The sequence below is a fragment of the Mesoplodon densirostris genome, chromosome 3 (genome assembly GCF_025265405.1).
Source record: "Mesoplodon densirostris isolate mMesDen1 chromosome 3, mMesDen1 primary haplotype, whole genome shotgun sequence".
Lineage (NCBI taxonomy): Eukaryota > Metazoa > Chordata > Mammalia > Artiodactyla > Ziphiidae > Mesoplodon > Mesoplodon densirostris.
The window spans coordinates 60,726,322-61,303,037 of NC_082663.1; the positions used below are offsets into that span (position 1 = coordinate 60,726,322).

The following is a 576,716-nucleotide window of genomic DNA, read 5'->3' on the forward strand; positions in this document are numbered from 1 at the left end:
AAAAATCTTCATGACAGTGTAGCAAACGTTAAAGATGAAATATATCCTATTTAAAATAATCAGCCCCTGAATCAACACTTGATTCATTTTTTGTTCTCAGACTTAGCACAGCTACAATTCTATCTACACTAAATTTTGTGAAACGTAAGACAAACCTCTTTCATAATTTTACATTTTGATTTCAACATAAATTCCAAAATAAATGGGGGCAGGTAGTGGGACTTTAAGTTCTTTTTTTAAAGTAGATTTACTTTACCAGGGACATTTCAGGACCAACAGTCACTCCTATTTTTATTCTTACTTCCCATAAGGAACAACTGTTATTTATGCAAAGGTAGAGGTGTTGATTTAAAGATTTGTTTAAAGTTTATTTTAGTAAAAAGAAAGCCAGAGAGTCAATATTGTTTATGTCAAAAATGTCTTTATTTTAATTGCAAAAAACTATTAATCTTACTACAATAGTTGAAGTTATATTTTTTCTTAAAACAGTAAACACACCTTAAGTAGTAACTCATAAAGTGTGTATTAAATAGGCCCACCAGCCCACACATGACAAAATATGAACATTGGTTAATAATATGAACAAATACGTAATAAATTATTAACAAAACAAGGCGTTAGAATGTTAGCTCCTCACATTCCACATAGAACTTCCAGTGCTCATCCATTATATGGCATGGGAGAAATTCTTGATCACTGATTAACAGTATTTCATTTATTTGAAGATAATGTGGGATGCTTTGCTTTGACCCTTTGGAAATTCCTGTTTAAAGAAGAGTCAACAAATTAAAAGCTGTCTTTTAAAAAATAAGATTTAAAGATGATACAAACAGATGGAGAGATATACCATGTTCTTGGATTGGAAGAATCAACACTGAAAATGACTATACTACCCAAAGCAATCTACAGATTCAATGCAATCCCTATCAAACTACCAATGGCATTTTTCACAGAATTAGAACAAAAAATTTCACAATTTGTATGGAAACACAAAAGACCCCGAACAGCCAAAGCAATCTTGAGAAAGAAAAACGGAGCTGGAGGAATCAGGCTCCCTGACTTCAGACTGTACTACACAGTTACAGTAATCAAGACAGTATGGTACTGGCACAAAAACAGAAATATAGATCAATGGAACAGGATAGAAAACCCAGAGACAAACCCATGCAAATATGGTCACCTTATTTTTGATAAAGGAGGCAAGAATATACAGTGGAGAAAAGACAGCCTCTTCAATAAGTGGTGCTGGGAAAACTGGACAGCTACATGTAAAAGAATGAAATTAGAACACTCCCTAACACCATATACAAAAATAAACTCAAAATAGATTAAAGACCTAAATGTAAGGCCAAACACTATAAAACTCTGATGAAAACATAGGAAGAACACTCTATGACATAAATCACAGCAAGATCCTTTTTGACCCACCTCCTAGAGAAATGGAAATAAAAAGAGAAATAAACAAATGGGACCTAGTGAAACTTAAAAGCTTTTGCACAGCAAAGGAAACCATAAAAAAGACTAAAGGCAACCCTCAGAACAGGAGAAAATATTTGCAAACGAAGGAACTGACAAAGGATTAATCTCCAAAATTTATAAGCAGCTCATGCAGCTCAATATCAACAAACAAACAACCCAATCCAAAAATGGGCAGAAGACCTAAATAGATATTTCTCCAAAGAAGATATACAGATTGCCAACAAACACATGAAAGAATGCTCAACATCACTAATCATTAGAGAAATGTAAATCAAAATTACAATGAGGTATCACCTCACACTGGTCAGAATGGCCATCATCAAAAAATCTAGAAACAATAAGTGCTGGAGAGCGTGTGGAGAAAAGGGAACCCTCTTGCACTGTTGGTGGGAATGTAAATTGATACAGCCATTATGGAGAACAGTATGGAGGGTCCTTAAAAAACTAAAGATAAAACTACCATACAACCCAGCAATCCCACTACTGGGCATATACCCTGAGAAAACCATAATTCAAAAAGAGTCATGTACCACAATGTTCATTGCAGCTCTATTTACAATAGCCAGGACATGGAAGCAACCTAAGTGTCCACTGACAGATGAATGGATAAGGAAGATGTGGCACATATACATATAATGGAATATTACTCAGCCATAAAAAGAAATGAAATTGAGTTATTTGTAGTGAGGTGGATGGATCTAGAGTCTGTCATACAGAGTGAAGTAAGTCAGAAAGAGAAAAACAAATACCGTATGTTAATACATATATATGGAATCTAAAAAAAAAAAACGGTTATGAAGAACCTAGAGGCAGGACAGGAATAAAGATGCAGACGTAGAGAATGGACTTGAGGACATGGGGTGTGGGAAGGGTGAGCTGGGAAGAAGTGAGAGAGTGGCATGGACATATATACACTACCAAATGTAAAATAGATAGCTAGTGGGAAGCAGCCGCATAGCACAGGGAGATCAGCTCGGTGCTTTGTGACCACCTAGAGGGGTGGGATAGGGAGGGTGGGAGGGAGATGCAAGAAGGAGGAGATATGGGGATATATGTATATGTATAGCTGATTCACCTTATAAAGCAGAAACTAACACCATTGTAAAGCAATTATACTCCAATAAAGATGTTAAAAAACACCAATCAATGAACTTAAAGATACAGATTCAATAGAGATTATCTGCTCTGAGGAGCAGAAAAACAAATAATGAAGAAAAATGATAGGATCTCAGAGTTTTGTGAGAAAAAGGAATCACATAATAAATTAGAAAACACAAGTTTGATCAGCTTAAATGTTCATCAAGTGATGAATGATAAACAAAAGTAGTATTCTACTCAAGTCCATAAGCTGCAGAGTAGGCTGGAAGACACAGGAAAAGCCAATGTTGCAGTTCAAGTCTGAAGGTCATCTGCTGAAGAATTCCCTCTTGCTCAGGGGAAGTCAGCCTTTTATTCTATTCGGGCCTTCAACTGATAGGATGAGTCCCATCCACATGGTGGAGGGCAATCTGCCTTACTCAGTCCACTGATTTAAATGTAAATCTTATCCAAAACTACCTCACAGAAACATCAGAATAATGCTTGATCACATTCTGGTCACTGTGGTCAGTCAAGTTACACATCAACAACAATCAGAGCCTCATGGGCCTGTAGAACAAAAACAGATTAATTCAATATTTGTATTATCAGAATTCCAGAATAAAGTACAAAGAAAGTGGGACTGAGAGACTATTCAAGGAAATAATGGATAAAACTTCCCAAATTTGGTAAAGGACAAAACCCTACAGATTGAAGAACCCAAGCAAGTGAGAAACACGATAAACCAAAGAAATCCATGCCAATACACACTGTAATTAAACTTCAGAGAAGTAAAAACAAACAAAAACAAATCTTAAAAGCAGTTAGAGAGAAACAACACTAAATCTAGAGAGGAACTCCACTTGTAAAGACAGTGGATTTCTCATCTGAAACAACAGAGGCCAGAAGGAAGTAGCATTTTATTTTAAATGCTTGCTTACTGTACGTTGAGATATAATTTACATAACACAAGAAAAAGAAAAAACTAAAAATAGAACTACCATATGACCCAGCAATCCCACTACTGGGCATATACCCTGAGAAAACCACAATTCAAAAAGAGTCATGTACCACAATGTTCACTGCAGCTCTATTTACAATAGCCATGACATGGAAGCAACCTAAGTGTCCATTGACAGATGAATGGATAAAGAAGATGTGACACATATATACAATGGAATATTACTCAGCCATAAAAAGAAATGAAATTGAGTTATTTGTAGTGAGGTGGATGGACCTAGAGTCTGTCATACAGAGTGAAGTAAGTCAGAAAGAGAAAAACAAATATGTTAACACATATATATGGAATCTAAAAAAAAAAGGTTATGGGGGCTTCCCTGGTGGCGCAGTGGTTGACAATCTGCCTGCCAATGCAGGGGACACGGGTTCGAGCCCTGGTCTGGGAGGATCCCACATGCCACGGAGCAACTAGGCCCGTGAGCCACGACGACTGAGCCTGCGCGTCTGCAGCCTGTGCTCCGCAACAAGAGAGGCCGCGACAGTGAGAGGCCCACGCACCGCGATGAGGAGTGGCCGCCGCTTGCCACAACTAGAGAAAGCCCTCGCACAGAAATGAAGATGCAACACAGCAAAAATAAATTAATTAATTAGTAAAAAAACTCCTACCTCCAACATCTAAAAAAAAAAAAAAGGTTCTGAAGAACCTAGGGGCAGGGCAGGAATAAAGATGCAGACGTAGAGAATGGACCTGAGGACACAGGGAGGGGCAAGGGTAAGCTGGGACGAAGTGACAGGGTGGCATTGACATACACACACTACCAAATGTAAAATCGATAGCTAGTGAGAAGCAGCCACATAGCACAGGGAGATAAGCCCGGTGCTTTGTGACCATCTAGAGGGGTGGGATAGGGAGGGTGGGAGGGAGACACAAGAGGGAGGAGATATGGGGATATATGTATATGTATGCCTGATTCACTTTGTTATAAAGTAGAAACATCCCATCGTAGAGCAATTATACTCCAATAAAGATGTTAAAAAAATAATAAATTTTTTAAAAAGTAAAAAATAAGATTTAAATTCACTTATTACGAACCCTAGACCCTAGTCAAGTCTATGAGCACATATAACAGGTTTTCTGACCAGGTCATTCTTCACTCACTCCATTTTCTATACCCAAGATAAAGCTGTAAATCAGCACTGACCTATCTTGGAAGAAAGAAGCCTATTTGCAGTCTAAAACACCAAGGCAAAAAAAGGATAACTGAAGCTTCTGAAGGTAGTTATACAAAGCCCCTCTGTTCCTCAATTTTCAATAAATTGAGAATAAAACAGTTGTAAAGATTAAATGAGATACTGCATGTGAAATGCCTGTCTACTGCCTAATACAGAGCAAACACTCAATAAATAGTAGCTGCTATTATTATAGCAGCTATTTATTACTAAAAAGAGTGTTAGGCTGGAAGATGAATGATCAATTTTCTAGGTCACACAAACTTGGCTGTGATCTCAAGCAAGTTATATGGCTTATCTAGATTTCCATCTCCTCTGAGAGGTGAGAGAGTTGATGATCAGCAGGGTCCCTTTTAGCTCTGCCAGTTTAAGAGCCAATGATGCTAAAACTGGCTTCTTTAAGCTCTCTGACAGTCTCAGAGATTCCTTTCTTGGAGACTGGCTATATGAGCTATACGTCATTCAACTAATTGAATATTATTCCAAGGTTAGCACCAACATGCTCTCTGTGTGACCTCAGCCAGGCAGTTTCAGATAGACGTATCATATAGTCCAAGTGCTTTGTTCATAATTCTAAGCAGTACAAATGTTTACATAGTTACACATCTGCATGGATATCTGGTGCTCCTGATAAAGTACCCATTTATCCTTCTAATGGTGATCTCACCCTAATTTGCCTCTGGAGGACCATCCCTTTCCCCACACTTGGTCCATGTGCTTCTGGTGAAATTGTTCTCAACTGTGTGGCTGAACCACACTGACTCCATTTTGTCAGCTCCATCTTAGGTCTGCAGTCGTACCCCCTTCCCTTTCTGCATGACTGTACTTTAGCCTACTCACAAGGAATGCACCCAAGCCAGCTTTTACCTTTGTCTTCATCTGATATGAAAACTGGAAGAATGCCTTTGCTGACGCAGATAGTTAATAGTTCTCTATCAGCTTACCCTTGTCTTCAACTGATATGAAAACTGGAAGAATGCCTTTTGCTGACGCAGGCAGTTAACAGTCATGAGACCCCTCAGGGAAGGGCAGGGAGGAAAAACAGGGGTTCCCGTCAGTGTGGACCAACCACGCTTCTCCCAAGTAGTCGGATTCTATTTTTAGCTTTGGTCCCTTTAAATCCTCCTTACCCTTTTCAGAGGCAGAGTACGGCTATGAATGCTTCTGAATCATCTCCGCCTGATCCTTCCTACCCGTATGTAAGTTACCCACAATAAACTTCACAATTACCCTTTATGGAGTTGCCTGCTTAGTTTTTTGGTCTTAAAGTTCTTGCTCAGTTCAGGGGATATAATTCAATATCTCTTCCTTCCAACATTCATCTCCTGATTTGTTTAGATCTAGGCCAATCAGTGAACAGGCATTGATTCAGGGTAAGAACACGACCCATTCAGAGTGAAGTTACACGCAATGAGATCTGTGTTTCGCCTTCTGGGAAAGAGTCACATCCAAATTCCTTCCCTCTGGACTTGACTCTGGAAGCATGTAGCTCTGGGATGATGAGAGGAGAGGCTGCTACCATGGAGCTGAGAAATGGAAAGCAAGAAAAACTGGGTGCTCAGTCATGCTCTTTAAACACTGGCTTAAGCCTGAAGAACCTACTCCTGGTCTTTCATGTACATGAGTCAATAAAATTCCTTTTTATGGGGGGTGTAAGCCAGTCTGATTTGGGTTTTAAACTGTTACTTACAACCCAAAGAATTTAAACTGTTTTACACATGGTCCATATGTAAACAAAATACTCCCCTTATTAGCAGGTTTGTTTTATAGACTATCTGAAGCAAGGTATCTCACAAAAGTTGGGAGTGGAGAGCATTCATCCTTCAGGAAAAGCCCATGGAAATAAGGCTTTAAATATTACTTTAAATTAATTTTGCTAATATTAGCTTAGTTTCATCAGAGCAAGGATGGGCCTGTATGCACAAAAAACCTATTCTCTTTCCAGTGAATGGGCCTTGCCTTAAAAGTCACAGATCCAAACATGGGCACTTGTAAGAGATGGCCAAGAGCACCTGAATAGCTTCATCTTGTTTGTAAACAGAAATTATCACTATAGGGCTCACATAGAGAAGGTCACCAACGAAAGTGCAGAATGATAAGCAGTAGCTCCACAGGAAGCAACCTGCCCATCTTCCCAACTGACATGCTGGAAACAGAGTGGCCCAAACTTGGGATGCTGAGATGATATAACAAAAGTGTTTGAAAAACAGCATTTTCGGATGGACATTTATTAACCTATTAACCCACAGAAGTGGAGTTTGGAGTTTTCAATAAAGTAATGCTAATGTTAAACCTTTTTTTCCTTTTGCCTTACCATTCCCATCATTCACCTTTGTCAAATGAGAAAATAACACCTATGTGAAAGTTTTCTGTAAAATTGTAAAGTGTTATTCAATACTGCTTTGCACTCTAAACTAGCTTTGCTTGGAGCTGATCTGGCTCTCTCTCTCCCTTACGTGCTGTGATAAATTAAGATAAAGGGACCATTTTAGGCCCACCTTCTTTTTTTTTAAGCAGGGCTGACTTTATCACTAAAGTCAGTGCAGTGTGATGGTTTTGATTTATAACTTTCTCAACAGGTTAGCCATGATATATCCACAAAAGTTATTTGGTTGATATTCTGTCTAGTGGCTATTCCCATGGCTTCTCTTTCAAAGGAACAGAGGTCATGGCAGCCCAAATCCCACCCCCAGATCCACTTACTTTCACTGTCAGCATAATACACTCCTGACTTTCCTGGAATCTGCAGGACTTTAGGAAAACTGCAAGTGGCTCTGTGGTAACAGAAGGTGCCACTTCCTGGGTAAGCCCATGGACATGAAATTCTGGGAACATACATATCACACCACAAAACTTAGTATTAAGACCATCCCCCAGTTTCTCACAGAATAGCCTCTTTTCCATGATGATCAGACTGGAAGAAACAAAGACCATTCCTTACAAAACACCTGTTCTCACCTCCTTCACCTCTCATTTTCTGCTGCCTTTTCTTTCTCCTCTACCACCTCTTCCGCAACAGGTATCTCTGAACTCCATCTGCCACTGCATTCCCACCCGTTTCATTCCAGCCCATGCTACCAGGATCTGGCACCTTTGGCTGACCACAACCTCTAGCTTCCAGATTTCTTTGTTATCCACAATTCCCAATATATTGGGATGGGGTGGGCAACAAAACAAGAAACACATTCATACAGAAAACTGAGCTAAACAGGGTAATCCTCATATAAGAAAATATAAGAATACAGCAAACTGATTTCAAATTTATGATCCCAGTTTGAATTGTGTTAAGTAACTATACAATTGCTACGTTGTCTTATTACATAATAGTACAAGCTTCAAAATTATTTGAATCATTCCAGGCAAATAACATTCAGGAAAGTTAAAGACAAAGAACTTCACTAACTTTTCTTCCTTTTTTGAAGTTGAGTAAACCTTTTCTCCATGTCTACATATGGAAAGCATCAATGCCAGTATGTAATATTTTAAAAACTCTTTGCTTTTTCTTTTCATAAAAAATTAAACATACATGCAGTGTACTACAGCTACTTAAAATAAGTAAAAATATATTGTGGTTTGTATTATTAATCTTGTGAGAAATAAATAATAACCTGTTACTACAGTAGCTGAGAACACGGTTCTAGAATTGAGATTCTCTTCTGTGGGCCCTAGTCTGGGCTCACTCTGCATGTCCCCTGCTTTCAGGGCTTTTAGAACTGTTTTCAGTGGTTTACCTTTGTATATACTCTAAATCTGGCCCGAGGGTATGGTTTTCCTGCAATCCTCTCCCTGCCCCAACTCCCCTGCTGCCCAGGTAACCAACGATAACAACCCAGGGTATATCATATCCTTCTATAGTTTGTTTCTGTGCTCTAATAGTCATATCACACATTTGTCCATCACTTTTCAATACTTTAATCCTTGTACAACCATGTGAGACAAGAAAGGGAAAGAATCCAAGTAGTTAGGAAACTGAGATTTAGATTTTTTTTGATTTAATAATTCATTTATAGTACTCAATATACTCACTGTTACTTAATAGGAACTTAATAGGTTGCACAAAATACAGGCACTTAAATATAAAAGAACAGTGAACTAAAGTTTCCTCACCAATGCAGTCTATACTCTTACTACAATACTTACTACTCCCACCAAGCTTTGGGCCAGTTAGCATAGGAACAAATAAAGGGACTGCAGGAAGCACACACTTAAAAGACCCGTTTCCAAATTGGAAGCTCCCAAACACTGGAGTTTTGCTTCCACTCTAGCCCTGACAGTCATGTTGGAGGTAGGTAGCTAAGAGGGAATGAAGCAGCAAGATTCAGATATTGGATGTAAAACATTTAAATTTAATATACTTTATAGGAAATGATTTTACTTTGGGTCCATTAGTAAATTGTTACTGTTCCATGGAAAGATCTTAGAAAAACTAAGCTGTTGTGATCTGCAGCAATATGAACTGACAGGTACGGCACTTTAATACCAGGAGCAAACACACACATAGTCTTAAGCAGTCTGACAATATCTACTATTCATTTTTCCCAGTCCTCACTGTGGGGAGGATTAAGTGGACTAGTGCTCGGAAGTTCAGTTCTGCTTAAGGGGCTAGACACCTGTGACTCTGGAGCCTCAAAGAAACCAAGAGGAATAGGAGGATTTAAAAAAGAAGTTCTTGGTCACCTTATCTTTGATAAAGGAGGTAGGAATGTACAGTGGAGAAAGGACAGCCTCTTCAATAAGTGGTGCTGGGAAAACTGGACAGCTACATGTAAAAGAATGAGATTAGGGGCTTCCCTGGTGGCGCAGTGGTTGAGAGTCCGCCTGCCGATGCAGGGGACACGGGTTTGTGCCCCGGTGCGGGAAGATCCCACATGCCACAGGGCGGCTGGGCCCGTGAGCCATGGCTGCTGAGCCTGCGCATCCGGAGCCTATGCTCCGCAACGGGAGAGGCCACAACAGTGAGAGGCCCGCGTATTGCAAAAAAAAAAAAAAAAGAATGAGATTAGATCACTCCCTAACACCATACACAAAAATAAGCTCAAAATGGATTAAAGACCTAAATGTAAGGCCAGACACTATCAAACTCTTAGAGGAAAACATAGGCAGAACACTCCATAACATAAATCACAGCAAGATCCTTTTTGACTCACCTCCTAGAGAAATGGAAATAAAAACAAAAATAAACAAATGGGACCTAATGAAACTTCAAAGCTTTTGCACAGCAAAAGAAACCATAAACAAGACCAAAAGACAACCCTCAGAATGGGAGAAAATATTTGCAAATGAAGCAACTGACAAAGGATTAATCTCCAAAATTTATAAGCAGCTCATGCAGCTCAATAACAAAAAAACAAACAACCCAATCCAAAAATGGGCAGAAGACCTAAATAGACATTTCTCCAAAGAAGATATACAGATTGCCAACAAACACATGAAAGAATGCTCAACATCATTAATCATTAGAGAAATGAAAATCAAAACTACAATGAGATATCATCTCACACCGGTCAGAATGGCCATCATCAAAAAATCTAGAAACAATAAATGCTGGAGAGGGTGTGGAGAAAAGGGAACACTCTTGCACTGCTGGTGGGAATGTGAATTGGTACAGCCTCTATGGAGAACAGTATGGAGGTTCCTTAAAAAACTAAAAATAGAACTACCATATGACCCAGCAGTCCCACTACTGGGCATATACCCTAAGAAAACCATAATTCAAAGAGTCATGTACCAAAATGTTCATTGCAGCTCTATTTACAATAGCCCAGAGATGGAAACAACCTAAGTGTCCATCATCGGATGAATGGATAAAGAAGATGTGGCACATATACACAATGGAATATTAGTCAGCCGTAAAAAGAAATGAATTTGAGCTATTTGTAATGAGGTGGATAGATCTAGAGTCTGTCATACAGAGTGAAGTAAGTCAGAAAGAGAAAGACAAATACTGTATGCTAACACATATATATGGAATTTAAGAAAAAAAAATGTCATGAAGAACCTAGGGGTAAGACAGGAATAAAGACACAGACTCACTAGAGAATGGACTTGAGTATATGGGGAGCGGGAAGGGTAAGCTGTGACAAAGCGAGAGAGAGGCATGGACATATATACATTACTAAACATAAAATAGATAGCTAGTGGGAAGCAGCCACATAGCACAGGGAGATCAGCTCGGTGCTTTGTGACCACCTGGAGGGGTGGGATAGGGAGGGTGGGAGGGAGGGAGACGCAAGAGGGAAGGGATATGGGAACAGATGTATATGTATAACTGATTCATTTTGTTATAAAGCAGAAACTAACACACCATTGTAAAGCAATTATACTCCAATAAAGATGTAAAAAAATAAATAAGTAAAAAAGAAGTTCTATCACTGAAAGAATTTTTGTGAATGAAGTAAAGAGAAATTAGAACCCTGAGAGATAGTAACTTAATCCGTTATTTGGTCAAATAATTACCATCTTCTTTGCAATGATAACTAAGGACATCTACCTGTAGTTTTGTGACAAAGAATTTTTCCATCAGAACTGTGAAATCCACCAATTCACCCCATTAGAAGGTAAGAGCCCTTCTCCCTTTAATTTTCACTTTTACTTGGGGTAGATTCCCTAGGCAAAGTCAGTGCCCTCTGAGATCTATAAATAAAATTTCTAAACAGTAGCACATTTAGTAGCCCAGTACAACTAGGAAGATGGCCATTTAATCAGACATTTGTCTTTTCTTGTTGTCCCTAAGCCCCAACAGGAAAAGCACAACTAAGGAACTAAGGAACCATTCTGCTTATGGACAAGGTAGGGAGAAATAAATCTCCCTCAAGTAATATCACCAGACTTTAGATATTCTGCACAAGTCTGCTTAAACAGGATTGATAGATTCATTAGTAGGCAAAAGAATGGGCTCATGCAACTATTCATGTTATCCAGTGGCCAAAACTGGCACTTCAGAATGACATACTAGTTAGGTTAAAAATAATTTAACTTTTACTGTTCTTTTTCCTCTGTTTTTTTGGGGTTTTTTTTTACAGTAAAGAGAACCTTTAATGTATGTCATGAAAACGTCTTTTATACAGATTTCAATGACCATTGAAAAATGCAATAAATAATGTGAGATAAAAAAATTTTTAGACAAAGTAGAGAGGGTTTATGAATGAAGGAAATTCTAAAGGATATAACATGGGAAGGAAACTTGTCCTAGATGAAAAGTTTGAGAAGTGAAATAGAACAGAGAGCAAATAAAGTAGTAAATATGTAGATAAATACAAATGAACATTGATACTTAAAAACAATACACAATACAAATACTACATATGATAATACACAATTATGTAAGGCTGATGAATTTTTTTTAAACATCTTTATTGGAGCATAATTGCTTTAAAACGGTGTGTTAGTTTCTGCTGTATAACAAAGTGAATCAGCTATATGTATACATATATCCCCATATCCCCTCCCTCTTGTGTCTCCCTCCCACCCTCCCTATCCCACCCCTCTAGATGGAAACAAAGCACCGAGCTGATCTCCCTGTGCTATGCAGCAGCTTCCCACTATCTATTTTACATTTGGTAGTGTATATATGTCCATGCCACTCTCTCACTTCGTCACAGCTTCCCCTTCCCCTTCCCTGTGTCCTCAAGTCCATTCCCTACGTCTGCGTCTTTATTACTGTCCTGCCCCTAGGTTCTTCGGAACCATTTTTTTTTTTTTAAGATTCCATAAATATGTGTTAGCATACAGTATTTGTTTTTCTCTTTCTGACCTACTTCACTCTGTATGACAGTCTCTAGGTCCATCCACCTCACTACAAATAACTCAACTTCGTTTCTTTTCCTCTGTTTTTGAAAAAAATTCCCTTAATATATCAAAAGCAAAAATAATCAGATTCATTATGTTAACTGATGGTTCACTTCTGACACATCCCTAACCCATTTTACTCCTCTGGTTCTCAGTTTCATCATCTGTAAAACAGGTCCAACACTAGCTGATCTATTAGGTTCACTTCTAACCTGAAAATTATTGAACTCAGACTTCCAGAACTTGTGCTTACAAACTAAGTATTCTAAAGTTCATTACAATTATGGAATGAAACATCACTTGCTCTAGTTACAAATGAAAATGAACATACTTATGTATACATTCTCAACCTGAATCAGAAATATAATTCCAATCAAAGCAAAATGATTAAGAATAATTTTAATGAACTGTAAAAATACATCTGCTCTAGTTATGATGGGGAAAAATTCTACTATGGCTATTTAAATACAAAGTTCAGGGACTTTCCTGGTGGTGCAGTGGTTAAGAATCCACCTGCCAATGCAGGGGACACAGGTTCAAGCCCTGGTCCAGGAAGATCCCACATGCCATGAAGCAACTAAGCCCATGTGCCACAACTACTGAGCCTGTGCTCTAGAGCCCACGAGCTTCAACTACTGAGCCCACGCACCGCAACTACTGAAGCCTGCGTGCCTAGAGCCCATGCTCTGCAACAAGAGAAGCCACTGCAATAGAAGCCCGCGCACCGCAATGAAGAGTAGCCCCTGCTCGCCACAACTACAGAAAACCCATGTGCAGCAACGAAGACCCAATGCAGCCAAAGAAAAAAAAATAAAGTTCAGTGTCTTCTGATAAATGAAGGATCCTAAAGGATAAATATGGTGATACAGTATTACATGATTGGATATCTAAAACTAAATTAATAATTTGGCACAGATTTACATTGATAATATCAAAAGCCACCTGTGAAACTGTACTGGAATCAAGAAATAGACTTGATTATTATATTTAGAAGTTTAAAACTATTTAGGCCCTCATTGTTCAGGGGAAAATTGAAATTAACAGGTGGTTCTTCAAGCTGAATTGGGTTTGAGGTACTTGATTTTATATGTAAAGTGTTCAGGTTCTCTGTGTCTCTGTCGTACAGATGTGAACCTTGTAGTTCTACTAAAAAGAAGCTCCTAAATGTCCTAATGTATGTAAAATAATCTGGCAGGGGGTCTGGCACATGGCAAATGCTCAACAGGTAATTTGTTTTCTTCTCTTTCCTCCCCTATCAGTAGATATAAAATACCAGGATGAAAAAAAATACTATTAAAATAATGAAAAAGGATTAGGAGTTTAAACAGGAGCTGAAATAAACACCCTCTGCTCTGTTATCAGGCACCCATCTTCCTTGGCTGTTTAAGAAGTTCTTAACCACATAAAATAGAAGCACCTGTGAATGTTTGTGTTCTATTACATATACTTTTACAGAGAAATGAAGCACAATAACAGCACTGAAATGAAGAAAACTCTTTCTTTAAAGTCATTTATTCACAACAGATTATAAGTAAGTCAAAGACCGTTTTCATTAAAAACAAAAAAAGTCTATTTTTTTCCTGAAAAAGCATATTCTATTTTCAAATGAACAAGTGATTTAGATCTTCCTGAGAGAAAATTATAAGTTATATAATCAGTGTGCATTAAATGATAGCCTGGGAAAAGAAAGGCCTCAGGAGATACTCTTTTTTTGTTTGTTTGTTTTGCTTAGATGAATACATTCAGCTTCATGTGTTCTGAGTGTCTTGGTACTATGGTGACAGGGGACATAAACATATAAAACTGGCTTTCCAGGTAAATAATGAAATGTGATCTATATTAACAGAATGTTCTTCTAAAGAACTTTGTGAAAAATATGTCAATATGTTTATACATAATGTTCACATTATGTAATAGAAGTTTTGGGAATGTTCATTTTTCCCATTCCAATATATACTGAAATATCAATGAAGATTCCCTCAATAACACAAAGGAGGAACTACAGCCAAGTAGGCAGAGGGGAGAGAGGCTTGGGAGGAAGCTGTGAAATTTTAAGGGAAAATGCATCATAGACTCACTCCATCTTAAAGCTTATAAAGGACTTTAGAGACAGATACTTTAGGGATTCCACCAACATTTCATCAACAGAACTTCATTTTTAAAGATTAGCATTGGTATGTTTACAATCTTTCATTAGAAACAACATATATCCTCAAATGTGTTAATATACCACATTTTAACATCCTGGAGTCTATCAATACATTGCCTCAAGTTGCCAAGTTAACTAGTTTTTGTGTAGAACTCAAATAAATAAAAAGCTCTTCCATTATCTCTGACTTACTGAAGCAAGTCATTTTATCACTTAGCTTCATGACTCATGATTTTCTTGATACCATGAATCCAAAATGATATGTAGAAGTAAACTGGATGAGGGGAAAGGAGAAATAGTTCTCTTTTAAATTTCTGGTTAAGAAAATGTGGAGGGCCATCATTCTTTTTTCTTTTTTTTTTGAAGTATAGTTGATTTACAATGTTGTGTTAGTTTCTGGTACACAGCAAAGTGATTCAGTTATACATATATATATTCTTTTTCATCTTCTTTTCCATTATGGTTTATTAAAGGATACTGAATATAGTTCCCCATGCTATACAGTAGGACCTTGTTGTTTATCTATTTTACATATAGCAGTTTGTATCTGCTAATCCCAAACTCCTAATTCATCCCTACCCCACCACCCCCTTTCCCCTTTGGTAACCATAAGTTTGTTCCCTGTCTGTGAGTCTGTTTCTGTTTCACAAATAAGTTCATTTGTGTCATATTTTAGATTCTACATATAAGTGATATCAGGTGGCACATGTCTTTCTCTTTCTGACTTACTTCACTTAGTATGATAATCTCTAGGTCGATTCATGTTGCTGCAAATGGCATTATTTCATTCTTTTTTATGGCTGGGTAGTAATTGTGTATATATACTACATCTTCTTTATCCATTCATCTGTTGCCGATGGACATTTAGGTTGCTTCCATGTTTTGGCTATTGTAAATAGTGCTGCTGTGAACACAGAGGTGCATGTATCTTTTCGGATTATAGCTTTGTCCAGATGTATGCCCAGGAATGGGATTGCTGAATCATAATGGCAACTCTATTTTTAGTTTTTTAAGGAATCTCCATACTGTTCTCCATAGTGGCTGCACCAATTTACATTCACCAACAGTGTAGGAGGGTTCCCTTTTTTCCACACCCTCTCCAGCATTTGTTATTTGTAAACTTTTTAATGATGGCCATTCTGACAGATGTGAGGTGATACCTCATTGTGGTTTTGATTTGCATTTCTCTGATAATTAGCGATGTTGAGCATCTTTTCATGTGCCTATTGGCCATCAGTATGTCTTCTTTGGTGAAATGTCTATTTAGGTCTTCTGCTCATTTTTTGATTGGGTTGTTTGTTTTTTTGTTGTTGAGTTGTATGAGCTGTTTGTATATTTTGGAAATTAAGCCTGAAGGGCCATCACTCTTATACCTCACAGTTAGACAGAAAATTCAGATAAGGGAGATTAATTCAGATAAAGGCGATAGTATTAACTAACCAAAATCCCATTTACCATTTGTTGAATTCTTCACCACAAATTCTGTTATAGCCTGTGAGATCTAGGAATGTCCACCTATGAGGACAGTCAACCGTAAGTAAATTCAGTTTTAAAATAAGCAGTCCTTTGGATCATATTCATGTTTCCATTCACTCATTCATTTATTCAATGAACATTTTACTTGGAAGCTACTATATGCCAGGCATTGGGAATATAATAGGAAGCAAGAGCCCACAAAAATCTCCCTGAACTCAAAGATCTTCTCAGTCTATTGGGGGTTAAGATTAGGTAACCAGCAATTATTTATAATATAGAGTGATATACATAAGATTTAACCATCTATTTACACAGTAGTATGCTAGAAACTATATAGTTAAAATTAAATAAATAAATAAATAAATAAATAAATAAAATAAAACTGAAAGTTTCTCTCTTTTTTTTCACCTTGTCCAAATTTCATTTTTCCCAACAGTTATTTGCTTGGTTCCTGTACTAGGTCATCTAAACAAGGCATGTCTGAAAGTGAAAGGGAGTGGTACTAATAATTTTGCTGGATTAGGGACTGCCCCGGTCAAATGGGGATACATGGTCATCCTAGTTATGGGAAATGTAAATATCTCTTCCTAGTCCACTATTTCCAAAAAACAGTATTCTGAAGAGTGTGATTATCAAAAAGCGTAAGAGAACAGATATGTTCATGATCTGAAGTAGGCTAATTAAATCCACGTGGACATGTTTTTCCTTTAGACTTTATGGTCTCTATGGTGTCATAGCCACAACTTCCATTACCACATTTTGATATGCAGAAGAGGGGAAAAGATTCTCTCCAGAATGCTTTGCTTATAATAAGGTTAGAGACTTTACATTTTTCTAACTTACCAGGTCTTTGGATTTCTGTCAGGTACCACAAAACCAGGTACAAAAGAATCCTAAATCAAGGATGCTCAAACAAAACTTCAACAGCAGCCTACAGATGCCTGCAGGGACCTGTCTATAGATTCCTAGGTCCAGATCAAGGTAGCAAGATGCTGGTTGGCATACTGGCGCCTCCACAGTTCTCAAATTAGCACTAACATTTTCTGAAATATCTAAAGGAAAGAAAATTCAGGATTTCTGGACAGAAATTAGTAACAAGAAACTGTTATACTGCAGGCAACAGAAGCAGCAATTCAGAACCCATTTTTTATTTCATGCTCATTTAGCAGAGGAACTGTGAGCCCTCTGAGAAAGAAGATGCATGGCTGGGGCTGGAAATACGTGCCGGGAGCTAGAAAATCTGAGGAGCAGATATCCTTTCTGATATGAGGAAGAACCTATATTTCTGCTTTGACTCTTAAGGATAGAAACTAGGAGAAAGGGTTTGCTTGACTTTCCTTCAAGTGCGTGTGTGTGCACGTGCACGAGACAGAGACGAGAGGGACAAGAGAGAGAGACAGAGGGCTTGAGTGTACAAGCACAAAAGTGGGTGTGCTTTGGAATCAAAGTGAAGGGCTGAATATTAAGAATTTTCAAATTATTACCTGCATAAGAAATCAGATACTACTAGTCATTCAAAGTCAACAGTCAGGCTGGCTGCGTAAGAATCACTCCTAAAAACTCAGGTTCCTTGGCCTATCTCTAAGATTAGATTAGGTAAGGAACCAAAGACCATGAATTACTACAACTCCTTCCAGTTTCTTAAGCCCTTTAACTTCCCCACAATTGTTTTATTTTATGTGTTTCCCCAAAATGATGAAAAATACTTTTGAGGCTATCCTTAGAAAACTGGGGAAAATGCATCTTATTCTGAAGCCAGTTTTTGAGACAAAGGTTAGAGTGAATTCAGTATAAAGTTAGGAAAGTACTTTGAATTATTGGGATTTGTTGTAAGGAAAGGAGTAACCCTGGGAAACCCCGGGTTAGGGGCTTGTGATAGTAATCCTGTTTGGTTCTTGACTCTGGTTGTCATAGAATTATCATTTTTTGTTTTGTACCTCCTCTCCTCATATATTGTCCCCAACTAGTCTAAGACAGGGAAACTGGGGGAAAAAGAGGGTGCACTGCAGCAGAGAAAGGTGATATAACATTAGTTATGTCTGCTTTTCATAAATGTGTACCGCCCTTTCCAATAACTTCAAAATCGGCTGCTGATTGGTGAAGACCACATTCTCTTCAGTTTTCTGAAGGTTTATTCCATTAGATGAAGTGTATTAGTGTACCCTAACAAGCAAAGACTTAATTCTAGTATCTAGGATCTATTTTTAGAAAATATGGAAAACTAACCAAATCATGCCTGCAGGAAGGAAAAATATACCATTTTTCTCTTTTACATGACACTTAAAAAAAATCTACCTAAAGTAAGCACATCACAGATTCAGAGAAAGGAATTGTGAGGGAAGGTGTCATTCTTCTAGAATTTTAAGTTAAACGGTGTTTAAACGGAGTGCTGTAAACAAACAAACAGAAAATAACAAGTTTTGGTGGAGATGTGGGGAAACTGGAACCCTTGTACATTGCTGGTAGGGATGTAAAATGATTCAGTTGCTGTGGAAAACAGTAATGGCTGTTCCCTCAAAAGTTAAACATATAGTAACTATATAATATAGCAATTCCACTCCATGGTATACACCCAAAAGAACTGAAAACAGGTATCCAAACAAATATATGTATACATCTGTTAATAGCAGCACTATGTGCAATAGCCAGAAAGTGGAAACCTAAATGTCCATCAAAGGATGAATAAATAAGTAAATTGTGGTTTATATATATATGCAATGGAAGCCATAAAAAGGAATGAAGTACTGACAGATGTTACAATGTAGATAATCCTAAAAGCATTATGCTAAGTGAAAGGTGCCATACACAAAAGGTCATATATTGTAGGATCCCATTTATATAATATATTCAGACTAGGCAAATCCATGCAGACAGGAAGCAGACTGGTAGTTCCCAGGGACTGGAGGGAGTGGGGAATGGGAAGTAACTGCTGAATGGGTATGGGTTTCTTTTTGGGGTGATGAAACTGTTTTGGAACTACACAGAGCTGGTGGTTGTAAAACACTGTCAATGTACTAAATGCCACTGAATTGTTCACTTTAAAATGTTTATTTGAATATCATGAATGAAAAAAAAAAAGACAAGTGCCAATGCCTTCTCAGCAGATGTGGGTGTGTTTTCCCCACAACTAAGAAATAGGTGTTGGTCTGCACATACCTGGAAGACAAGGTTGATGTTGCTGAGGTACCAAGTTTGGGTCTGGAAGCAAGGGTAATTCCTCAGAAATATACTTTAAAAGTTCCTTCCCCTGGTATGTTACCTGCACATAATTAAACACAGAACTTCAAAATCATATATTTTATAAGAAGCAAATACACCTTTCCCCTGCAAATTGTAACTCCAGTAAAGTACTGATTGTTGTACATTATGTATTGGCAAACTAGCCCACAGCCAAATCTGGGCTGCCATCTTTTTTGTAAATAAAGTTTTACTAGAACACAGTGATACCCATTCATTTACTTAACATCTATGGCTGCTTTTATGCTACAACAGGATGGAGTAGTTCTGACAGAGACCATATGCTCACAAAGCCTGAAATATGTATTATCTGGCCCTTTACAGAAAAAATTGCTGATCCCTGATATGTAGCATTAATTCTCTCATATGTTCACTTATTCAACAAATATTAATCCAGCACCTGCTATTTTATAACTTTAAGAAATTAATGTTTGGGCTTCCCTGGTGGCGCAGTGGTTGAGAGTCCGCCTGCCGATGCAGGGGACGTGGGTTTGTGCCCCGGTCTGGGAGGATCCCACATGCCGCGGAGCGGCTGGGCCCGTGAGCCATGGCCACTGAGCCTGCGCATCCGGAGCCTGCGCATCCGGAGCCTGTGCTCCACAGCGGGAGAGGCCACAGCAGTGAGAGGCCCACGTACTGCAAAAAAAAAAAAAAAAAAAAAAAAAAAATTAATGTTGCGGGCCTCCCTGGTGGCGCAGTGGTTGAGAGTCCGCCTGCCAATGCAGGGGATACGGGTTCGTGCCCCGATCTGGGAGGATCCCATATGCCGCGGAGCGGCTGGGCCCGTGAGCCATGGCCGCTGGGCCTGCGCATCCGGAGCCTGTGCTCCGCAACGGGAGAGGCCACAACAGTGAGAGGCCCGCATACCGCAAAAAAGAAAAAAAAAAAAATTAATGTTGCATTAATAAAATTAAGTCATAAAAGTAAAATGGTACTTTTCAAGAAATCACATATAAAACTGGTTAGATTAACTGCATTTTAGGTCTATACATCAAAGTTTTTTTGTTTTTCTTGGTTTGTTTTTGAACTTAGTTATTGTTTATCAGCCCAAAAGGTCAGAGCTTAGAAATATGTACATACAAATGGGCTGGACTGAGGTAAACTGGCAAACACCTGCCAGAAATGTTCTGAGTCCAAGGGTCTTTGCGTCCTCCGGACTTAGTTCTAGAGCAGTCTAATAGTATACTCCCAGAAGCTAGGTTCACTATGGTTAAACCAGCAAGTCTCAACTTGGACATTCCTTCCTCCAGGATGCCTTCCTATAACTGCTAAGCTCAAGTAATGACGATCCTCTAGAATCCCATAAAGTCTGTGCTCATATTTCTGTCAAGGTACTTATCCCACTTAAAGGAAATTATGAATTAATGTGTCCGTTTCCACTAAACTATAGGCTCCTTGAAGAAGGATCTGTATAATATTAATTTTAATTCTATAGCTCTTCATATAGTGCCTGACAATACTAGGAAAAAACTCTTAAGTCCCAGCTCTTAAGCAAAATTCTTAAATTCTCTGAGCCTGAGTTTGTGCATCTGTTAAATGAGTCTCTCCAGATTTTTAAGTTGTGAGGAGTAAAGGAGATAATATATATGATAATATATACTTTTGGCATGCTGTCTAGCACATCCTGAGTGCTCAGTAAATGCTGTTACTGAATAGGGCAAGGAAGGCCTAAGGAATACAGAATGGTTAGGCAGACCTTTAGCTCAATCCTATGACTAAACAAAGCTTGGTAATGTTAATGGAACAGACCTGGCCTACTCAGTATGCTAAACCCTCCTCACTTGCCAGGGAAAAAGAATGGTGAGGCCACTGAATGCCACGTATCATTTCTCCAAACAACTAACAGTTAACAACAATGGATTTTGAACATTCATCCAAAAACAGCAGAATACATTCTTTTCAAGTGCACATGGGACATTTTCCAGGATAGATCACATACTAGGCCACAAAACAAATCCCAATAAATTTAAGAAGACTAAAATCATATCAAGCATCTTTTCCGGACTTCCGGGTAAGATGGCGGAAGAGTAAGACGCGGAGATCACCTTCCTCCCACGGATACACCAGAAATACAGCTACACGTGGAACAACTCCTACAGAACACCTACTGAACGCTGGCAGAAGACCCAAGACTTCCCAAAAGGCTCGCCCCGCACTCCGTGCCCCTCCCTCCCGCCCGGCCTGAGTGAGCCAGAGTCCCCGAAGAGGCTGCTCCTTTAACCCTGTCCTGTCTGAGCGAAGAACAGACGCCCTCCGGTGACCTACACGCAGAGGCGGGGCCAAATCCAAAGCTGAGACCCAGGAGCTGTGAGAACAAAGAAGAGAAAGGGAAACCTCTCCCAGCAGCCTCAGAAGCAGCGGATTAAAGCTCCACAATCAACTCCATGTACCCTGCATCTGTGGAATACATGAATAGACAACAAATCATCCCAAATTGAGGAGCCAGGAGTCAGTGCTGTGCCTCTGAGGTGGGAGAGCCAACTTCAGGACACTGGTCCACAAGAGACCTCCCAGCTCCACATAATATCAAACGGCAAAAATCTTCCAGAGATCTCCATCTCAACAGCAGCACCCAGCTTCACTCAACGACCAGCAAGCTACAGTGCTGGACACCCTATGCCAAACAACTAGCAAGACAGGAACACAACGCCACCCATTAGCAGAGAGGTGGCCTAAAATCATAAAAAGTCCTCAGACACCCCAAAACACACCACCAGACGTGGACCTGCCCACCAGAAAGACAAGATCCAGCCTCATCCACCAGAACACAGGGACTAGTCCCCTCCAACAGGAAGCCTACACAACCCACTAAACCAACCTTAGCCACTGGGGACAGACACCAAAAACAACAGGAACTACGAACCTGCAGCCTGCAAAAAGGAGACCCCAAACACAGTAACATAAGCAAAATGAGAAGACAGAAAAACACACAGCAGGAGAAGGAGCAAGATAAAAACCCACCAGACCTAACAAATGAAGAGGTAATAGGCAGTCTACCTGAAAAAGAATTCAGAATAATGATGGTAAAGATGATCCAAGATTCTATTTCCCAGATCCAAAATCTTGGAAATAGAATAGACAAAATGCAAGAAACAGTTAACAAGGACCTAGAAGAACTAAAGATGAATCAAGCATTGATTAAAAACACAATAAATGAAATAAAAAATACTCTAGATGGGATCAATAGCAGAATAACTGAGGCAGAAGAACGGATAAGTGAAGTGGAAGACAAAATAGTGGAAATAACTGCTGCAGAGCAAAATAAAGAAAAAAGAATGAAAAGAACAGAGGACAGTCTCAGAGACCTCTGGGACAACATTAAACTCACCAACATTCGAATTATAGGGGTTCCAGAAGAAGAAGAGAAAAAGAAAGGGACTGAGAAAATATTTGAAGAGATTATAGTTGAAAACTTCCCTAATATGGGAAAGGAAATAGTTAATCAAGTCCAGGAGGCACAGAGAGTCCCATACAGAATAAATCCAAGGAGAAATACGCCAAGACACATATTAATCAAACTGTCAAAAATTAAACACAAAGAAATCATATTAAAAGCAGCAAGGCAAAAACAACAAATAACACACAAGGGAATCCCCATCAGGACAACAGGTGATCTCTCAGCAGAAACTCTACAAGCCAGAAGGGAGTGGCAGGACATAATTAAAGTGATGAAGGAGAAAAACCTGCAACCAAGATTACTCTACCCAGCAAGGATCTCATTCAGATTTGATGGAGAAATTAAAACCTTTACAGACAAGCAAAAGCTGAGAGAGTTCAGCACCACCAAACCAGCTTTAAAACAAATGCTAAAGGAACTTCTCTAGGCAAGAAACACAACAGAAGGAAAAGACCTACATTAACGAACCCAAAACAATTGAGAAAATGGGAATAGGAACATACATATCGATAATTACCTTAAATGTAAATGGACTAAATGCTCCCACCAAAAGATACAGATTGGCTGAATGGATACAAAAACAAGACCCATATATATGCTGTCTACAAGCGACCCACTTCAGACCTAGAGACACATACAGACTGAAAGTAAGGGGATGGAAAAAGATATTCCATGCAAATGGAAATCAAAAGAAAGCTGAAGTAGCAATTCTCATATCAGACAAAATAGACTTTAAAATAAAGACTACTAGAAGAGACAAAGAAGGACACTACATAATGATCAAGGGATCGATCCAAGAAGAAGATATAACAATTGTAAATATTTATGCACCAAACATAGGAGCACCTCAATACATAAGGCAAATACTAACAGCCATAATAGGAGAAATCGACAGTAACACAATCATAGTAGGGGACTTTAACACCCCACTTTCACCAATGGACAGATCATCCAAAATGAAAATAAATAAGGAAACACAGGCTTTAAATGATACATTAAACAAGATGGACTTAATTGATATTTATAGGACATTCCATCCAAAAACAACAGAATACACATTTTTCTCAAGTGCTCATGGAACATTCTCCAGGATAGATCATATCTTGGGTCACAAATCAAGCCTTGGTAAATTTAAGAAAATTGAAATTGTATCAAGTATATTTTCTGACCACAATGCTATGAGACTAGATATCAATTACAGGAAAAGAGCTGTAAAAAATACACACACATGGAGGCTAAACAATACACTACTTAATAACGAAGTGATCACTGAAGAAATCAAAGAGGAAATTAAAAAATACCTAGAAACAAATGACAATGGAGACACGACGACCCAAAACCTATGGGATGCAGCAAAAGCAGTTCTAAGAGGGAAGTTTATAGCAATACAATCCCACCTTAAGAAACAGGAAACATCTCAAATAAACAACCTAACCTTGCACCTAAAGCAATTAGAGAAAGAAGAACAAAAACATCCCAAAGTTAGCAGAAGGAAAGAAATCATAAAAATAAGATCAGAAATAAATGAAAAAGAAATGAAGGAAACGATAGCAAAGATCAATAAAACTAAAAGCTGGTTCTTTGAGAAGATAAACAAAATTGATAAACCATTAGCCAGACTCATCAAGAAAAGAAGGGAGAAGACTCAAATCAATAGAATTAGAAATGAAAAAGGAGAAGTAACAACTGACACTGCAGAAATACAAAAGATCATGAGAGATTATTACAAGCAACTCTATGCCAATAAAATGGACAACCTGGAAGAAATGGACAAATTCTTAGAAATGCACAACCTGCCAAGACTGAATCAGGAAGAAATAGAAAATATGAACAGACCAATCACAAGCACTGAAATTGAAACTGTGATTAAAAATCTTCCAACAAACAAAAGCCCAGGACCAGATGGCTTCACAGGCGAATTCTATCAAACATTTAGAGAAGAGCTAACACCTATCCTTCTCAAACTCTTCCAAAATATAGCAGAGGGAGGAACACTCCTAAACTCATTCTACGAGGCCATCATCACCTTGGTACCAAAACCACACAAAGATGTCACAAAGAAAGAAAACTACAGGCCAATATCACTGATGAACATAGATGCAAAAATCCTCAACAAAATACTAGCAAACAGAATCCAACAGCACATTAAAAGGATCATACACCATGATCAAGTGGGGTTTATTCCAGGAATGCAAGGATTCTTCAATATACGCAAATCAATCAATGTGATACACCATATTAACAAACTGAAGGAGAAAAACCATATGATCATCTCAATAGATGCAGAGAAAGCTTTCGACAAAATTCAACACCCATTTATGATAAAAACCCTGCAGAAAGTAGGCATAGAGGGAACTTTCCTCAACATAATAAAGGCCATATATGACAAACCCACAGCCAGCATTGTCCTCAATGGTGAAAAACTGAAACCATTTCCACTAAGATCAGGAACAAGACAAGGTTGCCCACTCTCACCACTCTTATTCAACATAGTTTTGGAAGTTTTAGCCACAGCAATCAGAGAAGAAAAGGAAATAAAAGGAATCCAAATTGGAAAAGAAGAAGTAAAGCTGTCACTGTTTGCAGATGACATGATACTATACATAGAGAATCCTAAAGATGCTACCAGAAAACTACTAGAGCTAATCAATGAATTTGGTAAAGTTGCAGGATACAAAATTAATGCACAGAAATCTCTGGCATTCCTATATACTAATGATGAAAAATCTGAAAGTGAAATCAAGGAAACACTCCCATTTACCACTGCAACAAAAAGAATAAAATATCTAGGAATAAACCTACCTAAGGAGACAAAAGACCTGTATGCAGAAAATTATAAGACACTGATGAAAGAAACTAAAGATGATACAAATAGATGGAGAGATGTACCATGTTCTTGGATTGGAAGAATCAACATTGTGAAAATGACTCTACTACCCAAAGCAATCTACAGATTCAATGCAATCCCTATCAAACTACCAATGGCATTTTTCACAGAACTAGAACAAAAAATTTCACCATTTGTATGGAAACACAAAAGACCCCGAATAGCCAAAGCAATCTTGAGAACGAAAAATGGAGCTGGAGGAATCAGGCTCCCTGACTTCAGACTATACTACAAAGCTACAGTAATCAAGACAGTATGGTAGTGGCACAAAAACAGAAAGATAGATCAATGGAACAGGATAGAAAGCCCAGAGATAAACCCACGGACATATGGTCACCTTATCTTTGATAAAGGAGGCAGGAATGTACAGTGGAGAAAGGACAGTCTCTTCAATAAGTGGTGCTGGGAAAACTGGATAGGGACATGTAAAAGTATGAGATTAGATCACTCCCTAACATCATACACAAAAATAAGCTCAAAATGGATTAAAGACCTACATGTAAGGCCAGACACTATCAAACTCTTAGAGGAAAACATAGGCAGAACACTCTATGACATAAATCACAGCAAGATCCTTTTGGACCCACCTCCTAGAGAAATGGAAATAAAGACAAAAATAAACACATGGGACCTAATGAAACTTAAAAGCTTTTGCACAGCAAAGGAAACCATAAACAAGACCAAAAGACAACCCTCAGAATGGGAGAAAATATTTGCAAATGAAGCAACTGACAAAGGATTAATCTCCAAAATTTATAAGCAGCTCATGCAGCTCAATAACAAAAAAACAAACAACCCAATCCAAAAATGGGCAGAAGACCTAAATAGACATTTCTCCACAGAAGATATACAGACTGCCAACAAACACATGAAAGGATGCTCAACATCTTTACTCATTAGAGAAATGCAAATCAAAACTACAATGAGATATCATCTCACACCAGTCAGAATGGCCATCATCAAAAAATCTAGAAACAATAAATGTTGGAGAGGGTGTGGAGAAAAGGGAACACTCTTGCACTGCTGGTGGGAATGTGAATTGGTACAGCCACTATGGAGAACGGTATGGAGGTTCCTTAAAAAACTACAAATAGAACTACCATATGACCCAGCAACCCCACTACTGGGCATATACCCTGAGAAAACCATAATTCAAAAAGAGACATGTACCAAAATATTCATAGCAGCCCTATTTACAATAGCCCGGAGATGGAAACAACCTAAGTGTCCATCATCAGATGAATGGGTAAAGAAGATGTGGCACATATATACAATGGAATATTACTCAGCCATAAAAAGAAACGAAATTGAGCTATTTGTAATGAGGTGGATGGACCTAGAGTCTGTCATACAGAGTGAAGTAAGTCAGAAAGAGAAAGACAAATATTGTATGCTGACACATATATATGGAATTTAAGGAAAAAAATGTCATGAAGAACATAGGGGTAAGACAGGAATAAAGACACAGACCTACTAGAGAATGGACTGGAGGATATGGGGAGGGGACAGGGTAAGCTGTGACAAAGTGAAAGAGCGGCATGGACATATATACACTACCAAACGTAAGGTAGATAGCTAGTGGGAAGCAGCCCCATAGCACAGAGAGATCAGCTCGGTGCTTTGTGACCGCCTGGAGGGGTGGGATAGGGAGGGTGGGAGGGAGACGCAAAAGGGAGGGGATATGGGAACATATGTATATGTATAACTGATTAAATTTGTTATAAAGCAAAAAATTAAAAAAATAAAAAAAAATTAAAAAAAGCATCTTTTCCAACCACAACACTATGTGACTAGAAATCAACTACAAGAAAAAAACTGCAAAATATCCTCACAGACACGTGGAGGCTAAACAATATGCTACTAAACAACCAATGGTTCACTGAAGAAAGCAAAGAAGAAAAAAAAATACCTAGAGACAAATGAAAACAAAATCATTATGATCCAAAATCTAATGGACGCAGCAAAAGCAGTTTTAAGAGGGAAGTTTATAGTGACACAAGCTTACCTCAGGAAACAAGAAAAAATCTCAAATAAATGACCTAATCTTACACCTAAAGGAACTAGAGAAAGAAGAACAAACAAAACCTAAAGTTTGTTGAAGGAAAGAAATCATAAGGATTAGAGCAGAAAGAAATGACACGGAGACTAAAAAAAAAAAAAAAAAATAGGAAAAGTCGATGAAACTAAAATCTGGTTCTTTGAAAAGATAAAATTGATAAACCTTTAGTCAGACTTATCAAGAAAAATAGGGAGAGGGCCTAAGTCAATAAAATCAGAAATGAAAAGGAGAAGTTACAACCAACACCACAGAAATACCAAGGATCTTTAGAGACTACTACAAACAACTACATGCTAATAAAATGGACAATCTAGAAGAAATGGACAAATTCTTAGAAATGTACAATCTCTCCACACTAAACTAGGAAGAAATAGAAAATCTGAAGAGACCAATTACCAGTAATGAAATTGCATCAGTAATTTTAAAACTCCCAACAAACAGAAGTAAAGGACCAGATGGCTTCACAGGTGAATTCTACCAAACATTTAGAGAAGAGTTAACACCTATCCTTCTCAAACTATTCCAAAAAACTGCAGAGGAAGGAACACTTTTGAACTTATTCTAGAAGGCCAGGATCATACTGATACCAAAATCAAACAAGATATCACAAAAAAAACCTCACAAAATTACAGCTCATATCACTGATAAACACAGACACAAAAATCCTCACAAAATATTAGCAAACAGAATCCAACAATACATTAAGAGGACCATACACCATGATCAAGTGGGATTTATCCTAGGGATGCAAGGATTTTTTGATGTCTGCAAATCGATCAATGTGATATACTATATTAACAAACTGAAGAATAAAAATCATATGATCATCTCAATAGATGCAGAAAAAGCTTTGACCAAATTCAACATCCATTTATAATAAAAACACTCCAGAAAGTGGGCACAGAGGAAATACACCTCAACATAATAAAGATCACATATGACAAACCCATAGTTAACATCAAACTTATGGTGAAAAGCTGAAAGCATTTCCTCTAAGATCAGAAACAAGACAAAGATGCCCACTCTTGCTACTTTTATTCACATAGTATTGCAAGTCCTAGCCACAAGAATCGGGCAAGAAAAAGAAATAAAAGGCATCCCAATTGGAAACACATAAGTAAAACTGTCACTGTTTGCTGATGACATGATACTAAACATAGAAAATACTAAAAACACCACCAGAAAACTACCAGAGCTTATCAGTGAATTCAGAAAAGCTGCAGGATACAAAATTAATATATAGAAATTTGTTGCCTTTCTATACATTAACAATGAACTATGTATGCATATGGCTGATTCACTTTGTTGTACAACAGAAACTAACACAGCATTGTGAAGCAATTATACTCCAATAAATATGTATTTAAAAAAAAACAATGAACCATCAGAAAGAGATTAAGGAAACAATCCTGTTTACCATTCCATCAAAAAAGAATAAAATACCTAGGAATAAACCTATCTAAGGAGGTAAAAGTCCTATACTTGGGAAACTGTAAGACACTGATGAAAGAAACTGAAAATGAAACAAACAAATGGAAAGAAAAACATGCTGTTGGACTGGAAGAATTAATATTGTTAAAATGACCATACTACCCAAGGCAATCTACAGATTCAATGCAACCCCTATCAAAATACCAATGGCATTTTGCACAGAACTAGAACAAATAATTTAAAAATTTGTATAAAAACACAAAAGACATGAATAGCCAAAACAATCTTGAGAAAGAAGAACAGAGCTGGAGGAATCATACCCCCTGACTTCAGATTATACTACAAAGCTACAGTAATCAAAACAGTATGGGCACAAAAACACACAGGCAGATCAACAGAACAGAATAGAGAGCCCAGATGTAAATCTATGCACTTACAGTCAATTAATCTATGACAAAGGAGGCAAGAATATACAATGGAGAAAAGACAGTCTCTTCAATAAATGGTGCTGGGAAAACTGGACAGCTACATGTAAAAAAATGAAATTAGAACATTTCTCATACTATATACCAATCCAAATGGATGGAAGACCTAAATGTAAGACTGGAAATCATAAAATTCCCAGAAGAAAACATAGGCAGAACACGCTTTGATATAAATCAGAGCAATATTGTTTTGGATCTGTCTCCTAAGGCAAAGGAAACAAAATAAAAAATAAACAAATGGGACCTATTTAAACTTAAAAGCTTTTGTACAGCAAAAGAAACCATCGACAAAATGAAAACACAACCTACTGAAGGGGAGAAAATACTTGCAAATGATATAACTATTTGCAAGTATTAAGGGGATAATATCCAAAATATATAAACAGCTCATACAACTCAATATCAAAAAACAAACAGCCTGGTCAAAAAATGGGCAGAAGACCTGAATAGAAATTTTTCCAAAGAAGACATACAGATGGCCAACAGTCACATGAAAAGATGTTCGACATTGCTAATCATCAGAAAAATGAAAATCAAAACCACAATGAGGTATCACCTCACACTGTGAGAATGGCTATCATCAAAAAGAACACAAATAACAAATGTTGGCAAGGCTGTGGAGAAAGGGGAACCCTTTTGTATGCTGTTGGTGGGAATGTATATTGGTGCAGCCACAGTGGAAAACAGTATGGAGGTTTCTCAAAAAACTAAAAATAGAACTGTCATATGATTCAGCAATTCCAGTCCTGGGTATATATCTGAAAAAAAAAACCCACTAATTTGAAAAGGTACATGCACCCAATGTTCATAGAAGCATTATTTACAGTTGCCAAGATATGAAAGCAACCTAAGCGTCCATCAACAGATGAATGGATAAAGAAGATGTGGTATATATGTACAGTGGAATATCACTCAGCCATAAAAAAGAATGTAAACTTGCCATCTGCAACAACATGGATGGACCTGGAGGGTATTATACTACATGAAATAAGTCAGACAGAGAAAGACAAATACTCTGTTATCATTTATATGTGGAATCTAAAAAATAAAATGAATGAATATAACAAAACAGAAGCAGACACAGATAGAGAAAATAAACTAGTGGTTACCAGAGTGGAGAGGGAAGAAGGGCAAGATAGGGGTAGGAGATTAAGAGGTACAAACTACTATGTATAAAATAAATAAGCTATGAGGATATATTGTACAGCACAGGGAATATAGCCAATATTTTATAATAAATTTAAGTATAATCTATAAAGATTTTGAATGACTATGTTGTACAGCTGAAATCAGCTATACCTCAGAAATAATAGTTTACCTGCAAGTATATAAAAAGAAGAAAGAATGGATTTTGTTCACATTATCACCCTGACAACATCCAACACACCTTATGCACTCATCAATGTGTAGGCTCAGTATGTTTTCACCTATGTCTCAGATTTAAAGTATATTTTTATCAGTTAGTGCTGGGTAAAATTTTACCTTAGTAGCCTTAGAGGTCATGAGTCCCCATAGGCCCCAGACATCACTAGGGATAATTCACAAATTCAAAGAACACAGCTTTAAGAAAATCCACTGAGTTAAAAATCTATTTTCCACAAGGTAGGAGTGATTTAATGAACAAGGATAACAATGAATAGAACTCAAACTGAACAGGCACTAGGTCACTTCAGGAGACTGAAGCGGCAAGAGGAGTGAGTGATGTCCAGTGGAGTACGCATGAGGATTCCCTTGGCAAAGCTGTACAGCAGCTCAGCTGTTTGGGTACGAAGTGTGAGTCATCTCCGTGTCTAGTGGCTGTGTCATTCTGTCTGATGTAGCACAAGACCTAGTTTTCTGGCATTTCTTGCCTCACAACCAACCAGTCCTGGCTCTATAGCCCCACCACTGTACTAGGAACTAGTCAGTAGAAATGTTCACATTTACCGAGGTAGCAAAAAGCTCCTATCAAGAAGTGACTGTGAATTCAGGAGTTACCCCAAGACAAGAGGGGTAGAGGTTACTGTGGTAAAATTTAAAAGAGGCTTTAAAAAATTGTAAACAAACTCACTGGGGCAGTGTTTCTCAGCTTGTGGTATTTACTAGAAGTACATGAGTATCCTACCGTAATTTTTGAAACTATTTCCATTTTTAGGATAATTTTTAAAAAATCTAAGCTTGCTCAGATAATCCGTATGAATATCTTATATCCAAGAATTGCCCTAATTTTAGTGCCCACATTTGTATTTGGCTTCACTATCACATAGATGTTAAACAATATGACTCCAATTGACATGGCTAATGAGAAAAGACCAGAGGCAATGTGATATGTAAATGAGGCATATAAGTACAGAGTGAGAGCCAAATGATATCACAGCCAGCTATTCAAAAGCAGAAAATGCAGTAGTTCCAACAGAGAAAAAGAGTGGGAGGACTGAGTCATCATCAGTGGGCCACAGGCATGTTAAGCTCAAAAGAACCTAAGCTACAGCAATTAGTACCATATTCACACTGTGAGCATAGATTCAGTTTCAGCAAAACAATATCATCTATCATGAATATAAGAAACTTTGTAATAAAAAGGGATTTCCATGGGTAAAATGTTAATTACTAACATGCAAATATGATTTACGAAGCCATGGAAAGGATTAGGCGGTTGAATTGAAAGCAGACAGCCTGGTGACTCCAGTGGTGGGAAAAAAATAATAATAGTACAGGAAAAAAGGAACACAGAGAGACTATAATATAAAGCAGAGAAAATTTAAAATGTGCTCATGTAAGTGAAGGAACTGAAACACTGTTCTGGAAGCACCTGCAACAGAGGTCTAGGAGACCAGAATGCAGGGTTTAGGGACTAAGACTGAGATAGGAGCTAGGAAAGAGAGCGGGCAGAGCTGAGTTGGACAAAAAACGAGAGAGGAAACCACTTTCTATTACTGGTGCACTGAGACTTACTGTAATGGCTAGTGGAGGTTGAAGGTATTTGCAATTCTGTGAAACAGTAATGGTGACTGTCTGATGACTCACACTTTTCTGGGTGAATCACTGCAATACTGTTCCCTGAAGGGGTGCCATGGACATCTGGAGGTGGCTGATCACTGGACCTAAAGGGTGTCAGTCATTGATACTCTTCAATTGGTTATTAAACTGGGCTTATAACTCAGAAGTCAGAACTGAGGGGGAGACCACTAAGTCTGGGAAGTCTGAATAAAAATTCAGAAATATTTTTTTGGGAGGCTAGCAATTCATGGATAAGACTATGTTCAAACATAAAAGTGCACCATAACTTCTGTGTGTCTTAGGCCCCTTTATCATAACTTTCGTCTTTAGGGGAAGATTTTGCTTTATTTTATCAGAATATTAGTAACATATTAATTAAATTATCAATTCACTAGTGGTTCCAAATTTTCTCTGTGGAGTCACAGGGACCTGCAATCACTGTGGAGGTGAGGTGGCAGGGACAAGGCGGGAAGATCGGGGGCATTCAATTTTCTCAGACTAGGTGAGGAACAAGGAAGGAGAGGCTCAGTTAGCTGTGCAATCCTGCTGTGGGGAATTCTGGCAAATAGGAATTGTGGGAGAAAGCATGTAGCACACTGCAGAAGGGATGCATGAGGACAAAACTAATTTGGAGAACTTTCAAATTCCTTAAAAAAAGGAAATTGTTTTATCATCAAAAAATATGTACCTTTCCATTTGAATATGAAGTTAAAGATAAACTTAAGAATGACCCACCTTACTCCAAGCATAATTCCAGGTCACATAACTGTCATCTCCTAGAAGATCCTTGAGCCAGATGACTGGGTTTTGATAAATCTGACCATTTTCTACCTTAATTTTGCCATTCAATAAAACACTGGCTTTATGGGTAGTCTCCTGAAGTGAAAAATAAAACAAAAATTAGGATTAATATCTGAAATATATGAACTTCTGCTTTTGTCCATGATGAAGCAACAGGGACCAGATTTACCCTAACACATGACACACCAAAAAAAAAGGCAAACTAAATATATGAAACAATGGTTTCCAAGATACCAAACATCAGGGAAAAAAGTACAGTGATCCTGAGAAATGAGAAACTAATGAGGTGAGCCCTACAATTGTCCCAACTCACTGCCTTGAGAGTTTCCAGGTCATGGTACAGGGAGAGGGCATCCAGGCAAAACCCGTGGATTCTGAGTTGAACAGACAGAGCATAGTCTAGGGAGGCATGATGGCTAGAGTTTGCAGGACGGAGTACTGAAGAAGAGAGAAATATATATAGAGAGAACTCTGCAGATCTTCAGGGGGTCCTTTTTAAGTATTCCGCTGAGCTGTGATTGGCCATGTGTGTGAGGAAATTACCCAAGCCTGGGAAAAGAACTACTTGAAAGAATTAGAGGTAATGGCATTCTCTGGCATTCTCAAAGGGCAGAAACAGCACCTGTTCCCAATAGTAAGACTAGAAAAACCTCAAAACTGATGGGGCATTGGGAGGTACACAGAAGTGTCTTGCCTCTGTAGTGGGATATAATTAGCTTTAGACTGAACACTGCTCCAATCCTGCCTAACAAATTGTAAAAGCAAGACCCAAAAGGATAAAACTGTTTCTGTGTAAATTAGCTATATTCTAGAACAAATATCCTAAATATTTTTAAGAATAAAAACATATCTGGGGCTTCCCTGGTGGCGCAGTGGTTGAGAGTCCGCCTGCCGATGCAGAGAACACAGTTTCGTGCCCTGGTCCGGGAAGATCCCACATGCCGCGGAGCGGCTGGGCCCGTGAGCCATGGCCGCTGAGCCTGCGCGTCCGGAGCCTGTGCTCCGCAACGGGAGAGGCCACAGCAGTGAGAGGCCTGCGTACCGCAAAAAAAAAAAAAAAAAAAAAAAAAAAAACCATATCTGGCATCCAACAAGATAAATTTCACAATTCTGGGATCCAATAAAAAATTAACAGGCCTAGAAACAGGTAGGAAAATAAATCCATATGGAGGAGAGAAAGCAATCAATTGAAAATGACTGAGAACTCTCAAAGATGTTAGAATTAGCAGATAAGGACATTAAATAGTTATTATAATCATATTCCACATGTTCCAAATGTTACATGGAGACATGGAAGATATAAAAGAAGACTCAAATCAAACTTCTAGAGATGAAAATTACAACATATGAAATGAAAAATACACTGGATGATATTAACAGATTAGACACTGCAAACAAAAAGATTAGTGAATTCAAAGACACAGGAATAGGAATGGCATAAAAAACCCAGAGAAAAGAGAATTTAAAAATAAGGTCATCACAGTGAGTTGTGGAATGATTTTAAGCAACCTAATATATATGTAATGGGAATTCAAAAATGAGGGGAGGGAAGAAAAAATATTTGAAGAAATAATGGCTGAAATTTTTCCAAATTTGAGGCAATGATAAAACCAGAGATTCAAGAAGTTCAACAAACCCTGGAGCATCGTCAGCGAGAAATCTCCAGCACAAAACTTCACAAACCACTTTTGACACATTCGATCAGTCACAGCACGTTCTCCATACACTGCACAAATCTTTTTGTGCATTTCAGTTGTGTTTTAACCCTTCTGGAAATAATAAAGCATAATATGCTGAAAATGTTGTTTTCCTTCCACCTTCAATATTAAAATGTCTACACAAAAATTCACCAGTTTTGATAAGTCTTTTTTTAAATGCACACTGATATGACAGCTGTCACATACAATCTATTGTCACATACAATTGTTTCAAATGAAGTTAAAGACAACTAAGTGCTACTAGAGCCAACTCAAGGAAAAAAATGAACAAACGTTTTGGCCCAACCAACAGTATACATGAAGTGGTATAATATCACTTAAAGGTAGATTGTGAGAAGTTAAAAACAGATGCCATAAACTCTCAAGGCAGAACTAAAATACAAAGTTATAGCTGGGAGTTCCCTGGCAGTCCAGTGGTTGAGACTCGGCTCTTTCACTGCTGCAGCCTGGGTTCAATCCCTGGTTGGGGAACTAAGATCCCACAAGATGCACAGTGTGGTCAAAAAAAAAAAAAAGAGAAAGTCATAGCTCATAAATAAACAAAGGGGATAAAGCATAAAAAGATGAAAAAAGGAACAAAGAGAGATAAGAGAAATAGAAAACAAATACCACATGACAGATTTAAACTAACTATATAAAAAGCCACATTGAATGTAGTATTCTAGAATTGACTTCTGGCATGACAGTATGAGGATCCACTTCCAGGTAAAAACTATTAAAAAAAATTTTAAGTTGTTGAAAATGGTCATAAGGGCATGCAGTAAGTGAAGACACATATATTCAACAAAATCTATGAAAATCAGGTTGAAAAAATGTGAGAAACAGTGATATTTGAACCAAGACTGCTTCCTTCCTCCCCCTGCAGTGAGGTGGAGACTCCCCTTGACTGCTACAGCCAAGAGCACAGGGCTCTCTCTCCCTAAAACTGCCAGTCAGAGGGCTACCTTCTTGGTAGGGGTAAGACATAAATACTTCTCATCCTGCCTCAGCTATCTGTTGCTAAGTCCAAGTTGTGGGCAAGTGCAGCCAAGAGGTGGGGGTTCTTTTGTTCAGTTTAACCTGTACTGGTGAGACAGAGTCTCTATCTTTGGCAAGGTGCTACTGAGACTATTGGGGTCCTGCTCACACTTTCCCTGGCTTGTAAGGTGGTGGTTTCATGTCAGGAGAGGCAAGTTGAAAACGTAAGAGGCTAATGTGCCCCTTTCCACTAAATGCTCAGATCCTAAAGCAGAGGTATCATTCAGAGAGAAGTTGCCATGTTCCTGCCCTAAGCTCCAGAGCCATGGCACAAATATTTTGCCTGGGAACAATAACAAACATAAGAGAAGATGGGGATCAATATACAGACTTGCTACAATACATTACCTACTCTAAAATATCTAAAGTGTACAGTTCCAACAAAAAATTATGAGACATGTGAAGAAACAGGAAGTATGACACATACAGCAAAATAAACTAACGAAAAAGCAACATAAACTGCCTGTGAGAATGACCAGGTGTTAGATTTAACAAAGACTTCAAAACAGCCATTTAGGGCTTCCCTGGTGGCACAGTGGTTGAGAGTCCGCCTGCTGATGCAGGGGACACGGGCTCATGCCCCGGTCCGGGAAGATCCCACATGCTGCAAAGCGGCTAGGCCCGTGAGCCATGGCCGCTGAGCCTGCACGTCCGGAGCCTGTGCTCCGCAACGGGAGAGGCCACAACAGTGAGAGGCCCGTGTACCGCAAAAAAAAAAACACAAAAAAACCCCAAGGAAACAAAAAGAAGTTATGGAGTTGAAAAGTTCAATAACTAAAATGAAAAACTTAATAGAGAGGCTCAACAGATTTTCAATGTCAGAAGAAAGAATTAGTAAACTTGAAGAGAGATCAATAGAGATTATGTAAGCTGAGGAAGAAAAAAAAGAGTGAAGAAAAAAGAAAAAGCTTCAGAGAAATGTGGGACACCATTAAGCACACCAACATATGCATAATGGGAGTACCAAAAGGAAAGGAGAAAGGAGCAGAAAAAATATTTGAAGAAATAATGGCTAAAAATTTCCCAAATTTATTGAAAAACATTAATCTACATATTCAGGAAGCTCGATGACGTCCAATAAGGATAAACACAAAGAGAGCCATAAATAGATACATAGTAAAAATACTGAAAGTCAAAGACAATAAGAAATTATTGAAAGAAGCAAGTGAAAAATGACTCATCACTTACAAGGTAAACCCCTAAAGATTAACAACTGACTTCTTATCAGAAACAATGAAAGCCAGAAGCAGTGGAATAACACACTCAAAGTATACAAAGAAAAACCTGTAACCAAGAATCCTATTTTCAGCAAATCTTTCAAAAATAAAGGTGATGTAAAGACCTCTCTTGAGAAAATTTGTTGCTAGCAGACCTGCTTTACAAAAAATACTAAAGGAAGTTCTTCAGGTTGAAATCAAGTGACCCCCAAATGGTAATATGAATCCACATGGAAAAACAAAGAGCATCAGTAAAAGTAATCACATATTATAAAAGACAGTATAAATGCACATTTCTTCTTTCTTTGCTTAACTGGTTTTTAAAACAATTGTACAAAACAATAGGGATATAATACATATATATTTGCAAAAGCACAAAGGAGGTGGGTGGAAGAAGTTTTACTGGGCTAAGAAAATGACTCCATATGGTAACTCAAATCCACAGGAACAAATGAAGAGAAGCAGCAAGGATAAATAAGAAGGTTAATATATCAAAAGTTATAAATATAAACTTGCTCTCCTTTCTTCTCCTCAGCTCCTTTAAAAGTCAAAAAATTTAGGGGCTTCCCTGGTGGTGCAGTGGTTGAGAGTCTGCCTGCTGATGTAGGGGACACGGGTTCATGCCCCGGTCCAGGAAGATCCCACATGCTGTGGAGCGGCTGGGCCCGTGAGCAATGGCCACTGAGCCTGCACGTCCGGAGCCTGTGCTCCACAATGGGAGAGGCCACAACAGTGAGAGGCCTGCTCACCACAAAAAAAAAAAAAAAAAGTCACAGAATTTTATAAAGTAATAATTATAACAATGAATTATTGGGCTTATAACATTTACAGATATATCAATAATATATATAATAATATCACAAAAGGGAAAGAGAAAACTTGAGCAACACTATATAAACTAACTAGACTGAACAGGCATCTATAGAAAACTTCTCCTAATGATAGAATATATACATTCTTCTCAAGTACACATGGGACATTCTCTAGCATAGGCTATACACTATCTAAGCCACAAAATAAGTCTCAGAAAATTTAAAAGGACCCAAATAATACAAAGTAGGTTCTCTAAGGGCAATGGAATGAAATTAGAAATTAATAACAAAAAAATGAGAAACTCACAATTATGTGGAACTCAAACAACATACTCCTAAATAACCAATGGGTTAAAGAAGTAATCAAAAGGTAAATGAGAAAATACTTTGAGATGAATGAAAATGAAGGCAAAACATACTGAAACTTATGGGATGCAGTAAAAGCAGTGGGTTAGAGGGAAATTTATTGGTGTAAATGCCTATATTGAAAAAGATGAAAGATCTCATGTCAATAACCTAAACTTACACAAAACACACTGGAAAGAGAATAGTAGACTAAACATAAAGCAAGCAGAAGGAAGGAAATAGTAAATATTAAAGTGGAAAAAAGTAAAACATGCAATAGAAAAATAGAGAAAATCAAAAAAATCAAAATTGGTTCTTTGAAAAGATTAATAAAATTGACAAACCTTTAGCTAGATTAACCAAGAAGAGCAAGAGGGAAGACTCAAATTACTAAGAGCAAAAATGAAAATGTGGACATTACTACTGACTTTATAGAAATAAAAAGGACTATAAGAGACACTATGAACAACTGTATGCCAATAAATTAGATGAAATGAGCAAATTCCTAGAAAGATACAAACTACCAAAACTGACTCAAGAAGAAATAGACAATCTGAAAAAAAAACTATAAAAAGTAGACACTGAATTAATAATCAAAAAACTATCAACAACAACAAAAAAGCCCAGGTACAGATGGTTTTACTGCTGATGGCTAGAAAACATTTTAAAAAGACTTAATACCAATTCACAAACTCTTCCAAAAAATAGAAGGGAAGGAAACACTTTGGAATTCATTCTGTGAGACCAGTATTACTCTGAGACCAAAACCAAAGACAACACAAGAAAACTACAGACCAATATGCTTAAATGACTCTATGGACACCCTGTAGGAAGAAAGAGGAAAAAATACAAAAACAGTAGAAAACTTTTTTTTTTTAGCAATCATTTAGACTTTATACTTTGCATATGTACATACATCAAAACTTGTCAAATTATATACTTTAAATACGTGTAGCATATTGTATATCAATTATATCTCAATAAAGCTGTTAAAAATAGCTGAAATACAAAAAATCATATTAGAATTTTATCATTGCTGATCCAGAGGAGTAACCACAGCTGTCAAAATTTTAGTTAATGTAACCAATTAATAACTGAAATTTGAGTTGCTTTGGCTAATGTGAAGTAGGTACTACTTAGCAATAAATTGGTTGACAGGCAAGCAAACAGGAACATCTAGAGGGATCTGAGATCAAGCTGCTAATTTAGTGTTTAAACTATAGTTTGAAGCTTTGAAATTAAATTTTTTTGCTCCTAACTTATAAATAAAGCTTATTAACTAGGAAAAGTCTTATAATCCAGAAGTGGAAAGGGTTGAAAAAAGGGGTCAATTAGCTTGAATTGGTTTTCTGTTGGATTGGTCCACAAGCAAAGCAGCATTCCAGGACCCTGCAATCTCTGCCACTCTTATATCCTCTTTCAAAAAATGAATGGGGGGGAAAGGGAAAGGAAGCCTCCTTTGTAGGCATTTCTAGCAGAACCTTTTTTTTCCTCTTCTGTTATTATGCATATGTGATATTGTTTTAATTGAGTTATATTTACCCAACACAAGTCACTTCCTGTTTCTAAACTGAGCTACTATGGAAGATGAGTTTATACTTAACCCATATTAGGGGAAGCTTCAGCAGTACACACTGGTAGTTCCCAAAACTTTGGAACGAAACACAGGTCCAATTTATCATTTTTATTTTGTTCTTAAATCCTTCCTGCTGCAGTAAAACTAATTCTGGTCTGAGAGCCTAAAGGTGCTTGTGACTAAAATGTACAGGGCAATTTTAGAAGCATGATTTCACTTGCTAAGATATAATGGTTAAGTCTCTCCATTCAAGAAGCCCAGCCAAACCCTATTCCCCTAATTAGAGCTAAACACTGACACTATGTAACAGCAACATTTACTCACTTACTTATAAAATTTACATAATTTTAGAGAAAAAAAAAGGATACCTGTGTTTTGAATTCCAGAATATTATTTCCCGGATTAATTCTTCCTAGCAATATCAGATCCTTTATCTGCATGCATTTTTTAGGAGTTGTGCTGTATTTTGAAGGATTTTTTACAGTATGTTGACGGCCAGACCCAGAGGAGGAGCTCTGACTATCATTTGCATGTGGAACAGCAAGAGCTGATTTTCTAAGATAAGGTTTCACCTGATGCCCTGTATTACTGCCAAAGACATCAATCCCTTGATGTACCAGGGATTCTGATGTCCCCCTATGTGGTTGCTGGGAAGCTGTTTTCCTGTTTCCTTTTTTTGGATCACAATTGGAAAGAGCCTGATCACAAATAACAGTTGATGGATTGGCATCATTGTGGGCAAATACACTTGCGGTTTCTGAAATCTTTAATGTGCCAGTTACTGCTGAACGATTAAAGGACTCATGCCCTTTGGCTGTAGTATCTGTAAGATCATTTTCTTTTTGTGAATATTCCGCTTGAGCAATAAAAGAAATAGGTTGGGATTGTAATTTAATCTTCTTAGTGCCATCTGAAAGTCTGGATTTTGATAATCTATCTAAGGTACAGTCACTGACACTTTGTTTAGAACTCAGTTCATTTCCAGAAAATTCTTCCCTTCTCACTGTCTTTGAATTTAGACAAGTGTTGGTATTTTGGTTGTCATGCCAGATTTCCCAAGACAACTGTGTTTCCTGCATGCTTCCACAAACAAGGTTGACAGGAGAAACTGAACATGACTGGGGCTGTACTGAATTTTCCAGACTAGTAAACTCTTGGCTGTCCTTTTCATTAGAGATTTCTGAGCTCAATGGCAGCTTCTTGAAACTAAGACCAGACAAAGATGTAACATTCTTATAGTTCTGAATTTTCTGGCTTATTTTTTTCTGTTTTTTTGCTACAAGTAAAAGGCTCTTCTGCCTTGTGGCCAAGTTAGCTAGTTGTTCTCTAAGGACTCCATGCTTAAATGACTCTATGGACACCCTGTAGGAAGAAACAGAAAGGAAAAAATACAAAAACAGTAGAAAACTTTTTTTTTTAGCAATCATTTAGATTTTATACTTTGTGTCAATTTAATCAGCTCAAAGTACACAAGAGTCTATCTTTTTGCAATGTATATTCTTTGAGAGAAACTGTTGCTTTACTTGAGGTAAATAAGTTTGCCTTTTTTAGGAGGTGACAGTGTGGTTATCCACATTTATATTCACATCATTACTTATCAGTTGTGAGTCAGCCCTAAAAGAGAAACAAAACTTGGGTTGTTTATCTAGATACCTAGTAGTCCTTTAGTTTGAAGGTATAAATTGACGGCCAAGGAGCAACACCATTCTTTAAGTTTGGAATTCGCTTACCTGTTTACAGTGAAATGGTGTATCAAGAAGTAAAATTTGGGAGTAAGTTCCACCCAAATTCCCCTAGTTATGGAGGACTGAGATTGTTTTGTGAATAATTATAAGTAAGCTAGACCTGAGAAATGTCAATTCATCAAGTACTTATCGTATTGGGTTGGCCAAAAAGCTCATTTGGGTTTTTCCACAAGATGTTATGGAAAAACCCGAATGAACTTTTTGGCACTTTGAATCTGTAGTGAGGTACTTTGAAGTGACTACCCAGATAAGCATTATCCTGTGTGCCCTCCTTAAACCAAATCTCTCAGGGGCTTGAAGACTGAATGGGAGGAAACTGGCTCATCCACACCTGTCTTTTGGTTATACTCACCTATTCCACACTGATCTTCAGGATATTGGACACTTTGTTTCCAGTAGCTCTCAAATTTTTTGGTTTCAGGACTTTTTTATACTCTTAAAAATTATTGAGGAATGCAAAGAGCTTTTGTTTATTTGAGTTATATCTATCAATATTTACTGTTTTAGAAAATAAGACAGAAAATTTTAAAACACAAGACTACACAACTGCACATTCCATTAGCTATTAGAGTGGTGATATCATCACACGCCATGTGGCCTCTAGAAAATTCCATTGTACACTTATGAGAAAATGAGAGCAAAAGAGGGCAAATAACATCTTAATGTTATTATAAAAATGTTTTTGACTTCTTAGACCCCTTGAAATGGTCTCAGGGATCCTCAGGGACCATCTTTTTAGAGCAGCTGTTTTAAGAGAAAGCAATAGTATAGATACTTGTCTCTCCTAACACAGTTTAGAGTTGTTGGTACTGAACTCCAAACCAACTGGATGTTAAAGCAAGTAGTGGATGTAAGTGGAAGAAGCATCAAGAAGAAATAAGATTAGTAAATAACTGGTAGTATAAAATGCAAGAAGCTGGATAGATAGAGGAGAAGAAAGAAGAAATTAATATCACATTTAAAACTATGTGAAACAGAGTTCAGACAGAAAATACAAGTGCTCTTTAGATTACAAGATTTTAAGGCTACGAGCAACATTGGTATGAAGACACACATATATAAAGGAATATTATTCAGCCATAAAAAAGAAATAAATCCTGCCGTTTGTGACAACATGGATGGACCTTGAGAGTGCTATGCTAAGTGAAAAAAAGTCAGACAGAGAAAGACAAATACTGTATGATCTCACTGATATTTGGAAGCTAAAACAAAAACAAAAAAGGCATAGATACAGAGAACAGATTGGTGGTTGGTGGAGGTGGAGGTGACAGGTGGGTGAAATGGGTGAAGGTAATCAAAAGGTATAAATTTCATTATGAAATAAATAAGGCATGGGAGTGTAATATATAGCATGGTGACTATAGTTGATAATACTGTATTACATATTTGAAAGTTGCTAAGAGAGTAGACCTTAAAAGTTCTCATCACAAGAAAAAAGAAAAAAGGAATAGAAAAACTAAAAAAAATAATGCTCAAAACAAGAAAAAATATATAACAAATTTCTCAAAAAAAAGGATGAGTTAAATAATCAATATAATCAGGATAAAACTCTTTAAGGACCCTGAGAGTTTAGAAGTACACAAAACCACAAAATATACATGATTAAACTGCTTAGAAGAACAACATTTGTGATAGCATAAAAGAAAAAATTTTAATGTAAAAAATGTGAGCTTACTAAGGAAAGAAATTTACTTATGGGATTCATGACCAGAAAGGCTTTCATAAAATTCATGGCTGTAGACAACTTTTTAAGATAGTAAAATGTCCTTTTCTGAACATTTCAAGTAATAAAGTAGAAAAATATCTTTCTAGGAAGTATAATTCCTCATGGAGGTAATAGATTAGATGACCTCATAAAGTCCTTTTCTGGTCCTAAGCAACATTTGTAATCTTAAGAAATTCTAGGCCTATTGTAGATAAAAATAGATAAATTCTGAAAACTCTAAAGCATTCCTATATTTTTTTTCACTCACCTGTATTTTTTAGCTAAATCATCCCTTTCTGCCTTCTGTTTGGCAAGCACGTTGTTCATAACCTCCTTTATCTCTAACATCTTATCAGTGTATTGTTCTAGAAACATGGTAATAAAATAAAGTCAGTTAATTGAGAGATAAATGTTAAATTTGGTCACACAGGACTTAGCCTTACTGTTAATTAAAAAGCCGTATTTCCCTAGGAATTATGTCATTCTATGGAAGTACCCTGAAGTGTATAAGTAAGAACACGGTATCAAGAAGAAGCAGGCCAGACTGAATTCTAATCCTGCTACTCCACTGACTAAGCTTTGTGAACCTGGACAAGTCACTGACCTCTCTGGTCAGCTTCCTTACCTGTGAAATGAGGGTAGTAAAGGAAAATAAATAGGAAGATAAATATTTTTTCTGTTAAAATTATTTACTTTTTAAAACACAAAAGGAATACATTGTCAATATAAAGAAAATTTGCAAATAATATGAATGTTTACGGAGAAGAGAAGTCAAAGAGTATCCCACTCAACCACTCCTTTTCCTCAATATTTCACCCCATGAAAGAGATTGCTGTTAATACTTTGGTAGGGGTGTGTGTAAACTTTAAAATATATTTATATAATATATTGTTCTATACTATATTTGTACTATATATAACTTATACGTACTTAAAAATAAGAGTCACTATCAGTTCTTTTTTTATTTTTTATTTTTGCGGTACGCGGGCCTCTCACTGCTGTGGCCTCTCCTGCTGCGGAGCACAGGCTCCGGACACGCAGGCTCAGCAGCCATGGCTCACAGGCCCAGCTGCTCCACGGCATGTGGGATCTTCCCGCACTGGGGCACGAACCCGCGTCCCCTGCATCGGCAGGTGAACTCTCAACCACTGTGCCACCAGGGAAGCCCTCAGTTCTTTTTTAAAATTAATTTATTTTTTATTTTATTTACTTCTGGCTGTTGGGTCTTCATTGCTGCACATGGGCTTTCTCTAGTTGTGGCGAGTGGGGGCTACTCTTCCTTGCAGTATGCAGGCTTCTCGTTGCTGTGGCTTCTGTTGTTGCAGAGCATGGGCTCTAGGCATGCAGGTTTCAGTAGTTGTGGCACACAGGCTCAGTAGTTGTGGCTTGTGGGCTCTAGAGCACAGGCTCAGCAGTCATGGCACACGGGCTTAGTTGCTCTGTGGCATGTGGGATCTTCATGGACCAGGGCTCAAACCCGTGTCCCCTGAATTGGCAGGCAGATTCTTAACCACTGCACCACCAGGGAAGTCCCACACTGTTAGTTTTTGTTCTTTACAGTTAACACTTAGATAGGGCTATATGATATCTACAGTCACTTATTGATCTATATAAAATTACTTTTATAACAATTAAATTTTTCCTACTTTCTTCCATTGCTTCCCAAGGCATCATGACCTCCCGCATCACAGATTCACAGGATTTACATGTAAATGTCAGTTATGTCCAAACCCAGATTCCCAAATAGGAAATTTCACTTAGATGAACACATTTTATCTCTTTTAAGCCTACTTGCTATTCATTTCATTTTTGGCTTTGTTTCTTAAGCTTTTTCCTAATTCTTTTAGACCAACGCATATTTTTCTAGATAATTTAACTAGACAAAATCAGTGGTGAAAAATGACATGAAGTTCATAGTTGGAATTTACTCCAGAACCTCCCTCCGCAAGTCAGACATATAAGTATAGAGTCTGTTCCGAGACTAGTTTCTATCTCCCTATTATTATGGCAAAAGATTAGTTTCACGATGTGATGCATAGGCTAACCAAGGGGAGAAACTTGTATGATAATTAAGAATTTAGATATAAATTTTTTAGCAGATTTGACACTTCAATAAAAATCATTTACATTATCTATGTCTCCTGTTACATTTGGGTTTTCTAACTGAATTTTAAACCACTGGTAAAAATAACATTATCATAGCAACCTAAAGATTCTATATATTTCTATAAGAATGGATATAAAGATGTTTTACATGTAACTTGATACTATATACTTATTTATCAAAGAGACAAAATTAATCAATGGTATCTTAGAGAAAACCTAGAAATTGCCCTAATATGTGTAAGATTTTAATATGTGATAATAAGGCATTGTAAACAATGAAGATGAGAGGAATTATTCAACAAATAAGACTAGGCAAATGGGGTAGTAATATGGGGGAAAGCCCTATTCTATCCTTATACCGTATGTGGCAGAGAAATTTCAGTTGAATTATAGAGTTAAGATGCTTAGAAAAAAACATATAAAATGTTTAAAATGAACATTTTTTTCGGCCTCAATTCAGTTGAGGCACTAAAAATATTCGACATCAAAGTGTATATAAAACATCAATAAGAAAAATTTACAAAGAAATGTACAGAAAAAATTTGTTACTCTTGGATCTCTCAACCAGATCAAAGATATGAAAGATGTCAGAATATGGAGGTGGTGACTTTGTAAAGCTGTTTCTTTAGAGAGCTGTAGCTTAACTGGGTGGGATTCTCTATGCTGAGCAGCAAAAGTGAAAGGCGAGGGCGTTTCTCCCCTTTACCTCAAGCCTAAAGGGGTAGTTTCCCAAAGGACTATTAAGAGTGTAACGACTTTCTATTGAGGTGACAATGGACTCATATCTGACTTCCTCCTTGACCTTGAACATCTAGAGGTTGAGACCCTGAAAAGCAGGGAGCTTCCACAGCAGGGCAAGGAGAAAGTTGCTGCTGTGCTAGGAATTAACTGTCCTTCCTTCTAACAGTGGGTCCAAGGAGCCAGGATCTTGAAGACAGTGTGGAGACTGCCCTGTGGTCCTGCTTATGAAGGTTTGTACCTGAGGTGACAATCTGTGTAAGGTGGACCACCAGGAAAAAAAAGAAGCTGAGAGGAGACTGAGAGGGCCCCGGGAAAGAAAAATGTGCACTGTCACATTATGGGAGCTATGTAGAAGTTTCAGAACAGCCTCAGAAATTTTGTTTTGAAGAAACTTAGTTTTAAACAACTGCAAAAGAGTGGTGGCACCAACCACAGTCAGGACTTGATCACCAGCCAAGAACTCTAGAGTCCTACTGCCTTACCTCTCCTCCCCTAAAGGGGCAATGAGACAAAAAATAGGGATCATGATTAGAATAATCATGGCGATAACAGAATCATGGTTATAACAGAATAAAATTAAGTTACAAAGCCTGGGGGTGGGGAGGGGAAGAAAGTTCCTAATCTTAGAAGCATTAAAAGAAACAGCAAAGAGGCTGATACATTCTACTATACAGAATTTGAGAATTTCTGTATTTAAGCACACACTAACATGTTATAAATAAAAAGACAGTTAAGGGGTGAAAAAAGTATTTGCAGCAGTTATGGCAGAAAAGGGGTCAATAACTTGATTATATAAAATGGCTCCAATTTATTAACAAACAGGAACAGTCAGTTTACAAAACAGAAAATAAAACTAGTGAACAAGTACCACTAATAAAATCAATGAGGCAGATGAAAACACAATGCATATTTTTTATTAAAGTAGTAAAATTTTTTTTCTGTAAAATTATTTAAAATGAAAAGACTGATGCTATTAGCAGCGTAAAAGCAAACAAACACCAATGTGTGTTGGCGAAAGTACAAATTCTTATGTAATACTTTAGGAAATCAATTTATCAATATGAACCAATAGATTTTTAAATTTTATATATTTTTGACCCAATAATTTCAATTATGTTAATTTTTCCTAAGAAGATAATCCTAAATCCAGAAAAAACTATGTGTTGTAACAGCAAAAAATTACAAAAATCTAAATGCTCAACAAAAAGGGGAAAATTAAGTAAACCATGGAACATTTATTGAACATTTACTATGTAACCACTAAGAATGATGATTATGACAAAAAAGAATGTAAAAACAGCACATCTAGCACACCTACCAAAAAAGATATCCTACATCCAAAGACAAAGAAACCACAATGAGACAGTAGGAGGGGCGTCATCGCGATAAAATCAAATCCCATACCCGCCAGGTGGGCAACCCATAAACTGTAAAATAATTATACCACAGAAATTCTCCTACAGGAGTGAAAGTTCTGAGCCCCACGTCAGGCTCCCCATCCTGGGGGTTTGGCAATGGGAGGAGGGGGCCCCAGAGAATCTGGCTTTGAAGACCAGCAGGGTTTGATTGCAGGAATTCCACAGCACTGCGGGAAACAGAAACTACACTCTTGGAGGGTGCACACAAGGTCTCATGTGCACCAGGACCCAGGGAAAGAAGCAATGACTTCATGAGAGCCTGGGCCAGACCTACCTGCTAGCATTGGAGGGTCTCCTGCAGAGGTGGGGGGTGGCTGTGCCTCACTGCAGGGACAAAGACACTGGTGGCAGTAGCTCTGGGTAGTACTCACTGGCTTGAGCCCTCCTGGAGGGTGCCATTTTCTCACCAAGACCTGGCCCCACCCAACAGCCTGTGGGCTCCAGTGCCTGTGGACACCTTGGGCCAAACAACCAACAGGGCAGGAACACAGCTCCACCCATCAGCAGACAAGCTACTTAAAGTCTTCCTGAGCACACAGCTGCTGGCTAAACACACCCCTTGACGTGGCCCGCCCACCAGAGGGACAACACCCAGCTCCACCCACCAGTGGGCAGGAACCAGTCCCTCCCACCAGGAAGCCTTCACAAGCCTCTTATACGCCTCATCCACTGGCGGGGCAGAACAGCAGAAGCAAAAAGAACTATAACCCTGCAGCCTGCAGAATGGAAACAGCAATCTCAGAAAGTTAGACAAAATAAGATCGCAAAGGAATATGTCCCAGATGAAGGAACAAGATAAAACATCAGAAGAACAACTAAGTGAAGTGGAAATGGGCAATCCATCTGAAAAAATCCAGAGTAATGATAGTAAAGATGATCCAAGACCTTGAAAAAATAATGGAGGCACGGATCGAGAAGATACAAGAAATGTTTAACAAAGACCTAGAAGAATTAAAGAACAAACAAACAGAGATGAAAAGTACAATAACTGAAATAAAAAAATACACTAGAAGGAATCAATAGCAGAATAACTGAGGCAGAAGAATGGATAAGTGAGCTGGCCAGATGGTGGAAATCACTGCTGCAGAACAGAATAAAGAAAAAAGAATGAAAAGAAATGAGGACAGCCTAAGAGACCTCTGGGACAACACTAAATGCACCAACATTCACATTACAGGGGTCTCAGAAGGAGAAGAGAGAGAGGAAGGACCTGAGAAAATATTTAAAGGGATAATAGCTGAAAACTTCCTTAACATGGGAAAGGAAATAGTCACCCAAGTCCGGGAAGCACAGGCAGTCCCAGGCAGGATAAACCCAAGGAGAAACATGCTGAGACACACAGTAATCAAAATTGTCAAAAATTAAAAACAAAGACAAAATATTAAAAGCTACAAGGGAAAAACAACAAATAACATACGAGGGAATTCCCATAAGGTTATTAGCTGCTTTCTCAGCAGAAACCCTGCAGGCCAGAAGGGAGTGGCACAAAATACTTAAAGTGATAAAAGGAAAGAACCTACAACCAAGATTACTCTACCCGGCAAGGATCGTATTCAGATGCGATGGAGAAATCAAAAGCTTTACAGACAAGCAAAAGCTAAGAGAATTCAGCACCATCATACCAGCTTTGCAACAAATGCTGAAGGAACTTCTCTAGGTGGAAAAGAAAAGGCCACAACTAGAAATGAGAAAATGATGAATGGAAAAGCTCACCAGTAAAGGCAAACATATAGTAAAGGTAGGAAATCATCCACACACAAATATGATATCAAAACCAGCAATCATGAGAAGAGGAGAGTACAAATTCAGGATACTGGAAATGCATTTGAAATAAAAAAAACAGCATTTAAAACAATCTTGTATATATATATATAGACTGCTATATTAAAACCTCATGGTAACCGCAAACCAAAAATCTACATAGATACACACACACAAAAGGAAAAGGAATCCAAACACAACACTGAAGTTAATCATCAAATCACAAGAGAAGAGAACAGAAGAGTAAGGGAGGAAAAAAGATCTAGAAAACCAAATCTGAAACAATTAACAAAATGGCAATAGGGACATACATGTTGATAATTATCTTAAATGAAAATGGATTAAATGGCCCAACCAAAAGACATAAACTGGCTGAATGGATACAAAAACAAGACCCATATATATGCTGTCTACAAGAGACCCACTTCAGATCTAGGGACATACAGACTGAAAGTGAGGGGATGAAAAAAGGTATTCCATGCAAACGGAAATCAAACGAAAGCTGGAGTAGCAATACTCATATCAGACAAAATAGACTTTAAAATAAAGACTGTCACAAGAGACAAAAAAGGACACTACATAATGATCAAGGGATCGATCCAAGAAGAAGATATAACAATTGTAAATATATATGTACCCAACATAGGAGCACCTCAATATATAAGGCAAATACTAACAGCCATAAAAGGAGCAACTGACAATTACACAATAATAATGGGGGACTTTTAACACTCCACTTTCATCAATGAACAGATCATCCAGACAGAAAATCAGTAAGAAAACACAGGCCTTAGATGACACATTAGACCAGATGGACTTAATTGATATTTATGGAGCATTCCAACCAAAAGCAGCAGAATACACATTCTTCTCAAGTGCACATGGAACATTCTCCAGGATTGATCACATGCTGGGCCACAAAGTGAGCCTTGGTAAACTTAAGAAAATGGAAATACTATCAAGAATCTTTTCTGACCACAATACTATGAGATTAGAAATCAACTACAAGAAAAAAACTGTAAAAAACACAAACATGTGGAAGCTAAACAATATACTACTAAACAACCAATGGATCACTGAAGAAATCTAAGAGGAAATAAAAAAATACCTAGAGACAAATGAAAACAAAAGCATGATGATCCAAAACCTATCGGACACAGCAAAAGCAGTTCTAAGACGGATGTTTATAGCAATACAATCTCACCTCAGGAAACAAGAAAAATCTCAAATAAACAACCTAAGCTTACACCTAAAGCAACTAGGGAAAGAAGAACAAACAAAACTCAAAGTTAGTAGAAGGAAAGAAATCATAAACATCTGAGCAGAAATAAATGAAATAGAGATGAAGAAAACAATAGAAAAGATCAATGAAACTAAAAAGTTCTTTAAAAAGATAAACAAAACTGATAAACCTTTAAGTGGACTGATCAAGAAAAAAGGGAGAGGGCTCAAATCAGTAAAATTAGAAATATAAAAGGAGAAGTTACGATGGACACTTCGGAGATACAAAGGATCACAAAAGACTACTACAATAAACTATATGCCAATAAAATAGAAAACCTAGAAGAAATGGACAAATTCTTAGAAAGGTACAATCTCCCAAGACTGAACCAGGAAGAAATAGAAAATACGAACAGACCAATCACAAGTACTGAAATTGAAATTGTGATTTAAAAGCTCCCAACAAACAAAAGTCCAGGACCAGATGGTTTCACAGGCAAATTTTATCAAACATTTAGAGAAGAGTTAACACCCACCCTTCTGAAACTATTCCAAAAAATTGCAGATGAATGAACACTCCCAAACTCATTCTGTGAGGACACTATCACCCTGATACCCCAACCAGACAAAGATACCACAAAAAGAAAGAAAGTTACTGGCCAATATCAATGATGAACATAGATGTAAAAATTCTCAACAAAATACTAGCAAATTGAATCCAACAATACATTAAAAGGATCATACACCATGATCAAGTGAGATTTATCCCAGGGATGCAAGGATTTTAAAATAACCACAAATCAATCAGTGTGATACAACACCATGTCAACAAATTGAAGAATAAAAACCATATGATCATCTCAGCAGATGCAGAAAAAACTCGACAAAATTCAACACCCATTTATGATAAAAACTCTCTAGAAAGTGGGCAGAGAGGGAACATTCCTCAACATAATAAAGGCCATATATGACAAACCTACAGCTAGCATCATACTCAATGGGGAAAAGCTGAAAGCATTTCCTCTAAGATCGGGAATAAGACAAGGATGTCCACTCTCATCACTTTTATTCAACATAGTATTGGAAGTCCTAGCCACAGTAATCAAAGAAGAAAAATAAATAAAAGGAATCCAAATCGGAAAAGAAGAAGTAAAACTGTCACCGTCTGCAGATGACATGATACTATACAACATTTCTATACACTAACAATGAAAGATCAGAAAGAGAAATTAAAGAAACAATCCCATTTACCATCACATCAAAAAGAATAAAATACCTAGGAATAAACCTACCTAAGGAGGCAAAAGACCTGTACTCTGAAAACTGTAAGATGCTGATGAAAGAAATCAAAGATGACACAAACAGATGGAGAGATATACCATGTTCTTGGATTGGAAGAATCAGTATTGTCAAAATGACTATACAACCCAAGGCAATCTACAGATTCAATGAAACCCCTATCAAATTACCAATGGCATTTTTCACAGAACTAGAACAATGGAGACACAAAAGACCCCAAATAGCCAAAGTGACCTTGAGAAAGAAAAATGGAGCTGGAGGAATCAGGCTCCCTGACTTCAGACTATACTACAAAGCTACGGTCATCAAAGCAGTATGGTACTGGTACAAAAACAGAAATATAGATCAATGGAAAAAGACAGAAAGCCCAGAAATAAACCCACACTCCTAATGGTCAATTAATCTAAGACAAAGGAGGCAAGACTATACAGTGGAGAAAAGACAGTCTCTTCAATAAATGGTTCTGGGAAAACTGGAAAGCTACATGTAAAAAAATGAAATTAGAACATTCTTTGACACCATAAAGATAAAATAACTCAAAATGGATTAAAGACCTAAATGTAAGACTTGAGGGCTTCCCTGGTGGCACAGTGGTTGAGAGTCCGCCTGCCGATGCAGGGGACACGGGTTTGTGCCCCGTCCGGGAAGATCCCACATGCCGCGGAGCGGCATGGCCCATGAGCCATGGCCGCTGAGCCTGCACGTCCAGAGCCTGTGCTCCGCAACAGGAGAGGCCACAACAGTGAGAGGCCTGCATACCGCAAAAAAAGAAAAAAAAAAAAAGACTTGAGACTATAAAACTCTTAGTGGAAAACACAGGCAGAACACTCTTTTATATAAATCGCAGCATTATCTTTTTAGATCCATCTCCTAGAGTAATGGAAATAAAAACAATAATAAACAAATGGGACCTAATTAAATTCAAAAGCTTCTGCACAGCAAAGGAAGCCATAAACAAACCAAAAACTAACAGAATGGGAGAAAATATTTGCAAATGATGTGACCGAAAAGGGATTAATCTTCAAAATTTACAAACAGCTCTTGAGGCTCTCTATAAAAAAAATAACCCAATCAAAAAATGGGCAGAATAACTAAATAAAAAGAACATTTCTCCAAAGGATATATATAGACGGCCAAGAGGCACATGAAAAGAGATGGTCAATATTGATAATTATTAGAGAAATGCAAATCGCATCTACAATGAGACATCACCTCACACTAGTCAGAATGGCCATCACCAGAAAGTATACAAACAATAAATGCTGGAGAGGGTGTGGAGAAAAGAGAACCCTCCTACACTGTTGGTGGGAATGTAAGTTGGTGCAGCCACTAAGGAGAACAGTACTGAGGTTCCTTAAAAAACTAAAAATAGAGCTACCATAGGATCCAGCAATCCCACTCCTGGGCATATATCTGGAGAAAACCACGGTTCAAAGGGATACACGCAACCCAATATTCACTGCAGTGCTGCGTACAATAGCCAAGACATGGCAGCAACCTAAATGTCCGACAGACGAATGATAAAGAAGATGTGGTACATATATACAATGGAATATTACTCAGCCATTAAAAAGAATGAAATAATGCCGCCATTTGCAGCAACGTGGATGGACCTGGAGATTATCATACTAAGTGAAGTAAGTTAGACAGAGAAAGACAAATATCATATGATATTGCTTATATGTGGAATCTAAAAAAAATGATACAAATGAACTTATTTACAAAACAGAAAAAGACTCACAGACTTAGAGAACAAACTTATGGTTACCAGTGGGAGAGGTGGGGGAGAGGGATACACAGGGAGTTTGGGATTGACATATACACACTGCTATATTTAAAACAGATAACCAACAAGGACCTACTGTATAGCACAGGGAACTCTGCTCAATATTCTGTAATAGCCTAAATGGGAAAGGAACTTGAAAAAGAATAGATATGTGTATATGTATAACTGAATCACTATGCTATACATCTGAAACTAACACAACATTGTTAATCAACTATACTCCAATATGAAATAAAAATTAAAAAAATAATAAAGTAGCATATGGGAGAAAAAATTAAATATAGACCATCCATTGTTTAATTAATACTATCTAATACATTATTTCTCATACATCTAATACATTATTTCTGGTAATGCCTTAAATGTTTGCAATTCTGTGAGTTTCAACTCTAAAATTTAGATGTTTTAGTAAATTAATGCCAAAAAGGAAGAAGAAAAAAGGTTATAAATCAAGGATCTTCCCAAGGTGTCTGATTTTATCTCAAAGGGTACTTTTATCTTATGAGCAGAATATGGGAAGTTTCATGCAGGATAAAAGAAGCAAACAAACAAGTCTTCAAATAAATCCTACTCAGGACAAATAATAATTTGGCTTATGGCTTAGTAATTATTATCAAATTGCAACATGACAAATATGGAATGTATAGTCAAGTCATAAATGATTCAGAACTGGTTCCCTCTGACATGAAGTTTTTCTAGTGCATTTGAAGATGTGTAATTATATTTTAAAAAATTCTTCCTAATGAAACACCAGTAGTATAACCATTTTATAAAGAGAAACTTGCCCTAAATACTTCTATGCGAAGATACTTAGTCTACTCAATAACTTAGAATTAACTTTGAGGATTTATTATCACTTTTAAAAAATGATTTCATTTTATATTATTTTACTTTGGTTTCAAGGGATATCATACTCCTGCAAAGAGTGAAGTCCAAAATTAAGGTACTGACACTACTGTACTCCCTCTGAAGGCTCTAGGGGAGGAAATTTCCTTGCCTCTTCTAGTCTCTGGTGGCTCCAGGCATTCCTTGGCTTGTGGTTGCATCACTCCAGTCTCTGCCTCCATCTTCACATGGCCTTCTCCTTCTGTCTCTCTCTTGTGTGTCTCTTATATGGACACTTGTCATTGGATTTAGAGCCCATTTGGAAAATCCAATATAAATCTCATTTCAAGATCTCTAATTATATCTGTAAAGACTCTCCCCCCTGCAAAAAAGTCACATTCACATGTTCTGGGGCTTAGAATGAGGACATATTTTGGGGGGAGGGCACCTTCAAACCCACTGCACTCCTATTTTGAATTCTACCAAAAGTTAATTTGGCCTGTTCTTGAACTTTATAAAAATGGAATCATACTTATACCCCACCCCCCAAAAAAGAAGATGAGATAGCAATACCTTGGATGATTGAAATAATCAGACTTGAGTATGAGTATATATTTACCTGCATCTTCAGGGGTTCTTATTTCAAACGCTAACAAATTTTCTTGTTTTTCTTCTAAATCTTGTAGAATGGCACTGATGGTCTGATGCTATCAGATAAAATATTAAAAACTTCATTACAAGAAGGTAGATGTTTTTCTCTGATATGCAACTGACAAATGCACAGTAAAAGTGCTAAAGAAAGTGCCACTAAAAATGCTTATTTCCCTTTATGTTCCAAATGTACTCAGGCTTTGTTTAAACTTAATTGTATATATATTGCATATCTGGGGGAAAATTAAACTTAAATATATCTTGATTTATGTAGCAGATCTGCTCCAGGAAAACAGAATGTAAGAGTAGCAAGCATACAAAGAATCACAATTTCTCAATGACTTCTGTTATAGGCATAGGAGAAAAAGAACAACTCAGCACATACTTAAAGACCATATATATGCAACAAGTTCACTTTAAGGCTTTATGACTATCATTGCACACTACTGAAATTTCACACAGTCTTACAAATACAAAACACTCTCAAAAACTCACAAAGGGGATTTAAAACCACCTCTTTATATACTTGTCAGTATTAATATTCCTGACTCAAATGCCTTCTATGTATTCTGCCCGGAACTTTCTCTTTCTTATGAGAGATGGAATTGTGGAGTGGACTCTGGAACCGGACTGCCTGGGTTTGAATTCCGGTTTCATCTCTTCCTAGCTGGGTGACTACAGCAAGTTAATTATCCTCTCCTTGTCTGAACTGAGTAACACATATAAAATGTTTAGGACAGTGTCAGCACAAAGTAAAAGCTCAATAAATACTGCTTATTATTATTATATTAAACCAATCTCACACACAAAACCCCTGACTAATCTAATCCATATTGATTTCTTCTTTCTCAGAATTACTTAAGAATTTTAGTGCTACAGAAATTAGCATTAACATGTATAATGTCTTATATATTATATTTCCTCCATCAAAACAATGAGATCTTGTAGGCAGGAGCATGGCTTTCATATTTGTACAGGTTTCCACACTGCTGGATACACAGTTGTTGCTCAATAAATGACAACTGATGGACTGACTCGTACTATGTATCCTTTATTTTTTATTTTTATTTATTTATTATTTTTTTTTTGTGGTACCCGGGCCTCTAACTGTTGTGGCCTCTCCCGTTGCGGAGCACAGGCTCCGGACGCGCAGGCTCAGAGGCCATGGCTCACGGGCCCAGCCGCTCTGCGGCGTGTGGGATCTTCCCGGACCGGGGTACGAACCCGTGTCCCCTGCATCGGCAGGCGGACTCTCAACCACTGCACCACCAGGGAAGCCCTATGTATCCTTTAATACATTCTCAAAACACATTCATTTTTAAAAGATTTATGTCCTCAAAGCCTTGTGAAGTATGTTGCTCTAAAGTTTTACTTTGGTGCCCACAAGGGATATGGAAAACGAACATAATAAAACCATCCAGTTATGTGGAAAAGCAAACTAAAGGTCTAAATTTGTGACCAGACTAAGCCTCTACCTACAGGTTGGGATAAAGAAAACATCTTTTGGTGCTGACTTCCCCTTCTGTTTTGTCTCACATTGTAGATGCACTCAGTCTTGTCCACCATGGGCCATAACTTTTCACTCCATACCAGCTCCACATTTTACCATGGAGGGCCCAGTAAAACTTCCCCTCCAAGATCCCTCTTCTTAGTCCTTCATTACTATTTGTTTATCTTACCAAAAAAAAAAAAAACCCCAAAACAAAAAAAAACACTCCTAACCTAGGATCTGTCTTTGGAATAAGCAACTTATAGACAGTTTACACTCTACTTACTGTAAAGCTTCACTATGATTTTATTCCAGATTTACAACTTTTACTATGGCAGGATCATCTTTGCCTCTGACACCTCTTTTATAATTTTGAATATTAAAACATAGTGGTTAAGAGCACAGGCTCTGGAGTCAGATTGCCTGGAGTTTAATTCTGCCATTGCTACTTAATAGAAATGTAATTCTGGATTGTTACTTACCCTCTCTTACTTTAGCTTCCTTATCTGTAATGAGGAAGGTAATGATATTAATAGAAACTACCTAGAATTATTATTATAAGGACTAAATGAGTTAATATAAAGCACTTAGAGGAGAGCTTACCATATAATAAATACTCGGTGAATGCAAACTATTATCATTATTATTTTTTATTACTTCTGTACTCATTCTATATGGAGGTAGAGAAGGAGGCTGCCTACACATGCTGTGATCTGAAGGTGTTAGAAGGTAGCACCAAACTAAAATCATCTCATTTCCTTTGCACCTGGCCATAGAGTCACACCCCCCATCCTCAATTTGGTTTGGAAATTTCAACATTCAAAAACAATTTTACATTTACAAAAGACAAACCCTTGATTATTTTAATGTCTGCATATTTAAGGTTTTTTTTCTTTTTTTTTAAGTTGGTTTTCATTAAACTCCTAAATTTCCACTATATTCCTCTGTGGCTCAGCATCTAAAATGATATACATTATTCCTAAAGCAAATACCCATATAGTTAATAACAATAGGGTGATTTTTCCATAATGTTTTAATCTTTACATGAAAATATACCTTAAAGATACTAATGGTCAATATGGTGAACTGAGCTGATACAGAAGGACTCCAGTCTACTCCAAACAGTTGGAAAAACACATTAGACAAAATACAATAAACTTTAACCACCTGTCCCCAGCTAAGACTGGAAAAAGAAAGAGAAATAAAATGAAGCTAGTAGCAGCCCATGAGGGATCTGGAACAAACACAGATATTAGGGATTAGGGTCCTACAAAGGAACAGAAGATAAGGCCTCAGGGCCACATGAAGAAGGAGTTAGAATGGAGTCCCCTCATAAAGGTAGTGACCTTAAGTGGGTGTCCTTTAGCTTAAATAAGGATTAGAAAAAATTCTACTTGTCACCCACCCAAGCCTTTGGGTAGAAAATCAGAAATCAAAGACTATTGCCCAGAATATAGTGCAGAGAGTTAAAGAGATGGAAAATACGAAAAAGACATATGGAGACTGGTCTAACAGCCATCTAAATATGAGTTCCAAAAAAGGAGATACTGAGAATGGGAGAGGGGTAATATTCAAAGATATAAGGGCTGAGAGTTTCCAAAATACAAATGAGAAATGTGTCTTCAGATTAAAGGAGCATGTCTAGTCCTTAGAATAATTAATTAAAAACACATTCACATTTAGACATAACCTAGTGAAACTGCAGAATATAAAAGAAAAATCTTAAAAACTGTAAGCTTAAAAGACATTACCTACAAGGGAATGACAATTAGATTGACAATTAACTTTTCATTCATTACAAGAGATACCAGGAACAATGTAAAATATTTTTTAAATGCTGAGGCAAATACAATTTAGTTTGAATACCATTCAAAATATTTAAGGTATAAAATAGTTGATTAATCATAGTTTAGGTTCAATGAATAATATTTTCCCCTCTACACTAACAAAAAATATGTAAGGGAAATCTAATCAACATACATAGTCTTATTCAAAATAATATTTCATTGAGGATGCTACTTTGCTTAAGAAGTTAGTGTCTAGTAAGCTGTATGTTTTAATCAAACTAAGAATATCCATCTTATATATTAATATATGTGCAACTACTATGTTTTTTTTTCAAAAATATACATTTACATGAGGGATTTCACATATAGCAAACACTATCACTATAAACCATGTGGGATCCACGTTGGTTAAACCAGGTTTCTTTTCTCTTCTCTGTGTGGGTTCCAGGGTCTTTTCTACCTAGTATGTATCTTAGATACTTTTTGGAAGTGGGTGGGTGAAGACACACTATGACAGTGGCACTGTCTGTCGGATAAGAAGTAGCCAAAAAACCCAACCTAGGTGTAAAGGATAGCAGCTAAACTATAATTCTGCGTTCAATGCAGATAATGGAGAGTTAACTATATACCATATTTTCTTGGTTCATTCTGTTCAATTATGCTGTATTATTTTCTTATGACAAAAAACAGTTTCAACCTGTATATCCTTAAAATGGAAAGAGTGCTGCCAACAGCCAATGGCTGGCTGGCCCAAAGAATGGCATTTTCTAGGCTGAAGAACAAAAGGATTTCAATTTCACTCACCATGGCAAGGTTTTCTTTTGTTTTTTCTTGGTGTGAAATAGAATGTGTATCAACAGTTTTGCAGTCATCACAAAAACACTGTTTAGGTCTTTTTGCCTGGATAGCAGGAATTGTTACTTTAAAACATAAAATCAGAAAATATAAGAATGTGTAAAAATTTAGCATCATTTTATCAATTGTAATGGTGACAGAAATGGGAAGGATAAATTAAGTCTATAATTACTATGATATCTTAATGTTGGTCAGCACCTCATTATTTATTATCAATTGACTAACTACAGCTAACATTTGCTGAATACTTATCACATGCTGGACATCGAACTCTTTTCCTGAATCATCTTATTTAATCTTCATATGAGCCCATGAGGTAGGTAATTAATTACATCTATTTTACAGAAGAGGAATGTGAAGCTTAGAGGGATTCAAGAAGTTGCCTAGGGCTTCCCTGGTGGCGCAGTGGTTGAGAATCTGCCTGCTAATGCAGGGGACACGGGTTCAAGCCCTGGTCTGGGAGGATCCCACATGCCGCGGAGCAACTAGCCCCGTGAGCCACAGCTACTGAGCCTGTGCGTCTGGAGCCTGTGCTCCGCAACGGGAGAGGCCGCAATAGTGAGAGGCCTGCGCACCGCAATGAAGAGTGGCCCCCGCTTGCCACAACTAGAGAAAGCCCTCGCACAGAAACAAAGACCCAACACAGCAAAAATAAATAAATTAATTAATAAACTCCTACCCCCAACAACAACAACAACAAAAAAAAGAAGTTGCCTAAAGTCACATAGCTAGTACTGAAACCAGATCTGACTTCAAGTCCATGCTCTTAAATACTATGATTATAATTCACTGTCTCTGTAAAATTCTCTCTGAACCTTCTCCCATTTTGGATTCTCTTTCTCCATATATGGGTACCCTATACCCCTCATTCTGTTGGGGAACCTGATGAAGGAAAGGTAAATACAAGAAACAACAGAAAAGTGGGAACAGATATAGCACTTTTTAACAAGAGTGCCCAATAACTCCAAATATGGCTGTGAAGAGGGAAAGAGACATGCCTGGGGCTCTAAGAAAGTCCCTGACCCTATGGACTTAGCATATGGTAGCAGGCAAAGAAAAGAAGATTTGTGTGTCAGTCTCTTGACTTTGATCTACATGTGATCTAGCTCACTAGTAAAATAGGACACAATGATTATCCTTGCCTCTCACCAATCATTATCAGTAATAATGATTCCTCCCTTGAAAACAAACAGTTGGTAAGGACTGTGGTAGGCTGGGGGAAAAGTGAGTCACGGGGTTTCTCTTCCCAATATTATCTCCTCACAAGACTGGAAGCTCTTCTTGGGCAAGTGCCTGGTTTGTATAGCAGGTGCTCAACAAATGTATGTTTTCTCAATTAGTGTTCACTAAATGCTTCTTCTTTTTTTTTTTTTTTAACACATCCATCACCTGACATTGTTACCGTATGTATGTGTGTGTGTGTGTGTGTGTGTGTGTGTTGGTGAGAACATTTAAGATTTACTCTCTTGGCAAATTTTAAGTATATAATTTATAATTATAAACTATAATCATCATCTTATATATTAGCTCCCCAGAACTAATTCATCTTATAAGTGAAAGTTTGTATTCTTTGACCAACATTTCCCCATCTCCCCCCCTCCCCGCCTCCCCCAAGCCCTTGGCAACCACCATTCAATACCTTCCTGGTTCTTTAAGCTTGACTTTTTTAGGTTCCACATATAAGTGACACCATAAAGAGTTTGCCTTTCTGTGTCTTTCTATGCTTATTTCACTTAGCATAACATCTTCCAGGTTCACCCATGTTGCCACAAATGGCAGGATTAAATGCTTATTTCTTATAGATAACTCATTATATTATTTAAGTGCAAACTACTGCTAAAAATGGTTCACAAAATTTTACCTGACTATATATTCCCTTGAAATATTCTTTCCATTGTAATATATTACACATACACTCACATACATATATAAGCATAATATATTTGCTTAACAAATTCATATTCTAGCATTAGAAAGTTTGTCTTGAAAAGTTGGCATCATTACAAATTTTGAAGTAATGGAATCTTAGTTTCAAAGACTTTAGTATAATGTCATTCTTTTCCAGCCCCACTACAAGTAAACCAATCTGCATAGTTTCAGCAACATCTCTATCTCAGATCCAATGTTATGAGAGATTAATGTTTGTTTAATGAATGATATGTGTTTTGTTTCAACATATAATCCCAATACAACAGGACCATATAATCTATAAATTAAACCAAGTTTGGAAATGTTATTTCTAAAAATAAATGATGCTTTTCAAGAGTTTAATAAACATACAAAACATTTATCCCTAGTTATGAAGCAATTTACACAAATCTTAAGATTTTCTTTTTCTAAGCGGAGGTACACACCCTTATAAAATAGCAAGCACCACTGACATACATACCAGTGACTACAGCATTACTCTCATCTCTATTGTCAGTCTCAATAGCACCATAAGATTTTAGCAGCTCTTTCATATTTTTATCATCTGCTTCATCCAAAGCAGTCTTCTGCTTTTGATCCTTTTGATTAGGGTTTGCTCCATGTTGTAGTAGAATCTCAGCTGCCTAAAAGGTATTTTTCCAAAGTTATCTCTACAGACACCTAAGATCAATAATTCCTGCTTTCATTACAAGACACCACTATCAAGTACTAAAAGTTATCAAAAAAAGTTTTCAAACTCTGACCAAGAAAATCTTGATTAAATTTGATATGACAACTGTAAACTGCTCCACTGATTTGGCCTGATCTGTCCTCACAGAAGAACCAAACACCACAAGCACCTGTGAAGCAACTGATAAATGAGAAGCTTAGAGGTAAAACTGTTAACCTAAAAAAAAAAAGAAAAATTTTGAATATGAATGGATTAATACAGGACCTAGGAAAAACTTGTGGTACCTCTCAAAATTTTTGAAAAAAAGACCTTCCCTGAGGTCATGATGCAAAAAACCAACTGTGAGATAAAGGATGTCCTATGTGCTGTCATACTATTTTTCCAGAAAAGCTAGGCCAAGAAAACATACATTATTCTGCTTTTGCTATTCCAGAAATCAGTATGTATTTCAATTAGAAACTAAATATAATACTATTTTAGAAAGGAGTTAACATAGCAGGCCTAAAACTGCTATCTAGAAAGGCTGCTTGCTAGGTTGGTCTGTAGCTGGCATCTGTGAAATTGGCTGGTAAACAGTGCCCTACACTGATATAAAACTTTCCCTAATTGATAAGAATGGCTCTCTGTGCTTAAGCTGTCTACACAAGCATTGTGGTTTATTTATGCTTCTGGGAGTCTGGAATCTTGCTATGTGCTAGGCAGAGGGTGCCTACATGATCAGCCCTCAATATAAATCTTGAGCACTGAGTTTCTAATGAGCTTCCCTGGACAGAAACATTGCACTTACGTTGTTACATTTTCACTGCTGAGGGAAAAGCAAACTGTATGTGACCTCTCATAAGGAACAGTGCATAGTACAGCCTGCACATGAATACCTCCAGACTCCACCTTTTTCTCTGATGATCTCCCTGTGTATCCTTACTATACCGCTGTAATAAATCTTAGCTATGAATACAATCATATGCTGAGCTCTGTAACACTTTCTAACAAATTTCCAAGTATAGGGGTGGTATTGGGAAACCCCTTATTTTGTTTATATTCCATTTTTCAGGATAATGTCTAAAATCCTGATTTTCCTACTATGAAATTTTGACCCTTGTTTAAGTGGTTTCACTTTAAGTAACCTTTTCCCTGTACATACAACCAGTAAGTTAATCACTTCAATGACTCTTCCTGTTTGCTTTCTGCCATTGCATGACCACATAACTTTGAGACTTTGTCAATTCTTTTTTGATTTAAATATCTTAAAGGTCAAAGAGCTTCTTTGATCAAAAGAAGCCTCCCTGGACATTAGCCCACCCATTTGGTGTTATTCTTAATCATTAGTTTATCTCTCTTATCTCTGCAAATCATAAATTCAATACTATTCTTTCACATGACTATATTTAGACTGAAAACAGTGGGAATATATTTTCATAAAATTAAATAAAATTACCAGGCTATTAAAAATACCTAGAGACAGATAAAGTAGTTTAGTGAGAGATCCAACGAATTTTTTATATGAACCTTGGTTTTATATTGTTGTTGTTGCTGGTAGTTTCCTTAACTATTTTTCAAAGCCAATTATTATTCCTGAAGTCTATATTGCCTACTGACAAATCTTCTCCTAAGGTTTGTCAAACAAAAAAGATAAGTTTAAAAATCTGGAGAATTTTAAAGTCTAGATTTGAAATTGAGTGTTACTGAAATAATTACCCTGGTGATTTTCTCTTGTGATATTTTTACCATAGCTATCTGATTAAAAAAAAAAAAAGGAGAAAAGATACAAGAAGCCCCAAGGAAACAAGCAACTTGAGCTTTTATCCATTTCTTTGAAACTTCAAACCCACTGAGAAATTTCGAGTTTAAAAAACATCTGGCTGTCACATATATCATCACTATATAGACTCTTTTATACACAACAGCAAAGCATTTAACGCAATTAAAATTGGAATGTATTATATTAATAGGCTGTGTTTACTTCTAGCCCTTTCAGTTTATTCTCACTTACATGAATTACATGATGAAGAGACCATGGAAAAATGATTCATTAGGAAATACACTGGTTTTCTAATCTATATGTAATATCATATTCATTTGTACTTTTAAGCAGTTTTTAAAAATCATTTGTTTTAAGGAATCACTTTAGTTCGCAATTTAAAATATCTTCACTGTCTTCATTCACTTTTTAAAGAAAAAGAAATAGGAACCTAATCTGATGTGCACTATACCTTTAAATGGTTGTTTGCAACAGCATCATGTAAGGGCAGAATTCCATCTACGTTTTCACAATTAACATTAGCACTAGCTTTTAACAACTCTACAATTATATCATTACATCCCGTACTAGCTGCCTCATGAAGTGGTGTCCAACCTAAAAAGGGAAAAAAGAAAAAACAAAACAAGCTGCTTACAAATCAGTATTCAAGTAGTATATTCATTATTAAGTTTATTTGCACTAATGGAATTATTAATTTTATTGATTCAAATGTATGTACTAAGTACTGGACAAGAAATAATATTGAAAACAGGCTACCTTAAGATTCCTGAGCCCAGAGCTGCCCCTGGACATGGCCCTGTCCACCAGAGGGCCCAGGATCCAGACCTGCCCACCAGTGCACAAACATCAGACCCAGGATGCACAGGGCCCTGTAGCCAGAGACCCTAGCACCCAGTTCCACCCACCAGTGGGCAGGCACCAGCTGAGAAACCCTTGGGCCCCAGGTCTGTGTACCAGCAAGGCTGCTTTAGCCTCAGGAACAGCCTCACCCACAGTGAGTGGACACCAGCCCCAGGACAACTATAGCCCCACAGCCTGCTGTGGCAGGAGTCAGCCTACCCACAGGCAGGCCAGCACCAACCCTAGGACCAGCTGGGTCCAAGCTCTGCCTAGCAGTAGGCCAACACAAACTTTAGGACACACTGAACCCCACAGCCACCTGTATCAGGAACTTGCCCCACTCACCAGCACTCCAACACGAGCTCTGGGACCCCTGGGTCTTGAAGCCAGACCTCAGGACCTGGCTCTGCTCGCCAGTGGGCTGGCACTGGTCCCAAGAACTAGCTTCACCCACTGGCAGATGGGCACCAGCCCTGGGATCTCCTATACCCAGACTCTGCCCATCAGTGAGCCAGCACTAGCCCTGGGGTCCCCTGGGGTTCTGCAGCCAGCCACCTTGTGACCCAGCCCCACCAACCAGGGGCCAGCAGCCTCCACACAAAGCAGGGCCTGGCAACCAACTGTACTGGGGGCCAGCCAAGCTTACGAGACCACACACAGTAGTCAGTCTGCCACAACAGAAGGACCCATGCAGCCCACCTAGGGGGCACCCCTAGAACATACAGCCCTAGCGATCAGAGGGGAGTGAACTCCTGGAAGCTTAAGACATTTCCTATAAACGGCTACTTCTCCAAGGCTGGGATATGTAACAAGCCTACCAGATACATAGAAATAACTAGTTAAGCAAAATAAGGCAACAGAGGAACATGTTCAAAACAAAGGAACAAGATAAAACCTCAGAAGAAGAACTAAGTGGAGATAGGAAATCTACCTGAGAGAGAGTTCAAGGTAATGACTGTAAGGATAACAAAAGAACTTTGGAGAAGACTGGATGAACAGAGAGGTTAGAAGTTTTTAACAAAGAGTTAGAAAATATAAAGAACAACCAAACAGATGAAGAATACAATAACTGAAATGAAAAATACACTAAAAGGAAGTAACAGTACACTAAATGATATATATAGGAACGAATCAGCAAGCTGAAAGATAGAGTAGTGGAAATCAAGAAGTGAGGACAGTTTAAGAGCTCTCTGGGACAATATCAAGTGTACCAACATTTTCATTATAGGAGTCCCAGAAGAAGAAGAAGAGAGAGAGAAAGGGATGGAAAGCATATTTTAAAACATAATAATCTGAAAACTCCCCTAATCTGGGAAAGGAAAGAGACATCCAGGTCCAGGAAGCACAGACAGTCCCAAACAGGATCAACATAGAGGACCACATTAAGATACACTGTGATTTAAATGGAAAAATTAAAAGATAAAGAGAGAATATTAAGAGCAGGAAGGGAAAAGGAACAAATAACATACAAGGGAACTCCTATAAGGCTTTCAGCTGACTTTGCAACAGAACTATGCAGGTCAGAAGGTACTGGCAGCATATATTTAAAGTGATGAAAGGGAAAAATGTACAACAAAAAATACTCTACCCAGCCAGGCTCTTATTCAAACTTGATGATGATATCAAAAGTTGTACAGACAAGCAAGAGCTAAGAGTTCAGCACCACCAAACCAGCTTTATGTGAAATGTTAAAGGGACTCCTCTAAGCAAAAAGGAAAAGGCCACAACTGGAAACATGAATATCACAAAAGAAAAAGTTCATCAGTAAAGGCAAATATACAGTAAAGATAGTAAGTCAACTGGGTACAAAACTATTAGGAAGGTTAAAAGACAAAATTAGTAAAATCATCTATATCCACAATAAGCAGTTAAGGAATACACAAAACAAATACATGAAAAATATGATGTTGAAAACAGTAATTGTGAGGTGAGGAGAGTAAAAATGCAGGGTTGTTAAAATGCATCTGAAATTAAGAGATCAGCAAGTTAAAATAATCATATATATATATACACACATATATAAATAAAACTCATGGTAACCACAAATCAAAAATCTATAATAGAGCCACATGCAAAAAAGAGAAGGGAAACCAAACATAACATTAAAGATAACCATAAAATCACAAGAGAAGAGAACAAAAGAAGAAAGGAATAAAAAAGAATTACAAAAACAACTCCCAAACCATGAATACAATGGCAATAAGTACATACATATCAATAATTACTTTAAATGTAAATGGACTAAATGCTCCAATCAAAAGACACAGAGTGGCTGAATGGATACAAGAACAAGACCCATATATATGCTGCCTACAAGAGACTCACTTGAGATCTAAAGACACACACAAACTGAAAGTGAGGGGATGGAAAAAGATATTCCATGAAAATGGAAACAAAAAGCAAACTGGGGTAACAATATCTGTATCAGACAAAATAGACTTTAAGACAAAAACTGTTACAAGAGACAAAGAAGGACATTACATAATGATCAAGGAATCAATCCAAGAAGAAGGTATAACGATTTTAAATATATTTGCACCCAATATAGGTCCACTTAAATACATAAAGCAAATATTAACAGACATAAAGGGAGAAATTGACAGTAACACAGTAGGGGACTTTAACACCCCATTTTCATCAATGGACAGATCATCCAGACAGAAAATCAGTAAGGAAAAACTGGCCTTAAATGACACATTATGCCAGATGAACTTAATTGATACATATAAAACATTCCATCCAAAAGCATTGGAATACACATTCTTTTCAAGTGCATAAGGAACAGTCTCCAGGATAGGTCACATGCTAGGCCACAAAACAAGAACTGGTAAATATAAGAAAACTGAAATCATGCTGAGCATCTTTTCTGACCATAATGCTATGAGACTAGAAATCAACTACAAGAACAAAACTGCAAAAAACACAAACACATGGAAGCTAAACAACATACTACTAAACAACCAATGGATCACTGAAGAAATCAAAGGAAAAAACAACAAATACCTAGAGACAAATGAAAATGAGAACACAATGATCCAAAATCTATGGGATGCAGGAACAGCAGTTCTAAGTGAGAAGTTTATAGTGATACAAGATTTCCTTAGGAGTGAAGTAAGTCAGAAACAGGAAAACAAATACCATATGCTAACACATACAAATGGAATCTAAAAAAAAATAAAAAGGGTTCTGAAGAACCTAGGGGCAGAACAGGAATAAAGATGCAGATGTAGAGAGTGGACGTGAGGACATGGGGAGGGGGAAGGGTAAGCTGGGACGAAGTGAGAGAGTGGAATGGACATATATACACTACCAAATGTAAAATAGATAGCTAATGGGAAGCAGCCACATAGCACAGGGAGATCAGCTCGGTGCTTTGTGTCCACCTGAAGGGGTGGGATAGGGAGGGTGGGAGGGAGACACAAGAGGGAGGAGATATAGGGATATATGTTTATGTATAGCTGATGCACTTTGTTATACAGCAGAAACTAACACACCATTGTAAAGCAATTAAACTCCAATAAAGATGTTAAAAAAAAAGATTACCCCAGGAAACAAGAAAAATCTCAAATAAACAATCTAAACTTACACCCAAAGGAACTAGAGAAAAAGAACAAAAAACCTGAAAGTTAGTAGAAGGAAAGAAATCATAAAGATCACAGCAGAAATAAATTAAATAGAGGCTAAAAAAATAGAAAAGATCAATGAAACTAAGAGCTGGTTCTTTGAAAAGATAAACAAAATTGACAATACTTTGGCCAGACTCACCAACAAAAAAAGAGAGAGGGCCCAAATCAATAAAATCAGAAATGAAAAAGAAGTTACAAGGGACACCACAGAAATACAAAGGATCATAAAAGATTACTACAAACAACAATATGCCAATAAAAAGGACAACCTACAAGAAATGGACAAATTCCTAGAAATATACAGTCTCCTAAGACTGAATCATGAAGAAATAGAAAATAGGAACAGATAAATTACCAGTAATGAAATTGAATCAGTAATGAAAAACTCCAAACGAACCAAAGTCCAGATGGCTTCACAGGTGAATTCTACCAAATATTTAGGGAAGAATTAACACCTATCCTGCTCAAACTATTCCAAAAATTGCAGAGGAAGAAACACTTCCAAACTCATTCTACAAGGCCAGCATCTCCTTGACGCCAGAGAAAGATATCACACAAAAGAAGAAAATTACAGGCCAATATCACTGATGAACATAGATGCAAAAATCTTCAACAAAATATTAGCAAACAGAATCCAACAACACATTAAAAACATCATACACCATGATTAAGTGGGATTTATCCCAGGGATGCAAGGATGACTCAATATCCACAAATCATTCAATGTGATACATCACATTAACAAATTGAAGAATAAAAATCATATGATCATCTCCACAGATGCAGAAAAAGCTTTGGATAAAATTCAACATCCATTTTGAAAAAAACTCTCCACAAAGCAGGTATAGAGGGAACATACTTCCACATTATAAAGACCATATATGATAAGCCCACAGCTAAAATCATGTTCAATGTGAAAAGCTGGAAGCATTTCCTCTAATATCAGGAACAACACAAGGATGCCCACTCTTGCCACTTTTATTCAACACAGTATTAGAAGGCCTAGCCACACCAATGACACAAGAAAAAGAAATAAAAGGAATCCAAATTGGAAAGGAAGAAGTAAAACTGTCACTCTTTGCAGATGACATGGTACTATACATAGAAAAATCCTAAAGACACCACTAAAAACTACTAGAGCACATCAATAAATTCAGTTAAGTTGCAGGATATAAGATTAACATACAGAAATCTGTTGTATTTCTATACACTAACAACAAATTATCAGAAAGTGAAATTAAGGAACCTTCTCATTTTCAACTGCATCAAAAAGACTAAAATACCTGGGGATAAACCTGCCTAAGGAGGTAAAAGAGCTGTACTCAGAAAATTATAAGACAGTGATGAAAAAAAAAAAAAAAACAACTGAAGATGACACACACAGATGGAGAGACAAGATATACCGTGTTCATGGATTAGAAGAATTAATATTGTTAAAATGACCGTACTACCCAAGGCAATCTACAGATTCAATGCAGTTCCTATCATAATACCAATGGCATTTTTCACAGAACTAGAACAAATAATTTAAAAACTTGTACTGTAGCACAAAAGACCTCGAATAGCCAAAAAAAATCTCAAGAAAGAAGACCAGAGCTGGTGGAATCACACCCTCTGACTTCAGACTATACTACAAAGCTACAGTAATCAAAACAGTCTCATACTGGCACACACACAGACACACAGATCAATGGAACAGGACAGAGAGCCCAGAAATAAATCCACACATTTATGTCAATTAATCTATGACAAAGGAGGCAAGAATAAACAATGGAGAAAAGACAGTTTCTTCAATAAGTGGTGCTGGGAAAACTGAAGAGCTACATGTAAAAGAATGAAATTAGAACATTTCTCACATCTATACAAACATAAACTCAAAATGGACTAAAGAACTAAATGTAAGACTGGAAACCATAAAACTCCTAGAAGAAAACATAGACAGAATACTCTGACATAAATCATACCAACATTGTTTTGGATCTGTCTCTTATGGCAAAGGAAACAAAATAAAAAATAAACAAATGGGACCCAGTTAAACTTAAATGCTTTTGCACAGCAAAGGAAACCATTGACAAAATGAAAAGAAAATCTACTGAATGGGAGGAAATGTTTGCAAATGACATGACCAATAAGGGGTTAATATCCAAAATATATACACAGCTCATAGAATTCAAAACCAATAAAAGAAACATGCCAGTCAAAAAATGGGCAGAAGACCTGAATAGACATTTTTCCAAAGACATACAGATGGCCAACAGGCACATGAAAACATGCTCAACATTGCTAATCATCAAAAAAATGTAAATCAAAGCCACAATGAGATATTACCCTACTCCTGTCAGAATGATAATCATCAAGAAAACCCCACCAATAACAAATATTGGTGAGGATATGTAAAAAAGGGAGCCCTTGTACACTGTTGGGCATGTAAATTGGTGCAGCAACTGTAGAAAACAGTATGGAGGTTTTTCAAAAAACTAAAAACAGAACTATCATATGATCCAGCAATTCCACTGCTGGGTATATATCTGAAGAAAACAAAGACACTAATTCAAAAAGATACATGCACCCCAGTGTTCACAGCAACATTTACAATAGCCAAGACATATAAGCAACCTAAGTGTCCATCAACAGATGAATGGATAAAGAGGTGTGTGTGTGTGTGTGTGTGTGTGTGTGTGTATGTATATATATATATATGTGCAATGAATACTACTTGGGCATAAAAAGAATGAAATTTTGCCTTGTGCAAAAACATGAATGGACCTGAAGGGTATTATGCTTAGTGAAATAAGTCAGACAGAGAAAGATACTCTATGTTATCACTTACCTGTGGAATCTAAAAAAGAAAAGAAACAAGCAAATTCAGCAAAACAGAAACAGATTTATGGATATAGACAATAAACTAGTGGTTACCAGTAGGGAGAGGGAAGGGGGGAGGGGCAAGATAGGGGTAGGGGATTAAAAGGTACAAACTACTATGTATAAAATAAATAAGCTACAAGGATATATTGTACAGCACAGGGAATATAGCCAATATTTTACAATAACTAAGTGGAATATAATCTATCAACTTTGGGTTTTTTGTTTTTTAGTTTTATTTTTAATTAAAATTTTTTTTGAGGTACAGTTGTACAATATTACAACTTTGAATCACTATGTTGTACACCTGAAACTAATGTAATATAATAAATCAACTATACCTCAATAAAAAAGTATGCTTCATTTTTTAAACAAATTAACCACATCAGAAATATCTGTTGATACAAGTGCCAAAAGACTCACAGAGCATAAGATATAATGGGACCAGAGTAAATACTAATCATGTCAAATGGTTTCAAGTCAGATATTAAAATAGAGTAAGATCATCTGACCTTCCTATTTATATCTTGTATTGTCACATTTCTCTTTGAAATGACATTTGATCAATCAATCTGAGTTTTTTCCCTCTGGAATTCCTTATACAAGTTTCTTTTGTGCTTGAGAAAAATGTTAGAAGATCAATTTAAAAATGGAGGTTTAAGATAAAAAACAAGACATGGGAGAAAAAAGGAATCATATTAATAGACAAGGAAAGAAAAGAAGGGACAGGGAAATGGGAAAATTTGGCATTCTCTACAAAGTTAGATAATGATATTAAGGGCTTTAAGGAAAAGGTCTAAATAAAGCTTCTTTCCCTTCCCATTCTGTATACTCGCTCTGAATGCTCCCAAACGTTATGTTAAAAACTGTTTCAAAGGAGGTTATTTTAGCAATTGGTGTGAACCAAGATAAATCTTACTATTCAACTAAATAATGATATATTATAAAAGAGATTTTCAAAGTGAGTAGCTATATATCAGCCAGGATCAAAATGGGGGAGGGTAGATGAAATGTGTATATCAGTGAGTTCACATTATAAAGACAACTACAATTTAAAATCGAAACCTGTGTTATCTTTTAGATTCACATCTGCTCCAGATTCTATCAGAGCTTTCACCAGAGACAAGTTTCCTCTTCTGGCAGCCAAATGAAGCCGGCTTTCTCCTCTGGCATTCCTCTTACTGATCCCAGCTGTTTTCATTTCTGTAAATTTGCCAAGCAAAACTGAGTATTCTTTTCTGCCAAGTGCTGATTATTATGAAGGATCTTAGAAAATACACAGCAACTTCCTCAAAACATCCTAAGTAGGATGTACTACACAGAAACATACCTCAATTAATATCACTGCTGTTACTATTTAAAAATATAACTTGTAAAGAATTGATAGAGTATCTCATCACATTACTTCAAATTCATTCTAGCAGTTGTTCACTCTATCATATGCTGGATTAAAACAAATAATACTTGCTTCATTTCTACACTCACTTCACTCTCAGTAGTCTTCTATCAATGGATAAAAATTTTCTTAAACCAAATTGTGATTTTATAAAATCCTCTTTCTATAACTATTCTTATATCTCAGTGGGTGTGTTTCTGATCACAAAAGATGCCAAGAACCAAACTATGGCCTATTGGGTATTTCATTTTCTTTCATAGAAAATGTAGTACAATATCATTATCTGAAGATTTTAAAATCTTTTCCTTGCATCACAAGTTAGACTTGAGTTGGAACTAAAAACAGTGAATAGTTTTTTTCCCAAACTATGCTAAAATGATGTACTAAAAGATTTTTTATAACATCATATAAAGAAAATAGAAGACACTATCTCTTCTTCAAGTGGCCTACAGCATAGTGGAATGACAGACATGTAAAAAATTACATTAAAATATGATTCAGTGCTGCTAGAGAAATGTATTAGTTTCCTGTGGTAGCTGTAACAGATGACCACAAACTGGGCGGTTGTGTTGCGCGTAACACAACACAAATATATTGTCTCACAGTTCTGGAGACCAGAAGTCCAAACCCAAGGTGGCAGCAGGGCTGCACTCTCTCTGAAAGCTCTAAGGAAGAATTCTTCCTTGCTTCCTCCAACTTCTGATGGATACCAGCATTCCTTAGCTTCCTTGGCTTTTGGCCACATTGTTCCTTTGCCTGGCTCTTCACATTATCTTCTCCTTTCCTGTGTGTCTCAAAGCTCTCTCCATTTTTCTTTGATAAGGATACTTGTTGTAAGATTTGGGTCCCATGTGGAAAATCCAGGACAACCTCCTCATCTCAAGATCCTTAACTACATCTGCAAAGATTTTTTCTAAACAAGGTAACGTTCACTCTTTAAATGAGATAGTATCACAGATTCCAGGAATTAGGACATGGACATATGTTTTGGGGGGCCACTATTCAACCCACTACAGGAGGTATGTATAAGAAGGGCTTTAGTTTACATGACAGGCGGACAATGGGGGAAGGTTCAAAGAGTATGCCTAATATTCCTACCTCTTACTATATCAACTTTTTCTTACTAAATCAACTTTTCGGTGCTTAACATTTAACCTGAAGTAGTCCAGCCTATTGTTCACACAGAACTAGCTCCAAGAATTATCAAAGAATAGTCAGCTATCCATGCTGCTAAACACACACAGTTCATGCATCTGACACAAAGAAACTAGTGGCTATGCTTCTTTAATTTCCCATGTGTTAAAAGGGCTCAGTGAAAGTATCTAAGGGATCTGACACAATTCAGGTGTGCTGCCCCCACTCAACATTCTTGCTGTCTCTACTGTTTATCTTATCTCCTCTAACATAACAAATTAGAAGTCATAGGCAAAAATATGACAATATATTGGAAGACTAAGAGATTCTCAAGTGGTGGATTACAATAAAACCATCTGACAAATATAGCTGAAATAACCTTAAAAATTAGTGAATGACTAAAAAAAACAGTAAATATTAAAGTGTATAATCCTTTGAAGGAGAGTGGATTGCTAGGCTTGATCATGCAAACCTTTCCCTATATAAAAATAGGAATATAAACCTTGGCTGCAGGTAGCTTTCAAGAAATTTTGCCTTTTTCTGAAATTCCGAACTTTTTTGTGTTCCTGGAAGTTAGTAGGCATGTGAATTTCTGAATCTGTTTTTTCTTTCTTCTCCTCACAATTTCTTATAGTGTTTTCATCTCCATTGACATTATTAGTTAATTCCTCACCTGAAAAACAAACATTTTGCAATATCAGTGTTGTAGGTCTCCTTACCTGTTAACATGACTAAAAAAGAGTCTAGTCATGTTAATTGTTCCAAGTTTCTGTTCCTAGCCGGACTGCTTATTTTAAAGGAGTGGAAGCCTTTAAAAATGTTTTCATACAACAAACATAAATTAGTTTTCTGGATGCAGTTTCAACTGTGAATCACTGAAATCAATGGAGCTAACAATTTCCTGCTATGAAAATGTTGTTTGGTTTCTTGATACTAAGTAGGTGCTATATTAAAAAAACTCATAGAAACATAAAAACTCATAGATATACTGTTTATTATCTCCTGTCAATATCAATTTAGCACCTTCTTTCAAAGTAAATACCATTACTTAACTAATTAACAGTATCTCCAAATTATGGTCCACATGTCCTCATTCTTATCAGTTTGGGCATAGGTTGAGTGAAATTCAGTTAGAAATTTCTGTGAAATAAGTAAATCTATAGGAAATGTGTACAAATTGAGCACTACTACTAATACCTGGTTTGTGAGAAATTTCCTTCTCTTCTCTTTGACTAAGCTGTGAGACAGTCAATTCTTTATTGATATTGTCAGTGGACTGAAAGCCTATACTATGTATAGTTTTGCTCTCTTGTCTCCTTTTTTCAACTTTAGTTGTTTCTGTTACTTGAGAATGAACAACTCTGGATAAAGGCCTATTTGAAGAACTTGGTTTTTGGCCTTTGTCAGTGTAATTCCTTTTAGTGTCTCCTTCCTTATTCACCTTTTCCACAATATGTGTATCCGTTTGATTCATTAAAGGAGTTGGTATTCTGGGGCTACAATCCTGAGGCCTCTCGAATAGTTCCACATGACTAGTCAACTTTGAAACTTCATGTGTTGAGAGTGTTCTTGTACAAGCAAGTGAAGTATGTTCAGGACTGCCATGTGAGTGATCAAAAGAAGTGCCACATGTACATTGTTCATAATTTGAAACATGTTCAGAAACTATTATATTATCTGAATTAGAAAACCTAACAGCTTTCTGTTGTGGAAATATGGTTAGGCTGCCTGCTTTTATTAACTCATTTTCCTGTGAAAAATGGTCTTGAGAAGGTAAAAATTGTTGAAAATCCATTTCTTCTCTATTTGTTTTATTCTCTTTATAATTATCGTGGTTTTTGCAACCTGAAGAACTTATCACCTTTTTAAGTGTTACAGTCTTCTCAGGAGCACAGGAATCACCATCATCATCATTATTAAAATTTTCCTTTATAAAGGATGGGGAAAAGTTTTCCCACTTATTAGGGCTCTCATCTTTTTGAACTGAGTTACTGTTTTCATGAGATTTATAAGGGCTAATGTGCTGCTGTTCTTGGTGAGTATGAGGCTGCTGATCTGTAGTAACAAGTGGTAACTCGGTTTCTTTATGTAAAGAAAGTCCTGAGAAAGAAACGGCTTCAGCTTGGTCAGTGGATTCTAATTCCAAAAATTTTATTTCTTGTCTATCTGATAAATCCAGGCTTTGGGTATGTGTCTCTTTGGGAAATGAACAAGTCTCAACATCGTTACTTAAACCATTTTTCAGGCCTGACAGAGATGGGCTAAAAGGTTTACATGACTTTTCTGGAAGGTCATCAAGGGTTTGGAGAGTATGTTGTTGACAAGTAATCAATCTGTTTATTTTTCTGGAAGAAGAGACAGCTATTGTCTTTCTTGGATTGCTTTCTTGGATTGCATCATCCACTTGAGTCCTTTTATGTCGTGTATTTCTTCTTCCTTTATCTTTAGACACATTTGTGCTGGGATCCTCAACACCATGGAGATTGTCCTTTCTGAGTCCTGTCCAGTATATTTGGTTAAGAGTTGACCGTGTATGCTTGGATTTACCAAATTTCATGTTTTGGGAATCTTTTTGGAAATGTTCATATACATCTTCATTTATAAATAAACCCACTTTGCTTCCTTTATTGTCTTTTGCATGTTCTGGCTTCTGTCTCTTCGAATTTTCATCACAAACAAACCCACTGTGATTTTTAGAACTGAATTTTGGTTTCTATAGAAACAAAACACATAGTTAGCTTTAATTTTCAACTATAGTTCTACACTTAATTCATTCTGGATTGGAGATAAAGCAAACTAATATTCCATTCAATGTTATAATTTGATCTAACCACAGGGCCTGCTGGGATATATACAACCTGATTTGTATTTCAGAAAAGCAGACTAACAGAAGAAAGGCAAAAGTAATAGACTCAGTATGTGTACTAATCTTTATTTTCTCCTGTACATTTTAATTTCTTTTTGCCAGTATTTTAGCACTATCTATCTTACTAAACATAATGAAAAATTTTAATCTACCTAATTTTTAGAGGTTTTTAAAACAATCAGATAATTCCTTTACAAGGAATCTTTACAAGAATACTGTAGAAACACTCTCCACTTCCATTTGTTATATAGATAGACCTAGAATTAAGAGAGTTTCTTCCTCTGGTATCTGTGAGAGACCATAGGTAGGGCAGTGGAAGAATGGATTTAAAAACAAAAAGATAGATATACAACCAAGTTGGCCTGCATGCAAAGATTACTGTGGGCTGCCAAGATTAAAACAGGGACAGTGCTTCCTCTCACACATCACAACACAAGCACCAGATGAAAAGTAACTGCCCACCACGTGAAGTTTGAAGGGATGGATCGACACTTTTGACTCTTATACTGTGCTCAGGCCAGAGGAAATTCGACATTGTTGATAACCCTCATGGCTCCATAAAGAGGAGAAAGGAAATGGAAATGGCTACCAATACATTAGTGTGCCCACATATGCTTTATTTACTCAATTGCTTCCCAAACTAACAGGCCAGAACCTTCTGATTATGTAATTATTCCAAAGTGTCTTAAAAGCAAAGGTGAAGTCACTGTTCCTGGTGAATGCTTCAGTCGTCTTTCTTTCCCCTCTGATGATCTATAAAATAACCAGCAGGTGTGCTCTATAAAAATGTTTATTGCTGAACAGAGATATACCTTGTGGTGTTCATCCTCTAAGTCTGAAGGGTCAGTGCTATTTGTCTGCGCTGTAAGCAAAAAGAGAAAAATCAAAGAAAAGAGCCTCCAGTAGTCAGACTCTAGACTTCTAAAACCAAAACTCCTTTGCCATGAGAAAACCAAGTGGAAAAAGTGAAATTATGCAAACACTTTCTATTAAAATTGGCACATATAACATTCCATAATTTATAATTTCCATATTTATTGAGAGAGCTGAAAACATTTCTCTAGGAAAAGCAAAACAGACCCAACAAAATTATGCTAAAGATGGGCACTGAACTCAATATTTTTATATTCCCCACAGTTATACTCAGATATGCAACTGTGTGGAAGGTTTTATAAGGCAAAAAATTTTTTCATAATTAATTGTATTATCATCATTTTCTAATATGTCTGCTTAATAAAGTTGCAGGATACATGAGTAATATACAGAAATCTGTTGCTTTTCTATATACTAATAGTGAACTACCAGAAAGAGAAAGCAAGAAAAAAATCCCATTTACATTTACAATCTCATCAAAAAGAATAAAATACCTAGGAATAAACTTAACCAAAGAGGTGAAAGACCTATACTCTGAAAACTATAAAACACTGATGAAGGAAACTGAAGATGATACAAAGCCATGGGAAGATATACTGTGTTCTTGGACTGGAAGAATACTGCTTAAATTTCCATACTACCCAAAGCAATCTACAGATTTAATGCAATCCCTATCAAAATAGCCACAACATCTTTCACAGAACTAGAACAAATAATCCCAAAATTTATATGGAACCACAAAAGACCCTGAACTGCCAAAGCAATTTAGAGAAAGTTGAACAGAGCTGGAGGTATCGTGCTCCCTACTTCAGACTATACAATACTACAGTAGTCAAAATAGCACAGTAATGGCACAAAAACAGACACATAGATCAATGGAACAGAATAGAGAGTCCAGAAATAAACCAACACACCTATCTTCAATTAGTCTATGACAAAGGAGGCAAAAACATACAATGGAGAAAAGAAAGACTCTTCAACAAACGGTGCCTTCAGTAAGTGGTAAAACTGGACAGCTACATGTAAAAGAATGAAATTAGAACATTTTCTCACACCACATACAAAAATAAACTCAAATGGGTTAAAGACATAAATGTAAGACCAGAAACCATAAAACTCCTAAAAGAGAACATAGGCAGAACACTCTGACATAAATCATACTAATATTGTTTGGGATTTGTTTCCTAAGGCAAGGGAAACAAAAAATAAACAAATGGGACCTCATAAAACTGAAAAGCTTTTACACAGAATAGGAAACCATTGACAAAACAAAAAGATGACGTACTGAATGGGAGAAAATATTTGTAAAAGATACGACCAATAAGGGGTTAATATCCAAAATTTATAAACAGCTCATACAACCCAATATAAAAAAAAATCCAATCAAAAAAATGGACAGAAGACCTGAAAGATATTTTTCCAAACAAGATAACACAGAAAGGGCTTCCCTGGTGGCGCAGTGGTTGAGAGTCCACCTGCCAATGCAGGGGATGCAGGTTTGTGCCCCGGTCTGGGAAGATCCCACATGCCACGGAGCGGCTGGGACTGTGAGCCATGGCCGCTGAGCCTGCGTGTCCGGAGCCTGTGCTCCACAACGGGAGAGGCCACAACAGTGAGAGGCCCAAGTACCGCAAAAAAAAAAAAAAAAAAAGATAACACAGATGGCTAACAGGCACATGAAAAGATGCTCAACACTGATAATCATCAGAGAAATGCAAATTAAACCAACAATGAGATATTACCTCACACCTGTCAAAATGGCTATCATCAAAAAGTCTACAGATAACAAAGACTGTTAAGGATTTGTAGAAAAAGGAGCCCTTGTATACAGTTGGTGGGAATGCAAACTGGTAAAGCCACTATGGAAAACAGTATGGAGGTTTCTCAAAAAACTAAAAGAAGAACTACCGTATGATCCAGCAATTCCACTGCTGGGTATATATCCAAAGAAAATGAAAACACTAATTCAAAAAGATACACACATCCCAATGTTCATAGCAGCACTACTATTTACAATAGCCAAGACATGGAAGCAATCTAACTGTCCATAGCAGATGAATGGATAAAGAAGATACAGTATTATATATATACAATGGAATATTACTCAACCATAAAAGAGAATGAAATGCTGCCATTTGCAACAACATGGATACCTAGAGGGTATTACTCTTGGTGAGATAAGTCAGAGAAAGACAAATACTCTGTTATCACATATATAGAATCTAAAAAAATAAAACAAACCAATGTATGAACAGAAACGGACTCACTGATATAGAGAACAAAGTAATGGTTACCAGTGGGGAGAGGGAAGGGGGAAGCGCAAAATAGCATTTTGGAATTAAGAGATACAAACTACTATGTATAAAATAAATAAGCAACAAGGATATATTGTACAGCACAGAGAATGTAACCACTATTTTGTAATAACTTTAAATGGAGTATAATCTATAAAAATACTGAATCACTACACTGTACACCTGAAACTAATACAGTATTATAAATCAATTATACTTCAATAAAAAAATAAACAGTTCTTATATAATCTTCTTGAAACTGCAGGTCAAGTTCTTTTGTAGTTCAACTTAGGGCAATGATGAATGACAAGGCAAAAGTACAGCCATAAGAAAATATTCTTAAGGAATGAAAGTAAACAATCCTGGCCATATTCATGGAAAATGATAAAGCCAAATATAAGTTACATCACCTCATGTTATTCAGACAACGGATTATGGGGAAAAGACCCAGAACTTTACAAAAGTTTTCTTAACTGTTTCCAATACATATCCTGGGGGAAAGTACATTTAATACTATCTTTCTTTGTTCTTTTAGAGTTCTTCCATTTGGTGCATTTGCAAACAAGTCAGTGTGCTCAACTAAAGGAATGGAGCAAGGACACCACAGGATGGATTTTCTCAAAATTTATGAGGAAAATCAATTTAATTTCTATAATTCCAAGTTTGATTTCTATAACTCTCTACTGACATGATGAACAGATATAACAGGGCAGTTTAATTTTACCTGATATAAGATGTTTTTGATGTTTAGGAACGTATCTCTCAAGGAGACGCTTCATACATGAGTCTTTGGCTTCATCCAAAGCACACTTTCCACTGTCATTTCTAAATAAAGGATCTGCTCCATTCAAAAGAAGTAACTGTGCCACCTAGAGGAAGATTGTGTGAGAGAGCCCAGACAAAAGGTGTATTATTATAAATGTGTGCTAGCATACAACTCTAAGCAACATCAAATATTTCTTTCAACAATACAGTTTGGGTTTCCTGTAACACTACTGCCCCAAACCAAAAATCAATGTAACTGCTACTGAATCATAATTTATTGATATAAATATGCCTTCTCTTACAAAAAAAAAAAAAGGAGAGAGGAAGTAAGGAAGAGGGAGGAAAGGAGGAATGGAGGGAGGGGCAGAAATGTTTGTGGTTCAGTTGCTGATGAAATGGAGATAGTAGATATACCAGGAATTAGGATTACATTCTGTAGTAATAAATGTAATTTTAACAGGTTCCAGGAAATAGCTAGATCTTCTGTATAGACCTGTGTTGCTGCTGCTCCCCCTCGGTATCAGAGGGAAACAGGTAAATCCTTAATCTGTTACTGCTCCTCAAGTAACCTCCTCTATGATGCTCTCCCTGATCTCCTCACCCACTGATCCCCTAGAGAAAAATGACCTCTTTATTCTTTTATATATATATTTTATGTCCAATATGCTCTATATTATACTTATTTCTTATGTATTTCTCTCTCCTGTACTCCAAGTTTTTTGAGGGTAGGACTTTGTTTTCTTTTAAAATTAATTTATTATTTTTGAATAGGAAATTAATAAATATGGTTCAAAATACAGAAGGCTCAGAGAAGTTGACAATGAAAAATAAGTTTCCCTCCTCAACCCTTGTCCTCTAGTCATCTAATTATTTTTTCTAAGTCAGCTCTGGTTACAGTTTCTCCTGAATTTTTCCAGAGTTAGTCTAGTCCAACAGGTATATATGTACGTATCATAACTGTGTACACACATTTTTTCTTACACAAGTGATCATATACTATATACATTCCTCTATATCTTAGCTTATTTCCTGCCCACCCCACCCTGCAACAGACTTTGAAGATTGTTCCAAATCAGTATGGATTGAACTTCATCATTCTTTTTAGCAGCTGAGTAATAGTTTGCTTTTGAATGTACTATATGAATGTAAATTATAGTATATAATTTACTTAACCAGTACCCTACTGATGCATGTTTAAGTTGCTTCCAAGTTTTTGCAACAGATATATGTCTTAATCATCTTTATATTCCCAGTGTCTATTTCAGTATCTGGCATAGAGTATATATTTAATAAATGTTGTTTAATAAAAGAATGAATATTGACCATGGAGGATGTGGGTAACAGGCTTTAAATAACATACTAAATGAAGCCTAGATTTCCAAGTTAATGTTTGGAATGAGAGAAAGGATCTGAATTTCTGTAAATTTTATGCATCTAAAGATTAAAGGTATATACATTTTTCCTTTTATAAGAAAGCATTCTAGAAGAGAAAAATGCCCCACCACACACAGGGAGAATATGAGCTAAATCTTTTAAAAATTATTAAGACTCAGCAACTTGATTCTGCTTTTCAAATGGCTTTACTGTGGGAGTTTAATGCTAGATAGGGGGATTGAAAGTAATAGTAGATACAATTAAATTTATAATTCATATTCCTGAAGCTTCACATTTTGTTTAGTAATACAAATAGAGAGTGTACCACTTTCTTTCAGGAAAAGTAATTTCATAAGTGGGTTGCCAAAGGAGCTGTGTTGCTTATCTCTGGAGGTTTCATGTCAAATACTAAGCCATTGCACTATGAAAGTAACTCAGGATCAATAAGCATGAGAAGGAAGATGGGAGGAAGGGAAAAGGCAAGGGCTAGAGCTTCACTTTTCTGTTAATCTGGGTTGGTGATCCCAAGGGAGTGAATACATTACCTTGACAGAGTCTCTGTTTTAGACTCTGGATACTCTGCTTCACCAACTATTCACATTTACCAATTCTCTCTATGGCTTGGTATCAGGAATTCTGAAGCCTAACTAATATATCCTCTTTAAAAAACTCTCTTCTTACCAAATGGTAGTAAATCAGTTATTTCCACTGCGTTTTTTACCCCTATTTTAAATCTGCATTTAGGTTCTGTATTAGTTATCTGTTGCTACCTAACAAGTTACCCCAAAACGTAGTAGCTTAAAACAGTAATAAATATTTATAATCCCATAGTTTCTGTGGGTCAGGAATTTGGGAGTGGCCACAGGTGGATGGTTCTGCCTCAGGGTCTCTCATGAGGTTACAGTCAAGAGGTTGGCTGGAGATACAATCACCTAAAAGCTTGCCTGGGGACTTCCCTGGTGGCGCAGTAGTTAAGAATCCGCCTGCCAAGGCAGGGGACATGGATCGAGCCCTGGTCCGGGAAGATCCCACATGCCACGGAGCAACTAAGCCCCTGGGGCACAACTACTGAGCCTGCACTCCAGAGCCCGCGAGCCAAAACTACTGAGCCCACGTGCCTAGAGCCCATGCTCCGCAACAAGAGAAGCCACTGCAATGAGAAGCCCACAACGAAGAGTAGCCCCCACTCGCCTCAACTAGAGAAAGCCCACGTGCAGCAACGAAGACCCAACGCAGCCAAAAATAAATAAATAAATTTATTTTTAAAAATTTAAAAATTAAAAAATAAAAATAAATAAAAGTTTGCCTGGGACTGGAGGATCTCTTTCTAAGATGGCTCACTCACATGGCTGTGGGCAGGAGGCCTTTGTCCACTGCCACATGAACCTCTCCATGGAGCTGCTTGAGTGGCTGCATGAAATGACATCTGGCTTCTCCCAGCGTTGCTGAACAAGTGAGTGAGAGAACAAGGAAGACGCCACAACAGTTTTCAACCTAGTCTTAGAAGTCATGTGCTGTGTCACTCCTGCCACATGGTGTTTGTTAGAAGCAACTCGCTGAAACTCCAGCCCACCCTCCTGAGGAGAGGAATCAGGATCCACCTTGCGAAGGGAGGACTGTTAAAGAATTTGTGGACATATTTTAAGATTACCACATGTTCTTAACTGGAACAAGCAGAGCAATTTCAGTAAGTGGCTGGCCTCACAATCCCTACTTATTTAGTTCATCAAACAATAGGCCCCATAAGGAAATACACTGCTACTTAAAGCGTGTCCGTGGCTTTTCACCTTTAATCATATTATTGACTCTAGTGCTTTCCTCCCTCTAGAATCAGCTGACTTCTGTGTGGCTGAACCACACTGACTCCATTTTGTCAGCTCTATCTTAGGTCTGAAGTCCTACCCCTCCCCTTTCTGCATGATTAAGCTTTAGCCTACTCACAAGGAATGTGCCCAAGCCAGATAAATTCCCTGTCAACTTTTACCCTTGCTTTCATCTGATGTGAAAACTGGAAGAGTGTCTTTTGTTGACACAGATGCTTAATGGTCATGAGACCCCCCAGGGGGAGGAAAAATCTCCAGTTCCAGTCAGTGTGGACATGCTTCTCATTTGGTAGTCAGATTCTGTTGTCAGCTTTGGCCACTTTAAATCTCCCTGTGCTCCTTTCAGTGGTGAGGAGCACAGCTGAGAATGCCTCTGGATTGTTGTCTGCCCAATCCTGCCAGTATGTAAATTACCCACAATAAACTTCACAATTGCACTTTATGGAATTGCCTGCTTTGTTTTCCAGTCTCTCTCAAAGTTCCTTTTCAGTTTGGAGGATATTATTCCATATCTCTGCCTTCCAACAACTTCCTTGCATAAGAAGCCAACAGGACAGAGAATAAAATTCTTTCAAGTACTGGAAAAGACAGTATTTTTACCACACATCCCTAATGGAATATAAACAAAACAAAAAGAACTGTAAAAAAAGCACTTCATTAGTAGTTCCATTGTTAATAATAATATTGTTAATATTCATAATAATAATACACTAATAGTAATACTGTAAGTATGCTGTACAATAAAGAAATTAATGTATTAAGAAACAAATGTTTAGCATAAGAGAAAAAGAGATACAAGTATAAAATCAAAGTTATTATGAATCTATAATATTAAGTCTGAAGTGGAAATATCAGTAAGAACTCATGATTTGTTTTTCTTTCTAAAAGCATACATTTCACTGAAAATGCCTAAAAACAATGACATCCAATAGCAATGAGCACACATAGCACCCAGATTGTGGTCTCTGATAGATTTTACATTAAAACACCATTTAGAGAAAATATGGGAAGAAACAAAGATAAACTCAGTCAAATCCAGGATTTAGGAAGTTCTATAAGACAAATGACCCAGGTTCTAGAAGACACAAAAAAACAAAATATAGGAAGAACTGTTATAGATTAAAACACACTTAAGAGGGACTTCCCTGGTGGTCCAGTGGTAAAAAATCCACCTTCCAATGCAGGGGACGCAGGTTCAATCCCTAGTCAGGGAACTAAGATCCCGCATGCCGCAGGTCAACTAAGCCTGCGTGCCACAACTACTAAGCTCCTGCACCTCAACTAGAGCTCACGTGCTGCAAACTACAGAGCCCACGCACTCTGGAGCCTGGGCACCACAATTAGAGAAGAGAAAACCTGCATGCCACAACTAGAGAGAAGCCCGAGCACTACAACAAAGAGCCCACACGCCAGAACGAAAAATCCTGCATGCCTCAATGAAGATCCAGTGTGCTGCAACTAAGACCCGATGCAGCCAAAAATAAATAAAATAAATAAATAATAAACCTATAAAAAAACCCACACACACTTAAGAGACATAACAAACACATGTAATGTACAGACATTGATAGATCCTGATTCAAACAAAAACTTGTAATAAAAAACATTTTTAGATAATTTGGGGAAATTTAAATATGGACTAGATATTATTAAATGGTATTTAAAATTTTAATTTTTATTAGGTAAGATGATAAAAAATGTGGGTGTGGAAAAAAATGTCCTTATCTGTTAGAGATGCAGGTACACGTATTTATGGATAAAATGGTATGATGTCTGGGATTTTTAAAAAATACTCCCAACAACAACAAAACACCATCCATGCTCCGGCCTGTTGATGTGGTATGACTTTTTAAAGTGTAGTAGAATATACAATCAAACTTTATAAGAAAGCTCACTCGAGACACAAATGGAATGCATAATCACCATGTCTGGGGGATAGCTTTTCAATATCTGTGAATCCCAGTAACACTGTCAGTGAACCTCCAATTCAACATCTCAAATATTTATATACCACAGGATACTTCAGGAGTTAGAGGCCTGTGTCTTTGGTCCCTTTTACTTCACTAAGGGTACAAGAGAAGGCTACATATCTGCAAAGGCCAGAAAGAAGACTGCAGTTATAGTTTGTGAGGCAGAAGTTAATTGGAGCCAAGTTATCAGGAGGGGCAAAGGAAGAACTGAGAAAGAAAAGAAAAAAAGGTATAAAGCACCCACGGCTCATATTACCCAAAGGGAGAAAAGATTCTTGACCAGGACAGGTCAGCCCTGGCAAGTTGGAGAGCGGATGGGCCATGGAAAGAGAGAAGAAATGCTTTGGCATGAGGTTTCTCTGCTAGAGGCCAGTTTTGAAGAGCAGATAAAAGACAGAGAGAGGGCTCACACCATCACTTGTTCTAGCATTCTTCTGGCCATTAAATTAGGTCCAAGGCAGAGTTCTCTCCCCCAAGCCCTCTACAAAATGTGCAGGAATGACCACCTACCGTCAGGTGATACATTATCCAAAAAAAGCAAAACCACCTAAACCCTCCAAACTAGGAAGGGATATGTCCTATTTGTCTATGCCCATGGTTCCTGGCAGCCTTCCCCAGCTCTACCTGTGGTAGGCATTTCTTCTGGAGGAACACTGAACAGATCTTCCTGAGCCTAGCTGATTAGCCCCCTTTCCTACCCTAGAGGTTTTAAACCCAGAGGCAACTTCCAATACTTGAAATAAATAATAAGCTATTTTCACAAGTGCCTCAGACCAATGCAGTTCCTGGACCAGAAAAATGTCTAGGAAGCTCAGAACGTATATGATAAAGCAAGTGTGCTGGAATTCATAATCTTAATTAATATTACCATTATTGAAGTTACTATTAACCAACTTGTATAGAATTATAGTATTTTTTTTTCTTTTTTTTTTTTTAAATTTACGCGGGCCTCTCACTGCCGCGGCCTCCCCCGCCGCGGAGCACAGGCTCCGGACGCGCAGGCCCAGCGGCCACTGCTCACGGGCCCAGCCGCTCCGCGGCACATGGGATCCTCCCAGACCGGGGCACGAACCCGTATCCCCCGCATCGGCAAGCGGACTCCCAACCACTGCGCCACCAGGGAGGCCCTAGAATTATAGTATTTTGATACTATAACCACTGGTACCTCTGTGCTGGTGTGTACTGGCTCATCATTAAAACCTGGGAGGTTCTCATGTCTTAGTCTGACTCTGAAAGTAACACTAGACTACAAAAAGCTGTAAGCCTGCTATCAGGGCTGGACATCACTGTGTAACACTCTAAGAAGGAAATGTTCTCCTAAAGCCTATAAAGAACCATACAAAAAGAGTCTAAAGAAATTTTTAAAATACTGTGTATAACCAAAATACACATTCTGTAGTTATTAAAAGTAACATGTAAAATGGGATCTACCACATTAGGCACAACCGATCCATCACACAGTAAAATTTTATTATGAATTCTGAGTATTGATTAGCAGAATGAACTGAAACTGGATCCCTATCTGTTTTTCTATTGCTTGGTCCCAGAGGTTTTTTAATACTTGAAGAATGTAATGTTTGCTCTGCAAACAAAAGAATCACAGTACCTTATAATGTCCATTCATCACAGCATCATGTAGGGGAGTGATCTGGTACATTCCTCTGATATTTACATCTGCTCCACCCTTTAATAGTTCACTTGCTGTCTGATAAAATCCTCCTACACTAGCTTCATGAAGTGCTGTCCAACCTATTACACAAAAAAGAAATGGTGTTTGTTTATATTTGGTATCTTAGTAATGTTTGTGCTTGCCCTTAAAATAAGAACTCTAAGTTGTTGCTTTAAAAATATTTTGGTTATATGAGACAAGATAATCTCACCATGAAAGCAACCTGTATTATTTGTGGATTCAATAAATCTGATGGACAAATGAAATTCCTACCCCTAATTCTGTTGGTGTTAATATGGAATTTTACTTATGAAAATAAGTAAAATATTTGAAACTATTTTTGCCCCCCTCAAATAAAAAGGCTGTAAGGGGGGTCATTATTAGCTCATAGAGAATGCTGGTTGCAGGCTACTTTTCTGCAGAGAAGAGGGGGAAAAGTCTTATTTGTAACTCAAGGTACTTCCATTAAAATAACCCACCCAGCCAGCAAGACTACGCAGACATCAGTTCAAAAGTATACAGTCGACTCGTGAACAACGTGGGTTTGAACTGTGCAGGTTCGCCTTACACACAGATTTTTTTCCAACAGTAAATACTACAGTACTACACAATCTGAGGTTAGCTGAAGGAGTAACCATGGATACGGAGGGCCAACTGTAACTTATTCTCAGATTTTTGACCACACAGAGGGTTGGCACCCTTAACTCCCACGTTGTTCATGGGTAAACTGTATATTTCTTTTCTCCCTATTTGCAAAAAGTTAGTTACAGTAAATTCAACAAACATACCACAAACTGCTCCAAAAAAACCCAGTCATCCAAATAAATATCTTCTTCCTTTGCTAGCCAGATATAATGGTATAAGTCAAAGATATCTAAACTCCAAAAAATCATACGATTGATATAAGAAAACATAAAAAGTTGCAAGTTAAAGTGTGCTTCATTCTTTCCTTCCATAAACCAGAGTTTCTCAATCTTGGCACTAATATTTTCAGAACCTTCTCCATAATCCAGTTTCTCAATCTTGGCACTGACATTTTAGGCTAAATGTTCTGGGCACTGTAGGCTGTTTAGCAGTATCCCTGGTCTTAATCCATCAGATGCCAGTAGTACCCTGCTGCCCATTCCAGTTGCAAAAACTAAAAATGTTTCCAGAAACTACCAAATGTCCCCTTTGAGGGGACACTCCAGTTAAGAACGTCTATAGAAGGACTTTCTCCAATAGTATTAATTAGAAAGCCTTGAGGAAGAAATGAAGAGCACCAAAACTGGTAAATATATAGTTAATAGAATTTATTTCCTATAAATTTCCTTAAAATACACTAAGCTACTTAAAGCAAAAATTATAACTATGTTTTGGAGTTTATCCTGTATATACATGTAATATATGCGACAGACATAAAGTAAGGGATAAGGGAGGGGCTTCCCTGGTGGCACAGTGGTTAAGAATCCACCTGCCAATGCAGGGGATACGGGTTCAAGCCCTGAGCCAGGAAGATCCCTCATGCCATGGAGCAACTAAGCCCATGTGCCACAACTACTGAGCCTGTGCTCTAGAGCCCACGAGCCACAACTACTGAGCCTGTGTGCCACAAGTACTGAAGCCCGTGTGCCTAGAGCCCACGCTCCACAACAAGAGAAGCCACTGCAATGAGAAGGCTGCACACAGCAACAAAGAGTAGCCCCCACTCACTGCAACTAGAGAAAGACCACGCACAGCAACGAAGACCCAATGTAGCCAAAAATAAATAAATAAATTTATAAAAAAAAGGAAAAAGGAGATATATTTGATGTTCTTACATTTTATATGAAGTATTACAATATTAACTCTAAGAAGACTATAAAACATTAAAAATGTATATTGTAATCCCTAGAGTAATCACTACAAAATAATGCAAAGACAAAAACAAATAAATGAAGACACAAGAAACACGAGTAAAATGGCAGTAAATCCAAATATTCATATTAAACGAAAATCGACTAATTACCCCAATTAGACAGGCAGAGGTTGTCAGAATGAAATTAGAACATTTTCTCACACCATATACAAAAATAAACTCAAAAAGGATTGAAGATGTAAATGTAAGATGGGAAATCATAAAACTCCCAGAAGAAAACAGAGGCAGAACACACTTTGACATAAATCATAGCAATACTTTTTTGGATCTGTCTCTTAAGATGAAGGAAACAAAAGCAAAAATAAACAAATGGGACCTAGTTAAACTGAAAAGCTTTTGCACAGCAAAGGAAACCATCGACAAAACAAAAAGACAATGTACTGGATGGGAAAAAACATTTGCAAATGATATGACCAATAAGAGGTCAATATCCAAAATACATAAACAGCTCATACAACTCAATATCAAAAAAACAAACAGGCCAATCAAAAAATGGGCAGAAGACCTGAACAGACATTTTTCCGAAGAAGACATACAGCTGGCTAACAGGCACATGAAAAGATGCCCAACATGAAAAATTATCAGAGAAATGCAAATCAAAACCACAATGAGATATCACCTCACAACTGTCAAAATGGCTATCATCAAAAAGTCTGCAAATAACAAAGGCTGGTGAGGATGCAGAGAAAAGAGAACCCTTGTACACTGCTGGTGGAAATGTAAATTGGTACAGCCACTATGGAAAACTGTAGGGAGGTTCCTCAAAAACCAAAAAACAGAACTACCTTATGATCCAGCAATTCTACTGCTGGGTATGTATCTGAAGAAAATGAAAACACTAATTTGAAGATACATGCACCCCAATGTTCACAGCAGCATTATTTACAAATAGTCAAGATCTGGAAGCAACTTAAGTGCCCAACAATGATGAACAGAAAAATAAGATGTGGTACACACGTACACACACACACACACACACACACACACACACACACACACACAATGGAATATTACTCAGCCATAAAAAAGAATGAAATCTGTCATTTGCAACAATGTGGATGGACCTAGAGAGTACTATGCTTAGCGAAATACGACAGAGAAAGACAAATACTATATGTTATGACGTGTGAAATCTAAAAAATAAAACAAACAAATGTATATAACAAAAGAGAAACAGCCTTACACATATAGAGTAAAAATTAATGGCTACCAGTGGATAGAGGGAAGTGGGGAGGGGCAAGAAAGGGGTAGGGAATTAAGAGACACAATCTACTATGTACAAAATACATAAGCAATATGGAAATATTGTACAGGACTGGGAAATATAGCCATTATTTTGTATTAACTTTAAATGGAGTATAACATATAAAAATATTGCATCACTATGTTGTATACCTGAAACTAATATTGTAAATCAACTAAACTTCAATTTTTAAAAATAATAAAGAAATAAATGTCTGAGAAAGCCATGTTGGAGTTGAAAGAATAATTTAAAAAATAAAAAATATGTATACTGGCCTCTGCCCCCTGGTTCCTAACACAGAGCTCCTAATACCCTTGTAAACAGGGGTGGCAGGAGAATCTTTCGTCCTTATAGTCTTTGACCCTAGTTCCTGATACAGAATTTCCAAGACCTTTGTAATTTCCTGAATGATAGGAGAACTGGTCTCAGAGCTCCTAAAATCCCCTGGAATTTCCTGGGAGATAGAAGTGTATTTTGTTCCAATGAGGCAAGTTTTGGTGGGCTCATAGATGAGGCTGGTCACCAGAAAGACCAAGTCATAATTAGAAGCTGGAACTTTCAAGTCTGCCTCTGTACTTCAGAAAGGAGAGAGGGGCTAGAAATGGATTTAATAATCGATCATGCCTACGTGATGAAGTCTCCATAAAAATCTCCAAAGTATGGGGTTTGGAGAGCTTATCCAGGTTGGTGAACACATCTGCATGCTGAGAGGACAGCACACCCCAATTCCATGGAGACAGAATTTCCTGTGTTTTAGACCCTTCCAGACCTCACCTTATGTACCCTCTTCATCTGGCTTTTCATCTGTATCCTTAATCATATGCTTTATTACATAATAAACTGGTAAATATAAGTTAAGTGCTTCCCTGAGTCCATGAGCTGTTCTAGGAAATGATCAAATCCAAGAAATGGGTCATGGTAACCCCCAGTTTGTAGCCAAGGTGAGTGAAAGCTGTGGGTAACCTGGTGATCTCCTACTTGTGATTGGCATGTGAAGTGGGGTCAGCCTCATGGGACTGATTTCTTAATCTGTGGAGTCTACACTAACAATGTTTAGTGTCAGAATTGAATTGAATTGCAGGATACCTAGGTGGTGTGGAAGAATTGTTCAATGTATGGAAAACCCATGTATCTGGGTGTGAGTAGAGGAGAAACACATGAGTGTTTCCCTTTACAATAAGTACGTAACAAAAACAAATATGGAGAATCTAGGAATTAGGTATATGGATGTTCACTGTTCAATTCTTTCAACTTTTCTGTATGTTTGAAATTTTTCATAATTTCATAAAAATTTTCAAATAAATGTGAACTTTTGGAAGATAACTATTTAAGAACTATCTATTTAAAAAAAATAATATAAAAACTCTCTTCCCCCAAAGTACTGTCTCCAATAAAAAGCGTGAACTAATTGCTATTTAGATTCTGGGACCTGTAAACCAGTGGAAATTTGCTTACTGATAATGTACACTGGTTAACTTGATTATTTGTCACAGTCTAGGTTTAGTGGGATAAAAAATGAAGTATCAGAAATCCAAAAGTTATTAACTTTGGAATGTAGGTGATTTTCCTTCTAGGAAACTTCCTTTCCTTATTTAGGTTTTGCTTAAACTACAATAAAAATTAGTTTCCTAAAGGGGACAGAAAAGGCTGCTACAGGAATGAGAAAATAACCATAACAAAGGATGTTTGTTTTCCCTGAGCTCAGAATGACTAAAAGATAAGGTAAATGTAAAGCAACTGTCTGGCTTCCAAGAAAAAGCCAGTCTCATACACTAAATTTACTTCAGAAAATTCCCAAAGAAAACAAAGTCCATGTGAGCAACTCATAGTAAATGATGGGGTCTTGGGGAGGGAAGCTGAAAATGAATGCTACTTTAAGTGTGACCTAAGTAAGCAAGGATGACCCAGTGATGAACAGTATCAGTTCCAGGGTTGAAAGAAATTCCCAGCAGCAACAAAGCCAGAGGGACCTTTATTCTGCAGAAAGCTACTCTAGACCACATAAAGGGCTACATATTCCAGAAAGAAATCAAATGTAACAAAGAATTTCCCTTCTCCTAAGGCTTACTCCTTCTGTGTTGTAAAACCACTCCTCTTAAATAAAGATGGAGTACATTTTATAACAGATCTTTTATTATCTCCCAAAACTGCAGGTTGGGAGATCCTTAAGCAACATAGTTTTTTTTTTTTAAAAATGTAACTATCTTGGAGGAAATTTCTTCAAAGGTTAATAAGAGTGTAAATTTCCTATGAAGACAATATAATTTAACGCATTTGTTTAAAAAGATTCAAGATCATATAATATTAGTTATATGATCTAATGCAGCAATTGTTAACACCCACAGAGATATAAAGTGCACTCTCTTCATTACAGCCCTCAACAATTTTGCCTCTCATTTTTTATCTGTCTCTTGCCTTGCTGTTGGCTTAAACTTCTTGCTATTATCAATATCCTGGCCTAAGCCAACCTTTCTTTTCAGTTCTAATGTATCATAGGCTTAGGAATCAGATAGGATTCTGTGTAAAATAATGCTCAAGTCATTGATCTGAGAGGGTTTTAGCAAAGAAGCTTTATTAGATCTATTTTAGGTATTCAGAATTTATTTTCAGGCTACTTCATGGTTGTCACCCTTGGTTTTGATAGGTAAAGAATTACTGAAATTGGTTTTTTAAATCAAAGATATCACAAAATGTAAATGAGGACTTATAAAATGCAAATGTTACCTATAAAAAGACCATTGGTCTGTTACTATAACATTTTGTTAATTCCTCAAAAGGCACTTAAGCCTTTATTGGATTATCTCACAAAATAAATTTATTTAAACCTTCCTAGTAGATACTGTATATCTTTTTGTTTTCATAGTATCTGGCACAGAGAAGGCATATGGTAAAAGCTCACTACATTGAATTATATGGAGGCCATACACCTCTTGTCAGTAGTTCTTGAACATTAATGAGAATAAAAATCATCTAGGGAACTTGATTTCCAGATTTTAACCTACAGATTTTGATTGTGACTTTGAGTGATTTTGTGTGTGTGTGTGCTTTGGGGGGGTGAAGTAAAGGTTGCATTTTGAACAAATATTTTAAGTGACTCTTACGAAAATGGCTTATGGACAACCCTTTGCAAACACTGCCCTCTGCAATTCTGTGGGATGTGGTAGCCAGAAGTAGTAAAGGTCAGATTAAGATGCAAATTGAGAAGGAAAAACAGAAAACAAGAGAGTTCAAAAAGTCTGGAAAATATGGAAGGATAAAGAATTCATGAAGGTCACAGAAGTACCTAGGGAAGTGAGAAGAAGGTCACTGCCTGGCCAAAGACAAGCAGGGAATAGCAACTGGGGATGTTAGTGATGGCACAGAAAAAAAGGTTAATGAAAAGAAACATGTTAAGATTGATGCTTGGGAAATCCATAAAGTCCAATTAGTGGCATGCTGAACTACTCCTGAACTTAAGGAGCACATAGAGACTAAGAGAAAGAACCATATATTTCTCAAAATCAAGGGAGCAAGTGCTCTGGCTAGCAAGTAAGGATCCAAGGTTGAGAGCTATAAGACCATAATGGATGAACTGGGTGTGAGACTTAGAATAATAGTCTTTAAAACACTGATTATAGGATAAACCCAGGTGCTGCTAAAGTAAGTACTGGGGGTGCTTGTCCATGGACTGTGCTGCTGATCTCTGTGTACCATAAGACTTTGTGCACTGTTTCATACACCGAGAAAGTCTAGAAACAATAGTAAAAGTATGGACACAGTGCTGCTCAGTGTTTTAAGTACTTACGTGCCTTTAAGAAATCATTCCTCTCCAGGAGAACGTATCAGGTTCTCCCCACAGGAAGACTGTACCAGAGACCTAGCCTTGCAGAAAGACTGTTCTTTCTGAGCTTCCTGCCCCACCCTCTCTACCTCATAGTCTGTTCTCTCCATTTCCCTGGCAATTGTCCTTGTTGTACATCTACCATTTTATCATCAATTTTCCCTGAAGCTCAGTGTACCATCTGCTTCTTTCAGCTTTGAACCTCACTCCTCTTCCATTAAAAGCTGAGTCCATAGTAAAAATGCCCACACAAAGCCAGCAAGCCAGCCCCAGGAACCCCATCCTTCTGTGTAATGCCACTGCACATGGCCCACCTGGTGCAGTGGGCCTTTGAAGGCATAACCTTTGAAGGAAGGCATAATCTTTGAAGGTGAAATGTAATGTTCTTCTCCTGCCTCTCCCCCTTAACTTACCACTTCCCTGGGAGATGATGGTGAAGCACTGCCTAAGTAGAAAAATTACCTGGAAGCTTTCTGTTTGAGACTTGTCTTAGGCCTACTTTGCCATACTTTCATAGTAGTGACTCAGCTGAAACTACAAACCATTCTTAAGATAACTGTAAGTGGTAACCACAACCTACCAGCATAACTTGGTTGATTAACATTTCCACCTTTCTTCACATAATGATGAACAAGATCAGCGTCATTGTGCAGAGCAGCTTTATACAATAAGTTCTCTCCAAAGATGTTTCTACGGTTAATGGTACAACGAGATACTTTATTCATCTTCATTTTTTCTGAAATGAGGGCATGAACAAAAGAAAACAAAAAAATTAATAATCCTTATTTGAAAATCAAGAGGAATATAAGTAATAGAATGAATCCAGTCAACATTCTGGAATAGAGTATATTACATTATGGAAGAGTATTTCATCCATTAACCCAACTATAATGGTATCTACATGCAAAAAGGTGAAAAAGACAAATGTCATTAGTTTGAAATATTTGAGTAAATTATACATCATGTAAGCAGTTTATATTGATTGAAACTCCAGGAAAGGTGCATACATGAGAAGACTAATGGATTATTTTCTTAAAAGTTCTGGTGAAAGGGATTATTTAAATCCAGAATTAGATGTTATTAAACCTAACAAAATATTACAATACCAAAATGTCTTATAAAACCATGAGGAGAAAATCTCAGAAGTATATAAGGAAGATACAAAAATTAACCCCAGCAAGACCAGAAAAGAGAATACTAAATTTTCTTTCTTTACTAAAAATAATTGTCATGAAATTAAATAAAGCTTGGTCTTGAGCAGTATAATAGTTTTGATTTCCTAAGCTGGGAAATACACAATTAAAATAGTTTTCCAGGTTATATATACCAAGTATCATTTCTCCCCTGTGCCTCCTAAACTCCTCATCTAGATAATCCAAATTCTGTCAATTTTTACAGATAATACTCATTTGGTTTTCCTCAATTTCAGAATAGCATTTTTTTCCTTTGGCGCACCACCCAGCTTGTGGGATTGAACCCCGGGCCCTCGGCAGTGACAGCGCAGGGTCCTAACCACTGGACCGCCAGGGAATTCCCTCCGAGTAACTTTGGTGATAGCTTTTCTAGTTTCATCTAAATAACCTGCCCCATCCTAAAACCTCAGAAAGGTAATCGAGTACTGCAACAGATTGCTTAATGGACCACAATTTAACTGCTTTGTTTTTATTTGATTCTCTCCATTCAGTTCCACTGTAAAACAAACCAACTGCTGAACACCTGAGCCTGCCTCCCCCCACCCCAGACTACAAAGTATTCTGTTCCCACCAGATAAACTATATGCAAAAATCAACAGTCTTTACTCCCAGATCTTTCTTTTCCAGTTGTACCCGCTATTATAAATATGCAATTTATTCAAAATAACAAATTAAGAATACAAAAATTTTCAATGAACCTAAGTTGTGAAAGACATTCACTTCCAATCATGACTAAATAACTGCTGTGACTTGCCCTCCCATTGTAAACAAATAGAATATTAAACAAAATATATGGGGGAAAAGACCCTTTATTCAGACATTGGAAAACAGGTAGTTCAGACCTATTTGACTCCCCTGAGTGAAGACAAACAATGAAGTGAGCCCTAAGGTCACTCACTCAAGCTTCTTGTCTGGAGGCTTTTCAGAGTATAGCACAAGCATAGCAAGGTGATTCTGCTGAGCTAAGGAGACAGAGGTCAGAGTCTGGGGAGGCTGGGGTGAACAGAATTTACAGGGCAGGGCACCAGAGATGAGAGCATAGAGAAAAGGCACCAGAAATCTATAAGAAGGGCTCCTTGAGTCGTTATCTGAATACTGAACTGCTTATGCGTGGGGTGAATCTTCATGAGGCTGGGCAAGAAAAGTTACCCAGGAACTATAAATTAACAACCATCAGAGATCACACAGGCTGGGAGACATTCACATTCCTGCCAGGCTGAGGAGAGAGACCTTGCTGAACTACTGGAACATTCAGAGAGACCTTTAATGGGTCATGTCTTAGTAGCAGAGCTAAAATAGTTCTAGAGCAAGGCCTACACTAGACCTGACTAACAAGGTTTTAAAAAAAGTGTTGAAAGGATCAAACTGATCTTCAAGTAACTTGTTGGCCAAAACAAATATCAACACTCTTAAAATACACAGAATGACACTGAATAACATTCTGCTGCATACGGATATACAATTGTTCTCTACTAAAAAGGCCTTGTGCCTTTGTCAAAACTCAGGGTTTATTTCTGAACTCCTTTCTCCTTCCATGGACCTATTTCCCTATCTTGATGCCAACATCATGCTGTTTTTTTTTTTTTTTTTTTTTTTTTTGCGGTACGCGGGCCTCTCACTATTGTGGCCTCTCCCGTTGCGGAGCACAGGCTCCGGACGCGCAGGCCCAGCGGCCATGGCTCATGGGCCCAGCCGCTCCGCGGCATGTGGGATCCCCCCAGACCGGGGCACGAACCCGTGTCCCCTGCATCGGCAGGCGGACTCTCAACCACTGCGCCACCAGGGAAGCCCCATCATGCTGTTTTGATTATGCCATATAATAATTCTTGAAATCAGGCAGTGTTAGCCCTTTAACTTTGTTCTTTGATATCAGAGTTGTCTTACTATTCTAGATTCTTTGCATTCCATATGAATTTTAGAACCAGCTTTGGAATTTCTACAAGAAAATCCTAATCAAAATCAAAATCCTTTTGATTGAGATTGTGTAGAATCCATAAATATACCTGAGTAGAAATAACATCTTAATAATATAGTCTTCTGACTCTCTCTCCATTTCTCTCCATCAAATTTTCTGTTTTCTGTTTAATATTTTGTAGGTTTCAGCGTACCTGTCTTTTACATCTTTTGCTAAATTTTTTTTCTTTTTTTTTTGCGGTATGCGGGCCTCTCACTGTTATGGCCTCTCCCGATGCGGAGCACAGGCTCTGGACGCGCAGGCCCAGCGGCCATGGCTCACGGGCCCAGCCGCTCCGCGGCATGTGGGATCTTCCCGGACCAGGGCACAAACCCGTGTCCTCTGCATTGGCAGGCGGACTCTCAACCACTGCGCCACCAGGGAAGCCCTCTTTTGCTAAATTTTATCCGTATTTCACATTTTTTGAAACTGCGGCATAAATTTCACTTCCTAGTTGTTTGGTTTTCATATTTCACTTTCTAATTGTTTGTTGCTAAAATACAGAAATATAATTAATATCTGTATATTAATCTTGTATTTTGGAACTTTGCTAAACTCACTTACAGTTGCTTTTATTGTAGATTCCATCAGATTTTCTATATAGACGATTATGTCACTTGTGACTAAAGACTGTTTTACTTCTTCTTTTCCAACATGGATGCCTTTTATTTGTTTTTCTTCCTGACTGTACTGGCTAGGACCTCCCGTACAATGATCAATGGAAGTGGTGGGAACAGACATCCCTGTCTTATTTCTGATCTTAGGGGGAAAGCATTCAGTCTTTCACCATTAAGTATGACAGCTGTGTATTTTTTTTGTAGATGCCCTTTGTCAGATTAACCAAGTTCCCCTATATTCTGAGTTTGCTGAGAGTTTTCATTAGTAATGGATGTCAGGTGTTGTCAAAATCTTTCTCTGCATCATCTACTAAAATGATCATATGGTTTATCTTTTTTAGTTTATTAATATAACAAATTACAGTGATTGATTTTCAAATGTAATGTAATGTAAATTTTTTGTTCTAGTTCCATAAAAAATGCCATTTGTAATTTGATAGGGATTGCATTGAATCTCTAGATTGCTTTGGGTAGTATAGTCATTTTCACAATATTGATTCTTCCAATCCAAGAACATGGTATATCTCTCCATCTCTTGGTATCATCTTTAATTTCTTTCATCAGTGTCTTACAGTTTTCTGCATACAAGTCTTCTGTCTCCCTAGGTAGGGTTTATTCCTAGGTATTTTATTCTTTTTGTTGCAATGGTAAATGGGAGTGTTTCCTTAATTTCTCTTTCAGATTTTTCATCATTAGTGTATAGGAACGCAAGAGATTTCTGTGCATTAATTTTGTATCCTGCAACTTTACCAAATTCATTGATTAGCTCTAGTAGTTTTCTGGTGGCATTTTTAGGATTCTCTATGTATCCTGTCTTCTGCAAACAGTGACAGTTTTACTTCTTCTTTTCCAATCTGTATTCCTTTTATTTCTTTTTCTTCTCTGATTGCCGTGGCTAGGATTTCCAAAACTATGTTGAATAACAGTGGTGAGAGTGGACATCCTTGTCTTCTTCCTGATCTTAAAGGAAATGCTTTCAGTTTTTCACCATTGAGAATGATGTTTGCTGTGGGTTTGCCATATATGGCCTTTATTATGTTGAGGTAGGTTCCCTCTATGCCTACTTTCTAGAGAGTTTTTGTCTTAAATGGGTGTTGAATTTTGTCAAAAGCGTTATCTGCATCTATTGAGATGATCATATGGTTTTTATTCTTCAATTTGTTAATATGGTGTATCACATTGATTCATTTGCCTATATTGAAGAATCCTTGCATCCCTGGGATAAATCCCACTTAATCATGGTGTATGATCCTTTTAATGTGTTGTTGCATTCTGTTTGCTAGTATTTTGTTGAGGATTTTTGCATCTATATTCATTAGTGATATTGGCCTGTAATTTTCTTTTTTGGTAGTATCTTTGTCTGGTTTTGGTATCAGGGTGATGGTGGCCTCACAGAATGAGTTTGGGAGTGTTCCTTCCTCTGCAATTTTTGGAAAGAGTTTGAGAAGGATGGGTGTTAGCTCTTCTCTAAATGTTTGATAGAATTCACCTGTGAAGCCATCTGGTCCTGGACTTTTGTTTGTTGGCAGATTTTTATCATAGTTTCAATTTCATTACTTGTGATTGGTCTGTTCATATTTTCTGTATCTTCCTTGTTCAGTCTTGGAAGGTTATACCTTTATAAGAATTTGTCGGGCTTCCCTGGTGGCGCAGTGGTTGAGAGTCCGCCTGCCGATGCAGGGGACGTGGGTTCATGCCCCGGTTCGGGAAGATCCCACATGCCGCGGAGCGGCTGGGCCCGTGAGCCATGGCTGCTGAACCTGCGCGTCCAGAGCCTGTGCTCCGCAACGGGAGAGGCCACAACAGTGAGAGGCCTGCGTACCGCAAAAAAAAAAAAACAAAAAAACAAGAATTTGTCCATTTCTTACAGGTTGTCCATTTTATTGGCATAGAGTTGCTTGTAGTAGTCTCTTATGATGCTTTGTATTTCTGCAGTGTCTGTTGTAACTTCTCCTTTTTCATTTCTAATTTTACTGATTTGAGTCCTCTCCCTCTTTTTCTTGATGAGTCTGGCTAATGGTTTATCAATTTTGTTTACCTTCTCAAAGAGCCAGTTTTTAGTTTTATTGATCTTTGCTATTGTTTTCTTTGTTTCTATTTCATTTATTTCTGCTCTGATTTTCATGATTTCTTTCCTTCTGCCAACTTTGGGTTTTGTATGTTCTTCTTTCTCTAGTTCCTTTAGGTGTAACGTTAAGATTGTTTGAGATTTTTCTTGTTTCTTGAGGTAGGCTTGTATAGCTATAAACTTCCCTCTTAGAACTGCTTTTGCTGCATCCCATACGTTTTGCATCGTCGTGTTTTCATTGTCATTTGTCTCTAGGTATTTTTTGATTTCCTCTTTGATTTCTTTAGTGATCTCTTGGTTATTTAGTAACGTATTGTTTAGCCTCCACGTGTTTGTGGTTTTTACATTTTTTTCCCTGTAATTCATTTCTAATCTCATAGCACTGTGGTCAGAAAAGATGCTTGATATGATTTCAATTTTCTTATATTTACTGAGGCTTGATTTGTGACCCAAGATGTGATCTATCCAGGAGAATGTTCCTTGTGCACTTGAGAAGAAAGTGTAATCTGCTGTTTTGGGATGGAATGTCCTATAAATATCAATTAAATCTATCTGGTCTATTGTGTCAGTTAAAGCTTCTGTTTCCTTATTTATTTTCATTTTGGATGATCTGTCCATTGGTGTAAGTGAGGTGTTAAAGTCCCCCACTATTATTGTGTTACTGTCAATTTCCTCTTTTATAGCTGTTAGCAGTTGCCTTATGTATTGAGGTGCCCTTATATTGGGTGCATATGTATTTATAGTTGTTATATCTTCTTCTTGGATTGATCCCTTGATCATTATGTAGTGTCCTTCCTTGTCTCTTGTAACATTATTTTAAAGCCTATTTTATCTGATATGAGTATTGCTACTCCAGCTTTCTTTTGATTTCCATTTGCATGGAATACCTTTTTCCATCCCCTCACTTTCAGTCTGTATGCGTCCCTAGGTCTGAAATGGTCTCTTGTAGACAGCATATAGATGGGTCTTGTTTTTGTATCCATTCAGCAAGCCTGTGTCTTTTGGTTGGCGCATTTAATCCATTCATGTTTAAGGTAATTATCAATATGTATGTTCCTATTACCATTTTCTTATTTGTTTCGGGTTTGTTTTTGTAGGTCCTTTTCTTCTGTTTCCCACTTAGAGAAGTTCCTTTAGCATTTGCTGTAGAGCTAGTTTGGTGGTGCTGAATTCTCTTAGCTTTTGATTGTCTGTAAAGCTTTTGATTTCTCCATCGAATCTGAATGAGATCCTTGCTGGGTAGAGTAATCTTGGTTGTAGGTTCTTCCCTTTCATCACTTTAAATATATCATGCCACTCCCTCCTGGCTTGTAGATTTTTGCTGAGAAATCAGCTCTTAACCTTATGGGAGTTCCCTTGTATGTTATTTGTCATTTTTCCCTTGCTGCTTTCAATAATTTTTCTTTGTCTTTAATTTTTGCCAATTTGATTACTATGTGTCTCGGCGTGTTTCTCCTTGGGTTTATCCTGTATGGGACTTGCTGCATTTCCTGGGTTTGGGTGGCTATTTCCTTTCCCATGTTAGGGAAGTTTTTGACTATAATCTCTCCAAATATTTTCTCGGGGTCTTTCTCTCTCTCTTCTCCTTCTGGGACCCCTATAATGTGAATGTTGTTGTGTTTAATGTTGTCCTAGAGGTCTCTTAGGCTGTCTTCATTTCTTTTCATTCTTTTTTCTTTATTCTGTTCCGCAGCAGTGAATTCCACCATTCTATCTTCCAGGTCACTTATCCGTTCTTCTGCCTCAGTTATTCTGCTATTGATTCCTTCTATCGTAGTTTTCATTTCAGTTATTGTATTGTTCATCTCTGTTTGTTTGCTCTTTAATTCTTCTAGGTCTTTGTTAAACATTTCTTGCATCTTCTTGATCTTTACCTCCATTCTTTTTCCGAGGTCCTGGATCATCTTCACTATCATTATTCTGAATTCTTTTTCTGGAAGGTTGCCTATCTCCACTTCATTTAGTTGTTTTTCTGCAGTTTTATCTTGTTCCTTCATCTGGTACATAGCCCTCTGCCTTTTCATCTTGTCTATCTTTCTGTGAATGTGGTTTTTGTTCCATAGGCTGCAGGATTGTAGTTCTTGCTTCTGCTGTCTGCCCTCTGGTGGATGAGGCTATCTAAGAGGCTTGTGTAAGTTTCCTGATGGGAGGGACTGGTGGTGGGTAGAGCTGACTGTTACTCTGGTGGGCAGAGCTCAGTAAAACTTTAATCTGCTTGACTGTTGATGGGCAGGGCTGGGTTCCCTCCTTGTTGGTTGTTTAGCCTGAGGCAACCCAACACTGGAGCCTACCTGGGCTCTTTGGTGGAGCTAGTGACAGACTCTGGGAGGGCTCACGACAAGGAGTACTTCTCAGAACTTCTGCTGCCAGTGTCCTTGTCCTCACAGTGAGACACAGCCACCGCCCGCCTCTGCAGGAGACCCCCCAATACCAGCAGGAAGGTCTGGTTCAGTCTTCCCTGGGGTTACTGCTCCTTCCCCTGGGTCCCGATGTGCACACTACTTTGTGTGTGTCCTCCAAGAGTGGAGTCTCTGTTTCCCCCAGTCCTGTCGAAGTCCTGCAATCAAATCCCACTAGGCTTCAAAGTCTGATTCTCTAGGAATTCCTCCTCCCGTTGCTGGACCCCCGGGTTGGGAGCCTCAGAGCCTTCACTCCAGGGGGTGGACTTCTGTGGTCTAAGTGTTCTCCAGTCTGTGAGTCACCCACCCAGCAGTCATGGGATTTGATTTTACTGACTGCGCCCCTCCTACCGTCTCATTGTGGCTTCTCCTTTGTCTTTGGATGTGGGGTATCTATTTTGGTGAGTTCCAGTGTCTTCCTGTTAATGACTGTCCAGCACCTAGTTGTGATTCTAGTGTTCTCACAAGAGGGAGTGAGAGCACGTCCTTCTACTCTGTCATCTTGGTTCCTCTCCCCTCACCTTCATTTTTGAAAGATATTTTGCTAGGTATAGAATTCTAGGTTCTTTATAGAATTCTATAGAATTTCTTTTAGTACTTTAAAGCTGCTGCTCCACTGTCTTCTTGCTTGCATTGTTTCCAACAAGAAATTTGATATCATCCTTATGACATGAAAAAAAAATCCATGGCCTTTTTTTCCTTATCAACACATACATATTCTTCTGACTTCTTAAATGACTGAATATTATTTCATTGGTTACATTATAGTTTGTTAACTATTCACTTAATTTAGATTGTTTCTAGTCATTTTATTATAATAAGCAATGCTGTAATGAACATCTTTATAAAATATATTTACATATATAAGCAAATACAGCCATAGAATAAATCCCTTTAAACAGAATTGCTGATTCAAAAGAATTGTGATTTAAAATTCTGATGAATGTAAATAAACTGCCTTATAAAAAGACTGAAAAAACTTTTACCAAAAACATGAGATTGTTTACTTTTTCCACATTCTTGCCACTGGGAATTCTCAAATGTTTACTGGCATTCTCTTAGCTGAAAATTGTACTTGTTAATTTGCATTTCTTTAAGTATGAGTGAGATGTTAATCTTTTCAGATATAAAATTGTTTTTTCTGTGAACTCCCTATTTTTCTTTATCCTTACTGTTTTGTAAGAGCTCTTTGCATACTAGTATAATTAACCCCTTGTCATGTGTTATTAATATTTCTTCTGTGTTTGATGATTGGTTTCCTTTAGGATATCTTTCCATATAATTTTTAAAAAATGCATATAGTCAATTTTATCATTCTTTTCCCTCCTTCTGGCTTTGAATTGTTCTTCACAAAGAGTTTTTCCAAGATTATAAAAAGATTCACTTGTCTTTTCTCCTAGAACTTTTTTTCCCCTTTAACTCTGGCCAGACTGGAATTAAATTTGGTATAAGGAATGTTATAGGGATCCAACTGTTTGTGTTTTTCACTATTTATTATTTAGTCCTTCTTTCTGCCATCAATTTGAGATGCCATATTTATCACAGACCTACCCCCATATTCCCCTTGTACCTGGCTTCTACATCTAAACCCTTTATTCTGTTTCACTGATTTATCTGTCTATTCCTGTGCCAATACCAACTTATTTTAACTTCTATTGTTTTCTAATTGCTTTCACATTATGTAGAGCAGGTTCCTGCCTCTCTACTCTCCCTTTGTTTCATTTTTCAGAATTTTCTTTGTTAGTCTTTTATATTTAGTTTTCCAGCTGAAATTTTGTATCATTCTCATAGCTAACCTCCAGCCCTCCAGCCCTATAAAGCAAAATAAAACAAAACAATTAACAAATACACAAAAATCTGATTTTGATTGAGCTCTCATGCATTTACAGAATAATTTAGGGAGAAGTAAGTTTCTTACAATACTGAATCTTTATGGTCAAGAATAAGGCTCTTCTTTCCATTTATTCAAGTCTTTTTTATGTCCCTCAGCATAATTTTTACACTTTCTTCTTACAGGTATGGCAATTTCTTATTAGGTATATAAACAGGTATTTTCTCTCTTTTGTAACTATTATAAATGGGATCTTCTCTTATATTTTGTAACTGGGTAATACTTATGTATATGAAAGGTATTTATTTTTGTCTTCTTTTGGTTTATTGAATTTTTTAAACTTTTTAGCTGGAAATAATTTCCGATTTATAAAAAAGTTGTACAAATAAAACAAAGGATTCTCCCATTGTTAACATTTTGCGGCCACTTAAATCATTCTATCTCCCTCTTTATATATACATACACATGCACACAGACACATATACACATAATGAATAACTTGCATACACCATGCCTCTTTACTTACTAATACTTAAGAGCATATTCTCTAAAAGCAAGGATACTATCTAACATAACCAAATTATTAAATTAAGAAAATTTAACATTGATACAATATTATTCTTTAATCTACAGTCCATATTTCAATTATGCCAACTGTCCCGCCATCTATTATTTTGTAACCAGTACTCCTAGGTTCTTATTATTTCTAATAGTTTTTTAGTTCATTCTTTAGGATTTTATATATAGGAACAAAGAAATAACATCTAAATATATAATAATTTCCTCTATTCTTCTGGTTATAATTTCCCAAAGCCTATGCTAGTTTAGTCACACCACAAATAGGTCAGATATCTAAATTTGAAAAGAGTTCTGAAACTATTCTCTTAATAGTACAAGTACAGGAAATATACCAGCCTATGAGGCAGGAGTTCAGGATCCTAGTTATACTACTAATGAGCTGTGCAGTGCTGGGGAAAATCCTTAACCTCTCTGAACTTCCTCATCAGTAGAATGAGAAAGTTGAGACATATAATCTCTAAATCCTTTTTTAGTACCAGCATTCTATATTTTTATAAGTTACTTATTAAAGAAATAAAGAAATAAAGTAGGCCTCACCATTTTTCCCTGCAAGTTTTCTGTTTTTCCTGATCTGTTCTCCACTCTTGAGTCTGGATGAATGCATAGTCTTCCCTTTACCTTCAATCCTTAAAGCAGGATTCTGCATTCTTGAAAAATAAATGTGCTTTTAAAATTACTATCATGTTCTCCACAACTGTTCAAAGAGAATCATACCGAATTTTTGACTAAATTTTTTTAAAACTCAAAGATATTTTACTGAGCTGTTGTCAAGCAGGATGGCAGTTTTAAGTATGGAGATGGCTCCTGAGTAAACTGCAGAAAATTCTGTGAGAGACATGCCAGTCATTATGGTTTCTTTGTCTTTGCGCCACCTATGGGTTTCTCTCCTTTAGGGATAGTCACCTATAAGTGAGTATTCTGAGGCTCCTGTCCCTCACTCCCCATGCTGGCATGCCACTATCCACTCTATTCACAACTTCTAGGAAAAAAAGAGGCAGGCAAAAGAAAAGGACTTGCCCTGTGGTATGGCACTGATCAAAAACTGTAAAATACTGGCATAAAAGCATATATGGGTAGGTTTATTTTGGCTCTCTCTATTCTGAGAGCCACAAAATAAACCTACCCATATATGGTCAATTAATCTATGACAAAGGAGCCAAGAATATACAATGGGGAAAGGACAGTCTCTTCAATAAATGGTGTTGGGAAAACTGGACAGCCAAATACACAAGAATAAAGCTGGATCACAATCTTACACCATATACAAAAATCAACTCAAAATGGATTGAAGACTTGAAAGTAAGACTTGAAACCACAAAACTCCTAGGAAAAAACATAAGTAAGCACCTTGACATCAGTCTTGGCAATGATTTTTTGGATTTGACACCAAAAGCAAAAATAAAGAAGTGAGACTACATCAACCTAAAAAGTTTCTGTACAGCAAATGAAACTATCAACAAAATGAAAAGACAACCTACCAAATGGGAGAAAATATTTGCAAATCATATACTTGAAAAGGGATTAATATCCAAAACATATAAAGAACTCATACAACTCAATAGCAAAGAGAAAAGCAATCCGATTAAAAAATGTGAGAGGAACTAAAAAGACATTTCCAAAAAAGGCATCCAAATGGCCAGCAGGTACATGAAAAGGTGCTTAGCATCACTGATCATCAGAGAAATGTAAATCAAAACCACAATGAGATATCACCCCACACCAGTCAGAATGGCCATCATCAAAAAGTCTACAAATAATAAATGCTGGAGAGGGTGTGGAGAAAAGGAAACCCTCTTGCACTGTTGGTGGGAATGTAAATTGGTGCAACCATGATGGAAAACAGTATGGAGATTCCTCAAAAATTAAAAATAGAACTACTATATGATCCAGCAATTCCACTCCTGGGTATTTATCCAAAGGAAACAAAATCACTATCTCAAAATAATATCTGCAGTCCCATTTTTACTGTGGCTTTACTTACAATAGTCAAGACATGGAAGCAACTTAAATATCCATTGATGGATGAATAAATAAAGAAAATGTGATACACACACACACACACACACAATGGAATGGTATTCAGCCATAGAAAAGAAAAAAATCCTGTCATTTGCTAGAACATGCATGGGCCTTGAGAGCATTATGCTAAGTGAAATAAGTCAGAGAAAGACAAATACCATATGATCTCACTTACATGTGGAATCTAAAACAAAAAAACAACAAAAAAACAAAAACCCTAAACTAATAGATACAGAAAACAGACTGGTTCTGGAGGTAGGAGACGGTGTGGGTGGGTGAAATGGGTGAAGGTGGTCAAAAGGTACAAACTTCCAGTTATAAGATAAATAAGTTCAGGGGATGTAATGTACAGCATGGTGACTATAGTTAATAATACTGTGTTGTATATTTGAGAAGTTGCTAAGAGAGTAGACCTTAAAAGTTCTCATCACAAGAAAAAAAATTTGTAACTATGTGTGGTGAGAGATGTTAAAGAAAGAAAATTAGCATTAAGCTAAAATACAATTATTTCCCATTACTTTGTCTTAAAAAAAGAAAGTAAAAGAGTTTTCTGGGGTTTTTTTAAATTGCAAAATAAATAAAATAACAACACTGAAAAATAAAGTTCTTTACTTAGAGGTAAACTGACTCTAATGTCCCAAACACAGAATTATCTATTAGGTTGGTAGCATACCTGAAATTCTCAGTTGAAGAGTTATTATTTGTTTGATCCTCACAGCCAAGTATTTTGGGTAAAATCTTTTCTGGCATCTTATATATGTCATCTGTGGGCTTTGCATCTCTGCCTACTTTCAGTCTGGATGATCTCCTTAACACACATGGAGTGTCCTGGTCAGAGCTATTTCCCACCGGCTTTGAATTTCCCTTATTATTTAGTGGATCACAAGAGGTGACATTTTGATGAACCAAAGTTTGCAATCCAAATGGATTTGGGTCTTCTAGACTCTGTAATACGATGTAAATACATACACAAATAATTACAACAATGCAAAAAAATAAAATAAACTTAGAAGAAATTAAGTTTTATCTTGTCCTTTTTTTTTTTTTGCTTTACGCGGGCCTCTCACTGTTGTGGCCTCTCCTGTTGCGGAGCACAGGCTCCGGACGCGCAGGCTCAGCGGCCATGGCTCACGGGCCCAGCCGCTCCGCGGCATGTGGGATCTTCCCAGACCGGGGCACGAACCCGTGTCTCCTGCATCGGCAGGCGGACTCTCAACCACTGCGCCACCAGGGAAGCCCTATCTTGTCCTTTGATTACACAAAAATACCTTATAAGATGGAAATACAAAAACCCATAGACATATGTGGACATAATGAAAATTTTATCATAATTAATGTAACAAATGACAATGCAGATTTAAAAGCCTAAGACAAGAAAAGCATAAGTAAATATTATTTTTATCAATATTCATCCTTAAGACTCAAGGATAAACCTAAGGTCACTCTGGGTGCTTTAATTTCACAGGAAGTGGGTAGCACGAAATGATGAGAGACACATAAAAACAGTAGTACTGTCACACCAGGCCAGATCAGTGTTCTATTCAGCCTAGTATTTTGTTATTTGATAGCAACAGTAAGTGTATTTGTGAGACGAGATACTATATAACTTCCATTACATTGATTTTAAAAGGTTAGCAATATATCATGAACGGCTCTAACTTCCCCTTAATAATCCATTATAGATTTAACTTTCGTGGGGATACATATTTTTATACATATCACGTAAACCTTTCTTGAGCTTATTTATATATCCAGCTTGCAAAGCTTCTCAAGGTAACAAGTTTCATATTTTTTTAAAAAAATATTTATTTATTTATTTGGCTGCACCAGGTCTTAGTTGCAGCACACGGGGTCTTTGTTGCCACATGTGGGATCTTCATTGCGGCATACGGGATCTTTAGTTGTGGCATGCGGGATCTAGCTCCCTGACCAGGGATTGAACCCGGGCCCCCTGCATTGGGAGCGCAGAGTCTTAACAACTGGACCACCGGGGAAGTCCCACAAGTTTCATATTTTTATTATAGCTAAGTAAAAGAGTATTTAATTTGATTTGTTCTAAATCAATCTCTTTTCTACTTCTAAGTAGACTTTTTTTTGAAGACCTCCTAAGTTCATGCTCACTCTATCAATACCAGTCATAATTTCCTACACTTTACTCATATTACCTCTTTATAGATTAGAAACCTGGAAAGTTTAACTTAATCTTCATGCCCTATCCCCATGATTAGTTTCTCTTTTTCTGGATTTTTAAACATATCATTATGTCTGTTTTGAAATTTTTTGACCAGAATTGCATGCAGTATTATTCCAGGTGTGTATGTTATAACCTGAGCTTAGTATCATGTCATTTAAATCTTCCAAGAAATGTTCACAGGAGTATTTTGGTAATAGCCAGAAGGAGGATAGAAAAGAAAAGGAAACATAACACAGGGAGATCAGCTTGGTGCTTTGTGACTGCCTGGAGGGGTGTCATAGGGAGGGTGGGAGGGAGACGCAAGAGGGAGGGGATATGGGAACATATGTATATGTATAACTGATTAATTTGGTTACAAAGCAGAAACTAACACACCATTGTTAAGCAATTATACTCCAATAAAGATGTTTAAAAAAAAAAAGAAAAAAAATCCAAATGACCATCATTAGTGAATTGGTTAAATAAATTATATTATTATACACACACACACACACACACACACAAACATACCCATAGAGTGGAATACCATTCAACAAGTAGAAAGATTTAAGTAGTGCTACTTTTGTTGACACAGAAAGATAACCACGATGCCTTATTAAATTTTAAAAACAAGTTGCAAAGCATTACGTATAATATAATCCCATTTATATAAAATAAACTTACATAGAATATGCACAGAAAAAAATTGAGACATGCAGCAAACTGTTAACAATGATTATCTCTGGAAAGTGGAATTGTGGGAGACTTCCTCTTACTGTAATGTTTGATTTTTTTTTTATAATGAGGATGTGTTACTATTATAATCAGGAAAAAATAAAGATTACTTTTAAAAAGAAAAAAATTGTCAACATGAAAAAGGGACTTGGCAAGTGACAGGCCACTCCAGGGTCTCCAGGCATAATAATCCCGGAATTCTAAACCCTCTCCTGGCAGTCCAATTGCATATATTTTACTTCCAACTAGAAACTGATGTGGGATATCTTATCTCTACTCTGCACCCAGGCAGACATAGTGATTTTGTGAGCTAACCAGGAAAATTCTGGTAAAAAAAATTTTTCCTTCTTCTATATAAGCAATGTAATGACGATATATCTTCTCAGGTTTTCAGAGGAGAAACTTATCTATTTTAACTTTTAACCCCTTGAAAACTCTACCCCGGGAACCTCGAAAAATGTAACTATATGCTTCAAAGTCAAAAAGTATCTTCTGAGTGTTGGTATTTGGGTAGAAGGTTTGAATTTAAAATAAAGTATATGGGCAATGAAGACTTGTTAAAGGTCACTATAAAAGGCAAAATCATAGACTCATACTTGCACTTACTTGCTGCACGGAAAGATGCTTGTCCTGTAGCTCACCTAACTTGGAATCCTGTTCAAATGGTTGAGTAGAACAAAGAGTCTCAAAATTCACCTCTGCTATTTGTGTACAATCTTCATCAGTCTGAGACATATTGGGCTCTACTCCTAAACATTCATTTCCAGCACTGAGACTGGTATCTCCCTCTTTTCTGTGACAGATGGGTTCCACCTTGGCTTCTGACAACGTGCTTAAGGCTGCTAACGACTCAGCTGGCAATGCATCATCCTTTGAGTTTTCTAGTAAATCTTTGTGACATGTCAAAGGTATTGATATGGAACTCGAGGAACTGCTCAATGGGTTCATCAACTCTCTATGTTGAAAATCAGTCATTATTCTAATCGGTCTTTCCTCCTGGGTGATTTCTGGTGATGTCAGTAACTTTTCTAAGGCAGACACAAAAGTTTCAAGAGAGCTTTCTTCATCTTTGGTTTCTTCAGAAGTCATGGTCAATGTGACTTCCTTGCTAGGCTCCTTCTCTGGCTCTATTAACAAGTTCTCCTTTACAGCAAATGTATCAAATTCTTTAACAGTAGTACTTGAGAGAAGGCTTATTTCAGGAGAGTCTCTGTCTCTACTTAGTTCCTGTATATTCCAAATAGAATTTAAATCATTATTACATATACAAAAAAGTGTTTAAAATGAAAATGTTAGTTTTCTAGTTCATCATGTTGCTAAGTTATCACCAAAAAGCTTTATCAACTTTCCTCCCTTCCATAAATAAAAATACTCTTTATTACTTTCCTATACCAAATTACTAATGACTGTGAACACATGGTTACACATTTAATAGTAGACCAAGGGTAAAATTGGCCAGGCCATAATTACAGATGGCAAGTTATCTATTCAGCTAAGTTAAGAGGCAGGAAGGGAAGAGGCAGAGATAACATGGATAGTTAAATCAACAGATAACCTAAAAACTTAACTGCAGTTAATAGTTGACAAATTCTTCCTTGCTATAAATCCTTATTGAATTTTATTAATTAACCAGGAACAAAATTGGTATGGTTTGACCTTCCTTTTATTCCCCACCTCTGTATGCATATGTAAATGTGATGTAAAAAGGCCAAAGGACAGGTGGTAAGGGAGGAGAAAAGGAGAAATGAAAACAGTTCTATGTAAATATTACAAGCTCTGGCTATAAATCAATGGTTCTAACTTGTGGTTGTTTTAAACAAAAAACACAAAACTACAAAACACAAAATGACTATTATTTTCAAAGACATCACCTTAACAGGTTATACCTGTTCTCAAAATATTTCCAATGACCAAAATATTATTAGACTTCCTCTTTTGAAAGCGCTTTCAAAATTGTTTATAAGCCATTCAAGAAAATCAGTCTCAATAACTTAAAGGCACTAAACTTTTTTTCAACATTGAAAACTGTTAATTTGCTTGACCTTAAATAACAGAATGGGTTTCAGTGATTTTTGCCTGTTTCTAAAAATCAAATCCACCTTCACTGGCACATCACTCTGCCAGAATGCACTGTAACTTGTAAGCCCTCTAATACTATGATTTGATTTCAATAAGGGAAGTGAAAAATATTTTATTCTCCCTCTCTTCCTTTTCTACCTGCCACCATTTATATTCTCTGTACATAGCATCCAGAGCTTAATAAGATATATTTATTAGCAATGCAAACTATAATTTGCTCAGAAAGATAAAAGAAATTTAGAAGGAATTGAAGAACTGGATCCTATCCATTCTTGAAGTCATGTTCAAGATCTCCCTCTTATCTGAAGTCCTTATATCTATTAAATTCAAGGCCTTAGATCTAATAAAGTATATATATATATATATATATATATATATATATTGAACTCTGCCCTAAAGGAACTTAATTCTTAAATTAAGATTGAAGGCATTAATACATAAGACATTAAATAAACTATAAATAATGTCAAAAACACTGCATGAACTCAAATGAATGGCATAAACCATAGCCCTAGTGTTACAAGAATAAGTTTTCTGGGGGGAAAGAAAGGGAGGCAGTGAAGGGTTTTCAAGATTGCCTGAAAAATGCTCGGTTAAACAAAGTTAAACAGATTTATTTACTACAAGACTTTTCAAAACGTGCACTATAAATCTTTGAGGATACTTTAGGATACAGTGTTCTCTACACTTTGTTCAAAAAAATCCTTTATTCTCAGAAGATCTATTAATGTCACAGGAGGCAAGTGCTAGGGAAATACTGACATAGTGAATAAGCAATGTTAAAGAGGGAGCAATTACTTTGGTCAAGATCACCAGTCATCTGAGACAGATCCAAAGAGAAGAAGGAACTTAAGCCAGAAATTAATGATTTGTGAAGGCGTAAAAGAAGGAAAAAACACGTATTTCTTAAGCACCAACTAGGTACCACACACCGTGAGCCATCACTGCTCTCAGTCCTCACTACAATCCTATGAAATGAGTATCACTTTCCATATATTACACATGTAAATGACACACTTGCCTTTGGGACACAACCTATGTGGTTCCAAATTTTATGCTCTTTCCCTTGCTTTCTGGCTCCTGACTTAAACAAAGGCATGGAGGTGGGAATGTGTAAGGTATACCTGAGATGAAGTAAGGTACAGGTGTATGACAGGGTTGGCCTGGGGAGGTCCTTGATTGTTGGAGTCTGTTATGGGCAGAGCCAATCTTATAGTCCTCTGATTTCCCATAGCACCAAGCAGAAAGCAAAGCCAAAACAAACACTCAGTACATGGTTACTGATTAGTAACTGAAAGATGGGAAACCAGTATCCAGCAGGAAGTATTAAAGGAACAAGGGTAATAGACAAAGCAACAGAAGGCATTTTTGCTATTACATCTCAGCAACTAGTTTGATATTAAATTATATGCTTCTCCTCTACATAAAGAATAAAAGACTTATAATGCTAGATAAGAAACACAGATCAAGAAAATTCTATTTCATTAGAGATAAGGAAGAATAAATACTGAAATGCGTCTCCACTACAGATGTAAGAAAAGTGTCCTTGCGCTTTCTGTCTGACTGTGGCAGCCCAGACTAAATGCGGGAATGCAGGGAAAAGTTTTTTGCAACTCACAAAAAAACCTGTGAACAGTGAAAGCCTGCTTTATTCCAAAGACAGATTTACAAGAGTTTATGAGAAAAGTACTGGAAAATTATTCCCCTTAAAAAAAAACAAAAACACTGAAATGGGTTGTTACACAATTCTATTTATTGAAATGGTTCAGTCATATTCCTGCCTAGGGGAAAACTTAAATGAGCTTGATACTTTAATCAACATAATGTTTTAAAAAAAATCTAAACCCAAGATTTGAAGAGCTAATTTCTATTATACAGACCAACCTTTTCTGGGTGTGTTAGCACTTTAGGATCTTCAGCCTCAGGTCCTAGAAGATAACATTATATGTTTTCATTCCAGTTTTATTAAAGCATTAAAACATATTATCTCACTCAGCATTTCTTAATCATATAACTTGAAATGATTCCCTCATTCATGTGATATATCAAATATTTAATAAATATTATACCAATTTATTGATATAAAAGTATGTTGGCAATAAAATTATGAAATTCTTCCATTCCTTAAAAAAATATTTCACATGAAGCCAGGTAATATTATAATTGTTTGGAATTAGATTAGTTAAAAACCAACCTCTCTACTTTGGCTGAGTTATCCTAAGTATTCGCAACTACATGGAAAAATCATATCTACTTTCTCTGTGTCATTATCATCTCCATTATAGGTAACAGAATTTAAATGAATTCATGCTGTTGAGTTAGGCATAAAAAGGAACATTCATGTAGTGGCCAAAAGTAATCAGGAGATGTCCTAAAGGTACATGTATCAACAAGTCTCTATTTCTTAAAGTCATTAAAAATTTTTAAACATTCTACTATAGCTGGTTTTTTTCCTGTATTGAGACTACCTTTTGAACACTACTAACATTTTTTGAGTATCAAAAAAATCACAAACTTAACTTATTTCCATGAACCAAAATCATGTGTTTTTTCCCCCAGCTAATTTGTCACAGGTTGGCCAGTGGGAGCACAATTGACCTAGCTCTTTATCCTTTTAGCACTGCCCCCTGACATCCTTGAAAGCATTTTTGTTTTCCAACAATGGTAAGATTTTGAGATCCATCCTAATATCTTCAAGCTCCAAGACAGATCAGCTATCCTTTTAGGATCCCTGGTTTGCTTGGCATTTGTAAAGTCATAGCACCCATACACCTGGCACTTAGCAGGCTAAATAAATATTTGTTAAAATAATTAATAAATAATATTACAGACCAAAATGCAGGCACTAGGAGTGCATGCAAGAGTTGGTGATGGCGTTAAGTGGTACTGCTATTGTTGTAGTAGCAACAGATCAGGAGAAGACAGAGATTTTACAACTTAGCTTTTCAACTTCAAGTATCATGTCCTTGTGCCTTTTCTCATAATACAAAGTTTCAATGACCACTAAGAATACTTACTACACTGTCATACAACATACACAGGTGGCACTTCAAAGTGAAAGACAGCTACCCTCTAATACAGCTGAAATCAAGTAAATGGTCTGCCTAACTGCCAGTCAAGAAAGACATGACAGGGCTTCCCTGGTGGCGCAGTGGTTGAGAGTCCGCCTGCCGATGCAGGGGACACGGGTTTGTGCCCCGGTCTGGGAAGATCCCACGTGCTGCGGAGTGGCTAGGCCTGTGAGCCATGGCCGCTAAGCCTGTGTGTCCGGAGCCTGTGCTCTGCAACGGGAGAGGCCACAGCAGTGAGACGCCCGTGTACCGCAAAAAAAAAAAAAAAAAAAAAAAAAAGAAGAAAGACATGACATACATATTAAGAATGTTATGAATAGAGAAAACAAACATTGTTTTCAAATTTCAGCCCCCAAATTACAAGTCAAAAAAGTAGATGTGGAGGAGTAGGTATTGACTGCACCTGAGCATTTCGCATATGGGCAACTTTAAGCGGCATGATTCCAAGGTCAACAGCAACACTGATTTCATATGTAAAAATGTATGGTAGCAACGTATGGTAGACCAGCCTAGTTGTAAATAAATCCATATCTGACTTCCGGGTAAGATGGTGGAAGAGTAAGACGCGGAGATCACCTTCCTCCCCACAGATACACCAGAAATACAGCTACACGTGGAACAACTCCTACAGAACACCTACTGAACGCTGGCAGAAGACCCCAGACCTCCCAAAAGGCAAGAAACTCCCCACATACCTGGGTAGGGCAAAGCGGAGAGATTCCCGCACAGAGGAGCGGTGCCGAGCGGCACTCACCAGCCCGAGAGGCTTGTCTGCTCCCCCGCCGGGGCGGGCGGCGCTGGAGCTGACGCTCGGGCTTCGGTCAGAGCGCAGCGAGAGGACTGGGGCTGGCGGCAAGAACTCAGCCTGAAGGGGGCTAATGTGCCACAGCTAGCCGGGAGCGAGTCCGGGAAAACTCTGGAGCTGCCGAAGAGGCAGGAGACTTTTTCTTCCCTCTTGGTTTCCTGGTGCGCGAGGAGAGGGGATTAAGAGCACCGCGTAAAGGAGCTCCAGAGACGGGCGCGAGTCGCGGCTGAAAGCGCCGAGCCCAGAGACGGGCGTGGGACGCTGGGGCTGCTGCTGCCGCCGCCAGGAAGCCTGTGTGCGAGCGCAGGTCACTGTCCACACCGCCCTTCCGGGAGCCTGTGCAGCCTGCCACTGCCGGGGTCCTGGGATCCAAGGGCAGCTTCCCTGAGAGAACGCACGGCGCGCCTCGGGCTGGTGCAACGTCACGCCGACCTCTGCCGCTGCAGGCTCGCCCCGCACTCCGTGCCCCTCCCTCCCGCCCAGCCTGAGTGAGCCAGAGTCCCCGAAGAGGCTGCTCCTTTAACCCTGTCCTGTCTGAGCGAAGAACAGACGCCCTCCGGCGACCTACACGCAGAGGCGGGGCCAAATCCAAAGCTGAGACCCAGGAGCTGTGAGAACAAAGAAGAGAAAGGGAAACCTCTCCCAGCAGCCTCAGAAGCAGCGGATTAAAGCTCCACAATCAACTTGATGTACCCTGCATCTGTGGAATACATGAATAGACAACAAATCATCCCAAATTGAGGAGCCAGGAGTCAGTGCTGTGCCTCTGAGGTGGGAGAGCCAACTTCAGGACACTGGTTCACAAGAGACCTCCCAGCTCCACATAATATCAAACGGCAAAAATCTTCCAGAGATCTCCATCTCAACACCAGCACCCAGCTTCACTCAACGACCAGCAAGCTAGAGTGCTGGACACCCTATTGCCAAACAACTAGCAAGACAGGAACACAACGCCACCCATTAGCAGAGAGGTGGCCTAAAATCATAAAAAGTCCACAGACACCCCAAAACACACCACCAGACGTGGACCTGCCCAGCAGAAAGACAAGATCCAGCCTCATCCACCAGAACACAGGCACTAGTCCCCTCCACCAAGAAGCCTACACAACCCACTAAACCAACCTTAGCCACTGGGGACAGACACCAAAAACAACGGGAACTACGAACCTGCAGCCTGCAAAAAGGAGACCCCAAACACAGTAACATAAGCAAAATGAGAAGACAGAAAAACACACAGCAGGAGAAGGAGCAAGATAAAAACCCACCAGACCTAACAAATGAAGAGGTAATAGGCAGTCTACCTGAAAAAGAATTCAGAATAATGATGGTAAAGATGATCCAAAATCTTGGAAATAGAATAGACAAAATGCAAGAAACAGTTAACAAGGACCTAGAAGAACTAAAGATGAATCAAGCATCGATTAAAAACACAATAAATGAAATAAAAAATACTCTAGATGGGATCAATAGCAGAATAACTGAGGCAGAAGAACGGATAAGTGAGGTGGAAGATAAAATAGTGGAAATAACTGCTGCAGAGCAAAATAAAGAAAAAAGAATGAAAAGAACAGAGGACAGTCTCAGAGACCTCTGGGACAACATTAAACGCACCAACATTCGAATTATAGGGGTTCCAGAAGAAGAAGAGAAAAAGAAAGGGACTGAGAAAATATTTGAAGAGATTATAGTTGAAAACTTCCCTAATATGGGAAAGGAAATAGTTAATCAAGTCCAGGAGGCACAGAGAGTCCCATACAGAATAAATCCAAGGAGAAATACACCAAGACACATATTAATCAAACTGTCAAAAATTAAACACAAAGAAATCATATTAAAAGCAGCAAGGCAAAAACAACAAATAACACACAAGGGAATCCCCATCAGGATAACAGCTGATCTCTCAGCAGAAACTCTACAAGCCAGAAGGGAGTGGCAGGACATAATTAAAGTGATGAAGGAGAAAAACCTGCAACCAAGATTACTCTACCCAGCAAGGATCTCATTCAGATTTGATGGAGAAATTAAAACCTTTACAGACAAGCAAAAGCTGAGAGAGTTCAGCACCACCAAACCAGCTTTACAACAAATGCTAAAGGAACTTCTCTAGGCAAGAAACACAACAGAAGGAAAAGAACTACAATAACGAACCCAAAACAATTAAGAAAATGGGAATAGGAACATACATATCAATAATTACCTTAAATGTAAATGGACTAAATGCTCCCACCAAAAGACACAGACTGGCTGAATGGATACAAAAACAAGACCCATATATATGCTGTCTAAAAGAGACCCACTTCAGACCTAGAGACACATACAGACTGAAAGTAAGGGGATGGAAAAAGATATTCCATGCAAATGGAAACCAAAAGAAAGCTGGAGTAGCAATTCTCATATCAGACAAAATAGACTTTAAAATAAAGACTACTAGAAGAGACAAAGAAGGACACTACATAATGATCAAGGGATCAATCCAAGAAGAAGATATAACAATTGTAAATATTTATGCACCAAACATAGGAGCACCCCAATACATAAGGGAAATATTAACAGCCATAAAAGGAGAAATCGACAGTAACACAATCATAGTAGGGGACTTTAACACCCCACTTTCACCAATGGACAGGTCATCCAAAATGAAAATAAATAAGGAAACACAAGCTTTAAATGATACATTAAACAAGATGGACTTAATTGATATTTATAGGACATTCCATCCAAAAACAACAGAATACACATTTTTCTCAAGTGTTCATGGAACATTCTCCAGGATAGATCATATCTTGGGTCACAAATCAAGCCTTGGTAAATTTAAGAAAATTGAAATTGTATCAAGTATCTTTTCCGACCACAATGCTATGAGACTAGATATCAATTACAGGAAAAGAGCTGTAAAAAATACACACACATGGAGGCTAAACAATACACTACTTAATAACGAAGTGATCACTGAAGAAATCAAAGAGGAAATTAAAAAATACCTAGAAACAAATGACAATGGAGACACGACGACCCAAAACCTATGGGATGCAGCAAAAGCAGTTCTAAGAGGGAAGTTTATGGCAATACAATCCCACCTTAAGAAACAGGAAACATCTCAAATAAACAACCTAACCTTGCACCTAAAGCAATTAGAGAAAGAAGAACAAAAACATCCCAAAGTTAGCAGAAGGAAAGAAATCATAAAAATCAGATCAGAAATAAAGGAAAAAGAAATGAAGGAAACAATAGCAAAGATCAATAAAACTAAAAGCTGGTTCTTTGAGAAGATAAACAAAATTGATAAACCATTAGCCAGACTCATCAAGAAAAGAAGGGAGAAGACTCAAATCAATAGAATTAGAAATGAAAAAGGAGAAGTAACAACTGACACTGCAGAAATACAAAAGATCATGAGAGATTACTATAAGCAACTCTATGCCAATAAAATGGACAACCTGGAAGAAATGGACAAATTCTTAGAAATGCACAACCTGCCAAGACTGAATCAGGAAGAAATAGAAAATATGAACAGACCAATCACAAGCACTGAAATTGAAACTGTGATAAAAAATCTTCCAACAAACAAAAGCCCAGGACCAGATGGCTTCACAGGCGAATTCTATCAAGCATTTAGAGAAGAGCTAACACCTATCCTTCTCAAACTCTTCCAAAATATAGCAGAGGGAGGAACACTCCCAAACTCATTCTATGAGGCCACCATCACCTTGATACCAAAACCAGACAAGGATGTCACAAAGAAAGAAAACTACAGGCCAATATCACTGATGAACATAGATGCAAAAATCCTCAACAAAATACTAGCAAACAGAATCCAACAGCACATTAAAAGGATCATACACCATGATCAAGTGGGGTTTATTCCAGGAATGCAAGGATTCTTCAATATACGCAAATCAATCAACGTGATACACCATATTAACAAACTGAAGGAGAAAAACCATATGATCATCTCAATAGATGCAGAGAAAGCTTTCGACAAAATTCAACACCCATTTATGATAAAAACCCTGCAGAAAGTAGGCATAGAGGGAACTTTCCTCAACATAATAAAGGCCATATATGACAAACCCACAGCCAGCATTGTCCTCAATGGTGAAAAACTGAAACCATTTCCACTAAGTTGAGGAACAAGACAAGGTTGCCCACTCTCACCACTCTTATTCAACATAGTTTTGGAAGTTTTAGCCACAGCAATCAGAGAAGAAAAGGAAATAAAAGGAATCCAAATGGGAAAAGAAGAAGTAAAGCTGTCACTGTTTGCAGATGACATGATACTATACATAGAGAATCCTAAAGATGCTACCAGAAAACTACTAGAGCTAATCAATGAATTTGGTAAAGTTGCAGGATACAAAATTAATGCACAGAAATCTCTGGCATTCCTATATACTAATGATGAAAAATCTGAAAGTGAAATCAAGGAAACACTCCCATTTACCATTGCAACAAAAAGAATAAAATATCTAGGAATAAACCTACCTAAGGAGACAAAAGACCTGTATGCAGAAAATTATAAGACACTGATGAAAGAAATTAAAGATGATACAAATAGATGGAGAGATGTACCATGTTCTTGGATTGGAAGAATCAACATTGTGAAAATGACTCTACTACCCAAAGCAATCTACAGATTCAATGCAATCCCTATCAAACTACCAATGGCATTTTTCACAGAACTAGAACAAAAAATTTCACCATTTGTATGGAAACACAAAAGACCCCGAATAGCCAAAGCAATCTTGAGAACGAAAAATGGAGCTGGAGGAATCAGGCTCCCTGACTTCAGACTATACTACAAAGCTACAGTAATCAAGACAGTATGGTACTGGCACAAAAACAGAAATATAGATCAATGGAACAGGATAGAAAGCCCAGAGATAAACCCATGCACATATGGTCACCTTATCTTTGATAAAGGAGGCAGGAATGTACAGTGGAGAAAGGACAGTCTCTTCAATAAGTGGTGCTGGGAAAACTGGACAGGGACATGTAAAAGTCTGAGATTAGATCACTCCCTAACACCATACACAAAAATAAGCTCAAAATGGATTAAAGACCTAAATGTAAGGCCAGACACTATCAAACTCCTAGAGGAAAACATAGGCAGAACACTCTATGACATAAATCACAGCAAGATCTTTTTTGACCCACCTCCTAGAGAAATGGAAATAAAGACAAAAGTAAACACATGGGACCTAATGAAACTTCAAAGCTTTTGCACAGCAAAGGAAACCATAAACAAGACGAAAAGACAACCCTCAGAATGGGAGAAAATATTTGCAAATGAAGCAACTGACAAAGGATTAATCTCCAAAATTTATAAGCAGCTCATGCAGCTCAATAGCAAAAAAACAAACAACCCAATCCAAAAATGGGCAGAAGACCTAAATAGACATTTCTCCACAGAAGATATAGACTGCCAACAAACACATGAAAGGATGCTCAACATCTTTACTCATTAGAGAAATGCAAATCAAAACTACAATGAGATATCATCTCACACCAGTCAGAATGGCCATCATCAAAAAATCTAGAAACAATAAATGCTGGAGAGGGTGTGGAGAAAAGGGAACACTCTTGCACTGCTGGTGGGAATGTGAATTGGTACAGCCACTATGGAGAACAGTATGGAGGTTCCTTAAAAAACTACAAATAGAACTACCATATGACCCAGCAATCCCACTACTGGGCATATACCCTGAGAAAACCATAATTCAGAAAGAGACATGTACCAAAATGTTCATAGCAGCCCTATTTACAATAGCCCGGAGATGGAAACAACCTAAGTGTCCATCATCGGATGAATGGGTAAAGAAGATGTGGCACATATATACAATGGAATATTACTCAGCCATAAAAAGAAATGAAATTGAGCTATTTGTAATGAGGTGGATGGACCTAGAGTCTGTCATACAGAGTGAAGTAAGTCAGAAAGAGAAAGACAAATACTGTATGCTGACACATATATATGGAATTTAAGAAAAAAAAATGTCATGAAGAACATAGGGGTAAGACAGGAATAAAGACACAGACCTACTAGAGCATGGACTTGAGGATATGGGGAGGGGGAAGGGTAAGCTGTGACAAAGTGAAAGAGCGGCATGGACATATATACACTACCAAACGTAAGGTAGATAGCTAGTGGGAAGCAGCCGCATAGCACAGGGAGATCAGCTCGGTTCTTTGTGACCGCCTGGAGGGGTGGGATAGGGAGGGTGGGAGGGAGATGCAAAAGGGAGGGGATATGGGAACATATGTATATGTATAACTGATTAAATTTGTAAAATAAAATTTAAAAAAAAATTTTGGAGATTAAAAAAATAATAATAATAAAATAAATAAATAAATCCATATCTAACTAAGCCTTCTATTTTTAGGCAAAGACAAATTCACTTTATATGACTCTACTCATAAAAGTGTACCTTGAATGCTCTGGTGGTTCAGTGAAAGTTCAGCCTGGGGAAATGACACAGTGAACACCGGAAAAGTTTTTCTAATCCTTAAAAAAAAAAAAAATCAATCAATTAATTAATAAATACATATAAATTTTCAAATGGAAAAAACCCCACTATTTCTCATTCAGATACAATTTAAACTTCTTTTCATTTAAAGGAATTTCAAATAGGATCATCTTTTTTTGCTCCAATTACTAGCAATTTGTTAACATTTAAATTTCAAATGGCTGCAAAAATGGAGAGAGCCAAAAAAATTAAGGAATGACCTTTAGGAGTGTAGACAAGCTAAACTACATTTAGGTCTGAAAGTAACTTTGGAGATGACTGTCTACCAAATAGAAAGGTGGAGTGAGAGAGAAAAATTGGTCCTAATTTATGAAGCTTGACCACTTAAATCCTCAAATACACTGAAAGTTTGTCATTATAGCTTGAGATGTAAGTGAAAGTCACTCATGAGAAAATTCTCAGACATTATTTACCTTTCTTGTATTTCACAGCAGGGGAAAAAAAGGTAGGAACTACTGAAGGGAAGAGGTTGCGAGCAAAATAAAGGTCATGCCTAATCTACAATTTTGATCATCTACCCTGGGATAATTAAAAGTTGACTGTAAGCTGGGACGAAGTAAGAAAATAGCATTGGCATATATACACTACCAAATGTAAAATAGCTAGCTAGTGGGAAGCAGGTGCATGGCACAGGGAGATCAGCTCGGTGCTTTGCAACCACCTAGAGGGGTGGGATAAAGAGGGTGGGAGGGAGATGCAATAGGGAGGGGATATGGGGATATATGTATATGTATAGCTGATTCACTTTATTATACAGCAGAAACTAACACAACACTGTAAAGCAATTATACTCCAATAAAGATGTTTAAAAAAAGTTGATTGAAGAAAAGCAGTTAACTATTTTTTTCTCAATCTAATTTACTATACAAATGCAATCAAGATATCTTCCTTTAAAAAAAAAAAGCTTCTTGTTCCAGTTGTTTTAAGAACAGTTTTTATGAACCAGGCATAGCTACTTGAATCCTAAGCAAGAATAATAAATTGAACATTCTCTCCTGCCTAAAAAAATAGAAGTGATCAGTATAAGCTATCTTGAAAATGAAACTGCTCATATAGAATAATTTCTATGAGGCAAACAGAAAAGAATGCCATTTTTTTCCCTAAAACATGATTCTTTGAGTACAAGCTGATTTAAAATAAAACAAAATCATTGTTTCAATCAACAGCAGAATTTTTTCCTTAATTATAAAAGAGAATTTAACACAGAAGTTTTGAAAATAGAGCAAACTTTCATCTAAGGTATTAAAAAATAATTATTTATATTAGGCAAGACTGCAAACAAATACATGTCCAATATTAGCGAAATGATTAAATGAATTACAGTATAGTAAGTTATATAATGAAATATTATGAGGTCATTAAAATTCATGTTTTTAAAAATTATTAATGATGTGAAATAATAATTATGATAAACACTACTTAAAATTTGAAAACGGGGAATTCCCTGGCGGTCCAGTGGTTAGGAGGCTGGGCTTCCACTGCAGGGGGCATGGGTTCGATCCCTGGTCAGGGAACCAAGATTCCTCAAGCTGCGTGGTATGGCCAAAAAAAAAAAAAGAAAGAAAGAAAGAAAAAAAAAACCCAGGAAACAAAAGTATCTGCAGAATAATTCCAATTTTGTAGAAAATATGAACAAACAAAAATATATAGAAAGCCTAAAATAAAATGTACCAAAATGTTAACAATGGTTCTCTCCAGGCTGTGAGACCATGGATGCTGCATTAGTCTTTCTTAGTCTTTTCTCTTTTTCCATTTCCGTAGATGAACTTATACTGCTGATATATTCAGTAAAAGGATTATTTTAAAATAGTGATTCTCAAACTTTTGGTCTTTGGACTCCTTTACACTCTTAAAACTTAGTGAGGAACTCAAAGAGCTTTTGTTCATGTGGCTTCTATTTATTTATATTTACATATTAGAAATTAAAATAGAGAAAAATGTTAAATAATCATTAATTTTTAAGTAACCGTAATAATCCAATATATTATTATATTGTTATGAAACATTTTTGCATTTTCCAAAATGAAAAAAAATTTAGTGAGAAAGTGGCACTGTTTCACATTTTAAAAAATCTCTTTAATGTATGGCTTAATGCAAGACAGCTGCCATCTGAACTGCTACAACACATTCAATTTTTTGTGGTATATTTTTTTATTTGAAGTATATTACAAAAATCTGGCCTCATACAGATATGCAGTTGGAAAAGGAACGAGTACTTTAGCAGCCTTTTTGGATAATAGTGCATATTCTTTTTAGATAACATACCAAAACTCTAAAAGCAATAATTTCCTTAAAGGTTACTGGAAATGTGAAAATTGAAACAACATCAATGAACTTTTACATTGGTCTACGCTGCACTTTGAATGGATCTTTTACTTGTCTGTGGGTGATGCTGTGACATTATGCATTGGTCTTTCAGAAAATACTGATTTGCTGAGTTATGCAGGTCTTCCCTATATTGATCTATTTCATCATAAAAATCTCAAAAAGGTCACCTTTGTAAATATTTCCACTGATCTTACCAGAAAGTTCAAGAAAATGTCTGCCATATACTACACTGTGAATAACCAGTTTGTCAGTTATTCTTCCAAGTTAAAAAAAAAAGGTGAAGCTAGTTTTTTTTTTTTTTTTACAAATCTTATAACTCAAACAAGTGCAGAAGTGCTCTTCTTAAGACAACTATCACACTTTACACAGAAGTGTAAAAAGATATATATTCAAGGGTAGAAATTTAATAAAACTAATAACTTTTCTGCTTCATCAAATGCACTAAGTACAACTGGCCTTCTTTTTTTTTTTTTAAACCACTAGTACATGGCTGTGAAAAAATACGGTGACTACTAGTCCTATTTGGTGCCACTGCCCTGATGCCTACTAAGGCTCCAACTTTTTATCCACCATTTGCTTTAGCACTGTAAGTGCAAATGTCAATACCATGAAATAGGCAAATAATGTGTTAGCATTATTATGAAAATAGTTTTAACCTCACAGATCCTCTGGAAAGAGCCTCAGGGACTCCCCGGGGGTCCACAGGCTTTACTTTGAGAACCATTGTTTTAAAAAAAATTGAAAGGATAAGGTCTCTTTAAGTATAATAGTTCTATGAAAGTCTAATGTCAATAAGCTCTACAAATTCTTCCCTCATGCTATGCTATAAATTTGCTTTTTAAGTAATATTAGAGAATCAACTTAATCTGATTCAGTCTTTCTCATGAAATGAAACTTATCTACAATGTTTGTAAAATAACATATATTTATGCTGCTAAAGGGCAATTATTCAAAAATATACAATAACTCTAAAACTCTTAAGAAAAAGAACACTTATTTTATATGTGTAAAGTGACAAAAAATATCTATAATATAATAATGCCAAAAATCATTATACTTACTGTAACGGAGCTTCAATTTGTTCCATTTCATCTTGAGGTTGCTAGAAAGAAAAAACAGTAGTTTTTTCCAACTGAGGAGTACTAAGCTAATGCAACAAGCTAAAAATTTAACATTTAAGATATGTTATTCTTTCTTAGTATCTTTTTTTTATTGTGGTAAAATATATATAACATAAAATTTACCGTTTTGACCATTTAAAGTTCTGTGGCATTATGTACATTCCCACTGATGTACAATCAACACCAACATCCATTTCCAGAACTTTTTCATTTTCTCTAACTGAAAGTCCATACCTATTTAAACACTAACTCCCTATTTACTCCTCTCCCAACCCCTGGCATCCATGATTCTATTTTCTGTCTCTGTTTTGACTACTCTAAGTGCCTCATATAAAAGGAATCATACAATATTTGTCCTTTCGTGACTGGCTTATTTCACTTAGTAATGATGTCTTTAAGGTTCATCCTTGTTGTACCATGTATCAGCATTTCTTTCCTTTCTCAGGCTAAATAATATTCCATTGTATGTATGTACCACATTTGATTTATCTACTCATCTATTAATGGACACCTGGGTTGTTTCCACCTTTTGGCTATTGTGAATAACGCGTCTATGAGTGTGGGTGTACAAATATATTTTCGAGTCCCTGCTTTCACTTATTTTGGATATACAACCAGAAATGGAATTTCTGGATCATATGGTAATTATATGTTTAATTTTTTGAGGGATCACCATACCATTTTCCATAGCAGCTGTACCATTTCATTCTACATTTCCCACCAGCAATGAGCAAGAATTCCAATTTTTCCATATTCTCATCAATACTTGTTATTTTGTTTTGGTAATAGCCATCCTGATGAGTGTGAGATGGTATCTCATCATGGTTCTGATGTGCATTTCCATAATGGTTAAAGATGCTGAGTATCTTTTCATATGCTTATTAGCCATTTGTATGTCTTTTTTTTGGCCACGCTGCGTGGCTTGTGGGATTTTAGTTCCCCAACAAAGGATCGAACCTGGGTCCCAGCAGTGAAAGTGCCAAGTCCTAACCACTGGACCACCAGGGAATTCCCTACATCTTCTTTACTAAATGTCGATTTACGTCTTTTGCCCATTTTTTAATCAGTTGTTTGTTGTTGTTGAGTTATAAGAGTCTCCATATACTCTGTGTATCAATCCTTTATCAGATATATGATTTACAAATAATATTTTCTCCCTTTCTTTGAGTTATCTTTTCACTTTGTTGATAGTGTCCTTTGATGCACATAGGTTTTTAATTTTCATGAAGTCTACCTTATCTATTTTTTATTTTGTTGCTTATGGTTTCATAGCCAAGAAATCATTGCCAAATTGAATGTCATGATACTTTCCCCTATGTTTTCTTCTAAGAGTTTTATAGTTTTGGCTCTTATTCTTAGTATTTTGTTTTAATTTCTTTCTGTAAAAGAATTTGTGGAACTTAGGTAAAGAGAAAGGGAGTGTTCCTTCTTTTTATTCCTAGTATTTCCCTTTTCTTAGTTCATTAATCCATAATGGTTCTGATGAGCCACTCTTGTCAGGTTCTGAGTTCTAATATTTCTCCTGAGGGCCAAAAATCATACAACCTTCTTGTTACAGCATTAAGTGCTTAATGGGTTCTGCCTAATTCTCAAGTCATGCCAGAAAATCTGAAGTTGTTGTGTCCCTTTCAAAAAAGATTAAAATGTTCTGATAAAATGTTTCCATTTTAAGATTTCACAGCACACTGGCTTTCATCGCTTTAAAAGGAATTCTTACCTTAAATATCTTATTAGTATCAAAGATCTTTACAAAAAGATCTCTCTTTGGGGGACCCTCTATGTTTGTTTCTATGATCAATAATAAAGCTTTCTGAAAATATGTAAAGTCATTAGCCTGAACTTCCAAGCATTTTTTGATCACTGAAACAGCCATAATAACAAGAAAACACAAAGTAATTTGAGAACTTAAATCCTCTCCAATTAATAATGTTCATTGTTATTTATTGATAGTGCATCCTTATAGTGCTCAAGGTTATCACATTGGTTCCACATATACATACTTCCTAAGCAGACTTTACAAAAAGCTCAGAGGTTCAGAGTGAAGAAGGAATTTCAAGAAGTAAATCTAGGGACTTTCCTGGTGGCGCAGTGGTTGAGAATCTGCCTGCCAATGCAGGGGACACGGGTTCGAGCCCTGGTCTGGGAAGATCCCACATGCCGTGGAGCAACTAGGCCCGTGAGCCACAACTACTGAGCCTGCGTGTCTGGAGCCTGTGCTCTGCAACAAGAGAGGCCGCAATAGTGAGAGGCCCACGCACTGTGATGAAGAGTGGCCCCCACTTGCCGCAACTAGAGAAAGCCCTCACACAGAAACGAAGACCCAACACAGCCAAAAATATAAATAAATAAATAAATAAATAAGACCACATATTTAAAAAAAAAAAAATCTGTTGGGGGTGGGGTGTGAGAGGTGAAAGAAGGTTTAAGTTAATTGTATTAATTTAGAGGATCTGGGAAAGGAGCAAATCTGTTTATATATCCTTAACCAAAAAACAATACTCTAGGGCCTCCCTGGTGGCGCAAGTGGTTGAGAGTCCGCCTGCCGATGCAGGGGATACGGGTTCGTGCCCCGGTCTGGGAGGATCCCATATGCCGCGGAGCGGCTGGGCCCGTGAGCCATGGCCGCTGAGCCTGCGCGTCCGGAGCCTGCGCGTCCGGAGCCTGTGCTCCGCAACGGGGGAGGCCGCAGAGGTGAGAGGCCCGCATACCGAAAAAAAAAAAAAAAAAAAAAAAAAAAAAAAAAACAATACTCTACTATCTGAGATCATTTTCTTCAACTGAATCATGGATTACTGGGAGAGAAATGGAAGCCTGGCCAACCTGATCAGCCTGACCAACCTTGGCTCTCCATGAGGCATGAGATGTCTCACACAAACTATCCTCACTTTCCGCAGAAGAGAATAAATACACATTCCTGATATTCAGCATTTTAGTGATCTTGATGAATTATTGATAACGTTTGCTTAAAATATCTTTCTCTCAGACTGAGGTAGCCAAATTTGGTTATCTATACAAATATTTTTTATTATTTCCAAATATCCACATGATTGTCTTTTAGAGAGTTTGATCTGGACATATGGTACCAACTCTACATTGCTTCAGTGTTAGTAAATGCTAAAATGATCATTTAAAACTCCACTGAGTAGTATCTAAATACAACTTAAACACAAAGTTATTTAACCACTAAATGAGAAATATCTTTACTCTGGCTGAGTCAGGTGCCAAAGACCTGTTTTCATCCATTCCTTCCCCAAATATTCCTAAGCAATTGCAACTCTGGGCAGAGACAGCAATTCTAGGTCCCTAAGAATTAAAGCAGGTCAGGATGGGTTACAGTCAGGAAAAGGATATCAATGACATTAATGATCAGCATAGTAGAGTCAAGGGGTTCCCTAAGTTTTGAAAACTCACCCTGAATGTGAGTGGTCCAGTTATTCATGAATCAGAGAGGTAGCTAGTAAGAGAGAATATTACCTGCCTACTGGGGCTTAAAAAGACCCTGCAGGATGCAAATTACTACATATAGAATGGATAAACAACAAGGTCCTACTATATAGCACAGGGAACTATATTCAATATCCTGTCATAAACCATAATGGAAAAGAATATGAAAAATAATATGTGTGTGCGTGTGTGTATATACATATATATATATATATATATAACTGAATCACTTTGCTGTACAGCACAAATTAACAACATTGTAAATCAACTGTACTTCAATAAAATAAATTAAAAAAGAAAAAAGACCCTGCAGTATATATATACATAATCTCTCCATGAGCTCTGGTCTTGCCAACCATGATCCTTCCGTTACACAGTTGTCAAACAAGCCTGTGCTTGTTCGTTTCTCTTTCAAGGTTCTCTTAAATGTTCATTTTAACTGATTTTACCACTACATATGGATAAGGGTGGAAGGTGGAAGCTGCTTAATGGAGAGGGAAAGTGAATTCAACCTGGATTCATACCTCTTAGACAGCATTTCAGAGAGCAGAAGATGGAAGAAGCAGCCTGATGGTAATAATCACAAGATTGAATTAATCATTATTCCCTGTCAAACAAGTATTTTCCAGTATGCAAAAACGATTATAGTAAGATCAATGATGCCTGCTGTATTAGTCAGGGTTCTCCAGAGAAACAGAACTAACAGGATATGTTTATACATAGAAAGAGATTTATTCTAAGGAGCTGGATCATGTAACTATGGAAACTGGCAAGTCCAGATCTGCACTGTGGGCCATCAGGCCCAAGACCCAAGAAAGCTGATGGTATATATAAAGTTCAAAGGCCATCTGCTGGATAATTATCTCTTGCTCAGGGAAGCTGGTCTTTTTGTTCTATATAGGCCTTCAATTGGTTGGATGAGGCCCACCCACATTATGGAGGGCAATCTGATTTACCCAAATCCACTGATTTAAACGTTAATGTCATTCAAAAACATCCTCAAAGAAATTCCCAGAATAATGTTTGACCAACTATCTGGGCACCTGATGGCCCAGACAAGTTGACATATAAAATTAACTATCATACCTCCTAATTTTGATAGTAATGTCTCCAATTATCTCTCCATACATACTACTAAACTCTCCAAACAAAATTATTAAAATTTCTATGTAAAGTTTAAAAACTGCTTGCCATAGCACCTATAAAGAACAAGAAAAGGTATTGCAAGACCCAATAAAAATGATGAGTATGAAATATTTTAAAAGACTGCTCCCTATGTTTTTAGAAATTAACATAGTGGGGCTTCCCTGGTGGCACAGTGATTGGGAGTCCGCCTGCCGATGCAGGGGACACGGGTTTGTGCCCCGGTCCGGGAAGAACCCACATGCCGTGGAGCGGCTGGGCCCGTGAGCCATGGCCGCTGAGCCTGCGCATCTGGAGCCTGTGCTCTGCAACGGGAGAGGCCACAACAGTGAGAGGTCCACGTACCACAAAAAAAAAAAAAAAAAAAAAAAAATTAGCATAGTGCGTGTCAAACCAAAGATCCTCTATTTCTTCATAGTTTGCCCTTACTTGAAATGTTCCATCATTTAAAAAAAAATTTTATTGCAGTGTAGTTGCTTTACAATGTTGTGTTAGTTTTTGCTGTACAGTAAACTGAATCAGTTATACATATACATATATCCACTCTTTTTAAGATTTCTTTCCCATTTAGGACACCACAGATCATTGAGTAGCGCTCCCTGTGCTAAACAGTAGGTTCTCATTAGTTGTCTATTTTATACATAGTAGTGTATATGTGTCAATCCCAATCTCATCATTTCTAAAACAGTTTGTTTTCAAGTTGAATATCAATATTATATCTGAGTTTTAAGGAAAATTTATTTAGAAATCTGTTTAGTAACTGATTTATTTAGAATTTACTTAAAATCAGGTTGAAGTTGTAAAACAATATACATTTTTTTCTTTAAATAACTCTGGGAAAGCACCTTTTCTGGTCTCTCTATTTATTTGACAAAATCAATTTTCCTCATACAGTTAAATTTCTGAAGGCTTATTTTCAAGGAATAAAATTAAAAACTGTGAGAGCAGCATCTGTCAATTTAAAAACTAATATCAATTAAAATTTGCTACAGATGTTTAACACTTTGGTAACATGGTCTCTTACTGTAAACAAAAACGATGGAGGGGGGCAGTGGAAAGTTAAAGGAGGTATCTATTTTACTACCAATGAATTCCCATGAAGGCAAAAAAGAGGGACAAATATCAAGTATTTCATTTATCCTTCTTATCTTAATTTTACAACAAGCCCATAACCAGCAGATGGCTGAGTTACAAACTCATGAAAAATCTTTGAAAGATACATCATTAACTCTTCAAGTCCTCTATGGCAACTGTTCCAACAGCTGATCATCAGCAATTACTTGGGAGGCTTTTGAAAAATGGACAGTCCTAGGTTCTACTCAAATACGGATCTGAGAGTCTATATTTTTAAAAAGCTACTGATAGATGGAATATTTATAAATGGAGTATTTCCTGCCATATCGATAAACAAAGGATGTCACAGTCATCAATGATTGCCACCATCCAACGTGAGCTGGTGAGCCCTGAGGAAACTCAGGGCTGAAAAGAATACCTGCCATCTAGCAGCCATCAGACTGCAGCCACTCCCTGTGGTGAGCCCTGAGGAAACTCAGTATGTGAAAATACAGGATACCGGCCCCAGTGAGCTGAGGTTCACATCAAAGGAATGATTTCAAGGAGCCCAGACTCTTGCATCTTCCCATACACAGAAAAGCTCTAAATTCCTTAACTTGAGATATTTGGTTTTCTTTCATTAACAATCTTTTGACGTCCCGACTACCTGCCCTTTGTTGCAAAACTCCTAATTTATCCTGGCTCCTCCCCTCACCTCCTCAGAGCAGTTTCTCAGAGTTATCTGAAACGCTGTCTCCCGGGCTGCAGTGCTCATTTTGCCCCAAATAAAACTTACCTCGTAACTCTCACGTTGTGCAATTTTTTAAGTAAACACTATCCAAATAAGTTTGGTAACCAAGCTCTCAAAATCACCATTCTGAGGTACAATCTAGAGCCTGGTACAATATTCACATGGTAAATGTTTCTCAGATAAATTGAAAAAAGTTAATTTTTATTTCCCATTTCACAGTTGCTGAAGCTAAAGGGAAAAAATTCTTTTTCTTAAATCAGAAGTTACAAAAATGATATTGCAACAAATTATTAGAAGCTAAATATGGACATCTCAGCTTTAAAAAAATATTTCGTTTTGAATTTTACTCTTGACTAGATATAATTCAAGTGATACACCTTCCGAGGTACAATATTAAATAAACCCGCATGGTCACTCTTTGGAACTGCTGTCAGTTTCTGCTATTAAAATACATGTATTCTCCGTTCTATTCCTTAAGACTCTGTAGTTATCTCTGGCTAGCTAACTTATTTATGCCAAGGTGCTAAATGAATCATCCCTTACCTTTCCCTGTGGTAACTGCAAAAGAAACAAGTGAAAATTTGTGTTTCTAAGTGTGTGCCCACACACATGCACTCACTCACACACACACACACACACACGAATAGAAGGGTCTTTCAGTGGCCCATATCTCAAATTATACTACACAGACTAGTATCTTTTTCACAAATTTAAGGTGACCTCTGACACACAATGGAGATGAAACTGTAATTATTATATCCTATTTTAGCCTATTTTAACCTTCTCAATTCCACAACTCTACCAGAAAGAGAAATAAATAAAGGAAAGAGGGCTTAAAACATTTGGCTTTTACTGAAGTTGCAGCGAAGAAACAGAATGACTGGCGAAGAAAAGGGAAAAAACTGAGTAAGAAAAGAAAGAAATAAAATAATAGACAAATAGAATTAATCATTAGTAATTTGCCCCTATTTCAAACAGCATTACCAATTTTTAATAAGTATGTATTTAATCAATATACTACATACCTGTAAGACTGCACCCTCACTAGGAATAGGCATCATCTGATTTTTATTCATTTGCTCTTGTGGATCCTCTCCAAGTTTGAATCCAAGTTGAATCTCTGGAGGTGTGCCTAGAATGAAATATAATCATAAATCATTTGCAATAGTTTTATTGCTCTGCTTTAACAATGACCCAAGGATTTTATAAACACTGCAAAATGTCATTAAAAATCATCATGTACAGGACTTCCCTGGTGGTGGTGCAGTGGTTAAGAATCCGCCTGCCAATGCAGGGGACACAGGTTCGAGCCCTGGTCTGGGAGGATCCCACATGCCGCAGAGCAACTAAGCCCGTGCGCCACAACTACTGAGCCTGCGCTCCAGAGCCCGCATGCCACAACTACTGAAGCCCGCACACCTAGAGCCCGTGCTCTGCAACAAGAGAAGCCACGACAAAGAGAAGCTCGCGCACCGCAAGAGTAGCCCCTGCTAGCCGCAACTAGAGAAGGTCTGCGCACAGAAAGAGACCCAACGCAGCCAAAAATAAATAAATAAAATTTAAAAATCATTTTGTAAATCATAATTTCCTAACTGCCACTTTTATGTGTCAAGGTTTTTAAATTTAAGAAGAAACGTATACACAACACTGAATGAAATAATACTTGATATTTCTTTGTCCCAGGATGAATGAATGCAAAGGATATATAAAGAAAATTGTACAGACTTAAACCCTGCTAGAAAGAACACTTTCTTTTTTCATTTTAAGTCATTTTTTAAAACTCATAATGCTAATATATTATTCAAGAAGAGTCAGAATTTTCAAGATGGCAAATTTAGCCCATATTTAACTTTTCTTCCCTTCCTAGTTCCCAAAAAGAATCCAAAGAAATTAGTTTTTAAAAAAAATCTGAAGCAGCAATGGGAAAAAGGAAATATAAAATTAAAAAATATATAAAATAAAAAATATAGAAGATGGGAATGGATTAAAGGGAAACCAAACCCTGGTTAGCAGCTTGTCACTCATCATAGGAAAAGGCGGGGCTCCCTCAGAAGTAACCAGTATATGGAATTCTTCCATCAGAATCCCAGAAAACCACCTAGCTCAGAGCAAATCCCACAGACAAAATATGAAGGAGGGTAAGCTGGAAGCTCACAGTAGCTGAAGTCTCATACTATTTGTACCAAAGAGCCTGCTGTTTGTACCAAAGAAGCTTAGGATGTATGCTGCAGCCAACTACTGGGTGTAGGAGAATATGTTCCCTCCAAGATACAGAAATGTACTAAAATCTAAGGTGGATAAAATAATGTAGTGATGGCACAGAAGTAGAAATAATCAAATATATCAGTGAAACAAAGCAAAAAGTGGGAAACAGACCTATAATATATTTGGGAATTTAATATATAACAATAATGGTATTTTAAACAGTGGCAACAAGATGATATTCAATAAATAATACTGGGGCAATTAGTTAATCATTTGAAAAAAATGAAGTTAGAGACCTACCCTACCTACCCTCTATATGCTAAATTATTCTAAAAATATTAAAGACATAAAAGTAAAAACAATAAATATAATAAATGGAAAAAAAGATAAAGAAAATATTTTTATGGTCTTGAGATAGGTAAAATATTTCTAAGTTTGAAAAAAGAAACATTTAAAGAAAAGACTGACAGATTTTACTATATAAAAATTTTTAATTTCTGTACTACAAAATATATCATGAATAACATTAAATAATAACTAGGAAACTGGGTAAAACTATTTACAATGTACATAAGACAAAGTTTTGCTACCTTTAATATATAAAATGCTCTAATAAATTAACAATAAAATGAGATTAAGAGACATTAAGGCAATTCACACACACACAAAAACTATAAATGGTCGATATTAAAATATGCCTAGCCTTGGTATTCTTCAAAAATGCAAATTAAAATAATCAGATATGTTTTATTCACCAGTTTGGCAAAGATTGTATATGTCCTGTGTTGGATCTAGAGGGAAAAAGTCATCTATATTAGGGGGCAATATATGTCAAGGTCTGACATGTGCTCATCCTTTAAAGCAAATCTAACTTTAGCTAGTTACTCTAAGGAAATCATCAGAAAAGTAGACAAAGATATAATACTGAGAAACATCAAACATAATCAAATCATTATATAACGGTACATTCATACAATGGAATAAAAGTAGCAATTTAACAGGCTGAGGTAGATCAATATAACAAAGAAATAATACATGTAGTGCAATACTAATTATGAAAAAATATACATGTATTGGTATGCAAAAGTCTAGAAAGAAACACAAATACTAAACACTGCCAATTGTTGGGAGTGGAATTACAGGGAAGAGAAGAGGATGGGATCTTTCACTTTCTACATTATATAATTTTACATTTAAAAAATATTTTATACTTTTAAAAATTAGCAAAAATAATTAAGGTCTATCCATTTGCGGAAGGGAAGGGAAGGGAAGGGAAGGGAAAAAACTTGGTTGGAATATTGAAACAGATCTCTAACTTCTTCCTAGTGTCATTTCATATATCATAAGAACACATTCTGGAGACCAATATTACACACTATCCCTTCTGATTAAATGTAGGAAAAACTACTCCAAGATGAAACTGTAATTTGCCACCGGGGTATCAGGTGAGAGGAAGTACACTGAAGACTTTGTGAACTACAGTGGGCTTGAACTATGCAGATCCACTTAAACGAGGATTTTTTTTAATAGACATACATTTGGCCCTCCATATCCATGGGTATGGCGTCCACAGATTCCACCAACCGCAGACCATATCATGTACTATGTTTACAATCTGCAGCTGGTGGAATTTGTGGATGTGCAATCCACAGATGGGGAGGGCCAGCTAGGGGACTTGAGAATCTGAGGATCTGGGTGTAAACAGGGGTTCCTGGAATCAATCCTCCATCGATACCAAGGGACAAGTGTATACACAAAAGAAGATTTTCATAATGTTTAGGAGATTTTCCTTCCATTCTACACCTATTTCCAGACATCCTCCAATAAAAAATGGCTCACAGGGCCTCCCTGGTGGCGCAGTGGTTAAGAGTCCGCCTGCCGATGCAGGGGATACGGGTTCGTGCCCTGGTCTGGGAGGATCCCATATGCCGCGGAGCGGCTGGGCCCGTGAGCCATGGCCGCTGGGCCTGCGCATCCGGAGCCTGTGCTCCGCAACGGGAGAGGCCACAACAGTGAGAGGCCCGCATACCGCAAAAAGAAAAAAAAAAAAAAATGGCTCACAGGAAGAAATCATAAAAGGAAATAACCTACAATTTGAACAGCTACTGCAGATTTGATGTTTCTGAACTGTAACAATTAGTGATAGATTTTTCCAGAAGTGCTTAAATTGATCTAGAAGTGGACTTAGGAGGTTTGGAGAATTTGTAAGTGAAAGGCTCTTTTTAAAAATATATATACCGGGCTTCCCTGGTGGCGCAGTGGTTGGGAGTCCGCCTGCTGATGCAGGGGACGCGGGTTTGTGCCCCGGTCCGGGAGGATCCCACGTGCCGCGGAGCGGCTGGGCCCGTGAGCCATGGCCGCTGAGCCTGCGCGTCCGGAGCCTGTGCTCTGCAACAGGGGAGGCCACAACAGTGAGAGGCCCGCATACAGAAAAAAAAAAAAAAAAAAAAAAAAAAAAAAAAAAAAATATATATATATATATATATATATATATATATATATATATATATACCAAGGATATTTGTACCTTAATTTTAGTCAGAAAGAACCAGACTGATTATTAAAAAGTATTATTTACTTTTGCAAATAGGAAAGTTCAGGGTTAAGCAGGAGATTTTGGGGGGAGAATTGTTATTCGAGTGCCACTTCCACAACTCGGAAGCCCTCTCTAAGAGTCATAAACATCTTCCAGAAGTTACAATCCCCATTGCTATCCTTATAAAATAACAGATTTTAAGGTCTATTACAGATGCCTGTAAGAAACTAACTCCGTGTAAAGTTAAAGAATAATACTAAATATAAAAGAAGTTAATGGAATAATAATACTTGGAAAATTAAAGGAACTACTTAGAGAAAAGAATTATTTCTCACCTTTGCATGTTCTACTTATAGCAGGATGGAGACTGAACTTAGATCTAAGAGATGTGTCTTGATTAAAGATCAACCTTTCAAACATAAGAAAAGAAGGTACAGATGTTATGATGTTTCCTAAACAAAGACTAACAAATCAACTGTCATCTTTTAGAAAATTTTTTCCAGCTTTATCGAAATACAATTGACATACAACATTATGCAAGTTTAAGGTGTACAATATGATGATATATTGCATATACTGCAAAATGATTAAGTGGATAAACTTTTAACATGGTTCAATGTAAACTACTCATAAAAATTATAATTAATTTGTTAAAATTCTTAGTTACACCACTATTAATATTCTATATCAAAGCATTTTTTTCAGAAATGTAGCCTTTAATTTAAAACTTATCCAAGATGAAAAATAAAGACATTCATATGGTCCTGTTCATTTTTATAAATATTGTTATTTTTGGATATTTTGGAGTAAGGGACAAATATCAATATAGTTTTTGAACAGAAGTGAAATGAGGAGATTATCTGAAGGACCAGTGATGTTGGGTTTTTTCCTTCACCTTTCTCTATACCACAGAGAATTTTTTTTTTTTTTTTTGCGGTACGCGGGTCTCTCACTATTGTGGCCTCTCCCGTTACGGAGCACAGGCTCCGGACGCGCAGGCTCAGTGGCCATGGCTCATGGGCCCAGCCGCTCCGCAGCATGTGGGATCTTCCCGGACCGGGGCACAAACCCGTGTACCCTGCATTGGCAGGTGGACTCTCAACCACTGCGCCACCAGGGAAGCCCACCACAGAGAATTTAAGATTAAAATCCCAGGGTTAAATCTGAGTGTATATTTTCAGAACATACAATTACAGAACTTTAACCTTTGGATTCACTTCTTACTATGCTCTTGGCAGCACCAAGGTAAAAAGAGAAGACAGTTCTTGGTCTCAAGAAGCTTCAAATCTGGCGAGGGATACAAATAGCAATGATATAGCATGGTGAGTATGCTACTAGGCAGACCTAAGTGTTTATTTCTTCTGCTTAAAAAACCTTTAAAGAATGAAAAAACAGGCAAAGGACTTGAATAGACATTTCTCCAAAGAGAATATACAAATAGTCAGTAAGTACATGAAAAGATGCTCAACAATACTAAACATTAGGGAAACGTAAATCAAAACCACAATGAGATACCACTTCACACCAACCAAAAAACAAAACAAAAAACAGAAAATAACAAGTGTGGCAAGGATATAGAGGAACTGGAACTCTTGTACATTCTACTGGAAATGTAAAATGGTACAGACACTGTGAAAAACAGTTTGGTGGTTCCTCAAAAATTAGACATAGAACTACCATTTGATCCAGTAATTCCATTTCTGGGTATGTACACAAAATAACTGAAAGCAGGGACCTAACTTGTACACCCATGTTCATAGAAACATTATTCACAATAGCTAAAAGGTGGAATTGACAAGTATCCATCGACAGATGAGTGGATAAACAAAATGTGGTACAGACATACAGTGGAATATTTTTCAGCCTTAAAAATGAAGGAACTACTGATACATGCTACAACATGGATAGACCTTAGAAATATCATGCTAAGTGAAATAAGCCAGACACAAAAGAACAAAAGTGATATAATTCCACTTACATGAGGTATCTAGAGGAGTCAGATTCATAGAAAGTAGAATGGTAGTTGCCAGAGGCTGAAGGCATGAAAGAATGGGGAGCTATTATTTAAAGGGTACACAGAGTGTCAGCCTGGGAAGATGAAAAAATTCTGGAGATAACTAGTAGTGATAGTTGTACAACAATGTGAATATACTTAATGCCATTGAATTATACACTTAAAAATGGTTAAAATGATAAATTCTATGTTATATATATCTTACCACAATAAAAAAAAAAGTTTTAAAATCTTGCCAGAATCCAGGAATGTAACAATGTACTAAGGCATAAATATATGATTTGGAACTAGGGGTTTTTTGGTTTATTTACTTATTCATTTTGCTTTTTACTTTTTTTATGGAAAATTACAAACATCAACAAATAACAGAGACAACAGTATACTCATCGTCTAGGTGCAACAATTATCAGTACACAGCCGATCTTGCGTCCTCTATGATCCCTCTGCCATCCTCTCTACCTGCTGCGAGTCTCCCACTGGATTATTTTTAAAGCAAATCCTGGACATCTTATTCCACTTCATCTGGAAATATTTCAGTATTCAACTTTAAAATATAAGGACTCTTCAAATGTAACCGTAATAATCACACCTTTAAAAAAACAGCCAAAATTTCATACCTAAAAAAAAGTCAATAATTCCTTAATATTATTACATTTACAGTCTGTAGTAAGCAGCCTCTATAATGGCTCCTGGTATTTATGCCCTTGTATATGGTATTTATCCCTGAGTACGGACTGGATCCAGTGACTCTTCTAACGAACAAAATAGAGCAAATAGGTTGAGATGTTCCTTCTGAGATTAGGTTACGAAAAGATAGTGGCTTCCATCTTACTCTCTTATTCTCTTGCTTCTTCCCTCTCATGGAAGCCAGCTTGCCATGTTGTGAAAGCCATTTGCAGAAGCCTATGTAGCAAGAAACTAAGGGAGGCCCCCAGTCAACAGTCAAAGAGGAACTAAGGACTCAGTTCAATAGCCAGAGAAGGAACTGAATCTTACAGCCACCATTTGGGAAGAAGATCTTTCTCATGAAGGCTTGAGATGAATGCAGCAGCCTTCTGAGTCCTTGAAGCTGATGATCCAGTTAAGCCACTCCTGGATTCCTGAACCACAGAAACTACAAAGTATGTTTATTGTTTTAAGATGCTAGTAAGTTTTGGAGTAAGCTGTTATACAGCAACGTAAACTAATAAACAGATTGTAGTCAGATTTCCCTGTCTCTTTTTACAGTTGTTTTGTTCATATCAGGCTCCAAACAAGATGCACATATTGCATTTGGTTGTATGTCTCTTAAGTCTCTTTTAAAATCTATAAGTTATCCCCTTCCCTGCCCCTTACAATTTATTTGTTGAAGAAACTGAGTTGTTTTTCCTATAGAGTTTCCCACATTTTGGATTTGAAGACTGCATGTCATTTAACATGTTCCTCTGTCCTGCATATTTCCTGTAAACTGGTTATTATATATAGAGGTTTGATCTGATTCGAGTTCAATTTGGGGAGGCAATGTGTGTACTTCCTACAGGAGATAACAAAGAATGTGCTGAGAAAGGCAGTCTTGTGCATACAGTCTTTCAACCCCTGCTAGGCCTTGGGTCTGGCACACCTTCTTACTAAAAGATAGAGTCCTCCCAGCCTGTACTGGACTTACCACCTTGTATGGGAATCCCTTTCCCTGTTTAGACTCAGTGTGTACTCCTTCGTTCTGTTTAAACGTGTGTGTCATATGGTACCTGGCCAACCCCACTGCTCTGTCTATCCTCTGTGGGGAAAGGATGAAGTCCTTTGTTCTGTGGCACAAGAGGGGTGTGGGCAGGCCAATGGCCATGCGTCAGCTGCAGAGAGTGACTGCTGGCCACGGGGGACTGATGCCCACTACTGAAGCTAATCTTTCTCTGTCTCTTCTCTGCTCTCCGTTTACCAGTTTTAAGAATAGTACTTGGCACCATTCTGTTTTAATCATCGGAGGAGCCCTTATTTGCCATATATCCTGACCAAAAATGTTGCTTTCTTTAGCTAATTTAATGTGATTATTAATTCTTTGTCTCCTTGTATTTTGCTATTTTTCCCTTCTGCAACTGTATCCTTTAAAACAGGCATTTTCCATCTAGACAATTCACATGAAAATAGTGCTAGTCTATCTTAAGGGAAAGAATTAACACTCATCTTGCAGGGTAATTATGTTCAATTAGCCTTTTACTATATGCACTTATAATGTTCAGAGGACATGATTTGACCTGAACATATACCTAAATCCAGGTAATAATGAGCTATCTTATAAGGTGGTTCTGTTTAAATGTATTGAACAGGATTAGTTTGCAATATATCCCTTAATGTTATTGAGCAGTTCACATTTACGGGAGGCTGGGACAGAAATTAAGGATTGGTAAAAGGTTCCCAGGGCACATATAAGAAAAATGAATCCTGCCTCTTAGTAAACAAATCACAAGCAAAAAACCTCACTAACCAGCAACCTAAATTCTTACAGATTAGTAGCAACACTTACCAAGCCAAAAAAGGGACTGGATGCATTTTACAGTTTCAAGAGGGCTAGGACCAAGTCCAGGTCCTCAGAGTACTTTTCAGGCACAGTTAACACCTGCCATCCTCATTCTTTGAAAGCCTTGCTTTATCTAATCCCAGTGGTCATCAAACCCCTTCTCAGATTTTAGCAAAAGCACCTTAATAGCTGCAACATTTAAGGATTATTTATGTATAACATTTTGCCTGTTGGGGGTCTCTGCTCTACTAGGACCTGTGCTCCTCATTCCAGTCAAAGTTGAGAGCTTGTGCATGAAAAACAGAGTAAACTGCATATAAGTAAGCAAAGAAGATGGGCGGGAGGGAAGCAATGGTATTCAGCTCCAGCAATGCTTAGATTTTGTATTTCCATACCAATAAAAAGAACATTAGGGCTTCCCTGGTGGCGCAGTGGTTGAGAGTCCGCCTGCCGAGGCAGGGGACATGGGTTCGTGCCCTGGTCCTGGAAGGTCCCACATGCCGCGGAGCAGCTGGGCCCGTGAGCCATGGCCGCTGAGCCTGTGCGTCCGGAGCCTGTGCTCCGCAACGGGAGAGGCCACAACAGTGAGAGGCCCGCGTATGGCAAAAAAAAAAAAAAAAAGAACACTAATTTTTAACCTTGAGCTATGAGATCTGAAAGAATGATGTTTCTATGGCACTGCAGAGAAGCATTTAAAAATGAATTAGGGGGAAAAAAAAGATTGGTCAGTCAAGATAGAGTAAGCCATCTATAGCCTAGTTCCCCACTCATTACAACTAAAAACTCTGGCAGATGGGACTTCCCTGGTGGCGCAGTGGTTAAGACTCCATGCTCCCAGTGCAGGGGGCCTGGGTTTGATCCCTGGTCAGGGAACTAGATCCCACATGCATGCCACAACTAAGAGTTCGCATGCCACAACTAAGGAGCCTGTGTACTGCAACTAAGGAGCCAGTGAGTTGCAACTAAGGAGCCCACCTGCCACTAAGGAGCTCGCCTGCCACAAGTGAGGAGCCCGCGAGCCGCAACTAAGGAGCCTGTCTGCTGCAACTAAAACCCAGTGCTACCAAATAAATAAATAAATAAATATTTTTAAAAAAGTGCCATCTATAAAAAAAACAAATAAAAACTCTGGTAGAAATTTTTTTAAAAGCTACCTGAGCAATCTGAAAAGTAAACAATAGCAGGTAAACTAGGGACTGAAATTGAAATCTAAATAACAACTCTGGAGTAGGTGAGTCTCATGGTTTGCTTGGTTTTTTTGTTTTGTTTTTTGCTCCTTTTTTCTTTTTTTTGTCTCCAGCTTTGATCCTAGGCCTAAACCTGGAAGTATACAGTGGACACAGACAGCAAAAACTCCAGAAGAAACCTCTCCTACCTTTATCCAGAGAACTAGGGAAAGGGATCCCTGAATGCCGGAAGGTGTGAGGGGAATGTGCCTGAGTTTTCTTGTTTTCTCTCTTTAGCTTCAGAGCTATACTGCTACCAATCATGGTAGCTTGGGCACTTAAAACTCAAGAGAAAACCTGTCTCTCTCCTACTAGAGGAACCATACTCCCAAGAGTATGAAAAAAACCTCTTTTATTTTCTTCTCTTTTTCTTTCACTTTGCCCTGAAGGTGGCCCCAACTGCAGGGAACTACTCTACAGCGAGAAGGCTAACACTGAAAGAAATCCATCTTTCTGGTCATACGAATCAACATGTGGGCATGGGGAGGAAAGGGTGCATGAGAATCCTGGAGAAAAGAGAGCAGGAAGGGGAATCACCTACTTCTGTATATGATCCAACCTAAGTGTGAGGCTCAACCCTGAGCTGTCCACATGCAGAGCAGATTCAGAAAAGTGTAACAAAGGCTTAGAGAACTGAACTATGATATTAACTACTGTCCAAATCCAGATTAATCCCTGAGTGGTACATAAGTCAGACAGACTCAAACAGTAAAGTAAAGGCTTTACTCAAATAGTAAAGGCTTTGAAAATTGGACTGATGTAACCACCACCCACAGAAGGCAAAAACAGAACATGCAGTCAGAACCTAATCAGATTGACTGCCTGTTACAACAAACAAAAATCAACTCCCTCTAGAGGATTTTAACAGGAACAAGAGTCCAAAACATAACATTCAAAATATACAGGATATAATCCAGAATTACTCAACATGCAAAGGAAAGGAAAATCTGACTAATTCTTGAGAGAAAAACTAACAGATGCCAATGCCCCAACCTCCCAAGCCCAGATGTTGGAATTACAAGACAAAGACCTTAAAGCAGCTATTATAACAAGTCTCTATTACATAAAGGTGAACATTTATCAATGGATGAAAACAATGAAGTTCTCAACAGAGAAATAAAAACTGTAAAAGAGAATCTGATGGAAAATTTAGGAGATATAATTATAATATCTGAAATTAAAAATTCACTGGATGGTCTCAACAACAGAATGGAGATGAGACAGGAAAAACTAAGTGAATCTTAAGATAAAGCAATAGAAATTATACAGTCTGAAGAACTAAGAGAGAAAAAATCGAAAAAAATTATTAGAGCCTCAAGGATCTGGACACTATCAAAAGGTCTACCATTCATGTCATTTAAAACCCCAGAAAGAGAGGAGAAAAAGATTGGTACATAAAAATATATATGAAGAAATCATGAGAGAAAACTTCCGAAGTTTGGTGAAAGATATGTTTATAGATTTGAGAAGCAGTGAACCCCAAACAGGAAAAACACAACTAAAATCATTACCAGAAACATCATAATCAAACTGCTGAAAATGAAAGACAGTGGGGGAAATGAAAGCAGACAGATTAAAAAAGATGATATATCACACAAATGGAAATAGTGATTTAAATGGGGAGGGAGGGGCTTGACTACAAGGGACAGGGCAGCACGAAGGAGTTTTTTTTGTTTTTTTGGCATAACAGAACTGTTCTGGATCTTGAGTGTAGTGGTTGTTATAAGACTCCAGGTACCAGTCAAAATGGTCCCTGTACACCAATAAGAGCAAATACTACTGTTTCTATGTATAAAAGGGCCAAAAATCTGGATATCACCCTTTACTGCTGCCCTGCCCTCATCCTCCAAATCTCATCCATCACCATCTGCGGCCAAATTTACTTTCTAAAGACTTCTCAGATTTGTCCTTTTCCCTCTATTCCCACTGTTTCTGCCTAGTTGAGCTCTCATCATCCCAGTCTGTTACTACTTTGATCCCACAGCTAACCCCTATAGCCTTGCTTTGCAAAAGGTGATCCCTGATCTAATAGTACCAACTTTAACCTGGACGCTTGCTAGAAATGCAGAATCTCAAACCCCAGCCTAGAACTCCTGAGTTGGAATCCACCTTGTAACAGGATTCTGAAGTGATTTATAAGAAATTCATAACTTTCATTAAAATTTGCAAAGCCCGGGCTTCCCTGGTGGCACAGTGGTTGAGAGTCCGCCTGCCGATGCAGGGAACATGGGTTCGTGCCCCAGTCTGGGAGGATCCCACATGCTGCGGAGCGGCTGGGCCCGTGAGCCATGGCCGCTGGGCCTGCGCGTCCGGAGCCTGTGCTCCGCAACGGGAGAGGCCACGACAGTGAGAGGCCCGCGAACCGCAAAAAAATAAAAATAAAAAATTTCCAAAGCCCTAGTCTAGGGCTTGCCCGAGTGAATGAAAATCTGATTATGCTGCTCCTCCACTTAACATCTTACAAGCTCCCTACCAGGACACACACAGGCTATAAGAGGCCTCACGTGACCTTACTGTACCTTCCTCTCCAGGCTCATCTTTCACCACACCCATCTCACCATTTAACACTTCAGTAACACCCAACTGTTTGCACATTCCAACACACGTAACACAATGCTATGTCCCACCACTACACCTTTACCCATGCACGCAGTTCCTGAAAACCTCCTCTCCTTCATCTGACAAATTCCTACCCACCTTCGAGCCTCTACCCAGAAGTCAACCCTGGCAAACTCTGATGACCACCCAGGTTGAGGTAAGCATCCCTCTGGGCTCCTAAACCAGCCCGGGCATCCTTCCTACCCTGACTTCTCACATTACATTGAAATGATCTGTTTACGTCTTTCCTGGCCTGTAGGTTTCTCAGTCAGTGGCCTCATCTCTTTTATCTTCTCCCTGTGTCCAGCACGGGGAACTACATATGTTTTGATGAACGGAACTACCATCTTCTCTTGATTCTTATAAAACTATCTGTTTCCAGTTTGGTAGTAACCAGTTCCCCCGTCACACATTCTCTTCCTGAGAGAAAGTATACTACCCGTCTCCTGGACCTGAGCTACGAGTCGCTGGAAGCAAAATGCACTTGAGGGGTTTAGGCCGAAGACTGTTTTGCCTACGCAAAAAAGCCCCAGGCTAAGAAAGAAGGCTTTTTAAAAATGTCAGAAAGCCACCTGCTATACAGCTCATTCGGTCCTAAGTTGGGGAAGGGCTGGGGGGCAGTTGCGGTCTTCTTTATCTACGAAATTCTGAGCTCAGGCCTGGCTGCCCCACAAGGCCCGACTCCCGCCCGCACGCAGACGTTCGGCTGGTAACAACTTCTCCTCAACCCTCAGAGGGCCACCCGCCGCCAGAACCCAGGCCCAACGGCGGTCACCTTCTCCAGGGCAACTCTTCTTCCTCGTCGCTCTCCGTCACTGATGCCTCGATCACCGTTTCATCACTGTCCCAGTCTGGGGCCTGGGCACCTTCCTCCATCTCCGCCTCGCACTCGAAGTCTTTTTTATCCTCTTTCTCTAACTCCTCCATTCCCCCAAAAAATAGAAATAAAAAAAAATTTTAATTTGCTCTGAGGGCCAGGAGAAATTGTGAATTCAGAACAAAACTGGTGGCGGGAGCCCGGTGCGCTACGCGGGCTCACACGGCGGGGCCGAAGGGCGTCGTGGGAAGGCGGGCCAGCGCGGAGGCCTGACCCCACGCCGCCGGCAGGGGGAGCCGCGCGCCGCTCGTCTGACCCGCGCGCCGCAGTCGGCCCCGCCCCCGCACGCCGGCCCCCGCCCCCCTCCCCCGCTCCCGTGGCCGGAAGTGGCCCGAAGTGGCCGGGCGCGGGCCCGCGGGCCCAGGGTTTCCCGGCGGTCTGGGGTGTGGCCGGCTGCTACACCCGCCTTCCGCACTTTTGCTTTGTGGCTGGGCGGTGGGGGGACTAGAGCTGCGGCCGCGGGGATCGGAAAGGAAGCGTTGCCCCAGACAGACTGGAGGCCGAGCCCGCCTAACGCTACCGGCAGCGAGGGAGAGCTGGGTCTTGTGCCGTGCAGCTCATCTCGGGCTTGTGAGACGCAGACCCGGAAAGAACTGTCAGCTCTGCTTGAGTTTTCTGAAGCCAGAATGTGGTCTTAGCCCCGAAGAGTGTTTTTGAGTCCGCCAAGTGCTGCCTTTCTCCTTAATCCCTTTGACATCCCTTCCCCAAGAGTCCCGCTGAGGTAAGCAAAACAAAAATGTTAATCAGAAATTTTTAGATGATCTAACTGGTATGTTTTATATTTCTGTTTTTTCCTCAACTCTTTGGTTACGCTGGAATACAGATTGTGTGGAAAGGCAGGTTAAATGCCTTATATTTTCCCTTTATTACTTTTTATAATAATATTGGTGCCTAGCAGCCTCCCACAGTAACCAATTATTATTTTTAAATGAAGTGACTACATTCTTATATATTGGATTTCAGTCTCTTTGCAAGTTTTTAATTCAGACTCATTCGAAACAAAGCCAAGTGAGCTCCACCTCCCAAGTGAGAGGAAGATTCCAATAAGACAGACCCTTTCTGCATAGCAAATTTTTACTACTCACTTAGGAATCTACAGGGTCCAAGCACATATTGGGTCTTTAATGGTTTGTCAAATAAATGGAAGAAACTAGGGTTTTCTGACTCCTCAATTTACTGTGCTTTTCAGTACCTGGAGTGGCTTTGACATACTTATTATTATTTTACTATTTTTTTAAATTTTTATTTTGTATTGGAGTAGAGTTGATTAACAATGTTAGTTTCAGGTGTACAGCAAAGTGATTCAGTTATACATATGCATGTATCTGTTCTTTTTCAAATTCTTTTCCCATTTATGTTATTACAGAGTATTGAGCAGAGTTCCCTGTGCACTTTACTATTTAGACCATATTTAAGCCACTGCTGTTTAAAACACTTGGTTCGTGGTTGTCTTTTAAACTTACTTGATTCTGGGTGTGGAGAAAAGGAAACCCTCCTACAACTGTTGATGGGAATGTAAATTGGTGCAGCCACTATGGGAAACAGTGTGGAGGTTCCTTAAAAAACTAAAACTAGAGCTACCATATGATCCAGCTGTCCCACTCCTGGGCGTATATCTGGAAAAGACAAAAACTAATTTAAAAAGAGTCATGTACCCCAATGTTCATAGCAGCACTATTTATAATAGCCAAGACATGGAAGCAACTGAAGTGTCCATCCATAGATAAATGGATAAAGATGTGGTGTATATATATACGATGGAATATTACTCAGTCATAAAGACTGAAGTATTGCCATTTGCAGCATCATGGATGGACCTAAAAAATATCACACTAAGTGAAGTAGGTCAGACAGAGAAAGACAAATATTATATATCACTTATATGTGGAAAAATAATACAAATGAATTTATTTACAAAACAGAAACAGACTCATAGACATAGAAAACAAACTTATGGTTACCAAAGGGGAAGGGGGGGTAAATTAGGATTATGGGATTAACAGATACACACTATGATATATAAAATAGATAAACAACAAGGATTTACTGTATAGCACGAGGAACTATATTCAACATCCTGTAATAACCTACAACGGAAAAGAATCTGAAAAAAAAAATATATATATGTATAACTGAATCACGCTGCTGTACACCTGAAACTAACAATATTATAAATCAATTATACTTCAATAAAAATAAAATAACCTACAGTTAATATACAAAAAATAAAAAATAAACTTATTTGAATATTCCTCACCTCAACTCTATAAACGAGGCAGAACAGTAATAAATATGCAAAGCACTAGACCTCTTTGTGTTTTTTACACCTCTCCACCTATATATCCTCCATGTTTAAAACAGTCCTAAATTCCCAGGTAAAAGGCTGATGGGGAATTTTGTAACAGGTAGATCAGGCTGACAACATTACATCCACTGATAATCTTAACATATCACTAATAGTGAGACAACCAAATATGTTCCTCCAGGCATGATACAAGAGGAATAAATAGTGCTACCTATGAAGTATTCTAAGCCTCCATGAAAGTTAAAAACCTGAATCTAATCAAGACTCTAGATCTAACTATCAGTTATTTATATGAGGGGGGAAGGTGGAAAAGCAGAGAAATGTGTTAACACCAGGAAGATAAAATTAACCAAATCTAGAATGTGGGAAGTTCAATGGACAAATGACCTGGTTTCTTTCAACAATTTAATATCATGGGGTAAAAAAAGAGGGAATGGGAACTCTTTTAGATTTAAAGAGTCCCTAAGAATAGGGGAGAAATTCAAGCAGTTAAAAAGGAAAATTGATTGCTTGTTAATATAAATACTAACACATAGTGAATGAGTCAGAAAACCTTGAGAAGAGCATTATATTCTTTTTAAACCAACAAATATCTGTAAAAAATTAAAGAATATGAGGCAGAATACAATTAAGTTAGATTATATCAAAATTTGAATCTTTGAGGAATAATATTGTATAGTAAATTTATAAAATGAAACCCAGTAATCCTTCAGAGCTATAATTAAATTTTCATTGCTTGATTTCCATTTAGGCTTTAAGTCTTTCAAGAAAAAGTTCTATTTGGGAATTCTTTACTTGTTTTAAAGGTGAATTAAAAGTAGAAGGCTAGCTTTGCCACCTCAGATTTTCATTAGGAAGGAAAATTCCAAAATCATACCAATAGCATATATGCTATACCACAAATGCTCGTGAGGCTCAGTGCTCTGAAGGAGGGCTGGGAATTAGGGCCCCTCCCTTCCTGGCCTAGCCTTCTAATGCATGAGGCAGACAACAAACAAGTACATAAATAAGTGAGATAATTCAGAGAGTGATGTGTGCCTGAAAGAAATAAAGAGGCTTCTGATTAGAGAACATGGTCAGAGATCACCTCTCTGAAGAGGTGACATTTGACCTAAGACTTAAAGAATGAACATTAGTGCCCAGGCCCTGAGACATCCCAGGAGGCTTGTGTGCCGGAAGTTGGGGAGTCAGAGGAGAGTGGTGTGACATGAGGACTCAGGCACTAAGAAGGACAGTGGAGTATGTACAAGGTGTACTATAATGAGACTTGTTTGGAAGTGTGGATTTTGAAAAAAGAAGTTTCAGGATTTTTGTGGTTACACAATATATTTGGCTTTTATAATTTAGATTTTTTCCTGCCTATATAGCTTCATAGCATTTCCATTCTATCCAGGTTACTTTAGATCCCAGAACTGTAAGAGATGAGACTTCCATGGAAGATTTGCTTGATCATAAATACAACACAACATGAATATCTCAGAGAGTAAACCCACTTTTCACCTTATTACTTTATTTCCCCCCAAAATAAAGGTATATAAAGTATTTCACTGAGTATTTTATGACAAGTATTTTAAAATCATTTTCCAAAAAGAACATTCATTTTCTCAAAGATTTGGATTAAAAAAAAAAAGATTGCCGTCCATCAACCCAAATCATTCGCATGGTCTTTAGCACAAATAAGAACTATTTTGTGAATTTAAAAATGAATGAGAATGTGCATGTAATCTGAAAAATCAGTATATGTGAGACCCTTTCTCAAAAACTGCAAAATGTGGGAAAGCAAAGAGCTGAACAGTGACAGCTCTGGAATTTCATATCGGAAAGGTGTCAGGGTGATAATCTTTTTGAAGTGAGAGCTATGAAACTTCAACAAAGGTTGTGTTTGAATAGCAAACACAGTTGTCACTTAGCTGCTTACACAGCAAATTCAAGCCTTTAAAGATTCTTAGAGTGTATGTTTATTTGGGGTTGTTTAGGGGGATTGAGGAAATAAGAGGGTATCAAGCATACCAAGCCACCCCCTGACTCTGCTACTGAAGAACTGTATAATCTGTTTCTTATTGCTTCTCTTCATTAAGGAATAATTTGCATATAATGACATATATGGACCTTAGTGTTCAGTTCAATGTGTGGTGGATTTTTTTTTTAACTGTTGTAAGTTTCTGTATTTCTTACACCAGCATACACAACCTACAGGAGGAAAATCGGAGTTGTAAGTGGAAAAATGGTAATCTTAAAAGCTCAAATCTTAAAAGTATAATTTACATAAATGATTAATACATAAAAAATAATAAACTTTAATTGATTTTTGGACTCACGAAATTGCCAAATTTACACATGGTAATGGGATATTCTTTGTGTGTAACTGAAACAGTCATGTAAACTAGTTTAGACTAACATATTAGCAGGTCTGCCAAAGTAGAAAGACACAAAAATGCCAGCCATGAAAGGTTAATCAGAATCTTGATGTAGTAAAGTGATGCAGTTCAGTGGTATTGAATACACACACACACACACACACACACACACTCAGGTAACCACTGCTTAAAACAGGATAAAGAATATTTTCATTGCTTCTGCCCTTTCCTCAATACCTACCCCCAAGCAAACACTTTCTGATTTCTATCATGCAGTTTCTCTAGCACCACAGAGTAGCCTTTCATGTAAATGGAATCATATTGTATGTATCTTTTAAAACTGGATTCTTTTAGTAGGTTTAATGTTTTTATTATTATTATTTTTTTTGTGTGTGTGGTACGCGGGCCTCTCACTGTTGTGGCCTCTCCTGTTGCGGAGCACAGGCTCCAGACGCACAGGGCACAGGCTCAGCGGCCACGGCTCACGGGCCCAGCCACTCCGCGGCACGTGGGATCCTCCCAGACCCGGGCACGAACCCGTGTCCCCTGCATCGGCAGGTGGACTCTCAACCACTGTGCCACCAGGGAAGCCCGGTTTAATGTTTTTAAGATTCACCGATGTGCTTTATATCAATGCATTCCTCTTTATTGCTGAGTACTATTACACTGTATGAACATACCAAATTTGTTTAGTCCATTCGCCTGTTTACAAACATTTATTTCCACTTTGGAGGCTATTTTTTTTTAAATTTTTCTTTATTTTTTTGCTTTATAACAAATTTAATCGGTTACACATATACATATGTTCCCATATCCTCTCCCTTTTGCGTCTCCCTCCCACCCTCCCTATCCCACCCGTCCAGGCGGTCACAAAGCACCGAGCTGATCTCCCTGTGCTATGCGGCTGCTTCCCACTAGCTATCTACCTTACGTTTGGTAGTGTATATATGTCCATGCCGCTCTTTCACTTTGTCACAGCTTACCCTTCCCCCTCCCCATATCCTCAAGTCCATTCTCTAGTAGGTCTGTGTCTTTATTCCTGTCTTACCCCTATGTTCTTCATGATATTTTTTTTCTTAAATTCCATATATATGTGTCAGCATACAGTATTTGTCTTTCTCTTTCTGACTTACTTCACTCTGTATGACAGACTCTAGGTCCATCCACCTCATTACAAATAGCTCAATTTCGTTTCTTTTTATGGCTGAGTAATATCCCATTGTATATATGTGCCACATCTTCTTTACCCATTCATCCGATGATGGACACTTAGGTTGTTTCCATCTCTGGGCTATTGTAAATAGGGCTGCTATGAACATTTTGGTACATGTCTCTTTTTGAATTATGGTTTTCTCAGGGTATATGCCCAGTAGTGGGATTGCTGGGTCATATGGTAGTTCTATTTGTAGTTTTTTAAGGAACCTCCATACCGTTCTCCATAGTGGCTGTACCAATTCACATTCCCACCAGCAGTGCAAGAGTGTTCCCTTTTCTCCACACCCTCTCCAGCATTTATTGTTTCTAGATTTTTTGATGATGGCCATTCTGACTGGTGTGAGATGATATCTCATTGTAGTTTTGATTTGCATTTCTCTAATGAGTAAAGATGTTGAGCATCCTTTCATGTGTTTGTTGGCAGTCTGTATATCTTCTGTGGAGAAATGTCTATTTAGGTCTTCTGCCCATTTTTGGATTGGGTTGTTTGTTTTTTTGTTATTGAGCTGCATGAGCTGCTTGTAAATTTTGGAGATTAATCCTTTGTCAGTTGCTTCATTTGCAAATATTTTCTCCCATTCTGAGGGTTGTCTTTTGGTCTTGTTTATGGTTTCCTTTGCTGTGCAAAAGCTTTGAAGTTTCATTAGGTCCCATGTGTTTATTTTTGTCTTTATTTCCATTTCTCTAGGAGGTGGGTCCAAAAGGATCTTGCTGTGATTTATGTCATAGAGTGTTCTGCCTATGTTTTCCTCTAAGAGTTTGATAGTGTCTGGCCTTACATTTAGGTCTTTAATCCATTTTGAGCTTATTTTTGTGTATGGTGTTAGGGAGTGATCTAATCTCATACTTTTACATGTCCCTATCCAGTTTTCCCAGCACCACTTATTGAAGAGACTGTCCTTTCTCCACTGTATATTCCTGCCTCCTTTATCAAAGATAAGGTGACCATATGTGCATGGGTTTATCTCTGGGCTTTCTATCCTGTTCCATTGATCTATCTTTCTGTTTTTGTGCCAGTACCATACTGTCTTGATTACTGTAGCTTTGTAGTATAGTCTGAAGTCAGGGAGCCTGATTGCTCCAGCTCCATTTTTTGTTCTCAAGATTGCTTTGGCTATTCGGGGTCTTTTGTGTTTCCATACAAATGGTGAAATTTTTTGTTCTAGTTCTGTGAAAAATGCCATTGGTAGTTTGATAGGGATTGCATTGAATCTGTAGATTGCTTTGGGTAGTAGAGTCATTTTCACAATGTTGATTCTTCCAATCCAAGAACATGGTACATCTCTCCATCTATTTGTATCATCTTTAGTTTCTTTCATCAGTGTCTTATAATTTTCTGCATACAGGTCTTTTGTCTCCTTAGGTAGGTTTATTCCTAGATATTTTATTCTTTTTGTTGCAATGGTAAATGGGAGTGTTTCCTTGATTTCACTTTCAGATTTTTCATCATTAGTATATAGGAATGCCAGAGATTTCTGTGCATTAATTTTGTATCCTGCAACTTTACCAAATTCATTGATTAGCTCTAGTAGTTTTCTGCACTTTGGAGGCTATTATGGAGAGGCTGCTAGTAATATTCTCACTGAAGTCTTTTTGCGGATGTATGTTCATTTCTCTTAGGTAAATACCTAAGAGTACAATTGTTGGGGTATATGGTGGGTATATGTTTAACTTTATAAGAAACTGCCTTTCTATACTCCTACCAGCCATGTATGAAAGCTCCCTTTGCTCCATATCTTCACCAACATTTGATAGTCAATCGCCTATGTATTACCCATTCTGGTGGGCTTGAAATAGTATCTCATTGTGGTTTTAATTTGCATTTCCCTAATGGCTAAGGACACTAAGCACCTTCCATGTGCTTTTTGACTGTTTGTACCTTTTGTGAAGTTTCTATGCAAAGTTTTTGCCCACTTGTCAGTTGGGCTGTTTGTATTTTTATTGTTGGTTTGTAGGAGTCCTTTACACAGTCTGGACATGAGACCTTTGTCAGATTTATGCATCATGAATATTTTTCACTTGTCTCTGGCTTGCCTATTCTTTTTTTTTTTTTTTTTTTGTGGTACGCAGGCCTCTCACTGTTGTGGCCTCTCCCATTGCGGAGCACAGGTTCCGGACGCGCAGGCTCAGCGGCCTTGGCTCACGGGCCCAGCCGGTCCGTGACATGGGGGATCTTCCCGGACTGGGGCACGAACCCGTGTCCCCTGCATCGGCAGGTAGACTCTCAACCACTGCGCCACCAGGGAAACCCTTTTTTTTCTTTTTTTGAATTTTATTTTTTTAATACAGCAGGTTCTGATTAGTTATCTATTTTATGCATATTAGTGTATACATGTCAATCCCAATCTCCCAGTTCATCCCACCACCACCACCCCCCGCCCCCCTACCCCCCACTTTCCCCCCTTGGTGTCCATACGTTTGTTCTCTACATCTCTGTCTCTATTTCTGCCTTGCAAACTGGTTCATCTGTACCATTTTTCTAGATTTCCACATATATGCGTTAATATATGATATTTGTTTTTCTCTTTCTGACTTGCTTCACTCTCTATGACAGTCTCTAGGTCCATCCACATCTCTACAAATGACCCAATTTCATTCCATTTTATGGATGAGTAATATTCTGTTGTATATATGTACCACATCTTCTTTATCATTCATCTGTTGATTGGCATTTAGGTTGCTTCCATGACCTGGCTATTGTAAATAGTGCTGCAATGAACAATTGGGGTGCATGTGTCTTTTTGAATTATGGTTTTCTCTGGGTATATGCCCAGTAGTGGGATTGCTGGGTCATATGGTAATTCTATTTTTAGTTTTTTAAGGAACCTCCATACTGTTCTCCACAGTGACTGTATCAATTTACATTGCCACCAGCAGTGCAAGAGTGTTCCCTTTTCTCCACACCCTCTGCAGCATTTGTTGTTTGTAGATTTTTTGATGATGCCCATTCTGACTGGTGTGAGGTGATACCTCACTGTAGTTTTGATTTGCATTTCTCTAATAATTAGCACGTGAGCAGCTCTTCATGTGCCTCTTGGCCAGCCATATGTTTCTTTGGAGAAATGTCTGTTTAGGTCTTCTGCCCAATTTTTTTTTTTTGCAGTACGTGGGCCTCTCACTGTTGCGGCCTCTCCTGTTGCAGAGCACAGGCTCTGGATGCACAGGCTCAGCGGCCATGGCTCACGGGCCTAGCCACTCCGTGGCATGTGGGATCTTCCTGGACTGGGTCATGAACCTGTGTCCCCTGCATCGGCAGGCAGACTCTCAACCACTGCGCCGCCAGGGAAGCCCTTCTGCCCAATTTTTGATTGGGTTGTTTGTTTTTTAATATTGAGCTGCATGAGCTGTTTGTATATTTTGGAGATTAATCCTTTCTCGATTGATTTGTTTCCAAATATTTTCTCCCATTCTGAGGGTTGTCTTATCATCTTGTTTATAGTTTCCTTTGCTGTGCAAAAGCTTTTAAGCTTCATTAGGTCCCATTTGTTTATTTTTATTAATTTACATTACTCTAGGAGGTGGGTCAAAAAAAGACCTTGCAGTGATTTATGTCAAAGAGTGTTCTTCCTATATTTTCCTCTAAGAGTTTTATAGTGTCTGGTCTTACATTTTGGTCTTTAATCCATTTTGAGTTTATTTTTGTGTATGGTGTTAGGGAGTGTTCTAATTTCATTCTTTTACATGTAGCTGTCCAGCTTTCCCAGCACCACTTATTGAAGAGACTGTCTTTTCTCCATTGTATATCCTTGCCTCCTTTGTCATAGATCAGTTGACCACAGGTGCATGGGTTTATCTCTGGGCTTTCTGTCCTGTTCCATTGCTCTACATTTCTGTTTTTCTGCCAGTACCATATTTTCTTGATTACGGTAGCTTTGTAGTATAGTCTGAAGTCAGGGAGTCTGATTCCTCCAGCTCCATTTTTTTCCCTCAGGACTGCTTTGGCTATTCAGGGTCTTTTGTGTCTCCATACAAATTTAAAACTTTTTTATTCTAGTTCTGTAAAAAATGCCATTGGTAACTTGATGGGGATTGCATTGAATCTGTAGATTGGGTAGTATAGTCATTTTCACAATACTGATTCTTCCAATCCAAGAACATGGTATATCTCTCCATCTGTCTGTGTCATCTTTGATTTCTTTGATCAGTGACTTATAGCTTTCTGAGTACAGGTCTTTTACTTCCTTAGGTAGGTTTATTCCTAGGTATTTTATTCTTTTTGCTGCAATGGTGAATGGGGTTTTTTCCTTAATTTCTCCTTCTGATCTTTTGTTGTTAGTGTATAGGAATTCAAGAGATTTTTGTGCATTAAAGTATCCTGCTACTTTACCAAATTCATTGATTAGCTCTAGTAGTTTTCTGGTGGCATCTTTAGGATTATCTATGTATAGGTATCATGTCATCTGCAAACAGTGACAGTTTTACTTCTTCTTTTCCAATTTGTATTCCTTTTTTTTCTTTTCTTCTATGATTGCCGTGAATAGGACTTCCAAAACTATGTTGAATAAGAGTGGCGAGAGTGGACATCCTTGTCTTGTTTCTGAACTTAGAGGAAATGCTTTCAGTTTTTCACCATTGAGAATGATGTTTGCTGTGGGTTTTGTCATATATGGCCTTTATTATGATGAGGTAGGTTCCCTCTGTGTGCACTTTCTGGAGAATTTTTGTCCTAAATGGGTTTTGAATTTTGTCAAAAGCTTTTTCTGCATCTATTGAGATGATCATATGGTTTTTATTCTTCAATTTGTTAATATGGTGTATCATACTGATTGATTTGTGTATATTGAAGAATCCTTGCATCCCTGGATAAATCCCACTTGATCATGGTGTATGATCCTTTTAATATGTTGTTGGATTCTGTTTGCTAGTATTTTGTTGAGGATTTTTGCATCTATATTCATCAGTGATATTACTCTGTAATTTTCTTTTTTGGTAGTATCTTTGTCTGGTTTTGGTATCAGGGTGATGGTGGCCTCATAGAATGAGTTTTGGAATGTTCCTCCCTCTGCTATATTTTGGAAGAGTTTGAGAAGGATAGGTGTTAGTGCTTCTCTAAATGTTTGATAGAATTCACCTGTGAAGCCATCTGGTCCTGGACTTTTGTTTGTTGGAAGATCTGTAATCACAGTTTCAACTTCATTGCTTGTGATTTCTCTCTTCATATTTTCTATTTCTTCCTGTTTCTGTCTTGGAAGGTTATCCCTTTATAAGAATTTGTCCATTTCTTCCAGGTTGTCCATTTTATTGGCATAGAGTTACTTGTAGTAGTCTCTTAGGATGCTTTGTATTTCTGCGGTTTCTGTTGTAACTTCTCCTTTTTCATTTCTGATTTTATTGATTTGAGTCCTCTCCCTCTTTTTCTTGATGAGTCTGGCTAAAGGTTTATCAGTTTTGTTTATTTTCTCAAAGAACCAGCTTTTAGTTTTATTGATCTTTGCTATTGTTTTCTTTGTTTCTATTTCATTTATTTCTGCTCTGATCTTTATGATTTCTTTCCTTCTACTAACTTTGGGTTTTGTTTGTTCTTCGTTCTCTAAGGTTCCTTTAGGTGTAAGGTTAGATTGTGTATTTGAGATTTTTCTTCTTTCTTGAGGTAGGATTGTATTTCTATAAACTTCCCTCTTAGAACTGCTTTTGCTGAATCCCATAGGTTTTGGATCGTCGTGTTTTCGTTGTCATTTGTCTCTAAGTATTTTTTAATTTCCTCTTTGATTTCTTCAGTGATCTCTTGGTTACTTAGTAACGTATTGTTTAGCCTCCATGTGTTTGTGTTTTTTACGGTTTTTTTCCCTGTAATTGATTTCTACTTTCATAGTGTTGTGGTCAGAAATGATGCTTGATATGATTTCAATTTTCTTAAATTTACCAAGGCTTGATCTGTAACCCAAGATGTGACCTTTCCTGGAGAATGTTCCATGTGCACTTGAGAAGAGATTGTAATCTGCTGTTTTGGGATGGAATTTCCTATAAATATCAATTAAATCTATTTAGTCTATTGTGTCATTTAAAGCTTTTGTTTCCTTATTAATTTTCTGTCTGGATGATCTGTCTATTGGTGTAAGTGAGGTGTTAAAGTCCCTCACTATTATTGTGTTACTGTCGATTTCCTCTCTTATAGCTGTTAGCATTTGCCTTATGTATGAGATGCTCCTATGTTGGGTGCATATATATTTATAATTTTTATGTCTTCTTCTTGGATTGATCCCTTGATCATTATGTAGTGTTCTTCCTTGTCTCTTGTAACATTCTTTATTTTAAAGTCTATTTTATCTGATATAAGAATTGCTACTCCAGCTTTCTTTTGATTTCCATTTGTGTGGAATATCTTTCTCCATCCCCTCACTTTCAGTCTGTATGTGTCCCTAGGTCTGAAGTGGGTCTCTTTTAGACAGCATCTTGTTTTTGTATCCATTCAGTGAGCCTGTGTCTTTTAGTTGCAGCATTTAATCCATTCACATTTAAGGTAATTATCAATAAGTATGTTCCTATTACCATTTTCTTAATTGCTTTGGGTTTTTTTTTTTGTAAGTCCTTTTCTTCTCTTGTATTTCCCACTTAGAGAAGTTCCTTTAGCATTTGTTGTAGAGCTGGTTTGGTGGTGCTGAATTCTCTTAGCTTTAGCTTGTCTGTAAAGCTTTTGATTTCTCTGTCGAATCTGAATGTGATCCTTGCCAGGTAGAGTAATCTTGGTTGTAGGTTCTTCCCTTTCATCACTTTAAATATATCATGCCACTCCCTCCTGGCTTGTAGAGTTTCGCTGAGAAATCAGCTGTTAACCTTATGGGAGTTCCCTTGTATGTTATTTGTCATTTTTCCCTTGTTGCTTTTAATAATTTTTCTTTGTCTTTAATTTTTGCCAATTTGATTACTATGTGTCTTGCGTGTTTCTCCTTGGGTTTATCCTGTATGGGACTCTCTGCGCTTCCTGGATCTGGGTGGTTATATCCTTTCCCATGTTAGGGAAGTTTTTGACTATAATCTCTTCAAATATTTTCTCTGGTCCTTTCTTTCTCTCTTCTCCTCTGGGACCCCTATAAATGTGAATGTTAGTGCATTTAATGTCATCCGAGAGGTCTCTTAGGCTATCTTCATTTCTTTTCATTCTTTTTTCTTTATTCTGTTCTGCAGCAGTGAAGTCTACCATTCTGTCTTCCAGGTCACTTATCCATTCTTCTGCCTCAGTCATTCTGCTATTGATTCCTTCTAATGTATTTTTCATTTCAGTTATTGTATTGTTCATCTCTGTTTGTTTGTCCTTTAATTCTTCTAGGTGTTTGTGAAACATTTCTTGCACCTTTTCGATCTTTGCCTCCATTCTTTTTCCGAGGTCCTGGATCATCTTCACTATCATTATTCTGAATTCTTTTTCTGGAAGGTTGCCTATCTCCACTTCATTTAGTTGTTTTTCTGGGGTTTTATCTTGTTCCTTCATCTGGTACATAGCCCTCTGCCTTTTCATCTTGTCTATCTTTCTGTGAATGTAGTTTTTGTTCCACAGGCTGCAGGATTGTTGTTGTTCTTGCTTATGCTGTCTGCCCTCTGGTGGATAAGGCTGTCTAAGAGGCTTGTGCAAGCTTCCTGATGGGAGAGACTGGTGGTGGGTAGAGCTGGGTGTTGCTCTGGTGGGCAGAGCTCAGTAAAACTTGAATCTGCTTGTCTGCTGATGGGTGGGGCTGAGTTCCCTCCCTGTTGGCTGTTTGGCCTCAGGTGACCCAGGACTAGAGCCTACAGGCTCTTTGGTGGGGCTAATGGAGGACTCTGGGAGGGCTCACGCCAAGGAGTACTTCTCAGAACTTCTGCTGCCAGTGTCCTTGTCCCCATGGTGAGCCACAGCCACCCCCCTCCTCTGCAGGAGACCCTCCAACACTAGTAGGTAGGTCTGATATGCTACCCAGCAACTGATATAAAGGCAGAAATCCTAAGCTTTCCTTTTATTTTTATAACTTTGTCTTCTGGCTTCCATTTTTAGACTGTATTTTTTTCCTTCGTGTATGCCCATTTTCCTTGTTTTCAATCTGTATATTTTTAACACCTTGAGAAAAGATTTAATATGTCTTCACTTTCATCACAAAGAACTTAGTTTTACCAAAACTTTGGAAAGCAATGCACTTTTTAAAAACATAATTTTTGTTATTGAGATAAATCTTAAAGGTATAATTTGTTAAGTGTAAATCCATATACAGGATCCTGGATGTCCACATCATGGTGGTGTGAGTTGTTACTTTTTTCTCTCCCCTTTGACTTCAATTAATTGGACATCCATAATTAAAAAAAAAATGCCTCTACACAGCATGCTAGGACACCCGAAAGATCCATCCATCTATGCACCAGAAAGTGAGTGGATTGGACCACAGAGAAGATGGCAGAGCGAGAGAAATGGTGGTGGAGTCAGCGGCAGCAAAGACAGAGAAGGTAGAGAAGGTAATGGCTGCTCCAGCAGCAAGCTAGCACAACTTTTCTGGCAGAGGAGGTGGAAGGTGAAGGTGGTAAGTGGGAGTGTGCCTAGCCATGCATGCTGCAGCTGGAGGGACCAGCTGCTCTCTCTGAGGAGAGACCACATTGACTAGGGGGACAGAAAGGAAAGAGCAGTAGGCAGACAAAGAGAACTGAAGGAAAGCGTCTCTTGCTGTCTGCCTTGGGAAGCAAGGAGACTGCTCGTGGACCTCTGGGACCATCCCCCCACACACACCTTGAGGATCCCCCTACTAGGCCGTAGGCACATTCAAGTGCTAAGTACACACATTCCTCCCTTCCCCACCCCGAAACAGGCACACACTCTGCCACCACTCTTTGCTTTTTTTTTTTTTTTTTAATGCACCTTGGGTCCACTCTACTGCGAGAAACCAAAAACTTGTGCTGTAGCGCCACCTTCTGGAAAGCAAAAGGAAGACTCATAACTACCAACCTGTTGAATCAGAATCAAAGTAAACAAAGCTTTTGCCTACATAAGAAAGGTGTTCACTATTTCAATTGCAGCAGTAGAAGCTCTTTTTACCACACACCATAAAAAGTCATGGTAATATGGTATCACAAAAATAAAATGACAGTTTTCCTGCAACCAAACCCAAAGACACGGAATACTGAGATGTAACCCATAAAGAATTTTAAACAGCTGTTATGAAGAAATTCAATGAGCTAAAAGAAGGCTCAGAAAGGCAGTTCAGTGAACTTCAGAATAAAATTAATGAACAAAAGGAGTACTTTACCAAAGAGACTGAAATTCTAAAGAAAAACCAAATAGAAATTCTAGAGCTGAAGAACCCAATAAATGAGATGAAGAGTGAACTAGAATGCATTGGAAATAGAACAGATCATATGGAAGAGAGAAATAGTGAGCTTGAAGGTAGAAATATAGAAATGATTAAGGTGGAAGAGGAGAGAGAACAAAGATTTTTAAAAAGTGAAGAAACCCTGACTCCATTAGAAAAGCTAACATAAGGGAATTCCCTGGTGGTCCAGTGGTTAGGACTCCATGCTTTCACTGCCAGGGCTGGGGTTCAATCCCTGGTTGGGGAACTAAGATCCTACAAGCTGTGCAGCATGGCCAAAAAAGAAAAAAAAAAAAAGCCAACATAAGAATAATGGGTGTCCCAGAAGGAGAAGAGAGTGAGAAGGGATCAGAGTGTATTTAAAGAAATAATAGTTGAGAACATCCCAAAATTGGGGAAGGAACTAGATATGCAAGTCCACAATGCTCATAGAACATCTTATTATCTCAACAAAAAAGACCTTCTCAAAGACATATTATATTAAAATTGTCAAAAGACAACAATAAAGGAAGAGTTTTAAAGGCAGCCAGGGAAAAAAAGACAGTAACTTACAAAGTTACCCCCATTAGGCTATCAGCAGATTTCTCAGCAGAAACTCTACAGTCCAGGAGAGAGTGAAATAAAATATTCAAATATTGAAAGATAAAAACTGCCAGCCAATAATACTCTATCCAGCAAAGTTATCCTTCAGATATGAAGGAGAAATAAAGGCTTTCCCTGATAAACAAAAGCTGAGGGAGTTCATCACCACTAGACCTGCCTTACAAGAAATGTTGGAAGGAGCTCTTCTAGCAAAGATAAAAGTACACAAAACTCTAACTCAGGTGATAAATAGCCAGTCAAAATTAGAATACTGTAATTTTTTAGAACAGTATAGTAAACTCTTATCTATAGCATGAAGTTTAAAGGAAAAGAATAATTAAAAATAATTATAGCTACTACAATTTGGTAATGAAATCACATCATAAAAAGAGATAATCTATGACATCAAATACTTAAAAGGGGAAGAATAAAAAGATTGAACCTTTATAGGCAAACAGAGATCAAATGCTATCAGCAGAAAAAAGACTATTTTATCTATGAGATGTTTTATATAAACTTAAAGGTAACCACAAAGCAAAAATGTATAGCAGAGACACAAAACATAAAAAGAGGGGAAACTGAGAAGATCACCATGGAAAACTACCAAGCTACAGAGGTAGACAAAAGCAGTGGAGAGACAAAATAACCAAAAGGCAAAAGATACAGTGGCAGTAGTTAATCCTTACATATCAGCAATCAAGCTAAATACAAATGGATTGAACTTACCAATCAAAAGGCACCGAGTGACTAGATGGGTTAAAAAATAAGACCTAGCTTTCTGCAGCCTGCAGGAGACTTGCTTTAGCTCTAAAGACACATGTAAAAGTGAAAAAAGTGAAAGGATGGAAGATGATATTCCAAGCAAATGGAAATGGAAAGATGCAGGTGTAGCCATACTTACATCAGACAAAATAGACTTCAAACCAAAAAGAGTAACTAACAAGAAACAAAGAATGTCATTATATAATGATAATGGGATCAATACATCAAGAAGATGTAATAATTGTAAATATATACACTTCCAACACCTGAGCACTGAAATATATTAAGCAATTAGTAACAGATATTAAGGGAGAAATAGACAACAACACAATAATTGTACAAAACTTCAGTACTCCACTATCAGCAATCAATAAATTGTCTAGACAGAAAATCAACAAGGAAACTTTGGAACCATACTTTAGAACAAATGAACTTAATAGACATATAAAAAGCATCCCATCCAGTAGCAGCAGAATACACATTCTTCTCTAGTGTACATGAAACATTCTCCAGGATAGATCATATGATAGGCCACAAGACAAATCTTAGCAAATTTAAGAAGACTGAAATCACACCAACTATCTTCTCTGGCTACAGTGGTATGACACAAGAAATCAACAATAAAAGGAAAGTGAGAAGGTCTACAAATATGTGGAAACTAAACAACACACTTCTAAACAACCACTGGGGTCAAAGAAAAAATCAAAAGGGGAATAAAAAATTATCTTGAAACAAATGAACATGAAAACATATCAAATATTGTGGGATGCAAGAAAAGCACTTCTGAGAGGAAAGGTTATAGTAATAAATGCTCATATTAAGAAATTAGAAAGGTCTCAAATAAACAACCCAACTTTACACAAGGAAAAAGAGAAAGAACAAACTAAGCTTAAAGTTAGCAGAAGGAAGGAAATAAACCCCTAATTTTCTAAGATAATATGAATAAATAATATTCAATAATATGAATAAATCTTTGTTCCTTATAGACATATCCTGTTGATGTCCCTGGTGGAGAAGACTGAAGAGTATAAATATATAATTTCAGCCCATGTTAATATGGGGATTTATCAAATTCCCACCAGGAATTGTTTGGGGAGGAGAGTGCTTGATAAAATAATCCTGAAATTCATTGAAAGAACTGGTAAGAATGGCAAGGAAAATTTTACAAAGAAGAATATTTAGGGGGACTAGGCTTCCCAGGTATCAAAACATTATAAAACCATGATAAGCAAAGGTTTAGAAACAACAAAAGAATACAAAAATGAATGAAACAGAAAAGGAAATTCCCAGACACTTGTATAAATAAACATTATAATATATAATAGCTATTTGATATACATTATAATTTAATTGGGAAGAAATTGATTATTCAAGGAACAACTGGGGAGAAAGGGTTAGATATTGAGAAACGAATCAGTTAAGACTTTGATGTCATTTGTCTATTCATCTAATCTATTCCAAACCATAAAAACTGAAAGCATTTCTTTTTTTTTTATTTTTTATTTTTATTTTATTTTTGCAGTATGCGGGCCTCTCACTGTTGTGGCCTCTCCCGTTGTGGAGCACAGGCTCCGGACACGCAGGCTCAGCGGCCATGGCTCACGGGCCCAGCCGCTCCGCGGCATGTGGGATCTTTCCGGACCGGGGCACGAACCCGTGTCCCCTGCATTGGCAGGCAGACTCTCAACCACTGCACCACCAGGGAAGCCTTGAAAGCATTTCTTAATAGTTCCCATCTCACACCCCAGGCCCCAGTCTGAGTCAAATGCCTCCCATTTATCATACTGCATTGCAATAATTGGTTTACTTGTCCATTACCCAATTCAGGGACAAGGAACTGGGAACTCAGACCAAGACAAGAACTGCTATGTGTCCCATCCCTGTTTAGTTCATATTAAATGCTCAATAAGTGTAGAGTTCATAACAGAGGAGAGGGAACACTAAGTCCCCAGGATTGTAAGCAAAGACTCCATTCAATAGCTTTTATTATTCAACCAATAACTGATGTTTGGGTTACTCAAGACTTCCTTATAGCTGTACAAGTCTAAACAATAGCAATTTCAAAACCAAGATATTAAGGAAATGCACACCTATATTTTTTGGACTAACAAAAGGTAAAGTAGTAAAATGAAGATAAACCATAATATCCTGAAACAATAAAGGACTTTCAGCTACATCCAATCTCTCTTTTTAAAATATCTTTACTAGAGTATAATTGCTTTACAATGTTGTATTAGTTTCTGCTGTACAACAAAGTGAATCAGCTATATATACACATATACCCCCATATCCACCCCCCCTTGAGCCTCCCTCCCACCTTCCCTGACCCACCTAGGTCATCACAAAGCATTGAGCTGATCTCTCTGTGCTATGCAGCAGCTTCCCACTAGCCATCCATTTTACATTTGGCAGTCAATGCTACACTCTCACTTCATCCCAGCTTCCCTTTCCCCACCGTGTCCTGAAGTCCTTTCTCTACGTCTGTGTCGTTATTCCTGCCCTGCCACTAGGTTCATCAGTACCATTTTTTTAGATTCCATATATGTGCGTTAGCACCTGGTATTTGTTTTCCTTTTTATGACTTACTTCACTCTGTATGAGAGACTCTAGGTCCCTCCACCTCATTACAAGTAACTCCGTTTCAGTCCTTTTTATGGCTGAGTAATATTCCATTGTATATATGTGCCACATCTTCTTTATCCATTCATCTGTAGATGGACATTTGGCTTGCTTTGAAGGTTGCTTCCATGTCCTGGCTATTGTAAATAGTGCTGCAATGAACATTGTGGTACATGACTCTTTTTGAATTACAGTTTTCTCAGGGTATTTGCCCAGTAGTGGGATTGCTGGGTCATATGGTAGCTCTATTTTTAGTTTTTTAAGGAACCTCCATACTGTTCTCCATAGTGGCTATATCAATTTACATTCCCACCGACACTGCAGGAGGGTTCCCTTTTCTCCACACCCTCTCCAGCATTTATTGTTTGTAGATTTTTTGATGATGGCCATTCTGACCAGTGTGAGGAGATACCTCATTGTGGTTTTGATTTGCATTTCTCTAATGATTAGTGATGTTGAGCATCTTTTCATGTGTTTGTTGGCAATCTGTATGCCTACTTTGGAGAAATGTCTGTTTAGGACTTCTCCCTATTTTTGGATTGGGTTGTTTGTTTTTTTTGATATTGAGCTTCATGAGCTTCTTGTATATTTGGAATCAGGCTCCCTGACTTCAGACAATACTACAAAGCTACAGTAATCAAGACAGTATGTTACTGGCACAAAAACAGAAATATAGATCAATGGAACAGGATAGAAAGCCCAGAGATAAACCCATGCACATACGGTCACCTTATCTTTGACAAAGGAGGCAAGAATATACAATGGAGAAAAGATAGCCTCTTCAATAAGTAGTGCTGGCAAAACTGGACAGCTATATGTAAGAAAATGAAATTAGAACACTTCCTAACACCGTACACAAAAATAAACTCAAAATGGATCAAAGACCTAAATGTAAGGCCAGACACTATAAAACTCTTAGAGGAAAACATAGGCAGAACACTCTATCACATAAATGACAGCAAGATCCTTTTTGATCCACCTCTTAGAGTAATGGAAATAAAAACAAAAATAAACAAATGGGACCTAATGAAACTTAAAAGCTTTTGCACAGCAAAGGAAACCATAAACAAGACGAAAAGACAACACTGAGAATTGGAGAAAATATTTGCAAATGAAGCAACTGACAAAGGATTAATCTCTCTCTTTTATTTGGTCGCACAACACGGCTTGTGGGATCTTAGTTCCCTGACCAGGGATCAAACCCATGCCCCCTGCAGTGGAAGCTTGGAATCCCAACCACTGGACCACCAGGGAAGTCCCCAATCTACCTCTCTTTTTTTCTATGTGGAATAATACTATATCTTCTTACATAACTCTAAACTCCTCCCAGGTGTATTCCTCATCTGCTAACTTTTAAAGGAAAATGCAGGATTCTTTGGCATAGCATGTTTTTTCTATGGTGGGCTGACAGAATAGTTGTTATTGAGCATTTTATAAACATTCATCAAGGCTATTATTTTTCCTGCTACATTGGATGGAACAGCTACAATGCATTCCAAAGAACCATGCATCCTCATGATGGTACAATGGAGCAACCATGCCTAGTTGTGTCAGGTACAGGGGAGGGGAGACCGTGTTCTACTAGATTTCCAAACAGCTTAACAGCAGCAACAGTGATGTTTGTAGGTGTGATAGTAGTGGTGGTAGGGAGTTTTATTTTGTTTTGTTTTAATATTTATGTGTTTTGGCAAGATCTTTTCTTTTTTTTGTGTGCAAGCTGACAGGTGGACTGTTCTTTGATGGCTTTACTGTTACACAGAAGGAAAAGTTTTTTGTGTTAATAATCAGGCCACCAAGGGAAATTCAGAAAGAAAATCCATGCAGCAGAGCACGCTTTCCTTTTACCTGTATAATCCCTCACTGAAGGAAGCTGCATGATCTTTAGCTTGTTCTTATCTGCAGTATGGGGACCCTTCCCAAACTAAGACAATATTCATGAGCAGATGACATAGGTAGCCTAGAGAGAAAAGTTGAATGAGAGGGAGAGCTCGTGGCTGATAGTTGGGGAAAAAGGATTAGGGAGAAGTCTAATGAGGATAGTAGATTGACTAAGGCTCCAAAGCCTAAATGAGGTATCCCTGTTTTTGTCACAACTTGATGGGCCCTTGCATTTATAGTGACACGGTCTCTCTGTTCCTGTCTTTTTTTTTTTTTTTTTTTTTCCAGTACGTGGGGCTCTCACTGTTGTGGCCTCTCCCGTTGCGGAGCACAGGCTCCAGACGTGCAGGCTCAGCGGCCATGGCTCACAGGCCCAGCCGCTCCGTGGCATGTGGGATCCTCCCAGACTGGGGCACGAACCCGTGTCCCCTGCATCGGCAGGCGGACTCTCAACCACTGCGCCACCAGGGAAGTCCTGTTCCTGTCTTCTTACTTACTACCAATCAACCACCTCACCCTCCACCTCAGGTCTACTACTTACTCGTAGTTTCTGCTTTCTCATGGCATCTATGTGCTGCGTTCTGAGTCTTTTAGATTCTGTTCCTGCCACCAACTGCTTGGCTCCTTCCTCAGACCTATAGTTCAAATTTCCTAGGAAGAGAATTGGCTTAACCAAACATTGTCCCCATTAGAATAGAGTTTTCCTATCAGGGCACTTAATAATCATAGGGCTGAGGCAACCTATGGGTTGAGGAAATACCTAGGACTTCTACAGTCAGCAAGATCTTCGTGGGGGAAGGTTCAATACTGCAATGTAGAAGGGGCCTGTGGACACAGCCATAGCCTGTGGCTTGTCTGGTACTACAGTATAGAAGGAAGAACTTGGGAAAGTGGGAAGGAGGGGGAGTCACAACTTAGATTTTGCTCTTGTTTCATTAGTTGTCTGTAGTCTGTCCCCATAGATATGTCCTGCAAGCTGAGGGAAGTTCTGGGCCTGAAGGTTGGGAGTTTTGGCAGCATTTTTCATGTCTCTTGTAGTACCTACTTTATTATAATTATCAATTTACTTGTTTCAAAACACCAGATTGTTAGCTCCTTGAAGCCCAGTATTTGGTCTTATTTACCTTTGTGCCTTCAGGGCCTGACACAGAGGAAATGTTTAATAACTGTCTGTTGAATGAATGAACGGTTGTGGTTTGGAACCTGAACATTAAGAATGTTTCAGAGTAAGTTGATAGAGATCATACTAATTGTATTTTCCCTATTTTGTACTTGAAAAATATTAGCAGGAAAGACACATTTCATCTTTTGAAATCTTTCATACAATTTACATAATCTTAATTCAACAAATGTCTTAGCTTACATTGTCTTTACATATTACATTCTTTTTCCATTTACCATTCTTTTGTATGTGGATTTCTAAATAATGATGTAGCCACATAGCAGATATTTTTATGAACTTCCATCGTCTTAATATATCATTGTCTACTTAACCACGTGCCAGTTATTAGATGTTGGCAGATATTACAGTGTCCGTTAGCATAAAGAACTAGGATTCAATCAAATATTCACACATTGCAGTTGGTTGTTTCTTTAGTCTCTTTTAATCTAGAACAGTCCCTTCTCCTTTTTCTTTAAAAATGAGTTTTACTTTTGGGACTTCCCTGGTGGTCCAGTGGCTAAGACTCCACACTTCCAATCAGGGGGCCCAGTTCGATCCCTGGTCAAGGAACTAGATCCCACATGCCGCAACTAAGAGTTCGCATGCCACAACTAAGATCCAGCACAGCCAAATAAATAAATAAATATTAAAAATAAATAAATAAAAATTTTAAATGAACTTTACTTTTTGAAGTCAGACCATGTTTTAAGACCATCCTTTAAACTTATTCCCCACCTCAGAAGGAGCACAATTCATTGTCTTGCACTTGTACTATTGCAGTTACCTCCTCACTCAAGTCTTGGCTCCATCTCTCCAATCTTGTCGACAAGATTATTTTTCTAGAGAACATCCCATATCACCTTCCAAATCAGGCCTGGTGAACAAAGCCCTGCATCCTCCATGCAAATATGACTTGAGCTTGGTCTACCAGCATGAGTCTCAAGACTTTGACAGGAGCTACCAGACACTACTATTCTCTTCTTGCTAGACTTGAACTTGACAGCTTTTGAGGCTGGAGTGCCCACAGACATCTTGCCACCATTAGGGAGAGCCTGGGGACATTGGGGGTGCACTTGGAGCCAGAAAAAGAAGCCAACATGGCAGAAGGCAGAGCAGGGAACTAGAGAGAAATAAACCCTGGGAATATCTTTGGAGGCCTGAATCTAACTGAATAGAAGTCAGATCTTACTCCTGGACTTTTCAGTAAGGTGAACCAATAAATTCCCTTTTGAGAGCAAGCCAGTTTGTGTTGGGTTTCCTATCACTACGTTCCAAAGAGGCCCAGTAGATGTATGTTTTAAAAATTTGCTTTCACAATAATCACTGATTCTTAGTGACTCTTGGAACTTGAGCCTGAGCACCGTCATTTATCAACATCCCACCATCTTCTTTCTGAATACTTGTTTCATTTGCAGAGCTCTTCACTTCAAGGAGAGCAACTTACGCTTATGCTAGCTGATCTTTTTATGGCCTACATGTTTATATTCTATTATCTACTTGCTTTAATTGATTTGTTTTTTCACTCTGCATTTTCGTTGGTATCTCAAGCCTTTCTCTTTATCAGCAATTCTATATTTAATCCTCTCTAGTCAGTTCCTTGATATTTATAATTTATTTATTTATTATAATAAAACCATTATAATGGTTTTATTTGGGGACTCAATTCATTTCCATAGCATTGAAATCTCCTTCTTCAGCCCATTCTGTTACTTTACCATGTAGTCTTTGAACTGTGCTTTATTGAATTTATATTATTAATAATATTAATTGTTCTAGATTATTAATTGTTCTAAAGTGAGAAAGCTTGAGAGACATTTCTTCTTTTCCTTGATTTATATTGTCTTCTAGAGTGGATTTACTTTACATCTTTTGCTTGCTAGCTTCCTTAATTTAATTCACTTATTTTCTTATAGTATGTTTCTCTAGTTGCCATGTCATTGCTTTTCTTCTTGCTCATGTTTGAAGTGAGCTACCACGTCTAGACTCTAGAGCAGTGGTTTTTAACTCAGGGTGATTTTGCACCCCAGGAAATATGGGGATATTTTTGGTTGTCACAACCAGGGCAGGAGTGGGGGTTGTGGTGTTTGCTACTGACATTCAATACGTAGAGGTCAGGGATGCTGCTAAACATTCTACACTGAACAGGGTACCCCACTCCCCTGCAACCAAGAATTATATGCCCCAAAATGTTAAGTGCTCAAGTTGAGAAACCCTGCTCTAGGGCCTTCTGTTCATCTGATGTCTGATCTATGATATGAAGGAATTGTCCTTGTTACTCTTCCATATTTGTCTTCCTTTGAAAAGAACTTTCAAGCTGAACACTGGGTTCTGCTCATTTCTCTATAGAACTGAAGGGGAGAAGGGAGAGTCCTTCTGGGGCTGCATGCACCTGTTATTATGGTACCTGGGCTTTGCTCTATTTTCTGAGATTTCTTATAACCAGGAAGCCTCTACCTGGTTGGAGCAGCATCTATTCCTGTGGCTTCAGATCACATCCCTAATTCAGCATGAAACCAAGAAAATGATGAGCCCAGGCAGTTCTTCCTGTCTCTGTTGACATCCTGTGGTGATAGTGGCTTCTCTCTAGGGTTCCCTGGTCTATCTACTGACCACCTCAGTCCATTTCTCTCCTAATTGAAAGTTATTAAGAAATATTGGATCAAATAACCTAATTCCTCCATCTTGCTTAATTGGGATGGGCTGGGATAGGAATGAAGAGGGGGGTTAGAGGTAAAAATCTTCTCTTTGGTTCCTTGGTCACTACTTTTCAAAATTTATGACCTAAAGTTGTTTCCTTGCTTTATTGCTACTGGTGAAATTTTTTTCATCTCTCTCTCTCTCTCTCTCTCTCTCTACCTTGTGAAGATTTTGTCAGGTAGTAAGAAAAGGAGAATTTTGTGTCCCGCCCATCCTCTTTCTCCCCAGTTTTCCTACTATAGCAATAGGTATTAAGATATCCCAGACCCAATATTTTATTATCCTGATATTACTTTATTTTTGATCTTGGCTGGCTACAAAGCCAGGCCAATCAGGAAGCACTAGATCTGGGCACTGGGTGGCAGTGAGGAGCTTTATAAGAAAGGAATCATGATCATTTGAAAACTTTTCTAGAAAAGTTTTGTAAATACCATCTAACCAGAAAGAAAGAAAAAAAATCAATTTTGAAACAGACAGTTCAGATGGGATTCTTTTCCAAGAAATCAGGCAAATCTGGCTGAGAAATAGTAATAGGGTCCTCAGGGATTGACCCTCAGACAATAGGTGCTCAAGAAACTGCCTTCCTCACATGCCTTTAATAAGTCTTTCTTTCCTTTGGGGCATGTAATACCTCTGTCTCTAATCTGGTCTGCTTCAAAGATTGTCCCAGTCTAATTCCACCAAGCTTTCTTTGGTATTTATAGAACAAGGACACTGGATGGGAGGAGGGAAAGAGATGTCTGAATCTCTGTTTTCTTTTTCTTTTTCTTTTTCTTTTTTTTTTGCGATACGCGGGCCTCTCACTGTTGTGGCCTCTCCCATTGTGGAGCACAGGCTCCGGACGCGCAGGCTCAGCGGCCATGGCTCACGGGCCCAGCCACTCCGCGGCATGTGGGATCTTCCCGGACCGGGGCATGAACCCCTTGTCCCCTGCATCGGCAAGCAGACTCTCAACCACCGCGCCACCAGGGAAGCCCCTGAACCTCTGTTTTCTTGAAAGCGCAGCTTTCCCACCCTGATCCTAGTTAGGTCTTCTCTATTTCTGTGCTCTGCCTTCCCGACTCCCAGCTTGCTGTGTTTTCTTCTTCTGAGCAACGAATCAATATAGTCACTTCTCCAATATAGTTTTCAAAACATATGGAAGAATCCACAAACTCTGTGCCTCGGAATCCAGTCTTTCTGCCCTCAGACGTGCATGGCACACAGCTGTGCCGACAGCGTGTTCTGATCATTGGGCAGAGCTTTGTACCTTCCACCGATTACCTTCAATAACAGTCATTCCCTGAGCAAGGCAGCTTGAGGGCACCATCTGTCAATAGACGCAGTCTCCCCACCTGCACAGTGCCCCAGGGAAAAAGGCTGAGGGAAGAGCTGTCTCCACACAGACAGCCCAGTAAAGAGCCAAAACATCCTGGCAGGATTTGGGGCCACAAAAACACTTAATGCTCCCTATAAGTGCTGCATCTGGAACATCTCGGCAGTTTGTCAGACTCAAGTCAATACAGAGATAGCAGCCGGACATAGATATCCATTTCTCACAGCCAGGAGAGGGTCAGCTCCACAAGTGCTGTTTATATGTGCCTTTGGCTTACTGGCTTCACTTCTGCAGCCACAGTTCATGAGAGATCATAAACCTGGCCTAAAGCAGGTGGGAGATATTTCTGGCAATGTGGGCCAAGAGAGCGGAAGATAAAGAGGCAGGAAATGCTCTAGCACCTTTATCCCCAGCTGCCTCCCAAACACTGATGTTCCTGGAAGGCCCTGAAAAACTGAAGAAATTCTGAGAATTTCTCCATCTGTTTAATTCCATATCTATACGAGCTACCATAAATTGGTAGGAAAATAATTTTGCAATTATGTGTTTCTTGGAATTCAACCAGTAGCTAACCCACTTGGGGTAAGCAGAGGAGATGTGACCAAATCAGATGGTCAGACCCTCATCATCCCTGGAGTGTCCTCTGGTTTCTGAAAGGTGGGAACCTGACTCTGTTGCAGACTCATGTAAGGTGTTGGGCAGCTTTTAGCAAATTGGTTAATTGGTAAGTTGACTTTTGAAGGAATTATTTTCAGGGACATGACCTAGAGCCCACTTCTCTCCCAGACACTGGTCCCTCATCACCCACTCTGGCCCTTAGCATGTCGCCCATTCCGGGCTCTGACACTGACAACCTGCTCCAGCTCCTACTCTGCTTCCCAGGCCTTTGACCTCAGCTCACAGCTGGCCAAAACCAGCCACCTCAGAGCCATTAGTCAACTTGCCTGACTTGCCTTAGGCCCTTCTAAACTCTTATTCATCCTTAGCTATCATCCTTGATCGCTCAGAATCATGATCTCTGACTTTCTCAAAGCTTTCTCTGACTTTCTTATAAGGCTTTCTCGAAGCTGACTTTCTCAAAGTTGTTGTTTTTAATTCCACCAACACCTGGTCTTGTTGACTTATTCTTCCAGTTCAAGGCTGCTACCCTCTGGCAGAGTAAGCTGGCCCTCCATTTTCATAGTGGGAAGCCTGCAGAGTCATTCTAACCCATCCTCTCCGGTTTTTGTTCTTTTGGTGTCTCTGAGCTGTTTTTACTCACAACACTTCGGACACCAAATGTGCAGTGTCTGTTCTGACACCGCTTCTCCAACTCTCCTATACCAGCTGGCTGACCTGCAATTCAATTTAATTCTGATGCTATCTACCAGGAATTAGAATCAGAGCCCACAAGCTAAGGGCTCAGTCCCACAAGACTGCCCCATTTCAAACGCTAGTCTCAAGTGCCAGGTTGTCACAGGTGCTTCTGATCGACTGGTTATAAATTTGGGGGTTCCCATAAACTCTTCCTCAGGTTCGATAATTCACTAGAATGACCCACAGGATGCAAGAAAGCACATTTATTGGTCTATTATAAAGGATACAACTCAGGAATAGTCGAATGGAAGATATGCGTAGGGCAGGGTTTGTGGGAGAGGGGGCCCAGCGCTTCCACTTACATGCCCTCTCTGGGCGCACCCCCCTCCTAGCACCTTGATGTGTTCAGCGACCCGGAAGTTCTCTGAGCCCCATCGTTTAGGGATTTTTATGGAGGTTTCATTACGTAGATATGCTTGATTAAATCATTGGCCATTGGTGATTAACTCAATGTCTAGCCCCTCTTCCCTCCCTGGGGTGGGGAGGACAGGGCATTGGGGGAGGGGGAGTTGAGGTGAAAATTCCAACCCTCTAATCATGCCTTGGTCTTTCTGGTGACCAGCCCTCATTCTGACACTATCTAGGGACCCCAGCCACTAGTCGTCTAATTAGCATACAAAAGACACTCTAATCACTCTGCAGATTCTAAAGGTTTTAGTAGCTGTGTGCCAGGAACCAGGGACAAAGACCAAATATGTATTTATTTTGATTATATCATAGTATCCCAAACAAAATAAAAATTAACAAACTTGCCTGCTAAATTTCTGAAACTGGAAATCAAGACATTTCTGCTTAAGAGCAGGCATAATTACCCTACTTAAAGGGCAGTTGTCTTCTTTGGGTTTCTGGATCTGACAACATACCACCAATTATCACATACCAACATACTAAGTTGTTTAGATTTTTACATTGTTTATACTTACATATAGTAAAATATGCTGTCCTTTTGCCCCCAGCATCTCCAGGGATAAGCCCTTAGTGGTCAGGCTTTCTTTCCATGACTTGCCCCCCTTGCCTGTGACCTCAATAAGAGTGGGCAGCCAATTCAACCTGGTCCAACCAACCTCTTCCATCTGAATTTGAATTGTGAGGCATAGAGACTAGGAGTTGGGAGATGCATGCCATCAATAGCAGAGCTTTAAGCATATCTCTCAACTCATGCTGTTGAGATTCCTACCTTCTGCTTGTTTAAATTTTACTTAGATTGCATAAGATCTGGTACGGCATTTTCATACCTGCATCATACCAGACATTGTTTTCAGCAAGCAGAAATGAGATATTTCAATGTGGTTGATCCATTGGTTGGTTAAGTAGCCATTCCCAGTCCCCTTCTCCCTTGCTGTTTCCCCCAAAAGAGATTACAAAACTTAAATATTTTATTTCCCTGCTTCTCTTGCATTTAAGGGTGGCCATGTGATAGTTCTGGCCAAAGAAACATAAGTAGAAGTCTTCTGAAGAACTTTGGAGAAAATTTTTTTCTGATAAAAGAGACAGATGCAGTATGCCCCTTCACCTTATTTCTCCTTTGAACTATAGGGGAAGCAAAACTTTTCCTCAACCCTCTTAGAGTCTCTGGCTGGGCCTGAGAATTAAGTTGACATAAGACAGGTTAACAAGAGAAAAGTGTACGAATTTCATTTTTTACATCTACGTGAGAGACTTCACAGAAAAATGAAGACCCAAAAAGCAGTTACACCTAAGTGCTTATATACCAGGTTGAACAAAGGGTACTAATTGTGGAAAAGTAACTAAAATATATGGGGAGGCTAAAGGAAGATAAGGGTTGATTTAACAAGATCTGTTTGTACAGGTTTCACTTAGCCTCGACTCCCGATCTCTGGTGATAAGAATATTCTTTCCTTCCTGGTATAGAAAGGGCATCTTCCACATGAAAGAAAAAGCACTTTCAGGAAGAAAAAGGGAGGTCACAGTGCCTTTCCTGAATCTGCTATTTTTCAAGTGCCTCTAGCTCAAAATTATCCTTATGCCAAAGTGGTGTATTTGGGGATGGCACATTCTACTACTATTCAGAACCCAGATGTAACACCTGGAGCTTCAGCAGCCATCTTGGAACCATGTGTCAAAAGCCAACAGAATTGTAGAGGTGCTATTCCTGACACTGTTGAGCTACTGCACCAATGCTAGTAACCACCTACCTCCAGATTTCTTGATGTGAGAGAAGGAAAAATGTTTAAACCTCTGTGAGTTAGGTTCTCCATTATCTGAAGCAGAAAAGAATAATTCAAAAGCAACTCATTCGTAAAGACTAATTACCCTATATATATCCGAAGAAAACAAACACTAATCTGAAAAGATACATGCACCCCAAAGTTCATAGCAGCATTATTTACAATAGCTAAGAGATGGAAGCAACCTAAGTGTCCATCAGCAGATGAATGGATAAAGGAAATGTGATACACACACACACACACACACACACACACACACACACACACAAAATGGAGTACTACTCAGCCATAAAAAGAACTTTGCCACTTGCAACAACATGGATGGACTTGGAGGTATCATGCTTAGTGAAATAGGTCAGAGAAAGACAAATGCTATATGTTATCACATGTGGAGTCTAAAAAATAAAACTAATGAATATAACAAAAAAGAAACAGACTCACAGATACAGAAAACAAACTAGTGGTTACCAGTGGGGAGAGGAAAGGGGGGAGGGACAAATGGGGGTAGGAGATTAAGAGATACAACCTACTATGTAAAAAATAAGCTACAAGGATATATTGTACATCACAGGGAATATACCCAATATTTTATAATAACTATAAATGAAGTATAATCTTTAAAGATTGTGAATCACCGTGTTGAAACTAATAGAACATTGTAAATCAACTACATCTCAATTTAAAAAAAAATGAATTACGCTAGTGCAGGGAAAGTACTTCCTGGTATTGAGACAGTAAGCCAGAATGTAAATTTCATTAGTTCTGTGCAGCCTTCAATTGTTTTCTAATCACTCTGCATGTACTCCTTAATCATGGGAACCATATCATCCACCTTATTGAAAATATCCACAATCCTTGAGCAGGGCTGGACCATCAGAAAAGTGTTTTTTAAATACAATATTCTTTTCATGAAGCACTAGGGCTCCAGATAAGGTACACCCCAGAATCTGTAAACAGTTTCAGAAAATAGTACCCTTTGGAACCAAGGGTACTGTTTGTTTTGTTGGAACCAAACAAAAAAACTAAGATGATTCAATACAGGCAGAAGTGACTCACCCTAAGAGGGAGTTATAGGTGTGGCTGCAGAGAATACAGTGTTCTGTGTATAAGAAAACCGGAATACAGTAACTTGGCAAAAGACAGAATTGGATCTACACCTCACACCACGTACAAAAATAGACTCCAAAGGAATCAGAGATCTTAATGTAAAGAACAAAACCCAACAAGTACTAAAAGAAAACACAGATGGATTCCTTTATAATCTTGGTGTAGGGAAAGGCTTTTGAATTATAATTCAAAATCGAGATATAATAAAAGACTACGTTTAAAAAAACAAAAACAAAACCCAAAACTTTTGCATGGCAAAAATCACTATAAGCAAAGTCAAAAGACAAACTGGAAGAAAACATTTGCAAAATATATCACAAATAATGGGCTAATTCTCATAACAAGAAGTACATCTCAAATCTAACAGCAAATAGAAGGGTAATACTGACACAGACTAGAGCAACTCGGTAGGCAAGCATTCACTAGCTAGTTCACTAGCTAGTTCTCATGCATATTAGGACTTCATAGTTAAATCTTACAGGCAGACAGTTTCAAATGCTTACCTATCTCTGATAGACTCTTTCAGTAGTCAGGTGGTGTCAAATCTAGTGTGCAGAAGAATTTCGGTCAAATCTGTAAAAACAAAATATGCACCCTATATTTTAAGAAATACAAGTAGAATTCAAGGATACTTTTGACTCGGACATTTTCCCTCCTCACATGGTTTTAAAAAAATTAAAAAGCCTAGGGATTCTTCTGGAGTTCTGATTTTTACACTGATTTGAGAAAATAACTCCCACAAATCATATGCTTCCTCTGTCCAACAAAGATAAGATTTTATATGTTGGAATCATAGTAACTCCACCTGTACGTAGAACCTTCATGAATTCCTGCTTAACCAGCCATCAGCCCTCTTGTCCTTCCTTTGAAATACTAAGGGCAAGAAATGTTTGTTGACTTCACTTGACTGGGCAAGTTCCTGCTTAACAGTATTCATAACCAGAGTCATAGTTTCACTATTGTTAGAGTCATCAACAAATATATATTGATCACTTTCCATGTGTAAACTAGAGTACTTGCAAGCTTAAAAATGTTGACATCCACCAGTTACGGGGACCAGGTCTACTCAGAGGCCAAGGACAACCAAAGTGAGGAAATAAGAGGCCTTCAGAATGGGGTTTGTGAATGGAATACTATTGCCCAGGCGTTAGGAAGGAATTATAACAATTTGGGGGGGAACAGGGCCAGCTTCTGAAACGGCTTAGGGCTTGTAGTCAAAAGAGGCCCCGTAGGAATATAAAAGGAACGAAAAGGCTGGCATGGCAACCCATGATGCAGTCCTCACAGCTACGAGGTACCTCTTGCCACATCTCCTGCTCATGTGTCATCATCAGCTGCAATTCCTGGCAGGCTGAAGACTTCCACCTTCAAGTGTCAACCATCAGGTCCTCCAACTTTTTTGTCTCAAGGCTTTTCCCAAAGCCTCAGTATCTCTGCTCTGCATACATGTAGCTGGAAGTGTGCCCCAGAAGGCATTCTCAACCAAAGAGTGAGGGACAAGTGATCCTACCTCACCACCATTCCCCCACCCCCACTCCGCCATCCTTCAGAGAGGCATTCTACAGAGGGTCCCCAGCAGAACTGAGCCCCAGTTGCCCACAGTGGTGGCTAGCTGGATACTGGCCTTTCCTTCTTCCCTGGTATTCTTTGCATTCTTATTCTGACTTCCTGGGGTCATCCCCCAAATGAGTTATTGCACTAGGGTTTTTGACCCAGTCTTTGCTTTTGGGGGAACCCAAACCAAGACAGTCCTACTCTCGGTGAAGGAGGAATAGGATCAACTGAAAAAGTAGGTTGAAGTTTTAGACTCAGTCAGGCCTGCTTGAAAAGAATAGGGTACCAGAGAGAAGTGGGTCTATCATATGTGTGCAGGGGAGAGTGGAAAGAAATACTTCTGTTATATTTAAGGCCTACCCAAATCAGAATGCCTTCCTTCTCTGTACCTGACTATACTTTTATCTTTTTCTTTTTACTGGAATGAGAAGGGCATCTAAGAACAGAGACCAAACAGTTTCACTCTCACTTTATTCCCTATTAAATGCAGTGTCACACAATGGCCAGATATTACAATCTGAGCTTTAAGCTCTTTACCAAAATTGAGATTATTTGGTGGTCCAACCAGTCCTAGATTCCAAAATAAAGATGGCTCCTCTTGTGAGGAATAAAGTAGAGGAGACCTAAGGCTTTGTCCACAGCCTGTAATCAAGCTCCTGGAGAGTTTCCAGAGCAACTGTTTCAATAAAGGACTGGGCAAGGATCTGTTCTGGCTACTTGCATTACCTTGTTTAGGGCAAAAATTATTAGCCCAACTATAATTATCTTAACTTCTCTTGGTGTACATGGGTCAAATTTCTTCCTAAACATGTATTTCAAAAGAACAAGCAGGGCTTCCCTGGTGGCGCAGTGGTTGAGAGTCTGCCTGCCGATGCAGGGGACGCGGGTTCGTGCCCCGGTCCGGGAAGATCCCACATGCAGCGGAGCGGCTGGGCCCGTGAGCCATGGCCACTGAGCCTGTGCGTCTGGAGCCTGTGCTCCGCAACGGGAGAGGCCACAGCAGTGAGAGGCCCGCATACCGCACACACACACACAAAAAGAACAAGCAAGCAGGAGTTCGGACCAGAGAGGCATTGAGCAGTCTTTGCAGATGTTTTATGTTCTCCCTTGGGGAAGATAAACAGCCCATCTTTCTAGAGGAAGCACAGAGACCTTGGCAATACCGTTCTTTCTTTCTTTCTTTTTTTTTTTTAACATCTTTACTGGAGTATAATTGCTTTACAATGTTGTGTTAGTTTCTGCTTTATAACAAAGTGAATCAGCTATACATATATATATATCCCCATATCTCCTCCCTCTTGCATCTCCCTCCCACCCTCCCTATTCCACCCCTCTAGGTGGTCACAAAGCAGGCAATACCTTTCTTGAGAAGAGAGGTTAGTTTGCTAATTCTACTCATTCTCCAGGAGAAGGGAAAAATTAGCTTTAGGGATGTTTGGACCCAGCTAGGGAGATTTTTATCAAGAACATCTCATAACATACTGTCATTCAAGAAGCACAAATTCTTCAAAGCCTGGAAAGTGCAAAGTCAAACGGAAAAAGTAAGATTTTAGGGATGAAACAAGGTCAGGAGACTTATCAGTGCTCGTCGGGGCCCCCAAGTCATGGGCTTTGAAAGCATCAATAACTAGTTTCAGTTCAGTCCAGCTGAAACAAATGTGGAAAGAACTGGAAACCTTCTCAGGGAGGCAGGAGTCACAGGCCTAAGAAATTTCGGAGAAGGAGGTAGCCATTGTGGTAACAAAGCAGGGAGATCATGGTAGGTATTAGACGATGCAGAGGAAAAAGCAGGGAAATCAAGACCACACGCTGGTTGAAAGTTGCGGGTAACCATTCAGCGTTACAGGTGTTAAAGCAATGAATAAGACCAGTGAGGCCCTTTATTCTTTTTTTCTTTTTCTTTTTTTTTTCTTTTGGCTGTGCCACTTGGCTTGCGGGATCTTAGTTCCCTGACCAGGGACTGAACCTGAGCCCTTGGCAGTGAAAGCGCAGTCCTAACCTACTGGACCACCAGGGGATTCCCAAGGCCCTTTATTCTGAAAAGAGAGAGAGAGAGCCCTCTTTGCTAGTTTCACAGATTACCTTTTTATGTTCAACCATTTGTAATATTATACATTTTTAGTGGTTTTAGCTGAAACTCAAGTCTAGATGTTAATGAGAATTCCATTGATATTTCAAGCTAATGTTTATAAAATAACAGATCTTTGATCTTAGGTTTATATATTTTGCTATGCCCCTAAAATCTTGATAGTAAAATTGTTTCCTGTTTTTGAGTTAAGTGATCAGCAACTGGTTTGGGTACTTACTGTATGCTCACCCAGTGTGGGGACAGTATGGAAGATTTAGAGGTGGAAGCCTTTCTTCAGTTTTGAGCTGGGCACATTGTTGCCGGAAAAAAGGTTACATTCCCCAGCTCCCTTGTTGCTAGGTATGGCCTTGTACTTCTGGCCACTGAGATATAAACAATGAAAAGGAGGTGACTCAGCTGGGAGGGGCCCTTTTTCCGCCCTTTTGTTTTTATTCTGCTCCTTCCAGAAGGACTGAAATGCAGATATGAAAATGGAGCTCCGGTTGCCATCTTGGACCATGAGGTGATCCTGAGGATGGAAAACACAGGCTGAGGACGGTGAACCAGAGGGACAGAAGGGTCCCTGAAAGCATCTTGCGCTTCCATGTTAATCCTAGATGAACTATTTCCAGTTTTCTTTACCCAAGAAAAAAAAGAAACACTTATCTTGTTGAAGCCACTTCTAGTTTAGGCTTTCTGTTACTTGTAGCCAAATTGATTGCAATTTGTAGCAGGTACAGTTAGGGTGCTGTACACTTTTTGGGCCATATTTACGTACGAGCGACAGTACTTTCATACTAAAAGATAGCCTACTATTTGCAGGCCTGGGCAATTGTTCTTTGTCTTTTCTTTCAATGGAGTTGCTCAGGGAAGCTGAAGAGAGCCCCCCTTGCGCCACTATCCTTTATTTTCTTTTACACTTGCCTTGTTTTTTCTCCCACCATTATAATTTCCTCCCTCAACTGGGAGCAAATACAAAGCTGAAGGAAGAGGTCGGGATTGGAAGAATGAAGGTGAACGGGAGGAAGATACTGGGGACTTGACAACTGAACTGGTTACAGATTTTATAGTAAATGGCTCACTCCACTCTTATCAACTGAGACCAGGACCAGGTTTGTTATTGAAGGAGAAAAAGTGGTGCTCACACTTGGGTCAAAATGTGTTCTTTTTCTTTCCCCCTTTTATTTGTCTTTCATTGACTTTTTTGAGAACCAGTCACCCTAGCCAAGAATCCCTAAGAATCTCAGGAAAAGATGTTTACTCCTCATTATAGATATGCTGTTTCTATTGATATGCTGTCTGAGCATTCTTTTTTCCTGAGGAGTGTAAATTCCTTTAAAAGAAAAAATATATATATTCCAATATATCTCATACCCACTCCCCAACTGATTCTATAAAGCTGGGGAAGAGCCTAATGAGAGGAATGGAGAAACTGTAAAGAAAATCACTGTTAAACGGTGAAAGCAGGTTTGGTGGACAGAAGAAATCTTTAACTCTGGGCACCCTCTCCTGCAGAGAGACCTTTGCTCCTAACTTCAAGAGAGGCTCCAGCTATTGATTTCTGTTTAGAAAGTTTTAGAAACAAAGAAGAAGCAGAATTCTAAGTTTTGCTACTGAAGTAAAATAGCAAAAAAAATTTAAAAAGAGAAGTAGCCAAGACTTTGGCCTACGTGAGATGCCACCAGTAGAAACTTGAGATCAGCCAACCTGCTCATGACTTCCTCACGTTTTAAATATCTCATATCCTACAGTACTTCAAGATTTCTGCCTAATTAAATGTTCTGCTCCTGTATCTGTCACCTCCATTTTCATGCTCACAATCTTGACTCTAGTGCCTACAATAGCTTCCTTCAAACCACTTCCTCCCCTTGTTCAAAACACCCTGCACCCTAACTCCATGCCGTACCTCTTTTCTCAGTGGACCCTTGGCATACCTCACTCAGAACCCTTACCATGTTATCTGGAAGGATCCGTTTGTGTATGTTTTCTTATTTAAATCTGCACCTTGAGGGACTTCCCTGGTGGTCCAGTGGCTAAGCCTCCCTGCTCCCAATGCGGGGGGCCCGGGTTCGATCCCTAGTCAGGGAACTAGATCCCACACGCCACAACTAAAAGATCCTGCATGCCACAACTAAGACCCGCGCAGCCAAATAAATAAATAAATAAATATTAAAAAAAAAAAAAAAGAAGACTGTGCTTCCACTGCAGGGGGCGTGGGTTCAATCCCTGGTTGGGGAACTAAGATCCCACATGCCGTGCGGCACAGGTAAAATATATATATACATATAAAAATCTGTACCTTGAGTGCCTAGCCCTTTGCCTAGCATAGAGTAGCTCCTCTGTGAATATTTCTTGACCTTGAGCAGGAGTGATAATCACAACATCTGCCAAAAGCTAAGTGACCAGTTATCAGGTGTAATGTACTAGTTAAAAAAGACATCCCTGAGATTAAAAAAAAAAATTTTATGCAAGACAGAGAGAGAGAAAATTACCCAAAGCTGGAAGATATAAATTTGAACACAGCTGGGAACTGTGAATGGGAAATAAATAAGTAAAACGCTTTGTTGATGTTATGAAAGGTCTTTCACAATGGATCATCAGAAGCTTCAACAATCATGATATGTGCTAACACTAAAGATAGCACAGTGGAGTGGTTTAGAGCATGTGCTCAGGAAATGGACTTCAAAGTTCATATTCCAGCTGTGTAAACCTAGGCAGATTACTTGACTTCTCTGTTTCTGTAGCTCCATCATTTGTAAAATGCAGATTCTACTAATGCTTTCTGAATGTTATGAGAATTAAAGGAGTTAATATAAATAAAGCACTTAGAAAAGTGGCTAGTACATAGAAAGAGCTATATAAAATTTTACTACTATTGTTATTATTGTTCCTGTTATAATTCCTCATCCTAAAGCATGGCCTATGACAACAAGAAGAAGGAAAAGTGATGGAGGGCTAACATATAAGTAAATACTAAGAGCTATGTGGATAAAGATGGCAATGTGGGCCATTCACTACTTTAAATTGTACTTTTATAAACTTTTATAAACTCTTTGCTGTGAGGGTAAACCCACAAAAGAAGAAAGCACAGATTCCTTTGTCCCGCCCCACTTTCCCCTTCTATGTGTGTCCCTGCCAAATTTTATGATTTATCATTAAGTACAAATTATTATTTAAGTGCATAAAGATCCTTTTGACATAAATTGGGAATCATATAGAAGTTGTTTTAAGAACATAAAACTAGACAATTAGAGTTTCTTTATTACTTGCTTTTGAACTCATAGTCTCACTGGAGTTCTTAATCAAGCCGAGTTTGGGAACACAGTTTCCAAATCTTGGTCTAAAGACTTTTTGTTGAAACACCTTCATAATCCTTATTTGAATTTATATTAGTAAGCATTTGTATAATCTGTAACTTATAATTCTGAGATAGCTGGTCCTTTTGACTTCTGGGGACATTAAAAGTACGACAAAGTTTCTAGCTCTGAGTACTTACAGATCTTTTTTTTTTTCTTTCTTCTTTTTCCTTTTGATAAGACTCATAATAGGATACTTTAATTTTTGGTTAGTTCCCCTTAGTCTTCTTCACTGTGAAAACTCTTTCCTTCCATTATGATCAATTCAACAAATATTTAACAGTCATCCAATTTTATGAAGGGGTATAAGATTTATAAAGGAAGTTTCCATGTCTGTCATGTGGCTGCTGTAACTCCAGTGCCAACCAAGGTGTGTTGCACATAATGGGTGCTCGAAAAGTATTTCATAAAGAGATATGAATAAAGATCCTATACTGAAGCAGTGGAGGATAGTAGAACCAGTATAAGTTTTAGATATGGGTTCAAATCTCAGTTTTCCAAATTATTATCTATGTGATCTAAAGCAAGTTGTTTAACAAACTCATTTTTTCTTGTAAATGGAAATACCTATTTCATAAGGATTATGAGAATTTATCAAGATAATAGTTCATTAAAACTCCTCCTGAGTGTATAGTGGGTATCAGGGACTGCGTTTCAAAATATAGGTCTTTAAAAGTTGAGGGGATTGCAGTTCCTGTTCTTAAGAAAGTTCCACATATTAATAACACAGGTCACAGAATATGGACATGTTATGGGTGTTCAGAGTAGGGAGAGATGACTGTATTTGAGGGAATCAGGAAACGAGGTGACATATGAAATAGTCCTTGAAGGAGAGTTAGGATTTCAACAGTTGAAATGTGCAAGCATGTCCAGATTAAACAGAGAACATAAACAGGGAGCAAAAAGGTACTGAGTGTGACTGAAAAAAGGTCAGTTACTCTTTTGGCTGAAATGTAGGGTTGACACAGGAAGTAGTGAGAGATACAAGAAATGTGGGGTAGGGCCATACTGGGGTTGCCAGTTTCTTTAATTCAATAGACAATGAGCAACTCTTGGTAATTTGTGGGCAGGCCAACGGAATAATAGTATTGGAAGGTGGAAGCACCTAAGCGTGGAGAGACCAGTTAGGAGAGGCTATTGCATTATTTCAGGCAAGAGATAATAAAGGTCTGCAGCAGGGAGGGATCAGAGGGAAAGCAGACACGACAAAGGCACATTTCAGAGCGAATCGACAGTCTGTAACTAGTGCCTTGTGCTGTAGGGAGAGAGGGAGAGAAGGGGGGAAGAGAAGGAGGGAGGTGGGGGAAGAGAAGAAGGGAGAGAGGGAGGGAGAGAGAAACCCCATGACTGGAGCCATTTACACTATTTACAGGAATGGGTAAATCACAGGAAAGTGTCGGTTTGGGTTTCGGAAATGGGTCAGCTTGAGGTTTGGATTGCTTCTTGCTGCCACCTTCCCTTTTGTACATCCTGGTTTTCAGGGCCACCTCCACCTCTCTCCACTAAGTAATTGTGCATTCTATCCTTGACCTGACCCTGCGTTTATCTTCACGCCCCAGTTCTGCTCCCTACTACTCCTGGCCATTGTACTCTCACAGCCACAATGACCCCAGCTCAGGTCCTGGGCTGTAGGACACTCCACCCGCCAGATCCCCTATCGTCTTCGCCTAGGCAGCTTCCATGCGTGCACCCCCACGGCTCTGTGACCAATAGGCAGGCCCTAGTGCTGGGGTTCGACTGGCTATTGGTTGGCTGAGCCATGGTGAGAGGTGGTGCGGTGCCCGTTCTCAGCACGGGTGAGAGCTGTGGGCGGTTGTTAAGGCGACTGTTCGTGACGTAGCGCCGTCCGGCCGAGCAACCCCCAGATGATTGGCTAGACGATCGGACGATCCTTCCTTATTGGTCACAGGCTCGTCCGGCTCCGAGCGTGCGTAGAAGCAAAGGTTCCTTCCGCTCCGCGTTTTCGTTGACTGGAGACGCGCGGAGCGCTAGCTCCCGGGGACTGTGGCCTCTGGTGAGATCGGGAGGTGAGGAGGGCGGCGGTGGGCGGGAGCGGGTTAGGGTCGTGTAGGTGGCGGTTCTCGAGTTCCGTCCGGCCCTGGAAAGGGGCAGCCGGCGCCTCCTGCCGACCCGGGGGGAGCTGCGCTGGCGGCTTTGCCCGGGGTGGCGCCCCGGTCCCGCGGGGACTGCGAGGAGACGTCCTTGACACGCGGCCGGCCGAGTGGCGGCCCGCATCTATGCCGGGGAGCCCGCGGGCCAGGCTGGGCCAGAGGGGCGGGCGGCGGGCCGGCCTCTTCTGGGCTCCCGTCTCCATCGGTGGACCGGCGGGGCGTCGCCGCGTTCGCTGGCCCTGTCCGAAGTTGGCGGTGCTGGCCAAGCAGTCACGATCGTCGGGGCGGAAAGGGTGCCAGGCAGGGTGATCTCGGAGTCCCCTTGATTCGAGGAATGCTGGTGGGCTGTGGGGCAGCCAGGCCCGCAGGTCGGGGAGGGAACGCGAGAAGGTCTATCAGGTGTGGGCGTTCACGCCCAGGCTTGCAGTTATCACTGGGCTCACGCCCTGGCGCTGCTGTTCGTCAGCACCTTAAATGCTGCTGACTAGCTCAGAGCCGTGAAAGAACCGTGGATCTGCATAGATGCGTCCGGTTATTTCCAGGAGAAACGGATTGAGAGGATGCAGAACCCAAGGTAGAGACTTGCCCGAAGACGTCAACGATTCTTCTTCTTCTTCTTCTCCTTTCTCTCCTTCTTCTTCTTCCTCTCCTTTTTCTTCTTCTTCTCCTCCTCCTTTTTTTTTCCCCCCAGTGGGCGTAGTCTCCTTGGTGCTGATTGCTGATGTCCTTTAGTCTAAACCTTGTAGGTTTTTCAGAATATTTGGTTTTGGTATTTTGATAAGGAAGAACGTACCTTGGAGACTCACAAATAGAACAGTCAGTTTTTGCAGTAGGAGGAGGTTGATGTACTTCATCTTAAATGGTCGTTTGAAATTTTTCAGGTCTTTGAGGACATGCCTTCTTAGACTTGGTCCTGAAAAGTTATGGGAAACATCTGTTTCCAGGCCGTACTAAGTAATCGTGTAAAATTTTAGCATCACGCAATGTAGAGAATGTATTTTTTTTGTTTGCTTGTGAATTAATTTTTTTCTCCGTGCAATGAAAGACATTTTTTGATTTAGAGGTAACCTAGAAAGGCCCAGAGTGTACTTTGGGGATAGACTGGATTGTGAGGGCCTGCTTGGTTGTAGTGTCTTTCCAATTTGTGATAAACTTGGCTGTAAAGACAATGGGAGTTAGTAATATGAAGGCTTGAAAAATGTGCAAAGATTACATCATTAACATGTGAAAACGGTTGTGTGTGTGGCATAAGCATTTCAAGATGAAGTGTGTGTGCACGCATGTGCATGTGCTCTTTTTATTCTTGTATGATCCAGTTTCTAGGCCATGGATAGATTAACACATCTATATCACTATCTATTTAGGTTGACCATATGAAATTGCTGATATTTGACATTTGACCATTTTTCCCATACAAAAAATAGCAGTTTCATATGGTTCACTTCGTACTTGCCTTTGTTTTAAAGAACTTTGGAGCTCTAGCTTCATAAGTGAATAAAAAGATATGTGACTTACACAGAGGCACACCATGTCATAGAATTGGGTGTAGAATTCAGGTTTCCTGATTCCAGTGTGAGAATTTTTTTTTTCCATAGGATACTGGGTTGAGCAGCAGAATTCTCGATCCTGTTGGAATTAAAAATGACTCCGTACAAGACATGGTTTATTTATTTATTTGTTTATTTATTTATTTTGGGCTGCGTTGGGTCTCTGTTGCTACGCGCGGGCTTTCTCTAGTTGCGGTTGAGCGGGGGCTGCTCTTTGTTGCGGTATGTGGTCTTCTCATTGCGGTGGCTTCTCTTGTTGCAGAGCATAGGCTCTAGGTGCACGGGCTTCAGTAGTCGTGGCTCACGGGCTTCAGCAGTTCTGGTGCACAGGCTTAGTTGCTCCGCGGCATGTGGGATCTTCCCGGACCAGGGCTCGAACCTGTCACCCCTGCATTGGCAGGCGGATTCTTAACCACTACGCCACCAGGGAAGTCCCCTACATGGTTCTTGCCTTCAAAGAGACAAAACGTACACAGCAATTAATATGAGAACAGTGTAAGATAGTGTATAATCAAATACTGGAATGTGTAGCACAGGAAGAGTGCTGAGTGGGAGGAAAGAATCAGAGTAGGATGCCAAAGCATCTTTTTCTGCAATTGGCCATAGTAGATGGTTTTTGTAGCATATTGAATTAGAGTTTGGGAATTCAATTTAATTTAAATTATCCATTCTTTTGAATAATCTGTGAAATGTTTGCAGCATACTTCAGTCTGAATAAGCAAGGCATAAATTGCCTAACTTGATTTTTTAAACTAAAATTCATTTTTATTGCAGCATGGCCTAAATACTGTACTTTGAATTGGCATGAGCTGTCTATTGCCTGCTAGTGCCACTTGCAACTGCTGATGAGGTTGGAAGATTGGATTCCATGGCATTTAAATGATTTGCATAATCATAGGGAAATGGGGAGGGTGCTAGTGTGAATTGTGCAATTATAGTTACTTTTGACACACCTTTGTACATTTGGTTACTCATTTTGTATTTCCAAATAGGTGAGGTTCTCTGTGTTTGGGGATGGTTTATGGGATCATGTCACGGGATCATGTGTAAATCTTTTCTGGAATGTTGCAAAGATGACTTTACACTTAGGAAAGAAATGTTCCAGTATTGACAATGCTACCATGAAGCTTTTGAGGGAAAACATAATGTCCCTAATACATAATTATAGATTAATAATGCTAAACCTATTTGTGATCAAATTGGGGTGCCTTCTTGCTAGCAGCTCAGATTTTAATTCAACCAAATTAACTTTTTAATAGTGAAGAATACATTTTCTTGTTAAGGGAATATTCTAAATTGAGAGAGATTGGGGGGAGAGAGTGTTATAAACTTTGACCTAGTTTCAAAATGTGTTTTTAGTTAATTCATTTTCTGTAACACTGATGCTAGTTGATCCTTTAGACTAGTTGATAGGGTTTTGTTTTTAAATATAAGGAAGTTATGTGATAGAAGGCTGTCATGAAAATCTAGGCTCTTATGAGGCTTTTAGTTGAAATGAAGTAGAGTTCAAATCTAAGATATGATTAATATTCTCCAGTACTTTAAGTCCAAGTCCCTGCTAATTTAATAGAAAGTATGTTCGTTATTGTTCATTTTCCAGGATAATATAGGAAATGTATAGCCTCTCTTCCCCACCCCATCCTCCCTTAATATGTTCTCTGAATGCAGAGAACTGGGGGGCTTGAAGTGGGGGAGTTATATCCATATCTTTAAAAAAGTCATCTTGGGCTTCCCTGGTGGCGCAGTGGTTGAGAGTCCGCCTGCCGATGCAGGGGACACGGGTTCGTGCCCCGGTCTGGGAAGATCCCACATGCCGCGGAGCAGCTGGGCCCATGAGCCATGGCCGCTGGGCCTGCGCGTCCGGAGCCTGTGCTCTGCGGTGGAAGAGGCCACAACAGTAAGAGGCCCGGGTACCGCAAAAAAAAAAAAAAAGTCATCTTTAGGTCTGTTTCAAGATGTGTCAATAAAATGCATGCTACTGTAGCTTAAGAATTTATTTTTAATTAGCAGGTATTTGTTGAGCAACTGCTATGTATGAATGCAATGTGCTGGAGGATGAAATGAGCAATAGGCCTCAGGGAGGAAGGTTGAAAAAGCCTGAATAAACACAGGCAGATGCATGGCACATTTATACATTTCAGTGACCCGCCTGCCTTTTAAAATTGAGACCCACAATAAGAAATACATGTTATGTCAGAAGCCAGTACAAACACTCATATGTATAATTTCATGAAACGTAATGTTTCAAAAAATAATATCTACCCATACCACGTCTTACCCACAGCTTTTTTCTCTTTTTCCTTTTATTTTAAAATATTTGTTCTGACTCATAAACTTGATTTCATGATCTCATCAATCCAGTGAAGGGTTGTGACCTGCGGTTTGGAAACCAGGTATCTATTTGGTGGCCTGGTGTGGCTGAAATGTAGAGAATAGAGAACATTGAGTGATGCAGTGAGAGGTGACGCTTAGTAATTGCTTTGGTTTGTAAAAGCATCTCTTATTTTCTTTTCCCTAACACTTTAAATAGATTAATGCTTTATTTTCCTTAATTTGGTGCCTTTTTATTTTCCTTCAATAAATGAATCACTTTCTTAATTATTACCATAAATGTGAGATTCATTTGAATTCTTGATAGTCTGTCAATCAGTGGCCTTAAAATTAAATCTTAATTGATTTTTATGGGTAGTTAATATGCTTTATCATAAGCACTAATTTTAGTGTAAGGCTTGCAAGTTCCTATATTAGAGATTAATAACTATACTAGATTTTTTTAAAAATCAGAATATCAAAATTATTATTACTATTATTTAGCCAGCAAACATGGAAAAGTTTTGCCATGGTAGTCATTAGGTCAAAATAACCCATATTCTGTTGGGAATTTTTCAATGCTGTAGATGTCTAGTTTGGCCAGCCATCCTCTTATTCTAGTACTGTTCTAGCATTTTTATTAAATGCTGTTAAAGTTTGGGAAAAGACCTCTGGTGACAGCAGCATTAGGAAGGTTTATTAAACATTTTGACATACTATGCCATGTGTTTTATGGAATGGAAAAGTCTAATGGACTCCTGCCCTTGAAGAGCTTTATAAACTAAGATAATGATTTACAGGAGGACGCTGAACAAGTAGATTGTTTGGTATTTACCTTTTTTCTGCATAACTAGAATGTAGAGAATGAAGAGGGTGCTTATATGCATTTTGTGTCAGGGTAATCAGAAAATAAATGTGAATGGTTGTTTCTCACTTTTGTTTTGTGCTTTATTGCTCTCCTCCTTGCCTCAGATAATAATCGGGCTGAGGTATTATTTGGTTTGATCTTAAATGCTCGAATTCATACAACTGGTAAGAAAAAGCTGCTTTTAAGTTGTTAGTGAATAATAGAGGATTTAAGTATTGTGAGTAAAGAAGTAATAATAGTCCTCTTATTTTAATTTTGTAATTATTTTCCAGAATTATAAGGAATACTGTCAAATAGTTTTATTCTTAATATACAAGACACTGCATACAAATCAGGGTTTACAATGCACTTTTCCTTAAAATGTTTCCTTAAGAATACAGTGAGCTGTATACTAAGTGTTCATACTTGATATTCCTTCCAGAATCCAGGGATTCTTCAGCTACAATGTTGTCGAGACTTTTCCGAATGCATGGCCTCTTTGTGGCTTCCCATCCCTGGGAAGTCATAGTGGGGACGGTGACACTGACCATCTGTATGATGTCCATGAACATGTTTACTGGTAACGATAAGATCTGTGGTTGGAATTATGAATGTCCAAAGTTTGAAGAGGTTTGTGAGATTAATCTGATTATTGACTAAATACATTTTGAATTTCTAAAGAGTGTCTCCTTTTACAGACCACATAATTTAAAAAACTTATGAGTAAAATTTTTATTTCAGTATTCATAACTTTCATTTACTTTTATAATATGGAAATGCACTGGAAATACTTTTCTTTTGCTTTTGGTATACAAATGAGTGTAATTGACTTTACTTGAGAAATATAGCTTTCATAAGTGACTAACATTGAAAAATGATCGGCTTAAACATTAGATTGTTTAAAAATTGGGAGTAAATTTTTGATTTGCCTTGTAATATTTTATCTGACTTGTGCCTAAATTTATACTGTCATGATGATATGTAAACTAATGATGCATGCAAAATAAAAATTCTTATTTTTGATTTGGATTTTTCTTTTCTATCTCTCCCAATAGGATGTCTTGAGCAGTGATATCATAATTCTGACAATAACACGATGCATAGCAATCCTGTATATTTACTTCCAGTTCCAGAATTTACGCCAACTTGGATCAAAATATATTTTGGGTAATAATTTTATATATTAACCTTTTTGTGTGCTATCAAATTTTTGATTTACTGTGGAAATTTACCTGTTTGTTTAAATCATGTGTGTGGAAATGTGTGTGCTGCATGTATTCAATAGTTTCATTTCTTTTTATTCAAGTTAGATGTTCTGCTATTTGAGACCTTAATAATCTGGAGAAAACAGTATTATTTCTCTCAGAATATCGTATGGGACTGTATGTTATTGTGTGTGTAAAAAAGGCTGAAGTTTTTTCAGTTTGCTGAACTTTGTCATTTTAGGTATTGCTGGACTCTTCACAATTTTCTCAAGTTTTGTATTCAGTACAGTTGTCATTCATTTCTTAGATAAAGAATTGACAGGCTTGAAGTAAGTATTTAAGCATAAATATACTTTCTTTCAAAATATATTGTTAAGAACTGTTCTTCTCTATGATATAAAGCATTATAGTATATAAATTATCAAAAGTTTATAGAAAATATGGGAAAATTTTTCATGTAATCATTTAGCTAATTTTAATACCTGTTAATGTTTTAGTATATATCCTATCCCACTTTTTTATACTTAAATAAAACTTCTGAGATCATACTGTATATACTGCTTTATAACTTTTTTGCTTTATAATAGTTTATCAACACCTTTGCATGTCCTTAATGCTAAACTAAATTATTTGTAATAGCTGTCTAGTATTCCCCTATCCTCTAGGTTGGATTGTTAGGTTATTTAATTTCCCCCATTAATAACAACACTGTGATAAATGTCTTTGTAGCTAAATTTTTGTTTGTATTCATAGTCATTTTCTTAGGATACATTCCTAGGAGTGAAACAGTGGCTGTGTAGGTTTTTAGGGCTTTTAAGTGCTGTTATTGCCAATTTGTTCTCTAGAAAGATTGCTCAGTTTATTCTTCTATAGATAGTAATTAATGAAAAAAGAATTGCATACAGTATACAGGTTTCCCCTGCTATCTGAAAGTACAGCTTTCCTATGAAACCTTTTGTAAGTGAAGAAGCAATTGCCTTGGGACACATCTTTGAAGGGACGCACACAATAAATCAAGGTAAAGCACAGTGCTCACAGACACAGTTCAAAGCTATGGCAGCTTGGTGCTGAGATGCTAAGTGTAGTTCCCAGGCAGTGCCGTTCTCTCTGCTCCAGGTACCCACTGCCTCTATAACGGTTCCCTGCAAAACAAACACTGAATGCTATTTTCACTTTTCACCTTTTTTTGTCAAAGTGAAAACCTTGTTTGGATTTCTTTTGGTTAGCAAAAATGTAGGTCTTTCATAAAAGTGAAGTGGCGTAAAGCAAACTTTCGAAAAGTGGGGGACACCTGTATTCCTCTTTTTCCCCCATGTTGATTCACAAGGACACATTTTTTTTTAACTAAGGATGATATTTTTTTTTTTTTTTTTGCGGTATGCGGGCCTCTCACTGCTGTGGCCTCCCCCGTTGCGGAGCACAGGCTCCGGACGCGCAGGCTCCGGACGCGCAGGCTCAGCGGCCATGGCTCACGGGCCCAGCCGCTCCGCGGCATATGGGATCCTCCCAGACCGGGGCACGAACCCGTATCCCCTGCATCGGCAGGCGGACTCTCAACCACTTGCGCCACCAGGGAGGCCCAAGGATGATATTTTGCTATAGAATTATCAAAAGGTGTTTCTGTATAAATATATTTACATTTTTAACATTAAAAATATTCTTAAATATTTTGAGTGACTAATATATTTAGCTTTGAGGATGTCAAAGGAATATAGGTTATACCTTTTGGTCTGCAGAGGTAACACATGCCAGAGCTCATACAAGGCATGGGACGAGGAGTGGGGGGGGAGTTTTGTTTTAGGAAGGGATTTTTCGGTAATATTTTTTCTTTTGTTAAATAATACCTGATCATCTTGTTTTCTTTTTTTTCTTCCCCCAGTGAAGCTTTGCCCTTCTTCCTACTGCTGATTGACCTTTCCAGAGCAAGTGCATTAGCAAAGTTTGCCCTCAGTTCCAACTCACAGGTATTATTTATAAGACATGAATGTTAGTAATATCCTTTTTTTCAGATTGTTTACATTAATAGGAAAGATTAATAGTTTCTTCACAGTCCAAGATTCAGGAATTGCCTGCAATTTTGTCAAGTCCTAAGACTGGTCTTCCTAGGAACCCTAGGAACTGTCCCATTTATCTGACAACTCAGTTGTAATTCCACAGCTTCTAGAATTTGGAATCTTCCCTGTTTTCCTTTTTGAAGTTTTCAGAATGTAAGGTATTATGTCTTTTGGATAAATTAGAGTATCTACCTAGTGAAACATACCAGAGAACAGACAGGATCTAATGGAAGAATCTCAGGGTAGATAGATTTCTAAACCCTGTGAATTAACACTAGCGTTATTTCCCATCTAAAGTTTTATCTTGGTGTTCATTAGTCACTTTAAAGAATGTAACATTTTTAATAATACTGAGTAACTGAGTATAAAATATTGTGTACTTCTGCCCTGATTATGTATTTGATATTTATGATGATTTGAGCATTTTGACAAGGATATTTAGGTTTCATAATACTAATATGATCTCAAAAAATTTGCAACTAAGAACTTCTGTCGGTGGTAGCCAAAGTATAAAATGTAGGATTTATGTGGGATTTAAATGGCAGGATTAATGCACCACTTCAAAGGAATCTTCCTAAGAAATATCTCGTTCAGTGGACGGGGAAAGCAGGGCAGTGTATATATTCTTCTTTCTCTAGTCCTCTATATTATCCTTTGTATCTGGAATGCCTGTTAGTCTTATCATATTGTGTATTTTATTCTTAATATAGTAGATTAGGTTTAGTAGAAGCCCTGGGATGCTCTAACATTTTTAAAAGTTACTTTGTACCTTACCCTCATTGATATGTTTGGTCTGTGTTTTAGGATGAAGTAAGGGAAAATATTGCTCGTGGGATGGCAATTTTAGGTCCCACATTCACCCTTGATGCTCTTGTAGAATGTCTTGTGATTGGAGTTGGTACCATGTCAGGTTTGTAAACAGTTTTTAATATATTTTAAAATGAGTTTGTAGAAGAGAAAAAGGAATATATTAAATTGTATCAATTACTCTTAAATTCTGACTTTTAAAAGTCTGACATTACTCTTAAAATTTTTTAATTGTATGACTATGTAGGTATATCTGATCTGACCTTATGTCTCTCTGCTTTAGCAAAAACTTAGTAGGTTACCGATTTCTTTTCTTTTTTTTACATTAATTAATTATTTTAAATATTTGGCTCTGTTAGGTCTTTGTTGCTGTGGGCGGGCTTCCTCTAGTTGCATTGAGCGGGGGCTACTCTTCGTTGCGGCACGCGGGCTTCTCATTGCAGTGGTTTCTCTTGTTGCGGAGCACGGGCTCTAGGCACGTGGGCTTCAGTAGTTGTGGCATGTGGACTCAGTAGTTGTGGCTCACGGGCTCTAGAGCACAGGCTCAGAAGTTGTGGCGCATGGTCTTAGTTGCTCTGCAGCGCGTGGGATCTTCCCAGACCAGGGCTTGAACCCATGTCCCCTGCGTTGGCAGGTGGATTCTCAACCGCTGCACCACCCGGGAAGTCCCCTGATTTATTTTCACTCTTACTATCGCATCATCTTTTCCTGTGCTCCACTTTTTTGATGACTTTAAGGTGTTTTTATTTGCTTTTTGTTTGGTTTTTAACCAAGATTGTATCCTAGGCTCATTTAGAAAGCATCATCCAGCCTCTACTGTTGTCTGGACTAAATTAATGACTTGGTTCCTTGTGTTTTAATTGTCATGTAGGAGACAGTGCAAAAGTCAGGAGGTGGACAGATCTAAGTTGGGTCCACCTAACTGAGTGGTTAGGAAGATTTAATAAGACAGTATGCAGTACATCTTAGCACTTAGCCAGCACTGACCTCAGCACATATGTTTCTTCATCCTTAATTGGATAGTAGAGAATGAGATATTAAATATCAAACACAGGACTCCATTATATAGGACAAAAATTATGGCCTCATATGGAAATTTGCCAGAATGAATATATCATGCTGTTGTCAAGTTTTCCTAATCAACTAAGACTAGATTTTATGGCTTTCTCATGAGGGTCACACTTAGTTAACTACTATTCTAGTGTATTTCCTGGTGCCTTAGTGCCCTCAATAAGGGGTTTCATTCTTTCAGAAGTATATTATCTAACTTTTAAGAGAGTAGTTAGTTGCTATTATTGGTTGAGGTCTGTTCACTAGATAGTATGTTAAATATATATAATGTTTCTTCTAACTTTCTGATGGTAAATTTATTATTTATTCAGTTATTTTACCTGTCATTCAAAGTTTATTTAGCAAAGATTTTTTTTAATTATTTTTTTTAATGTACATTTCTTAAAATTTACTCTTTTTGGGTATAGTTTTGAGTATCGACAAAGATGTAGTCATGTAACTGTCACCACAATCAAGAAAAAATGTTTTTGATCAGGTGAAAAATATACCTATGTGATTTTATACAAGCAGAACAGTATATAAGAAGATGAGAGGCTTAGCTAGGAACGGGTAGTGGGCTGTGAAACCAAGGATTATTCATTTGAAACTGATGTGGAAAGCAGTGGAGACTGATGTGGAAAGTAGGGTGATGAGTTTGGTCATAAGTCAGAGCAGTGGACAAAGGAAGTGATTAGATTTGATGTTGGAAAAGCCAGCTAGGAGGCATTTACAGCCATACAGAAGTGGTAAAATTAGGGATTTGGCTTAGGGTAGAATAAAAGGACAGATTTAACACATACTAACTAGGAAGTAAACCTTTGGAAAGCCAGTAAACAAATTTTTTTTAAGTCTTTACTTCTTGGAACTTGTAGATTGGTGCTGTCTCCTTGTAGTAAAAAAGTGGCACAAAGAGGCTGTGCCACTGGGACAGAATAAGGAAGAATGCCTGAAGAACCTGGGACGACAGTGGTTACTGATGTACAAAGGGAAGGAGTAGGTAGCCAGGTGGTAAAAAGCAGTGGTCAATATGGCTTTGATAGTCTCAAGTTTGAAGAGATTACAATTTGGCTACTTTTTAAATAGAGGTTGTTCATAATGCTTTTGTCATTGTAATTTTGTATTCTCTTGAATTTCTGCATTTGAGGGTAATAGCTATAGAATTTTTAGAAAATACAATGTATGCTTTTTTTCTATTATTTAGTCAAATGATCTATTACGATTCAGAAAATAAAATACAACATTGAGGTTTTTTTTGTATTACTCTAGTTAGCAGTTTTTATGGGAGAAGGGAATCAATTTTTATATGTATTTCAAAAATTTTTATATTTAATGTGAATAACATCAGAAAATGTTTTATATATATATATATATATATATATATATATTTTTTTTTTTTTTTTTTTTTTTTTCGGTACGCGGGCCTCTCACTGTTGTGGCCTCTCCCGTTGCGGAGCACAGGCTCCGAACGCTCAGGCCCAGCGGCGATGGCTCACGGGCCCAGCCGCTCTGTGGCATGTGGGATCTTCCCGGACCAGGGCACGAACCCACAACCCCTGCATCGGCAGGCGGACTCTCAACTACTGCGCCACCAGGGAAGCCCAGAAATATGTTTTATATTTTATATTCAAGTTTATTTGTGAAGAGAGGGAGTAGGATTTGGTAATCTAATCTTTCCCCAGCTCTGTTCCCTTCTATTTGAGAAGATTACCGAGTGATACCGCAAGCATTTTGTAATGGAACATTTGTTAACTTTGGATCTTGGGTTGCCTTTTTGCATTATATCATTTTTCAAACAGATCAATGAAATGAACGAAAATTGTAAGAACATCAGTAGACACCACAGAGGTTATATTGAAAATAGAGCTGAGTAGTACACATAAAATATTTATTATGATACTATATCAGGAATGGTATAACTAGCAGTGTGGTTTTTACAAAAAGTCCTTGGTCCACAGGTGAATTGCTTTTGTGGTGATGAGTGGGATTGGATCAGTAGTATAACGGAGTGGGAGGAGTTTGCTCCATTAGAGTTGACTGTCCTTGATATCCTATCTCAAAACAGAGTACTACCATTTGATCAAAGGGGATGATCAGAGGGATATTAAACACTGCCGTGCCTGGCATTGTGACGCTGGGGACATGGGAGAAGCCAAAGTCTCTGCCTTCGAGGAAGTTATCCTCTGTGTGCTCAGGCTTCACAGCACCTCTGAGTTTCCAATTCTTTTTCCAGTAGATGGCAAAGAGCTTAACATACTAATACTTCCATGTATTTGTCTACCTATAGGAAGAGTCCTTGTGATGTATGCAGCATCAGAAATACACATACTTCTTTACTAGCCAATGCATTTAATTTTTCTCTAACCAGGGGTGCGTCAACTTGAAATTATGTGCTGCTTTGGCTGCATGTCAGTTCTCGCCAACTACTTCGTGTTCATGACTTTCTTCCCAGCGTGTGTGTCCTTGGTTTTAGAGGTAAGAGCAGTTCTTACTTATACTAGTAGAAGAGTAATATTTTTCATATTAGTTCACCTAAAGAAAATTAGCACCTTCTAACGTAGTGCTGACTTACTTTGTAGCTTTCTCGGGAAAGCCGCGAGGGTCATCCAATTTGGCAGCTCAGCCATTTTGCCCGAGTTTTAGAAGAAGAAGAAAATAAACCAAATCCTGTTACTCAGAGGGTTAAGATGATTATGGTAATTATACAGTTTTATTCTTCTTTCATTATTTTTGGTTCCAATATCATATTCTGCTTTTCAATTTTTTTCCTTCTTATTGTCTTTGTGCAATTTTTGTGCAGTTTTTGGCTCTTTCACTGATGTTCCTCTTCCCTTTTTTTTTTTCCTATCTTTTTTTCTCATTTCTTTGAGGCCCCTGGTTTTCTCTCTGCCCTAAATAGATTTTTCAAGTTCTTCCACTTTACCTCTCTTTGAAAATCTGTTCTTTTTTTGGGAATGTTTTCAGCCGTTCAGTGGAGCCATTGCTTTAGTCAGTCACATAGCAAGCCTGGGTCTTTCTTTTCATGGTAAGGGAGGCCATGGGAGGATGGTAGTGTTTAATTATCCAGTTGCACAGGATGAGTTTAGGTTCCATTGATATGCAGAGGATACATGATTTTTACATTTTTATTTCAGTCTCTAGGCTTAGTTCTTGTTCACGCTCACAGTCGCTGGATAGCCGATCCTTCTCCAGCAGACAATTCTAAGGTTTCTTTAGGATTGGATGAAAATGTGTCGAAGAGAATTGAACCAAGTGTTTCCCTATGGCAGTTTTATCTCTCTAAGTAAGTTCCCCGAGCCCTACTTTGTTGTCTATGAATCATAGCACTCTATGCTACTGAGAGTTTAGGTGTGCCTTTTGTATTTGAGTAATAACATTTTAATTTGCTTTCTTTTATTCAGAATGGTCAGCATGGATATCGAACAAGTTATTACCCTAAGTTTAGCTCTCCTTCTGGCTGTCAAGTATATCTTCTTTGAACAAGCAGAGACAGAATCTACACTCTCGTTAAAAAACCCTATCACATCTCCTATAGTGACCCAAAAGAAAGTCGCAGACGATTGTTGTAGACGTGACCCTATACTCGTCAGAAATGACCAGAAATTCCATGCAGTGGAGGAGGAGGCCAGGATAAACAGAGAAAGAAAAGGTGATTTCTTATTCTCTTCATTTTCCATTCTTCCACTCTGTTGATTTGTCAAGAAGTCGAGTCGTTTTTAAAAGTTCAGTGTTGTGAGATTTCTTTTGATCTCTTGAACAGTTGAGGTTATAAAACCCTTAGTGGCAGAAACTGACACCTCAAACAGAGCTACATTTGTGGTTGGTAACTCCTCCTTACTGGATACTTCACTGGAACTAGAGACACAGGAACCTGAAATTGAACTTCCCATGGAGCCGCGGCCTAATGAAGAATGTCTACAGATACTTGGGAATGCAGAGGTGAGAAAATAAAACAAACTCAAGCTGGTATCTTTCTTAAGAAAAGGAGCTTTTTTATTAAAGGAAGGAAGGAAGTTATAGCTACTGAGTACCTAAGTTCTGGGCACACTGTTGCATGGTTTACAAGTACTGGTCTCATTTATTCCCGAAAACCTTGTAAGATAGGTGGAATTTTCTCCATTTTTCAGATGAGAAAATGTAGGCTCCAGGAGGGTTAATTAAGTACGTCGCAAAGTAAAACATCTAGGAAATGGTAAAGCTGGGATCAAGAGTCCAAGATTTACTGACTCAAGTGTCACAGTGCTCTTTCTACTTTATTACTGTTTATTAAAGAGATGAGCAACTGCTGTATTCTCATGTGTGTTAAGGCCTAGGAAAGCTTTCACACAGAAATGAACTTCAGAGAAGGAAGAAGGGTTTTGGGGGCTTTTTGTTTGTTTGTTGTGGTATTTTAAAGTAAGCTTGATGCTCCTGAGGAGGCTTATTTTCTTTCTGATGTTTGAACAGGATGTCCTGCTGACAGTCTGCTCATGAGTTAGCGTGACTATTGTGTTCTATCCGTATCTGCTTACTCTGGTTCATTCCTAATTTATGTGCATATGAGTGAGAATAGATTGTGTTTTTCTTCATCAGTTTCCTTTCCCTCATTCTTGTTAACATGTGTACCAGTATCTCAGCTGTCATGCTGTATTACAAAGCTTATAGGGTGGGTGTCAGAATCTTAATTGGAATTTTTTTTTTGTATGAACATCATTTGAAAAATTTAGTGTTTTGGTTTAACATTTGTTTAGTTTTCACATTTTTATAAAGAATTTGTTTTTATTTTGATGTTATTTCTACTTAAATCATCTCCTTCTTCAGAACTTCAAATTCCTTTGGGTTCTTAAAGTACTTGTGTTTTAGTTCTATGGAGAGCACTGTTTGTATTAAATGGTCTATTTATTATGAAGAGTATGAAGTATGGTTCTTCAAGTCTTTTTTCATTTCCCTCTATCCAACCCCCTTCCATTTTTTTCCCCATTTCTTTAGAAAGGTGCAAAATTCCTTAGTGATGCTGAGATCATCCAATTAGTCAATGCTAAGCATATCCCAGCTTACAAATTGGAAACTCTGATGGAAACCTATGAACGAGGTGTATCTATTCGTCGACAGTTACTTTCCAAAAAACTTCCAGAGCCTTCTTCTCTCCAGTATCTGCCTTACAGGGACTATAACTACTCCTTGGTATGTTATTTTCTTGATTTGAGCAGGTTTGCTTTGTAGCTTTAGTCTTTAGTTTTTCAGTCTTCTTCTTGACTTGTCTTTTATACATACATAGTTTCATAAAACATCTTTTTAACTCATTTTACTGTAATTTTGTATTCTGCTTATGATATAGGTCATCAAAATTCAAAAATATTTTTCCTGTTGTTATTTATAGTCATTACTCAAGACTTTTAAAGAGTAAATAAAAAATTTGCTTGAAAAATACACTAAAGCATTAAGTTTGAAGAAAGTTATTAATGACAAGGGCTGGGTGTTTGCTATATAGATTTTCACTTGGTGCCTGACTTTACCTTTTAGGTGATGGGAGCTTGCTGTGAGAATGTTATCGGTTATATGCCCATCCCTGTTGGAGTGGTAGGACCTCTGCGCCTGGATGAAAAAGAATTTCAGGTTCCAATGGCAACAACAGAAGGTTGTCTTGTGGCCAGCACTAATAGAGGCTGCAGAGCAATAGGTGTAAGTTGGCATTTGTATATTTGCCTGTTTTAAGATACACTCTAGGCAGTGAGAAGAAATTTGGGGACAATCAAGGACACCTTTTGGGACAAGCAGAACTGTTTTCACGATTAACGTGCTTTTGTAACATACTCTGCATAGCTTGGTGGAGGTGCCAGCAGCCGAATCCTTGCAGACGGGATGACTCGTGGCCCAGTGGTGCGTTTTCCCCGTGCTTGTGACTCTGCAGAAGTGAAGGCCTGGCTCGAGACACCTGAAGGGTTCACAGTGATAAAGGAGGCATTCGACAGCACCAGCAGGTGTGTGGGGGGGCTTATATGTGCATTTATGTTTATTTCAGAACCAGTGCCATCTTCTAGGATGGCTAAACATAACTGTTAACGTATTGACTGCCTAAGGGGTTGTAATAAAATATCAACTTTAAATCCATTCTTTCAAAATAAGTAATATTAATGCTTGGTTGGGATGGGGGGAGCAGAATGTTGATACAAATGAATATCTCCATAAAGGTTAATTAGAAAAAAATAGTGTGAGCTAGTAAGTTTGTGTGTTGGTTTTACAAGGCTCACTTTGATTAGGCTATTACTTTGCCCTAGAAGAGTTTTGACCAAAACTTGCCCTAGGGCAGAATTGCCTGAGAAAAAGATGTTCCAAGCAGGATAGAGGTAAATATTAGTATAGCAGATTTACTTTGAATACAGAAAATTAAATTTATAAAGAAGTATAATCAATACAAATGATAACCCCACTATAGTTCAAGCTTATATGCTTGTTTTTATTTGGACTTTTAAAGTTTATTTATGATGACATGACTTTCTGCAGCCCTCCCTTCTTGCAGCATGTAAGAATGAGTCAGAGTTGAAGTAGTATTCTAATATAATGTTTCATTAAAGAAGAAGGCACATTTAATATGTAGTCTCCATGAGCTTTCTCTTAGGTGTAAAATGAACCAACTAAGGTAGACTTTAAGATAACTTCCATTTTCTGAAAAAAGTAAAAAATAAAAAGTCTTTGCTTCTTTTATTTACAGATTTGCACGTCTACAGAAACTTCGTATGAGTGTGGCTGGACGCAACCTTTACATCCGTTTCCAGTCGAAGTCAGGTGATGCCATGGGGATGAACATGATTTCAAAGGTGAGCATGGATGGACTATAAGAGAACTTGCAGGAGTGACTGTCCCTGGAGTGGGAGAACAGACTTGCTGTTTACTTTATGCCCTCCTGTACTTTTGAATTTTGTACCATGTACACATACTACTTATGCAAAGAGTTAATTGATTGAAAGATTTTTATTGAAAGGTAAATATTGATTCATGTAACTCATGTTATATAAAGTAGGCATTTGTTGATTGGTGTTGTTTGTATTTGATGTATTTAATTTAGACTTAACATTGTACATGTTCTGGGTCTACTCAGAAGGGCTGGGAGGAATCTGGGGATTTGTTCTTCAAAACTTTCTTAAACCTGAAAGCTGACCTCTTCTAGAGGCTTCAAGACATATTTAAGAAGCCAAGTTCATGTGTGTATAGTTCCTTTAATTATCTCCTTATAAGAAGATTGTGTATAGCTTAAATTTTATTCTACTGATATTTGTTATTAGATAGAAATGTAAAATGTTAAAGTCAATTAGCTAGGCTAATTGTGCTTTACCTGTTATAAGGACTATTCAGAAAGAGAGTATAGTGACTAAATACATACGGTTTAAAAATTTCCAATCAATAGTATAGCAGTTCCTGAAAAAAATAAAAATAGAATTACAAGCAGGGTCTCAAAAAGAGGTTCATATAGCCATGTTCATAGCAGCATTCACAATAGCCAAAAGCTAGAAGCAGCCCAAGTGTCCATCAGCAGATGAATGGATAAATAAAGTGTGGTATGTACATACAGTGGAATGTTATTCAACCCTAAAAAGAAAGGAAATTCTGACACGTGCTAAATGTGGATGAGCCTTGAGGTTCACTTACTAAGTGAAATAGTCTGGTCACAGAAAGACAAATACTGTATGATTCCCACTTAAGAGTTCCCTAGATTAGTTAAATTCATAGGGACTGAAAGAAGGGTGGTTACCAGGGGCTAAGTGGAATGAGGAGTTGTTTAATGGGTATAGAATTTCAGCTTTGCAAGACGAAGAGTTCTGGAGATTGCTTACATACAATGTGGATGTACTTAACACTACTGAACTATACACTTGAAAATAGTTAAGATGGTAAATTCTATGTTATGTGTATTTTACCACAATTTAAAAAAACAAACTTAAATTTCCAATAAGTATGTTTTGTGTTTTTGAAGTGTGAGTTAATTGGATTAATTTAACTTAATTGGAAGTCATTGGAAGGCTTGTTTACATTTTATGTAAATCCTAATGACTTTGCATTAACAACAAGATTTACTTTAATGTCTGACTTCTCTTTACAGGCTCGGTAACTTGGGTCTTTAGGTAACAATTTAATAACTAGAAGAGGGGATTTATTACATGTTGATGGTGGATTGAGTACTCACTCCCCAGTGACATGAATATAGTATTATATTCTCAATGAGTTTTTTTTAATATTCTCATTATATTCTCATCATCCTATTCATCGATGACTACAAAGAACTCCATTTTAATATCTAAAAACGTATTAGGAAAAGATTATTATAGTTATTATATTTAGCAGTGTTAGTATTATTAGACACAAAGCCTCTGATTTATAAATAACTGTGTGTTTTAATATAGTTTTTGTTGTTGCTGTTTGTTTGTTTTTTTTTGGCTAATAGGGTACAGAGAAAGCACTTTCAAAACTTCATGAGCATTTCCCTGAAATGCAGATTCTGGCAGTTAGTGGTAACTATTGTACTGACAAGAAACCTGCTGCTATAAATTGGATAGAGGGAAGAGGAAAGTCTGTTGTTTGTGAAGCTGTAATTCCAGCCAACGTTGTCAGAGAAGTGAGTGATTGGATGACTATTTTATTTTGTTAATCTTTCATTGGATTACAAAATTGGGAAAAGTAATATTAAGGGTTAAGTAAACTTGAATATATGGGTCTGTTTTATCTTATCTCGCCCATCTGCCTGTGGGTGGCATTCACAGGGACAGACCTTACTGATAATCTTTTTATTGAGCATGGGGCTTACATGGGGCCACGTCTACACTCCCTTGTTTTCTGGAGGTACAGAAAGTAGATCTGGGTAACCCACTCCTGAATCTTCTGGGGGAAGATGTAAGATGTGCACCACTCTGTTTTCTAGGTATTAAAGACTACTACAGAGGCCATGATTGAGGTCAACATTAATAAAAATCTGGTGGGCTCTGCCATGGCTGGGAGCATCGGTGGCTACAATGCCCACGCAGCAAACATTGTAACTGCCATCTACATTGCCTGTGGACAGGTGAGGGCGCCAGCCTCCATCTTTCTTGTCTTTCGTTGTTCTAAGTGAGAGAAGTTTTATATTTTTTCCTTTCTGTTTTTTTTAAGGATGCAGCACAGAATGTTGGTAGTTCAAACTGTATTACTTTAATAGAAGCAAGTGGTCCCACAAATGAAGACTTGTATATCAGCTGCACCATGCCATCTATAGAAATAGGGACTGTGGGTGGTGGGACTAACCTGCTCCCTCAGCAAGCATGCCTGCAGGTAAGACTCATGGGGCACAGGCTCCAGTGACCTCAAGCCCAGTTCTGACTCGTTGGGATTCTTTGTGTTTCTACCTGATACCACACATCGCTCCCCTCTCTATTTTAGCCGGTCTTTTCATTCGTTTCCCACCAGCCTAATCCAGTGTGTCCAAGTAAAGCATGTTCAGGCACAGGCTTAGTAAATTGAGAAAGTAGATTAAGAGAGCAAATGATTGTTCATCTGCTCTGAGTAAGTGCACTTCCAGCCAGGCTGTGGATGTTAGGTTCACTGTGGTGTATTCCATTGTTAGTGCTGGCTGTCAGATCTTGGAAATGTAGTACTTCCACTGGAGCCTGGTTCTATTCTAAAGCCATTGTACTTGCCCTCATTTCAGTTGATTGAGTAGGAGGTTGTTGCTGTGCCTTGAAGGGTGAGTCCTGCTGTGTCTGTCCCTGGCTGCAGATGCTAGGTGTTCAAGGAGCGTGCAAAGACAATCCCGGGGAAAACGCCCGACAGCTTGCCCGAATTGTGTGCGGTACAGTGATGGCTGGAGAATTGTCTCTGATGGCAGCATTGGCAGCAGGACATCTTGTCAGAAGTCACATGATTCACAACAGGTAAGACTTAAAGATTTGTTTAATATGTTTTCCCTGTACTTAAAATATGCAGTAGAAAAGCCTACTTCTCAGATACAAGTCCTAACTTAAAATTTTGCGTTCCTGATATTTTGTATATCTCTCCTTTGTCTTTTTCTGCTGTAGGTCAAAGGTAAATTTACAAGACCTTCCAGGAACTTGCACTAAGAAGGCAGCTTGAATAGCCCGACAGTTCAGAACTGAAACACAGGCGTTGGGTTCTAAAGGACTCACATAAAATCTGTGAATTAAAAAAGCTCGATGCAGTGTCCTGTTGAGGATGAATAGACATGATCAGTGAGACGACTGCTTGGTTTTTGGCTCTTTCAGGAAGTCTGAGGTTCTTCTTTCCACACAGAGTTCTCAGATCTGAGAAGTTTACATGCTTTACATGCTGTGCTCTTTGGAAAGGTCTCAACATGGATATTATGCCTTTATAGTATCACAGATGGTAAGCTACAGCACACTTCTGAAAGAGAATACAGCTGGAAAAACAAGTTTTCTTTTGATAAAATTCTTGGAGTTCATGGTGATCAGTGTGAGATTAAACCCTCCTCCTGTCCACACCCGCCCCAGCCCCAATCCTGGGTTGAAGATGGATTTTTAAATTATATTATAGCTGACAAAACTCCTGATTTCATAGTTAATTTATTAAGTCTGGGTTGTAGACCTTTAAAAAAAATAAGAGCTAAGTTTATTTTTTGTAAACGAATACTTCATTTGGTGCTGGTCTATTTTGATTTTGGGGGGGGATAGGCAACATGATTCTTCAGAAGGGGACCTGCTTTCTTCAAAGGAAGAATTACTCGTATTCCCAAATTACAGAATAATGTGCTAAGCAGTGCTAAATAGTTCTCTTTCAAGAAAAAAAATCACTGCATTTATCTCTGCAGACTATTTGTTCAGAGAGGACTCTTGTCTAAATACAAATGTTTGTCTAGATTGGCTATAACATATCTTTCAGCATATAAGGCTTTAAGAAACAGAGTTTTGTGCTTTTTATGAAAGATACAAGAGCTCTTAATATTGCTTAGACAAAGTTGACTCTGTTTATCAATGACATACAAGTCTGTGACCTCTCTTGGAACTCAGGGGATAGGCAGGTTTGGAAGAAAATTACCATTTCTCGAAGCCAAGTTTAATTTCTTAAAAGACTTTTAAATTTATTTAGCGGAAAAATCTAGGTAGTTTTTTGTAAAGAACTGTATCAAATCTGTATATGTTGTAATAAAGCTTCTTGTGCTAGGAGTTTATTGAAAGTGTTCAAGAAATAAACAAAAATCACCCGATATACTGGTAAAACACTCTAAGCTTGGGCCAGAGAAGGCAGTGTTCTTTAATGTTGTCCAGGAAAGCCTGGCTTGCTTGTTGAGCCTAATGAAGGGGAAAGTCAGCTTTCAGAGCCAGTGAAGGCGCCGTGTGAATGGCCGTGGAGGGAGTGTCCCTTGTCCTGTGGCCAGGAGGTTGGTGACTGAAACATCCACACAGGGCTCTTTGATGGACCCATAAAATCTTCCTCAGGGGGTCAGCAGAGTTGTTGAATCTTAATTTTTTTTCCTAATGTACAACTTTTGTATAAATAATAAAGAACTCCTTATTTTGTATTACATCTAATGCTTCAAGTGTTGGTCTTGGAAAGCTGATGGCTCATGTAGAAGATGGACTCTGAGAAACATTCCAGTAATGCCGTGGCAACATGGAGAGCCTCTGAGTGATTGTGTTTGCATTTTTGGGGAAGATTGACATTTTCTGTTGTATGTAAAGTTTAAATTGCTTCTGTTGTGACTTTTCAGCCAGTGACTTCTTATTTATCTGAATTTTTCATGGAAGTGGCAGTGAGAAATATTTTGAGTCTTCATTTTGGTGACTGTAACCAATATCTTGCTAAACTAATGTTTTGTACAGTTACTAAATTGTATACATTTTGTTATACTTTTTTCCCCCAGTTCCAGTAAATTATGAAAAGGAGGTTAATACTGATAAGTGTAATCAGTAACCTTTTTTGTTTGGATTAATCATAGGCCTGCCTGAGACTTGGAAGCTTTAAAGTCTGGCCTGAGTGGTACCCTGTAATTCACACTAGGTGTCCCAAGACCCATTTATCATTCCCATTGTCTTCTCCCACTCTACAACAGGAACAGCAGGCCAGGGTTATACATACATTAAAACTATCTTCCTTATACTTTGAATAGTTTAGATTTATCATCGTGGACTACTTTTGGATATTGGGGGTGTGACTGTTAGTTGAGAGGAAGAGGCCATAAAGGTTGGGCAGCCAAAACCAAATGGCCATTGCAGGTATGTACATAAGCTGTATCAACTGAAAGTACAGCTTATATAGCTAAGGCTGGCCTCTTTAAAATCCCAATTACTGGTGATTTTTGACTATACTTCTGCCATAGTTAGAGGTGAACAGGTGTGTATGAGCCACTAAGAACCAAGCCCAGATACTTGAAAATCATTTTGAATTTTTCTCCCAAAATGGCATGTGATCACTTGTCTGGTCGGCCCTGTCAAGAGTGGGGCAAGCTGGACAGGACATGGGGAAGAAGTTTCGTCCCCTTACTGCTCCGGTGATTTGATGAACAGTGAGATGCATGTGGCAGCACAGGATTTTCCCTCATCTTTGGAGAGGATGGAGAATTAAATCCAGAGAGAACATCTCACATTGAAGGGTCTGACTCAAACAAGAGGACACAGAACAGCAAAACATCAATACAAATCCGCTGTGTACAGAAGGTTCAAGTAAGAGCAGTAAATTCACTATAGGAATTTTTTTTCAAGACCAATGTTTCTCAAGCTGTCTTTCTGTTCTGGACATGACTTAAATTTATTAAGAACGAACTTTGCCCAGTTAGCAAAAATAATAGATAACTTCTACACTGCAAGCCAAAAGAAGATGGCAAATGATTTATTTATATCTTAACAGATTCCCTTTTCATTGTGAGATGCATGGAACCCCTCCCTCCATCACACACACATATACTTTTTGTTCTTTTCCTCCTGAGCAAGTTTGGGAACTCCTGAGGGAGGTGTTGGTACTCTTGTATCAGGATGTGAGGCACTTCCTGTTGTTCTCTAAGGCCAGTGGGAGAGACCCTCGTGCCACCAGCTGGAGTTAGGAGGTGGGGCACGAGAGAGTGTTGTAATCCAGGGATTCTCCAACTCCAGTGCAGCACACTCACCCGGGCTCCTGATTCCCTTGGTCTCGGGTGAGGCTGGGACTTCCGCATTTCTTTCTAATGTTGCTGTTGCTGCTCTAACGGTGCTGGGTTTCAGTGTGAAGTGCCTGGTGTTACTGTGAATAAATGGTATTAGAAAGTTGTGTTTATTCAGAAGCACACAGCAGACACCCACGGAGAGGCCAAGTGCTGCTTAATAGCTGCTTAATAAGACAGAAATAATCCTAGAGAGAGATAACCAACTAGAAGGTATGTTATTTGGGTCTGTGTCTCCCCTACTGCCCCCGACTTGTGAACCCCCCCCCCCGCAAAACACCAAATTCTCTGCATTTTCAAAGAATGGAATGACTGCCCCTAAAAAGGACATTTTTAGCCACTTATTCCCCTCACTTTCCTACCCCTTGGTCTCTGCTCGCTCTCTCCCAAATGAGACAGTGGGGGACCAAAGGGGGAAAAAAGTCCACCTTTAAAGAGGTTCGTGTAGATACCATACCCTGCTCAGTACCCTCACCTCACCCACCCTATAGCCACAAAGTTGGACTGCTTTGTATTGATACCTTCCCAGGATTGCGGCCCTGGAGCAGGGTCACTCAGAGGCAAGAAGCTGATTCCACAGACCATTCGACTGGTCATTTCTGAAGCCAGAGGGCAGAGAGCCTAAAGGCAGTAGGGCCCTGTGCCATTTACTAACATAAAACACAGGCACCTTGTGTGTTTTGTCAAGGCAATCTGGGAAGAAAGTATCAGGAAGTAATCCAAAAGAAAAGGACTGCAGTCACTAGCCTGTGTTGATTATGGAACTCCTTTGCTTTCCTGTCACTTGAAATTTGAAATGGTAAACAGGGTTTAGTGGGTGAAGTGGAGGGAGGGGACAGTGAAGGGAGCAATTCTGTCTCGGTCTCCACAGCAGAATCAGCTGGGATTGTATGTGAAAAACAGTGGACACAGTAAAGCAAATCCAGAGTATTATTAGCCCTAAATGATGTGTGATGGAAGAACCTCATTCTGCAGCTCTCTCCTAGCCCTTAGTTCAAAAAGGAGATAAACACTGGTGCCCCTACCTCCCTGCCCATTTCACCGTGTGGACTAGGGCTATAGCCTCAGGGCTCTAAATGGTCAAAACCCACCAAGCTTTGGTGCATTCCCTGCCTCAGTCTCTTCTCATCTAGGGTATGGCCTGTGAACAACTTACCTCATTTTTAAACCTTTATTGCTTTTAATAGGAAAGTAGACTCAGGTGTGTGTGAGCAGCCCACTCACCTCTGGCCATGGTTCCTTCAGCAGATCTGGATGATCTCACCCACACTGCACAACCCTTGGTAAGTAGCCAAAGCTTGAAGCTGGCTTGCTGGTATAGCCTGGATAATTTAACAACTTTAAATGGAAAGCTCTTGAGGAAAGGCCCATTTTTAACTTGCTTTTAGGACAGTGCCTACCCAGCCCAGTAGAATCCAAATCTTGAACAACCTTGAGCACTCCATCAGAAAAAACAAAACTCAAATGATAAAAATAAAACAAATCAAAGTTGAAATTTTTTGTTTCCATATTTCAGTGGTACATCTTGCCCATATTTTCCTCCAGACCAAGGTCTCTTGAAGACAGGCACCATGTCTTTTCTTATAACCTAGTACAGTACCTTAAAATTAACGGTCCTCCATGTTGTTGAATGACTGACACAATAAATTTGTAATTAGGACTTACTCCAAAGAGAAAATAATAGTTAGTTACAGTAGGAAGACAACGGCAGTGTTGAGGGAGCTGGGAATCCAGAGACCTCCATTTCAGTCAAGGCTCTGCCACTAGCTGTGACACCTTGGGTTATTGGCTTCGTGTTTCTTTCCCTCAGTTTCCTTATTTGTATAATGACATAGTTGGATTGGCTGGCTTCTAAGCCCTTAACTGGCTCTACAAATTCCATGAAATGCTTTATTTACTCTCTCCTCCTGTATATACATGAGCCAATTGCGCTGATAAGCTAGAGTCTAGCTTATTAGTAGAGCTGATAGATTAATACAACAGCAATGTCATAGTAGTTGCATAATCCAAGTATGACGGGAAAAGCACATACAACTGGAGAGGAAGAGTTGAGGGTTGAGGGGGCTGGTATAGTTAAGGTCAGAAATTGGGACCCTGAAGTAGGTTCTGGATGTTGACTGAAGGGAGGAAAGAGAGAAGTTCCTTCGAAGGTAAGCATGGATCACTGAGTGACTGGAGTAAGTCCACCTGGATGGGATGATTTATTTGTAGAGGAGAAGCAGGTTGGTAAGGCAGATGCAGTAAGGCCAAACTCTTAAATGATACTTTGAACATCAGACTGAAGTCAAGGAGTGTGGACTCAGTCCTTGGAGATAAGGGCACTATTGAAACATTTATCAAGAGGCATTAGGTATTAAAGGATAACTCGATCAGGAGAAAAGAGATCACTTAGGAGACTCATCTCTACCCTGATTCTTCAGCTCGGAATGCTTCCCCATTCATTTACAAGCTTGGCAGTGACTGCTGGGCAGCTTGTTTGAGGCACTATCACTTTCATTTCCCAAGTTTTAAAAGCTGTCACTATTATTACTGACATTGTAATTGTCACTGTTCTGACATTAGCATGAGAATTACACACAAGTAAAAACATTAATGGTTGACTTATTCTACATCCAAACAACCAGGCACCAAGTCCCACTGGTTTTTCTTAGATATGTAATGCTCAAGAAAGCCCTTCAGTGATGCCCACTGCTGGTAGAATGAAGATCAAGCTCTTTGCACAGCATTCAAGGTTTTCCATGAACTGCCTCTGCCTCTTTCTGGTTTTCTCCCTCATTAGACATACCCTATAGGCTAAACCCCACATGACTTACGGTTTGGCTCAAAGCCCCAAAATGTTTGCGTCCTTCTTGTCATTATTCCTGTGTCTTATTCAGATTCCTGCCTTCAGCACTCAAAAGACAGTATATAGCACATATTTGTGGTTGACCAAATCGTTCCTTACATTTGCACAGTAGAGTGCAAAGTGTTTTGAATACATTATCACACTCTTCCCCAAACAATCCTGTGATGTAGATGATTTCATATTTTATGGAAAAGAAAAATAGATTTAGAGACATGAAAATGTCTTGGCAAAATCAAAGGTGTTCAAGTGAGAGAGCCAGAAAAACTGGTCTTCTGGCTTTTAAATTTCATTCCTTTCAGTTTGTTGAATGCATGGTATCCAGAAACATGGGGAGAAATACACTTAGAAGTAACAGAAAAATCTACTGGATGTTACAAATGAAAAGTCAAAGTCACAAACCACAAAATAAATTGTAGTTTTAAATAATCAGCAGAGGAGACCAGTTTACTAATTTGGTGCTATTGACGTGCATGGAAGTTGGTGAACTTGTTAAAACACAACAACAATCCATTCCCTATCTACCTTTTGAGTACACAACCAAGAATCAAAAAGACATTCACACACCTCAAATGTGGTTAAGTCTACCATTAATGCACTGTATTGAAATGCTCTTGATCTCAATGTCTATTTCCTCTTAGTTTAGGTGCATTTCTAAAAAGCTTGGTTATGACAGAAACAATGAAGGCCAGATGTTCTGTTTGTTGCTGTATCCTTAATCCTGGAACACTGCATGGCATGTAGTAGGTGCTCAACAAACATTTCTCTGCAACTTGTTTCGGGTGCTGTAGAATTAGTGCTACATATCTATATTGCTAAAATTACTGGATGTTGACATCTTGACTTATTGCCACACAAGGATTCCCTGCTGCTGGGCCCAGCTACCACTTGGGTCTCCCAATTGCAAGTAGTAGTAATAGAAAAGAATCACAGTAAACTGACTAGGGGTGGGTCCAAAGCATGTTTCAGTCACTACCTCAGTGGTCATTTTGCAGCAGGCTGCCCATAAAAGTGATAGCTATGTTGAATCTCATCCTTGGGTTGAAAAATTCAAGATAAAATACCCTCCTTGGGCTTGTTTGTGGTGATGTTTCATCCTTCCAAACTGGAAGACAGGAAGGCAGTTAAGGCACCAAGTAAAGGCCAGATTTAACTTTTAAGACAAAATTTATAGATCTGGTGGGGTTTTGTGACATGTAGGTATTGTGGTTTTGTGAAGCCAATACTGAAGTGTGTGATGTTAAGACCTCTACCCCCAAAGTTCTAGTCTTCAAGCATGTCAGCTCTTCCTATTGTGCTAAACACTATATTCTAGACATTAAATACATAAGGCACTAAAAAGTAGCAGAGTCTCACAGAGAAAAGACTTGAGAGTCACTCAGTAGGCCTGGAATCCTGGCCCATTTCCTTACCTTTATAATACGGGTGGTACCACCAACTACTACGACCACCAACCACTGCTGCTGCCACCCAGCATGTTGTAAGGGAGGAAGGTAGATAAAACGCAGGCAAGGTATGTGCTATACACAATGGAGACATCCTCATTTAGCACCTCAACAATCCTAAAGCCTGGGTGATGAGAAAATCGTTGGGCATCTTTTAGTAACTTCAAAGATCTTTAAGATTTGTTCTAGCACTAACCTCACAGAATTCTTTGCAGCAGAACAAAGAGGCCAAATAAAGTAGTTTAACTTTATGATACTTCTTTAAGGCTATTCTAAGTGTACATAGAGGGTTCACAAAAAATTTCTTAATCGGAAGACAATGCAAATGCCAACAATAAGAGTCCTCTGGTAGTCTAGTTCAAACAATGACGAGAAAATATGCAAGACACTATAAAAACAATTCAATTGAAAACAGCTAGTTAGAACTACACCTTTCCAATTCTGGAGATTGGTTCAAGATGGAAGAGGAGAAGGTTGTCCGCTCACTCCCTCTTGCGAGAGCACTGGAATCACAACTAATTGCTGAACAATCGTTGACAGGAAGACACTGGAACTCACCAAAAAAGATACCCCGCATCCAAAGACAAAGGAGAAGCCGCAATGAGACGGTAGGAGGGGCGCAATCACAATAAAATCAAATCCCATAACTGATGGGTGGGTGACTCACAGACTGGAAAACAATTATAGCGCAGAAGTCCACCAACCGGAGTTAACCTTCTGAGGCCCACATCAGGCTTCCCAACCTGGGGGTCCGACAATGGGAGGAGGAATTCCCAGAGAATCAGACTTTGAAGGCTAGTGGGATTTGATTGCAGGACTTTGACAGGACTGGGGGAAACAGAGACTCCACTCTTGGAGGACACACACAAAATAGTGTGCGCATCAGGACCCAGGGGAAGGAGCAGTGACCCCATAGCAGACTGAACCAGACCTACCTGCTAGCGTTGCAGGGTCTCCTGCAGAGGTGGGGGGTGGCTGTGGCTCACCGTGGGGACAAGGACACTGGCAGCAGAAGTTCTGGGAAGTACTCCTTGGCATGAGCCCTCCCACAGTCTGTCATTAGCCCCACCAAAGAGCCCAGGTAGGCTCCAGTCCTGGGTCACCTCAGGCCAAACAACCAACAGGGAGGGAACCCAGCCCCACCCATCAGCAAACAAGCAGACTAAAGTTTTACTGAGCTCTGCCCACCAGAGCAACACCCAGCTCTACCCAACACCAGTCCTTCCCATCAGGAAGCTTACACAAGCCTCTTGGATAGCCTCATCCAGCAGAGGGCAGACAGAAGAAGTAAGAAGAACTACATTCCTGCAGCCTGTGGAACGAAAACCACATTCATAGAAAGACAGACAACATGAAAAGACAGAGAACTATGTGCCAGGTGAAGGAACAAGGTAAAACCTCAGAAGAACAACTAAATGAAGTGGAGATAGGCAAACTTCAGAAAAAGAATTCAGAATAATGATAGTGAAGATGATCCAGGACCTCAGAAAAAGAATGAAGGGAAAGATCGAGAAGATCCAAGAAATGTTTAACAAAGACCTAGAAGAATCAGAGAACAAACACCTAGAAGAATTAAAGAACAAACACCTAGAAGAATTAAAGAACAAACAAACAGAGATGAACAATACAATAACTGAAATGAAAAATACAGTAGAAGGAATCAATAACAGAATAACTGAGGCAGAAGAACGGATAAGTGACCTGGAAGACAGAATGGTGGAATTCACTGCCGTGGAACAGAATAAAGAAAAAGGAATAAAAAGAAATTAAGACAGCCTAAGAGACCTCTGGGACATCAGACACACCAACATTCACATTATAGGGGTCCCAGAAGGAGAAAGGAGAGAAAGGACCCAAGAAAATATTTGAAGAGATTATTGTCGAAAACTTCCCTAACATGGGAAAGGAAATAGCCACCCAAGTCCAGGAAGTGTAGAGAATCCCAAGGAGAAACACGCCAAGACACACAGTAATGAAATTGAGAAAAATTAAAGACAAAGAAAAATTATTAAAAGCCAACAAGGGGGCTTCCCTGGTGGTGTAGTGGTTGAGAGTCCGCCTGCTGATGCAGGGGACACGGGTTCGTGCCCTGGTCTGGGAAGATCCCACATGCTGCAGAATGGCTGGGCCCGTGAACCATGTCTGCTGAGCCTGCGCGTCCGGAGCCTGTGCTCCACAATGGGAGAGGCCACAACAGTGAGAGGCCCGCGTACCGCAAAAAAAAAAAAAAAAGCCAACAAGGGAAAAACAACAAATAACATATAAGGGAACTCCCATAAGGTTAACAGCTGATTTCTCAGCAGAAACTCTACAAGCCAGGAGGGAGTGGCATGATATATTTAAAGTGATTAAAGGGAAGAACCTACAACCAAGATAACTCTACCCAGCAAGGATCTCATTCAGATTTGATGGAGAAATCAAAAGCTTTACAGACAAGCAAAAGCTAAGAGAATTCAGCACCATCAAACCAGCTCTACAACAAATGCTAAAGAAACTTCTCTAAGTGGGAAACACAAGAGAAGAAAAGGACCCACAAAAACCCAAAACAATTAAGAATATGGTCATAGGAACATACATATAGGTAATTACCTTAAACGTGAATGGATTAAACGCTCCAACCAAAAGACACAGGCTCACTGAACGGATACAAAAACAAGACCCATATATATGCTGTCTACAAGAGACCTACTTCAGACCTAGGGACACATACCGTGTGAAAGTGAGGGGATGGAAAAAGATATTCCATGCAAATGGAAATCAAAAGAAAGCTGGAGTAGCAATACTCATAGCAGATAAAATAGGCTTTAAAATAAAGAATGTTACAAGAGACAAGAAAGGACACTACATTATGATCAAGAGATCAAACCAAGAAGATATAAGAATTATAAATGTTTATGCACCCAACATAGGAGCACCTCAATACATAAGGCAAATGCTAACACCTATAAAAGAGGAAATTGACAATGACACAATAATAGTGGGGGATTTTAACACCTCACTTACACCGATGGACAGACCATCCAGATAGAAAATAAGTAAACACAAGCTTTAAATGACACGACAGACCAGATAGATTTAATTGATATTTATAGGACATTCCATCCAAAAACAGCAGATCGCACTTTCTTCTCAAGTGCACACGGAACATTCTCAAGGATAGATCACATCTTGGGTCACAAATCAAGCCTTGGTAAATTTAAGAAAATTGAAATCATATCAAGCATCTTTCCCAACCACAACACTATGAGATTAGAAATCAATTACAGGGAAGAAAACGTAAAAAGCATAAACGCATGGAGGTTAAACAATATGTTAGTAAATAACCAAGAGATCACTGAAGAAATCAAAGAGGAAATAAAAAAATACCGAGACTAATGACAACGGAAACACAATGATCCAAAACCTATGGGATGCAGCAAAAGCAGTTCTAAGAGGGAAGTTTATAGCAATACAATCCCACCTCAAGAAATAAGAAAAATCTCAAATAAACAACCTAAGCTTACACCTAAATCAACTAGAGAAAGAACAACAAACAAAACCCAAAGTTAGCAGAAGTAAAGAAATCATAAAGATCAGAGCAGAAATAAATGAAATAGAAACAAAGAAAACAATAGCAAAGATCAATAAAACTAAAAGCTGGCTCTTTGAGAAGATAAACAAAATTGATAAACCATTAGCCAGACTCATCAAGAAAAAGAGGGAGAGGACTCAAATCAATAAAATTAGAGATGAAAGAGGAGGTTACAACGGACACCGCAGAAATACAAAGCATCATAAGAGACTACTACAAGCAATTCTATGCCAATAAAGTGGACAACCTGGAAGAAATCGACAAATTCTTAGAAAGGTATAACCTTCCAAGACTGAACCAGGAAGAAACAGAAACTGTGAGCAAACCAATCACAAGTAATGAAATTGAAACTGTGATGAAAAATCTTCCAACAAGCAAAAGTCCAGGACCAGATGGCTTCACAGGTGAATTCTATCAAACATAGAGAAGAGCTAACATCCATCCTTCTCAAACTCTTCCAAAAAAGTACAGAGGTAGGAGCACTCCCAAACTCATTCTACGAGGCCACCATCACCCTGATACCGAAACCAGACAAAGATACTACAAAAAAGGAAAATTACTGACCAATATCACTGATGAATATAGATGCAAAAATCCTGAACAAAATACTGGCAAACAGAATCCAACAACACATTAAAAGTATCATACACTATGATCAAGTGGGATTTATCCAGGGATGCAAGGATTCTTCAATATACGCAAATCAATCAATGTGATATACCATATTAACAAATTGAATAAAAACCGTATGATTAGCTCAGTAGATGTAGGAAAAGGTTTTGACAAAATTCAACACCCATTTAGGACAAAAACTCTCCAGAAAGTGGGCAAAGAGGGAACCTACCTCATCATAATAAAGGCCATATTATGACAAACCCACAGCAAACATCACTCTCAATGGTGAAAAACTGAAAGCATTTCCTCTAACGTCAGGAATAAGACAAGGATGCACACTCTCGCCACTCTTACTCAACATAGTTTTGGAAGTCCTAGCCATGGCAATCAGAGAAGAAAAAGAAATAAAAGGAATACAAATTGGAAAAAAAAATACAAATCAGAGAAGAAAAAGAAATAAAAGGAATACAAATTGGAAAAGAAGGAGTAAAATGGTCACTCTTTGCAGATGATGCTATACATAGATAATCCTAAAAATGCCACCAGAAAACTACTAGAGCTAATCAATGAATTTGGTAAAGTTGCAGGATACAAAATTAATGCACAGAAATCTTTTGCACTCCTATACACTAACAATGAAAGATCAGAAAGAGAAATTAAGGAAACAATCCCATTCTCTGTTGCAACAGAAAGAATAAAATACCTAGTAATAAACCTAAGGAGGTAAAAGACCTGTACTCGGAAACCTATAAAGACACTAATGAAAGAAATCTAAGATGATACAAACAGATGGAGAGAAATACCATGTTTTTGGATTGGAAGAATCAATATTGTGAAAATGACTATACTACCCAAAGCAATATACAGGTTCAATGCAATACCCATCAAATTACCAATGGCATTTTTTACCGAACTAGAACAAAAAAATCTTAAAATTTTTTATTTTTTATTATTTTTTTTGTGGTATGCCGATCTCTCACTGTTGTGGCCTCTCCCGCCACGGAGCACAGGCCCCGGACGCACAGGCTCAGCGGCCATGGCTCACGGGCCCAGCCGCTCCGCGGCATGTGGGATCCTCCCGGACCAGGGCACGAACCCGTGTCCCCTGCATCAGCAGGCAGACTCTCAACCACTGCGCCACCAGGGAAGCCCAAAAATCTTAAAATTTGTATGGAGACACAAAAGATCCCAAATAGCCAAAGCAATCTTGAGGGAAAAAAAACGGAGCTGGAGGAATCAGACTCCCTGACTTCAGACTATACTACAAAGCTACAGTAATCAAGACAGTATGGTACTGGCACAAAAACAGAAATGTAGAGCAATGGAACAGGATAGAAAGCCCAGAGATAAACTCAAGCACCTATGGTCAACTAATCTATGACAAAGGAGGCAAGGATATACAATGGAGAAAGACAGTCTCTTCAATAAGTGGTGCTGGGAAAACTGGACAGCTACATGTGAAAGAATGAAATTAGAACACTCCCTAACACCATACGCAAAAATAAACTCAAAATGGATTAAAGACCTAAATGTAAGACCGGACAGCATAAAACTCTTAGAGGAAAATACAGGAAGAACACTCTTTGACATAAATCACAGCAAGATCTTTTTTGACCCATCTCCTAGAGTAATGGAAATAAAAACAAAAATAAACATTTGGGACCTAATGAAACTTAAAAGCTTTTGCACAGCAAAGGAAACCATAAACAAGACGAAATGACAACACTCAGAATGGGAGAAAATATTTGCAAATGAAGCAACTGACAAAGGATTAATTTCCAAAATATACAAGCTGCTCATGTAGCTGAATATCAAAAAAAGAAACAACCCCATCCAAAAATGGGCAAAAGACCTAGACATTTCTCCAAAGAAGATATACAGATTTGTAACAAACATATGAAAGGATGCTTAACATCACTAATCATTAGAGAAATGCAAATCAAAACTACAATCCGGCATCACCTCACACTGGTTAAAATGGGTATCATCAGAAAATCTACAAACAACAAATGCTGGAGAGGGTGCAGAGAAAAGGGAACCCTCTTGCACTGTTGGTGGGAATGTAAACTGATACAGCCACTATGGAGAACGGTATGGGGTTTCCTTAGAAAACTAAAAATAGAATTACCATATGACCCAGCAATCCCACTACTGGGCATATACCCTGAGAAAACCAGAATTCAAAAGGACACATGCACCCCAATGTTCACTGCAGCACTATTTACAATAGCCAGGTCTTGGAAGCAACCTAAATGCCCATCGAAAGATGAATGGATAAAGATGTGGTATATATACATATACAATGGAATATTACTCAGCCATAAAAAGGGATGAAATTGGGTCATTTGTAGAGACGTGGATGGACCCAGAGACTGTCATGCAGAGTGAAGCAAGTCAGAAAAACAAATATTGTATATTAATGCATATATGTGGAATCTAGAAAAATGGTACAGATGAACTGGTTTGCAAGGCAGAAATAGAGACACAGATGTAGAGAACAAACGTATGGACACCAAGGGGGGAAAGTGGGGGGGTGGGGGAGGTTGGTGACAGTGGGCTGAATTGGGAGATGGGTATTGACATGTATACACTAATATGTATAAAACAGATAACTAATAAGGACCTGCTGTTTAAAAAATAAAGGAAAAAAAAAGAACTACACCGTATTTACAGGTTATATTCCAAAGCCAAGCCTAAGGCTAAAGCTGCAGTAAGTTAAAATTGTTCTTGAAAAACTTCTTAAAAGTGTGCCATGAGGGTGACAATACTATTTCTCTGTCAATAAACCCAACGGACAGATTTTCTCTCCAGCATCCCCTGAGATTAAGTAGTTGGCTTGTATGTGAGGTCATATTGTTTGGATGGTATTTATCTTTGAACACCAGGAGAAAAATATGCTCAGTGCCTTTCAATATGGAGGAAACCAACGACCAAGTGAACTGCAAATCCACACTTCCCATCTCATCGTGGTTCTAGGGCGTAAATTCCCTGAGTGTAACAAGTGGAGCTGGCCATATTATTTAAATAAATGAGGGATGATTTTTTTATGGTTAAACGCATATAGCTAACTTTCATGTGTGTATGACTGGCTGGGTTTTAGAAACACCCAGCTGCATATGGCTTCACTCTCTAGCAACTGAAAAAAAACTTTTGGACCAAGGTCCATAGTAAAAAAAAAAAAAAAAAAAAAAAAAATCATTTAAAACTGTAACTTACTACACACACACACACACACACACACACACTCTGTGTGTGTATATACAATACAGGCATATACATACACATATATATGTAAAAAGGTTCACAAAATATTTACCTTTATTACATCCTATGTATTTGATCTATTCCATTCTGTTCTACTTTCTTAAAATTTTTTTAGGTTGCAACTCAGTAGTTTTCTTGATGCCCAACCGGGTTACAACATACAGTTTGAAGAACATTGAACTGGAGTATTTCAAGCTCTTAACTACTCAGAGAATTATGTAGGGCAGTACCTGGGGGTTAAGAAAAACAATCAAGCAAGCACATTTGTCCATAATATTTTAATACTTTTCCACTTTTAAATACTGGTTTTAATTTTGTGATTGTAACATGGAAGATCCAACTTTATTATTTTTTAAAAACATCACCAGGATCATAAAGCTATTTAGAATACACTCTACACACTCCCAAGGTACTTTAAAATGATTATGTTTTGAGTTTGTAGATGAACAATGACAATAATCCAAATACACTGTCTGTACAACTTGGATCAAATAGTGGTGAAAGTGTTTAACTGGACAAACAACTGATAAGCTTAAAGATAATCAGCACAATTTCACAAGAGAACCAGCTCAGCCCAACTAAAATTTTCTCAATAGCAATTGACACTGATGTTGTATAGGAGTACAAATTAGTTGATGAAACTGAACAAATGGGAACCCCATTCCTCCTTTTCCTTCTTTTGTATTCCTACATCCCTCCCAGTCATCCTCCTCCTTGGTCTGGCTACCCCTGCGGTGAACCCAAATCAAGAGCTGCTATGATCACCCTCCACCTCAAAATCAGGAGCCCTGAATTCCAAGTGAAATACTGTGCTCTCTTGAACTGTACAGTGGGCACTCAGGGACAAAACCCCTCATCACCAATATTTTTCATGTTTCTATCACAGTACGAAAGAGTAACTGAGTAGAAAAGAGAGTAAAATTATAATTTTTTTTTTTTTTTTGCTTGGGGAAGAGAAGTAGGAAATAACTGTGGATAAGAAAACATCATGTATATTCAATATGTAGGAATTAGCCTTATGGAAATAGTTCTAGAGGGTCTGAATGCTGTCTAAAGGGCTAGTACCTCTCCAAATTTTGATCTCTTTTAAACTCCTTTCATATTCCCCAACTCATTTCTAAATCTGGTTGGGCAGGATTAACCCTAGTGAAGTACCAGTGCAATTACCTGAAGGTAAAATGTATCTTTTTCTTTTCTTTTTTTTTAATACAAATATTTTTCCTGTAATCATTTTATTTACAGAATTGCAAAAGTATATCATTAACATTTAGTGCAAATGCAACTAATGTAGGTTTAGACACTGCTCTGTAAACTTTCCATACCTTTGTAAAATAAAGCTATCCAATTTAGTCATGATAGTACCAGAAATGGCAAACAGATAAACATTTATAGTGGGCATATAGAATTGTTTTTGAAGATTCCCATCAGTGGCTATGGTGAATAAACCTTCCCTCCCCAACCCTCCCATACTCCCAACCCCAATCCCGCAACTGATTGTAAAATAAAATACACATTTGAGGTATAAACTTTTCTTTTTTAAACATCACAATATAAAATGTTAACTGGTGATGTAGTAAACTGATAAGATAATTTGTCTTATTTGCCTTAACTAGCATTACCACCATATAGGCACTTTTTCCTTGTAGTCAAATTATGAATAGTATTTTTCTGTAATAAGGCATATTCCATGCACATCATTTAGAGAAAGGTAAATTAAAAAATAGAAAAGATTTATGGAGCATGAAATCTGCGTGCATGTAATGTAAGCATATGTTTTATATGTATTTTCCTCTCTGTACAGACTAATAAATACCACTTTATCTGATGCAAGTAATTCACTTCCAGGATTGTGTATATTAAGTGATCAGACTAATCCCATCATTAAATTATCACCTTGCATTTATCATTAAGACTCCATTACCATGTAGGAAATATATACAGGACATGTTCCACATGATTTTCTGCTTTACAAAATGGGTCTGGTTTCTGTGTTTCTATAGAGATCAACAAGTCAGCAAAGCATCTACAAAATGCCTCTGATTTACGTAAGCACATTTGTGTATAAACACAGTGAAGATTCTGAAGTGGGCAGTCATTTCTACTTCAATGAGTACCATTCCCTGCCTCTGCTCCATGTTTCAGGGTTTTTCAAAGGGGCCTAAAACTAAAAAAGGTATTTTACGTTTAACTTCTTACAGCAACAAAAGGAAGAATTTGTTTGAATCACATGGTTTTCTTTACTGCCCTGTTGAAGTTTCTGATCAAGAGGCAAACAGGAGCGGTGCCCACATTTTCTATGCATATCTTGCAATGTATCTTTTAAACTGACCCAAATTAGAAGAACAAACACGTTACTGAATACTAGAAATATAGAATCAAATGCCAAACTCAAACAGTGAGATTTGCTGGAACATGTAATACCGTATATCCTCTCACAAATTTCAGGAAAACATAAGCTCATTTTATTCTGACCGTTTTACCAGAAAGTAGTTTATGCCTATAAGGTTGTACAGATATTTCTGTTTGGAGGCAGGCAGAACCAATTTAGAAATTACCAAATTGTGTTTGTAACAAACTGAAAAAAATCTGTAGCACACAGTACACAACTAAAAATACAATAGAAATATAAAGATATCTGGAGAAAAAAATAAAGCTTTTCACTCTTTCTCCATCAGAACCAAAGTTCTTCATGGGAGTAAGACTATAGAAAAGGCGAAATCACAGGTTATTGACAGCCCTCAGTTATTAAGAGACACTTTACATGACAACATGAATTATTATAGAAATCAGCAGCAATGAATTCTATGATTATACAAAGCAAAAAAGTCAAAAAATTCTGGACACTGATTTGACTGTAGGCCTAAAAAAAGAACCTCATCCAGAAATTTGGTGCACAGAAAGCACATGCCCCATGTGCGTCCAACTTTTGTGCTTTTCTCTTGTGCACAAAGCCTGGTACAACTGAGGATCTTAGGCCAAACCATAGTAAATTAAAAATTCTGAAAAAGTTTCCAAAAATTAAAGCATCGATTCCTAGTTGTGATTCAAAGTTGATTTTTTTTCTCTTCTAGGAGCAAGCAAATAAAAATATAGCCATATACATGTAATTTTACATGTATTTATAGTTATATGCTGAGCAAGGAGATCTAGCAAAAGACAGCTAGTGTTAAGATGTTCAGCTTTGCTATTGCAGTATTTCTTCATTTTTGTACACAAGGCCAAGGTGTTGGGCCATAGACAAGGCTATAGATCCTATGTTCCAGCTTAGAGCATTCAATTTTGTTTTTTAATTTTTTTCCTCCAACATGGAATGTCACACAGCCTTGTTTCAGTCACTGTAGGAAAGAAAATGACAAGTAAAATATTCAGCACTGTATTATTTACTAACAGCTGCAGTACTACCAGAACAGACTCCTCCTACCTTCTGAACTCATGTAATGCACAGAATCTTTATCGAAGTTTATATTTTAAGGATTTTTCACCTTTAAGAATATAAAATTATTAACTTTATATATTTGAAATTTATCATCCGAAAGGAATAGAAGGTATAAGAAATGTTCTGAAAGTTAGAAAAAATTAAAAAGGGCAATGTGCTACAAGAAGCAAAGAGGGAATCAAGTAGAGGTTTCTGGATCCATACCCCATAAACTGGAATTTCCTTCTTAGTGTTCAATAAAAACTATGCTATAGAATATCATTTATCAAGAATTAAAAAAAATTATTTAGGCTATGGGAAAGAGGTCTGCCTTATCTTAAGAAATACTGTGTCAAATGAGTTTAAGAGTTTTGACTAAGTTTTAAATATCTTTGGGCCTCATTAACTCTTTATGGAATTTCTCTAAAGATGATACACACTATTGAAAGTTACTATTTCTCCATCACCAAAATTAAGAATGTTAGCTTTCCTAAGGTTTCAATGCTAGGATCCACTTCACACATACATCTTCCAAAATTATTATGAAACAATTATTACTTTAGGTAAGTGAAGATTTATTTTAGGTAAATGAAAATTTGGTTCTCTGCCGGAAAGAAGCTCAATCTGGACTCAAAAGGCCAGAGCCAAGTTTTGGCCAGTGAGTCTTTCCAGTTCTATCTTTACACACACACGTCCACAAACAATGGTACCATCTCCTTCCCCTAATATGAATTCTTTTCGAAGGATTTCGAGCCCTTCCCTCTAGGTCCACAAAAGAAGAATGTGTACACTCGTGGGCGCACACACAGTCAGTCAATAAAACAATGCCCCAAATCCAACAGTTTAGAGGCAAATGCTGTGAACATGTTAGCATGTATTTTGCAAATATTTTCAAAATTATTCTTCTCAAACACAGTTGAGAGCATGTTTTATTATATAACTGCATTCTGATTTCTTTTGCTTAATACCCAGTTATATTTTCTACCCTTCTCTGCAGGGCTGAAGGTAGAGGTGAAGAGGGAAAACAGATACAGCTGCAAGCTTGGTCTGGTTCAAGCAAACAGCAACTCTAGAAATCTTAAGGCTGTGGGGAGAGACACCCAGCTAAGTAAGATGACAAGCCTGCTGCCATCATGTGGCATCACGTTTTCAGTGTATTTGATAAATACAATGCAGTGACAGAATCAATAAGAAGTTATGTGTCCAGATCGAGCCGTAACAATTCTGAAGTACAAGATATCCTAAAACTAGTGCATTTTGGCAGTGCATTTATGCTTTAAGAGAATCCCTCAAAGGTCAGGCTTTGTCCCAAACACTAACCATTCAGAGAAGTAAGACTAGAACCTGTTTAACATTTTCATGTAACCTGTTTTCCTGGGAAAAGCTACATATCTGGGACATCAATGCACTAACCCTTGTGTTAATGTCTGAAAATAAATTTAGGCTTTGAGTTTTTTTTTTTTTTCTTTTTGCGGTATGCGGGCCTCTCACTGTTGTGGCCTCTCCCGTTGCGGAGCACAGGCTCCGGATGCGCAGGCCCAGCGGCCATGGCTCACGGGCCCAGCCGCTCCGCGGCATATGGGATCCTCCCAGACCGGGGCACGAACCCGTATCCCCTGCATCGGCAGGCGGACTCTCAACCACTGCGCCACCAGGGAGGCCCCGAGTTTGTTTTTTTTTTAAGAAATAGCACACTAAACACATTATCAGAAACCAGACTTAATTAAAAGTATAGTCACTACAGTTGACCCTTGAACAACATGGCTTTGAACTGTGCACATCCAACTACATGCAAATTCTTTTCAGTACTACACGACCTCGGGTTGGTTGAATCCTCGATGCAGAGGCACCTAGGACATGAAGGGCGGACTGTAAGTCATACGCGATTTTCATCTGTGCAGAGGGCCAGCGCTCCTGACCCCCACGACGCTCATGGGTCAACTGTATATGGTTATTAACTATATTATTTTTATCTAAAGAAATTGACTCAAGAATATAAGTTTCTCAGCAAATGATTTAACAGTCAATGTAGGTGAGCATGAGAGGATGGTCATAAATACTTACTGCTTGTGAATTATACTTTGGTAATATCTATTACAAATTTAAATGTTAACACTCAGAGAGTTTCACAGAAATCGAATTATACAAATCATTCTCAAACGGATGAAAAGATGCTCAAATTCATTTGTAACAAGAGGACTACGACAGTTATTTTTTTGGCCATGCCACGTGGCTTGTGGAATCTCAGTTCCCCGACCAGGGATTCTGGAATCCTAACCACTAGGCCACCAGGGAACTCCCAAGAGGACTACAATGTAAACTACACTGGGAGAGTATTTTTCACCTATCAAGTTGGAAAAAAGTCAGAGAGTTTTATTTCATACGTTGTGTGAGAGGGTCAGAGAAACAGGCACTCCAACGTGTTATTGCTGGTGAGCTGGTAAATTAATACGACCTCTACAGAGGCCAGTAGCTAAAGTACAGATGCACACGCCCCCCAGAAGTGCCAGCAGTGCCTCATCTAGCAACTTACCCACATACAAAATGACATACGGATATGACTGCAATACTGTGTGCTCTAGCAAACATTAGAAACAACTTTAACATCTACAAATGGAGGACTGGTTAGATAAACTGTGTACATCCATACACATGGGATCCTACATAGCCATAAACAAAGAATAAAGCAGCTCTGCACGAATACGGAAAGACCTTCAAGATAAAGCATATGCAGAAGCAAGATGCAGAACCCTGTGCAGAGTATGCAATTTTTTTCAATAACAATAAATGTATGTGGGGGAGGAATACACTTATATTTGCTTATTCAGGTGAAAACGAAACATCTCTGGAAAGACACAGGAACTTACTCACAGCAGCTATACACTTGTATGCGTGGAGGGGGGGGGCGGGCGAGTGTGGTGGTGCAGAACTGGGTGAGCAGGGGACAGGGGATGAATTTTACTGTGTATCTTTTCATACTTTTGACTTCTGAACCATGTTAACATGTCACTTATTTAAGAAAAATTAAAGAGTTCAGCTCCTTGCACAAAGACAGTCAGTGCAGCATTATTTGACACTAAAAATATGGAACCAACCAGACATTAACATGGGACAGTGGTTAATAAATTCTGCAACATTTATACAACAGATGTTAAAAGAATGAGATGGTTTTGTATGTCTCATATCTTTATAAGGACTAACAGTCAAGATATATTAAGTAGAAAAAGCAAGCTGCAAGATAATGCGTTGAAAAAAAAATTTTTAGACATATGTCAATACATATGTACAAGTCTGGAAGAATATACAACAAACGTTAACACTAATTTCTGGGAAGGGAGAAACATAGGGAATTTGTACTTCTGAAATTTTATAGTTCTGTAATATTAAAATTTCCTTCAATTAAGCAGACATTATTTAACATAAACAGAAAAAATAATGAAAAATTAAGTTTTAAAGGCTATAAAAACTACAACTCTTCATATCTGGAAACATCATGTAAAAGAAACTACTTTCAAAAACTAACTTGTAATGTCTGCAGAACCATATTAGTCTATAAAGTTTAAAAAAAAGAATAACATATATTTTCCAGTACCTGTTAATACTAGAACAAAATAGGTTTTCCTGCAGTTTTTTCTTGTACGTAAGAAGTAAAACGTTTTAGAAACTTTGGATACTCTCGTTTTGCCACTGCCCTTAACACTGAGGCTGGTGCCCATCCTCCAGGGTTTACTGTGAGACAAAAGAAAATGAAAACTGTTAAGATAATTCTCCAAATACGTAAAGCACTCATTTTGTTCCTTTGTTTTTTTAAAATTCCTCACACTGAAAAAGCATCTCTTAAAAGTCTTGACCACTCAGTCCTTAGTACTGTACTAACCACCAGATGAGAACAGATAACAAATAAGAAAACATTTATTACTGTTCTAAAATGTTCTTGGTTCCCTAAATTATAAGCAAATATTAGTATAGCAACACTTTAGGTTACTTAAGGCAGATTTATTCAATGAACTCTACTATAATCAAATAGTAACTTGCTCAGGCATAGTTGTCTCTTTAAACATACTAGCAGTGATGGCCCTGTATAAAGAAGGTTTGAAGGTTTGATTAGAGGGACTCCAGTAACTACTGCAGGTAGGAAATAGGTGTAGCAAGGAACCATAACAAGTGATAAACAGGGCTGTCCAGCAGTAGGCCAATGTGAAATATGTCACTAGCAACTAAGAAAGAAGTAGGGAGCAAAGATTCAGAAAACTAAAAAGCCTGACAACAAGAAAAAGAACTGTTGGGCCTCCCTGGTGGCGCAAGTGGTTGAGAGTCCGCCTGCCGATGCAGGGGATACGGGTTCGTGCCCCGGTCTGGGAGGATCCCATATGCCGCGGAGCGGCTGGGCCTGTGAGCCATGGCCGCTGAGCCTGCACGTCCAGAGCCTGCGCGTCCGGAGCCTGTGCTCCGCAACGGGGGAGGCCACAACAGTGAGAGGCCCGCATACCGCAAAAAAAAAAAAAAAAAAAAAAGAAAAAGAACTGTTCACCTGAAACTAACATAATATTTTATATCAACTATATTTCAATTAAAAACAAAAACAAAAAAACACACAAAAAACCAAAATTATAAAGTAAAAAAGAAGAAGAAAACTATTTCCAGTAATCCAACAACCAAGCAACAATTCAATATTAACATTTTGTTGTATTTCTTTCCAACTTTTCATATATATATTCTTTTCTTCTTTTAAAAATTATTGAAATGGTATTTTGTATGCTTTTTCTCACCCCACTTAACATTATGTTGTAAACATTTTTCTAAATCACTAAATGGTCTTTGAAAATTTGGGGAAAAAAAGAAGTGTTAATTTTCTTTCTCACTGTTGCTTATTTTCCTAATTACACATATTCTATTAGGCAAATATCTAATAAAACAGTTCTTAAAACCAATAATATGTAATAGTGATCTAAAGATGAAGTTAAAAAATTTACCTATCCAACCCCAGCTTCAGAAATTCTGATACAGCAGTTATTCAGACATGTATATTTTGAAAGATTCCCGATTTTGATATACATCTCTCCAAATTAAAAATTACTAAATCTAAAGGATAAAAACTAAAAAGACATTTATAAATGGTATTTGTCCAAACTGTGAGTTATCATGTAGATCACGATAAAAACATCCATATTACTAAGTAGCAAAAACAAAACCAAAATACGTACCATTAGCTACATATGTAATCTTGCATAGAATGTTGTCCCTGCTAATCTCCTGGTTTCCCTCTGGCGGGCTTACCAAGGTTTGACAAATCATAGCAATATTTATTTTGGCACGGACACATCGATTGTTTAGCTGCCAAAACAAAAAATAAAAACAAAACACCAGTGTAGAAGATACCCAGTATTTTGTAACCTCTTCTGGTCTAATTCTACATTAGATTAACCAAAACCATAAATCATCTACATCTCCCACAAAATCTCATAAGCACTAATAAAGAATACATGCCAAGCTGATACGACACCAGGAATGGTTTTCCCCCCTCTCAAGTAGTAAAAGGAGCTAAACAGAGGTAGAAACCACAGAGGTTTTGCCAGTAGTTGATCACGGCTTGAGAGACAACTGTGAGAAGTAGCCTACCTATACTACCCATTCAGCTGTCTCATCTAACCTCAGGAGGGAAGAAAAACAACCCTGCTGGGATGCTCATGGCCATGACTGTTGCCCTCAGATAACACAGTGGCTATACTCTTCCAAGAAGCCAACTTTAATAAACAAAAATTTCAGAAGCATTTTCAAATTAATTATCTCTGTATGTGTGGTATGTGTTTATCACTTTTGCCCTGTGTTGTATATTTAGCTTTGTATTGTACAATTATACACATTTATACAATGTACTTACAGGAGCACTGTTGTGATCCACAGAAAAATTACAAACTATCCAAGTTTCCGGGTCATTTTCAGTCAAGGCTGGTATCTTTCGAATGGCAGAAAGATATAATACATCCCGCTGAGAAGCAGGCCAAACTCTCTGTGGAAGAAGTACAAATCTTTTGAAAATTTGAACTACTTTTTTTTTTTTTGGCCACGCCACGTGGCATGCAGGATCTTAGTTCCCTGACCAGGAATTGAACCTGCACCCCCTGCAGCAGAAGCTCGGAGTCTTAAACCACTGGACCGCCAGGGAAGTCCCCAAAATTTGAACTTTTTATTCATATATAATATGGAACTAACAAAGAAACAAGTGTAAAACTAATAAATGCCTTTAAGGTAACATCTGTCAAATTTTAAATGGAAAGCACCCACCAAAGGATTGATTATGAACACTGAGTTCAAGGCTTTTAAGAACATACCAAAGGACCAGGGATCCAACCCCGGCCTCCCTGCATTGGGAGTGAGGAGTCTTAACAACTGGACCACCAGGGAAGACCCTATTTTTCCTTCTTTTTAAATGTGGTAATATATACGTAACATAAAATGCCATAAATAATTTTTAAGTGTACAATTCAGTAGCCTTAACTATATTCACAATGTTATGTAAATACCACCACAATCTAGTTCTAAATGTGTCATCACTCCCAACAGAAACTCTGTACCCATTAAGCAATCACTCTGCATTAGCCCCTCCCACAGCCATTAGTCCACTTTTTTTTTTTTTTATAGTTTTTATTCTTGGCTGCGTTGGGTCCTCGTTGCTGTGCGTGGGCTTTCTCTAGTTGTGGCAAGCGGGAGCTACTCTTTGTAGCAGTGATCAGGCTTCTCATTGTTGTGGCTTCTCTTGTTGCAGAGCACAGGCTCTAGGCACACAGGCTTCAGTAGTTGTGGCACACAGGCTCTAGAGCGCAGGCTCAGTAGTTGTGGCACATGGGCTTAGTTGCTCTGCAGCATGTGGGATCTTCCCAGACCAGGGCTCAAACCTGTGTCCCCTATATTGGCAGGCGGATTCTTAACCATTGTGCCACCAGGGAAGCCCCATTAGTCCACTTTTAAGGATAGTATTAAGCCTCTGTTTCAACTGTTCAGAACAAAGATTTTAAAAGCAAGTATATTAGGGAAAGAGCATGCTCCTTTGATATCACAATCATATTTAAAGAATTCCAAAGCAGTAATTTAATCTTCCAACTTCATGGTATGCATTCCAACATACTGTTGGAATGACATGGAACCTAGGTCTCTGAAAACTGGGACTATGTACTTTTAAATGAGAGAAAATACGCACAGGGTCTTTCCCGATTGCTGAATTTAATAAATCGCCAACAACTCAGTGTCAATACAACACAGAGCATTTGCAAAGTGAAATGGTTCATCTTTTAAAGATACAAATTTTCATTAAGTTGATGAAAGTAGTGCTGGGCAAATGTATGTGAAGCCAGTAATAAATGAAAATGTGGCCATATTAGAACTAATGGATGCAAATCCACAAGGATGAAGATAAGACAGAAATGTAAAGAGTGAGAATGACAAGTATCAAGAGATGAGTAGCCCTTTTAAAGACCATATTATAAAAGAAGCCAAATTTAAAGAGAAAGATGTTGAATAGTTATTGAATTTTGTTGAAAAAATTATGCCAGGACAATTCATTTATTCAAATAATTACAACTGTAACTTAAATTTTGTTACATATAAAGTACATTATTTTAATAATTTTTAGTTTTATTTTTCCAGAAATAATCCTAATATAACCTATATATTCCTCCTCTCCATCTACTATTTACCAAGTGAAGTACTTTCAGCAGACGATTTTCCAGGATCAATTACCTTCACAGAATAAGAGTCTTCTGATTCTAAATGACTGGTCATTTATTTTCATTGCAAATTACAGGACAACTAATATTTTAAAGTCTACTAAATTTTAGACTTCACTTTTGACCCCCCTAAATCAGTAGGTTGAAACAGAATCTTCATTGTTATACATTTCTTGAGTAGCTGTCATATAAAAGGAAGCCTAGGTCATAGTCTTTAAATATAAGATGCCTCAGATGACAAGACTGAGCTCAAGATATACACAGCAAACCTAAAATATTTTCAAATATTCAGCTCAGTTAAAAATTATTTTAGAAACTTCCACAAGCCTCTTAGATAACCTCATCCACCAGAGGGCAGACAGCAGAAGCAAGAAAAACTACAGTCCTTCAGCCTGTGGAACAAAAACCACATTCACAGAAAGATAAACAAGATGAAAAGGCAGAGAGCTATGTACCAGATGAAGGAACAAGATAAAACCCCAGAAAAACAACTAAATGAAGTGGAGGTAGGCAACCTTCCAGAAAAAAAATTCAAAATAATGGTAGTGAAGATGATCCAGGACCTTGGAAAAAGAATAGAGGCAAAGATCGAGAAGATGCAAGAAATGTTTAACAAAGATCTAGAAGAATTAAAGAACAAACAGAGATGAACAATACAATAACTGAAATGAAAACTACACTAGAAGGAATCAATAGCAGAATAACCGAGGCAGAAGAACGGATAAGTGACCTGGAAGACAGAATGGTGGAATTCACAGCTGCGGAACAGAATAAAGAAAAAAGAATGAAAAGAAATGAAGACATAGAGTCTGTCATACAGAGTGAAGTAAGTCAGAAAGACAAATACCATATGCTAACACATATATGTGGAATTTAAGAAAAAAAATGTCATGAAGAACCTAGGGGTAAAACAGGAATAAAGACACAGACCTACTTGAGAATGGACTTGAGGATATGGGGAGGGGGAAGGGTAAGCTGTGACAAAGCGAAAGAGAGGCATGGACATATATACAGTACCAAACGTAAGGTAGATAGATAGTGGGAAGCAGCCGCATAGCACAGGGAGATCAGCTCGGTGCTTTGTGACCGCCTGGAGGGGTGGCATAGGGAGGGTGGGAGGGAGGGAGACGCAAGAGGGAAGGGATGTGGGAACAGATGTATATGTATGACTGATTCACTCTGTTATAAAGCAGAAACTAATTAAAAAAAAAAAGAAATGAAGACAGCATAAGAGAACTCTGGGACAACATTAAACGCAACAACATTCACATTATAAGGGTCCCAGAAGGAGAAGAGAGAGAGAAAGGACCCAAGAAAATATTTGAAGAGATTATAGTTGAAAACTTCCCTAACATGGGAAAGGAAATAGCCACCCAAGCCCAGGAAGCGCAGCAAGTCCCATACAGGATACACCCAAGGAGAAACACACCGAGACACATAGTAATCAAATTGGCAAAAATTAAAGACACAGAAAAATTATTGAAAGCAGCAAAGGAAAAAATGACAAACAACATACAAGGGAACTCCTATAAAGTTAACAGCTGATTTCTCAGCAGAAACTCTATAAGCCAGAAGGGAGTGGCATGATATACTTAAAGTGATGAAAGGGAAGAACCTACAACCAAGATTACTCTACCCGGCAAGGATCTCATTCAGATTCAATGGAGAAATCAAAAGCTTTACAGACAAGCAAAAGCTAAGAGAATTCAGCACCACCAAACCAGCTCTACAACAAACGCTAAAGGAACTTCTCTAAGTGGGATACACAAGAGAAGAAAAGGACCTACAAAAACAAACCCAAAACAATTAAGAAAATGGTCATAGGAACATACATATCGATAATTACCTTAAACATGAATGGATTAAATGCTCCAACCAAAAGACACAGGCTTGCTGAATGAATACAAAAACAAGATCCATATATATGCTGTCTACAAGAGACCCACTTCAGACCTAGGGACACATACAGACTGAAAGTGAGGGGATGGAAAAAGATATTCCATGCAAATGGAAATCAAAAGAAAGCTGGAGTAGCAATACTCATATCAGATAAAATAGACTTTAAAATAAAGAATGTGGGCCTCCCTGGTGGCGCAGTGGTTAAGAGTCTGCCTGCCGATGCAGGGGATACGGGTTCGTGCCCCGGTCTGGGAGGATCCCATATGCCGCGGAGCGGCTGGGCCCGTGAGCCATGGCCGCTGGGCCTGCGCATCCGGAGCCTGTGCTCCGCAATGGGAGAGGCCACAACAGTGAGAGGCCCACATACCGCAAAAAAAAAAATAAATAAATAAAGAATGTTACACGAGACAAGGAAGGACACTACATAATGATCAAGGGATCAATCCAAGAAGAAGATATAACAATTATAAATATATATGCACCCAACATAGGAGCACCTCAATACATAAGGAAACTGTTAACAGCTATAAAAGAGGAAATCGACAGTAACACAATAATAGTGTGGGACTTTAACACCTCACTTACACCAATGGACAGGTCATCCAAAATGACACAATAGACCAGATAGATTTAATTGATATTTATACGACATTCCATCCAAAAACAGCAGATTACACTTTCTTCTCAAGTGCACATGGAACATTCTCCAGGAAAGATCACATTCTGGGTCACAAATCAAGCCTCAGTAAATATAAGAAAACTGAAATCATATCAAGCATCTTTTCTGACCACAATAGTATGAGATTAGAAATGAATTACAGAGAAAAAACATAAAAAACACAAACACATGGAGGCTAAACGATACGTTACTAAATAACCAAGAGATCACTGAAGAAATCAAAGAGGAAATCAAAAAATACCTAGACACAAATGACAATGAAAACACGATGATCCAAAACCTATGGGATGCAGCATAAGCAGTTCTAAGAGGGAAGTTTATAGCTGTACAAGGCTACCTCAAGAAACAAGAAAAACCTCAAATAAACAATCTAATCTTACACCTAAAGGAACTAGAGAAAGAAGAACAAACAAAGCCCAAAGTTAGCAGAAGGAAAGAAATCATAAAGATCAGAGCAGAAATAAATGAAAAAGAAACAAAGAAAACAATAGCAAAGGTCAATAAAACTAAAGGCTGGTTCTTTAAGAGGATAAACAAAATTGATAAACCATTAGCCAGACTCATCAAGAAAAAGAGGGAGAGGACTCAAATCAATAAAATTAGAGATGAAAGAGGAAAAAAAAAATTATTTTAAAAAAGAAAAATGAAGTACTTACTGAATTATCATGTTTCTTATATAACATACAATATTGTTTTTGATGGATCTCTACAAATTTTTAATTTATTTTATTATTGTTTATTCAATATAATATTTGGCAATTTTCAGAAAGGGAACAGAGCAGAATAAGAGAAATATTCTATAATTTAAATATCTACATTAACAGAAGAAGAAATGAAGTGAAAGGCAACCAATTTAAATGACAATGTTTCTTTGTGCTCTGGTGTATGACCATCCTCTCAATAGCTGATGCTCAGCAATTTTCCCTTCATGTCAGATAATCCACTTAGATCACCTTTACTTCTGAGTCTTAACACAGACTAATAACATACTTTGCATTTCCCTATTATTCTCACAGGAAACTGATTCGCTTTCATATTTGGTAATTCATCTATCTCCTCTAGAGACTAGATGCTAGAAAAACATTTAAGTGGATTTTCGTACTTTCTTGTCCAGACTTAAAGTTTGCATAACTAACTGTACATCTTTGTCAAACACACTGTTTCTGGGTATTTCTCAGGTTCTTATTTTCACCCATTTCTGCTTTAAATGAACTGAAATTACCTTTCAAATACATGAAATTCATGAATTGTTAATAAAGTCTTAAAATCTTTTGTGGCACTTAATTTCCTCACAAATTTTACTTTAGAGAATTTATATGTCTCTGTTTGAACTACACTGGAATCCTTTTGGGATGAAAAGATATTTACCTTGTGCGTTTGATAAATGATGATTGCATTATCAGCTAATGTTTCCACCACATGAAAGTTTTCTATAGTTGCTGCAATGAAGAAAAAATGTTAGCAGTCAAAAAAGATATATTACCTTTTCCCAGAATGTGATTATTGAGAAAGTCAATTACAAATGGACATTATAGTAAAATGAACAGGATCCTACCCTATGTAGGCTAAGTCCAAATGGAAAGCAGTTTAGTATTAGGGCTATAGATGGTGGCTGTGAGACCTAATCACCAGGAAATCTCATTAGCTTCCACTGCAAGAGAGCAATTCTAATCACCATTTCATTACTAGGGTACAAATTATTCCCTAACACTATGACCCCTCCCCTCCCTCTAATCCTTAATTTATTGAAGCTGAATAAGTTGTTCTATTTAGGTTTAGGTGACTATGTTCGTGAGAGTGTCAAACTGCCACTGATAAACATGTTGTTCAGAAGTACCCACATTTATGAAATTGGATGCCTGAGGGGATCAAATAACTCTAAACAAACCACAGCAGGATTCAGCTACAATTTATGATGGAAACAAAACAGTCTAGAAAAAGAGAAGATGATAAAACAGAAACCTTTTATTTTAGTCCTGGCTTTTCCAATAATTAGTTCTGTGGTCTATAACAAATCACTTGAGCTATCTGAACTTTACTTTATTACCTACCTATCACACAGGATTATTGAGGTAGCAGATCAAATGCTATACCTTACTGAGAAGGATTTTGTACAGTGAAAAGCTCGATTTAAATGTAAGGTATTATCAGTTCCCTATACGATTCTCCAGATATTTTCTATATTGACTTTGTAAACCATAGATCAGATGTAGAAAGCCACGTTAGATTTGGTATTAAATTCAAACTAATAATTTTATCAAAATATACTAATAATGGCAGCTTACTTTCCCAATCATTGCGAACATCAACATTCCAGAAGTAATTGCAGACCTCATGTCCTGTAACACCTTTAACTGCGTGGGTAGCTTTCAAAGGATCCAGAACAATCCCGTTTTCTTCTACTTCTCTTCTGTATACCTAGAGGATATATTTTAAAACATGTTAATACATATTGATAATTACCTTAAAAGTAAATGGATTAAATGCTTCAACCAAAAGACACAGACTGGCTGAATGGATACAAAAAACAAGACCTGTATATATGCTGTCTACAAGAGACCTACTTCAGACCTAGGGACACATACAGACTGAAAGTGAGGGGATGGGAAAAGATATTCCATGTAAAAGGAAATCAAAAGAAAGCTGGAGTAGCAATTCTCATATGAGACAAAATAGACTTTAAAATAAAGACTATTACAAGAGACAAAGAAGGACACTACATAATGGTCAAGGGATCAATCCAAGAAGAAGATATAACAATTGTAAATATTTATGTACCCAACATAGGAACACCTCAATACATAAGGCAAATGCTAACAGCCATAAAAGGGGAAATCAACAGTAACACAATCATAGTAGGGGACTTCAACACCCCACTTTCACCAACGGACAGATCATCCAAAATGAAAATAAATAAGGACACACAAGCTTTAAATGATACATTAAACAACATGGACTTAATTGATAGTTATAGGACATTCCATCCAAAAACAACAGACTACACTTTCTTCTCAAGTGCTCATGGAACATTCTCTAGGATAGATCATATCTTGGGTCACAAATCAAGCCCCGGTAAATTTAAGAAAATTGAAATCGTATCAAGTATCTTTTCCGACCACAACGCTATGAGACTAGATACCAATTACAGGAAAAAATCTGTAAAAAATACAAACACATGGAGGCTAAACAATACACTACTTAATAACCCTTCCCAGCCCAGTATCTGGGGCCCTCATCTCCCAGGGGTGGGGCAGGACTTTCCCTGACTTCTTCCCCAGTGCGTCCCGGCTTGAATGTCCTCAGTTATCACCCACCACTCTGCGTCCCGCACCATGCATGAAGCTGGATGCCCAAGAGCCCCCAGCTCTGAAGAAATCAAAGAGGAAATCAAAAAATACCTAGAAACAAATGACAATGAAAACACGACGACCCAAAACCTATGGGATGCAGCAAAAGCAGTTCTAAGAGGGAAGTTTATAGCAATACAATCCTACCTCAAGAAACAAGAAAAATCTCAAATAAACAACGGAACCTTACACCTAAAGCAATTAGAGAAAGAAGAAAACAACAAAAAAAAACCCCAAGTTAGCAGAAGGAAAGAAATCATAAAGATCAGCTCAGAAATAAAAGAAAAAGAAATGAAGGAAACAATAGCAAAGATCAATAAAACTAAAAGCTGGCTCTTTGAGAAGATAAACAAAATTGATAATCCATTAGCCAGACTCATCAAGAAAAAAAGGGAGAAGACTCAAATCAATAGAATTAGAAATGAAAAAGGAGAAGTAACAACTGACACTGCAGAATTACAAAGGATTGAGAGACTACTACAAGCAACTATATGCCAATAAAATGGACAATCTGGAAGAAACGGACAAATTCTTTGAAAAGTACAACCTTCAGAGACTGAACCAGGAAGAAACAGAAATATAAACAGACCAATCACAAGCACTGAAATTGAAACTGTGATTAAAAATCTTCTAACAAACAAAAGTCCAGGACCAGAAGGCTCACAGGTGAATTCTATCAAACATTTGGAGGAGAGCTAACACCTATCCTTCTCAAACTCTTCCAAAATATAGCAGAGGGAGGGACACTCCCAGACTCATTCTACGAGGCCACCATCACCCTGATACCAAAACCAGACAAAGATGTCACAAAGAAAGAAAACTACAGGCCAATATGACTGATGAACATAGATGCAAAAATCCTCAACAAAATACAAGCAAACAGAATCCAACAGCACATTAAAAGGATCATACACCATGATGATCAAGTGGGGTTTATCCCAGGAATGCAAGGATTCTGCAATAAACACAAATCAATCAATGTGATACACCATATTAACAAACTGAAGGAGAAAAACCATATGATCATCTCAATAGATGCAGAAAAGGCTTTTGACAAAATTCAACACCCATTTATAATAAAAACCCTTCAGAAAGTAGGCACAGAGGGAACTTACCGCAACATAATAAAGGGCAGATATGACAAACACACAGCCAACATCGTCCTCAATGGTGAAAAACCGAAACCATTTCCACTAAGATCAGGAACAAGACAAGGTTGCCCACTCTCACCACTATTATTCAACATACTTCTGGAAGTTTTAGCCACAGCAATCAGAGAAGAAAAAGAAATAAAAGGAATCCAAACCAGAAAAGAAGTAAAGCTGTCACTGTTTGCAGATGACATGATACTATACATAGAGAATCCTGAAGACGCTACCAGAAAACTACTAGAGCTTATCAATGAACTTGGTAGAGTAGCAGGATACAAAATTAATGCACAGAAATCTCTTGCATTCCTATATACTAATGATGAAAAATCTGAAAGAGAAATGAAGGAAACACTCCCATTTACCATCGCAACAAAAAGAAAAAAATACCTAGGAATAAACCTACTGAAGGAGACAAAAGACCTGTATGAAGAAAACTATATGACACTGATGGGAGAAATTAAAGATGATACAAACAGATGGAGAGATATACCATGGTCTTGGATTGGAAGAATCAACATTGTGAAAATGACTATACTACCCAAAGACTACAGATTCAATGCAATCCCTATCAAACTACCAATGGCATTTTCCACAGAACTAGAACAAAAAATTTCACAGTTTGCATGGAAACACAAAAGACCCCAAATAGCCAAAGCAATCCTGAGAAAGAAAAACGGAGCTGTTGGAATCAGGCTCCCGGACTTCAGACTATACTACCTAGCTACAGTAATCAAGACAGTATGGTACTGGCACAAAAACAGAAATATAGATCAATGGAACAGGATAGAAAGCCCAGAGATAAACCCATGCAGCACATATGGTCACCTTATTTTTGATAAAGGAGGCAAGAATATAAAATTGAGAAAAGACAGCCTCTTCAATAAGTGGTGCTGGGAAAACTGGACAGCTACACGTAGAAGAATGAAATTAGAACACTCCCTAACACCATACACAAAAATAAACCCAAAAACGATTAAAGATCTAAGTGTAAGGCCGGACACTATAAAACTCTTAGAGGAAAACCTAGGCAGAACACTCTATGACATAAATCACAGCAAGATCCTTTTTGACCCACCTCCTAGAGACATGGAATAAAAACAAAAATAAACAAATGGGACCTTATGAAACTTAAAAGCTTTTGCACAGCAAAGGAAACCATAAAGAAGATGAAAAGACAACCCTCACAATGGGAGAAAATATTTGCAAATGAGGCAACTGACAAAGGATTAACCTCCAAAATTTACAAGCAGCTCATGCAACTCAATATCAAAAAAAACAAACAACACAATCCAAAAATGGGCAGAACTAAATAGACATTTCTCCAAAGAAGATATACAGATTGCCAACAAACACATGAAAGAATGCTCAACATCACTAATCATTAGAGAAATGCAAATCAAAACCACAATGAGGTATCACCTCACACCAGGCAGAATGGCCATCATCAAAAAAATCTACAAACAATAAATGCTGAAGAGGGTGTAGAGAGAAGGCAACCCACTTACACTGTTGGTGGGAATGTAAATTGATACAGCCACTATGGAGAACAGTATGGAGGTCCCTTAAAAAGCTAAAAATAGAACTACCATATGACCCAGCAATCCCACTACTGGGTATATACCCCGAGAAAACCATAATTCAAAAAGAGTCATGGGGCTTCCCTGGTGGCGCAGTGGTTGAGAGTCCACCTGCCGATGCAGGGGACACGGGTTTGTGCCCCGGTCCGGGAAGATCCCACATGCCGCGGAGCGGCTGGGCCCGTGAGCCATGGCCGCTGAGCCTGCGCATCCGGAGCCTGTGCTCCGCAACGGGAGAGGAAAAAAAAAAAAGAATAGACTTGAGGTCACGGGGAGTGGGAAGGGTAAGCTGCGACAAAGTGAGAGAGTGTCATGGACTTATAAATACTACCAAATGTAAAATAGATAGCTAGTGGGAAGCAGCCACATAGCACAGGGAGATCAGCTCGGTGCTTTGTGACCGCCTAGAGGCGTGGTATAGGGAGGGTGGGAGGGAAATGCAAGAGGGAGGAGATATGGGGATATATGTATATGTATAGCTGCTTCACTTTGTTATAAAGCAGAAACTAACACACCATTGTAAAGCAATTATACTTCAATAAAGGTGTTAAAAAAAATCAAAAAAACCCAAACATGTTAAAAAAAAATCCGAAACTACAAACTTGAAATCATGTTTTACCATTTAGCAGCTTTTTAGAATTTTATGTATGAAAATATACTTATGGAACATAAATATTCTGCCAAAAAGTTTAAAATTTCAAATTATTGCCACATAAAATATTTAAAACTACAAATCCAAGGTAAACACCAAGTATGAAACATATGCATATATGATGAATGACTAAATTACTGTGAGTTGTTGAAAGAGTAAATATATCAATTTAAATTAGGCATTATTTACTGAACATTCTCAAAGACCATTCAACATGGCTGAGAAGGCCAAATAAAGCTAGTTGGAACATAATCTCCTTAGGGACAGTGACTTAAGGCAGCTCTGGTCAATGCTGTATCCCCACCATCTAGAACAGTATCTGAAACACAGCAGGCACTCATATTTGTTGAACCAATGATGGAAAGCTAAAATCACTTAAAGATCAATGATATCTTGCTTTTAAATACTGAGGCTGCAAACCTAAAGGTCTATCTTGCTTTAAATACTGAGACTGTATACACAAACTGCTGAACAAAATTAATTACTTCAAAATTACAGAGGGTTTGCTACTTTAGACAGCCCTGTAGTAAGTTCTTTTGAAAAATGAATAAACATGTTATCACAGGGAAGACCAGCTCTCAATTTATGGAGTGCCTATGGTGCCAAAGACTGTGAGGCATTTCACATTATTTTGCTTTTACAATCTCTCTCTCCAAAGTACCTTTCCTTACATACTTATTCATGTTATTGGGACTGATATTTTCCCAGTCATGGAAACTGGGAACTCTAGACTTTTGATTCCTTCCCTCACATTTCATGTAGCTATTAAGCTTATTACTAATCTTCTATAAGACATCCAAAAGCTTGACTTTTCTACTATTGGATACCTTTTAAAAAAATTTTTAAATTTTATTTATTTTATTTTTGGCTGCGTTGGGTCTTTGTTGCTGTGTGCGGGCTTTCTCTAGCTGCAGCGAACGGGGGCTACTCTTTTTTTTTTTTTTTTGCGGTATGCGGGCCTCTCACTGTTGTGGCCTCCCCCGTCGCGGAGCACAGGCTCCGGACGCGCAGGCTCCGGACGCGCAGGCTCAGCGGCCATGGCTCACGGGCCCAGCCGCTCCGCGGCATATGGGATCCTCCCAGACCGGGGCACGAACCCGTATCCCCTGCATCGGCAGGCGGACTCTCAACCACTTGCGCCACCAGGGAGGCCCGGGGGCTACTCTTTGTTGCAGTGCGTGGGCTTCTCATTGTCGTGGCTTCTCTTGTTGTGGAGTGTGGGCTCAGTAGTTGTGGTGCATGGGCTTAGTTGCTCTGGGGCATGTGGGATTTTCCCGGACCAGAGCTCGAACATGTGTCTCCTGCATTGGCAGGCGGATTCTTAACCACTGTGCCACCAGGGAAGCCCTGGATACCTTTTTTAGGTAAGCTTTCATGACCTCATACCTGACTCTGAAGTGTTTTTCTTGGTCTCTAGTTTCATCCCTATCAGCCTAGTCCTCCAAAAATGTTACTTCGTGTACAATGGCTAGCCTACTGCTACAGACAACAGAAAATTCTGTTTAGTAGGTTATTTTACACTCCCCATAATTCAGCCCCAATTTCTCTCTCTCTAAAGTTGTGGGAGAACTTTTTCTATACCACTCATTCCAAGTGGAAGACCATCATCTAGACTATCACTCCTGGTTTCTCTTCACCCTTTCACTTCCTCTTCCCTGGGGGGAAATGGGGACATCTGAATGGTGAGCACAGAAGGAAGACTAGGCAGGCCTGGCTCAAGCCCTTCTCCTGTGGACAGGATGTATGCTGGTCTGCTTTTGGGTCTTGCTCTTGTCGGGGAAGGCCTGGGACTATCCAGCTATGTCAGAAATATTATGTTTAGGGGACTTCCCTGGTGGTCCAGTGGTTAAGAATCCACCTTCCAATGAAGGGGACATGAGTTCGATTCCTGGCGGGGAACTAAGATCCCACATGCCATGCGCTGTAACTACTGAGCCCCCAAGCTTCAACTAGAGAGCTCACGTGCCGCAACTACAGAGCCCACGTGCTCTGAAGCCCGTGTGCCACAACTAGAGAGAAGCCCACGCACTGCAATGAAAGATCCTGCGTGCTGCAACAAAGATCCCATATGCCGCAACTAAGACCCGACACAGCCAAAAATAAATAAATAAAATATTAAAAAAAATACTATGTTTAATTCTGGGGTAACATATTAGCAAGACCTCATGGCAGCTGGTCTTCATGTTCTCCAATCAACTTATTAGAATTATAACTAACATTCTGGTATCTCATTTGCCTATCTCCTCTATCTTATTTCTTAATTTCTTCCATTTTCAGGAGGAGAGGAAATCCCAACATCTAATATTGTATCTCATTTGCTGGAATAATTCTGGTCAAAAGTCTATACAAAACTCCTGAATACAAAATTTGCTTTGAAGTTTTTGCTCATGTTATATTTCTTTTCTAAAATGCCCTCAACCTCACCTTTGTCATAAGCTTGTTTCCATTTCTAGACATAGTTCAAATGCTCCTCAGTGTAAAACAGTCTGTCTCAAATCAGAGATCTCTTTCTTTTCCAATTTTTCTCCATTATTCACCTGTACTTTTCACTCACTGTTATCCAACGGAGCTAATTTTTTTGTGTGTGTGTTACGCAGGCCTCTCACTGTTGTGGCCTCTCCTGATGAGGAACACAGGCTCCGGACGCGCAGGCTCAGCGGCCATGGCTCACGGGCCTAGCCGCTCTGCGGCATGTGCGATCCTCCCGGGGCACAAACCCGTGTCCCCTGCATCGGCAGGTGGACTCTCAACCACTGCACCACCAGGGAAGCCCTAAGTAATCTTTTAAATGTCAATATCCTCTTTCTCCAACCAAAGTTTCAGCTTGGAGGGAGTCTTATTAAACATCTCTTTATTGTTAGCATAGCACCTTGGGCATGAAGTAAGCCAAAGTTCAATGCTGCTGCTGCTTTTCAACACAGCTCTCAATCTCTTGTTCCTTGCTCTTACTCTCTTCTGTGTTTAGGGATGTGAGCAAGATTAGCTAACCAATGTCCAAATATCAAAAAAAGATGCAGTGAGAGAAAGACCAAGAAGTGAGGTACAGACCAAAGAGGGAAAAAAGTGACACCTGGGCACAACATTTAGTTTATTAAAAGAGAGAAATATCCGAAGAGAGAGACATCAGCTAATTATGACCTGTTCATATTGAAACCCCCAAACTATTTTCTCCATGGCCTAGGTAAAACAGAATGATCTGTGCACAGATTTATATTATGATAATAAAGAAATTATGTAAAAGCTAACCAGGGAAGCAAAAGGACATCTTATTTCTCAATATTTAGTGCTTCTTTGATCACATGTAATAATTTATTTAAAAGAAATTTAAAAATGCTATCTTACTTATATCAATAGTAATAATATAGTATGATTGCAACAGGGCTGCAATTAGCAACCTACAACAATACACTGGGAATTACCTTCATTTCTCCTTCTTCTACAACCAACTGCCAATTGGCATCTCCACCTACATCCTGTAATGAGTAAGTCATGTGGTTCTGCACCATCTCTTCAACCTTAAAAAGAAAAACAGAGCCATAAGAATCCTCCTCCAATTAACAGCTATGTCATAATCTCTAAAACAGAATGGTATTCAGTTTACTTCAGTTCAGAAATGATGTTCTTAGAAAGCTAAGCGACCAAATGCACAAAGGTTAGTAGGTTTTATATAGTGTTGAAGAGTTTTAGTCCACATTCCAGATATCATATCCAGGTTAATGACAGGAAGGAGAAATGTGGGGAAGGAAGGTGCTTCACTCTAATAACATTGGCCTAATGTGCATCAAGTGACCAAAAAAATAATTACTCCTTCATCATAAAATGCATCCTTAACAGAGATAATGTCTTAAAGCATAAAATCATGGAACATTAAGGGTAAAAGGGGCACAAAGAGATGACCTAGTCCAATGTTCCTATATTTAAGACTATATAGAGATATTAGAAAGCTCGTTATTTGTCAAGATTTCTCTACAAAAAGGTAAGAAGATTTTTGTTATTTCACTGATAAGCTCCTCTTTTATCATGAATATAAGCCGACTTAAAAAATAACCAATCCCTCTATATATTTGATTCCAATTTCATTGTTCTAAACTCTTTTAGGGACATTGCTAATAATCATACATGCAAAGATTTGCAAATTATCATCTTTTATTAATAGTTCATTCTTTCTAAATTTCTAACTAAATTTCTTTTACTAAATTTAAATTGCAACCTCTGCTTTTTTTTTTTTTTTTTTTTTTTTTTTGCTGTACGCGGGCCTCTCACTGCTGTGGCCTGTCCCGCTGCGGAGCACAGGCTCTGGACACGCAGGCCCAGCGGCCATGTCTCACGGGCCCAGCTGCTCCGCGGCATGTGGGATCTTCCCGGACCGGGGCACGAACCCATGTCCCCTGCATCAGCAGGTGGACTCTCAACCACTGCGCCACCAGGGAAGCCCGCAACCTCTGCTTTTAACTATCAAATTACCCCTACCCATCTTTTATAAGCAAATAAGGTCAAACAGTTCACACTCCCATAATCCTCAATAAGATTTATTGGTAAGATTTCATTTAAGTGTTCTTTGGAAACCTTCCTAGTATGAAACATATTTTTAAACAGAACTAAAGTGACAGAAAGATCATCTCTGAAGGAACTGGCACCTTTACCATCTACGCATAGACACTTAGTTTCTAAGTTCTGTTTTCTAAACTTCTACTCATAATTTTGTTTTACCTAGTAATATTATTAAGAGAAGGCAGAAAAGAGTTGAAAAATATGCATATTATATACTTCAATTTAAAGATTTATTCCTAAGTTTAATTACTTATTTTACATAAAGTCTATTGCATTTGTCAGGGAAACATAAGAACCAGGTTTACATGTGTTTTGAAATAAATACATGAATGCTTTGGGGGCAGAGATCTTAAAATTATTCACCCTGGGGATATAATTTTTCTACACAAAAGGATGTTATCAATATGTTATTGTGATGTGTAAACCAAGTTTTCTGGATTTCAGAATGCAATTTTGGTTACTGAAAGTAGTTATGGCTTTAAGTATCTCTTTAATTAGCAATGATCACCAGAAAGTTTTTGATAAAAATGATTATGCTGAAATTCTACAATCTAGTTTTGCACTAAATAAACATTACATAATATCTTACTTCTTTATTCATAAACTTTAATGTGAATGGTGCTGAGTTAGAGACTTGAAAGAAATTTTAAAACATGACTACTAGTACCTCTATAATTTTATAAAGCCTTAATTAGAAAACATAACTTCAGAGGCTGACTGGAAAAAACCTTTGTGCCTCTAAAATTTTGAAATCTGCTTTGAGAGGGTAAGGATGACTAATGTAGGACCCCAAGTTACAAATAATACATACAAAACGTATTTTATTACCAAAAGATGAAGAACAAAGAAAGTCCCAGTTAGTATGCATAAATAAAGCCTCAACAGTAGCGCTGGCTTGATTCATTTGTCTGTGTCACATCATGATTGGGAACATTTTTTTTATGATTTTTAGATCCCAAGATCTTAAAAAATCTTCAGATCTGAATACGTATGTACTTATAGGTACGACACTGGGAGTTAAGAACACCCATATTTATTATGAGATTAGAGGCAGAAAGAAATGTTTCCCCCAAATAGGCCCTACTTTAAATGGATTACTTGTGAAAGAAGAATGTTAAGGATTTTATTCTGCTAAAAAACAAAGAGAGTTCTGTTTAAAAAAACTTTAGTGCCATTTAGCTCTTTTGTTGAAAAATATTGCAGGTAATTGTGTTTCTGTTTACGAGATTATTCCTAAATCAGTTATTTCAAATGTTTGAAAAATGAGGTGCTTTTGATTTATGCTTCGGTGCAAAAGAAACCAGATTCCACAAATATAAATTGATAGAAGGTAACTTAAGTTTGAAACAATGTACAGTAAATGCATTCAACATTGTCTTGCTAGATAGATGAAAGAATAGTTACCACTGCATCTATGGAAAAGTTTTCAGTCTTTTGTCCTCATTTACTTCCTTAAGAGGGCTTGAAAAAGTCCAACAGAGAAACAAACAAGATGTATTCAGTACTGTGCTCCTAGGAAATTAACGAAACTATCGAAGTACCCAATTACTGTACTAACCATGTCTGCAAAGCCTTCATCAAGGAATCTTTATCCATTATGGTATATTCCCCGAGGTAATAACATTAAGGTTAAAAAGAAAAATGATACTGGTAAAATTTCACTATTATGAATTTTATGTTAAAATATGCAGTAGCCAATGTTACTATAGGGGCAATGACCTGGGCACATGTGACCACACTCACATTTCAGATATAAACCTAAAGATGCTCCATTTACTGTTTTCAGTTATGACTCTACATCAAAAATAAGTGGGAAACTAGAGACCATTAATTGGATGACAAGAATAAACATATGCCAAATTTTCTACCTTATCAGGTTCAAAATTTGATATACTAGAAAATAATGTTACTAGAAACATCTATCACTTAAAAAAAGGCTGAATTTTACACTAAGCATAATTTCAGGAATCATGCCCTTGATTTTTTTGCACCTTACATACAGCATCTTCATACCAAATGAACTATGAAAAAACTGAAGACAAAACAGATTTGAAATAGAGGTGATGGCACTCCAATTCTTACCTTTTCTTTCACTTCACATTTGAATCACTCAGTATGCCATTTTAGGAGGCTAGATCTAACTGGATCTTTCTAACATTATTAATATAGAAACTTTAAAAGAAAATTGTCCTTTGATGGTACGACAAAATTGTATTGAACAAAAGTCTCAGAAGGGCTCAAAAAGAGCTTGGATCTCTTTTTTCTTACCCATGTGAAAGGAATACAACTATGCTTATTGTTACAGAGTCATAAAGGGATCTGTTGGATACAATAATTTATTAATAACAAATTAACAGTACACTGTTAACCCAAAAGAAAAATGGTCAAGGACATGAATAGCCAATTCACTGAAAAATGCAATTAGCCAAGAAGAAAAATTACACTTTTATTCTATCAGATTGGCAAATATTAACTGAATAATAATATTCAGTGTCAGTATAGCAAAAGAAAACTGACCTGGGAGTGTAGCTGGTTCAACTTTTCTAACAAACAGCTGGCAATAAGAATAAAAAGCTTGGGTGTGTGCATGGCCTTTGTCCTAAAAATTCTACTTCTAGAAATATATTCTAAGGAAATAATTGGATAAGTGTACAAAGATGTACATACAAGGATGCTGTATATACAAGGATGCCCATGTAGCACTATTTATTAAATAATAGACTAACTGGAAATAAACTAAATGTTCAATATTAGGTGAGAAGGTAAATCTAGTATGCATATCCATACAATAGACAAGGAGATCTAGACCTATATTTACTGATGGGAACACGGGCCTAATTATATGTGTGCTTTAAAAAAACAAAACAGCTAGTTACAAAACAGTATATATAGAATTACCTACTTTGGTAGAAAAAAACAATTACTAAGGTGTGTGTAATTATAAGTATGTGACTGATTTTATTTAATTTACATATGTGGAAAAAGGATATGCATAAGAATATTAATAGTGATCTAGTAATTTCATTTTATTTACTCTACTTTCTAGTTCTGCTAAATTAGCATTCTATTACTTATATTGATACAATAAAAAAGGGAGGGGTAAAATAAATAATTACCACAACAATGATGTTACTATGCACAAAAGTGGGAAAAAGCTTTACGCAGAATTGTTTTTGCAATGGTGATGCTCATCATATATTAACCCACAGATGTACTACCCACCCTTTGATTTTCTTTTTTTCTTTCCCCCAACTAAGGATGCTTTTTATTTCCCTTTGATTTCTGAGGTGACATCTTTAGGTGGTAACTGTTATAGAAATAAATGTGGCCAAGAAGATCCATTTATAGATCTAAGTCCTTCCTACTTTCTATACACTTTCATTGAGAGCTACTTCATTTCCAACATCTGTCCATCAGACAGATACAGATTCACGTGTTGCTACTAATTTCCTAGTAGAGTCACATATATTATTTGAAGTTATTTTCAGGGCATCTCTCAGTTCTACATTTAAGTATCTTACTCAAGCAGGACTATGACCATTATTTCAACAAGAACAAAACAGTCATGAGCCAAGACTTATAAGTAGATAGCAAAGCCAAATTAATCAATAGTTAACTGCCAGAGTCCAAGTCTGCTAATGACAACAAATACTTTAGCAAGGAAAATAAATACTTGAAGACCTCAATGTTGTTTTCCTTCATTTCCTCTTCTGGAATATAAAACAGTAGAATAATCAAAAGTTTAAAAACAGAATCGGATCAATAACGAGCATCATACATTAGAAAAAAATACTAGAAAGATTTTTCTCAACTTATACACAAAAGTTACACAAAAAATTAGGTAAAGAAGCTATAATTTGACAGTCTTATAAAAATGTGGACACCTCCTTCTCAGTGATATTTCACCTGTATTCAAAGGCTTTCAGCTGTTTTATATATCTCTATAGCTAAGGCCCAGGTCTGGGTTCTGAAGCCCTAATTCTTAGGCACCTATCAGCAGCTCAAATTCTTTTCTTGCTCTCATTACATTTTTAAAAATTTATAGCCTGTATATTTCTATATTTTAAGGGAAAATGGTGACCAGTACTGATGTCTTTTAGTTAGTCTGTTAATTTATTATTTTAATGCAACATGGAGCTTAATTAAGAATAAACCAAAGTCTCCCAGTATAATCTAGTTTGGTCAATGATTTATTGTGAGTATAAGTCACGATTTTAAAAGCATACATAAATGAATGAGCAATAGGTAAGAAATACTGTAATAAATCTGGCTAAGGGTACTTTCTGATGAGGACCTGATGCATCTCTTTCTCAAAAATGTTCAAGGAAAAAAAAAAGCTACAAAAGTCAGAAAAAAATTTAAGTCTTAAACTTAATTTTCTTCTTTATTACACAGTTGAAAACTAATGTAAATTTTATTTGTATGCCTGTTTTAAACTGACTAAAATTTTTTTTTATTGGAACACTCTGATAGAGAAAAAATAATGTAGATAATTTTGATTAGCTCAAAGAAATAATATTATAATGATAAAAGCTCACTTACTGAGCACTTACTACATGCTAGGTTCTAGCTCTATCACACTCCTAGCTAGATGACAGAAGCAAAACACAGAGGAGTTAGAAAAGTTGTGAAACGTCATGCAGGAAACCGGATTTAAACTTGATCATTTTGACTATAGAGCTCAGGTTCTTAACATACTATGACATATTGCAACCCAATAAAATGCAAACACCATAAAAATACAAAGTTGAATGGCAAGTATGTGAAGATTATAAAAAACTTTTTTAACCTAATGCTGATGCTAAAAAAATATTCCTCCATTGATACTTTGATTTTATTATGAGGGCAGAGACTGCAAGCATCCAGCTTCCTGTCCTAAATTCCTAACCCGTGCTGATACTAAGTAATTTAAAATCAATTTCCATAGATTTATCATATGGACTGGAATACTCATTTCCAGGGATAATTTGCCAAAGCAAAATGCAACCTGTTCAATGAAGCTTAGTATAATGGTAATGAGACAAATTTTATTTAAAAAATTATTTCCCTGTTGAAAATATTATGAGATATTTTAAATTAGGTTAGAAGTAAGGCTTGAAACCTGCTTTAATGCTATAACATATCCTATAGACCATGTCCACAAAAGTTGCTGAATCCTGTCTGAAGAAACAGATATCACAGGATAGTTAAAAACCAGGTACCTTCTACTCGTTTCAATTCAATTTGAAATCTTTCAGGAGTATCTCCTGTATGGCGAAATTCCAAGCTATTCACAATAGAGGATACAAAGGGCACATGCAAGCCTGACAGAGGAACTATTTAGCAGATAAGGAAGGCTTTCTTTAATGCTTGATGCTACTATTTAAAATTCAAAACCAAAACAAGTGGCCTAACCAAAAGATTTCTAGGAACTGGGAAAGCAGGCTGAAATTTAGCACAGAAAGACTCAAGTCCACTCTATACATTCATACAGTACCTGGGAGCTGAATCTGTGAACATCGTCAGAGGCACTGACTAGATCAATGGAAGACATGGAGGAAGAGCGACTATAGGGCTACCAGAGACAGACAAAGAAAAAACCAAGTAATCAGAACAAAGGCACAACAGAGCATTCAGTACCAACTTCCAAACACAAGATAAAGAAAGAGAGAACAAAGCACTATATGAAACAAGCTCAGCAGCAAGTGCTGACTTCATGCACCTATTATGTGTTATGCTCCAAAATCGAATGCAGTGCTTCCAATAATACAAAATAATACCACTTAACCCCAAAGCAAAAAGAGATCTAATATCACTGGCTATGCTTCTGGTTAACTGTTTTGGACAAGCCACTCCCTATTCCCCCACCCTTCTTTCCCCCTTAAATAAAAAAGAAAGAACATTATGTTCAGAAGATTTCTAACAGTTCTGGAGGATGTATATGGAAGAAAACATGTAATACCAAAAAATCTCATTACTTAAATTCAAGAAAAGGAAAAAGACTTTATATAACAGGATAGTTTCGTCAACAGTGAAGAAAAATATAGCATATACTTTTAGTAAACTGTGATATTAGCTTACCTTTTGGACAAATCTATGAGTCCCCACAGAAGAAAAGGCATCTCCAGATGGCATTGATGTAGGCCAATGTAACCTGACCTTTTCACTCTGTGACTAAGAAAACATATAATGTTAAATGGGAAGGTTTTGAAGTGTATTTTGCAGCTTAAGAATGGATAACAGACATTTAATTACTGAACACTTTAGTGCTTATAAATATTTGAATTATGAAGTTACTCTAAAGATATAAGCCTTGCCAAATCTTGACACTTCATGTATCCCAATTTTCTTCTTCTGGATTCCATAGATACTACCTTAGACCAAGGATTAATTCTTTTATTTTTGCTCCCAGTCAGAATTTCCAATACCAGCATGGCACCATTTACCATGAATCAACCTTAACACTGCTACCAAAATAATTATCTTATCCAAACTCTGGCCAAATTATTCTAATCATTCTACATCATCAGGGCCCTGGAGGGCTGTATCATTTGAACCAATAATCATTGTTTGCTTCAGTTATGTTCAAAAGAACATATCATGTATATCTTTGTCTCCTTTCCATGAAGGTATTCTGCCTTCATCCCATCACCTCACTCTTGTTAAGCTGCCACTTAACCTCTTGCCTCCTTCTCAGCTTGCCTAGTTTCTTCTCACTTATTCAATAAATATTTACTAAATATACTGTACCAGAAACTATGCTGTATTGTGTGTGTGATTATCTTTGTCATATCAACGTGCCTGGATCTTAGGCAAAGAAAATCATGGTCTGTTTAATGACTTGTTTTTATCTACTAGAGTGTCAGGAATAGACTGATATTAAATGAGTTGATCTCCCTGTGAATATTTCTTTTTTCTAAAGCATACTGAAGTTTTTATTGATTCTCTTCAACTCCAACTCAACCACCATATTGATACTCAGTGGAGGAGCATTTTAGAGCCAGAAGGGATGATCTGAATCATCTTGTCCAACTCCTTGTTTCACAGATTAGAAAATCAAGGCCCAGAGAATTTAAGTGATACATTTAGAGCTACACAGTTACTGGCAAAACTAAGACTAACTTGTCTTGACCTCACAGTTTGCTATTCTTCACAAAATAACACATCTTAGATTAAAACAAAAGCGAAAACAGTGAAGGGAAAAAAAACCCACCCAAAACACCCTAAAAAGCCAAATACAATGATGCTATTTCAGATATTTTTGGCATCCAAAATTAGAACTTATTTAGGAACTGAAAGTTCTATTGAGTGCTGTGTAGCATCTTTTGGGTATAAAAATGAGCAATAAGCTTTTATAAATTAATGTGACAAACTTTTCATCAATGATAAAAAACAGGGAAAAATAAACATGAAAAGCAAACAGCCACTATTGCAGATGACTTACCCTCGGATAGATAGATCAGTAAATGGGCATAATAGCCATGACTGCCTTAGCAATCAGAGGGAATAAACAAGCCAATTCTTGTATGCAAGTTAATTTGTAGTATAAAACTGATACACATATGATTTATTTGCAAGATGCTTAAAGTCTTGAGAAGAATAACTAAAATTCATCTTTAAGTACCATCTAGTGGTAATATATGGTAACTGCATTGTTGCAGAATTAAAGGTAAAGGATCAAATTAATCTTGAAACTAGAGTTAAAGGATTTTAGAAATGCCTTCCTTCAATTTCCACAGAAGGAGCTGGGTATAACTGCTGTGAATTTAATGATGAAAAAACACTGAGCAAAGTTAAAAGTGAGGAAGTAATTAAGGTGAAGGTAGTGAAGGCAATAAATGAGTTAATAATAAAAACTGAATGGGGGCTTCCCTGGTGGCGCAGTGGTTGAGAGTCCGCCTGCCGATGCAGGGGACACGGGTTCATGCCCCGGTCTGGGAAGATCCCACATGCTGCGGAGCTGCTGGGCCCGTGAGCCATGGCCGCTGAGCCTGCGCATCCGGAGCCTGTGCTCCGCAACGGGAGGGGCCACAGCAGTGAGAGGCCCGCGTACCACAAAAAAAAAAAAAAAACTGAATGGTACTAACATAGAAGAAAAATAAATTCTTAGTCATCTTCCTTTTGAATTCATATGGCACTTGGTAGTGAAGAGAAATTCAAAGAGACTGTTTTACTCAGAGCAAATATATACTTTGTATTAATAGAATGATAATAAGGTTGGATACTTCAAGGGGAACAGGCAGAATATTTCCATTTAATTTCATGTTAATTATGCATGCTTGCTTTAAACAATCATTAGTCTTCTTTCTATTGCTTGGAAATTGGTCAATAAAGTGACTTATAAAGATTCTTCTACATTTGTGACTCACTGTAGACGAGAGTTCATTTTTAGGTTATTAGGATCATGATTTCAAATTCTATTTATATGAATAACATACATCAAGGATTTTTAATAATTTTTAATAATATACATACCTGTTCTTCTATTTTATCTTGTCTGTCAAGAGCAGCTTCAACAGCATCAAAGAACTCTTCCTCATTAATCAAACTGTTTGGGCCTTCCTATTCAGACACACAGGAAAAAAAAAAAAGCTGTTGATTCAAGAAAATAGAAAACACTGATAACCCTGGCATTAACTCTAGGAGAAAGTTGAAAAGTGAGCTGACAAACATTTCTGAACCAGTTAGTACACTAGGTAATATTATCACAAAGATGAACAATATATGCTCTGTGCAAAATCAGTGCACAGAGTGTTACAATTAATTCACTCACTCAGTACTCAAATACTTACTGTATATTGACCGACACTGTGTTAGGGCAATAATCTAGAGCAGGGGTTGGTGAACTATGGCCCGTGGGTCAATTCTAGTCTACTGCCTACTTTCAGAATGGCCTTTAAGCTCAGAATTTCATTTTTAAATGGCGGGGAAACAATAACAACATTTCATGGGGAATTCCCTGGCGGTCCAGTGGTTAGGACTCTGTGCTTTCACTGCTGAGGGCCCGGGTTCAATCCCTGGTCAGGGAACTAAGATCCCACAAGCTGAGTGGCATGGCCAAAAAAAAAAAAGGAAAAAGGAAAAAAAATTCATGACATGTGGGAATTATATGAATTTAAAATAAAGCTTTATTGGAATATAATCATGTTCATTCATGTATTGTTTATATCTGTTTTCATGGTACAGTGGCAGAGTTGAGTACCTGTGACTTGAGGACTTGCCACAGAAACTATATAAAATTGCAGGAAGGTTTTAAGTACAAAGTTGTAGATCTACAGCCAATGAGAAGTACAGATAGGGCTTCTGAGGGGAACCTTCCTAAGCAAAGACAATAATATCAGAGAGAAAAAAAAGGTGAACTGATGCTTGAAAGCCTGCTTAGAATGGTAGAGCAGTGGTTCTCAATCACTTGGGGAACTGCCTGGGGAACCTGTTAAAATGAAAATTCCCAGGCCCCCCATTCACAGAAATTACTTTTCAGTAGGTCTTGGGTGGAGCCAGGAATACGCGTGTTTAATAAGTCCTCCAAGTAGTTCTAATGCAAGTAGAACCTCAGCTGTATCAGAAGATAAAAATATAAAGAATAACAGCAAAATGGAAACAAGCAAGCTATGTGTGTATCTTGCTGTGATAAAACAAATTTAAGTGGACTATAAGTGGAACAATAGCTTTGTTGGGGCCCAGAGTAGGCTACCCCAAAATGTGTCTCAGTGGCATATTGATTATTTTGAATTAAGGTTACTTAAGAAATGGCCAGTGCAAGAGGGACACTCTGACACTCCCATCTCCCTGAAAGCAGGAAACAAATCTCATGTGAAATGTGTATTCCCTGCATCTGGAGGTAGGACACCATCATTGCCAAAGATAGGGAATCTCGTCTGAGAAGCGGGAAACCTATATAAACAAATCTTGTTACATTTTAAATTTACTACTCCAAGTCCAAACTCTGTTTAGATTCTTCACTAATTGGGCACCCCAAACCTAAGTTTCTTTGCCCTCACAACTTTGTAGTTTCTTTGTTGAAAGAGTATAAAAGCTGCCTGCTTTGGCCACTGCTTTGGTCCCATTTCTGTAGGACCCACACACACATGAATTAAAATTTGTTTTTCTCCTGTTAATCTATCTTGTGTCAATTTTATTATTAGTCCAGCCACAGGAACTCAAGAGGGGCAGAGGGGGAAATATCCCTCTCTAAAGCAGCTTCATATTACTATTAAACTTGAGGCAGGAGACAGATGGGCCCCTGGGGCAAACAGCTGGAGTTGTTCTCTGTGGATACTCTATGATGAAAATAGGAGGAGGAGGCTGGGCCCTGCCCAGATAGAAGATAAGAGAACACATATTTCTCATTCTTGAAGTCAGGAGACCTCCCCAACTACACATGCACAGAAAGGCTCCTTGGAGGTCAAAAAAGGGAGGGGGCGCCACCCCATAGTAAGTGATGCTAACTACCCGTAGGCCTCTTCAGTAGAATCCATCTCGGCTAAGAGATGTGCGTGCACACGTGGGAGGACCCTGAGATATACCAAATACGGACTCTGAACCAGGCAAATCAAAATGATTGGCCAAAGGAAACCGGGAAGAAACACCCCATATAAGTGATTCAAACTACCACGAGGGCGTGACTCTCCGAGTCTGCCTGTGTATCTATCCACACGTACTGTACTCTTTTCTTCCTCCTAATAAACACTACTTGTTTCACTACTTTCCGTCTTTGTGGGAATTCTTTTCTGCAAAGCTGAAGGGCCAGGGCCTTGTCACTGACCACTGGTCTAGTGGCTAGGATTTGGTGCTCTCACCACCGTAACCCGACCTCAATCTCTGGCCGGGAACCGAAACCCTGCTTCAAGCCTCTGCAAGTCGAGGCCACCTGAGATCAAACTGAAGGCTGAAAAGGCAGGCTTGGGTTTAAGTTCCCCCAATTTTTAAATATACAAAATAAGACACGTGAACAACTGTGGGTCTGTCTGGAATAAATCCCAAGTTGTCACTACTCCATTAAAAAGTATGAAGCAACATCATCCCTGCGCTGCCACAACCTGGGGCCACACAAGAAGAGAGGGAGGAACTATGCTGTAATGCTCCTGTCATTTCGCCCAGGCATATCAGAAATCTTGATTCAATGTAGTAGTTCTTGTAGAGTTATAGGGATCCCTCAAAAGTCACTTCAAACCACAACCCCCCAAATTTTAATTTAACTACAACACACATACAGAACAGTGCACATCTTGATGAATTACCATTACGTGAATATAACTGCAGAGGAGCAAAACGTACCACCCCAAAATGTCTCTTTGGCACGTGGATTATTTTGAGCTAAAAACAATTAAGGCCCAAAAGACTCAGGAAGAAACTCTGACCTTCCCCTCTCACTGCCTAAAAAAATTTTAGATAGAGGTTCTGTTCCTGGAATAGAGCTATCAGTAGAGATATCTGCAAAGAATACTGGCTAGGTGTTATAGGGGAAACTCAGCAGGGTCTAGAGACCAGAGCCTACTCTGTGTCCCACTGTTTCTGCATGGCCCAGCAAACATCTGTTAACCAAACATTTGCATTCTCATCTTCTGTGAATTGTCTTACAGCTCTTTTAAGTTCCAAACCACTGCTCCCACATCTTCTTTTGTCTTTAGCTGAAGATGGTATTTAAGGTGAGGGTTTCAGTCATTTTATTGAGTTACTCAGTTTTCCTGGATCTCTCCCACATATACATATTATTAAACTTTGATTTTCTGTTAATCTGCCTCATGTCAATTTAATTCTTAGATGAGCCAGAAGAACATAGAAGGGCAGAGGAAAATTTATTCCTCCCTGACATAACCGTCTAACGACCAGCTGGATCATGAAAGAGTCCTGCAGGACTCCCTTTATAAAGCCAAAACATTTCAGACACTTAAATGACAGCAGTATCACTTTGGTCTCTGTTGATATGAGAAAAATATAAAATACCCCAAATCTATTCTGAACTCAAACGTATTTTCTAATGATTTAAAAATTCTATTGATCATAACCACATCTACACTTTAAAAAATTGTAATACTCATTCAATCTATTCAATTACATCAGAGTCTCAGGAGTTTACCAACTGGGAACTACAGCGTTAAAAATGTGACGGAGAACTAAAGTAATTGGAATAAATTTTCCTTTATTAAAAAACTTAAACACTTTTATCTCATCACGCTTACCAAAGAAAAGAGCTATTTATTGCTGAATCTATGGGACACTTCATAGTCTTTATCTACTTGCCGTAATTATTAGCAGCATTTCTTATGTTAATGACTCTCTTTGGAGCCATCTTTCCCCTGGGAGTCTTAATTTCCCAGCTCCTCTCTAAGTAAGCACTGTTCTTTGGGTTCCAGGGCAGGCTCCGCCTCTGTCTACCCCTTAAACGTGAGTGCTCCTCAGGGTTCCACACCTGCTCTCCCCACAGCATTCTTACTCATTTCTGTGACTTCAGTCATCTTCTGATGATTCCCAAATTCATAGCCTGTCCACCTCTCTCCTAAGTGTTAGATCTTTTTTTTTTTTTTTTTTTGGGGGGGGGTAGGAGTTTATTAATTTAATTTATTTATTTTTGCTGTGTTGCATCTTTGTTTCTGTGCGAGGGCTTTCTCTAGTTGTGGCAAGCGGGTGCCACTCTTCATCGCGGTGCGCAGGCCTCTCACTATGGCGGCCTCTTGTTGCAGAGCACAGGCTCCAGACGCGCAGGCTCAGTAGTTGTGGCTCACAGGCCCAGCTGCTCCGTGGCATGTGGGATCTTCCCAGACCAAGGCTCGAACCCGTGTCCCCTGCATTAGCAGGCAGATTCTCAACCACTGCACCACCAGGGAAGCCCTAAGTGTTAGATCTTTACATCTAATAATATATAAGATGGAGTGTTCAAGTGAATGCTTCAACTCAGATGCACCATGTCTAAAACCTGTTCTTCCCTCATCTCCATACCAATCTATCTAAGGCAGAAACCTGGGCCTGTTCTTGAATCCCTCCTTTTCCCCTCATTCACCACACCCTTCAATTCTACCTTCCAAATATCTGATTTGTCCATGTAGGCAATTCTCTCCTGTAATACTGAAAAAGTCTCCAAGCCCTCAGTCACAACAGTCAACTTCAGTCCACTCTCCTCACTGCAGGAAGTAAGAATGACTTAAACCCATTGCCTGAGGATACTGGTTCTAGCCAGTCTTGCCACTCCCCACTTTTGATTGGCTCTACCCTCCACAGATAAGTGCTTTGCATTGCCATGCGGCAAAATGCTCTTTTTCTTCTGGTCTCCAAATGTCTTCTTTCTTCTCAGCCCCTATAAGCAAACACTTTACAGGCTATTCACCTGGTTAACAAATACTCAGCTGACTCATTCTTAAGGTTTTAGCTCAGACGTTGTGGCATCTGGAAGCCATCCCTGACTCAATATCTGTGTTCACCGTGTTAAAGTGTTCCATAACATACATTATTCTAATTGCCTGTTAACTACTCCGTGTTCCCATTATGTACGCAGCTAAGGCCCTCAGGCAGGACCCTTGTCTACCTTGTTCCTTGCAATATTACCCATGTCTAGCAGTGTCTCACATTAGTAAAATCTTAAGGCATGGATTTAAGATTATAATTTCTGAGGCCACAGATGACAGAAACATTTAAACTTTGTTCAATAACTAGAACATCATGAACATTTGATAAGGACCAAAACAAAGTCATATTTTGAATTAGTGTCTAAAATCCATGCAAATGTAGTATGAACACAAGTAAATATAGATGGTTTAAAACTCCAAGGGGAAAAAAGTGTAAAAACAGGCCCTAGTTTACTTAAGAATTACATAACTTGATACTACAGGGATTTGAAATAAAATTCATACTTTATGGCAAGACAAGAAAAATTTAAATGTAAAAAAATTTTCTCTGCCCTTTGGCCTCCTCTTTCCCCTCTACTCTGTACTGTATATCTGTATTATGCATCCTGACCAAATCTTCCCCAAGAATACCAGCCCAATCTAAGGTGCAACATTTTCCTAGCATCAACAAGACAACTCCTTAAAAGATAACCTTCTTTCTTGATCTTGTAAGGAAGGGGTCACATGACTTACAACCTTGTCACTGTAAAACTGGATTGTGTAAACTGTCAATATTACGTCATTTGATGTACCGTCCTCTGTCTCAAAAAACTTATATTACTATGCTTTGACTTCTAATTAATGGGCAGAACAGTTCTCCTCAATTTGGCTCAAATAAAATTTCCATTTCTTTCTCAGATTGACTGATTAATTTTTGTTGACATGCATGGTTTAGCTGGCAGGATATCAGAGATACCCACTAGTGAACACCTGGAGTCTACCCGGAACTGGTGCTCAGTACCAAGCATGGGTCCATTGAGCCCCACCAGCTTCTCAGTACTCCTCAGGTGTTCTGGTGAGCTCTCCTAATATCTGGATCTCATTGTTTGAGTAACGACCCTGAAATTTTATTTGAGCTGTTTCACTTAAGGCTTGGAGTCTTAAGGGGCACTGGTGCAGTTCTTGGGCAGGACTTCGGGGATCGGGACAAGGGGCCCAGGGAATCATAGGTGGCTGGGTTTTTGTTAAATTTGGCTTACACTGAAAAAAATGAGTTGATGTATGTTCTGAACAAAGCTTTTGCTAGTGAAATGAGAGACTGAATTATTCAGCTCTGAAGAATAAGAGAGATCCACTACAACCACTAGGTAAATACTGCTCATCCGATTAGGCACAACAGAGGCTGATAACCTAGTGCTCTCAGCACCCATGGTGGTTTTAGACTGTCACAGGGAGAAACTGAGCCATGTACAAGAGTCAAACCAACCCAAGGTTAACTCCTTGGGGCTAGATTCAGAAGCAGTACATATTTGATCTACCACACTGTCCTCAGAAAGTTGTACAGATCATATCTCATATCCCATATCTGAATTAGGCTACAAAATAATGGGAAATTGTGCCTCAAAGGCCAAACACCTCCCAGATGGACAGTCACCTATGGGAATACCAGCTGGGTTTATGTATGCTTGCAAGTTCTTAATCAGAACTAAAGGATGTTGGGCCCTGAAATGGTGAGATAGGTTCTTCTGGCACTCCCAAACTGATTTTTTTCAACAGCAGTAAGAGTTTTTCTCTTTTCTAAAATTATACTAGCAGGGGAAAATATTTGTCAGGCTAGCTTCTTAGATCCTTTGAATGGGAAAGTCTACTAAATTGTTAAAATTTTAGAGAGCTCTCATCTTAAATATTGTACCTATTTTAACTGGTATACAGAAGCCCCAAAAGGCTTCAAAATTTCAAAATAGCTACATTGAAAGATTTCTTGTAGAAAGCTAATAAAAGATTAATGATATAAAAGGTACCTAAAACTTTAACTACTGTTCCCATCTACTAATAATCTGTCTGAATTGCCTTTCTACCCAGAAGACCCTATTAAATGGTTACCTTTAGGAATGGGACTACATGAGGCTTGTAGGCAAGCCTCTTCAGATCAAAGGCCAAACTGAGGGCCACAGTTAAATAATTTCTTAAACCCAGGGAGAATCCTTAAAAGTGTTTATAAACAGATTACCAGGACTTCCCTGGTGGCACCATGGTTAAGACTCCACACTCCCAATGCAGGGGGCCCAGGTTCAATCCCCAGTCAGGGAACTAGATCCCACATGCATGCTGCAACTAAGAGTTTGCATGCCACAACTAAAGGAGCCGGTGAGCCGCAACTAAGAAGCCCTCAAGCTGCAACTAAGGAGCCCTCGAGCTGCAACTAAGGAGCCCACCTGCCACAACTAAGAAGCCCGCCTGCCACAACTAAGACCCAGTGCAACCAACTAACTAACTAACTAACTAATTAAAATTAAAATAATAAATTAATTAATTATCAAGTTGGGAGGTGGGAAGCCAATGGTTTGACTAAACTGACCATAGCTGGTAATTGGAACCTGATAGTAATTTTTTTTGGAGCGGGGTGGTGCTGCTTCTTCCCTAAGCTAAATGAGGGAAAGTAAGACATTCCAACATAGGTGAAGGGGTATGTCAGTCCTTTGAAATCACTGAGGTGGCCACCCAATTCTTTGAGAAAAAAACAAGAATAAACAAAAAAACTATCCTTATTTTACAAATCTAGTCTTTATAGGACCAGAGGTATGGCTCCAGAAATAATCCAAAGCCCACCAATCTTTTTACCACTCCCCAAATGTCCCCTTATTTATCTTAAGAGGCTTGTAAACAGAGAAAAAAATTTTGTTTTCTGGCCTTGAGGGAGGGTAGATAACTTGGTACTTGACTTGTTAATGACGAATAGAAATCTTAAGTGTCTTCTCATAAAGACTAGTAAAAAGGTTTTAGCAATCTAGATAGGTGATCTAGATTTGTTCCATCTGCCAGAAACTCAATTTGAATTCAACCTCTTTTATAACTGAGGGTTTTATATTGTTACACCTGATTCCTGGCTGAAATTTTGGAATGGGCACTATGAGGTCTCTGTGTCTGTTTGTGTGTTTCTTTGTATCTACACAGGTGTGTTGTAGATGTGTGGTACTGCAAAAATTAATTTGTGAAAGAACTCTGTTTAACTGGCTTAAAGGAAATTAAGCACTTATATAAATATTCAGAAATACAAAAGAATCTGGCCAGAATGAACTTCAGGCTTATGTGATCTAGGAAATATTCAGTACTGAATTAATATCTGGTATTAAACTTAGCTTAAGCTTGTTGGTTTAATTAATACAGACATGTCTTTAAAGTCATTAACATTAAGTATAATACTTTTATTGTACCTAGGTATACTAGAAGTCAAATAAAACCTTATTATTCTTGTTAGAAAGTTGTTCAGCAAGAAAAAATAACAATATGATGAAACTTTTAACTCTTTAGGAATAACTGTGTCTTGGGGATGTCTATCTAAAATACTCTTTCCAGATTTTGGTAACTTGAAACTTTAGAGTTGTGCTAAATTAACTTAAATAATGGGAATCCATCAAATACCCAGGTCATTTCCAGCTAAGATACTGGGACATTAAGTACTGAGCATAGGTTTCCTTTTTCAAAGAAACTAAGGTTAGTTAGGACTATTAATATGTTTGATGTCACATTAAGACTTTTTGTAAGAAAGAGAATGTTTTCTAGAACCATAAATAGTATTTATAAGCTTGCCAATCTGAAGAATACTAACGGAAAAGGCAGTTCATAATTGCTTATTTAGTTTTTGCTAGAAACTATGTTTTAAGGTTAAGAATTATAATATGTGTAACTAAAGCTACTAAAATAATAAGGGAAACATTTCAGTATCCAAGGAAAATGGGAAGTATGTTTTCACTAAAAGAGGATATAAGGAATGGAAATGCATTTTGTTAAAGGAAAAAAAGGGTAGTTTTGTCTTAGAGCTGGTTGTTTCTGAATGGAAAAGAAAATAAGGGACAAAATAATATGGATACAGAAAGTTGTAAAAGGGTCAAGGAAAAGCAACACTGAGAAAAGAGTTTTGTATGTGGTCAGGATTGGCTAAGATTGAGTTTAGTTAAGAAAATGATTTTTTTTTTTTTGGTGGTACGCAGGCCTCCCACTGCCGCGGCCTCTCCCATCGCGGAGCACAGGCTCCAGAGGCGCAGGCCCAGCGGCCATGGGCTCCTCCCGGACTGGGGCACGAACCCGCGTCCCCTGCATCGGCAGGCGGACTCCCAACCAGTGCGCCACCAGGGAAGCCCAAGAAAATGATTTTTAAAGGTAAAGTGTATAAAACCTGAATTTAGTTTTCTCTCTAAGAGCACAAAGTTTTCTGAAAATATTGAGCTGCTTTTGGTAAGAGATTGTGTGACTTTCTTTGCCTTTAAGTGATTTATTACCTTTGAGATCTTTTATTGTCACTTTGCTTAAATGAATGGGTATTGTTTCACAGTGACCTATAATCCTATTTAACTAGGTATTTTGAAACTTTTTGATATTTTTGACAAATGTCCCAAAGATCAAATTCTGAATGAAGTTCACTGGATCTCTAGTTAATTCTGAGGTTTTCCAAAGGGTCCCTGGTATGCCTCAAAATATTTGTTTTCTCTCCATCTCAGAGAGAGGAATATTAAACTAATTAGTCTTATTTGGTATGTTAAATTACATGGGAAGCATTGTCAAATTTGAGTGGTGATAAAACTTCTCAGGTTATATCATATGGGTAAATATTATTAATATAGAAATTCTAGAAATTATATAGAACTCCTAAAAATCTGGTATGTCCTGGTAAAATGTTATCAGTCATAGTTCTAGTAATTACCTTAAATTGTTGTATGTCACAACAGTAAGGAAGTTTATTTGTCAATTGGCATTGTAATCAGGTCTTTAACCTTGACTTTTTGAATCTTTTATCATTTATGGACAGTTATTATTTTACTCTGAAGTTTTTGCAAAAATGCTTCATCTTGAAGAAGATTCACAGAAAGGACTTTTGGACAAGTATAGGTTTCTGATAACTTTCAGATCATATCCTGAACTGGGTAAGAAATTAAAGACTTCTGATGGAAAACCTGATGGCTTCATAAAACCATTAACTGAAGATTAAGATCAAGGATTAGTCACATAAGACTGACTGAAATTACGAGTATGGTTATATAATTTTTGTTTTTTGTCTGAAATATTATTTGTTTTTAATCTGTTTTCCAGATATAAAGAAATCTTTAAATCACAACTCTGTATGTAGAATTGAAACATTTATCTTTTCTCTCTACCTGATCCCTTCAGAATCTGTAAACTCTTAGGTTCCTAGCAACTTTCTCAGGTAATAAGGAAGGTCACCTCCTAACAGGTACAGGAATCTCAAGGTATTCAGGAGACTTTGAGAAGAGAGAAATTCACCCAAACCTAGCACCCAAATCTATAGCTGTCACAGGTGGAATCTATGACATGCCTTTAGTGTGGCTTTCCTGGCCCTGAGAATTTTTGTTTTTAAAGTTCAATCTGAGATTCCTTGTGAAAAGTTCCAGCACAGACCATTTAAAAAGCCTAGGTTGTCAATTAACCAGACATTTTGCAAACCAATTAGTCTTAATGTGGCTACATTTGGTAGAAATTAGGGTAATTTTAGAGAGAAACAGATTATGTTTCAGTGGATATTAAATTCTAGTTTTATTAAATGAGGTCTTTATTTACTACTGCCTAAGACTCATTTCCCAGATAGTTTCCTTGTTGTTATATTATTATAAAGTTTAGTTATTAAAAGGACACTCCAAGTTTGTTTCTGAAGCTTATCACAGTAATCTAACTTTGGATGAAGATCAGATGTGCCATGACCTGCAACCAGGAGATTATTCATACTGGAACAGGTATCAGATAAAGGACTCTTTATAGCCATATTGGAAGAGTCCTCCTCTCCTGAATAAACTGCATATCAGGCCCCCTCTCCTGAATAAACTGCAACTCCTGTTTCTGACACTTGACTTTGACTAAGAACAGCACTACCAGACCAGCAAGAGAAGACATCTGAAGAAGACAGCTGATCCAAGATGCTGGACTAGGTCTGTATACTGATTACTTTGACAATGCTCACACTTTTTTTTCTCCTCACACTTTTGCTTGAGCTCCATCATCTGCAAGTTTCAAAAATCAATCTAATTACTGGGTTTGTGGCCAATTACCTATGTCCAGTACTCCCAGATTGCCTTGGTAGATTTCTCCTCTCCAAGGCTCTAACTGGACAGCCCTTAGAAATTTTATTTTAAAGAAAGAAACTCTAACACCATGCAAGCTAGTATCACTGCCAATATCACTAAGTGAGATGCTATTACCTGGCCAATTAATTTTTTTTGCAAGTTCATATTTTATTTCTAATACATTTGGAGCTTTGATTTTTGTGTTTTTGTAAAAAAGTTTTAACTTAATTCATTGAAAGCCCTTTCGTGCTGAGTCCAAGGTGGGGCCTGGGCCAGGCCAGACCCTTTGTAGCCTTCTTGCTCCCACCCCAGACACCCAGTGCTGGGAGCGGGGTGGCTTCCCTCTGTCCACTCTGCCCTCCCAACCCCTGCTGCATCTCTCTGTACAGAACAATTTTTAAAATGGAAGTTAAGATACAATATACATTGGACAGGCATGCAAACACATGCACACAGGCATCTGCTCCAAATGGGCAGGACATCAGATGCACTCAGAGAGCACCAAGGAATGCATACGGAGCCCCTCCTGGGGAGGAGGACAGGGCCTGAGCCCCACCTTGGTCCTCACAGTCCGCAGCTCCTCCCCACCTATTGCCCTGCTACCTGCCAGAGGGAGGGGTGGACAGCACAGAAGGCTGTGCAGAAGGGAAGACAGCGGAGGGCAGCTGGGGGGTGGTGGAGAGGGCAGTGCCAGCCTGGTATGTTGCCCTGGGGCCAGTGAGGCTGTTCTAAGAGCCAAGGGGTTGGGGGAGGACTAGGGTAGACCCCCGGCCTCAGGTACCTGAGGGGTAGAAGGCCTGGGCTTTGCCCATCGAGGAGCTTCAAGTCTTACCTGGCCAATTAATGATCCCTGTTCTGAACCTGGTCATAAACAATCCTTTTCATTAGATGGTGAATACTGGGTAGCTCCTAAGAGGACCCAATGGATTTATGGAACAAGTTTATGACCTCTGCTTCCCCCAGGTTGGTTAGGAAGATATGCTATTCGTTTCCCTGGGGCTCAAGGTCAATGATGGGTAGCTCCTGTCAATTTGTGATGTCAATCTGTAATGTGAGCACACTGGTTTCTATCAGGTTTCCAATGGTATGACCATTTGGCCACGATATTTGTTAACTCATCTTATGACATACAAAGAGTCAAATTTCCACTATGAAAAATCCTCTTCCCAGTTTAGGGGAAATACTAGGAAAAGGGTTTGGTTCAGGAGGATCTTGGCTTAAATCTTTGTTAATGATGTTGTTGGTTCTACTGGCAACTTAAACTACAGTTTGTGAAACTTACAAGGTAATAGCTTCTTGCCTTTCATGCTGTGTATCACCTATTTGTAGTAAAATAATGATGTCTAAACAACTTAAAACTTTGGATCATGTCTACAGTGCTCTATAAAATAATGCACATGTGAGGGGAATTGTCTTATTGGACAGCCTAGAATTGGCTCTCAGTCCATGCTGAACATTCTGCTAGTATAATTCCCCACCCCACCCCCCATTCCCCCAAAAAAGAGAACCAGGCTATTAGGACCCAGCATTGAGGGAAAAGATGGACCAATGGCAGGCGAGCAACCACCCTGGCACCAAGGGACCAAATATTTGATCACCTAACGCTTTCCATCAAAAGGTTAATGATCAGAAAGAGGAAATTGTGAAATAAAATTCATATTTTATGGCAAGACAAGAAAAATTTAAACATAAAAATTTTCTCTGCCTTTTGGCCCCCTCTTTCCCCTCTACAGTGTACTGTACATCTGCATTATGCATCATGACCAAATTTTCCCCATCGGCAAAAATACCTGCCCAATCCTAAACTGCAACATTCTTCTAGCATCAAGACAACTCCTTAAAAGATAACCTTCCTTCTTGATCTTGTGAAGAGTCAGGTTACCTACTACTTTGTACCTGCAGAACTGAACTATGTAAACTGTCAGTATTACATCATTTGATATGATGTACATCCTGTCTCAAAAACACTTCTAACGGAACAGTTCTCAGAGCTTTCTGAGATGCTGTTCCTAGGTTGTAATTCTCAATAAGACTAGAATATATTTTCCATTTCTTTGTTAATTTTTCATCAACAGGAAGACGGTGAAAAAAGAACTGAAGTGCCCTTAACTATTTTCTTCATTAAAAGAGAAAGAGGGAGATGCATTTCAAATGGCTGGAAAAAAGATGGCTTATTCAACAAATGCCACTGGAATAACATATAGATTCCTCCATTACACCATAATTTTTCTTTTTCTTTCTTTCTTTTCTTTTCTTTTCTTTTTTTTTTTTTTTGCGGTGGCACTCACTGCTGTGGCCTCTCCTATTGCGGAGCACAGGCTCCGGAGGCGCAGGCTCAGCAGCCATGGCTCACGGGCCCAGCCACTCCGCGGCATGTGGGATCCTCCCAGACCAGGGCACGAACCCGTGTCCCCTGCATCGGCAGGCGGACTCTCAACCACTGCACCACCAGGGAAGCCCTACACCATAATTTTTAAAAATTCAGATGTATTAATATACTTAGGAGAGACCATTAAAAAAAAAGAACAGAAGATACAGAAGATTATTTGAAGTACAGTGTGAAAGGATTTCGATCTAAAATGGAACCAGATGGGACTTCCCTGTCAGTCCGGTGGTTAAGACACATTGCTACCAATGCAAGGGGCACAGGTTCAATCCCTGGTCGGGGAATTAAGATCCCACATGCTTCACAGTGTGGCCAAAAGATTGAAATAGAGAATTTTATGCATGCACCCTCTGAAGAATGGAATTTAAGAATGGAGAGAAAGACTTCCCATAAATGCCAGATAATCAGAAGACTGAGTCTTATCTCCTGACCAAAGACCATCTACCAAGTATCTCTCCCCATCCTCAAGCCAATGAACTTACTGCTTGGACTCTGGCTGGACTCTCCTTGTCTGTACTCCTTGCCCATAAATACAACCTGCCCCAAATCCTCAACAAAACTGCCTGTAACTTGGTACTGCATGCATTCCCCGAATTGTAATTCCTCTGCTGTTCTGAAATAAACTCAATTTCTGGAAATTTGAGCATATCTCAGTTTACCTCTTTAGGTTGACAAGAGAATGCTTTTTAAAACATGAAAAAAAATGTAGAGGTAAGTGTACCAAAAGACTGTGAGTTAATTACAAGAAAGTATGAAACTTTTATATGACAAAATGAACAATTAAAAAGATTTTTTTAAAACTATAAAAAGAAGAAAATAATTGAGAAATGAAGTCAATCCTGCCCATCTTCTAAATCAATAGGGGGAAAACACCCAAATTCTAATAGTAAAAACGTGAAGGGACGTGTACAAGTCATTAAAGAAGAAATGCAAATGACCAATAAACATTTTTAAAAGAAAACCTAAATCACATCAATTAAGCAATTTTTTTAAAAACTAATAAACACATAAACCTAGCACAAGGACCCTCCTTTCTCCACCCTGCTCTCTCCCTTGAAATAAAACCTGTCTTGACCAAAGTGGAAATTAACAAATATAAAATTATACAGTACTTACATATTGCTCATAGGAGATAAATGGGTACCACATATTGTTAAATTAAAAAGATAGGCTTATTTGTATTTTCTATAATCTTCCTATAATGTACATCTATTTTATTTATAATATGAAAAAATAGGGTAATTTTTAAAAGCTGATAGTCCTCCCCAAAATAAACCTAAAATAGCAAAAGACTTTGCTCAGCTTCAGAATAAAAGTTAAAATTGTAACAGCTAATATTTCAGTAATCTAGACTTTTAAAATCCCAGACGATAGCTAATTATGTAATTTTTGTACATTCCAGAAGGAATGAGATAACAGCTTAGCAATTTAAAAATATTACCATTCATAAGAGGGTGTCTGTCCCACCCACTAGGGCCTGGGGAGTCTGCTGAGATACCAGGCTGGTCCCCTGCCCTTCAAGGCCACCCCCTCCCCATGTCTGCATTGGTCCTGGGGTCACAGGAAAGAGACTGAGGGTAGAACAGGAGAGGCAGGGGGAAGGGGTCCTCCAAGACAGGAGGAGCAGGAGGAGCAGGAGGAGCAGGAGAAGAGAGGAGGGTGTTTGCCCTGCCGACTTGAGCCCAGGAAGTCTGCTGGGCTCCCAGGTGAAGTCGCCTGCCCTCTGAGACCAGGGGTGGGGGGCTCGCCTGGTTCCCTTCTGTTCCTTGAGCCTAAGGCACACACCCCCACAGCCCCCAGGGCCTTTTCCAGCCCTGTGGGTCCTGAGCATAGGCCCCGCCCACCACCCAAACCTCACCCTTGCTTAGGCCCCGCCCTCCACAGCCAAGGCCTTTTCCAAGTTTTTTTTTTCTTTTTTTGTTTTCTCTTTTCCCTCCCCCTCTTTTTTACTATTGTGGTACTATTGTACCTTGTGGTTGTTGATTCATCTGTATTTTTATTTTTATATCCTTTCCAATGTATCTGTTAGTTTCCTAGTCTAATTTTATTTTTTACTTTGCTATTGTTCTCTCTCTCCTTTTTTTTTTTTGGCCATCCCACGTGCCTTGCGGGATCTTGGTTCACAAGCTGGGGGTCGGGCCAAAGGTCCTAGGGTGGGAGCTTCGAGTTGGAACCACTGGACTAACAGAGAACTTCAGACCACAGGGAATATTCATCCAAGTGAGGTCTCACGGAGGTACTCATCTCAGCACAAAGACCCAGCTCCACCCAACAGCTTACAAACTCTGGTGTTGGAAGCCTCAGGCCAAACAACCAGTAAGACAGGAACACAATCCCACTCACAAAAAAAAAGAAAAAAAAAAAGACTGCAAAAAAAAATGTCACATGTGAGTGAAGGAGCAAGGTAAAAAACTACAAGACCAAAAAAATGAAGAGGAATTAGGCAACCTACCTGAAAAAGAATTCAGGGTAATGATAGTAAAGATGATATAGAATCTCAGAAATAGAATGGAGGTACAGATTGAGAAAACACAAAAAATGTTTAACAAAGAACTAGAAGAACTAAAGAACAAACAAACAGAGATGAACAACACAATAACTGAAATGAAAAATATACTAGAAGGCATCAGTAACAGAATAACGGAGGCAGAAAAACGAATAAGTGAGCTGGAAGACAAAATGGTGGAAATAACTGCCAAGGAGCAGAATAAAGAAAACAAGAATGAAAAGAATTGAAGACAATCTCAGAGATTGTCTTTAAAGAAAAGAGAATTGGTCAGAATTCTTAGGTGCATGTGAGAGTAAGCCTGGTTGACTAGCAATATGTATTCTTTAAAACAAGCACTGAAAATGTCCATTTAAGGTACACGCAGATACTTGTGTCTGGGATAACACTAAACATACCAATATTCGAATTATAGGGGTCACAGAAGAAGAAGAGGAAAAGAAAGGGGCTGAGAAAACATTTAAAGAGATTATAGTCGAAAACTTCCCTAATATGGAAAAGGAAATAGTCACCCAAGTCCAGGGAGCACAGAGAGTCCCATACAGGATAAACCCTAGGAAAAACACACCAGGACACATATTAATCAAACTAACAAAAATTAAATTCAAAGAAAAAGTATTAAAAGCAGCAAGGGGAATACAAAAAATAACACAGCTGATTTTTCAGCAGAAACTCCACAGGCCAGAAGAGAATGGCAGGATATACATACAGTGATGAAAGACAAAAACCTACAACCAAAATTACTCTACCCAGCAAGGATCTCATTCAGATTCAAGGGAGAAATCAAGAACTTTTCAGACAAGCAAAAGCTAAGAGAATTCAGCACGACCAAACCAGCTTTACAACAAATGCTAAAGAAACTTCTCTAGGCAGGAAACACAAGAGAAGAAAAAGACACACAAAAACAAACCCAAAACAATTAAGAAAATGCTAACAGGAACATATATATCAGTAACAACCTTGAATGTAAATAGATTAAATGCCCCAACCAAAAGACACAAACTTGCTGAATGGATACAAAAACAAGCCCCATATATATGCTGTCTACAAGAGACCCATTTCAGACCTAGGGACACATACAGACTGAAAGTGAGAGGATGGAAAAAGATATTCCATGAAAATGGAAATCAAAAGAAAGATGGAGTAGCAATACTCGTATCCAATAAAATAGACTTTAAAATAAAGGCTATTACAAGAGACAAGGAAGGACACTACATAATGATCAAGGGATCAATCCAAGAAGAAGATATAACAATTATAAATGTTTATGCACCCAACATAGAAGCACCTCAATACGTGAGGCAAATGCTAACAACCATGAAAGGAGAAATCGATAGTAACACAATCATAGTGGGGGACTTTAACACATCACTTACACCAATGGACAGATCATCCAAACAGAAAATAAATAAGGAAGCACAAGCTTTAAATGACACAATAGACCAGATAGATTTAATTGATATTTATAGAACATTCCACCCAAAAGTGGCAGAATATACTTTCTTCTCAAGTGCACACAGAACAATCTCCAGAACAGAACACACCTTGGGTCACAAATCAAGCCTCAGAAAATGTAAGAAAACTGAAATCATATCAAGCATCTTTTCTGACCACAATGCTATGAGACTGGAAATCAATTACAGGGAAAAAAAAACTGCAAAAAACACAAATACATGGAAGCTAAACAGTGTGCTACTGCATAAACAAGAGATAACTGAAGAAATCAAAGAAGAAATTTTAAAAATACCTAGAAACAAATGACAATGAAAACACGATGATCCAAAAACTATGGGATGCAGCAAAATCAGTTCTAAGAGGGAAGTTTATAGCAATTCAATTTCACCTCAAGAAACAAGAACAATCTCAAATAAACAATCTAACCCTACACTTAAAATAACTAGAGAAAGAAGAACAAAGAAAACTCACAGTAGAAGGAAAGAAATCATAAAAATCAGAGCAGAAATAAATGAAATAGAAACGAAGAAAACAATAGCAAAGATCAATAAAACTAAAAGCTGGTTCTTTGAGAAGATAAACAAAACTGAGTCCTTAGCCAGACTCATCAAGAAAAAAAGGGAGAGGACATAAATCAATAAAATTAGAAATTAAAAAAGAAGAAATCACAACTGACACCACAGAAACACAGAGGATTATAAGAGACTACTACAAACAAGTATATGTCAATAAAATAGACAAACACGAAGAAATGGACAAATTCGGGCCTCCCTGGTGGCGCAAGTGGTTGAGAGTCCGCCTGCCGATGCAGGGGATACGGGTTCGTGCCCCGGTCTGGGAGGATCCCATATGCCGCGGAGCGGCTGGGCCCGTGAGCCATGGCCGCTGAGCCTGCGCGTCCGGAGCCTGCGCGTCCGGAGCCTGTGCTCCGCAACGAGGGAGGCCACAACAGTGAGAGGCCCGCATACCGCAAAAAAAAAAAAAAAAAAAAAAAAAAAGAAATGGACAAATTCGTGGAAAAGTACAATTTTCCAAGACTAAGCCAGGAGGAATCAGAAAATATAAACAGACCTATCACAAGTAATGAAATTTAAACCATAATTAAAAATCTTCCAACAAACAAAAGCCCAGGACCAGATGGCTTCACAGGTGAATTCTATCAAACATTTAGAGAAGAGCTAAGACTGATCCCTCTCAAACTCTTCCCCAAAATTTGCAGAGGGAGAAACACTCCCAAATCCATTCTACGAAGTCACCATCACATTGTTACCAAAACCAGAAAAAGATATCACAAAAAAAGAAAATTATAGACCAATATCACTGATGAACACAGATGCACAAATCCTGAACAAAATACTAGCAAACAGAATCCAACAACACATTAAAAGGATCATATACCATGATCAAGTGGGATTTATCCAGGGATGCAAGGATTCTTCAATATATGCAAATCAATCAATGTGATACACCATATTAACAAATTAAGGAATAAAAACCATATGATCATCTCAGTAGATGCAGAAAAAGCTTTTGACAAAATTCAACACCCATTTAGGATAAAAACTCTCCAGAAAATGGGCATAGAGGGAACCTACCTCAACATAATAAAGGCCATATATGACAAACCCACGCCAAGCATCATACTCAGTGGTGAAAAACTGAAAGCATTTCCTCTAAGATCAGGAATAAGACAAGGATGTCCCACTCTCACCACTCTTATTCAACATAGTTTTGGAAGTCCTACCATGGCAATCAGAGAAGCAAAAGAAAAAAAAGGAATACAAATTGGAAAAGAAGAAGTAAAATTGCCACTGTTTGCAGATGACATGATACTATACATAGATAATCCTAAAGATGCCACCAGAAAACTCCTAGAACTAATCAATGAATTTGGTAAGGTTGCAGGATACAAAATTAATGCACAGAAATTCCTGGCATTCCTATACACCAACAATGAAAAATCAGAAAGAGAAATTAAGGAAAGAATCCCATTTACCATCCCCCCAAAAAGACTAAAATAACTAGGAATAAACCTGCCTAAGGTGGTGAAAGACTTGTACTCAGAAAACTATAAAACACTGATTAAAGAAATCAAAGATGACATAAACAGATAGAGAAATATACCATGTTCTTGGATTGGAAGAATCAATACTGTGAAAATGACTATATTACCCAAAGCAATCTACAGATTCAATGCAATCCCTATCAAACTACCAATGGCATTCTTCACAGAATTAGAACAAAAAATTTTACAATTCGTATGGAAACACAAAAGACCCCAAATAGCCAAAGCAATCTTGAGAAAGAAAAATGGAGCTGGAGGAATCAGGCTCCCCTACATCAAACTATACAACAAAGCTATAGTAATCAAGACAGTATGGTACTGGCACAAAAACAGAAATATAGATCAATGGTACAGGTTAGAATGCCCAGAGATAAACTCATGCACATATGGTCACCTAATTTATGACCAGGGAGGCAAGAACATACAATGGAGAAAGGATAGCCTCTTCAGTACGTGGTGCTGGGAAAACTGGACAGCTACATGTAAAAGAATGAAATTAGAACACTACCTAGCACCATACATAAAAATAAACTCCAAATGGATTAAAGACCTAAATGTAAGGCCAGACACTATAAAACTCTTAGAGGAAAACACAGGAAAAACACTCTTTAACATAAACCACAGCAAGATCTTTTTTGACCCACCTCCTAGAGTAAATAAAATAAAAATAAACAAATGGGACTTAATTAAACTTAAAAGTTTTGCACAGCAAAGGAAACCATAAACAAGACAAAAAGACAACCCTCAGAATGGGAGAAAATATTTGCAAATGAAACAACAAAGGATTAATCTCCAAAACATACAAACAGTTCATGGAGCTCAATATGAAAATAAACAAACAATCCAATTAACAACTGGGCAGAAGACCTAAATAGACATTTCACCAAGGAAGACATACAGATGGCCAAGGGGCATATGAAAAGATGCTCAACATCACTAATTATTAGAGAAATGCAAATCAAAACTACAATGAGGTATCACCTCATACCAGTCAGAATGGCTAATATCAAAAAATCTAGAAACAAAGAATGCTGGAAAGGGTGTGGTGAAAAGGGAACCCTCCTGCACTGTTGGTGGGAATTTAAATTGATACAACTATTGAAAACAGTATGGAGGTTCCTTAAAAAACTAAAAATAGAACTACCATTTGACCCAGCAATCCCACTACTGGGCATATACCCTGAGAAAACCATAATTCCAAAAGAGACATGTGCCACAATATTCACAGCAGCACTATTTACAATAGCCAGGACATGGAAGCAACCTAAATGTCCATCGACAGATGAATGGATAAAGAAGATGTGGCATATATATACAATGGAGTATTATTTAGCCATAAAAAGGAATGAAATTGAGTTATCTGTAGTTAGGTGGATGGACCTAGAGTCTGTCATACAGAGTGAAGTAAGTCAGAAAGAGAAAAACAAATACCGTATTCTAATACACATATATGGAATGTAAAAAAAAAAGGTACTGATGAACCTAGTTGCAGGGCAGGAATAAAGATGTATATATAGAGAATGGACTTGAGGACACGGGGTGGGAGGGGGAAGATGGGGAGAAGTGAGAGAAGCATCGACATATATACACTACTGAATGTAAAATAGTTAGCTAGTGGGAAGCAGCAGCATAGCACAGGGAGATCAGCTTGGTGCTTTGCGATGACCTAGAGGGGTGCAATAGGGAGGATGGGAGGGAGGCTCAGGAGGGAGGGGATATGGGGACATATGTATGCATATGGCTGATTCACTTTGTTGTACAACAGAAACTAACACAGTATTGTGAAGCAATTATACTCCAATAAAGACCTATTAAAAATAAATACATTTTAAAAATAAATAAATAAAATAAAATTACCGTTCAAGTCTCATACTATGGATTTTCACAGTTGGAAATCAATTCCAACGTAAAAAATATTGTCAATAGCAGGTCTTCTTTTTTCCTTTCTAGAATAAAAATGGTAGGAAATTTTTCTTCTACTTTCTTAAATACAGTCTAACTTTTTTACCATTCTTCTTCTATGTCAACGACACTCTTTGCCACTCCTATATGTGTTTGTATATGGAGAGGCAGATTTTACTAACTGCTTAACAAATAACCGAAAGGGGAAAGAAGCTGGTTTCAGACATTTTCCAAACATAAAGGCACGGCAATTTGAATAGTTCATGCTTTCCTATGGAGAAGACCTCACAGTATACAGCACAGCCTAAAATCTTTCACCTGTAAAGTTCTCAGGTTTTTCCTCGTAGGTTGCTTTTGTTTAAAAAAAAAAAAAAAAAAAAAAAAGAGTTAGGGACTTTCCTGGAGGTCCAGTGGTTAAGACTCCGCATTCCCAATGCAGGGGTGACAGGTTCGATCCCTGGTCAGGGAACTAAGATCCCGCGTGCCTCATGGAGTGGCCAAAAAATAAAATAAAATAAACTATCTATAGATTTCAAATAATAAAATTAAAGAAAAAAAGAATTAGAATGTAATATCAGTAAGTATCATCCTCACAGGGGAGACAAAAACTTGTCCTATAGACAGGCCTAGTAATAAGCCTTTTAAAGCCCTTTAAAGCTTTGTAGGTGAAGAAGAAAAAATCTGTTTCAGGGTAAGCCTAGCATATATACATTATGAAATATTCAAAACATTTAAAAGTAAAGTATTATGTAAAAATTAATCACTTTTGTGATATATATATATATATATATATATATATATATATATATATATGTATATCTCCTGTGTGTTTCTCTTTCTAAGACCAAAAATATAACTTCATACCTCATAATCTGGTCCTCCAAAGTGAGATTTTTTCTTAAGTTCTGTCATGGCATTTTTGTATGCTTCCTCTATTCTTCTTCTCTTCTCACTTTCCTATTTTAAAAAAAAAAAGCAAGTGAAAAATTTATCATGTCAAGTGGGATTTTCTCTACATTTCATCAAAATTTTATAACTTGGCCCCAAAATAACTCCACTTCTGTGAAAAATGAGTATTCTTCTGCCCAAGAAAACACTTTTTTCTGGGCCATATATCACATACAAGCTACCATTTAAAAATACCACTAAGATCACCTTATAGGTAGGTTATATATTTAAATGGATTAAGTAACTACCAAAGTGTCTACACTTCAAAAAAAAAAAAAAAAGGATAAATAAGCACCAGAGTAATGCCTACAATATATATTCACGTGTTTGTTTCCCCCAGTAGGAGCTAAATTAATTTTGTTACAGAGAAAAAAGGCAAGTAATGGATGCCAGGAAGAAAATAACTCAATTATTGGTAGAATCAATAAATGCAAAAAGATATTCTAAAGAAAGATACCTTTCTTTTACTTTCCAACTGCTGGTTAAAATTATTTTAGAGCTGAAAAAGAGCTTAGATTTCTACTTTAACCTTCTCCTTTTATAGACAGGGTCTATGGCTCTAAGAGTTTGCGCCAAGATCCAAGGACAAAATGTAAAAAGGCTGGCCCTGGCACCAACCTCAAACTTTTTTTTACAAGAATGGACTATAATGAATCAAATGTGATATTAAAGCCCTACAAGCTTATAAAGAACCTAATGCCTTTATTCCCTCACCTCAAATATTTAAGGGCTAAATTAAAGTCCACACCAAACTCACCCAGAGCTTAACTACTTCTAAAAACCCTACCTGAATTAAGCTAGTGCAGATCAATGAATTAGTTCAGTAGGCCCAAAGATTAACTGATTTTTGTGTACTGAAGAGAAAACAGGACTACAGAGCCATTAGAATGGCTAAAATTTAAAAACACAAAAAATCACCCACAAAAAAAAAGACAATACCAAGTGTTGTCAAGGGTGAAGAGCAACTGGAATTCTCATCTACTGCTGGTGGGAATATAAACTGATATAACTACTTTGGAAAATTGTTTGCCTCTACCCACTAAAGCTAAGCATATACCTCATGAATCGATAATTTTACTGCTTGGTATGTACCCAAGAGAAAAGAGTGCATATATCCACCAAAAGATATGTACAAGAATGCTCACAGCAGCTTTATTCACAACAGCCAAAATATAAAAAGTTAAATGTCCATCAGCAGGAAAAAGGAAAAAACAAATTGAAGTCATACAATGAAAATTCATCATACAATGAACAGCATACAGCAATAATACTATACAGCAATAAAAAATAATAAACTACCACTAGAAGTTACAAGATGAATGAACTTCACAGTCAGTGTTGAGGGGGTGGGGGAGCGAGCCAGACACACGAGTATATTTTGTATGATTCCATTTACATGCTGTTCAAGAACAGGCAAAACTAATCTATGACTGTATAAGTTAAAACTGTGGTCACTTCTTGAGGTACTGGTACGGTATGGACTAGGAAGGGGCATGAAGAAACCTTCTGGGGTGCTATAAAGGTTCTATATCTTTTTTTTTTTTTTTTTTTGTGGTATGCGGGCCTCTCACTGTTGTGGCCTCCCCCGTTGCGGAGCACAGGCTCCGGACGCGCAGGCTCAGCGGCCATGGCTCACGGGCCCAGCCGCTCCGCGGCATATAGGATCCTCCCAGACCGGGGCACGAACCCGTATCCCCTGCATCGGCAGGCGGACTCTCAACCACTTGCGCCACCAGGGAGGCCCAAGGTTCTATATCTTGATTTGAGTGGTGGTTACAGGGGAGTATACATGTGTATAACACTCATCAAGCAGTACACTTAAGATTGGTATACTTCACTGTATATATGTTAAACCTTAATTTAAAAAAATGAACAAAACAAAAACACACAACACAGCAATAATATAAAAAAGATTTCAAGGAAAGCGAAAAAACATGTGAAATTACACACTTGTGAATCTACTAATATAAGCAAACATCTTCAATGAATAATTTTTTCCTTATTAACATTCTTAACTAAAATTTGTTTAATCTTAGAATTTTTGGTCTTCCTGGACACAACTGGCTAAAAATTAAGTACACTTCTTCTAGAAAAGAAGGAATTATTTTTATAGGTAACTAAGAATATTCAATTATTTAGCTGTAAGAACAATGGAAATGACGTTAGAAATGTACATAAGAGCTATTAAACATAAAATCAGAGAACTATTAGAGATTTGTATGTATGTTATACACATCTATTGTATGTGTATATCTATTATATACATAGATAAACATATATTAGAAATCTATATAAAAGGTACACAGGGCTTCCATGGTGGCGCAGTGGTTGAGAGTCCGCCTGCCGATGCAGGGGACACGGGTTCGTGCCCCGATCCCGGAAGATCCCACATGCCGCGGAGCGGCTGGGCCCGCGAGCCATGGCCGCGGAGCCTGTGTGTCCGGAGCCTGTGCTCCGCAACGGGAGAGGCCACAGCAGTGAGAGGCCCGCGTACAGCAAAAAAAAAAAAAAAAAAAAAAAAAAAAAAAAAAAAAAAAAAAAAAGGTACACAAACAGCTATTAAATAGCTATTATTATATCACCTATCACCTACTTAATCACTCTCATTAGATTTTTAGCTCCTTGAAGAATGATTTCCTGTACACTACTGTTTTCTCATTTCTAGCTTAGAGTCTAGCACACAACAAGCATATAAATACTTCTTGAATAAAACAACAATTTCAAGTAAACCATATTGTTAACACTGTATTTTCCTCCTCAATTATATGAATTACCTAAAAGACATGTTTGTTGATAAACAACTCTCTCTATTCAAGAACTTCCTAATCTTTACAGAGTGTGTATATATACATGTATGTATGCACATACACATATGTATATATACACACATGTATATATATACACATGTATACACACACACACACACTGAATATATACATATATACTGTGTATGCACGTATGGACTTACATTTCCTGTAAAATGTAACTAGGAGCCTATATCAACCTTGAGAAAAAATTATGGTGGAAAAGGTGAATAAGATTTGACATCAGATAGACCTGTAAAAGGATTACAAATTACAGCCATTTGCAGATTTCGATTAATACTACCATCTTTTGTGACTGTTATTTGGTTAAATGTGGTCTAACAAAACTGTTTTTTCACAGATCCTTTGGTATAGTCTACTTGTTGCTACTCAGTAAAGAAACAGAATGGAAAAGATTACCAATATTGAAGACAACTGCAAGTACACATCCCTTTCAAATAAGAAATTTGATTGACAAAAAGATGGGGAAGCCATGTCTTATTTTTAATGAATTTTTTAAGGCAGTGTGGTTAGAGCATATGACTAGAGATGATGATCCTTTAGTGAAGGATAAGTAGACTGAACAGAGGGGAGCTTAAGAGAAAGTTGCCAAAAAGTTTTGAATAAACTAATCTGGATAAATTGAATGATTCTCCTGAACCATTAGTCTAATGGATTTAAGGGAATGTCCTGTTTTCTCAGTGTTATTTTTTTGTGTGAACAGAGAATCTTCTAAAAATTGAATTTGATCCAAAATTGAAATCAATGACAATGTAACAGTTCTACTCAAAAGTAATAATGAAGTATCTGCGTGTACCTTAAATGGACATTTTCATTGCTTGTTTTAAAAGAATACATATTGCTAGTCAATCAGGCTTACTCTCACATGCACCTAAGAATTCTGACCAAGTCTCTTTTCTTTAAACATGGGGACCTTCTTTTTTTTTTTTTTTTTTGCTGTACGCGGGCCTCTCACTGCTGTGGCCTCTCCCGTTGCGGAGCACAGGCTCCGGACACACAGGCTCCGCGGCCATGGCTCACGGGCCCAGCCGCTCCGCGGCATGTGGGATCTTCCGGGATCGGGGCACGAACCCGTGTCCCCTGCATCGGCAGGCGGACTCTCAACCACTGCGCCACCAGGGAAGCCCAACATGGGGACCTTCTTAAACATACAGTGCTGTTTAAATCCTGTAGCCATTCTGCTATTACATCAATGATGACATTGCTTTCCTTAGTGTTCTGTTCACATTGATAAGACCTCCAAATACCACAAGCAATATGACTCACTAATGAATGATAAGATTCTGATTGTTGTCTGCCCTGATATCCAGAGCTGAAATATAGAAGAGTAAAATTCTTCTTATTCTGCTACTTAACACCTCTAAACAAGTCTCTGGGCCTCAGCTGCTGCTTCTATAAAATGATGGCATTGGACTAGAACTAAATTCTCTAAGGTATGCTTTGGTTCTAAGATTTTACTGATGTTGAACTATAAACAAACGTTTTCCTACTAAACAAATTCACTGAGCCAAATTCTACTTCACACTCGAAACTAAAGATTCATATTATTATTATCAGTGCTGCAGTTTAAACAAAGGTGGGAAAGGTGAACATAAGGCAAATGTTCAAGGAACAACAAAATGTGTGTTAAAGGATATCACAATGACCTTGGAAAACACATGGCCATGAATGCAATAAGTTAATATTTAACTTTATAAATTGGTGTTTTTAGTAGTTCATATAACTTAAGTACAGTTTCATGTATTACATAATAAAGCTAGGAAATGTCAAATGGTTCATTACTTCTATTCCAAAGCATTACTATTACCATTACAAAAACTTTTATGTTAAAATCCAATGAAGAATGCATATCGTACAGTAACCAAATACATAACTGGTGAATCTCATTAGAAAAATGAGTTTAAGATGCTCACAAAGTTTCAGAGGAATAGTACCACCTGCTACTTCTCTCAATCCAATAGATTTTTCCCTAAGAAGTTAGTTTGGTTTAAATGTTCAATCAGTATATAAACAAACAAAATCTGATTATTTTTTACAAAGAAGAAAAACAAATCTTACCTTATCCAGTCTCTTTTGCCAGCTGTCCTCACGTTTTACCATTAGTTCAATACAATGAGAAAGTGTAGCAAGGATTCCAGCAGTAGTTGCTTTAAAAGTTATCGCCTCCCCTTTAAAATCTATACCATTAATTCCTTTTGGTGTTACATGTGGAAATACTGAAAAAAAAATTTATTCACTAAAAATCTTTTTAACAAAGAAATCATTCCTCAGCACAACTTAAAATTTGAAAATTTTTAGAAAACTATCACATCAGAGCAGACTTTCAAACTGTAATTTCCTTCCTGTTGGCCAACATTTTAAAATTTGCATCCATCTCTATGAGCAAAGAAGCTTGTGACAGCATATGTACTCTCAAGTCCTTTTTTCTGGATTCTGTTTCCTGAAATCTATTTGCTATGCTGCACCCAGTGAAGAAAGTGGTAGGTGGAATAATACTTTAATAATAACACTCAAGACAGCCTAGAGTGAGACCTAATTCTGGCAAGAACTACCTTACGTTTTGAGAAATCCTGAATTTAAAAAATATCTGAGAAGAAACTGCGGAAATGAATAAGGTAATATGTTAAAATTTAAATAAATGTCCAAATATAATTTGGGGACCAATGCACACATATATTATATTATATTATGTTTGTATATTATAATTTTAATTCAAAGTTAAGTCTTTGAATTAAATGAAAAATCTTAAAACTCCTAAGATGCAAATAAGAGAGCACAATATCTTATACTATAGTTAATGAGAAACCTTTTCAATAGAACTCTTTAAATGAAATGATACTTTAAACTTTAAAAACTCATATGTAGATATGACAGCAAAGGCACAATCCATAAAAGCTAACAAACTAAACTTCATCAAAATTTAAAATTTCTGCTCTTGAAGGCATTGTTAAAAGAATGAGAGTTACAGTTGTGTAGGATAAGTCAGTCTAGAGAGCTAATCTACAGTTAATAAAATAATGGTAACTGTGAAGAGATACATTAATTAGCTTGACTGCAGTAATCATTTCATCACGTACACCAAATCATCATATTGAACACCTTAAATATATGTAATATCTATTTAAAAAATTTTTTTAAAAAGAATGAAGAGACAAGCCACAGACTGGGAGAAAATCTTTGCAGAGAATATGTATGATAAAGGACATATCCTTTATCTATCTATATATATTAATATAGACATATTCTGTACTATAATATATGAAATATAGTAATCTCAAACTCAACAATAAGGAAACATATAACCCAATTAAAAAACTGAACCAAAGAATTGAACACACATTTCACTAAAGAAGAGATCAGGATGGCAAATAAGCAGATGAAAAGATGCTCAATACTATTAGTTACTAGGGAAAAGCAAATTAAAACTACAGTGAGTACCACTACACACCTATTAGAAGACTAAAATTTTAAAAGACTGACCACGTCAAGTGTTAGTGGGGGTTTGGATGAACTTGAACTCTCATAAATATGACTGGTGAAATGCAGCTTGGAAGATTTTTAAAAGGTTAAATACATACCTACCAGATGATTCAACCATTCCACCTCTGGGTATTTAGCCCAAAGAAATAAGTTATATGTACCTAAAAAAAACTTGTATGTGAATGTTCACAGCAACATTATTTATAATAGCCCCAAACTGTAAACAACCCAAATGTCCACCAATAGACGAATGGATTGAAGAAATTGTGGCTGTTATCTATACAAGGGAACACTACTCAGCAATGAAAAGAAATTAAATACTGATACGTACAACAATGAGAAATCTCAAACTAAGAAAGAGATCAGGCAAAAACACTGAGTTCATTTACATTAAATTCTAGAAAATGCAAACTAATCTATAGCGACAGAAAAATCACTGGTTGTTTGAGAATGGAGGGAGGAAGGTAAGACAAAAGGGATGGAAGAACCTTTTGAGGGCGATGGACATAATAATGGTCTTGATTGTGGTGACAGCTTCATGATAATATCAAAACTTACCAAACTGTACACTTTAAATATACGTAATTTATGGCATGTTAATTGTATCTCAGTAAAGCTGTTTTAAAACCTATTTTCTTTTTCTGGTATTTTCTGAAAATCCTTCCTATCACTATTTTCTACCATTCTTACCAAGATTGATGTTTTATTACAAACTACGATTTTTTTAAATAATCAACTTAGAAACTAAAAGTCATCTGTGTCCTATATATGAGAATGTGTGCTATTGTAATAATGGGTCCTCCATGCTGTTTGCTAATTTATTATAGAGTCAGTACAAGATGAAAGACCAACATAAAATGTCTTTGAAAAAACTTTTAGAAATGTACCTCTCCAGCTGCACTTAACTACTTTCAGAAGCTGTCACCCTCAAATCCTTTTCAGAATGATACAAGGGTTATGTAACAGATTTTTAAACTTTCAAACAGTTGAAAGTAAGTGTCTCAAACATAGTAAGGTCTCTGAAATAAATTTCTCTCATGTTACATCTGTTAGGAAATGAAGGTCATGAAGACAAAACCTCATCTTAATTTGTCCTCCACTGGGCTCCTCTAAGTATTGGTTACTTTGATTTTTGCTCTAAGTCTCTTATACCTTATCTTGTAGAACTACATTAATCTTGATGGAAAAACTTAAGCAAAACCTCAAAGTACTCAATAATTTTAGATGAGCATACTCATCTAAATGTCTCAGCTGATCACAAGGGAAAGAAGATCTTAAAGAGACAAGGTGGCATGCCTTAGTTTCTTCTGGGAAAATGATACACTGTAGCAAAAGGAAGTTGAAAGTATGTGAATGTAACCATGCTTATGAAGGGCAGAGATGAAAGAAATTATAAAATAATCTATAAATCTAGATTTTTAAGTACTTAAGCCCTTAAAATTATCATTCAAATCTATAGTTCTTTTAGTTGAACTGACATTATACAGTTCAAAACTCTTTTAAAGGTGTTAACAATCAGAAAATCAAGGAACCCAGAAGCTAACATCAACATGTCAAAAATAAAAACAAATACTGACAGAAGCCAAGAGATTTGTAATCCTTTCATTTCATTAAGACTCCCAAACACTAATTTAAATAGTAGGCAACCTAAGGGGGAATCCCCAGTTTCTGTGGTGAGGATTTTTTCATTTCCCCACCTGAAATATTCCAAATGACTGTGTCCTTCTGGACATACAGGATGGCAACTTTGTTTAAATCTCTCCTCACCTGTCTACTATGATAAAGAAGAAACATGGCTTAAGACTATGACCATGCTATTAATCGTACTAGGGTCAACAATCAACTGGTTTGGGACTACTGGTCTATTATAGATATGATTATTCTAACAAAGTAAGATACAGTTGGCTAAAAAAACTAAATTTAAAATATTCTCACATGAAAAATCTGTGAGCTAAAAGACGATGAAAAGTGATCTGTGGCTGGTCCAACTTCTTCATTTAGACAATTAATGTATGAGCATCTGTACACAGACTATGTGGGAGAAAAGGACAAGATGATAATCATGTTTCATAGAGCAATCCATGTTCCATTAACACTAAATTGCCTCTCAATGAGTTTCATCAAGAGTATACCTTGATTTGACAGATTAGTTAATATTTACTGTCATTATTTTATATAGTAGATGACAATATGCTCTTGTATATTATTTACAAAACAGGAATAGATAGAAGTTCAAAAATTGGTTAGAAAATATGGTTAAAAATATAGTTAAATGGGAACAACTGGAAAATATAATAGATATAAAAAATCCATGCAAGTAGCCATCTTTGACATGTAATTAATACAATTAATCATTAGAAATAAGGGTTTAGGGGTAGGAAATCTCTGACTTTAGATTGATTTAATCTAAAGTAGAGGCCAGGGAATTCCCTGGCAGTCCAGTGGTTAGGACTCTGTGCTTTCATTGCTGAGGGCCCAGGTTCAATGCCTCGTCATGGAACTAAGATTCTACAAGCTGCAAGGTGCGCCCCACCCCCAAGAAAAAGCAGGGGCCAAAAAATTGAACAGTACTAAGTCAGTGAATTTATTTACACTTTTCAAAAAATTTAAAGTGTACATTTTATTTATTTCTTATCATTTATTTATTTAGCTGCGCCACACAGCTTATGGGATCTTAGTTCCCTGACCAGGGATTGAACCCAGGCCCTCGGCAGTGAAAGCAGAGTCCTAACCACTGGACTGCCAGGGAATTCCCTAGTCTTTTTATAAAGACCAGCTTTATTGAGATATAATTTTCACAGCATAAAATTCACTCATTTAACACATACAATTAAATGATTCTCAGTATATTCACAGAGTGTACAAGCGTCACCACAATCAAACTTTAGGACATTTTTATGAACCATCCCCTCAAATCCCACATACATTAGTAGTCACTTCCCATTTCCCCCAACCCTACTGCCCAGTTCTAGGAAACCACTAATACACTTTCTGCTCTACGATTTGCCTCTGAATATTTCATATAAAGTAACAATGAGTGGTCTTCCGTGACTGGCTTCTTTCACTTAATATTTTCAAGGTTCATCCATGTTACAGCACATGTCAAGTATGTTATTCCTTCATATGGCTAAAAAATGTTCCATTTTGTTTATCCATTTGTTAGTGGATGGATGTTTGGGTTATTTCCACTTTCTGACTATTATGAATAATACTGCAATGAACATCCATGTACAAGTTTTTATATGGATGCATGTTTTCATTTCTCCTGAATATATACCTAGGAGTAGAACTGCTAGGTCAAATGGTGACACCATGTATAATATGTTGAGGAGCTGCCAGACTGTTTTCCAAAGCAGCTACGCCTTGTTATTGTATTTCTTTCCGATTACAGCCAGCCTAATAGGTGTGAAGTGGTGTCTCACTGTGGTTTTGATTTGCATTTTCCTGACAGCTAAAGAGCTGAGGAACTTTGCAGGCGCTCACTGGCCATTTGTATGTCTTCTTTGGGAAAATGTCTATTGAGATGCTTTGCCCATTTTTGAACTGAGATATTTGTCTATTATAGATTTGTAAGAGTTCTTTATGTATTTTAAATACAAATCCCTTACCAGATAAATGATTGGCAAATGTTTTCTCCCATTTTGTAGGTTATCTTTTTACTTTTTGATAATTTCCTTAAAGCACAAAAGTTTAAAATTTTGCTAAAGATCAAGAATGCTTTGCCTTGTTCAAGGTCATTAACTCCTATATTTCTTCTAAGGTTTTATGGTGCTAGCTCTTTTAATTAGGTTTTTGATCCATTTTGAGTTAATTTTTGTGTTTGTGTGAAGTAGGGGTTCAACTTCATTCCTTAAATATGGATATCCAGCTGCCTAACACCATTTGTTGAAAAGACTTTTTTCCTCACTGAGTTGTCTTGGCACTCCTGTGAAAAGTCACATTTATTTTACTATAAATGTGAGGGTTTATTTCTAGACTCTCAATTCTATTCCACTGTTCTATATATCTTTCCTTATGCCAGAACTATACTTTACTGTTGCTTTTGTAGTAAGTTATGAAATTGAAAGTGTGAGTCCTCCTACTTTGTTCTTTTTCAAGACTGTTGTAGCTACTCTGGGTCATTTGTATTTCCACATGAACTTTAGGATTAGCTTGTCCACTTATGCAAAAATCCTACCTAGGATTTTGGTAAAGACTGGATTGAATCTACAGGTCAATTTGGGGAATACTGAATTTTTAACAATATTAAGTCATCTGATCCATGAACAGGGCAAATCTTTCCATCTATTTAGGTCTTTAATTTTTTCAATAATGTTTTGTGGTCTTTATAATATAAGGTTTGTGCTTCTTTTGTTAAATTTATTCCTAGGTATTTAATCCTTTTTGATGCTGTTATAAACAAAACTGTTTCCTTAACTTTATCTTCATATTCTTCATTGCTAGTGTATAAAAAATACTGGGTTGGCCAAAAAGTGCCTTCAGTTTTTAAGTAAAAATAAAAGACACATTTTCCATTTTTACCACGAACTTTACTGAACAACATATGCACCCTTTTGTTCCACTACCTTCTGCCATTTTTCAAGCAACTTCATAAGTCCATCTTCCCAAAACTTTTTATCTTTTTGAGCAAAGAACTGTTCCAGGTGCCTTTTATAGCTTCCAGGGAATTGAAATTTTTTCCATTAACAGAATTTTGTAAAGACCAAAATAAATGGAAATCCGAAGGTGCAACGTCTGGTGAATACGGCGGTTGAATCAGAACTTCTCACCCAAGCTGTAACAGTTGTTGCCTGGTCATCAAAGAAATATGCGGTCTTGGGTTATCCTGATGGAAGAGTATGCGTTTTCTGTTGACTAATTCCAGATGCTTTTCATCGAGTGCTGCTTTCAGTTGGTCTAATTGGGAGCAGTACTTGTTGGAATTAATCGTTTGGTTGTCCAAAAGGAGATCATAATAGAGGACTCCCTTCTAATCCCACCATATACACAACATCACATTCTTTGGATGAAGACCAGCCTTTGGTGTGGTTGGTGGTGGTTCATTTCACTTGCCCCACAATCTCTTCCGTTCCACATTATTGTACAGTATCCACTTTTCATCACCATCACAATTTGTTTTTAAAAATGGACTGTTTTCATTACGTTTAAGTAGAGAATCACATGTGGAAATACGTTCAAGAATTCTTTTTTTTCTTAACTTATGTGGAACCCAAACATCAAAGTGATTCACATAACCAAGCTGGTGCAAATGATTTTCAACACTTGATTTGGATATTTTGAGTATGTCGGCTATTTCCCATGTGGTATAATGTTGACTGTTCTCAATTAATGTCTCAGCTTGATCGCTATCAACTTCAACTGGTCTACCCTACCATGGAGCATTGTCCAGCGAGAAATCTCCAGCACAAAACTTCACAAACCACTTCTGAAGTGTTCGATCAGTCACAGCACCTTCTCCATACACTGCACAAATCATTTTTTGGGTTTCAGTTGCATTTTTACCTTTCTTGACATACTGCATAACATGCTGAAAACATTGTTTTTCTTCCATCTTTAATATTAAAATGACTACACAAAATTTCACCTATTTTGATAAATCTTTTTTTAAATGCACGCTGATATGCCAGCTATCACATACAATCTAACAAAATTGTTTTGAATGATGTTAAAGCCAACGAAGTGCTACTAGAGCCATCTTACAGAAAAAAACTGAATGAACCTTTTGGCCAATCCAATACAACTGATTTTTTGTATACTGATCTTATATCCTGCAGTCTTAATTTATTAGTCCTAATAGGTTTCTAGTGGATTCCTTATGATTTTCTCTATGTAAGATAATGGCATCTTCAAACAGAGAAAGTTTAAATTCTCCCTTTTGAATCTGGATGTTTTTTATTTATTTTTCCTGCCCAGCTGTCCAGGTAGAATCTCTAATACATTGTTGAATGGAAGTGGCAAGGTTGAACAATAGTTAGGAACAAGGTTATCTTGTTCCTGATCTTAGGAGGAAAGCATTCAGTCTTCCACCATTAAAAGTGATGTTAACTGTGGGTTTCACTAAGAGATACTGGTTATCAAGGCAAAACTGGCCTCAGAGAATAATTAGTTAGGAAGTGCTCCCCCATTCTACTTTTTGGAAGAATCTGTGAAAAACTGGTATTAATTTTTCTTTAAATGTTTGGAAAAATTTACCAGTGAAGTCACTGGAGCCTGGGCTTTTCTTTGTGGGAAGTTTTTTTTACTAATTGTATCTCTTTGCTTATTATTGGTCTATTTGGATTTTGTAGGTCTTCTCGACATAGTTTCAATAGTTGGTGTCTTTGTAGGACTTTTGTCCATTTCATCTAAGTTATCTAATTTGTTGGCATACAGCTGTTCATAGCATCCCCCTATAATCTTTTTTATTCCTGTAATGTCAGCAGTAATATCCTCCCTTTCATTCCTGATTTTAATAAGTTGAGTCTTCTCCCCCTTTTTCTTGATCAGTTTAGTTAACAGTTTGTCAACTTTGTTTTTCAAAGAATCAACTTAAAGTTTCATTGATTCTCTGTATTGTTTTTCAATACTCTTTCTTCTTTATAATAAATATGTTTCACCTACAAATTTCCCTCTAAGTACTGTGGCAGCCCGTAAGTTGTGGCATCTTGTGTTTCTGCTTTCATTCACCTCACAGTATTTTCTAATGCCCTTGGTGATTTTTGTCTTTGATCCACTGGTTATTTATGAGTGTGTTAATTTTTACATATTTCTGAATTTCCCAAATTTCTGTTATTAATTTCCAATTTCATTCCACTGTGGCTGGAGGACATACTTTGATTTCAGTCCTTTTAAACTAATTAAAGCCTGTTTTGTGGCCAAGCATAAGGTTTATACTAAAGAATATTCCATGAACAATTGAGAAGAATATATATTTTTCTATTGTTAAGTGGAGTGTTCTGTGAATGTCTACTAGGTCTGGTTATTTAGACTATTCAAATATTTTATTGTCTTGTTGTTCTTTATCTTACTTGTTCTATTCATTATTGAAAGTTGGTTATTGAAGTCTCAAACTATTACTATCGACTTGTCTCTTGGGTCAGTTTTTGCTTCATGTATTTTGGGGCTCTGTCGTTACATGCAAATACGTATTTTATTGTCATAAAATCTCTCCTTTTGTCTCTAGAAATATAATTTTTAAAAGATGGTATAGAATTTAACAGAAGAAAACTTATATAGAGGTAGATGAGAAGTTTGTTCACAAAAGATTGAGGAAACCTTCCTTTCACTGTGATCTAGAACTCTTAAAAGTCTTTAACTAAGGAAGGTGTTTTCTCATTCAAAAATTTCTCCTCTGCTCTTATCTTCAAATCACTTTAATTGCCTTTCTTCTCATCTTAGAATATCTGGAAGTTTTACTCCTGTTTCAGTCTTCACCCCATACCCCCCATTCCTATTCTTGGCATATTTACTAGCAGGTTGGTAAACTAGTTCTAAACTTTAAAAAACTTTAGTATAGTTACATCACGATATTTGATCTAGACCTAATCTTTAATAATGGCCCTAACGGTGAGAACATTACAATGACCACTCCCAAGAACAGAGTATTATTTTTCCCTCTTCCAACAGTTGATCAATCTAGGACTACAACCCTGTTTTTGAGAGATGACTGAAATACCCTAATCCCAGACTACAATCAAGTAGTTCCAGATTTAAAGACTATGCTCTGTTCACTTTACCGGATTATACTCAATGCTTCTGACTAATTTATTTCTAGAGGTTAGCCATAAAAAGATACTTTCCACCTATGATGATTTTCAAGAGTTAATTTCCATCAACATTAAGAAAGGAATTCTTTTCTTTAATTGAAATATAGTTGATTCACAATGTTGTGTTAATTACTGCTGTACAGCAAAGTGGTTCAGTTATACATATATATACATTCTTTTTCATATTCTTTTCCATTATGGTTTATCACAGGATACTGAATATGGTTCCCTGTGCTATACACTAGGACCTTGTTGTTTATCCATTCTATATATACCAGTTTGCATCTGCTAATCCCAAACTCCCAATCCATCCCTCTCCCACCCCACCTAGCCCTTGGCAACCACCAGTCTATTCTCTGTCCGTGATTCTGAAGAAAGGAATTATTTTAAACAGTGAATTCCCCAAGTATACTTAAAACATCACTCGTGATTTAAAAAATTATTTAGATATCTTATAGGATATTTCTCTAAATGACTTTAATAACCCAGTCTTCTATTGCTTGGTTTCAGTCTCTTCGAAAAAGAGATGTTGGAGGCTTCCCTCAAATGTCTGGAGATCTAGCCAGATCACATTTAAGAGTTAGGTACTGGAAGCTCTACATGCTTTAACTCCTGGACTTCATCAAAGGGTGATCTGGTAGTGAGACAGCTTTTTCATGATGGACCCTGCAAAAGCTCTCAGTCTTTTCTCTATGGCCTTTCAGTGCCTCCAGAGTTAACTTTTAATTTGGTATCAGAAAATTTATGTCCAGTTTTGTATCAGAAAATATACTATGAACACAGGGTAAGAGAAAGAAGCTGGGGATTGCATCTTTCCGTGTATAGACTTTCATTTAGTCCTCGGCTACGAGAGTTGTTAGAGATAAGCAGAACGGTGAGGCTGTTGGATTTCAATAGTCAGCACGTACATTTCTACTTAATTACTTTACTGATAGGCCAATACAACCTATCTTTTGATGTATCTGGTACTCCTGAATCTAAAAATCTGCAGTTTAATTTCTACAGAAAATAAGCTTCCATTCTCTTTTGGGGAATACAGATGGGGCAGCTGAATGTACGTGAGATGATGGAAGATTGGACCTGAGAATTTTACAACTTCTTTCAATAATTTTTCCCATATCCAAACAAAATCTTTTTTCTATTAAAGCAGATTATTCACTGTAAAATTAAAATGTAACAGAAAGAACCTTCCCAAAGTAATCCTCTATTTCCATCAAGACATATAAATCCAGATGACTCAACAAGGTTCAACATTTTAGCCCCAAGGTATAAGGAAAACTTTGTAATAAGAAGCTAGTACTTTGCAAGATTGAGAGTAGAGTAGGTTATAAAGAAGAAGAGAACCATTAGGAAAATAAGAAGCACGAAGAGGAAAGAAGGAAAAGGTGGGGAAGAGAAGCATTAGATCTTAGTATCAATATTACAATATTCCCATATGATTTATGAAATTTCCATGCATATAACTGTTTAAAAAATTATTTGAAAATATGCCGCGGCCACAGATTTTACTTCATATTCTTTCATAACTTCAGCAAAAATAAGCATAATTAGATTAACTTATTTTTTTTCACAAAGGCTTATTTGCAACTTAAAAAGTTTTAGGAATCCATGCCAGCTTTTTCTTAGGATATGTTAAAAGAAAGCGCTGACCATGAATCACAGGTTTCTGTCACAACCTCCCTGCCCACCCCTGCCCCATACATAGATTCCACACATAAGTGATACCATGCAGTATTTGTCTTTGGTTTATTTCTCTTAGCATAATGCCCTCCAGGTTCATCCATATTGTTGTAAAACACAGGTTCCCAATGAACAATTAAGAATTCCATCTAATGAGTGAGCCCTTATAAACAGAGCACCAATTAATTGATATATGAAATAAACTGATATATGTAATAAACCACCTTGCTCCTGAGTCTATAAACAATTGTGCTGTGAAATCGGTGTTTTCAATAATTTTCCATTAATAACACTGATTATATACTTTGCAACACCAGTTTATCAAGTGGAGAGAGAAAAGAACATTAACAGAGAGAAATACACTCTAAAGAAACATTCAAGTTCCATTACAATGTTTCTCCTCCCTAAGAAATACTTTTTCAGTACTAGAAAGTGATTCTACCAAATACTGCTGAAATAAGAGGCCAATGTCTAAAATTTAGAATAAGTCTGTCAGATGAGCTGTCACTTTATTTAATGTCAGAATGTATATTTTACCTACATATCTTTTCTTAGAAGAAAAATTTCACTTTTCAGCTTAAAAAATTTTTCTTAACTATTCCATTATTTATTCTTGTTATATAGTTAGTTATTATGTAACTTTAGAAAGTGTATTTTACCCAACTGAGGGGGAAAATTTTACTACTTACCCTTTTCTTTATTGCCATTGGTATTATGCAAGAAGTCTCCATCAGAACGTGTTGTAGGAAAGTCATCTTCATCATCTTCTACCACTAAGTAAAATATATTTAAGGATATCAGGATGAAAGCACATAGAAATTAACCAGTTTATTCTTATGTTCAATGGAGTAAATATACTCTGGATTCTGTGAGTACATGGTCTTATTCATCTTTGTATTTTCAGTGCTTATCAGTGTATGCCCAATAAATATGCTGTGGAATGTCTTTAAATACATTCTTATAAAAACTGTACCCATTCTCATTTGTGTAAGGGATGGTACTGAGATACGATTTATTCTGTCCTTTAAGTCTTCCTACCTCTTCCTCCTGACCTTGGGGAGATTTCACAATTTTACCAGAGGCCTACAAAGACTGAAGAGGATGGTAATGGTACATGCAGAAGATACTTTATCTTGCCTCTAGGATATGCAGGGAAAATATAATGACTTATAGATGTGATATCGATTTTAATTCATCCCAATGTGTCTGTGCCTGGACATCCATTTTAACCTACCCAATTCCAGAAAATACAGAATCTCCTGTGTTCTTCCACATACCTCTTTCTTCTACATACTATCCCTTTTTCTATTGCCTAACATACTTAATCCTCTGCACTATGTATTCCACTTCTTAGTGCAAATTTCTAAACCTCAGCCCCCAACCTTATTCTCTGTTTCTGAATGGCTTCTTTAGTTTATTATCTTTTGAGGAACTCCCTTTCTACAGAATAAATCTTCACTTTAAACTGATGTCTTACTCCTTGCCTATCTCTCTTTTTACGTCAGGAGTGATTTGGCTCTATGAGGAACATTTCATCTATTTTTAACTCTCTCTCCAATGGATGCAAGGCCCACTACTATTCCTTACTCCCTCCCATGACTAAATGGTAGTAATTACTATGGAAAATACCTTTATTCTGTACTACAATTTTCTAATTACTGGGCTATTTCATTTTTTCATCACCTGAAAATTTTGCACTCATCTATAACAACTTTTTCAAATCATAAGCTGCTATTATCTACTAACACCTACTATTTTATAACCAGCTAACTGCTATCAGTATCCAACTGACATTTTTCTTTTCCACATCCATCATTCCAACAGACTTCAGTATCCATATTGAAGCCTCTGCAAACGCCTTAGTTCCAACATTAATCAAATTCCCAGATTCTGTGGATCTCTGTCTTTTCATCAATAATTTGCAAATATGGTTAATTCTAAGAAATTAACTACTACAGTGCTGCTCTGATTTTAAATCATTACTGATTTTAAATCATCAGACAACATCCTGACCTTGACTCATTACTAATCTGATTAACTGCTCTTAAATACTGAAATGTCTGCATTTCACTTGTCTCCTCAGTATCTACCTTGGGTTCCTAAAGATTCACTTTCATATCTCTAACCATCCAATAGCCTAGTACTACCAAACAGGGATCTTCAACCTTCTTTTTCTAGTAAATACTCAAAATATAAGACTGATGAAAACAAGAGCTGCTCTGGCTAAAAGAGTGGCCCTCCCCCTTTCCTTCCCAACCAAGCACTCCTTGTCCATCATTGAGGCACCTTTAAGGGATGTCTGACATGATTTAAAACCACTGTCCTAATACAAATCTCCCATCCCAATCAGACTGGTCTCCCTTACCAGCCCTCAAATCTATTATGTTAAATTCCATCTCTGGATCTTATACATTCCTGCTTTCATTATCCCTGCAATAATCCAAATCAACCACAATAATAATAGCAACTATTATTGATTTTTTGCTATTAAGCACAGGGCTAATATACATATTCTCATTTAAATCTCACAATCATATGTGCTGGATACAACATCCATGTTACAGAGGAAACAGATGTGCAGAAATGTTAAGTAATCTACTTCAAGTCATCAAACTAATAATGAATAGAAGAGCAAGATTAGAACCTTTACGTTTAATATGGTATATATGTCTTGTTTTAAAATATATGTTCAGGTCAGAGATAATGTCTTCTACTTCTGTAATCCTAGAGTATCTAGACCTAAATGGTTAATTAAATCTTACTGAAGTGTGGGGGGTGTGTGTGTGGTTAAGTCTCCTTACTAGCAATTACGATAAAACTTTTTAAATGAAAACATTGAACACCTAAAATGAGAGCTTGCTATTATCATTTCAGTGACACACTTAATGAAGAACAGTGATTCTTCTTAAAAAAATTTTAAGTCACAGATAATTTAGTCTTGATAATTTAGTAAAAGTACATCTATAGAGATCCTTAGGCCAGCAATTCCAGTCTATAGTCAAAGTAGGAAACTATGGTCCATGTTCTTATTTCACCTTTACCCAGCATGTACTCTTAAAAACATTTCTTAAAATAGCCATTTATAGGGAAATCAGTCATTATATGCTGAATTGTGCCACAACCAAATTCATATGTTGAAGTCCTAACCTTCCTGTGCTCCAAAATGTGACTGTATTTGGAGACAGGGTCTTTACAGAGGTAATCAAATTAAAATGAGGTCATGAGGAGGGGCCCTACTTCAATATGACCAGTGTCCTTATAAGAGGAGGAAATTTGGACACAGACACTTACAGGAAGATGATGTGATGACACAGGGAGAAGATGATCATCTACAAACCAAGGAGAGAGGCTTAGAACAGATCCTTCCCTCATGGCCCTCAGAAGAAAACCAAACTTGCCAAAACCTTGATCTCACATTTTTAGCCTCCACAACTGTGAGGAAATACACTTCCGTTGTTTAAGCCACACAGTCTATAGAGTACTTTGGCGATGGCATCCCTAACAACTAATACATTAGTCTATGACTGTTGCTATATAATCAAACATGAATAATGTTTAAAAATATCTTTCAAATCTTCTACACAACATGGTTATTATTACATCCCAACTTCCACTCCTTCCACTATCACTTTTGTCTTTAAAATGCTATATATTATTGACGTGAATCATTTAAAAATAAACAAGGAATCCAAATCTGTACACATCCTGCAAGCAAATGAAAGCTGATGTGTAATATCTAATTTGACAAAAAAAAGTATACATACTTTTTTTAATTAATGAGAAATAGAAGTTCAACTGTCTTTATTTTTAGAGAAATAAACATTAAATGTTAAAGAACCAAAAACTTAAAAGTGCATCAAATATAAAGAACTTCAAGGATACTTTAGGTAAAATTAAGTGCTTTAAGAGGAATATGGGCTTCCGCTTCAGGCAAAGATGGAAAAACAGGGAGAGAATTTATCCTCTAGCATGAAACTAAAAAGTCAGACAAAATGTATGAAACAACGGTTTTCAAGATACTGGATATTAGGCAACAAAGGACAATGATCCCTAAGGGCTGGGGAACAAATGATGTGAGCCCTGTGAATGTTCCAGCTTACTGCCATAGGACAGTTTCCAAGCTATAGAGTAATGAGGAACCCAGGAGGAGCCTGGTAGACTGAGGTGAAGAAATGGAGCTGAGAATCCAGAGAGACAAAGGACAGTAGAGTTCACAAGGCAGAGTACTTGGAAGGAGAGAACTGTACAGAGAGAGAACTCTGGAGATGGGCAGAAGGTCCCCCTGAGTATTCAGCAGAGTACTGATAGCACATACAAGTTGAGGAACCATAGAGGTCATCGAAAGAACCATCTGAGAGGATTCCACCAGGGAAGAGTACCCAAAGCCTATGTGGGGCAGTGAAAAGCACCTGTTCCTACAACACAGACCTGGAATAATTCACAGGGAATTGGCTAGAGAATGCGAATCTGCCTTGCCACAGTAGTAGGGAGAAATGGAAATACCTTATTCTAAGGTTCTTATACAATACAGGAGGTGGGTATATTACTTGAAGGGAGACTGTAATAACTTAAATGTGCACACTATAAACCCTGAAGTAGCCATTATAATAACAAAGAGTATAACTAAAAAGCCAACAAAGGAGATAGAAAACGGAATTATAAAAAATACTCAATCCAAAAGAAGGCAGAAAAAGGGAACAAAGAACAGAGAAGACAAAAAGAATATGTAAGAAGGGGTGAGCTCACGTCCTTCTACTCCACCATCTTGCCAGCAAGTCAACAAAAAGAATATGAACTCAGATCAAAGACATTTAATAAGACCAAGAAACAAAACCATGTTAGGCAACTTAGTTATACTGGGTATGAACTCAGCATGATTTAGTAATACTGTTATGAGTAGTTCATTTTTGCCCATTGTAACAAATTAAGAGAAAAACTAAAGAACAGATATTGACAACACCAGTAATATTTAGCAGTAACAAATGAAAACTTCAAAATTCACATTATAAGTTAACTAAAGATCATCTCTCTTAACAAAAAAAAAAAAACTCACTAAAATTACTTTTACATGTGTATGTAATTCCATTATTGACTTCTTCTATGAGAAAAAGGCCAGAGGAAGGGAGGGTGACAGATGGAAGGAGAGAAAGAGAGGTAAAGAAGGAGAGGAAGAGGAAGAAGGAGGGACAAAAAGATCGACTGATTCCAGATCTGGAGGATTTAACATAAACATATGCTTGTCTCTAAGACTCGTCATAGGGTACATTTATTAGACATAATCATGTGAAATGCCCCATATTATCAAGATGATATTATATTTTTTACTGGAATAAAGAGTTCAAAAACCATTTTAGAATCTTCAGTGATATCTGGTATGGGTGATCAGATTAATTAGGATGTTATTAAAGTACACAAGTTATGTGGACACTGAAATCTGTTACATTAGAGGTGTACAGCAAAAGTGACTATAATTACGTTCATCACTTAAAGACATTACCCTTAAGATCAAGAGGCTTTAAATAGCGGTAATATAGCCTAATTAACCTTTATCCCTTTGAAGTTCATCCTTGGAGACAGCATCAGCACAGGCATCAAAGTACTTCTGTAGAGTATCGACTTGTCTGCATAGGATATCTCTAAAGGTTTCCATTTCAGCCAATTTCTCACGTAAACTGTGGCCCTTCTGCAAAACACAAAACGGGGGGATGTAATCCAAGTTAATCAAACTAGAATTTGTTTATATTTAGTCCCATGGTATTTCATCACCTTTTAAGGTCTGTATCTTACTATTGAGGGCATGGAGTAGGGAGAGTTGTCAAGTTCAATGTATTATTTCCAGGGACGGACTTGAAACTGAGTAATTAATGGCTTGATAGTGATAAGCCTGAAGGAAATGAGAGCAATAAGCCTGACAACTTGCTACTACAACATTTAATATTTTCAAATTAAACACTGTGATGATAAATTGTGAAAGACTTTAAAATGGGCAAAAATATTACTGGGTGTCCTTTGGAAGGAATAGTAAGTATCATCCATGGAGAGGGTGTCCGATCATATAGAAGTCTTTGATTTCATTGCATTTGAGCTATTTTATAACTCTTTAAGTCATAGAAAACTGAGAGTAATGTAAATGATTCTTACCCATAGAAAAGCAAATGAACTTTGTCCAGTGGAGGTACACTGGTTACTAATGTGTGACTATTGATTAGTTTTGCATGCATTAGCAAAATCATTTCAGCATTCTTCGCATTCGTCTTTGAACTACATTTTTTCTTTAACATCTTATTTCATTAATGAATGAAACAAAATCTCTGACATGTGTTCATTTTATTTTTATGAGTCATGATTTTACCTCTTAAAAAACTATTCTGTAACAACTTCAAATAAATTACGTTGTAGGAAAATTCTTTCAAAAAACTTATTCTATTAAATAAGTTCTGTTCACAACATTCAGTACTAAAGCATTCATAACCACAAACCTTGAATGAAGAGGTGGATGTTGCAGAATAGCCACTTGCTCCAGACACCAGTGACACCATTGAGCCATGTCGACGCAAGCTGGATTCAGATCCATATCCAGACTCAGTCTAAAAAGGAAAGTAAACTACATGAAAAAAGTTAAATAAAAAATACTTAATCATCACGAGAAAAAAACTTTTTAACTATGTGAGGTGATGGATGTTAACTAAACTTACCGTGGTAATCCTTTCACAATATATACATATATCCAATAATTATGTTGTAAAACTTAAACTAATACAATGTTATATATCAATTATATCTCAATAAAACTGGAAAAATACTTAAGAGAAAACAAAAGTTTCCCTATAAATTAATAAGGTTATTGCAAAAAAAATTTTTGTTAAGGTTACTGTTAACAATAATTAGCAGTTTGAGTTCACCCAAGAAATATAGGCAATCCACTGGCATAAGCAATGCTTTCAATTCCTAATTGCCACTTCCTTTAGAAATTTACTGAATACCAACTACATGATGGGCTAGTTGGCTAAAAGAGTTTAATAATAGGAAAACTAGCTAGAGAAGGTAAATTCATAGAGACAGGAAGTGGAACAGTGGTTATCAGGGGGCTAGGAAGAGGGGAGAATGAGGAGTTAGAATTTACTAGGTACAGAGCTGGAGTTGGAGAAGATGAAAAAGTTCTGGAGATGGATGGTGATGGTGGTGATGGTTGAACAACAATGTGAATATACTTAATGTCACAGAATTGTACAATTAAAAATAGCTGAAATGACAGATCGTCATGAATATTTTACCACAATAAAAAATTTTGGTAGAACAAGGACCAAAAAAAAAAAAGAAAAAAAGGGAAAACTTCTTTATAGATGAATTATTTATCCTGACACAGCTCAAATATCACTGTCTCAATGAAACCTTTCCTATTATTCCAGATAGCCTGTCTCTGTATTCTCAACCATTCTTAACGTATCATGATTATGGCATTTGCCACTCAATTTTAATAGTTTACATTTTGTAACTACTAGTGGACTTGTACCTTCTGTAAGAAGACTGTATTTCTTCCATTTTTGTAGCCACCTTGACAGTTCATGGCACAAAGAAAATCTCCAATTTTGCCAGTCTATTCTGTAATCACATCATAGAAGATAACTGAACTCTTTTTGGGGTTTAGTTAGACTCAGAACTGTGATCTAATTTTGATGGAGTTGGCACTCTTTATAAAGTATCAATTTTGCATCCCATCCTCCTTAGGAAAATGCAGTACTAAAAACATGGACAAAAGAATTAAACATGTGAAAAAAACAACTTCCAGGTACCTAAAACCTGCTCAAGTATTTTGGGATCTCTGATTTCTTCCTACTGTTATTCTTTTACAAGTACTGTGCATAATTTTAATCCTAGACACTAAACTTAAGAGGTAAAATAATATCTAATCATTTTTGGCATCACACCTAGTGCAGCTTCTTAAAATTCAAGCTTCCAGTACATACCGGTTGCTAAAGATTCAAAGTAAAATTGTCATACTTTAATAATGCCTGTTCATAAAACACTACCTATAAAAGGTACTGCAATATGTTCTTAACTCTGAATTTACTAACAAATTACCTATAAACTCATGACTAGATGGAATCAAAGGTACAATAAATTGGACCTCAATAAATTAGCTAAAGAAAAAAAGGTAAGCTTGTTTCAGTATCACAGAATCCCACAAAAAGAATATTCTAATTACATAAATCATGCAATTCATAAAAAAAATAAGACTTCTTATCAAATAATGTCCTGGAACAAAGGTACTGAGCTAGGTTCCTTAACTAAAATGGCTCTAGTTTCTCTTTCTCATTTGACAATAATGCTAACTTTCTAAGTATAGTGTTTCTACATTTTAATTGTTGTACTTGTTTGGTAAAGTTTTTTGTTAGATTTAAATATAGAAGATTGCAATTAAAAATAAGAAAAATCTGGGCTTCCCTGGTGACGCAGTGGTTGAGAGTCCGCCTGCCGATGCAGGGGACACGGGTTCGTGTCCTGGTCTGGGAAGATCCCACATGCTGCGGAGTGGCTGGGCCCGTGGGCCATGGCCACTGAGGCCGCACGTCTGGAGCCTGTGCTCCGCAGCAGGAGAGGCCACAACAGTGAGAGGCCCGCATACCACAAAAATAAATAAATAAATAAATAAAAATAAGAAAAATCTATCTGTGATGGACCAAAAATATAAGGTACGTACTTCAGAAATCACTTATCTCCGACACCTATGTGTCATTCATTTCTCAACAGAAATTAATCTGAACCGTCCATTTAAATACAAAACTACCCCATAATTTACAATCAAAATTTTATTTAAAAACAAATTTTGGATATTTATTTGAAAAATATTTAAAACCAAACAATTTCAAATCCAGATCCAAATGAATCTACCCTCTCCATTTACTTGCTTTATATCAATGAGTCCTAAACAGAGAAAGTCAAAAGTTTAAAATCTTGAAACAAAATATAAACACTATACTACAAAGCTTTACTAAATGTTTTTTGACTATGAAACATACTTCTTACATCCTTGCCTGTTTTTTCAGGTTCCACTATTTCCAAACAGTAATATCTCCTTACAACAAAGACATGATAGAACAAAAAACTCTACTATAGCAATACTGTTGCTGTACATATTAAGTAATGGATAGGCTATGTTGAGGCTAAGAGTTTAGAGTAATTGTATTTCTACCTTTAATAAAGTTTCACTTAAATAAACTGCATTATAAATTATATACATCATTCCAAGGGAAAAAAAATAAAGTATACTCATGAAGACCAATTCCATTTTATTCAATTTAAATAATGGGGATGGGGCTTCCCTGGTGGCGCAGTGGTTGAGAGTATGCCTGCCGATGCAGGGGACGCAGGTTCGTGCCCCGGCCCGGGAAGATCCCACATGCTGCGGAGCGGCTGGGCCCGTGAGCCATGGCCGCTGAGCCTGCGCGTCTGGAGCCTGTGCTCCGCAACGGGAGAGGCCACAACAGTGAGAGGCCCGCGTACCGCAAAAAATTAAATAAATAAATAAATAAATAAATAAATAAATAAATAAATGGGATTCATTTGTCACTCTATGTCAGTATCTGCACTGGGATAACTTTTAAAATAAATAATTTAAGTGTTTAACAAATACACACATGCACATACAAATGAATCCTCACTGTTTAAAAACCGGTCATTCTGGAAATGTCTATAATTGTGCCAGTGATGCTACCATTGCATAAAAGATTCCTGATGGTACTACCACAATATTTAGAGTAATTTTATGATACAGCCACAAAATGGAGCTATCTAAAATCATTTTGGGGAGTCGCAGAATAAAACTTTTAAAACTGTTTCACTACTTTAAAGGAATAGCTATAAACTGTATAATTAAGCTTGACTGCCTTTCTTAGTCACATGACATGGCTCTGATTTAGTACTGGATTTCTCTCAAAAATCTAATCTATCATTAAGATATCAATATTTTAAAAACACTTCGTCACAGGGGCCAAAATGATTCTAAAAGATAAGTTATAAAACTATTCTGAAAAGTGGCAATGTTGTTGACATCTATTTGGCTTTCCAAGATGTCCACTTTAAGGCAACAATACTCATCCTGAATTTAACAAGGTTTGCTTTTCGAAGGTGGGGGTGAGGGAAATTTCCAAGGATGGAAATGGGAAGAAATTACTTTATGGTCACAACTGATATACATTGTTAAATGTTCCTAAAAGTCTTGACATGCCTTTAAAATCTCACTGGTATGATTTTAGGGATAATACTTTAAAGGCATGCTGGCTTTTTCTTAACCCCATTCTTCCATAAGAAAAAAGTAGAGCTTACTTACAAGCTCTAATCACCAATACAGTATTTTTTGAAAACACCAATTTGCATCTAAAATTAATAATGTGGAATTCAAATAGTTACTATAGGAATATTTCCTTTCAACATATACGCTTTAAGATCCCTCACACAAATTGCTTTGCAAAAAACCCTTCTTTCCCAAATTTGTGTGTTTGTAAGCAGTGTTCCTCAACATGTTTTGCATGAACATACAATGATATTTTGGTTCAATGAAACACTTATTGAACAAGGCTGGGTTCTTTTAAATATTACAGTAATGAGACCACACCTTTGTTATAACATTCCTCCTTATTTTTGGGGTGGGGAGTGTAATTTTTTGGCCACTAGAGGGGGTCAGTAGCACTTTCCAAGCAGTGTACTTGGAAAGCTGATACAAAGGTTACTATTGGTCAAAGTACAATAGTAACCTTCAGACTAAATCCCTTGCACGTATGTACCTGTACTTTCTGTATCTTGATTTTCTGAGAACACCTAAAATCATGATAAATTAAGTCACAGAGTTCAAAGTTATGAATTTAATAAAGGACCAGAAATGCCTAAGAACTGATTTGAAAAGAAAACTCCCTTAAAGTCACGGCTAAATTTTATAGTTTGGCTTATTCATGTAGGAGATAAACATATATTTTCATTTTGCACAGTCTGTTCATCAGCCTATCTATACTCCAAAAAACAGTGGTATAAAATAAAGGAAATAGGTTGGCTTATTATTTTTTTTTCATAGCACCTACCTTTTGAAAAGCTTATTCATTTTTCTAATAACACTCTCCAGCAAGAAGCACAGCAAAGTAACTGAGAAAGAAATTAACTTCCTCATGGTGTCAAAAATTACCTATTTTGTGGCATAGTCTCCCTGTTGTTTCTTCCCATTTTAATTATGGGAAGAGAGAAAATAGAAGATTAAATGTTAACATTAGAACAATGGAGCATTTTCCAGAAACTGAAACTCTGAAACCCATAATAAAAACAAATGCGGTTGCTATGTTGCCAGCACCCACACATCTACTTCCAATGTTAATATTTTAAAGCAAACCACATGAGAAGCAAGATACTATAGCCAGGAGAACAATTTAATCAATAAAATTATGGTTTACAGTATCATAATAAGTTACAATGGCAACAATTTACGATTGTAGGTAAACATATATTATTTGCTGTAATAAAATTTGGCATGACAATTTCACGCTTATAAATATTAAAATCTCATCTATTTAGCCTTTCAAATACATATGGATCCCCCTAGAGAAGTGGTAGCCTCTGAAGTATAAAGAACACAATGATAACAGAGAGAAGACCTGCTCGACTGTCACTGTCACCACTATACAACTAGACAAGTCAGTCACTACTTTCCTGGACTTAATTTTCTTTTTTTTTTTAAATTAATTAATTTATTTTGGCTGCGCTGGGTCTTTGTTGTGGCACACGGGCTTCTCTAGTTGTGTTGTGCAGGCTTAGTTGAGGTATGTGGGATCTTAGTTCCCCAACCAGGGATCAAACCTGGGCCCCCTGCACTGGGAGCACAGAGTCTTAACCACTGGACCACCAGGGAAGTCCCCTGGACTTAATTTTCTTATCTTTAAAATGATATGGCTAGTCTAGAATTATAATTCTCTATACTAAACATAAATACCAAAACCTAGGCTAAAAATGTATACATCCAGTGGAGGCCAAATACAAGAAAGTCGTTTGTTGAACCAGCTGGGAAGATTAAAACATAACACAATTGGACTTCCCTGGTGGCACAGTGGTCAAGATTCTGCCTGCCAATGCAAGGGACACAGGTTCGAGCCCTAGTCCAGTAAGATCCCACATGCCGCGGAGCAACTAAGCCCATGCGCCACAACTACTGTGCCTGCACTCTAGAGCCTGCGATCCACAACTACTGAGCCCGTGTGCCGTAACTACTAAAGCCCGTGTGCCTAGAGCCTGTGCTCTGCAACAAGAGAAGCCACCGCAACGAAAAGCCCGCACACCGCAATGAAGAGTAGCCCCTGCTCGCTGCAACTAGAGAAGAGCCTGCACAGCAATGAAGACCCAATGCAGCCAAAAATAAATAAATAAATTTTTATTAAAAAAAAAAAACACAATTTATTCAGAAGAGCAACACTAATAATGTATCAGATGAGGAAAGGTTCAACCTACAATGTTTTCCAGGAATTGCAGTACCTCATGAATCAAAGAAATTTTTAAATATATTTAAGAAAATGGTATTATAAAAGATTTTATCCATTTCTAACTGCTTAGAACCCAGCAGTAATACAGTTAACTTCACTGAGTAGAACATTTGCTTACCCTCATAATACTTTTCTCAAATCATACTGGAATGTTTCCTAGTCATTCTTGTATCATAATTTAAAAACCAATAACAAATAAAATACATCCTTTGAAGGTCATTTATGGACCTTAGTTGGTTATTCATTTTGCATTTTCTTCTAATAAGCATGAGATAAGCTTTCCTTTACAGAAATATCTAAATAAGCAGTGTTGTAGTGATATGAGGCTGGAAGGGTTAACCAAGGCCTTACTGCACACCCTAGTTAAGCGTTAAAAGAATGCTAGGGGGGTAAAAGAAAATAAGACACTGCCTATGGAAATCCAAAGTACTAAAAAAATGCCCAAATACAAGATGATACTGTAGAAGTAGAGAGTTAACAATAGCTGCCTCCACTCTCCTTGATTTCAGAGCTTCCTCTTTCTTACAGTTTTAATTTAGGGTTTTGGACTCCATGACACATTGTTTTATCTATAGGAGAAATCAAAGTAGACTTATCAGGAAGCTACAAGTACAGCCTCTGCACCAAAAGCTTTTTAAGAACCCAATCCATGATACAAAAGATTCTAAATAAACTAACTTTGACACTCTGAAACTCAGTCTTATCTTTTTTTTTAATCCTTCCCCCTTTGAGGGAGTCTAAAAGTCCAATTGTCGTTTCTTAATGACATTAAAATGGAGGTAAGAAATAACTAGATAAATCAAATGAGGCTGTATAAAGGAAGACTGTTAAGCAATTTTTCCACCCTAGCTTTAGAAGGTGAATACTAAAGGATAAGGGAGATCTTTCTTGTTTTGCTTTGAGAGGAGGGCTGATGAAAGAGTTGAGCAATTTTACATGGATATTTTATATATAAATTTCAGAGAGCCACTCTGGATAAATTATAACACCAATACCAATAGTAAAAGCTAATACTTAGGATACTTACTTTGTGCCAGGCATGATGATAGTGCTTTAAGTACATTATCTCACTTAATCCTTTCAATAGTCTAAGTAAAATGGGCACTAATATTATACCCTTTTATAGGTGATTTTACATAATGAGTCATGCAAATGATAAGTAAGGGAGCCAGGATTTAATTCCAGATTCAAGGGCCCATGATGTTAATCATTACTATGTTGCTTCAACGTCCAGAGACTTTGCTTCTACTTCTCTCAAATCTGTCCCTTTCTCTATTTTCTCACTGCCATTTTCTAGTTATGGTCACCTAGTGTCTCATTTGGATAAATCCTCCAGATTTCTAACTACTTTTAGTCTTGTTCCTCTTGAAATCCTTTCTAGTGTAGCCAGAGTGGTCCTTTAAAAACAGACATCTTATTCTTCACTTTCTGTTTTAAATCCTATTTGGCTCCATATTTCTCCTTGGATCAAGTCCATACACTGCTTATAGGTCCCTGTTAGAGGTAGAAGTACAATTAAAATAAACTACTATCAGCCTCCATATTCACTTATTATCCATTATTTAAAATGTGTTGTATCAGTACTGTTGTAATGAAGTCTTTTGTTCTAGCATCTGTTTGTTGTAAGGAAATATCTGTCTTGAAATAGTAGAACTTGAAGAAATAGACAAGGATATAAGAAATGTGCTTTACAGTGAAGAAATCTTTAATAATACTCTGTAATATTTATATTACATCATAAGTGCTTAATAAGTGTTAGCTACCATTCCTTCTTCACCTTCCCACAAAGGCAGGATATTCCTTTATATCTCTACTCCAGAAACACTTATACAGAGGAAAATAAATGTAAAAAGAAGCTAGCAGCAGATGTAACAAAATACCAACACTGCTTATTAACTTTCTTAATTTATGATTTGCCCGAGAGAAAAGGGCCAATGTAAATATATTTTCTTTTAGAAGGAAGTTTCGTAGGCACAAAATAAAAAGGTCATAATCCCATTCTTTTTATCTAATTGCAAAGAGACGACAGTGGCAAAACAATTAATACTACTTTTTGAGGCTCCCTTAAATGTCCCAATAAGAGAAAAAACAGGTTTAATATGTATAAGTAGTACTCGCAGGATTGCTGAAACGTTAAGATGGTATTTGGCCAGGGGACCTGAACCATTAATTCTTTCCTGCAAGGATCCTAAAAGAAATATATGCACATAAAACAACGGTCAGTAAATGAACATTCTTAATTATTCTGGGGCTTTGGTCCCAAACTTAAATTTTCTACAGAAGACACGAATTCCTTTCTTAGGGGTAAGGGAGGAATGGAGATCTATATCAAACATGAAAAGATACCCATAACTTACTGTTGAGTGAAGGAAAAGCTACAAAGCAGTATGGTATCTTTTATGTAAAACTGTAAGGCATACATGTAAAGAAATATTTGGAAGGAATCTTTACCAACGATGAACAGTGGTCATTTCTATGTGGCCTAAATTTTCAATTTCTTTTTTATAGTCTTCAGTATTGTCTATATTGTTTGATTTTTTTTTACAATAATCATATATCACCTCTACAAAAATAAAAACAAAAAAATAAAGTCACAGAATACATGTTTAATCTATCTCACTTAGAAAGGGCTAAAAAATTAATAATGCTGATAAAGATGCAGTGAAAGGAAGATCTGCACATTCTGCAGATGGAATGTAGATCAGTACAATCTTTCTAGAAAATAATCTGGCAACATATATCAAAAATGCTTGTATCCTTAAGCCTAGCAATTCTACTTCTGAGAATCTATTATAAGGACACAAACTACAGGAAAATAATTTATGTAGGAAGGCATTAAATACTAAATGCAAAAAAAAAATTGAAACAATCTAAAGGTCTTATAATAAGCAAATGAGTACCAAAATGATAATACAATGAAATATTAATAAAGCTGTTATATGGACAAAATGATGTTAGATTTTTAAAAAAACAGGATATAAACTTGTTATTTCCATAATATTTTAGGGGCAAAATGTGCAGAGAATAAGAAGGAAATGCACCAAAATGAAGAATAATTGTCTTGGTTATAAGACTGATGGTAGTTTTGTATTTTTTTCCCTTATAATTAACAAAAATTACTTTTAAAAACCAGTGCAAAAACCAATGAAATCTAATCAATAAAACTACTTTCAGGAATGGTTTTAAAAGACTTGCTAAGAATTTTTAGATCTAACTGTATGGGGAAGATTCTTCTTTTAAGGAGGCAGACTGATGATTTATTTTTTAGTATTCAACTACGCATCCATGAGACAAAGCTGAAATTAACTAGAAGGGGGGTGTGTATTACAAAAAATTGAGGTTGCTGTTCTTGGAATAATGTTACCACTCACTGATCAATGTTCTCATAATCCATTCAATTTCATTTTTATGCAAAATGGGAATAACACTTGCAGTGAAAGACTTCCAGGAGGATTAAATGATAACAGTGTCTAATTACTCATCTATCTCTGTATAGTTCAAAGGGGTGCTACTGAAGAGAACTAGGCTAGGGAATGAACAGTGATATAAGCATTCTTGCCAATGATCCTGTCTTGTCTGTCAAGAACGTGAACTTGCTATATGACTAAAAAATGACAGAATTTTTTTCAGTATAACATTTTAACCTGTAGAACATTCATTTACTTTGCTACCTATTCTTACGATTCTTAACCCAATGCTGTCTTTCATACCTCAATACCAAACAAGCCCAGAATATTTGCCAGGTAATAAAGACAACAGAAGCAAAATCATTTTTAAGCTATTAGCTAAAAAGATGTGTTTGGTGAAAAAGAGCAGTTTTGTGTTCCTTGATTTTTTTAAGAAACATTTTCTCCCAGCTAATGTCCAATATACTCAGCAAGTAAAATTAGAAAACAGTTTCCACTGCTGTCAATATGCAAAAGCCATGCCACCCACCATTACTTTTCCACAACAGATATAGAAAAAGCAGAATCCCATCTGTCCTGGTGACTGTCAGAAATCTTCCCTCCTGATAAAATAAAAATTCAAATACAATACTGAAACACCGTTAAAAAAAAAAAAAAAGAACTTCTATAGCACACAGCCTCATTTTCTTCAATATTTTCTATAGTAACAATATGGAACAGTTATTCAACTCTAGATTAACTGTCTTTTTAAATTTCTTATCTAAAGAAACATTCTGCAAGCAAATTACAGACTAATAAAAGATAAGAGAAATCAGCTGAACATCTAGTGATATTTACCTAAATTGTTAGTAGCAAATATGTGGTAAGCATTACAAAAACTTGCAAGTTTGGTAAACTCTATACAAAATTATAGAATACCTTTTCAGAACATTTTATTTGTATAACTGCCAATCCCACTCTATCCTTTAAAGTATGAGTAAATATACAATTCATTATAATTGGACCTAGGGTGGCCAATAGTAACCTGGAGTAAAAAGGCAATCGGGTTTTCTCAAGACATTTACTTTAGGAAATGCCAAGAGATCAGGGCAGATAGAGGCAGGAATTGAAGCCGAAAAGAAGCCGAAAGTAGGAAAAGGTCATGACAAAGCAAGGAAAAACAAACTAAGTAGGACGGGAGAGCAAAACACGGATAAACAGGAGCCATGAAAGAGAGAAGAAATAACAGAATGAAACTAAGCTACATTAACTGTAGGTGGGGGCAGGTGATTGAGTAACTGAGTTTTGTTAACAATAAAAGCACTCAGAAACAAGTATACAGTTCCAGCTTTCTTTGCAGGTAAGGCATTATAAATGTTCTTGGATCCTGGCAATATTCCCATTTTTCAAGGTAACATGGGTTGGCCTGTACCCCCTGTACCCTAAAAAGTTTAACTAAAAATGGATGGACCTATGACATCAATACTTGTGAGATGTTTTCAAACTTTCAATATTCACCTGATCTAGACAGACAACTATGCTCAGCTTTAGTAGATTCTACGAAATTGTTTCACCAGTTTACACCTGTTGTACCACAGCCTCACCAACACTTGGTGTTACATCTTTTTATTTTTTAAGCCACTCAGACGGGCATATGCTGGTATCACTGCTTTAAATTTGCACTTCCTTGATGACTAATGGCACTGACTACCTTTTCATATGTTCATTACCCATTTGGATATCCTCTTTATGAAGTGCCAGATCAAGTCTTTTGGCCTTTTTTTTTTTTTTTAATTGTGCTGTGTAAATTTTTCTTATTGACTTGTAAGACTCTCCCTACCTTTCTGACATAAAATGTTGTCAAATTATTTCTCCTCAACTAACCACACAGTTAATATGATTAGCTACCTAAATATCTTTGTTCACTGTTCCATGTAAAATCCTGATTCTTCCTTTACTACCTTGGTAAAAGATAAACACCTTCCTCAGATAAAAGAACCTGGCTGAAAACTAAAATTAGTGACATTTATTCCCTCTTTTAAAGATGATATACTTCATTAAGTATTTAGGCGACGTATGGAAGTACAAATGCAAATGTTGGCTCAGGTGAATTCAGCTTTTGCATGCAACAAAATTGTAGGGAACAGAAACTAAAAAAGTTATTTTAAAAGCCCTTGACAGTAGAATTATTTTTATTCCCAGAACACTAAGAATATAAGAGTTAGTACCATGTTTTCTTTCTTGATTTCACCAACCTTTAAAATCATGGTAGTATGACACTATCTACATTTAGATGTTAAAAAAAATTTACTAACCATGTATGGATTACTGGAAGCAATTTAGCAATTAACTCCCACTGTTAGAAACTAACCAAATTTCTTATCTTGAGAGAAACATCCAGAGACATAATGAAGGTTTTTTGCTGGTTAATAAAGTTCAGTTGTGATACCACCTTCTTGGGTTTTTCTACAATTTATTTGAGAAAATGGCAAAGCCCTGACTACTCCGGCAGCTAGTTACTGGATTTGCACTTCCCTCAAAAATTAAAATTCTTGAATGTAAAGGAGAAGTAAAATTTGATTCCATCTTCTTCCCTTCATCACTGTGGTAATGATGAAAATAATGTAAAAGAAAAATTAGTTCTAGTCCACTGACCCCATGAAATTACTTATATAAAGTGTACACTAAAAAATAGTAGTTTTAAGCCTTTGCCAATTAATCAGATTCAAAATTGCAAAGCTAAGTTTACATGATAATCATTTATAAAGCAGACAAGTATAGAAAGAACCTCTAGAGTCTGTTAAGAAATTTTTCCAGTATTATAGTTGGTTAAAAATGGCAAACAGGGGACCTCCCTGGTGGTCCAGTGGTTAGGACTCCGAGCTTCCACTGCAGAGGGGGCAGGTTTGATTCCTGGTTGGGAACTAAGATCCTGTATGCCACACATCGTGTGGTCAAAAAAAAGAAAAAAAAAAAGGCAAACAGAGATAGGATGACTTTATGTGACTTTGATATTTAAAAAGTGCTAAGAAGAAACAGGTATATTCTGCCACCTAGCTACTTAAAAATACTTTTCTAATAAGTTTATGTCAAATTTAAGACAAAAACAATTAAGGTGTCAAATAAGCAGAAACTGCTCCTAAAAGTAAAGAAAAAGCACCAAGATGAAGCTGACCCTGACATACCATAGGAAAAAGAAAACTCATTATGGCAAATAGCAATACAATTTTAAAAAGATCTTTAAAGTGAGTCTTGGGCATTGTTTAGGTTGCTCAACTGTGACAATCTTTTTCCACATAATTTCCTGGACAGAAATCCCTTAACTTCTCAGGCTGAGAACAAACCTTTCTTCTGAAAGTAATAAAATGGAGCTTCACATATAAATTATTGGGCCTTCACAAAGGAACAAATGCATACACATTAAATTGCAAAACAATTGCCTGTGGATTCTCACCAAAGAAAATCAACATCTGTAAAAATTACCTGGATTCTTCCTCCCTGAATTGTGTATTTTCCTATGACTCCTTTTATATCAGATAATTTCCAAAATATGGGGAATATGGGTGGTCAATGACCACCAAAATTTCAGGATCTACTAAGGTTGCTCCCTTATGGAAATAAGGGAATGTCATGATTACCACAAACTCTGTCAGAGCCAAAAAACTTAACTTTTTCAACAAGATTCTTATATCTGCTAGTGCAAGGAGAGCCTTCCTGCTAGTTTTTTTTTTTTTTGAGGGATGGGGTGGTGAAGTAGGGGAGTCTATTTCTTTCATGGTAAGAAGAAACTGTGTTTACTCAAAATCATACACATTGCAACTGTAGAAGGTTCCAGGAGTAATCCTATAATTCTTTTAAATAGTAGCATCAACAGATGGTTTATCATATTTCCTTTATTAATTAATTATGCAGAAAATGCTCATAGAAGCCCTTAGATAATACATAGATACATCTTTACTAGAAATATATTAACTTATCCAAATAAAAAATAACCATCTTAACTTCACATTCATACAGCTTTTTGTTTTCAAATAATTTTCACAAACAAAATCTCGTTCAAGCTCAAAGACAACATGGCAGATGGCTAAGAGATTTAAAAAAAAACCAAGCAAACCCTGTCTTTAAAGATTTATTTAGTGTTGTCTCAAATCCTAAGGAGAAAAGCAGAATATGAATGGATTCCACATAATAAAGCCAGCACACTATTCTAGATAAAATTACTGGTCTGGTATACATATGCCCTTTTCCGTATTTTAAATTAAAATAGAATCTTTGAATTTAACAATGACCTCAGAAATACCTTTCTTCCACAGGGGCTGCTTGTCTAATGTCACAGTGAACTATACAATTTCTAATATACTGAGAAAATTTAAATCATAGAATCATCTTTTTAAAACTTTTCTTGTACTGAGCAAGTTATGCTGGAAAGAATACCAAGGAGGACAAAACAACCGAGCTAGACAAAGAACATAGAACCCTAGTGTATTTCTGTCATAATCATTCTAACACCAACCATGAAGATAAAAGGGTGAAAAAAAACCCTCCAAAAATTACACATTTCCCTCATAAAATCTGTTTTACAATACTGTAAATTATTTCAACTGGAAAATTTAAGTGTCCAATGCTTTGCTAATTCCTACATAGAAGTTGTAACCCTGAGCCTTTATGGTCCAAAACAAACACTAGAGATATGAAGAAAATATAAAAAATATGAGAACCTTGTGATTGAAGAAGCCCATGAGTTAAGTCAACAAAATATATTTCCCATGAATACATACTTATAGGATTGGCAGAAGTGCTTGCTGGACAAAAGCTCTGGTTCTCAGGTCATACAGACCTGGGTCTGAATGCTGGCTCCTTCACTAATTAGCAGTTTAACCTTGGACAAATTACTTAACCTCTCTATGTCTCAATTTCCTATCTGTAAAAACAGAACAATAATGTTAACCTCATAAGATTGTGAGAGTAAAATGAGATAAAGTGTATAGTGTTTATCACTATATCTGGCACACTGTAATCCTCAAAAATGTTTGTTATCATCATCATCACCTCTACCATATTATTATTGTTGAAGAGGTTCTATAAAATATTTAGAACTCCTGGTATGTATGTATGTATGTGAAACTGACTGATATATAAAGGTTATTATAATGAGCATAACAGCTTCCTGGAAAGAAAAGAATAGAAACCTCCAATTTCTCCAGCTAAAACCTATCAGGGAAACCCTAACAAAGGCCTAACAGCAAAGGCAATGAGGGACTATCTGATGACATCAGAAGAGAAAAAGACAGGTCCGCTGTTCCAAGTGTCCTGTCTGGCCATCCTAAGGACAGGTGGTGCCATGGAAGTAACTCTGAATTGAAGTGAGTGAGGTGGAATGATGGGAATATTACACAATATTATACAATATTCTTGATTTATCACAACTTGGTTATTTTGCTTGCTTGTTTGTTTTTTGTGTTTTTTGGGGGGAGATATGTGGGGGGGTATATACTGCATTATGTCATCTCTTCTCCTTTAAGTAATCTACCAAGGTCACACAGCTATTATGTAATAGTGCCAGGATTTAATCCGATATGTGTCAGGAACCAGTATCCAGTGCTTAAACACTACAATAAAACGTTGTTACGGCAATCCATGGGCAGAAAGATGTGTTCATATTTATCTTGTATATATATAGTAGCAGAACTCAGATGACACACTCTAACCTGCAGGGGGTGAGCCTATGGGAATTATTTTCAAACATTCTGCCAATGGTAACTGATAGAAGGCACAATCAACATAAAATTGAATCCTAAGTATCTACTAGCCAAAAAGTAGTATAATCTCTGGCAAGTTACTTAAGTTTAATCTAAGCCTGTTTCCTTGTCTGTAAAACAATATTTCCCTCATCTCTCAGTATAGTAGACAGAAAATAAAGCACATGAAGTACATAATACAATAATTAGTACTTGGTGACCCTCAATAAACAGTAGCTCCTATCACCATCATGCCTTAACAATTTGATTTCAATTGTGAATATCAATATAAGAATGCTTGCTTAAATAGTAAAATTACTAAACTTAAGTTCCACATTAATAGTCTTAAGTGATTTTGAAGAATGAATCAGGATACACCTCCTCACTACCTCCCTGTTCCTGGTCTATGGGCGGTGGGGGGGAAGAAAACTTTGCTGCTTATGTTTGGTGATAGCACTTGAATTTTCTCCCTCCTATGTTAGTTTAAGAACTCAATTTATTTTTAGAATTCAAATTCAATTTAAATTTTCACTGATATGTTGTTTAGTTGGTACATATCATATGTTTTACATTAAAATTAAATAAGTATTAATAAGAATAACAATTAACAATGATTTCTCCTTGTCTATGAATAAACCATATTTAGAAATCAGAAAGTTTATACAATGTATCTGGAACACTGCTGTTGAATCTATTGTCTAAGAACTTAAATTCACCAAAAATCTGTTATCGAGCATTAAGTCATAATACTCTGAGGGAGACCAAGAGATTATATTCTATTCATTATTCAAGGGTGCAAAGAAATCAATGATATGGAAGAAATATATGCTTTATGCATCATTCTACATCCAAGGAGAAAAAATAAAACAAGAACCTGCAAAGATTCCTGAATCAGCTTTACTAAGAAAAATGAGCAAAATAAAATATGCTTAATTAAAACAGAGAAAGCTAGCATTAAGCCTTTAAAGGTCATCTCAGATACAAACATATAAATCAGTTCTACTTAATAATGTCTTTAATCACTAGGAAGAGGGCTGGCCCTGATTAACTACACAAAATAGGCCACTCTCCTTATATGCAAATTTAGCAACTCTCACCGAATGTAGAACTTTTCATCCATAAAAAACATGGTATAGGGCCTCCCTGGTGGCGCAAGTGGTTGAGAGTCCGCCTGCCGATGCAGGGGATACGGGTTCGTGCCCCGGTCTGGGAGGATCCCATATGCCGCGGAGCGGCTGGGCCCGTGAGCCATGGCCGCTGAGCCTGCGCGTCCGGAGCCTGCGCGTCCGGAGCCTGTGCTCCGCAACGGGGGAGGCCACAACAGTGAGAGGCCCGCATACCGCAAAAAAAAAAAAAAAAAAAAAAAAAAAAAAAAAAAAAAAAAAAAAAACATGGTATAATTTTAGTGAATTTAGTTGTGACTCCCAAAACCCTTTCTTTTTCCAGTGTGTCATAAATGGGAAATGTATCAGCCACTCTGGTAAGTAACCTTACATATATTATTTCATGTGTTCTTAAACACATTTAGAAGAAGTGAATTGTCAGGCAAGGTCACATATGTCGTACATGGCAGAGGCCGCAGTGTCTTGTATCCAGGTAAGCCCAGCTCCAAAGCACTGAGATTTTGGAATTCCAGCTCATCTCTCTTTTATTTATTTATTTTTATTTTAAATTTTTATTTAACTATAGTTGATTTACAATATTGTGTTAATTCAGCTATACAGCTTCAGATTCTTTTCCATTATAGGTTATTACAAGATACTGAATATAGTTCCCACTGCTATACAGTAAATCTTTGTTGTTTATTTTATATATAGTGGTGTATATCTGTTAATCCCATACTCCTAATTTATCCCTCTCCCTCTCCTTTCCCCACTGGTCACCATAAGTTGTTTTCTATGTCTGTGAGTCTGTGTTTTGTAAGTAAGTTCATTTGTATCTTCTTTTTAGATTTCACATATAAGTGATATCATATAGTATTTGTCTTCCTCTATCTGACTTCCTTCACTTAGTATGATTATCTCTAGGTCCATCCATATTGCTGCGAATGGCAGTATTTCATTCTTTTTATGGCTGAGTAATATTCCATTGTATATATATACACCACATCTTCTTTACCCACTCATTTGTTGATGGACATTTACGTTGCTTCCATGCCTTAGCTATCGGCTCATCACTTTTAAATAATAGAAAACTGTTTCTCATTTTTAGACTGTTTTCTGAGGTAATACTATCAAGATAACTAAGATTCACAAAATGTTTCAAAGCAATATAACTCTAAAGCTAAAACAAGGAGAAAAAGAAAGCATTACACAGTCAGATTTCTTTAGGCTGGGAAAAATTCATAATCAAGAAATAAAAGCCAATGCATGATCAATATCAAGAAGAATGTGCCTGTAGTATCCCAGGCCAGACTGGTTTTTCTTGTTGTGTTTGTGTGTGTACATGTTTTGTGTCTGTTAAATAACCAAAACAGGTGTTTCAACTAAACTCTGTGAAACCCAAATGAACAAGTACAGACAAGTATATGAACGAGTCCAAAGTTTTCTTAAGCCACAGTCAGGAGTGGCATGGTGAATTTATAACTTTCCCTATTCCTTGTTTTACCATGATATACTGAATTAGCTAATAATGCATACTTATTAATATCATGTATTTCTTTAGTCTACTTACCAATTATTCATAGCAGAAGTCAAAAACTAGCTTTAAATTACAAGAATATGGCTTATACATTTATGTAAGAAAGACTTTTTCAAGGTTTATTAGAAAATTTCATATTTACAAAAATTTAACAATTTACAAATGTTTATACTAAGAATATACCCAAATGGTTACAAATGACAACAAAAATTAACACTGAAGCTTTCAAATATTAGGATTTTAAAATTTGATGTTATTTTAAGAATTCTTTTATCCAGATCATATAAAAGGCATTCACTTTGAAGCAAACCCTAAATATAAAAACCAAATTTGTTTTATATAAAAGGGCATATTTTGTTTTAATAACAATTAAAAATACTTATCACAGAAAATTCCCTTAGTGTAACTCAAATGTTAGAAATAAAATTATTTCAAAAATTTACATCTATACCACTTTAATCTTTACCACCCAAATCATGTTCAACTTTTCAGGAACATATATACATCTCAAAGTTATTTTAAAGGAGTTACCACCAGTCTCTTGCCTAGGTCTCTACGGACAGGTAAACATTGGAGACCCACCTTGTGCTGTTCAATGGCATCTATCCACTGCTGTCTGTGATCTGGATCCTGGGCACGAAGATACCAAACACTATCATTTACACTAATATCAAAGCGACATTCATCAAAATCATGAGGCTGTGGAGAAAAAGGAGAAAATAAAAAGCAAAGTTAATTATATTCTTAGAAGTGCTACACCCTACAGCAAAAACATGAACATACCCATTCTAGCTGGTGGAAGATTCTTGTTATTCTTTTATTTTTCTACTCAAATAACTTTTTTTGAAGATATTTCAAATAAAGAGCACAACAAGGGCATAGTTACCAAAAACTAAGTTTCATTCACTATTCCTACAAATGAGTTGACACATAAACTACAAACATAAAAAAAAGAGATTTTTCATCAAATACTTTGAGTTAGTTTAACTAGTGAGAATACTACTGAAAGCACAATTTTAAAAAGGGCCAAAGTAAGTTTCATGAAAGACATTTACTAATTTTTTTCCTGCCTCCATAATTCAAAACTCTCATCATCAATAGTTTTATTTCATTACATTTCATAAACAAGATATTTTAATAACATTAACAGTTCCTCCCAAGTATTTCAAATTAACTTCTAGGTTTTTACACATCTTGGATCGCAACAGCCAGGAGAGCTTCCAGTGAAAAGAAAAAATAAAATGAACTTTACATCAGACCTATGTTAGATAGCTAGAGGAAACTGCTTCCATCAAAATGTAAACAATTAGTAAAAATGTCAACTACTTGGTTCAGTGTTTCACATTCTTCATAAGAATATATAAAATAAATACTTTATATACTTGTTTTTCCCCCAATGAATAAGTTCAAATATGACAGGATCTATTTCACAAATACCACCTCTTCCACTGGATAAAGCACAATCAATTTCCTCTCCTGTGAACAATCTTAGCCTTAGAGGACAGAGAATCCTCTCTGGTCAATGTAACAATAAACTTATATGCTGAACACAATCTACATATTGTGTTTACTCTTTCCCCCCTTTGACAGCATCAATCTTTTATCTCCTTATCAGTTTAACAAAAACAATATGAGATAATTCCACAATGTCTTTAGCCTATGAAACAATTTCTCTTTTAAGATTAAGACAACAATTTATGGGGCTTCCCTGGTGGCGCAGTGGTTGAGAGTCCGCCTGCCGATGCAGGGGACACGGGTTCGTGCCCCGATCCCGGAAGATCCCACATGCCGCGGAGCGGCTGGGCCCGCGAGCCATGGCCGCGGAGCCTGTGTGTCCGGAGCCTGTGCTCCGCAACGGGAGAGGCCACAGCAGTGAGAGGCCCGCGTACAGCATAAAAAAAAAAAAAAAAAGAACAATTTATGGTTCTGACTGGCTAAAGGATACAAGTTAAACTTTCTGAATCACTATGTGCTGGGCATCATAGTTAGGGCTACAGTGAGAGATAGAGTGTGCTACAGAGAAGAAAAAGGAAAAAACAAGACAATGCATACTCCACTTCAATAATTATGAACACAGAAATACATAAAAGACAACATTTAACACATAAGTATAATGACTATAAATTTAACTGAAAGCCAAATATTCATAAATCTTAAGAATGGAATCCAGTTATTGAGAAAAGCTTCTTGGAGGAAGGGAAGCATATATACTATCTGAAGAACTAAGTAAACAATTTATCTGATCAGTCTACTGTTCTAAAAAGCACAGAGGTTTTTAAACTTTTACTTCATAATGATTATTATATTTCTAGTGACTATTCCTGAAAATGTTTTATATTTTATATTATGTTCAATATTCTCATTAAAGCTTTAGAAAATAAAAAGAAGTAATACATATAACAGTCGTCCCTTGTTTTTGGCAGGGGACAGTTTCGAGGACTCCCCTCGGATACCAAAATTTCAGATGCCTAAGTCCCTTATATAAAATGGCTCAGTACAGTCAGCCCTCCTTATCTGCAGATGCTGAGCCAGCGGATATGGAGGGCCGCCTATAATTAGAAATTTACTAGTTTCTCCAGCAAATACTTTTTCCAGCTTTTATACCTTCAAAATTTCCTCACAATCTTCCAGAGTCCAATGCCACATTTTAAATATTCCTAAAAACAGGAACCTGCTATTAAGCCTTCTCTGGGTGTGAGTGACTTAATAAAACCTGAAATCAACGTAAGTAAACTTTGCCATTACTAAATCTGATAAGTATATCAATTATGATTTCTTCTCTCTATGTTTCAAAGTTTCGATATATGGAGAACTTTAAGCTTTTAATAGATAAAGTTATACATAGGAATGGAATAAAATGATAGTCTACAAATCTATAATTAAAGAATTTGAAAATTTCATTTGAATGTCATACATTTATGAGATGCAATATCTCAATATCTGCTCAAAGAGATGGAGTTGGCAGAAAGTGTACATAAAGTAGCCATTTCTACCATCAACAATCTGAGGGATAGGTGGCAGAGAAGAGACATGTACCAATTTTCAGGTGATAGGGAGTTTGTGAATAACACAGAAGGCTTGAATCCCTAAAAAGTGAAGAAGTGTAGGAAGCTAAGTCTACAAGGCAAAAGAAATGACAGATTTGTTGAGGTGTGTTTAGGGGGATAAATCAAAGTCTAGACAATAAAGCTTACATCATGTCTCAACACACACACACAACCCCTTTAAACACATAATACAACAACAGTCTCCCTTTACCTAAGAGGAATACATTCCAAGACCCCCAGTGGATACCTGAAACCACGGATCGTACCAAACCCTATAGATACAGCTGACCCTTGAACAATACTGCGATTAGGGACGTGGACCCTCTGCACAGTAGAAAGTCCAAGTGTCTTACAGTCAGTCCTCTGCATCTGGGGCTCACCAACCTTGGATTCAACCACTCTTGGATTGGGTAGTACTGTAAGTAGTATTTACTATTGAAAAAATTCTGAGCATAAGTGGACCTGCGCAGTTCAAGCCCTTGTTGTTCAAGGGTCAACTGTACTATGTATTTTCCTATACAGGTACTAATGAGCAGGAAGTATATACAGCATGGATATACTGGACAAAGGAACGAGCCACGCCCTGGTAGGCACAGAGCAGCCCGCAAGAGATTTCATTATGCTACTCAAAATAACATGCAATTTAAAACTTATGAATTGTTTATTTCTGGAATCTTCCATTTAATACTTTCAGATCTTGAAGGTAACTAAAACTGCAGAAATCAAAACTGCTGATAAAGGGTGGGGTGGGGGAACTACTATAGATAGACTGCTTCATTCAAACACAACTGATCTTTATTTAGAATTTCATTGTTTTGTTCATTAGGCATTACTCCAAAAAATATGCATTAAAATAATATTTATCTTGATTACTCAGTTTTTTGATGCTCTCTTACATTTTACAACTGAGGTTAGCCCCTCATTGGTCTCATCCTAGTCCTAGCCCTGACAGATGATTATTAGAAGGAAACAAATAAGGTATAAAGGCCAAAAGTAGATGAAAACCACAAGAGGTGGTATATTGTAAGAGATGACATGAGCTATCTTCAGGAAAAAAAAACAAACAAACCATAAACTTTAAGGAAGAGATAAAGCAGCAGGCAATGAAGAAAGTAAGCTAATAGAGCTAAGAAAAAAGAAATGAGTTGAAACCACATCAGAAGCAGCAATAAAAAGCAAACAAAGCTAAAAGGGGCATGGTGAACAGACCTGAGAAAAATACAAAGTGAAAGAAATATAATAATGAATGAAGAAGGAGGTCAAGCAAATGATTTAACTGGTGTTTTGAAAGGGGAAAATGTAACAAGGGTAACAAAAAATTCAAGGATACTATCTTTTCTTTTAATAAAATATTCAAGTTACAGATCAGACATACTATACCCAGGAAAAATCAATCTGAAGACTTATTCTGTGAAATTAGTTTATTTAAGAATAAAGAAAATGCTATAGGAACAATGTTTCTCAAGCTTTTTGCATTATCACCCCCACCCCAAGAAAAATAAATTCTCTTTAGTGAGAAAAATTAAACAGTAAGAATTAAGATTTTGTCCAGTAGGTTCTTCCTGGAGGGCCACTTAGATATTGTAATATCTAAGATTATTTCACTTTCCCAAGAACCAAGTATCAGCCCCCACTGAAAATGAGAATGCATGCTATGCAAGAAAGCCAACTACATAAAGGAAAATGTAGGTGGGCCTCAGCCTTTATCATGTCAACATTCACTGTTAAGGACGAAAAATATACCAAAAGGTGAAATGGCATTTATATCCATTCTTTGTCTGTCTTGTTAGTTCTTAGGGCCACTATAACAAAAATACCATAGACTGGGTAGCTTTAACAACAGAAATTTCTCACAGTTCTGGAGGTTGGAAGTCCAAGATCAGGGTGTCAGCGTGGGAGGGCACTCACTCAGTGAGGGCCCTCTTCCTGGTTTACAGATGGCTACCTTCTAGGTGTGTCCTCATATGGAGGAGAGAGAGCTCTCTGGTCTCTTCATCCCCTCATAAAGCCACCAGTTTCACCATGGGGGCTTTACTCTCATGACCTCATCTAAACCCAATTATGTCCCAAAGGCCTCACCTCCAAATTACCATCACAGTGAGAATTAAGGCTTTAACATATGTCACAACATCCACTATCTATTAAAATAATCTTATAGGAACAAAAGAGGCATAAATCCACAAAGAAGAAGAAGAAAAAAAGTTACCAACAAAATTTAAAGTTGGAATGTGATAACTGACTTATTAGCAGGCCTGAAAATGCTGAAAAGTAAACATCTACAAGGGAAAAGAAGACAAAAGAAGCCAATTTGTATTGGAGGCATCAAGTGGCCCTAAAGATAAAGGCATGGGGAGAGCTGAAAACAGAACTGATCAAAAGTCATTAAAAGGTGCAACTAGACCCCTGGAACCCCACTTGCCCATCCCTCTGTGCAGTAACATTAGAGGCCCCACCTCTCAGAAAGATGATATTAGGTATAAGAAGAAGGGACATTCCTCCACAGCAGGAGGAAAGGAAAAAAAGCAGTTAAGGAAAAGTGTTCATATTAAAGGATTCCTCCCCTTACTTGACTCCCAGAAGGCTTGCACCCATGCTTGCTCATTCTGTCTCCTTCTGCCTGTAAGGAAGATTCCTATATTTCCTTCTATAGGAAAACTAAGTAATCCAAGAGAAAATAGTAATAATAATAAAAAAAAATAGTAATAATATAGTAATAATATTTAAGGGTTTCCTACTCAGGCCCTTAATCAGTATGAAAATTCTAAACCGTGAAGATGAAGAAATAATTACCTTTCAGAACTGGAAGATATGCTTCACCAAAATGAAGGAGTAACCAAGAGAAGTAAGAGGCAATTGAGATCCAGGAAAAGAAGCAGCAAAGGGACTTCCCAGGAGGACATTAAGGAAAATGCCAGCAGCAGAATTATGCAGAAGACAGAAAAGTCTAGATTAGAACAGTATAACAGGATGCTTTAGAAAGGATTTCTCTAGTGGGAGAAAAGTAGAATGAAAAGATTATCTAAAAAGTTAAACTCAGTGGAGAGAGTGTAGGAAGGTTTAGCTAGAAATTCAAAGAAAGTCAACCAAATTCTTAATAAACTTTGTTGGCATATAATTAATGTACAATAAACTTTTCCATTTAAAGTGTACAATTCAGGACTTCCCTGGTAGTCCGGTGGTTAAGACTCCATGATCCCAATGCAGGGGGCGTGGGTCTGATCCCTGGTTGGGGAACTAAGATGCTACATGCCGCGCGGCATGGCCAGAAAATAAATTAATTAACTAATTAAAAAACAGTACAATTCAATGGTTTTTTCACTTGTATATATCCATGAAATCACTGCCACAGTCAAGATGGAAATGTTTTCATTTCCAAAACCCCCCAAGGATTTCTCATGCTTGTCTGCAGAACATCTCTTCCTCTGTCACCAGCTTCCAGAAACCAAAGATCTGCTTTCTTTCACTGTATATTAGTTTTCATTTTTTCTAAATTTATATAAATTGAATCAGATAGTATATACTGTTTTTACTCAGTACAACAATTTGAGATTCATTCATATTGCTGTTGTCTTATAGCTCATTCTTTTTATTGCTGAGTAAATTATGCTGGATGTAACATATTCTACTTATTCATTCACACCTGTTGTTGGACAACTATTTACAGGTTTTGGAATTGTGAATAAATTTTTTGTGAAAATTCATGTCTTTGGGCATAAATTTTCTCCTCTTTTGACCTACGAATGGGCTGGCTGACTCATAAAATAGGTATACAATTAACTTTAAGGAAATGCCAAAAGTAGCTGCACCATTTTACATTCTCACCAGCAGTCTATCAAAGTCTAGTTACTCCACATCCTTGCTTGGTTTAATTATGGAATCTCTATTCTGTTCCATTGATCTAAATGACTATTCTTACTCCAATAACACTGTTTTGATTATTGTTGCTTAATAGTGAGTCTTGAAATCATGTAGTGTTAAGTCCTCAAACTCTTTAAAAATTGCTTTGGCTAGCCTAGGCAGTTTGCATTACATAATATATATTTCCAGACAAATTTTAGTACCAATTGCATTAATATCTTAGATTTTCTATAGATTAATATGGTAAGATGTGATATCTTAATGCTGAGCCTTCTAATCTATGGACATAATATCTCTCCAATTATTTAGGTCTTCTTTTTCTTGACAAGCTCACATAGTTTGCAGTTTACAGTGTACAAAGTACAGTATACAATGTTAGAGTGATTCCTAAAGTATTTTTTTATGCTACTGTATGTGAAATTGCTTTAAAAATTCAGTTTGCTTATAGCATATGATAACACATTTCATAATCATATATTAACCTTATATTCTACAATCTTGCAAAATTCACATAGTAGTTCTAAAAGCTGTTTGCCTAATAAATCTGAAGGAATCTACAGCAGGGGTCCCCAACCCCTGGGCCACGGACTGGTACCGGTCCTTGGCCTGTTAGAAACTGGGCTGCACAGCAGGAGGCGAGGGGCGGGCAAGTGAGCAAAGCTTCATCTGTATTTACAGCCGCTCCCCATCGCTCGCATTACCGCCTGAGCTCCGCCTCCTGTCAGATCAGTGGTGGCCTTAGATTCTCATAGGATCGCAAACCCCACCGTGAACTGCACATGCGAGGGATCTAGGCTGCGCGCTCCTTATGAGAATCTAATGCCTGATGATCTGAGGGGGAGCTGAGGCAGTGATGCTGGCACAGGGAAGCGGCTGCAAATACAGATTATCATTAGCAGAGAGGTCTGACTGCACAGAGACCATAATAAATCAGTTGCTTGCAGACTCTTATCAAAACCCCATCAGTGAGTGGCAAGTGAAAACAAGCTCAGGGCTCCCACTGATTCTGCATTATGGTGAGCTATATAATTATTTCATTACATATTACAATGTAATAATAACAGAAATAAAGTGCATAATAAATGTAATGGGCTTGAATCATCTCGAAACCATCCTCCCCTCCCTCCCATCCATGGAAAAATTGTCCTCCACGAAACCTGTCCCTGGTGCAAAAAAGGTTGGGGACCACTGATCTATAGAACAATGATGTCATCTGCAAATAGTTTTACTTCAGCCTTTCTGACCTTTATGCTCTTTTATATCTTTTTTCTTCCCTTACTGAAATGACCAGGATGTCCAATACAATGTTAAACAGAAGTGGTAAGGGCAGACATCCTTGCCCTATCTCTAATCTTAGGGGAAAGGCATAATATATCACCATTAAGCATGTCAGCTGTGGGTTTTTGTGGATGCCCTTCATTAGGCTGATGTTATTTCTATTTCTAGTTCCCTAAGAATTTTTATTTTCAATCTAAAGGAGTATTGAATTTTGTCAAACAGTTCTCTTTTCTTGTCTGTCTCCCTCTACCAAAATTTGTTATGAATTTTTGTCTTTAGTTTGTTAACACAGTGAGTTAAAATGACTGATTTAATAAAATTATATTAACCTTGCATGTCTGAAATAAACCCCACTTGGTCCTTTTTATATACTATTGGATTTGATTTGCTAATATTTTGTAAAGGAATACAGTATTGATGTCTACCAGAGATACAGGGCTGTAATTCTATATTCTTGCGTTGTCTTTGACAAGCCTAGGTGTCATGGTTATGCTGCCCACATAATGTATGTTGTAAAGAGTTTGTAAAGATTGGGATTATTTCTTTGAATATATGAAAAGAATATACTGGTGAAATTATATGGGTGTGTTTTCTTGGTGGGGGGGAATCAACAAATTCAGATTTTTTAGACATTGGTTTATTCACATTTTTTGTATCTTAAAAGCATTAAGAGGGAAAAATATAATCCTATATTTACCCATATATTTATTTTTTTCTGATGCTCTTCATTAGTTCCTAAAGATCTGAGTTTGCCTTTGGTGTATTTCCCTTCAGTATGAAAAACTTCCTTCAGCATTTCTTGTAATGCAGGTCTGCCCACAACAGGTTCTCTTAATTTTCCTTTCTCTGAAAACATCTTTATTTCATTTCATTTTTAAAGCATATTTTCATTGAATACAGAATTCTGAATGGAAAGTTTTTTCTTTCAACATGTTGTATCTTCTAGCCTCTATAGTTTCTAATGAGAAGTGTATGGTAATTTGAATCACTCTCCCCCAATATATGTGTTATTCCTCTCTGGCTACTTGCAAAATTTTTTAACTTTGGTTTTTACAGTTTGACTATGATTACTAAGATTATCCTGTTTTGCGTTTGTTAAGCTTCTTGAATCTGTAAATTTATATTTTTCACCAAATTTGGTAAGCTTTTTACTATAATTTCTTCAAAAAATTTTTTACCCTCTTTTCTCCCTCTTGAGACTCGTTAAAACCCATTTAATTAGAAATTGCCCTAGAGATCCCTAAGGTTCTGTTCATTTAAAAACAAACACAAAAACCTCAAAACCTCTACTAATAAGAATGACTTCTTTTGCTCTAAATTCAAAATCCTGATTTTCTGTCATCTTTATCTACTATAAATCCTATATAGTGAATGTTTTTCATTTCAGATCATTCTTTTCAGTTCTAAAAGTCCCATTGGTTCTTTTATATATTTTCTTTGTCTCTGCTGAAACTGCTTACCTTTTCATTCATTATAAGCATATTTTCTTTTACCTCAAATAATTATATAAAGCTAATTTAAAATCTTTGTCAGATAATTCCAACATCTAATTCATCTTGAACTTTGCATTCTTTCATGTCTTTTCCCTTGAGAACGTGCTGCAATTTCCTGGCTCTTTGTATGTTGAGCAATTTTGAGTTGATCTTGGACATTGCGAATGTTAGGTTGTGAACTCTGGATTCTGTTATATTACTCTGAAAAATACTGTTTTTGTTTTAGCAGGCAACATTTCAGAAAGCTTTCAGTCCTGCCTGCATACACATTGCTGAGGGGTCAGGTACAAATTTGGGCAGAGTGTTATACTCAGAATCTGGGGTTCCCCTTCTTTGGCTCTATTTTTCCAGATTATTTTATTAACTGGGCCCCTTTTGGTCCTTACAGCTAAAAAAATGGCAGTTTTCTTTAAAGGAGTTTTAGCTCCAAGTCTCTGCCATGGTAGCAGTGACTCAGGTAACACTTCAGACTGCTTTCCAACTGCCTCACGCATGCTTGGTTCAGGAGTCAGCCAGAGACTTGGGCAGAGTTTATACACACAATTTTGAGTTCCCCTTCTTGGCTTCTCTTTTGTGGGGTTCCCTCATCCTCCAGCAGCCCTGGTTGTACCAGGTACCTTTCCCAGGTTCTGCTGGTGAAAGACGCTGCCTGGTTTTCCTGTTGAAGTTTTAGCTACCCAGTGCCACCACTATAATGAAGATTTGACACTTATTCTACTCATTGCCAAATAATCTGTCCAACACTGAAATTAAAATCAAAGACTTTAAATTATCCAAGCAGAGCATCTAACTCTTTTTTACAAATAAATACTAAATGACTAAATGTTAAACCTCCTTTAACAAGGAAATAGTCAAATCCTATCAGATTCAAACAAAATAAATCAATCAGTACTCTAAATTATAAGCAACAGAAAATGATTCTTACTCACTCAAGAAGCAAAGGAATTTATTTAGAAGGTATCAGGCAACTTACATTGTTAAGAAATATGAATAAATGAGATCAGAAACGGAAAGGAACCAGGGGAGATTAGGCAAGAGAACCCCAGTAGAGACTGCACTGTGGGTGCCAGCTCTATACACAGGGCTGCTTCCTCTTCAGGACCTTGCGAGCCACTCCTGGCACTGCTGCCACCACAGACTGGACGCTGCAGCTGCCAGCACCATCAGAGGAAAAACTTGTCTCTGCTTCTCCATAGGATTCTGCTCCACAATCAAGGTAGAGCTAAGGGAGACAAGGACGGGTGGGTGTAAGGGAAGGTAGTCTAACAGCAGTCTGATTGGTTCAGCCTAGTTCATATGTCCATATTAACTAAGGGGAGTTCAGGGGGTGGAGGGATACTGGGGTGGGAGGGAAAACTGAGTATCAGGCTTTTGCAGATTCATGTGGGAAACCTACTCTGACTCATGGTAGGGCATTCTTCAAAAGCAGAGAGGAGATTTTGAAAGAGCATGCCACTTATTAACCTTTTTTTTTTTTTTTTTTTGTGGTACGCGGGCCTCTCACTGTTGTGGCCTCTCCCGCTGCGGAGCACAGGCTCCGGAAGCACAGGCTCAGCGGCCATGGCTCACGGGCCCAGCCGCTCCGAGGCATGTGGGATCCTCCCAGACCGGGGCACGAACCGGTGTCCCCTGCATCAGCAGGAGGACCCTCAACCACTGCGCCACCAGGGAAGCCCTAGCCTATTGTTTTTTTAAATCCACCCTTCTATACTGTTTTGTGCTACTGGACTGGGATGCTGCAAACTACATTTCTCCCCTGCTAGCCTCCTTTGTTAGGTTCTCCCAATATGGGCAATATGCTAGATGGAGTCTGGCAGCCAGGAAGAAGGTAGAAAAAACATGTGCTTTTCTTTGTCTACTGCTTCCCCTCAACAGCTGCCCACCAAAGGTCCTTAGCTCTGGCAGTGACAGTCAGTTCCAGTCTCCATATTCTTTTAGAACTCCCTGAACCAGCCTCATCTAAGTGTACAGCGGTGGGGGAGGACAGGCTAAGTAGCAAGCTTATTTGTGCCACAGAAGCACAGAAAGAATAAAAGAATGTGAATCAGTAATTTGGAGCTCCAGGTTCCTCTGAAACTACAAACAGAAAGACTGATTATAAGAAAGAAACAATTAGTCTGCCTAGATACCATCTCTAAAAATAGTCAAATTATCCCTCTAGCAGAAGATCAGAGGTTTTCTATTTGGGTATGTTGAACTAAAGGAACCCTTAAACTAACGGCAATCAAGGAAAGCTGAAAAAAAGGGTGCAATATTTAAAACAGGAAGGAAGATTAAGGCAAAGTCTATACTGAATAATAAGACCCCCACTCCCACCCCAATCTGATACCATTGCCTACCCAAAGCAATCAAGGCTTCCAGAGAGATGGCTGATTCCAGGACTGGAACAGGTAAGGTACACAATGAACTTGGAAAATCTTGAGCCTAAAGGTAAGGAAGTACTTTTGGAGATGGGGAGGTGGTCATGGGGGGAATGTCAAAAGGACCAAAGAACCAACTCTAAGGGACTTCAGTTAGCCAAATCAAGAGCAATTTGATCATCAAAATACATAAGTACAGCAGTGGATTGAATAATTCAGTAGCTCACTGAATAATTCAGGAATATATGAGTCCATTCTATTAACAAGTAGGACAAAAAAAGAGGGTTTTTAAAAAACAAAAACAAAACAGTAGAATGCTGACTGATAAATGTGGAAGGGGTTTATAGAGCTGGAAGATCTCCATTTTGCAATCATTATAGTAATGATTGGGTGGGGCAGGCATCATAAATGGTCACTAAATCAAAAAGGGAAAATTCTGATGAAGAACAGGATTTTTACATGGTCTTAAAATGTCTTCCCAGGGAGCTTACATTCTAATTTCAAGGAGAAAAACAGTCACTATAAACAGAAAAACTGGACAATCCCTTGACTGGATGATTGAAATTAACATCACATATGAGAGGCAAACAGAAACATGTGCCTCTGATGTGATACCCTGAGAAGGACATCACATCATTTTAGTAGTTATTTTGCCAGGGATGCACAACCTGAATCTAATCATGAAAAACTATAAGATAAACCCCAAATGAATAACATTCTATGAAATAACTGGCCTATATTTTTCAAAAATATGAGAGTCATGCCAGACAAAGAAAGGCTAAGGAACTGCTCCAGATTAAAATGAACCAAGAGACATGACAACTAAATGCAACATATACTCTGGACTGGATTCTGTACTGAAAGGAAAAAATATGCTATAAAGGAAACTGTTGGAACAAGTGATAAATGTAGACTGTAAATTAGAAAAAGGTATTATATAAAACTTCCTGAATTTGATAGCCAAATTACATACTTAGTAAGAGCATATCTTTTCTTTTGGAAATTACACACTAAAGTATTAAGGGGAAAAGAAGCATGATGTATGCAACATATTCTTAAATGACCCAGAAAAAAGTGTGTGTGCGTGTGTGTGTGTGTGTGTGTGTGTAGAGGGAAAGAATGATGAAAGAAATGTTGTAATGTTAAAATACTGGTGAATCTAGGTGTTTATGGGAGTTATCTACATTACTCTTACAACCTTTCCGTATGAAATTATTTCCAAATAAAGGTTACATAAAAAGATACCAGTAGTCAACTCTACCCTTTCTCTACTCACAACAGTCCCCTCTGATAGCCAGCTGCTTTTTTTTTTTAACATCTTTATTGGAGTATAATTGTTTTACAATGGTATGTTATTTTCTGCTTTACAACAAAGTGAATCAGCTACACATATACATATCTCCTCCCTCTGGTGTCTCCCTCCCACCCTCCCTATCCCACCCCTCTAGGTGGTCTCATAGCACTGAGCTGATCTCCCTGTACTATGCGGACAGCCAGCTGCTTAATCTCTCCTTACATCTCACTGTTAAGGGGAACCAATGTCATCAAATATTTGAGAAAACTTCTAACATTAAAATCAAAGACTAAACACGCCAGGGGGAAAAAAAAAGGAATTCTGAAGAAATCAATGATGTGAGGACCAAAAGATAAATTTACACACACACACACACATCATACACGCACATCCATGCACACACAAACATATACAACTTGTAACTCCAAATAGGCCCTCTTCCCTGATATCTTGACTTTTAGTTAATTGCCTCCTCCATCTTCTCTTCAGTGCCTAAGAGGCAGCTCAACATATCCAAAACTGATCAGCTGATGCGCCTCCCTAAACTTCTCCTCTTGCAGGCTTGCTTCCACATTTCTGTAAATGGTAACTACTAGTTGCTTAGACCTGAAGTCATCTGACTCCTCATTTTCCTCACACCTCATAAAGAATCCATCAGCAAACCTGCAAATCTTGTCTGCTCTACCTTCAAAATAAATCTGGAATCCAACCATTTCTCATAATCTTCACCAATGCTACTCTGGTCCAAGCCACCATTGTCTCTCAACTGGATTACCTGCAATAGCCTCCTAGAGCTGCCTGATTTTATTTTCCTGCTTCCATTCCTGCCTCCTACAATTTATTCTTAACACAGCAGCCAAAAGTGATCCTGTTACAAGGATCAAATCACTCCTCTGCTCAAGCCTCCAATAACTTCCCATGTCACTCAGCATGAAAGCCAAAGGACTTATGATGACCTACAAGGCTCTACATGGTCAGGTCCCACAACCTCTGCCTTCTTTTCCTACTACTTTCCCCCTTGTCTACTCCACTCCAGCCATACAGGCCTCCTTAGAATTCCTTCAAGTGGCCCAGGAGGGCCTTTACAACTGCTGCTCCTTTCCCAGTCACCTATCCCCTTATTCCTTTTCCTCCTTGAATTTTCTATTCAAATACCCCATTTCACCAATTATAAAAACTACCCCCTTTTAAAATCTCTGAAATAAGGACAAATCTTACAACTGATATCAACTAGAATTGGCAACGTGGCATATAAAATAATGGTGTATCGTAAATTTAGTGGCATCAAACTCACTAAAATACAGTAATACTTTGCCAGAGAAACCTTCCCAGATTACCCTACAATAAAAGATGCTAAAATAACAAAACTTTCTTAACAAATATATGTTAGTTTAAAGGAGCAGACCCTGATAACAGATTCCCAGGCAAAGTCACTCTGATTAACTTCATGGCCCCTAACTGCATATTATCTTCCCCAAGATTTCTTCTGTTTTTATTTGTAAACCTAATTTGCAAATCTTCAGGAAAATATATAGGAAAGCGAATTATAAGTATTCATTATTCATTTCAACTTTTTTCATTTAACATATTGACTTGATATACCCTCTGGGTAGTTTGTCTCTTATTTTTACCACAATTTTGAGAATTTCTGAATAAACAAAACCCTTTCAATTTTTACCCTCAAATAAAGGCTGGACCATGAACCAGGCAGCCCCCAATTTCTTCATTTTTAATATGCTTTAACATGTGTGCTGTCCAATACAGTAGTCATTGGCCATGTGTGACGAATTTGAACTGAGATGTGTTGCAAGTGAAAATACACACTGGATTTTGAAGACTTGGCATAAAACAAAACATCTCAGTAATAATTTTTATGACTATAAATTAGGATGATAATATTTTGGATATATAAAGTTAAATAAAATATAATAAATTAATCATTCTTAATGTGGCTACTAGAAAGTTTTTAATTACACATGTGGCTTGCATTTGTGACACATTATATTTAAATTAATATTTAGTGATAGGTAGTGATAGTGATATTTTGAGATATCTGCAATACACACAATGTCATGTGATACTATCTGTAATTTCTGTTGGTAAAAAAGTCACAGATACTGGCAATATTACTGTGATTTCTGTCTACATTAATAATTAAAGAAAATGCTAAATTTCGCTTAAAAGTGAGTGAAAATAAAGCTGTAATCCTTTCCCACCATGTTTGCAAATCCCTTGTGGACTTGTAATGGAATTTTATTGGTAATGGTCTACAACTAAAAAAAGAACCTGTCCTAAGAATCATAAAAAGCAAACTTTTGCATCCATGCACATTTCCTATTATGATAAAACTATACTATTTCATAGTAAGTAAATTAATATAAATAAACATCTTTTGATATGTTGCACTCTACCTAAAATATATCTTGGCCAAAAATAACTTTATTTAGCTCCAGTCATCTTCTTCAATAATTCTGAATAACATCTAACAGTTTATGAAAATCAAATCCATAACAGAAATACAAAGATTTGCTCTTATTCAACTGACAGGCTTTTATAAAGGCATTATGCTAGACACTAGAAATCATAATCCCGTAAAGGAACTTCTGTTCAAAATAATGTGATGGCAGAGTCCCAAATACATTATATGTTTGTAATGATAACACTACTGGTATGTTATAAAACTTTACAATTTATTTGATCGTGACTGCTTTATGATCAAAGTACATTTTAATGACCTTAACTTAGCTCTGAAAACTGATTCTTTCCAAGTCTTCTAAATAGTAATAACAACTTAATAACTTGAAAATATTCATGTCTCTTCCAAAAGAAATTTACTTTTTCATAGAATTTGCAAATACAACAGGAATCTGGTTTTTTTTTTTTTTTTTTTTTTTTTTTTTGCGGTACGCGGGCCTCTCACTGTTGTGGCCTCTCCCGTTGTGGAGCACAGGCTCTGGATGCGCAGGCTCAGCGGCCATGGCTCACGGGCTTAGCCGCTCCGCAGCATGTGGGATCTTCCCGGACCGGGGCACAAACCCGTGTCCCCTGCATCGGCAGGCGGACTCTCAACCACTGCGCCACCAGGGAAGCCCAGGAATCTGTTTTTAACAAGCCTTCTAGATGATTCTAGATGAACACTTAATGTTTGGGAACCCCTGGGCTAATGGAAATCCTTCCACCTGGAAACAGGAGTAGGCAATTACTATTTCTCCTATAATAAGAATCAAAGGCACAAAACAAGATAAAAGCACATATATGAAAAGGTTAAATATACAGTATAAGGTAATATTTATTTGGTTTTGTATAAGGAGAGTATTATGACTACCAAAGGAGTTGATGTGTAAAATACCTAGCACAATGCTTACCACATAACTGCCACTCAGTCCATGTTTCTTTTCTAAAAATCTTATAGTTAAGACAAAAAGACGAGGAGCGGTTCTTTGAAAAGTTGTGGTTTAGACTGAGCCCAGAGGAAAGACAGGTGTTTGATAATGGAGGAGGAAAAAGACATTTTATTCTAGGTAAACACAGAATTCAATGGGCAATGTTAGCAGAGAATGTCAAGGTGCCAGTTAGACAAACAGCCAGGTTGGTGTAGAGGATGTTCATCTCTTCTCCTTAAAACTAACTATTCCATTTCTGAGACAATCGCTAACCTTAACAGTTTCCCAAAGTCTGAACCTTTTACACACATTCAGATTGCTAGCAATAATAGCACAACTAAGCAATTTCTCTGCCCTTATACATAACCACTTGATTGATCTAAATGTCAGATCAACTATCAAAGTCCAGTGAGGAAGCACTTAAGAAAATTAGATGGAATAAATCACCAGTCATGTCCATTCTCTTCTTGATCACAGCTAGTCTTCTTGCTTTAGGAGAGTGGTTCTAAACTTCAGCATGCATCAGAATCATCTGGAGGATCTGTTACGACAGAATGCTGGACCTCATAACCAGAGCTTATTCATTAGGTGTGAGGTGGGGCCAGAGAATTTGTATTTCTAACAAGTCCACAGCTGATACTGATGCTACTGGCCTGGATATCACACTTTGAGAACAACATCCTCTGCCTGTGTTCCTCTTATTTAATACTTGTTTGTTCGCTTGTTTGTTTGTTTTGCGGTACGCGGGCCTCTCACCGCTGTGGCCTCTCCCGTTGCGGAGCACAGGCTCCGGCCGCGCAGGCCCAGCGGCCATGGCTCACGGGCCCAGCCGCTCCGCAGCATGTGGGATCTTCCCGGACCGGGGCATGAACCCGGGTCCCCTGCATCGGCAGGCAGACTCCCAACCACTGCGCCACCAGGGAAGCCCACTTCCTTGTTTTGAAATGGCACATTTTCCAGAAGAATGTAAAATGTGTGTTTCTTACTTATGAGAATTTTCAAACATATGCAAAAATAAAGAATGACCCCCACATACCACTATTCAGCTTCAACAGTTATTAACTCGTAGTCATTCTTGTTTCCTCTATACCCCCACAAATTCACACCTCACTAAATGCATTATTCTGAAGCAAATTCAAAACACAGCACTCCATCTTTAGAGATCTAATTATGTATCTCTAAAATAAAACGTTTTAAAAAAACCACAAGAGGGCTTCCCTGGTGGCGCAGTGGTTGAGAGTCCGCCTGCCGATGCAGGGGACGCAGGTTCGTGCCCCGGTCTGGGAAGATCCCACATGCCACGGAGCGGCTGGGCCCGTGAGCCATGGCTGCTGAGCCTGCGCGTCTGGAGCCCGTGTTCTGCAACGGGAGAGACCACAACAGTGAGAGGCCCGCGTACCTCAAAAAAAAAAAAAAAAAAACCACACAAGAAGTAAATTTTTTAAGACCTTCATATTTTAAAATGCTTTTATCTGCCTTTATACTTCCTTAGTGGTTTGGCTGGATACAGAATTCAGGGTCGAAAATATTTCTTCAGAAGAAGGAAGGCATGGCCTATTGCATTTTAGCTTCCAGGGTTGTTCTTGAGAAGTCCACAGTTACTTTGAATCCTTATCCTTTGCTGTGATCTGTTTTTTTTCCCTCTGAAGCATTCAGGATCTTCTTTCTTCTCAGTAGTCTGACTCACCTCAAAATGTTTCTTTTATGATTTTTTTTTCCCATCTGTTATGTTGGCCTCTCCTTGGCCCTTTCAGTGTGAAAACTCATGTCCTCTTATTTCCATAAATTTTTCTCACATTCTTGCATTGATGATTCCTTTCTTCTTTGTTCTCTCTTCCTAAAGCTCCCATTGTTCAAATCTCAAAACTCTTGGATGATTCCTTTAATTTTGTCTTTTCTCCTATTCACTATCTTTTTTTCTTTTTTCTATTTTTTTGGGAAATGTCTGTAATTCTACCTTCTGACCCTTCCAATTCTTTTCCATCACTGCAACCATATTTATAATTTCTAAGAGCTCTTCTTTATCCTTTCTTTTTTAAAAAATTTATTCTATTGAAGTATAGTTGATTTAAAATCTGTTAATTCCTGCTGTACAGCAGTGATTCAGTTATACATGTATGTGTGTGCATGTATATATATACACATGTTCTTTTTCATATTCTTTTCCATTATGGTTTATTACAGAATACTGAATATAGTTACCTATGCTATATGGTAGGACCTGGTTGTTAATCCATTCTATATAATAGTTTGCATCTGCTAATCCCAAACTCTCAATCCATGCCTCCACCACCCCCCTCCTTGGAGGCAACCACAAGTCTGTTCTCTATATCTGTGAGAACTCCTTAACTCTTTTTTTATTATTAATTTTTATTGGGATATAGTTGCTTTACAATGTTTTGTTCGTTTCTTTCTATACAGCAAAGTAAATCAGTCATACGTATACATATATCCACTCTTTTTTAGATTTCCTTCCCATTTAGGTCACCACACAGCATTGAGTAGAGTTCCCTGTGCTATATACACCAGGTTCTCATTAGTTATCTATTTTATACATAGTAGTGTATATATGTCAATCCCAATCTCCCAATTCATCCCATCCCCCCTTTTCCCCTCGGTAACATAAGTTTGTTCTCTACATCTGTGACTCTATTTCTACTTTGCAAATAAGCTCATCTCTACCATTTTTCTAGATTCCACATACAGGTGATATCATATGATATTTGTTTTTCTCTTTCAGACTTACTTCACTCTGTATGACAGTCTCTAGGTCCATCCACGTCTCTGTAAATGTCACTATTTTGTTCCTTTTTATGGCTGAGTAATATTCCATTGTATATATGTACCACATCTTCTTTATCCATTCCTCTAGTGAAGCACATTTAGACTGCTTCCATGTCCTGGCTATTGTAAATATTGCTGAAATGAATATCAGGGTGCAACCGTAATTCAAAAGGATGCATACACTCTTCTTCCTTTTTTATAGTATACTTTTTTTTTTTTTTTTTGCGGTACGCGGGCCTCTCACTGTTGTGGCCTCTCCCGTTGTGGAGCACAGGCTCCGGACGCGCAGGCTCAGCAGCCATGGCTCACGGGCCCAGACGCTCCGCGGCATGTGGGATCCTCCTGGATCAGGGCACGAACCCGTGTCCCCTGCATTGGCAGGCAGACTCTCAACCACTGTGCCACCAGGGAAGCCCTACAGTATACTAAAAAAAAATTTTTTTTTGGTTGCGTTGGGTCTTTGTTGCTGCACATGGGCTTTCTCTAGTTGCGGCAAGCAGGGGCTACTCTTCGTTGTGGCGCACAGGCTTCTCACTGTGGTGGCTTCTCTATTGTGGAGCACGGGCTCTAGGCGTGCGGGCTTCAGTAGTTGTGGTGTGCAGGCTCAGTAGTTGTGGCTCGCGGGCTCTAGAGCACAGGCTCAGTAGTTGTGGCGCACGGCTTAGTTGCTCCGCGGCATGTGGGATCTTCCTGGACAAGGGATCGAACCCATGTCCCCTACATTGGCAGGCGGATTCTTAACTACTGCACCACCAGGGAAGTCCCAATAGTATACTTTTTGATTTAATGATTCCAAATACTCTTAGCTCTTTGAGAATACTAACAAATTTTCTTATTTTTGTGGAATATTTGAGTAATTTGTTGCCTAGTACTGCATTTATTCTCTTGATCTCTTTCATACTGAAAACTTTCCTCACATGTCTGGTAGTTGTTGACTGCTCATTTTGAAAAGTGGGGGATCTAAAAACTGATGGGAAGCTGTAAGGCCATGGACAGTTTAGTCAAAGATGGGCTTCACTGTGGGATGATGTAGTTGGTCTACTTTGTTGGGGAAGCTATAATGCTATCATTAGGTCTTTCCTCTTGAGCTGGTTGGATTCTCTAGAAAAGACTACAGCAACCTCCTGCCCCGAGAGTGAAGGTTTGTTAGCTAGTGTTTTAGAAACCAAGTGGGGAACAGGAGTGGGATGGGATGGAGGGAGGTTTCAGTATTCAGTCAGCATACTTAATCACCCTCTATTCCTTGCTTTCAATTTTTTCTAGTGCCTATTTCCCCACTCTCCAGCCCAGAGATCAATATTTTATCCACCCTAAAAGAATAATACACCATCTTTTGTCAGGTTAGGGATAGGTCAATCACCCAACTGTCCACAGTTGGGGGAGAAAAATCTGGGGATGTGATTGTTTCTTAAACTGATATTTGACTCATCTTCCTTATTTACAACTTCCACTCCCAGTTCTTATTTCAAGAGGTATCTGGTACTGCTGAAGTATTATACAGTTGTGATGTAAATGTAGTTTACACAGCATTCCCAACTCATAACTTAGGAGTTGGATTTCTCAGATCTACAAACTCACTTAGTACTTGTCCATGTTTTCCAGGTTCTAAAATTCTGTCTTCTATTGTCTCCTCACTTTTCTCCCTTTTGGGATTAAAAAAAAAATTTTTTTTTTTTTTTTGGCGGTACACGGGCCTATCACTGCTGTGGCCTCTCCTGTTGCGGAGCACAGGCTCTGGACGCACAGGCTCAGTGGCTAAGGCTCACGGGCCTAGCCGCTCCGCGGCATGTGGGATCTTCCCGGACCGGGGCACAAACCCGTGTCCCCTGCATCGGCAGGTGGACCCTCAACCACTGCGCCACCAGGGAAGTCCGGATTAAAAAACTTTTTACCACTTTACTATTCTTTTTATGGGCAAGGAGATAGAGTAGATGAATCTACCTGGATGAACTTCCTGATTTTTTAAAAGCCAAATGAAACCACTTGAAGTCCTTCATAACAGGAGAAAACCTCACTTTATGAAATTGGGTTTATACATAAGTTTTCAAAAATTACTACCCAACGCGATCTCCCACCCTCAAGACATTATCACTTTAGAGACCACCTTAATTTCTGGATGAGCTTCAACTGGTCGTGACTTCTTGGTCTCCTGATTCCTTATAATCAATTTATAAATGATCTTTTTCTTTTTTAAGTGATAAATCCTCACTAGTGAGAACATATATTTTTAAAAGAAGTGATTGTTGCATAACATATATCTCTACCTGGGGACTAAGAGCGTATCTCATTCTTTTTATCAGGTATGGTTTTCTTCCTTAGCTGAAGAAAGGACAGAGATCAAGCCTACACAGCACTCACTCCAAGGAAGAATCTCAACAGTAATACCAGCTTCCCTGGTGAAATCACTACATGATGAGTTGTCAGCTTTTAACTTTAAATCTAAAGCTTTGTCACTTTAATTAAATGGCAGTGTGCCACTGTAGACCCAAACTAAAATATTAAAATTAAAAAAATTGTGAGAAATGTTGCCTCCATACAAATAACCTAAGAAAATAACTAATAATAGTGCTGGTATCTTTGGAAACTACTCTGGGAAATAAATAAGCTTCAAAGGTTCCCAAAAATTCAGCAAAATATACATTCAAATGTAATTTATTTTCTAATGACAGTGACAAAAATCAGTCTGTTAGGTTGGCAGAAAATATTTGCCAAATACATGTCTGAAATTATGGTATCTGGAATATATAAAGAACTTTCATAACTCAATATTAAGAAGATGAAAAGAAACAAGATTTGAACAGACATACCATCAAAGAGATATAAATAAAAAGCAGATGAAAAGATGTACAACATGATTAGTCATTAGGAAAATGCAAATTGAAACCACAATGAGATATCACTACACACCTACTAGAACAGTTAAGATAAAAAACAAAACAAACAAAAAACCCAAAAAACAGGTACTGACAAAAATGTTGTGCAACTGGAATTCTCATACACTGTTGGTAGAAATATAAAATGGTACTGCCACTTCGGAAAACAGTTTAGCAGATTCTTTCTTTAAAAAAAAAAAAAAAGGAAATAGAGACACAGATGTAGAGAACAAATGTATGGACACCAAGATGGGAAAGTGGGGGGCAGGGGGTGCGATAAACTGGGAGATTGGGATTGACATGTATACACTAATATGTATAAAATAGATAACTAAGAAGAACCTGCTGCACAGGGACTTCCCTCGTGGTGCAGTGGTTAAGAATCCATTTGCCAATGCAGGGGAGGCAGGTTCGAGCCCTGGCCTAGGAAGATCCCACATGCCACGGAGCAACTAAGCCCATGTGCCACAACTACTGAGCCTGCGCTCTAGAGTTCATGAGCTACAACTACTGAGCCCACGTGCCACAACTACTGAAGCCCGCACACCGCAACGAAGAGTAGCCCCCACTCACTGCAACTGGAGAAAACCCACGCGCGGCAACCAAGACCCAATGTAGCCAAAAATTAAATAAATAAATAAATAAATAGTTGTTATTAAAAAAAAAGAACCTGCTGTATAGCACAGGGAACTCTACTTCGCTGTACAGTAGAAACTAACACAACATTGTAAAACAATTATACCCCAATTAAAAGAAAAGAGATTTCTTTTTTTTTGATGTCAACAATTTTTAAAATCTTTATTGAATTTGTTACAATATTGCTTCTGTTTTATGTTTTGTTTTTTGGCCTCAAGGCATGTGGGATCTAGTTCCCCGACCAGGGATCAAACCCACACCCCTGGCATTGGAAGGTGAAGTCTTAACCACTGGACCACCAGGGAATTCCCTGGCAGTTTCTTATAAAGTTAAACATACACTTACCATAGGACCCAGCAATCCCATTCCTAGGTATCTGCCCAAGAGAAATAAAACATTTACACAAAGACCTGTAGTTGAATGTTTAGCAGCCTTACTTATGATAGCCCAAAACTGGAAACATAAATCTATCAGGTGGTGAATGGATAAACAAACTTTGGTACATATATACGGTGGAACAGTACTCGGTAATAAAAAGGAGTAAGTTAGGGATATATGTAACAACACAGATGACTCTCAAAAGTATTACACTAAATGAAAAGCCAGACACAAAGAGCTGCATACTGTATGATTCCATTTATATAACATTCTGGAAAAGATAAAACTATCAAAACAGTGGTTGCCAGAGATTGGGGATGGGGAGGTTAACTGATTACAAAGGGGCAGGTGAGAACTTTCTGGGGTGATGAAAACTGTCTATAATCTGATGGTGGTAGTGATCACATGACTATATACATTTGTGAAAACTATAACTATACACTTAAAAAGGGTGAATTTTACTGAGTGTAAATTATGCCTAAATAAATCTGGTTTTTTAAAAGGTACAATATGCCTTAAAAAAACCCACACACAATAAATAGTAGAACAAGGGAAAAAAACAATCTGTCAGGAACATGAAGAAAGCATATAAACAGTTAACTATTTATATATTATATATTTTATACACACATACATATAATTTAAGTTATGAAACAGAACCACTTGGTGGAAGGAAATTGCTTACAGGAAATGCATGAGAACCTGTTCAAATATGACATGTCACATATTCCGGCCTTAGTAAGTCACTTGCATCTTTGTCTCCCTTTAATAAAAAGTTCTGCCAGCTTCTCCTTTCTTCTTTTAAAACTGTAGGCTCTATTTCTAATACAAACATATCACAAAATAAACTTAAAGAAATTTGAGTGCCTCTTATGTTGCCAAGAACAAAAGTACAAGTGCTTTTGTTATTTTGTTTAATGCACATAATCATTCCACCCTTAGATCTTATGCACCCATCTTTAACCACTTTAGTTATCTAAAGTTTTAGTTCAAAGGTACCTTTAGCCAAAAGAAGCAGAGCCCAGATCTAAATCCAGGTTTAACTTCAGAGCCCATGAACAATATTTTAAGCACTTTGGAAATTAAGATAAAATGCTAAATAAAAAAATACGAAATATGTATAGCACAGGAATTATAGCCATTACCTTATAATAACTTTTAATGGAGTATAAACTGTAAAACTACTGAATCACTATGCTGTATACCTGCAAGTAATAAAATATTGTAAATCAACTGTACTTTAATTAAAAAAAAATGCTAAGTAAAAACTGGTATATGTGAAGCTTAAAAGACCTTCAGAGAAACTAAGAAAACAAGCTTCTTGCTAACTATTTCAAGCAGGCAAATGTAGAAAATTTTGTGTATTCCTTGCTTTAAGGAAACTTGAATGCTAAAATACAAACTATACTTATTAGAGATTTAACGGAAGACAGTAATAATAAATCACAAATTTCTTTTCACTTTTTTTATTTAGAAAAAAAATTGATAAAATTTACATGTAAGTAAGAAGCATATATCTCAAACAGAGCTTCTTAGGATTAAAAGGAAAAAAAAAACCTTTTTATATTAATAAGATGCTTTGTTCAAAACAAATTTTAAAGAGTTGCTTTATAAATATTTAACAGTCATGTTCCTGTAAGTCTTACACAACATAAAATGCATTGTGTATACATTTTTCCTATGCTCACTGACATACAATAAAATAACACCAGGTGGGCTTCCCTGGTGGCGCAGTGGTTGGGAGTCTGCCTGCCGATGCAGGGGACGCGGGTTCATGCCCTGGTCCGGGAGGATCCCACATGCCGCAGAGCAGCTGGGCTCGTAGCCGTGGCTGCTGGGTCTGCGCGTCCGGAGTCTGTGCTCCGCCACGGGAGAGGCCACAACAGTGAGAGGCCCGAGTACCGCAAAAAAAAATAATAAATAACACCAGGTGGGAATCAGGAGACTTGAGTTCTAGTCTTAACGCTGATACTTTCATGGGTTATGGGTTATGAGTTACATTGCATACCCTAAAATTTGTATGTTGAAGCCCTAATCTGAAGTATGTCAGAATGTGAATTTATTTGAAAATAGGGTAACTGGAGATGTAATTAGTTAGGATGAGGTCACACTGGAGTGGAATAGGCCCCTAATCTAACTTGGTGTTCTTATAAAAAGGGGAAATCTGGACACAGTTACGTGCACAGGGAGGATGCCATGTAAACATGAATGAAGAGATTAGGATGATGCATATATAAGCCAAGGAATGCCAAAGATTGTCAGCACACCACCAAAAGCAACAGAAGGAACCAACCCTGACAACATCTTTATCCGGACTTCTAGCCTCCAGAACTGTGAGACAATAAATTTCTGTTATTTAATTCAGTAAAGTTGGGGGATAAAAAATTAACAGAGAAATCTGTTGCATTTCTACACACTAACAACGAACTATCAGAAAGAGAAATTAAGGAAATAATCCCATTTACCATCATGTCAAAAAGAATAAAATACCTAGTAATAAACTTACCTAAGGAGGTAAAAGACCTGTACTCTGAAAAACTATAAGATACTGATGAAGAAACTGAAGATGACACAAACAGATGGAAAGATATACAATGTTCTTGGATTGGAAGAATCAATATTGTTAAAATGACCATACTACCCAAGGCAATCTACAGATTCGATGCAACCCTTATCAAATTACCAATGGCATTTTTCACAGAACTAGAACAAAAAACTTAAAATTTGTACAGAAACACGAAAGACCCTGAATAGCCAAAACAATCTTGAAAAAGAAGAACGGAGCTGGAGGAATGACACTCTCTAACTTCAGACTATACTACAAAGCCACAGTCATCAAAAAGCATGGTACTGGCACAAAAACAGACATATAGATCAATGGAACAGGACAGAAAGCCCAGAAATAAACCCGTGCACTTATGGTCAATTAATCTACGACAAAGGAGGCAGGGATATACAATGGAGAAAAGACAGTCTCTTCAATAAGTGGTGCAGGGAAAACTGGACAGGTACATGTAAAAACAATGAAATTAGAACATTTTCTACACCATATACAAAAATAAACTCAAAATGGATTAAAAACCTAAATGTAAGACCAGATACTCTAAAACTTCTAGAGGAAAACATAGGCAGAACACTCTTTGACATAAATCACAGCAATATCTTTTTGGATCTGTCTCCTAGAGTAATGGAAACAAAAGCAAAAATAAACAAATGGGCCCTAATTAAACTTAAAAGCATTTACACAGCAAAGGAAATCATAAACAAAACAAAAAGACAACCTACGGAGCAGGAGAAAATATTTGCAAATGATGTGACCAACAAGGGCTTGATTTCCAAAATATGCAAACAACTTATACAGCTCAACATCAAAAAAACAAACCAATTAAAAATGGGCAGATGACCTGAATAGACATTTTTCCAAAAAAGACATACAGATGGCCAAGAGGTATATGAAAAGATGCTCAACATCGTTAATTATTAGAGAAATGCAAATCAAAACTACCTCATACCAGTCAAAATGGCCATCATTAAAAAGTCTACAAATAACAAATGCTGGAGAGGGTATGGAGAAAAGGGAACCCTCCTACACTGTTGGTGGGAATGTAAATTGCTGTGACCACTATGGAAAACAGGATGCAGGTTCCTTAAAAAATTAAAAATAGAGTTGCCACATGATCTAGCAATCCCACTCCTGGGCATATATCCAGAGAAAATGATAATTTGAAAAGATACATGCACCTCAATGTTCACTGCAGCAGTATCTACAACAGCCAAGACATGGAAGCAACCTAAATATCCACTGACAGATGAATGGATAATGAAAATGTGGGGGGTGTGTATATGAAATATGAATATTACTCAGAAATAATAAAAAAGAATGAAATATTGCCATTTGCAGCAACATGGGTGGACCTAGAGATTATTAAGTGAAGTAAATCAGACAGAGAAAGACAAATATATGATACCACTTATATGTGAAATCTTAAATGATACAAATGAGCTTATTTACAAAACAGAAATAAACTCAGACACAGAAAGCAAACTTATGGTTACTAAAAGGGAAAGGGGGTGGGGGAGGGATAAATTAGGAGTTTGGGATTAGCAGATACAAACTACTGTATATAAAATAGATAAACAACAAGCACCTGCTGTATAAACCAGGGAACTAGATTCAGTATCTTATAATAACCTACAATGGAAAAGAATCCGTATATATACATATTATATGTATATACATATAATATATATTTTATATATATACACACATATATCTGAATCACTTTGCCATATACCTGAAACATTGTAAGTGAACTATACTTCAATTAAAAAAAAAAAAAGACACCCAGTTTGCAGTTCTTTGTTTTGGCAACCCTAACAAACTAACACATTTTGTAATTACATAATTTTGGATAAGTTATTTCAACATTCTTGGCTCTACATTTCAACTGGTATCTTTCTTTAAATTTTTCCTCTTCCAAAACCTCTCACCAAATATTTTAAATATTTCCCACTATATCTAATTATTTGAGTTACATTATTCGAGTTACATTCCAGTTACCTAAAGATGCAAGATAATTATTTCCAAATGAACTGCTGAACAGATAATATTAGTTTCTAAAGGCATAAATCTTAGTAGTATAAGGTTCTAATTTCTTTAGAAATTCACTGGCAAATGCTCCTCAAATGAAGAGAATTATCAACTAGTATCTATCTAATGCTTTTACTGGTCGTATACCTTCCTCTCTTTCCTTTGGTTCTTTCTTACTAACACAGTTCAATAGAGCAAAATTGCACATCTGATAAAAAGCGAACTTCTGGGCTTCCCTGGTGGCGCAGTGGTTGAGAGTCTGCCTGCTGATGCAGGGGACACGGGTTCGTGCCCCGGTGCGGGAAGATCCCACATGCCGCGGAGTGGCTGAACCCGTGAGCCGTGGCCGCTGGGCTTGTGCATCCGGAGCCTGTGCTCCGCAATGGGAGAGGCCACAACAGTGAGAGGCCCACGTACTGGGAAAAAAAAAAAAAAAAGCGAACTTCTTGGACTTCTTACTAATCTGGAGTTCCTCGTATGATGATTAGTTATGGCCCTACTCATCTTTGGTGAGATCCAATTTGCTGAACATCAATTTAAATCACAATTTTTTACTTTAAAATCCCACATTCGAAAACTTTAAAAATTAAAAAATTTTTTTTCTTCCAGTTTTACTGAGAAATAGTTTACTCAAAAACTGTTTAGCGCTTCCCTGGTGGCGCAGTGGTTGAGAGTCCACCTGCCGATGCAGGGGACACGGGTTTGTGCCCCAGTCCGGGAAGATCCCACATGCCGCGGAGCAGCTGGGCCCGTGAGCCATGGCCGCTGAGCCTGCGCGTCCAGAGCCTGTGCTCCGCAAAGGGAGAGGCCGCAACAGTGAGAGGCCCTCATACCGCAAAAAAAAAAAAAAAAAAAAGAAAAAAAGGGAAAAAAACTGTTTAGATCTGACTACTCTTTATTTAGCACTTAAAATTTTTTTTGTTTAATGATCCTTTTCAATTTTGAACACTTCCTTCCCTTTCTTTTTTTTTTTTAATTTAAATTTAAATTTTATTTATTTATTTTTGGCTGCATTGGGTCTCCGTTGCTGCATGCGGGCTTTCTCTAGTTGCAGCGAGCGGGGGCTACTCTTCGTTTCAGTGCACGGGCTTCTCATTGCGATGGCTTCTCTTGTTGCGGAGCAAGGGCTCTAGGCACACGGGCTTCAGTAGTTGCGGCTCGTGGGCTCTAGAGAGCAGGCTCAGTAGTTGTGGTGCACAGGGCTTAGTTGCTCCGCGGCATGTGGGATCTTTCCAGACCAGGGATCGAGTCCGTGTCCCCTGCATTGGCAGGCAGACTCTTATCCATTGCGCCACCAGGGAAGCCCTCTTCTCTTTCTTTTACATCTCTGTTGGCTTCTTTAATTGTGCCAGGATCTTTAAATTTCCTCCCTTCTAACCCCTACCTACTTAAGAGCTACTTGGCTTAAAATTTTTTTCAATGTAGCAGTAAACATTTTCATTACCTTTCAGTTTTCCGTCTGAGAATATTGAAACACTAAATTGGCAAATAAATTTTACTATATCCAAGCTATAATAAGAATAATACGAATCCCATTCATTTGGTAATTAAAGAAGTTTTATAAGATAGTAGGTATACAAAGTCAGATACCTAAGGTAAGACTTGGGACTATAGATACATCTCAGGCAAACCAATTCTAAAGACATTACTATTTCCATTTTACCAAAAATCTCTACCTACCTAATTCCTGAAACATCTTCTAATCTCAGTAGCTACAAACAAACCACTTCTTTTATTTTCACAAAAGGATCATTAGCAGTTTAAAGAACTGATTAATGAAGTATTAGCAATATAATTTTAAATATGGTACAAAAAGGAATAGACAAACCAACTGAAGAGAAGAGAGTCCAGAAACAACATCAAATACACATGGTAATGTAATATACAATAAAGGTAACATTTCAAACCAGTGGGGAGAAGATGAATTTTTCAATTAATAGTATTAGACTCCATGGTTAGCCATTTGGGAAAAAATTAGAAAGCTAAATTCCCACATCACTTATTATACTAAAATAACTCCCACGGGAATCAAATTCAAATGTAAAATTGTAGATGAAAATGTAACTACATTTATATAGAGTTATACTCTTTGAGTTATGTTTTAGTTAAACATAACTAAATACAGAAGCCATAAAGGAAAAGGTCAGTAAGAGCACACAAAATTTTTAAATTTCTGTTAAGACTTAAAGAGAATATAAAATAAGGAAAGAAAAAACAGACAATGACAACCTGGGGAAAAACATTTGCAATAAATATGACAAATTGCCAAATATCATGATATAAAGAGCTACAAATCAATAACTGAGAAAGAGATGAACAAGCGATGAGAAGAGGAAAAAATGAATTATAAAGATATGAAGTTACCCTCTTGAATAAAAAAGTGCAACTTAAAATAATGAGACACCATTTTTATCTAGCAGTTTGTCAAATATTTTAACATTTGCCAAAACCTGACTTCCTCAACATTTGAGAGTATGGAGGAACTTCCCAGGTGGCACAGTGGATAGGATTCCACACCCAATGCAGGGGGCCTGGGTTTGATCCCTGGTCAGGGAACTAGATCTCACATGCATGCTGCAACTAAGAGTTCGCATGCAGCAACTAAGGAGCCCATGTGCAGCAACTAAGAAGCCCTGGAGCCACAACTAAGGAGCCCGCCTGCCGCAACTAAGACCCAGTGCAACCAAATTAAAAAAATATATATTTGAGGGTATGGGGAAATAGGGACACTCATGCACTATTTGCAGGAATGAAAAGTGGTACTTTTGAAAGGGCATTTGACAGTAACTATAAAAAAATTTTTAAATACATATGTTTGTTTCAAGAGTGTTTGTAGTAAAACAAATTTATACATGATCTAAATTTCCAAGAACAGGGAAGGGGCAAATAAATAAGACATGGTACGTCCACAATATTCAACAAAATGTAGTAAATGTCCAAGACATATTAAAAGAAAACAAGGTGCAGAACGATAGATTTAGTATGATGCCATCTGTGTAAATGAAAATGAAGGATATAAACAAATAAATGCTTATATAGGCATACATAGTATCTGGAAGGACAGACCAAAAATTTGATTTTCATTATGTCTTGAGTGCAGGACTAAGAGTAAAGAGAAGCATTTACTTTTTAAACCTCTTCATGCCACAGATTATATATATTTTTTTACCAAGAGTACTTTATTTAAAAACAGAACTTAAAAAATAAATAACAGTTTAGATACTCCATAAACATTGTTTTTGATTGATGAAACACAACTAACATATATTGAACATCTACTACATGGCAAGTTTTGTAGCAGGGACTGGGTCTTAAGCAAATAACTACTAAACTACAATAATTGAGAAATTCAACTTTCTACGAACATTTATTAAACATACAAACAGGTGATTTCCCAAAAAGTGACAGAGTACTATTTTTCCTCTCAGTAACTTATTCCCAATCCCTTCACGTTAAGAATTATTTCCAGGTAACAAATTCTCCCAGGAAATACTTTGTTCCTTCTAAGTATTTCACTCAATTTATTATCACATAACTAAAGAACATGATTTGAATAAGGAATGACTTAATTGTTAAGCTAAAATAATAGTGAATTTAACAATGGATTAGGTTCTATCAGAAAAGGTGGGTTCAAACATTAGGTTCACCAACAAATAATAAATATGTTAATGAATGGTTACAGTAAAGTCACAACTCTTCAAGTCCAGATTTCCTCATATATGAATACTATCAATTTCATAAGGATGTCATGTACACAAATTCAACCATATTTATTCTTTGCCTTCAGAGATGAATTGATACATATAATGGCCCATATTTAAGAAAAGCAAAAGATACCTATTTAACAGAGGTTAGTATTACATTTTAAAAATTTAACTCAAATACATACTCTATTTGTAAACTTCATTCTGAGAAGTTCACTGAATTCAGTTATATTTTGTAATTTCCTTGAAATATGTAACAGTGAACTTATGAACCGACAGAATACGAACAGAGTTGAAGAAGTTCAGGAATATAAATACTTGTGTTTCTCCATACCACCTGGTTAACTATAGCGAAAACTAACTACCACTCAGATTCTGCTGCTTCCTTCATTTTTTTTTTTTTTTTTTTTTTTTTTTTTTACCTTCTCTACTACCACTTAGCCCAGTGAGTACTTCCACTAGGTCCCTTCAATGTTTTCAAATTGTCTTGCTTTCCTACTCATTTCTTTGATTATGAACCACAATGAAAAGTTCTACAAGCAAATACAGATAACAAAAATACCAAAATGACAACGACAAAAAATCTACGAAGAGCTAACACATTGTTTTTTCCTGAGCAGATGCAATGTAAATATTTATTAAAAGTTTTTCTTTTCCCCAAATAAGCCATGCACTATTACCACAGTCCATAATTCAAGACAGGATAACTAAATTTAAACTAGCATAGTACTCTAGGAATACTACTAGTTAGGAAACAATAAAGATATAAACTATTTTCAGAGTCAAACAAGCACTGTAACTAACAAGCATCCAATAATATGCAAAAGAAGGAAGAAGCGGAAGAACCAAGAGAAGACATTTCAAAATTGTAAAGTACATTACTATCCATGATTCTTTCCTCTAGCATGAATAGTGATCTATCTCAAGAGAAATAAAACCCCAAAATATTAACTATCAATAGATACAATTTCAAAAGTACATTATAACGTACCACATACCAGTCCAAATAAATAGTGAGCCTTTATGTTCAAACTATTTCTTTAAAATTGTCCATAAGAATGGAGAGTAGCAGTTTCATTCTGAACGTTTCCAAACAACTCCTCTATAAGTTTTTCCAACTCAATATCCAACTAAGCTTTTATTTTCAAACTCTGAATATATAAGAGGGGCAGAATGTATGAAAGGTGATGGAAAAATACTACATGGTTTTACTTAAATGTGTAACATAAACATATGTAAGTTATATTTAGATATCAACACATATCCAAGTACACCATTTATCTTTATAAACAATATAAACTCTAACGTAACATGAATTCTCTTTGAATGTATAGTAAAATCTATGATTGTTTTAACACACCCATTTTTAGATTTTAACTACAATAGCTTCCTTAACTGACCTCCATTTAACTCACCTGCCTTAGACAATACCTTTTTTTTTGCCCTTTATTAAATATGCCTCGACATGCTGACCACTCTCAACTAGTATGCTATTTTTAGTATACTCAGGCACTTCTGGCCCACTAGCTGAGTTACATGTTTAACAAGTCAGTTGGTTGTTCCTAAACCTGTTTATGCCAGTTTACTTGCTGTAGTTCTTACATAACTTAAACATCATGTAAATCTATGGAATACAAGAGCAAAGAGAGCTGTTTCTATGTAAACTACATTGAATGCGAGCTAAGTAGAATGACTCAATAAAGGTAAGTCATTCTTTTAAAAGGTATTAAATTAAATAAAGGTGAGATATCTGTAAAATATTAGGGAAAAACATCAAAAGTCAAAAAGAGGAACCTATATTTAGGGTTTTTCAAAAGTACCTTTAAGTTTTTATTCCACTTTAGAGAATCAAAACTGGAAATTGCAAATCAAGCATTACGGATATAATACTTTACCCAAGAACAACTTCTCTCAGCTCCATATTCAAAGACATACTGTTAGCTCTACATCAAAAAGTTGGTAAGTGAATTTAGATTTATATATTTTAAGTCAAAATTTTAAAATGTTAAGATATGTATATTTTTATTTTCCTGCTTTAACTTTTTCAATAACTCAACAAGTAACTGTCCCCATCTATCAGATATGAAGCCATCTAACATCTTTTTTTCTGAAGCCCTTGTTTAATGGCTTGCTGTAACCAACTAGATAAATACTACATGTCTATATAAAATAACAGTATGTAGTAATACACTCTAAAATAATTTTATGGAAAAAATATTAGACTGCATGCTCCACAAGAGAAAGGATCTTAATCTGTTTTGTTCATAGACATATCCCAAGCCCCTAGAATAGGTTCCTGTGTATAACTTATGCTCAATAAATATTTGTTAAATGAAGGAGAACAGGAGCTTACCGTGACAACAGCCTTGCTAAGACAGATGGATCCTCTACAGCCATACTCTGTCTCATCTTCAGATTTGTAGTAACTCAGAGTATTATTTTTCAAAACTACCCAGCGGTCCTGCCACCCATGAATGTAGTTTGTCCACTGGAGGAGGAGAAGACAAAAAATTAAGTCAGTATTTTAGAAATCCAAACTTTCTGAAACAGCAGTCAATCTAAGTTTAAAACCAAAATGTGAGAAGTGCTAACTTAATTATAAACAGTAAAAAAAAAAAAAGTGAAAAGTTAAAATTTTCCAGATTGTATATAATTTTCAATAATTTCTACAAAATTATAAATAAAATAGATAATAAAATATAACATTTTCTTCTAATATTTGAGGAATAAAACTGAAGCACATTTCAGTTAAAAATTCTGCTTTACTCTTTGTGTGCTTTCATCCTCCCCTCCTCACCACCTTCAAAACTCTTAAATTGTTTTGGTCCCTGCCATAATTGACTTATTCAATAGAAAAGTAAGTTTGGCTATACAGTCTGTCATTCTCCTACACCAAGTACTGCTGCATGAAGCCTTCTAAATCAACAGAAGTAGAAGTCAATCATGGCCCAAACTCTATTTTTGTTGTAAGTTATTCCTACATGAAAATGTACGATGTTTACGACTACATTAAAGTAAAAACAGATTATTAATCTTTAGTAAGTCTACATCAACTTTATTTTTACCTCCACAGAACTCAATATTATAGGACAGTTAATTCATTTTCTAAGTTTCTCTGAAGATCTATTTTTCAAACTCAAGAGTAAAATACAAACATAAAACTGGTTTTCAAAAACATACTTGGATTATCTGTTTCCAGTACCTACAAATAGTTTCTGTGTTGCTAAAGTTTCGCTGCTGCACAGTGAAGATCACAATCAATAAACTTGCAAAGGCAGAAATGTAACCTCTATGGGAATTGTTGATATTGCATATTTTTATGCTCTGGGGTTTTAAGTACAGACAATTCCAAAAACTATCTGCTAACTCAAAAACTATCTGCCAAAAACTAACTCTAAATGGATTGTTAAAAATATACTGCATTGGCTCAGAGAAATCTTTTCTTTACTATTTCCTAATTCCACAGGTTTGAGATGGTTCAGCTCTTTTATCTTCTAAGCTCCATCATTACAGCCCCTCCCTGAGAGCTATCCATGCTGGCAATTTAACTCATTCTTTCCTGAGGGCTCTCTAATCACTATTTCCTCATTTTAACTCCCTGCGATTTACTACCACTTAAGACACCGACTTGAAATAATGATGGTTACATACAAAACTAAATTTATCTCCACCCATAGGATGCACATCCCCCTCCGTTCCTATTTCCTTGGCTATACTGTTACTGCCACAGCCATTCCGACTCAAACCTGGCTCAGCGTTCCTGTACTGTATGGACAGAGCAGTGGATACAACATCAGAGAGACTCAACTACTTTTACTAGCTGTGTGAAAAGTTCTGACAAATTACTTAACTTTTCTGAACTTCAGTTTTTTTCCTCAGTCATTGGAGTGGGTGAATAAAATCATGAATACACCTACTATATTCCTAGGAGATACTGAATACCTGACTGGTCCTTCTTAATCTTTATAGCCCATTATCAACTCCTATTCATCTTTCCTTCCTATTAAACCCTTAAATCTGACCCCTTTATTTTCAAGTAATCCAATCACATTATCAGGTTCCTGGATTCCTGAGAAGGCTTAATAACCTTACCTCTGATATCTTCTGATTTTTATTTCATAACTTACATAATCTTATTTATTAGGCATATTTTGCTTATTTATCTTACATATTAACCTCATTGAGCCTCCAGCTCCAAAACTTACATGAACAACTCCCAATTGCCTGTAATACAAATCCTTTAGACTGGCATACCTTAATCCTACCTCGCTTCCAATTACTGCCCGTCAGAAAGCTACTAACTGTGATTGTGGCCAAGTTACTTACCTGTTTGTTTGTTTGTTTGTTTCTTTGTCAAACTCTACCTCTTAAAGTTGTTTAACATTAAGCAAGAACAGACTTAGAACACTGCCAAGCACACAGTATTTTCTCAGTTGGAGGCAGAGCTATGCATAGCTAATGAAGCTTAGAAACCTTCAGGGAAGCTCACAAGGACACCTTCCAAAGTGACAGAAGGGGCCCTAGAAATCATGTGTCCATATTTTCATATTATTTTCTTACAGAGGACCCAATAATTACATAAGCTTCAGGATTTACACAGAAAATGTTAACTCCTATTCACAGCTAGAAGGCAGATTTTTGCCTTTTCTCTACCCTCATAACATTCCCTTGCTCTTCCCCATTTAACAGAGACAAGGCAATATGCAGACACTGCAGGAGAAGCAAACATTCCTGCCTCCAATAGTCCAGCAAGCAAATATTCAAGAGGAAAAAAAATACATTTAGAAAAAGAGTCAGAAGCAAGTTACAAATCAAATGCTATAGGAATTCAAGGGAAGGAGCTCTGGGATGGTTGGTGAAATAAGAAAAGTCTTTATGAAAAGAATAGTTGAGATGGACTCTACACATGGACAGAATTTCAGCCAACAGTTAGGTATGTGGAGAAAACGTTAAGGTAAAGATAAGATAAAAAGGATGGAGGGAATTCAGAAGGAATTGGATGAGACTGACCAAGGCTTAGTTGCTCTCAAGTCCTACTAAGGCATGAATCTTTCCCCATCCACAGTCTATCTTGATATTTGTTAGAACCACCTAGAATTATTGTCTATCCAGTATTTTTGGAACTTACGTGCCTAAGAAGCGAGTCTGTAGAAAGTATATTTATATTAAAAAAAAAACCTTTGGGCTGGTGTACAAGTTTACTCCACCACCACCATTCCAAACTCACTCCATTTGGTGGGGGGGGGAGTGGGGGGGGACAAAACAAATTAGTATTTGGACTTAACTACATTACTAAGCAGAAGGAAAAGAACAGAGGCTGAGTTCTAATTTTGTTTAAAATTACCAGGTGAATACAAAGGCTGAAAATGTATACGTACTTTAAATTTAAAAGCATACACTCAATAAAAAATATTATTGATTAAAAAGCTTCCAAGAAAACATATGTAACCATAAATTGTTAAATTTCAGGGAAATTTCCTTCATGGCTGTTAACAAGAACACCAAAACTACGTTGATTCTATGTATGCAGCAACAATGAAGTTATTTACGAACCAAAGAAGTGGTCAAATACTACATTTCTATACACTTAGATATCAAGGAGATAGTCTTCCTTTTTTTTGTCATAAAGTATACACTTACTACACTGCTCTGCGTAAGTGATACTCATATACTCATATACAGTACATACTCAGAGCACTGGTGACTCCGCCAATCACTACGATCCTCCTACCCCCCAAAAAGTGATGATCAACAGTTCAAAAGTACGGCTTGTTTTGTAAAATACCTAACACTCCACAATACTAATTTGGAAGTCTGCTTCTCATTTAATGAGAAAAAAGTGGTGAAATTACCTGAATCACTGAGAAGCAAAGAGCCCATTTCATAACAGTTCCAAAGAGAAATGTATACCTATTGCACTACGTGTTCAATACAGATTCTTAAATTACACGATACATTTAATCCAAAGAAACCCTAGGGAGCTTCACTTTACTGAAAACTTTTCACTGAAATTCCAATAATGATCACAGTATCAACACACACCATAATTTTTCTGTATGCAAATGAAAGTTAACACTCGCAAGCCTTAGTTCTGACATACTCATGCCTTTCTTAGGACCTTTCTCAGCCTTCTAAAGACAATATAAAAGCTAATATGAAACAATTCCACAAACAACGTCCCAATGCTTAGGCAAAGTATGTATACTGGAAGCAGGGTGATTTCTTAATAGCCAGCGGCTGCACATGATCTAGGATCTTATGACCAGCCTGTTGAGAGACTGGACCTTGCTCCCCCTCTCCAAATTAACTGCTAGCTCCAGCCATTTCTAAAAGTTTAACAGGAAGAGAGAAGGAAGTAAAAAAGACAATGTGGATCTTCTCATAGCAAAAACGTTAAAAAAAAAAAAGAAAGAAAACAAAAAGAACCCCAACAACAAACCCCAAACTATGTACTACCAAAAGAAAAGATCACCCACCTTCTCTCTTAAAAAGGGCTTCATTCAAACTCTACAAACTCTACAAATGACTATCTGCTTTGCAAAAATTTTGGAAAAGTGGTTTTAAAAAATTTAGGAAAAGTAAGATGTCTTTTCCTTACTCTGGCCCACTGACTGCAAGAATATTTTACTATTAAATAATACTCTTCTTCCTCAACTAAAGGTCGGTCTCCATTCTGACAGGTTTCAAGTTACTATGAATATTTCTTGTACCTATTACCTGACTATTCAATAGCTCTTCTCTGAACTGGGGTAAAGAGTAAGGGGAAAAGTACAAAACTCCTCCTCTCATTGAGACCTTTCACTACATCTAGGCTGGCATAGTTTACCACCTCAGATTTCAGCACCAAGCCGAGTTGCTCCGGCTTCTATCTCAAAAGTAGGGTCTGCAGAAACCCCTCAACCCTATTCTGCTTGGCATCTCCGGACTAATCTCGTTTGAGAGGTCTGAGGTGCACGGTTCCCATGCCTAGTCCTTCGGGTACCGTTGTTGCCCAACCCAAATTGCTATACCCGGACAGCTGCCGCCCGGGGTCCTAAGTCACGGTGCGCATCCCGCTCCCAAACAGGATCCGAGGTTGGGACAGGTCTTTCCCGGTCCCAGGCCGCCGAGCCCCAGAGCAGGCGAGGAAGACAGTCCTCTTCTGCCCCCCCACCCCCACCCAACCCTGGCCCGGGCACTCGTGCCGCAGTACTCGGGCCCACACCCCGGCACATTCCGCAGCCCCCGCCCCGACAGAGTCTGTGCCTCGCGCCCAGCCCCACCCCATGCCCTCAGCAGCTCGCCTCGCCGCAGGTGAGTCTGGGCAAGGGGTCCTCGGCCCCGCGGGTTGCTCACCTTGCTGAGGACCCCGCAGCGCTCCACAGGCGGCCCGGACTCCGTCTCCGGATCCTCCTCCGAGCCCGACGAGTTCCAGCTCTGGTTATCCGACATGGAGGCGCGACAGCCGAGCAGGAGACCGGCCCCCGCTCCCTGAGCTGCGCCGTTGGAGGCGCCCAGTCCCCGGGGTGAAGCGTCGGAGGATGGCGAAGGAAGGAGTGCCCGCTCGGGAGCAGGAGGGAGCTGGAGGAGGGACGAAGTGCGCCCGCCGCGCCGCCGCCGCGCCTGACACCGAGCGGACCGGGGAAGGAGGACGAGTGGCGAAGGAAGCCTGCCCTTCCAGCCGTCAGCCGCCGCCGCCGTCGTCGCCGTCGCCGTGACCCCTGCGCTCTGCCCGGCGCTGCCACCCGAACTCAGCCCCCTCGGTGCCAACCTCGGGGGAAACGAAAAGGGGAGGAAGAGGGGAAAAAAAAATCTAGCTGCAGAGACCCAGGTCCACTCACACCTCCGCTACCGCCGCCATCTTCCCGCCTGGCCCACTATTTACCCTCCCCTCCCCTCCCCTCTCCCCTCCCCTTCGTCCTCCCATTCTCCCCCGGCTCCCCGCCCCGTCCTCCTCCCAACGTCTGACGCGACACGCCGAGGCTCGGAGTCCCCTCCCGCAACCTACCTCCTGCCCTCCCGAGTGACGCCGGGTAGAAAACTAGGAAGAGCGGAGAAAGGAGAAGGAGGGATGGGGACGCCACTGTGCTGCATTCTGGGAAGGACGCTGCTCCGTACGCCGCGCAGCCTCCTGGGAGTTGTAGTCGCGGTCCTGAGGTAACTGGAGAGAGAGCCGAGTTGGTAAGTTTTGCCGCTTTGGGGACGGGCAAGGGGAGGGTGGGCTTCGTTTGACAGTTGCGTGACCCGTCCCCTCGGCCATGCGCTTCTATCTCAGCCTAGTGTGTTTATGATGAACTTATGCCGGGCTTGTGGGCCCGGACGTGAGATAACTCTGTTGAGGATGCCCGGGCTTGCCCTCCATGGCGGCTTCCCGAAAGCCCGGGAGCATCTTGCCGCTTGCCCGGACAGAAGTGTACCGGGCGCTTCCGCTTCAACCGGGGGCCAGGGGTTTGCGACCTCTCTAATAACAAGGGCGTTTCTTTCCGTCAAACCACCTCTGCGAATTTCGAAGGTCTTCCATCTCGCTCTTTGGAAGTTAGACTTCACACGACGTTTCCCTCTTTAGAAGGAAGCATTTAGTCCCTTCTCACCAGAGCAAGAGCTTTTCGTTGTTAGATTTACAGAGTTTTTATGTGGAAAGTAATTTTGAAGATATCAGAGAATAAATGACGTTGAAGAGTTTTTAAAGTAAAATAAGAATGTGAGATGAGAGCCTGGAGTTTTCTCTTAGTTGTAAATGAGTGTTTTCCTGACACCCAAGTTAACAACAGTCTCTAATGACCTATCTTCCTCTGGAAGATAGGAGAGGTTAGAATAGAAACTGTCATGTATAACAAAAACCAAAGTGCAATGATCTTATTGAGTAATAAGGGATTAGGCAATAGGAGGCTGGCTTTGCTTTAAGACTGGAATTGAATTAGTGGAAAGACCAATAGAAGATCTAACAAATCTTGTTTAGTCTCTTTGCATACATTATAAGGATAATTTTTATGGGGAGAGCTTTAACTTTGTAGCTTCAGTTCTTTCATCCTGTTTGCCACTTCTCCATCTCGTCAATTTCCTAATAATTGCCAACAGTAAAATTACTTATTAAACCTTAGAAAGAATACCTGCTTACTGCAGGTGACAGGAGAATAGAAGTGAAATTTTGAGTCTAGGGGAAAAGGCACAGTGGCCAGAAATAGCTCTGGTAGCCAAAGAGGTCAACTTAACTGGGATCTTCAGGAAAAAAAACAGAATGATGGAAAGTGTCTCTGAGAAGTACCTATGAATCTTTCATTTTCCTAGATTTACACTTAAAAATGCTGGATCTGTTGTAAATCAGTTACAAATCATTTTTCCATTGTGAAATCAAGTGACAATGCATAGTTGAAAGTCATTCAGATGAATAAAACCTTGAGATAAAGCTTTTGAAAATACTTTGTCAACATGTTAATTAAAACACAATCCAAATTTTGTCATTCAAAAAAGAAAAAACCCACTTAGCACATTTTTCCTCTTTATTGAATTAGTAAATTATACCTTTAGAATATCAAATGTTGTAGCAATTAAATTTCGCTTTGCCTTCCGATTACCTAACACAATTGACGTCCCTTTTCTGATTCTTTTGAGCTCTAGGTTTTAAAATGTCATTAATCTCAAGGAAATGATTGTGAATTGTTGAGAACTCCACTTCATAATGCAATTTAGAATTATGGGAGCATAGTATATATTTATTTTTATTTTATTTAAAAAATTGTTTTGGCTGCATTGGGTCTTCGTTTCTGTGAGCAGGCTTTCTCTAGTTGCGGTGAGCCGGGGCTACTCTTCGTTATGGTGCGCGGGCTTATTGTGGTGGCTTCTCTTGTTGCGGAACATGGGCTCTAGGCACGCAGGCTTCAGTAGTTGTGGCGCACAGGGTTAGTTTCTCTGCGGCATGTGGGATCTTCCCGGACCAGGGATCGAACCTGTGTCCACTGCACTGGCAGGCGGATTCTAACCACTGAGCCACCAGGGAAGTCCCTATATTTATTATTATTATTTGTGTGTGTGTGTGTGTGTGTGTGTGTGTGGTACGCGGGCCTCTCACCGTTGTGGCCTCTCCCATTGCGGAGCACAGGCTCCGGACGTGCAGGCTCAGCAGCCATGCGGGCCCAGCCGCTCCGCGGCATGTGGGATCTTCCCGGACCGGGGCACGAACCCGTGTCCCCTGCATCGGCAGGCGGACTCTCAACCACTGCGCCACCAGGGAAGCCCCCTATATTTATTTTTAAATGGAACTTTCTATTGTATTTTATGCATTTCTTTTTTTTTTAATATTTTTTTATTTATTTAATTTTTTGGCTGCATCGGGTCTTAGTTGCGCCACACAGGCTCTTCATTGTGGCGCACGGGCTCAGTAGCTGCAGCACAAGGGGTTAGTTGCCCTGTGGCATGTGGGATCTTAGTTCCCTGACCAGGGATCAAACCCACGTCCCCTGCATTGGAAGGTGGATTCTTAACCACTGGACCACCAGGGAAATCCCTTATGCATTTCTAAGTTGTGTGATTGTAACCACCAATACTAATATGACTACAGTACCCACTTAATCAGTAGGAAATTGTTTCATTGTATTTAGAATTAATATGAGAGAAATTGTCTTTTTAAAAATGTTTTTGTGGGACTTCCCTGGCAGTCCAGTGGTTAAGACTCCGCGCTTCCACTGGAGGGGGCATGGTTTCGATCCCTGGGGTGGGGGTGAACTAAGATCCTGCATGCCCCATGGCATGGCCTAAATAAATAAATAAAAGCTATTGCCACATTGCCTCTCTATACTTACAAGACTATTTAAAAATGTTTTTAAGTTCGAAGGATTTTTGTATATTGTTCAGAATACCACATTAGAGGTTGGGATTCACTTTATTTTTGCTAATGGGAAGAAATTGCAATACAGTAGTAAAATACATGAGCTTTCTCTTTATGGTGAGAGTGACAGCTTCTCAGTTTTCTCGCTAACTTAGAACCTTCCCCAACTTTCTTGTAAATATTCCATATTTTCTCTTTTAGTAGTTTTTTTTTAACTCTTAAAACTTGAATCCACCTGGGATTTATTTTTGTGTATGGAATTAGGTAGGAATTGTTTTTTTAAGGACAGCAGCTTGGCCCAACATTTTATTTAATAGCCTATTCTTACGCTTATATTTATGTGATATACAAAATCTACATATATCTAGGTCTGTTTCTGGACTCCATTCTTTTTCATTGATCTACTTGTCTATACCTGTGCTAATACCATACTGTTTTAATTATTTAACTTTATACTATTTTCGTATATAATACCAAAACTCTCCTGGTGTTCTTTTTCATTTGGATAGTTTTGTATATCTTCTCTTCCAGATGAATTTTAGAACACCTTGTCAAATTGCATGAAACACTCTATTGGAATTTGGATTAAGAATACACTTATTTTATGAAGAAAATGACATCTTTACAATATTAACTCTTAGCCTCCGTCAGGCACTTTACATATCTGATCTAACTTATTCCCTATAAACCACATAAGGTGAGCATTGTTGGCCTCATTTTAAGGATATGAAACTGAAGCTCAGTGCTGCTAAGTAACTTATACAGTGTCAAATAGGTACTAAGTGTTGGAGTTAGGATTTGAACACAGATCTGATTTTAAAGATCATACTCTTGGGCTTCCCTGGTGGCGCAGTGGTTGAGAGTTCGCCTGCCGATGCAGGGGACGCGGGTTCGTGCCCCGGTCTGGGAAGATCCCACATGCCGCGGAGCGGCTGGGCCCGTGAGCCATGGCCGCTGAGCCTGCGCATCTGGAGCCTGTGCTCCGCACTGGCGGAGAGGCCCGCGTATCGCAAAAAAAAAAAAAAAAAAAAATACATATACAGTTGTCTCAGTATCCTCTGGGGGTTGGGTTTGTTTCCAGGACCCCGAGGATGCTCAAGTCCCTCGTATAATAGCAGCATAGTATAGTTGGCCTGCCATATCTGCGTTCCACATCTGCGGATTCAGCCAACTGCAGATGCATTGGTTGGTTGAATCCCTGGAGGTGGAAACTGCAGATACCGGAGGGCCAACTTTATTTAGACAAACAGCAACAACTATGATTAGTATTATTAAACATTTAAGCATCTGTTACTTTCTAGGTATGTTGCATACTTTTTCTTTAGTTTGACAATTTTCTTAAAAGAAAATTCATCCACATACATTTTCAAGCTGCAATAACATATTATGTAGCCAGTCTACAATTTTTTTCTATGACTGATAACTAAAGGAGTGTGTTTGCTAGCAAGACTATGTTCTAATTACCCATAAATAATTTTTTAAATTAATTAATTAAATTTTTGGCTGCCTTGGGTCTTCATTGCTGCACGCGGGCTTTCTCTAGTTGTGGCGAGTGGAGGCTACTCTTCGTTGCGGTGCGTGGGCTTCTCATTGTGGTGGCTTCTCTTGTTGCGGAGCACAGCTTACGGGCTTCAGTAGTTGTGACTCGCGGGCTTAGTTGCTCCGCAGCATGTGGGATCTTCCCGTGAGATCTTCCCGGACCAGGGCTCCAACCCACGTCCCCTGCATTGGCAGACACATTCTTAACCACTGCACCACCAGGGAAGTCCCTACCCATAAATAATTTAAGTGATCTCTAGAGCCTGTTGCAATCATCCTTTTGTCCAATGTTGATAAAGGAGTTATGTATTGATTTAACTCTTTTGTATCATGAAAAGTAGTAATTGGCATTTATTATCACTTTATTTTTTATATTTTGGAGTAATTTATGAATAATCTTGAGAAGTAACAATAAAGGGATAGTGAACAACATTGTTATTAGAAATTGTAATAAAAATCAAAACTTAGTAAACATAGGTTTTTATTTCATATTTTCCTGAAATAGGTAATGTTCTTTGAAAGTAACTCTAGCTGCTCATCAACTTTTATGCATGATCCTGGAACTATCCATTTAAAAAATAAAGACCCCAGGGCTTCCCTGGTGGCTCAGTGATTAAGAGTCCGCCTGCCAATGCAGGGGAGACAGGTTCGAGCCCTGGTCCGGGAAGATCCCACATGCCGTGGAGCAGCTAAGCCCGTGTGCCACAACTACTGAAGGCTGTGCTCTGGAGCCCGCGAGCCACAGCTACTGAGCCTGTGTGCCACGACTACTGAAGCCCGCACATCTAGAGCCATACTCCGCGACAAGAGAAGCCACTGCAATGAGAAGCCCATGCACCACAACAAAGAGTAGCCCCCACTCGCCGCAACTAGAGGAAGCCCACGTGCAGCAACGAAGACCCAACACAGCCAAAAATAAATAAATAAATAAATAAATAAATAAATAAATAAATAAATATCCCAGATTTCATATGCATCTTTAATAGATGCTAGCTTATCATTACTTCTGGCTCTTTATCTTGCACTTACATCATCCAAATGCAATGACATTAAAAACTTTGACCTCTCATAATCTTGTTGAAGAAAAAAAATTTTCTTTCCTTCATAATTGTAAAACATTTTCATTTTTATATTTATAAACATTAGTTAGAATGAAGGCCAATAAAGTTTTCACTTCTTCATCATCTATTTCTTTCCTGTCCCTTTTGTATAATATCTGCATTAAGCATTTGTGCACTTACAAACTATATTAAGTAACTTTTAGTGCACAAACATCATAAAGGATGAAAGAACAGTGTCATACATCCTGTTAGCAAAATGGGATATTCCAAATTCTTGTTGCAAAATATGCTGTGATGAAGTCCTTCCTGTTGAATGACAAACTGAATGGGAATGGCATATTTGCTTTTTATTCTTAAAAGTGCATTGTTTACTCATTGATTTTTGAGTTTCAGAAAATATATCTATTTGAATCATCTGAAATTTCAGTCCGAGATTTTGCTTATAAAATTAATTTCAGGGCTTCCCTGGTGGCACAGTGGTTGGGAGTCCGCCTGCCGATGCAGGGGACATGGGTTCGTGCTCCGGTACGGGAAGATCCCACATGCCGCAGAGCGGCTGGGCCCGTGAGCCATGGCCGCTGAGCCTGGGCGTCCAGAGCCTGTGCTCCACAATGGGAGAGGCCATAACAGTGAGAGGCCCGCGTACTGCAAAAAAAAAAAAAAAAAAGTTAAAATTAATTTCACCATCATTATAGTTTAGAATGCTATTAATCTCTTTACATTTATCTTCTGATTTGTCTGATAATTGTGAAACTCTTCTGTCAAATTTCCTATTTTTGCCAGTATGGGCAGAAAATGAAAAATTTAGAACTCTCAACTATGTTTAATGAAAACTACCAAAAAACAAGCCCCCCAAAACAAACAAACAAAAAAAACCCTGCAAAAATAGTGTCTTTATGCTTCTCTTATACTTTCTTTCAAAGATATGATACTATTGGGCTTCCCTGGTGGCACAGTGGTTGAGAGTCCACCTGCCGATGCAGGGGACACGGGTTCGTGCCCCGGTCCGGGAAGATCCCACATGCCACGGAGTGGCTGGGCCCATGAGCCAACACAATAAGAAAACTGAAGAACAGTGTAATAGTGATGATTTATTTTACTACTAGATCATCTTTCTAGATGGTTCCATTCTATTTTCTTATTATTTGAAAAAATAATTGAGTAGTAATGATTAAATAATTCCTAGGATGATAAAATAACAAAATACTCAAGATATAGGAAAAATAAGATCCCTAAGATACCATAAAATATCTTCAGTTTATAGAGATCACTGTAATGTATCTTCAATTTACAAAGGATTCAAATAGATCCATACAGAAATTGCAAGATAAGGTGAATTTTATTCTGATAAAAAAAGAATAAATTTTTTTTGTTCTTTGGAAGATTCCTAAGAAGGAATAAGATTTGAAATATCAATGCTTACAATAAACTTGCTCAAAGAAAAAAACTCGAAAACTAAAATTGAGTCTAATAGATCTTTGTGGTATACCAAGGGTTAATATGACCACATTTCTAATCTTATTTCATAACCAAATCTGAACTAGTGAGAGTAATTTTTAAAAAAATATAAAGTATATAATAAATATCTGACCTTAGGGACATCTCAATAGGTCATTTTTGTTAGAAATATCTAAAATATTAACAGAATTTTTTGGTTTTTTCACATAAAAAATGCATGGCTATCATGTATATCCCATTGTAGCAAGCATTTCACAGTGGAACCATACTTTATACATCATGATCTAAGAGGATTATTAGAAACCAACCAGAATTCAAAGGAATCAACGACCAACATGGGATATTTACTTTAGCCTCAAGCAGACATATTAAAAGATGTATGAAAACAAAAAAAAGATGTATGAAGTAAAGAAACACTGGTAAATTCCAAAGACAAAGCCCTTCTCCACAAAGCCCTCTGCTTCTTTCTAGGGATTATTGCTAGTTTTTTATGGAATGAGAACCTAAACTATATTGTGAGTAAGATTAGTATAATGCTTGATATTTCAGGTACATAATTCAAATAAATTTTGTAGGTCATAGTCTTGGAAAAGAAATGTTGGGAATTTTTGAAGCCTTGGAAAGCATTTTTTCTCTTTCTCATTAGGGGAAATTTTAGAAAAAGAGAAAAAAAATTAAATATATGCAATATGAGAGTAGGAGGGGATGAGGAAGGCAGCTCTGCTGCATATCAGAGACAGAGAAAACCTTCAGATCTTTTTTTTTTTTTTTTTGCTGTACGCGGGCCTCTCACTGCTGTGGCCTCTCCCGTTGCAGAGCACAGGCTCCGGACACACAGGCTCCGCGGCCATGGCTCGCGGGCCCAGCCGCTCCGCGGCATGTGGGATCTTCCGGGATCGGGGCACGAACCCGTGTCCCCTGCATCGGCAGGCGGACTCTCAACCACTGCGCCACCAGGGAAGCCCAAAACCTTCAGATCTTTAAAAGGGCAGATGAAGAGGAAGCAGGAGTAGAAGGAAGTGTTCACGGAGAATATAGGAAACTGGTCTAGATCTGTCCTTTGAAGGAAGGTGAGTTTCTAGGCACATCATGACCAAACTGTTGAAACCAGAGATTAAGAGGAAAAACTTGAAAGCAGTCAGAAAGAAATGACACATCATATATAAGGAACAACAGTTTGAATGATTGTGGTCTTAACAGATATAATGGAGACTAGAAAACAGTGAAGCAACATCTGAAAAGTACTGAAAGAAAAAAACTGTCAACTCAATTCTATGTCTGATGAAAATATCTTTCAAGAATGAAGGTAAGGGACTTCCCTGGCGGCGCAGTGGTTGAGAATCCGCTTGCCAATGCAGAGGACACAGGTTCAATCCCTGGTCCGTGAAGATCCCATGTGCTGCGGAGCAACTAAGCCCACGTGCTGCAACTACTGAAGTCCGCATGTCGTAGAGCCCGTATGCCACAACTACTGAAGCCCGCACACCTAGAGCCCATGCTCCACAGCAAGAGAAGCCACTGCAATGAGGAGCCTGCGCACCACAATGAAGAGTGGCCCCCGCTCACTACAACTAGAGAAAGCCTGCATGCAGCAACGAAGACCCAACGCAGCCCCCCCCCCAAAAAAAAAGAATGAAGGTAAAATAAACCTACTGGCATCTTAGGCAGTATTTATATATTTAGTGTACAGATTTAAAATGTGGGCTCTGGAGACAGAAGCTGGATTTGAATTCCAGCTTGGACACCTTCTGTGATCATGGGTGAATTACATAAATTCTCTAAGCCTCAACTTCCTTATATATTTTACTAATATTTACTCTGTTGGGATAATATCTAAATTAGTGAATAATCATGAAGAATAAATTAGAGAATGCCTCTCAAGCAGTTAGTACCTGCCTAGCATATGGTAAGTTGTTAGAAAATGTTAGTTATCATTTATTCATATTTTCAGCAAATGTAGCTAACCTTCTAGAATTTCATATTTTCTATTTTCATCTGTTTTATTTTTTCCCCTGACTTGAGAGAGTTTGGCTGACAGTATTGTAAAAGAGAAATCATTTTTGCTGCTACTTTGACTTGTACCCAGACCATACCTAAGAAGCTCTCATTTTCAGAGGAAGTCTTTCTTTTTATGAATAATGCTTTCACTTTATTTCATGTGTCACTTTAGGGAGAAATATAGGACCTTTTATTTTATTTACTTTTGGGGGGTGGGGGACAAGGTTCTGGTCTCAAGATACAATCAGTGCCCATTTTGTTTTCAGTGTCATTAAAGTATAATTAACTTTATTATTTTTTTTTTTTTTGCGGTACGCGGGCCTCTCACTGTTGTGGCCCCTCCCATTGCGGAGCACAGGCTCCGGACGCGCAGTCTCAGCGGCCACGGCCCACGGGCCCAGCCGCTCCGCGGCACATGGGATCCTCCCAGACCGGGGCACGAACCCGTATCCCCTGCATCGGCAGGCGGACTCTCAACCACTGCACCACCAGGGAAGCCCAGCGGGCTTTCTTTAGTTGCGGCCAGTGGGGGCTACTCATTGCAGTGCGCAGGCTTCTCATTGCAGTGGCTTCTCTTGTTGCGGAGCATGGGCTCTAGGCACACGGGCTTCAGCAGTAGTTGTCGCACGTGGGCTCAGTAGTTGTGGCTCACGGGCTCTAGAGCGCAGGCTCAGTAGTTGTGGCGCACGGGCTTAGTTGCTCCACGGCATGTGGGATCTTTCTGGACCAGGGCTCGAACCCGTGTCCCCTGCACTGGCGGGCAGATTCTTAACCACTGTGCCACCAGGGAAGTCCCCAAAGCACATACTTTTTGCACTGTGTCAAAATTTCTCTTAGAACTGAACTCTTTTTATTAAGTCTTCTGAGTATTAAAATAAGCAGTTAGCATATTTAGATTTAGTTATAAAAAAATAGGTATCAGTAAGTCTGGACTACTTTTGCTTTTATGGGTTAATAACATTAATTAACATAAATGGCTTTTATTGTATAAGAGATGATAGTTTAATAAACTATTCTAGCTCAGTGTTTTACAAGGGTTTTTAAATTTATGCTCCTTTCACAAACCTTCCTTTAATGTTATTTGATGCTTCAGAACAAATTTAGTATCACTAAAACCAAATCATTATTACCCAACCATTTATAGCATATAACCCTGAAAGAGATCATCTCATCAAGAATAATTATTTTTGCTAATTTAATATAAATTCCAGATCCTTTGTTATCAGAGGCTCTTCTATGTCATGTCTATTTAAATGTATTTTCCTAACTATGTTAGTAATAATTTACAAATAGGTTGTTAATTTTTAAAACCAAAGTTCTGTTAACAGAGTATAATCTGAACAGAAGTCAGATACTTATGGAGTTTTTTATTTATTAGGGCGGGGGGAGGCATGTGGATTTATTTTAAATCATTTTGGGTTAACTACTACAAAATCACAACTTCTTACTAATTTTTTTTTCCTATGATTGGCAGATTTTCTGGATGTTTAATTTTTTGTTTCTGATTTTCAGGCATGTATAAGACCAGGAAGAAAACATAATAATAATGATTTTTAGAGCCTGACTTCTTATGGAAACCATCTTTTAAAATTCATCAATAGTAAACGATTGTCAGCTGAAAACTGTTAGTTCAGTCTTGGAGTTGGTAACAATTTCAGTATATATCAGTGTTCACACAGGTATTTCTAAGGAATCAGGAGAACCAAAGAAATGAAGCTTATTATTAACTTTTCCTTTTCTTTAGGCTACCTATTCTTTTACTTTAGTGATAGAATATATATGAAGAAATTATAAGAGAGCTGTACAGCATTTGTAGAACAAAGATTTAAGGAAAAGTTTGAGATTTCATGTGAAAGGGTTACGTTGCTAAAAATATTTTAAACTCCTGCTGTAGACTGTTAGAGCTATTTAAGAAATCAGCAGTGGATCAAGATTAGGGCTCAGAAAAAATTGGAGCCATTTGGCAGAGGAGGTAATTGAAGTGATCATTTTCCCAGGATAGGAAAATAAAATAATATCCTGTACAACTCGTTCTGACTTTATTAAATATTTTCCTTCTAATAATATAGGAGATAGTATAGTGATAATATAATAGTTGAAATTTCCTACTAGTGGTGTAACCTTCCCTTATTATCCTGGCTTCTTATGCAATTCTATATTAAATTGGTAACATTTGAGATTGTAGAATTTTAAAAATTATTACAATACCCAAAATGGTACCACAAGAGAACCTTTTCCTCCTTTTCTAAGACCATATGTATTCAACTATCCCTTAAGGTTTGTGTGCTTTACTATATACCTCAACTAAAATAATTAATCTGTTTGGTATCACGTCTACAAAAGTAAATATTTTTGCTGACTTGATCTAATACCCAATGAAAGAACCTCTTGGCCTACCTCCTTTGTGTGAGTATAAACAAAGTTTTCCTTGTTAAAGAACCTGGAAGACTTTTTACAAAATATGCAACTCATCATCAGAATTGGAATGTATAAACTGAGCTTTGGGAATTTACCTTTGAACTGATTTTTTTTTTTTTTTTTTGGCCACACCACGCAGCATGTGGGCTCTTAGTTCCCCAACCAGGGATCAAACCTGTGCCCCCTGCATTGGAAGTGTGGAGTCTTAACCACTGGATTGCCAAGAAAGTCCCTGAACTGATGTTTAGTTAATGTGTTTTGTATCAGGATATATTTCATTCTGTACTAAGAAGCAGATAATTTCAATTTATTATTCTCTAAGTGCGAATTTTATACATCTGTAGGATTATGTAGAGTGTAGGGTTTTTGACTGCCTTCTGTCTCATTCATCTTTGAAATAAATTAAATTAATAGGCAACTCAGGAAAGAAAAATACAATTGAAGAGAATATATGCATGGTTCTCTCTTAAAGAATAGACCTTAAATCCTTGGTGAAAGGTTGAGGGTTTTTTTGGCCAAGCCATGTGGCTTATGGGATCTTAGTTCCTCAACCAGGGATTGAACCCAGGGGACAGCAGTGAAAGCGCCAAGTCCTAACCACTGGACCACCAGGGAACTCCCAACTTAAGTTTTCTTTTAGCATACATCCCCTTGGTTTAAGATCTGTGGGGTTACATTATTTCTGTTATTTCTCTCAGTGATACATATAAATTTTTAAATATTGCAGATAATCCTATCTCAAATAATTTTGAAATTTTTGTACATCTTATTTTGCAAAGATATAAAAAGCTAAAGCTAAAAATACAGAGGTGCCTCTGTGCTTTAATTCCCATCATATAGAAATTGTAGAGACTTCCCTGGTGGCACAGTGGCTAGCCTGCCAACGCAGGGGATACAGGTTCAAGCCCTGGTCCAGGAAGATCCCACATGCCGCGGAACAATTAAGCCCGCATGCCACAACTACTGAGCCTGGGCTCTAGAGCCCACGAGCCACAACTACTGAGCCCGTGTGCCACAGCTACTGAAGTCTGTGCATCTAGAGCCCGTGCTCCACAACAAGAGAAGCTACCGCAATGAGAAGCCCGTGTGACACAACGAAGAGTAGCCGCCGCTCACCGCAACTAGGGAAAGCCCGTGCACAGCAATGAAGACCCAACACAGCCAAAAATAAATTAAATAAATAAATTTATTTTTTAAATGTTAATTTCTTAAAAAAATTGTAGGCATGCAGTTTGAGTGTATATGTTCATATATGTGTGTGTAAAATAATTGGAGAGGAACATGTTAACAAATTAATCTGTTAAATCTTGGGGTTGTGATTTTTTAATTTTCTTGAAAATTTAAAAAACTTTTTTGTAAGCAATGAAAATGAAAAAGAAAACTTTAAGTCAGGCATTAATTTGGAAATTACTACATTAAAATTAGAGTAATATTCTTAATCTGATACATTTAATTCACTGTATTTAAGTGTAGATTGTAAAAAAGAACATTTAATCACAGTCTGAAGTTTTGTACTGGGTGCTTAATCTGTTCAGACATTAAATATTTGAACATTTGAGGGATTTAAAAATAATATTTGTTCTTAAGACATATAAAGGTTTTCTGGGGGGGTGGTTATTGAGTTTGGTTATTTACAGTATGTTAGAAATAGGAAGCAAGCTCTGTCTAGGAGCCTACTATAGTTTAGTTTTCCCTCCTCCTCTTTCCCCTCTTCCTTCCCCTCCTGCTTGATCCTTTCCTTCGCTCTCTGTTACCCTTAGTATATTTTACCTGTTTCCTGGTAGATTAATTCCAGGTGACTTTGGTCAATATGCTAAGCACTTGTGATACTGTTTACATAGTTTTATGCGCTTTTTTTTTTTTTTTTTTGGCGGTACGTGGGCCTCTCACTGTTGTGGCCTCTCCCGTTGCGGAGCACACGCTACGGACGCGCAGGCTCCGGACGCGCGGGCTCAGCGGCCATGGCTCACGGGCCCAGCCGTTCCGCGGCATATGGGATCCTCCCAGACCGGAGCACGAACCCGTGTTCCCTACATCGGCAGGCGGACTCTCAACCACTGCACCACCAGGGAAGCCCTTGTGTGCTTTTTATACGGAGGAGGAACCCTACCGCAGAAAACTTCTTTCTTAGAATTCCTTCTGAAAAATTCTAATTTTCCTTTCTTACTATCACCAAAACAGAGGTTGGCCTTACATTTTTAAAGTGGTAACCTGAATAGTCAGTGGTAGACTCAGACTGGAAGAATTTGAATATTTTCAGAGAAAATGTGCTTTTAAACCAATATGCTAAACCACAAGAACCCAGAGTTCTTTCCTTTGAGCTGTGCATTACTGTTTGTGCAGCTTCTGAATTGAAGTTAACAGACTGTATTCTGTAATATTGAACTATAAAAATGTTTGACTATTCTCTTTCTCAAAAAATTTTTTTGTTTATAAGTCACAGTTATATCCATTCATAGACCTTGGGACTATATATGTGAGTGCATAGTAATCGTAGGACAAATACTTCTTTGGAAGCAAAACAAACAAAATTCATCTATATGATCTGTGAACATTAGCTTTTTCTCAAGGATGCTCACAGTGTACCCTGTTCCCTTTTAGAGTCTCTTTATCTTAAAGAGCGACGTAAGAAAAGTAGGACTAGTGATTTTCACAGCTCTGGAAATTTGGCTTAACTTTAATAATAATAATAAATAATAAGTATTGATTGTGAGTTTATCATGTACCAGACATCATACTAGGCACTCCCATTATATGCTGTCCTTACAAAGCCATTTGAAGTAGTACTAAATCTCACTTCCCACAAAAATATGGAATTTATCATACTTTGTTATATTACGTGATCATCTCTGCTAGAAGCTCCCCCTTTCAATTTGTGGACTTCTAGATAAAGAAATTCAGAGCTAATGGGAAGAATACAGATAACCAGTGCTAATGAGAAATTTTAGAAATTTGAAAATAACAGAAATACTAACCAACAACAACAAAAGCAGACTCACCATAGTAACACAAATGATAGTACCAAAAGGAACTCATAGAGATCCAAGTATGCTAAAACTTAGTATGTTATTACCTTTGTCCATTGATTTTTCTTAGATTTAGATATAATTGAAAAATATTAATCAAACAAATTAAATTTAACAAAGTAACTTAATTTCCCAAGGTAGAAATACCAGCTAGAATTTTTTAATATTAATGGAGCCTAGCATTCTAATATGTAAATTCAAAATATTCTTATATTATAATAGAAGTCCTGAAAGCTTTAATAAACCAATTTAACCATGAAATATCATAGGAAAATAAGGCTTATAAAATCAAAAGTGGTTAAGCTCATATACTTTCCTTACATATGTAATATTGAAGTAAGGGAAAACAACGTATTTTTAAATTAACTTCAGAAAAGCAGTTTTTCTCCCAATCTTTTAATGTGATTATGTGAACTTGCTATGTGAATAAAAAAATGAGAAAATGATATAAACTGTATTTGATCATTTAACAAATGTTTATTGACCACCTACTCTGTGCCAAGCACTGTTTGAGGCATTTGGTATACATCAGTGGGGAAGAAAGTTCCCTGCCCTCATGGAACTTACATTTTCACAGGAGAGGTAGACAATAAACATAATAAGTAAGTAAACTTATGTTAGGGAATGATAAACATAATAAGTAAGTAAACTATGAAAAGCAATGGGGCATTGGAAAGAGGGTGAAGGAGGGATAATCAGGCTACAATTTTAAATAGGGAAGTCAGGATATGCCCTTATTAAGAAGGTGACATTTAAGCCAAGACTTGAAGGAGATAAGGGGGTTTAGACAAGAGGATATCTGGCCAAAGAACCCTCGAGGAGGAAGGAACAGCCAGTGCAAAAGGCCTCCAGATCAGAGTGTGCCTCGCTGATTTGAGGAACAGCAAAGTTGGAAAACCGTGAGCAAGGGGGAGAGTATTAGGTATGAGGGTAGACAGGTAACAGGTAATAGGGATACAGATTCTGTAAAGATTTGGGGTTTTATTCTGGAGTGAGATGAGGTGCCATTGTACAGTTTTTATTAGAGGAGTGATATGACCTAACTCATAATTTAGAAGAATCAGTTGGGCTACTGTGTTGATAATTGACTATAGGAGGGCAAGGGTAGGAACAGAGACTATTTAAGATTATTGCTATTGCAATAATCCAGGCAAGAAATAATGGTGGTTCAGACTAGTGTGAAAGCAGTGAAAATAGTGAGAGGAGGTTACGTTCAGGCTGCATTTTGAAAGTAGAGCCCACAGGATTTCCTGACAGTTTGGATGTGGGGTGTGATAAAGAGGAGAGTCAGGAATCACTACAAGGTTTTTTGCATGACCAATTGGAAGGGATTAGAGTTGCCCTCAACTGAGATGAGGAAGGCTGAAAGTAGAGCTGGTTTTGGGGATGGAGGCAGAGAATTGAGAAGGTCAATTTCAGACTTGCTAAATTTGAGATGTCAGGCAGGCATTTGGACTAGAGCTGTAAACTTGCAAGTCATTAGCATGTAGATGGTAGTAAGTCTGTGCCCATGAAACTGGATATATGTTACCTGGTGATGGGGCATCAACAAGGCAGCAAGGTGGGAATTTCCTGGCGGTTCAGTGGTTAGGGCTCCGGGCTCTCACTGCCAAGGGCCCAGGTTTGATCCCTGGTCGGGGAACTAATATCCCCACAAGCCACTCAGTGCGGCCAAAAAAAAAAAAAAAAAAAAAAAGCAGCAAGGTAATGAAAACTAACTTTACCTATCTCACAACTTTGCCTGGTGCCAGTATTGCTGATAGCCCAGTTCTTCTCGCCAATTAAGGACCAAAACCAATTCTCAGAGTTCTGGGGCTAAGTAATATACTATATGTGAAGTAGTAGGCATTCAATAATTGTTTCTTTTCCTTTCGTACATTTTAACATTTAAAGGACAAGGCAGCTTAAATGTAGGATGTCTGCATTTAGCCTCTTCACTCTTCAGTAGTGTTGGTTTGGGGAAATTATGAATGAATTACATTGACCTGTTTTACTAGAAAAAGAAATTATTGGATTACTAAAGCATAAGGCAAAATACAGGATAATATTAGGCTGAATATGAAAGCTGAAGAGAAAAAAATTCAAATGATAAGAACAGAAGATCAACCTATATTCCCTTAGGTACCTAGAAACAACATCACTAGTGGTTCCAATACTTTAGGGCACACTGGAATTATCTGGGCATCTCTTAAAAATACTGGTATCTGGCTCCTACTCCCAGAATTTCTGATTTATTTGGTATGGGATACAACCTGGGCATCCAGAGTTTTAAGATCCCTCCAGACATCCCTCTAATGTGTCGCAAAGTTTGAGAACTACTGTGTTATACACTTTTTTTGTTCTAATGGAACTGTCATTAATAATCACAGTATTCAAATTTCCTTCCATAATTTATTTTATTCTTCGCTGGTGTCAAAAATGGAAGCAGCTATCAAGAAAAGGTCCTATTGGGCTTCCCTGGTGGCGCAGTGGTTGAGAGTCCGCCTGCCGATGCAGGGGAAACGGGTTCGTGCCCCGGTCCGGGAAGATCCCACATGCCACGGAGCGGCTGGGCCCGTGAGCCATGGCCGCTGAGCCTGCGCATACGGAGCCTGTGCTCTGCAACGGGAGGGGCCACAACAGTGAGAGGCCCGCGTATAGCAAAAAAAAAAAAAAGAAAAGGTCCTATTGAGGGCATTATCTAAGTGAAATAAGTCAGAGAAATTCAAATACCGTATGATCTTACTTATATGTGGAATCTAAAAACAAAAACAAAAAACAACTCACAGAGAACAGATTGGTGGTTGCCAGTGGCAGGGATGGGGCGTGGATGGGAGGGGTGAGGGATAGGGGGATGGGGGAAATAGGTAAAGGGAGTCAAAAGGTATAAACTTTCAATTATAAAATAAGTCATGGAGATGTACAGCATGGTGACTATAGTTAATAATACTGTATTGTATACTTGCAAGTTGCTAAGAGTGTAGATCTTAAAAGTTCTCATCACACGAAAAAAAAACTATATATGATGATGGATGTTAAATAGAAAGAAAAGAAAAGAAGGGAAGGGAAGAGGAGGGGAGTGGTGGGGAGGGAAGGTCCTCAAGGCAGAGTAGAATAAATGAACCCTCTGTAAATCATGCAAATCACTGCCATAATTTGTTGTAGATTCATGGCAGCTATTCACCTGGCCGTTTATTTGTAGTATAAGTGAACCCCAAATTGGGGGCAGCTGTGATGTCATGGTAGCTGCTTTAGACTTGGAGTAAGAAGACTTGGATTGAAATCCTAGTTCTTTTGCATATTATCAGATAATTATCATAATTGCTTATTATCAATTATTATCATAATTACCCATTGTGATGGGCAATTCATTTAACCTTCCTGAAATTCAAATTTCTTTCTCCCTAACATGAGAATGAGCAAGTCTATTTTGCATGGTTGTAATAATTGTTTTTAAAAGTGAATGTATGTGAAGGTAAATTATAAAGAATTATATAAAGACACTAAAGAATTATTATTTGAAATCAACCTTAGAAGTGACATAACAATGTAAAATGTAATGATTTCCTGGAAGTGGATAGATATTTCTTCCTATATTTTTTCACTGATTTAAGAATGGAACTCTGCAAACAGTAGGTAATAAATGTTTTTGATCTTAATGTTAGGCAGGGAAATTGTTATTTTGTATTTATTTCTTTTACAGTGTATTAATATGGGAAAAACATGAACTGTCGGACACAGATGTCACTTATTATCAAATTTGTGTCGCTAGGCATGTTCTAAAACTTAGGTTTCTTTTCTATTTATCTCTACCTTTCAGGGCTGCTGTGTAAAATTCACGTGTAAAGCACCAAGCATAGTGGCTAGCACAGGTTGGCAGGAAATGTTGATTCCTTTCTTCCCTCCAAGAGTATGATAATCTTGGGATAATAATTTTAAAATCTGAGTAATAATTATTTCTCCATAACCAAAAATCTTAACTGTCATTTTTATTTTGCTGATTTCTATATCATTTTAACTTTTAAATGTCCACCCCTCTCCCAAAAAAGCCATTTTAACTTTAACTTTTTTTTTTTACTTTAAGTTTACACCATGGATAGCACAGAGGAGAAGAATAACAGCACAAAGGAGAAGAATGACAATTACAAAGATGATCTTCTGCTAAGGATGGGACTTAATGATAATAAAGCCGGAATGGAAGGATTAGATAAAGAGAAAATTAACAAAATTATAATGGAAGCCACAAAGGTATGTTTCTTTTTTCTTTCAATATCTTTAATTTAGTAACTTTTTAACTTTCTGTTTAAAAGAAAATTAGTGTTTTAAATATCCTTTTAATTATAATTTTTAATATTTTAATATATAAAGTTATTAAGCTACAATGCATATAGAATAATTTCCCTTCTCTTCTGTTGCTTTTGCCATCCAGTTTTCTACTTCACATGCACATAGTATGCATGTTAAAGCAAAATAACGTATATCTTCTTTTTCACCCTTTTTTTTTCACCCCAATAGGAGAATAGTACAATTGTGGGTTTTTTGTTTTTATTTCAGTTAATATATCTTTGAAGTCTTTCTGTATAAGAAACTAGAGATCTTCATTCTTTTTTATGCCTGCATATGTGGATATACTATACTTTATTGAACTAGTCAGAATCTTTATGGATGGACATATAATAAGTCATTTCTAGTCTTTCATTTTTACAAACAATACTACAGTGAATAAGCTTGTATTTCATAACTTTACATATGTGCAAATATAACTATAGGAGAGATTCCCAGAAGTGGAATTATTCCACCAAATACATATAGCATGAAAGGATATATGCATGTGCAGTTTTTAATTAATTGTGCAATTGGCCTCCATAGTAGTTGTATCAATTTACATTTCCACTGCCAATATGTGAGACTCTGTTTTACCATGCTGCAACCATACCAACATAGTGTGTTACTATACTTCTGGATTTGCCAGTCTATGGTAACACAGGGTTGCATTAATTTATATTTCTCTTATTGAAAAGTGAGATTGTACATCTTTTTCATATGTTTAAAAGCCACTTACATGTGTATTTTTTACACACTGTCTCTTCTTACCCTTTGCACAATTTTCCATTGGATTATTGTTTACCTTTTGACTTTGCTCATGGTAGTTTAGTCCTGTGCAGTAATTTTTTGTTTGCTTCTTTTTACGTACTTGAATTAGTTAACTACATATGACTTTCTCCAAGATCATAAAAGAGTTCTTTAATGGTTTTTTTCTACCATTTGGGGGGTTTCATTTATGTATTATGAAATATCCATGCAGAAAGGTGTAAAATTTAAGAGAATATCCTTATTCTTAGCAAATGTATGCTGATAACTGCACCAACTTATTCTCAAATGGTTTAGCCAAAAAAAGAGGGTGGAGAAAGAAAGAGAGAGTGAGTGTGTGTGTATGTGTGTGTGTGCGCACACAAGCACACATAAAAGTTGGGAGAGAAACCGAATGTAGCAGGCTATCAACAATTGGTCAATCTAGGTGAGGACATATAGGTGTTCATTGTACTATTCTTTCAACTCTTGAATATTTGGAAATTCTAAAATAAAGAGTTGAGGGAAAAATAATTTTTTAAGCATATAAAATGTAGATACAATTTTAAAAGTATCAATAAAAGATAATTAAGAGATGAAATAAGGAAATATAACATATGGGTTGGATGCTGGTTGGAACAAATACATTTGGAACATTTACAGGAATTTGAATATAGGGAGGATACTAGATAATATTAAGGAATTATTGTTAATTTTATTAGTTATGAAATGTTATTATGATTACATATTATTATGGAAAATGGCCTTATTTTTAAAGATACATGCTAAAATACTCTATAGAATAGCTAAATTTCATTATATCTGTGATTTTCTTTAAAACAGTTCACTTAAAAAATCATTGAAGGAAATCAAGCAAAATGTTAACAGTTGTTAAATCTCAGTGATAGTTTTATATATTATTTATTATAGCAATCTCTATATTTTTCTGTTTCAGACTTCTTTGAAATTTTCATCATAACAATTTTTAAAAGACAAAGAGTAAAGCCTATGATCCTAGTTTTCATGTTAAGAAATAGAATATTTAAGTTATCTTAGATGTCCCTATCAGATCTTCCCTCTTTCTTCCCCATGTCTCAGTACCATTTACTAAATAGTCCATCCTTTCCTACTGATCTGCAGTGCTTTCTACTGTTCTGGTAGATTATTTGTCTGTTCTTGCACTATACAACATGATCTTAAATACAATACTTTAAAGTCTTGATATCTGTTGGAACAAGTTCTCTTTTTTTGGCCTTTGTTCTTTTACAAGAGTATCTTAGGTATTCTTGAATCTTTGCTCTTCCATATAAATTTTGTATGATATTAATATGTATCAATCATAGAATAGATACTTATGTATTTTATATATTAATATATTTGTATATTTTATATAATATATATTCCTCTAGTAGGGAGGAGGGGTGAGTTTATCTGAAATATCTTTCTTAAATTGAAATTTTCTAATTCTTGCCACTCCATAGCAATTTACTTTTTAAAAACTTTTATCAGAAAATTTTAAACATACCCAAAATTAGAATAGTATAGTGAATCCCAGGTAATCATCACCCAGCATCAGCAGTTATCAACATTTTTACAAATATTGTTTCATCTTTCTCACTTACCTCTCCGTACTGAATTTTGGAGGTGGAAAGTAGAGTATTTTAAAACAAATCCCAATAAATTGGACAAATTTCTAGACATTCACAATTTTCCAAAACTGACTTAAGAAGATACAGAAAATCTAAATAGACCTATAAAAAGGAAAGAAATTAAATTAGTAATCAAAAATCTCCCCCCGCCCAAAGAAAAAAAAGAGATGAGGTCAGGATGTCTTCACTGGTGATTTTTTTTTTTAATACAGCAGGTTCTTATTAGTCATCCATTTTATACACATCAGTGTATACCTGTCAATCCCAATCGCCCAATTCATCACACCACCACCACCACCCCGCCGCTTTCCCCGCTTGGTGTCCATACATTTGTTCTCTACATCTGTGTCTCAATTTCTGCCCTGCAAACCAGTTCATCTGTACCATTTTTCTAGCTTCCACATACATGCATTAATATACGATATATGTTTTTCTGACTTACCTCACTCTGTATGACAGTCTCTAGATCCATCCACGTCTCAACAAATGACCCAATTTCGTTCCTTTTTATGGCTGAGTAATATTACATTGTATATATGTACCACATCTTCTTTATCCATTCGTCTGTCAGTGGGTATTTAGGCTGCTTACATGACCTGGCTATTGTAAATAGTGCTGCAATGAACATTGGGGTGCATGTGTCTTTTTGAATTATGGTTTTCTCTGGGTATTCACTGGTGAATTTTATTTGACATTTAAAGGAGAAATAATACCAATACTCCATAAGTTCTTCCAAAAAATAAAGAAGGATGGAACACTTCCCAACTCTTTCTGAGGCCTGTATCCCCTTAATACTAAAGTCAGACAAGCAGAAGATTATAGATCTTTATAAATGTAGAAGTCCTCATCAAAATATTAGCAAACTGGATCCAACAATATATTAAGATTATGTAGCATGACCAAATGGGATTTATCCTAAGAATGCAAGGTTGGTTTAGCCTCCAAAAATCAATTAATGTACTATACCATGTTAATAGAATTAAGGGCAAAAAACACATGGTCATGTCAATAGATGCAGAAAAATCATACCTGACAAAATCCTATACCCATTCATGCTAAAAACTCTTAATAAACTTGAAATAGAAGGGAACTTCTGCAACCTAAAAAGGACATCTATAAAAACCTATACACCCCAATAAAAATTAAAAAACAAAAAACCCTATAGTTGTCACTATACTTCATGGTGAAAGACTAAACACTTTTGCCCGAAAATCAGGAACAAGGCAAGGATGCCCAATCTCACCTGTTCTTTTCAACCTAGTTCTGAACATTTTAGCCAGTGCTGTCAGGCAATTAAAAGAAATAAAAAGCATCAAGATTGGAAACAAAGAATTAAAACTATCTGTTCACAGGTGACATGATCTAATATATAGAAAGTCTTAAGGGATTTCAGGAGTGCAACAATTGTACCCTGAAAATTACAAAAACTTGGTGAGGGAAGATAATGACCTAAAAAATGGAGACATATGGCTATTCAGGGATGAGAAGATTCCATATGGTTAAGAAGGCAATTCTCCCCAAATTGATCTGTAGATTCAGTGTACTTCCCTCATCAAAATTCCAGTGGCTTTTTTTTTTCTGCAGAAATTGACAAACAGATTTTAAAATTTATATGGAAATCAGAAACACCTAAAATAATCAAAACAATTGTAAAAAGGAACAAGCATGGGGGTCTGACTTTCCTATTTCAAAACTTACTATAAAGCTACAGTTATCAAGACAATGTGCTACTGCCATGAGGCTAGACATATAGAACAATGGAGCAGAATTGAGAGTCTAGAAATAAATGTTTATAGTTTATTGATATTTGTACCAAGGCAAAAGGATAGTCTGTTCAGCACATGATACTGGAACAACTGGATATCCACATGCAAAAAAGATGAACTTATTAGACCCTTAACTCACACCATACACTGAAAATTAACTCAAAATTGACTTAAATGTAAGAACTAAAGAAATAAACCTTTTAGAAGATAGGAGAAAATCTTTGAGATCTTTGGTTAGGCAAACATTTCTTGGATACAACACTGAAAGCACAGTCAGTAAAAGAAAAAGTTGACAAATAGGGCCTCATCAAATTTCAAAATGTTTGTACTTCAGAAGATACCATTAAAATATACAAAGATAGGACTTCCCTGGTGGCACAGTGGTTGAGAGTCCGCCTGCCGATGCAGGGGACATGGGTTCGTGCCCTGGTCCGGGAAGATCCCACATGCCGCGGAGCAGCCAGGCCCGAGAGCCATGGCCGCTGAGCCTGCGCGTCCGGATCCTGTGCTCCGCAACGGGAGAGGCCACAACAGTGAGAGGCCCACGTACCGCAAAAACAAAACAAAACAAAACAAAGATAAGCAACATACTAGGGTAAAATATTTGCAAAATAAGAAGACAACCCAATCAAAAAATGTGCAAAAGATATAAATAGACATTTCACTAAGGAAGATATAAGAATGGCTCATAAGCACATGAGAAGATGTTCAACATTAGTCATTAGAAAAAGGCAAATTAAAACCACAATGAGATGCCATTCATAGTATTATAGCCTAGAATGGCTGTAATAAATAAGACAGGACTTCCCTGGTGGCACAGTGGTTAAGAGTCCGCCTGCCAATGTAGGGGACACAGGTTCCATCCCTGGTCTGGGAAGATCCACATGCCATGGAGCAACTAAGCCTTTGTGCCACAACTACTGAGACCACGTGCCACAACTACTGAAGCCCACACTCTGCAACAAGAGAAGCCACCGCGATGAGAAGCCTGCACACCGCAACAAAGAGTAGCTCCTGCTCGCTGCGACTAGAGAAAGCCCACGCACAGCAACGAAGACCCAATGCAGCCATAAATAAATAAATAAATAAATTAAAAAAATAAGATAGTAACAGATGTTGCAAGGATATAGAGAAATTGGTACCCTCATACATTGCTGGTAGGTTTGTAAAATGGTTCTGCCACTTTGGAAAACAGTTTGGCAGTTCCTCAGAAGGTTTAGCATGGAGTTACCATATAATGCAGAGATTCCACTCCTAGGTACTTATCCAAGGAAGATGAAAACATGTGTCCACACAAAATGTGTACACAATTGTTCATTGCAGCGTTTTTCGTAATAGCCAAAAAGTGAAAATAATTAAATGTCCATCCACCTTATAAATAGATAGTATGTTCAGTGATGGAATGATGGATGATTTTCTAAAAGTTATTTTCTACATTTTATTTAATGGCTAACATTAAATTTGTTAAAGTACTGTTTACCTAAAACAACTAGACTGCCAGTTATTTCTCCACTAAAAAAATGGGTTTATTCAAGATCAGCGGAAAATTGCAGTTCAAGGTCTGCAACCATGGCAAGCCAAATGCAAGTCCCCAGCAAACCTGGAGAGGAAAACTCTTTCCAATAAGGGGAAAGGAAGTTGGCAAGGGTATAGTAAACAGAGTCCTTGACTTTTCATTGGCTGAGTTCTTGCCAGAAAAGGAGTCTTCTTTGTCTTGCTTTCTACTATCATCAAAGGGCATGAGAGCTCCCCCTTCTGATCTCTGACTATTTAATTGAGGTTTCTGTTAGTTAATTTTTTACAATAATTTTTAAGTGAAAGTGAAGGAGATAACTGATGACCCAGCTGACTCTAAGGCCTTGGATATGCCCGGAGGATCCCACCTAGGACACATTGTTATTTTCTGAGTGCAGATCTGTACTCATCTCTAGAGTTTGTACTGTGCTACATACTGCCTCACAACATTCCTATGATTTAGGTAACTATAAATTCATTTTACAGATAAGGAAACCTAAGACATAATAAGATTAATTTTAGGGTAACCTAGCTAGTAAGTAATGGAGGTAAGTTTTGAATTCAGTCATTCTGTTTCTAGAGTCTGTGCTCTTAGCCATCAGGTTTGCAGTGATGCTTCCTTCAAACATTCTTCTTATACTTTATTTTGTTTTCCTATGTAGGGGTCCAGATTTTATGGAAACGAGCTCAAGAAAGAAAAGCAAGTCAACCAACGAATTGAAAATATGATGCAACAAAAGGCTCAAATTACCAGCCAGCAGCTAAGGAAAGCACAATTACAGGTATTAATTCAATTGCTAAATAAAGTGGAAGCTGGCAGAATAATAATTGATAGTTAAAATGCATCATGGTCAAGTCATAACTGAAAACAAGGTGAAATGTAAATGTTCATTACATTGTAAAGCATAAAATTTAACAAATGTGCATAACAACTTTGTTAAATACTGCTCTACCCTTTTACATAAAGACCCACACCTAGACATTGTCACCTGCATTATACAGAAGAGTAAATGGAGCCTTAGTTAGGTTGTGACTTGCCCAGCTTCATATGACAGGTAGTTGGCAAAGCTAGGATTTAATCCAAAGCTTTTGTTCTTTTTTTTTTTTTTTTTTTTCTTTTTGCGGTATGCGGGCCTCTCACTGTTGTGGCCTCTCCCGTTGCGGAGCACAGGCTCCGGATGCGCAGGCCCAGCGGCCATGGCTCACGGGCCCAGCCGCTCCGCGGCATATGGGATCCTCCCAGATCGGGGCACGAACCCGTATCCCCTGCATCGGCAGATGGACTCTCAACCACTGCGCCACCAGGGAGGCCCTGTTCTTTTTATTATGTATGTACATTGCAGCTAGAAAAGCCTACAAGATAAATGTGGCATGTTTTCTGAAAAACTAATTTTGCAAAAAAGATTTGGGAGAACATGTTAACCAATTAAATTTGAAAGTACTTTAAAACATAATTGTGTTACAGTAAAACGAAAAGTCATGTAAATGGTAGAGTGCCAAATGTATGTGAACTTTTAAGATAAAACACAAGACTTCTAAAAATGTGGGGCCTTTGGCTTCTTCAGCATCTTTGGGGAATAAATACTCAGTTTCCTGTGGTATTAAAAGTTATTTCAGTAGAAGAGTTTGAGAAGAGCCAAGCTACAAGGCATCATGTGGTAGACTGAGAACTCAAAGCAGTAACATTAAAGTTTACTTTTAAGGACAGTTTTACCCTCTGGGACTTCCCTGGTGGCGCAGTGGTTAAGAATCCGCCTGCTAATGCAGGGGACACGGGTTTGAGCCCTGGTCCGGGAAGATCCCACATGCCGCAGAGCAACAAAGCCCGTGCACCACAACTACTGAGCCTGAGCTCTAGAGCCCGCGAGCCATAACTACTGAGCCCATGTGCCACAACTACTGAAGGCCATGCAACTAGAGCCTGTGCTCTGCAACAACAGAAGCCACTGCAATGAGAAACCCGCACACTGCAATGAAGAGTAGCCCCGACTCGCTGCAACTAGAGAAAGCCTGCACACAGCAACGAAGACCCAACACATCCAAAAATAAATTAATTAAAAAAAAAAGTTTTACCCTCTATCAAAATCTGATTCAGTTTTACAAAGCACTTTAAGCTATAACATAACAATAAAATTATAATATTAATCTACTGTGCTACAAAATTCTTTTCATGATAGAGTTCAAAGATTATAAATTTTGTTTTCTTTATCAAACTACAGTGTGTCATTTTCTTTTTTGATATATGCTTTCCTAGAGCATAAGCTAGGTTTTTTTTTTTTTTTTTGGCTGCGTTGGATCTTCGTTGCTGTGCACTGGCCCCCTCTAGTTGTGGCAAGCGGAGGCCACTCCTCACTGCGGTGCGTGGGCTTCTTATTGCAGTGGCCTCTCTTGTTGCGGAGCACAGGCTCCAGGGGCACGGGCTTCAGTAGTTGTGGCTCAAGGGCTCTAGAGCACAGGCTCAGTAGTTGTGGCGCATGGGCTTAGTTGCTCCGCGGCATGTGGTATCTTTCTGGACCAGGGCTCGAACCCGTGTCCCCTGCATTGGCAGGCAGATTCTTAACCACTGTGCCACCAGGGAAGCCCCAAGCTAGTTTTTTATCTTCTGTGTTAAGTGGTCTGCTATCATGACTAAAGATGATTTGTCAGTCAAATCATCAGTTTTAATGCTTCATAGCAGTCCACTGTATGGAGGTGCATAATTTATTTACCTCATCCCACCGTGGTTCCAGTTTTTTGCTTTATATACAACATTGGGATGATCATTTGTATTCATGTATCTTTGTACTCTCCCGTTCTGTTATTTTCACCAAAGATGGTACCATTTTACATATTCAACATAAAAGTGCTGGTTTCCTCACATACTTGTTTAAAACTAGATTTTATCAATTTTATCAGTCTTTTAGTTTTTTTGTGTGTGTGTGTGTTATGCAGGCCTCTCACTGTTGTGGCCTCTCCCGTTGCGGAGCACAGGCTCCGGACGCGCAGGCTCAGCGGCCATGGCTCACGGGCCCAGCCGCTCCGCGGCACATGGGATCTTCCCGGACCAGGGCACGAACCCATGTCCCCTGCATCGGCAGGCGGACTCTCAACCACTGTGCCACCAGGGAAGCCCAGTCTTTTAGTTTTTGCTGATACAGTGTCTAAAATATTATTTCATGGTTGTTTTAATTTGCCTTCCTTTGACTATGACAGAGAAGGAATGTCTTTTCACATATGAATTAGCCATCAATATTTCCTTGTTGTGGGAATATCCTCCTTTATTCTGTTTGTTAGGATATAGGCTAAGTAGCTAGCACAAGAGACTCAAAAATAAAATGGTTCAAATAAGTTTATTTCTTTCCTACATAATAGGTATGTAGTCCCAGCTGGTCTGGTGGTTCTGATCACCATAGTAATTTAGAGACCCAGGTTCTACATTGTCTTGTTCTATCATCCCCTAGTGTTATCCTTACCTGGATTGACAGAAATGGATTACCTTCAATCCATATTCCAGCCTCTGGGAAGGAAGAAAGAACAAGGAAAATATCATCCAAGGAAAGTAATTTACTATTAAACAAGTGAAAAAGAATTTGCACACATTACTTTAGCTCACATTGAAGTTTCACGGCCACACCTAAGTGCAAGAGAAGCTGTAAAATATATTCTCTAGGTGGGTGGCCATGTGTCAGCTAAAAATCTATTACTATAGAAGGAAGAGAGAGTAGATTTCAGGGTTCAACTAGCAGTCTAAAGCAATACTCTTTGCCCACATTTCTAGAGGAGTTTGTATCTTTTTCTCCCCGTTTATAGATCTTATCATACATGAAAAAATTTTTTTCTCTGCCAGTTGTAAAGATTTTTCTAATATGTTGTTTGTCTTTTAATTTTGCAGGGATTTTTTTCCCTGTACATTTTTAAATGTTTATGTAATCAAATCCAGCAGTGTTAAAAATTTTTTTCTTGGCTTTAGTATTGTGCATAGAAAGTTATTCCTCACAACCAAGGCTGTATGTTCTTTTAGTATTTTTATAGTTTTTTTATATTCAAATCTTTAGTCCATTTGAAATTTTGATGTAAGGTATGAAGTATATTTTTCTTAAATAGTATTATATTTTCCCTTAATGGTATTATTTTTCCTAAATGGTGATCCACTTGTCCCAACATCATTTATTTAATCATAAGTCCTTTCTCCACTGAATTGAAATGAGGCACTTCCATATACTAAATTTTCATTGTGCTTGGATTTGTTTCTGGACTCTCTCTCTCTCTCTCTCTTTTTTTTAAAATAAATTTATTTTATTTTTGGCTGTGTCGGGTCTTCATTGCTGCATGCGGGCTTTCTCTAGCTATGGTGAGCAGGGGCTACTCTTTGTTGTGGTGCGTGGGCTTCTCATTGCAGTGGCTTCTCTTGTTGCGGAGCACAGGCTCTAGGCACGTGGGCTTCAGTAGCTGTGGCACATGGGCTCAGTAGTTGTGGCTCGTGGGCTTTAGAGGGCAGGCTCAGTAGTTGTGGCACATGGGCTTAGTTGCTCCATGGCATGTGACATCTTCCTGGACCAGGGCTCAAACCCGTGTCCCCTACATTGGCAGGCAGATTCTTAACCACTGCGCCACCAGGGAAGTCCCTGGACTCTCTTTTAATCAACTGAATCTTTCCCCATATCAGTACCATGCAGTTTTATTTATTGAATCATAATAATATAGTTTAATATTCCCCCTCACTACTCTTCAGAAAAAAAATTTTTTTTCTCATGCATTGTGTCTTTCACGTAAGTTTAAGCAGTATTTCATCAAGTTAAAAAGAAATTCTATTCTGTCCACAGTAACACTGTTTTTAAGTTGATATTAATCCTTAGGCAGTTTACTTTCTCTTTTTGGTAAGTTTTATTGATTTAGAGTCTACAAGTACCTTTAATAAAGTTTTAAAGATGTAATACATAGGAGTGGTACAATATAACAGCTTCTTGCTGTTTATACTACTTTTAAAGCTCATTTCCTTAAATATGCTAAAAATCTGAGGAAACAGAAAATACCGTACATTGTGTAGCAGTACTTCAGGTTTTGCTACGGTTTTAGTTGATATTCCATGGGAGGCTCTGCAGCATCTTTTGCAAGGGAAATGGCAGGAAATGTGTTTTATGTTGATTGTAAAATTGTTTCAGTTTTTGAGCTTCCTTTAAAAGAAGTTGTATAAGTGGGAGGGTATTGAGGAAATCCTAAGGAGTCTAGAAGGTCTGAAAGAACACAGAGGTTTTCATGGGAAATGTGTTTCTATTTTAGAGTCATGAAATTTCCAAATAGTAGATTTTATTATGTGTGATAAGATAAGAAAGCTCTGTAGGCATAAACTCCCTTGATGTTTCTTGAGAACCTCCCTAAGTATTCCCCACCCCATCCCATCCTCATTAAACTTCTTAAAAGCACAATCATTTTTGTAGCTGTCAAAACATCTTATTATAACATGGGCTCTTGAATTGAACAGACAAACATCCATGTTATATTAAATGGCAACTACACAGCAAATCAGTGCATTTTGACCACTTTAACACTTGATTTGGAGAACCCAGATTTACTCAACAATTTTTAGGGTAGTATTAAGTCAAGAAAATGAAAAACAATATTTCTGAAGTAGTCTCCTAAATGTAATCCAAAAGCGGGACTTTTAAAACATAAATAAGACATAATATGGTATAAAATATACCACTAGAGCTTGATTTGAGCTTATTTCAGTGTTATACACTTTAAGAATTCATTTTAGGGAGGTATCCTAAAATAATGGAAAGAGCACAGGCTTTAGAGTAACCTGTTTTCCAGGTCTAATTCTAACATTTACCAGCTCTATGACTTAGGGCAAATTAAATAATCTTACTGAACTTTAGTTTCATCTATAAAATGGGAATAATAATTATTCTCTCAATTAATTTGACCATTAGGTGAGTTAACATAAGAAGCATTTTTCATATTACATATAATATACTCAGTAAATGTCATTTCTACTTTAAAAATTATAGTTAATATCACTAAGCCCTTACCATATCCCTAGATAAGTGAGTCATATGGGTATCTCTTAATTCTTTCCACCTTTTGAAATTGGTTTAGTCCCTCTTTACAAATAAAGAAAGTAAGGATGAGAGGGATTAACTTACCCACTATCATGTAACTAGTAAGTGGCAGGCTTGAGACCCAAACAAAAACCCACTGTGACACATGCTGGCTCTGAACTGTAGCAAGAGGGACTGGGTACATATTAGAGACTCAAATCAGAACTTGGAAGTCATTTGGAAGGAAAAATGGAAGAAAGGAAAACATGAATGAGAATTTCAGTAGAAGAAACTGGAAAAAAGCAGTGGTGGTATGCATTTGGTAGATGTAGAAGAAAGAGTTCAGATAAGGGTGACTAATGAGAGATAGTAAAGCAAAGTGGAATGTGAGTCATTCAGTGGCGAGGTTTCCTTTTGGCACCTGTACACTTGTTTTAAGCACAGAAAAGACAATAGATTGCTGAGGAAACTGTCATAGCATTAATGTATGAGTCTAAGGAGAATTTTTTCCCATTTGGTTTGTTTTCTATTTATTATCTTTTTTCTTTTCAGCGTTTCTGGGTTAAGGTATTTCAGATGCTGCTCCCTTATTCTCAGTTGACTCAAATCTAAGGCACATTTTCTGGATTGATATAGAGTCGTTTTTAATCTACCCTTGTTTTTATTAGTCTCCATGAATTGTTTACATCTTTTTTTATGTCAGGATGCTATTCTCTAGTTTGAAATTGAAGTACTGGAAGAAATAGTTATTCTAAATCTGGATGATAAATTGGAGTAATGTTAAAACGTTCCGTTTATTAGGTGTGGTATCTAACTGTGTGAGATCAGCCTTCTCCAAACTTTTTCTACAAATAGTACTTTCTCTTTTTTAATCAGAAATATATATATTATATATATAGAATAAATATATATAAAAGAATAAAATTTATACTGATATGTATAAATGGGTGTACAAGTCTCTCCTCCCTTTCTCTTTTATGAGGAAAGAATTTATGTTTGTTTGCTTGTTTACATAGTTACCATTATTTATTTTCATTATGAGAACCTTTAAAATTTACATTCTAGTAACTTTCACATATCAGTACAGTATTGTTAGCTATAGTTATCATACTGTACCTTAGACCCCAAATCTTACTCATCTTTTTTTTTTAACTGAAGTAGGTCAGTTGACCTATAACACTATGTTAGTTTCAGGTGCACAATATAATGATTAAATATTTCTGTATGTTACAACATGATCACCAGGATAAGTCTATAGTTACCATCTGTCATCTTACAAAGTTATTACCGTATTATTCCCCATGCTGTACACTTCATCCTTGTGACTCATTTATTTTGTAACTGGAAGTTTGTACCCTTTAATCTCCCTTTGAGGAAAACTTTTTAAAGCAGATAAGGTCTTTCTCCTGATGGAACTCACAATTTAGAGTCTAATATTACAGTAAGTGCCATAGTAAGAGCAGGAAAACAAGTAAGGGAATATTGAATTCTGTGGCATAGAGGACAGAGATCCAATTAAGTTACAGAGACACGTCGGAGCTGGTCCTTGAAGGGTTGGTGACAGAACTAAGAAGGGCATTCTGCACAGAGGAACAGCCTGAAGAAGGCACAGAGCACCCCAGCTTATTCAGTGAGTTGCAGCCTAAACAGGAATGGATCCTCTAGGAAGTCTCACTGTGGCTACTGGAGACAAATATGAATCAGGGTGATTGTTTCTAAAAGAGGAGTTGCGGGGCTTCCCTGGTGGTGCAGTGGTTAAGAATCCACCTGCCAATGCAGGAGACACGGGTTCGAGCCCTGGTCCAGGAAGATCCCACATGCCACAGAGCAACTAAGCCCGTGCGCCACAACTAGTGAAGCCCATGTGCCACAATGACTGAAGCCTGTGCACCTAGAGCCCGTGCTCCACAACAAGAGAAGCCACCACAATGAGAAGCCCGCACACCGCGATGAAGAGTAGCCACTGCTCATGACAACGAGAGAAAGCCCGCACACAGCAACAAAGATCCAATGCAGCCATAAATAAATAAATAAATAAATAAATTTTTTTAAAAACAAGAGGAGTTGCAGTTTTAACTTGTAGCTAGTAGGCCAGGCGTCACTATAATGTTAAGAAGGAAGACCTTGGAAAAAAAATTCTGCAGAATGAAAACAAGGTTGAAGTCCAACGAGGGGAAAAAGCTAAATTATGCCCCTGAAACTCTCCACCTTTTAGGAAACCTACTCTAGGGATCTCCACATGATGGAAATTGCTTTCATTCCAGAGCTCACCCCACTTATTTCTTTCTGGCTGCTTTTCCCTTAATTTTTTACTGCTTTGTTTTGCAGTTCTCCAGTGATCCTTTTGGTAATAGATTGCATTTATTGAACTTGTACCATGTGCCAAGACACTCTTCCATGCTCTTTATGTATTCTGTTTCATTCAATAGCTTTCTTTTCTCTTCTCTTCATGATTTTACTTAATGCTCTTACTGACTTCCTTATATGTTACTAGATCAAAATGGTCACACAGCCACCCCCAGCTGCAGGGGAAGCTAGAAAACTGTGTATTTAGCTTTTTCAGCCTGTATAATAGAGGCCACAAAAAAGGAACACTTGGGAATGGGTATGTCTGCTACATAAACCCTTTTCTTACTGCCCTACTTTGGTTATTTCTTTCATTTCTCTTTCTTCTTTCTTATCAATCCAGCTCTTTTTCTGTAAAGAAACAAAAAAATTCCTTAAAGATTCTTCACTGTTATATTTGATATATTTATATATGTTGAAATTTCATGAAAGGATAAATTACAGATTAAATTTTCAATTTTGATTTGAATACACTAACAGTTATCAAATTTTAGCCTTGTAAAAGCAATTCTACAGAGGAAATGTTTACAGTATGCCTTAGGACGATTGATTGTACAGTAGTATTCAGCATAAACATCATATGCCAAAGAAGTATAATCTTTTATTGTACATTTCCTTTGTTAATATTCTAAGATGTTAATATTATGAGTCAGGTGGGAGTTGTTGTTTATTTTACCTAAACTGAAGCTTTTAGTTACAGTAAGTTGTTTTCCAAATTTATAAAACAGTAGAATCATTTGATATATAAACAGTTGGAATGCTTTATTCATTCAGTAAATATTTATTAAGTACCTGTTATGTACTTGTGGGTATTGAAAAATGAAAGAGTTAGTAGGGAATGATATTTGAGAATAGACTGCCTATGTTCATGAAAATAAAAGCCTTAATAAACAGTAATCGAATAGATAGGTGTGGGGATGGGTGGGTGAGTGGGTGGCCAGATGGATGGATGGACAGACAGAGACAAATTGACACCTACTAAAAGTAAGATTAGTAAGATTAGTGTTGGGAATTCCCTGGCGGTCCAGTTAGCACTTGGTTCTTTCACTGCCATGGGTCCAGGTTCGATCCCTGGCTGGGGAACTAAGATCCAAAGTCACTTGGCCAAAAAAAAAAAAAAAAAAGATTAGTGTTATGATTAGTGGTATTTCAATATTGTGTTGTCTAAAGTATGTTAACTTTTTAAAAATTAAGGTTGACAGATTTGCAATGGAATTGGAACACAGCCGGGATCTGAACAATACCATAGTACACATTGACATGGATGCTTTCTATGCAGCTGTAGAAATGAGGGACAATCCAGAACTGAAGGATAAACCCATTGCTGTAGGATCAGTGAGTATGTTGGTAAGTAGATAAAGATCAAAGACAAATAGGAAGTTCATGACATATTCATATTCAAGTAATCCTTACTGATTCACAAAGGGGAAAGACTATTGAGTTCTACCAGTTCAATCAGAGTATTTATATGTGTTCAATTACTGAATCCTTTCAACATCACTTGAGGTACAAATTTTTATTTCCATTTGACAGATAAGAAAACAAACTCAGAGAGGGGTTTAATAATGTCCCCAAAGTTACAAACCTGGTAAATGGTAGAGTGGCATTGTATCTTTCTGTTGCAAATTATATTTTTCTTAAGTAACTGTTCTAGTTAAAGAGAATAGAAAAAGAAAGAAAAGGAAATGTTATTCTAAAGCAGAGGTTTGCAAACAATGGCCTACAGGCCAAATCCAGCCCGCTGCCTTATTTTGTAGATAAAATTTTATTGAACACAACATTGTAAATCAACTATATTCCAATAAAAATTTAAAAATTTTTATTGGAATACTGTCACACCCATTCATTTATTATTGTTTCATTAAAAGAGCAGAGTTTCATAATTGCAACAGAGGCCATATGATCTGCAAAGCCTAAAGTATTTGAACCCTTACAGAAAAAGTTTGCCCGCACCAGTTTTGGAGTAACATGTTTCATTAAGGTAAGTACTGTAATTAAGTGGTTTTTTTCCATGACTTGAAACCTTTGCACTTCTGTGACTATGTTGCTTTTCCTTATTGCCACCCTCACCATAGTAGGTAAAGATAACCAGGATAGCTTTGTGTAGCTAAAGATGTGTTGGGAATTAGAAACAGCAACTGGAGTATATGGGTTTTGGTATTAAAAAAATACAAAAGAAATAAGGAAGGTTCTTTCCTGTTCTACTCCTTTCAATGCCTTAGATAACTATTAACCTGATTCCCGAGTTATTTTATTATAAAACTATAATCTGTTTGTTCATTATCTCTGCTCCCACAAGTATGCAGGCAACTAACAATCCTGGTTCCAAAGTAATGTTTGTAGGAAAGGATACTCTCCTCTCTTACAAATCATCAACTAATATTTGAAAAAAATATATTTAATTTTATTAAGAATATATTTCACCATATATTTATGTGAAATTATGTATATGAACCCCTTCAGTACTTACTGGACACCCATTTATGCACATGATTCTGTAATTTGAGCAGAGGACAGTGGGGATGGTTCATCTCTACTCCACTTGGGGTTGGCTGGGCCTATTTAGCTGGGGCTGAAGGATCCAAAAAGGCTTCACTAACATGCTTCCAGCTATGAGCTTTCCACTCCACGTGGTGCATCATCATTTTGTAATCTAACACAAGATCTTACATAGTTGCTGGATCCCACAAAAGCAAAGGCAGAACCTGCAGACTTTTTTTTTAATTTATTTTTTATACAGCAGATTCTTATTAGTTATCTATTTTATACATATTAGTATATATATGTCAATCCCAATCTCCCAATTCATCCCACCCCTATCCCCACTTTCCCCCCTTTGTGTCCATGTGTTTGTTCTCTACATCTCTGTTTCTATTTCTGCCTTGCAGACCAGTTCATCTGTACCATTTTTCTAGATTCCACATATATGCGTTAATATATGATATTTGTTTTTCTCTTTCTGACTTACTTCACTCTGTATGACAGTCTCTAAGTCCATCCACGTCTCTACAAGTGACCCAATTTCGTTCCTTTTTATGGCTGAGTAATATTCCATTGTATACACGTGCCACATCTTCTTTATCCATTTGTCTGTTGATGGGCATTTAGGTTGCTTCCATGACCTGGCTATTGTAAATAGTGCTGCAGTGAACATTGGGGTGCATGTATCTTTCTGAATTATGGTTTTTGCTGGGTTTTTATTATGTTTTTTTAGTTTTTTAAGTAACTTCCATACTGTTCTCCATAGTGGCTGTATCAGTTTACATTCCCACCAACAGTGCAAGAGGGTTCCCTTTATTCCACACCCTCTCCAGCATTTGTTCTTTGTAGATTTTCTGATAATGCCCATTCTAACCGGTGTGAGGTGATACCTCATTGTAGTTTTTTTGTTGTTGTTGTTGTTTTGTTTTTTTTTTGTTTGTTTGTTTTGTTTTTTTTTTTTTTTTTGCTGTACGCGGGCCTCTCACTGCTGCGGCCTCTCCCGTCGCGGAGCACAGGCTCCGGACACACAGGCTCCGCGGCCATGGCTCGCGGGCCCAGCCGCTCCGCGGCATGCGGGATCTTCCGGGATCGGGGCACGAACCCGTGTCCCCTGCATCGGCAGGCGGACTCTCAACCACTGCGCCACCAGGGAAGCCCCTCATTGTAGTTTTGATTTGAATTTCTCTAATAATTAGTGATGTTGAGCAGCCTTTCATGTGCCTCTTGGCCATCTGTATGTCTTCTGTGGAGAAATGTCTCTGTAGGTCTTCTGACCGTTTTTGGATTGGGTTGTTTGTTTTTTTAATATTGAGCTGCATGAGCTGTTTATATATTTTGGAGATTAATCCTTTGTTCATTGATTTGTTTGCAAATATTTTCTCCCATTCTGAGGGTTGTCTTTTCATCTTGTTTATAGTTTCCTTGGCTGTGCAAAAGCTTTTAAGTTTCATTAGGTCCCATTTGTTTATTTTTGTTTTTATCTCCATTACTCTAGGAGCTGGGTCAAAAAAGATATTGCTGTGATTTGTATCAAAGAGTGTTCTTCCTATGTTTTACTCTAAGACTTTTATAGTGTCTGGTCTTACATTTACATCTTTAATCCATTTTGAGTTTATTTTTGTGTATGGTGTTAGGGGTGTTTGTTTTACATGTAGCTGCCTAGTCTTCCCAGCACCACTTATTGAAAAGACTGTCTTTTCTCCATTGTATATCCTTGCCTCCTTTGTCATAGATTAGTTGACCATATAGGTGCATGGATTTCTCTCTGGGCTTTTTATCCTGTTCCATTGATCTGTATTTCTGTTTTTGTGCCAGTATAGTATTTTCTTGATTACTGTAGCTTTGTACTATAGTCTGAAGTCAGGGAGTCTGATTCCTCCAGCTCTGTTTTTTTCTCTCAAGATTTCTTTGGCTATTTGGGATCTTTTTTGTCTCCATACAAATTTTAAGATTTTTCTTCTACTTCTGTAAAAAATGCCATTGGTAATTTGATAGGGATTGCATTGAATCTGTAGGTTGCTTTGGGTAGTATAGTCATTTTCACAATATGAAAATCCACAATCCACAAACATGCTATATCTCTCAATCTGTTTGTGTCATCTTTGATTTCTTTGATCAGTGACTTATACTTTTCTGAGTATAGGTCTTTTACCTCCTTAGGTCGGTTTATTCCTAGGTATTTTATCCTTTTTGTTGCAATGGTGAATGGGATTGTTTCCTTAATTTCTCGTTCTAATCTTTCATTGTTAGTGTATAGGAATCCAAAAGATTTCTGTGCATTAATTTTGTATCCTGAAACTTTACCAAATTCATTGATTAGCTCTAATAGTTTTCTGGTGGCATCTTTAGGATTATCTATGTATAGTATCATGTCATCTGCAAACAGTGACTATTTTACTTCTTCTTTTCCAATTTGTTTTCTTTCTTTCTTTCTTTATCTTCTCTGATTGCCTTGGCTAGGACTTCCAAAACTATGTTGAATTAGAGTGGCGAGAGTGGATATCCTTGTCCTGTTCCTGATCTTAGAGGAAATGGTTTCAGTTTTTCACCATTGAGAATGATGTTTGCTGTGGTTTGTCGTATATGGCCTTTATTATGATGAGGTAGGTTCCCTCTGTGCCCACTTTCTGGAGAGTTTTTATCCTAAATGGGTGTTGAATTTTGTCAAAAGCTTTTTCTGCATCTATTGAGATGATCATATGGTTTTTATTCTTCAGTTTGTTAATATGGTGTTATCACATTGATTGATTTGCATATATTGAAGAATCCTTGCATCCCTGGGTTAAATCCCACTTGATCATGGTGTATGATCCTTTTAATGTGTTGTTGGATTCTGTTTGCTAGTATTTTGTTGAGGATTATTGCATCTATATTCATCAGTGATATTGGTCTGTAATTTTCCTTTTTTGTAGTATCTTTGTCTGGTTTTGGTATCAGGGTGATGGTGGCCTCATAGAATGAGTTTGGGAGTGTTCCATCCTCCACACTTTATTGGAAGAGTTTGAGAAGGATGGATGTTAGCTCTTCTCTATGTTTGATAGAATTCACCTGTGAAGCCATCTGGTCCTGGACTTTTGTTTGTTGGAAGATTTTTAATCACAGTTTCAATTTCATTACTTGTGATTGGTCTGCTCACAGTTTCTATTTCTTCCTGGTTCAGTCTTGGAAGGTTATACCTTTCTAAGAACGTGTCCATTTCTTCCAGCTTGTCCATTTTATTGGCACAGAATTGCTTGTAGTAGTCTCTTATGATGCTTTGTATTCCTGCAGTGTCCATTGTAACTTCTCCTCTTTCATTTCTAATTTTATTGATTTGAGTCCTCTCCCTCTTTTTCTTGATGAGTCTGGCTAATGGTTTATCAATTTTGTTTATCTTCTCAAACAACCAGCTTTTAGTTTTATTGATCTTTGCTATTGTTTTCTTTCTTTCTATTTCATTTATTTCTGCTCTGATCTTTATGATTTCTTTCCTTCTTCTAATTTTGGGTTTTGTTTGTTCTTCATCTAGTTGCTTTAGGTGTAAGCTTAGTTTTTTTTTTTGAGATTTTTCTTGTTTCTTGAGGTAGGATTGTATTACTATAAACTTCCCTCTTAGAAATGCTTTTTTTGCATCCCATAGGTTTTGGATTGTCATGTTTTTATTGTCATTTGTCTCTAGGTATTTTTTGATTTCCTCTTTGATTTCTTCAGTGATCTCTTGGTTATTTAGTAACGTATTGTTTAACCTCCATGTGTTTGTGTTTTTTACGTTTTCTTCCCTGTAATTGATTTCTAATCTCATAGTGTTGTGGTTGGAAAAGATGCTTGATATGATTTCAATTTTCTTAAATTTACCAAGGCTTGATTTGTTACCCAAGATGTGATCTATCCTGGAGAATGTTCTGCATGCACTTGAGAAAAAAGTGTATTCAGCCATGTTCAGGTGCAATGTCCTATAAGTATCAATTAAACCTATCTGGTCTGTTGTGTCATTTAAAGCTTTTGTTTCCTTATTAAGTTTCTGTCTGGATGATCTGTCCATCAGTATAAGTGAGGTGTTAAAGTCCCCCACTATTATTGTGTTACTGTCGATTTCCTCTTTCATAGCTGTTAGCATTTGCCTTATGTATTGAAGTGCTCTTATGTTGGGTGCATATATATTTATAACTGTTATGTCTTCTTCTTGGATTGATCCCTTGATCATTATGTTAGTGTCCTTCCTTGTCTCTTGTAACATTCTTTATTTTAAAGCCTATTTTATCTGATATAAGTATTGCTATTCCAGCTTTCATTTGATTTCCATTTGCATGGAATATCTTTTTCATCCCCTCACTTTCAGTCTGTATGTGTCCCTAGGTCTGAAGTGGGTCTGTTGTAGACAGCATTTACATGTGTCTTGTTTTTGTATCCATTCAGCGAACCTGAGTTTTTGTTTGGAGCGTTTAATCCATTCACATTTAAGGTCATTATTGATAAATATGTTCCTATTACCATTTTCTTAATTGTTTTGTGTTTGTTTCTGTAGGTTCTTTTCTTCTCTTGTGTTTCGCACTTAGAGAATTTCCTTTAGCATTTTTTGTAGAGCTGGTTTGGTGATGCTGAATTTCTTAGATTTTGCATGTCTGTAAAGCTTTTGCTTACTCTGAATGAGTTCCTTGCCAGATGGAGTAATCTTTGTTGTAGTTTCTTCCCTTTCATCACTTTAAATATATCATGCCACTCCCTTCTGGCTTGTAGAGTTACTGCTGTGAAATCAGCTGTTAACCTTATAGGAGTTCCCTTGTATGTTATTTGGCATTTTTCTCTTGTTGCTTTTAATAATTTTTCTTTGTCTTTAATTTTTGTCAATTTGATTAGTATGTGTCTTGGCATGTTTCTCCTTGGGTTTATCCTGCCTGAGACTCTGTGCGTTTCCTGGATTTGGGTGGCTATTTCCTTTCCCATGTTAGGGAAGTTTTTGACTATAATCTCTTCAAATATTTTCTTGGGTTCTTTCCCTCTCTCTTCTCCTTCTGAGACCCCTGTAATGCGAATGCTTTTGTGTTTAATGTTGTCCCAGAGGTCTCTCAGGCTGTCTTCATTTCTTTTCATTCTTTTTTCTTTATTCTGTTCCATGGCAGTGAATCCCACCATTCTGTCTTCCAAGTCATTTATCTATTCTTCTGCCTCAGTTATTCTGCTATTGATTCCTTCTAGTGTATTTTTCATTTCAGTTATTGTATTGTTCATCTCTGTTTGTTCTTTAATTCTTCTAGGTTTTTGTTAAACATTTCTTGCATCTTCTCAATCTTTCCCTTCATTCTTTTTCTGAGGTCCTGGATCATCTTCACTATCATTATTCTGAATTCTTTTTCTGAAGGTTGCCTATCTCCACTTCATTTAGTTGTTTTTCTGGGGTTTTATCTTGTTCTTCCATCTGGTACATAGTCCTCTGCCTTTTCATTTTGTCTATCTTTCTGTGAATGTAGTTTTCATTCCACAGGCTGCAGGATTGTAGTTCTCTTTGTTTCTGCTGTCTGCCCTCTGGTGGATGAGGCTATCTAAGTGGCTTGTGCAAGCTTCCTGATGGGAGGGACTGGTGTTGGGTAGAGCTGGGTGTTGCTCTGGTGGGCAGAGTTCACTAAAACTTTAATCTGCTTGTCTGCTGATGGGTGGGGCTGGGTTCCCTCCCTGTTGGTTGTTTGGCCTGAAGTGACCCAGGACTGGAGCCTACAGGCTCTTTGGTGGGGCTAATGGCGGACTCTGGGAGGGCTTACGCCAAGGAGTACCTCCCAGAACTTCTGCTGCCAGTGCCCTTGTCCCCACAGTGAGCCACAGCCACCCCCTGCTGCCTCTGCAGGAGACCCTCCAACACTAGCAGGTAGGTCTGGCTCAGTCTCCTATGCGGTCACTGCTCTTTCCCCCTGCGTCCTGATGTGCACACTACTTTGTGTGTACCCTCCAAGAGTGGAGTCTCTGTTTCCCCTGGTCCTGTAGAAGTCCTGCAGCCAAATCCCGATAGCCTTCAAAGTCTGGTTGTCTGAAAATTCCTCCTCCTGTTGCTGGACCCCCCCAGTTGGGAAGCCTGACGTGGGGCTCAGAACCTTCACTCCAGTGGGTGGACTTCTGTGGTATAATTGTTCTCCAGTCTGTGAGTCACCCACCCAGCAGTTTTGGGATTTGATTTTACTGTGATTGCGCCCCTCCTACTGTCTCATTGCAGCTTCTCCTTTGTCTTTGGATGTGGGGTATCTTTTTTGGTGAGTTCCAGTGTCTTCCTGTTGATGGTTGTTCAGCAGTTAGTTGTGATTCCAGTGCTCTTGCAATAGGGAGTGTGCGCACGTCCTTCTACTCCACCATCTTGAACCAATCTCTCCAGAAGCTGCAGACCTTTTAATGCCTAGGTTTCAGGACTCGCATAATGTCACTCCCTCACATTCTTTTGGTCAAAGCAAGTCACAACCAAGTCTCTTGGTATGAGGAACCAGAACCCACCTTTTGACAGGAGGAACTGTAAAAGGCTGTGGCTGTGATTTATAATCCCCCACAAACCTCAAAGTTAAAGGAAGTCATATCTAAAATTGTGTTTGTACTCTACTGTAGATCTAGCTTTTATATCAATTCCATTAGATTTATTTATATTTAAAGCATTGGTTTGTCCTTCAAGTGCTGTCTGTACTTTCTAGTCCAGAATATTGACCAAGGATTAGCATAGTTTTGAATACTATCAAGATTTCTTAAACAACATTTGAAAACCATTAATGGCAAATTTATATTATCATTCTGAAATAATGGTTTCATTTGGCAGATTTTGTTTGCTTTCTTTGAATTTTCAGTTGAGATTCCAAGGATTCCATTTGTGATTAGTTTTTTCTAAATGGTATTATGGCCTGCCACATTAATCTAGATTGTTGTCAGGTATCTTCATCAACAGGATTTAATAAGTAATGTTCTTTTTACTCTCAATGACAAAATTTTGGCTCCCTGTCCACCAATGCCAAATAAAAAATATGGAGACAGAGTTTGGAGGAAGCAGAAAAGAGTAGCTTTATTCCTTTTGCCAGGCAAAGGGGGTAACACAGCAGGGTAGCACCTCAAGAGCTGTGCCCCTTCCCTGGGTAATAGGGGAAGTTTGTATAGCCTGGGGCTTGTGGTCTAAGGTAGGTGATAAGGCTCAAAGTAATGAAGGTCTTGCATTTCTTTTCTTCTGCAAATTCTTGGCCAAAGCTGGCATCAGGAGGCTCAGCAACTGGGTCTGGTGACAGTGATTATCGGCCCGTGACCTTCTTTCTGCAATGAAGAGTGCTACAAGGGAATGTAGGGGGAGAAGAAGTGCCAGGTGCAAAGGGTAATTTGTATGGAGTCAGAGTAATCAGCTTTGTGAAGGACAAGTCTAACTACAAGTGTTTGTTAGTAGTAACAGCTAAAGAATAACCAAGATTGCTTAACTCTTTCAGTCCTGTTTATGTTGTTTCCCCAGCCTATTCATTGTTTCCTTATTTTCCTTGTTTATCAGAAAACAAAAGTCTCATTTCTATTTTTGCTGCAACACTCTCATAATTGTTTAGTACCATCTCGTAGTCAAAATGTTTTCACCAAAAAAGATATTCAAGCGTTAAGAAATAAAGCTTAATTTTTAAAGTTCTTTTATGCTTTAATCACTTCATGTTTGAGACTTAATTTAACTGACCATATATTAGAACTTTGTTTTGTTTTTTTTCTAGATCAAAAACTTACAAAATTCCAAATCCATACTATTATACTATACCATTACTTTGCATACTATTACTTTTTGTAACTTCTATATTATTTGTACTATATTGCTTTATAGCTGTTACTTGACTACTACTATATTATTACTTTAATGTAACATCACCCACTATCATCTAAACTTTTATATATACTATATTACAGGTATGCATTAAAACCAATGAAGTTTAGTTACTGGAAACATAAAACTGTGCTTTTTATTAGCACAGTCTTGCTTATTACCTCACGTCACGTTATAAATATGGTACAGCAGTGGGAGAGGGTCATAGTGTTATACCACAACAGGATAAAATCAAAGCTTGATTTGAGACAGTGGCCTATAAAAGAAATGTCCTTGAATTGAAAATGCACATCAATAATGTTTCTTTTGAAAGCATCGATCAATATGTCCATTTAGGTTTGAATATTTTTCCCCATGTGGTCCATTTTTTTCAGTCTACTTCGAATTATCACGCAAGGAGATTTGGTGTTCGTGCAGCCATGCCAGGATTCATTGCAAAAAGACTCTGCCCACAACTTATTATAGTGCCCCCAAACTTTGACAAATACCGAGCTGTGAGTAGAGAGGTAAGTCTGATGTCTCACCCCTACTTATAGCCTTCTGATGATTTCCTATCATCTACAGAGTCAAGTCCAAATACTGTAGCACATCAGAATTTAGCCTTAGCTTATCCCTTCAAGTCTCCTTTCTACCACTTCCTCAGCTTATATGTCAAATACTGAGCTGCATATGTGTCCAGAATACACTCTTCTATTTCCCAGTTCTTTGCTTTTCCATGTGTTTTTCTGTCTGCATAGAAAACTCTTATCTCCCCAGAAAACTCTGAATTGCCTTAATTATAACATAAATTAACTTTAGCTATTTTTCTGTTAATGTGCAATGTACATTTTCTTCTAGAATCACCTTATATTTATAATCTACAGAATTAATTCCAAGTCATTAATTCCAAGCTCTTTTCTGAATAAACTTTTTATCAATGTTTTTAAACAGTAACAAAATTAGCTTATTTTGATTAGCTGCTCTTCTTGCCCCATAATCTAGGGAAGGTGCTTATGAGCATTTAATATCCAGAAGGCTGTAATCAAAGAAAAAGGGGAATAATCTATTGCTTTGAAAAGATTCTCTGAAAAATAAAGATTTGATTATTCACTAAAATTGCCTAAACTGTCATATATGAAAAACTGCCCTTTTCTCTAATTGTGGTAACAACTGGACTATCATGACACTGCTAAAACTTCAGTCATAAATTGAAATTTTAGTATACGACCTCAAACATTTTTATACTGTGGCAAAATGCAGTGTGTTAAAGCCTACTCTCTGAATTGAAACACTTAAAAACTCTGGCCATTATTACCATTTAGTCTCGTAAATTGTCTTTAGATTCACTCTTCTTATTTGTATTCCACCTCATTTCCCCTAGCAGTGAAACCTCCCCCAAATCAAAATGATGCTCCACCCCCAGTTTTTTTTAAAGTTTTTAAAAATTCTTTCAAAAACGGCTTGTGGAAGCAAGTGCTTTTGTGCCTACATCTGCAGAGGTGGTGGGGAACGGGAAGCAGGTTCACACAGGTTACTGCTTATCTGTTTTATTGTATTCTTAAGTAGAGAGAAAATGCCAACCATAAATATTATAAGCTTTTAATAAGTTTGAAAATCCTTCAAAGGCTTTGCAAGAATTTTTTTAACTTCTGCTTTAACTCAGTAAAACTTCTGACAGTATGACAATGAGAACTAAATTGTTTTTAGTTCTCTCTAGTTATTTACATAAGATGGAGAAATCTTTCTTCAAATTCAATCAGGATCTAGCTAGTTTATTTGCAGATGACAAATGGATTCTTATCTGTAAATGAACTACAGCGCAAATTCACTGATTATAAATGCATTAATATTTATGGCTTGGTTTAAACGTTTAAGAAAAAAACATATTTGTTTTATACAAAAAGAATGGAATAGCTTTAACTGCTCTGCAAGCCTAAATGCTTGATTTTTACTGGAGTCTGTCTATTTTTGTTCTTAAAGCAGTATCCTATGTAAAGGAAGTTAGTGAGTATTCATTGTCTCCAGAGAGTACTTCTCATTCAGAATAATCTTAGTTGGCTGCCAACTACAGACCTTCCAGAGTTTCATTTTCACTAGAAAGATTCCATTTGAGCACATTGTAGAATTGGTTTCTTCTACAAGAACAAAGCTAATTAAGGTACTCTCTGAGTAAAGCTTGGCCAAGTTTTATGTCACCATTTTCTAAAATTACCTTTGACTCAGCTGTTCATAATTATATTAAGCTAAAATGCTTTCTTTTTATAAAACGTCAAAAAAAGTTTTCTCATGGTACGGCAGACAGCTTTTAAACACTAGGTGAAACATAACATAATTCAGCAAGTATGTTTTTCCAATATACATATTATTTTGGCAACCAGTTCCTCTAACTTCAGCTAATACTTCAGTGGTTAAAAAAAATTCATACTTTCATATAATAAAACTATCTTATATAAAAGGCATTTCTGGAATCATGCAGAGATTCTGATCCCTTTACATATTTCTTTTATCCCAAGATGCAACTCCAGACTTTTCCCCATCATTTAATATAGACACAGACTTACACTACAGATTTTGTCATCTTTTCCATTCTAAATCCTGATTTTTGTTTTCTGAATGGATACATGCATTAATGTGTGTACTGAGTGGAGTTTTATGGACATATTATAATTAATTGGAGTAGAACTACTTTCTAAAGCAACATAATACCTTCACGTAAGATTATTCCTTTTTAAAATGAACAAAAATGGGCCTTTCTCACCTTCTGAAATGACCCACATTCAGTCTGTGGAGTGTGTTTCTCCCAAGGCCGCTCTCGCCTTTTGAAATGGCCCGTGCTCTGTCTGTGGAGTGTGCCTCTCTCTAAACAAGTCCACTTCGGGACTTCCCTAGTGGCGCAGTAGTTAAGAATCTGCCTGCCAGTGCAGGGGACATGGTTTCAATCCCTGGTCTGGGAAGATCCCACATGCTGCAGAGCAACTAAGCCCATGAGCCACAACTACTGAGCCTGTGCTCTAGAGCCCACGAGCCACAACTACTGAGCCCATGCGCCACAGCTACTGAAGCCTGCAAGCCTAGAGCCCGTACTCCGCAACAAGAGAAGCCACTGCAATAAGAAGCCTGCACACCACAATGAAGAGTAGCCCCCACTCGCCACAACTGGAGAAAGCCCGCACCCAGCAATGAAGACCCAACGCAGTCCAGAAATAAATAAATAAGTAAATAAAATTTAAAAATAACTAACTAAATAAATCCACTTCTTACCTAAAAAAAAGAACAAAAACAATCGTAAAAGGTAAAGGAGAGCAGGATCCTATTGTTCCCACTTCTGCTTTTGACTTGCCACCTAAAATTATGTTGCTTAACCATTTTTTTTTTTTTTTTTGCGGTATGCGGGCCTCTCACTGTTGTGGCCTCTCCCGTTGCGGAGCACAGGCTCCGGATGCGCAGGCCCAGCGGCCATGGCTCACGGGCCCAGCCGCTCCGCGGCATATGGGGTCCTCCCAGACCGGGGCACGAACCCGTATCCCCTGCATCGGCAGGCGGACTCTTAACCACTGTGCCACCAGGGAGGCCCTGCTTAACCATTTTTTATGGGCCTGTCAGAATGATGTTGTTGTTTATTTGAATCACTTATTATATATAGATATAGGTGGCTAAATAGAGATTATATCAAATGAAGCTGTTTCATGGTCTTCTGCCTTTGTAATCTATTTTAATACAAAAGAGAATTTGGACAAACTTGCCCTAGCAGTAAATTATTTATTCTCTAAATCCATGAGCTACTGATTATAGAATCCTTACTATAGTTGCAAAGTAAGAATATTAATGTTTCTTATCAGCTGTATGTGGCAAGTTTTGCTTTGGCAGCAAAATTAAACCATTTTGTTCCTTTCGAAGGTTAAGGAAATACTTGCTGATTATGATCCCAATTTTATGGCCACGAGTCTTGATGAAGCCTACGTGAATATAACAAAGCATTTAGAGGAAAGACAAAATTGGCCTGAGGACAAAAGGAAGTATTTCATCAAAACAGGGAACTCTCTAGAAAATGGTAAGCAATTTATTAGAATGTTCACACTAAGAAAAAAAACAAACAAAAAATCCTTTGAATTAACCAGTTAACTCATTAGGATGCATAGGGGCAGGAATAAATATAGCTTTATTATGAAAAAGTATTAAAAATGAAAAATCAGGGAATTCCCTGGTGGTCCAGTGGTTAGGACTCCACGCTTTCCACTGCAGGCGGCACGGATTCGATCCCTGGTTGGGGAATTAAGATCCCACAAGCTGCACGGCACAACCAAGTGGGTTTTCTGAGATAAATGTGTGGAATGCCACTTTTAAACCAAATGAGATTGTTAAATCTCTAGACTTTAAGAGTGTGCAGAGTCCCTAAACAAAGTAACTTCATAGCAGTTTTTTCTGTAAGATATAATTAACCAGGGGTTGGATTGCCTTGAATCTGAGGAGGTTCTTTGTTTATGGTGGCCTTTTTATGCAGCTGTTAATAGAAAATAGATTCTTTTTTAATTAGCCCCGAACATATCAAAACATTGGATGGGTTTTTTTTTGTTTCCCAAATTTTCTATAATCTATTTATACAGTGATTACTGTTTTTAACCTTGTCGAAATTAATGACTCCCCAACTCCCTTCTTGGCCTTAGATCTTATTTTGATTCTTTTTATATATAATGAAACAATTTTTATGACCCCAAGGTTTTTTTCAAATGAGCCCCTTATTACCTACCCAAAACAATGCCAAAAATCATGCAGATAATACACGTACTGCTTTCAGTCCTCTGTCAGAGGTGTGATTACTTCAAATGCCAGCACTGCCCTGGACCCCTGAGCAAAGTTCACCTGGATGAAAAGGTAGAAATAGAGGGTTTGCTCAAAACCCATAGCCATGTTTCATGTGTACAACTCATTAACTACTTCAGAGGGGACAGGCTGTGGTGGGGAAGCTCTTTGTAACTTTCCCTGAAGCAAAAATGGTGGATCCTCAATGCCATAAATTTCTAACTTTACCATTGTTTGGGGCTCACATCTTTGGAGCAAATTTAGTATGGACATCGAATCATAATTTTATTACCTTACTTAGAGCTCTAATGGGGTAGGTCTCTCTCTTTAAGAGAAACATTAAACAATAAACAAACATAATTTCTGGACACAGAGGCTTGGAGCAAAAGCTTTTTTGCTCTTAATATAACTTTATTGTTTGAGGAAGTGACACACAAAGTCTAATGTCACTTTGCTTAAAATCTTACTTTGTTAGTTCCTTACTTTTCACAGGAGAAAGGAGGGGAGCCATTAAATAGTTATGTCAAAGCATCCCCTGAGGGTCACCTATAATAACTACTTTCACAATATGTTATAAAAAAATTATATTGGGACTAAGGTAAATGTTTTCATTCTCTACTAATGTTCTTTTCATTTACTATATGTCCACACTCATTATGAGGATGTGAATTTTTAATATCTGTTGCTTTTAACATATTTATTTATGTACTTTCCTCTTCATGTATTTCATATTCTTAAGCAATTTAAATAGTTTAACTTTTTTTTTTCATATATAAGTCCCTGTGGGCTGGACTTTCAGGCATGTCTGATTTCACATTATGCCCAGAGAAGCTGTCAACAGTGAGTTGGAGTCGTGGCAGGTGGTTGATATACCTTCCTCTAAAGTCCAAGGGATTTTTCTGCTGTTTGCCCCTTTTCTAAAAGGCACAGTCTGTAAAGAAATAAAATAATAATTATTATTATTTTATGTTTATTCTCTCATAAATCTAGATGGTGCCAGGCAATGTAAAAAACTAAAATACTGTACTGTATACTTTTTAGCACTTGCCATCCAGATGGGATCTTAATCCTACTGTTTCAAATTATAAGAAACCTTACTTTTATATGCTGATCACCTCAGTTATGAGGCTTATAAAGATATTTCTTTCAGAAAGCGAATAAGAAACCACTTCAGCAGTTGGTTGCCTAGCCAGGCCTCACAGAGAAGTAGACAGATTGAAACGGTAACTACACCATTCAGCAGCGGCTCTAAACAATGAACCTGAAAACAGCATATGCTTTGCTTTCTACTGTAGTGTCCTACTATCAGTGACTCACCTGAGGGCAGTGTGATAGAAGCATGAGGTACAAAACATGGCCTAAGGAACTGCAGAAGGAGGTTGTGAACGTGCCTTACGTGGCCTGCAGGTTTTCCGTAGCTCTTTACCTTGACTTTCACACATCTAGTTGGGAAAAAGAGGGTCCAGGTAAATACCATTTCAGCTGTGCCTTAGTCTTAATCCCCCTGAATTGCTCTGCATTTTAAAACCAGATAATGGAAAATGAAAGGAACTAAAGTACATAAATAACAGCCGGTGTAAGTTTGAAAATAAGGCTTGTTTTGTATATGGCCTGGGAATTCAGATTTGTAAAATACCTGTCTGTAACTTAATTCATATTACATACTTAAAAAATTGAAACTAATTAAGTGTCTGTCATTTTATTTATATTATCTTTATAAAATCTTTTGAAAAGGCCAACTTCATTTTTTAAGTATATGTGTCTTGAAACTAGAAATTTAATTTTTGCATCTGTATTTACCTTAATTTGGAAAACATTTATATGTAATAAAATTATGAAATGGATGAGAAAGCTCTGTTGTTAATCTTAGTTTTTATGAATTTTGCACTTCAACTGATTTCTCCTCCATTAAGCCCGGAAAGTAAAGTCTTCAGTGGATTTGTTCATAAGGACGTTTTTAGTATCTGTATAGATTTAAGTGTATTTCACAGTTCATTTATGAAAAATGCAACTAAAATGAAATAATAACCAGATTAGTTTTTTTACTTTACTTTTTAATATTAATATTAGTTTGCTGCCTTTTGATAATAACAAAGGCTTCTCGCTCTTAAACTTGGACCATGGTTAATCTGATTAGACCTTAAGAATTTATATATTTAAAGAAATATAACTTCCAGAAGTAATTTCTATTTATTTCAAATGTGCTCTTAGTAAAAGTGATACTTTATAAACAAACAAGTCAAAATTAAAATCAGCATTTGAAAGAAGAAAATTCAGATTATTTAACATTTGAAAAGTTCTTCCATGAATGAAAAAAATTTTTAGGCTTTTTTCCCCCTCCAAAAGCAAAATTTATCTTTCAGGCATAATTGTTCTATGTTGCTTAACACCTTTTTCCTTATTCCTGAATTCTAATTTAAGAAGGTTCTTTTTTTCCTCTAGAGATGAGTAAAGGTAAGAAACCTTTCATCTTTTTGAGAAAAAAGTACTGTGAATCTAATTCCAATTCTGGGTTTCAATTAATTTCAGTACAAAAATTAGTGAGATTTACATAAGATACTTCGTTTTAAAATGTATACAATGGAAATGGATAATATTCCTTTTAAGAAAAACTTAGAATCAGTGTTTTCTTTGGTAAACAGTTAAAAATATAAATGCTAACATTTCTGATCTTGGTTCTTAGAAAGAAAACTAAACTAGATTTGTCTTTAGGAAGACTGTAGGGAAACCTAATTTATGAAGTATGTACTTTTCAAAATGAAGATGAATTACTGTTCCTGTTTATAATTTAGATAAACCAGGAAAGGAAGTTAATAAACTGCGTGAGCAGGAACGATCCATCTCTCCTCTACTTTTTGAAGATAGTCCTCCTGATTTGCAGTCCCCAGGAAATCCTTTCCAAGTGAACTTTGAAGAACTGAATAATCTTCAAATACTCCAAAACTCAATTGTTTTTGGAACATCAGCTGAGGAAGTGGTAAAGGAAATTCGTTTCAGAATCGAGCAAAAAACTACACTGACAGCCAGTGCAGGTACTTAAAAGGATATTGATGGTTCCAATAGTTATAATTTTCAGACTAGCTAACAGAGTGTAATATTAGTAGTTTCTCACTATAAAGTGTAGAGTAACATTTTACTTAGCTGTTTTTTATTAACTTCTGACAATACACCTATTCAGAATACTGTGAACCTATAGGTAAATTGGAATTAAGCTCAAAAGCCCATGTGTCCAAAGCAAAAACTTATCATAAAGCTCATGTAGCTATCTTTTTTTTTTTTTTTTTTTTTTTGCGGTATGCGGGCCTCTCACTGTTGCGGCCTCCCCCGTTGCGGAGCACAGGCTCCGGACGCGCAGGCCCAGCGGCCATGGCTCACGGGCCCAGCCGCTCCGCGGCATATGGGATCCTCCCAGACCGGGGCACGAACCCGTATCCCCTGCATCGGCAGGCGGACTCTCAACCACTTGCGCCACCAGGGAGGCCCTAGCTATCTTTTTTGAAACACAAAATATATTTTAATTGGTTTTGGACATAATACTTTGTTTTCCCTTTGAAGACTTACAGTGCAAGAGAGACCACATATGTCCACACAAAATATGGATGAGACAGGAAAAAACACCAACTAGCAACATAGCAATCTAGGATCATCTGGTGAAGGGAAAAAGAGCTTTACATATGCCAATAACTCATGAGGGTATCACTGTGTCTTAGCATAGAAACTGATATTCATGAGGACCCTAGATTATCTTAAGAAAGCCATATTATGATTGGGTTAGTCTTTTCTTCCTATGCCAAAGCATGAGAATAAGTAATAAATTTTAGAAAGATGTGTATAAAAATTGAACTATTTGATGATCATAGTTGAATATACCTATTTCAAGCTATCTTAATCATTAAGACACATAAAAATTATAAAACACATCTCTGAAAAGGGGTAATTTGCTTTGTGAGTAGCATAAAAAGGATACATGCATTTCATTATCATTGTGTTAAATATACTGGAAACAGAATCTTTGATTTTTTTTTCTTTATGTGGATAATCTATACAGAAGACCTTTTCAAAGAGTAAACATCCATCCTAAATTATATTCTCGATCTTTTCTGTAAGACAGCCCTGTATTCCTACTAAATATAGTAAGTAAACTAATAATATCACTTAAACTCAGAAATGACTTTTAGACTTTAAAATACCATGGAGATTTAAATATTCCTCATTTCTGCTGCCACAATAACTAATACAATTCCTTTTCCTAAAACCATAGCAAGCCCTGGGGAGACAGATAGTAATCAAATGTAATTTTTAAAGTAGCATTCCACGTCATTTCAAATTTTTGCATTAAATTTTTTTTCTGTGTTGTTATCACATATTTTAAAGTCATACATATCATGTTCTTTGAGTCATCAGAGTGTTCTTCTTTTAAGGCATTGCACCAAATACAATGTTAGCGAAAGTATGCAGTGATAAGAATAAACCAAATGGACAATACCAAATTCTCCCTAATAGACAAGCTGTGATGGACTTCATCAAGGACTTACCCATTAGAAAGGTGAAATTTTATGCAAAATTTGTCATCTATATATATACTCGGTGTTGTGAAAAAATACTATTTAGGATGATAGTAATCATTCTTTCAGAAACTTTTAAAAATGATAGCTAACAAGCAAGAATGATAATGGATGATTTAATTTGGACTTGAAGAAATCTTTCTGTGAAATCCTAAAAGTGAGGTTTAGGAAGCTTGGCTGTTGAAAAGTTTGTTGAAAAGATTTAGAATTTTAATTGTTTTTGACCAGAAAAAAAAACCCCAAATACTTTACCATCTTTAAAACGGTAACATGATCCCTCAGGGATTATAGAAAGGGTATATTTTATTATTTTTTTTTACAGCTTCTAGATTGTTCTGCATATATATGCTTTTTAAAAAATAATAATTGTACTATACACTATTTGATGTTCTAGGGCTTGCTTTCCTGACTCAGCATAATGTATATTAGTGAATCTAAATAAACATTTTCAACGCTCAGAAGAAAGGCTATATCAAAATATATAATGTATAATGACTACTGAATAGCTTAGTATATATAAGATGTAGCTATAAAGCAGTGTTTTCCAATGTATTTTTAAGGTATGAATGGGTGTTCTGTTAGAAACATTCTGGGGTCAAAGAACTTTGGAATGTACCACCCTTGGTGGGTCACAAGAGATATTAATTTATTGAAGATTCATTATTCTTACAATAAAAAAGTTCATTTAAAGTTTGTTTATCCTAGAAACATACTCATTGTTACAGAGAACAAACTGGTGGTTTCCAGAGGGGAGGGGGTGGGGAGTTGGGCAAAATAGGTAAAGAAGATTAAGAGGTACAAACTTGGAGTTATAAAAAAAATGTCATGGGATGTAATGTACAGTATAGAAACTATAGTCAGTAATATTATAATAACTTTGTATGGTGACCGATGATTACTAGACTTATTGTGGTGATTGATTCATAACGTATATAAATGTTGAATCACTGTGTTGTACACCTGAAACTAATATAATGTACATCAACTATACTTCAATTTTAAAAAATTAAAAGGGAATAAAAAGTTGTTTATCCTACCATTCCTCAAGTTTATATGACCACAGAACTCTTTTTTAAATGCTTTTTAAAAATTCCATGGAATTAAAAATTTTTAATTTTCATGGAACACTAGTTTAGGAAATATAGCCAAAAAGTAACTAAAGCCGTTCTCTTGTGTGACTTTCGAAACTAGGCACATTATTTATACCTTTTATTAGTTATAAAATGTATGATGAGATTATAATACTACTTCTTATCTTAATTTTAAAATGTATTAATGATAAATTGATTCTTTTCTAGGTTTCTGGAATAGGAAAAGTTACAGAGAAAATGTTGAAGGCCCTTGGAATTATTACTTGTACAGAACTCTACCAACAGAGGGCATTACTTTCTCTCCTTTTCTCTGAAACATCTTGGCATTATTTCCTTCATATTTCCCTGGGTCTAGGTTCAACACACCTGGCAAGGTATCTGTATTTATAATTATTCTGCTTTTTTTTATCATTTGCTGAAATAACAGTTTTCACCATTGAGATAGAGACTACAAGGATAACATGTTTTAAATTTCTTTTAGGCTAGCTCAATTCAGAATATAATTTTTGAATTAGAGTCAAAAGATTGGATGTGAGAGAAAAGGAAAAGAGGAATAAAAAATCACTCCTAGGTTGTTGGCTACAGCAGTTGGATAGAGGGATAAGAGGAATGATGGGTGCTTTCTTTTCTGTACCTGCCTTGTTCTTTGTTCAGAACGTAAGAATACTGGTGATCAGATTGTGGGGGTAAGAAAGATGGCTCATACTCCAGAACTCACCCTTTAAGCAAGTAGACTTAACGATTCTTTGAAAGCCTTCATGAACTACCTGTATTTCTTCTCTTTTCCAGATTTGTAAATGATTCATTCATTCAGTACTGAGTACTTTGTGTGAGGCACTGTTCTAGGCACTGGGGATAATAGCAGTAAACAAGACCAAGTCCTGCCTTCATGGAGTTTGAAGAGTAGTGTGGGAAATAAAAAGTAACCAAATAAATGGAGAAAGTAAGGCAGAGTGGGGGCATAGACGTTGACTTGGGGGGTAAGAGATGGCGTTGGCAGCGGTTCTCCAGAGGCAGAGACCTGAAGGGGCCAGCCATGCAAAGATCTAAGAGAAGAGGAAACGGCTAGAGGAGAGGCCCTGTGTTTCCTCCCTGCCACTCTTTCATCCAGGTCTTAAAAAGAAGGATCCCAGGGCTTCCCTGGTGGCGCAGTGTTTGAGAGTCCACCTGCCGATGCAGGGGACACAGGTTCGTGCCCCAGTCTGGGAAGATCCCACATGCCGCGGAGTGGCTGGGCCCGTGAGCCATGGCCGCTGAGCCTGCGCGTCTGGAGCCTGTGCTCCGCAACGGGAGAGACCACAACAGTGAGAGGCCCTCGTACTACAAAAAAAAAAAAAGAAGGATCCCAGAGCTAGAAGGGTACACTGTTCAGGGTGGGTGAAAAGAAGGCACTAAAAACAAGAATGAAAATTAACACTGGGCACTATTTTTATGATTTTGTTATCATCTTGTTAGCCTGCCCTCAAAATAACTCTTTTATATTCATATAGTTAAACTAAAGGAAAACAAGAAGATTACTGAGGAGGCATATAAAATAAGTTTGATTAACCAATTAGACATGCTAAATCTTACAGAGATTGCAAGGCATGTGCTATTATTTTTCTCATCTCTCCATGCTCCTCATTCTTTCAAGTCCAGGTAGCTGACTTTGATCTTGAGTGGATATAATGAAAGATAAGAGAAAGACATCACAGTATTATAAATAATCCAGTATATGAAGGTGATGAGAAATAAAACTTTCTTCTTTAATCCAAAAATTATCCTCTTTTTATTTCCATAGCGCTTGAAAGCAATATAGTTTTTAATATAACATAGCACATATTCACCTGTGGTAGAGATGCAGGTAATGCTTTTAAGTGAAACTCATAGGTAATTTTTAACAATATAAAATAGCAAACTTACCTTCCCTTCTATCCACATTCTCTGTTTCTCTAATTTGCTTTATTTTTTAATCTGTAGTACTTCTCCCCTTCTAACCTGTTTCATATTTACTGCTGTGTTTGTTTATTTGTCTCCCTCCACTAAGATATGTTTCTTTATAACTATTTTTTTAACATTTATTTAATTTATTTATTTGGTTGCACTGAGTCTTAGTTGTGGCAGGCGGGCTCCTTTGTTGTGGCTTGCAGGCTCCTTAGTTGTGACATGCGAACTCTTAGTTGTGGCACACATGTGGGATCTAGTTCCCTGACCAGCGATCGAATCCAGGCCCCCTGCATTGGGAGCACAGAGTCTTAACCACTGTGCCACCATGGAGGTCCCTAAAATATAAGTTTCTTAAAGGCAGGCACTTGGTCTGTTTTCTTCATTACTGTTATCTCCAAGGCCTAGAACAGTGCTTGATTCATAATTGGTTTGTGAAATATTAGGAAAATGAATAATCTACATGTCATTTCAGCTTTTTGGTTTTAACTACTCCTACCAGAGTAGCTAGAATCCAACCAAACTAGGTGGTTCAGATTCCCAGTCATCATCCTATTGCTGTATGGCAAATTTTGACTGAGCTTCTATAGAGTGGTATAAGTGAATAATAAATAGGCTATTATTAATGTACTAGGCCAAAAACTAGATAATGGATATTAAATTATTTAAAATTTAATTATATCTTATAACTGCAAGCCATTATGCTACTACCTTCTGTTGGTTTTTATAAGTTGTGATTTTTTATATTCAGGCTTTTAATAGAAACAATTTATAATATCATCCTTTTCAAATTTGTTCTCTTTGATAGATATAGACTTGATCCATCACACATGTAATTATATTAGCATATCTTTCGACATTCTTTGGTGATAGTTTTATTTTTAGATTTAAAAACTCACTGTGTTTCATGATGTATAACTTTTAATGTAAAACGTTGAGATCTCTAAAGGGTAACTGATGTAAAATCATCTTGGTTGACTAAAAGAAACTCAGTCTTCTTTGAGAAAGCAAATAAAAGCTTTTTTTTTTTTTAATTTCAAGGGATGGAGAGAGGAAAAGCATGAGTGTTGAGAGGTAATGTTTTGTTACTAATTATTCATAATTTGTATTATTTTAAACTAATTTTTAATTTTTAGTAAATTATCACTGAAATTTAAAAATCTATTTGCAAACCAAGTAACAATTTTCAGCAGTTGATACTCCTACGGTAAATATTCCAGTGCAGTGCTTTATTATCTTTGCTTGCTGTGCTCTCAATGGGAAAAACTTTAACTGCAGTTATTTTTTTAAATGTTGGTTTTGTTCTATTCAGTGAAAACCAAGCATTTTAGGATTCTAAGTCTTAATTTCTAGACTTATTTATAAGAAAAATTATACTGAGTAGTTATTTGGGAAATTTAAGAAATGATGATGGAAATTCTTCCTGAAGTTCTTCAAATATTGGTGAATAACCATAGGCATCAAATAGTAAGATACTGATGAACGAGAGCTTAGAGGTGATCTAGTTCAGTGGTTTACAATCTTGTTTGAAGTCAAATGAAATCTTGATGGAACCTTATTGTTTAGGAAAATATGTCATTGTTTGAAAAGTCCCTCGCTTATCTCCTCAAAGAACCAAAGTTCCACTAAGACATTTAAGAACCGCGGACCTAGTATAAGGTTGTGTTCATTTTGCACATATATTATTCATGATCAGAAAAGCTGAATGACTTTTTTTTGAAATTTATTTATTTATGTTTTATACAGCAGGTTCTTATTAGTTATCTATTTGATACATATTAGTGTATACGTGTCAATCCCAATCTCCCAGTTCATCCCACCACCTCCACCAACCCCCCTTTTACCCCTTGGTGTCCATGTTTGTTCTCTATTTCTGCCTTGCAAACCAGTTCATCTGTACCATTTTTCTAGACTCCACATATATGTGTTTATATACGATATTTGTTTTTCTCTTTCTGACTTATTCACTCTGTATGACAGTCTCTAGGTCCATCCACATCTCTACAAATGACCCAATTTCATTCCTTTTTATGGCTGAGTAATATTCCATTGTATATATGTACCACATCTTCTTTATCCATTCGTTTGTGGATGGGCATTTAGGTTGCTTCCATGACCTGGCTATTGTAAATAGTGCTGCAATGAACATTGGGGTGCATTTGTCTTTTTGAATTATGGTTTTCTCTGGGTATATGCCCAGTAGTGGGATTGCTGGGTCATATAGTAATTCTATTTTTAGTTTTTTAAGGAACCTCCATATGGTTCTCCATAGTGGCTGTATCCATTTACATTCCCACCAACAGTGCAAGGGGGTTCCCTAGAAAAGATGAATGACTTTTACAAGACAACACACTCAGTAAATGACTTTGATAAAAATTGCTGTTTTAGGCTGTGATTTACATAAAAGCAATCAAAGGAAAAGAGGGGAAAAAAGCATCCAAAAGTGAGATAGTATCGTCCTATTTAATGATTTTTTCTTCTATTTTGTCTTTTGTTATTGAGAACATTGCTTGCTCTACAAGAATATTAACTAATATTAATATTTCTTAAGAAAGGGCCACCAAACCAGTAGAAAAAAGTGAACAAAGATCGAATTAGTTAACAGAAAAGACAATACAAATGGCTTTATAGACATGTGAAAATAATCTCAGTCTCCATATAATTTAAGAAATTCAGATTGAAAATTCTCTGAGATAGCATTTTTTACTAATCAAGTTGGCAAAGATGCACACTCTATTGGCAAGACTATGGGAGTGAAAAAGCTATTAAACTTTGAAGGAGGGTGTACTAGTTTCTTATTGGTGGTATAACTAATTACCACAAATTTTTTCTCTTACAGTTCTGAAGGTCAGAAGTCCTAAAATTAAGATGTCATCAGGGTTGCATTCCTTCTAGAGGCCCCAGAGGAGAATCCATTTCTTTACTAAAAGCTTCTAGAGGCTTCTTTCATTCTTTGGCTCACGGCCCCATTCTCTATCTTCAACTCTCACATTTTGTCTTTCTTTGACTCTTACCCTCCTGCCTCCTTCTTACAAGGACCCTTGAGATTACAATGGACCTACCTGGATAATTCAGGATAATCGCCCCATCTTAATTTAACCACATCTGTAAAGTTCATTTTACCATGTAAAGTACTAGATTCTGAGAGATTAGGGTTTGAACATCTTCGGGGACCATTATTTTGCCTACCTCAGGGGGCAAGCAATTTGGCAGTATCGATCAAGATCACAGACACACATGTACTTTGATCCCACAGTTCTTTTTCTAGGCATACATTCCACTGGTGTAATCACATGTCATTTTACATGTATACATGGTTATGCACTGCATTTTTTTGTGTGATAGCAAAAGATTGGAAATAAGTTTCTACAAATAGAGGATTGGTTAAATGATCTTACATCTTTAAATTAGAATTTATGCTGCCATATATAAATGAAATTATTTACTTATAGGGAACTCTCACCAGGATGAATGAGAAAAGCAAAGTGGTAAATAATGTATCTAATATTCTACTGTTTATATAGGGGAAATGTTTGCTTGTTTGCTTTTATATGCATACAGTATTCTAGAGGAATAAATAATGAATAGGAAGCTGGCAATATTGGTTGCCACTAGGGAAGAGAACTGGGTAGCTGGGAATAGTTAGAAGGGGGACTTTTCACTGAATGACTATTCAGGGTTTGCTCGGGCTTTTTTACTGGTTACCCCACTCTCTCTTTAGTGTCTTTATGTTAATATGACCTTTGAATACCCTTGTGCAGATGAAGTCACAAGTTCTACATTTAATCTTACCAGCCCTCCATTTCCGGTTGCCTATTAGATGACTTTATGTAGGTGCCATGAACCAACCCCTTAAATCTACTTGAAGATAATTCACTTACAGAAAATACACATTCAGTAATTGGAATGTTGTTCTCATTTGTACTTTCTTAAGATAATCCTCTGTAGCAGAGTCTGTATACATATGTATCCTACTGTTTTGTAAGTTTTGAGGGCATTATCCTTATATGTTGGTGACTTTAATCATCTTTTTTAAAATGTTGTAGAGAGCAAATGCACCTTTGCTAATCAGTTTAGCTATACACAATCTTCCATTATTTAAGAAGATCTTGGATGTTTTTACTTAATCATATCTTAGTTCATCTGAAAACTTTATTCTGTAATGTAGAAAATATAACTTAATGCTAGGCCATTTACATGTACTATATCATTTCTAAAATATACTGAATTGTAGTTTACTTTGTGCACCAAAATCATTCTTGCCTTTCTAGGACATTCAGTGAGATAAGTAAAGCAGAAGAACAGTACAGCTTGTGCCAAGAACTTTGCAGTGAACTTGCTCAAGATCTGCAGAAAGAAGGACTTAAGGTACTTTATTTTTATGCAGTGTTCTTAGTTTTCTAAATTTTTAATAATAAAAAGCTACCTTAAACCAAGAGTTAGATTTTGCATTTAAATACAAATTGGGATGTGTCAGAAAAGAGAGTTCTTGTCTTCAATAGAGACAAATTGAATTTTGACCCTTATCTGAGGCCTATGATGAGGTCATTTTATGAGAAGCAACTTATGAGGCTGGAGTGATTCCAGTATAATTCCAGAGAAGTTTATATTACCTTGGGAGTACATTTGAATAAGTTCAAAATCAGAGTTATACTGGCAGTAAAGAATAAGGGATAGGGAAGGATTTCCCTAGAACTGTGCTTGTTATAAATGCCTTTCCAATTTTCCTTTAATGTCATTGTCAGGTAGACATTGACCTTCTGGAATAGGCATTTTGTTTCAAGGCCTTAATCCAGGTTGCTTAACACATGGAGAACAAAACCTGGAAGGCTTTGAACTTTGTATTTTATAATCTTCACTCACAACAATCCATGTTTAGTATTTTTCCAACATTCTCAAAACAGAGGTAGAGTTATTACAAAGTATAATACAAAAGCAATAAAAAGTTATTACAAAGAAAGGGATATCTCATGACTATTTTCTTATAATCCTTCTCTGTTATACCTTAAATATATAGAGAGTTCTTTTTAAAAATTTTTTTAAGTAAGCTTTTAATTTTAGAATCATTTCCGGTTTATAGAATAGTTACAAGGATAATATCGAAATTTCCAGTATACCCAGTTTCCCTCATTATTAACATCTTATATTATCATAGTACATTTGCAAAACTAAGAAACTGATACTAACACATTTCTGTTAACTAAATCCAGACAGTATTTTTGTTTTACCTTTTTTTTTCCATTCATGTCCTTCTTCTCTTTGTTCCAGGGTTTAGTCCAGGGAACCACATTGCATTTAGTTTTCATGTCTTCCCAGTTTCCTCTAGTCTGTGACAGTTTCTCCATATTTCCTTGTTTTTCATGACCTTGACAGTCTTGAGGGATACTAGCCAGGTATACTGCAGAATGTCTTCCAATCTGGGTTTGTCTGATGACTTTCTTATGATTAGACCAGGGTTATAGGTTTTTAGAAAGAATACCACAGAAATGAAGTCTCCTTCTCATCACATCCCATCAAGGTATATGATAGCCACATGATATTACAGGTGAGAATAACCATCCTCACTTGGTTAAAGTTGTATTTGCTAGGCTTCTCCACTGTGAAATTACTATTTTTCCCTTTCCATACTCTGTTCTTTGGAAGTAAGTCAATAAGCCTAACCTACTCTCACAACCTCCAGGAGGTAGCAAAATATAGATAACAAAATTTACTGTTTTAACTTTCTAAGTATACATTTTAGTGGCATTAAGTACATTCAGATTGTACAACCATCGACACTTTTGATGTCCAGAACTTTTTCATTATCCCAAAGTGAAACTCTGTATCCATTAAGCAATAACTGTAAAGGAGTTCTAACATAAATTTAACATAATATCTAGCATATAGTAGGCACACAATAAGTGTGAGCTGTCCAGAAGATCTTTTCAATGAAGTCTCTTCAGATTTTTTCCCCTATCTTTTTAGGTACTGAATTAACCTCAAAAAAGGATTCAGTAAAAAGAAAAGTAATCAATTAACTTTGCCCTTTATATGAAAGTCTTTTATAAAAAGTCAGTTGGGGAGGGAAGTAATAATTACTGACTAAAATGGGATTTTTAGATTACTTATGGATTTCAGTTATTCTTTATGACAATTTTCATTACCATGTTTTTTTTGTAATTGTAATAGTTGATATTTATTGCCATTTAATATACATCAGGCACTGTTTTAGGGTCTTTATTTAATGAATGTTGATCTTTAACATTGAATGATCTCAACCCCAAAGAATTAAAATTGTAAGTTTAGTATTTTGCCGTTATAAGACCTGTCAACTAGTGTGTCATTGGAGTTCTTCCTTCCTAGAAATTTCTCTTATATAGAAACTATTATATGATGCAGTTGACAAACATAGGGAAGGGAGTGTGGATACAAAAACTCTATGATCAGCCCCTAGACCATTAAAGATTGAGTCATTATTTTATAACATAAGCCAAAATTGTGTTTGTTTTTGCTGTCTTTCATTAGTGTTTTGTTTAGGCACAGAGGGTAGGGCAAGAACTCCTCCTCCTCCTACAAAAGCTCCACATTACCATGTTTTTTTGTAAATAATAAATAAATAAATAAATAATACTTCCGTAGTCTGTGTACACAAGAGACCTTTCTGAATTTTTCTAACCTGTAAAATAACTTTTTTCTGGAAGTTAAAGAGCCATATATAATAATGTATTCTGCTTGTTACAGGGTAGAACCGTTACCATTAAGCTAAAGAATGTGAATTTTGAAGTAAAAACTCGTGCATCTACAGTTTCATCTGTTGTTTCTACTGCAGAAGAAATATTTGCTATTGCTAAAGAATTGCTAAGAACAGAAATTGATGCTGATTTTCCACATCCCTTGAGATTAAGACTTATGGGTATGAGTTTTCTATACTTGTTTTTCCTTAAATCTGCTAGACTTTTCCATGGAATCAACTTGGGAAATATTCTCACCTCCATTTTATTTCTTAAATCTGTTTAGGAAGTTGTACTTACGCTACTACCATTTTTCTTGATTCTTAGGACCTGATGCATGTGAAGCCACAATCATTAGTTTAATTCCAGTAAGAACCAGTTAAAGTCATTCTTTTCCTTACTACTTACTGAAATCCTTGGGGTTAGATATCTTTCAAAATTTTAAACTTTTCAGATTTTAGAAAGCAAGTTCAGTGCATATTGAGTATATTATATAATACTCCTTTGGGACCTGAAGCAGCACTTCATGATCAAACACATTATTATTTCTGTAGCAAAACAAAAAAATATTCACACTGAGTTGTAAAGACTCTAAATAGTCTCACACCGATCTTGTCATCAATTACCATTTGTTGCTTACAATTTTCAGAGCTTTTTGGATTTCAGAATTACAGATAACGGATTGTGGCACTATAAAACCACATTTCTAGCCATCACGTGGTAAAAAAAGACAAACGAACCATGTTTCCAAAGTGAACGAGTGAGAGAATGTTTAGGGATAAGCACTCCAAATGCCAACTTTACTGCTAAGAATGAGTCATTAGCCATACTTTCACATATGAAAAATAGCACACACTGAAGTCAATTTGAATAAAGTGTGTTAACTAAAAGAGCTAAAGAGTGGATGTTAATAGCAGCTTTATTTATAATTGCCAAAACTTGGAAGCAGCCAAGATGTCCTCCAGTAGTAGGTGAATGGAAATTGTGGTACGTCTAGACAACAGAATATTATTCAGCACATAAAAGAAATGAGCTATTGGAGTAGAGGGTGGGGGAGAAGAAAAGAAATGAGCTGTCAAGCCGTGAAAAGACATGGAGGAAACTTATATATTATTAACTGAAAGAAGCCAATCTGAAAAAGCTACATCCTGTATGATTCCAACGTATGACATTCTGGAAAAGGCAAAACTATGGAGATACTAAAAAGATCAGTGGTGTCAGGGGTGGGGGGAGGGAGGAATAGGCAGAGCACAGAGGATTTTTAGGGCAGTGAAACTATTCTGTATGATGCTCTAATGGTGGATACATGTCATTGTACGTTTGTCAAAACCCATAGAATGTACAACATCAAGAGTGAACCCTAATGTAAGCTATGAACTTTGAGTAATAATGTCGTGTCAGTATAGGTTCATTGATTGTAACAAATGTACCACTCTGGTGTAGGATGTTGATAGTGGAGGAGGAGTGCATGTGTGGGGCAGATAGTATATGGGAACTCTCTGTACTTGCTACTCAACTTTGCTGAGAACCTAAAATTGCTCTAAAAAATAGTGCCTATTGCAAAAAAGGGAGCTAAAAAAGCTATGCAATTGACTCCAATTAGTTACTCGATATTTAATGGTATCACGTGTCAGGTATTAACTGAAAGACCTATATAATCATGCTAACTCCAGTAGATACTTACTATTTAGTATACCCAGCTTTATAAAGAAAGTTAATTTCCACTCATAATACCACCTTTGAAAAAGCATCCTTTAATTCAGAAAATACAGTGTTGCTTATTATTTTTGGCTAAACAGCCTTTTTCATATATGTTATAATAGTATTATGCAAAATGTCTCTATTGAATTTGAAATGGATTAATTATGGTTGGTTTAATTTAGGGGTGCGGCTCTCTGGTTTTCCCAATGAAGAGGAGAAGAAACACCAACAAAGGAGCATTATTGGCTTCTTACAGCCTGGAAACCAAGCCCTGTCAGCCACCAGATGTATACTAGAGAAAGCTGACAAAGATCAGTTTCTAAAACCTCTAGAAATGTCTCATAAGAAGAGTTTCTTTGATAAAAAACGATCTGAAAGGAATTGGAGCTACCAGGACACATTTAAATGTGAAACTGTAGATAAACAAAGTTTACAGACATCACAATCCTTCCAAGTTTTAAAGAAGAGGATGAGTGAGAATTTAGAAACATTGGAGAATTTAGATAACTGTCATATATTTACCTGTCCTGTTTGCTTCAGGGAGCAAGGAAGCATCAGTCTGGAAGCCTTTAATAAACACGTAGATGCGTGTCTTGATGGACCTTCCATCAGTGGAAACTCTAAAATGTCCTCACGTTCACATGCTTCCTCTACAGAAGTGAACGAGAAAGAAAATGTACATGATTCTGTTTCTGTCTGTGAGAAGCAGGATTATGAAACTCATCAGAAGAATACAGAGATCACATCAGTAGATTCTGTAGCGTTGGCAGAGACTACTGGTAATCCATCTAATACAGAAGGTGTAGGTGCGCTAAGTAATAAGCACAGCAAAGAGGAATGTTCTAGTCTTCCAAGCAAATCATTTAACGTGGAACACTGTCCTCAGAATTGTTGCACTGTTTCACTGGAAAATGAAGATGGTGCGTCATTAAGAAGGAAAGAGCCCCTACAACCTTATTTATATGAAGTGATCAGTGACCAAGTCCTCGTTTGTCCTGTTTGTAACCTAGAACAAAAGACTTCAGATCTTACCCTATTCAACGTGCATGTAGATGTTTGCTTAAATAAAGGCATTATCCAGGAACTGAGAAAGGATAAGGTTAATCCAGTTAACCAACCCAAAGAAAGCACCACAAGTACTGGTGAGTTTACAGTTATTTTAAAGAACTTGATTTTCTAGGAATGTTTTATTAAAATTGAGATTATTGTTAAATCTGAAACATATACCTTGAAAGGGATAGTTCATGTACGCTGCCATTTAGGAAAATGTTAGTTACCTTAACGGTGGGTTAGAATTAGCTGAAGACATTAGATTTTAAATTTTGGGAAACCTCTGGTTTGGGCTTGATTTAGCACAGAATGAACTCAAAGGTTTAGGGAGCTGAGTGATCTAATCAATACAGAAATTCCTTCAGAGAACACTTGCCAAGGCACAGTGGTGACTTAACTATAATTATATAGCCAAAAAGCCTCTTTAACTTGTTTTTTGGTAGTTCCGACTCTAACCCAACTTCAAAATCAGCTGTAATACTAATGAAACAAATAAATTACAAAGAAATTATGCTATACATTAGTTTCTGGTATATATAAATTCGAACAATGTAGTACTAAGGAAGTTTTTATTATCTTTAATCAGTCAACCTTAACTCTTTAAATTTTTAGAAAGCTTTTTAATTATTTCATGTTATTCATTGTGGAATTTCTTCCCTCTAAAGATAACTCAGGCAAAGTACAGAAGATTGGGACAAAAGCAAACAGGTATGGCTAATTTGAGTTTTAATAAAGCTGGCTATGAAATTGTTATATTTTGAGGTCTGATTTTTAAGAAATGTTAAAATTTGCTTTTAGAAATCATTAAGTAAAAGTTTTAAAATCAATTATTTGCATAAACAATTTTTTAAATCTCTTCATGCATTTTATTATTTTATAGTTTTTTGTTTTGTAGTTCTTCATGCATTTTACTTGCATGTTCTTTTTTATTCCAGGCCAGGACTGATGACAAAGCACTCGGCGTCAAAGAAAACAAAACCAAACAGTCCCAGACACACCCTTGATATATTTTTTAAATGAACGTTGAACATTTTATCATTAATTTTTTATTGAAACTTGTTATTTTATAATCAATGAATGTATTCTTCCTCATTCCAGGCTTACAGATTCATTGAGTGAAAGGCAAGTGCAATAAGCCCTCCCCAAATGACATTTCCTTTATATGAATTTGGAATATATACTAATTTACTTCTGTATCTTTTTTTGATAACAATGAGAATTCCACTTCCATTATACTTCGATTGGAAATCAGTCCTGTTAGAGATAATTTTAAAATGAGAAGTTAGGAATGGGATCAGGAAGTGATTTCTTTCTTTATTATGTTTTTGGGGTTTCTTTGTTTTTGTTTTTTTTTGCGGTACACAGGCCTCTCACCATTGTGGCCTCTCCCATTGCGGAGCACAGGCTCTGGATGCGCAGGCTCAGCGGCCATGGCTCACGGGCCCAGCCGCTCCGTGGCCTGTGGGATCCTGCCAGACTGGGGCACAAACCTGTGTCCCCTGCATCGGCAGGCGGACTCCCAACCACTGCGCCACCAGGGAAGCCCTATTATGTTTTATAGTGAATATAAAAACTTACATTTATAAGGGCTCTCAGAAGTTCAGATAAACCTATTTTAGCATAAGAATTTTTTAGCACTTAACCACTTTGTTTGCACTGGACTGCTATGTTTGATCTTAGTATCTTCTACAACTTTGTATAATTATATTTTAGCTCCTAGTATCTTCAGATACCTCATGAACATTCATAATGAATACTTATCTTAAGTTCTATGAAGAGTATTAGCTTAGCAGAACTAGCATGAGTGGTTTTGTTACCTTCAGGGAAATAATGTCACAGTATTATTTGCTGTGTTAAAAGAATTTTTGTTTAAAATATGATTATTCATTTGATTTTTTTTAATTTAAAATTTTCTTTATCTAATGAATAAGCACTTGGTTCACTTAAAAAAAACATTTAGTCTAAGATTCATGGTAATTATTTTCTTATCTAGGACTTTTAAACAGCAATATTTCATTTCTTGACAGTTATATTTGTACTTTACACAAATCTGTAAAAAAGGATAAATTGTACACTCACTTCATTTTTATTATGACCTTCTGGAGAAGAATGTGCAATTCAAAAGTGTGCAATTAATGTGTGTTAAAACACCTCATTTATCTTAGTTATATTTCTATCATGTTTTCATTAACATTCGCGAAAGAAGACAGCTTAACAGTAGTTAGCTTAAGTAGTTCCAAATATTTTTGTGCTATCAATAGAGGAGTTTTTATCAAAAAAACAATTATTTAATTGAAACATGAAGATGGAACCCATTTTCTATTACGGCTTTAAGGAACTGAATCTTTTGTTCTAATATTTTTGTTTCTTTTCATATTTTATAGCTCATTACCTAAATGTATAAAGACAATGTTTTAGGAACAGCGTAAATTAGAATCTCACACAACCTTTGGCCAAAGTGGTAATTTGACTTTAAATTACTAGATGATTTAAAATTAGGCTTAGTTTATTAACATACCAATTTCATGCCTAATATTATTATACGCTATGGTTAATACCTAGTTGTAGAGCTACGCTTCTTGATTGTGTGATTTACTTACATTAATTCTCTACAAAATTAACTTCAATGAAGCAGTGATTTAATGTATTGAAAAGTAGATAGCACCATATTTGTTCTTTTCTATCCTATCTTGTTTCAAGTTCATTTTTATTGTGTTTTCAACATTAGAGTGAATACTAAAATTATTTTCACTTAGATGATTCATTTAATTGAATGTTATCATTTAGTAATATTTAATAAAAATTTAAAATGAAATTTTAAATGTTTAATCTTAGCCAGTAGAAATGGTTTCCTTACTTTTCCACTCTTTTCCCACCTCTGTTGCTTTCACTCTTATTTTCTTTGCCCAGAATTTTCTCCACATCCTTTTCTGTTTTATCTAATAATCCAACTCATTTTCTTTTTATTATAATTTTGTTTGGGGGCATTAAAAGAAAATACAACAAAACCACAAAGAATAAGCACCTATAATCTTACCTATTTAGAGAGTCAGAATATAGGGAACCACCTGGGAGAACATATTTGCAACACATATAATTGGCAAAATACTAGTATCCAGTATATATATAATCCAGAATATATAAATGATTCCTATGAATCATTAAGAAAAAGACAGCCAATAGAAATTTGGACAAGTCTTTAGATGGCACTTTACATAGAAAGAAATCCAAATGGCCAAGAAACATGAAAACATCCTCAGCCATTTTAGTTATAGGGAAATGAAAAAAAAAAAAAAACCACAAAGAGGTATTATAATACCTTTCCCAGATTCACAAAAATGAAAGGATCCAATGATATTAAGTTTTGGTGATGATATGGAGCAATATCAACTCTTATTTGAAAACAATCTCTTTGGAAAACGGTTTGTCCTTCTTCAGTAACTCTGAAGATGTGCACACTCAACACCCCAGCAACTGCACTCCTAAATATACGCTTTTGCTGGTTATCTTCCATTTGCCCTCCTGATTTTACTCTGTGCCCTCCACCCTGCTTTAAGTTCAGTGAGGCATCATGGCAGCGGGCAGCCACTGCAGAAGGTTTCAGGGAGGAAAGAAGGTGAAGTTGTTTATTCCCTCATATACCTTTTTGAGGAATCATGTCAAGCTGGTTAAGTCCCTTGATGAAAGGTCACAACTTCTTCATATGTCATTTTCTGCTTTCTCTCCAGGTTCTGATAATCCTTTCCTTGCCCTCACCCCTTCATCCTAGGGGTGGCATCAGAGCCTTGCCCTTATTAGTCCTGAGGTGCTGCCCTATCTTTTGTGGTTTCCCCACACCCTGTCCACAACTTTGTAAATGGTCCCTTTCTTAAAAGTCATCTCAAAATACAATTTTTTTCCTGCCAGAGCCATAACTGATACAATGTCTTGGGAAAACTATTGAACATGTTTTTTAGGAAGCATGTGCAAGAATGCTCATAGCAGCACTGTAATAGCCAAAAAATGGAAATAAACCAAATATTCAGCACTGGTAGAATGGTTAGATTCTACCATTGTATATTCATGTAGATTCAAACAAAAGAATTCTACACAGTGGTGAAAATGAAGGAAATAGCTAATCAGAAGGTGGATGAATATCACAAACATAATGTGGAGCAAAAGAAGCAAATCATAGAAGGATGCCATCAGCATGATTCCATTTATATAGTTCAAAACAGTGTATATTGCTTTAAGGATGTATTCATATGAGATCAAATTATTAAGAGAAGCAAGTATATTATTGTCCCCAAAGTTAGAATAATGACTTCCTCTGTGGGGGGAGAAGAGGGAATGTGATTGAGAAATGGCACATGGAACTGCTGGGATGCTGACAGTCTTCTATTGTCTTGGGTGGTGACTGCATGGATGTTTATTTTAAAAATATTATTTAAACTGTATGTATGTATTTTATAGATTCTTGTTCATATGTGACCTATATCATGATAAAGAGTAAAACAAAAAAAATGGCAGGAACCGCTTTCCTTAGTAAGGTGATGTTCTCCTTCATCTCTGCAGGCTACTAGCTTCAACAGAGAAAAAGTACATTTCTCTCTGCTAGGACTTTGCTGAACACAGCAAGAAAGAGTCATCCCATGACAACATTTTAAGTTTTTCTCCTAATGTTTCCCCTAATGCTACAGCCTCAATCAGCATTTGGTCTGCTCTCCAAAGTCAAATTGCCAAAGTTGACAATTTGACCAAATATTTTATCATCTCCAAACAAGTCACCAGCTTCCCAACCTGTGATATATATCGCCACTCCTCAAAGCCCCTCCCTCAAACACTAAGCCAATTCTGTATATTAGATTTTGTTATTTTCAGCACCCTGCTTTCTGTATCACTTCAGAATTTTACTTCAGCTGTGAATTACAGAGACCCAATCAGTGTCTTAAAAAAAAAAAAAAAAAAATCAGGGCTTCCCCGGTGGTGCAGTGGTTGAGAGTCCGCCTGCCGATGTAGGGGACACGGGTTCGTGCCCCGGTCCGGGAAGATCCCACATGCCGCGGAGCGGCTGGGCCTGTGAGCCATGGCCGCTGAGCCTGCGCGTCCGGAGCCTGTGCTCCGCAACGGGAAAGGCCGCAACAGTGAGAGGCCCGCATACGGCAAAAAAAAAAAAAAAAAAAAATAGGTGCAAGTACTCAGGAACTACAAAATATTATTGAAAGACAAGCAGTCTGAGTTAATTAAAAGAATAATCCTATTTATGAATAGGAAGAATAACTATCTTAAAGATAACTCTCTCCTAATTATTCTATAAGTTCAATAAAATTCAAAACAAAACTTCTTATGGTTTTTCTTGGAAGTTGTTAAGTAGATCGTAAATTTTATATGGAAGAGCAAAGGCCCAAGAATAATAAGGTAGCAGGACAGGCCCTATTACATAGCAAGATTCATTATAAAGCTGTAGTAATTAATAACATACACTAATAGAGTAGTATTGGCCTGGGTATGAACATTTTAGACAACTCAGTACAAAAAGTATTTACTATTTAATAAATAGTGCCTAAACTCTGACCTTCCAACTGATTTCACAGCTTCTCCTGCTCTAAACCATTTTGTGCATTTTTTGCACATTAGCCATAATGTTTTCATAACGTCACTCGTATTAGAAACAAAACAAAAAAAGATTTCAAAGCTCTCAACTCTGTCCAGGATCAATGAGAGCTGAGAAGGGGACTGATTTTCAGCGTATGATGATTTCTATGGTGCAAATACCATGACAGATTTCAAGCTATTGACACGATGTCAACCAGTTCACAAAGTTCCTGAAAATTTAACAATTGGCTCTTGGGTGCCAGCACAAGCGAGTTCCCAAAAATCAGTGTTCATGGTGCACACCAAATACTGGCTTGGCATTCAAGCCCAGTCAAGTCACACTGCATAGCTTGCAGTTTCCTGAATTAACTAAGCTATTTCTCCCTTCTGGTGTCATGCTCAGTTGCTCCCTCTGCCCAGAATGTGCTTCCTGAATGCCCCTTTGCCCTCTCCATACACAGTAACCATACACAGCTATTCATCTTTCAACTCATCCCAAGGACCACCTTCAAGAAACGGTCTCTGTCCCCTAGGAAAACTGATTAGTCACTCCTTTGTGCTCCTGTTTCTCTATGAAGACACTGAAACATTCTTTGTTGTGGCTTTGCTGCGGTCTCTCCCTTCTAGGTTGTAGGCTGCTAGAGATGCTGGACTGTCTTTCACTGATCTCTGAATTATAAGTGTGAAGTGTAAAGCCTGGCACTCAGTAGGTGTTAACTATCATTTGTTGACCCATAAATGAATAAATAATGTTTGCCCAAAGACTGGTGTCTATTACTGTCATGCTAATTTTCTCTGTGAAGACAGGGTGGCCGACGTAGATGGCTGCACTCAAGCTGGGCACTAAGGATGGGCATTCTGGAAAGAGAGAATTGTACTTCTTTCCCTTTATTGGGTAATTGCTTGCTTTATAAATGTTTTATTACTGTGTTCTTTTGGGGTAGCTTGGAAATATTTGGAAAAAGGCTCAAAATATGACTATTAACCTAGGGCTAAAAAAAATGATTTTTGAGGAAATATTCCATTTTGAAAATCACACCTGGTGCCTGCTTTTTTTTTTTTTTCATAAGTAATGTCCCCTTTTTTTTTTGGCCATGCCTTGTGGTACGTGACATCTTAGTTCCCCAACCAGGGATTGAACCTGTGCCCCCTGCAGTGGAAGGGTGGAGTCTTAACCACTGGACCACCAGTGAAGTCCCAGTAATGTCCCATTTTGAAAAGCAGTAATACATTTGAGCATACCTGGTGCTGGTAGGGCTCTAGTGAACATCACAGAGATGTGGTGTTTATACCCCTGAAGCAAAAGCTGGTCTTTTGTTGAATCATTAAGGGATAATCACTTTTGCTTTGTAATACATAATTGGATTAACAGTTGTTTAAGAAAAACTCAAATGATATTATGGTGAGTATTGAAAACATGATTCCATTTATTAAATCGTATATTGGACTGCTCCCCTTACAAGTGTGAGGTAATTTATTTTCTAATGCTGTCTACAAAAGGCTCAGGGAGACAGAAGATAATTCAGAGGCAAATAGTTTTCACACTTTCCTTGTAATCGCGGTCTCTTAAGTTTGTTATGATTTCAAACCTATATATACCTACATATACATATGCATAGATGTGCATACACCATATATATATATGTGTGTATATACATACTATACACACAACCTCACCTGAACCCATATCTGTTACTGAATTCTGTCTACCCTTGTAGGGCCTGTTGAAAATATCCACTTCTTTCTATTCCTTTTGTCAAATCCTCAACAGTTGCCTAATCTCTGGCCTTCCAATTTATTTCTCAGCTTTCATCAGTATCCTTCCCTTCTCTAAACCATTTTGTGCATTTTTATAGACAATGCTTTCCTAACATCACTCATATCCGTCTGTGTGTACCAAAAAGGTGGGTCAGTTCTGGGGTCAGATCTAATTCTATTTTATTAGGGCTTAATTTTTTTTTCACTCCTAGAATATGCTCAACTTCGAATTTAACTTCTGAACCCATCCACAGGCATGAGATGTGCCATGGTTTTATTTGTTTGTAATCCATCAAACACAGTGCTTATGTACTAGGGATTCAATGGAGATATCCAGGTTGTCCTTCAATATTCTACTTTTCTTCCATATTATTAGAATTTTAGGTAGGCACACGATTGCCCAGAATAGTTTACTATACTTCATCAATTCTTTATTTTATAAACCACTAAGAAAGAAATAAAACCCAAGATGGGGAGTCCAGTAGGTTACCACTGCATTAAAATGGGGTACCAAGGTTTTCCATCTTCAGAGAGGCTATCGAGTCTTACTTTATTCTAGAGAAAATTCTGGACGGCCATTTAAAAATTATTCAATACTTAAGTTCCGATAGTGTTGGTTATCAAGCCAACCTCGACACTTCTCCCAACTGTACGAAGAACGGCCTCAGTGTACGCCGGGAGTTTTCTCAGAACGTTTTGCCTCGCGTGAACCCAACCACATCACGCCACACCTGAAGGCGACTCCGCCCAGCCAGGGCTGGAGACCCGGGGCGAGCCGCGCGTAGAAGCGCCCGCAGCCGAGAGCGGCCTCGGGGGCCTGGGGGCCTCGGGATCGGACATAGAGCCGGGTCGGCGCGCCCCGGTGCGCAGGGAAGCGGCAAGGGGGCTGCTGCTCGGCGAGGCTGCGGCCGCCAAAGGGTTGCGGGAGGGCCTGAGGGGCGCGGCGGCCCGGCCCTGGAGACGCCTGGCGCGGATCCCGAAGCAAGAGCGTCCGCGCGCGCGAGGAGGCGGCGGCCGAGCACGAGTTCCGTGAGTCTGGGAACAAGGCCTGGAGACGCCGGCGCTGGCGGCGCCGCGCGGGCGCGGGGAGCTGGTTGAGCAGTGTGGCTGCAGCGCTCGGGCCGCGACGGGAAGGGACCCGAGCGCATCCTCATCCCCGTGCCCTCTGAGGGCTAGTTTTCAGCTTTGGGATCCACCCCCACCCAAGTTTTGACTCACATTTCTCAAGACGTTTTATTTCCGATAAACCCTGCGCTGTGGGTGGAAGGAAAGTGTTACCCTTTCAAATTAAGGAAAAGGATTTTTCAAGAAATGATTAAGTCCTTTTACAAATAAGGAAAGAGTTTTTGTTTTGTTTTTTTTTGCTGTACGCAGGCCTCTCACTGTTGTGGCCTCTCCCGTTGCGGAGCACAGGCTCCGGACGCACAGGCTCAGCGGCCATGGCTCACGGGCCCAGCCGCTCCGCGGCATGTGGGATCCTCCCGGACCGGGGTACGAACCCGTGTGCCCTACATCGGCAGGCGGACTCTCAACCACTGCGCCACCAGGGAAGCCCCGGAAAGAGTTTTATGTGCTGTTATCTCCTATAGCCTGACGCATTCACTGATTTATTGTGTGACTTTAAGTAAGTCACTTAATCTTTCTGTGCTTTAAGTTTTTAAAGCACGGAGGGGATCATCTATGCCTTGGGGGTTTATAGCATAAACTCAGGGACGCTGTTTAAGTGTCTTCAAGGTTGAGAATGACGTCGAGTCTCTTAACGAGCACACCCTCCAAGTTGGATAGGTGGGATGGCCTCATTTCCTGAAGACCAGCCTTGCGGGCAGAGCACCAGTTTCTTTTTTTTTTTTTCCTTATAAATTTATTTATTTATTTTTGGCTGCATGGGTCTTTGTTGCTGCACGCGGGCTTTCTCTAGTTGTGGAAAGTGGGGGCTACTTTTCGTTGCGGTGAACGGGGGCTTCTCATTGCGGTGGCTTCTCTTGTTGCGGAGCACGGGCTCTAGGCGCGCGGGTTTCAGTAGTTGTGGCTCGCGGGCTCTAGAGCACAGGCTTAGTAGCTGTGGCGCACGTGCTTAGTTGCTCTGCAGCATGTGGGATCTTCCCGGACCAGGGCTCGAACCCGTGTTCCCTGCGTTGGCAGGCAGGTTCTTAACCACTGCGCCACACGGGAAGCCCGATGTTGAATTTTTTAAAATGCTTTTTCTTCATCAATTTAAATGATCATGTAGTTTTTCTTTTTTAGACTACTAATATAGTAGATTACATTGATTGATTTTCAAATCTGGAACCAGTTTTGCATTGTCAGGATAAACCCCACATGGTTATGGTGTATTATACTTTTTATATATGACTGGATTCGATTTGATAATGTTTGAGGAGTTTTGAATCTATGTTGTTGAGGGATATTTGTTTATAGCTTTCTATTCTTGTAATGTCTTTGGTTTTAGAATCAAGGAAATGCTGATCTCATAAGATGTGTTGGGAAGTGCTTCCTCCTCTTCTGTTTTCTGGAAGAGATGGTATAGACTTGATGTTATCCTTTAAATATTTGGTAGAATTCACCAGTGAAACTATCTGGGTATGGGGATTTCTTTTTAGGAATTTTTAAAACTACAAAGCCCATTTCTTTAATAGTTATAGGATTATCCAGTTATCTGTGTAATCTTGAGCGAATTTTGGTAGTTTGTGGTTTTTGAGGAATTGTTTCATCTAAGTTGTTGAATTTTTTTTTTTTTTTTTTTTTTTTTTTTTGCGGTATGCGGGCCTCTCACTGCTGTGGCTTCTCCCGTTGCGGAGCACAGGCTCTGGACGCGCAAGCTCAGCAGCCATGGCTCACGGGCCCAGCCACTCCGCGGCACGTGGGATCTTCCCGGACCGGGGCACGAACCCGTGTCCCCCGCATCGGCAGGCGGACTCTCAACCACTGCGCCACCAGGGAAGCCCTAAGTTGTTGAATTTCTGTGCATGCAGTTGTTCACAGTATCTCTTTCTCATCTTTTAACGTCTGTGGAGACTGTAGTGCTCCGCTCTCTTTCATTCCTTACATGGGTAATGTGTGTCTTCCCTCTTTTTTCGTAGCCTTGCTAGAGGTTTATTGATTTTATTGACATCTTCAAAGAACCAGCTTTTGTTTTTATTGGTTTTTCTCTATTGTTTTTCTGTTTTCAGTTTTACTGATTACTGCTTTTACCTTTGTTGTTTTTCTTCTGTCTGCTTGATTTAGGTTTATTTTGCTCTTCATTTTTTACTTTCTCAAGGTAGGAGCTTAGATTATTGACTTGAAGCCTTTCTTCTTTTCTGATAATTTAATCCTATAAGCTTTAGCTGCATCCCACACATTTTGATATATTTTATTTTAATTTTCATTTGGTTCAAAATATTTTCTAATTTCTCTTGAGATTTCCTCTTTGATCCCTGGTCCAGATTTTTTTTTTTTTCCAAAAATTGGAAGTTCTCATAGTACTGAGCCTACATTCCCTCCTGACAGTATTCTTCTGGAAGTGATTGTGGTTACCCAACCCTTCCATCCAACCATTGAACAAATATTTATTGAACACCTACTAGCACTAGGCACTGGGATTACTTTCAGCTTCCCCATGGATGTGTATTCAGGTGGAGGAAGCAGACAGTGAACAAGTATATATGTATTAAATGTCAAATAATGTCAGATGATATGAAGAAAGAATGGAGTAGGGCATAGGGGTAGAGAATGACAGGGGAAAGAGTATTGGGTGGTCAGGCATGGTTTTTCAGAGGTGGTGCCACTTGAGGTACCACCTGAACGAAATGAAAGAGGAGGTCTGGACTTGTTTTTCTAGCTCAGCATGGCCCCCTCCTGTTCTGACCCTCTTTCCTCAAACTTGCTCTGCTACTGAAGGCATGGAGTATTGTACCCCTAAAAGTTTAAGTGAATGATACAGCTCTGTGTAACCTGTTTTTTGTTTTTTAAAGTATGTCTCCTACACTAACCTAGATCTTTACCGCTACCAGTACCCTGCTACATCTTTTTTTTTTTTTTTTTTTAATTATTTTTGGCTATGTTGGGTCTTCGTTTCTGCGTGAGGGCTTTCTCTAGTTGCGGCGAGCGGGGGCCATTCTTCGTCGTGGTGCGCGGGCCTCTCACTGTCGCGGCCTCTCTTGTTGAGCACAGGCTCCAGACGCGCAGGCTCAGTAGTTGTGGCTCACGGGCCCAGTTGCTCCGCGGCATATGGGATCCTCCCAGACCAGGGCTCGAACCCATGTCCCCTGCACCGGCAGGCAGATTCTCCATCACAGCGCCACCAGGGAAGCCCTAACCTGTTGTTTTTGACTGAACATTTAACCTTTACTTGATTTTATCCATTACATTTTTAACACATATATAGTAAAGTACTCTTATAAATATTATTTAGTTAATTGAAATGTTTATGATTTTGGCTGGGCCATTTTCTCGACTCTGTCACTTATTACCTGGAAGGTAGATGGTGGCGTGTTAGTAAGGGTCTAACTACCAACTCTCTGGGAGAAAAAGTTCTGATTTGTAGTGTTTTCCAATTTCCTTTGTGTAGTGCTTCCACTGTGACTGATTTCAAGCTACAATGTGATGTCACTGAACACAGAGTTGAGAAGAGTTACACACAGTCGGTTCTTTAACACTTTTTTTTTTTTTAAATTTATGGCTGTGTTGGGTCTTCGTTTCTGTGCGAGGGCTTTCTCTAGTTGTGGCAAGTGGGGGCCACTCCTCATCGTGGTGCGCGGGCCTCTCACTATCGCGGCCTCTCTTGTTGCGGAGCACAGGCTCCAGACATGCAGGCTCAGTAATTGTGGCTCACGGGGCCAGCTGCTCCGTGGCATGTGGGATCCTCCCAGACCAGGGCTCGAACCCGTGGGTCCTGCATTGGCAGGCGGACTCCCAACCACTGCGCCACCAGGGAAGCCCCACACAGTCGGTTCTTATTAGCCTGTACAAGCTGGCTCCTTCACACCACTGAAGGAAGGTTTTATAATCCCTGTTTTACAGGTTGGGATATTAAAATTCAGAATTGTTATAGGGTTACACAATTAGTAAGCTGTGGGCTAGTCAGTGAACATTTTAAGCCCCTAGATATTCTGATGTAATTGGCTTGGACCAGGAGTTTTTTATGGTGCTTTTTAATTGTCTTAGAAACTTCCTTAAAATTAAATTTTTAAAGTTATTTATTTATTTATTTATTTATGGCTGCGTCGGGTCTTAGTTGTGGCGTACAGGCTTCTCTCTAGTTGTGGCATGTGGGCATCTCTCTAGTTATGGCACGCAAGCTCCAGAGTGCGTGGGCTTGGTAGTTGTGGCGCAGCATGTGGGATCTTAGGTCCCCAACCAGGGATTGAACCCGCATCCCCTGCATTGGAAGGCGGATTCTTAACCACTGGACCACCAGGGAAGTCCCTTAATTTTCCTTATAGATATGGTAGAAAAGGGGCAAGATACTCAACTTCAGGGACAGACTACAATCCATGTGTCATATTTCCGGGCACAGTAAGGTCTTGACTTGCTATTTCAGGGACATACCAAAGAGCGATAAGGACCTGGAAATAGAACCCCCCTCCCTTTGGATTAATACACTGGGGCAAGGAGCTGTGGCCAAGCTGTGTACGAACCAGGAGAAGGAGCTGAGAGGAGTCCGGCCTAACCAGTGGAATGTGTTAGCTAAAGCATGTGGCCAGTGGGCAATTTGGACCTCTACTTCAGCTGTACACTCTCATACTGACACCCTGGACACATGCAGTGACTGGAAGCTTGGGCTTTGAATTCAGGCTGCCTAGGACAATTCTATCATTTATTATCTTTAAGGCATGAGCAAGTGGTTTAACTTTTCTAAGCCTCAGTTTCCTCATCTGTAAGATGGGGGTAATAATGTCTACTCCATCAGGTTGTTAGTTTTATAAAAACCCTAGGGTGCTCCAACATTTGGAGATCAAGCAGAGGAGGAAGAACCAGTGAAAGAGATGGAAAGCAGCAAGTGGTCTAACAGAAGCCTGGAGGAAAATGTGTTATAAGGAGAGTGTGGTCCTTTGTGTCATATCTGCCAAAAGTTCAGTGCACATGACAGAGAAGTGATGACTGGATTTTAGCAAGATGGAGTGACGCTGATAAGAGCAGTTTTGGTGGAGCAATAGGCAGGATGTCTGATTAGCATAGGTTGAGATGAGATGGTGAGGTGAGTACATGGAGACATCATTATAGAACATCATTATAGAACACTTCTAAGAAGTTTGAGGGTAATGGGAGATTGAGAAGTGGAATGGCAGTTGGAAAGGAATGTGAAGGTAAGGGATTTTTTTTTTTTTTAACACTAGAGGTATTATAGCATCTCTGTATATGTTGAAGGGAACAGTCCACTGGAGAGACATTAAATGATGCAGAGGAGAAAGAGGATAATTTCCAGGAGATAGATGAAATAATTGAAAAGATGAGAAGGGATGGGATCTAGATCCCAAGTGGAGAGGTTGGCCTTGGGTAGGCACAGGGATGCTTCATTGATTGTAACAGAAGTAAAAACAGAGAGTGTGGGTATAAATGTAGGTAGGTAGATTGTTTGACTTTTAGCTGTCCAGGTATAGAAATGGAGCAGAGAGCAGTTGGGTTTAATCTCAGAATTTGGATTCTGCCAACTAGTCGGATGAAGGAAGTGAGTGGTGAGGGAGGTAAATGTGTTTGCACGGAAGTGGTTCGAAGATGGACCGTAGGATCTAAACTGGGTGAGGCGGGAAGTAAAGGCCTAAGGGATGGATAATATAAAAAGACGGTGAGAAGAGTGGAATGGAGGACTTGATGAGGTCGCAAAATTTCCGGACTGGGAAAACTAGAGCAGGTGAGCTGAATGGATGAGGCCGTGGTCAGAGAATGGGATTCTTGAAGATGTCAGAGGTAGTGTAGTTATTGTTGCAGGAAAGAGAGTAGGGCGCGGGAGGATGTTCACATCCCAGGTCACGTCCGAGTCCCTGCGACGGCTGCCAAGTGTGGGTTCTTGGCTTTGCTCAGGAAAGAATTCAAGAGCGAGCCATAGTAAAGTGAAAGAAGGTTTATTCAGGGAGATGCACACTCCATAGACAGAGTGTGGGGCATCTTGGAAGGCAAGAGGCACCAGGGTATGGGCTTGTCCGTTTTTATAGGGATGGGTAATTTCATAGGTTCATGAGTGGGAGGAGTATTCCAGCTATTTTGGGGAAGGGGTGGGGATTTCCAGGAATTGGGCCACCACCCACTTTTTGACCTTTATGGTCGGCCTTGGAACTGTCACGGCACCTGTGGGTGTCTCATTTAGAGGTGCTGATGTGTTACAATGAGCTGAGCATATACTGAGGCTCAAGGTCTAGTGGAAGTCAACTCATCTGCTATCTTGGACCTATTTGGTTCTAACCAGTTTATGTCGTGTCCTCAGCCTATGTCGTTCTTTTAGAGATTGTGCCCGGCCCCCTTCCTGTCTCATTATGATGTAGTGATGATAGTCATGTCAAGAGTATGACTCTGAAATTAGGTGGCTGAGGTCAGGTGGAGGAAAAGATTATTGGAGGTGAGGGGGTTAGGGAACTGAGAGACCAAGGTGTTGGATTAATCATCTACCTGTATGTTGAAGGTACTTAGAGTGGTAGCAAGAGTAGCAGTATTGGGTTGGCCAAAAAGTTCATTCGGATTTTTCCGTAAGATGGCACGGAAAAACCCAAATGAACTTTTTTTGCCAACCCAATAGGAAGAGCCAAGCGATAGAATGAATGTGTATGTCTCCCAGGAAGATACTCCCTGGTGTTTGACTGGACTTGGAAGCATGCCGAAAAGTCCTTGGCAGATGCTAGGAAAACTACTCAACAACACATCTATAGGGACTTCCCTGGTGGCACAGTGGTTAAGAATCCGCCTGCCAATGCAGGGAACACGGGTTCGAGCCCTGGTCCAGGAAGATCCCACATGCTGCAGAGCAACTAAGTCTGTGTACCACAGCTACTGAGCCTACGCTCTAGAGCCAGCGAGCCACAACTACTGAGCCTGCGAGCCACAACTACTGAAGCCTGCATGCCTAGAGCCTGTGCTCTGCAACAAGAGAAGACACCGCAATGAGAAGCCTGCACACCACAACGAAGAGTAGCCCCCGGGCCTCCCTGGTGGCGCAGTGGTTAAGAGTCCGCCTGCCGATGCAGGGGATACGGGTTCGGGCCCCGGTCTGGGAGGATCCCATATGCCGCGGAGCGGCTGGGCCCGTGAGCCATGGCCGCTGGGCCTGCGCATCCGGAGCCTGTGCTCCGCAACGGGAGAGGCCACAGCAGTGAGAGGCCCACATACCGCAAAAAGAAAAAAAAAAAAAAAAGAGTAGCCCCCACTCGCCACAGCTAGAGAAAAGCCCGCACGCAGCAACGAAGATCCAACGCACCCAAAAAAGGAAAAAAAAAAATCTATAAAAGCTCTCTTAGGTCCTTTCTTTTTGGAGATGGTCGATTGCTGATTTCAGATCATCCCAATTCTGACTTCATTCCCCAATGTTGTGATTGTCCTCTGAAAGCTTTCCAGCTCCTTTACATTACAAAATAACAACAACAAACCAACAACAAACAAACAAACAACTCAGTAAATCCTGGAATCTTCTCTAGGCTATTTAATAAAACCTGCCATCTGAATATGTATTTGTGTGAGACATATAATGTTCATAGTGTATAGTAATGTTAATGTTTATAGTTAAAAGTGTGAATCCACTTTTATCTCCTTTCATATAAATGAGAATAAAACAGGTTCATCCCTTTTAGCCTTCGTTCGTGTATATTTATATGATGTGCTGCATTTTAAGGTTCTGTTTCTGCAGGTCTGGCATCTGCACAGGGTCCTGCAGACAACAGTTTTATCTCTATAAGCTTGCATGGAGTATTTGGGCTCCTCCCTGTGTAATCTTGTACAAACGTCTTATAAACAACACCCCCTGAGAAGTCAGTGGCCACCCTCTGACCTCCTAGAGCTAGATACTGCATTGCTGGCTTCAGGGTGGTCCTTTGGAATAATGTTTTGCTTTGGACCGGGAAGATTTTTAAGGCTGTGAAAATACTTGCAGCATGAGGAGAAAGTGGAATCTTGATAATACAGCTTTATGAAATATTGAAGCAAAGTTCCCACGTCCAGAATAGCAGAAAGCGAAAGGCTCAAGGCTGTTGTTTCAACTTTTTAGTTCCAAGGTTTGCCACACGAGGTTTGCTTTCTCTTCAGCCCTCTTAAATTCCCTGTCATGCTTGCTTGCTTGCTTGCTTGCTTTCAGTGCTGCCAAATGAGAGAAGCTTCCAGAATGCTGCTAAAAGCAATAATTTGGAGCTTATGGAGAAGCTGTTTGAAAAGAAGGTTAACATGAATGCTGTGAACAATGTGAGTAGAAATCACAGATGTGACAAGTGACAGTGGTGTGGGTTTACACAGTCCAACTGAAATAAAAATAAAAGTGATTCTGCTAAGTGAGATGAGGGAGAGCTCCGTTGCTGGCAATTCCATAATGTTTAAGCTAAAGGTGGAATCAAGCAGTGGAAGAGGCTCTGGGTGTTTTAACTGATCTGTTCCAAGGGGAAGCGTCCAGGGTCTTTATGTGCAGCTGTACTAAGTCTGTGGGTGGACAGTGACGCCAGCTGTCAAGGTTATGGGCCTGGACTTGGTCCTGGATCATAGCCTGTGGATCACTTTGGCCTCAAACATTCTGGAAAGGCAGAACATCTTTTGCTACACGGTTCATCATTGTTTTCTCGCCAGTGATGTCCTTTATGGTTGGGGCCTTCCAAATTTAAAATCCTATGGGGAGTATGGGTTTGCATTTTATTGCTTTTGAAATATAGTTCATCTGCATGTTGGGCAGTGAGGCCTCTTCTGAAACCTGGCTCTCACTTGTTCTTCAAGTGCCTGGGTTTAGGGGAGAGGTCCCACTGCCAGACATATGGATTTCCTACTGCTTGCTTCTGTGGGGATTTCCTGACATCCCCACCAGGCAGGGTTTATCAAAGTGAACAGACTGGGGGCTGTGTCAGTTGTTTAGGACAATTTGTGGGGATGGCAGAGGTGGATGTAATGCTAAATGAAGCATAAACTTTAAGACACCTGCTTGCACAGACTCCTTCCAAGGCACTGGGAGGACTCTAACAGTGTGTTCCATTGTTATATGATTTTGTAAAATCTGAAAAAGTAAGCAATTTTAACTGTAATCCGTTAAGCTTTCTGACTTTGGCTTTAAAGAGGGCTCCCAAAGAGTGTAAACTTGACGTTCCACAAAACCTGGATCTATCCCAGGCAATGAGTTCATAGAAACTGAGTTCATGCATCATGTGCAGTGGAAGGGTGTTTAACAGTTGTGCATGTGTGTGTGTGAGGGGATCTGTGTTTATGTGTATGTGGGAGTTTATGTGTCTGTGTATATTGTGTGTGTGTACATGTGTATGTCTGATGTGTTACCTGTGTATACCATATTCATTGTCCACAGACATCCTAGAAAGAGTAGAAAAATAGCAAATTTTTACAGCATAACAATTTTAGGAACAAAAAGAAAAGGGAATCAAGGAAGGAAGGGAGCAAAAATTAAAGAAATAAGCAAGGATCTTTGAAGGTAATATCTAGATTAACTGTTGAATAAGTAAAGCAATAATCATTTTTCCAAACAGCAGGAAATAGATTCTCCAGTGTACTTTTATAACCATTTGAAAATTTTTTCCATATAACTTTCTGATATTTTCAACCATATTTTTATATTAAAGTACTTAGAGAGATAGTACACTTAAACTTACAGTCAGTGTGGCAAGTTATTGTAAACTCCTGATGAATTATATTATGCTTTGTAATGACATCTCTTTTAGTCCTGTTTACAGCAAATTGTTGACATGGTTACTTGTAGAGTTCCTTAAAATCTGTGATGACAGAAATGAAAAAACATGGAAGTGGTTTTATTGAATTATCTTGGATGGTATTTTGATTTGCATCCTTATTCATGAATAAAGTTAAAGGAGAGTTTATAAGCCCAAATTTGACATACTAGGACATAGCTCTAGACTGCAGACAATAGCAAGGGTAACTCAAATTTAGTTTATCGCCGATTTAGCTACCAAGGAAATCAGATTAAACAGTTCTCAATTTTTGCAATAAATTATTTATGAGAAACAAAGGATAGTAAATTCTTTGGAAGCAAGATCAGTATCTAGAATGTGGGAAATACGACATGTGTTTTCGTTACAAGCAAGACATCCATTGTCTGAAGCACTTCAGACTGTCTCTAGACATCCTGGGAGCACCAAGTTGGCTTTTCTTTGAAGCAAAAGATATTTATAGCTTTCTTTCTCTCTGTGTGTCTTTTCTTCCTCCCTCCTTCCTCCTTTCCTCCCCTCCCCTCTCCTCCCCTCCTACCTCCCTCTCCCTCTCTCCCTTCCTTCCTTCCTTCCTTCCTTCCTTCTCTTTCTTGATTTGTTTGCTTCAGTAAAATTTACAGTCCAAAAATTACAGAGGGGGCCTCCCTGGTGGCGCAGTGGTTGAGAGTCCGCCTGCCGATGCAGGGGACGCGGGTTCGTGCCCCGATCCCGGAGGATCCCACATGCCGCGGAGCGGCTGGGCCCGCGAGCCATGGCTGCGGGGCCTGTGTGTCCGGAGCCTGTGCTCCGCAACGGGAGAGGCCACAGCAGTGAGAGGCCCGCGTACAGCAAAAAAAAAAAAAAAAAAAAAAAAAAATTACAGAGGAAAGAACCATATATGGATTGAACTTCTAGGAAGATTTTTTGTTATGCATTATCAACATGTTCTACTATTATTAATGATTGCATACAGGAGAAATACAGCTTTTACTCTCTAGTTGAAATCCATTTTACTGTTACAATCAGTCATAGGTTATGCAATGGATTTCAGCTTGAGGCATATCCTCCGGTTGATTGCTAAATTCTCTATTATCTAACAGTAGAGAAATGCAAGATTATGCTGGATACAGTTCTCACTACTTTCAAAGGCAAGGCAAATAGTAGATAAATAATCAAAACACAAGCACCTGATAGAAAATTATGGCCGTTCAAGAACCAGGAATCTTAAGAAGGCTAAATAACAATCAGATGACTGAAAACACAAATTGTGTTTCCTCAGATGAACCGCACAGCCATGCCTTTTGCAGTGGGGACAGGTCATTTGTCTGCGGTGGATTTCTTGCTGAATCACAAGGCCGGGGGCATGTTGCTGGTGAGGTAACCTCGTCTTCGTTGGGGAGAATGGATCAGAGCATAACCAACGTAAGGGGAAAATCTGACCACTTGGGTTATCTTTTCTCCACCTACACACAAAATATTTCCATTGGCAGTGTTCATTTTGGAAAAATCTCTTTAGAGAATACGCATATTATGTGCTCTATGTATTTGGTAGTCACCAATTGTTTACCCATTACCTATAGGATTTACGCTTTTACTTATTTTCCCATATTGACCTTATGGCCAGTAGCATGCATTTGTAAGAATAAAATGGTTGCCTAGAGTGTAACTGGGGGCATAGAAGACAGAAGCTAACTGGACTCAGGGACATTAAATCTGGACTTTTCCCTGTGAACTCTGATAAATAAATAAGGCGTATTAAACACATACTGTGTACCAGGCACCAATCTCAGGACTTTGATATTTAGTGCCCCCAGCCTTGCGAGAAAAGTATTGCTATAATGTCCAATTTACAGATGAGGGGCCTGAGACAAAGAGAGGTTAAGTATCTTGCCCCCAAAATTATATCTAAGAAGGAGTGGAGGCAGGATTTGAACCTGGCTTATCTGATTCCAGAGACCATGGCCTTAGCCACATATCACCTTGATGATTTATCTGCCTAGATATCAAAATCCACCCTAAAGATTTTCCAAGTACTTTTCCCAACTTCGTTTAATACTTTACCATGGAACAAGGAAACCAGTTAGGCTGGAGAGACCCAACATCACGTTTATCATCTCCAGTTGCAAAAGTAGGTGATAACCTTGGCTTTTAGTTAATCCAATGGACGATAGTTCTTGATTCTTAGTTAATCCAATGGGCCATGTTTTTTACAGTTAAACTATTCAAAAAATTCTTAAAGAGTGATTCTATTTTTTCTCTGGACTGACTCTTTGGAGGGTAAGACTCAGCATTGCTTTACCTTCCTGTCTCACAGGGCAAGGTTTAGTATGTGTAGTAAATGTTTGGAAGATGAATAAATGAAATCAGTTCAAACCAATTGGTCATCTTATTGTTTATCTTACTGATTTTGTCGGCACTCCTAGACATGGCCTAGACTTCATAATGATGAGAGTTTCTCTTTGTATCACCAGAGGGACACATCCCTCTCTGTCTAATTTATTGCTCTGGTATTGGTAGGCAAGTGGATTGATAAACAACAGAATCAGAATGAAGAAAAACCCCTTTTTAAAAATTGGCACTGCAGGGCTTCCCTGGTGGCTCAGTGGTTAAGAATCTGCCTGCCCATGCAAGGGACACAGGTTCGATCCCTGGGCCGGGAAGATCCCACATGCTGTGGAGCAACTAAGCCATGCGCCACAACTACTGAGCCTGAGCTCTAGAGCCCGCAAGCCACAACTACTGAGCCCACATGCCACAACTACTGAAGCCTGTGTGCCTAGAGCCTGTGCTCTGCAACAAGAGAAGCCACAACAATGAGAAGCCCGCACACAGCAATGAAGACCCAACACAGCGAAAAATAAATATAAATAAATAAATAAATTTTTTTAAAAATTAAAAAAAAATTGGCACTGCAAGCACTCCAACTTAATGAGTGTAATAAGTTGTATTACAGTTATAATACTTAAGGAACATGTTGTTTAGGTCTGAAAATTATCATTTGATTATTTTTTAATGTTATTTAGCCTGCAAAAGATGTTTTGGTAATAGACCTGATTGCCAAGAGTCTATTTTTATTTTAACATTGAAACCCAGATACAATAACTTTTTATTTTACTTTAATTTTTAAATTAACATACTGTTCATTAACTTTCTTCTTAGCATACAGCTTTATGAATTTTAACACATGTATAAGTTCATGTAACCACTATCACAATCAAAATACAGAACAGTTGCATCATCCAGAAAAATCCCTTATGCTGCCTCTTTGTAGTCAAAACCTCTTTGTAGCCAAACCCTCCCCTACCCTGGAAACCACTGATCCTTTCTCCATCTCTATAATTTTGCCTTTTTGAGAGTGCCATATAAATGATACCGTATAATATATAACCTTTTGACACTGGCTTTTTTCACTCAGTAAAATTTCTCTGAGGTTCATGTGTTGCATGTATCAATAATTCCTCCTTTTTTATTGCTGAGTAGTATTCCAGTGTATAGATATACCACAGTTTATTATATCCATTCACCAGTTGAAGGACATTAGAGTTGCTTCCAGTTTTTGACTATAACAAGTAAAGCTGCTGTAAACGTTCGTGTACAGGTATTTGTGTAAGCATAAGTTTTCATTTCTTTAGTGTAAATACCTAGAGAAGTGAGATTACTGGGGCATATAGTGAGCTGTGTACAAGAAGCCACTAGACTTTCTTAGAGGGGCTGTACCATTTTCATTCCCACCAGCAATGTACTAGGTTTCCATTTGTTCCACATCCTCATCAGCACTTGGTATTGTTATTTTTCTCCCTTAATTTTAGGCATTCTAATAGGTTTGTATTGGCATCTCATTGTGGTTTCATTTGCATTTCTTTAATAGCTAATTATTATTAAAGCATATTTTCTTGTGTTATTTACCATTTGTATATCTTCTTTGGTGATATGTCTGTTCAAATCTTTTGAACATTAAAAAAATTGATTATGTTGATTGTTTAAAATTAATTTTATTTGATCTTTGCAACAACCCTGTGTGCTTGGTACTGTTTTTAAAATAATATTTATTTTTGGCTGTGGCGGGTCTTAGTTGCGGTGCGCAGGCTTTTCGTTGCAGCGTGCAGGCTTCTCTCTAATTGTGGCACATGGGCTCCAGAGTGTGAGGGCTCTCTAGTTGTGGCACATGGGTTCCAGAGCATGTGGGCTCTGTAGTTGCAGCACGCAGACTCCCTAGTTGTGGCACACAGGCTCAGTAGTTGCAGCGTGCAGGCTTAGTTGCCCCACGGCATGTGGGATCTTAGTTCCCCCACCAAGGGTCGAATCTGTGTCCCCTGCATTGGAAGGCAGATTCTTAACCACTAGACCACCAGGGAAGTCCCTGTTTTAATTGTAGAGTTTTGAGAGATCATTATATACTCTGGATCCAAGTCCTTTGTTAGATATGTGATTTGCAAAAATTTTTTCACACTCTGCAGCTTATCTTTTTAGTGTTTTTCATAGAGCAGAAGTTTTTAATTTTGATGAAATTCAATTCACTTGTATTTTAAAAATGAATCTAGCTATTGGTATTATATCTAAGAATGATTTGCCTAACTTAAGGTTATGAAGATTTCTCATATTTTTCTTCTAAAACTTTTATAGCCTTGTGTTTTACATTTAGATTTATCATCCGTTTTGAGTTAAGTATAAAGTTATAAGGAATCTGGTATATGGATGACCGATTTCTTCAACACCATTTGACACCAGTGTCACCAGTTTTTAACACTTTCGCAGTGCTATTTGGACCTGTGCGCTATCCATGAGCCAGTCTTAGACCTGGGCAGTGGTCTACCCCATAGTTCAGTTCCCCAAGCTTTTGTCACACTGTTTAGGGTCAGGAACATGTACAGGTCTGGGGGGGAGGCCAGTAGTACATACACAACTTTATGGGGTTGCTTTCTTGAACTCTCAGCTCTCCAAGATCATCTCCCCTACATTCTCCACCTACAGGGCCCTTCTCCACCTTTTCCTGGTCTTCTGACTAGAAAGCGAAGGGTGTAGTATCCCAGCTCTGCTGTGTACTTCCCACAGTTATGTCTCCCTCTGGGACTAAGAGAGGAAAAAAAACCCTTTTTCCCCCTTCCCCACCTGCACCCTCCTCTTCTGACCACAGTTCCTCGGGTCAGAGAGAAGGATTCCCTCTGTCACTGCTTGCCCAGTCACTGCTCCTACCCCTTCTACTGTGGGGTTGCAACTTTGGAAGTGAGGCTTGCCTGGGGCGGAACCAGAAGAGAAAACAAAACAAAATAAAATTAGGATTTCCCCCACCTTTTCTGCCCTGTAGGGGCTCCCTTCCACTTCTTAGACCAGAATGGGAAACTCCTCTTGGAGCTGTTTCTGTCCAGGCCAGTGATTTGTACTGCCTTGAGTCCCAGCTGGAAGGTATGGAAGAAAAAACAAAAAGATCAGGAAACCCTGATTGTTTGTATTTTGAGTTCTGGTTTTCTTCCCCAATCTACCTGCTGTCATTTACTTCTCAGAGTCCTCAAATAGCTGTTCCAAACGTCTGTCCAGAGATTTTAGTAGCATTTGTTGGGAGAGACAGAGTGGAGTGTACTTATACCATCTTAAACAGGACCATAACCCTAAACCTTTGACATACTATGAAAGTGGAGAGAATTGTACAGTAAACACCAGTGTATCCATTGCCCAGGTTCAAGAGCATCTTTTCTTTTAAACAGCATGTCTGAGGATTGCCATGTGTCTAATGTATTAAACACACTACTCGTTTATGTCAGAGTGTAAGTCAGTTATACCCAAAATGATGGAGAGAGGTTTTACCACTTTGTTCTCTCTGAGGCTTTTCTGAACATATATTTTTATTACCCTGTATTTGAAGCATGACTCTGGCTAGCATCAGCTTCTTGTAACTTTGCCTTGGGGGATTGAAATGCTGTCAGGTGGGAAATAACATCATTCCTGATGTACCTCTGTACTCTGCCTTGAAAGATTCATTAAGTTAAGTATTTCTGTAACTAAATCAATTATTCACAGTGGCATTAGAGCATAACTAATAAAATGCTTTTTATAATTCAAGCAATGCCATGTTTGGCCAGATCTGGCAGCTTCTTTATCTGAGTGATGAGCCCTCAGTTTGACTTAGCAGTTCTGTCTTTTGAGTTCTAACACCTATTTGCAAAGAGCCAACAAAGGTACCCCTTTACCGTCAATATTTATTCAGTACCTGTTGTGGGTGAGTATCAATGCCAACTACTGGGGATTCAACTAGATATAAGTCCTTGCTACTCAAAGTAGGTCCTGGGACCAGAAGCACTGGCATCACCAGGGAGCTTGTTAGAAATGCAGGATCTTGGGCCCCACCCCAGACCTCCTGAATCAGAATCTGCGATTTAACAGTATCCCCAGGTGATTGTTTCAGGAAGCACTGACATAGATACAGTCCCTGCTTTGAGGAACCTACACTCTGTTGGGGAGCAAGGACTGAGACTGTAACAGGTAAGTTGCATGCTGAGGATCAATTGCATAGCCCAGAGGCTGAGGACTCCAGGTTCAAAGTGGGCAGCATCCACAAATCTGGGGAAGAGGCAGACGAGGTAAATGGAGGCTCTTACTCCAGATGTGAATAAAGGATCCCAGGTGGAGTGCAGGTGGTGCCCAGAGGATAATGCAAGCATCACTCTCAGAGCTGCTTACTCTGAGTGCAAGTGTTCCCCGGGGAAGTTATTGACCTTCTTGCCTGTCATCAGACTGGTAATGAGGACAGGTTGTCCGTGTCTGTGGGCATTTTATACTTTATAGAGCATCAGGTACTGACTACGAATGTAATCTATGACTCATGCTCATAAACTTCTCAGGCATGTCAGTTTCCTATCAGAAGACTTACTTTATTACATCTGTGAGGAGTGATTCTTTGCCTCTGAGGAACGATGGCTCCATTTGGAATTTATGGTTTCAGAGACTCAAGTTGTTTGCCTCTTGAATTCCTTGCTTTTGGATTTTATGATGGGTGTTTGAAATCCTTAAGTGTTGGCTGCTTTAAAATTAGGAATGACCTCTTAGGGAAAAATAGAGCTTCTATCAAAATATGATCTATCATCTATCCCAAATATTTCTGGCCTCTGTTTTGACGATATGTGAAACTAGATTTAGTGTTACTAGTTGTGAAACATTGATTTATAGGGAAGGCTAAATTAAGGGGTAAAATTTCTTGAGAATCCTCAACTAGTTATTGTACATCATTGTTCCTTGGGAAAAAGTGCAGAAATTGGTAAGCGTTTTCTTCACTCTAGACTTTAATAGACTGCCTCACTGTGTAGTGTGACAGCTGAAAGGTAAATATTATAGGGTATGTACATTTAGAGAAGGGTTTCTCCACAGTGGCACTATTGACCTGTTGGTCAGGTGATTTTTTGTTGTGGTGGAGGTTGGGGGGGTTATAGGATGTTTGCAGCATCTCTGGTCTCTACCCACTAAATGCCAACATCTCCCCTAGGTCACAACAACCAAAAGTGTCTCCAGAAATCTCCAAATGACCCCTGGGGGCAAAATTGCCCCCAGTGAAGAACCACAGATTTAGAGTTACATCTCCATAATCTGGGACTTGCTTTTTTACTTCTCCATACCCAAACTTTACTGAGAATAAGAGAAAACATTAATGCAATTTCTGGGGGCAGCCAGAGTAACTGCCAAAAGGCTTATACACTTTAAAATGGAAGTCCCCCACAGACCCTCATTCCTTGTTTATTTATTTATATGCTATACATTTAGCAAATTGGTCTCCAGGATTACAAATACAGTTGATTACGAGAGGCAAATAAGATGTGCTGAGAAGGCTTACTTTTTAGAAGGCATGTATACAGAGGTTATGGATGATTTTTTTTGAGGTCCAGTACCATATTTATGGTGATTAAATACCTAACCATTTAACATGTACAATTGTACTATTGTTTTTGTTAGGGTCTGTCTTATCTTGTGCTGCTGTAACAAATATACCATAGGCTGGGTGGCTTCCACAACAAACGTTTATTTCTCACAGATCTGGAAACTGGAGAGTCCAAGATTAAGACGACATCACTGCCAGCATCTTGTGAGAGCTGCTTCTGGTTTTATCCACTCTCAGTGGAGAGTGGCAAGAGGAAGCAAGCTCTCTTGTGTCTGTTTATAAGGGCACTAATCCCATTCATGAGGGTTCCACCCTCCTGACCTAATTATCTCCCACAGGCATGACTTTCAAATACCATCACATTGGGGATTAGGCTTCAACATATGAATTATCAAGGAACACAGACATTCAGTCCATAGCAGGGTCCTATCTTTTTAAAAAGGTGTCAATGACAGAGTTTTTGAGTGTTGAGCCCCTGCCCCATTTCCCCTATGGGTTTTGCTGTTGTTGTTGTTTGTTTTCATTTTAAAAGAGATTTATTTAAAAATTCTTTTCAGCTTTATTGAGGTATGGTTCAAATTAAACTGTGGTACATTTAAAGTGTACCTGGTGATGATTCAGTGTGTGTATACGTTGTGAAAGGATTCCTCTCATCTAGTTAATTAACACACACATCACCTCATTTCTTCTTTTGATGAGAACATTTAAATTCTACTCTCTTAGCAAATTTCAATTATATAAAAGTGTTATTAACTATAATCACCATGTGATACATTAGATCCTCAGACCTCATTCGTAGTTAATGGATGATTTTTTGACAAGGATAAAAGGAAACAGAAAAGCAGACACATGAACTTACAATTAAGGATCCTGAGGCTAAGAGTTGACTAAGTTGACCAAGATTATAGCATTTGAAAGTGGCAGAGCCAGAGTTTGAGGTCAGTTTCATTTGAGTCTACAGATCATGCTCATAATGTCTGCTCTATATACTTCTTTAAGTTGGGACCTAGGGCACAGGTCTCAATTTTCCTCAGGTTACAGCCCTCCAATCCCTCCTCCCTGAGACAAGTGTTAACTGCTGGCTGTTTCCTTTCACACTTCTCTTCCTGTTCATTCGGTGTACAAGTCTAAGTACCCCCAGCATCACTGCAGGTCACTAGGTCTTGAGCGAAATCTCTCCTTCAGTCTCTTTTATGCATGTGTGATTTTACTGAGAGAGTGTATTTTAAATAATTTATGCATAAATAGAGTTATTTTTATAACTTCAGTCTTTTCTGTTTTTTCTTTTTTGTGTAATTTCCTCTTCTCCAGTAACTACATTTAACAATGTGGGATCTGTGTGTTTATTTCGGTACTTTTCCTCATGCTCATATGATCATATCCACATTGGGTTTTTTAAAATTTATTTATTTATTTATTTATTTATGACTGTGTTGGCTCTTGTTGCTGCGAGCGGGCTTTCTCCAGTTGCAGCGAGTGGGGGCCACCCCTTGTTGCAGTGCACGGGCTTCTCATTGCAGTGGCTTCTCCCATTGCTGAACACGGGCTCCAGGCTCGCGGGCTTCGGTAGTTTGGCTCACGGGCTTCAGTAGTTGTGGCTCACGGGCTCCAGGGCGCAGGCTCAGTAGTTGTGGCTCACGGGCCTAGGTGCTCCGCGGCATGTGCAATCTTCCCAGACGAGGGCCTGAACCCGTGTCCCCTGCATTGGCAGGCGGATTCCCAACCACTGCGCCACCAGAGAAGTCCCCATATCCACATTGTTATCTATCTATCCACTTACCCACTTATAATAGATATAGATACATACATATGCACATATGAGTTTTTGGTCATAGCTTGTTTTATAAAAAATGGGATCATATTATATTTTCTCTGCATCTTATTTTCCACATTTAACAACTACCTAATGGAAGTCTCTCCATGTCAATTGTTATAGCCCTAATTAATTATTTTTAATGCCTACATCATGTGGTATGACTGTTCCCTGATTTGTTCAGTGTTCCAATATTGATGGACATTTACCTTGCACTCAGCTTTAAGGGTTGCAATTAATAACCTTATTTATATAACATTAGATCCTAACACTTATTTTCATGGGATAGAGTCCCAGGAGTGGGATTGCTGGTTGTATTAAAATTTTAATAGATATTGCCAGATTGCTTAAACTATAATGGTTTCATTTCTACTAATACCTTAAGAGAGCACATTTTTGGGTCCATTTTTCAATGGGTTTAATTGCCTTATTCTTTTGATTTGTAAGAGTACTTCATGTATTACAGAAAATAACCATTTATCTTTATTAAGATACATTTTTTAAAAATCCATCATTTGTTTATTGTCTTGTTTATCATCTGTTCCTTTTATAACTTTTGAATTAAAACACTATACATTATAGTCTAGATTTTCTTCTAATATATTTATTGTTTGTGCTTTTTTTGTATGTATGATATGATACAGGATTTAATTTTATCTTTTTCCAGATGAAGAACTACTTGTGCCTACACCACTTATTAAATATATTCATTGTCCCCATAGAATTGAAACATCACCTTTGCTGTATATTAAACTGTCATTTCTTAATTTTCAACAGTTAGGTATTAACCTAGCTTTTGTTGGCTGAGACAGTGTGGTGGCTCACCCAAGTGACGATTCCTTTCTTCTCTTTTCTGGAGGAAGCATGGCTTGACAGTAATTCACCTTGCATCCTGGTCTGGAAGCCTCGAGATCATGCTCATGCTGGTTAGAGCTGGAGCAGACCAGAGAGCCAAGAATCCGGTAGGTATGTGGATCACACCTGGACAGAAGCCCTATCCTCACAGTGCAGGAGGAGAAGATTGCAGTGTAATTGTCTCCCCTACCCTGGCTCTCTTTAGGATGGAGTGAATGCCCTCCACTTTGGGGCTCAGAGCAACAACATGTGCATTGTGGAGTACTCATTCAAGATCTGCACCTGTGGGACTTGGACCAGCCTGATGAGGTGTGTTTGCTGTTGGGCGGACAGGTCTCAAATACACCCCCACTAGATTCTGCTTTCTTCCTGCCCTTGCAGAAACTGCCAAAGCAGCCAGCACAGACAGACCTGACCCTGTAGCTGGATCCTCTCTCTGTCTGGCAGACCACAGAGCAGAAGGAAATTGTTGGTGCCGGTGGTGGCCCTAGCACCTGCATGTGGGGAGGGCAGGAGGTATTGAGGAAGCCGCCTCTAGTCCCTCATCCTGGCCAGGGGTGGACAGTATCCACCCTGTTTGGGTGCCTGCATTTTACTCCATTATGCCTGACCTTTTGGGAATGTATTTGACCCAAGGCTGTGGTATAATGAGCCATGGAATATAGTGCAATTTTATCATATCCATCTATATTTCTTTCCTTTCATAAGAAGTGATATAGTAACAGCTACCACTTATGGAGTATTCGTTAGTGTGCTTGGCCCAGAGGAATGCTGTGTCCACACATTATTTCAGCGAGAGGTCTAGGGCCTGGCACGTATGGATGCTTAACAAATCATTGCTGGATGAACGAATTAAACTGTTAATCCCTACAGTAATCCTATAAAGAAAAAATAGTTTACTTATTTTCAAAGGAAGTCTTATATTTACTGATATTTGAGGAAGTCGAGGCCCAGAGAGGCCAGGTACCTGGTCTGAGGGCTCCAAACTGAGAAGTGACAGAGCCAGGGTTTGAATTCCAGTCTGGTTGACTCTAGTCACCGTGCTGTACCGTCTCCCTTCTCAGAGGACAGTGGGCATTGCCCATGTGCTAGGGACTGTCTTTTCCCTGGAATATCTCCTTCTAGGCTTTTTTCATAGGATAATATCCTCTGTGGGATTGGCATTTGGATTTTGAATGGAACCTCCTTTTCACTGTGCCTCTAGAACTTTACTCTCCATTAAAGTCTCTCTAGAAGTTAATCAGTAATATTTGCTTTGTTTCACCTCTTTTAAAAAACCTTCACATTTTTTTCTGACCTCAATCTTAAAAATAATAACAACAAAAGCCATTTCTTCAAGTGAAGTCTATAAATTTATTTTACTTCTTCTGAATATGACTGAGCAACTAAACCTTTACAGCTTGGAGGCAGACACACTTGGGCTGAGGCCTGGGCATATATTAACTATGTGGCTTTAGCAAGTTCTCCAACTGCTGAAATCCTCAGTATCTCCCTCTGTGCAATGGGAATAATAAAACCTACTTCATGGTAGCACCAAGGCATGATGGGGTGGGGGGTGGATGTCTTGACCTCCATGTCATTTTTTATCAGCAATACCTCCATTCTTTGATAGAAATGATTTTGATGCTTCCTCAATCTTATATACAAATACCTATGTCAGTGAGCAAAATGGCAAGCCATTCTACCACCCCTTTCCAATCAGACGCCACCCCTAAGCCATTCCTATGTAGTAGTATATCAGAGTAGCCACTGTTGGAATGCTTAAATGAGTTAATGACTATAAAGCACTTAACGGAGAACCTGGTAGTTGGTAAGTGCTCACTAAATGTTAGTTATTATGATAATTATTATAGGGTAAAATGCTATCTAATTTCCTGAAACTGATAACCATAATCAAACAGCATTTAATGTCAGGATGAGGAAGTCAGACATTCCAGCTTGATCCAGGCTAACTAGGAGTGTGGCCTATGAGTGAATTCCATTCAATTCAATTCAGCAGATACATGTTCAGGACCTGATTTTTTGTTTGTTTGTTTGTTTGTTTTAATAAAAGGTATTTTTAACTGAAGTACAGTTGATTTACAGTGTTGTGTTTGCTTTCTGCTGTAAAGCAAAGTGATTCAGTTATACATATATATACATTCTTTTTACTTTCTTTTTATTTTATTTTGTTTTTTTATTGAAGTATAGTTGATTTACAATGTGTTGATTTCTGCTGTACAGCCAAGTGGTTCGGTTATATATATTACATTCATATAATATATATATTCTTTTTTATATTCTTTTATCTCAGGATATTGAATATAGTTCCCTGTGCTATACAGTAGGACCTTTTTGGATTTGTTTTTTTGTTTTTGCAGTATGCGGGCCTCTCACTGTTGTGGCCTCTCCCGTTGTGGAGTGCAGGCTCCGGACGCGCAGGCTCAGCGGCCATGGCTCACAGGCCCAGCCTCTCCGCAGCATGTGGGATCTTCCCGGACCGGGGCATGAACCCGTGTCCCCTGCATCGGCAGGCGGACTCTCAACCACTGCGCCACCAGGGAAGCCCAGTAGGACCTTTTTGTTTATCAGCACCTGTTTTGTGTCAGAACAGGACTATCTTCCTTTTCATTGGGCTCTGGTTGCTTTCACGGGAGACGGCTGTGTGTGGGGAGGATCAGGCAAGCTGAAGGGGCTCAAAGACCAAAGCAGTTTGTGGGGAACCTTCCCCACTTCTGGAGCTTCTGCTGGCCATTATCTCTTCGGCAGGCTCTGGGCTTGTCCTGTTCCACTCCTCTTCCTCCAACTCTGATTATTTGTTGGGGAAAAGGCTGAAGAGCCCTGGTAGCAGACTGTGCAGAGCCAGATAGATGTGAAGCTAAGAGGACCTAAAATTAAGATGGGTGGAGAGACATATGAGGAATGAGCAAATAATGAGTTCACTGGGTCATCTAGGGAGAGAAGAATCTCTGAGTCCAATTTTAGTCCTAAAGAAACCTGGATTAATCAATAAAAAGACAAAGTCTGTCCTTTTTCTGAGATCTGTGAGTGAGGTCAAGGATACTGGCAAAAGCCAGTAGGAACTGGGATCAGGAGCTCAGGGTCAATTAATTCAGCGTTGGGTTTTCCATCTGTATTTGCTTAAAGATATTGTGGAACTCATGAAATGCACTGTATAGAAAAGACTGCTCCGCCTTCACAGCGGGCCTTCTTCCCTAGTTTCATTTTTTTCTTTTTTGCGGTACGTGGGCCTCTCACTGTTGTGGCCTCTCCCATTGCGGAGCACAGGCTCCGGACACGCAGGCTCAGCGGCCATGGCTCACGGGCCCAGCCGCTCCGCGGCATGTGGGATCTTCCCGGACCGGGGCACGAACCTGTGTCCCCTGCATCAACAGGCGGACTCTCAACCACTGCACCACCAGGGAAGCCTCTTCCCTAGTTTCTTATCCACAGAAAGTGATGGAGAGCCTTTATACCTGCCCAGTGTTAGTAATCCTTCTCATTAGCCTAGAGGGAACTCCAAAAGCTAACAAGGAAAGCCTTACAGGGAGGAGGTCTTTATTAACAAAATGAATTTAACTAGGCCTGGAAGAGATTGGGTGAGATGGGAGAGATGGAGGACACTGGAGTATACTGAAGTTTCTCCCAATTCCATAGCTCTAGAAATCATGTGGCCTCTCCAGGGGAGAGAGATTAGAGCAGCCAGGAGAAGTCATAGGTAAAGCAGTCTAGATATTTAGAATCTACATGTAAACTCCCACCTAGTGATCAAAAATAAATACTCAGGGCTTCCCTGGTGGCGCAGTGGTTGAGAGTCCGCCTGCCGATGCAGGGGGCGCGGGTTCGTGCCCCGGTCTGGGGGGATCCCACGTGCCGTGGAGCGGCTGGGCCCGTGGGCCACGGCCGCCGAGCCTGCGCGTCTGGAGCCTGTGCTCCGCAGCGGGAGAGGCCACAACAGTGAGAGGCCCGCGTACCGCAAAAAAAAAAAATTAATTAAATAAATAAATAAATAAATAAATAAATAAATAAATACTCAGACTAAAATGTTTGGAGAGGGAGGGACACAGAATGGAATGGCCTCAGAAGCCACTCATGTATCTGTTGAATGTTTATAAAGTTTGGTGGTATGACGTTAGGTTGGTTTCAGCTGCATATATTGGGGAACTTCCACTGGTTTAAAAGAATCTATATATGAAGTCTCTAGAGGTCCAAATGCAAAGAAACATCCTTTTTTTTGAGGACTGGGGATAATCATGAAGGGATTTGAGAAGACAGTTTCCTATGTGGACCTGAGGCCCACATCTAACAGCCTTGGATTTCATCAGACCTATTGACTCCCATCTGGGGAGAACTGACCCAGCAGCTCCCTTTCACATCAGTTCTATGCCTTCATATGCAACACACTGCTCTTTCAGCACTTTTTACTCATGGCCATGTTCTTGTCCTCTCTCAAATCTCTAGTTATTCAGGGCCCTGCTGGTTTTCCCCTTCAACTAGGGTTCTGCTCTGGATTCCTGATCACAGGGTGAAGGGAAATGTCTTGGGTGTGTAGACATGCCCAGGAGACACCGGGGGACTTCGTGCTGGATTCCACCGGCCTCCTCTCCTCAGAGGCTCTCCAGGGCACCCTCTCTGGGATCCCTGTGGGAAGGGATGGCCAGGTTGGACTTAAGGTGCACATTTAATGGCTGTTTGTGAAACATTTACTGAACTTGGTAACTTGTCAAATAACCCTGGTAGTAAACTTAAAAATGAAAAATAATTTCTAATGAATAATTGCAACTCCTCAGACTTATTCATGTGCAAACAATTTAAATGCATTGAATTAAGACATATTAGGTTAAATGCACATTAAGTTAATAAAGGAAAAAGGAACAGGAATTCTGGACCCTCCTTATTTTTGTTAATTAAGAAGGGGATTCAGGATCCCTTCCTGAGCTGGGAAGTTGTTGTGGTTTGTGTGGGGCTTGAAGCTTGAGGCCCTGACACCCGGCTCCACAGTCCTCCAGGCTGGAAAACCTCCCTGCCTTCCAAGTGAGGGCAGCCTCAGTTCTCCGAGACTGCACTGGATAGAGGCCCCCTTGAGTGTAATTTAAAAGGGTTGGGTGGTTAAAAAATGAAATAAGACATAAGAAACTATATATATTTTAAAAACCCACATTTTTGAAATTCTTGGTATTTTGCCTAATAACTTATACTAGAGATGGGAGAAAAGATTTGTATCTCATTTTACTGTCACCTCATCTTCATGCTACCTTTTGATATGTTTATAAGATAGAGACTACTTTAAATGTTCTTATTTTGTGTAATTTGGCTTTCACTTTTCTTCTTGATGACAACATTTTTTAAAGGTCATACAAAGTTTAAAGTAATAGCTGCTTTCTTGGCGAGGAAAAATGTTTCATCTTTGATAACCTCCCATTTCTTACCAGACTAGGCTTTCTTTGTGGGTGGGTCCTTTGTCACTCTGTTTAGGTATGCAGAAATGCAAGACTTTGTAGCAACCAAGGATAAAAGAATAAGGCCATTTTAAAGTTGAACAGACTCCTGATACTTCGGTAGTGTATGTCCCCAGATGGCTAAATATGTATTAGTTAGAATTCTTTTTGTTATGAGTGACAAAAATCCAGTTTAATCTAGAATAAACATTAAAGGTAGTTTATTCACTCCTAACTAAAGAGTTTGAGGGTGTATCTGACTGGCTTCAGGTATGGCTGGATCCAGCTCTTTTTCCTCCCAACTCTTGGCTGTCTCTGTTGGCATTATTGATAGGTTTACTCTCCACATGGTGGGAAAGATGGCTACTAGCAGCCTCAAGTTTAATATATGAAAGCTCACAGGTGACTCTGATTGGCCTGTGGCTTGGCACGTGACCATCCTGAACCAAACACTCTGGCCAAGGGGTAGATGGTGGAAGAGGCAGGAGCTATAATGAAGAGCTCCACAAAAATGGGGCACAGGGGCTGTTCTCCAGTGGAAAAGATGGGGACAGGAAACAGGTCACCAGTGCTCTTTCCTGCTGTTCCAGGGCATTAGCAACCTTTAAAGGCTGTCTCCCCCCATTTCTTGTCACCTGCTCCCCAGCCACAAACAAACACTCACACTGAGTTATGTACTCCCACAAATCGCCAGCTCAGGTCCTGCATTTCATTATGATCACTCATATGTGTGTTTGTCTTCCCTAACAGACTCTGAGCTTCTTAATGTCGGGGTGCCATATTTTTTATCTTGGCCACTCTTGCTTAGCACAGTATCTGACATATACATAGGTGCTTAATAATTGTTGAATAAAAAGTGACTGATTTATAAGGGTGTGTGACTGAATGTTTTCATCTAGTATATCATCAGTGTTTCTCATCCTCCTTATTGTGATTTGTTTATATGGACCTTTATCTGTTGTCAGTATTCACAGATATTTGTAAAAGCCAGACAGTAATTTTGGCTCTGTCATTTCCCAAGAGCTGTTCATGGCTCAAGACTAGATCTTGATCTTCAGTTAGGGGTCTAATCTCACAAGCGGCAAACAGAGGCCCCAGGCAGTTTCTGTCTCTTCCCTTTGCCCTTCCTTAGTGATTTGATGAGAACCATCGATGATGAGTCAGGATTTCAAACTCTGAAGGGCTGGGGATGTAGGTCTAATTGACCACATATCTGGCTCAAGAATATAAATGAGGTGAATTTTTGGTGCCAGTTTGTTTCTCCGGCCTCCCTAATGCATGAGTGCAGAACCCTGGAGGGCTGATCTATACACACTTTTTTTTTGGCCATTTATTATTTTAGCACTTTTCCTTCATTTCTCTTTAGGTTGTCGGAGAATCATGAGCCGCTATCTCAAGTTAACAGTGACCATTATCTTTTTATTATCTTGCATTAACAGGAGATCAGATAACAAATCTAGATTCAGGAACCTTCTTCTAAAGAGTCTTGTATCTTGCTTTTCACATTTCAAACATCTTGCTAAGCTTTTAGTTAATAACATATCAAGCCAATCTGTGAATGTTTTCTTTAATCAAAGAAAATACTTCTGCTGCTATTTTGCCACCCCAACTTCTTTTCCTGCTTTTAAATATCTCAGGTTAGAAAATTGAGTTTTTTATGGGTCTTTCATTGTTCTCGATGACATTTTGGCTGTTGAAAATGCAGTCTCCCTTTGCAATGTGAAAAGTTAGAGAAATTGCCATAATCAGAAGATTCTGCACTTGAACCTTCCTCCCAAACAAATCACACCTAAACATCCCTCTTAAGCTATATTCTCTGGATAATTCCTAATTTCTCCATCCCATTTCATATTGACCTATTCTCAAGAGTTTTCCCGTGGATTCTTGGTGAACATTAGAGGTAAATATATGAGCAAGCAAGGAGAGCCTAAAGAGAAGCAGTTGATACATGTCATGTCTGAATGAGTCACATAAATATTAAACCCTGGACAATTTCTGCTTCAAACATTTTTATCAGTAAGGCAAGGCTTACTGAGCGATATGCAGGTGACTCAGATGGGGTCTGGAACAAAATCAGCTTCTCAATAAATAGTCGAGTGAAAGAACTATTCAATAAATGCAGAAAGTTGGTAAAATTGTTACATTTGAAAGGGAATCTCATTGTCTGATTGTGAGGTGGCATCTCCCCAGGTGCTTGGGAAGACCGTTTCCAAACAGTACTTCTCTGCCCCCATAAAAATGATTCTGTGCTGATGCGGAATTCCCACAATTTGGGGCAACAACTCAGAAATGGATCTGGTTTGAAGTGAGAGGGATTGTTATCACCCTCCCCTAGGAAGGGCCCAGAATGCTGTGACCAGAATCACCACCTTGGCCTCCTCGCCATCCCCTCCCCTCAAACTGCTGCCCGCTTTGTTGGTTGTCTTGCCTGCTCAGTAAGTGTATAATGAACACTGGAGTTTGTGATTGATTTTCAGAAAGGAAGAAAACCGTTCCTTTTGGCGGCAGAGCAGGGCCACATTGAAATGATAGAAAAACTTATCTTCCTTAATCTGCATACTTCAGAAAAGAACAAGGTGAAATGGCCTTTTATTTCTTTGCTGAGTGACAGTTGAGGTGTAGATTTGGTGATGGCATTTTGGTGAGCAGTAGAGTTGTTCAGTTGTTACTACAGTCAGAGGGAATCATCGAATATCCAGGTGAAATCAACCCACTTTTTCAGTGGATCGTCCAGATTGCCAATTTTCCTCCATAAATGTCTGTGACATCAATGGACTACATGGAATTTTCTACTGTCAACTCCAGTTGCTCTTTTCTTCCACTGAGGTCTGCGGGAGACTCAGCCCCACCTGACCAGGGAGGGAAACACTGGGTGGGCATCCATGTCTATGTGCATATCTTTGGCACTTTCCTTAGGAGAAATTCCTAGATGAGGAATTGTGGGTCAAAGAGTTCTGCACATTTTAAAATCTTTTGGTATATATTGCTAAAACTACCTCCCAGAAATCTTTCACCAGTTTGCCTTCTCAAGGTTATATAGAATTACTTTTATTGTCCCACTTTTGCTAGCAAATTAGCAGCAAAGGTAGAGCAAGGAGCATGGATGGATTTTTCCCTTCTCTTTCAAACAGCTATTTATTTTCATTTAACACTTTAAAAGTATGAATTTCACTTAAAACTGTGGAAAACATGGCCACTACTCTATCCACAGCTTTAACAGTCTAAAGTAACTCATGGTGGTTCATTTGTTAAACCATTCACTTATTCACCAAAAAAAAAAAATTTTTAATATGTGCTCTATGCTAGGTAGAGTATGTTTTCTTATTCCAGAAGCCTACAGGGCAAGAAGAGCATACAAAAAATAATATATCGGGCTAAGTGTGGTAATAGATGTATATACAGTGTGCTGTGGGAACACAAAGGAAAATCTGTTTCAGAAATATCACAGGCTTCACAGAGGAGGTGGTATGTTATGTGGGTCTGAGCATTTGAATGCACAGTGGTACGAGGAGATTGGAGGAGGGCACAAGGGTAGAGTATTTCAGACAGAGGGAAGAGCCCATTTGTAAAGGAACCAAGGCATGAAAGAGCATGGTGTGTCCTGGGAATGACAAGTTCAGGGTGGCAGAAATTGAGGATGGGTGGGCTGGGAAAGGTGGATGCCAAGTGGGCCAAGGCAGAGAGACCATGAAAGGCTGTGCTCACCAGGAGGAGGGGTGATTCTGACCTATTGGCAGCAGAGACCTGGAGGGTTTTACGCAGCAAACAGGGATGGGGTCCATCCTGGGTGTAGGCAGGTAACTGTCACCGTGGTTTGAAGGGGGCATTGGTGCCTGGAGAGGCAGGAGGTGGGGAGTCCCAGTCAGGTGACTGCAGAAGTGGCTGAAGCAAGAGCTACAGAAAGCCTCTCACCGAGGCTCTCACTGGCAGCAAGCAGGACGAGGTGGTAGGAGGAGACAGAGGCCACAGGATCTGTGACCAGGGGATACGGAGAGGGCAGACTTTCTGGCCCCTAGCTCTCTGGCTTGGACTCCCAGGAGGGTGGGGTGCCCATCCCTGAGCTGTGGGGTACAGGGGAGGAGGGGGTGATGCATGGTGAGTAGTAAGGGTTTTGGAGGCTTCACTCTGAGGCACCGGAGTGGGGAGGGGGTATATTCAGGTGGAGGGCGGCAGGGAGTTAGAAACCGGGCCTGGGGTTCTTGTAAACCCCTTGTGAGTCATCTGCTCTGGGTGGTCACTTTTTAGCCTCTGGCTCAATGCCTTTGAGGCTGACTGTTTGGAGACTCACGTGAGTGGAGTCCTCTTGGACTTCATAGTTTAATATTCTGACGAATTCTAACTTGGCAGCTCTCCTGAGAGCTACTTTAAGAAGTAATATAATCATTTACTTTAAGACACCATTGATTGTAAGGCACATCATTATTTCATGTAACACTAAGAAAAAATAATGCTGCCAATTAAACTGGGACACAAAAAACTCTCTTGTCATTTAGAATATTTTATATTATTGAGTTTTTAGACTTTTATCTTAGATATTTTTAATCATATACATACAAAGGACCAAATAAGCAAGGGAGCTTGGTTAAGTATTCCTGTACTTCATACATTGAGTCGAATTCTTCTAAATCACTTTCTCACTCAGAGTCTTGATGTCCTTGCTTTTCCAGACAAAATGTTGTCTTTTATGCCTTCAAAGGTTCTTGTGATGCAGTGTTTCTTCAAAAGGTGCCCTGCTATAGATTCTGAGATTTTCTTCTAAGCCACTGACACCCATTCTGATTTAATGCAAATCACAAGCCATGACAGCTATATCATGTCTGCTGCCCGGTTGACTGAGATTGTGAGGTGCATCCTGATCTCAGATATGTTAACATGAGAAACCGGATGTGACTTAGAGTTGGTGGCGTATGGTCATAAAAATAGCAACTGTGGGCAACAAAATGAAAACTGAAGGCTGTGAAAGTGGACATGTGTGATGCCTGGGAAAAGTCAGTATTCCCCTTGGACCAGAGAAGCAAAATCAGCCTGGTCACATGCATCCCTGGACTGGGATTAAAAGCAGGGCTCTGACTGCCTGGGTCTGATCCTGTCTGCATCACCCCAGCTAGATGATTTTGGGCACGTTACTTGGCCCCTCTCAGCCTTAGCTTCCTCATCTATCTAATAGCCTCATAAGGCCTTAGTGAGGTTTCAAATGAAAGGCTGTGTCACACACTTAGTTCAAGGAATGGTGCCTGGCACATGGTAAGTGTGCAACAAGTGGTATCCGGTGTCATCACCGGTGTTATCTGGGTGCAGTAAGTGAGATCTTGGTTACCATCGGTATCAGTGGTACATATTGTTATTATCCTCCTTTTTCTCTCTTCCAGTTCCTAGGAGAATGTAAGCCAGGCTTTCAGCTGAGGATCATGGACAAAAGTAGAGCCTTGATTTGTTTATTTTTATGTGTGTGACCATCTGACGTAGCAATGATCAGGTTGAGCTAGTTTAACTTAAAGAAGATCCTAGGAATTTGGTCTTCTTGAATAAGAGTTATGAATGTGAGAAACTCAAAAAGAACATGATTCACCCAGGATAAATCTTAGCTATGATTGGCCTTCACAAATCAATATAGAGATCCAGTCCTATAGTCATAGGATTTAATTTAAAGTCTTAGTTGTGCTTGCCCTGTTTTGCTTTAATACTTTACCACTGGAATGTGTGCACTTGGATTTCATCTACCTTTTAGTTATTTTTGCATTGGGGCACATTGAGGAAAAGTCATAAAGTCCAACAAACTGTAATTGTAGATTGTGATAGGTTTTATTTGCACAAAGTAAAGTATCTAGTGATGATATTAGCCTTTTGGATGAAGCCCATAATGAACATACAGTCTTGGGCTGCCTCTGTTTCCTGACATAGGCTGTTGCCTGACCAGTTGGACTAGGCTCATGGGACTAGGCTCTAGAGCAGTGGTCTCCAAACATTCTGGATAGCAAACTCATACCAGTAAAGAAAGTTTGAGCATGCACCTAATCACATGTACATTTATAATTAAATTAATATATTATAAAACATATGCCAGAAATATAAATTTTAAAGATAGAGATAAAAATAAACAGCAATTTTCATATTTTTCTGTACACTGAAAGGATTATCTTGTAAATATCTGATGTATTTTCCTTCCAGTTTTCTTTGTGTTCCTATGCATGTATATTTTTAGTGCCTGCCCAAAATTCACTTAACTGTTATTTAGCTCTTGGACATTTATGTGTTTGGTTTTTTTTTTAATATATTTATTTATTTATTTATTTTTGGCTGTGTTGGGTCTTCGTTTCTGTGCAAGGGCTTTCTCTAGTTGCGGCGAGCGGGGGCCACTCTTCATCGTGGTGCACGGGCCTCTCGCTACCTCGGCCTCTCTTGTTGCGGAGCACAGGCTCCAGACACGCAGGCTCAGTAGTTGTGGCTCACGGGCCCAGTTGCTCTGCGGCATGTGGGATCTTCCCAGACCAGGGCTCGAACCCGTGTCCCCTGCATTGGCAGGCAGACTCTCAACGACTGCACCACCAGGGAATCCCCTGACATTTAGGTTTTGTTCAGTTTTTCTTTACTATTAAAGTAATGCTGTCATGAACCTCTTTGTATACAAACTTTAGTCTGTATTCCTCATTATTTCTTTTGGGTATATTCTTAGAGGTAGGATAGCTGGGTCAAAGATATAAATGTTTATTAGGCTCTTGATATATTAAAGACATTAATTCTTTCCTTCACAGTTTTTGCAAATATTTTTCCACTGGGGTTTGCCTTTTGGCATCTCTTTTCCTGGAAAAGAAGGCAGATTATGAAAAGAAATTCCTCTCTAACAGATGGCTGTCCCAGGCTCTCAGGGGAAGCTGCTGGGATACAGTTTTTCCATCTCGGTGGGATAGGAACATTGGTTCCATGCTCTTTTGTCCCTGTTAACGTGATTGTTTGTACCTAATTAGCTAGTAAAATTGTCTGAACTGGGGCTTCCCTGGTGGCGCAGTGGTTGAGAGTCCGCCTGCCCATGCAGGGGACATGGGTTCATGCCCCAGTCCGGGAAGATCCCACATGCCGCGGAGCGTCTAGGCCCATGAGCCATGGCCGCTGAGCCTGAGCGTCTGGAGCCTGTGCTCCGCAGTGGGAGAGGCCACAACAGTGAGAGGCCTGCGTACCGCAAAAAAAAAAAAAAAAAAAAAAAATTGTCTGAACTTATCCTAGCTGTTAGGCAGAATAATGTCCAAGGTGGAGAATGGTTAGGACGTGGGGAAGGAATTCTGCATTTCTTCCCAATATTTTTAGGAAAGAATCTGCATGAGGAGGGGGAAGTATCCAAGTAGCTATTGTGTGAGACCAGTTCCTTCTTTTCTATGTTGTGGCCTAAACTAAACTCACTTTGTCCTACTAGTGTTTATCATAATGAGTTTCAGGAACCTTAATTACTAAGGCAGGGTATTACATTTTTTTAAATGACATGCAATATTTTAAATCAGTTTTAAAGGTTAAAACTGTACTTGGTACAAATGTGCTTCTATTTTTGTATTTCATACTGCATTTTAGTTCCTCATTTCCATGATTATCTTTCTTAACAAGCTGTTACCTTCTTGTAGACAGGGTCTGGATTCTAGTTGTCTTCCCAATCCCAATGCCTACTACTGTCTGACAAACAGCAGGTGTCTAATAACTGTTTGTTAGATTAATAAAGATTGAGAGTATGAATGATGGAGGGAAGGTGAGAAAGGAGGCAGCATAACAGAGTAGTTAAGAATGCAGGCTTTGGGGCTTCCCTGTTGGCGCAGTGGTTGAGAGTCCGCCTGCCGATGCAGGGGACACGGGTTCGTGCCCCGGTCCGGGAAGATCCCACATGCCGCGGAGCGGCTAGGCCTGTGAGCCATGGCCGCTGAGCCTGCGCGTCCGGAGCCTGTGCTCCGCAACGGGAGAGGCCACAACAGTGAGAGGCCCGCGTACCGCAAAAAAAAAAAAAAAAAAAAAAAAAGCAGGCTTTGGAGCCAAAGAGCTAGACTTGCATCCTAGCTTTGCCACTTTTCAACTGAGACTTAGTTTCCTTATGTGTAAAGTGGGGATAATAACCCTGACCTCAGAGTCGTTGTGCAGTTAAACTGTGCCAAAGCATATAGTCTTGGCAGTATAAGTTGGCACATAGATGCTCAATAAATGCTATCTATTAAGAGTAATGCACAAGAGATAGAGAAAGCATGCTGTTTCTCAAGTAATTTCATTCCATGCCAAGGGGCAATTAATTTTAACTTTTTTCCGTTTGTTAGAATGGCGAAACACCATTCTTCTTAGCTGTTGAAGGAGGTCATGAAGAATGCAGCAAAGTGCTACTGGCAGCAGGAAGTGATATCAACATTCCAAATAAAGTATGTGCTCCATGTCTATTTACTCACACAGGGAGGGGGACTCAGAATGTTCTTTGGGTAATCTGGTCCTGCACTGACCCATTCACTGGGCTTTTGTAGAATTAATACAGTTGTCCCTAATATCTGCGGGGGACTGGTTCTAAGGCCTGCCTAGGTGTACCAAAATCTATGGATGGGGCTTCCTTGGTGGCGCAGTGGTTGAGAGTCCGCCTGCCGATGCAGGGGACGCGGGTTCGTGCCCCGGTCCGGGAGGATCCCACATGCCGCGGAGTGGCTGGGCCCGTGAGCCATGGCCACTGAGCCTGCGCGTCCGGAGCCTGTACTCTGCAACGGGAGAGGCCACAACAATGAGAGGCCCACGTACCAAAAAAAAAAAAAAAAAAAAAAAAAAAAATCTATGGATGCTCCAGTTCCTTATGTAAAATGGTATAATACAGTCCTTATCCGTGGTTATCCATCCAACTGTGGGGGGCATGGGGATTTGGAGGGCTGATTGTATTAATAATTTGCTTTCTTTGGGGTAAGAATTAATGACTTACCTCTGACATTCCCCTATTAACGTTTCCTCAAAAACAATACCATTCTTCCTATTTATTTGGGGAATAAGTTATTTGGAGAATAATTGAAAATAGGGCAAAAGTAGCAGATAGTTGTTGCTTCTCAAACAGACACTTTTATTCTACTTTGTTTTCTTCCTAGAAACAAGTAGTACCTGGCTTATACACAGTAGATGCTGAAAAAGAAAATTGTGTAAAAAGCCAAGTGGTCATTCTAGAGCCTGAAGAAGACAGGATGATGCCTTCTTCTAAGTGCAAAATACAAAATACTTTGGTGCTGAGATCCTTTAACACTGATCTTCATTTATTTATTTTATTTTTATTTTTTTTTTTTATGCGGTATGCGGGCCTCTCACTGTTGTGGCCTCTCCCGTCGCGGAGCACAGGCTCCGGACGCGCAGGCCCAGCGGCCATGGCTCACGGGCCCAGCCGCTCCGCGGCATATGGGATCCTCCCAGACCGGGGCACGAACCCGCATCCCCTGCATCGGCAGGCGGACTCTCAACCACTGCGCCACCAGGGAGGCCCTCTTCATTTATTTTTAATTTTTTTTTATTTAAAAATTTTTTTGGCCACACTGAGCAGCTTGTGGGATCTTAGCTCCCTGACCAGGGATGCAACCGAGGCCCATGGCAGTGAAAGCACCGAGCCCTAACCACTGGACTGCCAGGGAAGTCCCTCACTGTATAAAATTATATATACATAGACAAGATTGCAAGAGAGAGTGGAATATGTAGGGTGAAGTGATTCCCACTGACGTTGCAAGGTGTTTTATGCAATAAATGAACCCAAAGTTAAGAATTCACGGGGCCCAGGAAACATTCAGAATATGGAGAGTGGTGCTGTTTTTCTGTCATGCCCAGGTGCCCCTCTGCCCCCAGTCTGCAGCCTCCCTGGAAAGGCCTCCCTTATTAGCAAGATCCTCCTGGGATCACTCCTTTTGGCTCACCCCGTTGCTCTGTGCCTCCCTCCCTTCTGTACTTAATTATTTGGCCCTCAGAAGGTTTTGCTTTGTAATGGCTTTCACATGCTTGCATTCTCCCCACCCTGCCAGGACTGTAGGCTCCACGTTGTCCATATCCTTATGGCCTTGGCCTCATCCAGGCAGCCTGGAAATTGTCCTAAGTCAGTTTTACATCTTTTCATTATCTTGGGTTTTCCCCGGAGTTCATTAGCACACTTCCTGGATCAATAGCCTCAGCACCCCCACCCCCACCCCCGGCTGCTGTCCACACCTGTCTCCACCCAGGCCAGTAAAGGCCCCCCAGGGGAAACAAGCAGCAGGAAGCAGGAAGCCAGAAGCAAGGATACACACCAGGGTTGTGTGAGGCTCATTTTGCTTTCACATCTGTAGGTGATTACTGTGTTTGATCTTGGAAATGCTTCACCTGCTGACATTAGTTAGTCTTGTTCTCCAGGAGCTTGCTTTGCACCCACCCAGCTAAGGGGAGGGGGTAAAGGTTGAGTCATTTCTGAGGAGGGTAGTGGGGAGAGATTGTGGATTTAGCTGCCTATGGAGACCGCCTCCATTGGGGCTGGGTGGAGAGGCTGCCTAGCTACCCTGGGTCCAGTGAAGACTTTCTGTAGACCCTAAGAATTCCATATTTCTGGAGGCCCTATCCTCACATCTTATCAAATAACTTTAAATGCCCCCACATTCCACATTAAATATCTCTTTTCTTTTGCTGTAAATTATCTTTTAAAGGCTTTTTTATTTGTGTATTTACAATCATTTGGATACGATAAACTACCTTAATTTATGATTGACTGATTTCTTAGAACTCTGTGCAGACCTGAGAATTTGAGGGAGGTGAAAAAATTTAACCTACAAATTGTTAACAGTGTAATGAATACTTTATGAAGATTACATTTAGCAATCAACGAAGTATGAACATGTCAATTAAATATTCACTTCAGTCTTGTGCTTTTCTTTTGGTATCTTGGAACCAACTTTTTTTTTTTAAATAAAGAATGGCATGACTTTTTAAAATAAATTATTTTATTTTATTTATTTTTGGCCGCGTTGGGTCTTCGTTGCTGCGCACGGGCTTTCTCTAGTTGCCGCGGGCCGGGTTTGCTCTTCATTGTGGTGCACGGGCTTCTCATTGCGGTGGCTTCTCTTGTTGCGGAGCACGGGCTCTAGGTGCGTGGGCTTCAGTAGTTGCGGTGCACGGGCTCAGTAGTTGTGGCTCGCGGGCTCTTGAGTGCATCAGGCTCAGTAGTAGTGGCACACGGGCTTGCTCCCTGGCATGTGGGATCTTCCCAGACCAGGGCTTGAACCCGTGTCCCCTGCATTGGCAGGCAGATTCTTACGCACTGCACCAGCAGGGAAGCCCAACCTTTTTTTTTAAGATTTCAAATATTTCTTTAGCTCTTAAGAAGTCTGTAGTCCCTACACACTGTGCCTGTTGTGCCTCATGGATAAAATGCCACAGACTCCTATAGCTCTTCCCACTGTAGGGTTCCTGGCTTTGGGCTCTTCACAAGGCTGTTTCTGCGTCAGATCTTTCCACTGGGCGGACACTTCCTACCATTCTGATCTCAGTCTAGACATCATCCTATCCAAGAAGCTTTTCTTGCCTGTATCTTTTTTTTTTTTGCGGTACGCGGGCTCTCACTGTTGTGGCCCCTCCCGCCGCGGAGCACAGCCTCCGGACGCGCAGGCTCAGCGGCCATGGCTCACGGGCCCAGCCGCTCCGCGGCATGTGGGATCTTCCCGGACCGGGGCACGAACCCCTGTCCCCTGCATCGGCAGGCGGACTCCCAACCACTGCGCCACCAGGGAAGCCCCTTCAAGGAGCTTTTCTTTTTTTTTTTTTTTTTTTTTGCGGTATGCGGGCCTCTCACTGTTGTGGCCTCCCCCGTTGCGGAGCACAGGCTCCGGACGCGCAGGCTCCGGACGCGCAGGCTCAGCGGCTATGGCTCACGGGCCTAGCCACTCCGCGGCATATGGGATCCTCCCAGACCGGGGCACGAACCCGTATCCCCTGCATCGGCAGGCGGACTCTCAACCACTTGCGCCACCAGGGAGGCCCAAGGAGCTTTTCTTGATCACTCACTGGGAAGTAACCATCCAGTCATGCTATTTTACTTCTCATTGTAGCATTCTCATTGTCACTAGCTGATGTTATTCTTCTAATAATGTCTAGAAGCTAATAAATGGGTTCTAAGTCTACTGATCTACTGATCTATCAATCAACTGATTGTCCACCCCTCCTGAAAGTAACGTCAGAGATTTTGTTGGTTTAGTCATAGCCCCCGCGGTCTAAGATGGGGGCTGACACGTAATAAGTGCTCAATAATTTTTTGTGGAATGAATAAGATGATACTTGTGATTATTGTACACATTTACTAGCTCATTTATTTTCCAAGTGTTGCTTTGGTTTGAGAGAAAGAGGTAGGATGGTGTGGTAGGCAGAATAACGGCCCCCAAAGATGTCCACATATGACCCTTGGAACCTGTGAGTATGTGAGGTTACATGACAAAGGGGAATTAAGGTTGCTTTGCAGATGGAATTAAGGTTGCTCATCATCTGACCTTAACAATGAGATTATCCAGGTGAGCCTAATGTAATCACCAGGGTCCTTTAAAAAGGAAGAAGGGGGCCTCCCTGGTGGCGCAAGTGGTTGAGAGTCCGCCTGCCGATGCAGGGGATACGGGTTCGTGCCCCGGTCTGGGAGGATCCCATATGCCGCGGAGCGGCTGGGCCCGTGAGCGGCTGGGCCCGTGAGCCATGGCCGCTGAGCCTGCGCGTCCGGAGCCTGCGCGTCCGGAGCCTGTGCTCCGCGACGGGGGAGGCCACAACAGTGAGAGGCCCGCATACCGCAAAAAAAAAAAAAAAAAAAAAGGAAGAGGGAGGCTGGCAGGGAGGTCAGAGGGATGCAACGGGAGAAGGACTCAGCACACCACTGCTGACTTTGAAGGTGGAGGAAGGGGGCTGCAAGCCAAGGAATGTGGGTGGTTTCTACAAACTGAAAAAGGTAAGGAAATTGATTCTCCTGAAAGCCTCCAGAAAGGCCTTTATTTTCACTCCGTGAGGCTCATTTCAGACTTCTGACCTCCAGAGCTGTAAGATAATACATTTGTATTGTTTAAGGCACTAAGTTTGTGGTAATTTGTTATTAGCAGCAACAGAAAACTAGTAATATAGGTGTTTATGTCATTTTTACAGAGGAAGACATAGAGGCCCATCCTTGAGAGGCCATTTATTCAAGGTCATATAGGCATTTAGTATCAGCTCAAGCTAGACTCCAGTTGGTCAGATCGTGTATCATTCTTGTGAGTATTTATACCACTTATCTATTACTTCATAACAAACCAACCCAAAGCACAGTGGCTTAGAACAATGCACTGTTATCTTTCCTGGCTCTGAGGGTTGACTGAGCTCAGCCGGGAGATTCTTACATTGGGTCGGGTATGTGGTTGCAGTCAGTTTCGTCCAGGACTTCAGTCGTTCGCAGACTTACCTGAGGTGGATGTCCACAGTGGCTCACTCACATGCCTGGCAGTTGAGGTTGGCTATCAGCTGGGGCTCTTGACAAGAGCACCAACGTGTGGCATCTGCATTGCCTTCTCAGAGCATGGCAGCTGGTTTCCATGATGTAGGGAGCAGGAGCTGCCAGGCCAGGTAAGGGTCACACCTGGAACTAGCACACTGTCACTTCTGCCATATTCTATTGGCCAAAGCAGTGACAGGGTCTACCCAGATTCAAAGGGGTGAAGAAATAAACCCCACTCTTTGGTGGGGAGTGGCAGGGTCACATTGCAGAAGAGCATATTGGATGGGACATACTTATGCAGCCATTCTAGGAAAACATACTAACCTACAGCCTCCTTATTCTGAGGACCTGAAAATACTTTGCAGCAATCCTGCAATTACAGGACACCCCCTCCCTGGGATACCAAAATCCGAGGATGCTCAAGTCCCTTAAATAAAATGCATAGTATTGGCATGTAAGCTATGCACAGCCTCCCGTGTACTTTATTTAAAAAATTTTTTTTACTTATTATTTTTGGCTTCATTGCTGGGTGCGGGCTAACTCTAGTTGTGGCAAGCGGGGGCTACTCTTTGTTGTGGTGTGTAGGCTTCTCATTGCGGTGGCTTCTCTTGTTGTGGAGCATGGGCTCTAGGTGTGCAGGCTTCAGTAGTTGTGGCTCACGGGCTCAGTAGTTGTGGCTTGCAGGCTCTAGAGCTCAGGCTCAGTAGTTGTGGTGCACGGGCTTAGTTGCTCCGTGGCATGTGGGATCTTCCCGGACCAGGGCTCGGCTGGAACCCGTGCCCCTGCACTGGCAGGCGGATTCTTAACCACTGCGCTACCAGGGAAGTCCCCTCCCATGTGCTTTACATATCTCTAGGTTACTTATAATACCTACTACAATGTAAATTCTATGTAAATAATTGTAAATAGAATGTAAATGTTATGTAAATAGTTGCCAGCACATGAGCGAATTCAAGTTTTGCTTTTTGGAACTTTCTGGAATTTATTTTTTTGAATATTTTTGATGCATGGTTGGTTGAATTTGCGGATGCAGAACCCATGAATTTGGGGGACCAACTGTAATCAGGCAATAACTATCCACTGAGCTTGTCTTCTTGCAAGGCCTTTTGGAGGAGGGCAGGATAATCAAGAGCAGGCCCTGATCTAAGTAGTTTGCCCTCTAGCATGGGCACTAAGTGAAGGAGAGATGCTAAAGAAGTTGAGTGAAAGGGCTGTGAGGGAACCTGCACATAGGCAGCAATCATGCTGAGTTCTGAGGTGGTACCTGTAAAGGGGAGAGTCGCTAGTAAATGGTCAGGGCGGGAGAGGGTGGATGCACTTCTGGGGCCAATACCAAGTTCAGCTCTTTTGGCTCAAGGAGGGGTTTTGCAGGGTGTATAGAGAGAAGGCTTGGCCCTTGTCCACTTCGTACTTCCTGGAGAAGGGAAGCGATTTTAGCTCATATTTGCCTGAGGCATGTGTTGTCTAGGACTCTGTCTCTTTTAAATGGGAGATACCTAGAAGCAACCAAAAGCCCCCCCAGGCCCAAATGATCAGAAACACGTTGAATTTTCTTTTTTAACTAGGCATACTATTTTATTGTATTAATTGATTACCATGGAATGAACACCAGAAACCATGCTAGATTCTAATGGGAATCCCTCCCTGCCTTCTCTCTCCGCCTTTCTCCTGCTGCAGCTCGATACCAGTGCTTTGCAGATAGCAACCCGGAACGGCCACGCATCCCTTGTCAGCTTTCTTCTCAGTGAGGACGTTGATCTGCACCAGAAGGTGGAAGTGAGTCAGTCTATTATGATAACATGGGCTTTGATCCCAGCTCTGTGAGGCTGGCTGTGCTGGGAGATGCTCCTTGCAGATGCATGGAGGGCTGGAGGGGGAGACAAGTGATCACAAAAGAGGAATTCTTTCTGGGAGGGCAGACTGACTTCTTTTGGAGACCGAGTCTTAACCTTAAGAAATACAATCCAAGGGATGAATTTTAGAAAGTCATTGAAGTTCCTGAACAAAATGAAATCTTTGTGTTTTAAATACTTGCATTTGCTGCAGTTAATTTTTCTCATGTATCTAGAGATGCCAGTCTTGTATTAAATTTTTCAGTCTTGGAAAATGGTGAAACTGCCATTAATAGGAAGGAGAATGATTATTTTTCCCCTTCACTGACCGATCTTGTTTTTCTTTTGAAAGTCAGTCATTTGTATTGATTTAGGTTTTCTGAAGTTCGAATTGGCTTTGGTAGAATTAACAAAGGCCCTCTGTGCTGGAATTAGATGGGGAAACATTCCCCTATTTTTCACTCTACTTTCATTTCTCCTGTGAGAATATTCTTTTCTCTGATATTGCTTAGCCATGACTATTTATTGTATTAACTGGAGAGGAGGGATGTGATTTAACCCATGACTGGTAGTTTTTGGAGAATAGCATTAGGGGAACTGGTTCTGACCTTGCCTGGTCCATCCAAGGGTGCTTCCTGTTTCTCAGGAGGAATTGGGCCCCAGCAAGGCCAATGCTCCCAGCAGGAAGGGCACTGCTTACGTCCCTGGGACGAGGGCTACGTTCTCTTTTTTCATCCTTAGCGCCTCTAGAGAGAAGGTCCTCCCTGAGCAGAAGAGGTCTGCACAGAAGGCTTTCCCCTCCTGCTGCCCCTCTGCTGCATCTGTCTCCCACTTCCCTTGCTCACCCTTGGACAGTCTGACATACGCAGACATAGCATTCCACCTGCCCCTGCTTTCCTTCTTCTCTGTGTGCTGGTGAATCCCTTGCTAACTCACTACATCTCTCTTCCATCCGTCTACCCCTGTTTCCTGGGAAGGAGCCTGGTGCTGCTGCTGGAGTCAGGAGTCAGGGTTCAAATCCTGTCTCTGCTCCTTCCTAGCTCCGATGCCTCACGGAAGTGATTTCACCTCTGTGCCTCATATATAAAGTGGGGAAGAGAAGCCCTAACTGCTAGGGTGGTTGTGAATGAAAAGCTGTTAGCCCGGTGTTTCAGAGTATAAACTGTAGGGGAAGTGAGTGAGTAGTAGGCACCATTAGGAGAATGTGTTGTGTGTGCATAAATGATGCTGATTAATATCATCTACTCCGCTTGAGCAGCACTGCACCCCGTCCTCACCCCCCACCTTACAGCATCTGTGTTCCCTCTTTCCACGCATTTTGCTTCTCAGCTTAACTACTGTTGTCCACACAGTCTCACTGCATCTTCTGCCCCTGCTCTCTCACACCTGTTCCCCTGCCCCTCACCTCACTCTCTGACACCTTACCTGTGTTCTCCTCGCCTTCTTTCCTCCTTGCATCTGCCTTTTCTACCCCCGGAGATGTGTTTTCTCTCGAGCCTCCTGGGCCAGTGGCAGCTGGGTGGGAGCAAAGGCAGCAGGAGGTTGTGTGTGTGACCCTGGAGGTGGGCACTGAGCCTGGCAGGGCTGGTAAGAAGCCCGTGGTAGAGGTGGCTGAGCGCATGGCTGGAAGACAGGCGGCTTAGCCACAAAGGAGGAGGAAAGGGGAGCAGGCTGCGAGGGCCTGGTGAATACGCGATGGCTGGACTCTACACAGGTGGGAGGGCTGAGCATGGATGGTGCCCCTGGGTGAGTGGGGCATAAGTCCCACAACATGCTCTAGGGAGAAAGAACCCAAGATCAAAGCAACTCGGGGGAATGCTGAAGGGGAATGCTGTTCCTTCCTTGTGGCTGTTCCCACTGCACTTGAGCTCTTTGAAGCCTCTGGGAAGTCCTGCAGTTAAGCTATTTAATATTTTCTTAGCCTTCATATTTGAGCTCAAATGTCAATTCTTCAGGAAAGCCTTTTCTGACTTCCAGAAAGTTTGGCCCTCGGCCCACACCCACATGTGCTCTCTTACCACTGTGCACTTTTCCTTCAAGGCACTTATCACAATGTGTAACTGTACATTTATTTTGTGACTTAAAAAAAAATCAATATCTGCTTTCCCTACTAGATGAAAGATTCCTGAGGATGGGCCATGTTCACCACTGAACCCCTAACATCCTGAAAAGAGCCTGGCCCATAATAGGTGCTCAGTGTCAAGTTCTAGAATGAATGAAGTGGGAAAGTGGGTTGCTGGTGAGCGGGATTTCTGTACAGCCTTGGCGTGGAAGTGATTGCTGAAGACTTACTAAGGGCCTGCAGCCATGTGGGTCAGTACCAGGATTCAGGAGATTATCAGGAAATGTCTGATGAAATGAGTCGCTTTTTGATCTGACTGATGAAGCCAGAATCTTTTGAATTTGAAATGTCATTTCTTTCTGCAGCCTAAGGAGTCCCCTCTTCATTTAGCTGTTATCAACAACCATATCACAGTGGTAAACAGCTTATTAAGTGCACAGCATGATACTGACATCTTAAATCAGGTAAGTCAGGCAAATCAGAACCTAGAGAGTCTGTTTTCTTGTTTCAACTCAGTATGTGTTTGGGTGTAGTTTTGGTCAAGTTCAAGGTGCTCTAAAGATTCCTGGGAAGAATATGCACATACATATTTTTATCCTTTTGCTTCTGTAAACACCCACTCCCACTTGCACACACATATTTTGTCTTTTTCAAACTCACAACTGGGATTCAGCCAATGCGTTATTAAACTGTTCACATTTAACAGGCCCAGTACTTCTGATAGATAAACAGTAGCCCAGAGGTAAGTTGCTGGCAGCTATTTAAATCAAAAGCTACTCCCCCAGTGTGAAATGTTGTAATTGGCAGGGAGCCCTTCTCCACAAGAAAGGAAGCTTTGTTTCTATATTATAGACAGTAAGTGTATCTTCTTTTTGCCCAAAGGCAAAAGAGACCTCCTGGAATTTTTTTTTAAATCACCATGAATTCAGACCACTGGAGTAGAATCAAATGCCGCATAAAAGGCATCCATCACTGGCAGGAAATGGAAATGCTGAGGTGGAAGAATTAAAAGGATGGGGGTGGGTGCTGTCTGAGCCAGGGCCTGCTCTGGGAAGGGCTACCCTCTTCCAGAGGTCAGGAGTGGGAAGGAAAACTCTCGGGAGAGGGCCCTTGCCAGAGTCCTGAGGACAGATGAGCCTCTGGACTCCTCCCTCCTTCCTGGCTGCCCCTTCCCAGGTGAGGGAGCAGCCACGTGCGGTGGACATGCGTGTCCTGACCCACTGTGTCATCCTCGGTTTCCCCATCTGTGAAACCAGAGCACTGACTCAGATCTCTGCAGTCTGCTCCAACTCCAGCCTGTGAGGTCCCTGGTGCCCTGAGCTGAATGGGGACTTAACTCCCGTCTGTCCCTTCCTTCCCCAGAGACCGTCCTCCTCCCTGGTCTTTTACTATCCCAAAAGTTTGGGGGAAGAACATCGCTCTTATTATTAAACATACATATGTATTCAACTATGTTAATGCCCCACATCTTTCCTCATGGGCAGAGTCTTTGCTCTACACATGGACAGAACACACAAGTGATTCTGGCTTCACCAGAATTGGCTAGATCCACTCCAGTGAAGGAGGCTTGCTAGGCTGCCACCCAATTATAGAACTAGACTTTATCATTTATGGTTTTTGTTAGACCAGGAATACACACAATGTATAAAAGTAAGAAAACATAACTAAGCTAAAAACTTACAATTTGTTTATAATCCCCCAAAGAAAGAATTCTGTTAACGTTTTGGTGCATTTCCTGCCTTCTAAACTTCTAGCAGTTTTGCCACTGGGAGATTTTATGGGTATTTGATGTATGACACTTGTGTCTCTGTTCCATGTTGGTGTAGACTTTTGATAGGTCTGTCAGTGTAAGTTCGATGTCATGGATAACGAGCCCCCAGAGGGGCACATTGCCACCTAAAAGTGGGTCTTTAGTAAATGCTTGTTGATATTAATTATGTTAACATCCCAAGCAGGTTGGCCACATGCTGTAGTAGCAAGAGTCCTGGGCTAGATGCTACTGCCCAGCTGTGTGACCCTTGGGAAGTTGCTTCCTCTCTCTGGTTTAGGAGTTGGGCTAGATTATAACCAATGATCCTTTCTGTGCTAAAATTTTAGAATTGTCTTCATATCAGCATTCCTTTCAGTGGGAGGTTAAGATGGGTGATTTTCTTGTGATTTCATATATTTCTCTGAAGCATTCTTATCCTCTTCATGGGAAAGTGGTTATTCAAGAAAAAAAATTAGAAGTCTTGCACTCCTTTATACACTATAATGTAGGAAACTTACAAAATAGAGAAAAGCATCAAGAAGCCAATAAAAATAAGCTCTAATCCCTCTGTCTAGACATTATTATTCTTAACATCACCAATGCATTTCCTTCTTTCCCTCTCTTTTTTTCTATAAATTGAGCTCAGCTAGATAGTGTTATTTGCTAAGGTTTTTAATGTTGTATCATAAGCATTTTTCATTTTTAAAAATCTCTGAAATTATTTTTTATTGTGGCAAAATAAACATAACGTAAAATTTACCATTGTAACCATATAAGTGTACAGTTCAGTGGCATTAAGTACACTGACAGTGTGCATAACTCTCACACCATCCATCTCCAGAACTTTATCTTCCCAGACTGAAACTCCATACTCACTGAACAATTAACTCCTCATTCCCTCCTCCCCCTTCTCCTGGAAACCACCATTTCACTTTGTCTCTATGAACTTGACTACTCTAGGTATCCCATATTGAAATCATTTTAAAAAATCATTTGCGATGGTTGCCTACTATTCCAATATGTGGATATACTGTAATTTATCTCATGAGTTTCCTTATGAAACATGTAACTTCCTTTCAATTTTTCATTGTTATAAATAACACTGCAATGAATGTCTCCTGTACCTGTTTAAAAATATGTGACCTTACCTATTTTCCCTTACGCCTGTGTAGGACACCTTTGCTTTCTCTTTGTCTTTTTACTATGCAAGTTTTTTCTCTCCTTAACATGCTTGGATTACATTTTTGAACTTTCTCATGTCAGAGGCCGCAAACTCCTTTGCATGTAGCTGCTGATCTTGGAAATGTGGAACTGGTGGAAACCCTGCAGAAGGCGGGCGGTGACCTAAGGTTGTTGACAAGGTGAGTTCATGGGCTTCACTCTGTTTAGCTGAGCTGCGTGCTGAGTCCTCCCTGCCGGCTGTCAGCCTTGAGAGGTAGTATTACCAAATCCTTTGTGAGGTGGACACAAATTGGAGAGACCTTGTATCTTGATTGTAACATCCCAATTTTAATTGAGATAAGTTGGTAAGAATTTTTACTCTTAACAGTAAAATACACATTTTAAAAATTCAAATTATTTTTTAGTTTTTTGAAAAGATGATAGATTCACATAGTTCAAGAATTTAAAAATTAGTAAAGGTTTTACAGTAAAAATTTCCCATCTACCACGTCCCTATTTGTCTGGCTCTCACACTATCCTAGCCATACATACCCATTATTGTAAGTTTCTTCTGTTCTTGCCAGAATTTCTTTATGCATATAACAGCAAACATAAATATATTATACTCTTATTCCACTCCTCCATCGTTTTTACACAACTGTGGATACCTATACATATTGTCCTACATGTAGCTTTTTTCCCTTACCAGTATAAAGCAAAGATCATTCCATATAAGTACATGGAAAGTTTCTTCTATTTTACACAGCTACATAATAGACTGTGGTGTGGATATATCATAATTTGTTTAGTTCTCAACTGATGGGCATATAAGTTGTCCTTAAGCTTTTGCTATTATAAATAGAACTGCAATAAATAAATTTATATGTGTCTAAACTTGTTTTTTAAATTTATTAGAAATTTTTTAATTGTAAAATACACACAATATAAAATGTACCATTTTGACCATTTTTTTCTTTATTTATTCATTTCCTACTTTTTTTCTTTTTTGGCTGTGCTGCGTGGCTTGCGGGATCTTAGTTCCCCAACCAGGGATTGAACCCGCACCCTTGGCAGTGAAAGCTTGGAGTCCTAACCACTGGACTGCCAGGGAATTCCCGTAACCATTTTTAAATGTCCATTTCTGTAGTGTTAAGAATATTCACTTTGTTATACAACCAATCTCCAGAACTCATTCATCTTGCAAAACTGAAAAGCTATGAACAACAACATTCATTTCCTCCTCCCTCAGCCCCATTCCACTTCCTGTCTCTATGAATTTGACTACTCTGGGTACCTCATCTAGGTGGAATGGTACAGTATTTTCCCTTTTGGGACTGTGTCCTCAAGGCTCAACCAAGTTGCAGCATGTGTTAGAATTTTCTTCCTTTTTAAGGCTGAATACTATTCCCTTGTATGTACATGCCACATTTTGTTTATCTGATCATCCATGGATAGACATTTGGGTTGCTTGCACCCTTAGGACATTGTGTAGGTGTGTTTTTAAAGACAGACAGCTTTGTTTCTTTCACACGACGCAGTTCCGCAGGCTCAGCCATGGCAGGGTTGGGGTTCCAGCTTTACTGAAAGGTGTAGAAGAAGACACTGTGTGGCCCCCCTGGCTAGGTACTCACTCACATCTTAGCTTAATCCTCCCATCTCCTTGGTGAGGCAGACGAAATTATCCCAGTTAATAAGAGAAGATTTGATGACATCGGGGCCATTGTAAGGGGCAGAGCTGAGCTTCAAAGCCAAGGCTACTGGCTGCTTGGCTGCCCAGCACTTCCAGAAGTTGCAGCTTTTCCTTCCTGGCCTTCGCCCTCACTAGTCATCAGCTCAGTGCCTCCCTCATTCCCAGTGCAAGCCTGCGTGCTCCCTAGTCTATTTCAGAATCACACATTGCATGTTTGTGGGATCTGAAGTAGTGTTATGTTATTTTACTTGTCTCCATCAGTTTTCTTTTTCTGATCATTAAAGTAATACAATTTGGAAAACACAGAACAGCATAGGGGAGGAAAACACAATCACCCATATTTCCACCACTTAGGTGGAATTCCACCAGTAGTGGCTCATTAACTTCTGTTAACATTTAGCCTTAGTATTAACATTTAGCGTTTGTAGCTAAATGTTAATAGCTTCCTGTGCTTTCTTTTATTCTACTTTGTCAATAACACTGAACACCTCCAGGGCAGTCTGGTGAGTAGAGAATCTAAAGCATTGGGCAGGGAACTTAGGTTGGGCCCCCATTGCAAGTGGACTGGATATTCCAGTGAACACGTCTGTGCTACAGCTTGATTCTGTTTTCAGAACAAAAGCCACAGTTCCCTGGGCCTCACAGTCTGATTTCCCAGATTTCCTTTCTCCTCCTCCCTCTTTTCTCATCGCGTTTGGCACCCAGGACATGGAATTAATGAATAAAAACTATCTTTTCTGCCTGTTCCCACAATTTTTACCAAAGATAAGTGACTTTCTAAGACTGAATTAAGGTCTGCTCTGGATGGAAAAAAAGGAGCCAAGTTTTGGTATAAAGTTGACTTTCCCTGTCCTCTCAGCCTGTGGCGTCACAAAGCTCTCCGAGGGCCACCCACCCTCGAGGGGCCACCCACAGCACAAGTATTTGGATTTCTACTCCAGCTATACTCCCTGCGAAGGTTTTCCTATGAGCTTGAAACCTCTGGCTCCCAGAATGCTGCCTTCCCAAAATAGGCTAATTATGGTGATTCAGATGGCTTTACAAGCCAGAATTTGGATAGCATACAATTAGAGGCTTGCTAAATGCCTGCAAAATGCAGTTCTTCCTAATTTCATTACTGTCTCTTTTGATTGGACGCTGATTACTTTCAGCTCTAATTTTCAGGCTCACCTGGGTCTCAGTTCCGGGACTAGGAGACAAATCATTTGAATTGGTGGCAGTTGCATTTCACAAATACTCAGCCATGTGAGAGAATTATTAGGATAAGTTTCTGGATCTCTAAGCATAGAAACATGGGTTTCTGAGGTTGGAACTTCTTCCGAGGTTACTTCTGACCATTCATTTAAATTATCTTCAGGATCCCTGAGCAGATTTTTCATGGGTCATTTGGAAAACAAATGAGGACCACCATCTTTTTTTTTTTTTTTGCGGTACGTGGGCCTCTCACTGTTGTGGCCTCTCCCGTTGCGGAGCACAGGCTCTGGACGCGCAGGCTCAGCGGCCATGGCTCACGGGCCCAGCCGCTCCGCGGCATGGGGGATCTTCCCGGACTGGGGTACGAACCCGTGTCCCCTGCATCGGCAAGCGGACTCTCAACCACTGAGCCACCAGGGAAGCCCCCATGGCTCTCTTGGTTAGAGGATTCCAAGCCATGGAATCATTTCAGCCAGACTCCAGCTGTCAGAATTAGTGAGGTTGGAGTCCTTAGCTTTGCTTTTTTATGATTTGACCCAAACCTAGGAAATACAGAAAGCTTATTTGCATTATCAACTAATTAGCTTTAAAAACAAAGAAGCAAAGACTTCTCTTGGCAAAACTTTTTATTCAGAGCACTGTCCTTACATGGCTGTCATGAGATGTGAATGAGTCCCATGCTCAGGGGGCGATCTCATGATTGATTGCTGGGGATTGGGGATAGCAGAACCACAGCCCATGGGCACACGCTACTTATACCACACACAAGTAAATTATGACACTTTTATTGCTAATTCTAAGGATACATTTTCACATGGAAAAATGGAAGATAATGCATTGAAAATGTTGAATATTGACTACAGTTTCTAAAAATATTTCTTTTGTACTGTTAAGATTTCTCCTTGTTGCTAATTAGGCACGTAGTGTTCTCTGAAGTCTTTAGGAAAATGGAGTTGCCTTCTGGAAATTTCTCTTGACCTAAAAAATTGATTTGGAAATGTAGTGTGCTTTCAGAGTACTTGCCATCAGGATAAGGGGAGTTTTGATGTGTTTCATTCACACATTACGGAGTGCCTAGAGTGTGTTTAGCTGTGCCAGGGGAAGCATACATCAGCTCTGTAAGCCTTGGTGCATGTTTGATGGAATTGATAATCTAGTTGGCATGAAAATAGTAACATTCACAATCCAATTACATTGTAACCCTGGGTTATGCTACTGGCACAATGGAGTTGGTGGGCTTTTGAGCAAAGGAATGACATGTTGATGATGGTATTTAAGAAAATTAGTCTGGCAGCGGCAAGATTTAAGAAAGTAACTGGATTCACCTAGGAGTACATTTTTTTTTTTTTTGCTTTTTTTTTTTTATTTTACAAATTTAATCAGTTATACATATACATATGTTCCCATATCCCCTCCCTTTTGCGTCTCCCTCCCACCCTCCCTATCCCACCCCTCCAGGCTGTCACAAAGAACCGAGCTGATCTCCCTGTGCTATGCAGCTGCTTCCCACTAGCTATCTACCTTACGTTTGGTAGTATATATATGTCCATGCCGCTCTTTCACTTTGTCACAGCTTACCCTTCCCCCTCCCCATATCCTCAAGTCCATTCTCTAGTAGGTCTGTGTCTTTATTCCTGTCTTACCCCTATGTTCTTCATGATATTTTTTTTTCTTAAATTCCATATATATGTGTCAGCATACAGTATTTGTCTTTCTCTTTCTGACTTACTTCACTCTGTATGACAGACTCTAGGTCCATCCACCTCATTACAAATAGCTCAATTTCATTTCTTTTTATGGCTGAGTAATATTCCATTGTATATATGTGCCACATCTTCTTTATCCATTCATCCGATGATGGACACTTAGGTTGTTTCCATCTCCGGGCTATTGTAAATAGGGCTGCTATGAACATTTTGGTACATGTCTCTTTTTGAATTATGGTTTTCTCAGGGTGTATGCCCAGTAGTGGGATTGCTGGGTCATATGGTAGTTCTATTTGTAGTTTTTTAAGGAACCTAGGAGTACATTTTTAAAAATATTTATTTATTTATTCGGCTGCGCCGGGTCTTTGTTGCTGCATGTGGGATCTCTGTGGCCGAGTGCAGGCTATTTAGTTGTAGCATGTGGGCTCTTTAGTTGCAGCTTGTGGGATCTAGTTCCCTGACCAGGGATTGAACCTAGGCCTCCTGCACTGGGAGCGCAGAGTCTTAATCACTGGACCACGAGGGAAGTCCCTAGGAGTACATTCTTCATGCTTATAGTTTGTTCTCCCTGAAACACCTGCCCCTCTAACAGTCTGTGCAGCGGATTTCCTCCCCAGAGCTCAGGCCCTCCTCATCTCGGCATCTGGCAGAGTTAGGAACCTGGCACGGGTTTGTAACTGTGACCTCCAGCCACGAGTGACCACGGTTCCCATCTCCGTGTCCCAGCACTTCCCCAAACACCTCTCAGGGGTTAGGCGTCTAGTGAGATCTGCCCAGTGAAGAGCCCTGGCCTGGCCAGGGGTTGCAGACTTCTACCAGAGGAGTTTCCTGGAAGCTGGACCAGCAGGTGGGTGCATGCTGGCTGCTTAGGGTGTGGTTCACGGGCGGCGGCAGCAGCAGCAGGACCTGGGAGCTCACTCACCTGCAGATCCTCACCCCAGACCGACTGAACCAGCATCTTCACTCTAACAAGACCCTCAGGTGAATTGCACATCTTAAGTTTGAGAAGTGCTAGCCTCTAGCAGTGCCACCTGAACGTTGGAGAAAAGCTCCACATCTCTTTAAGATTGTCCCTCCCCTCTCTCCTCCTCAGCTTTCGTCTGTGTTAAGCACAGCAGGTGCGTGGCAAGTGCTGAGAGACTCCAAACTCTGGTCCCCCTAGAAGTACCAGTGAGGCGACTGGAAGGGCTTTCATCCACTGGGCTTCTTATCTCACAGCTGCCAGAGGAGGAATGAACATGCAACCACAGTCATATGGAACTTGCGTTAGAACTGAGTTCACAGTAAGGAGGTGTCGGCGTCTGCTCTTCGTGCTTGCCACGGGAGAGGAGAGCTTCCATGAACACGGCCTTGGGGCTCTGCTCATCTGGCTGCACGGGGCCCTGGTGACACAGGCCACGCCGGTCAAGCACCTGTACGAAGAGCTGGTGTGCGCGGGCTTCTCAGAACTAGCTGGTGAGTTACAGTTTCCAACAGATAGGAACACCCACTCTCTTAAAATGGTAGGGGATGGTCGGCACAAGTACTTCCCTGAGACACAGCAGTCCCAGCTTGGTGTCAGAACATGCAGCTTCTCCTTTGGTGACTTAATCAGCACTGGTCCCGTTGTTAGCCTGGTGGTTCTCAGTGTCATTCCCCTGCTGGGCATTTGAAAAGTGCAGGAGTACTTTTGTGTGTGTGCATGTGTGGGAGGGGTGTGGGTGGGAGGAGGGCAGCAGGAGTGCTGAACCATCCTACAGGACACTGCTCTACAACTAAGAATTGTCTTGCTCAACATGCCCATTCCTCTTGGGAACTCTGCGAGTTAGTATGTTTGAAAAAGTTACTTCTACACTGAGAGAAAAGAGCAGACAGGCAATTATTTTGCCAGCTGGGATTACTGCTAAAAATCACTCTGCCAAAGACCATCCTTTCAGGGAAGATGCTTTGAAAACTTATCACCATTATTTTCGCTGGTGCAGGTTTACCTGAAACTGAGAACATAAATGCACATCACATCACGGATCCGATAATGTTTCAAGCAGTGGTAGGTACGAGGAATAGTGTGCATGGATTATGCCTACCTTCCATGACATTATCCTCCTAGCTCTGGGTTTGTTCCCTCAATTTTGAACTTATTCACTTCTATGAAAGAGTGTCCACAAGAACTCTCAGGGAAGACTGAGAGGCAGCCCACTGCAGTGGGTGAGGGCATGTACCCTGGGGCGAGACTGTGTGAGCTTAGAGCTGAACTCCAACAAATAATGGGCTGTGATTTTGAGCAAGTTCTTTACAGAACTCACTCTGCCGGCATTCTCAGTTTTTAGAAAAGTGTCTGTGACAAAGGGCTGCTGTGGGATTAATAGTGCCTGACATGTAGCCAAGTGCTTAATAAATGTTAGCTGTTAATCATGTTATCTCATTTTTTCCAGAAAAGATTCGTCAATTTAAAAGTGAAACTGACTCAAGGCCCAAGAAATGTGCAGTTTCATAAATGCCTAAAGAAATTGTATTTAAATGATTTTCCATTCAGTATTCAGTCCTCTTAAATTCAGTTCTTCAAATGGCACAAAGTTCTTCCAACAGTAGTAATGATTTTCCTTTCAACTGTGAAGATGGCAGTGACAGGATTCTCTAACAGATGAAAAAATAGTATTACACTTTCCAACCACTGAAAAGTCAATTTTTTTGGTTTTGCTTAAGGCAAGTTGTATGTGATTTTCCCATTTCTGTCATTTGATGCAATATAATATGTGATAACATATCTAGTGATAGAATAACCTAGGATTTTGTATATCATGTTTTAAAAAATTATGATGGTGGGAACATTATGGTAAATGAAAAAACCCAGGGTTTTAGAATAGACAGACACGGTTTTGAATCATGGTTTTGCCGTTTATTAGCTGTGAGTCTTTGGGCATGCTAACATTCAAGTTCTCAGATCTTTAGTTTCCTTCTCTATAGGATGGGGGAAAGAGGTCTATCTCTTCTATAATATTGAGGTGATGATGAAGGGAGAATGCCTATGAAATGCCTAACCTCATATCCATAGTATTGAAATCATTAACCATTATTTCTATTTCATAAGAGAAACTTGCTTTGGAAATTCAGTTACTGTTGGCTTTAAATAACACCTATGTGTAATATATTACTTAAGGAAAGACCAGAGGTGTATGCACCAATGTTTTTTAATCTCTTGGTGATGTAATTACAGGTGGTTTTCATTATCTTTGTACTTGTGGTACTTTCCAATATTTTTTAAAATATTAACCACACATTATTTTTGTAATCTGAGAAAGTTCTGAAATGTGAAATCAAGTATCAATTTCTATCAGCTTATGTGCACCTGTTCATTATAATTTAAGGCTCTCCATTATCAAATTCTGACTCTAAGTCTATAAGCCCAGAAATAAAATCACGAGCAATTTCAGTCCATTTATTATATCATGAATTTATAGTGCTACATCTTCATCTCATGCTGATTGTAAATGGTAAGCTTAATTTTAAAACAGGTAATATGTTCACATGATTATAAAAAGTTTTTAGAAAGGTATTTAGTGAAAAGCATTGTCCCCACCTGTTCTTCAGTATGGCCAGTTTCCACTGACCTTGCTTCAAAATCTGGGTAACCTCTTTATGCAGTAATAAACAAATATGAATACATACTCTGACTGTTTAAGTGTTTTAATTGTTGAATTTAAGTTGAATTAGGCTAACACTATATTACTTGGTGCTGTAGACAATATACAATTTTTAGAGTTTAGATAAAGCTTTAAAAGATGCTTACAGTATTCTTTTTTTAAAAAAAAACCTATTGATCTGTGATTTAAATGTATTTTATTTATTTATTTTTGGCTGCATTGGGTCTTCATTGCTGTGCACAGGCTCTCTCTAGTTGCGGCGAGTGGGGGCTGTTCTCTTCGTTGTTGTGTGCAGGCTTCTCACTGTGGTGGCTTCTAGAGCCCAGGCTCAGTAGTTGTGGCTCGTGGGCTCTAGAGCGCAGGCTCAGTAGTTGTGGCGCACAGGCTTAGTTGCTCTGTGGCATGTGGGATCTTCCCGCACCAGGGCTCGAACCCATGGCCCCTGCATTGGCAGGTGGACTCAACCACTGCGCCACCAGGGAAGCCACTTACTGAAAACCATTCCCTGTTGTCATGTAAGTAAAAGTTCCTTAAAAAGCAGAGCCCAAGACCAAAGTTTATGAGCAACTGCTTTTTTTTCAGGAGTGTAGATCCAAGGAAGCAGGAGTGAAGGAACAAGGAAGTGAGATGGGGAAGGAGGGAGAGCCACGGCCAGTGTGATTTACCAAATTGGCCAACACTTGGTATCAGGAACAACTGATTATTTGACCTCAGGAATGGACTAGTGCATCTCAGGACAATTCATATGGGGAGAAAGTAAGACTTGATCTGTTTACCCCAGTGGGATGTAAATTCCAGGCTGCGTATGAGTGGAGCCTGCCGGTATCTCGACTCTCTGAGTGGACAGGGAAGCTCTGGGGAGGAGCATGCCCATGGTACAGGCAGCAGGAGATGAGGTGCTGTCGATTTGTGCTTATTGAAACCCCAGAGGAGCTGTTTGCCACCAGTGGTAGCTGACCACAACCCAAAAGAAGCGCTGCATAAGAAGGATCTAATACTCTTTAAGACACAGCCAGATACTTTTATAGTTCAAAAAAGCCTTGGTGTGTCCTTTAGAAGATGGGATATTTGCCAGTCTCACATTTATTCTCTCATGTCCTATTACAAAATGAGGCAATAAGAAAAACTATGTCCAATAGTAAAGTTAGAGCACAGGGCTAGGTCATGTTCAGACTGAAAGAGGCTGAAACCATCCACTTCTGTTAAAGATATGGAAACTGAGGCTGTTCACAAGTTCCTCAGAATCCACTCATTTTTATGTGAGCCATAAATACTTTGAGAAATAGGTGGGGTAGGTAGATCTCATTATTTCACAGATGAGGACCCTGAGATTAATTTAAGTGTCTGGCCCTAGATAACCCGGTCAGCCAGCAATAAAAGCATTAGAAGCCTGGTCTTGTTCTCCTAAATCTGTTTGCCCAGATGGCTTCTTCCTATCGGCCAGGCATTGAAAAGTCTCTCCCAGGCCTGGAAGGTTTGCGGAATTGTCCAGGGCTGTACCATCACACGACAATGTTTGGATGTTCAGAGCAAAAAAAGGTTCAATGCTACAGAGTTTCAAAAAGGTAAGAAAGAACATTTGAAATAGGATCATTCTAACAGGAAATTTCTTTTTTTATTTTTAAAGATTTTTTTTGATGTGGACCATTTTTAAGGTCTTTATTGAATTTGTTACAATATTGCTTCTGTTTTCTGTTTTGGTTTTTTGGCCACGAGGCATGTGGGATCTTAGCTCCCCGACCAGGGATCGAACCCACACCCCCTGCATTGGAAGAAGTCTTAACCACTGGACCGCCAGGGAAGTCCCAATAGGAAATTTCTTTTTGATGTTTCTGTAACTCTGTTATTGTGCTAGTAAAATATTTCTTCCCTTTTAACATTAAAAATTATTCACAGGTATTGCTATTCCCCCTATTTTTAATTGTTAAAGCCCTAGAAAAATGAGGACTAATATATTAAAGTCACAAAAAAACTTTGTGATAAGATATTACTCTGGGCTTTTATTTTTTAATTTTCAAATAAAAATACCTTAGTTTTATTAGTTTAAATAATTTTTTTAGTAAAGTTCTCAAAGTTTACTTGGTAACATTGCAAATGATTTAACCTTTTGGAAATAACACTGCAAAAACAGGATTTATATTACTTTGATGATATAATTGGTCACAGGTTGAACCTATTAAAAAATTAAGCTAGTTTCTTTTTTAATTTAAAAAGTTTTACTTAATAGCTTAAATTAAAAATCACATTAAAATAATCCTACATATAGTTACAAAGGATGGTACAACTTGAAAAAGTCTCTTGTAATTTGTAATGAACATGATGTATCCATGATGTTCTAAGAATATGAAATTTTAAAAACTAAAGATTTCTAATTCTTATTAAAGCCAGAAGAATTAAACGACCTCAATAGGAACATATTCATTTTAGTCAACCACTTTTATGGACTGAATGCTTGTGAGAGACTGGGTGTGAGTTGATCTGGTTCCGAGAGATCTGGAAGCTGAGGTACTACTTTCAGGGTGAATGGTCCGGGGATATTTTGCTGCAGTAGCTTGCGGAATGGTTTGCTGAAAAGGCAAAAATATGCTTCAACAATTCCATAAAATTATACATACTAAATATCATTTCATTATCTATAACTTAACCCAACAAACATTAGTACATGTAGATTCCTATTAGGGTCTTCCACTTAGAAAAGTCATCTTTAAAATACTTGAAGTAAAATTATATATATTATATCAAAACATTCACTGTGTATTTCAAAAGCTCTACGATACAGCTTTTGCTTTAAAAAAATGAATGAAATCTCTTGAAACAAAGATCCTCATGTCAGATTCTGCTTTAATAAGATTTTCTCTTTGGAGAAATAATCTCTTTTCTTATTTTATATAAATGTTTCTTTGTATGTAAATAACTGGATAACCATTACAAATGGGAGAGATTCTTGCAACTAAGATGAAATTTTAGTTGCTAACCACCTAATCTGACCCTGAAAAAAGAGCTATTTCTCCTTAGGGATGATGGGCAAGAGAACCTGTAGAAACAGATTCATGGTACCGCTGGCATCATGATCTACAAAACATGGCACAGGATGAAGTACCACTAGGAGCAAGCAATTATCCAACAGATGGAGCTCAAGTGTCAGAAATCTGATGCATGGTTTATTAGTAATAACTGTTTCTAGTAGTTCTAGTTCTTAGGGTCCTGGGATAAAATGAAAAATAAAAATAGTACAGAGGACTGCCACTGTGCCTGTTACACAATCCAGAGTAGGTAATAATGGAAGCAGTTTATGGCTATTGAATTCGTGCCCAATTACTGAAGAGTAATTGAACATACTAAATAAACAAAGGGCAGTTTGAGAGGTAAATATCAGAAACAGGGGTTATAAGTCTTTAGTTCCTTGGTTTTTCTTCTGTAAAATATCATTCCAATCAGTACAAAAAAACAGGTTGTCTGAATTAAAAATAAACACATGGGCTGTCTTTATATCTTCCTTACCTTATGAATGGACAGTCTCTCTCCCCCTATCCCTTTATAAACATCTTATGTGCTGATAAAAATAGAAATGAGTTCATTTCTTCTCATCTTTGATACCTAATCTCACATTTTCAAAAATACGGAGAGAAGTCATCTAAGGACTTTCAGAGGCTGTCCAACCTATGAAGGCTAAGATGATCCTCTACCCTCGATGTGTTCAGTTTGGACTTGGTACCTCCATCTCAGTCTGCCACTTCACTGTGGTCATGCTTTACGTGAAGCTAAATTTAAACAATCCAGCTTCTTTTGACTTAATCATCTAGTAACAATCTAGTGTTCAGAAAGAAAAGGATTTAAAATCATTCCTTTTATTTTTTTGACATATTAAGCAGACAGGAATGTTGCTTAACATTCAGAATTTATATCGAGGACATTCTTCTTTAAAATCAACCCTTGTTTCTCTTTAGGGATGTGTTCTTGTAACTTTTAGAAATTAAACTTTTTGAGATAATTGTTGATTCATATGCGATTGTAAGAAATAACACAGATATCCCATGTATCCTTCTCTAGTAACTTTTATTAAGTTAAATTTGCTTATGGCTTTACAAAGTGCCTTTATACAACTCATTTAATTTTCATGTTATCTTATTTAATCCTGAATCCTGACAATAACTCTAGGAGCTAAGTACTCTTATTGCTCCCGTTTTACACGTGAAAAAATGGAGGCTCAAATATTTACTTGATTTGTATACGATCACAAAGGCAGTAAGTAGCGAAACTGAGGCACTAACTCAGGTTTTCTTTTTTTTTTTTTTTTGCTTAAATTCCACGTACTTTCCTTTATATCACATGAATTTATTGCAACCTGATTTTTTTCCAAATTAGAAATACGTTGACAATTATATTTGAAGACTTCAGAAAACTTCAAAGACGCAGAAGACTTCAAATAATAAAAAAAGGAGGAAAACTTAAAAACCATAAAGTAGGTGTTTCTTAGAGTAAAAAATCGCTACATGGACAGCACTTAATGAGTAAACAGTTTTTGTTTTTTTTAATTAATGAGAAATCATTTATATACTTTACCCTTTTGGCTATCAATACACTGGATTAATTGTATTTGATAATTTTCATACTATTGAGAAGAAACAATGTTCCTGAAATTAATTTCCTAAAATAGGAAAGGTAGATTTAAAGCAGGTGTGATAATTCTAAGTATATAAAGATTGTAATAGTAAAGGCAGAAAAGTACCAGTCCTCATGGGTTTTGATCTTCTCCTCAACATGTCATTTACGTGTTTATTAGTCTATCAACTCTCAGGAAAAAGATTTTTTGACAAGAAGTTATCAAATGCAGACTCACCACTGTGACCGGATGATGTTTTTCCACAACGACGGAGCTCATGGGAGGAGAAACTCCCATTATAGCTAAACTGCTACTGATTCTATTTTTTGAAGCAAAATCATATCTCCCTGTGATCCGGGCTGTGATTGTTCTTCCAGCTTTCTGTTGTGCTGATGTCACAACCCTGGGCCCATACTAAAAAACAAAAAAAAATTCAGTTGGTAGAAAATCCATGGCAAAATTTATGGTACTTTTGCTTCTATAACTTATAAAGAAAATACACAGGCACTTAAAATAATTGTATATGCAACCAACTCTAACATGGGGAAGATTTTTTAAACAATAAGGCAAAAAGCAAAACATAAAACCAAGCACCCCAAACACCCCTTTAACCTTGGTATACCAACTATTTTATAGAATTTTAGGAACTTCTAAATCTTTATTCTGAAATAATTATAGATTCATAGGAAGTTGCAAAGAGAGCATAGAGAGGTCCTGTGTATTCTTCACCCAGTTTCCTGCAATGATTACATCTTATATAATTACAGTATAATTACAATGTCAAAACCAGGAAGCTGATGTTGGAATGATGCCTGGGTATAGATCTATGTCACTTTATCCATGTGTAGAGTCCTGTAACTATCACTGCAATCAAGATACAGAACTACTCCATCACCACAAAGCTCTCCCTCGTGCTGTCCTTTCTTTAGAGTCATACCCATCTCCCTTCCCAAAAAATCCCTAATTCTTGAACCACTAATCTGTTATATGAACTTCTGACCCTTATGGATAAATCATCATTACTCATATGCTTTTGTGTCCTCCCCTTTTTCTTATGGCATTGTTAATATACTTTTTATCATGAATAGAGACCAGCTATCATTTTTTTTGAAATTTATTTTTATATAGCATGTTCTTATTTATTTTATACATGAGACCAGCTATCATTTTTAATGACAGGTTTTTATATCAACAAACTGCAGTTTAACTGTCCCAGTTCTTTTCTTATTATATATAGCAAACTTTTGTAATTTAAAAAAAAAAAAAAAAGGATTTTTCTTTTTTTTTTTTTGGCCGTACCATGCGGCTTGTGGGATCTTAGTTCCCTGACCAGGGGTGGAACCCAGGCCCTCAGCAGTGAAAGCGCAGAGCCCTAACCACTGGGCCACCAAGGAATTCCTGGATTTTCCTTTTCCTTTGAGAGTTATTTGTAGAATGTATTGCCAAAAGCGAGATGATCATATCAAAAAGTAATGTCAGGTTTTACAGTTTTTGTTGCTTACTGCTGGACAATACACCAGAAAGATTACATTTATGTCAGGAGTAATACATACATATACTCATTTTTTTTTTCATGATCAACTAATTACATTAGCGGGGCAAAAATCAAAAGGAATAAGAAAAAGGGAAATGACATATTTAAAAAACCCCAATATTTGTATCTTAATATCTGACATGGAAACAATGCAGATTATTGGTTGAGAGTACAGGGCTCTGAAGCCAGATTGTCAAAGTCTGAATTACAATTGCATTAGTAATTGTGTCCACTGGCAAGTTACTCTCCCTAAGCCTCAATTTCCTCATGTATGAAACAGGGAGAGCAGGACCAACTGACTAATGCTAGCCTTTCACTTTCTGTTCAGATGAAGAGCAAAGTTAGAAGAGAAACTTTACTGAATAGCTTAAAAATCCAATTAAAACCCCTCGATTATTTCAAATGGAGTTAGAAAAAGTAAAGTGCCATCTATTGTTCCCCTTTGTGAACTGCAATAGTACATTTGCTTGTATAACTGCCTAATATATATATTTTTCAGTAAACGTGCTGCCGAAGCAAGCACATGTTTTTTGAAAATATTTTCCACCATGAAATTCTGATATTTTATTTAACATACTGATGATGTCTGCAGAAAGGAAATAATTTTACAAATGAAAATATTCTTTCACTAGAATGGTAATCCTCCCTTCTCCAGTTATTTGTCTCCTGATTCTCTGCAGTTTACTTTCTACACATACCTCCTTTTAGCTACTGGAAATTACTAAAGAAGACTAGAAAAAGTTTTGAATGCTCATAGGAAGCCTCTGTGATTCAAATGAAGAGAAAGATAGCCAGGCCTGGATCACAAATCTCTCTTCTTTTCCTGTTCCCAACAATAATGGTTTCATATAAGGTAAGTAATCCAAGTAATGTATTTGTTTTTGCTTTTGTCAGTATGGTTCTTTTTAAAAACAAGAAGACATATTTGAGGTAAATCTGAGTATTTTAATTAAATAAGAAAGGAAGAAAACTAGCATGGCACTTACAGATTGATTTACTTGTGATTCTCCTTTCTCTCTAACCCTAAATGCTGTACTTATATGAATGAAACTGAATGGGTGTCTGTTTTTTTTTTTTTTTTTTTGCGGTACACAGGCCTCTCACTGTTGTGGCCTCTCCCGTTGCGGAGCACAGGCTCTGGACGCGCAGGCTCAGCGGCCACGGCTCACGGGCCCGGCCGCTCCGCGGCATGTGGGATGCGGGATCCTCCCAGACCGGGGCACGAACCCGCGTCCCCTGCATCGGCAGGCAGACGCTCAACCACCGCGCCACCAGGGAAGCCCCTGGGTATCTGTTTTGAAGGAGCAGGATGTAGCTGGAGGGGCGGGGGAAGAAGAAGCGCTGTCTATATAATATTGTGTTTTTCAGGTTTCAAAGACTTCAAAATTATCTCAGGTGACCAAATTGTTTCAAAAAATAAAAAGGGTGGTAAGTACACTCATTCATTTGGTTCTCGTTATGCATATTCAGATTCAGATATAAACCCAGATGTACAAATGGTGTAGTCATATTTTAAGAAGGGAATTTTGAAAAATCTAGCTCTATGTGTTATCTGGATATGCGACATGAATGACAAACCAGAAATTTAAATAAATACTCACTGTGTTTATTTAAATGAGATCATCAGTATAGGATCACACTTCAAAATGTGTAATCATGAAAAATAAACACAGCTTGAACACATGTCAGGGTTGAATTTTAGTGTCTTATTTCTAAATCAAAACTCCCCCACACATTCAAATTTCTCTTAAGTCATATTTAAGAAATGCAAAATAGCAGATCTCAACATACTTTTCCCCAAAGTTAGTAGCTTCCAAAAGGCAGAAATTCAAGGGACTTTGCTGGTGGTGCAGTGGTTAAGAAACCGCCTGCCAATGCAGGGGACACGGGTTCGAGCCCTGGTCCGGGAAGATCCCACATGCTGTGGAGCAACTAAGCCCGTGCGCCACAACTACTGAGCCCACATGCCACAACTACTGAAGCCCGTGCGCCTAGAGCCCATGCTCCGCAACAAGAGAAGCCACCGCGATGAGAAGCCTGTGCACTGCAATGAAGAGTAGCCCCTGCTCACCACAACTAGAGAAAGCCCGCGCGCAGCAACAAAGACTCAACGCAGACAAAAATAAATTAAAAAAAAAAAAAAGAAAAGCAAAAGGCTGGAGTACTTCAGATGACCAATTGTCTGGCTGACTCAATGCATCCCTTAGCTGCAGAGAGCTGCCTAGCTCTACAGCACCTTCTAATGGCCTGTGTAACTTTTTTTTTTTTTTTTTTGGCTGCGTTGGGTCTTAGTTGTGGCACATGGGATCTTCATTGAGGCACGTAGGCTTCTCTCTAGTTGAGGCGTGTGGGCTCAGCAGTTGTGGCGCGCGGGCTTAATTGCCCCATGGCATGTGGTATCTTAGTTCCCTGACCAGGGATCGAACCCATGTCCCCTGCATTGGAAGGCGGATTCTTAACCACTGGACCTCCAGGGAAGTCCCTGTAAATCTTAATTAAGACCTAAAACCTACTCTGCCATCTTCCTTCCTCTCATGTAAGTGGTTAGGGTCAGGGAGGAGAGGGAGACAAGCAAATCTGAATCGTCCCAGCACCTTTATAGAACTGTACATGCCTTTGTGCCAGATCCAAGCCAGAGTAGGGAAGAAGGGCATAGGGTTTTTTTTAAAAAAACAAAGCCGGGCCTCCCTGGTGGCGCAAGTGGTTGAGAGTCCGCCTGCCGATGCAGGGGATACGGGTTCGTGCCCCGGTCTGGGAGGATCCCATATGCCGCGGAGCGGCTGGGCCCGTGAGCCATGGCCGCTGAGCCTGCGCGTCCGGAGCCTGCGCGTCCGGAGCCTGTGCTCCGCAACGGGGGAGGCCACAACAGTGAGAGGCCCGCATACCGCAAAAAAAAAAAAAAAAAAAAAAAAAAACAAACAAAAAAAACAAAGCCGTGCAGAGGTGAGTCTGATAAGCTTGGCCTGTATCCCTGTGCCCTTCACTTGAGAGACACTGAAGAATACAGGTTTAACAACAGGAGGCCGAGAAGTCAGAACCACAATGTGCATATTAATAGCTTGATTAATTTAACTTCAGGTAAATTCTCCCACAAATACGCCATCCTCATTCAGTACTCTTTCCCCTCTATGGACTCCTCTGTTAGCAGCTGGTGACTTTAGGAAAAACAATTCCTATCTTCATTCCAATTATAAATGAAAACTTAAAACCTAATCAAGATGGAGTCACTACAGAGTAGTGTTAATATGTCTGCATCCAGGAAAAGGGAAGCTGTAGTTAAATAAGAATATACAAAAAAGCCATTAGCCTCCTAAGCCCTTGAAAATACCCACTAATTTCCTTTAAAATTAATAAGTTCTTCATTTTTGTTTAATTATCACTACTGTAATAGAATTTTCAGGTATTATTTTCATTACAAATTCATGTTTTAGCTACTCTGTGTATTAAATATTTTCTGTGACCATATAGGCTCTTTTCTCCATGGGAAAATACGTTCTGAGTTCAAAATATCCAATATACAAACAAGTTTGGAACGCTTTTCCCAACATAGGCACCTGAGTTAACTGTACTGACCATTTCTTCCTGTGTAGCGGAAGCTGTAGCTGTCGATGCAGCGCCATAAGAAGCAGAAACAGGAAGGTGAACAGAGGAAGTGGAAGCAGCCCCGGCAGGAGTGATGGGAGCAGCGGAGGGAAAGGCAGCAGCGCAGGTGGCTCCCAGGGCTGCCGCCGGCGGGGATGGCGGCACTGCAATGGCTGAGGGCATCGGAGGAGCTGAAGGATCCAAATGAGAAGAATGTTCTTTTCCTTGAACACCAGGACCATACTCTTCCCTTTTATTATTTGTGAGGTCTGTCCGTATAAATCACAAATTCATTCCATTAACACTCTTCCAAGTTTACTTTTATCTTCCCAACAATGAAAATACATATTCTCTAAAATGTGGTCCAACAGAAATGTAGAAATGTGTCATACACTGGATAGGTTAACACTATTAATAGGTTAATAGGTTCGGTTAATGCAGTTTGTCAGTGTTAACTGGTTAATGTCAGCATTAACCACTAAAGACTTCAGACCAGTTCCTTCAACATGTGAAAGCTAATGAAGGATTTGCTCTTATGTAAAAAAATAAATTATGTACTCAGCTGGGACCTTACAACCACTATAATAATATGGTCACATTGTGCCAAAAGATTTATGTTCTTTGCATTATTTAATACAACTATCCTGATAAATGGCCTGGTATTTAGATCTTTAGAATAGTTTTCTGATATCACCATACCCTCTTCATTTACCATCTATTGCTCTTAGCCTAACAAAACCAATGTATTTTTAATTCTAGATTTTTTTCAGCAAACTAATAAATCAATAAGTAACACTAAGTCTTTACTTTTTTTTAATTTTTAATTTTTATTTTTTTATTAGTCTCTGCTTTACAACAAAGTGAATCAGTAATACATATACATCTGTTCCCACATCCCCTCCCTCCTGCGTCTCCCTCCCTCCCACTCTCCCCATCCCACCCCTCCAGGCAGCCACAAAGCACCGAGCCGATCCCCCCGTGCCACGCGGCCACCCCCCACCATCCATCCACCCCACTCCCGGCAGTGTATACACGTCCATGCCTCTCCCCCGCCTCGTCACAGCGCCCCCCCATATCCCCAAGCCCACCCCCAGTAGGTCTGTGTCTCTATTCCTGTTTTACCCCTAAGTCCTTCATGACATTTTTTTCTTAAATTCCATATATATGTGTTAGCATACGGTATTTGTCTTTCTCTTTCTGACTTACTTCACTCTGTATGACAGACACTAGGTCTATCCACCTCATTACAAATAGCTCAGTTTTGTTTCTTTTTATGGCTGAGTAATATTCCATTGTATATATGTGCCACATCTTCTTTTTTTTTAATTTTTTTTATTAGTTTCTGCTTTGTAACAAAGTGAATCAGTCATACATATACATCTGTTCCCACATCCCTTCCCTCATGCATCTCCCTCCCTCCCACCCTCCCCATCCCACCCCTCCAGGCGGTCACAAAGCACCGAGCTGATCTCCCCATGATCTGCGGCTGCTTCCCACTGTCTACCTACCTCACGTTTGGTAGTGTATACATGTCCATGCCTCTCTTTCGCTTTGTCACAGCTTACACTTCCCCCTCCCCATATCCTCAAGTCCATTCTCAAGTAGGTCTGTGTCTTTATTCCCGTTTTACCCCTAGGTTCTTCATGACATTTTTTTTAATTCCATATATATGTGTTAGCATACGGTATTTGTCTTTCTCTTTCTGACTTACTTCACTCTGTGTGACAGACTCTAGGTCTATCCACCTCATTACAAATAGCTCAGTTTCGTTTCTTTTTATGGCTGAGTAATATTCCATTGTATATACGTGCCACATCTTCTTTATCCATTCATCTGATGATGGACACTTGGGTTGTTTCCATCTCTGGGCTATTGTGAATAGAGCTGCAATGAACATTTTGGTACATGTCTCTTTTTGAATTATGGTTTTCTCAGGGTATATGCCTAGTAGTGGGATTGCTGGGTCATATGGTAGTTCTATTTTTAGTTTTTTAAGGAACCTCCATACTGTTCTCCATAGCGACTGTACCAATTCACATTCCCACCAGCAGTGCAAGAGTGTTCCCTTTTCTCCACACCTTCTCCAGCATTTATTGTTTCTAGATTTCTTGATGATGGCCATTCTGACTGGTGTGAGATGATATCTCATTGTAGTTTTGATTTGCATTTCTCTAATGATTAATGATGTTGAGCATTCTTTCATGTGTTTGTTGGCAATCTGTATATCTTCTTTGGAGAAATGCCTATTTAAGTCTTCTGCCCATTTTTGGATTGGGTGGTTTGTTTTTTTGCTATTGAGCTGCATGAGCTGCTTATAAATTTTGGAGATTAATCCTTTGTCAGTTGCTTCATTTGCAAATATTTTCTCCCATTCTGAGGGTTGTCTTTTGGTCTTGTTTATGGTTTCCTTTGCTGTGCAAAAGCTTTGAAGTTTCATTAGGTCCCATTTGTTAATCTTTGTTTTTATTTCCATTTCTCTAGAAGGTGGGTCCAAAAGGATCTTGCTGTGATTTATGTCATAGAGTGTTCTGCCTATGTTTTCCTCTAAGAGTTTGATAGTTTCTGGCCTTACATTTAGGTCTTTAATCCATTTTGAGCTTATTTTTGTGTATGGTGTTAGGGAATGATCTAATCTCATACTTTTACATGTCCCTGTCCAGTTTTCCCAGCACCACTTATTGAAGAGGCTGTCCTTTCTCCACTGTACATTCCTGCCTCCTTTATCAAAGATAAGTTGACCATATGTGCGTGGGTTTATCTCTGGGCTTTCTATCCTATTCCATTGATCTATCTTTCTGTTTTTGTGCCAGTACCACACTGTCTTGATTACTGTAGCTTTGTAGTATAGTCTGAAGTCAGGGAGCCTGATTCCTCCAGCTCCGTTTTTCGTTCTCAAGATTGCTTTGGCTATTCGGGGTCTTTTGTGTTTCCAAACAAATTTTGAAATTTTTTGTTCTAGTTCTGTGAAAAATGCCAGTGGGAATTTGATAGGGATTGCATTGAATCTGTAGATTGCTTTGGGTAGTAGAGTCATTTTCACAATGTTGATTCTTCCAATCCAGGAGCATGGTATATCTCTCCATCTATTTGTATCATCTTTAATTTCTTTCATCAGTGTCATAATTTTCTGCATACAGGTCTTTTGTCTCCTTAGGTAGGTTTATTCCTAGATATTTTATTCTTTTTGTTGCAATGGTAAATGGGAGTGTTTTCTTGATTTCACTTTCAGATTTTTCATCATTAGTGTACAGGAATGCCAGAGATTTCTGTGCATTAATTTTGTATCCTGCTACTTTACCAAATTCATTGATTAGCTCTAGTAGTTTTCTGGTAGCATCTTTAGGATTCTCTATGTACAGTATCATGTCATCTGCAAACAGTGACTGCTTTACTTCTTTTCCAATTTGGATTCCTTTTATTTCCTTTTCTTCTCTGATTGCTGTGGCTAAGACTTCCAAAACTATGTTGAATAAGAGTGGTGAGAGTGGGCAGCCTTGTCTTGTTCCTGATCTTAGTGGAAATGGTTTCAGTTTTTCACCATTGAGGACGATATTGGCTGTGGGTTTGTCATATATGGCCTTTATTATGTTGAGAAAAGTTCCCTCTATGCCTACTTTCTGCAGGGTTTTTATCATAAATGGGTGTTGAATTTTGTCGAAAGCTTTCTCTGCATCTATTGAGATGATCATATGGTTTTTCTTCTTCAGTTTGTTAATATGGTGTATCACATTGATTGATTTGCGTATATTGAAGAATCCTTGCATTCCTGGAATAAACCCCATTTGATCATGGTGTATGATCCTTTTAATGTGCTGTTGGATTCTGTTTGCTAGTATTTTGTTGAGGATTTTTGCATCTATGTTCATCAGTGATATTGGCCTGTAGTTTTCTTTCTTTGTGACATCCTTGCCTGGTTTTGATATCAAGGTGATGGTGGTGTCATAGAATGAGTTTGGGAGTGCTCCTCCCTCTGCTATATTTTGGAAGAGTTTGAGAAGGATAGGTGTTAGCTCTTCTCTAAATGTTTGATAGAATTCACCTGTGAAGCCATCTGGTCCTGGGCTTTTGTTTGTTGGAAGATTTTTAATCACAGTTTCAATTTCAGTGCTTGTGATTGGTCTAGTCATATTTTCTATTTCTTCCTGATTCAGTCTTGGCAGGTTGTGCATTTCTAAGAATTTGTCCATTTCTTCCAGGTTGTCCATTTTATTGGCATAGAGTTGCTTGTAGTAATCTCTCATGATCTTTTGTATTTCTGCAGTGTCAGTTGTTACTTCTCCTTTTTCATTTCTAATTCTATTGACTTGAGTCTTCTCCCTTTTTTTCTTGATGAGTCTGGCTAATGGTTTATCAATTTTGTTTACCTTCTCAAAGAACCAGCTTTTAGTTTTATTGATCTTTGCTATCGTTTCCTTCGTTTCTTTTTCATTTATTTCTGATCTGATCTTTATGATTTCTTTCCTTCTGCTAACTTTGGGGTTCTTTTGTTCTTCTTTCTCTAATTGCTTTAGGTGCAGGGTCAGGTTGTTTACTCGAGATGCTTCCTGTTTCTTTTTTTTCTTTTTGCGGTATGTGGGCCTCTCACTGTTGTGGCCTCTCCCGTTGCGGAGCACAGGCTCCGGATGCGCAGGCCCAGCAGCCATGGCTCACGGGCCCAGCCGCTCCGCGGCATATGGGATCCTCCCAGACCGGGGCACGAACCCGTATCCCCTGCATCGGCAGGCGGACTCTTAACCACTGCGCCACCAGGGAGGCCCCGCTTCCTGTTTCTTAAGGTGGGATTGTATTGCTATAAACGTCCCCCTTAGAACTGCTTTTGCTGCGTCCCATAGGTTTTGGGTCGTCGTGTCTGCATTGTCATTTGTTTCTAGGTATTTTTTAATTTCCTCTTTGATTTCTTCAGTGATCACTTCGTTATTGAGTAGTGTATTGTTTAGCCTCCATGTGTTTGTATTTTTTACAGATCTTTTCCTGTAATTGATGTCTAGTCTCATAGCATTGTGGTCGGAAAAGATACTTGATACAATTTCAATTTTCTTAAATTTACCAAGGCTTGATTTGTGGCCCAAGATATGATCTATCCTGGAGAATGTTCCATGAGCACTTGAGAAAAATGTGTATTCTGTTGTTTTTGGATGGAATGTCCTATAAATATCAATTAAGTCCATCTTGTTTAATTATCATTTAAAGCTTGTGTTTCCTTATTTATTTTCATTTTGGATGATCTGTCCATTGGTGAAAGTGGGGTGTTAAAGTCCCCTACTATGAGTGTGTTACTGTTGATTTCCCCTTTTATGGCTGTTAGTATTTGCCTTATGTATTGAGGTGCTCCTATGTTGGGTGCGTAAATATTTACAATTGTTATATCTTCTTCTTGGATCGATCCCTTTATCATTATGTAGTGTCCTTCTTTGTCTCTTCTAATAGTCTTTATTTTAAAGTCTATTTTGTCTGATATAAGAATTGCTACTCCAGCTTTCTTTTGATTTCCATTTGCATGGAATATCTTTTTCCATCCCGTTACTTTCAATCTGTTATGTGTCTCTAGGTCTGAAGTGGGTCTCTTGTAGACAGCATATATATGGGTCTTGTTTTTGTATCCATTCAGCCAATCTGTGTCTTTTGGTGGGAGCATTTAGTCCATTTACATTTAAGGTAATTATTGATATGTATGTTCCTATTCCCATTTCCTTAATTGTTTTGGGTTCATTATTGTAGGTATTTTCCTTCTGTTGTGTTTCTTGCCTAGAGAAGTTCCTTTAGCATTTGCTGTAAAGCTGGTTTGGTGGTGCTGAACTCTCTCAGCTTTAAATCTTTACTTTTGATACTGTAAAAGAAATGAGTTCTTGCGGGTAGATTATATGTCATGAATTAAGAGCATTATTTGGGGCTTCCCTGGTGGCGCAGTGGTTGAGAGTCCGCTTGCCGATGCAGGGGACACGGGTTCATGCCCCGGTCCGGGAAGATCCCACATGCCGCGGAGCGGCTGGGCCCGTGAGCCATGGCCGCTGAGCCTGTGCGTCCGGAGCCTGTGCTCCACAATGGGAGAGGCTACAACAGTGAGAGGCCCGTGTACCGCAAAAAAAAAAAAAAAAAAAAAAAAAATGTTTTAAGGGGGCCAGAAGTAATTTTTTTTCTTGTTAATAAATGTATTTATTTTTAAAATTTATTTTTGGCTGCCTTGGGTCATCGGTGCTGTGCACAGGCTTTCTCTAGTTGTGGTGAGCAGGGGCTGCTCTTTGTTGCAGTGCGCAGGGTTCTCATTGCGGTGGCTTCTCTTGTTGCAGAGCATGGGCTCTAGGTGCACGGGCTTCAGTAGTTGTGGCATGCGGGCTCAGTAGTTGTGATTTACAGGCTCTAGAGCGCAGGCTCAGTAGTTGTGGCATGCAGGCTTAGTTGCCCTGCAGCATGTGGGATCTTCCTGGACCAGGGCTCGAACCTGTATCCCCTGCATTGGCAGGTGGATTCTTAACCACTCGCCACCAGGGAAGTCCCTCTTGTGAGAATTTTTAAAAATTTATTTTAGGGCTTCCCTGGTGGCACAATGGTTGAGAGTCCACCTGCCGATGCAGGGGACACGGGTTCGTGCCCCCGGTCCGGGAAGATCCCACATGCTGCGGAGCAACTAAACCCGTGAGCCATGGCTGCTGAGCCTGCGCGTCCGGAGCCTGTGCTCCGCAGTGGGAGAGGCCACAACAGTGAGAGGCCCGCGTACCGCAAAAAAAAAAAACAAATTTATTTTAATAGCTCTTTTTAAAATGCCACAAGACAAATATCACAGAGCAAATCCAGCATTACATTACACTGAACTTTTGCCTTTGGTAGCTCCATCAACACTAGTGTGTACTGCTAACATATGTCTTACGAGTCCTATTTATCTTTATTCCCCATTGTTATGGTAAACAAAGCACAAGGGGACTTCCTTGGCAGTCCAGTGGTTAAGACTCCATGCTTCCAATGCAGGGGGTGCAAGTTCAATCCCTGGTTGGGGAACTAAGATCCCACATGCCACATGGCACGGTCAAAATTAAACAAAACAAAACAAAGCAAAGTACAAGGCCACTAAAAACAGCTGGGATCCCAGAACCTGGCATTAGCTGCAGATGACAGTAGACTTAAAAGTAACAGGAGCAAAATAAATCATGTTGTATAATTACCAGAATACATTTTCTCCAAGTCCTGTTATGGATATTTGCCTGTAAGAGACATAGCTGTATTTGAATTTAAAATTTAAGATGGTAAATTTATTAAGGTGGTAAAACACTCTGTCCTAAGTAAATTCGTAACCTTCTTAAGTAGGTTACGAGAAATAGATTTCTTGCAATTGAATGTAGCAAGTTCTAATGATTATAATTTCTCACTGTACTTGTGAAACCCAGTATCTGTTACAAGCAGATAATTAAATTCTTCAATTTTTTTTTTTTTTTTTTTTTTTTTTGCAGTACACGGGCCTCTCACTGTTGTGGCCTCTCCCGTTGTGGAGCACAGGCTCCGGATGCGCAGGCTCAGCGGCCATGGCTCACGGGCCCAGCCACTCCACGGCATGTGGGATCTTCCCAGACCGGGGCACAAACCCGTGTCCCCTGCATCGGCAGGCAGACTCTCAACCACTGCGCTACCAGGGAAGCCCAAATTCTTCAATTTAATATATACAACTTGCTAACAATTACAACTGAAAGCAGACTATCCAATCATTGGGGATGGTAAGTTTGTTTTTAGCATTAATACTCAATTAAAAGACGATTTACTAGAGAAATCAAGTACTCATTTGGGTATTAGCAAGATAAACCATTCAGCTTCAAGATTCTATGATTCTAAGTTTCTAACTTGCATGTGGGCCACACACCATGACTGCTTCAGAAAGAAAACAATTTGCCTTAACTCACTACCATCTATAGCATGCACAATTGAAATAAAAACTGTTTGTTGATGCTTTAAAATGAGGGCATAACAAGCACAGACAAGTTATTCACAGGACTGAAATCATATTAATGATGGTACAAAATGAAACTGTCTCAATAAATTGAGTTTCAAACAGGATTTAATATGAGGAAATACTGCAAAAATGTTCAATGTGTACATGAAACTTTGGAGGCTGACTTAAGACTGCAATAATTATATCATGAGTATCCTCGTACATGTTAAAGTATTTTTTGTCTTTTAAAGTGCTTTCAATTATATTTCACTGCATTCTCACAAGAACCCTCTATGAAGCAGGTAAGGAAGATTTATATTATCTTCTTTGTTCAGAGAAGAAAACTAAAACCCAGTGAGGAAAATAGGCCTCCTTGTAAATTGGTGACAAAGCTGTTCTAAGCCATGTGGATGACAAAAGCCACTCAGATCCTAGCCAATACATGGACCTTTCTTGACATAGAATTATTTTACTCAACTTCTGTAGATAGGCCTATATGTATATTTGTTGAAAATGAGTTTTAGTTGAGGACTCTCTTGCACTGGAAGACAAGCAATTTTTAAAAAATGGGAAACCATGAATAGATAAGAAATATTTAATAATGAAAACAGTCTAAAGAATTTGGCTACTTAGAAATAAACAAATGAAATTTTATACTTAAAGGCATTACCATTATAGTTAAAAGAGCCTTAAAATAATGTTATACATTCAAAGCATTATTATAACATTGAGCCTAAATACTTGAGTTAACAGTTTACTTGATCAGATATAAGATACTGTAAGTAACCATGACTGAGAGAATTTTCATGGCAGATTTAAAACTGAATATAACACCATGATATTAAAAATCGCAGTGCCTGGATAAGACATAGGTACTGCAGAAAATTAGTACTGCAGACCACACCAATCATTGAAATCTCCTCAAATCCTTTTTGAAAGTAGGCAGAGAATCTTAAAATACTAACCTGTATCAGCTCTGTTTTGAAATATAGTCATGGCTTCAAGATTTAATGCACACACCCCCCTCATGAAAGCTTTCTTCATGGAATCTTCAAAGTGCTCTTTTTCATGCTGCATCCTCTGGATCTCAGCTTTTGCATTTTCCAAAGCTCCAGATAACTAAAATCAGGAAAATTTTTAAAAAGAAGAGAAAAAAATTGAGACACAAGGAAGAATATCTATTGGTTTTTTTTTTTAAAAGAGACTTATACTGTGAATTTATTTTTGTGTGAAATACTAAAATAACTCTACCACATACCTCTTCTGCTGTGTCTCAATTTATTTTAAAAGATGCATCTAACCTCTATTGTCTCCATCAATAAACCATTTTCATTCCTAACCATAAAGTCAGGGTTTAAACAAAGGGAATTTTACACCAGTCCCAATCCTGACTGATGTGTTCTAATTATACAAAATGATGTTATTTCTCACCATAAAATTTTTATGTAGGATACTAAACAAAATATATTAAGAGCCCCAAACAGCCCTCACCCCTTCAGAAAAAAACAAAATGCCTGCAACAGTAACAGTTTTGTTTCTTTTTTTAACTAGATGTTATCTATAAAATTTAAAGTGTAAAGTGCCATTAGGTACAACACTTTCCCATAGACCAAATCTAAAGGGACTGCATGGGACTTCCCTGGTGGTGCAGTGGTTAAGAATCCACCTGCCAATGTGAGGGGCATGGATTCGAGCCCTGGTCTGGGAAGATCCCACATGCTGCAGAGCAACTAAGCCCATGCGCCCCAACTACTGAAGCCCTTGCGCCTAGAGCCTGTGCTCTGCAACAAGAGAAGCCACTGCAATGAGAAGCCTGCGCACCGCAACGAAGAATAGCCCCCGCTCTCCGCAACTAGAGAAAACCCAGCGCAACAATGAAGACCCAATGCAGCCAAAAAAAAAAAAAAATTAAAAAAAGTAAAGGGACTGCATTTTTTGCATGTCATTTTCAATTCCAGAAAATTATTTGCATAATAAAACTTTAACATTAAGATTTAGTGTTATAATGATGAAAAAAATTTTTTTCCTCTTAATATTTGATTTCAAGAGGCCTACTGCATTCTTTAGTATGGTTTTATTTTCATTTTGGGTCTCAAACGTTTTCCCATGGAAACAATGTTAATATTATTGTTATAAGTCTAAATAACTTCAGTTTATATACAACCACTTTATACCAAACTTATAAAAACATAGTATATTTAAAATAACATCAGGATAAACACTTTTGTTTTTGGTCTTTATTTCTGGCTAAATAAAGGCCAAAAGAAGCCTAAGAAAGTATGCTTTCTTAGAGATGTAAGGATCTGTGGCTGATTTACATTTCCAAGAGAAATGTACATGCAAGAGATTTAATACTGGTTTGGAAGTCAAAGTTATAACTATTTAAAAGAACAAATAAGTCTGTAAGTCTGACTAGTACTGTTCATTCCCAGTAGTCTCATTTGAACCCACACTGCACTGAATGAAATTGGAGAAATGGGTTACTCTCCCTAACTGTAAACTAACAGTGAGTGATGCTACCCATTTTTAAATTTTTATTAAAAAAAGTGAAAAAAAAGTTTACCACAGCAACTTTGGCTTCATAGTCATTGGAAATCTGGACACAGACTTCCTCAGCTCTTGCTTGGCAAGCTCGTTCCACCACTTCTTTCCACTGCTTCTGTACTATGGACCGCCAGCCTCTCCAGACTTTCTTCAGTAAAGTTCTCTGGAAGTACTGGTCAGCTAGTTTACTTTCATAAACCTAAACGAAAGTAATATACAACCTCAAAAACACAGTGGAGTGGTAAAATATACTGGCAGTAGTAACAAAAACCATAAGCCTGTGGGAAGCAGGGTACATGCATTATCATTTAATACTGTGTAATTGTGTTCTTCTCATGTGCAGGTGGGAGGACAGGCTTAAAGAGGTTAAGCAACCTGCCTAGGTCACACAGGCAGAAAGGGAAAAGCCAACCTTGCCTCATTCCAGAGACTAAGCTCTTATCCATTACATCATTGCTTTATGCAACTAGTCAAGGCAGGGGGAAAACAAAAAAACAAATGAAAGAAAATGAGTTAACTTGCCCCTTGCCATCTTGGTTATGAATTCGCATGACCTTTTAGCTGAAAACAGGACTAGGAGCTGGAAGGCAGAAAGGGTGGTGACTGTGGCTCCAGATGGCCCTGCTTTCTCTACAGCTTGGTGGCCACCACCATAAGCAGATTAATTTAATTTACATACTTTACCATCATATTTAGTACCAAAATGATCCTAGTAGGAACGTATGCTATTCTTCTTTTATCAATGAATTTAAATTCTTTTGAAGGAGCATTTCCAATTCTTGATTTTCTTAAAAAAATTTTTTATTCAAAAACTGATGGCAACTTCAACTATTTCAACTAACAGTTGAACATATTCTCATTATGTCACCCAATAAATAACTTTCAAAATATGACTCAGTTTTAAATAGCTCTTTTAAATATGGTTAATGTAGATTTAATCTATTAGGATTAATTTTTTTTAAAAAGCACTAATAAGTATTCTTAAAGTAGAAATCCTATTCCATGACAGTAACAGCCTTTTCCTTAAATATTAATCTCTTGGAACTAAATGAACAAAGATTACTCCATGACTCACATGGGCATCATATATAAAAAAAATTATGTATATATATAATCTCCATCCCCTACACTCTCTGAGTCTCTGTATTCTGCCTTCTTGTGGGATACATATATACTTTCATACTTTTCTACTTCTGATACAATAATTTACTATTCTCAGCTTATATTTATACTGATATACTGATTCAGCTCACTTTTTTTTAACATTTTTATTGGAGTATAATTGCTTTACAATGTTGTGTTAGTTTCTGCTTTATAACAAAGTGAATCAGTTAATCTCTTCCCTCTTGCATCTCCCTCCCTCCCACCCTCCCCTCTAGGTGGTCACAAAGCACCGAGCTGATCTCCCTGTGCTATGGGGCTGATTCAGCTCCCTTAATTAAAATAAAAGATATTCAAGTTTAAATTATATATAAACTAAGGATAATTTTTAAAAAGCTTTATGGACATGGATTTCTTTGATTCTTATTAAGGCAAGTTATGCAACAAACATTTATGCAATTTTATAATGTATAAATATAGTATTGCCTCTTTATGAAGATGATATATTCAGGCATTTTAGAAGTAGAAATAATATAGGAAGCATATGATATGCTAAAGGTGATAAATTCATGTGATTACATCTGAAGTCAAATTTGTTAAAGGGGATTCCACCACCAGGACATCTGTAATTTAGGTACAGTCCTTATTAATCTACTATGAAGCAGAAAATGATATATCAATAAGTCTATAAAGTATAAGAAGCATTTTTTCCCAAGCCATACCAAAATCAAGTTCCTTTAAAACAAGAGTAACATTAAATTTTTAATTCATTTTGACTTACTAAAAAAATCTTTCTTTGACTTGAACAAGAGCTCTAATACATGATTCTAAATGTTTCTGAGTTCAGAAGTCTAATAAGTGTCAGTCAGCTTTTCTTTTTCACACTTACGTCCTGTCTGGATTTGACGTGGCTGATTCGCCAGCGGAAGAATGTTCTCATCAACTCTATCCTTTCCTTTTGCTTGCCTATGGCATGAGACAAGCTAGAAATCACCTGTAAACAGCAATTAGTAAAATGGTTTTTTTATATATCAAAAAATGCTAGAGAGAATACTTATGGATCACTACTGTATTCATCCAGTTAACCTCATTAAAAAACTTTCCCATACGAATACACTACTTATCAGTGAATAAAGGGGAACAAAAGAGGAAAGAAATCTTCATTATGTGTATCCTGGTAATAATCAATAAAATGTTTATATACAGTATATGAAAATTAATATCACTGGAATTTAATTCAAGAAAAACAACCATACATTTGAGAGTTTTACTACGTATACAAAATGTTTTTATTCACTAGACTTGAGGGCAGAGACCAGGTTTAAAATATCTTTCTAGTCCCTAAATACCTTCAATACCTTGGATTAGAAGTTTCTCAATAATTGTTTAATGATTTTCTGGATTCAACAAACTCATAAAAGCAAATAATTGTTACACTTTGATGTACTTTTTCAGTGATATTATTCCTGTTCTTTTTTTTTTTGGCGTATGTGGGCCTCTCACTGTTGTGGCCTCCCCCGTTGCGGAGCACAGGCTCCGGACGCGCAGGCTCAGCGGCCATGGCTCACGGGCGAAGCCGCTCCGCGGCATGTGGGATCTTCCCGGACCAGGGCACGAACCCATGTCCCCTGCATCGGCAGGCGGACTCTCAACCACTGTACCACCAGGGAAGCCCCTCCTGTTCTTTTTTTTAAAAAAATCTATGAAGGCTTTTAAATCCTGAGATAATATTCTTTCTTATAAAGAACTGAGTAACTGAAATATATATCTAAAAATGGACCCATTAAAAAGAGATTTGGTAAATTAGGCATATTTACTGAGAGACATTCTGGTTCTTTAAATAATTTTCAAAAGTGGAAACGGGCAGGAATTCTAAGATACTAGTAATAGTCCATTAAGCTGTGTAGTGGCACATGGCTGTTCACTTTATTTTCAAAAACTGGACATGCATATATACTCTTTTTGCGTGCGACACTTTTGAAATAAAAAAATTAAATTTAATAATATATTTTAAAACCTTAGGAGAGAATTTTGAGGGTAATAGAGAAAATGACTGACATTAGTATCTATTGTTTCAAAAAAGCAAACTACGTAAAATGATCAATTTTACATTGCACCCTATAACACCCCCAAAAAAGTATATTTAAAAAAACTGATCATCTTATCTAGTTCATTAAAACAGTGAGTGCTGCATCTGCAGACAAGTAGCTGAGGTATCTGCTGTGAGTCCCTCTTCTCTGAAGGTCACCATCCTCCTGGGGGAGCTACAGATTTGCTGCCCATCTGCTTTGTTCAAGGTGCTGTTGGGAAGCACAAAATTAGCATAGATTTGAACCCTACTCTCAAGTTCTTAAGAGGCTGACAGAAAGTGAAGTAAACAGTGCTCTTGTGCTTATCAACAAAATGAAGGACTTCATTAATGAATAAAGACATATCACAGGGCCTTCCTGGTGGCGCAGTGGTTGAGAGTCCGCCTGCCGATGCAGGGGATACGGGTTCGCGCCCCGGTCTGGGAGGATCCCATATGCCGCGGAGCGGCTGGGCCCGTGAGCCATGGCCGCTGAGCCTGCGCGTCCGGAGCCTGCGCGTCCGGAGCCTGTGCTCCGCAACGGGGGAGGCCACAACAGTGAGAGGCCCGCATACCGAAGAAAAAAAAAAAAAAAAAAAAAAAGACATATCACAGATAGAATGTGGGATACTTATGCCCCTCCGAAAGGATGGTTGAAAATGTGGGTAATGCTGGTTCCCTGACATTCTGTTAAGGGCAGTTAGGAAGAAAAGATTGGGAAGAAAAAACTAGTGTTCCCACATTTAATGTGCACTCTTAAAGCACACCAAACATGATGGCAAAGATAAAATGACGTGATCCTGGCACATTTAATGTGAAGAATAAATCTTATTTCTATGCATCTATTTTTCTACCAGTTTCTGAAATGATCTTTCCTTTGTATCTTGTAATAATGTAAACAATCAGTTCCTGGCATTTATTACCTAGCAAGACATTTACTGAATCTCAGTTAAAAAGCAGTATGAAAAAGAACACCTCATCTTTTCTCCCAATGGAGACTTCATAGGTTTTTTGCAGCTCCTTCAAGTTGTTGATCTGGTTGCACAGTTGTTTTATATCTGCTGCATGCTTTTCTCTCTCTTTTTTCATTTCCATTCGGTGCCAATCAATAAAATTAAGTCTCCATTTACTTAGTTCAGATATGACGTTTGTCTGAAAAATAAATTACTGACAATTAAGTAGTCTGTTCCTTAATACCGCTTCATAAAATGACACTGAAATTAAGAAAAATTTTTAAAAAATCAGAACAAACTATCAACATAAGACCTATTAAAAAAAATCCACTAATGAAAACATCTTCAAGTTCAACAGTCACAGCTCTTCCTAGTTCACATTCACCATACTAAGGACATGATTTTTTTCCCTATGTTAAGTTACTTTGTATGAAACCTTAGTGTCATTAAATTTTTTTTTAGGTCTCATTCATTAATAAACAGTTCCTTTGTTTACTCAAGGACTTAAATATCCATATTAAGGTGGATCAGACAAAAAGGAAATGCAGGACTATGGCCTAGGCTGAGCCACAGGACTGGGATATTATTTTGATAGAGATGAACAGTGGAAACCATTGGAGTTGATGCTTTCTTCCTCCAAATCATTCATCACAACAGCCACCTTACAACAAATTGCTAAGACTGATCCCTTTTCACCCTACTGACTGGCATAAATAAAAAGACCAAATAATCATGTTATCAAAAAATTGGATAACAGTATCAAAAAACTGGGTAACAGTATGGTTAACCGAACATAGGACAATTTTTAAATGGTTGGTGGTACATTACTCCAATGGACTTAACGCCATGATCAGAAGTATGAAACCTGTTCCCTGGAGAAAAATGATAGAAATTATACTAAAAGGTTACTTCTAGAATTTAAGGTTCCAAATAATGGAGAAAATATAGATGCCACAAAACTCTCATGACCATAATTTCTCCATATGTGAATACTCAGCTTAGTTTTCTCAAACTATGTTTCAGAAAACCTGTCATTTTCTCCATTATATTTTAAATAGCAGAAAAACTGCCATTTCTGGATTACTTTGTTTTATTTAGAGGCCACTAACATCACCAAAATAAAAATGAATTTTTATTGATTTATCAGTTATACACTGTGGTTGCTATAAGAGTGGCTATAAAATGAATCCATGTTGCTAAAATTGGGTCTTATGCTTCATATAAAAGGAGACATTTCCATTAGTCATAGGTACGATGTGGGAAAGGCTCAATAGGTGTCTCTCTCAGTCACACAGGCTGAGCCTTTCAAAACATCTCAAGAAGTTCAGTAGCACATGGAGAGCTGTTCCAGCAACTATTTAAAACCTTGCTATTCAAAGTATGGCTTCTGAACCATCACCTGGGAGCTTGTTAGAAATACACCATCTTAGTGACATCCCTGGTGGCACAGTGGTTAAGAATCTGCCTGCCGATGCAGGGGACATAGGTTCGAGCCCTGGTCTGGGAAGATCCCACATGCCACGGAGCAACTAGGTCCATGCTCCACAACTAATGAACCTGCGCTCTAGAGTCTGCAAGCCACAACTACTGAGCCCACGTGCCACAACTACTGAAGCCCGGGAGCCTAGAGCCTGTGCTCCACAACAAGAGAAACCACCACAATGAGAAGCACACACACAGCAATGAAGAGTAGCCCCCGCTCTAGAGAAACTAGAGAGAGCCCATGTGCAGCAACAAAGACCCAATGCAGCCAAAAATAAATAAATAAAACTAAATAAAAAAATTTTTTTAATAAGTGGTACAGGCCTAACTATGTGCATTTCAAAAAAATAAAAAGAAATGCACCATCTTGGACCATGGCCAAGACCGACTGAATAAGAAGCTGCCGTTTAACAGAATCCCCAGATGATTCATATGGATGTTAACAATTGAGAGGCATAGATTTAAGACACTGGACTGATCTAAGGCAACTAAATTTTTTTTTTAACTTTTTAATTCAAAGAAAAGAAGAATAAACAGTGGAATCAAGAGCAAAAGTGCTATACTACATATTAAACAATTGTAAGTGAACACTGTAATACCTTAAGACCTGAACTCCAATGATCAAGCACATTTTCCATCTTTTGAAGGTTTTCATCGGAAATAAGAAAATCGGTGCCAACTACTTCATGGGCATCTACAGGACTAGAATCAGACCTTGGTGAGGAAGAGTCAGCTAAAAGATTCGAACTGAAAAAGTCCATAACCAGGTGAGGTGACTTCCTTGGGGATGACACTGGTGATGACCCTAGAAGAAAAGAAAAGTTGGAGTCGTTAGCTAAATTGAAAATAACCCAAATTGGTAAGGAGTTATACTGGAAGCCTACAAGATGTCAGTTATCTATGGAGGCTGAGGAAAATGCAGAGAATGGACTTTCAGTGTACTGAATCTGGCTATTTTAAATTTCAGTATTGTCACTGATTTAGGACTGACCAGCACAAGAATTCTCCTACACTTCCCTCCCCCACCCACAAATGACCTCTATCCCAAATAAGGATGTTTCATATACCTAGGTATAGCCTGAGCTGAAACTATTATCATTCACATCATCATATCAACATTTACTAAGTGCTTCTTATGTTCCTGTAATAAAAACGTCATAAGGATTAGCTCATAATACACACTACTGTAAGAAAAAGGTATTATTATCTCCATTTTACTGATGAGGAAACTGAGGTTTAGAAAGGGTTAAGTAATTGACCAAGGTCAGAGTGGCTGTATATAAGTCATTATTACTTTATGTAAAACAATGGGGTGGGTTTTAACACTACTAAAATTCAACACTATAAGAGACTAGTTTAGTTTATCAAACACTCAGTTGTAAGGCACCCTGTGAGCCTTCAACATATAGGTGAGAAATATATGTATCTCTATATATGTATGTACATATGTACATCACTCCCACCTCCTTCCCATGTACATGGGGTGGGGGCGGTTGGTGTGAGAGCCAGAGCCAGAAAGAGAATTGGTATCTGTCTTTAAAAAGCACAAAAATAGAAAAGTTACTATCTTATCACACATGAATATTGGAATTACAGACTATTCATCATAATTTCTCATGTATCTCACACTTTTACTATAAGGGTTCTAATAACCAAGACTGAAGGGCTTTCCTCTTTTCCTTATTGAATGTATCAAACAAAGAATAATCTACTATAGAACTTGTTATTTAAAAGTAAATCTTTCCAGAATACTTTGCAAAAGGGAAAATCATTCCCTAATACATATATTTTGTGTAAAAAAATGTATCAAAAAATGGTTCAGGCTAGTCATACAATGAAACACTACCTACATGTTCTGAAGATGGTTAAGGAACCCAAAGAAAAAGGCAGAATGACAAAGTACATGAATATTCTCTTTTACTACAATTAGACCTGCACTCAGGGAAAAAGCATAGCTCTGCTTTTTTTTGTTGTTTTTAAATATATACTCACCTTTTAAAAAATAGCATAACTTAAGAATGTGGGAGGCTCTAAGTCTTCCATTTATAAGTGAGAAAATTAAAGGAAAGAGGAATTTCTTATATGGTGGCTTAAATCGTCCTTACATTAAACAACACTGAATCACATAGTAAGAAAAGTCTATTTTTATTATTCTATGTCAAAGAAAAAGTTTCAGTCTGGTGTTAGTATGCTTTTACAACCTCTTTAACACTTACTAATCTCACCCTTCAACAAAGAAAAAACAGACTTCAGGCTGAACATATCATCACTACTAGTATTCAATCAAAATTTAACAACTTTGTTTTAGTTGCATTTATTTTAACCATTGCTTTCTAATTGTAACAAGTATATATTATTTTTATGCAATAATCAATAATGACAGATATAAATTTTCCTTTTAAAATGAATTTAAGCTAAAAATGAATATATCTAAAGAAAAACACTAAATGATAGGACAAGTGGTATAAAGATGGGACAAAAGTCATTAAGTTTGTACATGGATGCCTGAAAGTTGGGAAATAATGTTCTGGTTTATGAAAAAAATTAAATTGGCCAAAATGATATCCCATTAAGTCTTTAAAAATATCTGCTCTTTGGGACTTCCCCGGTGGTTCAGTGGGTAAGACTCCACACTCCCAACACAGGGGGGCCCAGGTTCGATCCCTGGTTGGGGAACTAGATCCTTCATGCATGCCACAACTAAAAGATCCTACATGCTGCAACGAAGATCCCACGTGCTGCAACTAAGACCCAGCACAGCCAAAATAAATAAATAAATATTTTTAAAAAAATCTGCCCTCTAATCTAGCAGTTTTAAGAAAAAAAATGCCACACATTATAATGCATTAACCTGTCTTAATTGTAGTATCTGGCATCTTACAAAATAATTTTATTTTTTTAAAGATTTTTTTGATGTGGACCATTTTTAAAGTCTATTGAATTTGTTACAATATCGCTTCTGTTTTGTTTTGTTTTTTTGGCTGCGAGGCATGTGGGATCTTAGCTCCCCAACCCAGGATTGAACCTGCACCCCCTGCACTGGAAGGTTAAGTCTTAACCACTGGACTGCCAGGGAAGTCCCCAAAAATATTTTATTTTATTTATTTTTTATAAATTTATTTATTTATTTATTTTTGGCTGCATTGGGTCTTCATTGCTGCACACAGGCTTTCTCTAATTGCGGCGAGTGGGGGCTACTTTTCATTGTGGTGCGCGGGCTTCTCACTGCAGTGGCTTCTCTGTTGCGGAGCATGGGCTCTAGGCACGTGGGCTTCAGCAGTTGCAGCATGCGGGCTCAGTAATTTTGGCTCACAAGCTCTAGAGCGTGGGCTCAGTAGTTGTGGAGCACGGGCCTAGTTTGCTCCGCGGCATGTGGGATCTTCCTGGACCAGGGCTCGAACCTGTGTCCCCTGAATTGGCAGGCAGATTCTCAACCACTGCACCACCAGGGAAGCCCCCAAAATTATTTTAAATAGTATTACTTAATAAATTAGTAGTAATAGCATTTAAAAATCCTGCCAATAAGTAATATGCTGCAATTATTCCCCTTACTAGATGGATAATATTCATCAAGCACAAAATGTTGTATATTAATAAAAATAAGCTAAGGAAAAGTCATATGTCTGTCTTTGAATGACTTGAAGTATTTAAATCACATCTTTTTCCAACTTCCATCCTCGTTTCTCTTACTGCAGGGCTATTTCCTGCTGAAAAGAAAGAGATTTTTCTTTTAATTAAACCTAACAAGTCTTATGTAGAATGCCTAATCATACACACCTAATTTAAGAAGGTAGCTGTACACAAGTCAGATTTTAGAACAAGGAAAATACAGTATGCTGGGATACAGGAACATTAAGACAAAGAATAGGAAGAAAGAAAAATGTTTGACTCAAAAAGTCTTATTGTATCATTAATAAGCTCAATTCACCCAAAAAATATGGATGAAAAAGAATTCAGTCTACTAATGGCATTCAATTCACACTAAAAGAGTAAGTGGATGAATGACATTAGAACTTAGAAAAGCTGTCTTATCCTACAACACTGGATATTTCTGGGGACTCCTGCTTTTCACTAGCTGCATTCAAACTAAAGTGACACCGGTTCCCCCCAAATAGGGACTTCTTTACTTCCACCTCAGAAACCTTTAGTCAATACATGGTGAAAAGGAAACTGGGAAAAAAACCTCACAAGGATGGCTGTGTCAGAGGCTTACAGAGACTTTGCCAACTTCAACACACCCTATTTATACCAAGCAACAGCAATACCAAGAGTAAAGAGAATGGGATAAATTTACGTAGTCCATTCTAACCAAGTCTGTGTGTGAATCAGGATATCTAAACTCACTGCATGTTGTGTGCTTAGATCTCAAATCCTTTTTGAAAAGGGCAGAGCATAAACAAATGAATACTATCTTACATGCTAGAAAAGACCAGGGTTCTTAGGTCCCAAGTGATTGCTTTAAGAGAGTATTCAGCACTTTGGGTTTGCTCAGTAGGAAGTGCATATAATCAAAACATGGTTGAGATCACTGATGGAGAATGAATAAATCCAAGGGTCATATCTCTTGAAGATCAACAGAATCTGGGCAGAAAGTGTTCAGTGTTAGTACATTTCAGTGTTAGAAGAAATATGTATGTTTTGAGGTTCTGGTCCTATTTGTTGATCCAGTGCTGTGGGCTGAGAAGCAATGAAAACTCCATGTCTACAGAGGGAGAGGAACAACAGACACTAGGGCTGTGACTTACCAGGAACCCAAGAGCCTGCTGGCTCTGTCTAGGCTGTGTCATGTGCTTCAACAAGGGATCCCTGGAGTTATGCTTATTGTTGATAACTGCCCATTATCAGGGCTGTTTTAGGAGGGCTATCTGCGCTCCTTGAAAGAACACTTGTTTTGAGTGAGCTGTTTGGAATCTTGTATTGAATAAGGAACAGATAGGTAAAAGGAGTTTTATCTTCCTTTCTCTACCTTTCACTCACTCATCTATCAACACACATCCTGGTTTGTGTTAGTTCTCAATTCTGTCAGTGACACAGTTCAAACAGTCCTCCAGGCCTGTATAAATACTGCTGACAAAGTCCTAGCACATGGTTCCTGAACTTAAGGGGTTCTGAGGGCTACCTATAGACCATCTCTAATTTGGGGGCTTGGGCATTTCGTTTCCAGTGTCTCCTGGCATAAAACCATTGTAACAAGTACAGAGATGCAACATACTCCACTAAGAGACATGTAATTGCTACAGTGTTGCTCTAATTTTATGACTTTTCATAAAATAGCTAAATGAAGTTCAAATAAAAATCCAACTGTTATGTAAGAGCCAAGAAAAACGTATTAAAATGTAAAATTTCCCCCAAATTATAGTGATATACACTGTTGACTGAGAAGAATCACTGGAGAAGTATTTTCACAATCAAAAGTCAATAGCATTAAAAAACTCAGTAACACCTTAAATGAAGAGATATCTCAAAAAATATACATAACCTGGATTTTGAAGAATATCATCAATCATAGTAGGAATTCTAATATCTGGCACCACTTCTCCCTTAGAATGAGACGGTTGTGAAGCACTTGATTCAACATTTGGAGTCACTATAGCGTAACGAAGCAGTTCTTCATACTCTTCCTATGAGAAGCCAACAATAAATAATGTATTATATCCCTGTCACAAGACACTCAGGCAAAAGAATGGTAATGGCACAAAGATGTTCTCTACTTCAGTTCCCAAAGCAGTATGCCCAAACGATAGTAAGGAATGTGTACTTTTGATTTATGTTTTTCATTGATCATTTACTCACTCTCTTGTAGTAAGTAAAATTTCTCAAAAACAAGCAAAAAATCCAACAAATATACCTACCCAAATTTCTTCTAGTGCTAATGCCTTAGTACCCATATTCCTTCAGCATGTCAATTTAAAACGGTGACACAGATTACCTAGAGCAGTTTCCTTAAGCTGATCAACAACTACAACACAGAAGAGCTCTCTTTCAATTGGCAGCTGCTTGCAGGTGGGAAAAGACACGGCAATTTCTCTGCTTTTCTGAGATTTAGTTCTAAGATGCTGCTCCCTAAGACTCCACAACAGGAATGTCTAGGGATGAAAAGTAGTTTGGGCTCTGATCAATCCCTGCTCCCACCCAATTCTACAACAACCCTGAGTCTCTTTTCATATGTAAGCATGGAAAGAGTATGAGAGAGATACTGGAAGAGAAAGAATACTGAAGATAAAAAGAGAACACAATGCCAACCTGCATTCTACCTGCTGGCACATCATGGCACATGCCAAAGGAGGATAAAAAAAAGCACGCCATAAAGTGTAGACCTTACAGAAATATTCCTGAAGTTAAAAAAAAGTGGAATTTCCTAATATAGATAGTTAGATATTTGTTTAGCCAAACCAAAAAATTCTATCAGTGAAGTAAAAAATATGCTGGAACTTAGTCTCCATTCAAAAGGGGTTGGTCACTGAGGCAACAAATATTCCTATTCAGGAGTAATTTCTAAGGATATTACGCCATGGACCCAGAGAACGTCTTTGCAGTAAAAATGGGGGGAAGGTTTTCAAGAATATGAAATGTCATTATTTTAAAGAATTATTTAATATTAATTTTTCTCCATAAATAGTTCAGATACAGAAAATTCCACTATCATCATTTCATTGGTCATAACTGTCTTATTATTTGATTCACCTTCAGGATGAAGAAAAATGATGCTAAAAATTACCTCCTTGAAGTGTCACAGTCAATATCTGCTGAATTGAGTTAACAGAGATTCTGTCTAAAGCAAAGAAAGAACCTTACCTTTAATAAGACTGTTATGATATGGTATAGTTGTTTGAAAATTAGCAACCCTTACTTTTTCCCTATGTTTTCTATGAGTAAGAATATTTAACAGGGCCTCCCTGGTGGCGCAAGTGGTTGAGAGTCCGCCTGCCGATGCAGGGGATATGGGTTCGTGCCCCGGTCTGGGAGGATCCCGTATGCCGCGGAGCGGCTGGGCCCGTGAGCCATGGCCACTGAGCCTGCACGTCCGGAGCCTGTGCTCCGCAACGGGGGAGGCCACGACAGTGAGAGGCCCGCATACCGCAAAAAAAAAAAAAAAAAAAAAAAAGAATATTTAACTGTCTAAACACACTCAAGTTTCTGGCCATGAATATATCGTAGTGTCTTGTGTTTCCCAAAAGAATAGATGTAATTGCAGTCAGAGTTCTGAAGTCAGAACTACCTTGTAGACTATGTACGTAGTCAATATCAATACGTTTCAAACTAGTTTCCAAGAAGGTACTTCAGGGAATCCACAATATTTTCTTCATATTTCATTTTTAAGCTATTTAACTCTTTAAAAAATTAATAAAAGAGCATACACTATCAAAGGTGCCATATATACTAAATTTTAACAGGCCAGAAGCTGTATATTATTAAATTTGTTTGTTGGTTGGAATAAAGCTCCTTCTGCCATTGATGTCAAATTCTTGTGAATGTGTCATAGACTGGAAAGGTGGTAGCTCTGTACAAGTTTATTTTTTGTTGTTATTTTAACTTCACACCTGTACACATCTGCTCAAGTAAGCTGTACAGGTGAGCACACAACTATGACATAAGTGGTCCACACCAACTACCAGCCACTCAAACTCAAGTGCATATGATGGGGCCAGTCCCTCCTTATGACACGAGAGTGATGAGTTGTGTGGTATCCAGTGACTTCACACCTTGTCACATGCTTATCATTAGCACTAATTCTAAGTTTGAGTCTTTGGGTGCTGCTTGTGTGATAAAAAAGTTTGAAGAGGTGATAGATTTTTGTTGGTGATTCAACACTGAATCAAAAATTTCCTAGCAATTCTTTTTTACACTTCAAATCAGTTTAACTGAAAATGAGATGTTATTAAAAATCTACTATTTTCAACTACTTATATAGAGAATCAGAATTTTCTTGTTAATTTGTAACCCAAACAAAATATAGAAGTAAACTGGATACTTAGGTTTATAATACTGCACCGGCCTTCAAGTATCCCCCAATTTCAAATGTACGTTTATCAAGGCAGCTCCATTGTTTTTCCTTACTGCTTTTATGAGAAGTAAATGTCACAAATTTGAATTTATGAAATAAATCTATACAACTGTAGTTTGGCTCTAATCTTTTTATGTTGGAATTTGAAGTAAAATTATTTGAAGAAAGAGTTTATGCTTGATAAATGTTTATGCTTGGTAGATGTTTGAAAACTGCTAGTCTTTAGGAGAATTAAATGTAAAGGAGTGACCTGGTTTCAGTTTCAACCTTGATTTAACATTTAACATAGATTACTTACATGCAGTAAATTTTAGTCATAGCAAATACCGATTTTTACATATATTAAGGCTAGCAACAGAAGAGAAACAGAGATATTGCAAAGAGAGCACTGTTAGAAAACTCAATCATCAGAATCTCCTTCATATAGCTATAGTCAGCTCCTTTGTCAGTGATGTCCTCTTCATGACAATAAGCACATGTCTGAGTTTTAAACTTACATTTCCTGATAGAAAGTAAGAGTCAGTATTTCACATAATGGTTATCACTGAGGTTGAAGGCTCTTATCAGAAAAAAAAATCATTTAGAGTATCAGAGATACAACATTTAATTTTTACGTAAACAAAAATAACTGTAAGTCTTTAAATAGATGTAAAAAGCCTTAGGTTTATATTTCCTAAACCATATCAGTTTTCCAGTTACTAGAATAAAAGGAAATTCCCAAATAGTTTGATAACTTGAGGCCATACACAAGATATTTCACTGGTTCCAACAACCCTGAATGTATGAGTCAGTCCTAATGAGCTAACTATCAAAATATATAAACTTTTAAGTATGATAACTTACTATGGTAGAGAGGCTAACAGTTCAGCAGCTTCCATTTCCCCTTTATTCCTTTAAGTTAATAAAACTGCAGGGTTTGACCTAGGCAAATGGGCACCCACAGACATTTCTCAGCCTCCTTCGCAAGCAGGTGTGTCCAAGAGACCTGGTCTATGGGATTTGAATGGAAACGATGGGTGCAACTTCAGATCAAGTCCTTAAAAAAGAAGCTGCTTGCTTCCTACTCAGCTTTTCCCATGGGCTAGAGGTTGTAGTGAGTCAATGCACTCACTGGCAATGCAAACACAGTCAACCCTAGGGCAGGGTCGAGCAGCAGGAGAGAAAAGACTGGGTCCTCAGATGACCACAAGACTGTGTACCAGCTCAGATTTTTACGAGAGAGAGAATCAAACTTTAAGCCACTCACTTAAATCACTCTTGATTCCTGTTAAAGCAGCCAAAACAACATCCCAGTATAATCTGCAAACAACCAAAGTAAACTTTTGATTTTGGCAAAGAACATATAAAAGTGTGGCTATTATGGAATGAATTTTTGTTTCCGCAAAATTCACATGTTGAAGCCCTATTCCCCTGGTGTGCCTGTATTTAGATAAGGGGGCTTTAAGGAAGTAATTACATAATTAAGGTTGAATGAAGTCATAAGGGTGGAGTACTGATCTGAAAGGATTAATGTCCTTATAAGAAGAGAAAACAAAGAGCTCTCTCTCTCTCTCTTTCCCTGCACACATGTTCCAAGGGAAAGGCCATGAGAAGGTGGCCGTCTGCAAGCCAGGAAGAGAGCCCTCTTCAGAAACTGACCCTGTCAGATCTTCATCTGGTACTCCTAGGATCCAGAACTGTAAGAAAATAAATTTTTGTTTAAACAACCCTGTCTATGGTATTTTGTTAAGAGAACAGGAGAAGATTAATACAATGGCTATCTTATATTTGTATTTTGATGTCAATTAACTTTTTAGCATCTCCTTCCTCTGGAGGCAGTTACAACTAGATGTAGCCAAATCAGCTCTGCTCGGTTAGTTTATTACCACAGGAATAAACTGTGCCTCTAGGAATGGAGGGGAAGTGAAAGTCAGAGACTTTAACTTGTGGCTTCCCTAGTTTGACCTTTGAAAAGGGAGAAAGATCCGAACATATGTTTCCAAGTTCCCACAACAATCACTATGAGTTAAAGGGGATGTAAGCAGGTATACGTTAATAGGATTCGATGTACATATACATTTTAACTTACTTTAAAGAAAAATTTTAAAAAATCAGTTATTTGAACAACTATTTTAGTTTCATATATGTAGATACAGGCCAAATGGGTTATTTTTTATTTAAGGATCAAAATATTGTCTTTCTTAACTGTCAGAGATAACCTGCCTTAAGGTAAACAAGAATCCTAAAGTAATAACCAAAACTTGTAACTCTGCCCCCCCCACCCGCCATCCAAGAGCTGGACTGATGTGAGCCTAAAATACAGCTGAACCCATGCATACCAGGTGCGGTCAGGACAACTGGCTGATATTTCTGAGTTGTGTTTAGAGGAAATTGTAAGTGAATAAGCACTATGGATACTGCCCCTCCCTCCACATTTATCAGCAACAGTTTTATGAAGCATTCACATATCTGAAACTAATAAAAACGCTCTTGGGCTTCCCTGGTGGCGCAGTGGTTGAGAGTCCGCCTGCCGATGCAGGGGACACGGGTTCGTGCCCCGGTCCGGGAAGATCCCACATGCCACGGAGCAGCTGCGCCCGTGAGCCATGGCCACGGGGCCTGCGCGTCTGGAGCCTGTGCTCCGCAACGGGAGAGGCCACAACAGTGAGAGCCCCGCGTACTGCAAAAAAAAAAAAAAAAAATGCTCTTAAGAGGAATACTGATTTATGAGGGGCCTTTGTATTAAGTGTTTGGTGTTACATGTTTACTATATATGTTAAATTATATAATTATTTTATGTTATTTTATTTTTAACATCATTTTTGGCATTTCATTTTGAAATGTTTCCAGTAATGGAATATGGCCAGCTTTTCAACTGTGGTCAAGAACCAGTAGGGTCATAAGCTGAGGGTTACTAAAAACAGAATCTCAGTTGGGGTGACATTCTAAGTAGGTAACCAATAACACAAAATGATTTCTGGCATGTCTAGAAGATTCTTCCCCCGCCCTCTCTTAAAATTCTACTCTAGACATTTCTTTTAATGTAAAGCTTTGTTTCTTGACAAAATGACAACTTGAGATGTTATAAGGTGTTTACATTTTAGTATTAGAGGGTCCTGGACCCAACAATTACAATGTGTGAGTTTTTTCCCCACCACCACCAAGCAATTCTCAGACACCACTTGTGTGTCCTATAATTCAACTCAATTCTGACACTTTCCACCAGAGATGGCATCAGATTCCAAAGGTGAAGGGATCAGTCCCACAAAACTGCCCTCCCCCACCCCACAACTTCAGATGCCAGTCACGAGTCCAGGTTATCACCTGTGTTTCTGACCAACCAGCTATGGACTGGAGGTTCCAAAGACCCACTCCTTGGGTTTGAGTAATTTGTTAGAGGGCTCACAGAACTTAGAGAAACATTTTACTTACTAGATTACCAGTTTATTGTAAAAGGATATAACCCAGAAATAGCCAGATGGAAGGAATATACAGGGCAAGGTATGGGGAAGGGGCATGGAGCTTCTGTCCCCTCTCCTGGCAGGCCAGTCACCCAGCACTTACACGTGTACACCAACTGGAAGCTCCCCAAACCCAGTCCTTTTGGGTTTTGATGCAGGCTTCATTAAATAGGCATAATTGAATAAATCAATGACCACTGGCGATTGATTCAACTTCCAAGACCCTCTCCCCGAGGTCAGGGGGGTGTGACTGAAAGTTTCAGCCCTCCGATAACATGGTTGTCTCTCCTGGCAGCCAGTCCCCATCCTTAGGCGAGGTCCAGAAGTCACATCATCAACATAACAAAAGATACCATCATTCTCACTAGTTAGGAAATTCCAATAGGTTTAGGAGCTCTGTGGCAGAAATGGGATGAAGACCAACTATTTATTTATTATAACTCACAATATCACAGGTATAAATAAGTTAATCAGTTCTCTCCTGAAGGAAGTTTGGATGTGGCAAAGATGAAGGGTGCAGGACAACACTGTTGCCTTAAGAGATAGCACTATATGGGAGAGGTAACATCCAAAGGGAAGGCAAGGATGAAACATCTAAGTCACAATTCCAGACCACTTTTACCCTAGTAAATATTCACAGGTACTTTTCCAATAGCTTCCCAATTCCTAAACCTGTCATTTCAATTAAAGGAACACATCTGTTTCATAAAATATTTCCCTAAAGCTTCTGTCATCTTATGCAGTGCCAGTAACAACTTACTCTACTTAGGCATAAACATACCATCCAGCTTTTCCCCTCTTAAGTAATATAACCATAAAACCCAAGATATACCGTGTCAGTATTCTCTCATTTAAAATCTACTCTAGAAATCTGAATCCATATTTTTGATGATAAAACACTTAGAATTAAAAGAAATTGAAAACATTTCATATAAAAGCCACGCCTTCTGTAGTCAATGTACCTGTCACTGTCCAGGTCCTGGGCACCAGCAGGTGTTGAATGGTATGGCAACAGGGGCCAGAACCAAGAGTGGAACACTCTTGGAACACTCTAGGGCCCCAGAACTCTGGATGGTTTGATATTGGATTAATTTGCATTAAAGTGAAAGCAGCATTCATATGAGAGAGCTACAAAGAGAAAATTTCAAGAAAAAATGTTTCTTCAGATTTTCAGCTTCTCCTCTCACTGTGTTGTTTGAAGCCTTTGTACAGAGAATGCTGGAAGCGTTCATGATTATTTTCTGAACGGTTAATTAAAACAATGTAAGGTATTTCCCAAAGTTTGTAAAATAATTCCCAGCTTGATATTATTATAATTTGATACACATTATAATTATAAATGTAAATGGCATGAATGAATGAAAAATGTATTCCTAGTTTTCCCTCAGATTGTCTCTTGTTTGAAATAAATAAGTCATGACAAACTTAGACATGTCTTCCTACCTGAAGATCTGAAGAGACAGAACTGCCTCGGTTGGAGTCATTGTGCAAAACTGGAGGTGAGCATTTCTCCTCATCTGATGACATTCTGTACAAATACTATAAAACAGGAGAAGCTAACTTTAGTTTGTTTTTTGCAATATTTAAACTAAAATAAAATGTTTTCTATATACATATATGTGTGTGTAATAACATCCTACCCTGTAACAATAACCATTCGATATGTTAAAATCATTCAACATACTGAACACCCACAGACGAAATCACTGGGCAAGAAAAACATAAAGACTCACTTCCTAGCAAGTGAGTTTATAATGTAGTCAAGGAGATGAGACAAATACATGAAAGGTTAAAGAAAAAAATGGAGGCTCCCCAGAAAAAGCCATGGTAGGGGATGCTGAGAATCAGAACGTGTGATCACTGTTCAACAGTGTGTGAGGACCTAGGTGCTGCATCCTTTCCTAAAAGATACTGAACCAAGAGAGAAGGAACAACCTATGTAAATTCTCTGCTTGGCGAACTGACCTTTAGGGAATACTATTTTTTTTTTTTTTTTTGCTGTACGCGGGCCTCTCACTGCTGTGGCCTCTCCCGTTGTGGAGCACGGGCTCCAGACGCGCAGGCTCAGCGGCCATGGCCCACGGGCCCAGCCGCTCCGCGGCATGTGGGATCCTCCCAGACCGGGGCACGAACCTGTGTCCCCTGCATCGGCAGGCGGACTCTCAACCACTGCGCCACCAGGGAAGCCCCGGGAATACTATTTTAAGAAAAGCCTATGTGGAACAATAGATTCTAATACCATGCAAAGAAAAATTGCTTAAGGTCTTAACCAAAAAAATAAATAATAATAAAAGTACTGGTAGTAACAAGCACATAAGTTCCTTAAAAGGCATATTATGACTATTCAAATGATCCGAACACCAGTTATATGTAAGACATTGGTGAGAAAGGTAAGATGAAGAAGTCCTTGTTCTCAAGGACTCTGCAATCTGTAAGGAGGGCCAGACATGTATATATTAGAAATGACTGATGAAAAAAGTGCTGTTAGATCCTAAAACAACAGAGGCACAAAGTAGGGAGGTCAGAGTAGCCTTTTTCACAGGGTAGGAAGATGAGGGTGTGAAGGAGTGGGAATAAACGATCAGGGTGTTGAGACCTGAAAGACAGATAAAAGATTAAAGGATATGCAAGGCAATAGCGCAGCATAAGCAAAGACAATGAGGCATGGACACATACTCCAGGAACTACAAGTAGTTTGTGAGGCTAAAGCAAAGGGGACAAAGCAAGGTTTGGCTAAGGATGAAACAGGCAAGGTAAGGAGCAGCCAGATCATGGAAGATCATAATTATGTCATGTTAAAAAGTTTCGTCTTTCTTCTAAGAGAAGTTATTAAAGTCTTAAACAAGTGATAACATGATCAGGCTTGTCTTTTAGAAAGATCACTCTGGCAGCTTTCAGGATGGATTTGAGAGGTGGGATACTGAAGAAAGAGCAACAGAGAGCCAACTTCAGTAGTCCAAGAGATAAATGTTCCCTCTGGCAAATGGGGACCTGAATGGAGCAGGCAGCCATGGGAGGTGGACGGAGTTATGCCTGTGAGACAGGTGCATTACGGCAGTGGAAATTCGAGATCATGATCAACAACTGGTGAAGGGGTTAAGGGGAGGAAATGCTGATCTCTTCCAGATTTCAGGCTTGCAACTAGATGGATGGTAGTGCTACTCCCCAGGGCAAGGAATACAGGAAGACAAGCAGGTTGGGAGGAAGGGTAATGGACTCACTATCAGACTCGTTGGGTGTGAGGTGCCTCCGAGGCACGGAAGTGAGGCTGCAGGTATGCGGTATCTGGGCACACCACCTATGCAATGCACAACTCCAAGGGCTGCCATTCCCAATGGCTACAACGCGAATGGTGCTTTCTGGAGTTAAGCAAGGTGGGAGCCCTGCACTGGATGTATAGGTTTCGAGATTCATTTTGACCAATCGTCAGCATAATGGGAACTGCTGAAAAAAGAGAGAGGATAAGATCACTTATGAAAAGGAGTGTGAGAGAGACTGCTTACTCTGAGGTCCTTACACCCAAACTGTATGCAATAGTTTTAGCACATGTGTATTTTTCTAGGAAGAGGATTCTGAGCTTCCAATAGGTGTCCAGAGGGTACTATAACCTTAGTGAAGTTAAGGGCCACTACTGTAGCAAGAGGAGGGTTAAAATCAGAACCGCTAATATTTAAAGGGGAAGTGAAGAAGAGCCAGCAAAGATGGAAAAGGAAGTCAGGACAGTAGAACAACGAGAACAGCATCACAAAAGCTTCCAGGAGGGAGTGGTCAGAAACAGATGCCAAAGGAAGATGGGAATCTGATAGAGTCCCTTGAATTTGGCAATCAGGAAGTTGCTGGGGCATTTAGCCTGAACAATTTCAGTGGACAGTGGAACAAGTCTCAATCACAGTGGGCTGAAAATTAAGAGATGAAGAAAATGAAATAGAAAGGGCAGATACAGGGAGAAGTGCAATATTAGAATGGAAACGTAGGTTGGGGTTAGACTGTGGAAAGGAAATTTCAACTTTGTTCAATGAGCATTACTGTGTAGAGACATGATAAGTAAATGAAATCTCAGCATGACTGACTTTAGTTAAGCCAATTAGGGAGGATAAAATAAGCACATACATCTGCAGCAAGGAATGGCTGCTTCACGGACTTCAAATCCACCACGGTGGTAACTTTGTCCCTTCTATTTCAATTCACTTCTTCCTTTAGGATGTGTTTGCAGACTGGTAAGAAGGGGGGCAGGGGTTGGGGGGTGCTGATTATTTAAAAAACAAGTAAGTTGAAAAGTATGGTCAGATCTCAAAAAGGATTTCTGAATATAGATACTGCAGACACAAAACAACTACTGTACTTTTGGAAAATATGCTATAAATCTTCCATCTGCCCTGTTCTGATGCCAACAAGGTATGACAGTTTATCTAAAACTCTACCAACAGTAGCATTTTCCTTACTGTTTCTAGTTCAGAGACAAAGGAGAAAAATGAAACTTGCTTTGATGGGAAGCAGATGTACATCAGATACCTGAATTTTCAGTATTCTCTAACCCAAGATATCAGAAACCACGAGATAAAAAGTTCCGAGCGCTTGTCTATTGCCAGAGAAATCAAATTACATCTTGGTAATTGCCTGGCTGATAGGGGAAGCGGGGTCCGGGAATTCAAATTAACCTCCAAGAGGCAGAGAAAGAGTGAATTAACGCGCAAGCAGGCAGCAGGGTGACGTCCCTGCGCCCTTGAGCTGTCTTAGCTGCAGGCAAGGAGAGGGGGTGCGCCAGCCCCTCCCCACGTCAGGGACTACAGAGGGAGAAGCAGCTGCGAGCAAGCAAAGGGCTACAAGTTCTCTTCAATCACTTTCTCTTACCCCTGTGTTAATCGAATTCTTACTTAAAAAACAAAGTATTACTCAGCCATAAAAAGAAACGAAATTGAGATATTTGTAGTGAGGTGGATGGACCTAGAGTCTGTCATGCAGAGTGAAGTAAGTCAGAAAGAGAAAAACAAATACCGTATGCTAACACATATATATGGAATCTAAGAACACAAAAAAAAAGGTCATGAAGAACCTAGGGGTAAGACGGGAATAAAGACACAGACCTACTAGAGAATGGACTTGACGATATGGGGAGGGGGAAGGGTAAGCTGTGACAAAGTGAGAGAGTGGCATGGACATATATACACTACCAAATGTAAAATAGATAGCTAGTGGGAAGCAGCCGCATAGCACAGGGAGATCAGCTCGGTGGTTTGTGACCACCTAGAGGGGTGGGATAGGGAGGGTGGGAGGGAGACGCAAGAGGGAGGAGATGTGGGGATATATGTATATGTATAGCTGATTCACTTTGTTATACAGCAGAAACTAACACACCATTGTAAAGCAATTATACTCCAATAAAGATGTTAAAAAAAACCCCAAAAAACAAGAAAACAAAGGGTTAGACATGGTCATTTTACCCCCTAACGTCTTAAATGACCAGAACCTATAGCGACAATACCGCTATACTTCAGGCACCCCTCACTCCTGCCCTCTCTTCCCGGACGGCTCGGAGGAAAAAAACCTCTCGACCTTGCCGCCCCGCAAAACAGCTGAAGGGCCCGCGTTTCGGGAAGATGCCCCCAGCCCTGTCCTGTCCGATCTCCGGGGACGCCAACCCAGGCCGAGACACTTTAAACCCCACTCCAGTGCCTCCGCCAGGGGCGCGGGGCCCGCCCGCGGCGCCGCTACCCACCACCTCGGCTCTCCGCAAACACGGACTCCGTCCTCCGCGTCTTGTCTCCGCGTCGCCGCTGAGACAACTGTGAGTCCAGCGACTTCCTCAGCAGCAACCTGACACTTTCAAACTGCACGGAGGAAATAAGGACGGCCCCTGGCATTGGCCCCGAGCTTCAGCAATCTGCCGTCTGATTGGTCTGAGATCCGGGGGCGGGGCAGGAGGGAGAAGCCGGAATTAAGTTTCTTAGGGAGAGCCCCGCCCCTTGCATCGGCTTATTCGGAGGGGGCGGAGTCTTAGGGAGTCCCGCCCAGCGTACAGGAACCCATGATCAGTTGAGTTCTGCGCCTGCGGGAGACCAGGCGGCTCTGAGAGCAGGTTTGGTTAGAGACTGCCGAGCAGGGCTGAAGTCAGCTAGGATGCTACGCAGCTGTCTGTGCGATAATGCCCATAGCCTATGCGTGTGGTCCTCATGCATGTGAATCATCTGCTTCCACAGGTGCCCTGCAGCAGAATCACTAACCCCCCCACCTGCTGATTCCTTCGGTCTTAGGCAGGGCCAGGGAATCTGAATTTTTTACAAAGACCAACAGTGATTCTGACGCAGGGGTCTGCGGACCAGGCTTTAAGACACTGCCGGACTAGGTTTTACTAGTGACTTCAAACGTGTCAGATTGCAAGCCAAGCCCTTCGGGCGAAGTGAGTATTGACCTTAGAATCATCATAAGTATATCCTGGCTGTATCACGTACTCACTGTCACCTTGGATAATGCTATCCACATATAGGCTTGTAGGGGGATTAAATGACTTACTATATCTAAAATACCTATCGCATAAACATCAAAAAACTAATCTTGGGCTTCCCTGGTGGCGCAGTGGTTGAGAGTCCGCCTGCCGATGCAGGGGACACGGGTTCGTGCCCCGGTCCGGGAAGATCCCACATGCCGCGGAGCGGCTAGGCCCGTGAGCCATGGCCGCTGAGCCTGCGCGTCCGGAGCCTGTGCTCCGCAAAGGGAGAGGCCACAACAGTGAGAGGCCCGCGTACCGCAAAACAAACAAACAAACAAACAACAAAAAACTAGTCTTTCAGCTTATATTGGCATAACGGCTAGAGGTACGTTAGGATCCAGGTGGCAAAGGGAGTGCCCCAATCTGGAGAACAAGTAATGAGATCCCGGTGAGTTTTCAGGCTCCCTGTGTTACCTGGAGGATGAGGTATCCGTTTCTTTTTCTGTAGATAGAAATGGCATAACCTGGGTCTCACCTACTTACCTGTTCACGGAGCCAGACTTCTATTTATACAAGCAATGAAATAAGAAGAGCACCAGCAGTTTCTTCAGCATAAGCTATGTTTGTTCTCTGCCCCCCACCTTTCCCATGCTTAAAATAAAGGACAAATTCCTATTGATAGATACAAATTCATACCTGGTCCCCAAATATGTTTTTTAATTGAATTACCATGTGGTGACCCCTTACACTGTAATTGTTTCTGATTCACTATCCCTGTGCCCTCCTGTACTTGGCTCCATGTTTCTCTTCTCTGTCCCTTTGGGGGTCAGATTTTCATAGAAAACTGTTGGCTAAGGCATCACCATTCTTCTGTGAAGCTACAGCGAGAAAGAGAACAAACCTGTCTCCATGTTATGAATTTAGAACAGATTATTTTTCGAAGGTTCCTAGAGGTGGAGCCAAAGAGAGAGAGGTAGACTAAAACCCTCCACAAACCCATGAAAATTAAATTGCCAGCTTGAACCTAATTGAACTTAATTATTGAACTTGAACTTGAACTTAATTATTCTTTCAACAAATATTTATCTAACAGTATTCAGATGCAAAGCATTTTGTTGGTGCTAGGAATAGAGTGGTGAATAAAATAGACACACTCTGCTCTCATGGAACTTAGTCTAATTGGAAAACAGACATCAAATTAACAATACAAATGAATAAATAGTTATGAATTATGTTTGAAGTGAGGACAAATCAGGAAATGTCTGTGTGATAAAGTACATTTAAGCTGAGACCTGAAGGATGAGTATATAAAGAACTGACTTTAATAAACACACATATAATGTTTTCGATGTTCAGGTCACTGTACAAATTAACTCATTTAATTCTCAGATTCTCCCTGTGACATGGACTCTGTTTCCATCTTCATTTTAAAGATGTGAAAATTGAAACCCAGAGAGGTTATGTGGCTTGTCTAGGCACACACAGCTAATAAGAGCAAAACCGGCATTCAAATTGAGGCAGTCTGGGCTCCAAAGTCCATGTCCTCATCACTCAAAATGTTCTGTTGGGAATAGCATCACTGTTATGGATTAGATGGTATCCTCCAAAAAAGATATGTTTAAGTCCTAAGCCCTAGTACCTGTGAATGTGACCTTATTTGGATATGGGGTCTTTGCAGATATAATCAAGTTAAAATGAAGTCATACTGGATTAAGGTGGGCCTTAACCCAATGACTTGCATCCTTATAGGAGAGGGAAATTTAGACACAGAAGAGATATAGGGGAGAAAGGGAGGCAGAGATTCGAGTGATGCATCTATAAACCATGGAATGCCAAGTATTACCAGCAACCACCAGAAGCTAGAAAGGCAAGGAAAGATCTTCCCCTAGAGTGTTCAGAGAGAGCATAGCCCAGGTGACACTGTGGATTTCTGACCTCCAGAACTGTGAATGAATAAATTTCTGTTGTCTCTTATGTACACGACCAAATGTAAAACAGAGAGCTAGTGGGAAGCAGCAACATAGCGCAGGGAGATCAGCTCGGTGCTTTGTGACCACCTAGAGGGGTGGGATAGGGAGGGTGGCAGGGAGATGCAAGTGGGAGGAGATATGGGGATATATGTATACGTATAGCTGATTCACTTTGTTATACAGCAGAAGCTAATACAACATTGTAAAGCAATTATACTCCAGTAAAGATGTTAAAAATTTTTCTGTTGTCTCAACCACCCATTTTGTGGTAATATGTTATGGTATCCCTAGGAAATCAATACAGTGGCCAAGGCCTTGAGGTAAGAAAGCACTTATTATATCTGGATGATGAATAAAAGCAAGTAATCTTAGTGAAGTAGGGACAGGTACAGGATAAGGCTGCAGATGGAAGTGAGGGTTCTATGTTAAAGGTTTGAGATTTTACTTAAAGTCCATTGGGATATTTTTAGATGTTCAGGAGAGAGATGAAAACAATTTATAATAGAGGGGTTGCAAGGGAGATGGAGAGAAGATGACAGATACGAGATATATTTTGGAAGTAGAATTGATGGGACTTGATGAATTGTATTTGAGATGAAGGAGAGAAGTGCTAAGAAGGATACTCCGGTTTCAAGTTTGTGACTTGAGCGACTGGGTGGATGACACTTACTGAGAAAGAGAACACTGGATGAGGATCAGGTTTTAAAAGGAGAAGATCAAAAGTTCATTTTTAAATATGCTGTTTGAAATACCTGGACATAGCCAAGTGACTCTGCATTAGGCCATTAGACATATATGTCTAGAGCTCAGAAAAGAGGTCAGGACACAGATACGTAAATCAAGGAGGCTTTGCATGTAGAAATTGTGGAGGATTTCAAAACTGGCTCCAATTATTCATCTCTTACCGTATCAGTGTCCTTTGCCATGCCTTCTCATTAACGTCAGATGGGATGTTAAGAAACATGATGGAGGCAGAGGATTTTAAGATACTTGTTGATTGGCTTGGCTTGCTTTTGCCCTCTGTTATCATCATGAGAACGTGTCTCAACTAGCCTAGTGGAAGTTGACAGTGTAGTAGACCTGAGTTGCCTGATCATTCCTGCTGAGGCCATCCTTGATCAGTCTATAGCCACCCGACACCCAGACAGGTGGGTAAGTCCAATCAAGGATGGCAGAACCACCCAGCCAACCTGCATTGTCAGGAGCTAAATGAACATTGATTGCTTAAAGCCATTGTGCTTTGGGGTGGCTTGTTATGTAGATTTATTGTGGTAATAAATAACTGATAAGATGCAATTTAAAGTTAAGGAACTAGATGAGACAACCTGGGGGAAGAGAGTAAAGTGAGTAGAGAAGAGGGTTTAGAACTGAACCCTGGATTCCTCTAATGTTCAGAGGTTGGCTACCAATGGAGGAGCCAGCAAATGAGACAGAAGGAGGGGCTGGAGAAGTGGGAGGAAAACCAGGAGAGGCTTCAGTAAAATGCTACTGAAGTGACTACTGTGTTTGTCCATATAGATGCCTTTCCATGGACCCTAAGTTCTGAACCTCTGCTCTGATATCTGTTTCCTTTTAATCCCCACTGTTTTAGGTTAAGCTGTTGCTAAATTTGGACTGTTTCTCTCGTTGCAGGTCTTTATTTCTTCTTTCTATAATTCACTCTTCACACTGCTTATAAATTATCGTCTTAAATTTGGATTACATCACTTCTTCCTCAAAAATCTTCCTTGGTATTACATGACATTCAAAGCTCCCCTAAATTCAGAAGATCTATCCTGGAGTTTTCAGATTTACCATGGACTAGGTGTACAACTTTGGGGAAGCTTTGTATCCTTTAGGAGCCTAAGCTCATCTCTTTAAAGTCGAGAAAATAATAGAATCTACCAAATCTAAATCTAAAGCTAAACCTGAACCTATATCTGTCTATCTATCTATCATCTATCTATCTATCTATCTATCTATCTATGTATCTACCTATCTATCAAAAATCTATTCCCCCCTTCCATAGTAAAATCATCAACTCTGAGCACACGGCTGCCTAGGAAGACTACATTTCCCAGTCTACCTGGCAGTAAAGTGAGGTGATGGAATATGAGTGGAAGTGAAATGGGATTTAAAACCTTAGTTATGCTTTCTCTAAGCCTTCTCCTTCCTCACTTTGTTGGGCTGAATGATCAGGTGGAATAGAACTCTGCCAGTTCTCTAATATAGGAAAACAAACAAATTGTTTCTTTTTTTTTCCTTTAAGTCCCTGTATTTTTGGGACAATCTCTTATAGCTATCCCTCCAACAAATATCACAACCAGATCTATACAGATGGACATATGAATCTATTGGGAAGCAATGTATGTGAAAGTACTTGGCAGTTTTTAAAAGTACAAAGGGTTCAGGTTTGTAAGATCTGGTGTTTAATGTTCTTCAAGATGAAGGCATGAACCTAAGATGGCTCTAGGTACCTGTTGAGAACATCGCTGAGTTGTTATTGTTGGAAAGAGCTGAAACTCATGTTATTTTTGCTAAGCCTGGGTTAGGGGACTGATTTGAAACCTCTTTATTTTCCAGGTCATCCCTGACTCATCTAAAAAGCCTGTCTCCTCACCCTATTATTTATTTAGCTAGGACTGTAAGGGAACATTCCTTGACCTGGAAGTCTTTAACATTGATGACTCCTGTTCTAGGGGAGCAACCATAATCTAGTCTATTACTTTCATTTTATGGAGGAATAAATTAGATCTAGAGAAAACTGTATTTGCTTTCTTGGAATTGTCAATCTGGAAAGAGAGAGAAAGTGTCAAATATAGAGAAGTCCAGGGGAAAGGAATAAGGGTGGAGATGGGGAGAGATTTCAGGGTCAGAACCCTTGCTAGGACCATATTTGGGTGAGACTGCCATGGTGTGCCCTAAGGTCTTGATACATTATAGCTAACCCCATGGTTGTATTTCCATCAGACTGCTGGACTCACAGATTTTCCTTCCCTTCTTTTTCATTCTCTACTCCTCAGTTCAGATGTACCTGCCTTTGTCACAGCCTCTCAGGCTGGACCTTGTTTCTCCAGGTTACAGTGGCTGACATAGTAATTTAATCTCCACCGATGAGAGAGGCACAAGTCTCCAGAGAGGTCCATCCCTTATGAACTATGAGTACTGGCCTTCTGGAAACAATGCTCTTGTTTTTCTAAATCAGAAAAGTGACTTGATGGTGAAATCTGAGTTCCGGCAGGAAGGTGTGCAAAGAACATGGTAGATTATTTTGGGGCACGTGGCTTACAATGCATGTCCCTACACAGAATTTCTGTAGCTGGACTACGTAGTCTATTTAGAATCCCAGCGCACACTGAGAGCCAAAAAGATGGATTCGTTGAACACATTTAACTGAAGGACAGCAGAGGGAGAAAGACTGTCAATAAGCAAAGACAAAGGGAGGTGGTGGGCACTGTGGGCACAGTGGTCTGCAGATGAGGCAGCATGGAAGCGCTGTGCAGGGGTGGGTATTTGTAGTGGAATAAGAGCTTATTCAGAATATTTTGATTCCCTGGAATCCACAGTTGCATTTTGTTACACAGCATTCCCTGGTCTCTTTATGGCAGAACGGAGTTTGTTTCTTAGCCCTCATCATCAGCCTTCTCTGTTCTTCCTAATTATAAAGACATGCCCTTGAACCCCTCTGTTAGCATCCTCTAGCCATAGAAAAACTTCCTTACTCTTATCATTTCTTTCTCCTGTTAAAACAATCTAGGACTAGCTGCAAGAGGCACATTAATTAGTTTTTCACAGAACAATACTACTTGAGTCCCACTGATGTTTTGAGTATTCTACAGATGTTATATGCTTGGGGCGTTAGGGCTTCTGAGGGTAGGTTTGCCGATGAGGGTAATTCAGCTCAGTGATAAGAATCTATGCAATTCTATTTTTTACTATAATCATTTTTTTATGTTGAGGAAAGTTCCCTCTATGCCTACTTTCTGCAGGGTTTTTATCATAAATGGGTGTTGAATTTTGTCGAAAGCTTTCTCTGCATCTATTGAGATGATCATATGGTTTTTCTCCTTCAGTTTGTTAATATGGTGTATCACGTTGATTGATTTGCATATATTGAAGAATCCTTGCATTCCTGGAATAAACCCCACTTGATCATGGTGTATGATCCTTTTAATGTGCTGTTGGATTTGTTTGCTAGTATTTTGTTGAGGATTTTTACATCTATGTTCATCAGTGATATTAGCCTGTAGTTTTCTTTGTGACATCCTTGTCTGGTTTTGGTATCAGGGTGATGGTGGCCTCGTAGAATGAGTTTGGGAGTGTTCCTCCCTCTGCTATATTTTGGAAGAGTTTGAGAAGGATAGGTGTTAGCTCTTCTCTAAATGTTTGATAGAATTCGCCTGTGAAGCCAGCTGGTCCTGGGCTTTTGTTTCATTCTTTTTTCTTTATTCTGTTCCACAGCAGTGAACTCCACCATTCTGTCTTCCAGGTCACTTATCCGTTCTTCTGCCTCAGTTATTCTGCTGTTGATTCCTTCTAGTGTAGTTTTCATTTCAGTTATTGTATTGTTCATCTCTGTTTGTTTGTTCTTTAATTCTTCTAGGTCTTTTTTTAACATTTCTTGCATCTTCTCGATCTTTGCCTCCATTCTTTTTCTGAGGTCCTGGAGCATCTTCACTATCATTATTCTGAATTCTTTTTCTGAAGGTTGCCTATCTCCACTTCATTTAGTTGTTTTTCTGGGGTTTTATCGTGTTCCCTCATCTGGTACATAGTCCTCTGCCTTTTCATCTTGTCTATCTTTCGGTGAATGTGGTTTTTGTTCCACAGGCTGCAGGATTGTAGTTCTTGCTTCTGCTGTCTGCCCTTTGGTGGATGAGGCTATCCAAGAGGCTTGTGCAGGTTTCCTGATGGGAGATTCTGGTGGTGGGTAGAGCTGACTGTTGCCCTGGTGGGCAGAGCTCAGTAAAAGTTTAATCTGCTTGACTGCTGATGGGTGGGGCTGGGTTCCCTCCCTGTTGGTTGTTTGGCCCGAGGCAACCCAACACTGGAGCCTACCTGGGCTTATTGGTGGGGCTAATGACAGACTCTGGGAGGGCTCACGCCAAGGAGTACTTCCCAGAGCTTCTGCTGCCTGTGTCCTTGTCCCCACGGTGAGCCACAGCCACCGCCCACCTCTGCAGGAGACCCTCCAACACTAACAGGTAGGTCTGGTTCAGTCTCCCCTGGGGTCACTGCTCCCTCCCCTGGGTCCCGATGTGTACACCACTTTGTGTGTGCCCTCCAAGAGTGGAGTCTCTGTTTCCCCCAGTCCTGTCGAAGTCCTGTAATCAAATCCCACTAGGCTTCAAAGTCTGATTCTCTAGGAATTCCTCCTCCCATTGCTGGACCCCCAGGTTGGGAACCTGATGTGGGGCTCAGAACCTTCACTCCAGTGGGTGGACTTCTGTGGTATAAGTGTTCTCCAGTCTGTGAGTCACCCACCCAGCAGTATGGGATTTGATTTTACTTTGATTGCGCCCCTCCTACCATCTCATTGTGGCTTCTCCTTTGTCTTTGGATGTGGGGTACATTTTTTGGTGAGTTCCAGTGTCTTCTTGTCAATGATTGTCCAGCAGCTAGTTGTGATTCTGGTGTTCTCACAAGAGGGAGTGAGAGCACGTCCTTCTAATCCGCCATCTTGGTTCCTAATCCTCCGCACGTTCTTTTTTTTAATTAATTAATTTTTGCCTGTGTTGGGTCTTCATTGCTGTGTGCAGTCTTTCTCTAGTTGCGGAGAGTGTGGGCTACTCTTTGTTGTAGTGCATGGGCTTCTCATTGTGGTGGCTTTTCTTGTTGCGGAGCACAGACTCTAGGGCTGGCATGTGGGCTCAGTAGTTGTGGCTCATGGGCTCTACAGTGCAGGCTCAGTAGTTGTGGCACATGGGCTGAGTTGCTCCGTGGCATGTGGGATCTTCTGGGACCAGGGCTGGAACCCGCATCCCCTGCATTGGCATGTGGATTCTTAACCACTGTGACACCAGGGAAGCCCCTACCACACCTTCTTTAGCCATTCATCTGCCGATGGACATCTAGGTTGCTTCCATGTCTTGGCTATTGTAAATAGTGCCACTATGAGCATAGGGTGCATATATCTTTCAAATAAGAGTTTTCATCTTTTCCAAATATATGCCCAGGTATGGGATTGCTAGATTATATGGTAGTTCTATTTTTAGTATTGTAAGGAACATCAATACTATTCTCCATAGTAGCTGCACCAATTTACATTCCCACCAACAGTGTAGGAGGGTTCCCTCTTCTCCACACCCTCTCCAGCACTTATTATCTGTAGACTTTTTGATAATGGCCATTCTGACTGGTGTGAGGTGATACCTCATTGTAGTTTTGATTTGCATTTGTTTAGTAATTAACCATGTTGAACAGCTTTTCATGTTCCTGTTGGCCATCTTCTTTGGAGAAATGTCTGTTTAGGTCTTCTGAGAATCTACGCAATTCTAAATTATGACTCTCTCCTTCCCTTCTTCTCTCCTCCTTCCTTCTTTTCTTTCCCTCTTTTTTTTTTTTTTTTTTTTTTTTGCTGTATGCGGGCCTCTCACTGTTGTGGCCTCTCCCGTTGCGGAGCACAGGCTCCGGATGCACAGGCCCAGCGGGCATGGCTCACGGGCCCAGCCGCTCCGCGGCATATGGGATCCTCCCAGACCGGGGCACGAACCCGTATCCCCTGCATCGGCAGGCGGACTCTTAACCACTGCGCCACCAGGGAGGCCCTTCTTTCCCTCTTTTTAAAATTTATTTTTATTTATTTATTTTTATGAAGGGAAGGAAGAGAAGCTAGATCCAGCATTTCAAAGCAGGTTTGTACACTGTTGTCATAGACTTTGTTTCATCTCCTTGATAGTACCATTTGAATAGATTTTTGTTGTTGTTCCAGTTTGTATGTTTGGAGTCATACCAATCAGTCCACCTCCCATCTATGAACACGTTCTAAAGTTCAACTGTAAATTTATTGTTTGTAGGTTGAAATGCATTTTTCTACCAAGAAAATGAAAATGTTTTAACTCCAAGGGCAGCTCCACTATGAGTCCATAAATAGGGCTGAAATGTTGTTCACAAGCAATAAATAAATAAATAAATAAATAAATAAATAAATAAGTAGAAAACAACATTGTTGCAATGCTAGTAGATCTAATAAAGAGGAGAAATAACACTGAATAAGAAAGATTTTATTGTGCATTTATCTTGAATGCTGATGAGAAAGAAATCGGGTGATATGGTGGGAGTGAGGATATGCTATTGATTTAGAGGAGGCTGCATGAAAATGTTATTGAATGCCTAGGTAATTGATGGGGGGACGGCAGCAGAGGAGAAGACATGGCAAGATTAACGTGTAACAGATCTATGTTTTCTGCTCTACGATGTTACCTGGGGTTGCCATGCTCCTAGCCCTTGTGATCATCTGTGCCTGCCAGTCTCACAAAAGATACTTCGTGAGTTGAAATACTAGTCTCACTATATACAGCCTGTGTATGTGTCTTAATTTGTCTCCCATTTCAGAATCTGTGGGAGGATAAGTGGAAGGAGGTGCAGATTCCTGGAACATAGGCTCCATCTTATTGCTTATTAGTTGGGGTCTATCTTAAGTCTGATATTAATCCCCATTATATATCCCCCTTCCCTTCCATCCCTTGGGTCTCCTAGGTCCCCTAGCCTGCATCAAATTCTCCTGAATCGTTTACTAGAACATAGCTTGCTGGGCTCCACCCTCCATTATTCGGATAAAGTAGGCTAGGGGTGGGCCCGAAGAGTTTGCATTTCAAACAGGTTTCCACGTGATATTGATGCTGCTGGTCTTAGGGCCACACTTTGCCCTGCGTCAGTCCCATCCTGCCCCTTGTTGTAAGGCTGCATACTCTCTGGCTATAAGCTTCAGTCTTCCTCACCCTGTCACAGTTAGACATTTCTATGGCTCTGCTCTGGACACTCCAATCTTCCTATCTGGTCCTCTGGAGGTTGAAGTCCATTCCCTTCCTAAGCCCGAAAGATACTTTTCCAGACTAAAGACTGTGGAGCCCTGTTCTGACAACTGTTCACCTTGGAGATCTCTGGGATTCTGGATCTTGGAAATTTCATTCTCTCTTCACCCGTCTCCTCTGTTCTTTTCAGTTGTCTCCTGCATGTCCACCCCCCAGCAAATCCACCCTGCTGAAGCACAGCTTTTCACTGCCTCTCCTAAGTAGCACCAGGTCCTAACTCATCCTATTCGTGGCGGATTGTGATCCTGAAAGCCAATTTGTGTCACACATTTTCCCTCCAGTAGCTTTTAGCAGACCTCTGTTTCTTGCCCCAAAGCTACGTTAATGGAAGGTGTGAAGTGGCTTCTGGGGATGTAGTTCCACAGCTTTGGCTCTCAGATAAGTTCAGATACTTCCCATGTACTATCTCATCAACTCCATTGTCGACCTTTCTCTCAGGAAAATGTTTTTTCAGAATTTCAGTTTCAAGCCCACAGCGGCCTTGGAGTAAAGCCAAGGTCTCTATACTATTTCTTTTTTTTTTTTTTTCTTTTTGCGGTATGCGGGCCTCTCACTGTTGTGGCCTCTCCCGTTGCGGAGCACAGGCTCCGGATGCGCAGGCCCAGCGGCCATGGCTCACGGGCCCAGCCGCTCCGCGGCATATGGGATCCTCCCAGACCGGGGCACGAACCCGTGTCCCCTGCATCGGCAGGCGGACTCTTAACCACTGCGCCACCAGGGAGGCCCTATACTATTTCTTTTATTTGGTTCCTACCAACCTCACGGCAAAGCCTTACTCTTCACCGGTTTCTGTGAATCAGAGGAGCTGGCTCACATACAGTCACCAAGAGCATCCTCTCAGGTACCGTGAAGTGCTTGCCAGTTTCTTTCTTTCTCACTCAGGATTTCTTCCTTTCTGTGTGTCCTCAGGTGACCTGCTGCTGAGACCTCAGATTCCCTCAGACACTGCTGTACCCAAGGTGCCATCACCTCCCACACTCACTTGCTTTCTCTGTGGCTCTGCTCTCAGACCGCTTCCAAAAGCACTGCTGCTGGCTGTCCTGTTATAGCAGGGGTGAAACAGCCCAGGTCAGCCCAGGTCTCTGCTGAACGCATTGGTCCCTGTTGCTGGCGGAGTTGCTAGGGTCCTGCCTGTTGATGGGGAAACAGGTGGTGGCGCTGATGTGATGAAGACAGTAGTTCTCTGTTAAAATGGGAAGGATTCTTTGGTGGCTTTTGTCTTATGCTTTTTACCTGGGGGTTCCAAGTTAGTGCTTCCTGATGTTGCCAGTGACTGGAATTTAGTGAAGGAGCCTTTGGCAGAGATGGCTAGCTGCCTCCCAGAAGTCGGTTATGTAGAATTAGTGCTAAGAAGTAGCTGTGCAGGCATTTAAAAATCTTTCTGAGCCCCCGACCCCATCTTTGTATTCAGTGGAATTTCGGAACTAGTTCTCTGCAATGTGAACAGAGCTGATGTATATTGTTTCCAGGCCAAGGAGAGTTTAGAAGTAGGTGTGCCTCCTTTCTGTTCTTTCTTTCCCCTCTGGCTGGCTCGAAGACTTCAGGGAATGTTAGAATATAGGATGAAAGGGACCAGGACATTCGCCTTGGACTCTTCTATAAGCAAGAAATATATTTTCTGTACACTTAAAAATGATTAAAACGGTAAATTACATGTTTTGTATAGTTTACCACAATTAAAAAATTATATTTCTACCATGATAACTTACTGGAAATTTGAGGTTTATTTGTATAGCAGCTAATTAATTCTCAGCTTCCTAAATTTGTTCTATTTTAGATCCATTTCCTAGAATCCTGGTACAAGTTGCACACAAAGTGCAGTAGGAACAACACTCCAAATTTCACTTCTCTTTTCATATTGGCCCTTCGTCCTTGGCAGGCCTTTCTGTGCTTGGAGCCCCTTAACATTCCTTTATAGGCCTTCCTTGAAACAGACTCTTGTTATTATAGAATAGTGATTTGCCTCAAAGACCCTAGGACAAGGTACATGGATTTGAACTCCAGCTCTTCCCCTTACTAGCTGTGTGACCTTGGGCAAGTTACTTAACCTCTGTGTGTCTCAGTTGTCTTAACTGAAAAATGGGGCAATAGCATTACTTACCTTCAAAGGTTCTTGTGAGGATTCCATGAATCAAAAGAGATAGAGTACACATACCTGGCTAGAGTATACATCACTGCTACCTAAGTTTTAACTCTGCTGCTATTGATAGTGTACCTCACAGCCCCTCCAGTCCTACCCACACATGGATGACTCTTGGGTAGATAATTTAAGTTTGAGCTGAGCTTCTTACTACAGAATATTGGTTTGGCCAAAAAGTTTGCTCAGGCTTTTCCATAAGATGGTACAAAAACCCGAACGAACTTTTTGGCCACCCAATAATAAAATGCCATATTAATGACAGATGTAATTTCCACTCAGAAAGGGCAGATCCTCCTTACATTTTGGAGTACTCAACCCCCAAAGTACTTGAGTAATTGTCATGTATCAAGCAATTTGCTGGACCATTTAACATATATTTTGCTATTAATTGTTATAAAATTCTGCATAATTAAGCCATGGGAGAAGAACTAAAAACTTAGTTTGATAATATATGGGGGATTGCGATGCAATATTAACCATTATTACATATTCCAATACTGCATTGTATATTTATCTCTAAAGTATAGAATTATTTTTTAGAATGTAATTGGCATTTTAGAATTTTCATTAATAAGAAAACAAGCAAATTGATGAAACCACATCAATTAAAGACTGTTTATTTCCTAGAAGAGAAATGACATTAAAAAATGAGATTTTATAATCTTTCTCAAGTGTCATCTTTATGCATTAAGAAATGTAGGGCCTCCCTGGTGGCGCAGTGGTTAAGAGTCCGCCTGCCGATGCAGGGGATACGGGTTCATGCCCCGGTCTGGGAGGATCCTATATGCCGCGGAGCGGCTGGGCCCGTGAGCCATGGCCGCTGGGCCTGCGCATCCGGAGCCTGCGCTCCGCAACGGGAGAGGCCACAACAGTGAGAGGCCCGCATACCGCAAAAAAAAAAAAAAAAAAAAAAAAAAAAAAAGAAATGTAAATACATAATCCTAATATTATATGAAGCATTCTCTATCATATACCTTTAAAATATATGTGTGTATGTATATATATATATTTCTCTTAATATAAAAAAATGGAAAGTTCATTTTGAAAGTTATGGGTTGATAGAATTTTATATTTAAAAATTTTGTTTTTGTTATTCCATTTATATAAATCATTATTTTTTCAAGATTAGTGGGCATGTATTTGAAGACTATTCTAATAAAAATTCAAAAGTCATTGGTTTATTTTTATGACCCTGAACAGTTATAAAATTTATGTAAACACCTCAGAATTCTAGAAAAAATAAATGCTAAGAACATGCTCTTCTGTAAAATCAAATTTTAAATTCAAGATTGTAAAATACCATGATAGTTCTGCCTAGACTATAATTCAAGTAACTGAAATTCAGTTGAGGATGTTGAAAGAAATGTGTGCAGTATAAACGTATTAATTTTACCATGAGAGTAAATGAAGGGATGAAGTTGATACGCTGCATTTCTTTTTCTTTCTTTTTTTTTTGTTTGGCTTCTAGTTATTTTATTATAGTTTATTATTTTAACATTATTAAAATAATACAAAAATAGTGAATTTAAAAATTCACTATAAATAGAAAATAATACATCCTATATATTAAAATCCAACTCCAACAACTATCAACTTTCCCATGGTACTTGTTTCATGTAGCCTCTCTTTTCTTTTTTTTACCATCTTTATTGGAGTATAAATGTTTTACAATGGTGTGTTAGTTTCTGCTTTATAACAAAGTGAATCAGCTATACATATACATACATCCCCATATCTCCTGCCTCTTGCGGCTCCCTCTCACCCTCCCTATCCCTCCCATCTAGGTCGTCACAAAGCACTGAGCTGACCTCCCTGTGCTATGCGGCTGCTTCCCACTAGAAATGCTGAATTTCTAAGGCAAGTCATATTGACTACCCAAGCATCTTTTTAAAAAAACTCTTTAAAAGTAAACAGCTGGGGCTTCCCTGGTGGTGCAGTGGTTGAGAGTCTACCTGCCGATGCAGGGGACACGAGTTCGTGCCCCAGTCTGGGAAGATCCCACATGCTGCGGAGCGGCTGGGCCCGTGAGCCATGGCCGCTGAGCCTGCGCAGAGGCCTGCGTACCGCCAAAAAAAAAAAAAAAAAAAAAAAGTAAACAGCTGGAGGAGCTTCAAGATGGCGGAAGAGTAAGACGTGGAGATCACCTTCCTCCTCACAAATACATCAGAAATACATCTACATGTGGAGCAACTCCTACAGAACACCTACTGAACGCTGACAGAAGACCTCAGACCCCCCAAAAGGCAAGAAACTCCCCACGTACCTGGGTAGGGCAAAAGAAAAAAGAAAAAACAGAGACAAAAGAATAGGGACGGGACCTGCAGTGGGAGGGAGCTGTGAAGGAGGGAAGGTTTCCACACACTAGGAAGCCCCTTCGCGGGCGGAGACTGCGGGTGGCGGAGGCGGGGAAGCTTCGGAGCCACGGAGGAGAGCACAGCAACAGGGGTGCGGAGGGCAAAGCGGAGAGATTCCTGCACAGAGGATTGGTGCCGACCGGCACTCACCAGCCCGAGAGGCTTTGTCTGCTCACCCGCCGGGGCGGGCGGGGCTGGGAGCTGAGGCTCGGGCTTCGGTCAGAGCGCAGGGAGAGGACTGGGGTTGGCAGCGGGAACACAGCCTGCAGTGGGTTAGTGCACCACGGCTGGCCGGGAGGGAGTCCGGGAAAAAGTCTGGACCTGCCAAAGAGGCAAGAGATTTTTTCTTGCCTCTTTGTTTCCTGGTGCGCGAGGAGAGGGGATTAAAGAGCGCTGCTTAAAGGAGCTCCAGAGACGGGCGTGAGCTGCGGCTATCAGCGCGGACCCCATAGTCGGGCATGAGACGCTAAGCCTGCTGCTGCTGCCGCCACCAAGAAGCCTGTGTGCAACCACAGGTCACTATCCACACCTCCCCTCCCGGGAGCTGTGCAGCCCACCACTGCCAGGGTCCCGTGATCCAGGGACAACTTTCCCGGGAGAACGCACGGCGCGCCTCAGGCTGGTGCAACGTCATGGTGGCCTCTGCTGCCGCAGGCTCGCCCCGCATCCGTGCCCCTCCCTCCCCCGCGGCCTGAGTGAGCCAGAGGCCCGGAATCAGCTGCTTTCTTAACCCCGTCCTGTCTGAGCGAAGAACAGACGCCCTCAGGCGACCTACACGCAGAGGCAGGTCCAAATCCAAAGCTGAACCCCAGGAGCTGTGCGAACAGAGAAGAGAAAGGGAAATCTCTCCCAGCAGCCTCAGGATCAGCAGATTAAATCTCCACAATCAACTTGATGTACCCTGAATCTGTGGAATACCTGAATAGACAACGAATCATCCCAAATTGAGGAGGTGGACTTTGGGAGCAACAATATATATATATTTTTCCCCTTTTTCTCTTTTTGTGAGTGAGTATGTGTATGCTTCTGTGTGTGATTTTGTCTGTATAGCTTTGCTTTTACCATTTGTCCTAGGGTTCTGTCTGTCCGTTTTTTTTTTTTTATTACTTAAAAATTTTTTTTCTTAATAATTACTTTTTATTTTAATAACTTTATTTTATTTTATTTTATTTTATCTTCTTTCTTTTTTTCCTCCCTTTTATTCTGAGCCGTGTGGAGGACAGGCTCTTGGTGCTCCAGCCAGGGGTCAGGGCTGTGCCACTGAGGTGGGAGAGCCAAGTTCAGGACACTGGTCCACAAGAGACCTCCCAGCTCCACGTAATATCAAACAACAAAAATCTCCCAGAAATCTCCATCTCAACGCCAAGACCCAGCTCCACTCAACGACCAGCAAGCTACAGTGCTGGACACCCTGTGCCAAACAACTAGCAAGACAGAAACACAACCCCATCCATTAGCAGAGAGGCTGCCTAAAATCATAATAAGGCCACAGACACCCCAAAACACACCACCAGACATGGACCTGCCCACCAGAAAGACAAGATCCAGCCTCATCCACCAGAACACAGGCACTAGTTGCCTCCACCAGGAAGCCTACACAACCCACTGAACCAACCTTAGCCACTGGGGTAGACACCAAAAACAACGGGAACTACAAACCTGCAGCCTGCAAAAAGGGGACCCCAAACACAGTAAGCTAAGCAAAATGAAAAGACAGAGAAACACACAGCAGATGAAGGAGCAAGGCAAACCCCACCAGACCTAACAAATAAAGAGGAAATAGGCAGTCTACCTGAAAAAGAATTCAGAATAATGAAACTAAAGATGATCCAAAAGCTTGGAAATAGAATGGAGAAAATATAAGAAACGTTTAACAAGGACCTGGAAGAACTAAAGAGCAAACAAACAGCGATGAACAACACAATAAATGAAATCTAAAATTCTCTAGAAGGGATTAATAGCAGAATAACTGAGGCAGAAGAACGGATAAGTGACCTGGAAGATAAAATAGTGGAAATAACTACTGCAGAGCAGAATAAAGAAAAAAGAATGAAAAGAATTGAGGACAGTCTCAGAGACATCTGGGACAACATTAAATGCACCAACATTCGAATTATAGGGGTCCCAGAAGAAGAAGAGAAAAAGAAAGGGACTGAGAAAATATTTGAAGAGATTATAGTTGAAAACTTCCCTAGTAAGGGAAAGGAAATAGTTAATCATGTCCTAGAAGCACAGAGAGTCCCATACAATATAAATCCAAGGAGAAACACTCCAAGACACATATTAATCAAACTATCAAAAGTTAAATACAAATAATAAATATTAAAAGCAATAAGGGAAAAACAACAAATAACACATAAGGGAATCCCCATAAAGTTAACAGCTGACCTGTCAGCAGAAACTCTGCAAGCCAGAAGGGAGTGGCAGAACATATTTAAAGTGATGAAAGAGAAAAACCTACAACCAAGATTACCCAGCAAGGATCTCATTCAGATTTGATGGAGAAATTAAGACCTTTGCAGACAAGCAAAATCTAAGAGAATTCAGCACCACCAAACTAGCTTTACAGCAAATGCTAAAGGAACTTTTCTAGGCAAGAAACACAAGACAAGGAAAAGACCTACAATAGTAAACCCCAAACAATTAAGAAAATGGTAATAGGAACATACATATTGATAATTATCTTAAATGTAAATGGATTAAATGCTCCAACCAAAAGACATAGATTGGCTGAATGGATACAAAAACAAGACCTGTATATATGCTGTCTACAAGAGACCCACCTCAGACCTAGGGACACATACAGATTGAAAGTGAGAGGATGGAAAAAGATATTCCATGCAAATGGAAATCAAAAGAAAGCTGGAGTAGCAATTCTCATATCAGACAAAATAGGCTTTAAAACAAAGACTATTACAAGGGACAAAGAAGGACACTACATAATGATCAAGGGATCAATCCAAGAAGAAGATATAACAATTGTAAATATTTATGCACCCAACTTAGGAGCACCTCAATATATAAGACAAATACTAACAGCCATAAAAGGGGAAATTGACAGTAACACACTCATAGTAGGGGACTTTAACACCCCACTTTCACCAGTGGACAGATCATCCAAAATGAAAATAAGTAAGGAAACACAAGCTTTAAATGATACATTAAACAAGCTGGACTTCATTGATATTTATAGGACATTCCATCCAAAAACAACAGAGTACACTTTCTTCTCAAGTGCTCATGGAACACTCTCCAGGATAGATCATATCTTGGGTCACAAATCAAGCCTTGGTAAATTTAAAAAATTGAAATCATATCAAGTATCTTCCGACCATAACGCTATGAGACTAGATATCAATTACAGGAAAAAATCTGTAAGAAATACAAACACATGGAGGCTAAACAACACACTACTTAATAACCAAGAGATCACTGAAGAAATCAAAGATGAAATAAAAAAATACCTAGAAACAAATGACAATGAAAACACGATGACCCAAAACCTATGGGATGCAGCAAAAGCAGTTCTAAGAGGGAAGTTTATAGCAACAACCCTACCTTAAGGAACAAGAAACATCTCAAATAAACAACCTAACCTTACACCTAAAGCAATTAGAGAAAGAAGAACAAAAAAACCCCCAAAGTTAGAAGAAGGAAAGAAATCATAAAGATGAGATCAGAAATAAATGAAAAAGAAATGAAGGAAACAATAGCAAAGATCAATAAAACTAAAAGCTTGTTCTTTGAGCAGATAAACAAAATTTATAAACCATTAGCCAGACTCACCAAGAAAAAGAGGGAAGAGGTATGGGGACATAGGTATATGTGTAACTGATTCACTTTGTTATAAAGCAGAAACTAACACACCAGTGTAAAGCAATTATACTCCAATAAAGATGTTAAAAAAAATAATATTCCATTGGCAAAAAAAAAGTAAACAGCTGTTAATTCATTTATGGTCAGTGAATATATAACATGTATGAATATAATATGAATATGATAATATGATTTAAATTATTTTAAATTTAAAAATTTATTTATTTATCTGTTCATTTATTTGGCTGTGCTGGGTCTTAGTTGCAGCATGAGGACTCTTATTTGCGGCATGCAGGCTCTTAGTTGTGGCATGCATGTGGGATCTAGTTCCCTGACCAAGGATCGAACCCAGGGCCCTGGAATTGGGAGTGTGAAGTCTTAACCCCTGGACCACCGGGAAAATCCCAAATTATTTTAAATTTTAAGTAATCCTGTCTTAATAAAATTATGGAACCTTTATATGGGAGGGTTTTTGTCTTTTGTGTGTGTGTGTGTGTGTGTGTGTGCATGTGTGTGTGTTTGAGGTTAAAGAGATTTGAAGAAAACTTAATGGAAGTATTGCTATCCAACACTATCATTTAGGAATTACTTTTCAGGGAAATCAAAATCTTTCAGTATTTCTTTTTTTTTTTTTTTTTTTTTTTTTTGCGGTACGCGGGCCTCTCACTGTTGTGGCCTCTCCCGTTGCGGAGCACAGGCTCTGGACGCTCAAGCTCTGCTCATGGGCCCAGCCGCTCCGCAGTGGCATATGGGATCCTCCCGGACCGGGGCACGAACCCGTGTCCCATGCATCATCGGCAGGCGGACTCCCAACCACTGCGCCACCAGGGAAGCCCAGTATTTCTAATTGAATAACTTTCACCCTTCTAATAATAAAATTTTAATCACAAGTGACTATGAAAACTATAAATTTTCTCTTCTATATTTTGCTTATGATAAAATGGCAAGATAAAAATGTAATAACTATTTTTTAAGGAGGTTTCAATTTATCATTTTGTTATTTTTGGTATGTATTTTTCCTCTTCCTCCTCAGTTTCCTGTTGCAGCCTATAAAATTCCAAATTTCCTTCAATGCCTGTTCCAAATACCACTCCTCTAAGAAGTCTGTTTTGTTTTTTTATTATTTCTTGTGACCTCTTCCCCATTTGTGCACTTTGTATGCTTAGCTCATAGTGTATTCTGTCATATATTGCTAAATCCTCTGGCACAGGGTTTGTGCCTTCCTCATTTTTTTTTTTTTTTTTTTTTGCAGTATGTGGGCCTCTCACTGTTGTGGCCTCTCCCATTGTGGAGCGCAGGCTCCGGACGCGCAGGCTCAGCGGCCATGGCTCACGGGCCCAGCCGCTCCGCGGCATGTGGGATCTTCCCGGACCGGGGCACGAACCCATGTTCCCTGCATTGGCAGGCGGACTCTCAACCAGTGCGCCACCAGGGAAGCCCCCTTCCTCATTTTTGTGTCACCTGCAGAATTAAGCACAGATCTTACCTGCAATGGGCCCTACATCAACATTTGCTGACTTAAAAATGCTGAATACGTAAGGTTTTCCCCCCTCTATAAAGTGATTTGTGTTTGCTATTGATGCAAACCTCTCTTCTCATTTTATGTAGACCTGCAAATTCGTCCAGAACGAAGTTCAGCCTGCAGCATGACTCAGCAATGCTGTCCCTGCCCTGGTAGCTTCTACAGAATGGAAGGAAGTTTGTCACCGCCACACCAGGTGGCAGTGTGACCCTGGTCTGCGTGGCCGTCAAGGCAAGTGTATGAGGAAAAACAATTCAGTGATTCTACAAAGAAAACATTTGAAAATAATTTAACACAAAAGGGATAAATGAACTCAATTTTCTATATTTTAATCAGAGATTCAAGATTTGTGTGATTTATATGACAGCTATTGACAGGGAAAAGTGAAAAAAGGAAGTAGTATTTGCACTGCCAACAGGTATACAGAGAAATAAATATGTATCCTGGTAGACAAGAGCAAATATTTGCATTATGTAAGGTAATAGAAGTGATCATATTGAAAGTTATTGTTATTATATGATTTTCTAAATATGAGAATATCTGTAAAAGGCACAATTATTCTTTGGAATTCAAATGGTCAGACTATCCTATCAAAAATTAAGAGATTAATCTGATTCTCAAGAAATAGTATTTTTTGAAGTTATAGAATGGTTGAGTTTTGGTGCAGGTGAATGATTTCTGCAAAATGTTTTCCATGCATGTATTATTGTCTTAAATTGGGATTACAGCTGAAGTCCCTCTGAATTTGGGATATGGTGAAATAAGGAATAATTGCATTATTCTGCTATCTACCATATTCCTCCATGAAGTAGCACACTGTGCAACACTTGGCATGTATTATCACTTCTACATTTCGGTTGGTTTTCTGAGCATTTGTTGCAACTGTAAGATAGAAGCACTCCCCAACAGAGAGAAATCTCTCCTTTAGGGGTTATTGTGGACATTTGTCATGTAGGGCATTTCTGATTACCTAGCACCTTTTGAGCACTCTTCTAATGTTTTGAAAATGTCCTGTTTTATGAGCTCCACTTCCCCAGGTTGAAGCAGCAAACTAGTTTGCCAGGTTCCCTTGCAGCAAGGGCACATGTGTATATGGCCTGGATTCCATCAATCAGATGTACTTGCATGTGACTTTGATTCAGCAGCGAGCAGTGGGAGGAAGGAGGCTTGTAGAATTTGTCATCTGGCAAGCACAGCAACAGTAGTGTCGGGGTTTTAGGGGGCATCACTGCCAGAGTTTCCAGCGTCTGTTCCTGAGCGTCACTAGCATGAACTGGGCAACATCTGTGCAAGTCATGGTGGAGGTGCCAACCAGTGGCAGCAGGGGTGTTTGAGCTGTAGTGGCTCCTGCAGAGTAATTGGACATCGTTCCTGACTGCTCAGTGTCCAAGCCTGGTTCTCAAACCCTCTTGGAGAGTCTATGAGCTACCTACTAGCCTTTAATTAATTCTTTTTTCACTTAAACCTTCCAAGGTGGATCCTGCTGTTTGTCACTTAAAACCCTGATAGAAACAAGGAATGAGAAGATGTACTCTTTTTTTTCTAGACATAAATTTTGGAATAAGTTGTAAAAACTTTATTGCTTTATAAATCTAGGGAAAGTTTTATATGAAACCAAGAAAGGAAACAAAGAAAGAATACAGTATAATAACTGTAATCTGGAACTGATTAAAGATCCAATAAATGAGATAAAGCAACCAAAACTGAGTTAACAAGTCATTTTAATATTTACATTTATAAGTAAAATGCTTTTTATAAATAAGAGGGAAATAGAGGACCTAATGTTGCCAATTCCAGAACCTTTGTAGATTCTGCAAAGCATACTGGGTTTCTTCTTGGCTTCTTCCACTGCTGGTTTAGGACTGAGCTTTGTTTAGATTCTTTCTCTTTAGATTTGTTCCCACTTATCCAGCTTTCAAAATTGTACTGCAGTTGTCCCTTTTTTCTTTGTCCTTGTGGTTTTGTGTCCTTTAAAAAGTTCTTTTCTGATGTTTTAGTGTAGTTTTGAGAGGGAGTTGAATAAATAAATGGAAATTTACCTGAAAAAAAAATAAGGGGGATATAATTTTAATGTTCAAAACTAGGAATTTTAATGTTCATACTAGGAAACACTTAAATTTGATATCAAAGAGTAATTAGCAAGGTACCAGTCTTTTAGAAAAGCAGAATAGAAGACTTGCTGTTGTTTGACCAGTACCCCATTTCCCTTCTAGTTACAGAATCCCTGTTTATTATGGGGAACCCTCGGCATGGGACTGTTCATGAGAAGATAAGAAATAATTGTTGAGAAGAGTAGGGCAGAGGATTAACCAGGGCCATGTTGGTAGCACTATGGGCCACCATAGTGTCATGAATGAGTCCAGTCATCCTAGTTGTGTAGTTTTTTTCCAGCCACATTCAGCTGATTAGGTGTGGGTGTGGAGTAGGCTGAATAAGCAGAGTAATTTAGTCTGGGATACTGTTTAGCCCGTTGAAGTGAAGGGCAAGAATGGTGAGGGATGCGAGGGAGTGACTCTAAAGATAGACCATGGACTCTTGGTGGGATAAGGGAGAAAAGGAGGACACGAGGTAGGTGAGGGAGAATGAAAAGTTGGAGGGCCCACTGGGGTCAAAGCACTGGTAATACATGGAGTGAGTGGGAGAGGAAGAAAGTGGTGGTCAGAGAATGGAATCATTGACATTGAGATTAAAAATTTTTTTGGTAAAAAAGATATTGTTTATTTATCGATTTTCAATAATACTCTTTCTTTAAATCAAAAAGTTAATATACAATTTATAATAATAAAATTCACATATTTTAAGCATATGGGTTGATGACTTGACAAATATATACACCTATGTAATTGCAATCAAAATCAAGATATAGAAGAGTGCCATCTTTCCGAAGTTCACTTGTGCCACTTTGCAGTTAATTTTCAATCTCTCTGCAATGGACTGAATGTTTGTCCTGTGGGCACCCCCCACCCCGCCCAAATCCCTATCTTGAAATCTTAACCCCCAGCGTGATGGTATTAGGAGGTGGGGTCTTTGGGAGGTAATCAGGTTGTGAAGGTGGAGCCCTCATGAATGGCATTAGTGCACTTATAAAAAGAGGCCAAAGAGCTAGCTAGCCTCCCTCCACCATGTAAGACACAGCAAGAAGATAGCCATCTATGAACCAAGAAGCAAGCTCTCACCAGACATTGAATCTGCCAGCACCTTGATCTTGGATTTTCTAGCCTTGAGAACTGTGAAAAATAAATGCTTGCTGTTTAAGCTGTCCCAGTCTATGGTAGTTTTGTTGTAAAAGCCCCAACTGACTAAACACTACCCCCACCCTCACCTTAGTGAAACACTGGTCTCAGTTTTTTAAATCGCTATAGATGAATTTTAACTTATATGAGAATTTCATACAAGTAGAATCATATGGTATGCACTCTTTTATGCCTGGCCACTTTTACCCAGTGTAATGTTTGTGAGATGCACCCATGTTATTGTGTTTATCAGTAATTCATTCCTTTTTATTTCTGAGTGTTATTCCATTGTATAAATATAAAACAACCGGTTTATTCACCTGTGGGTAGACATTTTTGTTGTTTCAGTTTGGGCTGTTATTAATGTTTATATACAAGACTTTTTTTTTTTCTTTTGAAGTGATTTATTTATTTATTTTATTTTTGGCTGTGTTGGGTCTTCGTTTCTGCATGCGGGCTTTCTCTAGTTGAGGCAAGCGGGGGCTACTCTTCATTGTGGTGCATGGGCTTCTCACTTGGTGGCTTCTCTTGTTGCGGAGCATGGGCTCTAGGCATGCGGGCTTCAGTAATTGTGGCGCACGGGCTCAGTAGTTGTGGCGCATGGGCTTAGTTGCTCTGCGGCATGTGGGATCTTCCCGGACCAGGGCTCAAACCCGTGTTCCCTGCATTGGCAGGTGGATTCTTAACCACGGCGCCACCAGAGAAGCCCCTATACAAGACTTTTTATAGGCATATGTTTTCATATTCTTGGGTAAATACTTAAGACTGTAATTGCTGCCATATATTATCTGTTTTTACATATTGTTGGATTTGATTTGCCAATATTTTATTTAGAATTTTCAGGTCTGTGTTTACAAGGCCAAGGGAAGTCACAATAACTATCAAAGAGGGAAGCACTTAATTCTTTGCTGGGAGGTTGAGGCAAAACTAACCCTTTGGCTCTTCACCTTGTGTTGAAGTCGTCACAGCAGCAGTCCCTTGATCCTAAACAATGGTAAATGGAACCAGAACACATATAAGCCAGATGGAATCATCTACCACCGCAGCAAGAATGGCATGAGAAATGAATAATGGGGCATGGCAATGAGGAATAACACAGAAATTCAGAGGCCACAATACTCCATCCTCGTATCTACGTACATTTTTCCTACACTCCTTCCAGTCTTTGTTTTTTGGTCTTCTATGTACCCATATTCTTAGGCAACCAGTCCTTAAGTTGATGATATTCTGATAGCAGCACAGGCAGTCAGAGACTCTCCAAAGGGACACTGTACATTTGGGGGGATCAGTGGTATAATTTAAAATGTCCTTAAGAGGCAGACTGTTTTCAGTTGTAGCAGTGTAACCACTAAACCACTGTACCCAAAGGTGAGTCAAGAAAGGAGCAGTCACCCTGGATCCATGGAGTTACAGCTATTGACACCTGGATCAAATGTCCTCTTCCTTAAGTGTGAAATGTTTCTGGAGTGTTATTGCTTTAAAGACTGTCAAGTTCCCCAAAAGTAAAAATTATTTATTCCGTAGCAAATAATTCCATCTGCAAGTTAAGATTTATAATTAATTTACTGGAACTTCTCTTTCCTGCATACTTTTTAAATACTCGACTGAATCTCAGGCATGTACTGAGGCAATCAATAGATTTTTAAGAAAGCAATCAAGATTCCAAAATGTCTCATCACAAAATTAGGACTTACATAAAGATAATTGAAGTAAAAGACAAAGAACACATTGTTCTCTCAACTCATTTCAGTTCTCCCCTGACAATGAATTTTCATTAGCTGCTTGGACGATTAAGATAAATTGATGTTTTAAAGTCTGTGATTATTTGTGACAGGAGTACAATATTTGTAGGCTTTTGTTTGTGTATTTATACTGATTATCTATGAGCAACTGTGAGTAAAATACCTTCTGTTTTAAAATTGCTCATTTAGTATAGTACTTGCCAAACATCACTTAAATGAATACTTATATGTGGAACACAAGTGCTTTAATGACTTGCCTTTAAAATATTTAATTGAGGGGAGGAAATGAAAAATGGAAGGACTATGATCTTAGAGCACAATATAAATAGCTTCTATGACTTTGCGGGGAAAGATCTGTTAGAGTAAGTTTTCTGAACCCCTAAAGCTTACATCTTCAAAAGCTGCCTTTTTTCTTTTAAACAATTAAATATTGATAATATTCTTTTTTTAAACAAATTTATTTATTTTATTTTTATTTTTGGCTGCATTGGGTCTTCGTTCCTGTGCACGGGCTTTCTCTGGTTGCGGCAAGTGGGAGCTGCTCTTTGTTGCCCTGTGCGGGCTTCTCATTGCGGTAGCTTCTCTTGTTGCGGAGCATGGGCTCTAGGTGCATGGGCTTCAGTAGTTGTGGCACGTGGGCTCAGTAGTTGTGGTGCATGGGCTTAGTTGCTCCGCGGCATGTGGGATCTTCCCGGACTAGGGCTCGAACCCATGTCCCCTGCATTGGCAGGTGGATTCTTAACCACTGCGCCACCAGGGAAGCCCGATAATATTCTTTTTAAATATAATGCTTGAGGAGAGGGACAAGATAGTGGTAGGGGATTAAGAGGTACAGACTACTATGTATAAAATAAAAAAGCTAGAGGGATATATTGTACAGCACAGGGAATAGGGCCAGTATTTTATAATAACTTTAAATGGAGTCTAATCTATAAAAGTACTGAAGCACGATGTAGTACACTTGACACGAATATAATATTATAAATCAACTATACTTCAATCAAAAAATGTAATGCTTGATTTCCTGCCATCTTAGCAGAGCATACAGAATATAATCTACACTTCCTATAGGGGATAACTATGCACATCAATTCAACAAGGGGTGTTCCCCTTGAGGTTTATTGAAGTTTATAGACACCAAAGAGGTCAGAGGACTGTATGGCAATTAGGGGCCATACAGTCAATGGCAAGTCTGCCTCTCCCGTTTTCCTCCCTCCCATATCCATTTGCTTCCAACCTATTCATTTCATCTCAGGAAGACTGAGGGTTCATAAGGGGCACCAGATAACCTTGGTAATTCCCTCACTAGCTTCACTTTACATTCTTATACATTTTGGTTTTGAAGAGGGGCCCAAGGGGGACTCTCAATGCTTTCATGGGAGAGTCAAGTGCTTGTATCCACAGGCCTTTTTCTCTCAGTTTTGTTCCTATAGGTCTCCCAGTTTATTAAAGGTAGCAAAAGTGGGTAGCTGGAGATAGGGCACATTACTGGACTAAGGTCTGTGTACTTCATAAACTTTCAGTTCTAAGATGAATAAATTCTGGGAACCTAATGTACACTATGGTGACATGGTGACTATAGTTAATAATACTATATTAGATACTTGAAATTTGATGAGTACGTAGATCTTAAGTGCTCTCACCACACACACAAATGGTAACTCTGTGGGGTGATGGGTATGTTAACTAACTTGACTGTGGTAATCATTTCACAGTGTATACCAATGTTAAATCATCATGTTGTACACCTTAAAAATATACAACTCTCATTTCTCAATTATACCTCAGTAAAGATGGGGGGGGATGCTCTGTGTACTTCAGAGTGCAGGAAAGGCATGGTTGGCCCACTCAAAACTTGGCTTTTTTTATTCTTTTCTTTTTGTGGTATGTGGGCCTCTCACTGTTGTGGCCTCTCCCGTTGCGGAGCACAGGCTCCGGATGCGCAGGCTCAGCGGCCATGGCTCACGGGCCCAGCCGCTCCGCGGCATGTGGGATCCTCCCTGACCAGAGCACGAACCCGCGTCCCCTGCATCGGCAGGCGGACTCTCAACCACTGCGCCACCAGGGAAGCCCAGCTTTTTTATTCTTTTCTGTTTGTCTCCTGTCTTACAAAGATTCAAATAAGAGTACCGTTGGCCCTCTGTATCCTTCGGTTCTGCATCACCAGATTCAACCAACCTCCCATGGAAAATACTTGAAAAAAATTCCAGAGAGTTCCCAAAAGCAAAACTTGAATCTGCCACAGGTCGACAACTAGTTACATAGCATTTACATTGTATTAGGTATTATAAGTAGTCTAAAGATGATTTAAAGTACACAGGAGGGTGTGTGTAGGTTATATGTAAATACTATGTCATTTTATATAAGGGACTTGAGCATCTGTGGATTTTGATATCTGTTAGGGGTCCTGGAATCAATCCCCCATACTGAGGGAGGACTGTCGTTTATTTGGCAGGTGAAGGCAGGGCCATGGTGGCTTGAGAGAAGGAAGCGAAGGCAGTCAAAAGAGTGTGTGTTTATCGAGCCAGCTCCCATCACCCTCACCCTCCGCGGCCATCGAATACTGACTTTATAAAAACTTTATACTGTCTTTATAAAATGCTCAACTGTGGGAACAGTGAGTACAGATAAGCAGGAATTCTGTCTTATGTTGTAGTGGGAAGCTTTTTTTGGAGCATCTTTCTATAACAGAAGTTTTCAATGGCTCTTGCATTACAACACCCCTGGGAGGAAATGATGGTTAATATTTATGCAAACTTGCAGAAGAGAAAATTACTCCTGGATATGTTACCGACCCTTTTGAGATGAGCCCCAACAAGGGGCTGCCCAGCGTCGCTCAGCTGCCCAGCGTCGCTCACTCCAATAGAACAAGATCAGGTTCAGTTCAGAAGCAAAGGAAAGTTTTATTCTTGGATCAAAGAACCGAGAGGCAAGAGCTTGCGCTCTGGAGCACAGGCACTTCCCACGGGCCATGGGTGGAGCTTCCTTATAGGGTTCCCGTATCGGGGAGGGGGGAGAGGGGAGGGGGAAGGGGAGAGGCCTTGCCTCCGGGGCGCAGGCGCGTTGCTCACAGCACTTCAGACTGAGGTGCCTGGTGCAGCCATCTTGAATTGAGGTACCTCAAGCAGCTCTTCGGCACAGGGTCCGCGGAGTTGCGATGTCGATGTGGTAGTTCTGCACTGTGAGCTCTGTCTGACGTGTTAGGTATAAAACCTCTGCACGTGGTTCCCTAAAGGTACGTGAAACCAGACTAAGCACAAAATAAGAGGTTAAACCTTCTCACCTAGATTCCATCTTATTCTTTCCAGGGAAATATAAATGGTTTCTGCCTGTGGCAGATATTCAGATATTTTTGTCTCCTAGCCTCCAATTCCAAATAAGTTTGTGAAAGTTGGCAAGTAGGTAAATATGTATATTCTTTTATAATTTTAATTCCTATGTGCAACTTTATTTCCAGGGCTAGGGAATTAGGGTCTGAGGTAATTCCCAGGCATGAAAAGCACTTGTTGATGTGCAGTATTTATGCTATACAGTAAATCAAATGGTGCTTGCAGTTCCTTTGTGAATTCGTCAGAAAACCAGGAGGTATCAGCTAATGTCTGGCCTTGGAAACCTCATAAGTTCATTTGGGGATGGTGAGTCGTAGAGCAAATCCCTGGTCTCTCCTGATCGCTAGCACCTCCCCCTCCCACCGAGCAATGATCTCAGCTGTAGATGCCTTACCTTAAAAGCGACACTTAATTGCACAATAAAAACAAATGATTTCGAGAGTGCCGGTGGGCCGGGACCTCTTGGTGTGTAAGAGCAGAGCTGGGTGTGCTCTGCTGTGTCACATACTCATGGGAGTAGCCAGGGTTGTAAAGAATAAGGAGGGTAACACGATAATTGGGACAAATCATCTGTTCTGAAAACCTTTTGTTTTCAGGACTCCTTACACTCTTAAATATTATTGAAGAACCCGGAGACCTTTCGTTTATGTGGGTTACATCTGTTTATATTTACCGTTTGAGAAATTAAATAAGAAAAACCTAAGTATTGGGAAGCTTACAAGCTCATAGTAGAGGATATGTTTCCAATATTTTATTTTAAAGATTAGAGTGTGTAATTGGCAACAAATACTTTGTTCTTTTCTTTAAAGTGACTGGAATGTGAAGTAATAATGTCCACCAATACCCAAATCCGAATAACCATACTTTGTCGGTGTTTTTTCAAGACAATGTGGAATCCCTTGAAAAAAGTGTGTAGTTCAGTTTGCAACTTAAATACTCACACAAGCTGTTTTCCTCGTGCCAACCACTGTACTTTGGTATATAACAGAAGTGCTTTATGAATAGTTTCCATTTTATAACATAGAATATTAAAAGGAAGCGTACTCCAGGCTTCAGAACTAACAAGCTTTTAGTGCTTTTTCAAGGACATTCTTAAGTGAAAGTGGCTTTTTTTTTTTTCTTTTCTAAACTGTGAGTGCATGGCAATGAATTATACAACTGCTAGAATAGTTTGGTGCCACTGCCTTGATTGGTGCTAAGGTGACAGAAGTTTTACCCACATTGCTTTTGCACCATCAGTGCAAATGTCAATATACTGAAAAAGGCAAATATCCTTTTAGGATTATTATGAAAATAGTTTTGACCTTGTAGATTCCCTTGAAAGGATTTGGGAATCTCCAAGAGCTGGCAGACTATATACTCTGAGGACCACTGATTTAAGAAATGCTATCTTTCGAAAAAAGACGTATTGAATACCTGTCACTGCCAGGCACTTCTGTGTGCATGGGACATGTCGGTGGACAAAACAAGGAGCTCTGCCTTCATGGAGGTTATATTCTAGCAGGGGTGGTGACTGACAATAAGACAGTAAATATAATTAACAGGTATATTAGGAGACGCATCAGGAGGTGATAAGCGCTATGGAAAAATAAAAAGTAGAGCAAGGTAGGGTGACTGGGAGTGCTGGTAAGTGACAAGGAGCAGGTTAAAATTTTAGGTGTCATGGAAAAGATGATATGTGAGCAGAGTCTTATAGGAGGTGAGGGAGTTAGCCATGTGGCTACCTGGTGGCGGAGTGTTTCAGTCAAGGGAACAGCTGTATAATGACTAAGTGGGAGTATGCCTGGCATGGTGCAAAAAGCACAAGGATGGTGTGAGGAGGGAGTGGAGGGATTGAATATTAAAGGTCTAAGATATGTGGTCAGAAAAGGAAAGGAGGGCGCAGATTTTGTAGAAACGGAAGCTTCTGGAGGGTTTTTAGCAGAAGAGTGACCTAATCTCTCTTATGCTTTCCCTGGTGGTCCAGTGGCTAAGACTCTGCTCTCCCAATGCAGGGGGCCTGGGTTTGATACCTGGTCAGGGAACTGGATCCCACATGCCACAACTAAGAATTCACATGCTACAACTAAAGATCCAGCATGCCGCAACTAAGACCCAGTGCAGCCAAATAAATAAATAAATATTTTTTTAAAAAAAGGTTACTTTTGTTGCCATGTTGAGGATAGACTGTACAGGACAAGGTAAGAAAACAGATTAATTAAGAGACATATGTAGTAATCCAGATGAGATAATAGTGGGTCGGGCCAGAGTTATAGATGTGGAACTGGTGAGAATGGAGAATCAGTAGAACTTCCTAATGGTTTTGATGTGGGTGTAAGAGATATAGAGAAGTCAGAGGTAACTTCAAAATTTTTGGCCCGAGTAACTGAAAAGAGAGTGTATCTCTTATACAAAAATTAACTCAACATTTATTGTAGGTCTAAGTATAAAATTATAAAACTTTTAGAGGAAAAGACAGAAGAAAGTCTTCTGGGTAGGCAAACAGTTCTTAAACATAACAAAAAGCATGACCCATAAAAGAAAAAAATCAATATATTGGACTTCGTCAAAATTAAAAATATTTGCTCTTTGAAAGATACCATTAAGAGAATGACAATAAAGTCATAGCATGGAAAAAATTACTTGTAAATCACATACCCCACAAAAGATTTCTATCCAGAATATATTTTTTAAAATCTTTAAACTCAACAGGAAGAAAACAATCCAATTTGAAAATGAGAAAGGGATTTGAACAAATACTTTGACAAAGGATGGCAAATAAGCATGTGAAAAGATGCTTAACATCTTTAGCCATTAGGGAAATGCAGATTAAAACCACTAAGAGAGGATGGAAGGAAGAAAAATTCCAGTAGCAAGTAGAAAGAGAGTAGGTCTGGATGAGCACAGGCCAGTGGCTCTTACCCATAAGCAAATTTGCTGGCTACTCCTGGTGAAGGACTTCCTGTGTTTCAATTAGAAATAATGAAAAAGGAAGTAGGCATAACCCAAAGAACTTACCCTTTCCAATATTTTAAAATACAAATACACACACACACATATATACAATTTTGCATTTTGTATTTGCGTGTGTGTGTGTATACACATACATACATACATAAAGCTTCTACTACAAAGGGCAGAACACTGGGGCAATGAAAAATATAAATGTAAAGGACAGGTTTTTGACATGTACCTCTGCTTTTGATACAACATAGTTGGGGAGAACAGAGAAAAATGACTGATTTTTCCAGAATGTATTTAAACAACAGAATGTTTTGATTTCCTCTGGAAGAAAAACCTGCCCTGTGTTCTACCTGTTCTTTGAAGAATGCCTAAGGCAGGGCAACTAGTTCTTGGGTAACTGATCAGCAGTGCAGTCTTCTTTCTCAAGATCACAGGTTGCCGTTTATTTTTTAGGCTGCAGTTTTGTGCTGTTATTTTTTGCCTCTCCATCTGATTCATTCTGAGTCATGGGGAGCATACTCTCATTGTGATGTGGTGCCCTGCAGAGAGAGCTGTCTTGCTTGTTCTGCACCATTAAATGTTTGCTTGAGTCTTCCTATCAGAAATAGTATGGAGAGTCACAACACAGGGGAAAAAAATGGGAGTGTGAGGATTCTGCCTGGGAAGACTCGGATTAGTAGAAATGGGATTAATGAAGAGAGTTTTCTGTTGTTTTCCAAGGAAGAAAATAAAGAACTAATGTGCTTGATGGGCAGCTAAATCTCTCTGTGTGTCACGATTTTCAAGCAACCAAATAGCCCTTAACACTGGCATTCTCTCCTGATGAAAGATTCCATTCAAGCATGCCAGGTTCCCAGGCAGGGGGGAATGGGTTGAGGGAGGGATCACCTTAGTGGCAGAACAGCATTACCATATGTCAGATCTCCTAGGTCATTAGCCTTGCCCATATACATTTACTTGTAATCCGTCAGTGGGGAATTGAAGGATGTTGTCCCAGTCACACTGAAAAGACATGATTTTCCAGGATATGGGAGGCTTCTGTTCATTAAGCTGAAGCTGAGCATAGCTTGAAGAATTTAATCTGAACAAAATGGCCCTGAACTCAGTGGGAGTTACTTCCAAGGGTATAGGACAAGGGCAGTATACCTTAAGGATATTAAAAGCTGGAATAGAATGGAAGTGTGGTACATTTCTCTCCTTTCCTCCATTCTGTGCTTAATACCATTATGTCGGATGTAAGTATGATACATCTAGAAGATGGAGACAGTGAATCAAAAATCACTCTTTGACCTCTCTTTTTCCTCACAACATTAAAATCCAATTGATTTTCTATAGCAGTAATAATTCCATTCACAATAGACAAGAACAATAACACCAATAAAATGATAGAAAAATGCAATTTGTTGCATTAGTGGCAAGCAATTGGAACAAAATGTATTAGTTTAGAAACCATTCTGTGTGTAATTTGTGTGTGCTGTGTATTAAGAAAAAATACACAAAATGGTAGGATGTGAGGGATAAAATATCTTTTCATTGGCATGATCCTTTTACTTGAGAATCCATTCTATAGTCGTAAGTTATAAAAAAGCATATTTGCGCCTGAAACTGTGTAGCTTGCAGTAAGATCCATTTTCAGCACTTCTGAATTCAGCTCACATAGCCTTCTTGTAGGCTGTAAGGAGGTTCAAGCTGTTCTAAAACAGTCATCACAATCCATTACACTTTGTTCCCTGTAGCTTTTGTTCCCAGTTGCATGTGATACTGTTGATCGTGAAAGAAAATTTAAAATATATGCTGACTTTACACATGGAAGGATTATAGTTTCTCTTGTTCAAAGCATTCTTGAATATACCTTCTAGAATCTGGTATGAAAATCCAGGGCAAAGGTAATATTTCAAAAGAGGATATATCAAATTAATATTCCCTTTTTGTTAAAAGAATTATCTTAGGAGAAATGTACTTTTTGAGATTGTGAGTTTGTTTAAATGTGGGAAGCAGAAGCCAGTAATTTAAGCCTGAAAGGTTTACTGCAAATACCTGTATCACTGAAGCAAAAGCATTTTGCCTCAGTACACATTGAAGAAAATTTATCTTTAATTGGAGATTGTATTGATTTTTAATTAATAATAGAAGGCATCATATCTAATATTTTAGACTATGTTTGGAATATAGTGTTCTCTTTTTGGATGTTGCAGATTATAGAGAAAGATCTTCTTTGAGACGTAACACATATTTGAAGAGAAGACACATATTTTTATACTAGTTTATCCCCTCAAACGCTACGGAAAACTGAATATTTTCTCCCAGGAACCTACTCCTGCTGCTTAGGATCATTATTGCTTGATGTCTTCCAGTCATTCAAGCTTCTTTGAGATATTTCATACTTTCTTTATATAATCAGTTGCCAAGTCCTACCAAGTCTTTTCTTTCTTTCTTTCTTTCTTTTTTAAATTGAAGTATAGTTGATTTACAGTGTTGTGTTGGTTTCAGGTGTACAGCAAAGTGATTCAGTTTTATATATATACACACACACACATACACACACACTCTTTTTCAGATTCTTTTCCATTATAGTTTATTACAAGATATTGAACATAGTTCCAAAATCTTTTCTTTTAAAATTACTCTCCTCCATAGAATCACAGATTTTTTTTTTTTTCGGTACGCGGGCCTCTCACTGTTGTGGCCTCCCCCGTTGTGGAGCACGGGCTCCGGATGCGCAGGCTCAGCGGCCATGGCTCACGGGCCCAGCCGCTCCGCGTCATGTGGGATCTTCCCGGACTAGGGCACGAACCCGTGTCCCCTGCATCGGCAGGCGGACTCTCAACCACTGCGCCACCAGGGAAGCCCAGAATCACAGATTTTTATGTCCTAGGAGGAAGCTCCTATAGTCCAGTTTTTTCAAAACTTCTAGAGTAACAGAACCCTTTCTCTGAATGATACCTAGAAGCCCCCAAATTACTACTATTACTACTACTACTACTATTACTGCTGCTGCTGTTGCTGAGTCTGATTTGGTTGAAGCAAAGGTAGACAGGAGGGTCACAGACTTCTATCTGTTTGGTCCATTTTTGTTGACTTGTTGTCACCTTCAAAGATGCTTTATTTAATCCCAAGGGATCCTGGGAGTGGAGGAAACCAAGGTCCAGAGATAAGTGTCTTGTTCAAGATCATTAAGCCTGTTAGTGCAGAGCTGGGACTAGAAGTCAAGTTAAAGTTTAGTGCCCTTCAGGTCCATCACCTGTACCATCTCTGTCACCACCTGAGACCTGGCTTATTGCAATACATTCTTAGCTGTCTCTGATCTCCCCTCTCCTATGTCCTCATTTACAGAACATATGGTATTTTGTGTTCTTTGTGTCTCTCCTCTGTACAACATGCTTCTATGGCTCTCCATTTCTTATAAAATCAAGCCCCAGTCTTTACGGGTTCATTTCAGGTTCTTCATAATCCAAACTTTTTCTTACATTGTTCTCCAATCCAAAGCCACTGTGCCAGCCTGTTTGCTTTTTTCACTGATCCTTGAATCACCTCCAAGTCTTTCCTTATATTTTCCCCTCTACCTGGAATGCTGACTTTCCACTGAACCTGTCCTTCAAGACGCAGATCAAGATCCTTGAAGCCTATTCTAACTATGCAGGTTCACAGTTACCCCTTTTGTCTTTTTGAGGACCATATGCATTCTGTACCATTTTTTGGCTTTTAAATTTCACATGGGTAAGAATATGTATTGTCTCATCAGTAAAAACGTAAGTTCTGCTAGGACATGGACCATGGCTTATTTTGTATGCAATACTGACGTGGTGCTGTGTGAAAACCAACTGTGTTTTGTGAGTGAGTTAAATTGGTCTGAGGTGATGACAGATTCTCCCTGCTCTTGATCACCATACAAGGATCCACTGCAGCATTTTCCACGTAGCAGATGATGGGTATTCCATCCATTTCATCTATTTTCCTTTCCCACCATAAAAAATTAGATCTAAGATTTTCTCTTTGATCTTTTCTATAACTATGCCATCAGCCTAATCATTAAAAAATTCTAATTGAATGTAAACATATGTCGATAATAATACTAATGTAAATGTTTTATTGTAAATACCTATTTCTATAACTTTTCCATAAATGTCTTTATACTTGTGTAGTACAATAAATGTAACTCCTTTTCAAAAATTAATGAGTCACACCAAAAGCCATATTTGCTCCTAGAGGAGAGGTTGTCCACACCTCTCTAATATCCAGACGGCAAACTCAGGCAGGACTCCACGTTTTATCTACCTATACATCTACAATTAAAATTCAGAAGGCAGGGTTATTTGAAATGAAAAATGGAGTCAGAATTCTGATTGGTTATTGGTTTAACAATGAGGAATAACTTTGCTAATTAGGTTATAGGATGAGTATTTTTGGTACACCTTTGTTAATACATTTTTAAAAAATATGCAAGCTGAAGATTTAACCCAATTTGTTGAAAACATGTTAACAATACTGAATATAATTAACAATATCTTAGTTTTCTCAACTTGTTCTGGGTATATTAGGCTACAGACGATGCCACTAAATGAAAGATTAAGAGGTATAGTTAATAATTATTTGAGCAGTCTTGGAAAATATTTTTGATATATTTCCTAGAAATTGAGAAATTGCTATTATTAATGATGGGTAACAAATCTCTTCACAATTCAGGATGATTTTCATTTCTTTGCTCTCAACAAAATTGAGGAATGTCTGGTGGATCACAAAAATAATATTTGAAGATGTGTCACTGTGTGGTTTTGGAATATAAAGTGGAAGAAGCTCAAAGAGATGAATGACATTTCTATAGCAAATTTTGCTCCAATTCCATCTATTTATATATGTTAACAAGTATTCTCAGAGCTCACAAAAAACACTTTAGAAATGATGCTGAACCCAGTCTCATTGTAGCTATAAGTAATATTCATCCACCAAAATATGAAATGAAATAAAAAATCCTCATCTACCCCGTTAATGAAAGAATTTCCAAATTCTTTCTTTTTATGTTTAAAATTTATATTTATATTGCTTTTGTTAAACTATTTATTAATAATAATTTTAATAATGACTCAATCCAGAAGGAAAAATTTTATCTGGAAAGATGAAACGGCATCAGTGAAAGATTTTCAAGAATAAAAATATTTCACGTGAAGATATTCTGTGGGGAAGCTGGAATGGAAACACAAGTTCAAGGAGAAAAAAGAATGATATAAAATTTCTAAGTGTTGAAGATCAGCTTGTTCACATAAATATATATATTTCAGTGGATGGTATTGGGTATTAATAGCTTTGGTATTTATATATATTTTTGATATATTAATTATTCCATTATTTTAAAATGTCAGTTTTACAACATACCAAAAATCAAATCCTTTGCAACCATGTAAATTTAAAATGAAATAATTTAAATGTGAATTAATACTGTGTGAGTGGGTACATAGTTTTTCATAATTATTTTAGAGGGATACATAAGTAAATCTTAGAAACTCCTCTGGCCAAGAGGCACTGAATGTCATAGCCTCTGCCTGTCTCTCCAGTCTTATCAGATGCTTCCCTTTTATTTGCTCTCTACTTCCAAGGCACATTGGTCCTTTTTTAGTTCTCTGAATTCTTCTAGTTGCTTCCTGCCTAAGGACTTTTCCTCCTTCCTTATCTGCTCAATGGCACCACTCTGCCCCCAAAGCTAACTTAACCACCCTTAGCCAGATGATGTCCACTCATCCTTCCGAACAAAACATCAGTGTTAGGTCTTAGGGGAGCCTTCTCTAAGCCATTTACCAAAGGTAGGTTTCTCTAGACTCCTCTCTAACCCTGTAACACCTTGATTTTTTCCTGCATATCTCTTAGCCCAATTAGGACTTAAAAAGTTGGTCATATATATATATATTTTTTACTGTGAGTTCCATAAGGGCAGGTACCAACTCTATCTTGCTCACTGCTGTATCCCCAAGAGAATCCAGCACAGAGATGGTGTTAAAGATGGTGAAAAGAAATTATTCATGGCCTTCATTAAAGATAGTAAGGCAGACTTTATTCAGTTCCACTGTGATAAGTATAAGGACCACTTTGATAGAATTTTGCAGTGGAGAGAGAGATTGGGTTCAACTCCAAACACAGCATGGGCAAGTGGGAATTGAGGATGGAGGTCAGTGGGTGAAAAGTGAGTAAGGAAAATATTAGGAGTAAGATAGAATTCTGGCTAAATCTGTATAACAGGAGTCTTATTGAAAATAGGCCAGGGTGATCAGATATCACCTGGCAGTTGGTAGAGGATAAGGAACCTGATCAGATATCTTGCTAAAATGACTTAGCAGAGTTCTTGTTAAAACTGGATTTTATAAGGAATACACAGATGGGCCTAGGAGAAGGGTTCAGGAGCCTGACTAAAGTTTGGTCAAGCAAAGAATCTTTGTCAATGAGTGCATAGAAGTGACTCAATATTTGTTGAATGGATCAATGAACAATACAGCTTATTCCTTTTCTTTTAATTAAAAAAATTTTATTGAAATATAGCTGATTTACAATGTTGTGTTAGTTTCAGGTGTACAGCAAAGTGAATCTGTTAACACAAATACATATATCCACTCTTTTTTAGATTCTTTTCCCATATAGGCCATTACAGAGTATTGAGTAGAGTTCCCTGTGCTATACAGTAGGTCCTTATTAGTTATCTATTTTATATATAGTAGTGTGTATGAGTACAGATTATTCTTAATATCTGTGTGTGGTCACAGATACTTGTAGAGTATTATTATTCATTTAAGGAAGAAGGACTTTATTCATGAAAGAGCTCAAGAAAACTTTGTAAGTAGTTACATGGATCCAATAAGATTATGTACAAAAAAAAGACTTTGAAGGAGTTAAAATAATTATTCAGATGTTGGTTATTTCATGTAAACTCTCTGCATCACTTTGAATTCTCTGAGAAGCAGTCACCAAGATTGTTTCAGATTGTGGGATATTTTTTGAGGAAAATGTATGCGAAAGATAAAGGAGAGAGAGTGGGAGTAGGTGGGGAGAGCTTCAGACTGTGATGTGGTTAAGACACTTTTGAAGGAGAGGAATTTGACAGGAAGAGTTTCAGACTGCAGTACAGTTCTAAGAATGTGTCAGCCAGATCAATGAAGAGTTCTTTACCCTAAGTCACCTGTCAGAGGAGTTTCGCATCCTACAAGATGGACCTGCATTAGTACCCCTTCCACGCAGAGCCAAGACTTGGGGAAGTCTAGGGGAAGGAAAGCATGGCCTTGGTGTAGACATGGTGGTGGATCTCAAAATCCATTCTGCTCCTGCCAGGAGGAGAGCTGAGTGGTGCATTCACATGGCATTCACACCCAGAAATCTAGAAGTGTATCGTCTGTCCAACCATTTTCTAATTTATCTATGCACAGTGCTGGGGGCAGAGCTTATATTTTCTGATTTTTACTTTGCAATTAATGAGGTATATTTTCCTCCATGAATTTGACTGAGTTCATTCAATAATGCCACCAAGTTTCCTGGCCTAACTTCTGTTTGCCATCAACTTATTGAATATTCCAGACAATATGGATCTCCCTTCTTCATGACCACCAGTCCATTTACCACTTGGAACTGACAGGTTGGTTCTTGGTTATTCCAGTGCTGGGTTAAAAAACAATAAAAAACAAATGAAGAATAAAGACAGGACTTTAGCAAACAGTCCTCCTTGTTGTTAAAGTTCTCTGGCATAACCACTTCCAAAATATTGCAACAAATAGGAATTCAAAGGGGCAGAAATTCAGAAATATTTAATCATAAAAGCACCTCCAATTCCAATGGCTGATCACCATTACCTGTCAGTGAGTTCTACTTCAGAGAAGTGCAAAGACCCGGGGATGATATCTTAGCACTTGTAACGGCTGTAGAAGACCAGTTCCTGTCTTCTCCTTGGGGTTTCATCTGTCCTCAGCAGTTATAACTGAACCATTATTTCCATTTGCCTCTACAGGAATTTTGTTAATGGCTCTGCTACTATTCCTGTAAAGTCACCCTTGGAGGAACAGTTTCTAGTATGGTCACCATGGTGATGCCACATGGATCAGTTTGCACTCTCTTAGATGACCCAGACTTCACAGACCTTGATTTTAGGCTAGCCCTGTACTCTCTTTAGGAGATTTTTAATTATGAGTCAATCACATAGAGCACTAATACTCATTATACAGAGGTTTAATATTAAAATAGTATTGAGGGGTAAAAAACTTTCAAATTTGCTCCCTCTCTTATTATCTGTCATTCCCTCCCCAGGGTAGCCTGGTTTTGTGTGTCTGTATAATTGCATGATGGTTTTGCTGGGTATTCCTTTATTTTCTTCTTCTCTCCTGATTCTTTACACTAGACTACTTGGAGGCCTTTCTGAAGTAGAGTATAGATTAGGAAATGCAAAGAATATACATTTTGTTTCATGTATAGTGACCACCTGTTTTCATTATCAAAGTAATATAAGAGTCTCTGGTCAAGATAGGATCAGAAACCTCTCTAGATCTTTGTCTCATGGATTGCCATGGTGATAGGAGGGCGGTAGAACTGGGAAAGGACTGAAACTTATTGTAATATTTGAAGCTTATGAAATCCATGTGAACATTTATTTTTGACTTGGACATTGACTGATCCCTATTATAATAGTGAAGGATACCATCTGTTTAAAAAAGTCTGTTAGCATCCTCCCAGGACTTTAGAGATTGTGGCTGTTGGAGAATAGGTTCTTGAATTTATAATACTGTTTAGTTTTACCCATACAACATTTGGCATGAAGAAGGAAAACTATAATATCCTGTGGTTGTTTGAAGGTGTTTAATGGTATCAGGCAAGAATTGTAATGGAGAAGCTCAAATGGAGGGTCCCTTTTCAACTACCATTTCAGCAAGAATGCTGATACCTGCAGAAAGAACATGCCCTCCAGTGAGAGAGAGAGAGAGAGAGAGAGAGAGGGAAACAGAGACAGAGAGAGAGACAGTGAGCTCTAACCATCTTAGCCATGACAGTGCTGCAGAGCTGAGTAGAGGGAAGAAAGCCTTTCACGCTAATCGATGGTGTTGATTTAATCCTCAGCCACTGCATGAACAAGTCCGTGGACCAAGCCTGAGAGCTATCTGTGAACAGACCCAAGGGGCTCTGAGGAAAGGAGATAGCACAGCACTGTAGAGAAAGAGGGAAGAGGGACAGGAATGACTGGGCTCACGGTAGGGCATCCAGACAACAGCATCCAGTTACTGACTCCTAATCACTCTGGTTGAGACAGTTTCCTGAACTGTGTTCTACAGAACACCAGTTCTGCAAGATGTTTAGATAAGACACACCAAAAAGAGGATTCCATGGTCAAATAAATTAGGAAATACTACCTAGCATATCCTCCCTGGTGGAGATGTGTAATACATATGAATTAAAGCAAACAGTCTAACTTTATTCAAACCCAGTGTATCTCAAACCTTTTTGAATATAAAACCTTATTTTTATTTACTCATTTAGATATTTATTATTAATACCTAATGAAAAGTGTGTCCTGTTGAATACAGTATGGAAAAGCCATGGTAATGGTTACTAGTGATGAAATGTAGAGCAGTGAGAACTGGGTATCAGAACCCAATAAATGGCCTTTAGAGTTCTTGTATATGTACCCAATCCTAGTTGTGCATCAGGATCATCTGGTGGGGTTTGTAAAAAATGTCGATTTCAGATCTCATCCCTAATCTAAGAAATCTGAATCCAGAGGATAGGGCCTTAGGATCTGTACTTTAAAAATGTTTCCCTGGTGATTCTTATAAGCCAGCCCAGTACTGTTCTATGGACCAGCATTTACAAACCATTAAATTACAGACTTTGGGCTCAGTTGTTCCAATAAAGATTTTGTTGGCTCTGTGAAAATCAAGTTAAATAATTCATGTAGGTAGTGTCATATAATATATACCTAAACTGAATATAGCCCACCTGTAGATTAGAGCCAAAATTCTGGTGTCCAAAGTAGGCAAAACCCAGTAATTTTTCTTCTTCCAGAATTCTGCTTTAACAAAGTTAATTTTTCTGCATGTGTTACCTTTTACTTTTAACTAAAATGTTATTTAAGGAATTGAATGAAGGGTAGATGAAGACAGGATAGGATACAGAATAATTTTATAAATCCTTAGTTCAGTATGGAAGGATTTCATCTAGGGAAGTACAGACTAAACCGCCCTTTTAGTATTTTGGTAGAAACAACACTTATTGTACATGGAGTGACATTTCAGTGCAGAGAAAGCTGGCAACCTTTATTGGGGAATCTACTCCAACAATCTTCTCCTGAGCATCTTCCTCAGACACCTGCACCATTCTTATAGCTTAGCTTGACTGTTTACCTGAAGGTGATAAGGCATGAGTGGTGATGGTTCTGATAAGGTAACTGTCTGTAGATTCCTTAAACTCAGCTAAGAAATTATGGTTCTATGGTCAGAAACAACTGTGTCTAATAATGGTGACGTTGTCCATAATTACTAAGAGCAGTGATGGTTACAGTAAAGTAGGTAGGATTGGAACTTTAAGAAAACCTCTAAAAATCTAGATTGCTTCTGCAAAATAAACTCATTCGTCATTGAGATTTCTTAAGTCTAGCTCAATGGAGGAGAATGCACATTTGATAGGCTATTCAAAATAATTTCACATGTGATTTTTTCCTGGTGACCTTTTACATGTGAGAATTAATTCCAAGGCAACAAGCCTAGGTCTCATCTAACCCAAAGACTGTTAGATGAGAATTTTGCCTCTGAAGCAGAAATTGTCAGGCAGGAAAGGAATGTGATACTTTAAGGCAGTGCTTCTGAAACTTTAACGTACATATGAATCACCTGGGATCTTGTTAAAATGCAGATTCTGGTTGAGAAGGGCAGGGATGGGGCCTGAGATTTCTTGCTTTTCTTGCAAGCTCCTGAGTGATGCTGATGTGTAATGGACCACCCTGAGGTTCTAAGGTATTTGGAAAGCTTTCCTCTTGGGGCATATCTGGAAACATAAGGAGAATATTGTATTTATTATACTTTACCCAGAAGCATACTGAACATACTATTTGGAAGTGCAGCTGAATAGTTACACACTATTTAAAAATAAGTTTCCTTTATGTTTCTTGCCTTTGCAACACTTATGGCTGCCAGCTGAACAAAGCTGGTGCAGTGTGAGTGGCTGCCAGTGGACAGTGACAAAAACAAGACTTACTGAAACAAACAAGGGTTTCTTATAAATAATTTGGAAATGATTTTGGAATCCATTTCTTGGCAATGGAAATAGTACATTTCAGATGCTATTAAGTGATTGATTTATATGTGGGAAGGCCTCAGTTGGTAGTTCTGGAAATATTTAATGATGCTATGCCACCATCTATGAAGTTGAGAGGATATCCTGTAGAAAATGAAAATCCCAGAGGAAGGAAGCGCATGCTGTCTCTGCACAGTCACGATCATCTAATACAAGGTTTATGCTGGAGAACTGTGGTGATACAACCAGTTACAACTGAAATGGACCCTCAAGGATAGATTAGAGACAAAACAGGAATCCACAAAACAGCTCCAGTATATGTTTGGGCAAGCATCCAACCAGTCAACCTTTCTGTGTTTTTTCAGTCACAAGACTCCTCTTTTTCTGTGGTCCACTTGTCAAGTACATTTTGCCTTCACACGGGACGTGATAGTCCAAAACTCAATCACATTCTTCCCAGCTGTAAACTGACTGCAGAGGTGACTAAAAACGCCATGGAATTGAACTTAAAATAGTAATTTTGCTTTTTTTGTTCGTTGCCACATTAGGAGACAGAAAGATTTTGAGGGCTATCAGATTGGTAATACTTGATATGAACTGGTGATAATATGTTGATAATAATTAATTTATCATGTGTAGAGACAGGGTGGATACAGGAATTATATTTGTGTTGAGTTATTTTACTGAGTTAGTTTTGTTGTTATTGATTATACGAAAGGAATTAGTGCTATGTCATACACATTCCACATTTTTTTCAGTTTACCTTTTTCTTTTGATTTTGTTTAGTGTCTTTATCCACACATACATTTTGAAATTTGTGTTGCCTTCATACACCAAGTTCACCCATTTTAACTGTACAATTCAATAACTTTTAGTAAATTCAGAGTTATACAATCATCGCCATAATCTGATTTTAGAATATTTGCATCACCTCCAAAACAATCCTTGTGCCATTTGCAGTTATTATAATTTTTGATTTATCTGAAATTTATTTGGGTGGAATAAGTGGGTTAGGAATCCAGCTTTATTTTTTTTCCAAATGGCTAGCCTGTTGCCCCAACATTTCTACCTCACAGAGTTGAAATGCCACCTTTTATCCTAAACTAAATTTTTATATATACTTATGTTTAGGTCTGTATTCTAATCTGTTCTATTAGCTGATGTTTATTGATCTGGGATGATCATATTTTATAAGTTAGTGGCAAATTATGATGTTTTAATTGTGGAGGTGCTAGATTTCAATTAGTATCTTCTTTTTTCAGATTTCCCCAAATATCTTGTATGTCTATGTTTAGGTCATTTGGTCAAATGCTTCCTCCATGCCTTCATAGCTGCAGGTCATGCAGCTTTTAAAGTTCCTTTTTGATGCCTCTGGTTGTAAGATGACTGCCTCTACTACAATATCACCTCTGAATCCCAGGTGGAATTAAGAGAAAGGGCAAAAGATGTTAGCTGACTGGTCTCCCTTTACAGATCATTCTGGGAGCTCCACCCAGTGACCTGTGCTTTCATTTCATTGGCCAGAACTCTGTCGTATAAATACTCTGGTTTCAAGAAGGCTAGGAAATATAGTTTATCAGCTGGGCACATTACCACCCCATTAAAAACCAGTATACTGTTGGTAAGGAAGGAGATTAGATATCAGTAGACACTGAGCAGTGTATGCCACTTTCCTGTTCTCAGACATTTTTGCAATGATGGGACCAGAAATATCTTGTTTTCCTCTTGTTCAGTATAATATCAGTGTACATTCACACTCTTCAATTCACATCACGGTACATTTTAGTAGGGACCAATTTATATGCAAGTATGTGAGCTGAAGCATATGACTGCTCCCAATAAGAATTATAGTACCTATTGTCTTTTGGTGTGAGCAGTCATTGGGGAACACTAAACTTTTCTTTCTTTTTCACATTTTACCCAGTGATATTTGTGGCATGTGTCTGTTCTTCTATTTAATGCACAGGAGTTGGAGATTGTCAACTTGATAGAAATGAGAATGGAGCAAAGGAAATGGGAAAACGAAGGGAAATTTATCAAGGATACACATCAGCATTTAAATGTTAAATATCAGTGGTTAGCAACTGGCTGCCCAATGCTTTGACCATAAGATAGGTTGAAAAAGAAAATGAATGTATAAATGATGTTAAAATAGAAATGAACTTCACTTTCCTAGAGAGAGTCTTCACAGAAACTTTTGGAGGAGAGGGGAAGCCAAAGCTGTTGGAGAAGATGCCGGGGTATTCTAGAAAAGGGGAAGCAGGGTGCCTTTTCAGGAAGGTTGAGCTAAAAATAGAGCCCTGGTATCCAACAGTGGCCTGGGCGCTTCAAACGCTGGGGTCCGTGCCATTGTTGTTTTTTTAGAAAAAAACTTATTTTGAGTTAATTTTAGACTTACAGATGAGTTGCAAAATAGTACAGGGAGTTTGCCTATACTTTTAAAAATAATTTATTATTTATTTATTTATTTATTTTTGACTGCGTTGGTCTTCATTGCTGTGCGTGGGCTTTCTCTAGTTGTGGCGAATGGGGGCTACTCTTCATTGCGGTGTGCAGGCTTCTCATTGTGGTGGCCTGTCTTGTTGTGGAGCACAGGCTCTAGGTGCACGGGCTTCAGTAGCTGTGGCACGTGGGCTCAGTAGTTGTGGCTCGCGGCTCTAGAGCACATGCTCATTAGTTGTGGTGCAGGGGCTTAGTTGCTCCACGGCATGTGGGATCTTCCCGGACCAGGGATCGAACCCGTGACCCCTGCATTGGGAGGTGGATTCTTAAACACTGCACCACCAGGGAAGCCTGAGGGTTCACATATACTTTTCACTTTGCCTCCCCTTATTTTAAAATCTTTTTTTAAAATTAATTTTTATTGGAGTATAGTTGCTTTACAATATTGTGTTAGCTTCTACTGCACAGCAAAATGAATCAGCCATACGCATACCTATATCCCCTTCACTTAGGACACTACAGTGCATTAAGCAGAGTTCCCTGTGCTATACAGTATGTTCCCATCAGTTGTCTATTTTATACATAGTATCAATAATGTATATGTGTCAATCCCAATCTCCCAGTTCCTCCCACCCCACAACTTTCCCCTTGGTATCCATACATTTGTTCTCTACCTCTGTGTCTCTATTTCTGCTTGGCAAATAAGGTCATCTATACCATTTTTCTAGATTCCACATATATGCATTAATATACGATATTTGTTTTTCTCTTTCTCACTTACTCTCTGTATGACACTCTCTAGGTCCATCCACGTCTCTACAAATGACCCAATTTCGTTCCTTTATATGGCTGAGTAATATTCCATTGTATATATGTACCACATCTTCTTTATCCATTCCTCTAGTGATGGACATTTAGGTTGCTTCCATGTCCTGGCTATTGTAAATAGTGCTGCTGTGAACATTGGGGTGCATGTGTCTTTTTTTTTTTTTTTTTTTTGCGGTATGCGGGCCTCTCACTGTTGTGGCCTCCCCCGTTGCGGAGCACAGGCTCCGGACGCGCAGGCTCAGCGGCCATGGTCTTTTTGAATTATGGTTTTCTCTGGGTATATGCCCAATAGTGGGATTGCTGGGTCATATGGTAATTCTATTTTTAGTTTTTTAAGGAACCTCCATACTGTTTTCCACAGTGGCTGTATAACATCTTATATAACGAAATAATTATAACAACTTGCTGAGGGAATTCCCTGGTGGTCCAGTGGTTAGGACTCTGCACTCTCACTGCCGAGGGTCCAGGTTCAATCCCTGGTCAGGGAACTAAGATCCCAAAACCTGTGTGGTGTGGCCAAAAAAAAACTTGCTGAATTTCCAGATACACTAATCAGACCTATCAGTACTGAAGAGAAGTAGCAAGCCTTGGAAGTAGGGAAGGTATAATTAAGTAAAGTATCTAGAAAAAGATATTTTTTTATCCCCAGATATTCCCAATCCATCAAATCTATTTAAAAAAAAATAGAGTCAGGATTAACATTACTGATGGTTAGGTTTTTTTTTTTTTGTTTGTTTGTTTTTGCGGTACGCGGGCCTCTCACTGTTGTGGCCTCTCCCGTTGCGGAGCACAGGCTCCGGATGCGCAGGCTCAGCGGCCATGGCTCACGGGCCTAGCGGCTCCGCGGCATGTGGGATCCTCCCGGACTGGGGCACAAACCCGTGTCCCCTGCATTGGCAGGCGGACTCTCAACCACTGCGCCACCAGGGAAGCCCTGATGGTTAGTTTTTAATGTGAGCAACTATCGTTTTGAAAATGAGGCATATTTTGTCCTGATTCTTGCATTGCTACTCACTCTGAAAATAACAGACACTCTGCTTCTGAATTTTAGCTCATAAAATAACTCTGGGTGTAGATTCAGTTCAGAAAATACTTTGGGGTTCCAGTTAAGCAGTATTATAAAATACAACAGCCTGTCCCTCTTCCTGGGGGTATATCTAGGGTAAGACATATACCTATATACTACATTTTTACCAGTTGTTGGTGCAATAAAAATCAAGTATTTTAAAGAAAGATTAGACCAATATAGAGTTGTCTATTATTTTAGAAAACTATACTTTAATGCTGTAGTTTGGTATTTATATTCCAAATATTCCTGGTCCTTGTGTCTGGAATATTTTTATAAGACACTCTCCTGCCCCCATCATTAGAACTATCACCAGCCCCCAGCCTCTCCCATCTCTCCCTCCTTCCCCTCCCATGCTCACAAAGACACACATTTTCTCTCTAACACTCTTGAGCAGGTTAATTTCTAGATCTTTTGGGTCTCAGATGAAATGTTACTCCCTCACCAAACCCTGTTGTATTCAATCACCAGCATCTAGCACAATGCCTGAGATATAGTGGACATATAATTAATTTATATTATTCCTATTTTTAGGATGAGTAATGCTGCAATTAACATCATTGTGCATGTATTCCATCCATATTTCAGGTTATTTCCTCAGGAAACTAATTGAGTTTAAAGGTATGAATATTTTCAAGACTAAATATATATACTGTGAAATTGCTTTCTAGTAATTGTTCCAACTTCTACTCATACCATTAGTGTGGTCTTTCTGTGAGGAAACAATTAAATTTGGGGGCAGTGTTTTCAGGCTTCCTAAATTCTACAACTTTATTATGAATTGATTGAAAATGGATTTGCATTTTCTTTTTATTTTCCTCTGTTGTTTGCTTATTAAGAAAAAATCTCATTTCAATGAGCACTTTACTGACACACAAGTATATTCTCTTACAGTTTTCTTATTCAGTATCACATGATATCTATTCTGAAAGGCAATTTTTTTTTTGCCAAAACCACAAATTTTTTTTTTGTGGTATGCGGGCCTCTCACTGTTGTGGTCTCTCCCGTTGCGGAGCACAGGCTACGGACGCGCAGGCCCAGTGGCCATGGCTCACGGGCCCAGCTGCTCCGCGGCATGTGGGATCTTCCCGGATCGGGGCACGAACCCATGTCCCCTGCATCGGCAGGCTGACTCTCAACCACTGCGCCACCAGGGAAGCCCAAAACCACAAATTTTTAATGCCTCAAGTTGAGCTGTCATCTAGTTCACCAAACCAACAAAAGGGTGATAATACATTTTACATAAATAATTTGGGAGGATTCCTCCTGTCAAAACAAAAAGCACCTCGAAAAATAAACCAATATTAACAGTAGCAATTGAGAAAAAATACTCTAGCAAGTCCACAAATGATATTTCACATTTATCTTATGCTTTATATGTGAAAGCCATATCATATACTGCAAATAATAAACTATATTTTATTATCAGGTTCATAATTCATGATATTTTGTAGCAATTGAGGGGAAGGAGTAAAAGAATAAATGTTCTTTTACAGAAAACATGGCAAAAACCAATCACCAAGATTAAGAGTTTTCCCCAACTGGCTAGTGTATGAACAATACAAATTGGAGTTTGGATATGCTGATGTTTTATATTTATATTTATTTATATTTATATCAAATATTCAGAATATTTGATACCCTATGTCATGGATTGACAAACTTTTTCTGTAAAGGGCCAATAGTACATATTTTAGGTTTTGTGGGGTCATTGGGTCTCTGTTGCAAGTACTCAACTCTGCCATTTTAGTGCAAAAGCAGCCATAGACAATGAGTAAACAATGAGTTTGGCAGTGAACCAGTAAAACTCTTTTTTTTTTTTTTTGGTATGAAGGAAAATTTATTTGGCTAGAGCATTTAAATAACGTAACTTTTTTTTAAACCAATGAACTTGGTAATACACATCATTTCTGCAAGATTTTGATAAATTACACCCTTGCATTTAAAGACATTTCCAGATACACTCGAAGTAATTTACCAGAGTTTTGGACGGCATCATTTATAGCTGTAAAATGAATAAATTTGCTATAATTTTATTAAATAAAATCTTACTTTTCTTTGAACTAATATCTCCAGCTTAGTGAAGAGCAGCCTGACATATAAACAAGACCCTGGTTATTCAAGTGAATGGAATGTAGGTTCTGTCATCAAGCTGATCTGTATTCGTATTATCATCATCCTTAGAAGAGAACAGGAGGGAAGAACAAAACTTGGGGAATGACTTGTCAACATCTAAATAATTTCTTCAGGACTCTTATGATTTTATCCTTTTTCATTTCCACAAAAGGCTGGACTTATACAGTAGTTAATTACATAATCTGAAGTTTTAGAGTTTTTTTTTCTTTTAGATTTTAGAATCATATAGGAATATGATTAGTAAAACTCTTTACCACAATAGGAGGGCAGGAGGGCTGGAATTTGCTGACTCTTGGCCTATATGATAGATAGGACAGCCATAGGAAATGTTGCTCCAGACCTTGAGAGTCCAAAGCATGATTGTAAGGAAATACAGAAATATTTATAAAAGCATGAAGAAACCACACTTTAAAAGTGGCAAGTAAAAAAATAAAACCCACGTAGAGAAAGCCTGAAATAATATCCTGAAAATTTTCAAAGCTGGTAGAAAGAGATGAGAAGAAACTGAGTTATTTATAACATAGAAGCCTCTCTTACCTCATGGCAAGAGGGAAAATAATTGAGAGGGTGCTGATGGTGAGTTGGGGGGACTAGGGATGTTTACTGAGGCTTGGATTGCAGGCTGGTCTTAATGGCAGAACCCCTAGGAGAAAAGGACCTTTTTTTCCTTAGGTATCTAAGGAAGGAATGAGCTATTGAGATGGACTTAGCTTGGTGTGTATGAATGCTTT

At 38.4% G+C, this 576,716-nt stretch overlaps 6 protein-coding genes and 1 non-coding gene across 15 annotated transcripts; 4 read left to right on the forward strand and 3 right to left on the reverse strand.

Moving 5' to 3' along the window:
- Nucleotides 1-568: 568 nt before the first annotated feature.
- ANKRD31 (ankyrin repeat domain 31) lies at nt 569-146,317 on the reverse strand. The gene is given in 26 exon segments (XM_060091756.1): nt 569-763; nt 16,568-16,639; nt 19,316-19,418; nt 33,370-33,510; nt 40,489-41,482; nt 43,839-43,935; nt 55,347-55,434; nt 59,459-59,574; nt 61,899-62,061; nt 64,319-64,461; nt 72,261-72,398; nt 74,228-74,398; nt 74,923-76,438; nt 77,404-77,453; nt 80,483-80,627; nt 87,297-87,439; nt 94,900-95,055; nt 105,498-105,607; nt 107,653-107,924; nt 110,584-111,114; nt 113,851-113,894; nt 122,268-122,344; nt 125,756-125,796; nt 133,232-133,338; nt 137,283-137,356; nt 146,055-146,317. Coding segments are annotated over 26 exon segments (5,790 nt in total). The 5' UTR covers nt 146,207-146,317; the 3' UTR covers nt 569-617.
- Nucleotides 146,318-146,512: 195 nt separating this feature from the next.
- On the forward strand, nt 146,513-207,377 carry HMGCR (3-hydroxy-3-methylglutaryl-CoA reductase). Of its 3 annotated transcripts, none has more exons than XM_060093054.1 (20): nt 146,513-146,877; nt 191,202-191,389; nt 191,815-191,926; nt 192,206-192,293; nt 193,844-193,928; nt 194,823-194,928; nt 198,241-198,347; nt 198,452-198,568; nt 199,007-199,155; nt 199,274-199,521; nt 199,633-199,811; nt 200,841-201,035; nt 201,375-201,533; nt 201,675-201,832; nt 202,564-202,669; nt 204,292-204,462; nt 204,766-204,906; nt 204,993-205,151; nt 205,596-205,750; nt 205,895-207,377. In XM_060093054.1, exons 2-20 carry the CDS (start codon nt 191,225-191,227, stop codon nt 205,947-205,949), a joined length of 2,655 nt encoding a protein of 884 aa, XP_059949037.1. In that variant the 5' UTR covers nt 146,513-146,877; nt 191,202-191,224; the 3' UTR covers nt 205,950-207,377. The 3 variants fall into 3 exon arrangements, with proteins under 3 accessions (XP_059949037.1, XP_059949038.1, XP_059949036.1); XM_060093055.1 differs by lacking the exon at nt 146,513-146,877 and adding an exon at nt 185,875-185,958; XM_060093053.1 differs by lacking the exon at nt 146,513-146,877 and adding an exon at nt 185,882-185,971.
- A 13,597-nt stretch (nt 207,378-220,974) lies between these two features.
- On the reverse strand, nt 220,975-356,338 carry CERT1 (ceramide transporter 1). 3 transcript variants are annotated; one of them, XM_060093059.1, is made up of 19 exons: nt 356,253-356,338; nt 355,601-356,003; nt 350,619-350,753; nt 317,169-317,285; nt 298,784-298,891; nt 297,849-297,987; nt 292,994-293,077; nt 281,458-281,615; nt 276,491-276,583; nt 254,173-254,259; nt 251,779-251,871; nt 251,195-251,272; nt 244,587-244,682; nt 236,726-236,858; nt 235,809-235,879; nt 230,020-230,148; nt 229,343-229,472; nt 227,731-227,867; nt 220,975-224,058 (listed from the first exon to the last, which is right to left on the reverse strand). In XM_060093059.1, exons 1-18 carry the CDS (start codon nt 356,336-356,338, stop codon nt 227,740-227,742), a joined length of 2,268 nt encoding a protein of 755 aa, XP_059949042.1. In that variant the 3' UTR covers nt 220,975-224,058; nt 227,731-227,739. The 3 variants fall into 3 exon arrangements, with proteins under 3 accessions (XP_059949042.1, XP_059949041.1, XP_059949040.1); XM_060093058.1 differs by lacking the exon at nt 356,253-356,338 and having other exon boundaries at nt 355,601-356,086; XM_060093057.1 differs by lacking the exons at nt 251,195-251,272; nt 356,253-356,338 and having other exon boundaries at nt 220,976-224,058; nt 355,601-355,789.
- On the forward strand, nt 355,544-423,684 carry POLK (DNA polymerase kappa). Its single transcript, XM_060093056.1, has 15 exons — nt 355,544-356,425; nt 374,633-374,796; nt 381,211-381,330; nt 390,109-390,261; nt 399,559-399,690; nt 403,061-403,214; nt 406,756-406,995; nt 408,385-408,509; nt 409,827-409,993; nt 412,584-412,616; nt 415,814-415,910; nt 418,263-418,434; nt 420,136-421,095; nt 421,669-421,711; nt 421,939-423,684. The coding sequence occupies exons 2-15, from the start codon at nt 374,641-374,643 to the stop codon at nt 422,021-422,023; spliced, it is 2,637 nt and encodes an 878-aa protein (XP_059949039.1). The 5' UTR covers nt 355,544-356,425; nt 374,633-374,640; the 3' UTR covers nt 422,024-423,684.
- Nucleotides 423,685-427,671: 3,987 nt separating this feature from the next.
- Nucleotides 427,672-482,404, forward strand: ANKDD1B (ankyrin repeat and death domain containing 1B). Its single transcript, XM_060094363.1, is given in 17 exon segments — nt 427,672-427,681; nt 429,073-429,364; nt 433,857-433,945; nt 437,592-437,695; nt 440,426-440,523; nt 449,683-449,785; nt 449,884-449,941; nt 449,944-449,987; nt 457,573-457,671; nt 463,381-463,479; nt 470,214-470,312; nt 472,796-472,894; nt 475,444-475,541; nt 480,549-480,693; nt 481,025-481,049; nt 481,150-481,386; nt 482,343-482,404. Coding segments are annotated over 17 exon segments (1,761 nt in total).
- Nucleotides 482,405-485,835: 3,431 nt separating this feature from the next.
- Nucleotides 485,836-526,586, reverse strand: POC5 (POC5 centriolar protein). 5 transcript variants are annotated; one of them, XM_060091758.1, is made up of 11 exons: nt 526,498-526,586; nt 522,222-522,317; nt 514,813-514,954; nt 509,933-510,138; nt 507,874-508,050; nt 505,720-505,824; nt 503,749-503,928; nt 502,151-502,304; nt 493,262-493,539; nt 488,392-488,568; nt 485,836-486,118 (listed from the first exon to the last, which is right to left on the reverse strand). In XM_060091758.1, exons 2-11 carry the CDS (start codon nt 522,303-522,305, stop codon nt 485,975-485,977), a joined length of 1,647 nt encoding a protein of 548 aa, XP_059947741.1. In that variant the 5' UTR covers nt 522,306-522,317; nt 526,498-526,586; the 3' UTR covers nt 485,836-485,974. The 5 variants fall into 5 exon arrangements, with proteins under 5 accessions (XP_059947741.1, XP_059947742.1, XP_059947740.1 ...); XM_060091759.1 differs by having other exon boundaries at nt 493,262-493,461; nt 526,495-526,586; XM_060091757.1 differs by having other exon boundaries at nt 526,495-526,586.
- Nucleotides 526,587-573,198: 46,612 nt separating this feature from the next.
- TRNAE-CUC (transfer RNA glutamic acid (anticodon CUC)) lies at nt 573,199-573,271 on the forward strand. The gene has a single exon. It is a non-coding gene; the product is annotated as a tRNA-Glu (tRNA).
- Nucleotides 573,272-576,716: the final 3,445 nt, after the last annotated feature.

Bases quoted from the DNA above. Each gene is read 5' to 3' on its own strand.
- POLK (XM_060093056.1), top strand. From the start codon at position 374,641: ATGGATAGCACAGAGGAGAAGAATAACAGCACAAAGGAGAAGAATGAC. The intron at 381,331-390,108 runs GTATTAATTCAA...TTAAAAATTAAG, and splicing joins TAAGGAAAGCACAATTACAG to GTTGACAGATTTGCAATGGA. The intron at 409,994-412,583 runs GTATCTGTATTT...TTTAATTTCAAG, and splicing joins GGTTCAACACACCTGGCAAG to GGATGGAGAGAGGAAAAGCA.
- HMGCR (XM_060093054.1), top strand. From the start codon at position 191,225: ATGTTGTCGAGACTTTTCCGAATGCATGGCCTCTTTGTGGCTTCCCAT. The intron at 199,522-199,632 runs GTGATTTCTTAT...TCTCTTGAACAG, and splicing joins GATAAACAGAGAAAGAAAAG to TTGAGGTTATAAAACCCTTA. The intron at 204,907-204,992 runs GTGAGGGCGCCA...GTTTTTTTTAAG, and splicing joins TCTACATTGCCTGTGGACAG to GATGCAGCACAGAATGTTGG.
- CERT1 (XM_060093059.1), bottom strand. From the start codon at position 356,338: ATGCAGCACAGTGGCGTCCCCATCCCTCCTTCTCCTTTCTCCGCTCTT. The intron at 356,004-356,252 runs GTAGGTTGCGGG...GTTGGCACCGAG, and splicing joins GTCACTCGGGAGGGCAGGAG to GGGGCTGAGTTCGGGTGGCA. The intron at 297,988-298,783 runs GTTTGTGGTTAT...TGTGTTTTGCAG, and splicing joins CATCCACCTCTTCATTCAAG to AAGGGCCACAGTTTACGTGA.
- POC5 (XM_060091758.1), bottom strand. From the start codon at position 522,305: ATGTCATCAGATGAGGAGAAATGCTCACCTCCAGTTTTGCACAATGAC. The intron at 514,955-522,221 runs GTAGGAAGACAT...GGCTTCTCATAG, and splicing joins CTGTCTCTTCAGATCTTCAG to GAAGAGTATGAAGAACTGCT. The intron at 502,305-503,748 runs GTAAACTTTTTT...TCCTGATTTTAG, and splicing joins ATGAAGCCAAAGTTGCTGTG to TTATCTGGAGCTTTGGAAAA.